General features: G+C 48.4%; 4 protein-coding genes across 23 annotated transcripts; 1 reads left to right on the top strand and 3 right to left on the bottom strand.

The window, feature by feature from the left end:
- Positions 1 to 10,311: 10,311 nt before the first annotated feature.
- On the bottom strand, positions 10,312 to 267,167 carry PKNOX2 (PBX/knotted 1 homeobox 2). 5 transcript variants are annotated; one of them, XM_033407436.2, is made up of 13 exons: positions 267,059 to 267,167; positions 194,381 to 194,450; positions 102,905 to 103,013; positions 85,335 to 85,443; positions 70,213 to 70,352; positions 52,359 to 52,530; positions 41,296 to 41,484; positions 29,347 to 29,476; positions 28,810 to 28,907; positions 27,876 to 27,995; positions 13,751 to 13,827; positions 12,641 to 12,819; positions 10,312 to 11,608 (listed from the first exon to the last, which is right to left on the bottom strand). In XM_033407436.2, the coding sequence occupies exons 4-13, from the start codon at positions 85,419 to 85,421 to the stop codon at positions 11,382 to 11,384; spliced, it is 1,419 nt and encodes a 472-aa protein (XP_033263327.1). In that variant the 5' UTR covers positions 85,422 to 85,443; positions 102,905 to 103,013; positions 194,381 to 194,450; positions 267,059 to 267,167; the 3' UTR covers positions 10,312 to 11,381. The 5 variants fall into 5 exon arrangements, with proteins under 5 accessions (XP_033263327.1, XP_049569182.1, XP_004280762.1 ...); XM_049713225.1 differs by lacking the exon at positions 85,335 to 85,443; XM_004280714.3 differs by lacking the exon at positions 102,905 to 103,013.
- Positions 267,168 to 314,914: 47,747 nt separating this feature from the next.
- On the top strand, positions 314,915 to 331,746 carry TMEM218 (transmembrane protein 218). 6 transcript variants are annotated; one of them, XM_033407433.2, is made up of 5 exons: positions 314,982 to 315,068; positions 322,886 to 322,956; positions 324,292 to 324,507; positions 325,355 to 325,457; positions 328,790 to 331,746. In XM_033407433.2, exons 3-5 carry the CDS (start codon positions 324,398 to 324,400, stop codon positions 328,922 to 328,924), a joined length of 348 nt encoding a protein of 115 aa, XP_033263324.1. In that variant the 5' UTR covers positions 314,982 to 315,068; positions 322,886 to 322,956; positions 324,292 to 324,397; the 3' UTR covers positions 328,925 to 331,746. The 6 variants fall into 6 exon arrangements, 5 of the variants coding, with proteins under 5 accessions (XP_033263325.1, XP_033263324.1, XP_049568781.1 ...); XM_033407434.2 differs by lacking the exon at positions 322,886 to 322,956 and having other exon boundaries at positions 314,915 to 315,068; XM_049712824.1 differs by lacking the exons at positions 314,982 to 315,068; positions 322,886 to 322,956 and adding an exon at positions 315,082 to 315,100.
- Positions 331,747 to 335,667: 3,921 nt separating this feature from the next.
- SLC37A2 (solute carrier family 37 member 2) lies at positions 335,668 to 360,936 on the bottom strand. Of its 7 annotated transcripts, none has more exons than XM_033407426.2 (19): positions 360,377 to 360,936; positions 347,693 to 347,774; positions 347,147 to 347,240; positions 346,932 to 347,010; positions 345,182 to 345,317; positions 344,713 to 344,789; positions 343,670 to 343,836; positions 343,116 to 343,153; positions 342,653 to 342,805; positions 342,231 to 342,321; positions 340,670 to 340,732; positions 340,314 to 340,399; positions 339,789 to 339,837; positions 339,543 to 339,616; positions 339,213 to 339,291; positions 338,996 to 339,093; positions 338,688 to 338,752; positions 338,417 to 338,473; positions 335,668 to 336,912 (listed from the first exon to the last, which is right to left on the bottom strand). In XM_033407426.2, exons 1-18 carry the CDS (start codon positions 360,433 to 360,435, stop codon positions 338,443 to 338,445), a joined length of 1,521 nt encoding a protein of 506 aa, XP_033263317.1. In that variant the 5' UTR covers positions 360,436 to 360,936; the 3' UTR covers positions 335,668 to 336,912; positions 338,417 to 338,442. The 7 variants fall into 7 exon arrangements, 6 of the variants coding, with proteins under 6 accessions (XP_033263317.1, XP_049568779.1, XP_033263313.1 ...); XM_049712822.1 differs by having other exon boundaries at positions 347,693 to 351,115; positions 360,377 to 360,532; XM_033407422.2 differs by lacking the exon at positions 360,377 to 360,936 and adding an exon at positions 355,226 to 356,134.
- A 19,368-nt stretch (positions 360,937 to 380,304) lies between these two features.
- Positions 380,305 to 441,915, bottom strand: CCDC15 (coiled-coil domain containing 15). 5 transcript variants are annotated; one of them, XM_049713922.1, is made up of 17 exons: positions 441,708 to 441,914; positions 441,161 to 441,349; positions 435,785 to 435,934; positions 435,052 to 435,243; positions 429,591 to 429,704; positions 424,980 to 425,102; positions 424,219 to 424,722; positions 423,516 to 423,638; positions 423,154 to 423,276; positions 421,217 to 421,291; positions 420,786 to 420,908; positions 420,180 to 420,302; positions 413,253 to 413,345; positions 411,588 to 411,691; positions 383,161 to 383,328; positions 382,691 to 382,839; positions 380,305 to 381,471 (listed from the first exon to the last, which is right to left on the bottom strand). In XM_049713922.1, the coding sequence occupies exons 2-17, from the start codon at positions 441,338 to 441,340 to the stop codon at positions 381,350 to 381,352; spliced, it is 2,466 nt and encodes an 821-aa protein (XP_049569879.1). In that variant the 5' UTR covers positions 441,341 to 441,349; positions 441,708 to 441,914; the 3' UTR covers positions 380,305 to 381,349. The 5 variants fall into 5 exon arrangements, with proteins under 5 accessions (XP_049569879.1, XP_049569880.1, XP_049569881.1 ...); XM_049713923.1 differs by lacking the exon at positions 413,253 to 413,345 and having other exon boundaries at positions 441,708 to 441,915; XM_049713924.1 differs by lacking the exon at positions 424,980 to 425,102.
- Positions 441,916 to 450,286: the final 8,371 nt, after the last annotated feature.

Raw genomic sequence — 450,286 nt, 5'->3', positions numbered from 1 at the left:
CCAATGCAAATCCTCAGGGGTCAGCATGTGGACCTAAGTACCAGAGCTTTGACAAAAAGGGGCACCTGCAGCTCTGCATTCTTTGGTGCCATGGCCAAGGGGCAAAGGGCCACTGGCAGGGTGAGGTCCTTAGCACGATTCACACTTTGCCAGCTATGGGGGGTGGGGGAGCAGTGAATTCCCAAGAGCCTTCCTTCCTGCCTTGGATTTGTCAGATCTGGGTCAGCCACTCCTTTCCCCCAATTTATCCTGCCAGCAGGTGTCTGAAGCAGCAGAGACAAGCTAATCAAAGCTGCTGGCAGTTAAAAATAAGCCTCAGGTGCCAAGGAGATGCTCCACCTCGGAGGAGGTGAGTCTAGCAGGACGGGGGTGGGGTGGGGGGTGGGAGTAGCGGCTGCCGTTTCCCTCCTGTTGTCCACATCGGGAGCCGAGGGGGATAGTAAATCAATGTCTCGAGGTTTTGCATCACCCTTTCCTCTGTCCTTGCTACTCAACATGAGGGGCCCAGACCAGCAGCAGTGACAACGCGTAGAAACTTGTTAGAAACGCAAAACTCAGGCCCAGCGCCCAGCAACCCCCCGCCCCCACCGTTGGAAGCTGCACTTTAACGAGATTTCCAGGTAATTGGTGTTTGTGTTACGTTTGGAGACGCTTTACTAAGCTTTCAGTAAAAAGCTGGAGCCCTGACTCTCGGAGACTGAACCCTCAGAAAGCAAGGATGGTGTGATTAACAGGTGACCTCACTGTCTCTCCCCCCGACTCTGGTCTTCATCCCTCAGGACTGTTGTGACGTCCAGGAAGAGTCCCAGGGTGGATGGATACTTCAAACTTCAGTCAGTCCCCACGGCAAAGCTCAAGTCGACCTAGGGACTTGAGCTAGGCACTCAGCCAGGGCCACCGGGGAGCCAGGGCCTGCAGGGCACCCTCCTGGGCAGGTAGGACTTAGTCCGGCCAGCAGGCTCCTTTACTGAGGTGCATCCGCATCAATTAAAGGCCTCCATGTGGGTTTGTGAAGCTTAATCTGATCCAGCCTTGGTGAGGAAATGCCACCGTAGGGCCTGATGCCAGCCTTTGGTTGTGTAGAATTGAAACAAACTATCCTATGTCCCCACATTCCCTTTCCTTGCATCTCTGCTTCAAGATGGGAGACAGATGTGGTATCTCAGAAAGAAAACCCAAAGGAAAATAAATAAATAAATTAATTAATTTTAAAAAAAAGGGACTTCCCTGGTGGCACAGTGGTTAAGAATCCGCCTGCCAACGCAAGGGACATGGGTTCAAGCCCTGGTCCAGGAAGATCCCACATGCCATGGAGCAGCTAAGCCCGTGTGCCACAACTACAGAGCCCACGAGCCACAACTACTGAAGCCTGTGTGCCTAGAGCCTGTGCTCCACAACAAAGTGTAGCCCCCGCTCTCCGCAACTAGGGAAAAGCCCGCGCGCTGCAACAAAGACCCAGTGCAGACAAAACTAAATAAATAAATAAACAAATTAAAAAAAAAAGAAAACCCAAAGGGAAGGATGTTGGGATACTAAGTTTTATGGGATGAGTTGGATTTTTAAAATGAAATAAACCTTTTGCATGCTCACTGGAATAATATCTGGAGTATAACTATCTTCAGCTAGAGGCCCGGGAAGAGACGGGGAAAATCATAAGGGGCAACCCAATGGGTGTTCTAGTATGAATGATGAACCAAGTCCTAACGGGCGTGATGAGTCCGTTCCAGGGGCTTTGAGCATCACTGTGTCCTAGGGACTCCCCCAGCGGCCCCGTCACAAAGAGCGCTTCCGGTCTCACCAAAGGCCAGGAGCAGGGGGCACCCCAGGGGCCCAGCCCTCCTTCAGCAGAAGCGTGAATCGGGAGGGAGCCAGGAGAGGTGACACCCGGGCCAGCGCCCACGGTTAGTATGCGTGGAGGGGAGAGTAATTAGATGCAGCTCTTGGAGAAGAGACACGTTCTTGATGGCGCAGGGAGGATGAGAGGAGACTCCTTAGGATTTCTGCCTGAGCCTGAGCTTTGCTCTCCTCCTCCCTTCATGAGAGAGGGGACGCAGAGGCCACTCTGCTTACCAGGAAGGTGCTTGGCTTCATATTACTGCCTTTCTTTTAAAAGAACAATGGGCCACCTTAGCCCACAGCCTCGCAGCTCCACCCTCCCTCCCACCCCCACCCCGGCCCAAGCCCTCATGCATATTCATCCTGCTTCAAAGAGCACAGCATGGAATATGCAAATTGGCCAGGCAGGAGCTGGTTGGCATTTTGATAATAGCTTTGTCTGACAAACCCCAGAGACACACGCACATCTAGTTCCTCTCTCTCTTTATCTCTCTCTCTCTCTCTTCCCCTCCCTCCCTCCCTCCCTCTCTCCCCTTCCTCTATCCTGTGTCCCCCTCTTCATTCTCTCTTCCACTCCCCATCTGTCAGAGAACAGGAAAATGAAGCGAGTTAATGAAAGGCCAGGTGTCTGCATTCCAGTCCAGTGTATTTCCACTTTCCTCTCCTCCTCCTTGAACAGAACCATTTTGTTTTTCCCATTAAAGTGTTCCTGATCCGACAACGCCTGGGGCCCCGGGCCTGCCCTCTGCTCTCAGTGGCCTCCCCACTTCGTCTGGGCCCCATTCTCTGCTCTCTCTCCCAGAGATGAGCTCCCTTCTCTTTGTCCTTCCATCTTTCAACCTGGTTTTACTGTCAACAGTCGAGCCTAAAAAACCCAAGAACCTGGCCTTGCCCTCTGAACAGGAGGGAAGGAATCACCTACACAGGCTGGACGTGAGGGAGGCTTGGATGTCTGTTGTCATCACTGACAGATTACTCGGACTCAGCAGTTCCTGACCTCTCGCATCCAGCTCTACGATACATCTGAGCAGCCATCAGCAACGGCGCAATGGACCTGCCTTTGCCCCGTTCTTGGTCCCCGTCTGTTGATAGTCAACAGCGGCCTCTCCCCCAACACTATCTCCCCAACCCCCTGCCGCAGCACCGCTCCTAGAAAAGTACGCAGAGCAATTTCTCAAGGACTTAGGTCCTACCCTTCCCCCCCCAATGTAAATGGTTGCTCCTAGAAAAGTCTGCAGAGCAATTTCTTAAGGACTTAGGTCCTGCCCCTCCCCCCAAAATGTAAATGGTTCCAGCTGGAGGTGGTGGGCTACCGGGTAGATGCTCTGCCTTGGGAGAAGCAGCTAAGGTTTGGATCCCACGTCTGTGAAGGCTGTTTCATCTGGGAAACTTACGGGAGGAAAGCAGAGGCAGGGGCAGGGATGCAGGCACCTCCGAGGATTTCAGGGAAGAGGGGAGTCTCTTCCATTGACCTTGAAGGCCAGCCCTGATCAAGCCAAAGCTCAGGAGGCAAATTACCTCATAGAAGGAGCATAGGTTTGAGGCTTGGGTTCAAATCCCAGCTCTACTACCTATTCGCAAAATAATTTTTGAGAAAATTATTTAATTTCTCTGTTTCCTTATTTTAGAAATGGGATATTAATAATAATGCCAGTAATTCTCCCAGGGTTTTTTTTGAATCATTTACAGTATCTAGCATATATGCTAAGTGCTCAATAAATTGTGACTTTTATTGTTGCCGGTAAACTTCCAGGAACATAGAGAAAGGACTGGGCCCTATGGCCTTGTAAGCCTCATCATTTTTTCAATCCAGAAGCAACCAGGAACACCTGAAAACAAAAACAAAACAAGATAGGGTGTGGCCTGTTCCCCTCAAATCGGCCTCACCACCCCCACCCCCTTTAGGCTCCCTAAATCCTGCTTAGTGGTGGCCCATCTGATTCTAGGACCAGTTGCCTCTGGGCTCTCCGGCACAAGGCGACAAAACCAAGAGGCAGAGCTGGGTCATATTCTGATTTCTCAGCAGGTTCATTCAAGGTGGGTGGTGGAGGAGGGACGGTGAAAAGTCACATTTATTTTTGCACTTAGAGAAAAGATTCTATTTTCACTGGCAAGGAGACAGGTAGAATGACAGAAGAGGAAGCACACAGGCCACCCCAGACGCAGTCAGAGAAGCCTCACGTGCTGTAGGATTACAACGTGATCCGATCAGGTGGGGTCATGAGGATAAATTCAAGAGGTTGGAGAAAGGCACTGCAGATATCCCGCGGAGGAAGTAAGCCTCGAAGACCACTGCTTCCTCCACCCGCCGCCAGAGGGCAGCTCTCAGCTCGAGGGGTGGAGGTTGGCGGGATCCGGTGAATCTATGCAACGCTGGAGGGCCCCGGGCTCCCGTAGCTGGACGTGGACGGCAAAGGTGGGTGACAATTTACAATGCGCTGTGGATGGGGTTCCCACAGGGAGTGGGCAAGTTGGGTTTACTGACCCTTGGTGCCCTTTCCAGGACTGAGAAACAGTGTTTTCACTCTAGCCTGGGATCCTTGTTGTGTGCAAAGACTCCTGGAGAGTTCGGTACGGAGGGCAACAAGGCCCTTTCGGCTCAGAGCGACTCACCGCGGAGCTTTTTCTGCAATCAGGCTTGGGTGAACCGGTGGTTCAGCATCTCCGGGGTGCTATTCAAAATGCACCGACCTCAGCCCACCCTTGGAGAGTCTGCTCTAGCAGACTGAGAATGGAATTTGGGCGCCTTCACCTCCAAAACCCTGCTCAGCAATTCTGAGGTGCCCCCTGCAGAGAACTCCTGAGGTGGGAATTGGGAGAGAGACGAGATGCCCCTGGGCATGGAGGTGCTGGGGGGACTTCGTCACAAGAGAGCTAGGTTATTTCATCTCCTTCCAAAATGTGACCCCACATGCATACACAGCGCCATGCAGGCAAAGGGGCAGCAGGAAAAGTGGAGTAGGCTAGCTGCTGGGGGCCTGGGCAGTGATGTGGTCTCAGCTTCCCCAGCAGGCTGGGGCCGTCCGCAGGGAGGAGAGGCATCCCCAGAAGTCCGCGGGACTGAGTTTCATAGAAGAGCCACCAAAGGGGAACTTAAAGACCCTCCCCTCTCACCCCCTCGCTGTGCAGGTGAGGAAGTGAATTTAGATGGTCCCTGTGTGAGAGGGGAAGTATTGGCAGAGTCTCAGTCAAACCCAGGGGAAGCCAGTGCTCTTTCTTTCCCTGCAAAGGAGTCACGGGTGGCCCGCAGGTGGGCAGAGCTGGCCTTGCATGAGTCTGATATCATAAAATGTTGCAGTACTGTGGGGGGAAGAACCACCCAGAAATTCACGAAAGAGCAGGTGGATGGGAGATCTGCACACGTGAAGTGAGTTCTCTGGATAATGCTTGGGTGTAATAAGATGAAAAAAATCTGAAAATGAAAAGGTATAATGAGATATACACAACTGAAGGGAATTGTCTTAAATGGCTGATTGTAATGAGATGCACATAAATTGTCAGGCTTGTAATGAAATGAAAAAAAATTCTTGCCTGGTAATACTGGGTGTAATGTCTACACCTGAAATAAGTCGTCTCAGTGCACTGAATGTAATGAGATGCACATAATTTTAAAGAGTGTAATGAGATGAAAAATAAATCAAACACTTGTCTTAAAATGAAAGAGGTACTAAGATGCATACACCTGAAGGGCATTGTCCTAAATGGTTTTGGTTTAATGAGATGCATTTAATTTGCAAAGGGGCTAAATGAGATTGGCCAAGAGAGAGACTGAGAAATATAAAAGTATAGGGTACACTTGAAAGTGGTATCATAAAATCTGCCTGGTGTGTGGGATGGAAATAAGATGCTACCTTAGAAATGTGTGGAGGACTTCCGTGGTGGCACAACGGTTAAGAATCCGCCTGCCAATGCAGGGACACGGGTTTGAGCCCTGGTCTGGGAAGATCCCACATGCTGCGGAGCAACTAAGCCCGTGAGCCACAACTACAACTGCTGAGCCTGCACTCTAGAGCCCGCAAGGCACAACTACTGAGCCCGAGTGCCACAACTACTGAAGCCCGCATGCCTAGAGCCCGTGCTCCACAAGAGAAGCCACCGCAATTAGAAGCCTGCCCACCACAATGAAGAGTAACCCCCGTTCACCACAACTAGAGAAAGCCCATACACAGCAACGAAGACCCAGCACAGCCAAAAAGAAAGAAAGGAAGGAAGAAAGAAGTGCGTGGAGTATGATGCTATTGGCATTCTTTCTACCAGTCCTCTGTGACCTTTGGCCTGGGCTGCTCTGCAAAGTTAAATTATCCTCTGTCCCCCATACGGTGCCAGGCACATAGTAGGCACCTGTGGATACTCACTGAATGATTAACTGGCTCAGGGAGTTGTAGTGTATTTAGCAGAAGGAAGTTAAGGGGAGCAGCTATAAAACAAGGAACTTCTAAAAGGCACCTGAAAACTATTTTCTGAGAGCGATGTTTCTCAAAGTCTTTAGCATCTTGATCAGACTCTGGGAAAAATCTAGTCGTGGGACCTAATCATATATAACAAGCAACCTGGTGGTTTTTATGCCTCAAGGCTCATGATCACCTCTGAGGGCCAGGTAGGCAGGCAACGTATGAGTGAAGGTATCTGGATGTCAGACACAGGTACCTTTGCAATTAAAGGTGCGAGATTCTTCACTTCCACAAATATATTCTCCCGAATTTTTTTCAAAGGCAGAGTAGCCCCCCCCCCTTTTTTTTCCTGCGGTACGCGGGCCTCTCACTGTTGTGGCCTCTCCCGTTGAGGAGCACAGGCTCCGGACGCGCAGGCTCAGCGGCCATGGCTCACGGGTCCAGCCGCTCCGTGGCATGTGGGATCTTCCCGGACCGGGGCACGAACCCGTGTCCCCTGCATCGGCAGGCGGACTCTCAACCACTGCGCCACCAGGGATGTGCAGAGCCCCCCCCCCACGTTTTTTTTTGAAGGAACCATTGTTTTATTTTTATAAATTTACTTTTATTTATTTATTTTTGGCTGCATTGGGTCTTCGTTGCTGCGTGCGGGCTTTCTCTAGCTGCGGTGAGCGGGGGCTACTCCTCGTTGCGGTACACGGGCTTCTCGTTGCGGTGGCTTCTCTTGCGGAGCATGGGCTCTAGGTGCACAGGCTCAGTAGTTGTGGCTTGCGGGCTCAGTAGTTGTGGCGCACGGGCCTAGCCACTCTGTGGCATGTGGGATCTTCCCGGACCAGGGCTCGAATCCGTGTCCCCTGCATCGGCAGGCGGATTCTCAACCACTGCGCCACCAGTGATGTGCCGCCTTCACTCTCGATAGAGCAATGGGTATAAAGCTATATTGTCCTTTTTAAAAAACCCACTCAAATATTGGAGGGAAAGGCAAAAAAGGAAAAGAATAAAAGGGAGGAGGAAGCTTAATTAGTCAATGAGCCATCCAAGGAGCGGCCGCCCAATAATAAATGACCCTCAGCCTTCCGGGTGGGGGATCACATGAGTTGCCATTGTCATGACGACCTGGAGGCCACATCATCAGGGGCGGCAGTGACTCAACTACATTCAGCTGTAGCCGGGTGGGAATATAAGTCCCGAGTTGCCTGATTGCCTGATTTTTGAAGAGAAACCAGGAATCTGAATTTTTATGTGCAACCTTCTAACTTAAATGTTGGCCCCCAAATTTTACAAAACAATATATGGTCCAGACAAAACATGACTGTGAGCTGAATTTGACCTGAGTGTCTCCTGTATACAGCTCTGAATGATCAAGTTTGAGGTCATTGTCCTAGGAAGTGATCATAACTCATCCATTATGGGATGTTAGGAGCTCACTTCAGTCTCAATCTTCCCCTAGAATGTGAATTCCCTGAAGGCAAGAACTATGTCTTTGTTGATCACAGTTATGTCCTCAGTATCTAGAACTGCCTGGGACAGAGTCAGCGCTCAATTAATACATGAATGAATGAGTTCGTGCCGGCTGCAGTGTGACAGTCACTGCCCTCATCTGGTCACATCCAAGGCAGCAGAGAGGTCCCATGGTCAAGGAAGTTGAGCTCTGGTCATGAACTTCCCTGAGCAGGAATCTCCAATCAGTTCATCCCTGATGGGCTCAGGGCTGGGGCTAAAAGTTAGTCTGAACATTTCCCAGGGCCCTGATACCACAGCTCCATTTTGGGGGTAAAGGAACCTCTCCCCCACCCCCACCCCCGCATTGTCCCATCTCTTACTTCTGCATGGATTGTGGCACGTCTTCTCCGTGGGTTGGATAGGATTGGGGTCATGCACAGACAGAGCTTGCTGCCTTCTCAAAACACAACCACCCACATCTCAAATGATTTAGGAAACCACTTTTTAGTTAGAAGCATTGTGTAAAAGATGGTGGAACTTGAGAGAAACACTTAGGAAGGGGTGGGAGAGGCTGGGGTAGGCCACTGTAATTTCTGAGAGTAGTGTTTCCTAAAATGTGTTTTGTGTGTAACTAGTATAATTGAATAGACATTACTTGAAAAAAAAAAAGATAAATACTTTTGGGGAACATGTTAAACAGAGACAGGTTTCTTTCCTGCAGGACTTCTCAGAGGCTTTAATGTACTAATGCACATTATGAAACTCCTCATCAAAATATAATATGCAGTTCATCCTAGACTAATTAGGCTGTGGAATTTTTTTTTTTTTTTTTTTGGATAGCATGTCTTTTAAGACTGTGTTCCTTGGCAATCACTGCTTTGAAAGCTGTCTTCCTGGCTCTGGAAGGTGAGGTTCTAAGTCTCACCGTCCTGTGGCTCTTGAGACTTTTTTCACTGCCCAGGGGTGGTGTCTCTGCTGTGTTTGCAGAATCTCCAGGTGTGACTGGGGGCTGGGCTCTGGGAGGGTGGTGACCCAGGGGACCGCTATCCACGCTGCGTGAAGATCCGTTTTGCCTGTGGAATCACTCCCTTTCCCATCTTCAGCCTGGCCAGAGGGTGTCCACGGGTAAGCGTGAACTCTGCAGCCTTTTTGAACGGGAACAAGGAACCCTCCCTCCTGCATCTAAACCGATACCCCAGTACAGGGCCCAGATAAGGAAACCTCTAGGTTGAAAGTAACATGAAAGACTGCCCCTCACTTAGTTGGGGAGATAGCTGCCTCTAACTTTCTTCCCGCCCTAGGGAATAGAGTGCTGAATTATGGGGTTCAAAGGGCAGGCTACGCTCTGGACACAGCTCCTGGATTCAATCCTTCCTGATTCCCGGGACCTTTCACCTGAGGGATAGGGCATGTGAGGGCTGGGGGAGGGGTGGTGGCCCCAGCTTGGATGGAGGTCGGAAAAGTAAGGGGCTTTGAGGGTAGAGTGTGGTGGAAGAGCTCCCCTGCTATGGGGGCAGCCTGCCAGGAGAGGGCAGTGCAGAGCCTCCTCCTGTCTTCCCTCCTTCATCTCTTTGTCTTGGAGCAGACACATCTGCACTGAGTGTACTGAACTTGGCCGTCGTCCTCCCCAGAGAGGTAAACTGAGGACACCCAGAAAGCCTTCTTCCTTGGTCCTTTCATGGGTATTCAGGTCAACAAGGAGTATGCGGAGGCCTCCAAATTTTCTCTGGTCCAGGGTCCCCCTAAACCCCTAATCACAGAAAAAGAGAATCGCGTGCCAGAATTGTGGTAGGTAATAAGGTTTACTGAAAACTCGGCCACATTCAGTACTGGTTTGGTGGATACATCAGAAGAGGTTGCATAACATTAATTAGGCAGGTGGAGGGGGCTGGGAGGAGGATGTGTGGGCACATGTGTGCAGGTGTGCCTGTGCTGGGGTGGGATGCCTGTCCAAAGTGATAAGTGGAAGGGTGTGCATGTGAACAAGAAAAATGAACCAGAACAGGAAGTGTATTTTATCCCACTTCACGTTGCAAAAGTCTCACGCCAAAAAAGCTAGACTTTCCTCTACCTATGGCATCAAAAGGGAGTAAAAAATGATTGGATCACCCAGATTATAAATAAGGTTATTTGTTTCTCAAAAATCCTTATTAAAACATTAAATATCAGCTCTTTTGGGGGAAGAAATACATTCATTTCAGGGAGACCTCAGGAAAGCCACCATCCTTTTGCTCCTCCTTAGGGGGCCCCGCGGGGGCCCTTGAGTTGAGCCAGGCAGCCACTCACATCCTGCCACTGATGGAGATGGCCAACGCACGACTGACAAATGAAGCTGCAAGTCCATTAAATTAACTTCAATGGAAAACACACGTGGGATCAGTCCCGTCATTCACAGCCATAGGGGTGGGAGGGAACGGGAGGATGGGGTGCCAACCCCGGGGGGCTGGATGTTGGGGTGGGAGGGTGTGTGTTGGGCAGACGGTGGGAAGACTCCTCCTCCTGGTGGAGCCCCAGTTCCTCCAGTGCTGTGTAAGTGATGGCGTGTAGAACAGTGAGGCGGGGGGTGGGGCACCTCCTCCACACTTTGGATATTGATGAGAAGAGGGACGTAGCACCTTCTCCAACCCCTGGCTTCCCACTGTTTCTTCTGCCTCCTCTGAAGGACAGAGTGAAGACGAGAGGATGAAGCCTGGTGGAGCCGGCCTGGGAGCAGGGGGACAGCAGTGAGGGACAGGAAGGGTGGACAGATTCCAAGCTAACCTGGCTGCACCCTCTCTGATGGCCCCTGGAGGGGGTGGAACGTCTGGGGAGCTCCATCTGAGGGCTGGAACATCTGGGATAAGACACCGCTGTCCTGCTGTTACAGGAGCTGAGTTCTGTGACCACTGGGGATCGCTGTGGTCCCCAAAGTCACCTTGATATGGCTCCTAGCCCCGGTTCTGCCATCTCCTTGGGTCCTGGAGCCAACCCAGGTGAAGGGACTCCGCTTTACCTCCTATAAATGAGCCCACCAGCTTACCACTGATTTCCAGGAGAGAGAGAAGGCAGCTCCGGTGGCTCCCATCCCTCTCTCCCAAGTCCACGGCTGCCTGTGCCCAGAGACAGGGCCTTGGAGGGCTGAGAGGAGCTCCAGGAGTCCAGGTCCCACCCTGGTCTGCCGGATGCGACGCCTCAGGCCGTTCCCCTCCTCCAGCCATGGATTATACGTTGAGGCTCCCTCCTGCCCTTGAATGTCACTCAGAGGAGCTAACAGCCCTCTGGAGGTGGAACGCAGACCCCCTTTGTCTCTCCCTTTCCTCCTAACTCTGTTCCCTGGCAAAGGCTCACTCTGAACAGCACTGATCCACCTCACGGCGCAGGGCTTGTACACAACTCAAGTCCTTCAGTGGCGGGGGTTTGGGGGCGTGGGTGCCATCTGTCCTCAGGGATTTGGTGAGTCCAGATCTCACTCCTGCCTTTCTGTCCAGGCTGCTCGACTGGCCCCGCCAAACGGAGTCCTCTGCAGCTCTAGGGAAGTGGGGCCAGGGTACTGGTGGAAGCTTGGTGGTTGGGAAGGAACAGGTGTTTCCTCTGCATTTCCTCCAGCTACTGATTTTGGGAAGCCAGGGTCCAACTTCCTCGGGGCTTCCTGCCCATGTCTCCTCCCCGCCCAGCCTGAAGCCCTCCTGACGACACTCCTGCTCGGTGATCAGTGCCACCTGGGCTGCCCGGCTACTCCAGGGAGTCACTGTGCTCCAAGCCCAGGTCGCTGACATTCGTTGTCTGCAGCTCGTCGGCCTCGTCCTCCAGCTCCTCTTCCTCTTCCTCTTCCATCTCATCCTCATCCTCTTCTTCTGTCCCATCCAGTGAGTCGTCGTGTGCGGCCATCATAGCCTGCTGCATGGCCATGGTGGCATTGTCTGAGGACAGGGACTGCAGGTTGTCCAGGTTGATGGAACCTATGTGGGAGAAGAAGGCAAGGGTCAGGCCCAGGAAAGCCAGTGGCTTCAGTGGTGAGCTCCTACACTGGACAGTCCCCTGGCGCGAAGTCTCCTGTCCGTTCCCCTGTCAGCTGCTCCCTGCCCCATCCCAAGCAGCAGCGCTCCTGGGTACCACTTCCTGAGCATCTTCTGTGTAAGTATGTCAAACACTGTTGCCTTTCGAAGAATTCTGTAAGTAGGTGTTATCACCCCCATCCTCAAGAGGAGGGAACAGTCTCAGACAGTCGAGTCATTAGCTCAGAATGACACAGTCAGGCATGATCTAGCTGGGATTCTCTCCCTGGTTGGTCAAGCTCAAAATCTGTTGATTTCTACTCTACCCCATAAGACTATTGCCCACCACACAGAACTGGTACCCACTCATATAAATGCATGTAGACATGAAGGTACGCCTGCACACGTGTACACCTCCACTCCACTTCCCACACAGAGCTAGCTTCACATGCTAAGCTATAAAACGTTGTCTGGCTCGTGGCTCATTGAATTATTCATTGTGCACCAGGCGACCGGCAATTAGAAACGTGTATACGAAGGGTGTGATGGAGAAGCTGGGAAAACAATGCTCTTCCTGGCCTCCGTTCGCAAGCCAGCTGCCTGCTTCGGTATTTATAGGTGGCCCTGGCTCTCGGGGAACTGTGCGGACACTGGTGCGGAGGAACTTCAGGTGGGTGTGGGCCTGAGGAGGGGGGACTCTGCTGAGCAGCCACTGACTCAGATGACCACCAGCTGACTCCCACTCGTCTCTGTGAGATTGCTTTTGGCTTGTTAAAGTATACGCAAAAAAGAAAAAATCCTCTTCTTTCAGGCTGACATACATCGTTTGATGGGGATCAGGTAGGGATGCCCATTGTGACAGAGCTGACACGGCCGCTCAAGTGTGTAGACTATCAGCCCCTGACTCTGTGCACAGCTGCGCCCATAGGAGCTCCAGGAGCCCCTCCCGACCAGCTCCCCGCCCCCATCTGCAGTACCCTCAGCCCCAGCTCTTACCATCGGGGTTTGTCCCCGGGGCACCACCCTGCTGCTGCAGCACCCCTGCAGCAATGGAGTTGGGCCAGAATCTTTGGGTGGGCCGGTGCTGCGACTTGATTTTCTTGGCTTTGGGGGCAGGGTCGGGGTTGCTGGCGTCAAGCATGGGCTGCAAGATGCGCCTCCGGGCGTTGATGAACCTGCCCAGGAGTAAGATGGAGACGGGTAAGGCACCACCAGGGGGCGGGAGCATGTGTGCGCAGGTACGTGTGTCTGTGTGTGGGTGTGTGCACGTGTGTATGCACACGTGTGCGTGTGTATGCACACGTGTGCATGTGTGTGCAGAGAGCGCTAAGCTGCTTCCAGACTCTGAGAAGCTGGTCCTTGTACGGAACAGACCCGGTCTGGTCTAGGTGTGGAAGCACAGCTGTGATGAGCCCTGGGCACCGAGGAGCTCGTGACGTCACCAGGGGGCTTGGGGACCACAAACCAGCGTGGGACGAATGCGTGAGAGGGGTCAGGAATCTCTGCTCCAGACCGGTCAGGACTGAACAGAGGAAGGAAGAGCCCCCCAGTCAAAGGCACTAACCCCTGACCTGACCTCTCTCCAGAGGGCCAAGGGTCTGCTCCCATCCAGCCAGAACTTGCCCTCTGAGGTTTCTATGACACCCCAGGCGGCCACAGAGGAGGGGGCACGGGAGCCCTGTGGGGTGAGGACTGCCAGCTCCTCCCTATTCTTCCTGCTCCCAGCCCTGCAGAGTGTTTCAGCCTGAGCTCTTTTTACATGGGTGGTCAGTAGACCAGATGACCATCGGTGGCCTCGGGTCGTGGGATGCAGGCACCCCTGTGTGTCCGTAGTGCAGGTGGGGCTGGGTTTTCTGCAAAAAGGCAAGAAGCTCCCAGTGATGTTCCTGACAGTTTCCCAGGAGAGGGCGCTGAGAAGCTGCAGATGAAGCTATAGGTGTTGATTCCGGATATCTGCTTCCAGCCCACATGCGATGGCTGGCATGGTCGCCAGGTTGAGACTGAGGCCAGGCTGGGCACTCTAGCCTCTTTCCCCTGCTATGCATTCCCCTGCCCATCAAGTGGCCCCTGGCTCTGAGAGCCTCTGGGCAGGCGATACTAACTCACCAGTTATTCACTTGCAGGAGGGTGAGGTTTGTCTGGGCTGCGATCTGCCTCTTCTCATCCTCCGTGGGGTAGGGGTGCTGAAATGAGAGGTGAAGGGCTAGTGAGGGGTGGGCACGTGGTGGCCTGGTACCCCTAGAGACCGTGCCCACAACACAGGCAGCATCGCGGGCCAGGTAGCCCCAGGGGTTTGGAAGCCCAAAAAGGGGAAAGTGTAATGTTCCCCAGAAAGAATGGCCAAGGGCTTGGAGGGAGGCTGCTCTGTGCCTGAGGAGGGCTACCTGCCCTGAGCCCAGCCCCCCATGGTGGAGGACCAAGTGGTTTCCCAAGGGTTGGTACAGTTCAATACTGATCGCTTCAAAGCAGTGTCGCATTCTCACTTGGTCCACCCCCAAACAGGCAGGTCAGGCATTATCAATATTAGGATTGACAATGGCCTCAAGAGCCCACAGGACTCTCAGAAGGTGGTAAACGGGTGAACGAATCCATTTAATTTAAACTAACTGACATTTACTGAATATCTACTACGTGTGCAGATTCATGCAGGCATCCTAGGAGACGGAAGATAAATATAATGATAACTACGACTTGTGTAATACTTTGTAGCCTATGAAATGCTTTCATGCACTTAATTTCACTTAATAAAGCATATCGGTAACACTTGGTAAGAGGCAGGTTAGGTGCAGAAACTGAAGGACTATCTCCACTGTCCCCTAGAACTCAGTTCAGAACTCCCTGTCAGAACTCAGTTCTGACGTTGGTCTGGGCTGCCCCCATCACTTCATGCTGCCACTTTGTGAGACGAAGTCAGTGTCTTTGTGGGGGTGAGTGAGGACGTGGGGCAGGGCCTTCAGTCCTGCACTGATTACACGTTTGTCTCTCTCTCGGATCATGTTTCATGAGGGCAGAGACCAGCTCTTATTAATGTATCCCCAGCACCCGCCACATGTACCTGAAGTACAAATGGCTGCTGAGCAAAAGAAACAAGGCGGTGGGTGCTGGGGTTTGGATAACAAGCACCGGAGAAGCTTAGGAGAAGTGGGTGTTGGCCAAAGCGCTGGGGAGACTGAATAGGTCACATTAAAGACTGGGAAAGTTTGGGGTGGCAGAGGGTTAGGGGACCTTCTGGATCCCACTGAGTGGTGAGCCCCATGATGTCTGGGTCTATGTGTCTGTGTGTCTTTCCCAGGCTTCTGCATAACACCTGGCACCCAGCAGGCTTGCAATATAGGTGTGATGAGCGTCTGAACGGGTCAGAGCCTTGCCCTGGCAGCTAGGGGAGGTTCGGGAGCTCTCAGGGTAGAGGGCCAAGCTGTCCTCAGGTCAGAATCATCCCCTTATTGAGATAGTTGTGCTTGGGCTTTCCAAAGTCCTGAAGACCGGGGCTCAGATTCTGGCTCTATCATGAAGAGCTGTGAGATCTCAGGCACATCACTTAACCCCACATGATAAAGTCATCTAATGATTAAAAGAAATTATACTTGTAAAGTGCTCAATAAGAGATCGCTCTTCATACTACTGTTGGACAATGTTGGCAAGGTGCTTAAAGCTCTCTAAGGGATGAGCTAGAGATCAACAACCTCCATAGAACTCTCATTATCAGTGACAAAGGAAAGGAACCTCTTCGGTGTCCTCAGTGTCCCTCGACTGAAGCCATCAGGGTCGTGTGTTGTTTTAATTCACACTTCTGACCCTGATCACACCACCAGGGCAGCCGGGACTCGCGATCCATATAATATTAAGATTCTAACAAGAAGGAAAGCACGTCGGTGTCATAGGAGCCAATTTCATCTAACTGGGAAGGAGCCCAGGGAGGTGGGGAGGAGACTGTAGCCTCCCAGGGGCTCCGTGCATCTGACACCCTCCGGGGAGGGGTGGTGGCCGAGCCCTCCTCCCCTGCCCCGTGGAGCTCCAAGCTCAGCGGCCCTGATGGGAGCCGAGTAGCCTCCCTGTCATCCATGGCAACCGGTCTGAGAACACAGCAAAAATATAGTAACCTTTCGGCCTTCCCGGGCCGCACTAGGCCCTTCATACCTCCATGCCTTTGCACATGCTGTTCCCTCTGCTGGAACGCTTTCTCCCACTTTTCCACGGCGTACGTTTCTGAGCTTCTGCAAAGACCTTTCACACGTCAAGTCCTCTGAGAGGACTTTCCCCCCAGCTCCCCGGGGCAAAGTTAGTCACTGCTGCACTTGAATAATTGCCTTTAGCCCGCTATATGGTGATAGATATCTCCCCCCTATCCTGGGAGTTGCTCTCAGGCAGGGACCCAGTCTTATTAGACATTGCATCTCCAGTGTCCAGACCAGTAACAGGCAGAGTGGATATTCAGTGTTCATGTATGAAACAGATGAGTGAACCAGCACAAGAAGGAGATGGCTGACTTGTTCCCTGAGCCTTGCCGACTGCGCCGGTTCATCAACCACAAATGCTGGGAAGCTGTTACCTCGGAGGTGGCCGCAAGTGAACGATACCCGGCCATAGAGCTCGCAGCTTAGAGGGCAAGGCTACAGGCAAAGGAAAAAGCCTCTATTAAAAGGTAGTGTGTCTTCAGCACTGCAGTCTGTAAACTGTTTTAGTAAAGAGCTCAGATTCTGGAGGCAAAAAAAAAAAAAAAAAAGAAAACGTAGTGTGTAAGTACCCGTCGGGTGGTAAGAGAAGTCAGGGGAGCCTTCCCTAGGGAGGAGGGGCTTCAACTGGATTTTGAAGAATGGCCAAGCCATCCCAGTAAAGGAGGACCTGGGCCTTCCAGACAGGGGCCTTGCACTGGGACTTAGAGTCAAGTCAGTCAGATGCAAATCTCGTCCATTATTAGAAACCTCCAGAGAAGGGAATGCTTCAGCGTCACCCAGATAATATTTGCTGCTGTCTCTAAGGAGGCTTCGCGTGCGGGCCGCCACTCTGAGTGGATGTCATCAATCCACAGATTAATGTGCTCCCAATTACTGGAGAGGGAGGAGAGGCAGGGTCCCTGAAACTGGCTGGTGGTTCTCTTATGGTAGGGATACAAAGCCCTTATCCTCCTGGGGGGCAAGTCCCACCACCCATCGCTCCTGGGACCAGTGTCCCGTGAGGCATGCGGTGGAGGCCATGGGGTGAGTGGCTGCATCGGGCACGGCCTTGGGGACAGGTGTGTCGCCAGAACGTTCCTGGCACCACGTCTGGGTGCTCATGGGAGCAGTCCAGCTCGTCTACGCCTCACACCAGATGATTCCTGAGGACAGAGTCAAAATAGTCCTGGCCCCTGGACAGCCCTCGATTTGGTCAGTGCTACTTTTAGCGCGATCGGAAGGGCTCGAGGCCAGGGACGGGGAGAGGAATCCAGCGAGACGGTGCTGAGCCATCAGGCTGCGGCAGCTGCTCTCTGATCACAGTTTGGAGGAGCTCCTCTGGAGTCGGGAGGGAAGGGCACAGACAGCAGCCCTCTAGGAGAGACAGAGAATGGACCAGAAAATTCCAGCTCCTTTGCAGGGCCAGCGGGGAGCCTCAGGAGGCTGGGCAGTGCTGCCTGGTGGTTAAGAGCATGGCCTTTGCAGAGGTCGCGTCCTGCACCCACCACTTAACCAGCCGTGTGACCCTCCTGGCGATTGTTTGACGTATGCCATCCTCAGTTTCCTGGGCTTAAGATAGAAATAAGAGGATGGTGGCTACTCCCTGGACTTCGGGGGTGATTGAATGAATGATGCAGGCAAAGCATGTGCGCTGCACTGACTCACTCTGCACCACATGGTGAAGCCTCCCAGACACGGTATCGTTGAATATTTAGTCTCTGGGGAAGGGAACTGCAGGATTTATACTGAGTAGGCGTTTCACGACACCACAGTTGGCATCGGGAAGCTCCTCTGACATCTGACCAAACTCTGTCCCTGACACCTCCCTTTTGGCCCTGGAACTCAAGTCTCTTCTGGGCTAAACTGGAGCTGAAGGCATCTCTCAGTCTGAACTATGGGTTCCCCCTAGGGTCCCGGGTCTGAAAGCAGCTCAGCCAGGCTGGCCCATGGGCCCCTGGCCACGTCTTTCACTCAAAGCCCACCCAAGATGGTGCACCCACCTCCTAGCCCAGGAAGACCCGCAGGAGGCCGGCCACGTCCCGAGGGACACAGCGCGTGGGAAGCAGCAGCCTGCAGGTGTGAGTCGGAGCTGCCGCTGGAGCAGGGGCCGCCTGGAGCTGGCTTTCCCACTTTCCTGCACTGGGGTCAACCACACCCTCCGTCCCTTCTCGCTCCTGACCAACCGTGGGCACGTGATCTGCTGCGGCCACAGCTTCACAGCGTGGCCGCTGCTCTAGAAGAGCCAGAGACCAGCCGGAGGGAGGCAGCCAGGATGGTGAGGGGCCCTGAAACAACATTTCATCACATCGAAGATGCGGGGCACACCCTGACTTCAGAGATGCTACAGCAGTTTGGGGTGGAGAGGGGCACACAAGTCACCCAAGGACCCTCCCTTTCCTGCTGTAGCTGCCCTTGCTTATATGTCCCACTCTTCCATTTCTCTCTCTTTTCAACTCCCCTCCCCACTTACAGTTGTGCACACACAGAAAAGCACTGAAAGAACTGAAATGCATAGCTTGGTGTAGTATCACAAACACCCATGTGACCACCCGCCAGCTCAAAAACTAGAATCCTACCAGCACCCCAGCAGCCCCTTTTCTGCCCCCTCCCAATCACATACCTCCAAAGATATCCTCCCCAAAGATAACCTGATGTTTATGGTAATTACTTTTTTTGCTTTTCCTTATAGTTTTACTATCTGTGTTACATCCCTAACCATTATGGTTTAGTTTTGCCTGGTCTGGGACTCTATATAAATGGAATCATATAGCATGTAGTATTTCACTCCACAGTATGGTGTGAGATCCACTTATGGCTGTTCTATGTAACAATCACATGCATGTTCATTGCCGTATAGTTTCTCATTGTAAAAATCTACTGCCTTCTCGTTCTTCACCCTCCTGCAATTACAAAACCACTCTCCCTCCCTCTGGCTTCTTCAATCCATCCTTCTCATGGCAGCAAGACTGGTCCTTCTTAACCTGTTCCCAACCCCTTAGGTCCCCCTCCATGAGCTCTGAGCCCTCACCCTACCCAGGATTCCACACACTACAAGGATGATCTGTTGTTTTTCACCCCAACCAGACAGGCTGCAATGTTTGAGAAAAGGGTCCACACCTGTCTTTTCATCCCCACCTCACTGGTGCCGAGGAAAACGCCTGGCCCATGCCGAGCGTTCAGTATGTCTTCGTTGAATGATCATAGGACCCTAGGGGGTAACTGGTACTTGTCACCATTCCCTTTGTGTGTGTTTGTGGGTGTGAAGATGGGTAGGAGAGGGTGGGGGAATTCTAGCTTGTATCAGGCTGCCTACGTATTAACGGTGCTATTCCCACAACTGATGGTTTCAAGCATATTTGTGGGGGAAGGGGGACGGGGAGGGGGTACCTTCTACACATGAGAAAACTGAGCCCAGAGGCATTAAACGCTGGCCCCAGGTTATATGGGGGGTACATGGCAGAGCTGGGACCCACACCCGCTGTGTCTTTAACCACATCCATTCCACCTCTGTCAGCTACTGCGCTTTTTAACGTATTGTTGATATTCACCATAGGTAGGTATTATTATCTCCATTTTATGACGAGGAAATTGACATCAGAGAAGTTAATTGACCCGCTCAAGGTCATATAGTCAGTAAGAAATGGAGCAGGGCTCAATCTCAGGTCTGTCTGCCTCCAAAGCCTTGTTCCTTCTACTGTACCAGGCTGCCCTAAAGGAACTAATCTTTTCTACAGACCAAACATCCCCAGCCTTTAACCACTCATTATGTGACATGTTTCCTGTCGGAATCATTTGAACAGACATTTCCCCATCCTAGCTGCCGTTCTCTGGACACAACTCGTCGAAGGACCTTTTGATATCTGATGCTCAGTCCTGGACACACTATGCTGGATGTGTCTGACCAGCAAGATGGGCAAGCCCCCCACCTCTATCGAGCCATCTCTTCCCCAGCCCCTTGCGTGTGTGTTTGTGTAACAGCACTGGATTACATCACGGGTTGACCGCTCGTAGTACGTGTATGATTTATTCCCCCGATTAATTGATCAGCCCTTTGAGTGCCGAAATCATGTCTCCTACCTGAAGCTTAGGTTTTAGGGGACAGTTTAGGTAAGGATCTGTGTTCTGGTGGAGAGAAGCCCCCCTGGATTCAGGAAGAACAAACAAGAGATCTTCCCCTACTTTCAGGGAACAGAACTAGACCTGGGTAAACGCTGAGACTGGAGAGCACAGACTTTGTCAGCCTCTCCCTTTTTGGTGCCTTGTTGACTCTTCCCAGCACCCCTCTCACAAATCCCCGGGTCTTCATGTTACCCTACAGTCAGCTTCCTGAACTGGAGGCCTCTGGCCTCTAGGGCTTCACGGTCAAATGCCCTGCAACTATGTTCATGATGATGGAGATAAAGCTTTCATCAGATTCTCAGAAGGGTCAAGGACCTAGAAGAGGTTGAAAACAATTGCTAGGAACCTTTCCTCTGGCACCCCAGTCTGGCTTACCTCCTCAGAATGCTGTGTTTAAAAATGTTCTAATCTCATCTTCTACCAATAATAGGCACTGGCACTCTTCCCATGAAAGTGATCTTAGCTGAGTGGGTGTAGAAAACCAAGCTTTTGGATGAATTCATACCTAAGCTGTGAAGGAGTGATGGCCTCAGGGCCTCGCTGTAGGTATTTTGACAAGGAGTGGATCATTTTAAGTGGGTCTCTGATGAGTGAGATTTCAGATAAGGTGATGAAGTTAAAGGAAAAAGTAGCAGACAAAATATTCTGGAACAAGAATGGTTCAGTCTCCCTAGGCCATTTTCTTGCTTTTCAATGTTTCCTACTTTCCTCCACAGATTCCCTAGAAGTGTCAAGGTTTCTCTCAGCATTTTCCAAGGCAGGGCAGATGGTGGGGATTCCTGGAGGGAGACGGGGGGTATTTGTAGCAGCAGCTGTGTCAGTATCAGGACAAAGTACCTTCACATCCATCATCTTATTCTAGCTGGGTATCGTGATTCCCATTTTACAGCAGAGGAAACTGAGGCTTCATGAGGTTAAGCAATTCACCGCAGGTCTGCTGGCTACGAAGAGGGGGCAGTGAGACTCAAATCTAGATCCTGCCTCCGAGTACCATGCCCTTTCCATAGACTGTCTCTGTTGTAAGAGCCACCACTGTTCTAAGTCAGCTGTCGATGAAGCCTGCACATGGGCCTCTGACAGGGATGGATGCATGCTTCCTTCAGAGCGTAATACAATGCTAGGCACAGGGAAGGGGGCAAGAATGTCTGCTGAGTGACTGAAAGCAACACCAAGGCGCAGAGGCAACCAACCGGATCTCACCTCCACAAGCCTTCCCCGGCTGGGAGCCCTTGTGCAGGGCACACTCTGTACCCGGGTGTGCAGCAACCCTGTTTCTCCCAGCAGGGATGAGCCCAGCATGTGAGGCTCTAGCCCTGTGGGTGAGGATAGCTGGCAATCTGACAAGGAATCTCACAGATAAGGACGGGCTCAGAATCGTGGGGTGTACATGCATGTGTGTAGCAGTATCACTCAAGGCCCAAAAGTTGAAACAACCCAAATGTCCATAAACTGATGAACGGATAAACAAAATGTGGTCTATCTACACAATGGGACACTGTTCAGTCATACACAGGAAGGAAGCACTGCTATAGGGTACAATACGGATGAACCCTGAACACATCACGCTAAATGGAAGAAGTCAGTCACAAAAGACTCCATATCGTACGATTTCCTTCACGTGAATTACCCAAAACAGGCAAACCCATCTAGACAGAAAGTAGATCGCTGGCTTCTAGAGGCAGGGGAGGGACGGCTAATGGGTACAGGGTTTCTTTCCAGGGTGATGAAATAGTCTGGAATGAGATAGTGGTAATGATCGCAGAGCTTTGTAAATATACTTGAAACCTCTGAATTGTACAGTTAAAAAGAGTGAATTTTATGGCATGTGAGTTATATTTCAATACCAAAAGAATCAAACAGAGAAGGCCCCTGGTGTTTTTGTGCACTCGGCTTTTGTGACTATAGCCGAGTTTATACGAGGGCCCTGGAGCAAGGTCCTCAGCTCTGTGGGGCAGGGGCGAGATGGCTGCAAGCAGAGTGCAACTGTGACCCTGGCTGGATGCGTGCCGGGCTTGTGGATGTGATGGATACGGAAGGAAGAGGAGGGATGAGATAGTAAGACAGCCTCACTGTATCTAAAACTAGGGCCCGGCTATCAAAATCCTGCAGCTGTCCCAGGATGGGGCTCTGGGCCTCCGCTGAGGGTCGGGGTCCCCCTTTGCTTTACCTAGACTTTGCATGGGAGCTGAGAGATGCTGTGGTTTCTTGCGTCAATGCAGAGGCAGTAACAGCCTAGTGGGTGAGACGTTAGAGGCTCAAGCCACACAGACCTGGGTTCAAATCCTGCGGGACCTTGGGGAATGCGTTACCTTCATGGAGCCTAGTTTTGTTATTGGTAAAATGAGGATCATTTCACCCACCGGCTGGGCGGGTGAAACGAGATGATGCAGGAAGATGCTTGGCCCGCACCCCGGCGCACAGAAGTAGCTAAGGGAGGAGGGGCTCCTTTGATGGTGGCAGGGCCGCTGGGGCTTGGTTTCTTCTCTAGGCTCCCCCCACCCTCAGAAAATACTCTGTAAACTTGCTCCTGTGCTTGGGTAACAGCAGCACAGAGAACAGGCACATTTTTGACGGAAATAGGCAGAATCACCCAGGCAGGACAGGGGGAGGCTGGGATCTGGACAAGAGGGGATGAGGGCAGAAGCGGGGGCTGAGCTGCGCCCCTCCCTCAGTCCTCCACGGAGAGGACCCTCTGCCAGGGTTTCTCACCCTATCTGGATTTGTAATGGAATGACTGCTTCCAGCAGGAGTTTAGCTGCTTTCAGCCAAAATGCAGTAGCAAGAAAATCTCACTGGATTCTTCAGGGACCCAGAAGCAAGGAACTGATGGATGAAACCATTCCAGTCTCACCGCAGCCTAACAGCAAAAAGGCTCCGGGGTTTAGCCTCCATCTCAGGAGCATGCTGTCATCTGAATACATTTCTATAGCTGCTAGTGCCCCAGAACAGTGGAAATGACAAGAAGCCTCGGACACAGGGCAAAAGGAATCAAAGAATACTAACTTCTGCCTGAGGGAAAGAAGAAAACAGGAAAACCAGCATCTACAATAGAAGTTCTAATAAGCGATCTCTATTAAACAAGTCTACAGATTATACCACGCTCTCCCTTTCTGCTGTCAACCATTAGAACTGCTGTCTACAGTATCCTGACGGCTTGAGATGAATAGATTACTCTGTAGAATGTTCATTAGCCAATTTATGTGCTTGTCAGAAAGTCAGCAGTGTTTGTGTTGACTAGTGTATGCCAGTTATACGTGTTACTGTAATTATGTAACTTTATTCTGTAAACCAATAAAATATGAATGCAAAAAGCAAGAGTTGTTGCTAAGAAAACTAAGCGGAGTGCTTTGGAAAGACTCCAGACCCAAATTTGCTTCAAAGTGAGACCAGGTGAGACAAGTATAAGAGACTGGGATACACAATAAAAATCTAGAAATATCCTGCAGACAGATTACTTCCCCAAAGCCAAAGTTCTTATTCCATTTTAAATAAAGATGAAATTTATAGATCTTATAGGAGAAGTTTGTGCAAGTAAAATGACAAACTTTAATCAGAAAATGACCTTGTCCTTATATCAAAACATTAGCAAACAAATATATTATGTATGTCTTTTAAATCAAAATAAAATGTATCTTACAGGTACCCCTATGTTCATAGCAGCACTATTCACAATAGCCAAGACACGGACACAACCTAAACGTCCATCAGCAGATAAATGGATAAAGAAGATGTGGTATACACACACACACACACACACACACACACACACACACACACACACACACACACACACACACTGGAATACCACTCCGCCATAAAAATGGCTGAAATAACGCCATCTGCAGCAACATGGACGGACTAGAAATTATCATACTAAGTGAAGTAAGTCAGAAAGAGAAAGACAAATACCATACGATATCACTTGTATGTGGAATCTCAAATATGACGCAAATGAATATATCTATGAAACAGAAACAGACTCACAGATGCAGAGAACAGACTTGTGGTTGCCAAGGGGGATGGGGGTGTGGGAGGGAAGGATTGGGAGTTTCGGGTTAGCAGATGTAAACTAGTATATATAGGATGGATAAACAACAAGGTCGTACTGTACAGCACAGGGACCTATATTCAATATCCTGTGATAAACCATAATGGAAAAGAATATGAAAAAGAATGTAAACATATATATATATATAACTGAGTCACTTTGCTGTACAGCAGAAGTTAACACAACATCGTAAATCAACTCTACTTCAATAAAATAAATTAAAAAAATAAAATGTATCTTTTTAATGGTTGTTTCTTTCTTCAATCAACTTTTCCAATTAAACAATCAACAAATTAGTTGTCTCCCCTGCACTGGATACGAGAACATCACTGATATTGAGATCTGCCCTTTTTCATACCTTTTCTAAGACTGAACAGCTACTATATGCCTAATACAATGTTGCCACAGAGTGGGGTTCTCCAAGAACTACAGTCTCAGACTTGTTCTCAGAGCAACAATGAAAACAAGAGTGACTCAGAGTGATCAAATATTTGGGAAAAGCTTCAAGCCATGCCCCCTCTTGCAAACTCACGATGCCCCCCTAGTATACTAAGGGTAAAGAAATAAGCTAAACTTCGTATAACCAGATTTTCCCAAATCTGTTTCATCAGGGTACCCTTTCTTGGGAGCAACACCTATTACATCCTGTAAAGGTACCCACTTTGGGAAGCAATGCTTTGGGGCCCAGAGAAGAGGTATCATGTATGATCTCTATTCTTAAACAATTTACAGCTGAGTCAGAGATATACAACATGTAGATTCGACACACACATATACACACAGAACAGGTAGGTAACAGTATTAGTCAATGTATTCTTAGGGTCAAATGATGGGAGAATCAGGAGGTATTACAGATCAGAACAACAGATCAGCCATCCACCTCTAAATAACTTTCACAGATGTTGGGCCTTGGCCTCAACAACTTGCTCTTGGTCTGCTGTTCTAGAAAGTTCACACTTCTTGAGTGTGATTGTGTATCAGGCATGGCTCTTTACATAAGTTAGCTCATTTAGTTTTCTGAACCATGGAAAATGGGTATTATCTCCTTTTTCAAAGAAATAAAGTGATTGCCCAGCTAGTGGAAGGGCCTCAATTCATACACCTGCCTGTCTGGCTTGAAAGCCTGTCTTCTTTCCACTGCGCCCTGTTACCAAGGCTTTTTCCTGAGCTGGGGTTTAGGGGAACTGTGTGCCCACTTGTATCTGGGGAGCCAGCCTTGGCCTGCAGGGGACAACTGCATCATGCTAAGTCCCTAGAGCCTAGACTTCTCCCCATCTTCTTCCTCCCCCTCTTCCAGAAGTTCTGAGTTCTGACTTTAAAGGCCCATGGGTCACTCTCTTGTCCTCTCTCCATGGCCTCTGTGGGGAAGGCATTAAGTGGGGGAGGACTTGCCAATGTCAAGTGCTTTATCGACGGTATCCACACTGAGTGCACTCTGCGCTGCAGAGGGCCTGGGGCGGGTGACGGGCTCACTCACACTGTTCAGCAAGTCCCCGCCATCGTTCCAGGTCCCTCCTACAGCTCTAACCTGGGTCCTTCTTTCCCCTCTGCTTTGTGCTCAGCTGCTACACCCTCTCTTCCCTGCCTCTACCTTCCTCTGCCTTCCCACGTCCGGGTGGAGGTGGTCGTAGAGTGGAAGGGAAAGACCCTGAGCCTTTGAGGGGGCTCAGCGGGGCGGGGGGGCGAAGGGCAGGGCGAGAGGCAGGACATGAACTGAGTCCAAGGTCAGAGGAGGGATGGATAGTGTGACCCTCTGTCTCAGGCTGAAGACTTAACTCAGGGGTGAGTTGCCATCGGGTACGGGAGGCACCGGAAGTGACAGGAGTCAGCGGGGGGCACTGGCCTGGACGTCAGGCTCCTCTCCCTCCTATACTTGCCTTTTCTCCCCTCAGAAGTAAGGCTGTAGGTGTGTTCACATCAGTCTTCAAACATGCACAGGATGGGGGTAAGGAAAGGAAGAGAAGCGAGGGAACGAACGTTTAATAAGACCCAGTGTGCTAGGGTCTTTGCACTCATTTCACTGCTCCGTCATGATCGCCACAAGAGGTGAGTGTGGCCAGATCACAGAGGAAGAGGGAAAGCCTAGATGTGAAGCTGGGTTTGGTTGCCTCAAAAGCCCATGAGCTTTCCACCAAACCCACAGCCCTACAGTTACACAGCAACACAACGTAACACATGGCCTCCTCTAGGTCCATGGCTGGGGCCGGGGAGGTAGCCTGGATGCCCCCAACTTGGGTGTTACAGCTCAGTGCACAGAGACAGAACCTCCCCTACAGAGGCCCTCTTCCCGGCGCTGGGGCTGGGAGCTTCGCACAGACACTGGGCTCTCAGGGCCACCGAGTCCATCTGAGCCCTCTGGCTCTCTAACAACATGGAAGAGAGAACAGGCAGGAGACCTGGGCATCCCCACCGCGAGCTCCAGATACTGAGTCAGAACAACAGGCCGAGGCTGCACCTGGCTCCATCACTAGGCTCCGGGAGTCTCTCCAACCTCCTTTCCTGGCTTTAACCCTCAGCCTTCCAGCACTTTCTCTCCAAATTTGATTATTGTTTGCTCCCAAGGTTGTGCCTTCAAGATGTGCTTCCTCAGCAAACGCTGGGGCGGCCCCGAGTCCTCATTCCCCAGCGCCGGCGGGGAGGGTGGGGGGCGCAGAGCTCAGGCCACATCCCGCACCTCAGAGCAGTTCTGGCCATCTGCTGGGGGGCAGGAGATCCTAAGATCCCCAGATCCTAGGACCACCTGGGCCTGGGCGCCCTGGCTCTTGGAGGTACTTCCATTTCAAATAAAGGGCTGACGACTGACTGATTAATTAGTTCCCACGATCCGCTGGCTTTGTCTCCTTGTCTCTGAAGAAAGAGTCCCCCTAACTCCTGATTCTTCCCCACACTTTTCCGACCAATATATCTACAGCCCCAAGCTTGGTATCTGTCTTCTGTCTGTGTGTCTAGTACTCATGCCAGGCCAAGAGCTTGCAGTCCACTGGGAGCCCGTCTGTGCTCGAAGAATCTACCTCCCCACCCCAGACACACACACACACACACACACACACACACACACACACACACACACACACACACTCAGCCCAGAGTCACTGGCTTTCTTTATTGCTCCAGTCCTTGAATGATACTAGGAGGTTGCTAGTGATAATAGTGTTAAAGTCACTTCTGATAGTCAAGGCCTGTCTGCTGCCACTTACACTGCACACAAACACAACTACCGTCATGGTAGGGGCACAGGGCAGGTGCTTTATAAACATTATACTTAAATCTGAGGCCGTGTCGTCATTTTACGAAAGAGGCTATGAAAGCAACTGCTCTGCGTTTCTGAGCTCGGCTGGTTACGTGAGGCCAGGATTTCTGCCTGGGCGGCTCCTCCGGGGGGTGGGCTCAGCCACGGCTCCCCAGTCTGTGCCTCCTCTGGCTGCCCTGATCAGAGGGAAATGGACGCACACCCTCTGCTTCCCTCCGTACTGAGGACTCGGGAAGCAGAAGAGTCCTGATGGAGAATCAGCATTTTCTTCCACGGGAGAGGTCAGGGGTGAGCATGGCTGACCGCGGGAGGAGGTTCTGAACCAGTAAGCACAGCCCCGGCTCCCACGGAATCTCACCCTGTCCCTGAAACCACCCTGTCCACTAGCCCAGTACTGCGTTCTCTCCAGAATGTGTCTGTCCCCATTCCCTCATCGATGTCACACTTTTTTGAGGCAGCAGCCGCAAGCACTGGAACTCCCAGCTGTAGGTCCCATTTAAGCCTCCCTCTGCCCTGGCCTCTGGAAGATGGTATCCCTATCAGAGGGCCTCTCTTTGAGGCCACACCCTCTGCAGATCTAGGGATGATGGTCTGGTGCCCCAGGGCTTATTCATACCCCACGCTGCAACTCCACACCCCAACACACACACACACACTCACCATGAGATGCTGGAAGAGCCAAGAACGCATTATATTGGTGGCATGCTTGGGCAAGACTCCTCGTTTGTTCTTGGACTTCTTATCCTCATTTTCCAGGAGGGAGGTGAGGTCAAGGTTAACCTTCAGGGCACGTGGAGAAAAAATCAGCATCAGCAGCCTGGCGGGCCAGCGGCTAGGGACCTGTTGCCATAGAGACAGCAGCCTCTCGCTGCCAGTCCCCTTTCCCAACTCATTCTGAGGGCCCGGGGGAGGTTACCTTTCCTGTCACCCAGCGCCAGCCTCTCAGAGGATGGGAGAAGGGAAGACGGCGAAGAGGGAGGAGAAGGGGATGAGAGAGGAGACAGAGGAAACAGGGTCATGCAAAGGGCACAGGAGAGAGAGATTGGCCGTAAACCATCCAATAGTTATTAGCATTCCTGGGGTACGTTAGAGTCTGCACAGCGCTTTCCTATCCATTACCATGGTCAGCCCTCACATCAGCTCTGTAGGCTGGTGGGTCTAGTGTGCAGCTGGTGTCAATCCCTCATCTATGGATAAAAACTCAGAGGCTCAGAGAGGTTAGGTGACTCATCCGAGATGGCAGAGTTAATGTCAGATCTCGGTCCTCTGACTTCAGATCTTCTCACTCCCACCCTGGCTCCCTTGTGTACGCTCTACCCCACTGAGCTACAGAGTGGCTCGCAGTGTAGACCAGGAATAGGAAGTGCAGGATCCCTCGATGTAACCCCGAGAGGCAGCAAAATCCCAGTTGATAAAACCGTTCCAACACCCACCTTCTTTTCTGTCAAGTGGGGGTAATGATACTCCTTAGAGGACTAATGAGGATGTAAGGAGTTACCGGTGTAAAGTGCCTAGCAGGCAGTAAAGCGTCACGGTTGCCCTCCCCCCAACCCATGCACATACGCACACACCTACACTGCACACACACACTCACCTGTGTGTTCTGGATCTGGATGGCTCCCTGGGGGATTGCTTGGGTGACCACCTGACCCTGGGAGGTTACCATGGTAACCGGCTGGTATAAGGCTCCACCTGAGGAGACAACCACTTTTGGAGTCCCCTGCCATAGGGGTGGGTAGGAGTGAGGGCAAGCAGGGTTCCCAATGCCCTTGGCACTCACGTGTAAACACCCTCTACTCTGGAGGCATTCAGCCCCTGTGGAGGAGGGGTGGGACGGGGATGGGGTCCAGAGAATAGAGTCTCTCTGTGTGTTTGCGGAAGGGTCTCTGACGGGCTTATGAGACTTTGACCCAAATTTGTTCCAAACCACCATCATTAGGTCTTGCTAACCATCTATAAGCTTACAGAACACTTTAGTCAAGAAACGCAGCTGGAAGCCCCTCCCTCGGCAGGGGGCACCTCTCCCATTTCCTAGGACGTTTTGTTCAGTGCCCTGCCCCCCAACCCTGGAATTCCCTCAGGGCCACCCGGCCTCCTCCCAGGGGTGTTCCCCACAATCCGCTGCACACACCTGACACCACTTGTGAGTTGACAGTTGTCATGGCGATGTTGCCCTGCTGGAGCGCTGAGGCTGGGACCACAATCCCCTGGGGGTTATTGGAGACTCCGGACATGGAACTGGGGGAATTCTGAAGGAGGTCCTGGCAGTAAGGGAGGCGTGGTTTGTGACAATGCCACTAAGAGCTTAGATGCCACAGCCCCAAATTTCTCCTCTCCCCCCCCCCTTCCTGCCTTGCCTCCTCCCTTTTCCTGCTCCTCTCAGACCCAAATCCAGAAAGCAATTCTCATGGCTCCCTAGAAAGTGTGAAGAAGGCTCAATCTGAAAAAAAACCAACCAACAATAGTCATGCATTTAGCCATTCCATTCCCCTGCAAACCTGAGACGTAAATTATCCCAGAAACCAGTGGTCCGCACCTTGGCTTCACTTTGCAAGTTCCGGTATCCGTACCTAGGTTCCATCCCCGGCGATTCTAATTTAATTGGTCAGGGGTGTGGCCAGGGCTTTCGGCGCGGGGGGGGGGGGGGGGGGGGGGAGGGGCGGTTGTTGAAAGCTCCCCAGGTGATTCCAACCCCAGGCCAGCGCTTCACCTGCACATCCTTCGCACTCAGTTGTCTCCAGATGCCCCACCCCCACCGCAGGGCCTCGCTTCCCCGTACCTGTATCGCAGCACTTATTACACCAAGATCCACACAAAGGGGCCTCCGACATGTTCTCTTTGTATCCTTAGCACGTAGTTTAGGGCCTGACACATCACGGCTACTAAAATATTTGCTAAATAATAATAAAATATAGCCGCCTGGCCCCTTCATAACCTGTCTTCCAGGAATCTCACGTGAGCCTCCCCTCTGCCAGCCTCGGGCACATTCCATGGGCTGCTTCCTCTCCCTCAGGCCCCCAACACAGAGCCCACCACGGAGGTCCCTTCCGCCCCACACTGTCACTGCCTGCCCGTTTCCCCCAGACAATGCAAAGCAGCTAAGAAAACCATTTTTCCCCCTGGTACCCTCATCATTGCCACGTAAGAGCTGGGCTAGGACCGCTTAGACTTGATGTAGAGGGACAGGAGGGAAGCTCGGCCGTGGGTCTCCAAGAAGGGCAGCAAGGCCTCCCTGCTTGGCGGCCGGGCGCTCTGCTCTTTTCGGGAGGGTTCGTGAGGAAGGAATTGGGTGTGAGAGGTCGGGGTCTCCAGGCTTCATCTGGAGACAGCAAGGCAGGCGCGAATGAGGTGTAGTGCCCGGAGCCCAAGGAGACCCACCAGGGTCGCTTAGCGCCTAGCCTCCGGTGCCCCCGACCACAGGCCCACGTGTAAAAACAGGGCTTGAACCGGGTAACCTGCCCAAAAGGCCAGCTGGAAGGAATTAGGCAGGAAAACGGCCAAGGAAATAGGGGGAAAAGGAGGCCCCTGGCTTCCTAGCTTTGGTTTTAGGACGAGAGGAGCTTGGGCCTTAGGCTGCAGGAAGGTCTAGAGTGTGGAGTGAAGAGAAACGTGTGCTTGGAGGAAACCTGGAGCCAGTGACGGCACACAGGGAGCGACAGACAAAGGAGAAGCATCAAAGGCCAGGGGGCAGCTAGGGCGCATCACCTCCCAGACCCTGGCACCCGGGAAGCTGGCCAAGCCTCTCACAGAAAGAGGCAGTCGGTCCTGACTTACACGTCTCATTCGATTCAGCTGCTTAACCCCCCTTGGCATCTCCTCCGAGCTGCCTTTCCTACCCTCCTGTAGTGTCCGGCTCAGGGCTATAAATACGCAACAGCGGGGCGGGAGCCTGGCTTCCCCTCCTCCGTGCTGGGGCCTCCCATCTGGCTCCTGGGAGGAGGCCTCGCTCCCATACTCGGCTCACCTCTGCAGCTGTGACCTTGGGGAAGGGAGGGAGCGGCTCCTGCCTCAACTTTTCCTTTCTGGGATCGGCGAGGGCCTCCCCACCAGCGAGGTTTATTCTTTGAGCAGAATTCTTGGCCTTCTCATTTGTACAGCTCCGGGGTAATGCTGAGTCTGACCTGCAGAAGCCTAGAGACTGGAAGGGCCCTTACAATCTGAGTATTTCAGCTCCCTGAGGTACAAATAAGGAACTGAGGCTTAGACATCCAAGCGACTTGCCCACGGTCCCCCAGCTGGGTAGCAGCAACAGGGCTAGAACACAGTCCTCCGTCCTCCACAAACACTGGACCCACACCCTGGGCCAAGAACTGGGCTGCAAGGTGCTCCTGGAATCACAGCGGTTCAATAGCTGTTGAAGGCAAGTGAGCAGATTAAAAACAGCCCAAACCTGGAAGTACGGAACAGCGTGGGCACCCAAGGAATGAAGGTGGATTGGGAATTAGCACCTCATGCCTCAGTCTCTGGCTCGTTGCTAACACCCAGGAATCCTCAAAGCCTGACTCTTCAGCTGTGAGTCTGCTCCAAGCTTGAGCTCCCCTCGTCCCAAACTCCCAGCCAACCATTCTCCCAGGGTGTAAAGCAATACTGAGATGACGTGAGGCTGAGACAAACGTGGAAGGTAAATTTAATGGGGGGCGGGGTATCCACTCCATGCCACTCACCCTAAAACTAATGGCAGTGACTTTTCAACAGTCTCTGGTTTGGAATCACCCATGCCACAGTGCTCGTCATCGAATAAGGATATTTGGGAATTTCAAACGTAAAAAGTTGTCCCAGACTTTCTCCTCCAACCCCACCCCCTGCCCCACGGAAAAAATATCCACCAAGGTTAGGAAAACACAGGCAAAGCCAGTAAAATAAATATAAGATGTATGCCTTGGGATTCAACCAACACATTTTTACTAGCAGAGGCAAAAGGGCGAGCTATCACCGGCGTATTCAAACTCTGGCTGGCTCTCAGACTTGTGGCTTGGCTAGCCTCCATGCCAGCTTCCCCAGTTTAGGTAACTAAAGGCAATTTACGCATTGGCTCAGACCCTTCTCTTTCCTACCCTCTCCTCCTACTCTGGGTCTTTGCTGGGAGGTGCTAAGAGGCCAAGTTACATTAGTAAAGGAATGGGACGGAGAACTTCATGGGTAGAGACCGTGGGCAGGGCCTGGGCTGGCCCCACCTTAGCTGGGACAAAGAGAGGAAGCGAAAACTTGGCATCCCTGAGGTCTGGGGAAATGATATTCATCTCTTACATTTGAAAATATGAGCTGTTTCACAAACCTGCCTGAGAACTGGGGTGTTTTTTTTGTTTTGTTTTTATTTATTATTGGCTACATCGGGTCTTAGTTGATGCATGCGGGATCTTTTGTTGCAGCGCGAGCTCTTCGCTGTGGTGGCTTCTCTCTAGTTGTGGAGCGTGGGCTCCAGGGCGTGTGGGCTCTGTAGTTTGTGGCACGTGGGCTCTCTAGGTGAGGCGCGCGAGCTCAATACTTATGGCGTATGGGCTTAGTTGCCCAGAGGCACGTGGGATCTTAGTTCCCTGCCCAGGGATCGAACCTGTGTCCCCTGCATTGTAAAGCAGATTCTTTACCACTGGACCACCAGGGAAGTCCCCACTGGGGTGTTTTTTTAAGACACAGATTCTTAGGACCATTGAATTAGACCATCAGCAATCTGTGTTTTTTAAAAACCTCCCTCACATGGTCCCAAAGATCAGATGGGTCTAAAAACTACCTATTTATCATACACACTGAATATCAGAGAGCATTCTTTCACTGTGCTATTTCATTTTAATCTCACCACTACCTATGGGGTCAGCAGAGGAGAGATTCTTCTATTTGCCTGAAGAGGAATTGAGGTCCAGAGAATGGAAGTGACCTTCTTGAGTCACATGGCTCTGCCTCGAACCCAGGTCTTCTGGCTCCAAGTGTAGCACCGATGCTCCCATGGAGAGATGAACTTTGGAGTGAGACAGCCAGGCTCCAAGGTAAGCACAGTGTCCGGCACATTTAGGCACCCAATAAATCATTTCCCACTTCCTTTGGCTAAAGTCGCGCCACTAGGGAATGACACAACCAGGGTTTAAAACCTGTCCTAGACACGTAGGGCCTCGTGGGTTCCTTACTTAGCAACAGCAGAGGTTCATCTGGGGCTGCACGCCTAGCAGTGGTGGTCACGCCTTGACACATGCCCCTTCGTTCCTGCCTCCCTGCCTTCGGTGTTCCTGGGCCAAGGCCAAGCCCCAGAAGTCAAAGCTGCGGTCTCTGTCCCAGACGAGCTCCGAGACTTGACTTCGCAACTATTTCTGGTCACGCCTTAGTTTCCAGCCCGCTAGAACCTTGTCTCTACAGAGACAATGGGGCTGCGTCTCTGGAGACCGTGCACTGGTCTTTTCTGAGGAAGGATCTACGACAGCGGCAGTGGGAGCCCCCTGGGGAGAAGATGTTGGCTAAGCACACAGTGTTATTATCTTCTCGACAGCTTCCTCCTGGGTCTCAACAGACTCCAAACCAGGTAGATGGTGCTCTGCCTAGACCCACACAGAGCTGTTTCCTGCCAGGCTCCTTGGCCTCATGAAGAGGCTAGAAGCACATCTGGTAGTTTCAGTGATATTTCAACATCCGGAGACTCACATCCCTGCTTGAGTTGTCCAGGAATTCTTTGCCGTGATCAGGAGCATGACAGTGGTGTCCGCAAGCCTCTGGAAGCTGCCGGAAGGCTGGGAATCATGGGCACTTTCCTGGCTCTTCTGGTGGAGCCGTTCCATCAGGCTGGGGAGCATCAGTCTCTTACTTTCTAGTAGGAAATGGGCCAAAAGGCTGAAAACTTAGAGTTCCCCAGCAATGACGTCTTTTAGGGCATGGACCAGGTGACCAAGAAGTCAGATGGAAGTCAACGAGCTGGCCTCCACAGACCTCATCCCACTGTTGCTCCTTGTGTGCTGTTTCCCAGAGACACAGAGAGGCCAAGAGCCTCTCGGGAGGGGCACAGCGAGGTAGGGGAGCAGCTTTAGGATGGCTGAGAGCTCGCACTCCTGGACGCCACCCGTGGGCCAGCTTCCAGGCCCTCGCGTCCTGGGGCCATCAGTCATTCTTTCTGAACCACAGTGGTCACTGGGTGAGTTTTACTCCACATTTCATTTTTGGAACAAAAAAAGATGACTTGTTCAAAAGGAAGCCATTACTAAGAAAAAGTGAAAGGCTCTGCAATTACTTTTGGAAGCGGAGGGTGGAGACGGCGGGGAACAAATGAACTGGCATTGACTGTGAACTCTGACACGATGGTCTGATGTCAGCCCAGGAGGAGCTGTGTCAGCCCCTCAAGCCATCTTTCTTCACTGTTAATAGCGAAAGGGCTTATGCTGCGTGGGAAGACTTAATTTCCACTCAAGGAAGAAACTCCTGGAAGAAACCACGATGGTAAGAAGAAATGAAGGAGTGAAGGAAAGGACTGATTAGAAAAGTTTTCCTTTAAGTTATTTTGAAATAGCTGTGATTTTTATTGTACTAGGATGCCTGTGAAACAGGGGAGTGAACTGGATGACCTTGCGAAGGCCCTTCCGGTTGGGGATTTTAGAAAAACCAACGCCATTCCCTGGGATGTATCGTGAGTGGGTGGAGGGAGTGGGGGGGCAGCGGGAGTGGGGGCCCCGGCTGTCTGCCATCCCCCCCCAGGCCACTAGGGGTCTCTGCTGATCCACCAGCCCAGACCATCCTCCCTAAAGCCTCCGGAGCCTCCCAGGAGGACGGGTTTGTTGCTAACTTGCCTAGACTGGGGGTGGGGAGCTGGTCTGCTGGAGAGCTTGTCTTGACCCACCCGGGCAAGCCCTCGGCCCATCCTCTTGACTCCCTTAATGCTCCCTGTCAGCCTGATATGCTGGGCAGGCAGCACAAGGGTTCTCTCTCATGCGCGTGTCACCTCCCCCTGCTTGGTTGCAGGGTTTTCAGGGAAAGAGGGGTCTTTCTTTGAATTCCCCCAAACTGCCTAGCACAGCGCTGGGTGCAGGATAGATGCTCAGTAGATGGGTGGCCTACGTGGGCTTCAGCCTGGAGCGGGGTGAGCGTGTGCCTGTGGGGGGCAGGGACATTGCCACTGTCCCCAGACACCGTGTTCTTGGCCGCGTCCCTCCAGTTCCGGCAGAGCCAGCGTGCTGTCTCAGGCTGGGAAAAGCTGGGTTCCCAAACCCGGGGAAGCCAATCACATGTACGCAAGCCACCTAATCCCATTCCTGTTCCACTCCAGTTGGGAGCTTTCGTCTCAAGGGAACAGCAGCTGCTGCTGCTCTTAAGGAACATTCTCTCAGAAAGAGGGAGCCACTCAGGTTTCTGAGCCTGGCAGGGCCGCCCCCTTGGGGTCCTGGCCCCTGAGCGGAGGCCGGGGGGGTGGCTAGGAACCCAGAAGGGACAGCCTTAACACCCATAAAGGAGAAAGGCAGTGGAACTCCCGGAACTCAGCTTCCTGTCACTTGGGTCTGGGGGTGTCCCCTTTTCATCTCAGCAGTGACCTTGCAGGGTGGGTCACCACCCCCAGCTCGGCCATGGGGCAGAACTTCCAGGGGCTGGGCTGAGGTGCTGGCTTCCCATGCCCTTGGCCTCCAGCTAATGTTGAAAATGCAAACTCTGTGGGTCAATAGGTAAGTTTCCCCTTCCCCAGGTGAGGATGTACTGATGAGTTCCCTTCCTATGTTTCTGGAGAGTAGCACAGCTGCAGAGTTACATCTGGTCGGCTGAGCCCGGAATCTCAGAACCATGCTTACTCTGTGGCCTCTCCCTTCCCTACTTTCAATCTATTAGCAAATCCAAATTCTTGCTTCCCAGTCATTGGTTTCTTACTCGCTGGTCTCTGAATCCCTGATCTACAGCTAGGTAGGGTCACGCCTCCCCACCCAGGGCCCAGGACGCTTGGTTCTCCTTCCTACGTGTCACAGAAGAAGTAAAAGGATCTAGTAAATGAAAATAGACTCATCCCTGACTCTGCTGCTTAGTAGGTGTGTGACCTTGAACCAGTGACTTAACTGCTCTGAGTTTCCCTTTCCTTGGGTGTACAATGGAGAAAATAATGTGCACCTTGCAGGCTGGTTGTGAGGCATAAGCAAGATAATCTATGTCAAGCACCTGGTACACAGAGTGCTTGGGACCAGGGAGCTCAATAAACGTGGACGTTCTCCCCTTTCTCTGCCAGTTCTTCCCTGAGCAGCTCAAAAGGTGGCCAGTCGGTTCATTTGTCTCCAACGCGTCTCCAATCCTTACCCCATTGCCTACATTCTCCACTGCCTTTCAAGTCTTTGGCAATTGGCTGTGGTGATCAGACTCAAAGCATAACATCCCACAAATTTGGCCGCAAGATACTCCATCATTACATTCGCAGTTAGAGATTGTGTCACAGTGGTTTTCATGCCCTTGGAACCCAGCAAGCTCATTGGTGCTTGAACAGATGCACATGGCATGAGTGAGTGATGTTTCCCCCATACCCCGGCCCCTTCTCTGCAGGGACTGTGAAAGGCTCTCTCTGTTCCTTACCTTCTCCAGACTTCTCTCTACCCTGGGAACATTCACACTGAGAGCTCCCAGGTAGTCTGCTAACTGCCCTCCACTCCCCCAAGCTTGCCTGAAATGCCCCCTCCTCTAGGAAGTCCTCCCAAGGCCAGTGAATCTACAGCTTCTCCAATCACAATAGGATTTGAAAGTCCTCCTGCTGGCCTGTTTGATCCTTACAGAGGTTTGCTCGTCCTGTCTCTGGGCAGGAACAGACAATGGCCATGAGGGCATGCAGGCTGGGGCCTGGGCTTTCCCCGGGGAGGAAGACGGATGCTGAGTGGTGACTGGGCAACCTCAGGCCATACACATGCTTTGCTCAATCCAGACCCCTTCCGGCGGCTGCCTTCCTGCCCTTCCTCAGGGTCCCCTTGCCCCTGAGCACTCTGTGCTCACATTTCATCTGGATCCTTGGGTGTGACTCAAGCTCCCTCCCACTGAGACTGGGCACTCATCATGGACAGTTCCCTGTGTTCTCCCAGGACCTAGCGGGGTGCATACAGTAAGCGTCCCCTAAATGCTCGGCAAGTGAATGAGAACTGTGGCTCTGCCCGATTTGCACTGGAACAGAGCTGAGGTTTAATCTCCACGGGGAAAGAGGGATGGATTTCAGGTCAAACTAATGCTTGAGGGGGGCGAGCATGAGGGTCTCTCCAGTGGAATGGTTTATTTGGGGCCATCGAGGAAGGGCTTCTTCACTGAGGATCTGCCCCCACAGGAAGCCTGGGTTCTGCCGAGTAAGAATCCTGGGTGTCATTAGGTGCAGGCAGGGCAGGGTGGCCTCCTCCAGAGGGGAAAGGACAGGCTGTGGCCCAAGTCCTTGGAAACCCCGGTTCAGCTTTCCTGCTTGCTGAAAGCAGTCTCCCCCGCTCCGAACCCCCTTCCACTCCCCCTTCCCCATAGAAACGGAAGGCCATGCGGAGAGTATGCCCCGACCTCACAGAGCTGGGTGGGGACACAGTATGGCATCTGAGAGAGGGGGACCAATTTGAATAAAAAAACATCTCCCACTCTGCAACACAAGGCTGAATGATTAGCACACAGGCAAAACCATGAGCCAGCAGTTTGCAACAAAGCTGGCAGGCGGCTGGAATGTTGATCCTGAAGATCGTGTTCCAGAGGGGAGACACCCCTCCCCAGGCCAGGCTGGCGCTCGGCGCGGCTATTTCAGGCTGGGGGGATTAAGGTCGCACCATGACGAATGTGTGCACAGACACACACACGCACACACACGCACACGCACACGCTCCTCCTCTCTCCTCTGCCGAGCTGGCTCCCACGGCCGGACCCCAGTCAGGCCTGCCTCCTGCACCGAGTCTCTTGGCCCCGAGGGTCTCTCCTTCCTGGGAAGGCCCAGGCCAGCCCGTGCCCACCTTGGCGAGGCAGAGATGGGAGCCTGACCTGGGGATGTGGACGGGGCAGCGCGGGGCACATCCTGCTCACCTTCTGCCGGACACACACCTGGGACGCTGCACTGACCCCACCCCCTCCCCCTCCCCCCACGACTGCCGCCATCTCTGTTTCCAACTCCTTTCTGCCTCTGCCTGTCTTCAGTCTCACTCTCCTCTTCCTCGGTCTGTGTCTCTTTGTCTTTGTTGTTCTTTTCCTCTAGTCCTTCAGCCTCTCCGTACCTCCCTCGCAAACGTGACCATTGATATTTGTCTTTCTTTCCCTTTGTCTTTCTCCCTACTTCTCCTTTCCTCCTTTGCCTTCCTGTTGCCTCCCTTGATTTCTCTCTATATTTCTCATCATATTACTTCTTTCAACAGATATTTACTGGCTGCCTATCATTCACCAGGAGAGGAAAACGTGAAGTCACATGGGATATTTACCATATAAATGGCCCACTGTGCCCAGGAGTTAGTTGAGAGGAAGAAAAGCCCATGCTTTGGGGTGGGGTGTCAGGGAGGCCTCCATGGAGACAGCAGCCTTATTATTGCCGTTGGGGAAGAGGCTGGGTTTGGTCCTGCAGAGATGTGCCGTCATCACCCAAACATATAGGCGTGGAAACATAGTGGCCTACGAGGGCATCAAATGTCAAGTGAAAGGATGTGAAAACTCTGGGGGGCAATTGGGCTTTTCAAGCAGGAGAATGGCTTGAATAGAGCTTCAGAAGATAAAGCAGCAGCAGAAGGCTGAGGTGTGCATATGTGAATGTGTGTGTGTGTGTGTGTGTGTGTATGCGTGTGTGTATGTATGTGTGTGTATGTGTGTGTATGCGTGTATGTGTGTCTGTATGCGTGTATGTGTGTGTGTGTGTGTGTATGCGTGTATGTGTGTGTGTGGGGGGAGGGCTTCGAGGTAGCCAGAGAAGACAGAAGAGCAGGTTAGGAAGCTATGACAGCAGCTCGTGTGTAATTACCTTATTTACCCACTGAAGCCTGAACAAGTAGGTGGGGCCAGCGAGAGGAAATGAAGGGACAAATCTGAGAAGCAGCAAATGGGACCACCTCGCTAAGTGTCTTCTCCTCTCTTTCTTGGTGTCTTTGTTTTTGTCTGATCGTCTGAGTTCCTCTTTCTAAGCGGATCAGAGGCCTTTCTGCAGTGGTCACCCCAGGGCCAGCTTCACTGTCAGGCACAGATGTGATGCTTACAGTGATAGGAATCAAAGTTCCTTCCTCTTTCCTCTAAGCTCAGAGGCACTGAATGCAGGGATTCCCCAGGAGGACTGATTTTTGCAGACAGCATCTCCGAGGCCTGGCTCACCCAGACCCCACGTTATCCTTCTCTGCTAACCCGCGTCTCCAGTGACCCTGCTTTCTGCACACAAAGTTGTCGGCCCGGGGACCCCAAGCCTGAGGGGCCCACTGTGGCTGCAAAGCCCTCTGGCCCTCCTTTCTTCTCCCACTGCCCTGGTTACACCCCCGATGCCAGAGCTCGAGCTGGGGTTGGAGGGCCCAGGAGGGAAAACCCAGGGCCTCTCCAAGGACCTGATTATTTCCAAAGACTTGTGCTAATTTTCTGATATGATCCTTACATCTCTGTGAGGCACTAAATCCTCATTACTTTTCCTGACCGATGCATTCTAATTAGATCAACACTTAAAACAAATTCACAATAGCCACAGGATGGCTTTCCATCTCATTAACTCCTCACTTATTATTTTCATGAAAATTACTGATAAAAATGTGCATCTCCATTTGGTGAGGCCTCACAGCCTCCTTGGCTCCTATCTTGCATCTCTCCCATCACCGGGGCTGCGCAGCATCGCCATGGTAACCCACAATAATAGAAACTAATAAATTACAAACGAGATGCTCGTTGAGCAATTATTGTCCTCTTTTATGCAAGTTTCTTGCTAATTTTGATCATAAGGGAAAGTACAATAAGACTCTGAAGGAATGAGTCTATTTCAAGAGAATATTAGCAAGCAGAAGCCTGGGCGGCTGAGTTTAGATCTGTAATAAAGTGATTTGGTGATTTCAAGCAATGGGAAGAGGAAATAAACTTCCGGCCTCGTGTCCCATACAGTACTCACTATCGAGTCCCACAGAGACCCCACTGGGGTGGGTTCGACGTGATTCCTGCTATCAAAATGTACAAGGCATGGCTGGCCTTCTAGGGGTCACCATGTCCTTTCCCCTGCCTCCACCAACCTAGAGAGAGAGATTATACGTCTCGATCCTTAAAACTTAAGGATAAAAATAGCGCCACCTTTCTTTGGCATTCTTTCCAGCACCTCTCACCAAGCATTCTTAGAAAGTTTAGCGGGATCCCCAAGCCTGATTGTCTCGTAGGCAGAGGCTAGTGCAAACCTCCTGGGGGACCCTCCATGTGTCTGTCCTGGACTCAAGAGCTCAGTGGGAGAAGAAGAAAGTGGTGAGTCTAGGGCTTAACATAGACACCAGTGAGTTGGGAAGGTATCACCAGGAAGCTTTCTTAGTTCATAGGTTTGGGGAAAATATTCTGTCCTGGAGAGAGAGCCCATTCTCTGCCATTTCCACAGTTCCCAGTTCCCAGGATGAAGGTGGCTGGTGAATCTTGTGAGGGGTGACTTTAGGTGACTTACACAGTGGCCCTGGACCACAGGGAGACAGATGTGCCAGGGCAGGGTGAGCAACTAGAGAATGATCGGGGAAAAGCTGTTGTCTCCTATTAGGTGGGCAGGATTCAGGGAAGGCCCACTTTCCCCACACTCTCCTTCCCAAAACACAGAGAGCTCATCGAGCTCCAGCTGCCTTGAGAAGCCTGCGAGGCTGGGATGTCTGGGTCCACTCCCAGCTCCGTCCCCGCCTCATCCTCCTGCAAAGCTCTCCATCTCCTTAACTCTCGTGCTCATTTTTTGGGATATCTTGGACCAGGAAGCCAGGAATCCCTTTGGACATTGTCCCTCTCAGATCTGGTCATCTTCTAGGGAATACTGATACCCTGGTATGCTGAGCTCTGGGTGAAAAAGGGACTGAGCTGCCTGAAAATAGCAGGAGGAGTGGATCAGAGGTGAAAGGATACAGTCAGTCTAAACCATTTTCCTAGGTCTCCATGGGACCTTCAGACATTCTGACACCTCGCTTAGGAGCCTGGCTAGGAGACAGGACCCAGCCCTGTGTGTTACCTGTGAGTGAAGGTTTATGGAGGGCTGGTTGGGGGAGTAGGGCCCCCCGAGGTCATTCCTGAGCAGGTTATCACTGTGCATCTTGGTTTTGAGGCAGGTGATGTAACGGTTACAAAAGTCCTTGCAGAGTTCATTGACTTTCTCCAGCTCCAGCAGGTGGATTCTCAGGACCTGGATTGCCTTCACCATCTGTGGAGGGGGAGGAGAGGTGAGCCCAGGTGTCTGGATCCCAGTCCCCTCACTGCCTTGCCCGCCCCCCACCCCCCGAACAAGTCCCAAGCCCACGGACAGAGAGGAGCCCATGCTCGCCCTAGGGATGTACGCTTTCCACCCGCAGGATTTAAATTCTCCTTGTGGGTAGCTGCCGATTGCTTCCTTGCTTTGAGTTCACTGTTATCACAGCTGTTCTTGAGGCAGGTGTGGTATTCTGAGAACAGCACTGTGCTTAGAGGTTAGAAGGCCAGGTCTCAAGCCCCCTGCCTGCCATTTACAGTCTGTGTGGCCTTGGCCAAGTGCTTAAGCTCTCTGCGCCTCATTGTCTGACAAATGGGGACCATTACGCGCTCCCTGACAACCTTACAGTTTTGTGGAGAGGAGCACCTGAGGGAAGGCATGAGCTGCAAAGTGTGAGGCCTTGAACAGGCACGAGGAAGACCGAGATCAGAGCTCCTTGCAAGAGCCCCAAGAGGTCAGGGACTGGCTACTCTTAAACACGTATTCTGAGTACCTCATGTGATGCCAGTCACCTAGCAGACACCCCATCAATGCATGTTGACCGACTGCATCGTCCAGCATGACTTAGCTGGGTGCTGGGACACCCAACTGTCTGCGGTGGCCTTTTGCGTACCCTTTGGTACGTGTGTTTGCCGCCTCTTCAAGTGGACGTTCCTAACCTTTTCAAGGCAAGAAGCTATTTCTCAATCGAGGCTTTTCCCTTTATCGTTGTTATTATTATAAAAAGAAGGTGCTATGGAAGGTATGGAAAACAGAGGATGAAAAAGACTGCCCTTGATCTAATCACCCTAAAAAGAATGACGATTTCTTTGTTCTTTTTCGCATGCGTGTATTTCAACACAGCTCCAATCACCTGGTATGTACAATTTTGCTTCCTGTTTTTCCCCTTAGTTTACCAAATGTATTTTTCTAAGTGGCAGGAATGTTTCCTCTATTCTCCCTTCTAGACTGCAAGCTTCTAGAAGAGAGGGGTGGTGGCTAACTTGCTCACCCCATTATCCTCGTTACTAACACAAGTGGATACTGAGTAAATATTTGTTGAATAGGTGAAAGTTATTGCGTAAATACATTTTAAATTGCTGCATATCATTCCATGTGTGTGCCACACTTAGCCAATTCCTTATGGTTGGGCATTCAGGTTAATTCCAATTTTTTAACTTTATTAAAAAACATGTTACAGTGACTTATCTTCCAAGCTTCTAGCTTATTCGTGTTTCTGCATTATTTCCTTAGGACAAGGTCCTGGAAGTGACAGAAAAAAAGCCATGGACATACCTTTGGCTCGTGATAAATATGGCCAAATTGCTTTTCAAAAAAGGTGTTGGAGCAATTGGATATCCACAAGCAAAACAGTGAACCTTGATTTAAATCTCATGCCTTATACAAAAATTAACTCAAATGGATCAAAGACTGAAATGTAAGACATACATATAAAATTTTTAGAAAAAAAAAACAACCCAGGAGAAAATCATCAGGACCTAGGGCTACGCAAAGAGGTCTTAGACTTAACACCAAAAACATGACCCAGAAAAGGAAAACTTGATGAATTGGACCTCATCAAAATGTAAAATGTTTGCTCTTCAAAAGACCCTGTGAAGAAGATGAAAAGATAAACTACAGACTGGGAGAAAATATCTGCAAACCACATATCTGACAAAGGACTTATGTCTAGAATATATAAAGAGCTCTCAAAACTAGCCAGTGAAATAACAAGCAATCCAATTAGAACTTGGGCAAAAGACAACATCAGACATTTCACTGAAGAGTATATATATATACATGGCAAATAAGCACATGAAAAGATGTTCAATGTCATTAGCCATCAGGGAAATGCAAATTAAAACCACAATGAGATATCACTATACACCTATCAGAATGGTTAACATTAAAAATAGAGGTAACACCAGATGCTGGCAAGGAATTAGAAACGGGACCACTCATATGTTGCTGGTGGGTATGAAACATGGTCTAGCCACTCTGAAAAACAGCAGAACAGTTTCTTATGAAACTGAATACACCACCCAGCTCAGCAACTCCAACTCTTGGGCATTTATCCCAGAAAAATAAAAACATCTGCTCCCCCAAAACCTGTATGTGAATATTCCAAACAACCTTATTCTAATAGCCCCAAACTGGAAACAACCAAAATACACGTCAACAGGTGAATGGATAAAGAAACTATGGTACATCCATATCACGAAATAGTACTAGGCAATAAAAAGGAACAAACTACTGATACACTCAACTACTTGGATGGATGTAAAGGGAATTATGCTGAGCAGAAAAGAAAAAGCCAGTCTCAGAAGGTTACATACTGTGTGATGCCATTTATATAACATTCTTGAAATGACTAAATTTTAGAGATGGAGAACAGATTAGTGTTTGCCAAGGGATGTGGTGGGGGAGAGAGGGAGGAACTGCCCTGTATCTTGACTACCATAGTGTTTCCATGAATCTACACATATGATAAAATGGCACAGAAGTACACACACACACACACACACACACACACACACGGCTGCATGTAAAACTGGTGAAATCTGAATAAGGTTGGTGGATCATACCACTGTCATTTCCTGGTTGTCAAACTGTATTCCAGTCATGCAAGAAGGGGATCAGGACTTCTCTGTATTAATTCTTACAACTGCATGTGAATCTATAGTTCTATCAAATCACAAAGTAAAAAAAAAAAGTGGGGCTCTCCTTGGAGACCATTTAGGTTGACATAAGCAATATATAAGCATCCCTCTTAGCTTTGGGCCGGCATTTTGATGCCCAGGAAAACAAGGATGGGCATCGCTCCCAGAGAATCCTATCAGGTGTGTCATGCTGCGTGGCTAGAAGCCAGGGCCACACCCACTCTGAGCTTCATCTGCATTTCAAGTGGAGAGCAAGTGAGGCGCCCCCAGGTTGGCATTTGGATTGTCTGATGGGTAGGGATTGTGCTTGACTAATTAAAGGCTCTGAGTACTGAATTAGACTAAGTGTCACTCAAAGACAGAAACCAACAATTGTGTGTTTTCAAGCAGGGCTCAGTCACAGGGTCTTGTCCTCACGGGATGCCCCCTCCGTGGGGCTGAGACTAAAGGAGACTGTGCCGTCCCAGGCAAAGAGGATAAGAGTGACTTTAGTCCAGATTATTTGGACCAAAAGATGGAGTCGGGCACTGAATAAATTATTTGCTCTTGCCTAAATTTTCTACTTGACAATATATGGTGTTTAATAAATACTCATTGACTGACTGATGGATAACAATACCCAAACATTTCTTATTCTTACTATGTCTCAGGGACTGTGTTAAACCCAGCACATGCCTGATTTATTGCACATAACCACCTCTGCAAGTGGGTACCATTATTGCCCATATTTTACAGTTGAAGGCAATGAAGGCCACAGGTAGAAGTTTACTTGCTTAATGTCACACAGTCGGTAAGTGACAGAGCTGGAGCGTGAAGCCATGTTGCCTGTGTTGCTTCACCGGCAACTAAGGGTCTCAGGATTTACATAGAGAAAATGTCAGTTGATAGGGTGCATGGTTTAGGGAGAAAGTGGCTTAGTGACAGGAAGTACGGGCATCCAGGAAACTCAAGTTTAGGATTTCCAGAACCCTCCCTGGCAATGTTCCCGCATTCGGCTGCTCTGGCCTGGCCCGCAGGAGCCAGAGTACCTCAGCGTGCTTCCTCATGCGTAAGAAGAGGGGGTTGGACTGTCAGATGCCTTCTGTTTTCTGATTCTCTGAACGTTACAGGGACTTCTGATGGTCCTGGAAGGGACCACGTGAGATGATCTAGGCCAGTCTCTAGGTGACCAGATGGTCCAAACCCTCCCGGACACATGGCTGCATCTCCTCTCCTGAGGCTCTCTTACCACCTCACGCCATCTCCATGTTCTCTCAATCTGCTGAGTTCTTCCAAACATGTACTGCAATCTCTGCTGCCTTAATATAAAGTGCTGACTCAGCCTTCTGTAGGCACCGAGAACATCCAGGGCTTCCATCAATACAAGCTCCCTTAATTTAATGTTATACATTCAACAAATATTGAGTCTCATTATATGCCAAACACTGGACAAGACCTCTGACTTAAATAAGTTGCCCAGTTAGCTTTGTCTTCCCCAGACAAAATAATCCTAATTCCTTAAACCTTTCTTCTTTCTCCCTCCCTTCCTTCCTTCCTTTCATTTCTTCTTTCTTCTTTCTCTGAGCTTTCCTTTACTGGACTATCCTTCATTTTCAATCAACATTTTATTTATTCATTTTAAAATCTTTGCGTGAATACACACATACACACCCATACACACAGAAAAGTGCACCTATCTATTTATAGCCAATAAATCCTCATTAGGTAAAAAGAATCAGAAAATACAATTAAGTAGAACAAAATAAAAAGTAAAATCTACCCAAAATAGCTTTGCTCAAATGAAATACGCATGCAATGTGTTTAAATAGATTTGGTGCATGGTGGCCAAAAGTGGACCTACATTTTGGTCTAATAAAGTACAGGTGAAGGATTACTTTTTTATGAGGTAATAGACTTGGTTTAAAGATTTAAGAACATAGAGTAAATCATAATGGTATTCCAAGGCAATGAATATGTAGGACCTATTCAGTATTAGAGGAAAAAACGGGCAATGCCATTAATGTGGGGCAGCTGCCTGGCCTGGCGCAAAGCCTGTGGGATTTACCATCAGACAGCTTGGATTTGAGTCCAGACCTACTATTTACAAACTGGGTGACATTGGGCTAATTCCACGACTTCCCTGAGCCTCAGTTTTCCTCATCCCTGTCTCACAAGATTTGATAACGGCTAAAAGAGATAATAATGTGAAAGTGCTTTATAAACCACAGGGAAGCAAATGCATATAAACTTTCGCAACCTCTTTTAATGATTTCTAATATCCTGTTGGCTTTTCTATTGCTGTTCTGTTGCTGTTCCAGTTTCAGATGGTGGAAGAATCATCATCCTCAGTTTTTTCTTCTATATTTATGTTTAGTAAATCATCCTCTATCTTATTTTTATGCAATTTTGGGTTTTTGCCTCTAAATCAGAATAAAACTCTGACATATTAAACTATTTTTCCTAAGTGATCAGGGTCATGTAAAAAGTTATTCCAAATCTTCTAGTGCAATAACAATTCCATTTAATTTAACATCGTCATCAAATGTGATGAGTGGATCCTTCATTCCTTTTCTCTCAGTTTTGCTTCATCTTTCAGCTTCTCTCCCTCCCTTCTCTTTCAAAATAAAAAACCAGCCCTCTTCTTCTGAGCAGAGGGCTTCACAAAAGCAAAACGAGATGCACCCTTGCATTTCAGTCTCATATCACAGCACACGAGCCCCACAAGTCTCAGGAAAGCCCGCAGGACCGGGGCCTCTAATTTTCTGGGAAGTCGCGTGGCATGATATCCTGAATCTACTATTTGCTGCCCGGGGTATTTTGGACAAGTCATTTAACTTCATCTATAAATGTAAGCTGATAGGTAATACTTACACTGTAGAGTTGTGGTGAACACTGAATAAGATCATGTACACGTATGTCCTGGGCACACAGGAGCTGTGTGCTATATGGGGATTCTTACGCCAACACGCCCCTCCCCCCCACCATCAAATACTTTTCCGAAAAGTGGCCTCTCTTGTAGGATTGCGGCCTCTTCATTTGATAGTACTGGCCTTGCCTTTCAAAACATTTATATACGTAGCACTTTACAATTTGCAAAACGCTTCTCTCTCCATTACCTCATTTGAGTCTCAGAAACATGGGGACACACAGGCACTGTTATCACTCTGCTAGAGATGAGGAGATCAAGGCTCAGAGATTAGGTAACCAGCAAGATTCCAGGCAGCAATCAGGGAGGGAGGTAGCTTTGCCCTGGAGGGCAGATTCTGTTTACCCTCTCCTCCTTCTGCAATTTGGGAAGCTGGAATGTTCTCCCTCATTTACGGATGAAGAAATTGGGAAACACACATTCCTTGAAGTGCTCTGACGCTTCCTGCATGTCACTAGGTCAGCCAAAGCTAAAATCTATTCAGGAATTTTTCCAGACCAGACCAGACCAGCCGGACCTGGCCTGAGCAGTTGGAAATGTGGGGTCACTGGAACAAGGCCTGGGACATGGAAGAAAGGTGAAGTCCAGAGCCTGTAGGCTGCTTAGGGAGGCCACCTCGCAGGACAAGTCAAATGCTTTCAAGTCGCAATGTGACACTTCCCTTCCCACGTCCCCAGAGTTTGGAGAAGCACTGTGGTTCAGGGGAAAGAGGTGGGCTTCAGGAGTTACACCCACCTGGCGCAAACCCCAGCTCTGTAACTCACTGACTATACGGCTCTCGGTCTTGGATTCCCCCTTCTGTAAAATGGGTATAATGATAACCCTCTCATAGGGCTATGGTGAGAATTCAATAGCAGAGCTGGGTGCTAGAGAACAGCGGGTTTTGGAGGCTAGGTCTGGGGTCCTCCTCTTACTGGGACGCTCTGGACAGTTCACGTGATCTCTGCACTTCGGTGTCCTCATCTGTAAAGTAGGATAGCGACAGCAACCCCCTCAGAGTCGTACTGAGGACAAAATGAGATCTGGCCAGAAAAGAACTAAAGACAAGTGCAGAGGAAGCACTAAGAAAAGACTGGCTCTAGGGCTGCGTCACTGCTGAGCGTGGGCCGGGCTCCACGCCTGTATTTGACCCACGTATGTGCTGTGTGGTCTTGAGCTGGTGATTTCACCTCGTGTCTCAATCTCCTCATCTTAAAACGGGGATAATAATAATCTGTGCCTTGTGGGTCTGAGAAGAGAATTAAATAAGATAATACAGGGGAAGTGTTCAGAACGGCACCTGGCACCCAGTAAGTGCACTATAAATGTTAATTATTACTGGCTTTGATTATTATTTCCTTTCCCTGTTCTGGTGTCTTGTGGGATTTTTCTGCTACCGTCAAGGCGAAGAGAGCGTGGGCGGGAGGCCGAAGGGAATGGCTCTCTGAAGGGGGCCGCCCGCGGTCTCGGTGGGCCCAGGGCTCTGCCTGGCCTCCTTATTCACAGCCTCTGGCCTCTGGCCCTGCCTCTTCAGAGTGGGCCCAGGGGCCTGGGGGGCCCCATTTTGGAGCTGGTTTTGCGGTCAGGCAGCTATAATCTTAAGCCACACCAGGGTCTCATTAAAACGTGCCCCGTAAGCGTTAAAAAAGTTACACATAAAAAAATTCCATGCATGAAACTGAAACCGTACGTTTTAGAGCTTCGGTTTGAAATCCTGCATAATATATAAAACCTCGGCCCTGCACTGGGGGCCCGTAAATCAGATTTCATAAAACAAAAAGCTTTCACCTTTCAAAGGGGTTTGGGGAACTTGCGAATTTTACAGACTGGACCAACTGCCAGTCAGAGGCTGCTGGGCCCAAGCAGGGGATCCGAGGGCCAGGTGCCAGAGGCCTGGTGAACGCTGGGTGGGTGTGGGAATTGGAGTGAGGGTATCCCCGGGGGAGCATTCCAGCTTAGCCACCATGGGGGTGGAAAGCCACCCGCATGGCACTGAAATGGGGAGGTGGAGAGGCTCAGAGAGCGTGGGCACCAGGGGGAGAGATGCTGGTGGTGCCCTGTATAAATGAGGCATCTGTTACCCCCCGGGAAGCAGAGAGGTGGGTGATGGCGTGCAAGGAGCCAGCAGACCTGGATGCTGACAAGTCACTGCCCTTCTCCAGACTCCAGTGTCCCCATCTATAAAATGGGCTGCTTTCCACACTCGTGGTTTCCCCACCAGCATTTTGGGATTCTAAGTTTCTTTTCGGGCAGCTGGCTAACCGGGAAGGGAGGTTCCCTCGGAAACCTATACTCTGGGAACTTCTCTGGTCTCTGAGCATCTCTGGCAGAGCTTAGTAAGCAGTGCCCATGGGAACTCGTCTGAGAGACCGTGGAGCGGGGCAGGTAGACACAGAGATTTGCGTGGACGAGAGGAGGGGACCAGCTGGAGGGGGAGGACCCGCGTGCCCGTGGTGGGCCTGGGGGAGCTGGGGAGGAGGCAGGACCCGAGCGCCCAGCGCGGGACAGAGTTCGGGGGATCCTAGTGTCCTCCTGACAATCCCATCTGTGAAAGTCAACATTCAAGGGCAAAGGAAAGCCGCCCTGACACACATATATATAAAAAATAAATCTCTCAATTATCTCAGCTCATTTGCTTGGGGTCTCATTTTATGTCCCTGCTCCGCTGCGCAGTATATCTGTCCGGATAAAGAGTTACAGTCCGTTGGGCTACGTGTGTGGGGTTGTAAAAAACACAGATGCCAAATTAACTGGCTGTGGCACTCAGCAGCTGATTGAGCTGATAATGACGCGATCTGACCTTTTTCTAATTTCTAATTATGTGCATCTCGGCTGTGCTGGCTGCATGATTCTTGTTCTAATGATGGCTCCTGTGATCGGCCTCTTCATCTCTCCCCTCCCGACACAGGACTACAAGTGGGGTGGCAAAGGGCACTGCCTGACACCCTCCCCCCACGCCCGGTAAAGTTTCAGGCTTCAGGCCACACAGTCTCTCTGATGGCCTGGAGGTGAGGTGAGGTGGCTGGAATGCCTGGCTTTAGCGATACTGCATTTGACCTTAACCTTCTGGGTGCCATGCACTTAGTTCCACAAGCCATCTCGTGAATATTTTATGACTGTCACAGGAGACAGGCGTATTGGCTCTATAGACGAGGAAACTGAGCTTCAAAGGAGCTGTCATCAAAGTCACCCAGAGGGTGAGCTGTGTAGCTGGGCTGAGGTCCTTGGCTCCTTCAATGGTCTCCATTTAAATAATCGACCCATCCATCAGTCACTGACTGCAGCTAACTCTGGGTAAATCAGGTCCACATGAGGAGGTGGGCTGTCCAAGGCCTGCTCCACCAGGGGACCACTCCCAGCCCAGTCCCCTGAGATAGAGGCCCAGGGAGCACCGGGGGTCTGGGGCCATTGGGGCAGCTCCTACAACATCCGCGTGCCTAGGTCAGGTGTGGCACGTAGCAGACACTAACTAAGTTTTGTTGGATTAATGAAGAAATCTGAGTCTTTTGAGTGAACAGAACTCTGAGAGACCCAGGTAGTGTGGGCCAGGGGAGAACACGGAGGCGGCCACACTTTTTGGTATTTTCCAGGCTGGGCTAGAATAAGAGGCTGTCCTCGGGGGGTCGTCTATAGCTCACCTGGCAGGTGATAGTGGGCAAGGTCTGTGAGGTTTGTTTCCCCAGGACTCCTACCTCTGAAGGTGTAAATTCTTTCATATTACTCAGCCTATTGTAGGTATTTCCTACCAATTTAGGCCTCAGTCTCTTTTGGGGTCAAGGGAGAGGAGTGCCCATTCCAGCTCCTGCAGAAACGGCTGCCTCACTTCCTGGTTCCGTGGCTGCTGCGGGTGTAGCTTCTAAGGACCTGATTCACAATTGCGGTTCTGAGATTCTGAGCAACCGAACAGCAGGGCAGGGCCAGGCCAGCCTGCACTTACTGCTGGACCAACGGGAGAACCTGCACGGGGACAGCTGTCCTAGGGGACCTGAGAGACAGTTGTCTGGGCTCCCAGGAAGGATGTCCGCTCAATCCCAGCCAGGGGAGAGGGAGGGCCAGGCACAAGCCGAGGTGGATTTGCGGCTCCCAGAAATCTGCACTAACGCTCCCGACCCCGGTCAGGTGCTTATCCTCTGTCCTCTAAACGCGTCATAATACTTCACAACTTTCCAGGCCAGGCTGGGGGGCTCTCCTGGTAGCTCTTCCGGCCTCCATAAAGGAGCATAATCAACTCTTGAGAGAAGCAGTGGGGTGGATAATTCCCAACACAGGATAATACCCACGTCATTTAAATCTGTTCTGCTGGTGCGCCGTGTGTGTGTGTTTTTCTTCCTTCCTTTTTGGAGTCACATTTGCTTTTCTAATTCTGTCTCTCTTTTGGGAGTAGGTACTAACTAAACTCTGACTGCAAGAGGTCAGTGCTCTAATCAATCAATTTGTGGAAGAAAGAGTTTTTCAGAGTTTCCAAATTCACCCTGCATCATCTCGGTAACCCACCCACAGGAAAATCAAGAACTTGGTTAATAATCCCAGGATGACCGCTGTCATGATGAACAAACAGAGCACCCTCTCTACAGCTCTCTTTCTCAACAGGATTCCCAGGGCTAGATGAGAATTTCAGGCATCATCTAATCTAGTGGTTACCAAGCCTTATGGAAGATTGCAGCTGTCTGGGAAACCTCTAAAAATGTATCTTCACAGGTCCCACCAAACTTACTGAATCACGCTTTCCAGGTGGTGGGCCCCAGGCCCGTGTGCTTTTCAAAGCTGTAGTGATGATGTGGATGACAAGCTAGGTTTGGGAGCCTGATCTACTGCGTCCCCCTAAATGGGCAGGACATCTGCTGATCTGCTCAGTGGGACTCTGTTTCCGGTCTTCCTATCCACCGATCCGCTTGACGGTGCCTGTCATCCCCACCCTCCACACTGTAGCACATGGCCATCAGCTCCTCTCTGGGCAGCCCAGGACAGATTTACCAGCGTGCCAGGGCTCTAGCTCTTGGAACAGCTACACCAGACATTCTGGGCGCCATGAGCCTCCTTTCCTCGCGTCTGCACTGCAAGGGGGTTGTAGGTGATGCTACTAGTGTTGCAGTGGCAGAGGAGGGGAGAGCTTTGGCAGCAACCCCTTTGCATGCAACTCTTGGTTTAAGGTTCTCAGATGCTGGAAGGGTACACCTAGTGCCTGCCCACAGGGGGCATGCAAATTTCTTTGTTGAATGCATGAATGAAAGGGTAGCTTCTAGGGCATCTGGAGGGCATCAGAAGGTAGGGAGAGCCTAGCCAGGGCGGGGTTGCAGGGTCTTTACCAGATTGTCCAGCTCTGGGTCGTCGCTGAAGAAGGGTTTGTGCTCTTGCTCTTGCTGGTGGACAAAGTTCTCGATGTCCACGTCAAAGCTGGCGGAGGTGATGCACTCCGAGCCCTGCGTGGCCTGTTCACATTTCTCAAACAGCAGCGTCAGGAGCGGGAAAAGAGGGTGCCTGCGGGGACATCAAGAGCTCACACATGCGCACTCAGAGACTTGCTGCCGTCGGGGCTCAGAAGCCACCAGGGTCCCTTCCCACATTGCCGTCACTTCTTCTCCCAGGGTCCCACTCCCTGAGAAAGGCCCCAGTCCCCATGGTCAGCCTAGACGGCAGCATTTCACGCCCTGGCACAGAGAATTCAGTCTCCTGATTCCTCAGAGGCTTCTGTCCCTCCCCACCAGGGGCCTAACTTTTCTCTTTGTCCGGAGAAACTGCACAGATATTTGATGAGGCATGCTGGGTATAACCCTTCCCAGAAGTAGGTGTCCATTTCTGGCTCAGTGTCAATCTGGGAAGGAAATATGGGAAATGTCCAGAAAAGTGCTGGATGTGAACATGCGTGGTTGGTCACACACCCTCCCGTGGCTGCGTGGAGCCAGCCGAGGGCAGCACCTGTGTGTTTGCAAGTGTACATGGCGGGGTGTGGACCTGAGTACTCGTCACACGTGGTGGGCAGAAGTCTCCACCTGTCCTGCATCTGTTGACCGACTCAGTTTAGGTCAGACACCCCAGTCACACGTGTAACACTTCCCTACACGTTTCTATCATCACACACCTAGCACAACTGTAATTAAATAATTCTTTGCATCATTATTTGTCCAGTGTTTTCCTCCAAGTCTGTCTCTGTCTCAATGATCACTGTATCCTTAAGACCTTGCCCTGGCGCTGATAGCAGGCACTTAATAAATATTCGGTGACTGACAATGAACCAGTGAATGATGAATACGTGAGTGTGAGTGTGCGCATGTGTGTGACGGTTCTGTGATGGATGGATGTAAGCTGAAGTGCTTACCTGGCGACTCTATGGGTCTTGGCTTCGACATCACCCACTCTGGGAAGGTTCCCTGACTGCCCCTCCCCTCAACCTGTGCCAAGGGCTCCCGGGGCTGTTTGCTTTACCACCTGTCTTCCGCACTAGACTCTCAGCCCACCTCATTCCTCACTGTCTGCCCAGAGTCTAGCAGCGGCATGTGGACACTAATAAATCTGTGTTGAATATATACATGTTAGGTGTGTGACCCCATTTGCATATACAAGTGCATCTCGTTCTCAGTTCTCTGCAGCATGAGTGAACAACTATGTCTTCACACCCGGCACGTGCACATGTGTTTACATGGGTATTGACACTGGACTCTGGAGCCCCATTCCCTCCCACCATGGTTCCCAAAAAGCAACGGCACATCCCTCTCTGGTTGCTCACCTCAGTGCCCTGGAACCACAACATCTAGCTCCCTTCTTTTTGAGTGAGCTCTGCGAGCTGGGAGAGGAGAAAGTATGTATGTTGGGTCTGGTCCCCAGGCTTCTGCCAACGGGGATGCTGTAGCCAGCACTGCCCAACAGAACTTCTTGAGGTGATGAAGACGTTCTACAATCTCTGCTGTCCAATACGGTAGCCACCAACTTCATGAGGCCAATGGACATTTAAAACATGGCTGTTTTTGAATTATGGTTTTCTCAGGGTATATGCTCAGTAGTGGGATTGCCGGGTCATATGGTAATTCTATTTTTAGTTTTTTAAGCAACGTCCATGGTGGATGGACCTAGAGTCTGTCATACAGAGGGAAGTAAGTCAGAAAGAGAAAAACAAATACCGTATGCTAACACAAACATATGGAATCTAAAAAAAAAATGGTACTGATGAACCTAGTGGCAGGGCAGGAATAAAGACGTAGACATAGAGAATGGACTTGAGGACACAGTGGGGGAAGAGGAAGCTGGGACAAAGTTAGACAGTAGCACTGACATATATACACTACCAAATATAAAATTAGATAGCTAGTGGGAAGCAGCTGCATAGCACAGGGAGATCAGCTCGGTGCTTTGTGACCACCTAGAAGGGTGGGATAGGGAGGGTGGGAGGGAGGCTCAAGAGGGAGGGGATATGGGGATATATGTATACATATAGCGATTCACTCTGTTGTACAACAGAAACCAACACACTATTGTGAAGCAATTACACTGCAATAAAGATCTATTAAAAATAAATAAAATATGGCTCTCATGTCTAGGACACTGAATTTTTTATTTTGTCTAATTTTAACTAATTTTAATTTAGATAGCAACATGTGGCTAGTGGCTACCATATTGGAAAGCACAGTAAGTCCTGAAAATGAAAACAGATCATGCTTCTTCCCTCCAGCACGCTATGATTAAACATGCCGAGAAGGACTGAACATTCAGCCTGCATAGTGTTTGTAGGCTGATGGGGGACCCCTGTGAGCCTGTCCCATCCTGGGATTCCAATAATTCTGGGCAGAAAGGCAGAAGGTGCTGAGACCCATCCACACTCAAACCTATACCTACTGGTCATTCTACTCAAGCTCGGGGGCAGCGGGGGCTGAGGGGAGATGAATTCCTGCCACAGATGAGCTGCGTGGCTTGGCAAAGCTGTCTCTAGACATTATCTCCCTGACCCTTGTTTGGGGAGCTGATGCGTAAATAGCTGGGCTCCAAGGCTGCAGGCTGGGTCACAGTCTGGAGGAAAAAAGGGTCAATATCTGAGGGTAGCGCATCTGCAGCCCCAAATTGCTAGAAGAGCTATTTGGCCCCCTCAGGAAGCTGGTGGGAAAACAATGGGTTCGCTCAGCCATCCGCTGAAGACAAAGAGAAAACCAGGTGAAGGGGTTAAACTCCAGTATAAGTCTTCATTTGCAGCCACTAATACCGCAGCATATTATAGTCTAATCTAACCTGATCCCAGTTTAATGCAAGATTCTCCCGGCCCTGAGTGGAATACCAAAGGAAGCCTTCATGGCTGTGATTTAAGCAGAGACCTGCAGTGGTTTAGCTGAGGGACATGAAAGGCAAATTCCAGACGGTGTTATGAATTATTGCGCCTTATGAACCTTCCTACTCTCAACAGATGCCTGCTGCCGTTTAAACAGCCACTAGATCAATTAGGAGTGAAAGGCACAAATCGACTCCGTACAAGGGCACTAAATTACCAGGAACTAATAATCCGCAGCATCGTGCCAGGTGGTGGGGGGCGCAGCCCCTGCCCCATCCCCACGGCGGCCGCAGTCACTGCACGTCCCTTCCTCACCGGCTGGAGGCAGGGTGGGCAGCTGCTGACGGTGTGTGGGTGTGCCAGTGCACGTGCGTGCGCCTGGGTTGAATGTAGGCTGTCAACGAGAACAAGTGTGAGCGTTGTGTAAGTGGGTTGCCCTAGGTGTTTTTATTGCGTGTGCACACACGGTGTTACGTCTCTGCTGTACTATGCGCACATGGGTTGTGTGTATGGAGCTGGGGTGTGGAGTTTGTGTGCTGTGAATACAGGGTGCCTATGCCCTCTATTGTATGCAGTGTGTGTGCAGGGCTACGTGTTATCTGTATGCAATGCGTGTGCGAGCATCATGTGTTTTGTGTACACAGCGTGCGTTGCATGTGGGGCGGGGAGGAGGGAGCTGCCCGTGACTGTGTCTCCCAGCTACCAGCTCTGGAGTTGGGCTGGGGGGAAAGGGTGAGCTCGTCTGCCACTGCCCTGGCCTCTGCAGGGAGGATAGTGATCAGGGAGGGCCTCTCTGAGGAGGTGACATTTGAGTTAAGCCTGGAAGGACAGAGGAGGCAGTCAGGCAAAGGTCAGAGGGAGGGGCATGCCAAGCAGGGGAAAACGCAAAGCACTTCAGAGAGAAATGAGCTTGGCATGTTTCTGGAACAAAATCCAGGTGCTTGTGGCTGGAGCAAGGTAGGCGAACGGAGGGAGATGACGTCGAAGAGATGAGCAGCAGTTAGATTCGAGGTCTCGCACAGAGCTGGGCTTTTGGGGACCGGGGTGGAGGCACTGTCCCCTCCACTGGGGGACAGCGTGCACCTTCCAGGCACAGCTCTAGCATTGGTCCATTTTATAAACCTCTCCCCTGCAGGTGTCAGATCTCCCGTGTGTGTGTGTGTGTGTGTGTGTGTGTGTGTGTGTGTGTGTGTGTGTGACGAGGGCATATCTGGGGGTGTTTTCTATGGCTTCTGCCATCTCTCAGTAGAAGAAAACGTGCTTTCCATCCTCTCCCCCAAGTTAGGCAAGGACCCGTGGAGCACAGAACAGGCCTCCTGGTTGCTGCCATGGCCCCTCTCCCCAGCCCCTCCCTGACTGAGCTGCACTATCAGTTCCCCAATCCTCCCTTCATACCTCACCCTCCCCAGCCTCCTGCCTCTGGTTCCACCCGCCCTGATCCCTGGATCCCTGGAGCCCAGGAGTTCGGATGACATCTGTGCTCACCCACAGCTTTTCATATGAACCATAGCCAGGGTTGGTAGGGCTGCCTGTGGCTCCCGTGCTCTATCCACCTGCATCTCTCGATCACCCTGACCGCTACCTGCTATCTCAAGTGTGGGGACTGCTGAGATGCTCTGTACCACCCCTGAGAAACAGGCTCAGTTTCCCAGTGACTCAGATGGGTTCTGTGGCTGCAGTGATGCTATGGCCTTCTTTAAGGCTGTTCCCGGCCCAGTTCCCAGCCCCTTCCCCAGTTGCCCATCCTACACCTGCCTAAGCGTTGACCTATATTTTAAGCTATCCTCCAACATCACCCCCATAAGACTGGGGAAGAGGCTGGAAGCCACCTTCAAGGAGTCCTTTCCAGCAGCCTCCACTGCGGGCCTGGGGTGGGGTGGGGAAACTAGGGCAGAGACCAGGAGGGCTGGGCACTTTACCCTCCCAGGACATGAATGCCCTTGTCTGAGCCAGGCAGGGGATCGGAAGGGGGATTTCCAGTCATGCGTGGGATACTGGTCCTGTCATTCTTGACCTTCCCTGAGCTTCAGTCTGTCCAACTAGAAAATGGGTTTTAAGGAGTTCCTCTTCCCGCTGTCCAGATCTCTCCCACCGTGGATCAGTACCCTTCAGAGGCTGGAAGCAGAAACGTGGAAACTCGGTCCCCAGTGTCTGGACGATGATGAACGAGATGTGAAAGATGGCCATTAGCCTTTATTTCCAGAGAGCCGAGGACGTCTGACTTCCAGAAGAGCTCGCCTTCTCCCTCCCCGACCTTTCTCCACACTTTTCCCTGTGTCGCCTCCCACCTGGCCGCCCCCTCCAGCCCAATCTCTCTCTTTTTTTTATTTTTATTTTTTTGAATTTTATTTATTTTTTTATACAGCAGGTTATTAGTTATCTATTTTATACATCTTAGGGTATATATGCCAATCCCAATCTCCCAGTTCATCCCACCACCGACCCCCCTGCCACCCCCCCCAATCTCTCTTAAGCCGTTCAAAATTTGGAGAAAATAAATCTCACTGCACTAATTCAGGGAGAGTTTGAGCCTCGTTGGTGCAGAACAAATAAAAGGAGTGAACTGGCATGACATTTTACTGCAGAAGAGAGGTCGTTTCCAGCCACTAATAGAAAGGATCTGACACAGACTAATAAAGAGAAATGAATTTCTCTAATGGCCTCATTTATCACATTCAGCACTGTGCCTCTGCCTGGGTGCCGGGAGGGCGGGCTGCCCCGAGTGCGGACAGTGCCAGGAGCGGGGGGCGAGAGAGGACCTCAAATAAGATTTTATTATATCTTGTTTTCTTTTCGGAGTCCCCACCCCCAGGCCCACCCTCATCACCTCTCCCCAGGAGCATCTGAACCAAAAGCAAACTCAAGATATACAGTTCTTATTAACGATCCAGAGAAATAAAGAACCCCTCTCCACAGAATTGCAGTCTTGTGCTAGCTTAAGAAGGTGATTAAACCGGATGTGTTGATTTCTACAGGGGTTTAAGCTATCGCTTGGTTTAATTACTTCTGACATTTCTGCCTTCGTTGTTTTCTGCATCACCCAAATTCGCGGGCCTAAAATGCCCAGTCTGGGGCCAGGGTGCATAGGGCTGCCTCTGGGAGCGCCCCAAAGGGCCTGGGCCTAAACAGGGCAGGATTTTGGCTGAAGCCCTGTGCAGAGTTGAATGTCACCCTCTCTCCAGCAGCAGCGAGGCTGAGACCCCTCGCTGAAGCCCCAGATTTTCTTGAGGGCAAAGCGATCCGGGCCCCCCTCATCCCCCCACCCACACACATATTTCCAGTGAGGTTTCTGAGAGCATCCTCAGGCAGGAGAGCTTCCGCGCCCTCCATTTTACTCCTCCCTCTTTCAAGACAGATGTTCTCACCGCAGATGGCCCAATAGGTTTCCCTAACATTTTCGAAGACCTCTTGGGATGGAGACCATAACTTCCTTGGTAATTTTTATACTCGTATCTAACTGCAAGTTCCCCTATAAGGCTGAAGCTCATTTCCTTTTGCTAAAAGGACTCAAAAGAAGACAAGTGGACTTTGTTCTGCTTCCCTTCGTTCCTCCTTGGACAACCTGGCTTAAGAAAAACGTTTTTTTTTAACATTTCTTTCTGCTCATAGGGCCATAAACAGAGAAGCAGAGATAGGAAAAAGAAAGGATGCCAAAATATAGAGCTTCAACAGATAACAAACAAGGACCTACAGTACAGCATGGGGAACTATACTCAATATTTGGTAATAACCTATAAGGAAAAGAATCTGAAAAAGAATATATAAACTTATATATATATATATATATATATATATATATATATATATAAAACTTAATCGCTTTGCTGTACACCTGAAACTAACACAACATTGTAAATCAACTATACTTCAATTAAAAAAAAATTTTTTTTTAAATAGTGCTTCAGAGAGGCTATAACGCGAAGAACACAAGAAACACGGAACAGATATGAAGAGGGAAACAGAGCCCCACAGACTGGGGTTGGGGGGTGGCGATGACAGTCACACACATGAGGGGACATCAGTGTTGAGCTCCCTTTCTGGGTGGTAAACCTTGTGATTCACAGTCATGCCACTCTGTCACCTCTGAGCCTCTCAGCCATCCCTCCCTTTGTGACCTTGGCCAGAACTGCAGACCTCAATTATGGGTCCAGCCAAGTGTGTGGCAGCCTGCCTGGCTGTCCACTGCCTCTCCCTGTGACTGGCCTTGGAGCCCCCAGGCCTGTCCCGTACCTCCCTTCACAGCCCAGTGTCAGCGCTCACCACCCCCTGAGGCTTGGCTGTTTCCTCCGATCGGGACGGGGTGGGATGTCAGAGCCTTTGACCCTTCCTAGCTGGGATGAGAGTGGACGGTCCAGAGGAGGGAAGGTATAGTAGGAAAGGAACATTTCTGGATGGAGGTTTTTGGTGATGAGGCAGTGGGACCAGAGCCTGGTCAGGGTCAGACCTGTGCAGAGGACATCAGCCACTGGCCAGTGAGGTGGGGGTAAAGGGGGGCAAGCAGCGACCCAACCTGGTCTCCACGGACACACACAGCGGAGGTCTCAAGTTGTCAAAGGCCCACCACCCTGGAAACCCTACCCGGGGACTGGCATTGTAACCCTTTATTTCTAGTGCCCCAGGTCAGGTCATTGAGATCACAGAATCAGAGACAATACCCTGGAGGCACCTTTCAGGACGACTCCTGCCCCTTTCCTGGGCATCTTTTCATGGCCAGAAGGCCCATTCCAAGTAGTCATTCTGAGAACTACAGTGCAATCTCTCCTTGATGCTGATAAAACAGAGTCAGCATCATCAGAGCACACCACGGTGCTTCACAGTATGGCCTCAGCTTTCTTGTCAGTGTTTCTCCTGCATAGACTCAGTGGAGAACATGGTAGTTGAACAGACAGCAGGTGGCCCCGGGCTCCTGGCACCTTCATCACCACCTCAAGGATAGACTTTGGAGACAGATAATTAATTGTGTGACTCTGCGGCAAGTTACTGAATTTCTCTGAGCCTCAGTTTCCTATTTTATAAAATAGGGATAACGCCACCTGCCACAGAGGTTATTGTTAAGAATTACATGAAGGAACAAGTAGAGTGTCTGGCACTCAGTAAGCTGTCAATTAACGCTTGTTCCATTTCCCTGGAATGGCACAGGGGCACCTTTTCTTATTCAGGTCAACATGGACGCTATCCACTCCAATAAATGTATAATCCCATCTCTACTGACTCATTTGGCAGGGAAACAAGCCCACATGCCAACTCAAATAGAGGCACAGAAAGAGGAGGAGGAGGGGCAAAGGACAACTTACTGGACCTCGGAACCCCATTTTTGAAACCAAAAAACACTGCCAGTAAGAATTTATTTTTATTTCCCACAGGACAATGATTAAATTCTATTGACTACAGTTGTCTGTGCACAGATCTGTCTTCCTCACTACATGGGGAGCTTCTCTGGTCCACGAACTCGTCTTACCTCTGAATTTCCAGCACAGTGCCTGGCACAGAGCAGAGGATCAATAAATATTCGGAGGATCAATGAATGGGGACAAATGAATGAACGAAGCGAGCACTGACAGCAAGCGGAGATTCTGAGACACAAGCCTAAAGTTCTTTCGGGCCCGGAATCCACTCCCCTGTGGTACCCAGGTCAGCTACAGCCATCTGGCAGCTTCAGCCACAGTTACTACAAAGGGCCCCAGTTCTCCTCTGGGCTCTGCTGGGTGTGTGGGGTGAGGGCTGGCAGGGTCTCAGGGGCAGACGAGTAAGTGTGAAGGAAGCGCTCGGCCAGCCCTCCTCTCCTCCCCTCAAAGGCACCAGATGGAGAGAGCAGAGTGGGGTGGGAGAGACCAAGCCAGCAGCTCCTGGTTGGATGTATTTTTACTTCAGGTGTGACGTTGAAACCATGCGGGTGTATTTTTAGTCCTGCCCAGTGGGCGGTATGTTCGCCTGGGTTGCCTTGGAGAGGACTTCTTCTTGTTGCTAAATTGGAATTGCATCTGCTGGGTTCCTGGGCTCCAACCAGCTCTCCTCCCCCAGGTGGGTGGACAGGTCCATCCCTGGTGAGTGTGGGGCTCAGGGGAGGCCACAGTCTGCTTTGTCTCCATCCCTTCACATACATACACACACACACACACACGCATGCACACTCACACCCTTCCCTCCTGGCACATTAAAAAAAAGTAATAAATGTGAAATCTCAACAAACTGGTTGTTAAGGCTGGTCTACAAGGGCGAGAATACAAAGAACCTAAAATTTGAGACCTGGTAGGATCTCATCTCCAGCCCCTTCGTTTTCTCCCCAGTTTTACTAAGAAATAATTGACATGCATCACTGTATAAGTTTAAGGCATGTAGTATCATATACTATGAAATGATTACCACGATAGGTTCAGCTAACATCCATCTTCTCAGATAAAAGAGAAAAAGGAAAAGAAAATTTTTCTCTTGTGATGAGCACTCTTAGTGTTTACTCTCTTAACTTACCTAGATATGATAGAGCAGTGCTAGCTATAGTCGTCATGTTGTACATTACATCCCTAGTACTTCCTTCTTTTATAACTGGAAGTTTGTACCTTTTGACCACCCTCCTCCGTTACCCCCTCCTTCTACCCTTCACCTCTGATAACCACAAATCCAATCTCTTTTGCTCTAAGTTTTTTTTTAGATCCCACATATAAGTGAGATCCTACAGAATTTGCCTTCCTCTATGATGTATTTTACTTAGCATAATGCTTTCAAGGTCCCTCCATGTGAATAATATCCCACTGTATATATAAGCCACAACTTCTTTATCCATTCATCCATCAGTGGACATTTAGGTGGTTTCTGTGCCTTGGCTATTATAAATAATTCTGCAATGAACACGGGGGTGCAGATGTCTTTTCGAGTTAGTGTTTTCATTTCCTTTGGATCCCCAAAGTGGGACTGCTGGATCATAGGATAGTTCTATGTTTAATTTTTTAAGGATCCTCCATACTGTATTCTAGAGTGGCTGCACCAATATACAATCCCAACAGCAGTGCACAAGAGTTCCCTCTTCTCCACATCTTTACTATCACTTATCTCCTGTCTTTTTCATGATCAGCCTCTTCATTTTAAGGGGAGGTAACTCAGGAAGAGAAAACAGAAGTATCTTTCCTGCAGTTAGGCAGCTCGTGAGAGGCAGTTTCTATCCAAGTCACCAGAGAGCCAGCCAGTCCCCAAAAGAAAGCACTGGGGGAAGGTCTGGTGTGGGAAGGGGAGCTCCATCCATTATGTCATGGCAAAATGACAGTGACACACATCTGGTGGCACTTCGTAACTTACATTTCATGTGCTTATTGCATTGAAACACCCAATATTTTTATTATTCCCATTTTACTGATGAGCAAACTGAGGGGCCATGTGGTTAAAGAATTACATCAGGCTAATAAGTGACTGAGTTGAGATTTCAATCTGGGTATCCAAACTCCAAATTTTGTGTTCTTCCCCCTTTCCCAGGTACTGTTTTTGAACCATTATTAGAATCACTTCATCCTCCTCTCCCTTTTTTTCTCTACTGGCCTTGAGTCCTATGCGTCCTGGGGTCACAGAACTGAGCTGCCACGTTTACCCTTTGAGCATCAGGACCCGTGCAGCACAAGACAGTCTCTACCTCACCAAACAGGTTTCCAAAAGAACTTTCTCTCATAATAATACTTCTGTGTGTTGGAGAAGGCTTTGACGTTTTTATAGATCTTTCATTTTCTCATCTTATGCCTACCTGTGGGAAAGTTTATCTAGAGAGGTTACATGAGTTGCTCAGTAGTAGAATCAGAGCTTAGGCTGAAGTCTTAGTCCTATGTTCTTTCCACTTGACCACAAAATGGCCCAGTGCTTGGGAAAATCAGAGAGTGGGGCTTAGAAGGGCTAGACTGGCTTAGTCCAGCCCTGGTGAGAAGCCATGGGCCATGTGAGCCCTCAAAGGCCAAGCTTGCTGGCTCCCCGCCCCTCCCACCTGATGCCCCCCCCCACCATTCGCACCAGCGGGAGGCCCAATGGCTGGTGTCTTCCCTCTAGTAAGGGGGACCGATCCAATCTAGTACTTGTCGCAGTAACTCCTCACAACTGCGGCCACCATTCACTGTAAGCCTTGTCTGTGCCAAGCACTGTCAGCTGTTAGCATTGGTTATCTCCTTTAATCCTAACACAACCTTGTGAGGATAAAAGTCATTGGGATTCCAGGCTCCTGGATCTCTTATCTGTGTGCCTTGTCTTGGCGGGGTACCTGGACTTCTCAGCTCTGCCTCGGCCAGGTGGTGAGCTGTGGAAGGATCAGGACCCGCTGCCTCTGAACACACCTGCTCTCTGAGCCAGGCAGCCGCAGCCTCTGGGCCTGCTAGCGGCATGTGCAGAGGCTGGGTCCGCGGTGAGGGCCTTCGAGATGCCGGCAGGAAGGGCAGGGAACAGGCTTAGCCTGGTGCCGGGGAAGAATTGAGCGCGGGTTGACTTTCAGATTACGGCTCCAGCAGGATCGCTCCCCTGACTGTAGTCAACAGCTACAGTTATGTTTGCTCAGATGTCAGTGAATCCAACTGCTTCCAAACGCAAGGAGTGTCTGCTGGAGCCCCAGCCCATAAAACCCAGCTCAGAATGCAGCCTGGAACATCTGCTCCCAGCACCTAGTCCAGAAGCATCTGGTCCTGACTCTTCTGCTTGGAATGGCTAAACTTCTCCCACACCCTTCTCAGGCCACCTCACCCAGCACGTCCCAGGAATGACCAAGCTCTATGCCAGGGAAGGCACAGGGTTAAGCCCCGGGGTCAGCTCCCTGGAGACAGAACACCCCTTGGTCACAAGGTGGAAGAGTTCCCTCAAAGACAATTCATTAGGAAGTACCAGTTCCCAGGGTCCTGGCCAGGCAGCTGCTAAAGAGGACAGTCACACAGCAGCCAGCCCCTCTGCCCAGCCCCAAGCCCAGGGGGCTCCCGCCTCCCCATTCACCAGCCCAGCCCCAGGAGAGGCCGCTTGGCTATCATTTCCCTTGGGCTTCACCTCCCTTGGGAAAAGCAGTGCTACTCTCCTACACTGCGCTGTGGGCCAGAGGCCTTGCAGTCAATTCCACATAGAGTTTTTTGAGCCCATTAGATGTGCCAATTTTATATTATAGCTACTTCCTATCCTATCTTCTTGCCACTCCCTGGACTGATTCTTTTCAATTCAGAACCCCTCTTGGAACTTGACACGATGCTTCCGCATAGCAGAGCTCAGTAAATGTTTAATTGAACCGCGGTGCAGGACCACTCAGCTGGGAGCCCTTTCCTGTCTTGCCTCTTGCTGGATCGCCCCTCAGCATTTACCTTCTAGCCCGACCAACCCCTGTTTCCATTCCCCCAAACATCTCATAGCAGCTAACGGCTGCAGAGTACTCTCCACGTGCCAGCTTCTTTATCCAGCACTTCATGGTATTATCTCATTTCATCCTCATGACCAACCTAATGAAGAGATGACACTATTTTCAGTCCTATTTTACAGATGAGGAAACAGAGGCCCAGAAAGGTTTACTGCCCAGTGGCGGAGCCAGAATGGAAACCCAGGCGATCGAGGTCCACAGGCCCTATTCTGCAGCCTGGATTTCACCTCCCTGAATGCCCAGATGCCTCACATGCTGAAAAGGCCACGGGGACCATGCTGGCCCCTTTGTTTAAAACACCCCCATCCCATCCCACCCCAGGCAGCAAACACTGATCTCTGTGTTAGACATTATCATATATCATCTCATTTTAGTCTAGCTATGACTATTTCCTTTTTTACAGTTGAGAAAACAGATTCAGAGGGACTAACTTTCCCAAGGCGACCAAGCTGGTTATCACCACATCTATTTTTAGACCTTGTCCCACAGCTCAGTACAGCTGCTCTATGGCCTTTGTCCCTCTAGCTATTGGACCATTAGGATCGAGCCTGAACTTCAGTGACCTTTGGAGAGATAGTCTCAAGGGAGCGATCTGAACATGGCCCACTGCCCCGTTCTGATCTTTCCCTAAACAAGTGTGGATTCTAGAGGGATCCGGTCTGAATGCAACAGGGGCAAATGTATTATAAACAAGGCCTTAGCAATGTGTACTGCTTTCGTTGAACTAGAAGTGGACTGCAGCTTGAACTGTCTAGGGCTGGGTGCCACATGGGCAGAAGCTCTGAGTGTGGTTTACAGAGAGATGAGACTGACAGGAAGAACTACAAACACTACACGGAAAGGCCGAGACTCTGACAGCTGAGAAACTAAAGACTGGTTTGATGTGGGGTTTCTGGAGCTGCTGGGAAGGAACTCATTAACGGATGAAACAGGAAAGCCTTGGAATCTACCTGGAGAACGTGGAGGCATCAGGGCTTTGCTCAAGCAGATGTTAAGAGTTGGACGGCACTGGGTGGAATCTAGGAAGGAGAAACTTCACTGCCTTGGGGTTCGGGTGAGAAACCACAATTGCAAACACTTACATAGCGCTTATTCTGGGCCAGCCTCTAAGCATTAATTTGTTACGTGGGAACATTTCAAATTTAGAACCGGGGAGTGGGCCAGACAGGTCAGTGAGGGCCAACGCGTGTAGGATCGTGGCTAATGCTATGAGTTAAAGCATTCCACAAAGTCGGCTGTAAAGGTGCTGGTCAAACTGGGCACCTGTAACTCGGCTACCTGCAGGCGTTTGTGCTTGAGGCTGGGGAGAGCCGACTGTGTGCATCTCTTCCCACCTCTGTTCAGCAGCGCACTGGTAGCTTGAAACGGGCCATGGTGGATGCAGTTACACCACGGAAATCGACAGGTGCTACCTGAGGGCTCTCCCCTCCCCGCTCCCCCCGGAGCCCGTTAGCCAGCACACCAGCCTGGAACCATGGACTATGGACGGGTCCTGCCTCGCCTACTTAAGGAATCCGCTCAACAGGCCCTGCTTTAGTACATGCTCGTCCAAGCTGCTGGGTCTAAGGTATTGTGTAAGGCGCTGGGGATCAATCAATGAAAACGCATAGACCCTGACTTCATGGAGGTAACGATCTAGTGGTGGAAACAGAACTAATATTAACACAATCGGTTCAATTGTGAGTTAACGCCACAAAGGAGAGACACAGGGTCCTGCAGTCACCTCACCCTCCGCACCTGATTCGCAGCTCAATTCTCTGGCATTTTTCCTGGAGAAGCAAAGCACAGCTGTCCCCACCCTTCTCTCGCTGTTCCTGCCTCCAGGCCAGCACGTCCTGTCACTAACAGGTAACTTCTGCAGTGCCCGGCGGGCCATTTCCTGGGTCCCCAGACAGTATTTCAGCCTCAGGGGCGGAACCCAGCATTCGCAGAGCCGTCTCAGCAGAGCCCCCTCCTCCCCCACTGCACCTGGCCAGGCCCAGCTCCTGCCACTGTTCTGCTCCCCAGGACATCACGGTTTCCATGGGAACCCACTCACTTCAAAGGGGAACTGCAAAGACTGGAGGGGAGGAGGGACAGTGAAAGCTGGATCAACCTCACCCTCTTGGCCCCGTCTCTGTGCTGCTGGCAACCTAACCTCCAAGCTCCCCGCCACCTAACACCGTCCAGCCCACAGCCCACCGGTGGAGAGGTGGGGAGGTGTGGTCCAAGCTAAATTTTAACTTCCTGGGGGGAAAACCCCAGGGGTGAGGTGCACCTGCGTTAGGAGAGATCTGAGCTGGGTCCAAGCCTGCGGTCCCCGCTCCATGGGGCCTCCCCTCGGCAGACCCCTCTCAGCATTGCTCCTGGGCCACAAACACAATTACCCGCGATGTGCATCCAATCATGGGGTCTGCTCGGATTAGACTGCAATCATTAATCTGAGCGGGAGCTCCCGGCTGCCTTGCTGATTAGCCCAGATGATGCTCTGGTATGATCCAATTAAAGACAGACTCTGCCTCCCTTCCCCCCTCCCCCCACCCCACACGCAGAGTTTCCACATCAGAAAGAACCAATACATTTCATCAACACATCCTCCTACACAAATAAAACCTCAGGGCACCAGGAGGCTCCCTCCCTCTTGTCGCACTGCCCGATGCCGCCCTGTGGGCCTGGCCAGGGAGGGGCCTCCCCCACCTTCGTTCTTCGAAGTAGTTCAGGGAGGGGCCTCGGCGGGGACACCCAAAAGTCAGCGCTGGCACTAATCTCCGTGGAGAGGGGATGCTTACATTTATGGACATGAAATGCCGACTCCCTGAGGTGCTTTGAGCAGCCAGGCCACCCCAGGTGGGCAGATCTAATTAGAATTACCCGACCCTATGGGAGGTGGAGTGTCTCCCCTCAGCCCGCAAGGGCGGTGGAGAGGGTGGCTGGCACTAATGGGAGAGGGGTGGTCATGGGAGACACCCTGGGGGCCCTGGGGCAAGCAGGGCTGCAGAAGAAAGAACTGGGCAAGGGTGCTGATGTCCCTCTGCTCCGTCGTCCTGAGATGCCGGGCAGCCTTGTTTGGCTGGACTGTTGGTGGTACCCAGCCTGGGGTTTCTTCTTCATGGTCAGACAGCTGCAGAGATAATTTGCTCAAATGCCATGGGCTGTGAGGTGACAGCCCCGTGGGAGAGGGTGAATCTCAGATGTGGAGGTGAGGCATGTTGGTTGAGGGAAGATCTGGGCCTTTGTACTTCAGGTGACGTCATGGTGGACAGCTCCCTTGGGGACGCGGCCCACCTCCTGGCTGGGCCTGGGTGGGGTCTGAGCCTGGGATCTTGGGAAGGGCTATGGAGCACATGGAGCCCATTGGCAGGAACAAGGGAACCGTCTGCTTTGTGCCAGACATGGAGTCAGGTGCTGACATGGGCTGTCTCGTCATTCTTGCCGAACCACTGATTAGGTTCTGTCCTGAAACCAACGCTCAGAGAGACGAGTACAAGGAGGAGGTAGGGCTCAAGCCTAGGTTTCCAGAAACTTTATGTTAGGCCACTAATTTGGGGTCTTTCTAGACTAAGATCTGTGCTCACTACAGGTCCCTGCCCCTGGGGGTCCGAGAAGGTGTCAGGGATCCGTCTCCAGTGCGAATATGAATCACCTGGGATCTTGTCAAAGTGCAGATCAGGAATCCTCAGGTCGAGTGGGGCCTGAGATTCTGCGTCTCCAGTGAGCTCCCAGGTGACGCGACGCTTCTGGCCCATGGACCGCACTTGGAGCAGCAGAGATTTAAAGGGGGTGTGATGACTGTACCCAAAGTCATCAGACCACGGGGCAGTTTTCAGAGGCCAGGCCACTCTCGCTCCCTGCTTCTGTTCCGGCACAAGGTGAGGCTACAGGCCCTGTGCAGCCTCATCTTCCCACGCCCAGCTGCTCTGGCCACTGGCCGTCCTGGGAACACACCAGGCTCTCCTCTGCCGAAAGTTCCTGACCCCCCATTTCTCCTCCTGCTGAGCTCTCTTACTCAGCCTTGAAGATCAGACTCTACTGCTTCCCCCGTGAAGCCTTCTCTGTCAAAGCTCTGACCACTCTATGTTGGTTTCTTGTTTGCATTATGTCTCCGTTCCTGGAGAGGCAGGGAACAGCCCATGCATAACCTTTACCTCTTTCCCCTGGAGCCCAGCACAACGCCTCCACGTGGTAATAGCAAGGGTTCAAGGCAAGTGTGAGGGGAGGACGGGAGCGTAGGTCCCATGCTGGGGGCAGGGGAGCTGGGGTCCTCCTCAGGGTCTCTGACAGGTCCTGTGACCAGATCCTGGCATTCTCTGGGGCCCAAGGCAGAGGTCTCTATCCACAGGAGCTGGGCCTGGCCTGTGCGCCGGGCAGGCTGGGGCCCGGGAGCTGTGTTATCCAGGCCTGGGAAGGACCTTGTGTCAGGACCTAGGGATCAGGGCCCACTGCTTTGGACTCCCAAGTGTTGGCATTAGAGGCATTCAGCTCATCTGAGTAACTAAAAATAATGCCAGTGATAATGATCATAACGGCAATAATTACCACCATTGCCATAAAGCCACTGTCATGGGCGGGGCTGGGCGGGCCAGTCCACGTGTGACTGGAGTTAGCGCCCGCTGCAGCGCACGCTCAGTCAGGGGTCGGCCCCACTGCTGATGCACGCGAATGTATGTGCTCACACGAGCGAATGTGAGCAAGGGTCCAGCCTCAACACTGAGTGCTGACTTGGGCATCTTTTCTTAGTGATGTGGGCTCCCCATGGACAAAGGATGACTGAAATCCCTGCTGGGACCTCACTCAGGTCTGCCCTCAGAGGACCGCATCTTCACCTCAACAACGTACACAGCACAGACCGGAATTTCCCTGAGCCCTTCCCACCCTCTGCTACATTCAGGGCCCAGCCCTGGGTACAAGGGGCTGAGGCAGAGTAAAACGAGGCAAGCCACCTGCTCTCAGCAAACCGCCCATCTCGGGGAGGGTGCCAGAGCCTACACAGTCGTGTACAACCTCTATTGCTAAACACCAAAGGCTACCATGAATCACAGTGTGGGCCAAGCCCCAGCCGCATTAGAGTCGCCTGGAATGCTTGTTAGACATTCACACCCTCCTCCTACATCTTGACCTACTGATTCAGCATTTCTGAGCACGGAGTCCAGATACATGTGTTCTGACGAGCGCTCCCGGCGGTTTCCAGGCGTACTAAAGCTTTGCTCACAACCGAGTCCTGGATGGCGAGTGCTGGAATGAAGGCGACGACGGGGCACGTGGGCCAGGACAGTCCTGAGGCAGCTGCCCGTTTACTGAGTGGAGGGCTCTGATGCTCGTCAGGGCTCATCTCCCCAGCTGGGCTGAGGAAGAGGCCCTCCTGGAAGACACAGCCCAGGCCTCATCTCCCTCCCTGGACAATTCCTGCATGGCCAGCTGAGGGCTCTCTGGAGTGACTTCAGAGAGAAGGGACCTGGCCCTGGCTACTGGCTTGCATAAGCCCACCTGCTGGCCTGCACTCACATCTCTCATGGCTGAGCTGGGCCTGAGGCCACTTGGGGGCTCCTGCGCATGGCCCGGCTGAAGTGTCTCCTACCTGTACACAGCTCGCTTGTCAGCCTCCAGCTGGGCCTGGGGGTCGATGGGGGCACTGGGCACAGGTGTGCTGGCAGCAGCCGAGGGTGCGGCGATGTGGACAGCCTGGGCCTTAGAGGGGGCCTGAGCGGTCGCCGTCATCTGCAGAGACAGAGAGGAGGCGTGGGTTAGTAGGGCCAGGACCACTGGTTCCCCGGCTGGAACTGTGAGGTCCACCTCGTCCTGTGGGGGGTGTGTGTGGATAAAAGAATGTGTACGAGAGAAATGTGAGGGTATAACGAGCGTCCATTTGTACATATGCTGCAGTGGGAAGAAAGCTGGTGTTTCCTCAAACGAGAAGATTCTGGGGAACGATTTAGGACCATCCAAAATCAGGTGGTGTGGAAGTGAGCTCACTTTAAAAGCGACGTAGAGGGGCTAGGGGCCTAGATGGGGAGGGTGGGAGGGAGGCTCAAGAGGGAGGGGATATGGGGGTATGTGTGTACATTCAGCTGGTTCACTTTGTTGTACAGCAGAAACTAACACAACATTGTAAAGCAATTATACTCCAATAAAGATGTAAAAAAATAAAATAAAAGTGATGGTTCTTAATGCAAATTAAGGTGGTGGCCTCTGGCCAGAAGCAGAAAAAGAATGATGAACCCTTTAAATCGTGCTTATGAGTCACTTGGGCTGTACTGGGCAGTGTTAGGTTTGATTTGATGACTTTGGAGAGCAGGAAAAAAATAGCTGAGTCAGTTCTCAACTGGGCAGAGGTTTATGCCATTTAACACAAGCCAGAGGTAACTTTTAATGGTTTTGACTGACAGCTGAGTGTTCTGCAAATTTGGTTTACCTGGGCACTTGAAGATAAGCAGGTTGTAGTGACGATGAACAGATTTCTGTTCTTAGCCATAACAAATATTTAGCGTAGTAGTTCTCCTCCTATGTTACATGTTTTTGAAGGTGCCCCTGGGTTCCCAAGTTTGTGCCGATCAGAGCACCTTTTAAAAATATATTCTATATTGGAGTTTCCGTATAAGATTTCATTTAAAGAAATGGTTAAATGGCTTTTAAATTTTGGGTAACCATCATAACAGAACTTAATGCTTTTATATTTTATTTTCCTTAAATGGATCCCTGAAATGTCACGTGTGGTGACATGCCTCAACTATTGCTTTCCTCCAACCGGCCCACAGAGCCTGACAGCTCTCACCCACTGTGTTCTTGGACTTGACGCCCTTGTCTGCCTCCCGAGCTAATACCTTGTTCACACCTTCATCCCCGGCACCCAACTGACACAGACTGGATGCTTAGTGTTTGCTCAGAAAATGAATGAGGGAATAAACAAGTGAACACACCTTGAAAGAATCGTATACTTCACAGCTGGAAAGTTTATCATATGATCTAGGTCCCTGCTTTCTGGAAGAAAGAGTACTGTACTTCCACGAATACAAGCACAAAACACTTGCTGTCTCATTTTCTTCATTAGATCTCTGTTCACGTGCCACATCTTCACAGTAAACTAGAGTCCCTCTGCCCCTGCTATCCCCTTACTCTGCCTTATTTCACAGCCCTTATTATGACTATATATTTCATAGCCCTTATCATGACCAGATACTATATATCTACTTGCTAAGTTGTTTTCTCTCCCACCTCCAACTCAAATGTAAGCTTAAAGAGGGCTGGTTAACAGTTGTGTTCCGAGGGTCTAGAATAGCCTGGCACTAGTCAATGCTCAACAAATATTTGTTAAGTGAATGAATTAATGAGTGATGGGTGGTAAATAAAATTGAGACTATAGAAGAAATATACTGTATCCCCATCATTTTTTGTTAGGAAGAAACATCCTTGTCACTGTTAGCTGAGCTGGGGGAACTTTCCCAAACTCAGTGCTAGACAGAGCATCATGGTACCTTGAGGCCAGCAGGGTACCATGCTTGACTCTTACTGTCTCCTGTTAATAGCTTTTTGACTTTGAGCAAATCCCTCAACTTTCCTAAGTTCCTCCTTTTCATCAGTAAGCAAACTGGTGTCCTTTTAGGATTCATGAGTATTAAAGAGGTGCTATAAGGAAGAAAGTAGAAACAAATGCTGTTCTAATTTTCAAAATACAGAAATAAGGTGGAATCAGACAAACTAAGTATACTTCTAATCTTCACATTGATCTGGGCTAGTTTCTTTCATTCACCAATGCAACTTTCTCAATACTTCTCAAGTCGCCACCATGTACTAGGCACTGGGGTGACTAGGATGAATGCCTGCTATAATGGAGCCCAGTTCTGGGTTTAACATGATCACTGAGCTGGCAGATCAGGAAAATGGTAGACACTCTCATTTACATGGTGTAAATGACCTCAGCAAGGTACCTCCCACGATATCCTCGTGGAAAACATGGAGCGACGTGGTCTGGTGGACAATTGTGTGGATTAGGAAGCTACACCCAAAGGATGACAATTAGAGGAGAGATGTCAGAGGGAGGAGGGCTTCTAGGAGATGCCACATGCTTTCTCCTCAACTCTCTCCTTCAATATTTTTATCAGTGATTTAGAGGATGTCTGAAGAAACGCTCAACAAACTTATGGGTGATGTGAAACCGGGATCCGAACGATCTTTACAGATTTTGGCAACGTGCTAAGTCTAATAAGATTAATTCTCGTCTAATAAGTTGGAATTTAACACTTCCAACACTTCGGCCAAAAAAAAAAAATCGATAATATAAGTGCAGAAGAGGAGAGACATCGTTTAGCAGCACCTTTCAGTTGATGGAAGGCTCTGTATGTCCACAGTGTACTGTGTCTGTCAAACAAACAAACAAAAACCCCAAACTGATGCTCTGTGAGGACCCATCAGCAGAGGCACAGCTCACACAAAGCTTCCAGCCCCACCTACTAAGCTGAGACAGGTGCAGGGAAGTACACTCAGAGGAGAGTGGACCAGGCTGCTCAAGGGATTCTGAGGAATATTTGCAGGGATCTGCAATGTTAAGGAAGATTTGGGGGATGGGAGGGAGAAGGAGGGACGTGAGAGCCCCCTTTGAATATCTGAATGAGGGATTAGATTGTGTCAGTTCTGTTCTGTATGCCCTAAAGCGTCAAACTACAACCGATGCATTACATCTGTAAAATGCAGAGACACATTTGGGCTCAACCCAAATAGTAAGTTTCCAAGCCTCTGAGCTCTCCAAGGCTGGGATGCGCTGCCTCCCGGAAGTGGTGAGTTTTCACTGGTGCAGGGGCCAAGCAGAGACTCCCGCGGAGGCAATGGACGCTCTCTAGCTGGGTGGGCTGGCGTAGGTGACATCTGAAGTCCCTTCTAACAGTGCCAGGCTCGGACGCCGTGAGGGTGCTTTCATGACCACTGCCCACCCCCAGGGTTGGCGTGGGGCTCAGATTAGATGACGTACGGTGTGTAAAAGTGCTTTGGAAACTCTATAAAGCTTTCCCCATGTGGAGGGGTGATTGTAGCTCTTCAACTCCAGCACGTGCATCTTTCATAAAGCAATGCACGGCTACGTGCACGGCTCGTTTAAGCATAAAATACAGGGTAGGCTGGTGTGCTCTGCTCTGCTCAGTCCACTAAGGGTGAATTTCCTCGTGTCCTTGAAGGAATCCACAAGAGATTTCTATGCAGATGAGCTTCTAGGAGTGGGAGGACTGAGGAGAGGGGCTCCTTTTCCTCTCACCTCCCCTTTCTAGACAGGACTCTGGGGGAAGGTGTGGCCAAAAGCCCAGCTGGGGCCCAGAGGAAAGTGTAAAGTCTGTCATACAGAGGGAAGTAAGTCAGAAAGAGAAAGACAAATACCGTATGCTAACACATATATATGGAATCTAAGAAAAAAAAAAAAAAAGGTCATGAGGAGCCTAGGGGTAAGATGGGAGTAAAGACACAGACCTACTAGAGAATGGACTTGAGGATATGGGGAGGTGGAAGGGTAAGCTGTGACAAAGTGAGAGAGTGGCATGGACATATATACACTACCAAATGTAAAATAGATAGCTAGTGGGAAGTAGCCGCATAGCACAGGGAGATCAGCTCGGTGCTTTGTGACTGCCTGGAGGGGTGGGATAGGGAGGGTGGGAGGGAGGGATATGCAAGAGGGAAGAGACATGGGAACATATGTATAGCTGATTCACTTTGTTATAAAGCAGAAACTAATACACCATTGTAAAGCAATTATACTCCAATAAAGATGTAAAAAAAAAAAAAAGCGGTCACTTGTCAGCATCCCAAGCACCGGCCCCAGCTGAGAGGCTGTTACTGGGGCCCAGAGAGCCAGGACGGGGGAGAAGAGAGCAGAGCTGGCCTGAGGAGGACGATGATTCAAATTTATTTAGCTCCTGGGGGCCAGTTCAGCAAACTCTGCATTTCCTCCAGGTTGGGTGAATGTTTATCTTCAAATAGATTTCTTCTTCTAGCCAGAGACACCCATTTCTCAAGAACTGGAGCTCAGAGGGAGAGGCCCGCAGCTGTCCCAGGGCCCGGGAGCAGGGGGATGAGGGTGTCGGGTGGTGAGGTTTTGGGGGAAGGTTCTAGGCCTAAAGAACAGAAGCTGGGGGAGAGGCTGGACAGATGGAGGGCGGAGATCCCTTGCTCTGGCCTATGAAAGCCAACTGGTAAATTGTCAGGAATTTTGCAAGCCGGTTGATATCATATCGGTAGCCTGAAGCTGACCATGGTGGGAGTAATTACACCACAGAAACTGGCAAAGGCTGCAAATCAATCCTCTTCCTAACCCCCAACCAGAGAGCTGGTTGTTAAACATTTATCAGCACACCACTAGTGTCAGAGTTTCTCTCCAAGTAACTTTCTCCTATTCTCCTCGATCTGGCATGTGAAGAAACTACACTCTATGAGGCCACTTGGTGGGCCCACAGCTGGTCTCAGACCCGGAGCCTTCCTCCAAGGACGGCACTGGACATCCTACCCAGGCAGGCTGTGAGGCTTGATTAAGAGAATAGGATAACGACTAGCGGGTGGGGAAGGATGGCAGCATTCCCCAGGAGGGCCTGCCCGCTGGGAGCTGCGGTACTGGGTCCAGAACCTACACAGGGTCCTTGCCGTCCTCCTGCCTCCCATAGATGCTCTAGCCACTGGACTCTTCTCTATCATCCAGCTGGAACCAGCCCTGCATTAAGCTGGGAGCAAAAGGGCCCTGTCCAGATTCTCAGTTTGTGACCCCTTGAGATGAAAGTTCCTGATGCCCTGCAGGGGCTGAGAGATCCAGCCTCTCCAACAGTCTAGTCTGGCCATGAAAATGAGCAGGGGATGCTGTGTGGTGTGGTTTACAAGGTGCTCACCTGCCTACCTAGTCGCCCTCACTGACACTGGAACACCCCACTGATACTTTCCTTCCTGCTAAGGCTCACCCTTTCCCAGTTGTAGGGGAGAGTGGCACGTTGTGTTCCAACAAGCTAATGAAGTCTCTCCCTGGGGGCTCACGTCCAACAGGGATCCCGTGCAATGGGTTGGTGGCACTCCCATTTTACATATGAGAAAACAGAAGCCACTGCAGCAGAGAAATTGCTGGAGACCACAGACAGTTTCTGCCGAGGCTGAGACAGGAACCAAGGGCTTTCTGACTAAATCACACTGCGGGAGTGATCGTATTTAATTACTTTTCTTTGAAGAGGAGAATAGGAAGACTTTTCCCCTGGGTGGAAAGGGGCTGAAGGGGAAGGGCACTAGCGTCAGATGGAGTGTCACTCCCCAGCATCAGGCTCTGGGTCTCCCTCCAGCCCACCCATCCTGTCGCCGGCCCCCATCTCTCCAGCCCCCAAAAGACCTCACAGATCAACTCCCCAAACACTGGTCGTGCCAGAAAGGGTGCTTCCGGTGGAACCCAAGTAGGAAGCGCAGGGTGGTTTGTTAATCGACGGTGGCTCAGTGCAACTGTGTTCGCCTCCCTGACCGCGCAGGGCTTCAAGCTTCAGGGCGCACAGACCTGCAGCGGCCGCCTTCCGCCAGCTGCCACGGAGAGCTCCTCCCTTCTGCTCCTGGGAGGTGGGAGCAGGTGGCTCAGATGGGGGATACTGCCAGGGTCTTTCTAGCACCCCAGGGAGGGAGTGTGCACGAGACATTGGCATCAGATAAAACGGATTCCCGCCTTTGCCACTCGCTTAGCCGACCTTGGACATGTACCCTTGCCTCTCTGGGTTTCAGTTTACTCATCTCTGAGATGGCACTGACGCTCCCGACCTCTCACCACTGTCGTGAGGTTGGCTGCCTCCCTCAGTGGATGTGGCTGAGCATCAGCTACGGGTCAGGGCCCTCTGCTCTGGGCTTCCAGGCCCCGAGGACACCGTTCAGCCACGTCTGCCCACTTGCCTCTCCCTCCACTAGATTGGGGCATCCTGGAGGGCAGGGACCACATCTGTTGTAGCCCCAGCTGCAGCCCCAGAGTCTGAGACAGAGTGTCCACAGCACCTACGGGATGCAGGGATGACTGGTGTGGAGTGGGTGGGCCTTCCCATCCATTGATACCTTTTCAGCTGCACATGGACCCTCTTGACCCCGAATGCCTCAGGCCACAACAGAGAAGTCACAGTCCCCGACCACATATTTATTGGGAGTGGTGGGCATCCAGCCCAGAGCTGGTCAATCTTTCTGATCCAGGGTCCTCATCTACACATTGGGAGTAGTCATAGCTAAGGTGCAGGGTAGTCAGCCTTAAATGAGATAATGTATGCAAAGCAGCGGGCCTTCATAGGTTCTCAGCGCACGGTGGTTACCGTTAACATAATCCCTGCAGCCAGCAGCCTGCGGCCCACACTCCAGTTGGCCACTTTTGCTTCCGCTACCTGTGCTGCCCTGGGAGTCCTGACCCTGCTGAAGGAACCCTCTCTCCCATAAGCACCCAGAGAAGTGGGCGAGGCATGGGCCCCGGCATAGGGAGAGGGGCCGTGGTATCGTGGAAGGAGACGTTACCCATCGCTAGTGATGTCACCTTGGACTAATGGCTCAGTTCCTCTGAGCCTCAGTTTCCCTCTCAGGTAAACATGGAGCTAACAATACCTCTCGCCAGGCCTACAGTGACCATATGTGAGGGTACATTATTGCGCACCCCGGAGGCTCAGTGAATCTCGGTTTCTAAGCATTTTTAATGCTTCTTTTTGCTAGCCTTGTCCTCTGAATCCAAACCCCACTGCCTGTCCACACCCGGCCCTAGACACCCTGGCACCTACACCTCCCATGTCCCCCTGCGTACACCTGTCCCCCTGCAGCAGCCCTGCTCTTTACGACGCGTACATCCATGTACCTCCCACAGGTCCTTTCTGCAAACCCTGGGCAACCTAGGTCTGCACCTTGCCGGCATGACTCAGCACAGACACCCCTCCTAAGGGGACACCCCTCTTCTGACCTGGCAGGGTGCGGGTTGCCCATCCCCAGAGCTGGCCCACCAGGCCAGGGAAGCCTTGTGTTCTGAGAACATGGGGGGCTGCACAGGCCCAGCCCACTAGGGGCCGCTGAGGCTCCAACAGGGCAGGGCTGGGCTGGGCTGAGCTGGGCTGGGCCTGCCAGGGGGGCTGACGCTCCCTGAAGGGCCAGGGCAAGCCAGTAGAGCCAGATCTGGTTTCCTCGCAACCAGGAGAGAGTCCAAGGACCTGGGATGAGGTCAGGGCTTGAAGCCATTTAGTAAATATCAGGTTTGGCCTGAACAGGTGGGGGGCACAACGGATGGTTTTTGGGGGAGGGCACAGCCCACAGGGCGCCCCAGGCCGGGACCTGCTAACGGACTCAGCCTTGTCTCCGGTACAGCACCCCACCCCTTGCCCGCACCCCAGCAGACCCTCCTGCGTGTGGGTGCTTGAACCCACCCGATGCTTTACATCTTTATGCCTTTGCATCTGGGGCTGCCTCAGCAGGACCTGTCCACGCCTCCCCACCCTGCCCCCCCCAACCCCCCATCACATGCAATCCTACCCCTCTTTCAAGACTCAGCTGGAGGCAGCATCAGCTCTCCCAGGAAGCCTTTCCCAGTCCTCCACACCTCCTGCCCAGGTAGCCTGGACCCCCGCCTTATCTGCCTGTGCGTCAAACCTTAAACCCCATAACACTTCGGGCCCCCATTTGTCTGTCTCCCTGAGCGGACTGGATTCCCAGCTCCCATCATCATGCCTGGCTCCCATGGGGTCCCAGCATGTTTGTTAAATGACTGAATGACCGACTGGTTGAGGAAATGAGAGAGTGATGTGTTAAAAGGCTCAGGGATGCAGAGGAGTCAACCATGGCTCCTCCAAATACCCCCCAACCCAGTCAGCCCAGGGACAGGAAGGGCCGGAGGCAGAGAAGGGCAGCCCGATTTCGCTGAAAGAGCCTCCTGGAACAGCAGGCCTGGGTCACCTACATTCTCATCCCAGGACCGACCAGATAGAACAAACCACAGGAAAGTTACTTCGTGGTGTAAAATGGGGGTCTTAAGCAATCAATTAACTTAAAAGGGTTTGTAGGCAGTGGTTTACAAAATGAGGCTTGAAAGTGTTTGCCGCCCTGCCTGCACTTCTGCGGGTTGCTGACCCGTGGCTAAAGGGACGAAGGCTGTGGACTTTCACCTCCCAGCTTCGTGCACTTTCCTGGGCGCGGTCTTTCCCATCCATCTCTGGAGGACCCCTCGCTTGTATAACAGTCCCACACCAGTGAGTTCCAGAATGTGTGTGTGTGTGTGTAAGGGAGTGTGTTTACAGCTAGAAACACATACTTGATGTGCCTATTGTGTTCCCCATACAAAGGAGAGTAATTAAAGTTCAATCCAATCTTGGCTACTGGAGCCGTACAGAAGATAGAGTGAAAAAATCAGTGTCAGGGTCATGGGTGGAAGAAAGCTGGAAAACACCACTGGGCTTTTCACACCCACACTCGCAGCAACCCGGTGAGGCAGGGAGGGCAGAAGTTATTCCCACTTTACCGATGCAGAATGGCCCCAAATAAGCTCCACTAGGGCGGGAACTATTAATTCTGTGTCCCCGGCACGTGGCACAGGGTCTGCAAGACCCACAGAAAGCACCTGATGTTTATGAAACGGCTGAGTGAGTGAAAGAAATAGTGCTGTAATTACTTGTCCACATTTGTATAATTCATCAGCAGTGCAGTGGGTTCCTGAATTCCTACCGCACTGAGTTGACTCAGCCCACGCTTCCTCCTCCAAACCACAGACTCCAAAGACAACACGCAACGAGGGCCGCGCTCACCCATCCCCCTCCCGCCGGGCTACGCAGGCACCGGAGCTCCTAGCAGATCAACCGGAAAGGGGGGCAAAGCAGGTTCCAGCTCCTCAGGCCCGCTGCTGATGGATCACCTGTTCCTGATTTATTTTAAGCTTTGTCTGCTCGGGCCATTAACTATTTTTGTAGTTGTTTAAAGCACTCATTCTGCTTGGAAGCAAGAGGATAGACAAAATGTCTGTGTTTTTTGGGTAAATATAAGAATTCAGGTAGGAAGTTCGTCAAATAAAAACCCTAAACAAGGCCATGAGAGAGAGTGTTTCTTCCAGCAAAGTCCTGTTCCTAGCCCACTGTCTCCTAAATGAGGCATAAGGCCCCACAGTCAGACCCAAAGGCTATTTTTGCCTTTGCCACGCTGAAGAATCCAGGTCTGGAGTGAGCTGGAGTTGAGGGACACGTCCAGTTTAAAGACATGGGTGGCCCAAGCAGGCCAGAGAGAGAGGTCACTGTGCACAGAGAGAAGAAAGGCCCAGCAGAAGATAAAAAAGAAAGAGAAGAGTCCGTTTTGATGAGTCAAAGTGAGGAAGCCAGGTCACCCATAGCGTCCCTGGGGTGTTGGCCCCAGGGGCAGAGGGAGCCGTCAATCACAGCCACAGAAAAGGCTTAGGGGGACTCTCAAAGCTGTGGAATTAACTCTATTGCTGCAGAGCCAATGTGTCTCACCAGCAGCTGAACAGGAGGCCCTTCGAGGCACGGGGCTCCAGCCCTTAAAGGGATGAGAGGAATGTAAAGTGTGAAAACATCTGAACCCGCTTCTGCCCGGCCCAGCTGCATGGCCTGGAAAGGGGGGCGGGATTCACAGCCAGGGGCCCCAGCCCCCTCCCTCCCCCTCCCCCTCCGGTTAATGAAACCAGCATGGGGATCCTAATAACTGATCAAAGCCCATCCAGCTTCCCCAGATGTCTGCTCCCCTGGCTCCGTGCAGAGGGGGAATGATGCCGGGACAGGGAGGGAAAGAAGGTACTCAGAGGGCAAGAGAGACGGGTCTGACCTCCCCCGACACGGCTGGCCCAGCCTTAGCCTTCCTGGTACAAGATGGGTATCTCCAAGCACAGCGTCCTGCGCTCCTGAACGCCGTTCTCCTGGCTCTGAGGGTTGCAGAAGGATGCAGGGGGACAGAGGGTCCCAAGCAAGTGCTTGACTTCCTTCTGAAATGAGCTTCCCATACTGGTCCTGGACTGAGAGTTTTGCCTTTCTTGCCTCCCTCTGGTCAATAACGAGGCTGCATCCTTGGTGAATTACCAGAACCCTTTTAATATCACCCATCGTGACGTCATGCTACATAAGCACCCAGCTACTTGCGTAGCAGTCGGTTCCTAATCCAAACTGTGAACTGAGTGCCCACATTCATACGGGGCTGTGCCTAGTGGCTCAGGCTGGATCCCACTAGGATTTCTGCTTTCTAGTCAAATGCTCACGCGGCCCACATGCTGGGGACACGCAGACAGAGGAGCACTGAATACATACACATATAGACCAGATAAAATGTTTGTCTTGCCTATAAGCCCAGGGCAAAGGTATTTGTGGAACAGCAGGTACGTGTCTGTGTTTGCGGAAGAGCGTGGGGACGTTGCTGATAGCAGGAGTTTGTGCGTGTTGTATGGACGGGGGTGTTTAAGGTGAGGGTAGGGAAGCTGCTGCCTCCTCCAGTAAACCTAACAGTTTCCTAAAACTGCTGGTGGAGCTACAGAGGGAGAACTCTGCTTGGTGGGTGGTGTTGCCCATGGAGTGTTACAGGAAATGGGAGAACCTGAATGACATTTCAGAGGTGGAGAGAGTGCATGGATGACGTGAGAGGGTGGTGGTGTTACCACGAAAATTCTGGGAGGGAGACTGGAGTGGTACTTGCCCGGGAGAGGGGGACAATAGCAGAGGATTCCATCAGGATCAGGGGAGGTGCTGGGGTGGTGAGAGGAGGGATTGGGAAAATCCAGGTGACAGCTGGCCAGGCTGAGGCAGAGATGCAAAGGAACGGAAGAGTGATGTAGGCACTGAACGGAGGGACCACATGCCTAGCTCATATCCAGGTCTCCCTGGAGACAATGTTTTCATTATACTATCAACGTAGAATTCCCACAGTCCCCATGACTTGCTCTACCTCTTGGGGCATAAAGTGAGGGTCTGGATCAAGGACTCAGGTGCATCATGCCGGAATTGAGGTACAGGAGGTGGACAGCAGAGGGCGCTGTGACTCTGACAGTATTTAACAGGGAGCCACCAGAAGGAGGAAGCAGGCCACAGGAAGGGTTCCAGTGGGTTGTTGCTTTTGTATTTTCTAAACTTACGATCTGCCTTTAGTGTACAATAAACACAGAGCGACATCCTTACAAGTAATCATGGAGTGTCCCCAAGACGGACTGGAACAGAACTGAGGGGCCAGAAGCTGCTTAGCTGTCATACCACTTGCCTTGTGCCCAAATAGCATGGGGCCATAACCATTAATGCTTCTGGACTAAAATGGGAAGAAGAAAAAGCCTCCCTCATTTTTAATAACTTTATTCCCCAAACTTCAAAAATGAAATTGCCAAGTTAAGAACTTGCCTTGAAAAAAAAATTCTAATTTATTATAAAGAAGGTCCGGGGCTTGGGAATTTTTTAATGCAGATTCCTAATTTTCCAAAGTGAGATTCTCCTGTGCATTTGAATAGATTATGCTCGGTATTGCTAGCCCTTAGCACAACGGGAACATTATTAAAACGACTGCACGGGTCTCAGAGGAAGGGCCCTGCTTCTCCCTTCCTTTTTCATTTTGGGGACTTTGTAGCAGAGACTGTCCATTTCTACCTGTGGCAGAAACTGGGTTTCTGAGGAGGTGATAAAGAGATGTGCTCAGGGGCTTCCCTGGTGGCGCAGTGGTTGGGAGTCCACCTGCTGATGCAGGGGACACGGGTTCATGCCCCGGCCCAGGAAGATCCCACATGCCGTGGAGCAGCTGGGCCCATGAGCCATGGCCGCTGAGCCTGCACGTCCGGAGCCTGTGCTCCACAACGGGAGAGGCCACAACAGTGAGAGGCCCGCTTATCGAAAAAAAAAAAAAAGAGATGTGCTCAGCAGTCCAGGCCTTGAGAAAGCAAGTCATACTGAGTCCAAAAGTAATGAGATTAGACCTGAAGGAATGAACAGGAAGTGGGGGATCCCCTCCAGAGAGCCCCGTTTAGGAAGTGATTCCCCTGTGTGCCTGGCCCACACTCCTACTGGGCCTGGCTTTCCTGAGAACACTGAGTGTCAAAAAGCGGCTGATTCGCCAGGGTGATGAGCTTCGCCTGAGAAGCGGGGCTCAGCCTCTGACAGCACAAAGGGAAGAAGGCAGGAGGAAGAACAAGTTCCCCAGCAGAAAATGCATGGAAGACATTCCCATGTGGCAGCCACTCCTAGAAGCCCCGAAGAGTGGAGAGAAGGGCGCCCCGAAAGCCAGCTGGCCTCCAAGTCTAGCACTCTGGAGAGAACAGCCCTTCCCCGTGAGTCAGAAGACTTTGTCCTGCAGACCTCACCCATGTCCTCCACCCCGCCCATTCCATCCATGCCCTAAGTTCTCCCCATGATCCCCCATCCTGGTCAGTTTCCTTGGGAACCAGTTTGGCTCAGGGAAGGCCCATGGGAATCTAGCCACAGCCTAGTGGCCTAGCCGAGGCCATAAAGACCCCAGGCCTTGGCCTGGTCACTTTCCCATGGACACTGAGACTTCATTCCTGGACCGCTGGGGTTACAGGGAGATGTGTGGCTTCCCCGGAACAAATTATTCCTTGGCCGTATATGTATTTTCGATGGTGAGGTTCTGGTGGCTCCTCAGAGAAGAGAGCCTTGGGACAGCCCCTGTGTTGGGCTTCTGCTCTGAGGCCTTGGATGGGGGACTGGAGCCTTCCTTCCTCCCCCAAAAGGCTAGAGCACCTCAGTGGTGGCTTCCGGGGGGCTGAGCGCCTTAGGGCTGCAATCTCACCTCCCCACCTCCCTCGGAAGCTGGGATGGATGAATCCTCAGCTGTATGCTGAGAGTTCAATTAGGTTTCTCTATTTCACTGCACCCGGGTCAGCACTTTTGGACAACACAGGCCCTCGCTGCAGCTCTCCTGCTAATGCCCACCAAACCCAAACTTCTCCCAGGAAGGCAAGACAGGGGGTGGGGCCGGAGGCAGAGAGGCAGCCGCCACCAGCTGTGCCAATCCAGTGCTCTCTGACCTCCTGGCCCTACCCTGGTCTGTCCCTGAGCCTTGGGGATGGGAGTGTGGGCCTCGGCACCTACCACCTGTTAAACACAGGCAGTGTCACGGTTGCCATACCCCAGTCCCACTGTGGAGCTCGGAGACCAGCATCCAGCTACAAAAGAACTGGAGCTGATGTTCCTGCCTCTTCATCAATACCCCAGGTTCCCCAGCACTGCCTAAGCAGACAGCAGATGGGTCTGGTCTACTGAGGAAGGATGGTGCTTGTTCCCCATTATGGCCCTTACGTTCCTAGGTCTCCACTGGTCCAGGCCGACTTGGTTCTGACCACAGAGGGAAAGGTCCTGACATAGCTGCACACCTGGAAGCTTTCGAACAGAGGAACTGTGCAAACGCCAAGTCCAACCCACAGTCATTTGTGGAGAGCTACTGACGTGAACAGAGGGTCTGCTGAAGCTGAGGTCAGGGTGGGGAGAGCCCAGGAAGGAGCACGGAGTTGACACCTGGAAGCGGGGTCGGGGGCGGGACAAAAGGACGTGCGCTCAAAGGTCAGTGCTTCTGCACTTATACAGGGGTAGGAGTCAGTGGGGGTCCGCGTGCTGGACACCCTGTAGAGCGGTCATTTCATGGGCGGATAACAGGACGGATAGGGCAGCACCGTATGCTCACACCAGGCTGCGGGTGTCGGGGCCACAGGACCTAAAGTGATGCACCCTGGGTCTGCGTCTTCGTGTCCCTTCCATATGGCACAGAGCTTCCCTGTGGTCAGGAGAAGGGCTATGTCTGAAAGCCTAATGAGTGATGGATAGCAGAGCTGGGCAAAGACCAGCGATGGAGAAAGAATGAGAATGATGGCCTGGTACACAGTAGGCGCTCACTGCACATTTGTGAAATGAATGAAGGAATACTCTAGCTGGGTGCCTTTCACATTAAACGTACTCAATTAATAATAGAGAAAACAGGGAAGTGCGGAGGTGGAGGCTTCTGTGAACACACAGCCTCATGATGAACTCTGAGTCTCAAAGAACCAAGCGTGGAGGGAAGGCGCACACGCGGAAGCAAAGTTCAGAAGTGACTGGTCTCAAGGACTTCCAGAGAGCAGCCCACAGAAGCTGGGCCAGGCTTCCAGAGGAGGAGAGGAGAGAACAGGAAGACAGGGTGGCCTGCAGGAGGTGCAGCCAGCCTGGGAGTCTCGGAAGAACCCGGGCGGGGTCTGCCGTGTCTGAGCTGAGGGATGGAAACTGGGAACCCGAGGAAAGGATGGGAGAGTGTAGAGAAACAGTCCTGGCCATTTTCTGGATAGAAGCTGACAGAGTCCTGAAGAGAAGGGAGATTCCTCCAACAGGCAGGCAGAGACCAGTGACTAGGGCGATCCGGCAGAGGAAACCTCTGCTCAAGAGTTTCCCCAAACACTCAGAGGCACACTTGATTTACCTGTACCTGGGTCTCCCCGAGTTCGGGGTTCAGTGTGTCTGTCTGACGTCTGCTCTGAGCAGTGAGCAGGGGTGGGAGTGTGTGGCACAGGACCATGACTAGGTGCAGCACCCTGGGGTGCCACGGTCCTCCATGCCGGTGACAGCTCCTCAGGTGGGATCTGAACCCAGGGCTTTGCCAAGGGCGTGACTCCCTTCAGGGGTCTGGCTTTGCCGGGCTCTCTCAGAGAGGCGCCCCAGGCCGGGCAGGGGAAGAGCTGAGGGAGGCCTGGCCCTGCCCTCCGCCCCCGGGAAGGCCACCACACCCCTCCCGGCGGTCAGTCACACTCACCTGTGGGCTGTCCTGGTAGGGAGGGGGAGGGACATTCTGCGTGGCCATCATCGTCAGAGCGGGGGCTGGGGAGGCATGTTGCATCATGGGATGGATTCACATGGAGGATCTGTGGCGGGAGAAACGGGGCCGCACCGTTAATAGCTGAGCGCAGGGAGCCCCAGGGACCAGCGGCTGGACATGCTCCCAGGCTGGGCCACCAGGATTGACTGGATACAGCAAGGGCTGTAAAACAACCTGTGCACCCGCAGCCCTGCTTTGTTCAGTACCAGCTCTGGCCTGGGCGGGGGGCGGGACTTGGCTGGTGGCAGCTCGGGGGGTTGGCGGCCATGAGGGCACCCCACGGTCAAGGGTGCTTTCCCTTCCCCAGGCCTCCCGGAGCTGCCACCTGCACCCTCGGGGCGGAAGCCTCAGCCCTCACGGTTCCAGATCCCCCCTCCCTGTCCCTAGGGTCTGCCAGCACCACACTAACCCCCCAGGTGTGCTCACGACGCCCCCTAGTGGTGGAGAGGGAGGTGGGGCGCTGGTTCCTCCTCAGACTGGAGGGTGGAGCAAGTACCCTAGGGCGACCACCGGGAGGTGTTGCCGGGAGGGAAGGAGGCCGGGAACAGGGGCCACGGCCACACAGACGTGCCTGCACATTCTCTTAGAAGACTTTCCTTGGCCTTGGTTCAACCCTGAGTTCAACCGCACGTGAGGCCAGAAGAGCCGCCCGAAGCAAATGGTCCTCTTACAGAGGCGGAGACAGAGGCCAAGAGGAGAGAAGTGTGTGTGTTTGAGGGGGAGGGGAGTGCCAGGGAAGCCGGGATGGACCCAAGCTCTCCAGACTCCCCGTTCCGTCGGCTCTACTGTACCAACGCCCACCCCACCCCATCACCCGTAAGCGAGCTGCCCCCATTGGCCTCAAGGTCTCTTCTTGAATCACAAAGTGGTGTGTAAGTGGAGACAGCCTAGCAGTACCACCCAAGGAAACAGAATGCTGAAAGAGCTGTTTAGCTGCAGGAGATGCCCTGAAATATTTAGAGCTGGAAACCACGGCTTATTGCCTGATACAGGAGGGTGCTGATGAGCGGGCAACCTTTGAGAGTATGACAGTCAGACCGTCCCTCTCCTTCCTTCCTCTCCCTGGGGACCTTGGGGCTCCGTCCTCTTCCCACCTGATGTCCTCCCACCACACCCTCCCCGGGGTCTTCCAAAATGTTCACATACCTGAATTCTGTGGGAGTTCGAGGGAGTCAAAGGGAGGGTCTCCAGGACCCTATGTGGAGTGTGTGTGTGTCTTGTTGTGTTGGTTCTTTTTCAGGAAGAGGTGGACAGATCAGCTCTGGCTGACCCGAGTCTCTGAAGTACCAGGTGTGCTTTGACCTGAAGTGCATATGTGAAAGCACTGGAAATCCAGACATTCATTCAACGAATGTTTATCAGGTGTCAACTACACGCAAAGAACTGTGCTGGGTGGGGAGACAGATGAGAGGAGGCAAGGCCTTCCCCCCAGGGAGGGAGGTGGTGGTCCAGCGGGAAAGAAGAAAGTGAACAGAGGTTCCCGTGGAGAAGGCACGGGGTGGGGGGGATGCCTTTTCCTGTGCTGAAACGTTCAGACTGCAGGTAATTCCTCTTTGCCTCACCGCTACCCCTACCTTGCCCACCCTGGCCTCACTTCAGAAGATCGGCTGCCAGGACGTCTTTGCAGCAGAAGCACCCAGGGTCACCCCGTCTTACACACACTAGGCACCGGGATCCAGGCTTTACTTCTGCAAAGAGGCTCGGAAGGGAGCCCTGGGGAAGCCAAACTCCACAGGCGGGGAACCATTGCCTATTTTCATGGCTGGGTCTTGTCTGGGAGGTGGAAAACACCCAAGGAAGGAAAGAGCGGAGTGAAGAGGGTTCGGGGGGGGGAGGGAAGAGGATATATTCCTCTTGAGACATCAGAAAGAACTTGAGAATGAAGACTTCTGAGATATTAAATTGGACGTGGAATCTCTCTCTTTTGGACCCGGAGGGAATAAAGGAAAAAGGGGGTATTTCAGGGGTGTGCTAGGCTCAGCCTTTCCTGTGACTCTGGCAGATGAGGTAACTTTGGATGAGGCCTACAGGTACTGAGGCAGGATCCCTTCCGGGGGAGCACTAATCTTAGATGCTCCTTGGCCGGGAAAAGCGAACTTCTGAGGGGCTGCAGTGCCAGCAGCCTCCAGAAGGGGGAGCCTGGGGGCAGAGTCTGGAGGCAGATTTTCTCCCGTTTTAGGGGCAACTGGTTCCCTTCCACCTTGAGTTTGGGTCTTTTGGTACCTCATTCCACGGATGAGAAAGTCATCACGAAGGCAAAGCACAGGAAGCTCAATGAGGAGGATCTGGGGTAAAAAGAGGACTCTTTAGTCTGCATTCTTTTGTTCACTGTCCAATCAATGGGAGGTAGGGTCGTTTTAGAATCTCTGTCCCTAGAAATACTTGGAACAGCGGGATAGCTGCCCTACCTGGGGGTAAAGAGAGATGGCTAAGAGTAGTCTGCACCCAGAAACAACCACCGTCCAGGCTGAGAAGAGATTTTTCTGTCTGCAGCCTGCTGGACTGTGGAGCAGGGGCTAGAGGCCACGGGAACAATTTTCTGAGGACCCAGATGGCCCTTGCCCCTCACCCTCCTCCCCTCTGGGGTCACCACAGGCCACTAGGCCACTGCCCCATTGCCCTCTGGGGGCTGCTCCTGCAAGAAAACAGGAGGCCTTTTCATCAGGGGCTTAAGTTTCCTTTCCTGCTCGCTCAGGCACAGAAGCGTCTGGTAACCCGATGCTGGGGGAGACGCAGTGCCCATCTCCGGAAGCTCGCCCTTTTCTTCACACGCCCCCTCACCCGCACATGCGCTCCTTCCTCCCTCCAGCTGGGCTTGGGGGGCTGAGGGTCCATGTGGGACCATCCTCGAGAGGAGTGTGGGAATCTGACTTCTCTGAGCTGAGGCTCCACAGCTGGGATGCTGGGAACTCCTTGAGCCATCGCTGGGCACCCGGGCCTCTGGGGAAACCTGCCGTTTTTGCACTTTCTTTGGGAGCGTGGAGGGCACAGCAGGCCTGTCCAGAGCCTCCGGCATTTGTCTGTGGCCGGAGGCTGCTCTGCCCTGTCCAGGGGCCCCAGCCCTCTGTCACCAGACACCAGGGCACTGGAGGGAACACAGCCAAGACGCAAATGGAGGACACACGAGGAATGATTTACCACCGAGAAATTGCCCACGTCAAAAGATTGTTTTTAACGTTGAAAACCTTTCTTATACGGCAGCTAGGAGGGAAAGAAAAAAACCAAAACCCTAATGCAACACTCAACCCCACAATGATATCCAAGAAAAACGAATTTGTCACTGACATTATCTTCAAAAGGAGCTAAAACTGCCATTTTCCAGAGCTCAGGAGCCGAGGATGGCAGTGTGCACGGGCTGGTGGTGGCTGAGGGGGCCGAAGGACACCCCTCAGGAAGAGGGGAGGGGCACCCCGGGAGCACCCACTCCGTTTCCTCAACTCCAGCTCCCCAGCCAGGTGAGGCCCTCCATCTGGAGCCCAAACTCCAGCGTGTTGACAAACAGGCTTAGGAAAAAGATCCAAGCTTGTTAGGAAGGAGCTCATTAGAACTTGTTGACATGAAACCCATTAGACCAATTAACATTCCATTAATGGCCTGGGGCACCCAGGGGTTAACGGTGCCCTGCAGTAATTGGGCTGGGGTGCCGGGTTGGGGGCTCAGGGCCTTAAGGATGAGAAACAAAGTCTAATTGGGAACTCTCGGACCAGCCAGCCCCACAGCATCTGTTCTTACTCCCTGACCCTGGCTGAACCTCCACTGTAGGGCCTGAGGTAGGAGAGGGGATGAAGGGACCAACTTCCCTGTGGCTCCGCACTGTCCCAGCCCATCACCTGCAGACTGGGCGGGTGGCTGGCACAGGATAGGGTGGGGGGACATTTCCACCCTCTTGCACTCTGATGGTCTTGTCTTCTTCATCCACCCCTCCCTTCCCCTCCCCCTCTCCACACCCCACTTCTGGTCCAGTTTCTCTCTTAGCCCCGGGAAGTAAGTCTCCTCTCCTCTCCTGGATAGGTTTTCAAAAATGTTTCCCACTCTTACAGAGCCTCTTTGGAGAAGCTAGAATCCTTGAGGGCCCAGGGCCTAATTCATCTGAAGAGCGCTGTAAGTCAGGGCAGAGGAGTCAGGGAGCGAGAGCTGGCCCTGCTCTCCTCCCTCCCCCCCCTCCCTCCCTCCCTCCCTTCCTTCCTTCCCTCCCTCCCTCCCTCCCTCCCTCCTTCCCTTCTTTCTTCCACACCAGGGCAGCTAAGAGGCAGCAGTGAGGCCCCCTAGGAGCCCTTCTGGACACACACTAACAGTATTTTATCATTTGCCTTCCCTTGCTGCAAGAAGAGGCTGTGGAAGTCTGGGCCTCAAGTTTCCTTCTCTGTAAAATCCCATGATCAGACAGAGCCTGTGCTTAGGGTCAAAAAAGTCTGGATTCCACAGGCAGCTCTGCCATTTCTCTGTGCGACTTGCACAAGTCACTTTCTCTCTAGGTCTGCAAAATGAGGGACTTCACCAGAATATTCTGAAAGTCTTTGCCCATGGTTAGCACTGAACACAAGCTCTGCTGAGTAGAATGGAAATATCTGAAGCTCCATTCCAAAGGCTCCCTCATTTGAGAGGGAGGGAAGGAGGCCCCTGAGGCCAAGAGAGCCGGGAGCCCTCCTCCGCGTACCCCCAGGCCAGGAGCCCCCAGGTGGCTACCACCCTCCCCCCACCCCCAGGTCAGCCCCTCTGAGCAGCTGCCCAGACCTGGGTTCTGACGTCTAGACAGATTGGCAGGAGGCTGAAATAACACCGTGAACTCAGCAGGAGGGACCAAAAGGCTGCATTAGTAACCTGGCTGGCTTCAGCTTCTCCCCCCGGAGCAGCCGCCTCAAGCCTGGCGCAATGCCGTTTATTTTCCTTCCGCGGAGAGCCTGGTCCAAAATGAGTCTCTGGCCCAGCTCCCTTCCCAGAAGCTGCCTGTAGGTGGCGCCGCGGAGCCCTGCTTTAATTGCATTATATAATATAACCTGTTTACTAAATCATGTAATCAGTCGCTTTAGGATTTACAGCTTCGGATGTGTACAGAGGATTGGACTTTGAGTCAAATTTAAAAACAAATAAGAACGAGAGGCAGCTGTTGCTGATAGTGTGATATTCATCTTTTGGAAACAAATTCACCCCACTGCTATAAATTATGCCTGGAAAAAAAAAAGTGTTGGTGGTGGGAAGGAGTTGGCTACGGCTCCTCTGCTGGCAACTCAGAGCGATGAATCTTGAAATAACGGTGTCAACCTGTCACTGATTTCATGTGACTCTGTGGATTTATCTAAAGAAACGCAGGCGTGTGCGTGCGTGAGCACGCGCGCACACACACACACACACACACACACACACCAGGTCTCTTCCCAAAACCCAGTAAGGGTTAGAAACCGCAGCTGAGAGCTGAGCGAGCGGCTAAAGGAACTCGATGGTCTCCGAGCCTTGGTGCGTGGAGTCAGTATAGCAGTGACAAGGGCGAGGCCAGTGTGGGGATGGAGGGGAGGATGGAGGTGAGAGAGAGGGTGCACCTGTGGGTGGGGAGCTTCAAAATGTGAGGAGGTCTGGTGGAAGCGTTTCAAAGTGAGGGAGAAGTGAAGGGTCCTGTGGAATGGGGAAGGGCCAGCCCCCCAGGAGCCACGCCCTTACAGCACAGCAAGCGCTGGACCTGGGCCTTTTCACCCCAAGCGTTCTGGGAGCTGGGTGGAAGCTCAGGGCCTGAGGTGACCGGAATGCCGTGGCCTAGCGGATGCTGCTACCCCACCCCATCTTTCTGACCTCGGGGTGTTGGGGGCAAAGAGAATCCTCTAGTCTGAAAAGACCAGGCTCACAGTAGGGGCGTGGGAGCCAGGAGGGTAACTGTGTCTACAGTGAAGGAAGGACGGCGGGGAAGAGCTGAGCAGGATTTGCACTCAGGATCAGATCCCCGGCTCACTCGCTGTGCTGCAGGCTGGCTGGCTAAGAGGTCACACCTCCCGCATTACCCGGGTTCCGGGGGCCACTGCACCAGGCACAGAGCCCAAGTCCTGGCAGAACGTCCCAGTCAGAAGGGCCACTTCCCTGGTGCCCCTCCGGTTCCTGCTTGGAACTCTCAGCGGGAAATAATTCTCTGCTGACTTGAGAAGCAGCAGAGATGACAACCAAGACAGTAGGCAGCTCAGGCCCCTTGGCCACCCACAGCCCTCTGCTCTGATTGTGCTTCACTACTTTTCTGGGAAGCCCACTTGGGAGGTGGTCCAGGTCACGCCCTCTCGTGATGGCACTGGTCTCTAGGAAACAGAGGAGCCAGCAGGGGCCAGCATGAGTTTGACCAGCTCTGCCGGCTTCCGCCTCCCTGCGAGATGGGAAATCGCCCTCTCTCCCCACCTCTCTCTCCTCCTTCAGCCCTGAGCCACCATGTGGTCTTTGGAAGGGGTAGGAGCCGGACTGTGAACAGTCCCAGCAGCGAGGCCCCCCCACCTCCCCTTCCCCATGCCCAAGGCCATTTTGCTCTTTGCTCTTTATCTGGAATAACAATATATCCCCCGTGGGGGCGGGTCAACGGGGTCATTTATGCACTCACGGACCTGGGAATGAGCTCACTGGGAGACTCAGTTCTGGGAGGAAGGGGATTATACTCCACCTTGGATCCCAGTGTGTCCACAGTGTAGTGGGGGGAGCTTCATGGTGACATTCCCTGCGTGGGCTGGAGCTGCTGGGAATCTCAGACCCATGTCAGTCACCCTCCACACCCCTGACTGGGTTTCCCAGGGAGGAGCCCCATCCTGGCCCACTGCCTCTGATTCATGGGGGCCCCCGCCACATCAGGGCCCAGAGTCAGGGCTGTAGCTTTCTCTCCTTTACTTCCTCAGTGCAGCTCGTTTTCATTTTGGCTTCAAAAAAATAATGGACCAGGGTCAGAGTTAGGAGAGCAGCCCTCGCTCTGGCCCTGGCATCTCTCCTGCCTGCTCTCGCTTCTCACACGAGGACCAGAAGGTGACAGAGTCCCCCGCTTTCCTCCCTGCCTTGGCTGTCACACCTCTTCTGGCTTCAAAAAGCCGCTGATATATTTTACAAACTGAAACAGCAATTTAATTCCCCCTGATAGCGGCAATTGTCCATTAGATCTTCCTACCGAGGAGCTTAACAATAATTCCTTTCATCTGACTGCTTGCTTCTTGATCTGAGAATCAATCCCATAAATAGTAGGCAGAGTGTTCACGTTACTCGCCCCCTCCAGCTTTTAGCATTCTGATGAAGATTCTCATCTCCTCTTCAAGCACTTTACAACTTGGCAATTTTTCCCCCTTTGGTTCCTTTAAACAAAATAAAACAAAAAAAAAGCAGAAAGGGAGGAAAAAAAAGCATGCTAGCTATAAGGGTAAGCACAGCCCTGCATTCTTCTCACAGAGAAGTGGTTTGCAGCCTCTCCTGCTGGCAGGCAGGGGGATGACAGCAATGACCTCTAATGGTCGCCTCCAATCTGCCTTAAGGCAGGTGCTGCTCTGCCCCAGAGGCACCATCAGTCTGGTCCTAAATTTCACACTCACCCACCGTTGGGTCCTCCCTTTGCAGGAGCCCCCTCCCCTGTCACTGCATCCCAAGAATGGGGGTCTCGAGGCCATCACTGGTTCCAGTCACTGAAGCCTCTCCCCACACCCATGACCAGCTTCCCGCCCATCCCTCAGGCAACTCTCGAACCTGGAGATAGGATTCTGCCCTCTCTTTTTCATCTCCAGACCCCTTCATCTCTATCCAAACAGCATGAGTGGGAGAGGTGGGGAGGAACAGAGAAAGGAGAGAGCTTGAGGCCTTTCATTCAAATATTTTTCTTCTCTTTCAAACATCCAGGCAGCCCTAGTGGTCCGGGGCAGAGGAGGGCCCTGCAGCTCTGCCGTGGGAGTGGTGCAGGTGGATTGCCGGGGCAGCTGGGAGTCCCGGGCTTCTCCCCTGGCTCCCCGTCACGTGCTCCTTGTCTACACACATGTGTAGAGAAACAAATCTAAAAATGAACCCAGGAACTGAAATCCCCCTCGACCAACCTGATGCCCAGGTTTATTATTATTTGTCGAGAGCTGATGGCAACCGAGCTGAGAAAACAACTTGGGCTGGGTCCCTGAGGCTCGCAATACAACAGAGACAGACAAACAGCTCAGACGCTGGGGACCCCAGTTGGAAGGAGAGCTTCTGCTTCTGCTGCCCCACCTGCCTGCTCCCTCCCATCAGTCTTTCTCTTCTCGAGGCAGTTGCCTTGGAGGCTGCCACTCCCTGGGCGCCAGGAAGAGGAAGGAGAGCAGGAGAAGTGAGGGACCAAGAAGGGGAGGGAGGGGTCTGGGTCGGGGGGAGTCCACAGAGGTAAGGCACCCTGGTGCCTATCGAGTGTGTCACCCGCAATGCTCTCAGATTCTCCTGGAAGCAGAGGATGCTAAAAGGGTCAGCCAGGCCCCTTTTCTCTCTGAGAAGGACTGCACCACGTCCTCTGGCTGGATGATATCTGGTTCCATTTTTTTAAATTGCCTCCAGAAAAAAAAAAAAAAAGTCAAGAATCAGGGCTGTGGAAGCAAGTGGCCCTTTGGGCTCAGTTTATCATTGAAAAGTCACTCATCCCTGATACTTCCTGACTCAGCCAACAGCTGTCCTCCCACTGGGCCCCTGTGGGGACCCAGGTGAGCTCATGAGAAAAAGGTGGGGGGGGGCTTCCCTGGTGGCGCAGTGGTTGAGAGTCCGCCTGCCGATGCAGGGGACGTGGGTTCGTGCCCCGGTCCGGGAAGATCCCACATGCCGTGGAGCGGCTGGGCCCGTGAGCCATGGCCGCTGAGCCTGCGCGTCCGGAGCCTGTGCTCCACAACGGGAGAGGCCACAACAGTGAGAGGCCCGTGTACCACAAAAAAAAAAAAAAAAAAAGGTAGGGGGACCAGGTAGAGTCCACAGTAATGAGGTCAACTTGTGGGACGAAAGGACACCAGCTGGGCTGCTTCAACCGTTGGTCGTCACTGCTGTTTGGAACGAGAGCAGGTACACTGGCTCCATGTTCCTGATCCCTTGGAAAGGCAGCCCCGGTGGGGAGGGGGAGAAGGGGAGGATGGAGGCTGCCACTGAGAGGTGGTGATGCAGGGCAGCGAGTCCGTTCCTGGGCTTCGCCACCCAAGCCCCAGCCGAGCAGGCAAGCCCCGTCTACCTCCTGAGAAACGTTTCCTCCACGCCTCTCACTGTGCTTCTCTGCTGGCAAGGCCCTGTATATTACACTACTGCACCCTGTCCTTCATCAAAACTTTGCTCAGAAGCCTACTCCACGAAGCCTTCTTTACTTTCCACTCCTGGACCGTGCTCTCACCGGGATCCCTGCCGCTGGGCAGAAGGAGGGCACGTAGCATGACTTAGCACGACGCGTGTTTCTACGTTATGGAAAAACTACTTCCCAGCCACGTCCCATCTTGCCCGTTGAACCCTCTGCTCCCCAGCAGACAAGATCATGGCTTTGCCTTGCATTTCATTCTGGGGGAAAAAAGTCTGTGCAATATGATTTCACAAGGTCTACCTCCTTACAGAGCCTGGATATATATACAATTACAATTAAATTTCTTTGGTTTACTGTTAAAATATCAAACAAACAAATCTGGGACGGATAAATCTTTAAGCCCCAGCAATCATTACACCTCAGTGAGAATGAGTTTGTCTCCCTGGAGCCAGTTTTGCTCAGGGCGAGATGATACCCAGAATTATTAACGACTGCCATTTACCATGCCCTCACCGTGCACCAGGCATTATCTAAGCTTCTTTCACAGACAACCATATGGTGTAGGTGTGATTGCTGTCTCCTTTCCAGGATGCGAACACTGAGGCTTGGAGAAACTGAGAGTTTCCAAATGTGACACACGGCCTCATTTCAGAGTCTAAACGGTTAACCTAGAGGTCTTGGGGCGGAGGTGGGGAACACCAGCGGAGTGGCAGAGCCCTGGACATGGAACAGGAGAAAGACAAGGCTGACTGTGGAAATACTACCATCTGCAGTCAGGACACCCAACGTGGGCTGCCCTTCACTTCTTTTTTTTTTTTAATATTTATTTATTTGGTTGCGCCGGGTCCCGGTTGTGCCTCGCTGGCCCCCCAGTTGCGGCCCGCGGGCTCCTCAGCTGTGGCATTCGAACTCCCAGTTGCAGCATGCATGTGGGATCCAGCCCTTCGACCAGGGATCGATCCCGGGCCCCCCTGCACTGGGAGCGTGGAGTCCCAAGCACTGCACCACCAGGGAAGTCCCTGCCCTTCACTTCTACCTGCCCCGAATTTCCAAGAGTCGCATTGTATTGACACACCTAACTGTCCCCCGTTTGCCAAATGTGGGCTTTTGTACCTCACTAACAAGCACGCACTTTGTGTCTGCAGATGGTGAGGCCTCCTAACAGCAACCGTTCATTTCCTTCAGCCCTGTCTTCTTTGGACAGCAGGGTGTGTGCAAATTTATTTAAATACTGTATTGCATTTGCTCTTATTATTGCATAAGAATGAGCGCAAGATGGAAAACAAAGTGCTGATAGCAGCGATAAGAAGTCAGGGCCTCATAAACTCGATGCAACCAAGACAGAGATGCTTCCATCGTCACTGAGAGAGGCAGCTCTGAGCTTCCATCGTGGACTCACTGGACTGTGGGTTCAATTATGAAGGGAAAGAACAAAATTCGAGAACGAACGTGAAATGATGGAACACATGGTTGAAGACTGCATGTAAAAGGCAGTGTGTAATGGGGAATTTGATCAAGTGTCTCAGCTGTGGGAGCACAACGCTGGAGCTGGAGCTGGGTGGAGGCGGGGCTGTCTGTGCCCTGACACCACACCCCGCAGGCAGCTCGGGGCCAGGGCTCTGACTCACACTGGCTGGGATTCAGGCAGTGTCTCCTTCCCGAGCTGCGGCCCAGGTGGGGCGGGGCGGGGCGGGGTGGAAGGGGGCATGCAGTCAGCCGGCTCCCTATGACTGTCTCTGCTTGGCCTTTTCTCCCCACCCCACCCATGGTTTTCCGGGGACCACCCACAGCTGAAAAGAAGTCCCTGTTCTGGAGAGAAATACGCCGTGACTCACAGGTTAAGGGGCACCTGGCTCTTTCTTTGGAAAGCCTGTCCAATTGGGCAGTACTGGCTTTTTTTCAGGTTGCGGGCACCCCATTCTCAGGGAACATCCAGCCCTTGTCATATCTACCTGGGTCCTGACTTTATCCCCCTGCAGAAGCCCTTTCCTGCAAAGCTTCTTTTCAGCGTCGCTTCCTTCCTCTCTCATTCCAGAGGTTCCAGGCAGCATTCTGAAAGGGCGACCAGTAAAGACATCTTCGCAGGCCAGCAGTGGGGTTTTTACCCACACCCTCTGAAGCAGGAAGCAATTAAACAGAAGTGCAGAGGACCAGAGCTGTGTTCTACCTCCCACTGGCTCCTGGCTGTCCCCTGCCAAGCTCTATCCCCTTCAACCTCCAGCCTTGGAAAAGGGTCTATAGTTCTCGGGTTTCTAACAGGGAAAACCTAGTCATATGCTGGCCCTTTCCACTGCACTGTTTCAGATTAGCAGCAGAATCTCTGAGTACTAGCAGCTTGTCTGAAAATTATAACGCGCATCAAACCTTAATTCTGCCCTTTGCAATGATAACCCATTCCCTATCATTGTGGTCTCAGTGGAAAGAAAGAGTCCTGCCTTCAGTACAGAATCTTTGTGGACTTGAAGTTCAAGATTGTGCCTCTACTTGTGCCAGTAAGACAGACCGACCCCAACTCTCACGGCAGGACAAGGACAGGAGGGGGGTGCAGTGGGGAGGAGACAATTTCACACAGTGGACTCTGGCCCTGGGGGACCAATGAGGGTGCTCTGACTTAGAACAGAGAATGACCTTCTGGGATCTGAGAACTTGTTGATCTGGGTCTTCCAGTATCTGGCCGGTTCAGGGAGAAGGAGTGCAGCATCTCAACTCCCAGATCTAGAGATTCTGTCCAGAGCAGATTGATCTGGGTAGGCAGGGGAGCTGCATATGAGGCATCTGCTCCCAGAGCCCATCTCTGGGGAGGGGAGGAAGAATAAATGGGAATTCTCGTCCAAGATGCCTCCCCAAGGGCACGGGTGGTCCCAGGCTGAGGCAGATCCCTGCTAACAGCAGGCCTCTCTGATCTCTTTTTTAGGGCCTGGCTGTCTCAGGTCACAGCATCTGCTCTGCTGCATTGGGAAGAGAAGTCTGCTGTCTCTTTGTGCTGGAATTCATAAAAGTGAGAAAAAGGATCTCACCTAATGAGGCCCTTGCCATGGCGAGGGATCATTTCATGGAACAGGAGCTGTGTGTGCAGGTGAGCTGAGACTGTGGAGAGTAGAGGAGATGGGCAGAGGGAGATGAAGAGGGAAGAAGGCCCATGTAAGAATGATCTGGAAGGTCAAGGAGAGAGGTCCCCAAGGGGGACATTCAGGGGATGCTGAAGAAATCTGAGGTTTCAGGGAACTCTCTTGGGAGGCTGGCCGCTACGGCTGCCCTACAGCTCGACCTCAGCTTTCCCCTCACTCCTCCTTCTTAGCTTCTTCCCCAAGCCCAGGAGCAGTGTTGGACCCAGGGCTCCAGAGCAGACTCTCCAGAGCAGATTGACGGAGGGCTGGCAGAGCAGTGACGGGTCTGACTGCTGCCCCGTACAGAGCAGAGATCCCATCCAAGTACACGCAGCAAGTTGAGCCGGCGTCCTAACCAGAACCCAATAGTCATTTACTGAGCACCTACTACGTGCCAGGCTCTGCGCTGGGCAGTGGACGTTCCAGAAGAAGAAAACAGAGACAACTGAGTGGAATAAATAAAGATACGAAATGAAGCAAGATAGGTGACTTCAGATTTAAAGGGATCCCAAGGGCTAAGGAAGAGAAATAAAAAAAGCATCAAACAGAATCTCAAGCCTCAGCACGTAGTGGTGAAATTTCAGAACTTTAAAAAGAAAAGAAAGCTAAAAGTAGATCCTCACTGCAAGACTGGAAATAAGAAGGTGGTGGAGCAGCGCCGTCAAGATCTATGAGAAAAAGGTGTTGAACTTGGGACCTGATCTGTGTTCTATCAGTCAAGCTCGAAGACAAGATAAAGTCCGTTTTGGACCCGTGAAGACTCAGAGTTTACTTCCCTCCCATCAATATAAAAATAACTAGAGGTGGTATTCCAGCAAAACAAAGAAGTCGGAGGAAGAAGACAACAGAAAACAAGATAGAGCAGCAGCCCAATGGGAGGGAATGAGGGGTGGCTGTCAATGTGGGGGCCCGGGAGATTCCAGGCAGCAGTCAAGTGGTGATGACAGGATTCCATTCCCTTTTCTGTGGTCAAATCATACGATCTGGTTCTGTGGCTGAATAACATTTCCACCTTATAATCAACCTAGAGTCAGAATGCGGAGGTAACCTCAGTTATTTAACAGAACATGAATCTTCTAAATCTTAACATAAAGGTAGCACACAGACGATTATACTAAATAGTATAACACTATGTACTATGTAATATATATGCATTGTATTATATATAATACTATAGACTAAAAATAAATAATATCAAACATAGTGTGATCGAACTAATACAAATTGGAAGGAGAAGAACGCGTGCTCATCTCCCCAGCTTCCACAGGGGGGAGTTCCTAAATAAATACATACATTAAGAAAGAGGGACTGAGGGACTTCCCTGGCGGTCCAGTGGTTAAGACTCTGTGCTTCCACTGCACAGGGCGAGGGTTCGATCCCTGGACGGGGAACTAAGATCCCATGTGCCGTGTAGAGCAGCCAAAAAAATTAATAAATAAAATAAAATATCTTAAAAAAAAGAAGGACTGACGCATATTATAGGACATAATAAGCGGCCACAAAATCAGCTAAAGCAGAAACTGCTCGTCAGGGGTTAACTTTGGATGGTGAACCTAGTGGGTAGAGGTGTGGGAAAGAAGGGGGGCTTTTAGAATACTATGCAGCCGTCAGAAATAACGGAGTAGATCTATTTACTTTGACCTGGAAAACTCTCCATTATATAGCCTAGGTTAACAAAGCAAGTTTTTAGAACAGTATTGAAAACATAATATCTAACTGTGTTCAACTAAACACCCAAACCAACAAGATGCAGTCCCTGTCCTCAAGGAACCCGTCTGCAGCCCCTCTCTGTGGCCTCTGCCCTACACCAAGCAGCCTGCTTCTGGATCGTCTCCCTCGCTCAGATTATTGCAAGATGCAGATCTCTTTCTGTCCTAGGGAAGAGCTGTTTTCTGTGTGTTTCAAGTCACGAATGCATGTTCTTGACTGCAAGTCATCAGTCCAAAGACTGGCCTGGATGAAGCTACCCAGGAGAGGAAAGCTTCACACACAAGTAACCGGTGGGGGGAAAGCCAAGTGGGGAAGGAAAATCTGAAAGTTACAGATGCCGAGGCTAAAAGGCACCTCACAGAGCTCTGGTCTACCTCCCTCACTCACAGATAAGCATACGTGGGGCCTGATGGAAGGTCGCTCCTTTGAATTAGCACCCAGAAGAGGGAGAGCTGGGCTTGCTACGAGCCAGAGGCAGGGAGGGAGGCTGTGAGATGCTGGAGTGGAGGCCTGATGCCAGGGCCCCGCAGAGAAGCCCACCGAGAGGTGGCAGGGGTGTGTAGGGCTGGGGTCCACTTCAGGAGCTGCTCAGGGAGCAGATGGCTTGGACTGGATCATCCTTCCTTAGTGTCCACGGAAGCTGGGAAGAAGCAGCTTCACTGTGGGCAGGAGGGAGCACACTGGGGAGGGGCTGGGAGCGGAGCTGAGGTTTTCTGAGCGTCCACCAGGTGCCAGACTCACGTGAGGTACCGTCCGGCAGTTACAGCCTTTCACCCTCACACAAGCCCTGTGAGGTAAACGTGATTATCCCAGTTACATCAAGACAGTGACAGTTAGAAAACTTAAGTCATGTCACTTGCCCCAAATCCCACAGCCAGCAAATGGCAGACCTAGAATCTGAGTCTGGGCTGGTCTGTTCCAAAGTCCCTGCTCAAGGAATCAGAGGGTGTCGATAAATATATGGTAACCAATCGATGAGAGAAGTGTCTTTCCCAAACCGGGATACAGCTAATCCTTTTTCCTTCCAGAATCCTGCGTATGGACTCAGCCCCTCGACCCAATCCAAGAATATCCAAGCACATCTGCTGGTTCTGGGGGACTAGGGTTTACTGGCCCAACAGGACCCTGAAAATGCCCACCTCGGAGGGGAACAGGATTGGGGCTCGACCTCTCCCAGCTCTGAGCCCTGACGTTGCCTCCGAGGACACGGAGCCTGCTGTGTCGGGCGTGGAGGGAGGTGGGCTGGGACGGACCACGAGCACAGTGGGGAGGAGAGAAGCCGGAAGCCTGGATCCTTGGTCTCTGGTGCTCAGCTCTGTCCCTGCTCTCCGCCAACCCCAAGGGCACCCTCATCGCTCTCGCCCCCCCTCAGATGCTGCCCCTACTCCCCCCACATCTCCCTAGGCACCTCCACCCCCATTGAGCATTGACTTCAGGGGGGAGGCAGGCAGGCCCAGGAGAGTATGTATGGCAGTTAGGGGTTGTCGTTGACACGTGGAGATCATTAACGAGGCTTATTTTTAAATTGTAATTGCAAAATGTAAATGCTCCCCAAACTGATGTGTAATTGCTACCCACTCCACCCCAGCCTTTCCCCTCTGGTGCCAGCTTTGCAAGGAGAGAATTAGAAAATAAAAAGGGGGTGGATTATGTAAGCAAAATGATTTTAAAAAAAGAGAGCGAGAGAGCTAAGAATTTAAGTGAGACAGCTGGCGGCTCCCTGATTGCCACACTTCCAGCTTAGCTGCAAAAATTGTGCTTGTCGATTGTACCCACCCAAGCAACAGTGTCAACTGTACTGAGTCCCCAGAACAGACCAGACTGGCACTCCCTTGGCAAGATGGCTCAGTGGTCTCTGTGTGTGTGTGTGTGTGTGTGTGTGTGTGTGTGTGTGTTGGGGAGTGGGGGGGAAGATCAGGGTGATGTTTGAGGTTGCCTCCATCTCATCCATAGAAGTCTTCCATTCTATGGAAAGACACAACCCACAGCAGGACTTAGCAGTCCGTCAACCCACGTCCATCCTTCCCCAGATTCTACGTATTCTCCTCCACGTAGGGAGGGCCGGCGGAACCTCCATTCTCCCAGGCATCTAGACTCCAGCATCCGCAGCATCAGCCTGGAGAGAAACAGGACTCTGCCTATTGAACTACCTCTGGAATAGGTACTTCGGCAGGAGGAAGCTCTTGCCAGGCCCAGAGAAATAACTGGACTTGGGCAACAACACCCATCCACGCTGGTTCACCAGGAATCTCTAACCCTTAACCTCCTTTTTCTCTTTTACCGTCCGCCCCATCTCCGCCAAGCCCTCACCACAGCCACTGTCTGCAGTGAATTCCTTTCCACGTCACTGTGTGCACAGGCTCTGAAGATTGTTGAAAAGACTGTCCCCCCAGTGGGCATCACTCAACCCACACACTTGGGGGGAAGCCCTGACCCCTGGGATATGCCCTCTTCTCTGGCTTTCACCTCTAGGAGCCCCAGCGTGTTCCCCACCCCGTAACACACCTAAAACAGAGCTCCCCAAACAGCCAGAGGGCACAGGAAGCAGATGGCCAGGTCTGGCCAGATCTGCCACTGTCAGACAGGTGGTCCTCTTCAATATCCCTGGCTTTTCTAACTACCTGCCTCTCTCCCTCTCCTTCTCTCGAGAGAAACCAGCTTTTGTGAGGAATTTGGCAATGCTTACTGTCCCCCCAAAACGAAGACCGGGGAGCTAGAAGGTCATGGTGGCCCTAAGACATCAGGGAAACTTACAAAATCCCAGGCAGGGTCCTTTGGAGCTGGGGCCCCATCTCACCATAACAGATCCAGCCCTTATCATGGTATACTGGAGAGAAAAAAGGCTTGTTTTTGGATAACTGGATTTCTAATCCCTGCCTATACTGATACTTAGGTCTGTGAGATCATGAAGTTACTTAAGGGGATTTAAAAAACCCTATCTGATAAGAGGATTAAGTGAGATTCTCTATTCAAAATGCTTTATACGCTCTAAGGAACTGTTTCTCATAGCTCATCACACACACTTGGGATACAGTTTCCTCCGTGTTCATGAAAAACACTTGGGGCACAGATTCTCGGTCTAAACCCGGACTCACAAATCAGGATCTCTGGTGTGAGGTCCAGGAACTGAGTTTTTCACAAACACCCCCGGTGATAACACTCGCTCCAGAGGGTTGTACAAGTGTTACCCTCGTCGTCGTACACGCAAGCAGCAGCCCGTCCATCTGTAGCAACAGCAGTTTATCGTTCATGGAATACGTAGAAGAAAAGAGAGGTATACAGGGACGAGGCATAGCCCTCACCCCATCCTCCAGGAGCCGAGCAGAAACAATACAGTGCTGTGGTTTCTGAGGTCGTGTGTGTGCTGTCAGCTAATGCTATGGGCTGGTTCTCGAGGTCTTCGGAAGAAAAGATCATCTGCCTGGAGGGTTTAACTTTGTATTAAAGGACGGAGAAACGTTTCTTACTGTTCGGGCGATCCCGGTGGCCTCTGGGAGGGCCCTCAGGAGACTCACTCCCCTCTTCTCACTTCCAGCTGGGCCAGCAATTCTTCCTTGTTGGCTGGAGCCAGTGCACCTGGGAGAAAGGGCAGAGCAGCGCTCAGGAGGGGAGGCTCGAGGCGCAGGGAGCGAGGGGACGCGCTCTGTGCCCCACTTCTCCCAGGCTGGCGGTAAAGGATACTCCTTGTGCTCTACAGGACTCCTACCACGCCCCTCTCCTCACTGGCTGCTCAGACCCACCGGAACTGTGTTAGAGCCCAACCCTTGTCTCGGCGGGAAGTGCCCTGTGGTCGCCGTCTGGTCTCCTGGCACCAGGCACACAGGCAGCTCCCTCTCCCGCAAGGGCGGGCAGGTGCCTGAGTGATCCTGGGTCCCGGGAAGCCACAGCTGGCTTCTTGCTTTAAAGTGCAGGGAACTCAGAGAAAGGGCAGCAGTTACCACCTGCTCAGGTGTGTGGATGAGTTTCAGATGCTTTCCCAGGGGTGGGGGAGGCTTCGGCTGGGAGTCCGGACACTGATGGGGTGCGGGGAGGGAGGAACAGTCAGGAGGGTGGTGGACCCAAAGCCGTGAAAAACAGCCTTGGCCTAAAGGGGGCTTCAGCTGCAGGACTTAACTATTTACTTTTAGATTAAAGGGGATTCATTTTGTTTCTCAATATTTGAAATGGACCAAGGTAACCAGAAGTGAGGTTGGTGGTCAGCGCCGGTATAAGGCCTGGCCTGACACTTCCCAAACATGTCAATTTCTCCTTCTGGATCGAGCTGCTAATTTGACTCCAATGAGGCTGTGCTTGGGGCCAGGATGATGGGGTCGTGGGATGGGGGTGGAGGGGGGCTGCTGATACCTGGGTTGCGTTTTCAGGGCTGCCTCAGGGAGCACCTCCAGCCCAGAGCCCCAGCCCTACAACCAGAGGTAAATGCATCTTCAACGTTCACAATTCCTTCCTAGTTAACACCATCTTAGTCTCCCTGTAAAAACAACTCGCACCTCAGTAAAGAATGTAATTAGTGGCACGGCAACAGGAGGAGCTAAACAGTGGCCAGGCTGGGAGCTGCAGTGGGAAATGGAAATTCAGACATTTGCTCGAACAAGACTTTCCCGCTTCCCAGGCGCACACACCTGCACTGCTAGGAGGCGAAGGTGGCAGAGACATAGCATCCAGGATCCTGAGGGGTGTACGAATTCCTGGCCACAGGGCAGAGGAAGTGGGGGAGCCCGGAGATGGGATGAGCTGAGAGGGGCTCCAAGAGCAGGCAGGGCAGTTCATGAATTTCCATGAACAAAATCTCTCTAGGTTGAAACAAAACCCCCTTTGCCACCCTGGGCCCAGGTTCCTCCCAAGAGGAGATGACGGATATGAGACACATTCAAAGCGGCAGGAGGCTCAGGCCCCCCTGGCCACTGCCCGGAGAGGATGCTGTGAGCACAAGGTACTCCTGCAACAGCCTGTTCCTTCTCCACTGGCCTTGCCTGTGACTTCCGTGAGTGCCTCCCAGTACTCTGCCCGCCCCAGGCAGCAAACCTGGGGGACGAGTCCGCATCCTCCCTCCCCGAGCCCACCTCACTCCCTCCCCCATCACTTCCCCACTTCCCACGCTTTCCAGTCCAGTCCAGACGGAAGGTGGTCTTCCGCCTTTCCGCTCCCTGGGACACACCTAGAGAGGGCCCTCATCCCTGGCGACGCCAGCCAAGCCACCCCAGCTTGTTAGCCGCCCCCGGACTGAGCTTCCCAGTCACCCGGCTTCACCCTGCATCCACCCAGGGCCTCCTGCGTGCCAGACAGTGCCTGGGATGGGTGCACGGCTGTGTCACCCCCTACTGCAGAATTTTCAGGGACTCCCTCCTTACAGACACCTACGGGTGTTCAGTCTGACCTGGCACCGCCCTAACTGCCTTCAGGGCACAGCTTCTACCCTTTACCCATAGGCTCTCTTCCCTCCATCCAGACGCAACCCCAGACCGGCCCCATAACCTCCCACTGCTCTCACTGCCACAATTCTACATTTCTACGAGGCAAGACCCTCACCATTCTTCAGGGTTCAACCTGAACATTCTGGCTTTTGCCTCTACAGCCAGATGTAATTTTACGTCCTCTGTGTTTCCAAGTAGCACGCTGTCTGTCATCCTGTGAAAGCTCTCGCCACATTCTGTCTCATGCTATGGTTATCTTACACGTCTCTCGTCTCTTTCCAAACTGGAGGGTCCTCTTGGGCAGAGTCCCTGTCTTCTATCTGCATCATTTTTTAGTTTACAAAGTACTTCCATACGTAATATCTTCTTTAACTCTTAAAACAATCTTTAGAGGGCGATGTTTCAATATAATAACTTAATTTTTATTACCTTTACAAAATAATATATGCTTATTGCACAAAATAAAGAAGAGGGAGAATTTTTTTTTTTTTTTGGGTCACGTGGTGTGGCTTGCTGGCTCTTAGTTCCCTGATGAGGGCTTGAACCCGGGCCCCGGCAGTGAAAGCGCAGAGTCCTAACCACTGGACCGCCAGGGAATTCCCAGAAATTTTCAAGTTAGTTGTGATCCTACCATACAAAGATAACCATAGATAATATGCAGAGTAAAACTCTTCTTTCTTCAAAACAGTATCTTTCTGTTTGCTCCGGAAGCAGCCTTTTTATATTTAGCAACATACCATAAATACCTTTGCATATAAGGGAAATATACACTATAATCTCAGTGACTATGTGGCATTCCATTTACGGACGTCCTACAGTTACAAATGTCTATTATTTGTTGTTTAGATGATTTCCAGTTTTTGCTGTTATAAACAAATAATGCCCATTCTTGTAGCTGAACTTTGCTCCAGACTTGATCATTGTTTTAGGATAAGTTTCTAGACGTGGCGTCGCCAAATCCAAAGGTCTATTCCTTTTAAAGAATTTTAGCCGAGTACTTGCAGAAGGTCACACCGTTTCACGTCGCATCTGCAGTTTATGAGAGATGGCTTTTTCCCTGCCAGGGAGTTGACCCCATTCTATCGAGGTTGATAACAAGGCTTAGGAAAGTCAAGCACCGGGCTTGCCTAAGAAAACAGCCAGCGAGCAGCACGTCTTCTGACTCCAGACATTTCGCTCTTCCAACCTCCCCACTTCCCCTTATACTTCTTACAATCCAAAGGGAGGGGCTGCAGTCTAAGTGCTAAGTAAATGCTGGGCTTCCCGAAGGATGAGGCAGAGGTGGTGTGCCCTCCGTTGTGGGGTGGGCCACTCCTGGGGCCTCTGCCAAGCCTCGTGTCCCGGGTGTCTGAGACTTATTTTGGCAGATGGCAGCTCTGTTCTTGGGTAGCTTTTTACTCTTCCTTCCTTTGGGCAGATGCAAATCGCTTCAATTTAGACTCCATGTATGAAGAACCTACCATGTGCTGGGGCCTGGGCATGCAAAGATGAAACACACACACACACACAAGCTCTCCCTGCCTTTGAGGTGCTCACGGTCTAATGATAGGGACATAACTGTACCCTGTCACGTGTGACAACGCTGCTTCAGCTGTTGGCCCTACCACCCCTCCTCTGCCAAAGCCCACGGTGCCAGGGGCGGGGGGCCTGCTGTGTCCTGCAGCCCCTCCTTCTACCTGTGTCCTTTCTCGAGCTAAGGGGGCCGGAGCTCCCTCCCCATGACCTGCTGCAGTGCCTGCTATTCTGTCTGTCTTTCTGCTCCAGCTGTGCCTCTGCCCCCTGCCCTCACCCTTAGACGGCACTGAGGAGTGCAGCCCCTAAGAGGGAAATCACACCCGTTTAGAGGAGAGAAGCCGACCCCCCCCCACACTCAGAGACCAATAAATACGCAGTTAAGAGAGGAAGGACGGGTCCCGGCAACGCCAGCGTGCCCTGCGCAGGGCACCGCTGCAGGACTGCAATCTGCATACATTTCCCCTTTCCCAGAACTGACAACTGCCTGGTTCCCACCAGCCTGGAGAAAGCTCCAAGGCAGAAATATAGCCTGTAATCTCTTTCTGTCAAGGCCAGCTATTCCTCTGAGCATAACGAAGGCAACTCACAGGACAGAAGGCCCTGGGGAGAATGAAAGACAGTCTGGGCTGGGGGACAAGGAGACTGCCCACGGTCACGGCCACCTTCCCCCACGCTCGCCCGCCTTGCCCTGAGGAGGGTCCTGAGTGCGCCTTTTTAGATCTTGCCAGAGAAAACCCAGCTCCCTCTGTTTTGTGGCCATACAGAGTCTGGCGCAGCCTGTGACACCGCTGCCCTAATCTTGAGGCGGGGCTGGGGCCCAATTAACAAGCAGCTGGACAGGCAGGGAGGTAGACAGAGCGACAGGGAGAGAGATGGATGGGAAGACATGGGCCCTGTGTGACCGATGGCCCAGATGCTTCAGGGACAAAGGAGGAAGCAGGACCTTCATCTTGAAGATAAAGTCCCTCTGTCCCCACAAGATCCCCAAGAAATGGAATGTTCTCACCTCTGCTCTTTAGCTCTGATCAGGCCCTTCCCTGCCTCCTCAAGGTCATTTTACTGGGGCACCCTCTGACCCCTGACGGGTGGGCAGGCTTCCCTAGAGAACACCTCTGCCTGTTTAGCCAACCTGACTTACACTTTGCAGATGAATAGGACAGCACTGAGGAATGAGCTTCTGGAATCTCTGGCCAGAGGCCCAAACCAAAGGCCTTCCCCCTGTCCACTTTGGGGGAGTCGCCCCACCCTGGTATCCATCCCAGGAGCAAAAAACACCAAAGTCTTTGTCCTCACTGGCCACAGAGCCTTGAAAGAGTTCATCCTCACTCTGGAGACCCTCCCAGGCCCTATTCTTGCATAAGTGCAGCCACGGATGTGTGGTTTGCCTCCCAGGACCCTCAGGCATTTCCCCAAGGATAGAGTCTCTTCCCACCTCCCTGCTGGGGTGGCTGGTTCCAGCTCTGCCACAGGTTTGCTCCGTGATGTTGCACAAAACCCTTCACCTCTGAATTCTGGTCCATTGCCATCATCATCAATCTTCGTCATTGCTGTCTGTAAAGCAAGAGGCCGGACCTGACAATGTGACCCTGTTCTCTGACTGTCCTTGATCAGCTAATTGAACTCAACTGTCCCAGCAAAAGCCTCAGATTTCACCAGAGCAATGAGACCCATCTCAAAGAGACCAGATTCCAATCCTCTAGGAAGAGAGGGCCTCCTTGGAGGCTAAAATAGTTTACAGGCTTGTTTATACTGTTTCTCCCCTGCTCAAAAGTCTGTAATGACTTGCCAAGGCCTACGGAGACAAAATCCAAATTTCTTAGCCTCCTTTTTTGTCCTTCGTAATCAGCTTCAACCTAACTCTCTTACTGAATCCCCTGGTCTTTCAAACCTGAGCCTTTTCTCCAGCCGCGCTAGGCTGCCCTGTCTCACAACGCAGCCCACGCCATATCTGGGTCCTCTGCCCCCCTTGCTCAGGCCATCATGCCCCCCTGGTGGGCCTTGTGCCCCCGCTTCCTCTCTGCTACCCAGGTCCTAGCCAACCCTCAAGTCCTACCTTTCTCTGAGCTTCTGCAGTGGAATGAAGTCAAACCCTTGCTCCCCCATCCTATGACTGGCCCTGAATCTTACTCAGTTCTGTGAACTTCTGCCTCCCATGTTAGTCTAAATCTCCTCAAGGGCATCATAAGTGTGTGAGGACAAGATGGGTGTCTTCAATTTCTCTTATGCCTCCATATACACCGAGGTTAGTAGTGTACCCATGGAGATCATCGACAGGATCAGTCTTGTCACATGAAGGGCAACCACTACTGGAAAATACTAAACCAGATCAGTGCTTGACCAGTTCAGCTAGACTTTGCCTATTTAGTCATTATTCCTCATTGGCAAAGGCATTACCATTCTCTATACTTCAGCGTGTCTCTGAATTGAAAGATTTGACCAAACCATGGGTTATTTCACATGCCTCTTACACTAATATTAATAAGTGAATGTGGAAGACATAGTACAGGGGGAAAAACTTTGAAGTCAGACAACCCTGGATTCAAATCTTAGATCCCCTCTTCCTAGCTGTGTGACCACCCAACTCACAGGGTGTTTATAGGGATTTAGTGGTATTACATGAGACATATGATGTGCTCGGGGGATAATAAAGGACTCAGCACTGACACAGACAAAGCCTGTAATAAATGGTGACTATCATTGTTAAGACAATGACAGTAAGAATAGTTTGTTTAGATCTTGTCTGGCAAAATCATACTCATCCTTCAAGATTCAGCTCTGTAAAGTTTTCTCTCAATACTGCCCTACCCCACACAAGGCAAGTCATTCCCTCCTTTCTGCTCCCCTGATACCTGGGAACGTATCTCTTATAATAGGGGTCCCCAACCCCCAGGGCCTCGGACCGATACCCGTCCGCAGCCTGTTAGGAACCAGGCCACACAGCAGGAGGTGATTGGCGGGCCAGCGAGCAAAGCTTCATCTGCCGCTGCCCATCACTCCCCATGGTTCCCCCTCACTCCCCGTCGCTCCCCATCGCTCCCCGTCGCTCCCCGTCGCTCCCCATGGCTCCCCGTCGCTCCCCTCTCTCCCCCTCGCTCCCCATCGCTCCCCACTGCTCCCATTACTGCCTGAACCATCCCCCCTGCACCCCAGTCCATGGAAAAATTGTCTTCCACGAAACCAGTCCCTGGTGACAAAAAGGTTGGGGACTGCTATCTTATAAAGTCCAAAGTTCTTAGCCATGAACTTCAGGCTGTATCTCACTAAACTATTATTATGTGTCCCTATGGGTGTCCCTCCCACTCAGCTCTGAGCTTCCCGAGCAAGGAGATCCTCACCTTTATGCTTCCAGCTCTGGCCGAGCATCAGGCTCCATGTGCATTTATTAAATGAGAGAAATGAACAGATGAGCAGGAAGGCCAGGAGCAGTCAGGAGACCCGGGCAGAATCTGACAGGACACACGTTAAAGCCTGGTCATAGGGAATCCACCATGGAAACGAAGTGCCCCTTGAAATTCAACCAAGACCAGCCCCCAACTTAAAGCTGCTTAACTTTTCCAGCTGGATTAGCTTCCTTGGGGAAGCCATCAGCCCCGTCAGAAGCCCTTTGAACATCTCTGCCAAGCCCTGCCTGTCCACCCCTCCTTCCCCTCAGCTGGGCTCAGTCCTTCTCCGGCTGCGCCCCGCCATTCCTCCCCCGGCGGTCAGACCCTCCAGCTTCGAAGCCCCTGCTCCCTCACCCGACCGGGCTGCTGCAAGACCCTGGGTTCTAGGACAGCCTTCCCAATCCAGAAGCAGGAGGTCAGTGCATCAAGATACAAGCTAATCATTCCTTTTTGCCCCCAGGCAGAGTGAGCTACATTTTCCTCCTTTCCGGCTCCTCTGCCATGCCTCAGCTCAGCAACGGCCTCCTAATCAGTCTCCCTGAGGCCCACCCCATCCTCCACTCGGCTGCCACGGGATGTTTCTAGCAGCTCAGAGCATCCTATGCACAATTCTCTTAGCACTCATCCTGCGAAACTGTGATTATCTCTTTGCCTTCCCCACTAGATCAGATCATCCAAAACTGACTGTGTTTAGAGCTTAATGTGCATTTTGTACATATTAGGTGTTCAATAAATATTGGTTGAAGAAAGGAGTAAATAAATGTATCCGTTCAGCAGAGGAGATGTGGAATGTATAGCACACAACATGCTAATGTCTCTTACAAAGAATTATATTGCCTGGTTTTTTATTTATCCTTGCCACAGCCTTATAAAGGAGGTGTTATTAGTCCTACTCCTTCTTCTTCTTCCTCTTTTTTTTTTTTTTTTTTTTTGAATACTTTTTGGCCACACCGTGCAGCATTCGGGATCTTAGTTCCCCGACCAGGGATTGAACCCAAGCCTGCTGCCGTGGAAGCGTGAAGTCCCAACCACTGGACCACCAGGGAAGTCCCTAGTCCTACTTTTAAAAGGGGGAACTGAGGTTAGAAAAGCGAGTTGCCCAAAGTCACAAAGCTGGTTAAGGCGTGAAGTAAAAGGGCATAGTTCAAGGGTGGCCTCCTCCGCTCCCCTGCCCACCTGCTTCCCAGCCAGGGAGGGGATACGAAGAGGCTGAGCTGCGTCTGCTCTGCCTCACTTGGGAAATAAACAAGAAGAATTCTTCTTCTCATCATTTGGTGAGTCGGTGACATTTCGTTTGACAAAGAATCTAGGAAAAGTCTCTCCTGGGACCAGTTTTGGGACTAGGCTGTGATAATATTGCTTTATTGAAAAAGGATGCTAGGAACTGAGCTCAGGATGGCCTTTTACATGGAGTAATTTATGCAGGAAATGAGAAACAATTTTTTTAAAGAAACATACGTTGATCTACACATGGTCACAAAGACAGAAGTGATGACAACACACACACACACACACACACACACACACACACACACACACACACAACCCCAGAGACACTGTTACAGACAAGCAAAGGCATAAATTCCAGGTCTCGGTCACGACCATGGCCACACACCTCAGAAAACACCAAAAGATTGCTAGTGTGGTCAGTTCAGAGCCCTGTGTACACGCCCACTTGCAAAACAGCCTGATGGCTGTGACTTCCCCTCATGTCTTCCAGGGAAATTGCGATGTTCCCCCACACATATAAATTTCAGTCATTAAGGAACGCACAGGAAGCATGACATTGAAGAGATTAATCTCTCCGTGCCTCCCTGCCCTTCTCAGGCCCTGTTCCCTCCCGCAGTGATCACACTGCGTCTGGAGAGGCTGCCAACCGGATGACCTGCACCCCAGGCACAAGTCCCCACTCCGGATTCACACCGCCTGCCTCACCGAGGTTTCAGTCATAACCAGCACCTGGAAGACGGCAAAGAGACCAGAACCAGGCCAGGAAATGAAACATCTGTAAAATTCTCATTCAGATGTCTCTCAGAAATGAATCTCAGATATGGCAAGGATGGGAAAGGGATTTTATTTAAAATATCTTCCTCGCTAGGCTGCCTGTGAAGGGCTGGGATTCAAAAGGATACCTGAAAGTCAGGAATTCCCCTCCAGCCATGGTGATTTTGACCCATGGCTGAGAGCTGAGAGCAACGCCCAGGATCCCTGTTCTTGTGGGATCAGCAACTGGGAAACTCAGAGAGGCCAGCAACCGCACTGGGAGCCAGGACACCTGGCTTCTGTCCATAACCCTCCTGTATGAGCTCAGGGTGTGACCCTGGGCACATCACCGCCTGGGCCTCAGTTCCTCTATCTGTAAAGTAAGAAGGTTAGGACTGGGTGGTCACTGCTGCTGTGGTCTCATTAGGAGACCCCTTGCTCGGCCTTGGCCAGGTGCTAATTAGACTTTGCACACCTATACGTACGCACAATGGTTATACATCCCAAAGCATGTCTGGCCACAGCGGTTAACACTTTGCTTGAGCTTGACAGTAACTTTGTAAAGTTGGTAGTACTGGAATCAACGTACACATTTTACAGATGGAATAATCAAAACTGAGACTTCAAGTGTCTTGGTCAAGGTCACAAAAAGAATCAGTTAGATTACATGAAATTCAAATCTTCCCTTGGACATTACTCCCTATTAAAAGGGGAAAAAATGTACAACATACCTTGGAAAGGCTAAGTTTGCTCTGGAAAATATTTGTTTCTATTCCCTAGTTTGGACTTGTTAAGTATAATAATAACTGTGATTTCAAAGCTTCTGCTGCCTTTTTGCATGGCTTAGGGTGGAGGCCAAGGGCAGATGTTCTTTCATTTAGGAAAAGGATTTAAGGTCTTCTGGCTATTAAAGAGGAGGCCAGGCCTACTCTGGGAGGGGAAAGATGAAAGAAAAGGGAACTCAGTTGTTATCCACTCATTCAACAAATGTTTATTGAGTGTCTGCTATGTGCCAGGAACTGTTCACAATTGTTAACAAAAAAGATAAAAATCTCAGCATTCAATGGGTTTACATTCTGGTCTGGGTGGAGATGGGAGCAGTGGACACACAATAACAAGATAGTAAGGAAAATATACAGGGTCAGATAATAAGGCCAAAGGAGAAAAGGTAAATGAAAGGAAGCAGAGTATGAGGACTTGAAAGTTCCCCCGCTAACTTCCTGGCGAATCTAGGCCAGAGTCTTACGAAGATGGAGGAGCATAAAACTCAGAGCAGAAGGGAGAAGAAAGAAGGTGTTGGTTGGGAGAACAGGTGAAATGGTGGCAGGCCAGTCTGTGTAGGAGAAAACAGACAGCGAGAAATTCCTTCTGCGGGGATAGGAGAGGGATTTGAAGACCTTACCTCGTTATCTCCTGTGTCAAGTGTAACGTGTTCTGCTCCCTGTCCTAGAGCCACACCCCCCTCTGGCATCTCCTGGGGCTGGGACCAGTGGCACTTGCCTTGGCCACAAAGTTTTAGGGGTCACCCCAAACATCAGTAATGGGGATGAAAACAGGACCTGTAACTGTGCCCAGACTAGACGGACCAGAATTCAATGAGAAAGGAAGAATCAGTAACACTGATCCTCCCACCGTTTAAAGTGTTGATGTTTTGTTTATCATGCATTTTTGTCATTAATTTTCATGTCTAAAAAATATTGCATTAAAATATTATTTCTCTTCATTGCCGAGTTTTGGGGCGCCCCCTTAAATATCACGCCTGGGGTGAGGGGGCCTGGCAGGCCTAGCCACCACAGTAGTAAAAATGTACCCACGCAGCAGCTTTGTTATGGGGAAGAAAGAGAAGGGGCCGCACCCACAGTGGGGAGAGCTGGGCAGGGAGGGCCAAGGAGGCCACACGCCCAGGATGGAGGGAGGAAGGGGGGCAGTTGCTCCCTGGCAAGACCCTGCAGAAGACAAGAGAAGGAGAACCGAAACAGCCTTCCTCTCCGGGACTCCTGGGAAGCTGGACCTTCTGCAACACGGGAGGAGATCTCCAGTTGTTCTTTAGGGATATTCACAGGAAGGGTGGGCTTGGGGGACACATGGATGGGGGCAGATGGCTAACTGCTCCCTCTTCCAGCTCTGCAGCCAGGGGTCCACCGTGATAATTAAACCGAGACGCCACCGGAGTCCATCCATCGGGAGTTCTGGGGGGCCCTGCCGGGATGAGACCCTGACCAGTAGCCCAGCGCAGTCGGAAGGGGAGGGGAGGGCGGTCTCTAATTGCCTTTGCTCCCTGGGAAAGGAGAGGGTAGCACCTTGTCACAGTGTCTGCCCAAGAGATTATGAGCCCCCTGAGGATGGGGTGGGGGCGCATGTCCAGAACAAAAGGGAAGGTTCTACAGGAGGCGGCCAGTGTCCGGGCACATCAGCATTCCAGCTCCACAGACCTGCCTCAAAGGGAGGCGCCGGGCCCCAGCCGGTCTGCTTTCTTCACTGCTCCCTGCTTCTCTCCAGTGCCCTCCAAGCCCTGGGACCTTAGATGACCATAAATAAGTCAGGGATTTGAGACCTCTCACGATATGGCCCCTACCGAACATTCCAGGCCTATGTCTCATAACTCTCCTTCACGACCTGTAGGTCAGGGGCTGGCAAATGATACCCAAGTCAAATCCCAAGGCTGCCTGTTTTTGTAAATAAAGTTTTATTGGCGCACGGCCCCACCCTTCCTTCACTATGGCCTATGTTGTGACTGCTTTCCACAACAGCGGCAGAGCTGAGTAGCTGCAACACAACACAAAACCTGAAATATGTACCGTCTAAAACATTCCATTGAAAGTTTGCTGAGCTGGTCTAGGTTGCAGGTAAGCTGTGTGCATTCTCTCCTGCACAGTCACTCCTCACTCCCTCCGCTAGGCCTGCCGCTGGTTCTGCTCTCCAGGACCGACATGCTCCATTTCCCTTCTCTAGTAGCTGAAATACGGCTCATCCTTCAAGGGCTCAGGTGAAACGTTATTCACCCCGGGATGTCTTCTGAATTCCTGCAAAGAATGGCGCACACTTCTGTACAGCCATGGCCCATTGTTAGGGTGACCACATAAGGTACCACCCAAACCCGAACAGTTTTGAGAGGGGAGGAGATTAATAATTACACAGACACTGCAGGCTTCAGCTGAGACCATCCCAGGCAAACCAGGCCATCCGCTGGCTCTACCCTTGGTGCTTAGTTCCTTCTGCCTCCCATGGGTATGTTCACGTACCCGGCTCCCACAATAGGCAGGATGCTCCAGGGCAAGGGCAGTGTGGGCTTTGACCCTCAGAGTATCCTTATGTATAGGCTAAGATCAATTAATGTTCATTGAAATAAAAGAAGGAAGGGCTCTGTCCTAAACAAAAGCAGTTTCTGTAGCAGCAGCAGCTGGAATAACCGAGACAGAGGAGCCATTAGCCAAGTGGGGAGGAGGTGCTTGCAGCTCCTGGAGGCTGCTTCCCCTCCTGACACCTCTCAGGGAGGCTTGCAATGGTCAGAGTGGTCACAGCTGCCTGAGTCTCTGCAAGTTAGGAAAGGAGAGGCCCCACTTCAAGGGTGATCATTTATTTTGGCAGGTTCTGAGCTGAGGCTGAATACTGGATGATCAGAAATTAGAGCTACATCTCCCTGCATAAAGCTCCAGCACATTCTACAGACTTCAGCTCACCAAAGTGGGAGACAGGAAACAAAGAGCAAGGGAATAAGAGGACCCATTTAACATATAGATGCTCGCCATCTGTTCTCCACTAAACAGCCGGGAGACCTCTTTGAAGTGAAATTTCCATTCTGCCCCCTCCCCCTCTTCTCCCTGGTTTCAAACAGTTGTTGGCTTCCCATTCCTCTTGAGATCAAGACCAAAATCATTACCTTGGCCTAGAAGGTCAGGGTGGTCTGGCCCTGCCCAGCTCTCCTGCTTCATCTAGTTGGCTCTTGGCCTTCCAGCCACCCAGGCACTGGTCCCTCGAAGAGGACATGCTTCTTCCCACCACAGGGCCGTTGCACAGCCATCCCATCCTCCTGGAAGATGCTCTTTCCTCATCCACCTTTGACTAGTAAGTCTGCTTCACTTTCACATGTCAGCCAGAGCCACTTCCTCAGGGGAGCTACACTGACCACTCAGACCAGGGAGGCCTCCTTTGTATATTGCATTTCAGGATTCAATTTGAGCACTTAACTTGGTTTATAATTATATATTCATTTGTGATGATTTGGGTAAGGCCTGTTTTCTCCACTAAGCTATAAGCTCCATGTGGGCAGGGACCCAGGTTTGCTCGGCTCACCTTGAATCCCTGGCACAGTAGCACTTGCAGGTATTGGTTGAATGATCGTCCTCACCGGCCTGAGTCAACCATCAGGAAGGTGACCTCTGGCCATCGCTCAATGTCGTAAATTAAAGTGGTTGGAAATAAGAGCTGGGGGTTAAATTCCTCTCTCTTCTCATTCTCCACTTTCAGCTCTTCCTCCTTTTCCTCACAAAGCTGTCTTTAGGGACCTATTATACAGAGGGCCACAAAATAGTTTACCCAGGGCTAGACACTGGCTGTGAGCTCATAGGTCAAGACGGGCAAGAGATGTGGACAGACCCTAACAGGGCAGATCGGCAGCCAGTAAGAGGGCTGAGCCAGTACCAAGCAGAAGGAGGGAATGAGGGTCTCCTAGCAGGTCTTATTTCCTCCAGAGCATCTTAGGCTCAGAGAACCCAGAGGAGTCTTTTCCACTGCTCAGGTCTCCTCCTTCCTCCCTCCCTCCCTTCACCAGGATCCTTTGTGTGTGTGTGTGGGCATGTCAATCTCCCTGAGGGTAGGGACTGTGCCTCGAATGGCTTTGGATCCCCCAGAGCTCCTGGTTCAAGGTCCAGCACATGACGCGTATTTGTGGGTGTCTGTTCTGATGTGGAGGGTGTGCAATGCGGGCTGCCTGCCTGGGTGGAGGGCCAGAGAACAGCTTTAAGGCCTGGTGTCGGGTAGTGCCAGGGAGGCCACGGGGCACTGTGGGTCCAGGTGTGCAGAAAGGGCCAGGAAAACGCTCAGGTCTTCGCAGCCCAGCCCACCGCTGGAATAAGAGGCTGCCGCTCGCTCCCTGGGCTGGCTCGTCTGAAGAGCAGAGCGGCTCACCGTGCCCTCTCAGGCCCGAGAAAGACGCGTCCACACCACCGTTCACTCACCCGCCCACCACAGCAGCCTTGCGGCAGCCTGGCAACTGCACCCTGGGGTGGGGTCCAGCCCCACCAAGGAGAAAACAAAGCAGCTGCCTCTGAGCTGGCACCGAGCCCGCTCCTGAGAAGAGAGGCATCTCTGCGCTGGGCCAATAAATAATAGAAAGTGCAAGTGGCCCAGGATAGCGACGGAGCCGCTGGGCCTCAGGCAGGCTGGGCGAGCGGCCCCCAGGTCAGGAGCACAGGGATTAAGAAGGCATCAATTTTAATGTAGGGAGAGGGGTTTTCTTTCTGCTTCACAAACAGCAAAGTGAATGTTTGAGCATCCTTGCAGGGGGTTAATGAGGACTCTGACTAGTTATTCGGATTTCTCCACACTGCCGCAATCCATCCTCCTAGGGAGGACGGGAGGGAGGCGGTGGGACGGGAGCGCTGCAGAGAGCCGCTCGATGAGAAGACAGAACCTCTGATCTCTGAGCAGGTTGCAGCCCAAGGAAAACTGCAGCCCACTCACACCCTCCCCCCTCCACCTCCACACACGGTGGTAGAACAGAGGGCTGGACGGGACTCTGAGATGACCCGTCCAGCCCCTTGGTCAGAGGGCCGACCAGAGGGGCGTGACTCTGGCCACACGGAGGATCTGTGAGAGCGCGCACCCAGGCCAGAGCCCCGCGGCCCGGGGCTTTCTCCCTGCACCAGAATCCCCTCCCCGCCTTCCCCTGCCCAGCCAAACTGAATATTTTGCTTTTCCCTCCAGGGAGGCTGCTCCTCAGGGATAAGCCACTGTCCATCCGTCCGTTCCATCCGAGGCCCTCAGCTGGGGCTGTCCGCTGGGCTGGGGGACCGAGGGGCAACCTCATCAGGAAACCTCTGCTTTCTGGTCCAGGCTGGTTCCCAGCGCAGGGATGGAAGGTGAGGCTTTCTGTGACGGAGCCTCTCCGCATCACTGACTCCTCTGTCCCAGCTGCCCGGCCTCCTGCAACAACCTGCCCCCTCTCCCTGCTGACTGCAGGTCACTAATGGACCTGGCCACTTGGCCCCAGACATGCAGGGCACAAAAGAGGGGCAAAGGCCTGCAGAGACGCAGCATGTGCTCAGGAAGAGACATCGCCGGGCCATCTGGACGCCAGCTCTGTGCCTTTCCCGCTATTACAACGCAGATGGACTTCTGAGCCAGGATCCCCACTCCCCTCCCACCCCCAGGTCCCAGCCCATCTGCTGCAGCCCAGGACCCAGAGCTAGACCCACCCCCAGATCCATAAGGAAGTGATGTCACAGTGGGCACCGCCCCTCTGTTTTCCCGAGATCATCCGAAGTCCTCCAAACCCCTGTCTCTGGAGGTTCCCGAGGAGCTGCCTCTCACATCAACCCCAAATTCTCAAAGTGTACGTTGAGGCCCTTCAGCTCTCCCCAACGCGACTGTTTATTCTCCCCAAGGACAGGGACTGTTGTCTTGGCCCCAGGCACCTGTGGCTGTGCGCCCTGGGCTCTGTCTCCCAGTTCATTATGAATACCAACAGCGGCATGCGGGATCTTAGTTCCCCAACAAGGGATCAAACCCGTGCCCGCTGCAATGGAAGCGCGGAGTCCTAACCACTGCACCGCCGATGTTTACTGAAGGTTCCGGTGCACCAGCCGTGGCGCCCAGCTTTACGCACGTGATCTAGTTGACCCCTGCCGACCACGTGAGGTGATGGCCCTGTGCACTGCGCAGCAGAACTCTCTGCAGTGAGGTGTCCTCTGTTTGCAGCATCCAGGGCTGTAGACACCACATGGCTAGTAAGCTCTTGGATTGTGGCTGGTGCGACTGAGTCACTGAATTTGTAATTTAATTTAATTTTAATTTTAATAGACACATGTGTCTGGTGGCTACCAAACAAGACAGCACAGACTCCAGGGTCAAGCAGCACACTCCGTACCACACGGCTGGTAGGGGCATGGCCAGGACTCAGCGGGTGTGTCTGCTTTTCCCGTGCTGCCTTTGAGGCGTTATCAAGTGCGTGAAGAAACTCAGGCAGAGAAGGTAAAGAAATGGTGTGTAACCGTGGACAGCTCGTGCTGCATCCCAGCACCAGGTACAAAGGTGAGTAAGACCCAGTCTCTGCCCTCAAGGGGCTATAGTGCAGATGAAAGACAAATACATTCTACTTGGGACAGCGGGACTGAGGTGCAAAACTGAAGGAGGTAGGATGTTGTCCAGATACCCCACGGCACCCCCTCCCCAAACTCGGCCACGCCCAACTATGAGCACCACTGTCTCCACTCTGCCCACTCTCCCCCCACGTTTGCTCCTCATTCTGGATGAATGGCATCATTGTCACTGCAGGCCCTCAAGAAGGAAACCTGGAGACGCCCTCAGCTTCTCTTTTTCCTTCCTCCCCTTTCTCTCACCTCCTTTCCATCACATGCTACTATTTCATCCTAAATGTACTTTAAATACCTTCCCCTTCCCAGCCCCACTGTCTAAGCTCCCCGCTGCCCTCACGCTGCTGCTTCTTCCCTCTCTCACATCACCCCGTGCTCCAGCCGCACGGCGTCAACAGGCATTTCCAGGAGCTCAAGACGCTTTCCCAGGCCCCAGTGCTCTTTTTTCTTTTTCAAATGTCCGTCAGCAAAGGAATGGATAAAGAAGATGCGGTACATATGTACAATGGAATATTACTCAGTCATAAAAAGGAACAAAATTGGGTCATTTGTAGAGATGTGGATGGACCGAGAGACTATCATACAGAGCGAAGTAAGTCAGAAAGAGAAAAACAAATATTGTATATTAACACATATATTTGGAATCTGAAAAAATTGGTATAGATGATCTTATTTACAAAGCAGAAATAGAGACAGATGTAGAGAACAGACGTATGGCCGCCCCTGTGCTTTTGCATCTGCTGTCCTCTTTTCCTGGGATGCCCTTGCCGGCCTCATCTGCTTGGACAGCTATGAGCCCAAAGAGCCTTCTCTGGGCTTTCTCCCGATGCAGGCTTTATCTGAGCATCATTCCTCTCTGGCGAATGGTGACTTCCACTTCTGTGCTCCTGTGACCCTGAGCTCTCCTCTTTTATGCCGCTTACCACCTTGGGTTACAAATACCGGCATTTCCCATGGCATTCTCTGAGATCGGAGACGGTGGCTTTGTCATCTCTGTGTTCAGAGGGCCTGCAGTGTGCAGCACGTGACAGGAGGTAGACAGGACGGGTGCGGGTGTGTCTACCCGAAGCACCTTCTGCCCCTGCCTTCCCCACCTCCCACGCTCCGCCTTTCTGCATTAGGAGTCTCGCAGGAAGGTGCCGAGAGGAACATTCCCGATTCACCTCACAGCCTGCTCTCCATAGGCACGGCAGGGTGACTCCCCGTGGAGCCTGGCACTCAGCATGAACTCCCACAGCTTTGAAGAATCTCAAATACAGCCCGCTTCAGCTCCAACCAAAACGGGCTTGCGTCTGCCACCTACAAACAGCCTTTCTCACATCTCTCCCTTTGCCTCCGGCCTCCCCACCCTGGCCGCCTCACCTTCCCAGTTCCCTCCACAAGGCGCTGCACTAACAGAAATATCAGGCACTGCGCACAGGAAACCTCAGTTTTATTCACGACAACTTACCGCCCTGTGCAGTGCACCCATCCAGGGACCAGCGTCATCAGAGTGACATCTTGCCTGTACAGAGCACGTCACCATTTACAAAGCAGTCCCTTCCACATCTTCTCACTTCATCCTCACAACTCTCCTGAGTGAGGAGGAAAGTTAGGCCCTGTTCTCCAATTTTACAGATGAAGAAATAGAAGCTCAGAGAAAGGACGAGCTGGATCCTAGATTCAAAGGCAGATCTTTTGATTCTAAGTTCAGTGTTCAGTTTACTGGGAGGATGGTGATGTCACCATCCTGATTACAGAGGAAGAATAGGTTTAGAGGAGGTGCTGGTGAGTTTATTTGAGGGTGTGTTGTGCTCAACGTTTTGACGGGACACCAGGGTAGACGAGAAAGCTTGGAACAAATGTCTGGGTCTGTAGTCTACTCCAGTCCACCATATGGTCTAGCCACAGAAAGCCATCTGCCGTTCTCCAGACACCATTTTGCTTCCTTACCTTTGTGTCTTCCTAAGGAATTTATGGCCTCTTCACCTCTGACTTCTGATACACTCCCCAGCCTGCCGTGACCACATCAATGCTACTTCCTGCAGGAAGCTTTCCTGGATCTTCTCAGACAGAAATCGTCCCTCTTCCCTTTGGGCTCTCACAACACTCTGTATAAACCAGCATCGTCATCTTCGTCTCATCCTGTCTAGGGCTATGGTAGTTTGTGTGTCTGCTTCCTCCATCATGTCTAAAGCAGGGACAATTCTTGTTCACCTCTGTACCTGGAACTATGCCTTGGGCATAAGAGGTGATCAGAAAATTTTGGTTGGGTTGAATTTCATTGCTAATTACGTTGGTTTTTTTGCGGTACGCGGGCCTCTCACTGTTGTGGCCTCTCCCGTCGTGGAGCACAGGCTCCAGACGCGCAGGCTCAGCGGCCATGGCTCACGGGCCCAGCCGCTCCGCGGCATGTGGGATCTTCCCGGACCGGGGCACGAACCCGCGTCCCCTGCATCGGCAGGTGGACTCTCAACCACTGCGCCACCAGGGAAGCCCAGCTAATTATGTTTTTAAGAGAGGAGGCTTTGACCTATGTCTTTCTAACGGTGAATGTGAAATGTAATGGACATCACATCTTTTGTCCGCATTTCCAAATCTGAGCTCCGTGATGACTTAAAAGCACATGTGCAGAATATGAAAGGAGGGGCTTATAAACAAGAAGCAATACACAAGAGTAGCCTGAACCCATCAGCAGTGGGCTGGGAAGGCCACAGACCAGAATGAAGTGGAGTCTGGAAACCTCCTCCCCCCACCTACCCACCCTGCCACATACTCTCCCTCTCCTCTCTCTTAAAAAGCAATACTTGAAGCAAAACAGAGACAGAAATAAGGGACGGAGGCAGCTACAGCCCGGGTCAGACGTAGGAGGTTACAGATGACAGAAGGAAACTAAAGGATTTAACTCCCACTTTGCTTTGTTTTCTTCAAGGACAGCAACCGTCAAACTAGAAAAATGATTTATAAAGGTTTCAAGTTTGCGATAGGTGAGGGGATGGTAAACGAGCCTCTTATAGCTTTAAATAAAATCAAGGCTGCGGACACCAGCAAATCACATCTCAGAGTACAGAAAGAACTTCAAGATAGGATTGGAGAACCACTGTTAGCTGTTTGTGAACTGATGAAAAGAAACAGTTTTCAGAGACGGAAACATGCAAAAGTTGTATTTTCGTAAAGTGGTAAACATCAGATTCTGGGAGCTACATGATAGTAGGTTTAATATTAATTGCTAACAAAAATTCTAAATTGGATTATTTATGAAAGAAAGAAGTGGTGACCAAAAACCAGAATAGCTTCACTGAAAAACAGTCATGTCAAACTAACTTTACTGCACTTAAAAACACATAGAATTCCTAGGTTGGTAGATAAAGAAAATTCTGAGAAGTATCTTGATTTCAGCAAGATATGCAACATCTTCCATGATATCCTTCAGCATATTGTCAACTATATTTCAGTTAAGGAGAGTAAGCTGGATGGGAAGAGTGGTAGGTGAGCTTTTAGCTGGATTGGGATTGTCCCCAATCAGTATTGACTAGCTGATTTCAGTGTGGAGGGAGGTCTTTCACACTGAAATAAATAGCTTGGGCTGTTGAGCATTGTTACCAACCATTTGCATAACATTATAGAAGGTGTGCTATCATTCCACTCACTGAAGGGATACTTACTGTGTTGAAAGACAGAATTAAGATTGAGAAAGGGCTCATGAGGCCAGAAACATAGGCTGAAAGCAAGGCGATGATGTCGACTAGAGAGAAGTGTAAATTTATACTGTTAGCGTGAAATGCAGATTGTATAAGTGAGAGAGATGGAGCTTAAAGGCATCACATATGAAAAAATAGGGACGTTTGACTGAAAATTCAATAGGTACCCGTGTTATGATGTGGCTGCCCCAAACAATAAAAAGGTAATTGCGGGCTTCCCTGGTGGCGCAGTGGTTAAGAATCCGCCTGCCAATGCAGGGGACACGGGTTCGAACTCTGGTCCGGGAAGATCCCACGTGCCGCGGAGCAGTTAAGCCCGTGCGCCACAACTACTGAGCCTGCGCTCTAGAGCCCGCGAGCCACAACTACTGAGCCCACGTGCCACAACTACTGAAGCCCGCACGTCTAGAGCCCGAGCTCCGCAACAAGAGAAGCCAAAGCAATGAGAAGCCCGTGCACCGCAACGAAGAGTAGCCCCCGCTCGCCAAAATTAGAGAAAGCCCACACAGCAACAAAGACCCAACACAGCCAAAAAAAATTTAAATAAATTAAAAAAAAAAAAAGGTAACTGCAACCTGAGGCTGCATTCCTACAAGTCCGGGTGAAGGAGGCAATGGCTCAGACTACTCTGGACGGTTGTGTTTGCTTCCGAAGGGGAGCACTGACCATCTGCAGCGCATCTGGGGAGGAAGGCTGGGATGCTGCGGAATGGTATATACCTGCAGAACAGAAGACAGGGACGGACGTGCGTATTGTCTTCCGTGTTTAAAGAGCTGCTCTGCAGAGGAGGCATTGGTCTTACACTGCATGCCTGGAGAGCAGAACTGGGACAGAAAGCTGGAAGGGATAGAGACAAATTCCCCTTCATGTGAGGGAGTTCTACCAGTGAGAGCTGCCCCAGCAGGAAGAGGTGCCCTCACCTGGACTTATTAGGAAGAGAACGAAAGTCTGCTACTGGAGATGCTTTCACAGCTCCGCAGGTTAAACCAGTCGGCCCCCGAGGCCCCTGCCAGCTCTAGGACATGATGAGACCCCTGAGTGAGGGAGATGCTTCTGACTGGGGCCAAGCCCCTCCAGGGTCCTTCGAATGCATTGCAGAGGTCCCCATTTCCTTCGCCGGTGTCATAAATCTGGTCCCGCATTCTGGGCAACGGCTCTTGGGAGAGATCATAGTGGTCATGACATGTGGCATTTGGAAAAGCGCCCACATGTTCCCTTGTGCTTCTCACAGAGATTCCCCCGTCCTAACACTTCTGGGAGGAAGGTGGCTCCTGATGTCTGGGTAGAGGTAGGAAAGAAGACCGGGATGTGGCTGCCATCCCTGGAGCTGGGAGGGCCAGTGGAGCTGGCAAGGCCCAGCCAGGCGCAAGCCAGAGAGTGGGCCACGCGGCCAAGAGTGTCACCACAAGCTGATAACTTGTCAGGAGGAGTAGCAGGGAACAGTAAAGGGGCACGGTCTAAGGAAGCTCAACCCAAGAGCCAGTGGTCTCCCGGGATCGTGCACTCAACACCCACTGATACAAATGAAGTATCTGTGAGGGATTCCTCTTTCCAGCCATCTCTGTGCCTTTGCCCACCCTGTTCCCTCTTCTCAAATGTTCTCCCTCCCCTCCCAGTTTGCCTTTTCTGGTTTTGTTCACCCTCCAAGGCCCACATCCTTTGTCGTGACTTTTAGTCTCCCAGTTGAAGACATTTCCCGCTGCAGCACTGCACACGAGTTGTGGTAAGTTGATTTTGTGCCTGACGTGTCCCCTCCACTAGGAAGCAACTCCTTGAGAGTAGAAAAAGGTTCTTTTGCATATTATTAGCCTGCATGTCAGCAGCAAGATGGTAGCTGGTAGAGCATTGAACTTGTATCCAGAGTTCTAGTCCTGGCCTGGACCCCAGCTCTCTAGGTATCATGTTCCCGAAGAGTAAAATGAGCACAGAGGCCGATCCCTAAGCTCCAGTCAAGCCCACACCCTCATGATTTTGTTCAATAAAGGTTGTTTTAGGTATTTCCCCCTTTATCCCTAATATCAAATCCTGTTCATCTTTTGGTCTGCTTTCATTTCTGGATCTTTTTCTGTTGCTGTCACTCATCCAACTACCCATCCACCCATCTATCCATCCACCCATCCATCCATCCATCCATCCACCCATCCATCCATCCATCCATCCATCCACCCATCCATCCATCCATGCATCCCCCCTTTCAACCAACACGTAATGAACATCTGCTTCGTGCTAGGTCACCAAAAAGACTAAGGTCTGTTTGCTGCTCAGACAGAGGGCACGGTTATAGCAGGGGACACAGCCATGTCAACAAATACAGTAAGTCCCCTACACACGAACGAGTTCCGTTCTGAGAGTGCATTCGTAAGTCCAATTTGTTCGTAAGTCCAACAAAGTTAGCCTAGGTACCCAACGAACACAATCGGCTATACAGTACTGTACTGGAATAGGTTTACAATACCTTTTGCACAAATAATACATAAAAAACAAACACAGAAAATAAACACTTTTAATCTTACAGTACAGTCCCTTGAAAAGTACAGTAGTACAGTACAACAGCTGGCATCCAGGGGCTGGCACTGAGTGAAGAGGCAAGAAGAGTTACTGACTGGAGGAGGGAGAGGAGGTGGGAGGCGGTAGAGCTGAAGGACTGTCAGCGATAGGAGATGGAAGGCAAGCTACAATGTCACTCACGCCTGATGACGATGGAACGCACGTTCGCATCTTTGAAAGTTTGCAACTTGAAGGTTCGTACGTAGGGGACTTACTGTAATGAAACTCCAAGGTGATAAGTGCTGTACCAGAGGTGAGGGTGAAGTGTGCTGGGACCATAGGGGGAGTGATGTGGAGGAGGATGCTGAGGGTCAAGGTACCAAAGCCACTCATCACCCTCTCAGCCCTGCCTGTGAGCCTGATGCCTTGAATCCTTTTTCTTGGCCAATTCTCCCAATATAGCACTGAGAAGAAAGACGGGATTTGTGTGAAACAGAGACAGAACGTAGAGGGCCTGGCCTCAGGGTCCACAGAGAGCCTGTGGTCAGACCTAGAATAAGCCCCAGCCCCCTCCACAGCCGTGCGGGGGTCTCTAAGATCCAGAGTCTGCGTTTTCCAGCCGCTCCCCTCTCCCCACCCCATTGCAGCAGCACACTCGGCAAGTCATTTATTCCTCCATAACATTTGCTCGAAGGAACGTTGCCGCTGAATTATGGCTGGGACCATTATCTCACAATAACTGTCTGGGAAATGTTAATGTTAATGCATGGATCATGCAGAATGCCACATTAGGGCTTTTATGGTGGACATAACATTTTTATGAACTTTTTTCTCTGGTAGCATCAGCCTTTGATGGAAAGAAAAGAAAAAAAGAGAGAAAAGAAAAGGAAAGGAAGGAAGGAAGGAAGGAAGGAAGGAAGGAAGGAAGGAAGGAAGGAAGGAAGGAAGAGTGGGAAGGAAGGAAGAAAGAGAGCCGGCACGGGGAGAAGAAATGCCATTTGAGAGCACCCCGGGCTGAGCTAGCGAGCGCCACGCACCCCGGGGCAGGCCTGCCCGGCAGTGTTCCAGCGGCCGAATATCTTCAGCATTAGGTATTTGTGAGTGGGGAGCAACCGGCCAAACTTGCAAATGGTGGGAGACAGGGTCTGCTGGGGCAGACCCACAAAACTTCTCAGCCTTTTCAGCCACCTGCTGCCAGGCGGGCACTGGGAGCCAGTGGGGGCCGAGGGAGGGCTGGGGAGGGGTGTGCAAGGCCTAGCGGGGCGGCCACCCTGCCCCCTGGGTGAGGGGAGGGGGTCCCTGGCAGAACCGCTTTGGGGGCTCACCTTGGGGACGGATGGCTAATGGCTTAAGGAGATTTTAACTTCTGCCATTAAAAGACAAAAAAAGGAAAAACACAACCTTGGGAATGGCAGTATTTTACACCTGGCTTTTAGAAAGGACTAATAAAGGCACTGTTTAGCATTTTATATCCTTACTCAAAAATAACGATCTTAGGTTCTCATCTCAGACATATTTTAAGTGAGCTTGTGTCTCCTACCTCCAGAATATTCTTTCAGGAGGCTGGATTTATAGCTCTGTTCTTTACCTGCCCTGGGCTCCAATTTAAGTCTCATAAACACCGTATTATGGTCAGTTTGCCTCTTCTCTCCCCTCCCTTTCACCTTCGCAGTTGCCCCCGATGCTGTTACTGCCATTTTTCTTCCAGACAGAGGGCTGTTTAGCTCCTGACCCAGCAAGACGCCTGTTTACAGCCGTTTCTTCAAGCACAGTGACACTCAGGCTGGGGGTGGCGTGGCCACGCTGCTCGGCGGCCCCCTCCCCGGTGGTGCCACATCCCGGCCCGAGTGAGGCTCCATGAGTCAGCCCCGCCCAGCCCGTGGGTCCCTCTGACCTGGGACAGGCGGGGCAGGTGGGCCTGGGGGACAGTGCACGGTCTCTGGAATCGCGGGAGGCTGGCTCTTGTTGAGAGCACAGCTGCGGGCTTGCTGCGAAGACCTGACAAGTTGGCATGGGTCCATAGAAAGAACCTCCAGGCTCCTGTTCTACGACAGTGTGACCGGATGTGACCTCAGGCAGGACACTCAATCTCCAGGAGCTACCCTTCCTCCGGGAAAGCCTGAGGGCCCGAGCCATTCGAACATCTCCCTGCGCACGAGTCGGTAATTCTGCGGCCTCGCAGACCATCTGGAGGTTGCCCGTATGGGCTGGGGCGTCTTGTCTGTCTCTGAGGCAAGGTGAGTGCCACAGGCATTGGGCCAGATGGGTTTAAATCCAGACCTCACCGCTTCCTAGCTCAGAGAACTTGAACAGGTTTTCACAGACTCTGAGTTTTCATTTCCTCGCATGTAAAAAGGCCGTCACGGGGCTGACCGTGCCAGTTGGGAGGAGGCTAACCTGCCTTCTAACCTGCTCAGCAGTTGACCGCTGTGCCGCGTCTGAGTGAAAACTCCACGAGGGCAGGGATCTTGGTCTGTCTTCTTCACAGTTGTCTCTCTAATGCCTAGGACAGTTCTTGGCACAGAGTAGGTCCCCGTCACTGCTTAGGGAACGAATGAACGTCAAAGGGCGTCTGGGTAAATACGAGCTCCTCAGGATTCCCACCCTCACCCCAGGACAGACCCTGGGCATCTGCCCTAAAGCTCCTCAGAGAAGGATGCTCCCCAGGCTTATGGGGCTTCTCAGGTCTCTTGACATAAAATGTCAGTTTAAGGGACATTGGATGCACTCACGACCTGGGATGCAGAAGGCGTCTGCACAAGCTCACGCTTCTGTTCCCTCCAACACTGAGAGCGGGTGTACCTGCTTGGAGCACCCCCTTTCCAACTCCCCCCGCCCCGCCCCTCCCCAGGCCGCTTCCCTCCTTCTCGGGCTGCCACACGCTCGCTCCTGGGGACCCCCTGCCATATGTTCCATTCCAGCTCTAAACTGTGTGCTAATTGTTCTGAATGAACAGCTCCAGCTGGAAAAGCAGGCAGGCCGTTTACAGACCTTAAGATAACACCCAGCTTCCTGTAATTGAGGGGGTTTCCAGGTAAGGGCAACAGAACGTCTTCCTTTCAGGGCCAGAGCTGGGCGAGACAGGTCCCTGGAGCTGGGGCTGGGACTGCCGTCCAGGGCATTATCAGCTCTTCTCGGTCTCTACCCAAGCAAACGGACTTCTGAGCAGCCGCACCTGAGTAGCCTTCCCTGTGGAGGCCCAGAACCATTTTCTGGATCCATCAGGCTGCCAAGCTCCCTATGTGTGTGGAGGGTCCCCTCCAGCCGTGCTCCTTGCCATGTCCAGGGCCTGGCAGCCTCCCTGCATTCTTCAAGAAGCCTATTGGGATTGGTCCGTACTAAGCTGCTAGTTCAGACAGGCAGCACATGTCTGTCTTGGGGCAGCAGGAAGGGAGTGGGGATGAAGGGCAGGTAGAGGGTTAGGCAGTGAACACGTTACCGTAAACACCCCTGTACTTGCTCTCTCCCACCAGCCTCCTTGTGCTCCAGTGGTAAGGGGCATAGATGGGGTCTTTTTCTGTGTCGTCTTCCTAGCGCCTGTCCCTACACGGACACTCAATTCCGCCCACGGTTCTGCGATGCTGATTCAGCTCTGTCCTCCATTTATGTCAACACTTCCCCAAAGCAGAAAGAGAAATGTTTAAGTGGCAGTTTTCTGATAAAACAGGAGCCCTGAGGATTCGAGGAATCTTAGAGGCCCTGATGCTGGACTTCTGACTCGGGGTGGGGGAGGCTGAGGCCAGGCGTGGGGTCGCACTGCCCACAGGTCCAGATCAGCGCTGGCTCTGGGCAGGGAAGGGCCCACCGCTGCACCTGCATCCTTCCCGGGCCTGGGGCCTGCCTGGGGATGTGGCGGGGTGGCCGAGCTGTGAACAGTGGCTTGGAGACGGCAGCCCAGTGCCAGCTCTCCACAAACGAGCTCTATGAGCTCAGGCGTGTCACTTGGTCTGGACCCCCGTTTGCTCATCTATAAAAGTGAGAGTAATGCAGTGCTTGCTCTGTTTACCCCTCAGGGTAGTTTGAGGGTCACAAGAGAAACAAGTGCAAGAAGAATATGAAAACTGAAAAGCAGAATTCAGAAGTACGGGATTGAGGTTATGCTTTTCTCCCGGGCTTGGGGTTTCTCTTACCTACTTGGGGGTTAAGGTTTTGGAAGAGGCGGAGACACAGCCATCTGTGTGAAAGGAATCTTCTGCCTGGTTCTTTGCACCCAGCATAGCAGCATCAACATGAGCTGCTGGGGAAACCAAGCAGAGGCTTGGGCCCACTCAGCCTGTGTCCCTTCTAGAGCCTGGAGCTGACAGAGGCCAGACCTCTGAGCAAGCGGCCTCTCACAGATCTCCTTGTTTAGGAGGAAGCCATGGGAGGAAGGCTTTAGGTTAACGAAAGGAAGAGCTGACCAGCTGTGAAAGGAGCATCTTGTGGGCTGGGAAGCCAGGGTTTGAGCTGGGGGTTCAGGTTGGAGCTGAACAACCACACTGCTCCAGAGGCTTCTGGGTCCCCAAGGTTTCTCACGACTCAGAAATCCCCTGATTTCTGTGACCTCCTGGGAAAAGAGCGGTGCGGAGGGCAGGGAGGAGGGGATCCTGAGCCTCCCGTTGAGGGGGTGTCCAGCCAGAAGAGGAAAGGCCGTGGAGGCTCCCGGCCTATCTGTCTGCCCTGCTTCCTCATCAGGCACCATTTGTACACGAGATTGAAGGCTCCTGGCGCTGGGAGCCTTGAAAGTCTTGACCCTGGAGGGCCTGACCCAATCCCCTTGGCCCTGTGGTACCCCCGGTACATGGGGTGGCCAATAGCTCCTCCACAGTCAGCCTCTCTCTCGCCTGAGGAGGGCAGCTAGGAGGTAAGCCAGGGGTCGGCTTCCTCCCCGGAGGGCCCCGAGCCCAGCGCCCAGCCCAGCCTGCTGAGGGCGGTGGGGTGGGGTGGTCAGTGGGAGCGTCACAAGTGGAGAATTACACCCATGTCAGCATCAGAGGAGAGTGAGAAAAGCAGATCTCGAATCAGACAAGGCCTCAATTACTCAGTGGGTTGCCAGGGGCTAGGCCAGCTCAGGGCCGCAGAGTTGCCTCGGGTACTCCCTGCCCTCAGGCCCAACTTCTAGATCTGATGGCTGAGTGCGGCCTTTCAGCTTGTGTCATCCTGCTTTCTCCTCTTTGCCAGCAATGCCTTTGCTCCCCTCCTGTGCGAGGAGAAAGCCCACTCATCCTTCAAGGTCCAGCTCGGATGTCACCTCCTCTGAGAAGCCTTCCTGGATCTCCTCCACGTGGCACAGCCAGCCCCTCTCTGGATTCTCCGGGCAGACAGCTAGCTGTGTCAGAGATGCCATGACCACATAGTGCACGGTCAGCACCAGGCCCTGAGCCCCTTGCAGCGATGAGCTTGACCCAGGGATCCCCAGCAGGACCGCACACAGAACCTTGCACACAGTAGGCACTTACACATTTACAAGCGAGCAAATGTGCCGTCACGTGCTTGCCCTGGCCTAAATACATCTGTGAAACTCACACCCAGAAAGGAAGAATTAGAAAGATGGCTGGGCCTCCTGAAGCTCGCCCCGGGGAAACATTTGTGTCTCTCTCTCCTACTTTCAGCCTCATGCCCAAGCCCACAGCCCACCAAACCCAAACCTTTTTTTTTTTTTTTTTGTTATCAACAATGAAACAATAGATGATCTTTTGACATTTCCAGGGCTGTTTGGAAGGAGGAAAGATAATATGTAATAAATTCATATACTTCTATGTTTTTCTTGGCTCCGACAGCTCTATTTCCATCTCTTTATGCAGAAGTCCTGGGGAGCTGAAATCCTTGATAATGCCAAACAATTCAACACTGTATTCTCTCTTTACTGTCTGCACCACAAAAAAATATCGACTTTATGCTGGCGGCTGTGGGAAGTGAAATCAGATGCCACATTCCTTCCTGCCTGCAGAAGTCAGTCCCGCTCTGGGGGCCCTGTCCTTTCCCAAGGGTCTTAGGCAGTGAGAGTTTAGGACCTTTTGTCTGATCGATCCAACGGGAAGGACGGCCTGGTGCCCCCTTCTCCCCAGGGGATATGGGCTGCAGACTCTTGCACCCCTGAGGTGTCGGGGATGAGCTGAGACATTTTCTCTCTGGCCTCTGTCCTCACTGCCCGCGGTCCTTTCCCAGTCCCTGCAGCGGATTGGCAGCATCTGATCTGACTCCAAACAAAAGCTTCCTGAGCCAGAGCCAGGCCAGGGCCCTGGAGGTGAGCAGAGCAAGCTGACGCCTTTGAGCTCAGATTCTCAACTTGTGCAGCGCGCTTCAGCCTGGGGCTGAAATAAGCATCTATTACCAGCACCTTCATTTCCCGGAGAAGGAGGCCCGGGGACTACACAGGGGATAAGACTTGCCCAGGGCCACACGCCACATCTGCTAGAACTTGAAATCTCATCTTCCGACCCCTAGGTCAGAAATTTATTTTTGGGGGTCCATCCATCCTTTGAGTCACCGAACAAATATTAAATGCTCGCCGTGCGCCAGGCATGTGTTCAGATCCCAGGAAGCTTTCCCTGAGTCTGGAGGCTTTGTTTGCAGGTTTCCCCACAGAGACGAAATGTGGGACTCTGCCTGTTTGGACCTGGGTATGTTCTGTCAGGACAAATAATACCTGACATCAGCAGGCACTACAACTCCCCTCCCCACTCCTGCACATACCTCTCTCTCTTTCAACCACATACACACATAGACACACACACACACACACACACTCACTCACCCGCACTCCAGCCACCTTCAAGCACACTGAGCTCCCAGAGGCAGCTCTGCTACATTATTGGACCATCCCCTCCTTTCCATGTAATTCTAAATGCCGGGGTTTGAATCTTGGTTCCGCTACTGCCAGCTGGGGGACGCTCTGTGCCTCGGTGACCGCATGTGTAAAATGGGGACGGTACTAATCATCCCCCAGATAGGACTGAACGGGACACACATGCAAAGTGTTCAGCACGGTGCCTAGCACCCGGTGTTCAAAAACCGCGTGCTGCTCCTATTATTTTATTATTATTATTATCAGTCTGATAGGGAGGGACCCAAAGGGCTAATGGGGCGTGAGAATAGAGAAATCTCCAGCCCTAGCCTTGGCCAGCTCTGTTCCAAAGACGTGATTCCAAAATCAGGGTGGGAGCCACTCCTTTCTGCCCACTTCTTATCCCCACTCGTCCCCAAGCCACAGGACAGCTTCAAAGCGCAGTTGAGGCTTCTTTCTCTCCCTCCCCTGGAGAGAGTTCAGGACAAAAAGCAGAGGACAGTGACCCTGGCCCTGGACAGTCAGCCCAGGGATGACTGAGCATCAGTCACTTACGGAGAAGGAGAGTCCTCCGTCTCCCAGGCAAGGCCCAGCTCTCTCAACCCCAGCACAGCCTTGAGGGGAAGGCGGGGGATGGAGTCTCAGAAACAAATGGAGACACAGGAAGAGACCAGGCTGCTTTGGGTCCCTCTGGGTTTGCTCTGCAGCTTCAAGGGAGCATCAGGGTCACTTCTGGCCCAGAGCCTGAGCTCAGGAAAGCCGGGAGGACAGCAGGCAGGAGGATGCGAGGGGACCAGCGCTGCCCCCCTCTCCGAGGCTCCTCACTCTTGCTCTCTGAGATTGGGGGATGGGGGGTGAGAAGGAGACCCTCAGGACAACAGCCTCAGACTTCTACCAGTGCTATTTCTGAAACACTTACATAGCCTTTCATTTCCCCAGAGATCCTTGGAAATAAATGTGGCAGATATAATTAACCCCATTTAACAGAGAAATATGTTGAGGCTCAGAGATGCTAAATAGCTTGCCCAAGGTCATGAGTAAGTGGTGCTGCCGGGATTCAAATCCACCAATGCTGACTCCTAGTCAAGCGCACTTGCCCTCCACCACCCTGCCCTGCCCCTGGGCCAAGCGGTCAGTTCTCTACTTCCCCAGGGAGGCAGCTGAGGGGCTCAGTAACTGATGCCCATCCCACACCCAGGGAGGGAGGTAAGCAACTTGACTTACCCACTCAGACTGTAGCTGGGATTAGAAACTGACCTGGGGAAACCTGACAGGTGTTTCTTGGACTTCCGACATGATAATCAGCGGTCAGGTAAGGACTGAGAAAGGGAAGAACAGGGCGACCCTGGGAATAAGTTGCAGGTCAGGAGCCCCAATATAAGCGCCAGGTTTGCCCACTTCTGACTTAGCCCTGCAGCTTAGCTTGCATTCATGCATTCATGCTTTTATTCATTCATTCATGCATTCATTCCTTTATTCATTCCAAGTGTTTACTCAGTACCTGATGCTACGCTAACAGCTGCCCTTTCAGGAACTCAGAACCGGGTGCTTGGGAGACCTTCATGCACACAGCCAAGGCTAAATGCCCCCAGAACTGTAGGAGCACAGGAGGGAGGCACTGATTCTGCTCTTATCCACCCCAGAGCCCCCCAGCTACTCCTTCTGTGCCTCATTCCAGTTTTAGAAAGATCCCGCCACTCAGGTGGCCAAGCTGAGGGGTCAGCAGCCCAGGTGTGCAGCGAGCAGGAAGTGATGTTCCCGCAGCCCTGTGACCATCCACTGGCTCCAAAGCACCCCACGTGGGTCTTCAGCCAGGACCCTCATGTGCACAGATGGCCCCCAAGGCTTATGTCTCTCAGCAGGCTTGGCTTTTCTTCACGGGCAGCTGGACGGGTGCCCTGGGCAGGGCCCTTTGCGCGCTCCATCCACACTCCACAGCCCAGGAGCTCCTGTTTCCCTGACGCCGCCTCCTGCGGGACCTGACCTCACTCTCTGCAGCTCATTCCACCAGGCCTGCTCAGCCACTGCTCCCCAGCTGCCCTCATTCACATGGGTCTTCCCAAGCCTCAAAAGCCCGCTTTTCCCTTCCAGCCCAGGCTCAGCTCAGTCCAAAAACCATCTGTTGAAGGAATTCCATGGCGGTTCAGTCGTTAGGACTCTGCACTCCCACTGCAGGGGGCACGGGTTCGATCCATGGTCAGGGAACTAAGATCCCCCAAGCCACACAGCTCGACCAAAAAAAAAATAATAATAATCATATGTTGAATGTCCACCCTGTGACAAGTCCCATAATGTCACACAGTAGCAAGAACAACGTGTTTAAGACTGTTTGTCCTCAGAGGGGTTCTGTTTCGGAAGGAGTCACACAAGTGTGACAATGAGCTAGTCTATCCGGAGAGTAATAAGGGGCTCAAAGAAGGGCACAGGTCCATCCTGTGGTGGTGCACCCCGGAGGTGACACTGAGGGGTGGGCAGGAGGGCGTTCCAGACAGAGGAAGTGGCATTTGCAAGTGTAGGAAATAGCATCGTGATGCAGGAACTAATAAGAACTCTGTGTAGGAGACGAGGCTGGTGAGGCGGGTGGAAGCGGGGCTATGCCCTCCCATGCCAGGTTCAAGAGCTTTGCCTGAATCCTTCCAGGAATAGCCAGTTTTCTTGAATGCATAGCACTCGTTCACAGAGATGCACCTCCAACGTCACCTTCTCCAGGGAGCCTTCTCTGACTTCTCCAGATGAACCATTTTCCTGCCCCTGCTTTCTGAATGATGAGTTTCTACCTCTCTTACAGCACTTACCACATTGCTCTAAGTTTTTGTTTAAACGGCTGTTTCCCCCGCCAGGCTGGACACTGAGAATAGTTTTCTATTCCATTTTAGATCCCCAGAAACTGGCAGAGGACCTGACATACTTAGGTGCTTCTTCAATATTTTATGGATGAATGAATGAGAGCAAATTGAAGTCAAATGATCTCCTCATTCCCTCTATCCTGCTCTCTGCCTCTATTCTGAATCTTCAGTTTAAATAATAAATGTTGATTTATATCTGTATTTATCTGTTTTCTCATCTATATAATGGGAATAATAGTACTCTATGGATTGCTGCAAGGAGTAAACGATATCAGTGAATGTGCTTTAAGACACAGCTCAGTACATGGTAAGCAGCCTGCAAATCTTAGTTTCCCTTCTCTTTCATGCAGCTTATATTTATTAATCACCTGCTATGTGCCAGGGGCTGTTCTATGCACTGGGTTCACAGCATTAAGGAAAACAAACTCCCTATCTTCACAGAATACACTTCTAATTGGGTGAGATAGATAATAAATAAACAAGCAAATGCATAGTATTCCAGACGGAGATAAGAGCCCCGGAGCAAAAGAAGGCAGAATAAAAAGGACGGGGTATCAGGAGTTGGGGAGGGGGTCGCTCTTTTCTATGAGGTGGTCAGGAAACCTCATTGGTTAGATGATAGCACAGCAGAGACTGGAAGCGGCCAAACAGTGTTCCAGGAGGGAGGGGGGATTGGAGGAAGAGCGAGGAGGCCAGCGTGGCTGGAGCAGAGCACGCCGGGAGATGTGGCACAGCTGGCAGGGACCTGGTCAGGTAGGGCTGGGCAAGACTAGAATTTTCATTCTGAACAGAACGGGAAGCCGTTGGAGGCCTCTGAGCAGCAGGGTGGTGGGATCTGCCTATCATTTTAGATGGAGCTCCTGGCTGAGGGGTTGACAACAGACTGAAAAGGAAAAGGGTGGAGAAGCAGGACAATGGGTTAGGAGGCTTTTGCTATAATCCAGGCAAGAGACAATGGAGTCACGGACCAGGGGGGGCACGGTGGTGACAAGGTTGGCCCGACAAGGTTTCTGAATTCGTGGATGTCGAGTGTGAGAGAAAGAGAGGGGCCAGGATGACCTCTAGGTATTTTTCCTGAGCACCTGGGAGCACGGATTCGTCCTGCACTGGGTGGAGAAGGTGCCTCCCACATGCTAGGTGTGCAGAGGTGGAGAGAGCACAAGCACGTTCTCAAAATGCTCGCGCACACATCGGGCAGGGCGAGAATTACACGTGGAACAGGACATAGCAATCTATGAAAGAATAAACCAAATGAAGCCAAATGCTAGCATGGCCCAGGCAAGAAAGGTTATGGCTGGCCAGGAAGGGGGGCAAGTGTGTTGGCTCAGGCTCTGAAACTGCGCTCTTTGAAAGCCACCTTCTCACGGAATCCGGTCACCTTGTCTTGACCTCATTTCCCTTTAACTCGGTGTCCCATCTGACCCTAGGATCCACCCTATTCAGTGCGGCCCCTCCCCCGCTGCTCCAGTTCACTGCGAACACCTTTGGTGTCCACCAAAGGCCACTCCGAACCTTCACGATACTCTCTGGCTCCGAGAGGGGCACACACATACTCGTGCACACACGAATGTTTGCACACGCACACATGCATGCATACACAACCACACGCACACGTGTGTGTGCACACCTGTGCATGACCCATGAGAGGGACCGACTCTCAGATCTACCTCTAGAGCTGACCACTCTCCCTAGGACTTTCCTCCCAGCTGGCTGTTTCCTTTGGACGTCCGGTTGTCACCCCATGCCAGGCTGTGCTCAGGACCCACCTCCCATCAGTTTTTCAGGCAGCCTTGCTCCTTTCTGCCGGTGGCATCGTGGTTGTCCCAACACTCTGGCTCCGAGGCCTAGATTCATCATTGTCTCGTTCCTCCACCCATCCTTTAATCCATTAAGCCCCACCCCTGTGTTCTCGGAGATGTTCCCTTCTATCCCATGACTGAATTCCTGCAAAATTGTGGCCCTGCTTCTAGCTTCCCTGCCTGTTCAGTCCTCCCAGAGGCCCCACCTGATGGCCCCAACTAAAGCATGACCCTTACTATCCCACTTCTCTGGGCTCTCATGCCTGGCAAGACAGAGCTCCAATTCCTCAGCCTGGTGTTCACTTCTCCCTGTAATCACAACTCCCTCCTAACTCTCACTGGGCCCCAGTACTCCACCTGCGGCAGGTGGTGGAGGAAGTTAGCGACTCCACTCACGTGCTCGTGGAATCTCATGACAGCCTTGCGTGACAGTCCCTCACCGTATTCACTTGCGGATGAAGAAATGGATTCTTAGTAAGAGAGACATCCTGGAAGCCACAGAGCTGGTGGGTAGCAGACGCAGGATGGACGCTTAGGCCTTTTTACTTTAGAGCCCACACCTTTTCCATCCTAACCACACTGTGTCCTAGACATGCACTAATCTTTCCATGAGGAGAGCTGGCTCTTGTTTCCCGGCTCACTCACAGGGCCTGGCCATGCCACCTCTCCACCCACCCTTTCCCCTCCCCTTTATCCTTCATCCTGGTGGCCCAGCTCCCAGGGCCACCCAAGGCTCTTTCTCCATCCAGTTCCACAGCTCCCAGCCTCCCTACTCGGCTCGGATTTCTCCTTTCTTTTCATGCCTACATTCGTTCTTTTCTGGACTTCTCCTCTGGCCACCCGGGTAGAGAATGTCTCCAAGGTGACAGTCAGCTCATAGGAGGGGGAGGGCGCTTATCTCAGACTTCTGAATATCCCACAGTTCTCTTTGGGCCCAAAGGAGATGGTCCATAAATATTTGTGGAAATGAAAATAATGAAAATACAATAAGAACTAGTTCCTTAACAGGGATATTCAAAACAACTTCAAGCAAGAATCATATGTATTTTGGTTTAACGTCTTAATTTCCTCCAATTAACATGGAAATTATTGTCTGAAATTACAAGTTAAGTGGGATAGTAATGTTAGGAAGCTTGGTTATTTAAGAAAAATATTATTACAACATTAATGGCAGTGAACTACAGAGTTCAGCTCAGGAGACAACTTCCTTCCTTAACAAACAGTTTCCACTGCTCAGAATATTCTGTAACATTCTGAGTTTTTCCCTCCCCCTATCAATGTCTGGGGAAATGAGATTAACAGTAATACCCTCAGCCATTTTGAAGACATTTCAGTAAGAAGGTTAGAGGGAGAAGGGAGATGTTGTATTTCCCCAGGAATAGTGTGTATGTGTGTGTGTATGCATGTGTATGTGTATGTGTGTATGTATGCATGTGTATGTGTGTATATGCGTGCATGTGTGTGCATGCGCACGTGCATGTGTGTGCGTATGTATGCGTACATGTGCATTGTGTGCGTGTGTACGCGTGTATGTGTGCATGGGTGTGCGTGCATGTGTGTATGTGCATGTGCATGCATGCGTGTGTGCTGTGCATGCGCATGTGTGTATTGTGTGCATGTGTGCAGTATGTGCGTGTATATGTACACATGTGCATGTGTGTGCATATTGTGTGCATGTGCATGTGTGTGTGTGTGTAGTACAACTACTCTGACAAAAACTAACTTCCACATGAGGCTGATCATTGGTAAGGCCTGATTCTTCCCAAAATTTAAAGAGAAAAGATTTGCAGAAGACAAAAGACCCCAGAGGGTGCGAGGCAGAGTCTTTCAGACACAAGGCCAGAGGGGTTTCTCCACGAGGCCGGACAAAGAGCAACGAAATGAACTTTTGAAAAAGGAATTTTTCTTCCCCAGAAAGCAGTTCAAGGAACACCTAACACCTGGGCGAGCTCCCCAGGGACAGACGGCCCCTCTCCACCCCCGTCTCCACCCTCCCTGGAATAGCGCTCACAACGAGGACACACAGGGAGGGCCAGCGACGTTTCCCTCACTTGCCCGACAGCCACCTGCCCACTTACAACACATGGCGCTGGCCTAAAAAAATATTAAAATTTGTTTCTGTAATTAGGCACTTAAAAGCATATGGCAAAGAAGGTAAAGAATTTAAGCAGCATAAAATGTTAAGTATGAAAAGCTAAGTAGTTCTCCTACTTCTGACCCTGGATCCCGGTTCTGCCACCCCACGGCCAGAGGAAATTACTGTCACAATTTTTATGCCTCCCTCCCAGGGATGTTCTGTGCACACGCAAACATGTATCTTTTTGACATATATAGCAGGGTGCTCTACACTGCTGCTCTGCACCTTGCTTGTTCCCTTCGGTGTTGGCCTGTAAACAGCTCAGGTGGTCCATGGTGACTGACGCCCCCTCCCCAAAGCAAGCCTGGTAACACCCTCAGTCTGCCCCGCTCTCTGGGTTCTGGTTCACCCTGGACCTCTTCCCTGCTTCCACAGTTCACACGCACATCAAGAGTTGATAACTGTCCCCAGTCTCGATCTGCTGTATTTCCTCTCTTTCAGGGCAAGCACTTCTTTGGTATCAAGTAGCCTTTACTTAGGTCTGAGAGAACCCCCTGCCTACCTTCTGGGACTGCAAAGTCACTGACAGATAGAAGGGAAGGAGGAAAGGAAGGGGTGACTGAAGCCAGCGTCAGGGATGGAAGCCACCTTCCCAGCACGACTAGATGCTCTAAGTCCCAACGGTCTTAAACTGAGGGCTACTAGGTGCCCAGCCTTGTAGTAGGATCTGGGGATTCGAAAATGAAGCCTGCCTTGGGAGGATACCGCGGCAGTGCCTGCAGGATCCAGAATGAACATTACTACCAGAAAGGGCTCCTTGAAACTGAACCGGCTGGGGTCAGCCTCTCACCCCCACCCATTCCTGAACACGCACCAAAGAGGACCTGGTGGGAGTTGGCACTCGCTCATCTCGTGCAATCGCCTCCACCGCCTCCACCAGAGAGGCTGTCATTAAAGCTTTGTCCCGGGCTCTCGGATTTACATGTACAAATAATCGCTGTCAGGGGCACGGAGCCCCGGAGAGCAATGATAGATTCTGGCGGTAGCAGATGCAGGAAATAAAAACAAAAATGAAACACACCAGCCTGGCAGAATGCGATGCTGAGAGAAATCCTAGGGGGGAGAAAAGCCTGCCGGGGAGGCGGGCTGGAGAGGGGCTAGCAGATCAAGTATCGATTGGCTAGCCTTCTGCAAAAGCCAGCTTAGGATTCTCTTTTAAAAATTGTGGTCACATACACAACATAAAATATGCCATGTTAGCCAGTTTTAGGTGTACAATTCAGTGACATTGATTATATTCACACTGTTGTGCAACCATCACCACTATCTGTTACCAATACTTTTCCATCAACCCAGACAGAAACTCTGTACTGTTTTTTAAGCAGTAACTCCCCAGCCTCGTGACCCCTCAGCCCCTGGTCACCTCTAATCTGCCTTCTGCCTTTGCAAACTCGCCTAGTCTAGATAATTCATAAAAGTGGATTCATTTAACGTCTGTCCTTTTGTGTCCGGCTTTTTTTACTTGGCATAATGATTTCAAGGTTCATCCATGTTGTAGCAGAATCAGAACTTCGTTTCCGTGGCTGAATACTAGTCCCCTGTACCCTCTATGTACATACTGCATCTCGTTTGTACCTTCATCTGTTGATGGCCACTGGGTTGCTTCCACCTTCTGGTCAATGTGAATAACGCTGCTGTGAATATGGGTCCACAAACTGTGTTAAGAGTCTCAGTGGTCAATTCTTTTGGGTGTATCCCTAGGCGTGGGATTGCTGGGACATGTAGCAACCCTACGTTGAGCTTTTGGAGGAGCTGCCATATTGTTTTCCACAGTGGCTAGCCTAAGACATGGGAGGATGGCTCGGGCCTGCTCTCGGAGGTGGCGTTCTGAGTACCTTGGTCCTAGGAGACCGCACAGTCCTCTCAGGCCTGGCCAGGGTGAGAAGAAGGAGGAGAGTCCAGAGCTGCGAGGCTTCAGAGCAGCACCTGGTCGGCCTGGCCCTCCAAGCCACTCCCCGGGTGCCCAGCCAGTTCCTAGGGGAGGGCCCACTGCAACCCCCCAGTGTGGAGGGCAGGGAATCTTAGGGTCCCACCTGCCTCCTGCTCGACGTTGAGAAAGTGAGGCCCAGAGAGATGCCAACATCTGACCTGAGTGCCCCTGACTCTTCCTGCTGTACCAGCTGCCAGCGCTGGGCCGGGTCTTGGGTCTTAGTTCTGGGTCCTGGGTCCAGCTCTGCTCCCTCTCAGAGACACCTTCTCCCAGCGGTGCTGCCTGGTTAACTCCTGTGTGCCCTTCTAGGCTCGGCTCAGGTGTTACCACCCCCAGTGAAGCCCCCATCTCCTCGGTGGAGCTGGGTACCCTCCACTGGGCTTCTCGGCACCTCAGAAATTCACTGTTAAGGCTGTCATCACACACTCACTGATGTCTCCAGCTTACGGATGTGTCCTCCATCGTCCTGTGAGCAACTTGGGGGCAGAGAAGGAGCATTTTATCTGTGCATCCCTAGGACAAACAAGGCCTGCTGCCTAGTGTTTGCTGAATGAATGAATGTAAATAAATGAAAGAACTGCATGCTCTTTGTAACCATACTGCCTGAGGAACGTTTACTGACTGACTCAATGAGTGAGCGGATGAACAAACGATATCCCCAGGACTGAGTGCGCCTGTGGAGCAGACTCTCGGCTCACAGTCAAGCCCTCACTCATGTATTCATTCATTTATTCCGATCACTGCTAAGTGACAGACTCCATCAGGTACTGGGGCTCAGACGCAAATAACGCTCAGCCTCGGTCAGCAGGAAGCCCACAGAGGAGTAGAAGGAGACCAAGGTAAAGAAGTAGTGGGTGTCAAGCGACTCCATGTCCCCCAGAGCACACAAGAACTTCCGTCATATCAGAAACCAGATCGGGGCCTTCTTGGCTCCACCACTTGCTGACACCGCTGCCTGCGGGGGGGCGATGAGCACGCTGCACACCTGTCCGCGCTGCTCTGGGGATGCAGGGGCCGGAGAAGTAACGACCAGGAGGATTTTTGGAGCTCCCAGAACCCAGCCCAGCACACATCAGAGACCTCATTCCCCTTTAGGGATTCACTCGCGCTGCACAGCTGGTTAATTTTTCATCAAGGGGTGGGGGAGAAACGCAACATCCTATCCATTTTATTTTATTTTATTTATTTATTTATAAAATAAATTCATTTTTATTTTTGGCTGCGTTGGGTCTTCGTTGCTGCGTGTGGGCCTTCCCTAGTTGAGGCGAGCGGGGGCTACTTTTCTTTGCGGTGCGCAGGCTTCTCATCGCGGTGGCTTCTCTTGTTGCGGAGCGCGGGCTCTAGGCACGCGGGCTTCAGTAGTTGTGGCTCGCGGGCTTTAGAGCGCTGGCTCAGTAGCTGTGGCGCATGGGCTTAGTTGCTCCGTGGCATGTGGGATCTTCCCGGACCAGGGCTCAAACCCGTGCCCCCTGCATTGGCAGGCAGATTTCTTAACCACTGCGCCACCAGGGAAGCCCCATTTTATTTTTTAGATGAAATAGGGACAGATTGTGGTTGCCAGGTAAGACCCAGCCCTCGCAGGGCTTGTACTGATGCTGTGGGCTGATTAATGTTTATTGGGCAAAGGAGGCACAGGCCTCCGGTGAAGGTGCTTACACATCTAATGAGCACCGCATGGCATGCTAGTGGTAAGCAGCAATTTTTTTAAGTGATTTAAGGTCCTAGTCTTCCATCCCACCTTCATCTCCTCTCCCATTAGGACCTGGTCAGGCGAACTCCGTGCTCTGGCTGGGGTGACCCTTGTTTTGTTTCTTTATGAGTACCCCCTTCTCCCACGGAGCCTCCGACTGCAGCACCAGGGGCAAAAGTTTCTGCTCAAATCTGACCCAGAACCCAAAGCTCGGAGCTGAGAATGGAGCCTCAGTTTGCTCATCCAGAAGATGGGAAAGGGAAGAATAAGAAAATGGCCTTATATGTAACTAAGATCGGAGGTAGCAAAGGGCTTTCATGCCCATTATCTCACTTAATTCTCATTCAAAGTATTTACTGGCTGCCTACCAGGTGCCCCAAATTCGAGGTGACCCCAGCAGGTCAGTGGGACAGATATTATCACCCCCACGTCAGAGAAAAGGAAACTGAAGGACCAAGTTGCGGTATCTGCCCAGATCACACGGTGGGCCAATGGCTGAGGTGGGCAGAAAGGTGGCGAAGAGGAGATGCTCTTTCCTTCCCTGCTTCCCTGGCGTGGGCTCGCTCCACTGCGGGAGCCTCCCAGCCGGCAGCTGTGATGACTTCCCTGGTCAACAGGGCCCCTGGTGGCTACGGACATGGCTTGAAGAGCTGAGCATTCCCGAATCCGTGTCCATTCTCCTGAGATGTTCACACCCTGGGCCACTGGGAGAGATTGTTTCAGGTCAGCAAAAAGGTAAAAAGCACCTGCTGTGTGCCTGGTACCGTGCTATGTGTTCCACGTTCTGTGTGAGACAATAGCCATGGTCCCCTTGCTCAAGAAGAAGGCAACTTTACTGTTGAGACAAAAATCTCAAATGACTGATAGAGGGTGCCTGTTAAAGAACAAACACCAGGGCTTCCCTGGTGGCGCAGTGGTTGAGCGTCCGCCTGCCGATGCAGGGGACACGGGTTCGTGCCCCGGTCCGGGAAGATCCCACATACCGCGGAGGGGCTGGGCCCGTGAGCCATGGCCGCTGAGCCTGCGCATCCGGAGCCTGTGCTCCGCAACGAGAGAGGCCACAACAGTGAGAGGCCCGCGTACCGCAAAAAAAAAAAAAAAAAAAAAAAAAAGAACAAACACCAGCGCTTCTCCACCTTTATGATTCTCATGAATCACCTGGGGATCTCCATGAAATGCAGATTCAGTGGGTCTGGGCTGGGAGCTGAGACTGGCGGAGACATTTCTAACAACCTCCCAGGTGACACTGGTGCTGCCGGCCCTCAGGCCACACTTTGAGTAGCAAGGCTTTGGATGGTCCGTATTCTGACAGGCCAGAGGAGCTCAGGGGGTCAGCTTCCTGGAGGAGATGCACTGATGCCCTGTTCCCAGGAGGGGAGGGACACAGGCAAGACGGAAGGAAAACGGCTACAGCCAACTTCAGTAGAGATTCTGGGGGCCGAGGGATTACGGGGACACAGAAGAGGGCTCCTCGTGGCCTGGTAGAACACACAAACCGGCTGGGTTTGGAGGCAGAGTAACCAGTCCCGACCGTGGGACCGTGGGCTGCTGGCTACCTCAATCTGGGCCTCATTTTCCTCTTCTACAAAGGGAAAGTTCATCAGTTCCCAACCTGGGCAGCACGTTAGAACATCTGGAGAGCTTTTAAAATAAAACAACACCTGGAATCCTTCCCTAGGGGTTTTTATATAGTGGTCTGGGGTAGGGCTCAGGCCCAGGTCATTTTAAAAAGCTCCCCGGGGGCTTCCCTGGTGGCGCAGTGGTTGGGAGTCCGCCTGCCGATGCAGGGGACGCGGGTTCGTGCCCCGGTCCGGGAGGATCCCACGTGCCGCGGAGCGGCTGGGCCCGTGAGCCATGGCAGCTGGGCCTGCGCGTCCGGAGCCTGTGCTCCGCAACGGGAGGGGCCACAGCAGTGAGAGGCCCGCGTACAGCAAAAAAAAAAAAAAAAAAAAGCTCCCCGGTGATTCTAAGGGGCAGCCTGGGTGGATACCATTGCACTGGGTGACCTCAAAGGTCCCTCCTAACCTCCTCATCTTTACATTTGGACAGAAAGCACCAGGACTCCCAACTTCTGTTCCTGGGCATGTGGCCTGGAGCAAAAAAAAAAAAAAAGGCAGTATTAGAGAAATCCTCAGAAAAGCTTCACCACGATGCCAGAAATCTGAGCATTCTCTGGTGGAGGCCAGGTGGAGGGGTTGTCCTGTCCATATGGTTCCCATTAATCCCAGGGCATGTTTCACATCCCTGGCAGGTACTTGGAGCTGGGAGCAGCCCCCTGGGTGGCCCTCGGCAGGGGCTTTTCAAGCCAAGCCCTGCTGACAGGCCACAGGGCTCTGTGGGGGCCCTCCTGGCTTCCAAGTCACTTGTCCCCTCTTGGGGGCAGAATCCCGGGCAAATTAGAAACTAAAGAAAGCAGATGCAGAAGCCCTGGCAGTCTGTCACAAAGCGTGAAGGCCTTCGGTAAATTCTGCAGCTCAGCAGCTGTCGCGAAGACCCAAGAGGAAGGAGATTTGTTTGTTCCCCAGAAGACTGAGTCTTCAGGAATTTCTAGCCCCTGTCCTTACCCCACCCACTTAGCTGGGAACTAGCCCAACGCCAGGTGTTGCTGTCTGCCTAAAGATTCCAAGGCTTTGGGAGGAGTGGCGAGGGAGTGACCACCCCATCTGGTGAGGCCCTGAGGACCCCTTCCTCCCTGCCAACACAGGTGGAGGAGTCGAACTCTGTTTCCAGAAGGACCCCAGAGTATTTGGCTGCTAACACATCCTCTCCCCAGGTTGCAGCCATGACAGCTCTGTGCGGGGGTCTGGTCTTTGCCAAGTCGCCCCACCAGGCCCAGAGACGCTAAGTCAGGTTGGTGGAGCTGGGAGTGGGTGAGCAGCCTGGATAGAGACTTTCTAGGCTGAGCCCAACCTGAATCCTCCCCAAAGGGATGCTGCTTCTCCTCTTCCCACCGACCACTCCCTAAATGGCACAGTGTGTGGTTTGGTCTGAACCCTGGGGACAGACAGCCCTGGAGCGGAGTCCCCATGCCACTGCGTACTAGCTACGTGACCTTGGGCAAGCTAACAAACCTCTTTGTGCCTCAGTTTTCTCATCTACAAAATGGGATAATAAAATGTGCACTTCAAAAGGTGATGGTGAGTATTAATGTGGTAAAATTGTTAATAGTGAGGGAGAGAAAGGCCCGAGTCAAAGAGGGTCTCCCTATCCCCAGGTGGCAAGCTTCCGGGCACCAGGGAACTCAGAAGGGCCTGCTCTTGTGAGCTGGAGGAGGGCGCCCACGTGCAGCATGTACTTTCCAGGATGAAAGCATCAGCGACACTGTCCCTCTCAGGAAGGGACAAGAAGAAGCTCCAGCCACACTCTGCCTGACACAACACTCGCTGTCCTTCTCTGCGCAGTCTGGCCAAATCACCCCTGGGAAACTCTGGCCAAACCGCACTGCCAGTCCCTGGAGCAGGAAAGGGCCAAGGGCCCCCTGCAGATGTCCCTCCCAGAGGGAACCTGAGGCCAGGTTCACAGGGAACTGCAGAGGAGAGAGGAAGGAAAGCCACACTGCAAAGCGCTGCCCAGGCCCTTATGCAGCTGGCCGGCCGGGTACCCAGCTGGGAGGCCCAGGAGGCTGACACCAGGGCGCCCCCAGCCCCAGGGGCCAGCAGCGGGCAGAGGGGAGAGCTGCTCCCAGAACCTCAGCGGGCAGCAAGAGGTGGCAGAGTCGGTCAGCACCCAGCAGTACCTGGGACACAATTCTTTATGAAGTCTGGTGAACTTTACTTTGAAGGAATTGAGTCCAAATCCATTTTTACACAAAATTTCAGTTTGGGGGGAGGAATTCCTATTTCAGAAGGACTCTTTTCTTTACAAAATTGTTTACCATGAGACTTTTCAATGACAGCTTCCTAATTCCTTTAGGATGTTACTTGATTTTTACAAAACCCAGCTGACGCACAAAGTTTTCAGGACTTCCAATTTGTGAAACACCGAAATTTCTTTCAGGCACCAACTCTGCATTTTTAACCTGCCTGTAAGCATCAGTGTCCTGCCCCAAGTTCTCCTCTTCACCCTTCCTCTATTCCTCCCATGTCTCCCCAGTTCCACCCATCATTAACTGAGTGTGTACTGTGTGCCCAGCACTGGGATGGAGGCTTGTCTAATGGTCCCTCATTAATCCTCATGACACGACCCTCACCACGCCCCATCCCTCATTCGTGGCACACCCAGGACCCATGGGATGCTGGTAAGTATTTAACAACCTGCTCTCTGGAATAATACTCCCACACGGCCAATGTCAACCTACCAATGAGGGCAGACAGGCAGAATAAGTAGCATGCCATCATATAGTATTTCCACCATTCAGACACAGCAGGCGTAAATAACTTCAAAGGCATAGATAACAGTAGAATGCTCAGGAACCCATGAGTTTTGAGTATTTATTACCTTTATGTTCAATATAATTTATTTAATTTAAGCCTACATAATTTAATTTTAATAATAGCTATGTTTAACCATTGGCTTGCAAAATTCCTGAAAATTTAACAATCAGCTCTTGCAAGCTGGTACGAGCCGGCCCCAGCGCACCACTGCCTAGGACCAAACTACTGCTAAGGTGGGGCTGCTACCTCTGCTGCTTCTGCTGCATTTACTCACAGGAATAATGATGAGGTCAAGCGCAGCATTGTAAATGCAGTCTTTCATGGGAGCCTCATGGCAAACCTATGGGCTAAGTCATTTATTATTCCCATTTTACAGATGAGGATCCAGGTGAGGCTATGCTGAAGCTTAAGAGAAGTTAAATGATGTATAGCCCAATATTAGATCAAATCTAAACTCCTCAGTCTAACTGTCAAGGCTATGAACCAGACAGCTGGGTCTTCTTCACTTCTTTAATTTCATTTCTCAACCCCATTCAAGGCCCTTATCCCCAGTGGGCATCGGGAGAGAACTGGGAATCTATGGTACGTTCTCTCTGTCTAGTGTGAGAGCCCTTTTCAAGGCAGAAGGGCTGTATAGGAGCACCAGCCTGGGTTCTAGCTTTGGCCCTGTCTCTGAGATACCAGTCACGCTCCCTAAGCCTTGGGGTCCGCAGCTGAAGAATGGGGGGAACAGCAGACTGCATGGTCTTGATCCCCCCAGACTTCAGGCTGCCATAGGACAGCGTGTCTGCCTAACAGCCCACTGAAAGCCCCAGGAGAAGCCTGGATTCCATTCTCTGCTCTGTGGCCGGCTCACTCCCAGAGGGGGCTTCTTCTACTGCTCTCAAACTACAGCAGATCCCCACACAGTCAGTTTCCAAGAAGAAGCGCACTGGGTACCTAAAAAGCTGGACCAATCCATGCCCTCACAGAAGCTGGGGGACCTCGTCTGTGAAACAGCCATAAATGAGGCGTGGTCTGGGCAGATCTGGGGGTGCAGGCGGGCAGAGGATCAGATGACCTCCAGAAGTCTCTGGTGTCCTCTCCCTGAGGAGGCTGGTCTTGTGGGTTTCCCGAACTAGATGGATTCCAGGCCTGGAATCCATCATTCCCTTCATAATACGAATAATCACCAAATGCGCTCAAGCACTCGGTAGCCTGGATATTCACTCTAGCAATTCTCTGTGTGGACGGTGATTAGACCATCATTATCTTAATGCTTCTTAATTTATCTTTCTGATTAGCAACTTACCATTTTATTTGCAAAAAATAGCCTTCTGCTGGGTGGAAGCCAGCCGAGCACAGCAGCTGTCATTTTCTCTGTACTAAATCAGGCCAGGCTTAAGTTGGTTCTCTGGTGATGCTATTTCTTGTGTCTTGGCGCTAACACGCACCACTATCCATCATGGTTGTCGTTGCAGAGTAGAGGCTCATTCCCGGCAGGGCTGCAGGCTGAGGGGTCACCTCTACCCAAGGAAGGGACCAGGATAAGACATCTTTCCCCTATGGACTCACCCAGGGAAGGGCTCCCAGAGCCGGACCCTCATACTGCCTTTAGGGGACAGCCCATGGGGCCACTCGCTGCTGAGTGACGTCAGTGGTGTGTGGAAAAAGATAACAGCTGCCATCTCAAACGCATATCATGTAAAGCACGTGAGACCCATGATGTCATTTCATTCTCAAAACAACCCCGTACTCGTGTACCATTATTATTTCCATTTACAGATGGACAGACTAAGGCGTAGAGAGGTTACATAATTTGCATAAGGCCCTGTGGCTCGGAAGTGGCAGAGCTGGGTTGTTTTTTTTTTAAATTAATTTATTTTATTTTTGGCTGCATTGGGTCTTCGTTGCTGCACGCGGGCTTTCTCTAGTTGTGGCGAGCAGGGGCTACTCTTCGTTGCGGTGCACGGGTTTCTCATTGCGGTGGCTTCTCTTGTTGTGGAGCACCGGCTCTAGGTGCACGGGCTTCAGTAGTTGTGGTTTGTGGGCTCAGTAGTTGTGGCTCGTGGGCTTCAGTAGTTGTAGCTCATGGGCTCAGTAGTTGTGACGCACGGGCTTAGTTGCTCCGTGGCATGTGGGATCTTCCCGGATCAGGGCTCAAACCCATGTGCCCTGCATTGGCAGGCATATTCTTAACCACTGTGCTGGTTTTGAACAAGATCCTTTTCCCTTTTCACTGGACCCTTCTGTTTTCCCATCTTAACCATGAACGAATCATACTGCCTTCTGATTGCTATTTCCTTCCAGAAAACGTCTTTATTGTTTTCTATCCCTGAAACACACAGGTCACGGCCCTGGTATATTGCTGATCTGACGTTGTCCCTAAGAGGTCCATCCATTTACTCTGCCTGGATGTTCAGATCCTACACTTCATATTTCAACTGTTCTTGCCTCCTCCAGAGAGCAGCATACCTAGATATTCACATATATGAGGGAAGGCGGAAGCTTCAGTACTCGACTCCTAAAGTCTCCAGAGAAGGTCCTTAGGTAGAGGGGACTCACTGAAGGAGGAGGTGGCTGTAATATTGTGTCATGGTTCTTGAGGTACCATCCGCTTATCCATGTATTTTCCTGGGTAATAGATATGCCCTCACTAAGCTCTACCTATGAGACTCTAGTCTGCCCAGTCCAATGCGGTGGTCATTTGCCACATGTGGTTATTGAAATGTAAATGTAAAATTCAGTTCCTCGGTTGTACCAGCCGCATTTCAAGTGTTCAATCACTACATGTGGCTGGTGGCTACCAAACTGGCCAGCACAGGTATAGAACATTTCCATCATTGCCGAAAGGTCTACTGGACAGCACTAGTCTAGATAATTCAGTCCTCTAAACCCACTTGGAAACCTTTGTAAACTAAGTTGGATACCTATAAGGTGCAAATTTAATGGATTATAGTTAACTATTTCCCTCACTTTGGATAGTATAGCCAGCGCTTTTCAAAGTGTGGTCCCAGCATCATCTGGGAACTGGTCAGAAATGGAAATCCTCAGGCCCTATCTCAGGCCTGAATCAGAGACTCTGCAGCTCGCGCAATCTGTGCTTTAACCCTCCAGGGGTTCTGATGCTCACCAAACACTGGTACAGCCGTCCCTCGGTATCCACTGGTGGTTGGATCCAGGACCCCCGCGGATACCGAAATCCATGCATGCTCAAGTCCTTTATATATCACAGCACAGTATTTGTATATTACTTATGCACATGTGCCCATAAACTTTACACCATCTCTAGAGTGCTTATGATATCTAATACAATGTAAATGCCATGCAAATAGCTACTGGAGTGCAGCAAATTTGAATTTGCTTTTTGGAAATTTCTGGATTTTGGGGGGAATGTATTTGATCAGAGGTTGGTCGAATCCATGGATGAGGAACCCGTGGATACCGAGGGCCGACTGTGTAGATAAATAATGATGCCACGTGTTCAGAGACTGCTGTGTGCCGGCCACGGCACCTACAAGTATTATCTCCCTTACCCCGGCAACGATGCTGTGAGATACACCTAAACCTCGTCGTCCCATTTCACAGATAAGGAACTGAGGCTCTGAATGGGAAGCACCTAGCCCAAGGTCACACAGCTTAAAAACTGGCAGAGGCAGTTTTCAAATCGCATTTGGTCTGACTCCAAAGCCCATGCGCTAACAGCCCCTCGTTTGGAGCTAGCAGAGAGCTCCTCCTGTCTCTGAAGGTAGTTGGAGATTCTCCTCATTTGACAGGCTGAACAGTGAGACCCAAGATGGGAAAAGGGATGAGGCCAAACTTCCCACGTAGCAGCCACGACAACAGCAGTATCCTGGCAACGACAGCTCCAAATGGGGAAGTGTCCCAAATGGGGAAATGAGTTGGATGAGGGCAACTCAGAGGCCAGAAACCTCCCCGCCCCCATTCAGCACAGTGGTCTTTTTCTGGATCTTTCTGGTTTGGGCAGGCCAAACTCAGGCATCTTGTTTTAAGGGTACATGTGAGTTCGGAGGGCTGAATTGCTCTAAAAATAAAATTCTTCCCTGGAAAACTGTAGATCTGCTTTTCTTAAGAGTTCAAGAAAACCTCCCGTGATTGTCGTAGGGGATTAGAGCTAGAAATCGCTGTTCTTCTTTAATCTCCGCAGTGGTCCCTAGGCTGGCGAGTTGGATTTCACGGCAAAGGAAACATGTGATTTGTTTTGTACAAAAGTCGTGTTCCCCAAACATTCAACAAACATCCATTGAGGACCTGCGTTATCCAGATACTTTCCCTCAGGCCATCTCATTTAATCTTGAGAGCAACCGTCTAAGGGCCTGTTATTTAAGGCAGTGGTTGTTATTACCCCCATTTAACAGATGAGGAAAGACAGCCATTCATCTGGGAAGTGGCCAGTCAGAATTCAAAGCCAGGTCTGCCCATTTTGCAAGTTCTCATTCTTTACGACATACACAAGCCGACTCTGTCTGGCGCTGGAGTAAATTAAAGAAGGGAGTGGACTCTGGGGATCTGGGGACAAATACAAGAAAATCTCAGGCACAGCAGCCTGATAAATATAGAAAGGGAAAGAAGTTCTATGTGACGGCAAGTCAGCCACTGGGAAGGCTTCGAAGGAATATTTCTAAAGGGATTTGTACAAATTGGGCCTGTTCTACACGTTCCTAGAATCACACTCGACCGAATCCCATGTATATATTCCAGGCTCTCAGTCCTTTTCCTCCTGAGGTAGTTCTGAGTTGATTCTGGCCATCAGCTCTTACAGCTCCAGAGGGGAGGCTTGGCCCCAGAAAGTGGCCTGAGCTCCAGAGGATACTGACCCCTGGGCGACTCTGATGTGACAGTTGCGCTTGTCAGCCCTGACCAGCAAGTTCTGAGCTACCTTTAAATTGTACGCAACCCCTGGTTCCAGAAAAGCTGTGTAGCCAGTGCTCAGGAAGCCAGTGCAGCCACTCAGATCCCCGGTTTCCTCCGGCTCCCTCTCTGTCTTAACCCTCTTGCTTGGAGACCCTCCGCCTCCTGGCCTAAGACAGAGGTCCCACCCTCTACCCTCCTGGAAAGCAAGCAGGTCTGGGGAGGGGGAGAGAAGGAGCCAAGCATAATCCTTGCACTACTCAGCCACAGGTGTCCAGTCGCCCTGGCACCAGGGACAGCCAGACCTTGCCATGCCTGTGCTGTCACCGGCTGGGCTGGGAGGGCCAAGGGGAGCCCAGGGAGATGTGTGGGGCATGTGAGCATGTGAAACTTGGAGACTCATCCTTGGGAGGACTGCAGCCAGGCCCTTTACTGGGAGCACTGAGTAGAAACACGTATCTCCCCCTCCTCCCCAATACTCCCTGTGACACTCACAAAGGAGTCTGCACCAGGGCAGCCCACTTGAACTCAAATCCAGTAAGGATTTCCTAGAGATAGTTCAGTTACTCTCTAAGTTATGGAAAAAAGCTAGAGAAGACCCATCCCCTTCCCTCCCTAACTTAGACTGGCTTGGGCTTGTCCTTCCCGAACATTTTTGATACTAAAGTCTGAAGGAGAACTCCCGAATACCAGAAAGGAACTTTTTTAGGGGAGACGTGGCCTCCCCTCGCTTCTGAGCAGATGGCCTGGTCCCCTCCTCCCCCAGTTCTAATTTCCCATTCAAGATCCCAAATGCCATTCCCCAGATGCCTGCAGGTTAAGAGGGGTGGTTATAAGCTGAGCTTCAAGCAGCCCCAGGAGTCTGGGTGCAGGTTCAGGCTGTCACGAGGTGCATATCAAAGCAGGAGTTTAAAAACTGTACTGGGAATAGTGCAATTATCTCGCTTCACCACATTTCTCAGCCTCGACTGAGGTTTAATTAAAGCCAAGTAAAAACAGAGTCGCCATTTCAGATATCACCCCCACTGCATGCTGGTTAAAAAAAAAAAAAAAAATCCTTTATCAGGGACTTAAATTTTTTTCTGTGGGTATCTTCCAGCTCAGTTGGATATTATTCCTTCATAACAGCCACTTTAAAGAAAAAAAAATATATTTAATATATATGTATAAGATGAGTTAATCCCCCATAATCTCCTTGAGTTGTACCTAAAACACAGTTTCTTGTAGGTGACCTTTTCGGAAGAGACTGTTCCTATGGCAACCCGCATTGTTTGATTCAGTCAAGAGAAAAATGGTGCATGGAAGTGTATTTAATTTTACTTAATTTGATGCTGTATTTAACACTTGCACAGGCTGAAAGGAGAGAGGGGCTGAAAGGCAGAGCCAGCTCATCGGGCCACGTTCACCAGCATCCTATCCTGAGGGCGCCCCAGGCACCATGATGCACTCAATACCTGCTCCTGGCTGAGGGCTGAGGGAGAAGGCTCTGAGGAGTTCTGCAGGAAAAAGGAGGGACAGGGCCCACCAGGCAGCCCCTCAGATGCTGGGCCACCCGGTAGCCATTGCAGGTTGAATAAAAATGTAGCACACGTGGGTGGCAAAGCTTCGGACCAAGAGTTAAGAGGCCTGGGTAGGGTCTTGGTTCTATCACTCCTGTGCACGTCCTCATCTGAGACATGAGGCAACCGAATCCAAAGAGCTCTCAGGTATCTTTTAGTGCTAAGCCTGAGTCCTGTGTGCAAGTCTATGCGCAACTCTATGGGCAAGTCCTGTGTGCAAGCAGACTCTGAACTTCACGGAAGGAGCGCTGGGCTCCGGGTAGACACGCAGTAAACGATTCATTCATGTAGTCAGACAGGAGCCCACTCCGGGGCGCACCACAGCCTGGTCCTGAGAGGTCTGGGTACAGCCTTGCCCACTGCAGGTCACAGACCCTGCACCTACTTCTTGCCACACAGGCGTGCCCACAATCACAGACGGGGGTCCTGAAGCAGGATAAGCAAGGGCACTTGACCAAGGTACCACCAAGGGTGACAGGGATGGAGGCCCTAGTCCAAGCTCTCCGTGGCCCCTCCAAGCCAGGGACGTGGCCCTGCTTGGAGCAAACGTGGTGGCCACGAGGCGAGAGAAGGCACAGCGAGACCAGGTGTCCTCCCGGCCGCAGCCGCTCTGCCCCTGCTCCTTCTGCCTCAGCTTAGACAAGCAGCGTCCACGAACTGTACACCTACCTCTGTTCTCAGTAAATTCCAACCCCACTTATTAGCTTGATGACCGCAGACCAATCGTTTAACCTTACAGGGCCCGAGTTTTCTCATCTGAAAGATAAAGGCATCGACTGGGGATATCTAAAATGACATTCTCTGTGATACAATTCTACTCTTCCATTCCCATATGCAAACAGCTAACACACGTCCAGGGGTGGACTGGGTTACCACCTAGATCTGCAGTCACCACACAGCGCTAACTGCAGCCAGTCAGCCCCTCTCCTCAGGTCTCCAGCTGAAGCCCCCACAGGCCCCTCAGGCCTCCATCACGAGCCGAGCCCCGCAGTGCCACTGCCCTCCACCGCACACTGCGATGACTTTGAGGACAAATCCCATCATGCCTCAGCTTCCCACCTACCTGAGTCGCCAGCAGGATCCTAAACCTCCCAGATCCGGCAGCGCTGTGTAGATACTCAACTCCATGCTGTGTATGTCCGCCCAACCTCCCCCTCGCTCTTCCCTCCCCACGTCCTCTCACTATGCCCTCTGGAAATGCAGGTCTGCTCTGACTATCTCCTTCACTTTCTTGCTGTAAGTGAATCCTGGCGTCCCACACCAGCCCTGCCCTGGCCCCAGGATGTGTTTTCTTGGAAGCCCTTCTTCTTGGTGGAAGAAGTTTTGTCTCCCACATCTGATGTACTTCGGAATGGAAAGGGGGATATGTATCTTCCTTGCTCCCCATCTGAGCTGTCTCTTTCTACTTTCAAAAACCCAAGCTCATTTGAAGAGCTCACCATCAGACCTCGTGACCCCCCCCTACATATATAACGTTATCATTTTACCAACGTCCTGGTCATTCCCCCTCATTCATGGACGACTTCAGCACCCAGATCGCTGAGGCCTTCTCCGCTACTGTTCCCGTCATCATTGTTGGAGACTCCAACATCCATGAAGACGATTCATTCCATACCCTGGCCTCTTAGTTCCTGGACCCTCCTGGCTCCAATGAGCTTTTGCTCTGCTCACACGGTCGTTCCCTAGACTTGGTCACACCAATTACTGAATCACCCACTAAATGTAGATTTTCAATGTCCCACTTTCTGACCACCTTCCTTAGTGCTAGCTTTCTCTGACGCTCCCACTCCAGCAATTCTCCAACCTTATCAAGACCTTTGTTTCATTAAAAAAAAAAAACCAACAACACTTTTTTATCATCCACTGCTACCACTCCCCGCCTGCGCCCACTTTCTTCCCTGCCCGGCTCTGATTCCACAATCCACACTCCAGCTACTCCCTTGGCCAACAGCCTGAACCTTCTAGCCGCCCTCCTTCCACCGTACTGGTCCAGCGGGACTCCAGCCTGGTGTCCTAGCCACTTATTCGGGGCCTGCATCAGGGCAGCTGAACATTGCTGGAGAAAAATGACACAGATTTACTGACTAGACTTGCTATAAACATGACCACAAATCTCTCTGAACACTGTCAGAAAAACCTACTACACTTCCCTAGAAAATTCAATTTCCCAGTCTCTGGGGAAACTCTCATACTTCCTTGTCTCCCCTCAAGTCTCCAACACTCCCTCCCCTGTCCCGTTCTCAGCTGATGACCTTGCTGTATATTTCATAGAGAAAATAGATTTCTGTAAGATGAGAACTACCTCATCCTCCCATCGACAAGTCCTGCGTTGTATCTGCATCAGAACCCACATACGCTGCCATCCCCTCCCCCCAAATCCAGTGGAAAAAGAATCCTGGCTCCTGTGCAAGGTCAGCACCTGCATTGGCCTCCAGTGCCGTTCCAAACTTTTTTGGTTCTTTGCAACTCCTCTATTTCTCCTTGCATTACCATTTCTCCCTCTTTCCTGGGTCATTTCCACAGGCATACAAACATACCTCCCTTAAATAAATACTCCCTTGAACTCACTCCTCCCTTGACCGCACTCCGTCCTCATTTTCTACTTCCTCTTGAGCTCCCTTCACAGCACATGTACTCAGAGGAGTTGTCTCTGCTCAGCATCTCCACTTTCTCACCTGTGGTTCTCTTCTCACTTAATAAAGCCCACTCCACTCACCGTTCCACTAATGACTAATTACCGAGATTACGAACGACTAGATCTTGCCGAAGGAAAGAGTCAGTTCTCTGTCCTCACATGGATCTCCCAGCAGCAGCTGGCACAGTTGCCCAACTGTTCCTTCTCAAAAAACTTTCTTCCCCAGGCTCTGTGACGCCTCCCTCGCGAGGTTTTTCTTATGCCTCACTGGCCCTCCTTCTCCGTCTCCTCTGCTGGCATGTCCTCAGCACTCTTCCTCCCTGCACCCTCTCTCCCTGCGTGATCTCACTGGAGCTCTCAAAACCTCTCGCACACACAGGGCTCTCAGAGCTACTTCTCCAGCTGTATCTTTCCCAGGTCTCCAGACAACTGTATTCAACCATCTACTCAACACCTCTGTCGAGGTGTTTAGAGGCATCCTAGACGTGGCACATTCAAACCAGATCTTTCAATTTCCCTCCTCAAATCCACACACTCCCCTCCTGCCAAGCCTTCCCCACAGAAAGTACCCTCTCCACCCACTTGCTAAATATCTACGTGCCAGGCTTGATTCCTCCGCTCCCCTCAACCGCATCCAATTAATCAGCAAGTCCCCTCGGCTCTCCTCCCAAAGTCAACGGGAGCAGAACCACACGAATCCAACCACTGTGCTCTTTACCCACTGCCATGGCTGAGACCACGTCAACAGAGGCTCCCGCCAGGTCTCCTTGACTCCCCCAGCAGCCACACTGGTCCTCTGCCCACAGTCAGCTCTCCCCTCCCTCCCACTCACAGCCTTCCAGTGGCTCCCACTGCATGTGCAGTCAGAGCCAGACGCCTGGGCGTGGCCTGCGGAGACCCTCTGCATGGCCCCGTCTGCCTCTCTGATCTCATTTCCCTTCATTCTCCCTCTCGTCTACTAATTCCCAGGTGTGCAGGTTCAGGCCCACCCTGGCTACTTTGTTCTTCCTTTTCCTTCTGCTGGAGGTGCTCTTCCCTCCTATCTATACATGGCTGCCACCTTCTCATCCACAAGGTTTCAATACCAATATCCCATCCTCAGAGAGCCTTCCCCAACCCCAGCCAAGGCGCTCTCTTCCTGGACCTATTTCATCTTCGTCACAGCATTTATCAGGACCTAACATTTTCTTATTTCCATGCTTGTCCCTTGTTTATTCCCTCTTTCCCTGCCCACTTAGAATAGAGAGTCCCTCAAGGCAAGGACTCTGTCTTGTTCAGCACTCCTCCCTGCACCTGCCGCAAGGCCTTGCACACAGGAGGAACTTAATATTTGTTGACTGCCTGCCTGAAGGAAGCAATTTGTGGCTAGATGTAAGGGCAGAGGAACTCTGAGACCCACCGCAGAGGTGGTGAGGGCAGGCCCTGCTGTCTCACTCACCTCTGTGCCAGGACCCGACCTGCACTGCGCCCGGCTCACAGCCAGTGCACGAGGAATATGTGGGATGCATAGCATCTTGGAGTTGGATGTTCTCCTAGCAGCCCTGATTAACCTTCCACCTAAAGCAGGATTTTCCATGTATTCTGACATCCCCATGATGTCAGGTGGTCATTGAACCTTCCAAGACCCTCGAATGTTCAGTGAGGAAGCCCAGCAACTGAGAGGGTAGCCGGGGCCACTGCCCATAGAGCCTGGCCTGTTCCCAGGCTCTATGGGAACAGCCCCAAGTCAGTCCTCCTCTCTGCAGACTGCACTTTGTGGGTGTCCCCCCCCACAACGCCCGTACTCCTGTTTGCACGTCCTTGCCTGTGTTCTTGGTGTCTACTTGGTTCTGTAGTTTATCAAAAAGTGAAAAAATAAAAATAAAACCCGGCCACGGTTTGGTGACGAGCTCTCCGCCGTGCACAAGCCCAGCACCACAGAGGTGATGGTGCCACTTGCAGCACGACCCCCTTCTGTGTCTCATGAGGGAACAGGACCCCCTCTGGGAGCTGGGATGTCTTGTCCACTACTGCTGAACATCCCTCACCTTTCTGGGGTCAAGCACTCCCTTCCCCAGGACCCTAAGGTCACGAAGGCCAGGTTGCGCAGTGGTTAGGGACGTGGGTCATTCAGACCTGGGTGAGACCCGGCTTACGTGACCATGGGCAAGTTACCTGATTCTCTGAGTCTCGGCCGTGAAACGGGGATAATGACAACACTTAGCTCAAAGGACTAGTAGAAAAGTAAATGAGGTCGTTAATGCAAGGCGCTTAGTACTGCTCTGGACACACAGGAAGCCCCCGATAAATGAGAGTCGCCAGAGGTATTAGGTCCTCCAGTTCCACCCTCTGGCCCCGGAGCCAGTGTAATGCCACCTTCACCAGTGTTGGGAGGAAGGGACTTCTCATTTGGCCTCACCCTGGTCTTACTTGGAGTGGAGAAGATTCTTATTCTGCTGGTTCTGCTCCTGGGACGTGACTGACCGTGTCACAGGTGTCTCCGAGGATAAGTTCCCAGAGGCAATGGGGTAGCCATGCCTACACCCTCTTGAATCTCACAGCTTAACAAGGAGTTAAGCCCTCACCCAAGTCTTTGTTGATTATGGGAAAAAAACCACCAAACTACGGTATGTTAGAGCTGAAAGGACCCTCCCTGTGCCCCCTGAAAGCATCTAGTCCCACCTTCTCATTTTGCTAATTAGGAAACTAGCCCACAGGAGCCTACAGGGTCCCACAGCGAGAGCTGGAGCCTCCTAACTCAGGATGGTACCCTCCCATCTATCCTCGCTCCCAAATTCCCTTCCGGTGTAGAGAATCATATGTAAGAGACCAGGCCACGAGGGACCTTACCCCTAAGTCTCTCCATCCAGGCCAAAGCCGAGAAACTTCTTCTTTGCACCGTTTTTCCTCAGCCCTTGAGGAAGAAAGTGGCCGAAGGGGAGTCTCCAGGACAGAGGGCAGCTCAGTGCCAAGAAGACTGGCAGCGGAGAACCTGGGCTGGCTTCCTGCTGCGTCCCCATCCCTGGTCTTTTATCCCACCCGCCCACCCCTCCTTTTGCATTCTCCTCTTTTCTCATTTCGCCTGGGCTGCCTGCCTTTTCGGCTGTTTGCTCAAAAGCTGGGCTCTGTTTGCTGAGCCGTTATTCATTTCCATATTACCTGGGATATTTTCAGCTGCTCCTCTGGGCTTTCAGGAGCATTTCAAGTGGTGAGAAGCAACGTGGGCTGCAAAGGCAAACACACAACCGTGACCTCTGAGCCTCGCCGGGGAGTTTGTTCATCTTATCAGTGCCTTCCTGACAAGCACAGCCACCGACTCCTGGCCCTACGCTCGGCCTCTCACCCCGTGCTTCTGGGGAGCAGGCCATGCTTTCAGAGAAACAGGCAGCTAGTTTTCTCAAATCCAAGACTGAGGCGGCGGGCTGGCTTGGGTCAATGACATGTAGGGCCTTTGGCCCTCCCTCCCCTTGCAGGATGGCCTCCCTGTGCTGTGGCCAGAACCAAGAGACAGCATCTCAGAGGCCCTTTCATCACCCCCAGAAACAAGGAGCAGTGAGGCAGCCGGAGGAGTCGATTCCCTCTCCTCCAGCAAACGGCCTCAGGAAGGTGCTGATTCACCGCTGCTCGCCTATACACAGCAGGCCCAGTGCTGGAGACACAGGGCATACGTGGGAACGACAAAGGAAGGGAAACGCCAGAAGGAAGAAGGCTGCTCCTCTTGGGGGGACACTGGAGCGTTGCCCCTGGCCCCTATTTACTTGACAAGCTCAAAGCCCAAGGAAGAACTCTTTAATCCTCCGCCTGGTCCAGGGTAGAACCGGGCCGGAATCCTCTACATTATGGGGGGAAGGGGAAAGACATGGGCAGTCAATTGACTGAGTCTTGGCTGGCCCATGTGTTCGTCCCATGACCTTAGCAAGTCAACTTTTCTGCGTCTCAGTCGTCTCAGTTATAAACCTGGGACGACGACAGGACCTATCTCACGGTTAATGGGAGCATCAGTAAGTGGTGAAGGGCTCTGTAAATGTTAGGTATTACTCATCCAGAGTCAGACATTCCATCAGCGGATCAATCACCCAAGGAGCCGGAATCAGCCACGTCGAGACAGACTCACGGAAAAACACCTGCCATGCTCTCTTCACACCCCCGCTCTCTGAGACCCAGAGGCACACGGCTGCCAGCTCTCACCCCCTGCCTCCAGGCTTCCATGCAATTTGTTCCACATGTTCCAGGAGACCAGGCAAGAGGCTTGGGTTACTGGGTGTTTGTCAGGATTAGTAAAAGGCCCTGAGTGGCTCTGGGCTTGTCACGCTCTCTGGGTTTGTCACGTAGCACTGGTGGCCCATGGCCCTGCCACTCCAGGCACTAGACATCAGAAAAGCAAGAGTATCAACAGGGCAGAGGGACCGGTGGTGGATCTGTCATGGGGGACGGGCAGCGGTGGCCTCCCCATCAGCATGCCGGGCCCCTCAGGGACTCCAACTTGAGTTACCTCACCTCGGGGCTCCATGGGCTGAGTGAGTGGAGCCAGGAACAGGCTCTGGCCTGTGAGCTGGAGCAGAGCCTGCAGAGGAGATGATTCTTTAAGGAACTGGTGGGGTTTTTTTTCTTGAAGAAGTCATCAAGTTACTGCTGTCTTTCGCCTAACTCTGCTAGTTTCATGATAGGACAGACACGGATGGACTAAGTAGAACTGAAACCAGAGCCTTGGGGTGCAGGGACCGAGTCTCCGCCAAAAACCAAGCACCCCGCAGAGTGTCTCAGGCACAGGGTCTGCATGGTGAGTACTGAGCGAATGAATGAATGAATGAATGAGACGGGGGGGGCGCTGAGAGCTGAGCCAGGCGTGCACTCCAGGTGCAAATGATGGGAGAAGGTCCACTCAGGAAAGGAGAACATGAAGCACATATCCAGGTAGTGTTCAGCATCAGAGAAGTCCAGAAAGAGAATATGAATCTCTTTACCCCTAGGACATAGTGGACAAATGGGAACGTGGTCTTAGGAGAAAGGAAGAAGCCCATTTTTCTAAAAGCAGGGCAAACGCCTGGCAGAGAATGTGAATATATAGCCTAGAGACCGGCTAGGGCACAGTCTGAGGGTACCAATCCTGTGGCCACTGCCATAGGGAGGACAGGGTGACAAGGCACAGAGCAGCAAAGTTATTCAAACCTCTTCCCCACCCCCAACCCCCCAGAAGTATCATCAGCTCCTTGTGAATGCCACGGAAATCAAGTCACTGGGGGTCACCCTGGAGAACCTTCTGTTTCATCCCCGAGGCAGCTGAGGCTCAGCCTCTTTGATCCCAGCCAAGCGGGAGCCCCTGACAGGCTTGGAAAACCCATCCCCCAGGGCCTCTCAAGTCAGACGTCAGCCTCCCCAAATAGCCCGCGCCTGCCACAGACCCAGAGCCGGGCGCCCAAGTGCGGGCAGGAGAGTGGGTGCCGGTTCTGATTTCCATGTTTCTTCCCACCATCCTATTTTGGGAGACGCGAAATGCAGATAACATCGGCAGAGCCGGTCTGGGAAGGTGGGCTGGGAGCTGGGCGCCACTTGTTCCAATTTTCTCCTCAATGGAACCCCAGGTTGACGAGGCCGCGTTGGCCTTCCAGACGAATAGCAAATGGCTAACTACAAAATAAAGATTCTTCCAAGACATTAGCTGTCCCCTCCTTATTCTCTACCCCACCAACCAATTAATGAGAGTCTGGGCCACAAGTGAATGAGCAATTTTTAGCTTGGGAACACACACTGAATGATGTGATGCCAAGCATGGGGACAATTAGAAAAGCTCTCCAACGGGGAGAGACTGATAAATGCCGCATCAAAACCAAACTTAAACCCCCCATGACTTCAGCCCAAAGCCTGGGCCTCTGAGATGACACATGGAGGGGCGTGTCACAGCAGGATTAGCAGACTCCGTCCAAATAGAGCCACTTACCGACTGCAGAGGGAGGACCACACCTGGGGTCTAGAAGCAGAGGATGCTGATGTCACTCACCTGGCTCTTGGGATCCCTCCCTGGAGAGTGGGGGGAGGGGTGGGCCGGTGCTAGTGCAGTCTTGTTTCCAAGGTTGTGCTAAATCCAGAGGAACTGATACATCCAGAAACACTGCGCTATTCAAATACTAGTGCTTAAGACCTGGGGGAGGAGCTGCTCTGGTAGACAGGTTCCTCAAGGGCCATAAAGATTGCTCACGGGGAGGGGGAATGAGCAGTGGCAATGGTGGAATATTCGGGAACAGGGGACGTTCTCATCTCTGTCGCCTGTCTCGTTTACTGGTGTGTCTCTAGTGCCAACAACAATGCCCAACGGATGAAGCACTCAGTAAATTAAAAAACAGAAGAATGCAAGCGTGAACCCTAATCTCTAGGAGACTGTTACTCTTCCCAAGCCAATCCTTTGTGGGAACTCACCAAAACAAAAACGCGAGGACCACCACCACAACTTGCCTCCACCCCCAAGGTGTAAGAGCGACTGCATCTAAATGTCCCGGCATCCTTCAGGACATGCAGGCTACCAAATGCACTTGAGGAGACCTAGACCACCCCCAACCCATTCTGCTGAAGAGAGAAGCGAGTTTCCCGTCTTATTCCCAGACTCACTCTCAGCCCCAGGCTGGGCAGTGGACACCATCTACTTCCATCAAGCAAACTCACACAAGTGACCAATGGCCAAGGGGCCAAGCAGGCTTTGCCTGGAAGACTTTGTTGCATCTCTGCAAATGCTAGCGGGCAGGTTGAATTCCCCAGCCCTGGCATTAATTGTAGCCCATGTGTTGTGATTACAAAGTGGAATTAAATGACATGCCAAATTAAAGAGTTATTTTTTCTAATAATATTTTGCATAGGATGTGTTTATAACAGCATTAATTATTTACGCTGCCATATAAAGAAAGCATAAATATAAAGAGAGAGATCAGACAGTTCCTGCAGGAGAAATAAAATGAAAATCTCCATCAGGATGATGAATACCTTCGGGGTTCTTTGGGGGAACTTCGGGCTGGTGCTGGGTGGAGGTGGAGAGAGAGGGACATCTCAAGAACAAATCTGACGAACGTTATCGAGGCTTTTGAGGGAGGAATACGTTAAAAATGAAAGTGAGTACAGAAAGTTTAAATATTTAATATCTGCATTAATTCCAATGCACACTTTATTTTTCCGATTAAAAATGTACAAGAATTCCCATCACTTTCATCCTCCTCCTGTGAGACACTTCGCAGTCACAGTTTCAGGGACCACCTTTAGCAGCACCCAGGTTAAAAAGGGCATGAGACGGTAGCACCGCCCCACAACCGCGTGGAGCCCTCCCCCGCCCCCAGGCAGCTACAGTTGTTGGCCTCGGGCGCCAGAATGACTGATGGGACCAAAGCCCCTTCCTGGTCTCCTCAGCCTGTCCCAGAGGGGACCACGGAATTCTCAGAGATGACGCAGCCCAGTTGTGGGTTTAAAGTGCTTGCCCGAGTGCAGACCGAGTGCAGACCTTGTGGGTAGAGGAGAAACACCACCACTGAACCGATTTCTCCTTGAAACAAGAGATTTCCGTCACAGAGAGCCCCCAACCCCCGTGCCCTCCAGGAGCTTTTATTCTAAGGCCTACCAAGCTTTCTATGCATTAAATGATGTTACCGTGAGCCAGAGTTAATTTGGATATGCAGGGGAGGAATAACTTCCTGAAGATCTAAAGGTCGCAGTTGAGAGTAATCTGCATCCGTGCAAGCTCCCAGCTTCGGCCCCGGCCTGCAGCCCAGCGTTAAGCTGGCGAGCAAACCCCGCTCATAATACTAACAAAACATACATCTGTGTGCCTTGAAAAGGCACTTTCCCACATCGCATCTGACCCCATGGTTCCATGAAGTTGTCAAGGGGCTGTTACAGGCCTTCATTGTACACGCAGGAAACCCACGTTCCAAAAGGCCATGTGATAGGTCCAAGGTTCCCTACTCCGAGTCAAAATTCTTCCCACTGTTATATCGATGCAGCTTCTCCAGCATATGGTTCCCAAGTACTCGATGCAGAGGGAAAAGGGAAACCTGGACTGAGAGATGCCTTTTGAGCCCACTCCCTGACTTCTGAGTGGCAGTCGGCCTGGTGACACCTTCAGAGATGGGGACAGTGTAGGGGGAGTGACTGCTCTCTGCTCACCTAGAGGGTCCGCTGGGTCCTGGCCACCGTGTTCCTCCTGAGACTCTCGTGACCCTCAGGCCAGAGACCCTCAGAGGAGAGCTGCTGACAAAAGCTGTCTCAACATCACAGATGTAGAGAACAAACATGGACATCAAGGCGGGAAAGCAGCGGAGTGGGTGGTGGTGGTGGGATGAATTGGGATTGACATGTATACGCTAATATGTATAAAACGGATAACTGATAAGAACCTGCTGTATAAAAAAATAAATAAAATTCTAAAATTAAAAAAAAAAAGTTGTCTCAACATCTCTCTGACCCTCTGGGCTTTAAGTTGTCAGACACTGATGTGGCGTTTTCTCCCTTCTCTCTCTCACAGCTCTCCGCCCCCTCCCATCACTTACCACAAACTCCTGTACAAAACACCTTCATAAATAGTGCTGATTTAGCTTCTTGTTCTAGTCAGGCCTCTGCTCAAAGACAATACCCTGCCCCCAGCCCCACTCCTCCTCTTGTGTCGACTGATCCACAAAGCGCCTATAAATCAACAGAGAACACGCGCACACGGCTCCCCCCTCCCTCCATCAGAAAGCTGAGCAGGAAATCACGCCTGTGGTGGGATCAGAGCTTATCGATCTGGTCCTTGAAGATGTTTGGGGTTGTTTGTTGTTTTTACTCCCAGATACCCGCTTGAACAGGCCCAGCCCTTTAAATGAGATGAGCAGAGCGAGAAATCATCCCAGCTGAACGTCTGGAGAGCAGACTTCCTCCCTCTTCCTCACTTTATTCAGAAAGCCTGCTTCTGAAAGGGCACGGGGAGGGAGGCCTCAGCAGGTAGAGGGCAGGACCGGGGGAGCTCAGAAAGACTGGCTTCCAGGATAGCCCCTCTCTGCTAACGCTCTGGGGCCAGCGCCTCCTCCCATTTGCTCCAGGGACAGGAGTGAGGTCTGCGCGGTCACAGGAGCGCGCCCGCGTGTATGCGGAGATATGTCTGGTAGACCAGCTGCTGGGGCTTCGCCAACAAGTCTACCCGCTCCTCCCAACTTCACTGGTTGTGAACTTTTCAGATGATGACGGGGGAATGGAGGTAGCAGAAAAGAAGGTAATTTAGACAAACGAATCTGCTGATCAGGGTCCATGCTGCGCAGGTGACAGTAACAGACACGGTGATAGCAATCACAGAGCTGACACCTTGCAGGGATAAAACCCCTTCCTCCTAAGGGCTCTAAACAGTCTCTCTCTCGCCCATAAAAAAATCAAAAGAGAGGTAGGATGTTTGCAGAAGGCGCACTCCTTAGATCCTAGCGCAGTGAGAAGCACCTTATAGGCATTCTTGTTTTTCCTCATTTCCCTCTGTTCTGTCCTCATTTCCGTGTGCTAACTAAAAGGATTTAAAGCCTGCGCCTAGAGCAGGAAGAAAGCACTGAGGCCTCTCTTGCCACCCAGCTCTTGTGTGTAGATTGGTTGTGCTGCTGTAAGGAAAGGGGCGGAAACCCGGTAAGAAATTCTGTGGCTGTGCACGTGAATGAGAGGGGCCTGCTGTATCAGGGTGTAGGATCTGGGCAGCCAGGAAAGAGGAAGGAAACAGGGGAGAGCTCTGGGCAAACTGAAGTGGGATCATCTTCGTTCATAAGCCTACTTTTATTTTTAAAAAGCTGTTTCCCGAAGAACTAACACCCCCTTTCCACCTCCAGACCCTCAACCAAACCCTCCAGAAAAGCAGGCCTGTCCTGCAGTCTCTCTCTTGCAAGCATTTTACTTGCTCAGGGAGAGTGAAAGCTTCAAAAGTAAAGGAGGGCTTCCCTGGTTGTGCAATGGTTAAGAATCCGCCTGCCAATGCAGGGGACATGGGTTCGAGCCCTGGTCCAGGAAGATCCCACATGCTGCGGAGCAACAAAGCCCCTGCGCCACAACTACTGAGCCTGCGCTCCAGAGCCCACGAGCCACAATTCCTGAAGCCCACGCGCCTAGAGCCCGTGCTCTGCAACAAGAGAAGCCAACGCAATGAGAGGCCCACACACCGCAACGAGGAGTAGCCTCCGCTCACCGCAGCTAGAGAAAGCCCGCGCGCAGCAACGAAGACCCAACACAGCCAAAAATAAGTAAATAAAATAAATAAATAATATATTTTAAAAAAGTAAAGGAGATCACAATTGCTAAATGCCCTCCACAAACAGTGAGACGTACCCATTCACAGGCATTTTCCTGGAAATGAGGTAAAGTGGGAAAGCAAAGGACTGGGGGTCAGGGGGCTGATCAACTGTGTGACCTTGGATAAGTCGCTTAACCTGTCTGAGCCTCAGTTTTCTTCCTGCTAAAGACAGAGAACTCTTACCTTATGGGGGTTTAAGTCTCCTAAGCTAATTCTTACTGAGTTCTTGCGCATTGGTCATTGTCACATTTACCATATCATTCAATTCTCTCAAGAACCCTGTGAGAAAGGAACTATTCCTCCCTTCTGAGAGACGGGACAACTGGGCAGAGGGCTGAAGTGACCAGCCTACAGGATGGAGCCCAGGTGTTCTTCTCCATGGCTTACGTGGTGTCCACTCCACCACAGCTGTCTCCTGACGGGCAGATGAGGTCACGTCCACGCAAGGCCTTTGGAAAGTGTAAAGGCTGGAGAAGGTGAGGTGTTGTTTCTGAGAGTTTGGGCAGTAAAGGGAGGAGAGGGGCACTTTTCCATTTTTAAGCTTCGCCATTCGGGGTCCTCTTTCTAGACACTTGGCAGCCAGAATGTTCTCCTCCCCTTGTTCTAGAAGCACTGCCTCACTTTTTAAAGCAGTAAACCCACAGATGACCCTGGAACCTTAGGGGGCAGTTGAGGGCAGAGGTGGACCTGTGAGGGCTTCCCTCCCTCCTGAAACCTGAGACAGCCCAGCGCTGCTTCTCCACCTCTGCTCCGGCCCTCTGAGGGTCCAGGGCAAGACCGTACCAGATGCCAGTCTCCATCTGGAATGAGATAATCTGAGCCACGCTGAGCAGCCAGCCAGGGGTGAGGTGGTGGGGGAGGACAGGAGGGCTGAGACCAGCCAGGGTTGGGGGTCTTGTCACAGGGCCATCTGTGGTGCTGGCAGCTGGGGGGAGCGTCTCCGATGTTGATGAGGGACTCCGACAGAGCAAGGCCTTGCAACTTCTTGTAGAGGCTGTTTGCCAGGTGGGTCTGTTCATAGGATTTGAAATAAGGGTACCATGGTCATACGTGTTCAGGAAGCCCTAGGTTAAACTGGGTTTTCCTGAATACTGGACTTGTTAAAATCTTTACAATTGCAACAAGCCCTGCAACCCTTCAAGAGGGGGTGTCCAGGCAGCGTCTCCCAAGTTGGTTAGCTTTGGCACGGAGCCCTCTGTGCTGCAGAGCCCACTTTGGGAAGTGCTAATCCAAGGCAACTCTCCCATTTCACAGATGGGGCCAGGGGAGGATGGGAACTGATGCAGCTTCTAAAACTGGCCGCCTCCCCGAATGCCCTGCATCCCCAGGGGGCTGAGAATCCCTCCACACCTTTTTCCGAGGATTAGGGAAATGTGTCTGGCTGCAGCTGTGGTGCATGGAAGAAAGGACATCTGTCCCCTCCATGGAAGGGGGTGGGGTAGTAAACGGGATGAAGGGAGGGGAAGGAAGAACGAGGCCCCTTGAAAGTGAGACGCCACTGAACACAATAGAGGAGCAAGACAGCTGGACACGTCACCCCAAGAACACTTTGTGTCTCTACAGATCTTAGCAGGGACCACCCCGGTCACTCGTCAGGATGCCAAGTCCCAACCCCAGGGCCCAACCCTGAAGTTATTAGGCTTACTCAGAGACACTACCCCTGATCCCAGTTCCCCCATTTGCTAGTGGCTCCTTTCTAGAAATAAACTTGTGTCCAGTGACAAAGTCCTCACAGCCCCCAAGGTCACAGTAGCCCCAGCTGTGCTCCAAGGGACCTGGGGAAGGAGCTCTGGTCTCCCTCACAGTTTCTGGAGCTGAACAGCAAGTTCAACCAGGGAGAGGATGGAGGCGGGGAAGTGATTCTCTCTGCCCAGGAATGGAGGCGTGATGCCCCCATGCCTCCCCACCCCCAGGCAGCCCATTTCTGGCCCCCAGCCTCAGTTCCTCACCCAGAAAATGGATCGCGGTCCCTGGTGGTTCCTAATCTGTCTGTTCTCTAATGAGTCTCCCTTTCTGAAAGTGTCAGGCATGGCCCCAACCTGCTCAGGTTAAGGGAGTTTATTGCTAAGGGGCTTGAGAAAGATGACCTTTCCCATCCTCTAAAAATGTGGAGAGGACTGACTATGACCCCGTCTTCCCCTGTGGTCTCTGAGGGTGGGGTGAATGGGATTCCCATGGTCCTGGAGGAGCTGGATGGAAGGGTGCAGAGATGGAGGCCAGTAAAAGCCCCCTCCCCCGCCCATTAGACACCATTCCGGGACTTTCTCCTCCCAGCTCTGAGCGCCGCCAAGGCAGCTGTTGTCCAGATCCAGACAAAGACCTGATACTTCTTCCAACCAGGCCGAGCCAGGCGGTCCGTGGATGAGTGGGGGGTGGGAGGGTGGCCAAGGGGCGGGGCGAGGGACAGCCAGGACCGGAAAAAAGTCTGCCTGTCTTGTCCTTTTGGTCCACACCCTTTGTGCTAAGACGAGACTGGAGATAGCCACTTTCTGTGAGGCCCAGCCTGGCCCTCGGGCAGCCTCTCCCCCTCCTGCTTTGCTCCTCAGCCACATGCCCTTGGGCTGAGCTAAGTCCAGAACCCGGCTGAGTAGGGGAATTGTTCTGAGAAAGTGGCCCGTTGGCTGGTTGCTATGGAAACCGACATACCACAGTGCTGACCCCGGAGAGGTTTAGCACACTCCCCCAGCAGGGATGCCAGCAGCTGGACTGCAGCTGTTACCTCGCAAGTGGGGGCTGGAGCCTCCGCCAGCAGTCCCTGCTGTTGGCCTGAACTAGTCCGGGCAGCAGATCCCCTGCATTTGCTCCTCCACCCCCAGTCCCCTCACAGCCTCCCCCTCCCCCTCCTACAGCCGGGAAGGGAGCGCTGAGTCTTCCCAGGCAGGAGGTGGTGTGGGAGGAGCAGAGCATGCACCAGGGAAGCGTGGTGCATCCTCGAAGTGTAGTACAACATCTGCCCATTGCATTGCTGGAGAAACTGAGGCCCACAGACAAGCAGGGGTTGGCACCCGGCCAGCATCACTCCCGGACACAAGCATGGGGACGAGGGGGCATCACTGACTGAACAAAAGGGGCACCAAACATTGACCACAGAGATAGAAAGCGGGACACACGAAGAAGAGGAGTGAGATGGGGAGCAGTGGGAGAGGAAGACAGAGCTCCAAGCAGCAGAGAGAGTCAGAGAAGGAGACAAGAGAAGGGTGAGGAGGGATGAGGCTAAATCCTGGCTAGTTCTGAGCCCCTCCCTCCCCTCCAGCACATGGCCTGGAGGAGGCGTCAGAGAGGATGGACGGGGAGGGCCAGCGGTGGAGGGGTATAAAAACTGGTTTCAGGGCAGCATCTCCAACCATCCCATAATGCCTCGAGCTCCCCAAGTGGCCCAAAGCAAACACGTCAACCTGCCTCCCCTCCGAGTGTGAAGCTTCAAGACTCAGGACGGATGCTAAACAAACACCCCCAGCCGGAGAGGTGAGATGGCTCTCCGTGGGCGCCCCATCAGCCAGCCATCCCTGTGTGGCGGGAACACAAGTTCCTTCCATTCCCCGAGTAGTCGAGTAGCCTGCCTCACACCCGGTTTGCTCTGACCCTCATCCCCAGCCTTGAAGGTCCCTTGGGCCCTGGGCCCACTCCCTCCCCCACTTCCCTTCCTCTAGAACTGGGTCGTGAGCAGGTGGCCCCCCTCCTCTCCTCCAGAACCCGTCTCACTGCTCCTGATGAATTTACACCCTTTTCAATACTCCTCCCCTCCAGCCACCCTAAAATCGTTGGTTGCAGGAGACTGGAGGGCGGCTCTGCCTCCTCTCATCCTTTTGAGATGCTGGGCAGTTGTTCTCCTTGTGAAGGCTTCGCTCCACAGACATGGGAACCCCTCAGGAATGTGCCACCAATGTAAACTCCCTCATTGAAGACCGTGCTCTGGGGCAGGCCAGCAGCTTGCTTTTGCATTGACCACCTTTTTAAGCAAAAATCTGGTTTCTCACGTGAGTGATTTCTATTGTGTTTGCTGCTCCGACAAGTACAGCGTCAGAGCTGGTGTCCTGCTCCTCTGGCCTTCTGAGCAAGACCAGCTGGGCAGTTATGGACACTTGGCCTTGACTTGGGGGTAAGAGACGCTGCCCTAGACGTGCCCGGAGCCCGCCCCGGGCCAGTGAGGTAATCAAAAGGCATTTATTGAACAATGACCCTGCACCTGGCACTGTGGGTGTGGTGGCCAAGGGGGCATGTGGAAGAAGTCTCGGGCAAGGACCCCTGTCCAGAAGAAGTTTGCAGTCTTAATGGAAAACAAGATGGACCCACCACACGAAGCAGACAAATCAGGAGTCAGCGGCGGAGCACCCTGCGTGCTGATGCCACAGGCGCTGAGGTACCGCTCTCCAAAGAGATGCCATGGGAGGGTTCCTGCCCACTGCCCAAGGCCAAGTGCAGACACTCTCTCGGCATCGACGGTTCTTTGCACAAACCGTGGTGGTGAGGGCAGAACCAGATCTACCAAACCCTCCCAGTGGTGCAACTCCAGCCAGAGCTGGACATAAGACACAGATACCCGAATCCAGGAAGCAGCAACATCCCATCCCGACAGCAGGCATCTCTTTACCCTCTCACCAGCCCTTCAAATGTGAGAGATGGGCCAGGACCCAGGACCCACGGTCTGAATCACTTTAGGACTTGTTCAAATTCTGCCTGAATAATGACCAGCATTTACAATTTCCACAACCACTGTCTCATTTAAAATCTTCTCCACCTCCTGTGATGTGGGTGGGATTATGATTCCCTCGTTACAGATGAGGGGAAAGAGGCCCAGGGAAGTGAAGGACTGAATGCAGCAAAGCCAGAATTCTACCCAGCCCTGCCGTGTGGGCCAGTCCCCTTCCCATGACCACAGGGCATCTCTGAGAGTCTTCTGTTTCTCACAGAATCTAGCACAGGGTAGCTGGTCAGTAAGCATCTCTTGCACAGCAGGAAAGCACAAGTCGCCCTGAAGGCCGCAACAAGGCGTGTTCAGCTGTGTTCCGTGCGTGTGGCAGGGGTGCCGGTAGAGGATGCAGCCCAGCCTGCAGGCACGGTCAGCCTCCAGGGAGGGTCACCCCAGCCGCTGAGCTGCCATCTTGAAGGGATGGTGGCAAAGGAAACTGAACTACAGTTTTAAGTCGAATTCACTTCTAAAGCATCTTCAAAACCCCCAACCCATGTGAGCAGCCAACATCTTTCTGATTAAAAAACCAAAAATTGGAGGGGAAGGGTAGGTGGGAGATGAGGATTGAGTTGGGACGGTCAGCAGAGAGCAGGGTGTGTGGCGAGGAGCAGAAGATCAGCAGGTAGACGACACAGGAGGCCAGGCAGGCCCCCAGCCAGGCTCCCCACGGCGGGGTCCACAGCCAAGCTTGAGTCAGTCCTCTGAAGCAAGGGAAGGCAGGTCCTCCCCAGGGTCCTAAGAGGAGGAGATGCCAAGGGTGCCCTTCAGCTGGAGCAAAGCATTGAGCAGGAGAATCCGAAGGGCCAGGCTTAGCGAGCGGGAGCCGGACCACAACGCCTTGTCTGTGCAGATGCCTGGGGAGCACCGACGCTCTGGGGCAGAACGGCCCGGGCACAGAGAGGCACTCAGGGTGCCCGACGGAAAGAGACCAAACCCCTGGTGCACATGGAGTGATCTAGAACCAGAGCCACAAGCTGGAACAAACAGGCCACTTTATTTATTTATACTTTATTGGTCGCTTATCACAGAATTTTTTAAAACGCTGGAGCTGGTGGAGATTTTAGGGACCACTTTGTATGTGCCCTGGCTCAGTGCCTAGAACAGAGTAGGTGCTCCCAAATGTTTGTTGGATGAATGAATGGAGAGAGAAGCAGAACTTGGAAGCCTGTAATTGATGCTCATAATGATGTGCTGAGATCCTAAGACATTGACGAACCTTCTGAGTCATCCAGGAGAAAATTGTGCTCTGTACGCTTGCTGTCTTTCAGGGTAGGGTTTGAAAACCAGTGCTCTGATTATAGTAACTCCTGGTGCATCAGAATTCAATCCAATTCCATTTGATCAGCCTGCATGGGGTTCCTAGCACGTGCCAGACCCTGAGCAGAAGTACCTCCCTGCCCCTTCGGCTCCAGACCGCTCTCACGGCTCCGCTGCTGCCGCAGCGGCTGAGGCTGCAGCAGGAGCTCCGCGGGCCCCAGGGTAAGAGGCATGTTCTGTGTAACCCCTCGGGTCCCGAGCAACTTCTGGTTTGGGTTAAAGGGAACCTAGCTGCCCCCCTCCTGCCCAGCCCTCCCACATCAGCGGAGTCCTCCCACCCGCCGGCAGCCTGGGGAGGCCAAGGGAGGGGTGGAAGGCTGCCACGGTGCCTCTCTCCCCTGCCATTTCCTCTGAGGCTCCTTCACTGGCCCTGTTTTTCAGACCTCTAGTAATAAAAACAAGCCAATAAAATGAACATGAAAATATATTCATTAGGATTTATAATGCTCATTAAAACTGCCTGTGTACGAAAGCATGACTTAGCTTCATGTAAGTGGGGAAAAAATGCAAATTATACTGCATGCAAAGAAGATATTTCCCTAATCGTCCAATCAAATGCCGGCCCAATTATCTGTGGCCAACCCAATGGGTTAAAATTATACTCTCTCTCCTTGGACACAGTGAGGCGCCTGAAAGTGTTTCATTTTAATAAAAATGAAATCTGGACCCTGCAGAAAACCAGCTTCACTAATGACGTGTTTACACAGAGAAAGACAATTTCTAGTTAATGGTGATTACTACCGAGAACAAATTAAACTTCCCAGAGTATACGGGTTAGAGATAATGGGAAAGGGGAAAAAGAGTTATGGTTTTAGTGTGTGTGACTGCATGGGGGACAGGGGGACAGGGAAGAAGGAAGCTGAGGGAACCTCAGGAGGAGGCTGAGACGGCAGGGACGCTGGGGCAGGTGCAGGGAGGAGAGCTCGGGACACCGGCTGCATTGCTTCCGCCAGGTCCAGCGACCCGGCTTGAGCAGTGGCCACTGGCAGCTGGCTCTGGGCTCTCAAAACCCCAGGGCGGGCCACCTTCAGCAAGAGCAGGGCCCCATTCTCTCCACAGGCTCAGACCCCCGGGAATCTGACCTGTTTCCTTCTTGAGAAGGCAGGTAACTGATTCCTACCAGTCCCCAGTCATTGGGAGCATATGGAAAGCACTTCCGATTCCACTCCACTGGCTTAGTGATGACAGAAAGCAGAGGCAGGCTTTTCCCAGGGAAAGTCAAGTGAGCAAACTTTTTCAATAGGCGATGGAGGAAGCAAAACAGACAGGAGGTAGAATGAGAGGATAACGATGACGAGGATAAACGAAGTCCTCCCCATCTGGCGGGCACCATTCTAAAACGTTATCCCTTTTCATCCTTACCCGTGGGGCAGCATTATTTTCCTTATTTTTTTTTAATTTAATTTATTTTTTATACACTAATAGATAACTAATAAGAACCTGCTGTATTTTCCTTATTTTTAAAGCAGAAACTGAGGCTGAGCAATGTTATCTAACAGTGCAATGTCACAGGCCTAAGTAAGTGAAGAAGTCAGTTCTCTAACCCAGATGTATCTGATTCCAATGCTCACACTCCTAACTATTAGGCTACACTGTCTGCTGGAATAAATACAGAGCCCTTACTACTGGTATCCTATAGGCTATAAAAACGAAGCCTCCAGCTCACTGGCCGGCCCCACCTGCACTCAACTTCCTATCCTCTCCTTTGGCCATTGGAGGCCATGAAGATGCTCTTTCAAACAGAAAAATCCTAAGAATTGCCAGACCCCTTCTGCTGTCTCGCCTCTCCCCCCACTTCCTACAGCCAGGTGAGCCGGGACAGGGAGAAGCGAAGGGAGCCAGGATTCCTCCAGCGCTGAGTTTTAATGTATGTTCTTTTGTAAACAAGAACAATGATTTGTGAACAGGCCCAGAGGCAGTCCCCAAATCAGGAATTCCAGCTCAGAGGCACAGAATAATACAGCTTTGGGGAAGATTTAATAATAGTAAAATTAAAATTGTAACTGAAGCATATGAAGAATGTGGTACACACAGGCACTGCAAAGAAAAAAAAAAAAAAAGCCCTGCGCAGATTAGCCCCTATGGAATAGTGATCGGTTGAGAGCAACAGTAAACAGTGCACAGAAATGCAACTTAATTATCTCGCAGTTCTTAACATTCTACCAAAGCCAGGCGGCAAGCTTTGATGTTGGAGGCAGCAGCAGCAGCTCCTCTGTCTCCACTGCTCCTGCTGGAAGATCATTACTAAGAAATCTGCATCCATTCCAGCAGCTGGGCTGGGGAAGAGCAGCGGGCTTTATCTGCTGAGAGCCCAGGAGTGGCCAACGACCTGGGAAGAAAGCATCTCTCCGGGGGCTATCAAGCCAGGGGACTGGTGGACAAAAAGTGAGCTCTAGAGATTGGGGCCAAAGGATCAGGACACCAGTAGGGGAGGCCCGGTTGAGCACCAATCCCCAGGGCTAAGTGGATAGGCGTCTTTGGGGAGCCTGGGGTCTGTCAGCCCAGGACTGGCTTAGCGAGCACCCGGGTACTTGTTGGATGAAATCTGGCCTGCCCCTATGCCCCCACCCCAAACACAGACAAAGTGAGTACTATCTGGTCAAAATGTCTCTGTTGTTCCTGGGTTTGCCCCTGAGATGCCCAGCCAGAGTGCGAGGCAATGGGGAAGAGACCCAGAGGAAGGAAGACACTTGATTCGGAGTCAAATGTCTCTTTTAAGGATGCTTCTGATGGATGTCTGAAGAGACAGATTCAGTGGGCTGATTCAGATCCATTTCCTTCCTTTCCAGAGCCCCTCTTTATTCTCTGTGAATGGATATTCTCAGGAATTAGGGAGATTTTCACCTGTTTGGTACATTGGTTAACTGCAGTCCTACCTGGAGACAGGAGGATGGGCAAGATGACCTTCTTTGGACTCAGGCACACACAAGGAATGTAAGAAACCAGGATTGTGGACCATGAAGTCTCCACATCCAGGTTTGCTCAGATCTCCGCCTGCTTCCCTATGCTTGTCAATTTCCTGGGAAGGCTCCTGACTTTGTTCAGTTGGGTCCTGAAGTGCTATCAAGACTGTGTCCAGTTGATCCCTAATCATGAGATGGCCTGTGGGATCCCAGCCCTTGGTGATGGGGTCCTAGGGTACCAGTCCTGGGGCCACCCACCCAAGGGCTCACCTGATGAATGAAAAGAGAGTCACACAAGTCCAAAGGAAGTCTTTGATTCCTGGACAAAATAACCGATACAAACAGATGCCCAGATTGCTGAGAGGGGCTGGGAGAAGGAAGAGATGGCTTTTCCCTGAACGTGGAATGGGGATGCTGTGATAGCTCCCCAGCAGTTGCCAGTGCCCTGGAATGAAATGTTCCCTGTGTTTCTTCAGGACTGGAGAGTGACACCTGGGAATCTGCTCTGGAGGTCATCTCCTTAATCTTCCTGGGCAGGTTAAATGTCCCCGTTTCAGATGATAAAACTTGGCCCAAGGAACATCAGAAAAATAGTGCTGTTCTTTCTGTATTTCTTTTACTCCTGATTCCGAATTATAATGGAGGGAGGTCACTGAGACCCACAAGGGGATAGTGGTGAAATCTGAGGGGGCTCATTCTGGATGCACTACTTCCTGGTGGGGGGCTGGGCAGGGTAGAGACAATCTCAGTATTTTTTTTTTAATTTTTTTCAAGCCAATCTGAGGATTATTTATTTATTTAATTATAATTTTTTTGGCTGTGCTGGGTCTTCGTTACTGCGTGCAGGCTTTCTCTAGTTGCGGCAAGCGGGGGCTACTCTTCGTTGTGGTGCGCGGGCTTCTCATTGCGGTGGCTTCTCTTGCTGCGGAGCATGGGCTCCAGGCATGCGGGCTTCAGTAGTTGTGGCACATGGGCTCAGTAGTTGTGGCTCGCGGGCTCTAGAGCGCAGGCTCAGTAGTTGTGGCGCACGGGCTTAGCTGCTCCACGGCATGTGGGATCCTCCCGGACCAGGGCTCAAACCTGTGTCCCCTGCATTGGCAGGTGGATTCTTAACCACTGCGCCACCAGGGAAGCCCCAATCTCAGTATTGATATGTTACCTGGGATGCTGAGCTTTAGAGACTGGTGTGTAGAGCTGAGCAGAAGCTCTCCAGAGTCCCCCCTCGTTTGGCAGGGCAATCTCCAGTAGCGAAGAAAATGCACCCCAATCCCCCTGCCCTACAGCCCCACCTTCACTGCCCCGTAACCCACCATCCGGGTTAAGCTCTACTAAATCACACTGTACTGGACTCTCATAACCTTTGTCTCATTAGGAAAACACCTGGCTCACTTATGGGGGTGTGCAGCCCCCTCCCCCACTGACATATAAATCCCTCGAGGGTAGGGGGCTTGCAGGGCTGTTCAGCCCCAGTGCCTGGCACAAGGCCAGCCCTCCAGAAGCCTTGGCCGAATGGAAGAGTACAATGCGGAGAGCCAAGAGCCTCGGGCCCACTGTCCTTCTCATCGTCCCTTTGTCAGCGTCACCCTGGGGGTGGCTCAGTCTCATCTCAAAACACCCGGACTCAAGACGAGTGAGGCTGGAGCTCAGGGCCAATGAGGGGCAAAGGCCCACGCTCCTAGAGCCTGGAGACCCCGCGGAAACACATACAGCGCATTCACCAGGCGGTGCCCAGAGTGGCTCTGAGCCCTCGGCAAGCATCAGTTCATTTCAACTTCACAAGGCGGGTTTTTGATCCTGCCAAGTCCACTAACTGGCTACGTGACCTTGTAATAGTCACTGCCTCTCCTGGGCCGTATTTCCTCTCTCGTCTATGAAATGGAGAGGATTGGGCACTAATCTGGAATACCTGCTAGACCGTGAGCTCTGAAAGGACAGGGGCTGCCACAGGAACTGTGTTGCCCATGCATTCTCAGTAAGTGACACAATGCTTGGCACGTGGTAGGTCCTCAATGAATATTTATTAAATGCACAGAGTGATGTTCTGTCTAGCTCCATTCTGGGATCTGAAGACTTCTTACCCTAAATTTCTCATTGTTCTGCAGCACAGAGTTCAGGTCCCCATTTCCCTTGGGCTCAGGAGGCCTGGCCTCTTGTTTCCAAGAGCCCCAGGGGGCTTCAGACTTAGAACTCACCTGGATCCTTGTCCCCAGTGTTATGGAAACTGAGGCGGGGAGGCCTGACTCAGCTCCAGAGCTAGAGGGAGAGAGCAGGCAGAGGGTTCTGCGCTACCCAACCTGAATGATAGGCAGGAAGTGGTCAGGACCGCCCCCCATGTGTTGCCACGGGGTACAGAGGCTCAAAACAGGCCTGTGAGTTAGGGCAAAGTTGATGGTTCTTTTCATCCACAGATGTAGAAACTGTGGCTCAGAAAGGGTAAGTCACTTGCCCCAAGTCACACAGCTATTTAGTGATCAGGACCCCTGGCTCTCAGAGCCAGTGCTTCCTTCCTCCTCCTTCTCCCCTCGCTGCCCACAAGCTGTGACCGGAGCCCTGACTCTGTAGGCTAAGGAGGGAGCTCCTGAAGAGGTGGCCTCCGCCTCTCCTGAGGGCAACATCTCCCGGAACCCCATCACAGCCTGGGAGGGGTGGCAATTGCAGCGAGATTTGAGGGGATGGAAAACTATTGGTGACTTTTGCACTTGAATATTTGGACACATTTCATTCTTTGTAAAAAAAAAAAAAAAAAAGGCTGCTTAGCAATTGCCCCGGCGCTAAATTTTTGCGGAAGACGTCAAATGCGCACACTGCTTCCCTTTGGTTGTCTAATAGTGCAAGTGGCTTGCCATCTCTGTTTGTTTGTTTCCTTGGTGTGCGCTCTCTTCAGCCCCTGGGAGCCCGAGGAAGCCTGGTGTTACATAAGCACCTCATCAGAGTAAACATCCAGCTCCACACTTCTTCCTTCAGTCCTTTCCCTGGAGGGGCACTTACCTCACCCCCGCGTTCTCCCAGAGCACAGAGAGAATTGTGTTCCTGACGCTGCCCCTTATTGCCAGCCAGTCGCCCCGGGGAGCTGAGCCCAGTCCGGAGCGTAGCTGAGCAGCATATCTGCTCCTCCTGCAATGGACAGGGCGCGGGGAGCTCCTGTAAGCTGACCTCCCGGGCCCCTCCGGAGCATCCTGTCTTCCCTAGTAGTATTTATTTATTCATAGGATAACTGTGCACCAGGCCCAGTGCTGGGTACCAAGGATATGAAGAGGAGTTAGCCAAGATCCCTTCCCAGGGAAAACCCAAAGTAGAGCTGAGGTGACAGACACTCAAAGAACTCACTACAAATCAGCAGCTATAACTGAGAAATGTATGTATTCTGGGAACCACGGAGTGGGCGAGTTCTGGCTCTGCTCGGGAGTCAGCGGCATTTGCACAGGGCCTTGAAGGATACACATGAATGAATGAATGAATGAATGGGTGAGTGAGTGAATGAGTGAGTCAAGATATATAAGCTGAAAAAAGTAATTCATAACAAGGGGCATGAAAAGCACGGGAAAACAGCAAGTGGAGGACGGAACAAGCCACTTCTCCTGGCCTGGTGTGGCCAACTGCCTCCTTCCTTGATTCTGAGAAGGAAACCGCAGGCTGGGCATCCTGGGCCTGCTTACTTAACCTCTCTGTGCCAATAATAATATCCACATGATAGGACTGTGGCAAGGACTAAATGAGATACTTCAGGCAATGATTAATAGAGTGTGTGGGACATAGCAGGCCTTGATAAATGGAGAAGTCATTATCATTACTTTTATCACTATCACCACCACCATTGCTCACAAGCTTACAGGGATCCTAAAAAAAAAAAAAAAAACGTGCCTCGGAGGCATAAAAACACTGCTGGGTGAACTTGATTCACCACCTGGTGTAAGCTTACATTCTTCACTTCCAACCCAAACATATCCTACTCCTTCTTGACTATGAAATAGAAAATGCTTTAGAAGAGACAGCCCTTTACCACGGGAGCTGCCTGGGCAACGCTCGGAGGCCTTGGTACAGGTTGTGTTGCCTGGGTCAGAAGTCAGAGCTAAGAGGTGACCTGCTCAGCTCAGAGCACAGGTGCTCAGCTCGGAGCTCGACGATGCAGCTACAGGTGGCCCTTTATTGGAGTGAGCAGACGCCCACATGCCACCTACGGGCCCTGCTGGCGAAGGCACTGGGACTCCGTAGCTGTCACTGGGGACAGGGACCCTGCATCTCCTGGGATTTGAGCCTGGTGGTCCCACATCCTGGGGGAGCTGCACAGACCTCCCACGGGCCTTGTCCTGGATATTGGGACCCCACCACACACATTCACCAGACTCCCCAAGCCAGAAAGCAGATCTCATCCTTAATGCCCCCTCACCGTCACCCCTACCCCCACCCCAAGCCTGTCATTTCTCCACCTGTAACACCTCACAAACGTACACAGCTTCTCATTCTCCTCTGCCACCTCCTCCAGGCAGGGCACCATCATCACTTGCGATAGTTTCCTAAAAGGTCTCCTTGCCTTTTTTAATTTTTTGCCTTCCTCCAATCGCCTCTCCACACTGAAGCAGGAGCAATCTTTCCAAGACAGATCTGGCCAAATCGATCCTCAGCTTAAAATTCTTCTACGTCCCCCAATCCTTCGGTAGCCGAGCCTTCAAGACCCTCCATGATCTCCAGCCCCTCCTCCCATCACAGCCCCTGTCCCACACGGGGCTCCTGTCAGATGGAAAAGCTTGCATTTCACTCACCCGCCAAGCCCCCTGTAGTACGGAAGTTCCCTCGGCCTCAGGTACTTCCAGCCACGCCCTTGTCACTTGGCTAACTCCTCATCCTCCGGTATCAACCCAGACCCCAGGCCCTGCCCTCTAGAAGCCATCCTCGACCCCACTAGATTTTACCTGGTGCCCTCCTAGGTGCTTTCAGGTGGTCCTCCCTTGCCTGATTACAGCATTTAACACAATGTACTAGAAGTGCCTGCTTACCTGTCATCCGCCTCTGTCCTCCCACTGATCTCTAAGCTCCCAAAGGGCATATCCCCATCCTGAATGATGCCTGAACATAGCAGGCAATAAACATTTGTTGAATGAATAACAAATGAACAAGTAAATGAGGAAGCAGCAAATGAATGAATGAATGAATGAGTTAGGATATATAAACTGAAAACAATAATACACAACAGGAGGTCATCACCCAGTGGAAGCTGACACAGGAGGGAGGCATGAAGAGGTCAGGAGCTAGCAGGAAGGGAGGGGACCTGGCAGAAAGGCAGGGAGGACATCAGAATAAAACGCCCCTGTCCATCCTGCTCCAGAGCCCTGGACCCCACCTGCGTAAATCTCAGCTACCCGGAGACAGAGAGTTTCATCAATAGGAAGACTTAGGCTATTTCATAAACTTTCTTTAAATTAAAATCAAGCAACGCACACACATACACATATACCCCACAGACATCTTCGTCGCTGAAAAGTTGCTCCCTATAAAATAAAAGAAGCTGTTTAAATGTCTTCCTTCCAAGCTAGCCCCACAGAGCTGGAGCTGAGAATACATTAGCCTTTAATGAAGTGAGACTCTCATCTTCCAGGAGACACCTCATTTAGCGCAATTGTTTCAGAGCCATTACAGAAAGACAATTACAAGGAAGCGGGGAGAGTAATTGGAAATGCTGGCAGGAGTTGGGCGAAATGATAATAAATAAAAATATTCAACCTAATAAGCTTCCAGGAGGGGGTGGGATGAAGAAAATCAACATAATTAGAACTGAACCTTAGCAAGGAAAAACAGACAGCAGGGTGGCAAGTGCTCAACTTGCACGGGAAGAAAGAAGTCACATGCAGCCCGTGATGGTTCCGGGGCTGCAGGCCTATGGACCCTCCGGAAGCTGCTGGAGGGAGAAGGGGGTGCCCAGAGCCCAGAGGCACTGGGAGCGCAGAGTGTGCTGTTCCCGGCCACAGCAGCCTGCGTGTGTGGGAGAGGCAGGCCCAGCCTGCGCCATGGGTCCTCCAAGTGTGGAGAGCAGGCGGAGGGAGGCCAGGGAGGAGCCGCCGAGCCCAGATTCTGCCGCTGACAATCTCTGGTTCTGCAACCCTGGGCAAGAGGACTCGGCTTCTGGTCTTAAGATGATGGAGGACAGCTGTTAGGATCTGTAAGTGTTCTGTCTTCTGTGCCCGCCATCTCCCTCTATTCAAACCCACCCCTTATCTGATAGGTCCCCTCTTGGCTTCTGAAATTTCAACATGGGAGCCTAGAAGTTAAGCTTAGAGACTCAGCCTAAGCATCATTTATACAAAAATCATTCCTGACCCCATTCTACCCGCCCACCCCACCCCTGCCGGGAGAACTACCACTACCGGCTTCCCCTGGGCCCTGGCCATGCCCAGCGGCTATAGCACAGTCCCTAGAACACAACTACATTGGTTGATGGGTTCTGTCCTCCCTAAATGACTGTCTAGAGCATTTGCAGAGGAAATGGTGTGAGGCCTGGCCGTTTGTTTCAAAATACTCGCAATGAAGAGGGGAGTGCTCATTTACGTTATGATTTCTTGTTTGGTTGTTTTTGAAAAAAGGGAATGTAAGTAACTTGAGGTCAGAGACCTCAAATTTGACACCCAGTACCTAACTCAGAACCTGGTACAAAGTAGGCATACACTTATTTTTTTGTTGCATAATGTGTCTCTAGTAAATATGTCCAGTGTACTATCTGGGAGTAGACAGCTGAGGATTAAATTGAAGTCAAATTTTTTAAAACTTTCAAAGATTCTCAGATAGTCTCAATTCAAATAAATATTATTCAAGCCCCATGTAATTTACTGAGTGCCTGTCATGTGCCAGGCCCTGGAGAGTCACAGGTGAAGGGGGTCCCCAAGTCACGGTCCCGAAGGAATTTGCCAGCCAGTGAGCTTCAGGCTGTATAGTTTTAGGCATGACATGAGGCCACGCTAGGGGATGGGACATTTGTCCGGAGACAGTAGCAAATAGGCACTGGACTCATCTCCTGGAGAGTGGGCCAGGGGCCCAAGTCCATGGTCCTCAACACTATCAGTAAAAAATGTGTAATACACGCTCAGTGCATGCATATATAAACATGCATGTGTGGGAGTGTATATAGTCACCCTACTGCTCTACCAATATATGAGATGTCTTAGGGAACATATTCAAAAATAGAAATCTAAATAGGATGAGATAAAAAAATACATACAAATAAAGTTGTAATATTTTCTTCTCTTATTCCAATGGCCCACCTTGCTCACTCTGTTTCGGAGACTCCATGTGTAGAGTATCAGTGTCTGGGACTTGACAGGCCTGCCATACAGAAGTAATGCCCGTCTGCTCAGCACACCAAACAGAATTTAACACCTGTTTTTCTTGTGCTGGCCCTAGCATCCAGTTTCCAGTAACTGGTGACAAATGTAATGAATGGTAATCCCATTCATTTGGCAAACACGTGTGATAAATTCAGAATGTGCCAGGCGCCATGCCAGGTGGAGTGAGGGCTATAGAAGCATCAGCCATGTGCCCTGTACTGACACATCTTCATGGAAGGGGACAGACAGATATACTCAGGATGCAGGTGGACCCTGGTCAGTGTCAGGAGACTCAGGCCAGGTGCTCTGGAAGGGAGAAAATGCTTGGTTTTCCCTGAGGGCTCTGAGGCTCGTAGAAGAGGTGGTGTGAGACTGGGGAGGAAGGGCAGGGTTTGGCCGTGCAGACAGAGAAGACTTTTCAGGAAAAGGAAATGCCGGGGGCAAAGACACAGGGGCAGTAAATCAAGGGGCGCATTCTTCTCTGCAGATCCTCAGCTCCATCTGGAGATCCCATATCCTGAGGCCGGGTGAAAGAGAGAGAATAATACTTACTAGAATTGCACATAAAAGGGACAGGGACGTGCTCTCAGGCCGAACACCCTGGAAACTAGAGAGCAAGGCATGCTGCCATGACAGCCTCCCTTCAAACATGCCAGTGGTTTGTCCCACAAAACAAGCATTTATTGAGCACCAAAGGCTAACAGGAGAGGAAAGCATTCTCCTCTGTCAGGGATGAACTGCGCATGACCTGGCCTGCAGGCGAGAACAGATGACCCCTAGGGCCATGCTAGTTCTAGGATGCTACACTTCGTACCCTTACCCTTGGAGAGCCAAGCATCTCCAATAAAGATATAATCGACATATGATGTGAATAATAGTCACAGAAAGACACCCAGTGTGCACCGGGAGCTCAAGGAAGATAAACCCTAGTTGAGATGTTGTTACACACATACTCATCACCAAGAAACTGAGTTCTAACCAAGTAAATGAGGGGTGATGGAGGGTACTCAAGGCAAAGAGGACCTCGTGTAGAAGCAGAGAGGCACAAAAGGGTACAGGAACCCCAAATCCTGCTGGTAACAGCAGATGGTCCTGGGATCCAGCAAAGCCAAGGAAAGCAGGAATCTTTGGGGTCCTGGGAGGAGACAAGAAGCCTGGGGATCGCTCTCAGGCTGACCCTGCTGAGCCTAGAGCTGGGTATCACACACAGTGGTGCTTAATAAATGTGTACTGATTGCAGACTGTCATTTCTAGGAAGGGCTGGGATAAGCGATTCATTCTTACAAAGCCCCAGGCAGGGCCACATGCTGAGATGCATTTATTAAAGTCTTCTCATGAGAGAGGGAGGGAGGGGAGAGAAGAGGGAAGGGGAGGAGCTGAGACAGGGGCTGCCCACCCTCGTCGACAGAGCCCCTCATCCCTCCATATCCCAGAGCAGGCACAGGGTCCAAAGGGGAGAGTAGACCCGGGCTATGGAGAAGAAAGGAAAACCAGCGACAATGCTCTCTGCATCCAGAAGCAGGGTCAAGCATTCCTACCATTTCCTTTAATTTTCCCGACGGTCCTGTAAGATGAGATTTTATCACTCTTTAACAGATGGGGAAACTAAGGCTAAGACCTGGTCCCGTCTCATCAAGGGAGGAAGTGGGAGAGGGGACTGAGGTTTGAATCCATTGCACCCTATTCCTCCAGATGCTGCCCAGACTGCAGGGCAGATGGGGAAGGTGAAGGCGAGCTGGACACCCCCAAGTGTGTGCTGCCCCAGGTCCCGGGTCCCCTCCAGCTTTCCCAGGTTCTGCCGCCCCCGACAACACTAGGTGAAATCCTAGGAGCTGGTGCGGACCTGCCCCAGAGCCCAGGCCAGAGATGGCCAGCAGCCCTCTAGGACCTGGAAGGTTCTTTGTTAAATGTGGTGCAGAAGCATCCTTAGCAGAGGAGCCTTTCATCCCCTTCTCATCCTGGTTGCTTGCTCCAGCCTCGATTTACACTTTGCATCTAGAATTCCAGCACACCCTACAGGACCCCTGGGACCTCCCCAGGCCCTGACATCACTCCCCTCCCAGGAGGTAGGAGCCCTGGGTTCCAGTCTAGCCTCTACCACCAAACCCTCGGTGGCCTTAGGCAAGGTGTTGCCTCCTTTGAGCCTCAGTTTCCCCGCTCAGTACCAAGGAATTCAGTGACCCCTAAGTCCTTGAGCATCCCATGAGCCTCTTCTTCACTCTCCAGGCTACTCCTTTTCCTCCCTGCCCCATCCCACAAAAGCCAGGAATTCCTTCCCTTGGGTGAGTCACCATCGCAGGCCCCTGGGAATCCCAGGTGATGCCATCCCAATGGGGGCAGGCAGGCTAGGACCAGGGCCTCCGCACAGCCCGGCCGGGGTGTGCTGGCCAGGAGACTTGGGGAGGGGGCAAGGTCCCCAACACAAAGCCAATCCCAACTGCTTCATTCACGAGAGATGTCCTAGTGCAGTGGGAAGTAGGCTTTGGGGTCGTGTGGACTTGAGTTCACATCCCATCTACTCCTCTTTCTCGTTGTGGAACAATGAGCGTGTTGCTTAACCTGTCTGATTAAGCCTGGCTCTCTGATCTGTTCTATTATTAGAGGACCTGCCTCACAGCGTTGGTGGGAGGGTTACAGCAGATAATGCACTGAACAGAAGCTATTCTTCTTCAGCCTCCTGGATAAGGATAATAGTAGGACTCCCGACGTACTCGACAGTACTGGAATCACATGGTACGGGGAACAGAGCTGCCACCCACGCTCAGCCAGCCACCCAGGCTGAGCAGTTTCATGATGAAAAAACCCACCTTGCAGCAGGAAAGACTCCCTCAGGAGAGACCCAGATGGGTCACTTGAATGTGATACACTTTCTTTTTTTTAAATTGGGTTTAAAGTTATAAAACAACAGCAGTGAACTCCTCCTGCGCCTGCAGGTACTTGGGCCCACGTGGGGACTGGGGGCATGAATTACACTCACCCAGCCTCCCCCATAAGGCCGGGCGGTCCCGAGCCCAGACACACCCGCCGTGTGGTCCCCTGCAGCAGAAAGCGGCTCCACACCGGTCCCAGGTCGGAGATGGGTCTGCCTCGTGGACTGACCTCACAGGCACCCTCGGACGCCCACCCCCAAAACCCACCCCAATTCAGTCCTAAGTATCCCTAAGGTGCCTTCCCATTTCCCGCTGTAATAAACGGCACAGAATGCAAATGGAGCTGGATGTGGGACCCAGATGTTTGCACTAATTTAATGGAGGGAACACCTTGGATTAAACACTTTGCAAAACACTCACAAATAGGTTCAGTGCATGAAAAGCCTCCCAAACCCCTGGCACCTGGCTGCGGCTGCCTGGGGCTCCAGGAGCGTTGCCCGGGGTGGGCGGGCATGGGGGAGAGACCAGAGCAGGGTGGAGACAGGATGCCTCCAAACACAGGGGGAAAGTGAGGGAGCCAGGCTCCCGGGAGGGCTTCCAGCAGATTCTCCACCGGCTGGGGCTGACTCCACCAAGAGGCAGGATCTGGGAGGGTTGGGGATGGTGGAAGGCAGCGCCTGCCTCCCCACGTGGGTGACGGCTCGCCTGTGAGGACCCACAACGGGCAGGTGCCTCCCTGTCCTTAGGACTCAGCTCCAACCTGGAGGCCTCACTGCCCACCTGGCTGACATCCAGTCACCCAGCTGCACGGAACTGGGGCCTCCAGGCCCAGAGACTCCAGGGAGGATCAGCCTACTTAACCTTTTGGACTTGAGAGTGGGTGGGAAACCTCTCTCAGAAATTTCGGGGTTATTTGCACAGCAGTGCTAATTTCTCTGAAGCTCCTTCTTCCTTGCCTGCCCCTACAGCTTAGGGTGCTTCAAAAGCTCAAATCCTGTGCACCTACCAAGCCCCAACCCTCCGCTTCACCTTTCACGCACCCATCCATCCATCCCCTCAGCTCTGGAGCTACGGAGATGAGTGACCGCCGGCACCTGCCCTGGTGTTCACGGTCCCAGATGCCATGTGATAAAGGCCCTCAGGGAGGCATACTGTGCAAGCAGGGAGCTCGGGACAGTGCAGCAACTAGGCACAAGAGGGTCAAAAGACCAGTGGAGAAAAGGGGAAAAGCTTACCTAGCAGAGGGAACAGCACATGCAAAGATAATGAGGCACAGAAGACGGGGCAACGGCTGAGACTCAAGAGAGACCATTTGTGTGGGTCCACTTGGGGGACAGGTGGCACAAATGAAGATGGGCCCTCTTCACCAGACCCCTCCTCCCACCCCGGCCCCTGGAAGTCCCCATAGTTGGGCCAATGGGGAATCAGTTCCCATAATAATTGCTCTGTAAGCCTCAGAGTTCCGACACGGCCTGGATGATTTTATATTCCTGAAAACAGAATCCCTAATTTTCAAACACAATGATCACTTCAAGTGTAATAACCATTATAATAATAACCCCTTACACTTGCTTTATAGTTTATAAAACACTTTCACATATCTCTTATAATCTTCCACCAACAACCCTTCAAGAAAGATAGAATAGGTAGTGTTAGAATTCCTGCTTTCTGAATGAGAAAATTAAATCCAAAGGTCCCAGCTACCTAAATAACAGGGCTCAAGCTCAAGCTCATTCACTCATTCAGTGCATCACAGAGTGTTTGTTGAGCACCTATTTATGTACCAAGAAACCCTTCAGACTCAGAGCATAGATAGCATGGTGGGGATGTTAAGATGGTTACAAGCCTCGGTGAAGAGACAGAACATGGGCACCAAGGGAAAAACTTCAGGGCAAAAAGCAAAGCACTGAAACTCAGGAACCAAGAAAAACATAAAGCACTGTCTTCAAACACTGCCTCACACAAACACACCCTGCGGCCTGCACAGACACAGGCAACAGGCTTATGCCCTTATCACGTAGGAGGATGCGAGCCGTTTCTCCTGGACTTCCCCCATGCTCTACAGCATGGAAGGCAGACTCCTTTATCCTCACATCCCCACCGCTAGCTGGGCAACAGACCAGAGCCAGCAGCCGGGAGCCATCTGTGGGGCCGGGGTTTCGCCCATCCCCCAGCACACACACAGACGCACAGGCCCTCCCAGTGCAGGAACCCAGGCATTCCAGCACGGGGACAGCCCAGGGTGCAACAGCTGAGGTTCTAGTCAGGATGGATGGATGGATGGATGGATGGATGGATGGATGGACGGATGGACGGATGGACGGACGGATGGATGGATGGATGGATGGATGGATGGATGGATGGATGGATGGGATAGATGGATAGTTGGATGGACGGATGGATGGATGGATGGTTGAATAGATGGATAGACGGGGAGGGAAGACTGGGAAGCATAAGAGCTTTCACCTACCTAGAGGTAGAGCCTGCTGGGTCCCCACCACTGGACCCAGTTACAAGTAAACACTGCCTTGCTCTCTGATGAGGATAGACTATCCTCAGTGCCCTCTGCAAAAACAATACCCACTTCACAGGATCCACGTGAGAATGCGCAACAGGAGATGCTGACACACCTAGTGCAGGGCCTGGCACACAGGGGGAATTAAGGCTTTCCCACCCAGGAAGTAAAGGTAATGGATGGGCAAGTAACTCTGCAGAGCCCCCACAGAAATCAGCCTCCTGCCCCGCCCCCATCGCCCTTCCTGGGGTTTGGAGGACTTACTAGAGAACACCTCTCCATCACTCCACCCCCTGCCCCTTGGTTCGTTCCTTCATTTTTTCATTCAACCAAACCAAACTTGCAGGGGGCCTCTTGTGGCCAGGGATGATTCTAGGTACTGGGATTAGGAGAAGAATAAGATTCAGTTCTTAACCTGGATAGATAGATACATATGTTTGAGGTGCTTTGACAACGCACAGGATGAGGGAGGACAGCAGTGTTTCAGGAAAGGCAGGAAGCGCCGTGAGCAGTAGTCAGAGAGGAGATATGTGAGCTGGGTATTGCAGGAGGCACAGGGGCTATTCAGGACGAGGAGATTCCAGGCAGAGGGAACAGCAAGTGCAAAGGCACTGAGGTGTGAAGTGATACAGAGTATTTGGGGGGAACTGAGCAACCTGGTATATTTGGGTACCAGGAATAGAAGTGTCTGTAAGTAACAGGGAGGAGGGAGCTATGAGGCGGGCAGGAGATGAAGCAGGAAAAGTAGACAGGGCTGAGCTGGGAGGCCCCTGGCCAGCCAGGCCAAGGAAGCCGCAGACAGTAAAGAACCCCTGGGGATGGAGGAGCACAGGCGTGACACGGGCACACGCTCACAAGAGCATTAATTAGGCTCCAGCTATTGCTGGCATGGCGCTAGGCTCCTCCACATACAGGAGGCTAGTCCTGGCTCAGTCTGATGATACATGAATTTGACAAGGTCTTCTCCTCTTTGATTCATGCAATTATCGCTGGAGAAATGGCCAATTTGGGAGCAATTTTTCTTCTCTGAAGAGCCAGGCTGGCTGGCTAACAGTGAAGGCCAGGGGAGCGTTCCTGCATCACCACTGCCACCACCCACAGCCAGAGCTGCTGGGAGCAGTGTCTGGAAATCCCGAAGAAGCTCTGGGGATCTGGGAAGGACTTGAGAAGGGTAATGGTGGAGGCCACAGGAGCCACAGAGGAAGCGTAAAGCGGGGGGAACCCCTCAGGCTGGATAAAGATTGATGTGTACCCGCATTTCCAGAGAACTGGAGAGAAAGGCCAGGTGGGTGGTGGCAGCCACCTTGTAGCTCCAAGCCCTGCTGGAAGCTTCCCGAGGCCTGCTTAGCAGGGAAGGTTCTCCCTCCCCTCCTTCATCTCCTCCCCTCCCTCCCCGCCCCCCTTCCCTGTTCCTCTCCAGAAAGGTTTATGGAGAAGACTCCAAATAGCCCCTCTCCTGCAGTCACGGTCACACCAACTGAAAGGAGATTTAATTAGCAAAATCTCGTTAGGCAAACGAAATTATCCGTAAGACAATAGTCCTCTGGACAGGGGGTATGATTAAACAAAGCCATTAATTGAGAGAGTCGCTTTGGCAGCCCCCGGAAGCACTCATCTCTGGGCCCCTCCGCCCGCCCCACCCCCTCCCCACGTCATCTCGGCTCTTCCAGGGCCCCTCCAGTTGGGGCTGCAGACCTCTCTCTCATCAGCGGCCTCTCTGCTGCCACATTCCTGCTAAAGTGCCTGATTGCATAATGTCTATTTGCATAATGTAAATTGCAATCTCCTAGCTCGGGAGGCAGGAATCACAGAACAGCCATTATTTTTTTACCACTCCACAAAAATTCTACATTTAGAAAGCAGATTTGCAGCTCAGAAAGCCGTATAAATCTGAATCTGCCACAAATGTCATTAAATCACACCCATTAAGCCGGACCAACGAAGAGCCCCTGTCACTGTTCTCTGCACACTCGAGGACTCCCAGGCCAGATGGAGGCCACGAAAAAATGGAGGCTGTGGCAGCGGGGCTGCAGCAGGAGCTGCAAAGGCAGGAAGTTCTGTCTCGTAAACCTTCACACACACACCCCACGCACAGGCCCCACCAAGACCTGGCGGGCGGAGGACGGAGAGGGGGCGGAAGTGGTTTGAGTTATTTCTAAGCTTGTTGCCTGATTTCTTGAGGGCACTCGGTCTGCAGACTTTTAATTTACGGAGCAGAAGAGAGTATGCGGGGAAGAAGCCTGCACCTTCCGCAAAGGGAAGGGGAGATGCCAGGTATTTCATGCGAGGGTGAAAAGTCCAGGCCTTCAGCAGCTCTTTAATGACCTTTTTCTGTCTTCTCCCAAGTCCCCTCCAGCCAAGTGAAGGAAAACCGGGGACAAATCCTGCCCTGACTGGGCTGGGCTGGACCGGATTCTGAGCTCCTTTTAAGAGCTGTTTCCTAGGGGCCACTGGAGAGAGAGGTGAGTCACAAGGTCCCTAGAAAGGGGCCTTCCCTCCGACAACCACTCATGATTCCAGTTTCCCCACAGCCATGTACCTGGTTACTTTTTTGCCTCTTTATTGCTCATTCAATATTCATCTGTCAAAGGGCAAGATGCTAATGTGTATTATTAAAATATCAATAGTTCATGAGTGAACTTTTATGGAGAGTACAGTTAAAGGAAAGATGCTAGACCATCTCTGTCAGCAGCAACGGAGAGGAACAGTCTTTCCATCTCTACTTTTTCCTAACGTACTGGGTGAGTGGATGGCTGAACCATTACTGTATACATACTGTGTGCCAGGAATGGCTCTACAGCTCACACGTGCTGGATTTCATTTAGTCCTCACAGCCGTCCTGGGAAGGGTGTACAATCCCATTTCCATTCTAGAGACCAGGAATCTGAAGACCAAAGAGATGTATGCAGAACCACAGAGGTTCTAAGTCATGGGGCTGAGACTCAAACCCCAGCTTTGGACTTCAAACCCAATGTTTTTCCCCCCAAGTTGAAGCCTTGAAAATACAAATGATCTTTTAGGTTTTTATCTGTTTCCTTCACCTGCCCAAATTAAACATTGGTTTCCTGACCTAAGTTTCACAAAAGGGGAAAGGAGAGAACAGGAAATCATTCCGTGCTTTCACACAGACCCATTTCCACAAAGCCGGCCTCCACTTTAGAGGTGTCTAAGTCAGTTCCCAGAATCTTTTCTGAACATTTAAAATCTTAGAACTGAGGGTAACATTGGAGGTGATGTCATCAGACATCCCCTGTTACAGGAGAGTAAACTTGAGATTCTTGGGGCCGCATAATGAAGTGATTAAGTCTCTAGGATAGAGTCATAAGTTTGATTTCAACTCTGTGACTAACTTACTGTGTCACTGACTATGGTACCTCTCTTGTCTCTGAGCCTCTGCTCCCTTTCTGTATGTAATACCAAGGTAGTAACAGTGTCTCATAAAACAGTTCGAGGGTTTCAATAAGAATATGCACATCACATGCTGAGCAGAGTGTCTAGCATGTAGTAAGTGCTCAACAAATGAGTTATTACTATTAATATTAAGTCGACTTGTGGGAGACTCCAAGACTCTCCCACCAAAACTTTTCATCAAAACCAAGCCCCTTTGCCCCTCTCTTCCCTGCCCCCTCCCTTTCACCATTAGCCATTCTCATATCTTGGCCCTTTGGAAAAACCAACTGGTTCTGCTCCCACCCTGTGGTTGCTTGAGTTTTGTTTCTATCCCCTTAAGTCACAACAAGGCATCCAGGGTACTCAGATTCTCTTCCAAAACTTAGCTGCATCCGGGTCAGGAAAACGGCAAAGGAACTGGAGCCTGGTCCTCAAAGGCCCCGCCTCCACAGGTTACAGTGTGTGTGGCAAAGAGGAAGCATGGAGAGGAAAGGACACGAGGATCACGGAGGAAGGGCTGCCCGCATAGCCCACGCCCCCTGCACACCCTGACAGACCCAACAGCCCCTTCGGTCTGATCTTTGGCTGAAGCCTCCCCCAGCCCGGAAGGCCAGGGAGTGGAGGGTGTGGGAGCTATGCCTGGGAATGAAGGGCTCAAGGCTTGTGGAGTCCTTGTCACAGGTCTAAGGCCCTCTCCAGACCTGGCACTTCAAGCTGTGGGTTGCAAACTGGACCCATTGTTGCAGAGAAGGACTATAACGTAGCGCAGGGGTCCGCAGCCTGTTAGGAACCGGGCTGCACAGCAGGAGGTGAGCGGCGAGCTAGCAAGCTTCATCTGCCGCTCAGCATGGCTCGCATTACTGCCTGAAGCATCCCTCCCCTCCCCCACCCCCACCCCCACCCTCCCGATCCGGGGAAACTGTCTTCCACGAAACCAGTCCCTGGTGCCAGAAAGGTTGGGGAGCGCTGTGGTACCAACTGCAGGGCCTCCTAACACCAGCGTGTCCTCGGGGAATGCCCCCCTGGGGGCGGAGCCTAGCCTGGCTGTGGGGGGCGGTGCCTTTAAAGCCAGACATTGGGTGGGTTTAGACAGTCTGGTTCTTGGAGGCAGGTTTCCTTAGCTGCCTCGGGCGTAGATGAGGCTGTGCTGGGCCAGGCCTGAGTAGTGCTCCCCAAAGACGGCTGCTACAACATAGTACCCCCCAAACACACTCTTCATCTGATGTGCTGTGGGTACTCCTGCTTTGAGACGTGGCTGCAGGGGCAGTGTCCATGTCCCCTTCTCTAAACTCAGGTGGGCCTTTGTGCCTGCCCCCAACCAGGGCAACGTGTGAACGTGATACTGCCGGGCTTGGGCAGTGCAGCCCCGTCGATCCACGTTATAAAGATGTCCAGGCCACGTGGAAAGGGCACGTGGACCTGGTGGACAGCCCCAGCTAGCGCCTCAGCCAACAGCTGGTATCCACCCCCAGAGGGATGAGCGAACGAGCCTCCAGATGATTCCAGCACCCAGCTTCTGCCCCAGCAGAGACCCCAGACCTGGGGCTCAGAGGCAGTCTCCCCACCGTGCCCTGTTTGAACTCCTGACTCACAGAATAAAGGAGCATAATGAACGGTGTTAAGTCACTATGTCTCGGGGTGGTTTGTTACACAGCCATAATAACTGGAACACCACTTGAATTAAATTAGAATGTTTGCTGTTTCCCTCTCAAATCCAGCCCTCACTTCAGACTCGCAGACTGTTCCCTCCTCCGCAGGTCCCGTCCCACCTTTTCTTCCTCCCCCTCCAAAAGGCAGGCTCCTCTTTAGCAAAAAACACTCCCAGGAAGATCCTTTGAATCTTCCCCTTTCAGAGTCCCAGGACCTGAAGATCCCCACTCTTCCCCGTTCCTCTGTGCGGGTCCCAGAGTGTCCCTACGAGGGAGGTCCCCCAGGTGTGGGTGGGCCCGGGCCAGGAGCCCGGCTGTTCTCGGGGACAGGGACGGAACGTGCAGACTTATTTCCCCTACACGTATCCCGGTCTCAGGAAGCTTCACGCTCGGCTTGCTCCTCTCATACTGACTTGACTGATGAGGTCCCTCTAACCTCTGGTGCGAGGAGACATCGATTCTCGCAAAGGTCATTATCTTCCTACTCTGGCTCCCCCCACCCCGGCCCCATCTCCTAGGTAGGCTTTCCTGGAACAGGATGGAGGGAGGCACCCTTCCCCAGCCCGGTGTCTGGGGATCGACCACTCCGAGCTGGGCGGAAAGGGGATGCCCTGGGAGCCGCGCCCTGTCAATCACAGAGGCACCAGCACTGCCGCGCAGGCCATTAGGCGGAGGGCCGGCGCCCTGCTCACTCACCGGGCAGCCATCGGCAGGATGTTAGACGATCGCAGGGCGGCCATTCTTATGATTTATTCAAATGCTCATTACAGTCAATCTATTTTTACACAGAGGTGAAGATATGCGCTGACAACGTTTAATCATTTAAAATTCCGTGGACTGGTTGGGAGCCAATGTACTATCAAAGTCGCAGCCGCTCAGCCCCCGGGAGCCCCCGAAGCAGGGTAGGGAAGCTGTGCAGCCCCAGGCCAGCCCTTCCAGCTGACATTGCCTGAGCGGCGCCTAGGTGGAGGGTGCAGAGGGGAAACAAGGAGCAGGGGATCCCAGCCTAGCCTCCAGGAGCTCACAGCCTCGCTGAGGGCACACAGCGAAGCGCGGGCAGAGGGATGCCCAGCAGAAGGATGAGGCGCAGCATCTCAGAAGAGGGAGAAATCACTTCTAGCTGGATCACCGAAGGAGGTCGCAACGAGCAGACTGGACTTAGGCCAGGGCCTACAGGTGGGAAGCCTTATGCCAAGTGGGAGAACCAATATGAGGAAATACACAGACGGATAAGGCGGGGAGCAGCTCCCGTGCTGATGGAAGGGAGGCGACCAGCAGTACCTCCTTTTTCCTCCCTCGTGTCTCTCCAGAAACAACCAGACATAAAAGCAAGCGCGAGCTATGAACTTGGCCCAGGTCCTCCTCTCCCGGCCTCCGAAGCTTAGCCTGCCCTTGCAACCTCCAGAGCTTCTCTCTCCAACACTCATGACACACATAACACATCATGTCCACCTTAACGCACAATCAATACAGTCTAATTAAATAGGATGTCATGTTACAGGGCCTCTTCGTCACATTCGGACCTCATCTAATTAGAGGTCCACTGTATTTCACATTCTGACCAGCTCATTGAGACAGAGCGCGTCTCTCACACAATGCATGGCTGTGAAAGATCGGGTTCAGGGCTGGTCTTTAACCCATAACCTTACTGAGTCAGCATGGAAAACGCCAATCAGAGTTACTCACAGTTCACAGTCCCTTTTCTGGTGAGCGGCATGGAGGACGGCAAGCCTCAGAGTCCTGCTCCAGAGTCAACCTGTCAGCGAAAGAAAACATCTTTATAGACTGTGTATGATTCTGCTGGGAGCGAGCGCCAAGATCGGATGGGGGTAAACTCAGAAGTGGGTCCTGCTCCGAAGCACAGCCAGGGCTGGCAGCCCTGTGTCCCCATTGCTGAGTGGGGGGAGTTTCCTGAGCAAGGAGCTCCTGGTGCAAAATGACGGTTGTTTAGAGGACTAACCAGGACAGAGAGACAGGATTTCTTGCGAGTTTCATCCCCTTCCCCAGAGAAAAAGAGGCTCATGGCTGTGGAGAGCACTGAGCTGACCAAGGCAATGATCCTTTACTGATGCCACCTGTCTGACGGAAGACCCCGTGCGGGGGGACGGAGCTGAGCAACCCTTGGGGAAGCTGGCAATCTGTATGGGGGAGCTGCCCAAACAAGCAAACGCCACCACCGATGCTGTGGTTTATGGCAGGATTATGGAAAGTCCAGTTGTAGGAGGGCACTTTCAAGTAAAAGTGAAGAGTCCCATTGGGTTAGAAGGGAGATATGCATGGAGAAAAATGATGGGGGCGTGACTGGAAAGATCAGAAAACATGACTGCTTTTAATTCTCTTCTTGGGATAAAGCAATAACAACAAGAAGAAGAAAAACCCAGCACACATTTATCAGGTGTCTGCTCCACGAGCTACACTCTCCAGGTGCAGCAGGAATGAAATCCACAGCTCCTGTAATAAAAGTGCCGCCACGTCAGTGGTGAAATAAGAATATCATATGAAACATCATCCAGTAAGACGAGAACATACATAAAGTAGTGCTGAACTATGTGGTAGAGACCATAACTCTCTCTCCACAGAGAAACGAAGTTGGTGACAGCTGGGGTCTTCAAGGAAGTTTTCAGGGGGAGGCAGACCTTGACCGGGGTCTTGGAGGACTGGTCAGGAAAGATTCGGCTGGTGGAAGAAGAGAGAGGGCATTCCAAGAAAGGGAGCACTCTGAGCAAGGGTGACAGGGGAAAGCATGGAGTGACCAGGGAGAAGGCTGGGCCGCCTGAGAGACTAGAGGAGGGAGTAACTCTGAGTAAGCAGGGAGGGGCCAGAGCATCTGGGCTCCGAGTGTCGGGCAGAGAGGCCAGGCTTGCGCTGTGAGCTCCTGGAGCCACTGAAGGTTTTCCAACAAAGGAAGGTCATGAAGAAGAGGACACTCCCCACCCCACCGCTCTTTAGTATTTTCCTTTTAATTAAGACAGAGAGGCTCCCTGGAAGAGGTAGAATTTCAGATAGAAGATTGAGGCATGGGGTGTAATACAACGCACTCATGGAAAGATGTCCCTCTTGTTCATGATGATGTCGCCCAGGAAGAGGCACTTCCTCTGGGGCTGTCTACTAATATCTCCAGGACCAAGACTGGTGACTCACGGAAGGACCTCAGAGATGAGACCAGACCACTGAAGGCAAGTGCGTGAGGATGACTGCACCTTACGCATCTTTACAGCCCAGCATGTGTCAGGTTCTCAGCAAGTGTCTGTTGAAAGGTTCAGTGATGGACTCTGTTCATTCTAATCAGTTTCCACAACCAGCCCCTGGCTGGCAATGGGCTCCAACTCGTAATCTTCTAAACCACTGACACATTGCTACTGAGCATACGTGAACTCAGTACAGGAAGTTTCTAGGCTGAATTGCATGGAGTGGGGATTTACCCCTGCCCTCTTGGGACTGTCGAGACACCAGCGACTTGGAAGAAGATACGGCAGACTTGCCATTTGCACGTGCCGCCAAGCTGTGAAGGACAGCCCCTCTGCCGGGGAGATGGATTCTGATGGGCAGTGTTATAAAACTTTGAACAAGCTAAAAGGATGGCCCCAAACTAAAAAGTTAATTTTTTCCTCTACCAGTTTTTAGTTCTTGCACAATAACATCATGACAACCATAAATTAAATAAATTTGAAAATTTTAAAAAATTTCCCACAATCCCATCACTCTAAACCATCATATTATTACAGTCTATGCCCACAAGCAAATCCAGTTTAATTTTTTACAGAGTTGTAGAAAAAGATTTGACACGAATAAATATACCAAACCCTACTCTTCCATTCAAAAATCAATTGCAAAAATCACAGATTGGAGTGACCTGTTTTTTTTTTAAAAAAAAGACAAGGGTTATTTGAGTTAAATGCAAGCAGAGGTAGAGCCCAGGGTATGGTGTTGCTGCCAAACCCATTACATTGATCCTAGTTGCCTAAATAGCTATACGGTGGCCAACCAAGGGGAGAATGGTCCCCTCACTTTAGACTTATCAATCCACATTACTTTTAGATGCAGCTGTGGCATCATGTTTTAATAAATTTGACAGTGACGAGTAGAAGAGAGAGGTGAGCAAAGACATCTAGCTCTTTTAACTAAAGTTAAAAGTTTAGTAGTTAAAAGCACAAGCTCTGTAAGCAGACTGTACAGGTGTCCATCCCAGTCCCACCACTTCCTGGCAGTGGGCCCACGGGCAAGTTACTTAACTTCCCTGCGCCTCGGTTTTTCATCTGTAAAATAGGGCTAATGAGGGTTCTGCCTCTGAGGTTGGCTGTGAGGGTTTAATGAGTTCATATACCGTAAAGCGCTTAGAACAGTACCTCACACAAAATAAGCACTCATTGCATTTTAGCTGTCATTGTTGTTATTTTCCTTATTAGGAGGCCGTGAGAGAGAAGATATGGGAGAAGAAACTAGAGATGGACCTTCATTTGTCCCTCTCTAATATGACCCATTGGTCCTATCTAATTCTATTGACTAAAGCAACAATCTCTCTCCCACAAGGTGGTCCTCCAAATATTTGAAGAAACTATGTGACAGAGAGCCTGCGTTGCTATACACGGTAGAATTAGGGCTAACTGATAGAAATCAGAGGAAGCCAATCCTCAGTTCAATACAGGAAAGACTTCTCTAGTCCTATGCACCATCCAGCAATGAGTTAGGCTTCCTTGGAAGGTAGTGAGCTCCCAACACGGCAAAGGGAATCCTGTATTGGGTGAGAAGATGCCCCAGAAAGCATGGTCTCCCAGACTTGGCTTCCCCCATCCATAAAATGTTAAAAAACATTGTGAGACTGGGAGGGTTGACAAACATGTATATTGATAAAACATTAATAGTGTCTTCTTTCACCACCGTTTCATAAAGTAATTCAACCCCCAAAAGTAAGGAGAGCAAAAAGGACCACCTTAAAAAAAAAAAAAAAAAAAAGACCACCTTAAAAAAAAAAAAGGACCACCTTTTGAACTCTTTGAAGTGAATGGAGCATCATGAAAAGCATCCCCCCCACCATCTCTGTCTCTTCTCTCTTTCTGTCTCTATCTCTCTCTGTCTCTAACTGTCCATCTCTCTCTCACACACACATATACACACATATGTGCACCTGCAACCTCTCCACATTGTCCTTGTTTTTCACTCCTCACCATGCACCAGCAGACACGTGCTGGGGAACCACGTGCGTGATATTTTGGGGCCTTCCAAAGCCAGCAGCCTATAGTCCTGGAAGGCAAGTGGTCATGTCAAAGGCCTTCAGACAGCGGCCCTGCAATAACGCAACCAGAATTGAAACTCAGGCCTACCTTACTCACCATGAAGATAAACTTGAATCATAAATGGAATTGAGCATTCACATTTATAAGTATGAGAACATTTATGAAAAGGTAAATGAGAGAGCTGATTGTTAAGAGCTGGGGAGAAGTATAGAAGAAAGCTTCCCACGGGAGGGAGCACACTAGAACTTGACCCTCCATGCCCAAGGACAGCTGAGCGAGCTCCCACGAAGCATCCTAGGTAAGTTGAAAGGATGAACAGAGATGAGCCTGGGGCTTAGCAAGGACCACAGAAGGCACTAGACCAAGGGCGTCATGGGTTCACACCCTGAGTCCATCGTTCACTTACCGTGTGATCTTGGACACGGAACTTTAACCACTCCCTGCCTCAGTTTCCTCATCTGCAAAATGATAGTGCTTGACTAGATGATCCTTAAACCAAAATACCATCTGACATCTATACATCTCTGAAGCTGCCCAGACTCACCCCCATATCACAGCTCAGTATATGGTTGTGGGTAAGAGTAAAGACACGGGAGTCAGACGGTTCTGAGTTTAAGCCTGGGTCCATCACCTTCCTAGCTTTAACCTCTACGAACCTCAAGGTTCGCACCTTTAGAAGGGGGATAAGGGTAGCGCCTTTAAGTGAGATGATGCGCCGAGGGCATTTTGTGCAATGCCTGGAACATATTCATAATGACGAATGAAGCTGCAGTTGCTGTCTTTCAGCGTCAGGAGGGCTAACAGCCCAGGAGGGCTAGCAGAGTCTGGATGGGAAAAGGGAGACAAATCAAGAAGCCTGAGGGCTTCTGCATTCATCCCACTGCCTGTGACAGGCTCCTCTGTTACTACCCCAGCCAGACCTTTAGGATGAGGACAGATCGTGACAACCTGTTCTCAGGCCCCGAGAGTCTCTCTGGATGGTCCCCATCTCTGAGAAGCCTCTGTAGGCACATGAGCAAAACTCCCCAAAGAGAAAGAAAACTTGAATAGACCCTCCCAGGAGGAAACGCCTGCAGGGCCACTCGTCCCCCCACGGTGTGTCCTGCGTCTCCCACCTCATCACCCGAGTCCCCTCTCTGCTCCACGTCTGCTCCCCTCGCCCCCTGACGACAGCTCGCCGTGGTTTACGTTAGTCCAGTGAGGCTGTCAGCGACAGCATCACAGACCCCGGCCACCAGGCTCTCAAAGACACAACAACTGGGCAACCGAATACTGAGAGGATCACCTGGCACTAAATGTGTGGCTCTGAGAAACGTACCCACCCAGCACTGAGGGTGCCGCGCAGGCTTCCTCAAAGCCTGGTAAGAACAAGGCTGATTCCCCACTGTCCTCAGCCCCCTGGGCTGCAGGCAGTGCTGGGCACCCAGCGGCAGAGGACCTGGAAATTGTCCCTCAGCCATGCTCCCCAGGCCCCGTCCAGGCCCGAGACTCTAAGCTGGACCCCGTTCCTGTAAGTGGGCACCCTTGGAGGTGAGAAAACACCAAGACCCGAGACGTGCTTATTCTCCATCGGGAGCACCCCTGCTCTTCTTCCTGGCCCATCGTCGCTGACCTGCCTCAGGCCTCCTTCTCTCTCCCCTGGGCCCCCAGTCGGTCTCCTGGCCTCCAGCCTGGCCCCGCTTTTGCCCACCCACTACCTCCCACGGCCTGGGATCTTCCTGAAACACAAATTGCGTCATGTTTGTTCCTCCTCAAAACCCTCCAAGGACACCTCAGTGCTGGCAGAGGTCACCCACTGGCAGCCCCTAGCTGGCCTCTTGCCCGTCTGATGTTTTTGTAAATTCTGCCAACATCTGAAAAGTGGGACATTTCACATTTGAAAATCCAGGCTCCTAAGTTTTCTCTAAAATTTGGATGGCCTAACAACGCTGATCTTGCATTTCCACGTGGCAATCACCAGATGACGCTGAGTGTCAGAGGCCCCCATTTTCATCAGGCATGGGTCCTCCTGTTTGCCCCCCAGAGAGAGGACAGATGCGCCTGGAAGCCGCTTCAGTCGCAGGGCGGGGCACCTGGAGGCTGACGCACGCCGCTTGCTGAGGGTTCAAGGTGACAGCACGGAGGTGGCGCATCACACTCTCAGCTGCGCTGTTCCCAGCCAGGCCCACCAAGGGTCCCTCCCTCTCTCACGCCCCTGGGCAGCTCCTCCATTCCAAGTCAGGAGACAGCCGGCAAAGGTCTTAGGGATTTTTCCAGGAATGCCAGTGACTACCAGGCAGGTGCTGAAGAGGCCCCACCCCAGGGTCCAGCCTCTCCTCACCCCCAACTCAGTGGAGGCTGCGTCCCCTCCCTTTATTTCCATCCAACTGTTCCCATCAAAGCCCTAACAGCACATATTTTGTTAATTGTACAAACCTAATGGGGGAATGCATTGGCAAAAAGGGTAATGGCCGTCAGACCAGCAATAAAACACAATTAATGGCCCATAGGAAGAAATCATGTCCACTTAATCCCGGCTCTGAAACTCTAATAGAATAATGGAATACCAGCAGAGGGGTTTCTCTCTCCATGCAGATTGCTTACACCATGTTAATCACTTGCAAAGCAGGCCACATACCACTCCGCTCACATGACCCTCCAGGGAAAGTAGCAGACCAGAAACATTTAGTGCCAGGCTCATTACTGACACGCATCGCCAGCGGCAACACCTTACCCCATCCCTGCCTCCCCAGGTGACTCCAGGACAGCCAGTGTGAGGTGTCATTGAGAGCCATCAGGTGTGGCAGGCCGGAAAGTGAGACACATGATACCTAATAATAGCAGACGTTTGTTGAGCGCTTACTATGTGCCGGACACTGGGCTGGCTGAGCACTTTCTAGTTACTGTATTATAACAGCTTCATCTTCTGGAGCTGCAGAGTCCATCAACATAGCCACTAGCCACATCTGGCTTTTTAAATACAAATTCTAATTAATGAAAGTTAAATAAAATCTAAAATCCAGCCTTCAGCCTCAGTGGCCGCGTTTCAGGTGCGCGACAGCCCGGTGTGGCTAGTGGCTGTTGTACTGGGAGCTCCAGCTAGACGGTCTTTCCGTTGGCACAGGCGGCTGTACTGGACAGCGCTGCTCCAGAACTTCGAGACCGTTTTAGCTCGCCCATTTAACAGATTCCGAAATCAAGGCACAGAGAGGTGAGGCAAGCTGCCCAAGGTCGTGGCTGATCTGGGTTCTAGCCCAGGTCTAAATCAGCCTGCCTCCGGAATCCCGACCCTTCACACTATTTCTTGATACAACCAGCAGTCCAGGCAGCTGGGAGGCCTTTGGAGGGAAGCGGGCTGTAGAAAGGCCCTTCTGTCCGCTGAAGGCCCCACGACCCCCAGAGAGCAGACAGACCCCAGTGCTCCACTGGGGTCTCCCCACAGTGAGACCACTATGGGGTCTCAAACCCGGGAAGGTCATCTGGAGAGGGAGGTCTTCATACATCACCCAGCCCAACCTCCTTCAATTTATGGGTGAAGAAACCAATGCACAGAAAATTAAGTGGCTTGTCCAAGGTCAAACAGCTGATTAGGAACAGAGTTAGGACTACAGTCCAGGTTTCCTGACGGCCGGTCCTCACTGGCCGAGGGAGAGGACAGAGCCATGCCCTGAGAGAAGGTGAGAGAAGGAGGCGGTGTCCCTCCAGCCTTCCTGGAGGGTCCTGGGCCAGGTCAGAAGAGGCTGAGATGCGCCTAGGGGTACTCGGCTCCGAGGAGAAGAGGCAAGGGAAGAACGAGGGGCAGGCGCCAGCCTAGAAACTGAAGCGGTTCAAAGCATGATACTGCATTGCTACTATCTTTGGGGAAAATAGTATAGCAGGATCTATCGCAATTAAAAATACACATACACTTTTCCTCAGCCGCCCTAGTTTGAGAATGTATCCTATAAAAAGAAAAGTACCCAGGCATGAGGATAATGCAGCAGCTTCGGCAGTGGGACAAAGTGAAAAACAAGCTAGATGTCCACCAGTAGGGGAAGGTTTGGGTAACCTGTGGTACAGCTATACTATCAATAAATGCAACTATTTCAAAGAACGAGTTAGAGCTACATCTTTTGCCGTGAGAGATGGCCGTAATGTTCCAAGTAAGAAAAGTAAGTAGCAGACTGATGTGTGCCGTGTGATTCCATTTTTGTAAAAGCGGACAAAACTCCAGATTGAGTGCATCCACGTGCATAAGTCTGTGAGCACAGAGGTGGTGTGGAAGGAACAGCCCGGATGTTCACGTGGGCGCGAAGGCCCACCGTTGTTAGCACATCTTTGCCTTGTTTCGGGTTGCAGAGAGCACTGCCCCTTCCGTAATTTTTGAAAAGAAACTCAATAAGGAAAAGAAAAATAATTGATATAAGAAAGAAAAAGAGGTTGGACTTCGGAGGCAGCCAGACCAGACTGCAAACCTGCTTACTTACTGGCTGCATTGCATCGGGCAATTTCCTTAACCTCTGTCCATCTTGGTTTCCTCACCTGGAAACTGATGATAATAATATCATAAAGGGAGGTTGAGGAGAGATGGATGAGAAAATGAATTTAAAGCTACTCAACAGCCTGGGCCTTTTTATCAATGTTGAGGGACTAGTCTGCCCAGTACACAGAGGTACTTTCTGGATCGACCCTGCTGGCCGCCGTCATAGGACTTAACCAGATGCTTCTCAAGGCCCCCATATTCTGCCTTATATTACAGTTCTATTATGTCTATCTCCCTCCCAGACCGTAAGTTCTTTGTGGGCAGGAAGAGTACCCTGCTTATTTATTCATTCATTCGATCATCCGTTTATTCCACTTATTATTAAGTTAATAATAACTGAATAATTATGTCTTAGGCATATGCACCAAGCACTGTGTCTGACATTAGAGATGTAACAGTGAACGAAACAGAAAAGTCCCTGCTTTCGTGGGGCTCGCATTCTAATGGGGGAAACAAACTATAAATACAATTATACAATGTCAAGAGATGATAAGAAAAAAATTCAACAGGCTTGGGAGCAGAAGTGACTGAGAAGGGAGGGGCATCTTAGAGAGAGGAGACAGGAAAGAGCCTCAAAGCTCACTGAGAAAGTACTCTTCGTGGCATATGCCGCAGACCCAGTGAGGTTAGTAGTTACGCAAACGATGTTAGTTTAAGAACAAAATAAAAATAGATTTGATGGAGAGCAGAGAATAATTAAGACACCTTAGAAAACGTCCCTTCACTTCTGGGTATACACCCCAAAGGATTGAAAGCAGGGACTCAAAAAGACAATTTGTACCCCATGTTCATAGCAGCATCATTCACAGGAGCTGAAAGGTGGAAGCAACCTAAGTGTCCGTGGACGGATGATGGATAAACAAAATGTGGCCTCTATGTAAAATGGGATATCGTTCAGCCTTAAAAGAGGAAGGAAATTCTGACACGTGCTGCAATGTGCTGGAGAACATTATGCTACGTGAAGTAATCCAGTCACAGAAGGACAGATACTGTATGAGTCCACTCACATGAAGTACCGAGAATAGTCAAATTTACAGAGGCAGAAAGGAGAATGGCGGTTGCCTGGGGTTGGGGGAGAAGAGATGGGGAGTTTTAGTGAATTGATACAGAATATCAGTTTTGCAAGATAAAAGGGTTTTGTAAATGGATGGCGGTGATGGTTTACAACAATATGAATGTGCTTAATGCCACTGAACTGTACATTTAAAAATGGTTAAGACGGTAAAGTTTGTTATGTGTATTTTACCACAATTTTGAAGAAGAGGATAAGGGAACCCAGGGCAGACAGAGAGAGCAGGGAACCCCAAGTCTCTGCAGCCACAGCGGGGGGAACACAAGAGACTGGGGCTCCCAGGCCAGTTGGCTAACAGGGGAGGCAACTTTCCTATGGAAACATCTGAGCCAAGGTGATTCCAGAGAGCTGAGGCTGGACAAATGAGACACGATTTAGGGTGAAAAAGAAAAGGAACTGGTGGGAGGTGGGCAGCGACGGAGAGCCCTGGGCCCCTTTCTAGTCTGAAACGAAAGACAGTCAAGGAATGTATCTACAGCAATAAAACGGTGAGCAGGAAATCTAAAAGGAGAAGGAATCAGAGGCCAAGAACAAGAGGGGAGGATCTGGTCTTCCAGTCTGATTCGGCAGTGAGCGGTATGGTGTGCTGGAAAGGGTTTTAGACAGAACCTAGGGGATGGTGCTGGTTTTCCCGTCCCTTTGACCTTCTGTGTGTCACCCTCACTCTCTGGGTCTCAACTTCTTTGTCTACTGAACCAAGTGGCTGGATCAGAGCAAAAGGAATCTTAAGGTTTTAGGGGTCCACAAACCCCTTGAGACTTTATCCAGAATGGTATTTGTGTGTACATTTTTCTTTAGAGAGATTTCCAAATTTTATGAAGCTTTTAAGGCTGTCCATGTCCCCAGAGAGATTAAGAATCACGGGAGGAGATATTCACTAGGCTCACATTCAACTAGAAATTTCTAAGATTCTGAGAAATCTTAAACTAAATACTAACAAATCTTTGGGCCTCAAAGAAATCAAGATGTTTATTCCTGCCTTGCCTGCAATAAGAGATATTATACAAACGAAGCAAAATAATGATATGTTTTGAAAAGTTAAAATTATTTCTCTCGTGCAAGTAAAGATGGTTATTTTTGTTGTTTCATGGAAAGCAGGAACATTTCTGCACCAGGCTTACAGGCAGAGGAGGGAGGCCAGCTTGTCCGGGTCCTGCATCCCGGACAAAGGCCGCACGGCAAAGGGATGAGATGTGCTACGTGTCAACTCTCCTTCGATGGAAAATGAGAAGGCCCTTGATTCCCCTTGTGGAGACGGGTCTAGGCCAGAAAGGAGAGTAAACACAGCCTCCCCAGGAGGTGCAGCCCAGGCAGAACAAATGCATCCTCTTGTGCCAACAAGTCGTCATCTGGCATAACTTGGGAGGAAACTGTCAACTGTGTGACTGGGAAAGTGGCAGGCTGAGGATGTGTCAGGGAGAAGAGCGCGGGCAGAGGACAGCATCTGCCACCAGAGAGCAAGGACTGAAAACCTGCGTCCTGACGAAGGCAGGGTCACCAGGGTGCAGGGGACCTCGGCACAATGGCAGCACCAGCCAGGAGGAGCAGCCCTGAGGCGGTGTCAGAACCACGCACTGTTGGACCTGGACGGGACTTCAGAGACCATCTATCCCTCCTCCTCTTTTCACATTTGCAGAAACGGATTAACAGAGGGATGGAGGCTTACCAGGGAAGTCCAGGATTGGCAGCCTGGCCAGTAGCTCCCTTCCTTCATGTATAAAATGTGTTTTGCACGCCAGATGCTTTACTAGCTCGGAGATCAATAATAAAGGACAAATCAGCTCCCTGCCCCCAAAGAGCCCCGTCGAAACGGGAGAGACAGATGCCAGCTGACTAAGGGGCGAAATGTCATCCAGCAGGTATGTAGCCACCACAGAGGAGGGCTCCCCGACTTCAGGCAGAGGGGGGTGAGATGGGGACCCAGCCGCTCCCTCTCAGACCAGGCAGCGCCGGAGGTAGTGGGAGCATTCCCTGGGCGGGCAAGCCAAGCCAACAGCCGCCAGCATCTGAGAGAAGGGTGCCCGGCACAGCAGCCCTGGAAAGGAGCCTGGAGGGTCCGGCCCCGCGGGGAGAGGCCCTGTGTGGCAGGCCAGGCCCCTCCAAACAGCGCTTCCCGCTCGCTCATTGCTTCCTAACTCGCCCCCGGGGCCTGGTCCTGAATATTGCTTCATAAATAACAGAAGAGGGCTCCAGCTTGCTTAGCTGGGGCGAGGCAGATGCGCACAGCACAGCTGATTACGAGGGAATTGGCTGAGCTGGGTGGTTCTGGAATGCTGATTCTCTGCAGAGGGGTGGTTCTGCGGAGCAGGCAACCACTCAGCTGGGTCCCCACCTGGATCCCCAGATCACAGCGGGATGCTGAAAGAGCATTTGTTTCCCATTGTTCTGAGCCACTAATTTGGCTCGGGGTAGGACACCAATCTGAGAACAAACGGAGTAGGAAAACTGTACCTTTCCTAAAGGAGACCCAATTTCACCATAAACAGGGGAGGAGCGGGCGGGGGCAGACTTTCTGAGTCCACCGCACGCGCCCTGGGCCTCCCTTGCAGGCGTCGCGCGGCTGCCCTGCCATCTGCCGAGCCTCACCTGCTCAGGGCTCCTCCGCGGTACCTCCAGCAGGGGACAGATGACTCTGATGGCAGGTAGGTAAAATGGGATCCCTTGCTAGCAGTAACTACCCAGAACAGTCTCCCTCCTGAGCTGCTGACAGTCTCCACCTGGCACCTGCCAGCCAAAGAACTGGCGGGCGTCATAGGCCGGCACAGGCCACCCTCCCCGTGCACAGGGGGGACCGCGGAGGCCCTCTTCGGGCGGGACTTGATCAGAGGGCCCTCTGTCGGGCTGCAGTAAGGCTGGCCTGGGACGCCCCTCTGGAATGACACAGAAGTCGCTCTGTTTCTGGCAGAGTGAAGAGCGAGCACCCTCCAGGGGCAAAGGAGAAGGAAGAGCTGGCGAGCAAGGCCCCTGCAGCAGATGCTTTCTCAAGACTGATGGATAAAAACTCCCGGAAACAAGAGGCCCTTCTCATAGTGAAACTGCCTTCTTGTGGCTTAAAATAACCGAATTGGAGAACCTTCCCGGTGACGGTCTTGAAAACAAACTATCAACCCTACCACTTTACTCTCAGCCTCCCAGCAGACAGGCCAGAGTTTCTATGACAAAGAAACCAGCATGTGATTTAGCTATTCAGTAACCTCATAAGTTCAACATATGGGTATATAGTACAGTAGGAAACACTGGAAAGTAAACAAATTTTTTAAAATCTCTGAGCAGTCAAAGTACATGTCACAAAATCTTTCCACTGAAGTTTGTGAACCTTACTCATAAGGACACTCCCTGGCTTTACTTAGAGCTTTTTACTGATTTTATGTGCATTTCTAACAGGCTCAGTTATCTGGTCCCTTGGGCCTCAGCTGATTCGAAGCAATAAAAGAGGAGGGGGCTTGGGCTTCGCCAGAAGACACGCTGAGGGGATGGAGGGTTGACCAAGGAGATAACGAAGGGAAACGTCGTGAATCGTCACATAAGTTTCAGTCACGGTCAGGAGGTTAGGGAGGAGGTCCACTGCTGATGTTTAAAACACCTTTGGAGGACTTTAAGAAGTAAACCTTCAGCTATCCAGAAAATCCCAAAGAAGTCTCCTTCTTGATGCCTCCAGGCTGCTGGTTTCTTCCTGTAGGTTGTCTTGATCTTGTTCAGAAGCTGCTTGCATTCGTTCCTGGTGGGCTCATTCGTTCACTCACAGGCATTGACTCTTTGGATGCTGGAGCAGCCCAACAATGTACAAAGCTAGATGAAGGCAGGGGTTGTTTTGATGCATCACACACACACACACACACACACACACACAAACACGCACGCACGCACGCACACACTCCAGGGGCACCTATTACACATTAGGTGCTCAACAGACACATGTCGTACAGATGTTAGAAAACACATCTGGAAATGGAGGGACAGGCCAGTCAGACTGTCTTTTTCAAAAAATATTTATTTACATTTTATTTGGCTGCGTCAGGTCTTAGCTGCAGCACGTGGGATCTTTGTTGCCGCGTGTGGGACTTTTAGTTGCGGCATGAGAACTCTTAGTTGCGGCATGTGGGATCTAGCTCCCTGACCAGGGATCGAACCTGGGCCCCCTGCACTGGGAGCACGGAGTCTTAGCCACTGGACCACCAGGCAAGTCCCCAGACTGTCTTTTTTCTTTTTTTTTTTTGGCTGCGTTGGGTCTTTGTTGCTGTGCACAGCCTTTCTCTAGTTGCGGTGTGCGGGGTCTCTTGTTGCAGAGCACTGGCTCTAGGCGTGTGGGCTTCAGAAGTTGTGGCACTCGGGCTCAGTAGTCATGGCGCACGGGCTTAGTTGCTCCACGGCATGTGGGATCTTCCCGGACCAGAGATCGAACCCGTGTCCCCTTCATTGGCAGGTGGGTTCTTAATCGTGCTCCATCAGGGAAGTCCTACCAGGCTGTCTTTTGACCCAGTCCCTAGCTAGTCACATGAGAATCTTTGTGGGGAGGGGCTATAAAATTTCAGTAGTCAACTAAAAATGTCATCTTATCAAAACTTTAAACTGCTCTACCAAGAAAAACAAAAAGACAACATGGCATCGGGCCTGAAAAAATGTGGAAAAGATTCTCCAGTTCATCTTAGAGAAACTTGTCACCCCTCTGTGAGTCTGGCTTCCCCATCAATAAAACAGTTTGGAGCCATCAGTGTCTGAAATGCTTCCAGCTCCCTAGTCAACAGGATCCTAGTTTTCTTTAAGGACTGACCCTCTCCACCCCCACCAGCTTGATTTCTTTTATTTTCACCAAAGCTTTGGAAGGAAGGATTTTGATCAACACTTCCGGCCTCCAGGCAATCATCCAAAAACATGTGTGTTTTCTTCAGACCCCCTGTAGATCTCTGCCCCAGGTGCCCGACCGGAGGAGAGAGCAAGCGACTCTTCATCCTCTCCCCAGCCCCTCAGATGGCACAAACGGCTCAGACGTGGGACATGGCACTATCATTGTTCTGGGGACAGGAAGTCTTTATGACACTCATAAGGGACGGTGGGCAAGGGGCTGGAATGCCAGCAATTTGTCCTGAAGAATTCAGCTTAATAATTTATAGAGGCATTCTCAGTAAATTTAAGAAAATTGAAATCATATCAAGTATCTTTTCTGACCACAATGCTATGAGATTAGAAATCAATTACAGGGAAAAAAACGTAAAAAACACAAATACATGGAGGCTAAACAATACGTTACTAAATTACCAAGAGATCACTGAAGAACTCAAAGAGGAAATCAAAAAATACCTAGAGACAAATGACAATGAAAACACGACGATCCAAAACCTATGGGATGCAGCAAAAGCAGTTCTAAGAGGGAAGTTTATAGCTATACAAGCCTACATCAAGAAACAAGAAAAATCTCCAATAAACAATCTAACCTTACACCTAAAGGAACTAGAGAAAGAAGAACAAACAAAACCCAAAGCTAGCAGAAGGAAAGAAATCATAAAGATCAGAGCAGAAATAAATGAAATAGAAACAAAAAAAAACAATAGCAAACACCAATAAAACTAAAAGCTGGTTCTTTGAGAAGATAAACAAAATTGATAAACCATTAGCCAGACTCATCAAGAAAAAGAGGGAGAGGACTCAATAAAATTAGAAATGAAAAAGGAGAAGTTACAACAGACACTGCAGAAATACAAAGCATCCTCAGAGACTACTATAAGCAACTCTATGCCAATAAAATGGACAACCTGGAAGAAATGGACAAATTCTCAGAAAGGTATAACTTTCCAAGACTGAACCAGGAAGAAATAGAAAATATGAACACACCCATCACAAGTAATGAAATGGAAACTGTAACTAAAAATCTTCCAACAAACAAAAGTCCAGGACCAGATGGCTTCACTGGTGAATTCTATCAAACATTTAGAGAAGAGCTAACATCCAACCTTCTCAAACTCTTCCAAAAAATTGCAGAGGAAGGAACACTCCCAAACTCATTCTATGAGGCCACCATCACCCTGATACCAAAACCAGACAAAAATACTACTAAAAAAGAAAATTACAGACCAATATCACTGATGAATATAGATGCAAAAATCCTCAACAAGGGCTTCCCTGGTGGTGCAGTGTTTGAGAGTCCGTCTGCCGATGCAGGGGACACGGGTTCATGCCCCAGTCTGGGAAGATCCCACATGCCGTGGGCCGGCTAGGCCTGTGAGCCATGACCGCTGAGCCTGTGCACACGGAGCCTGTGCTCCACAATGGGAGAGGCCACAACAGTGAGAGGCCCGTGTACCGCCAAAAAAAAAAAAAAAATCCTCAACAAAATACTAGCAAACAGAATCGAACAGCACATTAAAAGGATCATACACCATGATCAAGTGGGATTTATCTCAGAGATGCAAGGATTCTTCAATATATGCAAATCAATCAACGTGATACACCATATTAACAAATTGAAAAATAAAAACTGTATGATCATCTCAATAGTTGCAGGAAAAGCTTTTGACAAAATTCAACACCCATTTATGATAACAAACTCTCCAGAAAATGGGCATAGAGGGAACCTACCTCAACATAATAAAGGCCATATAGGACAAACCCACAGCAAACATCATTCTCAATGGTGAAAACCTGAAAGCATTTCCTCTAAGATCAGGAAAAAGACAAGGATGTCCACAATTGCCACTATTATTCAACATAGTTTTGGAAGTCTTAGCCACGGCAATCAGAGAAGAAAAAGAAATAAAAAGAATATAAATTGGAAAAGAAGAAGTAAAACTGTCACTGTTTGCAGATGACATGTCACTATACATAGAGAATCCTAAAGATGCCACCAGAAAACTACTACAGCTAATCAGTGAATTTGGTAAAGTTGCAGGATACAAAATTAATGCACAGAAATCTCTTGCATTCCTATACACTAATGATGAAAAATCTGAAAGAGAAATTAAGGAAACACTCTCATTTACCATTGCAACAAAAAGAATAAAATATCTAGGAATAAAACTACCTAGGGAGAAGAAAGACCTGTATGCAGAAAACTATAAGACATTGTTGAAAGAAATTAAAGATGATACCAACAGATGGAGAGATGTACCATGTTCTCAGATTGGAAGAATCAATATTGTGAAAATGACTATAGTACCCAAAGCAATCTACAGATTCAATGCAATCCCTATCAAATTACCAATGGTATTTTTTACAGAACTAGAACAAAAAATCTTAAAATTTGTATGGAGACACAAAAGACCCCGAATAGCCAAAGCGGTCTTGAGGGAAAAAAGCAGAGCTGGAGGAATCAGACTCCCTGACTTCAGACTATACTACAAAGCTACAGTAATCAAGACAATATGGTACTGGCACAAAAACAGAAATATAGATCAATGGAACAGGATAGAAAGCCCAGAGATAAACTCACGCACCTATGGTCAACTAATATATGACAAAGGAGGCAAGGATATACAATGGAGATAAGACAGTCTCTTCAATAAGTGGTGCTGGGAAAACTGGACAGCTACATGTAAAAGAATGAAATTAGAACACTCCCTAACACCATACACAAAAATAAACTCAAAATGGATTAGAGACCTAAATGTAACACCGGACACTATAAAACTCTTAGAGGAAAACCTAGGAAGAACACTCTTTGATATAAATCACAGCAAGACCTTTTTTGATCCACCTCCTAGAGTAATAGAGATAAAAACAAAAATAAACAAATGGGACCTAATGAAACTTCAAAGCTTTTGCAAAGCAAAGGAAACTACAAACAAGATGAAAAGACAACCCTCAGAATGGGAAAAACTATTTGCAAATGAATCAACGGACAAAGGATTAATCTCCAAAATATATAAACAGCTCATGCAGGTCAATATTAAAAAAAAAAAAAAACCCAATCCAAAAATGGGCAGAAGACCTAAACAGACATTTCTCCAAAGAAGACATACAGATGGCCAAGAAGCACATGAAAAGCTGCTCAACGTCACTATTTATTAGAGAAATGCAAATCAAAACTACTATGAGGTATCACCTCACACCAGCTAGAATGGCCATCATCAGAAAATCTACAAACAACAAATGCTGGAGAGGGTGTGGAGAAAAGGGAACCCTCTTGCACTGTTGGTGGGAATGTAAATTGATACAGCCACTATGGAGAACAGTATGAAGGTTCCTTAAAAAACTAAAAATAGAATTACCATATGACCCAGCAATCCCAGTACTGGGCAAATACCCAGAGAAAACCATAATTCAAAAAGACACATGCACCCCAATGTTCACTGCAGCACTATTTACAATTGCCAGGTCATGGAAGCAACCTAAATGCCCATCGACAGATGAGTGGATAAAGAAGATGTGGTACATATATACAATGGAATATTACTCAGCCATAAGAAGGAATGAAATTGGGTCATTTGTAGAGATGTGGATGAATCTAAAGACTGTCACACAGAGTGAAGTAAGTCAGAAAGAGAAAAACAAATATCGCATATTAACGCATATATGTGGAACCTAGAAAAATGGTCCAGATGAACCAGTCTGCAGAGCAGAAATTGAGACACAGATGTAGAGAACAAACATATGGACACCAAGGGGGGAAAGCGGCAGGGGGCGGGGTGATGGTGGTGTGATGAACTGGGAGATTGGGATTGACATGTATACCCTGATGTGTATAAAATGGATGACTAATAAGAACTTGCTGTATAAAAATAAAATAAAATAAAATTCAAAATAAATATAATTTATAGAGGCATTTCTTTAAAAAAAAATTTTTAACTTCTGAAACAAATGGCATACAAAATGTGTGACATTTGAAGGAAACTTTCCAGTGTTGCTCAGTGAAGCATAATAAATATATGCAGCCCATAATAATAAGTTACTTAAACTCAGAGCACTAAATCATTTATTAATTGTCTCCTAATCCTTTCCAGCTACGACAAAAACCAAGAGTGTGGCCATATTTCACATACCAGTTCATAATGCCTCCAGTGCCAAACAGCACGGCTGCCGCTAGCTATCGCGTCCATTTTTCATTCTGGTACCAGACTCTGCAGATGGGCCTGGAGCAGGGCCTGAAGCTGACGGGACTGCTGTTGTCAGCAAAGGGGTAGATGCACCCCAAACACATCCCAGCCCACTGACTTCTCCCATGGATGTTCATTTTGCCTCGAGTTCCCCTCCCCGGGGTCCCCTTCCTGTCCACCTCTCCCACGGCCGTCAGTACATGCTGCCCCTAGGTAGATATTAATCCTGGGAGACCACAGGCCATTGTCTCCTGGGATGCCCAGCGCCAGGCTCATAGCCCCAAGTCCTCTCCGGCAGCGGAGGGTGAGCCAAAGAGAATCAGAACAGAGATGGGAAATGGAACACCAAGACCTGCCCATTCTCGAGGACAGGCTGACCCAGTGGGGAATGTGGATTTCTGCTGTCATGTCCACTTATTAGGCCTCCTCCCCACCCCTAGTGCTCCAGACATTAGCCTCTGCTCCCTGGGAGACTCTGTATTCAGACCAATGCCCAGAGCCACCTGTAGTCCCAACCCTCTCTTGGGACTGTCATACCCACGCAGCTGCGCTGACCGTGTGTCTGGCAGGAGGGAACATCACCACCAAACTAGAAGTCTGTAGCCAGATATGCCGCCTGCGGGTGCATGGACAAGTAGGACAAGGTAGGGTCCCAGGAACTGAGTGACTGGAGAATTGCAGAGACTGAGTTCAAGGGGTGAAACGATTCCAGGCCCTCTTTGCTTCCCCCAACATGCTTCTCTCCTGTACAACCAACTCAGAATCATGCCATCTTCTACCAGGTACCTGAGTCTGGGAAGCATCTTTCATTCTGCCTCTGCCCTGCTTTTCACTCCCACATCCAATCTAGGGGGTTTCACTCCCAAAACACATTTTCAAATCTATCCCTTCCCATCTCTACTACCACTGCATAATTCAGAGCTCAGGGGTGAAAATCAGCAGCTCTTACCCAAGTTTTGTGGGATTTGCACAGAGTTCCTGGTTCTGTTCTATTTTTTTTAAAGGTAATATGTAATCTGGTTCAAAAATCAAAAAGTATATAAAAGTTTACACTGAAATGTCTCCCTCCCATCCCTGTCTCCCACTTGCTGAAGAAAACACAAATATAGATTCCTGTTTTCCCCTTTTATGCACACTTTTCTGCACCTTGGTGGACTTTTTTCTTTTTACACTTAATATATTTTTGGAGGTCTTTCCATATCAGTACAAAGAGAGCTTCCTCATTCCTCTTTTTTTGTTGTTGTTTTTGGTGGCCCGTACAGGGATCATTCCTCTCTTTTTTTTACAAAATTTTTTATTTATTTATTTATTTGTATGAGTTGGGTCTTCGTTGCTGCACACAGGCTTTCTCCATTCCTCTTTTTAAATGCACAGTATTCTGTTGTCAGGATAGTCCATAATTTAGCTAATTGGTCCCCAATTAATGGACATTTGGGTCCTGTCCAATCTTTTGCTATTACAAATAATGTTGCAAAGAATAAACTTATGGGGACTTCCCTGGTGGCGCAGCGGTTAAGAATCCACCTGCCAATGCAGGGGACACAGGTTCGAGCCCTGATCTGGGAAGATTCCACATGCCGTGGAGCAACTAAGCCCGTGCACCACAACTACTAAGCCTGAGCTCTAGAGCCCGCGAGCCACAACTACTGAGCCTGAGTGCCACAACTACTGAAGCCTGCGCGCCTAGAGCCCGTGCTCTGCAACAAGAGAAGCCCCCGCAATGAGAAGCCCATGCACCATGACGAGGAGTAGCCCCCTTCGCCGCAACTAGAGAAAATCTGCATGCAGCAGACCCAGTGCAGCCAAAAATAAATTAATTAATTAACTTTAAAAAAAAAGAATAAAGTTATGCACATGTCATTTCATATAAGTGCAAGTATACTTTTAGGATCAATTCCCCAATATGAAATTACTGGTCAACAGGCATAGGATTTATAATTCTGAGAGCTATTGCCAAATTGCCCTCCAAATGAGGTTGTACTGATTTATACTATAAGTCAGTCTGTTTCCCCAGAGCCTTGCCAACACAGCGTGATAACAAACTTTTGGGATTTTTGCCCATTTAAAAGATGAATGAATAATGCTAACTTGAGACAGTTTCAATTTGCATTTCTCTTATTATGTGTAAGATTGAACATCTTTTATATGCTACGAGCCATTTGTATTTTCTTTTCTGCGAACAGTCTGTCAGAATTATTTGCCCATTTTTTTCTATTGGGTTGTATTTTGTTGTTGATTTTTAGGAACTTTTTGTATGTGAGGGAAAACAGCCCTGTGATTTGAGTTGCAAAACTTTTTTCCCCAGTTTGCCATATGTCTTTGACTTTGCTTAAAATATTTTGCTGGTGCTTCCTAAAATTTTTAATTTCAATTCCAACAGGCCAGGAGCATTCACTCTCCCATCTGTCGCAGCCCCCTAACTCCCCAGTTTTACAGTTGACTTGCTTTACTGTTTTTAATTGTCAGCCAGGACTGCTGACTGTGTGATGCCTGGAACTGCTGCCACCGTTGTGTGACTCAGAGGAAAGCTGGTCTGAAAACAGCTGATATACAGAGGGTGACAGAGAAAGAACCTGGGGGCTTGCTGATGTCCTTGGGTCACTGAGTTTACCCAACCCTAGAGCAGTCCTGGCTCTGAACTTCATAATATGTAAGAAAATGAATCCCTTACTGTTTAAACCACTTTGGGTTGGATTTGCTGCTACTAGCAGCCAAAGGCATTCTAACCAATACACACCTTGAATGTTCTAGCAAAAGCCTGGTCCCTTCCAACCCATCCCCACGGCTACTGAGGCCTGTGTTCTAGAATATAAACCTCACAATGCCACTCCCCTATTTTAATACATTCCATAGCTCCCATCACCTGCAAGATACGATCCAATTGTCATAGCACTCAGTCCAACCCTGCCCCCTCCTCCCTTCCTGCTCCTGCTGTCTCACACCTCCCCGCTCCATAGAGGGGCCTTTCCCTCTTCCTCCTAATTCCCAGGACAGTCTGTTCCGTCATCACCTCCTCCAAGCAAATGGCAGACCAAGTCCCTGTTCCCCACCCCATCACCGCCATGAGCATCCAGTGCTTTCCCCTAGGGCTGCACCCACCTCGTTGTCTATACATCTTTTTACATGCCTGAGCCCCTACCCTGCTCATTCCCTGTGAGCTCCTTGAAAGTGGGGACAATATCGTGTTTACTCTGCATCTCTAGCTCGGGACCCAGCACGTGGCAGGCGTTCAGGTAGTGTCTGCAGACCTGAACGGAGCTCCCCAATCTCATCTCATGTGTTCCCCCAGATGCCCCCTCAGACCTCCTTCCTACCCAAGTCCACGTCACTCTATAGAGAAGCTAGAAGAAAGGTCCCATCGGAACAGGCCTGCTCTAGGGAGGGAAGCAGATGACCTATTAAATCACCGAATTAAGTCGCACTGGTGGCCGCAAGGCCTCAGCACATCACCTACTGCACCAGGAAGTCAGGGTGAAGAGCTGGGCTCCAGCCGCTTAACCAGCTGTGTGAGCACAGAGAAATTACCTAAGCCCTCTGTGCTTCAGCTTCCTTATTCGGGAAAGAGGGATGAGATGAAGATGTACTGAGTGCAATCAATTGTCTCACAGAAACTGGTAATAAGAGCCACGCCGCCCCCCGCTTAGAGTTGCAAGCAGCCCCTGGAGAATCAGGCAGACACAGACCCCTCACTACACAGGCCCTTTTCTAGTTCAAACACCAACGTGGGGACCACAGAGCAGAACTATATTTATGGGAACGATGGGGAGAGGAGAGCGCGGGCAGTCACTGGGCACTTCCGTGTGCAGCCCATGCCGCGTGGTGCCTACCTGTCCCCCCCGCGTGCATCACCGCCACACTGCGAGGCGCCGCTTTCCGTCCGATTTAGAGAGAAGCGAGGCTCACAGGAGCCCAGCTACTTGCCAGAGTGTCCCTGGCAGGAACCCCATGCAGCAGGGCTCGGGGTCTCAGCACAGCTCTTTACTGCCTTGTGCTGCCCCACGCCCCATGGAATGAGGCTGGCCTGACAGACCCAGGACGTGGAGGCGGAGACCGGGGAGGGGAGAGGAGACGGGGATCCAGGGGTGAGAGATGGGGAGATGGGAGAGTGAAGGAGAAGCTCTTAGAAAAGATTTCTCTCTTGTCACCAGTATGTCTGTGAGTGTGTGTGTGTGTAAGACCCTGTGTGTGACTGTGTGTGTGTGTGAGCCATGCGTATGATTCTGTGTGTACGCACATGTACGTGTGTGTGCGACTGTGTGTTACACGGGAGTGCGACTCTGCCTGGGTGTATGTGTTGAGGAGGGGAGAAGGGGAGCCCGCACGGACTGGCCTCCCTCCATGCTCACTCACAGGCAGGCCACATCGAGCCTAAACATGCCTCCCGTGAACTCTGCGTGGCGGCAGCAGTGGGAGACTTCACCTATTAACTCGCCTCTTAAAAATGCCCCGCTGTTGCAGGCAGTTGCAACTAGCTATGTGACATCAGCAGGCCCGGCTCTGTTATTAGCCCATGAGTGACCCTGCCAGGCTGCCGAAGGGACAGCAGAGGGAAGAGGGGAGGGAGGAGACGCCTTTCTGATTCAGCCAGGCTTCCCTGGACGGACCTCCCCGCACCCAGATGCATCATGGCTCCTCGGTCAGAGAGGACTCTGAAGAGGCCCTTCTGCCCACGTGTCTCTCAGTTTTCAAAGACGTTCAGAGCGCAGGGGGAGACACACACATCTTCCCAAGCCAGCAAACAGAAGCAGCAGCCCTGGCTTCCGGCTGGGAAACGAGTGGGAGGGGGCAGGGGCCACAGGAGAAGAGGCAGCCTTGGTTCCCAGCCAACTCTCTCAGGTCCCCTCGGCACCCACCAGGATTTGTCCCCCACCAGGACTGCCGCTGAGTTTCTCTCTCCTTCTGCCTCTCATTCCATCTGACGCTGTCCGTGGTGAGAGAAATGGGGCCCAAGGTCACACGGCCTGTCCAGAGCAGACAGATCTGGAAACACAGGTCTGCCCCATCGCTGCCTAATCCCCTGGCCACTGCTCCTCCAAAGTCCTCTGAGCTCTGCCTGCCAATAGTCACAATCAATGAGTTTCTCCCTGAGAAGAGCAAAAGAAGACAATCTTATGCGGCCTGGACCCTACACAAATTCTAACCCTTTCCCTGGACTCCAGGGAGAAACAAACGAACACACAACATCCCATCAGCTGGAGAGAACTCATCGTCTGCATTCTCCAAACCCTGGGAGGACCCAGTGTCCCCAAATCAATCTAGACAGGGGCCAACACAGTTGACAATTTCAGTGAAAAGGCCCTTCTTTAACCATTCCCCAGCTTCTTTGCAAAACAAGGTGCAGAAACCAAACAGCTGAGCACAGAGCGTGACCACTCAGGCCTGGGGAGAAAGGCTAACCGTCAGCCAACCTTCCTTGGCCTTGCCATGCCTTCCAGGATCCTCTCGCCTCCCCACTCTGGGCTTTGTGAATTACAGGGTAATGGACAATAGAAGCTTGCTTCCGGGCTCAGACCCCGCTTTTCTAGCTGAAAGCCCTCAGGGGAGTTCTATCCATTTTACAGGCAGGAAAAGTAAGGCCTGGAGGATGCAGGGTCGGCCCAAGCTGTGTCCGCCAAGATCCTAGCTCCCAGTCTAGAGCTCTTTGCACTGCCCCCTCCCCACCCCAGGCTGCTTCTCTTTCACTCATTGTAGCCTTGATCAGAAAACCAATTATCACCGCACTAACTCCCAAGGCCGGTCTTCCTGGAAGGAGGAAAATAGTACCCTAGTAGCAAGCTGATATTTGGAGGTTCTGAGATTCTCCCAACTGCTCCGGAAGACCCAGCCTTCCCCTTCTAGGACTTAGCATCGCTGCCAAAAGAAGGCAAGAAAGCTTCCAACAAAAGTTTGTTTTCACGGAGATTTTATTTCCTTCGCTGAGGCTCTCCGTCCACAGATTTCTCTTTGTTGGCGGTTGCATTCAGAAGTCACCAGATACACAGCCCCTGACCCTTCAAGCCCTCGGGGGATCTCACGCCTTTATCTCTCCTCCCAGGCACACAGGCTGCCTGCTCCCCACTCAAAAGGCCCTTTGAGCCACTCTGGAGAGAGAGGGGCTCTTCAAATGGACAGAGCTTCAGTGGGACTGAGCCCTCCACGTCAAGGTTGGGGGAGTGAGGATAGTAAGAGAGAGAGAGAGATGGAGGGGGGCGTGGGGAGAGAGGGAGAGGCAGAGAGAGAGCTGGAGAAAGTGAGGGGGGGCATAGATGGAGGCAGGGGCGCTGCGTGTCTCTGAGTGTCAGCAACTAACCGCATCCCCGTATCGGTCAGGTGGCAGCTGTGCTCCACGATGATGGGGCTCTAGCTAGGGACTCAGAAAGAAGGATGCCTGTCTCCCAGCCTGTCCACAGGCCTTGGCTCAACTTGCACCGAGGCAGGGACAGCCCCAGCAAAACTCGGAAGGGGATAACATTTGTCCTAGTTGGACAGACCTTTCCTTTCTGCCCTTTTTGGGAATCAGCTGCCCTCCCGGGTACACAGTTTAGAGCTTTTGCTCTGGCCGTCTCTCTGAGCCAGGGAAGAAAGGGGCTAACAGTATGAATGCAGGCTTCGCGAGCAACCCCTCCGGGTGTGTGCGTTAAAGAGAGAGGGAGAGAAGGGAGCGAGAGCGAAAGTAAGAGAATCAGGAGGATAAATGCTTAGCTCTGGGGAATAAATTGCTAAAGGTAGAATTACACGTTCAAGAGGTGGGTGGGATTTAGAGGCGGCAGTGAGCTGCGGCCACCTCCAGTGATGGAGGCCCAGCGGTCCTTAAGGGCGCCCTCCAGGAGGGGGGTCCTGACATGTGACGTCATGGGCACAGACCAGAGGGTCAGGCAGAGCTGAGTTTGATTCTCGGCCTACAACTTGCTCACTTTGTGATCGTGGACCATTTATTTAATCTCTTTGGGTCTCATCTCCATCATCTGCTCAACCGGGGATAATGGCATCTCAAGGGTGGTGTGAGGACAGACAACAGACCCCAAAAGCCAAGCAGGGACCCCGGCACACACACACCCCTCCTGCTGTGAGGACTGGGATCGAGTTGGACAATCCGTACTTCTCTTCAGGTTTCCACTGCTCACCATCTCACCCTTATATCCCAGATTGCATGTGGTCGGACAGCAGAATTTTAAATATTTACGTCTTTAAGTGTCTATTTTAACTTTTGTCATGAGGAGACAAAGAGAATTTCCAAAGCATTTTTCAAAACTAGTGTCTTATATGTTCTTCAAATGGTCTTATTCCCATTTAATAAATGAAGGAATCAAGAGTCAGAGATAGGAAGTGACTTTTCCAAAGCCATCCAGTAGGTGAGCAGCACAGGTAAGATGAGGCCAAGCCCAGTCAGTGTCTAATAACACAAACTCGACTAAGAAATGCCACCCTGCACAGGGCAGGGAGGGGGAACAGAGGGGAAGAGGTTTGGGGCTTCTGCACTAAGGGAAGCCACAAAGGATGACAATTTTATGAAGATGGGGGATTCTAAACAAACTTTTAAAGCCTGGATTTGAAAGACCAGAGTCTGCAGGCAACTCAGAGGGACATCTGTTGGACAAGGAGACAGAGAGGAGAAAACAGCTTCACATAATTTCTGTGGCCAGAGCAGGAGTCCAAGGAAAGCTGTCCACTACATCTTTGACATGAAGACCCAGGGGAGGGAGCCCTGGGCCAGACTGGGGTGCAGGAGACTGAATATGTAGTAGAATCGGAATCTATTAAAGTCTGTTTCTCAAGGCAAAGTGAGTTCTAAGGCTGGGCCCTTAATTACCCATCTGCTTACAGAACAGGTGTCCAAGATCTCCACTACACGGTGATAAGCATCGAGGGGGGAGGAACTAGAGTAGGCGGCCGGTCCTGGCCTAACTTTAGGACCCGCCAGGAGGACCTGCTGTCGGGTGGCGGGCTCCGTGGCTCGCGTTTCCTCTCCGCACGCATCTTCCGTTAGGCCAGGGATACAGAAAGATGGGCTGTGACGTTCCTTCTCTCTCCCCTCTCTTCCCATCCTGTTCAGTGGGTCCCCTGACAGCACTGAGCTCTGACCGGCCCTTTAAAAGCACTCTCCTAATCTTCTGACCAGTGTTGACCTGCCCCCAGGGCCAGGCCAGGTGGAGTCCCACTTGGACTAGAAGGATGATTCCTGGAGGACGGTCCATCCAGGGAGTCTGGAGTCTCAAATCCATAATTACCAGCTCCGGAAAGAGCACCATCCCTCTGCCGGCTCCGACACACACAAGACCGGCTGCATGCTTCTAGACTGATCTCCCTCTTAACCAGATGCAAAGGGACTCTTTCAAAGGGAAGATGAGGAATCCCTCCTGGGTCCAGGGAAGCCACCAGTCTGTATTGTGAAGCAATTTCAGACAGTTTCCTTTGGCTTTCAAATGTACTTAATCAACATGAAAAGGATTGTGAGGGCTGGAGCTCCTACAGGTAGAACTAACAGGAGAAGAATAATGTTCATAAATCATTTAGCAGGCACTCCAAACAGGGGTGTGTTTTTTTCTTAAAGGAAAAGGCAAGGCCAAAGAAATGGAGCCGTACAGGAAACCCAAGCCGCTGTAACTTCTCCCCAAATGCAGGCTGTCCCCAAGTGGAGTTTATATCATTTTCATCTGCGATCTGACCCTTGATACTGATTTTTCCAGCTTGGGTCCCTCCCCCATCCCGAAGGCTCAGACCAGCAAAGGGGTCAGCACCATGGAAAGACAGCTGATAAAACAGCTGCACCCCTACCTCCTCTGCAGCCCAAATCAGGGACTGACGGTCTCTCCTCAGCAGCTGACACCACCCTGGGGCAGCTGGGCCTGAGCTGGGAGCTCCAGGGGGAGGGGAGCCAGGCTCACGGGACCCAGGCAGCATTCTTCAGGCCTCAGCTCAAATGTCACCTCCTCAGAGGGGCCTTCCTTCCACCCCATGTGGAGCGACGCCTGTGGCCCAGCCACTCCACCATCTCAACCTGCCCTGTTTGCCCTGCTGAGCAATTATTACTTGCTTTACACTATATTAGATAGATGTTTATTGTGCCTCTCCCCCAGCAGGATGCGAGTTTCATGAAGGTAGAAAATGTGTGTTTTGTTGACAATTGAAACCCCAGCACCTAGAACAGTACCTGACATATAGTATAAGTATTCAATAAATATTTGTTGAATGGATAGATAGATAGATAGATTTTAAAAAATGGCTCCTTTCCCCTCATCCAGGGAACATTCCAGATAGAGAAACCCTTGTCTACTCCAAAGTAGGAAAATGGTAGTCAAAAGATAGAAGCTGTTGCTGATTTCTGATTCTGTCACTTTAACCCAGAATACACTATTCTCGCTCATCAGCCTCACCTTCTCCACCTGCAGAATGGGTATCACGCCGATGAGAGGAAGAAGAAGAGGGAGAAATCAGGGAGAACTAATGCTTATGGACCATCTCCTGCCAGTGCCCTGTGCTAGGTGCCTGACTGATAAACGCCACCCCGTTTAATCCTCACAGCCACCTTGAGATTGATATTATTATCACCTGGTCCCAGAGAAGGACCCTGACTGTCAGAAATATAAAGTAATTCACCCAGACTTGCACACCTAGGAAGTGACATTAAGGGGATTTCAACCCAGGCCTGCAGATCCCAAAGCCACTTCTACTGTACATCACACAGTGGCAACACATTGCAGAGTTTATCCTTTGACCCATGTGAAAGGTGCCACGTCCCAGAGGAAAATCCAGGCTGTGCCCACTAGAATTTGGAGATCCTTAACTTTGCCCTTTTCCAGAAGTTGACGTGGGACACTTAGGCAGCCAACTTGTCCCAATTTCCCTGAGACTTCCCAGGTTTCCTCATGAAGGTCCTGTGTCCCAGGAAAGCCCTCAGTCCCAGGCAAACGGGAACAGCTGGTCTCCCCCGGTGGGAGGCAAACACAGCTAGAGACCCTGAAAACTCTGAACTCAAGAGCTCGGGGCTTCCTGGGAAGGAGCACGGCCTCCACGTGCTTCCACAGCAGCGATGGGAGGGTCCAGCTGCGTCCGGTCCACCCGGCTGTGTGTCCTCCAACACCGCGCGCCTGGGACTGATTTGCAACACAGAGGTCTCAGCCCATGGTGGCACAGTGGAAGAACAGGAACCTGTATGGCGTCCTGGCCCCCGTTGCCCCGAATGCAGACTTTGGCCTCAGAACAAGAACAGTGTGGGCTCCTTCCCTAAAGCACTGCAACCTCCAGGACAAGATGACCTTCTGAAAGCAAGGAGGGCAGATTCCTGGAATTCCAGCCAAGGAGCTGAGTAAGAAGAGCAGAATTCAGGACGGCCAAGAAGTTACCAAGAAGCACCACAGGGCCCACGGGGTAGACTGTCCTGGATTCCCAGATCACAGGCACGAACTCGAGGGAAAGGTTACCTCCGTGGGGTTCTCTTTCTGTACAAGAAGCCGTCCCTCTATTCCCTGGCCAGGCTTTGGCAGAACCTTTACTGCATATTTTCCTTTTCTTTTTTTTTTTTATTGGAGTATAATTGCTTTACTATGGTGTGTTAGTTTCTGCTGTATAACAAAGTGAATCAGCTATACCTATACGTATATCCCCTGCCTCCTGAGCCTCCCAGCCCCATCCCATCCCACCCCTCTAGGTCATCACAGACCACCTAGCTGAGCTCCCCGTGCTATACCGCAGCTTCCTACTAGCTATCTGTTTTACACATGGTAGTGTATACACGTCAGTGCTACTCTCCTAGATCACAGGCACGAACTCGAGGGAAAGGTCACCTCCGTGGGGTTCTCTTTCTCTACAAGAAGCCATCCCTCTATTCCCTGGCCAGGCTTTGGCGGAACCTTTACTGCATACTTTCATTCTCCTGCATCCACAGGGTCCATCCCCCGGCACCCCTCCTCCACTGGCTTCACCTCCATCTGGACCACCTGACTCAGAGTAGGGGCGGGTCGCTTCTTCCCCTGGGGCCAGGACTACAGTAAGAGCCCAAGAGCCCAGAAGGTCAGCGGAGGCCAAGTGCAGGTGTGGGTGGGAGTGAAGAAAGACGCTAGGGCGGGAGCGGGGGTTGCATAGGACACGCTCCTTCCCACCTTCAAGACTTCTGTGTTCAGGACCGTGGGAGAGGGCCCCTTTGTTCATTTGTTCTTTCACAACAATGGTGGCTCTGACCTGCACCTTCTACCCCAGAGCTACGGGCCCGCAGCCCACTTACCCCCTCACCCACCCTCCAGCCAGCCCACTCAGCCCTGTGCTCCCAGGCACATTGCTTCACAAATGCCTTCAACTTTTTCACCTGGGCATTTTCAGTGTGCGCCTGCTCTGGGTCTTTGAGTTTGCCTCATGGCCTCCCTCTCTTCCTCAACATATATCTTTAACCTCCCTCTCCCTTCCTCTCCACTCAAAAACAAAGTCCTCTTCCTCCTTCCCAAGGCCAAGCCCACCTGGGCTCTGACCCTCCATCCCACAGCGCCCATCACCTGTGAGTGCACGTGTATTCATGTATCTGCAGTGTCTCCCTCTGCTCAGGCTACCCCCCTAGACCTACGAACATACAGTCTCCCAGGCCCAACTATCACTGTTCTAGGCATGACAGCACCGCCAGGCCCATCACCATCACAGGTGTGATAGTGCAGTGGGAAGAGCACTGGCCCAGAACCACCCAGGACACTTATTGGCCCCGTGTCCCAAGAAACTCAATTTCTTCATCTGTAACATGGGTACAATGGCCCCTGCCTGACTCCCTTAAATATTGTAAAGATCAGGTAAGATAATGGACTTGAAGTATTTTGTATATTGTAATTTGAATGTAAAGAATTATTTAATTTTGGGGATAAACAACAAGGACCTACCATAGAGCACAGGGAACTATACTCAATAATTTGTAATAACCTATAAGGGAAAAGAATCTGAAAAAGAATATATATATATATATATGTATATGTGTAACTGAATCATTTTGCTGTACACCTGAAACTAACACAACAGTGTAAATCAACTATACTTCAATAAAAAAATTTTTCAAAGAATTATTTAATTTGTAAATTATTTGCTTAACCCTCTGGAATGATATCCCTCCCAGCTCTCTCTTTCCTTTCACCACCAAACTTTTGAAAGAGCAACTGGTATTCACAACGGCCACTTCCTCACATCTATTCTCTCTCTTGATCCCCTGCACCCTGGCTGCTGACCCCACCACACTAGTGACACTGCCCTTGAGGTGGCCCAGTACTCCTGTTCACACGTGCAGGGGCCGTTTCTCAGTCACAGCCCCCCTTCAAGGCAACAAGTGCCACACTTGTTGCACTTGGCCCCTCTCCCTCCCTCAAACCTGCTCATCTCCTTATCTTTACCATTTCTCTTTCCGGTACCACTTCTATTCCTATCATACAAGCTGTAGAAATCATGCAACGCTTGTTGATTCCTCCCTCATGACCACCCATACTCTCCTCGAATTGTCACCTCACCCCCCAGATAACTCAGGCCCAACACACTCCCAGGGGGCACACGGTAGATCCTACTGGCCCAACTCCCACATACATCTCCATCTTCCTCCTTCCTTTTCCGTCATCAACATGCTTGTTAATTCCTTCAGTACTTTTCTTTCCCAGACAATTACAGTCATCTCCTAACTTACTCCTCTCTGCTCTGATCTGCCCTACATTAGTGTCAGCAAGACTTTTCTATAAGGTAAAATCTCTTGTGAAACCTCGTGGACTATAGAATAAAATGCAAATCCCTAAGCTTGGCATAGAAAGCCTTCACGACATGACTCCAACCTAGTGTCCCAGTCTTAACTTACAGTCTCCCTCGGTGCCAACCCTACACTCTAAATAAATTAGAATATTTCTTGTTCCTGGCCTATGTGCCATGCTTACCTGCCTCAGGGCCTTTGCACGTGTCCATCTGTCTGTTGGAATGCCTGTTTGCCACTATTGTCTGTTAGAACCCTACTCTTCCTTCAAGCCCAGCTCAAAGCCATCTTTTCCATGAGGTAGTCCCTAGCAACCCTGGGGAGAAGTAATGTTTCCTTATCCAACTCACAGTATGTCAACTATGATACTTATCATCTTTGTGTTATGGCTACTTAAATCCTTGTCCAGTCTCCTCCTTTAGACTCATTCATCACTGAATTACATTTAGCACACTCTTAAACCCACAGTAATTATGCAATAAATATTTGTGGAATAAAAAACTGAATGACACAATTAAGTCTCTCCAGCGGTTTCCAATCCAACTGCCGCATGAAAGATCTGCCTGCTGATTGTTGGCGACCGGCTTATCTCCTCCCCCATCCAAGGTCCTCTGGCAAAGCCAGGCTGACAGCCAGCCATGCCCCACACACACTGGCTTCCCCCACCTCCTCACTCCCATTCACTCCTCACTCCTTTCCAGTCTCTTCCACCCTGACCCGCCACTAAAACCACACTCCCCAGGATGCCAACGGCTTTCACACCAACGAAGTCCGTGAATGCTTTTTTTAGTCCTTCTCTACTTAGGTTTGCTGCTGCTGCTGCTGCATCTGACTCTATGGTCTCGTGCTCCACCACAAAGCTTTCGACTCCTTTGGTTCAATGATGCAACACTTCCATTACCCTGTCCAGATTCTTCTCCCAACTCTCTGTTACCCTCTGTGTCTTTCTCTATCACCTCTCTTCAATGTGTGTTCCTCTGTCTTTGCCCACTGCTCTCCTCCCTCTGCACCCTCTCCCTGGCGATCTCATTCCCGTTCATGGCTTTGACCACCATCCATGGCTAATGGCTCTCACACCTCTACCTCCAGTTCCATCCTCTAGCGTGTATTCAATTTCCTGACAGACAACATCTCCAAATAAGTGTCCCACAGATACTGGAACTCAATACACTTAAAAAAAAAAAAAGAAAGAAAAGAAAGAAAGGAGAGAAGAAGGAGGGAGGGAGGGAAGGAGAGAAGAGGGAGGGAGGGAAGGAGGGGGGAAGGGAGGAAGAAAGGCAGGAAGAGAGGGAGGACCCACAGCCCAAAGGCCCTTTGCTCCTCCTGAGTTTCTTGGCACAGTTGCTGGAACCACCACGCACCCAGTACATAAGATGAAAACTCAGAAGTCTCCTTGGAGTCCTTCCTTTCCCTTACCCTCTCAAAGCTCTGGGATCTGGCCCCGCCCCTCTAGCTACAGTGCCCCTGCCTCGGTCCAGCCCTCATCACTGCTTGCCTGGAGTACCGCACTAGGTTTCTAACTGACTTCCCTGCATCTGGCCTTGCCCACGCGGATCCAGCCTTCTCAGGACTGCCAACATGCTCTTTCTAAAACACAAGTCTGTCCAAGGCACTCGCCTGCCTAAAATCCCTCAATACTAACAATGGCTAAAATTTACTGAGCATTCTCTTTGCTCCAAGACGGCTCTCTTAGCACTCTGTGCTGATTGACTCAGTCTTCACAACAGGTCAATTCCAAGATAGCTCTCTTAGCACTCTGTGCTGATTGACTCAGTCTTCACAACAGGTCAATTCCAAGACAGCTCTCTTAGCACTCTGTGCTGATCGACTCAGTCTTCACAACAGGTCAATGAGGTAAGTACTATTTTTATACCCTTTTTACAGATTAGGAAATTGAGGCGCAGAGAGATGATCATTCGCCCAAGGTCACGCAGATAACAGGGAGAGCAGGCCTCTGGCTCCAAAGCCTGTTTCTCCAATGCTGTGTCACGCTGCTTCTTCAAGGGCTCCCCATGGGCTACATGAAACCAAGCTCCTTAGCTGGCATTCGAGGCTCTCCAGGACCCGGCCAGCCCTGCTTCTCCATTTGCCTCCTCTCCGGACCTGCCTCCTGCTCCAGAAACCCTGGGCTGCCCACTTTGCACATCCTCAACAGACTGGTTCGTGTATCCGCGCCCTCGTGCAGATGAGCTCTTTGCTTGACTCTCTCCTCCCCCATATTTGGCCACATTTGGATGACTTTCCACTCAGGTCAGTTTAGATGTCACAAGGGACAGATCCTCCCAGCCTCCCTGATGGCCATCGGCCTGAGCTGGCTGTCCTTCCATGATGCTCCACAGCCCCTCGCCCTTGAACTTTCCTCCACAGTTCTCCCCAGATTGTAGACTCCTCAAGGGTGAGGACACTATCTTATTCACCTCGTCTCTGCAGAGTACAGCACGGTGCCTAGAACGCAGTAGGTGCCCTGTAAGTATCTGCTGAGCTGAACTAAACTCTGCCTTCCTTGGCTTACCCCGTCCCACCCCAATCAAGGCCCAGGCCCTGGGATCATCTCAGATCACCCCGGCGCACAGCCATTTCCTTCTGCTCGGAATTCCCTCAGCACACAGAATCTGTGCCACTCATTTAGTAATTAATCAATCCTGCCCCATCTCGTGACACCTCCTGCATTGTAATCTTCATTATTATTTAACTCATATTGTTACTTTTCTTCTCATGAACCGCTTCCCCACTTAAAGGGTAAACTTGGAGATGGAAGTTAGGGGATGGGTATCACTTGCATTTTTATCTTCCTAAATGCCTTGTATACATTAACTGTCCAATAAATGCTTGGTGATCTAACTAAACGCAATCTGGGGAAGCCAAGGTTGGGCTGTAAGGCAATGAGAGAAGGGGGAAGAGACCCTGACTTTAAAGCAGGGGCTGCTCAGAGGGGCAAAATATTTGAGGCTCAAAGGGGCATAACCCAGTCTCTGCTCATTCTCCCCCCCAAGCAAAAGCCCCACCTGCTGGCTTTGACATAGACGTTTACTTGGATATAATAAACATTGACTTAAATTTCTGGATTTAGAATCAGGAGTCGTAACATATGCATAAGAGCCAAAAATATTAGTCTCTGCCCTCCGTCAAGAAGCTGCCAGCCTGGCCTGCTGGACACCAAAGCCCACGTTCCATCAATTCCCCCTCAGCTGATCTAAGGACCGTGGGGAGATCCTTCAGGCCAAGTGGTAGAGGAGAGAGCCCACCGAGAACCTGGGGCTCCGTTCAGCCTTTGACAAGGGCTCACTCACCCCTCCCCTTCCTCTCTGGAAGCAACTCCATGCCGAGAAACAGGCTTTCATTAAAAATAAAAATTATCTAGTCCACTACGTGCCAGGCAGAATGCATACAAAGATAAATGCCAAGAACCCAGGCCTCAAAAATCATCCATGATTAAAACATGTACTGAGCATCTTCTTCTAGGAGCAACACGTAATGAACATGTAATGAGCACGAACTCCGTGCCAGGCCCTGCAGCTGAGTCTTGGGAATAGAGGAGCATACAGGACAAGCCCCGACCTTCTAATAATAACCAACCGCTGTGCACAAGGCACCGCAAGGACACAAAGAAAGATCAGACACGGTCCCCATCCTCCAGGAGTGTGCAGTCCAGTTCTGGAGTTGGGTCCTTTGTGTACAGGTATGCAGTATCCTCACAGCTGCCATTAGTCTACACGACAGCCAGTCCCACCAGAGCGCCTGTGTGCCAAGCACAGTGGACCCCGGAGCTCAGAGCATGGGCGGATGGCCTGGAGAAGAGGCAGCCTCGGCCAGGCCTGGGGTGTCGGGGAGAGTGTCACAGCGGAGAAAAGGCGTTGGCAGAGCTGGGAGAAGGACGATGTGAAGCCGAGGCGCAAGGAGGTTTACTGGGAGGCAAACCTCTCAGGCATACAGAGTAAGGGGCCTGGACTGGGGCCAGTTCACATTCTAAATGGGGGCCATGTGACGGGGTGAGGCCCAGGGACAGCCAAGTGCCTTAAAGACACAGACACTTGGAGGGGCGGTTCGGAACTAGGTAGGGCGGTCACCCATCGAGGGAACTTTCACTTAGCAAACAAGCACAGCACAGTAAAGCCATCAGCCCCTCACTGTTCACGGCGTGGCCCACAGACCAGAGCAGCAGTGTCAGCTGGCAGCCTGTTCAAAACGCAGGCTCTCAGCCCCACCCAGACCTCCTGATTCAGAAGCTGCATTTTACCAAGGCGCCCAGGTGACTCATTTGTTCATTAACGCTTGAAAAATGTGGTTTTAGTGGCCCCTTCTCCCCTGGCCATCTAACTCCCAGGCACTTTGGCTGCATCTTGGGGACCAAACCAGGGCCCTGCCAACCCCCACCCCCACCCCCACCCCCACCCCACCATCCTGCCATGACCTACACCTCGTCTCCTCAGAAAGGAGGAGGCCTTTGCTTCTTCCCTGTGCAGCTCGTCACCGGGATCCTCTTCTGCTCCCAAGTCTCTATGATTCAAACAACTTTGAAAATGAGATTTACTCTCCAGGGTCTGACCTCTCTCCCTGCCAACCCCCAATTTATAGACCTCTGGTACGAAGCAGTTCCAGGTGCCCCAAGCAAAGGGCAGCACTGATTTTTTTTTCCCTGAACCTACGGCCCGCCCTCCAGACAGAGGATATGAGCCTGGCACTGATCTAAGTATTTTACCTGCTGCATCTCGAGACAATCTTTAATCCTCACAACGACCTGACGAGGTAGGTGTTACAAGTATCCTCACGGTACAAACAAGGAATCCAAAGCTCAGGGCCAGCCCACCCTCTGGCGTCCTGCTCCAGGACCGTCTGCTTTCTTCACTTCCGCTTAAAAGCCCTCCTTGGGTACAGGTGGAAGCAGCAAATGTGATAATGAGAGAACACGCCCTCTCTCCAGCTGGAGCCTTAATTCCGAGAAAGTAGGACCGTGTCTTAATCATCTCTGTAGGCCTCACAGTGTAACACGATAGCGTGCCTACGGTAGGAACTACATTGACGTTCGGTGTCTGTTAATGACACAGAAATTCTGGAGTCCTGAGTTTTAGTCCCTGCTTCAGGAGACAGGCGCGCGGGCACACACTCCAGCCAGCCACACAGCACGTTAAGTGGATCCGTTTGCTGACGGAAGTCACGCACGGGCTCCAGGCATCTTGCTGGCTCGCAAAGGAAAGACCACCCCACCTAGGGCTCGGGCTAGCCTGACTGTGCTCCCAGAAAGGCCTAGAGGGAGGGTATTTGGGTTTGCGGCTTGAAACTGTAGGCCTCACTGAGAGGTCGGGGGTGGGGGGTGGGGATGAATGCAGGGGGTTGTGGGAGAGAGAAAACCAAGGCCTTGTAGTCCTGTCTCCGCAAACATTTTACAAGCTCTTCCCTCCCAGCTTCTGCTGTCTCCTCATCTCTCTGAAGGGCCAAGGAAGTGGGGAGGCGTGGGGAGGGAGCAGGGGCCTGGCACCCCATGCAGTGGCAACACTCCGGCTGGGTATCACGCCAGATGATGAATACTAAGATAAATACTTAGAGGCCAGACGTGGGGTCCCCGCCGTGGACCCCTGTGTTGGAGATGTTGTGCACAGTGTGTCCACGAGGCCTAGAGTTACGGCTACCAGACACCAGAGCCTTTCAGCTAAGACTTGAGATGAAGAGCACAGAAGGGAAATTTTACCACAGTGAAAGTCCATCACGAGGGCCATATATTTAGAGACTGCAAATGTTTTACGTCATCAGGAAAGGGTTTTTTGGATGCTAAAAACACTTGGAAGCCGGGGGGGAGGCAGTGAGAGAACAGTGAGTGAATTTGCCCATCTCTGAAATGAAAAAGTAGTTTAAATAGTATCATCAAGGGAAGCTTTAAAAAAAACAACCCCTCTGGGGAGGTGGAAGTGGGTTGAGGGTATCTGACCAAGAGGACTCACACCCCCCAACCACAGCCCCTCACCAGAGCCCCAAGAGCCCTAACTGAAGGGTGGGGTGGAGGGCGCTGGATGGGGTTCGGGTCGCCCCTGGGATACCTTTGTCTGCCTGTCTGGGCAGTTTGTTGGGTACCAGCCCCAGCCCCTCCTGCTGAGTCGGGGATGCAGAGAAAAGCAGGGAACACAAAGATCACTCCGCTCCTAAGTGAGGATGTCTCCCCCGAGGTGCACCTGCCTCGTGCCCAGGCCTCTTGGGGGCAGACGCTTCTCCATGTGGCAGTGTGGGTACCGCCTCCATGGAGGCTGTAGGAGGATGCAGGGTTTGAGGGGGGAGGTGAGGAGGGGGGAAGTGGAGCCCAGAGCCTAGCGGGCACACCCCGCCCACTGTCCCCCAAACCCCACCCCTGTCAGCGTTTGACATTTCCCCAGGACCCAGAGAGATCAGGGCTAATGTTCCTGGGGGGACAGAGGTGGGGGGAGTCACAGCTGCAGCCTGGCAGGCCCCCGGCCCCCCGCACGTCTGGGGTGAGATGGGGGCTCTCTCGGGGATGCCATTCAAGCCCTGTCTTTTGGGGGAAAAAAGCCAAAGAAAAACATGTATTTATAACATGAACTTCCCTCCTCTCCTTCCCCTCAGCCAACTGATTAATTAAATGAATACAAAGGCCGTCTTGTTGGGAGCTCCAGCCGCACGGACCCTCTGTGTTTTCTTTAAGCCGGCCTAGCAAACAGGAAACAAAAGGCTTAATTCTGTCTGGTTTCATGAAGGGGGCTGTATGTCACAGTCAGAGGCTGGGGCTCGGCCAGACCCCGTGGAGCAGCCACAAGGCAGCTCGCGACCCCCAGCCCCCCAGCCGAGCCCACCGCCCCCCAATCACCACTCTTCCCCAAACCCGAGCTAATGCCAAGCTAGCCCGGCTCTTGGGGGAAATGTCTACACACGGGAGAGAAACTAAAAGGGAGCTGGGAGTGCCTAAGAGAAGGCTCTGGAAGAAAACCTTCAAGGGAGTGAAGTTGAGGAATTTGATCCACTGGGCTGTTAACAATGGGAGAGCTGGAAGGGGGCTGGGCTGGGGCTTTCCTGATGGGTGAGGTGAAAAACAAACATTTTCTAGCTGTCATACTTCCTATTCCAGAATCTCTCAAACAGTCTCCAGCTGGGCAGCACACAGTTGTCCCCATCTCCCTCCCACAGGTGGGAGCCACAGCTCAGAGAGGGACCAAAATGGGCAGTCGCAGCACCGCACGCCTTCTGAAGCCGCCCTGACCGTGCCCTGCACGGTCTCCTTCTCCCCAAGCCTTTGCCATCTCTCCTGTGGCCAGGCCTTGTGGACGTTTTCTGTATTTTCTGGGAATCACCAGAACTTTGAATGGGGAGGAGGGAGGCTGCTTTTTTTTCTGCAGAGGAAGAAAGCAATATGGGGGAAGGATTTAAGCTGCACTGCTGTCATTCCAAAGGGCTCCAGAGGTTTGTTCCCCAAAGTTCATGGGACCAAAGGACGTGCGTGGCCCCGGCACACCACCCTGTCTCTCGGATCTAACCTGGAAGTGACAAAGAAGACCCCACTTCCTCCTTGGGGGTAGCAGGACAGAATCAACAGCAATCTGGGTTCTGCCCCAACCTAGGCTCTCAGCTCAGAAAGCGTTCGTGGAACCAAGACCCTGGGACGCCAGGGAGAAGGGGAGAGAATGAGGGATGACGTCGCAGAGAAGGTGACCAGGCCAGATCTCGGCCGGTGGTCTGAGTGCATTTGCCCGGTCAAGCCCTCTACTTCAGAGCCTGTCAATTCACTCGACTCGACGACCTTTATTGAGTTCCTGGGTGTGCCAGTGTTCTAGGCTCTCGGGGGACGTCAGAGTGAACAAGAGACAGACCCCCGCCCACGTGGAGCGCACATCCCTTTGAAAGACAGCAAGAAAGCAAGCGCCCCGCCTGGCCCTCTATTCATCCATCTGCTCAACAGTTGCTTATTAAGGGCACTGAGACTGAGACGCAGTGATGATCACCCCAGACACGGTCCTTGACGTCCTGGAGCTTGTCTAATGGGCAAGTCAGATCCTAAACCTCAAACCACAGAAATAAGTATGCCACTGCAAACTGTGCTGGCCACGATGAAGAAGCTATGCGGGGTAGGAACAATGGCGCCGGCTTCCGTGTAGCAGAGAGATCAGGGCAGGGGCGTGAGGGAGAAGCCACCCGGAGGCATTGCATGAGGCCAGGCAAGAGACGGCAGAGGTCTGGGCCAAGCGCGTGGCGCGGAGAGCAGAGGGAAATGGTCAGGCCGAGACTCACCTTAGATACTAGGTGGAATGCGATTGGCTATGAGGAAATGGGGGAAAGGTCAAAGTCAAGGATGATCCCTGGTTTTCGGCTCAAGCAACCTGGTGAATCCTCCTGCTGTTCATTGGGGTGGGGCAGGTTGGGAAGGCACAGAACAGGTTGAAGGGGAGGAGATCAAGTTGGGGTGGCCCTTTCTGTTCCCCCCCACCCACCCCGCTTCCAGTCCCTGGAAAGAGAATCTCTGCTCATCCCTTTGCCTTATCTCCTCCTGAGACTAATGACTGTGACCTGGAGAACAAAATGCCTGGACAGTGGGACCCTCTGGCCCTATGTCAGTTACGTCAGGGAGACAGGGAGCCCGGCAGCCAGGACCTGGTGCCGCGCCTTGAATGCAACACCAGGTGCACTCCTCATGTACGGCCCTCAGAGGGCATTAGTGTCACTGCTGTGTAGACGGGAAGACTGAGCCACCTGCCATGGGTGCCGGGAGCCCAGGGTTCCCTCAGTGAGTGGGTGCTGCTTCTGTCTTAGCTGGTCCACAGAGCAGCAAGGAGAGACCCAGGAGCCCCAAATCACTTGATCTGGGACAGTGAAGTGTATCACATTGTTTTCTTTTGCACTAACTGAATTAACCTCCTGGTTTGGTTTTTCTCGGATAGATAATAAATTCAATTTGTACTGAATGAATGTGTGAGAGTGGCAGGGCTGCCTGGACCCGAGTGAAAGTCAGAACAAAAGAGTGTTTTGCAGTGAGGAGAGAGGGTACCCGGACGAAGGTGGTAGCAGCCTGCATTCCACCCCAGCGAAGCTCCTCGGCCGAGTGGACAGGAGCCTGGGCGGGTGGCCTGGGCCAGGGGAGCAGGCAGGTGCCACCTGGGGGTGGGCTGGGGACTTTGACAACCACCAGCGAGAAGGAAAAAGAGAGGAAAGAAGAGGGAAGAGAAGAAGGATGTGCAAGGAAGCAAAAAGGAGAGCAGAGAGGGGAGGGGAGGGTGGGTGGCATGGGGTGGGGGGAGCATCTGGGTCTGAAGAGCCCAGAGGTCAGATCTACAGGTTTAGGACGAAAGCCCGGCTGAGCAGGCTGTCACAGGTCAAAGGGACTCCAAGGAAGTGGAGATAGGAACAAACCTACACGGATGAATTTTCCCGAGTTCATCTGCGCTCCAGTAAAATTCACCTCGGCGCTCTTATCACCGGATGACAATGGACAGGAACGAGTGTACTGAAGGGGAACCCAAAAGCAGGTTTAGACCAGAGGAATGGCCCTTCCCCTGCTCCCCCCATCCTTCTTACCCCTCTGGTAAGGTGCCAAGGAGGGCACCAGAGGTTGAAAGGTTGGTCGACGGGGTGTGTTACCTGCTTCCCATCCCACCTTTGCCTTTCTGGCCTTTTCATCCAAAAAGCTGATGGGAGCAAGTAGGATTCCAGACACAGAATTCTTTATTCTCTTCCAAGAGAAGCCGGCTACAGAAACGATGGTGGAACATCTGACCTCCTCCGTATGAGGACTCCGCTCTGGCCCCTGACCCGACTCATCTCTCTTCTGGTAAGTAGACTTGAGAGCCCCCAGCAAGTCCCAGGAAGATGGCCATCTGGGCCTCAACCTGAGCATGGGCTGGCAGACACAGTCAGGGATACCCAATCCCTCCCAAGCTTCTCTCCACTACAAGGACCTGCCTTGAGGTCTAGATGGAAGAAACAGCTGCTTGCCGGAGGGCCCTCCACTGGCCTGAAAGGCCAAGATTATGCTGCTAACGTGCAATGTAGGGAGGTAACAGCCAGGTTTCCCAGGAGCCTCCAAGCTGCAGCCCACAGCTGTGGCGTGGCCCCCAGAGCCTGCTGCAGGGCAGGGTGAGCAGGAGTGGAGATGACCCAGCCTGAGGTCACTGTGATCCTTTTCCAGGAGCCCCACCAGCTCTGTGCACAGGCAGCTGCTGCCTGCACAGCCCCAATCCCCTACTGACCCCAACTTTACAGCAACCCGGGACCTCCGGGGATGTGCACGCTCCCCAGATGACTCTCAGCTCACCCTTGCTGCTGCCGCAGCGGAACCTCGGCCTGGGTCTCTTTCTTCCCTGCTGAGGGCGGGCAAGGGCTCTGAGGCAGAGTTATTTATCACTAACAAGTCCCCAGAACGAGAACCCTCCCAGCCTGAGGCCTCAGCGGAACCCTGAGGGAAGCCAGGACTCCCAGGCAAGGCGGGGGTAGGGCCTCTTTCTCAGGTAGGTGTGGAGCAGAAGAAGATGTTTCTCTGGGGCCTCAGTCAAATAGGGGTTCAGAAAGAGAGATCCCTACTCAGGGACCTGGTCCGGAGGCAGAGAGGATCCGTGTGGGGAGTCAGGGCACCGGGAGCAACCTCCGGCCTGTGCTCACTGCCCATCCTGGGCAGTAATTAAATGAGTCTGAAGGCCAGAGTGGCTGTAATTGAGAAATTTCATCTTCCTCCCATCTCAGACATAATGAATTACACAAGGACCAAGGTCTCCCCAAGTGTCATTAGTTAACTATTCTAAATACCCACCTTCTCCAACCAAGCAAGGCCTCTAACCCCTCAGAGAAACAGGGGCCTAGCTGGGGTTGGCTTCTACGATAGCTCTGCCCAGTAGAACTTCCTGCAGTGATGGATAGGAGGCTACTGACCTCTTGAGACGTGGCCAGTGAGAGTGAGGAACTGAGTTTTTAATGTGATCTCATTTTAATTAGTTTAAATTTAAATAGCCACATAGTGGCGGCTACCATATTCTTACCCAATAAGGTAAAAGCCTCAGGGAAGAACCTTCTCCATGCCTTCCCAGCACCGACACAAGGCCTCTTCTCTAAGTGATGCAGCACAGTGGCCCTGCCCGGGGGAGGGGGGCATGTTTTATCCTCAGAGTATCAGGGCTACTTCCTTCCGGGAGCCTTTACAGGCACGCGGCGGCTCTATACTTAGAATCATGGAAAATTAACTTGGATGGGACCTTGGACATGGTCAGATCCAAATCCTTTGCTCTACTGATGTGGGAATTCAGGCCCAGAGAGGTGAGGCAGCTCGCCAAGGTCACAGAGGAAACTGTAGCAGGGCCATCAGAAGCCAGGTTTGACGTCACTGCCCTACGACCTCCCTTCCTCCCTGGACTGCCTCTGAACACCAGTGTACTCTCCCTGACAGCCACACTCTGCCCTCATACAGACTGGAGCTTCTCAGTGAGGAAATACACAGCCCCCGATGAGGGTGCTGGGGAGACCCCACGGGTCTGGCGATGGGCACAGAAGGCGGGCTGGACAGATGAGTCTCCTGGACTCAGATCCTGCTTCAGGTCCTCTCCTGAGCCGCCATCCTCAGGGGATGCCTAGGCCAGCCCCTGAGGCACAGTCAGCACTCAGCAGAACGAGTGAATGAAAGGAAAAATGAACAAACTCAGGGCCAGGCTTGGGGCACACCCAGGGATGCACAAGCCCAGGGAAAATGACCTGCAACCCTGGCTCAGAGTCCTAGAGGAAATCCCGCCCACACTGTTTCCAGGTACAAGCTTTGAAATGGAAAAGTCTCCCCTTCGAGGAATTTTGGCACCATCTACACTCCCAATACTCAGAGATAGAGCCTCTCAGGATGCCGTCTCCAGCTTCCCAAGCAGACCTTGTGGTGGCAGAGCCTGGGTGCCCACGGCCGGGACAGAGGCCCTAAACCAGGTGTTGGTAACCTAGAGTCCCTGCATCCTACGGATCCCCGTCTGGGACACTGTTAACAAATTTTGCGTGTGCGTGTGTGTTTGTACCCTTTTCTTGGGAGAGAATCCACCTCATTCTATCATACTCTCAAAGAGGCCATGACACCCAAAATCAATTTTGGAGGTTGGAGAAATGATCAGCCATTGCTCACAGAACTCCTCCTCCACAGAACAGGATGTTCCATGGCATCTCAAAGTCAGCACTTGTAAGATGAGACCCTTGTCCCACAAGAACTTCGCTCTTTTCATGAATAGTATGTCAATCCACTGAGTCTTCAGGCTAGGGATTCCACCCTAAGGCGGACTCCCAATACCTGGTCAATCACCAGGTTCTATTGATTCTTCGGCACAGCTCTTAAGTCCATCCTCTTTTCCATTCCTCCCACCTTGACCTGAACCTCACGGCCCCCCGTCGCTGCCCGGCTGCTGCCAAGTCCTTCCCCTTGCTCCGGCCTCTCAGCTCCAAACCAGCCTTATCTTCTTACAAAACTTCAGTTTTATGTTATGACTCATCTGCTTACAATATCAAGAATTGAGGGTGGGAAAACCATGTGTCTTGAACCTGTGTCATAAGCCAGTAAGCAAGAGAATAGAAGGTAAAACAGAAAGACCACAAGCTTGGGAGCCAGATCAACCTGGGTTCAAATTCTGGCTCTGCCTCTTCCAAGTTATGTGTTACTGAGCAAGTTATTTGAACTCTCTGAATAGCAGTTTTTACACCTATAAAATGGAGGAATAATAAACACCTTCCTTAAAGAAGCACTGTTTCTTGTGTAGTGGTCAAGAGCTCTGCCTCAGAATTAGACTCCCTGGGTGCTAATCCCATCTTCCCAAATTACTAGCTGTGGGACCTTGGGCAAGTTCCTTAACCTCTCTGTGCCTCAGTTTATCTATAATATCAGAAGATAATAATAGTACCTACTTTGTAGAAGTGTTGTGAGGATTGAGTTAGCGTGAAGAGCTCAGAACAGTGCCTGGCACGTAATAAGTGCCAAATACATTTTCGTCATTATTATTATTTTTTTTTTTCTTTTTTTTGCGGTACGCGGGCCTCTCCCTGCTGTGGCCTCTCCCGTTGCGGAGCACAGGCTCCGGACGCGCAGGCTCAGTGGCCATGGCTCACGGGCCCAGCCGCTCCGCGGCATGTGGGATCTTCCCAGACCGGGGCATGAACCCGTGTCCCCTGCATCGGCAGGTGGACTCTCAACCACTGCGCCACCAGGGAAGCCCCATTTTCGTTATTATTACCGGTAGGATTTGTGGTGATACTTAAATTCTCTGGAGCATACAAAGCACCTTGCCCACTGCCTGCCAAATAGTCGATGCTCAATAGGTGACAGCATCTTTCCCTTCACTAAAAATGTGCTGAATTAGCCTGTTTTAAACTCGCGGAGTTCACATTAGTGACAACATATCCAAGTGGGAACATTCCAGCAGAAGCAGTTAGGAGGAGGAATGAGGCCTAGAGGGACATTGAAGGAAGAGGGGGATTTGGGGTCCTCTGATTCATGGACTCACCCAAACCCCAAGGAAGGGCTGAACGTCCCCCTCTGTCAGCCAGTGTAATAGTGTGATCCAAACTCAGGGTGGGAGGCAAGAGGGCCGAGCTCCCCTGCTGTGCAGTGAGGGCCCTCCTGTGGGGACACAGGGGGCTGGGGGTACAAACCTCCCTGCCTCTGGACCCCCAAGACCTACTGGACAGCAGCCTTCCCAGGAGACTGCTAGAAAAGCCGCCTGCGTCAGCAAAGACCAGGAGAGGATTACTGCTCCCAAGAAAGGTTAGGGGTGGGAGCTGGGCTGGAGGTGGGAAGGCGGTGCCGAGGAGCTCTTACCCAGGGATCAGAGGACGCTGGTGGGAAGGGAGGAGCTCAGTGCACGGAGCTCCCACGGCCTGCCCCACGAGGCACAGCGGAGCCTGGCGAGGCCCACCATTCGACTTCGGAAAACCCTGAGACATCACATTGCCTTTGGCTGTTCCCCCTCCTCCAGGGCCCTGCCAGCAGTTTCAGGCTTGGAACAGCTACCAACCAGCCCTGGGATATTGCCTTAGCTTGGGAAGGGCCCTCGCAGCCATCAGCATACTTGATACTCACAACGCTCCGGTGAGAAATCTATAATCCTACCCCCATCCTGCAAATGAGGAAACTGAGGCTTAGAAGGTTCCGTCTGGAACGTGCCTTGTTCCAGCCTGAAATCCTGGTCCCCAGCGGCTCTGAACTTCCGGCTCTCCGTACCCTCACAGAGCTGCCTCTCGCTAAACCTCTCTTCTCACCGGCAGGGACCCTGGACCAGGTTTGCACGGCGAACTCCTGCCATTTGCCGGCTCCTGTTCCCAGGCCAGTGTCCATCTCTGTCTCCATCGCAGGGCTTCCTCCCTGGGTTTGAGGAGGGGGTGGGAGGGGGTCCGGGTTAGCGCGGGCACAGGACAAAGCAGCCAAGCCCCTCATGATAAGGAAGAGCTGGCGGTACATTATGCACACATTTGTGAGTTCTGAGTATCACAGAGAGAGAAAGAGGCACATAAATTAAAGTGGCCAACTTGTATGCACACATGCACACTGGCACGGGCAGAAGGCTGGCTTTAAATGGTAAAAATTAGCAGCTTGAAACAGTAAAAAACCTCAACTTTGCCTCAGAAAGATGCAGGGCAACTTCACAGAGTTTTATGTGGCCCATAAATTAGAGCTGAGAAAGGGCCTCTGCAGCATTCCTCGGGACAGACGGGGCTTTCCGCCGTGCAGATACGCTGTGTGGCAGCATTACAAATGTCCCAAGCAGTTTATATACAACAGCACAGCGTGAGTTTGCTGGGGGAGATTGGAGCTGGTAATTGCTATTCTAAAACTGGCCTTGTAAGCTTGAAGAAATGTTTTGAGGGGGGAAAAGAGCCAATTTAAGAGCTTTATAAAGCCATAAATGCCTTCCGAGCAAACCAAATGTAATCTATCTAGGGAGACGGGTCACCCCTCAACCCCGATGGCAGACCCCGTGGTGCTGCTGTACGGCCCAGAGAAGTTACCCTGAAGGCCCCGCCACAGCAAGTGGGTCACCTGTATGCAGACAGGGGAGTGTCCCAGATGGCCCGGGTGCCTCGAAGTCACCTCCCCGGGCAGGGCTGCCATCAGGCTACCTGAGAACAGCCTTCCCATCCGAAACCACACTCAGCTACTTTCTCTGCCAGCCAGTGTTATTTCCTTTCCCCCCAACAAACAGGACCAGCTGGCCCTGGCTCCTACGTGCTGCCCAGGTGTCCTACCTCCTGTGGCCCCTCGGAAACAGGGAGGGGCTGGAGGGTCCAGAGACACGGCCTTGGTTCCACCCAGAGAGAGGGGCTTTGTGAGAATTAAGTTAGGAAATGTACGTAAAGCACCTGCCACACAGCACTCCGTAAAGAGTAGCTATTATTACTTTATGGTTGCTGTGACTTAGGGGAGGAGCAAGTGTGCCCTGAGCAGAGGTACCACCTTCTCCAGGCCCAGCTCCCCCAGGCTCCCGGCTCAAGTGGAAGGACATCACTGAAGAGCCCGGCCAGCAGCACACGGGCGTGGACGCCGCCCGGCTCCCCGGGGAAACCGTTCCAGCGCCTGTTTCCTGACTTAATTCGCCCTTATCTCCCCCAGATGCCTTCAGACACATTCTTTCTCCGCAGCCCCTGCCCTCACCTTGCACGTGATGCCAGGACCCCAGAGTCCTCTGCTAACCCTGATCATCAGCTCAGAGCCTCTTCACGCCCCGAGATGTACGAATGCCCGCAGGTTTAAGGCTAGAAAAGCCGAGACCTCCTGGAATAGAAGTGGCCAGATCTCCTGCTCCCCCGCCCTCTGTCCTCACCCGCCAGCCTCCATCTCACGGCTCTTCCACAGCGCCCTCCGCCATGATAATCCCACTCTCTTTTCGGGTGTGAATATTTCCTAATGGAAAACAAAAGCCATAGAGTGCACAACTACCCGCGTTCCATCGTGTTTTAACAGCTCTACTGACGGCACGAAGCACCACACAGGAGCCGTAGAAACGGATTCAAGATTAAGCTTCCAGTGAAATGTGTTTTTAGTTATATGTACGTTCATAGTTGTTGCGACACCTTATTAAAGGTGAAAAGTTGAAAGCTACGTGTAACGGCATTACCGGTGGCCCTTCTCAACACCGCTGAGGTCAGGTTTCCTTACGGCCCAAAGCAAATGTGACCCAGCCGCCTCCAAGCAGGCAGCTCCCGTGACCTCTCTTAGCCCTCCTGAGCTTCCCCCCACCCCCTACGCCCCGCACCACAACTTCTGAAAGGCGGGTCTTGGAGCTGAGACATTCCTCTAAGGCTCTGGCAGGTGGCTTTGCTGTGACAGACATCTCACAACCCCAAATCAGGAGACTGAAGGCCTTCCTTGACCCACCCCTCCCCCAAGACTCTTACCTAGGAACAATCTTGGCCTAATTGCTGTCCCCCAGATTATGCCAAGCAAGTCTCTGGGAATTTGCTAAGACCATGTCATCCTCCTGGTTTGCTCACCTTCTTCGCCTCTGCTTTCTAAAGGCCTACTCATCCTCGGAAAGGGTTGTAGTCCATTCACAAAATAAAATCAACACACAGGAGGTAGGCTGCTGCTGCGGACGGTACAGCCGTCCTTCAGGATCCACAGGGGATTGGGGCCAGGATCCCACAGATACCAAAACCCGTGGATACTCAAGTCCCTTAGGTAAAATGGTGTCGTATTTGCATATAACCTACGCACATCCTCCCGTACACTGTACTTTAAATCATCTCTAAATTACTTATAATACCTAATACAATGTAAATGCTATGTAAATAGTTGTAAATACCATGTAAATGCTATGTAAATAGTTGCTGGCATGTGACAAATTCAAGTTTGGCTTTTTGGAACTTTCTGGATTTTTTTAAAAATATTTTTTGATCCGCAGTTGGTTGAATCCACGGATGTGGAACCCACAGATACAGAGGGCCTGCATTTGAATCCTGTATGTGCCGTGTGCATAGCTGGGTCACCTTGAGCGAGTCTCTTGACTTCTCTTGTCTTCATTTTTCAGTTCATCTACAAAATAAGAGTCTGAACTACGTGATCATAAGGGTCCTTTCGGTCCCAGGATTCCTAAATGAATACCTGCTAAGGGTTTCTGGGAAGTATTTCTTTTCTACCTACCAGGCACTTGGTGCCAAAAGGAATAAAAACATGAATAAGACACGGCTCCTGTCCTCAAGGAACCTGCAATTTCATTGCGGAGAAAGGCCTGTGAGAACAAAAAGTGAAATTACAGCAAATACTTTAAGCCCCCGTGCAAGAGAGCAATATATGAAAAGTCATGAGGCAGTACATGATTAGACGCCAAATGAGTTGTGCAGCAATAATTGCTCTAGGCCAACGAGTTCAGAGGAGGAGAGAGCACCAAGGGACAGCTGGTCACAGAACATTGTACTGGCGAGGTGGGCAATGACACTGGGCCTGAAGGACACATGCACGGGGACGTGCATCTGTGGGAACGGCTGAGCTTGAGCCCTTCGTTAGCAACAGTGGTCTCTAAAGGGCAGGGTCAGGAGACAGCTCATCAACCAATGAGAGTGGAAATGAGATTTCATGCAGAGACACCGAAAGGGGAGCACTGTCGACAAAAGCAGAGGCTGGGCTGCAAAAGGTTTTAAGTGCCAGGCTCAGGGGCCTGAACTGTGTGCTATACCCAAGCAAGGGGCCAATGAAGTGAGCACGGAGCACGGCATTTTGGGGGGATGAATCAGGCAATGGTTTGCAGAGTGGACTGGAAGTGAGAGGAGTCCAGTAAGGAGAGCAGAGAGAAGGCAACTCTAGCAGTCCAGGCAGAAGTTGACAGTAGCTGAACCGGGGTGGTGGCAGCGAAGATGCAGTGACAAGCCAGGCATGGAGGAGGATGAGAGGACAGCCTTGGCCTCCGAAAGTTACAGACTGGCTGATCAGTTATTTATCACCCGAAATTGGACACTTTTGACGTGAAAGGGGAGCCATTACAGTTACACTGGGACAACAGACTTAAGCCAGGACTGTCCTGGGCAAACCAGAGAATGAAGGGGGGTGGTGGGGCTGTGGATGGACTCCAAGGTTTCAAGCCTACAGGACAGGAAAAGCTTGGGAGTTGACAGGGATAGGTGGGAGGATGGTGGCATAGAGCAACAGAGAAATGAGGGATGAGAGGAGCTTGTTGAAATTGAGCGGCCAAGCAGATTTTGAATCCTTTAAAGACAAGAACTGCATCTTATCTGAATGATCACACAGGTATTTTGCTAAATCGAATCGAGACAATAAAGACTTTTTGAATTTAATCTAAAGAGGACAGATTGTTGGAGGAATAGGAGGCAGGGCTACCCTTCTCCCCTTGGTTTTGTTTGTTGTTACGTATGTCTTTAGAATTTCAATAGATGTGCCTCTTGGTGGGTTTGTCCCCGTAGCCATCTGCAGTCCAGGGAAGTCTCATCATGAACTGATGATTCTAATGTGCTCTGAAAACATAAACGGGGCATCGAAATGGCCAGCAGTGGCAGGGGACTCTCAGCAAATCCTGCCCCAAGCAGGATAGAAGAAGCAGGGAAGTAAATTCACCATGTCCCTCTTCCCAACTAAAATGCAGAAAATGAGGCCAAAAAAGAGAAAAAGGAAATTCAACCTGAAAAACCAAAAGAGCAAATATGCAGCCTTCCCCTGCCCTTGGCTAATGTGGGCTTTTGGGTGAAGACTCAGAAAACCTAGGGCTTTTCTACAGGCTGTCGCACCGCCCCCCACACAGGGATTCTCTATTCCAGGATCATGGTCGCACTTCCTCCGTGGCAGACACACAAGTCCACCAGTTGGGTCTTACTACACTGTCCAGAAGAGGATCTTACAGACATCCAGTGACCCAGAAATCTGAGGCAGAAACATCAGCTATGAATTATCCAGGAACGGGCGGCTGCAGTTAGGTGATCAAGCTAATCTCCCTAAGAGTGTTGATTACGACTGAGTTAACAAAGCAGGGTTTGGGGTAGGACGAAGGTGCCTGACCCAGCACCTCTCCTCGAGCTACACGAACTTTGGTCCTAATCCTCAGAAGGGGTTCCCTCTTGGAATCTCCCGACGGAATCAATTCCACAAGTCTCTCTAGCTGATCTGGCAACACCTACATCATGACAGAAAGATGACGTTGTGGCTTGCAGTGGCCCTCAACTTTTTTCCGCTACACACCCCTGCAGTTGACAGCAAGCTCTGTAGTCATGGTGAATCGCTGCAGCAATGACTCCCTACTGGGAGCGGATGACCTCTGAATGAGTGATCAGTCAGAATGGGCTGAGGGGTGGCAGTGTCTTCGAGAAAGCCTTCCACCCCTCCACCCCCGGGGAGGCTCTGATACACCCACAAAGAAGAGCAGTCCTCACTCTCTTTCCTTGAGAATTACTGGACAGAAAACAAGTCAATTTACAAATCAAGAAAGTCACCATATATACCCAACTTCCTTTGAATACCTACCAGCTTGTATGAACGACCTCACTCCCTTAGCCTTCATTTCCTCACCTCTGAAATGGGAGAGGTAATAATAAAAAGCCTGTTTCCATGGGCTATAGTGGGATCAAATGACGTAATGAAAGTGCCTGCAACATTGTAGGAACTTAACAATTTGGGGGGGTTTAGTTCAACTGACATTTTAATAGTGTGATTAGTGTTGCCATGAAACTGATATTTTCTAATTATTGGGTATTTGCTCTGAACAAGACTCCAGCTATGATTCTCTGCTATACACTGAACGTTTGTGTGCTCCCAAAATTCATATGATGAAATTCCAATCCTTAATATGACGGTATTAGGAGGTGGGGCCTTTGGGAAGTGATTAGGTTATGAAGGTGAAGCCCTCATGAATGCAAACAGTGCCCTTATAAAAGACACCCCAGAGAGCTCTCTTGCCCCTTCTTCCATGTGAGGGTACAGCAAGAAGACAGGCGTCTATGAACCAGGAAGTGGGCCCTCCACAGACACCAAATCTGCAGTGCCTTGATCTTGGTTCTCCCAGCCTCCATAACTGTGAGAAATAAATTTATATTGTTTATAAGCTATCAAGTCTACAGTAATTTGTTATAGAAGCCCCAAAAGACTAACACATTCTCCTTCAGGAGAAATCCATTTATTCAGTAATAAAGCAGATAGTTTCCCCCATCCCCACCTGACCCAGGACCCTAGGAGAGGTCCATCAGCAAAAGGGCAGTGGACACCTAACATCATACTCAATGATGAAAGACTTTCCCCCTGAGATCAGGAATAAGACAAGATGCCCACTTTTACCACTGCTATTCAAAATTTATTAGAAGTTCTAGCCAGAGAAATTAGGTAAGAAAAAGAACTAAAAGGCATCCAAATTGGAAAGGAAGAAATAATCTATGTGTAGATGACATGACCCTATATATAGAAAATCACAAAGAATCCACAAGGAAGCTACTAGAACGAATAAATTCAGCAAAGTTGTGAGATACAAGATCACATGCAAAAAATCAGTTGTGTTTCTATACACCAGCAATGAACAATCTGAAAAGGAAATTAAGAAAGCAGTTCTATTTATAATAGCATCTAAAAGAATAAAATACCCAGGAACATATGTAACAAAGAAAGTGAAAGACTTTTACACTGAAACCTAAAAAACATTGCTGGAAGAAACTAAAGAAGACCTAAATAAATGGACAGACATTCCATGTTCACGGATAGGAAGACTTACAATTGCTGAGATGTCAATATCACTCAAAGCAATCTATAGATTCAACACAATCTCTTTCAGAGCTCCAACAGGCTTTTCTACGGAAAGAGAAATGCTGATTCTCAAATTTATACGGAATTGCAAGAAGCCCTGAATATCCAAACCAATCCTGAAAAAAAAAAAAGAACGAAGTTGGAAAGCTCACATTCCCAACTTCAAAATTTACCACAAAGCTACAGTAATCAAAACAGTATGCTACTGGGATAAGGATTAACATATAGACCAATGGAATCAAATCAAGAGTCCAGAAATAACCCTATACATCAATGATTAATTGATTCTGACTAGGGTGCCAAGTCCATTCAACTGGGGGAAAAAGAGTCTCTTCAACAAATGGTGCTGGGAACACTAGATTTCCACATGCAAAAGAATGAAGTTAGACCCCACCTCATACCATTAACTGGATGGATGAAAAATCTAAAGTTAGAGCTAAAACCATAAAACTCTTTTGAAAAAAACCATGGAGATAAGTCTACACGACCATAGATTTGGCAATGATTCTTAGATATGTCAACCAAAGTATAAGCAACAAAATAAAAGTATATAAATTGGACTTCATTAAAATAAAAACTTCAAGCCAGTATTTCCTCAGATGCCCCAATAAACCATTGCAAGGTAAAAACTAATAATAAAATAAAATAAAAACTTGTCCATCAAAGGACATTACCAAGAAAGTGAAAAGACAACCTACAGAATAATAGAAAATATTTGCAAATCATATATCTGGTAAGAGTTTGATATCCAGAACACATAAAGAACTCCTACAACTCAACAACAAAAGAACAACTCAGTTTTAAACTGAGCAAAGCACTTGAATAGAAATTTCTCCAAAGGAGATATATAAATGGCCAATAAGCACATGAAAAATGCCTCACCATTAGTCATTAGGGAAATGCAAATCAAAACCACAATGAGATACCACTTCATTCCTGATAGAATGACTGTAAATAACAAAAACAAAAAAACCACCAGAAAATAACAAGTGTTAGTGAAGATTTAAAGAAATTGGGACCTTTGAGTTTTGCTGGTGGGAACTTAAATGGTGCAGCCACTGTGGAAAATAGTTTGGTGTTTCCTCAAAAGGCTAAATGTAGAATTACTATATGGCCCAGAAATTCCACTCCTAGGTACATACCCCAAAGAACTGAAAATAGGGACTCAGATACTTGCAGTATTATTCACAATAGCCAAAAAGCAGAAACAACCCATGTCCCTCAACAGATGAATGGATAACAAAATATGGTACATACATACAGTGGAATATTATTCAGTCATGAAAAGGTATGAAATTCTTCTATATGCTATAACACAGATGAACATTGAAAGAGCCAGTCACAAGAGGACAAATATACTATAATCCACTTGTATAAAATATCTAGAATAGGTAAATTCATAGAGATAGAAAATAGATTAGCGTTTACCAAGGGCAGAATAGACAGCGGAATGGGGAGTTACTGCTTACTGCGCACAGAGTGTCTGTTTGGAGTGATGAAAAGTTTTGGAAATAGATATGGAGATGTTTGCATAACATTGTGAATGTAATTAATGTCACTGAATTATACACTTAAAATGGTTAAAATGGCAAATTTTATGTTATATAGATTTTACTCAAAAAAGGACAGTAGAGGGCTTCCCTGGTGGCGCAGTGGTTGAGAGTCCGCCTGCCGATGCAGGGGACACGGGTTCGTGCCCCGGTCCGGGAAGGTCCCACATGCTGCGGAGCGGCTGGGCCCGTGAGCCATGGCCACTGAGCCTGCGCGTCCGGAGCTTGCGCTCTGCAACGGGAGAGGCCACCACAGTGAGAGGCCCGTGTACCTCAAAAAAAAAAAAAAAAAAAGGACAGTAGAAAAGATAGGGTGTAATTATTTGATTTCTCATGTGAAACTAAATTGAACCCAGGGAACCTAAACAAAGAGAAAAACCCAGATTGCTTTCAACCTTGAACTCAATAGTTATAAATGCACACGGGCTTTGTAACAGCCTCTACTCGGGCTGAGACATGGGGCCACTGGGCACAGAGAACAGTGAACAAACTCCAGGAGAGAAGGACGAGGGGTACTGCTTGCTTTCTGCAGAGGTGCTGGAATCCAGTACCCACAAATGGAGTGAAACTTGACACATGTTTGTTGAGCACCCCTTATGTGCCAGGTGCTGCACACACAGTGGTAAACAGTGAGTAACCTGCTTGGAGCCCTGGCCTGTGCTCAGCCGCCAGGATGTCTTTCTTCATGGTTTGTTTCAGGTTTCAAATGAAAGGACTGTATGGATAGAAACGCATTATACGGGTGTGAGATGGTGTTATCATCACTGTTAGCACTAGGGATTTACTGGGTCTTCTTGGAGGATGCCGGCCTAGCCAGCCTCCGACTCAAGGCCAGGGAAAGCGATCGGATGCTCCTGAGTGTGGGGAGGAGAGGTTCCAAGGAGAGAGCAGGGAACAGCGGTCAGCATGTGCAAGTTCCGGAGGCTCAGGTCGCTACCCCACGAGGAGCCCAAACCACAGGCTCTACTCCCCTGGAGAAGGCTGGCTTTTCCCCCTCCAGGCTGGCCGGCTCAACGCCCTACCACGCAGTAGGGTCTTTCTTCGATCATTATATTCCTCCGCGCACACCCTTGTTTATGGCTCCCCATCCTCTGTCTATTCAATCCTCCCCAACCTGCAAGGCCTGGCTCGCCGGAGACAGGATTGCTAACGGAAAAAGTTTACATGCAGATGGGCCCGGGTTCTGATCCAAACTGATCAACTGGGGGGCGTGGCCTTTGCCATATGTAAAAATAGAGGCAGTCATACCCACATCCCAAGCCTGCTATAACGTAGTAAGTGTCAAGGGTTTAGTACTTCACCCACCTCCTCCATCAAGTCTCTCCCGACCCATCAGCCCTCTTATCTCTCCTTCCTCTGAGACACTCTTCCCTGTGTCTCTCATTTGGTAATGAATCCTCTCTGTCCTGGGACATCTCTTGTGATGATCCAATCTCAAGTATTGCTATGTAACTCCTCCAAAATTATTTAACTTTCCATGTTTTCATGTTTCTCTCTCCACTCAAACTGTAATCTCCTTCACGTAGAGGCCAAATCTTATCAGCTTTGTTTCCCTCCCTGGTGGCTGGCACACGGTGGGTGCTAAATAAATTGAAAATAGATCTGAGGCAAATGGAGGGGCCACAGGCAACAGAGGAAAACCTCACAGGAAATAGAGCATGTTCGGCTCAGAGTAATAGCCCATTGGCGTTCTCTGCTCTGCGTGAAACCGTCCCCTGCCCATACTGGCCCTTCAAGAACACTCCATTCCTCGAATGAGTAGAATGAGCCCGGGGCTCATCAAGGTCAATGCTAGAGTGGAAATCCAGGCAAGTAGTTGATCTGAAGAAAATCACCTCTTTTTGTGAATTTTAGAATGTCTTGTAAGTAGTGTTTATCTTCTTTGTTTCGTCTGACCATTAAAGAGTCAGTGTAAAAAACAATTCATTAAAAAAAAAAAAGAGGGCTTCCCTGGTGGCTCAGTGGTTGAGAGTCCGCCTGCCGATGCAGGGGATACGGGTTCGTGCCCCGGTCCGGGAAGATCCCACATGCCGCGGAGCGGCTGGGCCCGTGAGCCATGGCCGCTGAGCCTGTGCGTCCGGAGCCTGTGCTCCGCAACGGGAGAGGCCACAGCAGTGAGAGGCCCGCGTAACGCAAAAACAAAAACAAAACAAAAAAAAAAAAAAGAGAGAGAGTCCATGTCCCATGAGCATGGCTCGCCCTGCATTAGGGAGAGGTGGGCCAGGAGGAGACTGCAGTGGCCGGGGTTAGCTGGCCAGGAGTTTAAGATGTGTCTCCAGTGATCCACAAAGCAGAGGACTCACTCTCGGAAAACATACGTGTCACATGCTGCAGCCAGCAAGTACCACGTCCCTTGGAACTTAAGGGACTCCCAGCCCATGGGGCCAGGAAGCCCTCTGTGCACGGAGCTGGGAGTGTCTAGGCCACAGCCACTCTGAGAGAAAGGAAGTGGCTGCTTCTCCCCATCCCACAACCAACACTGGGAATAAAAGCAATGGCTCGGATGGCTTAGCCCATTATACGTAAACCTAGCAGGTGCCAGGAGTTCTACACACATTAGGCCATTGGAGTCCCAACACAACGCCATCATGGAATTACGATAGTCCCCAGTTTTACAAAAGAGCACACTGAGACTCAGGTTAAGATGCCTGGCCGAAGTCAGGCTGACAGTACGCAGCAGATATGGGATTTGAACTCTGGTCTGGCTGAAGCCAAAGGCTTTTGTCTTTCAACTAGGCCTTCCAGTGACTTCTGCTATTGCTGGAAGATTCAGAAGCCAGATGCAGGGAGCAAAGGGACAGCCTTTAGTGGGTGCATGAGGCCACGACATCCTCTCTGTCTTAACTGACTCTTAGGGTGAGAAGCTGCCCCAGAGCCTGGGACCGAGGGGTCCGCCTGGAATTGGGACTTTCAGCACTAAAGCCTAAACACAGTACAGCCCCGGCAAACCGAGATGCCTGGACCCCTATGACTGAGGCTTTCCTGTGCCCTATGGCTCCAAAAGAAAGCAAATGTCTTTTCCGAATGCAAACATAGCTTAAGGAAAATATTGATGGCTCCCACTCTGAGTAGGGGGATAGCTTTAGGCCTGCCCCCCAAGCACAGCCCCAAAGGGCCAGGTCACCAGGGCAAAGAAACCTGTCTGCGTCCCAGCTCCAGCCTAAGACCAAGAGTGGCCAGTCTGGGTGGAGCTGGGGCTTGAGGGGGGTGGACAGAAGAGCAGAGGTGCTCAGTACCTGAAGCCCTCTGGACCCGATTCTTTGGACACATCTCCCCCATCAAATGCTCACTACAACCCCACAGTTGGGGGATTTCTAGCCCATTTGACAGACAGAACAGCCACAATCTTATAGACCATTTAGAGGATCTTCTCAGAAGTTCGCCCAACATCTAAGAATCCTGAATCCTGAGCATCTTGCCCTCAGATCTGTCTAGATCTAAGAATCTGGGCAGAATCCTCAAGACACAAGCCCATGGGGAACTGTTTCTATGGGGAAGGAGGTCAGGTCACATCAGGCCCTCTTCCCAGCCCTCGCTGGGCAGCTGGTAAAGGAACTCACTCGTGTCTGCTGTCCCCAAGTATATGCATCAAGAGAGGAGGAGACCCATCCCCACCGCAGGGCCCTTACCAGGCCCTGCTAACCACTGTTCTCATCCATATGAGGACCGAAAACCAAGAGGGCAAAGCATCTCTCTGACTATCCACACACTCCTCTTCTGATTCAGGCAGCACCTCCTCCAGGAAGGCATCCCTGACTCCTGCAGCCACAGCGAGACCTCCTCCCTTGGCTTCATACAACCTCCTTGTGATGTGTCACACATTCCTGTCCTGTGCTATTATTTAACTTTATAAATAAAGAGGACGGACACTGGTGGGAGACTGCCTGGGTTCAAATCCTGGCTCTCCCACATACTAGCTGTGTGACTTTGAACAGGTGGCTTAACCTCTGTGTGCCTCAGGTCACCCAAAAATGAAGGCGGCAGGGCATCCACCTCAAAGAGCGGTTATGAGAAGTCAATCAACTATAAGGTGTAAAGTGTTTAGAAGAATGGTATGTAGCAAGCACTCAATGAATGTTTGCTATTATTATTCTTCAAATATTAATATCGATGCTACTAAAGTATTGTCTCCCTAGCTAGTTAGTAGTCTAGTCTAGTTAGCTAGACTGGAAGTCTCTGGAGTGCAGGGCCAGAAACATGCTTCTTGGCATTATTCCCCATGTTAGGCAGACTTGCACCAGGTAAGAGCTATATAACAATTTCCTGTGCACTGGCCTTTGCAGAAGACTGACAGCCCATTCATTTTACTTCCTAGTTCTAGGGAGAGAAGTATGTCTGCCTGTCAGTGGCCAATGGCCACCTTTACCAACACCCCCCAAGAACGACTCCAAAATGTCTCACAGCGAGATGAGCAAAAGCAACAGAGATTTCGGAATGAACTTATGGCCCCTGAGGCCATGTGACCCCAGTAGCAGAATTCATGGAAGTCAAGGCCCTCTGGCCATCCCCCACACACCCCCCCCAGAAGTGGAGGCCCACAGAGCAAACCTCTCATCCCCCAGGAGCTGTGTCATGCAGAAAAGCCAAAACTTTGTAGAAAGAGTCCTGGAGGGAATCCCAGAGGCCTCAGTTCTCATCCTGGCTCTGTTCTGTGTGATCTTTCACAAGCCCCTTAACCTCTCTGGGCCTCTGTCTGGTCAGCTGTTAAATCAGAGAGTTGTTCAGAGACTTAGCTCCTCCCAATCCCAACATTTCAGAGAAAGGAAAAAGCATCTTTTTTTTTTTTTTTTTTTTTTCCGGTACGCGGGCCTCTCACTGTTGTGGCCTCTCCCGTTGCGGAGCACAGGCTCCGGACGCGCAGGCTCGGCGGCCATGGCTCACGGGCCCAGCCGCTCCGCGGCACGTGGGATCTTCCCGGACCGGGGCACGAACCCGTGTCCCCTGCATCGGCAGGCGGACTCTCAACCACTGCGCCACCAGGGAAGCCCGGAAAAAGCATCTTTGAATGAACCTAACCTAACAAATCATTTCTCTGCAATCAGTTCCCCTCACTCACTCATTCATTCCACAAACACTGACTGGGCTTTTTTCACTATATGCAAAAGCACTATTCTGGATTACAGCTGTGAAAAAGAAGAGACAAAATCTGATAATTACAGGAGAAAAATAAAGGGGGTAGGGAGAGCCAGGGATGGGAGAAAAGGAACTTCATTTTAGATAGGACCTTCAGGGAAGGCCTCAGAGAGAGGATGACATCAGAGCAGGTACCTGGAAAAACCAAGGGAGTGAGTCAGGCAGACACCTGGGAAAGAGAGCTCCAGACAGAGGGAAGAGTCAGTGCAAAAGCCCTGAGGGAGGAGCATGCCTGACCCCTCCAGGTACCACAAGGGGGGGGGGGCGGGGTAAGGGCAGCTGGAGCAGCGAGGGAGGAAGACAGCGAGAGGAGCTGGACTGGGGAGGTGGGGATTCAGCCACAGTGAGGACTTTGGCTTTTATTCAATGATGCATCCATATCATTCAGGCTTTGACATAAATGAATTTGACACTGTCCAGTTATATGATGAATTTGTTCATTTTTCGCCTCTCCACCACGGACCTGCAATCTATTTATGATGTTTATTATTATTACTTTCGTTTCTGTTTCTCTTTCCAGGCCTATAACCAAGCTTTAGCCTGGTCTCCACATCAGAATTTCAGCCTGGGTCGTCCCACCTCTCCTGAAGGTGCTGCCTGGTCCAGATCAGGCTCCTGTGCTCTTTCCCAAGCTCTTCCAAGGTGTCCCTCCGACCTGTCAGTCTGCCCTGTCCTCCTTGCCATCCATCAACCCCTTCCTCTCTCCCCAGGGCCTTCACACCGACTGTCCCCCGCACACACACACACCCTGGAATACTCTTTGCTTCCTTCTTTATTCACTTATGTCCTCCTCTCCCTTCAGGTCTCAGCTCAAACTTCTCTTCCACAGAGACCCTTCCTTGCTCTCTCTAAATAAAATCTCCTATTTAAATGCTCTCATAGTTTCATGTTCTTCCCTTCAAAGCTCTTGTTACACGTGTTTTCTCAAATTTATTTGTATGACTTTTTTTTTTAATTAATGCCTCTCTTCTCCATCCCCCTGTAAACTCTTATCAGGATAGAGGCTATGACTGTTTTTGATCCTTTCTAGCCCAGGCACCAAGACAATGCCTGGCATACACTCAAGGTACCCAAAAAATACTGGAAGAATAACTGAATGAGAGAATAAATGAGTGCCCTAGGCCCCCGGGTTATTGGCCCCCTGGAGGCACAAGGCCAGACCAGCTCAGGCCTCTTTGGAGGCCCTGTGGGCGTGGTCAGAGCCCTGAACTCAGTGGGGAGGGGGCAGGCTGGGAGGGGAAAGGACCTGGGCCCACAGAGCCCCTGTGCCCACGCTGGGCACTTACCTGGGTTATCTCATTTCATTGTCATGGCCGCCACTTGAGTTGAGAATTACTATCCCATCTTACAGCTGAGACAACTGAGCTCAGGAAGTAAGTTTCTCTAGGTCATATTGTAAGCCTGTCTATAGTCAGACCTAGTCTTTCTAATTCCAAAGTCTATGCTCTTTCTGCTCTGCCCCAACGGCACTGGCCTGGGCAGTTTCTAACCCAGCTTTGCCACTGATTTCCTGTGTGACCTTAGGCAAGTTACTGCCCTCTCTGAGCCTCAATTTCTCCATATATAAAATACAGAGGTTGGAATAGATGTCTTATCCCCTTTCCAGTTCTGAGATTTCTGAGACGTTAAGATTCTATGCTTCTAAATTTATAAACTCACATAATGGGTGCTAAAGTACCTAGCTCAAGGTCAAGCACATAGCAGATACTTCATAAGTGTTCATTCCTCCCTCCCATCCTCTCAATTCCCTGTTTCAAAGAGTCCCTGCTTTGCAGCCCTCCCAAGGCCATCTATGCTGCCCTGGTTACCCCAGGAGCCCCAGAGCACTGCGCCTCCCCGCCACTCTCCTTGCCCCACCTTCAGGAAAGCCTCGCAAGCTCTGACATCCATGCCTCCAGCTGTGCTCCCCAGAGAGGCCACGCCTCCTTGCACCCACTCCCTCCTGCCTCCTGAAGGGGAACTCTGGTCTGCGTCCAGCACTGTAGAGAAGGAAATGGCGGGAAAGGAACCCACGCATCCTGAGCACCTAGTACCAGAGACTAGACCAGGCTCATGGAACGCCTGCAAAGAGCCTTTGTCCTCCCCATTTCACAAAAGGGAAGAAACTCAGGCTCAAGGAGGTTAGGAAATTGCCCAAGATCACACATCCAGCCTGTGGCAGAAGCAGGGCTTAACCCCTACCTGTCTAACCCCGAGGCAGATACACCTTGCCAGCCCAGGGGATGCCGAAGCCTCGGGGCAGAGGTCCATCCTGTACCACCAGCTATTCCCTTGCAAGCACCTTTTTGTTCACATCTGTGTAACTTTGAATTTACAGCCCTAGTGACTTAAGCCCATCAATCTCTGTCTAGCCGCCCCCTCCTGCCTCTCCTCATTATCCCCTCCAAAGTACCAGACTACAAAATATTCATAAATTGTCCCCAGTGTTTCCAAAAGGATGGCATGGCCTCAGCCACCGCATCAAGGAAATAAGTCACAAGGTTTACTCCATCCGCTCTAGCGGAAGAGGCCGGGTCTTCCAATAAACATAGTCCTCCCGACGGTACCAAGAAAGAAGGGTGAGCCTTCCCGCCGGCTCACAGCTGCTGCCCATGAGGGCTTTCCAGAAATCAGAGTCAGGTAAGACGTCTTGAACGTCAACATCACCGGGCACCCCCGGATACGATCAGGGCCCTAGCTTTGGAAGAATAGGCAAGGGATGCCTGCTGCATTTTCTAAAGGCTCCTCCTGAAAGCTTTGCCCTGGAGGAGTGCATGTGTACGCGTTGGGAGGATGGGGCTGTGTGGGAACAGCGTCAGCTGTGCTCTTTGAAGCAGCCTGGACGGGAAACTCAGGTGAGAGCAAAATCCCTGGCTGGCTGTTTCTGGTGCCCACTGTCTTTCTCTCGCCTTGTTCTGCCCTTGCCTGGGATGGAAAAGGAGCCCCTAGGGAAGGAGGGGTTGGCCAGCTCTCTCTCTGGGAAGGGTCTCCTCTGAGCATGAGGTCAGGTGAAGCCAGCCGATGGTGACTAGAATCCTCGCCAGCTCCCCGCGAACTTCAGCCTGAACCTCGTGTCCCCAGGATGCCCTCCAGAACCCCAGAGGATGTACACCCCCTGGCTATACTCTCGTGGCTTCCTGGACTTCTCCCCTTATCATGGTTTCACTAAGTACCCACAGAACTTGAATGCCCATCTCCCCCCAGCAGACTGTGAACTCTGCCAGCAGGGAGCCCGTCTGCCTAGTTCACGGTCGTATCCCCATCCCCAGCACCTCCGCCAGGTCTGACATGTACGCGGTGCTCAGTAAAAATCTATAGAATGAATGTTACCCACGGGGCGGAACCCATGGCCTGGTGCGGGCTGACGGGACCCGGCAGAGGCCAACCCCCAACACCAGGCCCCAGAAGGCCCCTGCACTGGACTAGACGGGACAGCCACTGGCACGTTGTAGGCACACAATTCAGGTCTGTCTCTATGCCAGAATCTGGAAAACCACCTGAGGGCGCCATTCGCACCCCAGCCGTGGGGCAGGCGTGACGGGCCATCCTGCCAGCTTTCAGTCACTTAAACAAGGTTGTCATCATGTGAGTGAGCACGAGAGGTGGTGTGTGTTTGTGTGTGTGCTCGACTCCAAACTAATAAGAAATAGAGTCTGCGCCAACCGATGTTCTCCCCAGCACGTTACACGCGAGGCACAGTGTAGGTGCTTTCATTTATGTTTATATAACGTGCGTAACACATCCTTGTCCACTAACTCACTTGGTCCACAGCCCTGGCAGTAGGCGCTGTCACCACCATTTACTGAGGAGGACAGTGGGGTCAGCGGTGAGCACACGGCTGGGTCACGGCTCAAACCCAAGGCTCTGGCTTGCTTGGCACCGGCCTGCCTCAGTCGTGCTCCTTGTCGCACCGCAATCTCATCACCCATGACCTGCCCAGGCCACAGCCCTGTGTCTTACACTGAGCTTGCTGTGACCTGCAGCAGGGGTGGGGTGGGAGGGAGATGGAGCAAGAAAGCAGCAAGCAAGCCTGCAACTTTCCCCCAAACACGCGTCTCCCTAGAGCAGGCAGCGAACTGGGCTGGAAAGACCACGGATCCAGGTGGACACCGACCCAGCTGTGCGACCTGGGTGAATTCTCTCACCCACTCTGAACCCCCCTTGCTTTCTCACATTCCGTGACCAGATAAAATAAAGAGTGAGAGCTGCCGGCACGCGGTGAAGGAGTGTCCATTCCTCTGTGGCCTTGGGCAGCTCCTCAGAAATCACAGGGCTCAAGAACAATCCTTTTCTTCCCTTGATCTGCGTGCCAGGTGGCAGCCCATCTCCTCCCTCCCCGGAAGGGTCCAGGCCCACTGTGGTCAGGCAGCACCGCCAGCACCAGGACTCTGCAGAAAGAAAGCCCTGCCGGCAGCTAATGGCACTGCCCAGAGTCCAGCCTGCGAATGCAGTTCTCTCTCCATCTCTCCCTCCCAAAGCCAATGGAGATGACTTGGAAAAGTATTCCAGGAGACCAGATGTCCAGCTTGGAAAGGGGTTTTCCCAGCAATCTGGGAGTCAGCAGGAGGTAGCACCCCGCCCCCATCTTGTTGCCACTAAGAGGCTCTCATGAACGGGATGCCTTCCCAAGGAGAGCTGTGTCAGTGCAAGGAACAGTCACTTTCCCCGGGAATGGCCGCCAGAGAAGGCTGCGGAATCCTGTCGAGCTCTTTGGCTCTCCTCCAGACCATATTCACACATGAGGGTCCCCAGGGGTCTGCCGCCCCACTGTGTGTCTAGCTCTCTCCTCCCAGAGCTGGCAGAGGCCTAGGAGGAGAGGGGCCACGAGACGAGCTCCCATCGTGGCAGCAGAACAAGACCACCACTTCTACGGGGGCCACGGGAGAGCAGCAGACTTGAGCTCCCAAACCACTGGGCTCTCCTGCTTGACTTCTGTCTGCCTGGTCCTCCTGGAGACTGCAGGACTCAGAAAGGCCCCCCCTCAGCAGGCGCTCCCCCAGCCCCTGCACCCAAACAAGGGACGCCCAGCTGCCATTAAATCTACTCTCCCCACCCCCTCGCTCACTCAGAGTGAGGCAGGTCCTACCACTATGGGCCAGACGTCCCCTGGAGCCTCACCACCTTTTCCTGATCCAGGTGCCTGGTGGTCTGCAGCACACACCTTAGCACGTAGAGCCCATAGTCACAGAATAGTAGATCCGGAAGGGGCCTTGAAGATAATCTCATCTAACCTCTTCCTTGTATAAAATGAGGATGCTAAGATTAAGAGAAGTTAAGAGATGTGTCAGAGGTCACATGGGAGAGGCCCCGAGCCCCATACAGCACACAGCTGGGCATTCACTGCATAGTGGGCTCAGGCCCCGCTCGTTGATGGATGGAAGGACCGCCAGGGAGGGCTCGGGAGTGAGAACAAGCACCTGTCACCACGAGGCCCTGGGAGCACAGCCGAAGTCTCTCTGGGCTGCTTCTCTCTGCCTCTGACCTGGAATTGAACTCACAACCCACACAGAGCAGGGCCTCACCTGAGAAAGGGCAGGGACAGCCCTGGACTCCCGGCTTAGCACAGGCCTGAGAATAGAGCAGTGCTCAGTGACAAGGGACCACGGAGTGAGGGCTGTGACAGGGACCTCTGGGGTGGGGCTCGCTCCCTCTGCTCCGTCACGGACCCCCTGCGCCACCCTGGACTCGGCCTACCCGGAGTCCGCAGGCCCGGCCAAAAATGGGCTCAGTGTTCCCTGGTGTCCGTCACGATGGAGAGCCGGAGGACCACGGGTATAGCCCCAGGACGCTCTCTGCACCCCGGCTGTGGGCCGGCTTCCAGCCTGGGTAGCAGACGGAGGCAGGGAGTTGGCCCTGCAGCTCTGCCACTGCCCCACCGCCACTACCCCACCTCCCTGCCCAAAATCCACCTCCTCCTCTCTGTGCTGACCAGCCCAGCCCTCCCGTAACCAAAAGCTCTGTGGAAGTGAAAAAAAATAGATCTTCTAGGTTTGGGTTTCCGTAACAGCCCGTAGGTCTCTGCAGAGTTTGCCAACCTGGACCTGCCACTTCAGCCACTCTCTGAGCCCAGGTTCCTCCCACTCGTAAAGTGATACAACAACTGCTTCACACTTCACCTACTTCACAAAGTTGAGAGGCTCAAAAGGGAGAGCGCATGAGAATGTTCTTTATTAGGAAAGAAAACTAATATTCACCATGAGCACTTACAGATACTTTCTTCTAGAGTGTTCACAGCGGTCCTGCGTGCTCCATATTATTACTATCCTAACTAGGTAAGACAATTGAGGCTCAGAGAGGTTCAGCGATGTGCCCAAGGACACACAGCTTAGTCATAGTAGAACCAGGCTCAGAACCCAGAATGTGACTCCAAGGCCAGTGTTCCTTCTTCCAACACCACACCGTCTCAACAAAAGAAGCAAACAGTGCTTTTTATGAAAAAGCCACTGAGTCTTCAGACAAAATGCTGCCCTCGTGGAGCCGCCCCTACTGCTAGACTTGCCCATTTGCCCTGGGAAGGCCATCGGTCAAGTCAAGACCAACTCCCCACTGTCTTGAGAGACCCTACAACACAAGGGCACCCGAGGGCCGAGCCCTCACAGCCCCTGCCTTGGCGGCCGAATGCCATCATGATACTTGTTGGTTTTGTGGTCGGATGGTGGTTCCAACGACTGTCTGTTCGTGAACCAATCCGATTTGAGGAAACACAAAATCACGGAACTTTGGGCTGAAGGGGGCCTCTGAGAGCAAGTCCCAGCTCCTCCTTGGACGGCTGAAGAAACTGACCTCCACAGGTCAGTCACGTGTTGTAGGTCACACAGCAAGTCAATGGCCAAGTCCGGAGCGGAATCCACTGTCCTTGATTCCCAGTCGGAATCCCTGTTCTCCACATCCCAACCGCTCTGACGTCGGTCAGCTTCGCAGCCCCCGAGAGGGCCGGGTGTGGGGCCTACAGTCTCTGCTCTCTCGGGTTAGGAAGAGCAGGGATAGCAGGTGAGAGGGGAGTATCACAGTCAGCGATGAAATGAGTTGGTCGGCCTCCTGCACTAAATCATAAGCCTAAGCTCTACGCATTGAAAGGTCACCGTGTGAAAGCAGCGCGCCTCCAACAGGGAGGCCTGGGAGGTTCTCCTGAGGCAGTGGTGGCCCCTTCTGGCCCCCTGGCCGTGGTCAGAGGAGGCTGAACTCTTCACGCTGCCCCCCAGCCATATCGCCATGACAGCACCAGAGCACCTTGACCTGGACAGTCTCATGTTCGCCCCTCCCCCTCCAGCCCCGCTGAGAGCTCCCCTCCGCTCTGTCCCCATCACTCGGCAGCCTCCCATCCCACTTTTGCCTCCTTTGGTTAACGATTGATTTCTGCCTTCTTTGCTTTTCACCTCAGTGCATGTGCACAGCATCTCTCATGCATTTGTGTGTAAGTCTGTCCTCGCCCAAATTGCACAGTCCCTGAGGACAGGGTCTGTGTCCCTGTCCGAAGTCTGTGTGCAGCGCACAGCACACGGTTGTTTGTTCAACACTTGCTGACGTGCCAGTAACCTGTGGAAGGCCTGGGCCATGTCCTGGGGGAGGAGAAAGCCAGGGGAAGGGAGGCTGGATGAGGTACCAACTGGAGAGGAAACCCACTGAGCCTGCCCTGGGTGCCAGACGCTGTGCTCGCACTTTCCAGACACTCTCTCCACAATCCTATGAGCTACGTGCTTTTATTTCCCACTTTACAGTTGGGGAAACTGGATCAAAGATGTTAAGCAACTTGTCTAAATCCACACGATTAGGTAACTAGTAGAAGGAGACTTTCAGTGCAGGTTTTATCTGATGCTAAGCCCACACTCTGCACTTGTCTTAGCGCGCAGGCTCCTTGAGGACAGGGACTTGGTGGTTACACGTGTTTGTTCCGTTTGCTTTTGCTGCTGTATCCTCAACGCCTAGGACTGTGCCAGGCACAGAGGAGACACTCTCTACATAGTTGCTGAACGAAGGAACAAAGGAATGGATGGATACCATGCTGCATCTCCCTAGCAGGACAGAGCAAGGGATTCTGATGCCAGGTTACTGGTTCCTCTATTTCCAGGAATCTTGGACAACTGTGTTCCTCTCTCCACCCAGAAAAATAATCCAATAAACTAAGGATCCTCCAAAGGCCACGTGGCGGATGGCTGGGTTAACTAGGCATGGGATGGGGCTGGCAGGGGATTGGGGGGGAGGTAGAAGCATAAGCTGAACACAAAAGGCTGGACAATGTGAGGGATTTAAAAGGTTCTCAGTGCCCTGTGACCTGCTGATTCGGGGCCACTCTCCGGCCCCTTTGGGCCTGACCCTCCTCCCCCACCAGGCACCCCACTGCCTTGACTGAGCTGTACTGAAATTGGCCACATTCCTATTGAGCAAAGAAACTAACAGTTACACCACCCACTCCGGCCCCATCTGAACCCTCCAGAGTCTGCTCTGGGCCCTAGGGCTAGCCGCTTTTCTCCACATTCCAGCCAAAAATAATAGAAGAACGAAGCTGTTTGGCGGAGACTTAATCTAATCTTCATTGCTTCAGTTTTAAAATATCCTGCCTGGTTTAGGGTTTCTTATTACACACAGGGATGTGTTTTTAGTGAGATAGGTCTTAGCAGAACCGTCCTTCTTGTAATTAGAAACCCAGGCAGGCAGGGCCTGCAGCGAGCCATCCAAGCCAAACAGCAGACCCCCCTCAAGACAACACGTTGGCAGCAAGCTCTTCCCGAGCTGCCCGAGGGCTTGGTTCTTCCTCACTCCTGGGGGATCAGTACCGAGGAAAAGCCGAGCTCTAGCTGAAGGGCTGTGCCTTCCAACTCCCTCCACCCCCATCCTGTGTGTCCCAGCTCTCACCCCTGATCAGACTGGAAATTAAGATGCTGCCCAAGACTGCTGGAGAAGTATATGCGGAGGAAAAAATTACCCCAAGAAGTCCCCCTCAACGATGAGGGAGAACTAAAGGCAAGCATTCCACTGGAGCCTGTCTCCAGTATCAGGGATAGCTTTAAAAACTCAGGCGCCGGAACGGAAGGAGGCTCCAAGTGCGTATACACTTTTGTATAACTGCCGGGTGTAACTTCTCGGGCTTTCTGGCCCAGAATCTGCTTTGATCTGCCAGCATGGAGACTGCTAAGTGAGGTTCAAGCGGCGGCTAGCTCCAGACCAACGCCCATCCCCCCCCAGCCCTAGCCCGACCAGATGTCACACACCAGTCCGGGCTGTGGCCTCTTCTTCCCCATGACATAAAGAGAAGAGGCCGCATTTCTGACCAGTCAGATTCTGTGTTCATCTGATGCATGAGAGCTAGTCCAGGTAGCACGGCTGGGAATCAGCATGCTGGTTCCCCCAGCTCCAGCTTAACTGCCTCTCCTGGAAAAGTGCAGGTGCATTTTGGAATCACAGCAGGGACTTCAAATTCTAGGATATAAGAAAGGCAGGAGTTTCGCCCCTTCACCCAAGTCTAAGGACTCCTGAGAGTTGTGGGGAAAGGCTCTGGGGCCAGGCAGGGCAAGAAAACACAGTGAAGAAAATGACTTTGCTGCTCAGAAGCCTCCTCTCTCCCATTTCCTTTATTATTCAGAGTGCAGGATTCAGGCGGCAGTCACTCCTCAGAGCCTAATGAGGAATTCATGTGATACATTCCACTTGACAGATGAAGAAACCAAGATCAGGAAGCTAACTGACCCACTGTAGTCATGAAGCCAGAGAGTCACAGGGTATAAAACTGCCAGGTCCCCAAACTCCAGCCTAAACGCTACTCAGCATGCTGACCTGCCCGCCTTGATTATCTCCTTCCTCCCTTTCCCACCAGGTACTAGATTTAATTAAATTAGCAGATCCCCATTACAACAAGCCTGGCCACGCAGCCTGGATGGAACCCAGCCAGTGCAGCTCCTCCTTCTAAATCCTGCTTCTCAACATAATTCAATCTTCAATAAGTCAGGGATCTCATGTGAAGTGTTTTATACAAAGCGTGTTGTGTTGGCTAGAATCAAGGCTGATGGTGGCTCACGATGATTTCACTTCCCATGGAACTTCCTCTGTGGCATCATTTTCACCCTCTCCATACTCTGATCTGCATTTTGTTTGATCCAGACACTTTGCTTCACATGCCAGCACCTCAGGCAATTGCATCACACATTTATATATATCTTACAGCATCGCTGTCCTGGTGCCACAGGAAAAAGGAAAACTTATAACAGCATTTCTCACCTTCCGCGAGCTAATTTAGAAAGTGTGCTCCAAATTAAATAAATCGGGAACAAAAGTTTGAAATTGGAGATAGAATTTCGGGGGTGGGGGGCGCTAAATAAATAGCAAGGAAATCTTGCAACATGTTGGAGGCCTATACATTTTATAGGTTGTTTCTTTAATAAAAACAAATTCAGTTGCTAATAACACAGTATTATGAAGCCGCTAACATTTAAAAATCTAATTTGGCCTGCTCTGCTGCTGTTTCTGTTGCACATTGCATTCACCCAGGGTAAGGAAGGCAGGTTGAGGGGTTTCGTTTGGTTTCTAAACCAGGCTAATAGAGAGCCCTTTAAAACCCAGCCTTTTTTGCTTTCTAGGCAAGCCTTGGTCCCTAATGAGTTACAGCCCCAGGTTGGAGATGGACATAGCAGAAAGAAATTTAACACACACCCTGGTGCACCCATAAAACTCAAGGCCAAGGGAGAGGAGGTATGTTTCCAGTTAGGCTAGAACTCCGTGAATTCAGGATTCTCCACTCACAAGACAGTAATTCTCCTTATTTCATCACTAACTTACTTCAAATGTGTTTATACAATTTATTGCTACTGAACTTCCAGGCAACTGGTGTAGAGTTAATGAAACCCAGCTTGGAGAAGCTTTGAGCTTTGAACAACTAACCACAGTTTAAATGGTTATGACATGCGGTCAAAGCCACAGCCCAGCCCCACTGCAGTTTCTGTGTTAGGACCTAGTTAAAAACCTTGTCATCTCACCTTTGGTGCCAAATCAATTGAAAGAAGGAAAAAGCCTTCCATGTTTCTTCTCAAGGTTCCCAGCCTTTCTCCCTGACATTTTAACACATCTATCTCACTGAAGGCAAGGCAAAGCCCCTCCCCCAGTCCTGAGTAAATATTTTAGTTGCAGTTTGAATGGGCAGCCAGTTGAAAGCCTAAAATCCAGTTTGAGTTTAATTGAACAGGGTCAGGCCTACATAAAGCAATGTGGAGAGGGGGTGTCAGGGGTAGGCACCAAGCAACCTTTAAAATCAGGCTCAGTGAAAGTCCAAAAGGCAATACAGGAAGGTACAGATGGTACTGGACTGGAAAAGAAGTGAACTCGTCTTTTCGAATGACTTGGACATTGATTTTTATTAATCCTCGTTGTCATACAGCCTCCTCCCCCAAGCTCTGTCCATGTGGGAACTCCAGGACGCTCCCTCTTTTTAAACAGGCCCATTTTGGAAGAGTAAAGGGGAGGTACTGGATTGCCAGTGCTGCACAATAAAAGCCCTTTTTGAAAGCAGCACTTTCATTAACTTAAAGCAATCTATAGACTTAAAAGCAGAGAGCAGTAAACTCCCAGAAAGGCTCATAAAACAGCCAGTCTCAAGTTGGGTACACTTCAGTGCAATTTGCACAAGGCATTTTACTGTGTGCGGTGGCCGGGCCCATCTCCCTCCGGTAACCCCCTGCCCCTTATTCCGAGCAGCTTCTATTTCTCTGGGCTTGCATGCCTTTAGCGCTCACAAAGGGGAAGCGGTGACCGCGGAGTCTCCGTGGGGTCACGGCTCGCTCCCGCCCTCAGGCTCTCGGCGGGAGAGGGAGAGCACAAATTCCAAGCCTGCAAAACAACAGCCTCGGAGCTCCGCCGCTGGGCGGTCGCCGCGCCCCGGGCCGCCGCGGCCACTCATGGGTCGAGAGCCTTCTGCGTCCCGGAAGCGCCGTCTGGCTGCCCCAGAGAAGGGTGCGAGGGCTGCGGAGGGCTGGGAGGGTGGGTTCGCGACTGCAAAGGAGAAATTGCAGATCTTCCTCCCGTTCACCCACCCTCCCCGGCCAACACGCTCTGCTTCCCTAGCGGCCCGAGGGATAACCTCCCTGCCGAGTAGGGACTTCTCTCCCACCGCCGAGCTAGGCCGGAGCCAAGCGGGGTGCAGCTCGAGTGGAAGATCACGAGCCCAAAGACTGGAGACCCTCCCTACCTTCCCCGCAAGTTCCTGAAGCCTTGGGAAGGCCAGAATGGCAGGGCAGGCAGGAGGGCTAGGGACTAAGGCTTTGCGCAATATAGCTTGTGTTTGGACACCATCATTTTCTCAGATTTGGGGAGGAGGAGATAGTCTAAATTTGCCTAAAATGCTAAGCTTTAGGTTTCCACTAATTGGAAAATATTTCAACACGCTGGAGGAGTCCCGGGACAAGTGTGGTAAAGGCAAGGGACCCCGAGTTCGCCCCTTTCCCAGGCGGAACGTCGCACCGGCGGCCCGGCTTGTGGGCTTCCGGGCCGGGCCTGGGAGAAGTGCAGACAGCGCCTGCGGGTCAACAGCTGGCGGCTCCGGTCAGGGCTCCAGAGCCCGCCCTGCCCTCTGCCGCAGCCCGGACTCCCAGGGCTCGGCCTGACGCCTTCGCTGCTAGCGCCCCCCGCGCAGGCCGCGGCCCCTGCGGGCCACCGCACCCGCCCGGCCGCGCTGCGCCCGCAGACCCGAAGTGGCTTCCGGAGCCCGCCGAGCCGCCAGGGTCGGGTCCTCGGATCCACCCCGAGCCCTGCGAGGCTGCCCCGTCGCTTCGCCCAGAACATCCCTTCGATTTGTCCGCTTCCCGGAATCCTCCTAGGGCCGGGTCCAGCGGGCCTTAAGTCCTTTCCTCCAGATCCGCTTTTGGGGAGAAGCAGCAGGAATTCGGGACTCGCCTGCCATGGCTCCTATCAACTACTTTCATCGCCTACCTAAACGCTTTTCAACCCACTTAGCGTGGGGAGTCGCGCGCGCGACCCTCCCCAAATTCCAATTGCTTCAACCACCCCCACCCCCACCAAAGCCGTGAACCCCTGGCTAAATCCTAAAAACGCCACCAGTTCCTCCGATTCCAGCCTCAGATGTAACCCCGGGCCCCTAACTCCAGACGCCCCCCCCCACCCCGCTCTGGCCGGGGTATAGATTCGATCCCTAAGCTATTGAGCGGCCCTTCGATCCCGCTTCTGAAAACAGCTCGGTTCCTAAAATCCCAAACTCTAGCCTGGCCCTGAAGTCCAGCCCTAATGCACAACCACCTCCCACCCCCCGCCCCACTCCCAGTCCTAGCCCGGCTCTCCCCACCGCGCCGGAACCTCGGGCTCTCCCGCTGAGAGCCCCCGGAAAAGGCGGCACGCTTTGCTCGTTTCTTCCTCAGGATCTGGAGTCGGGAGAGCCCCGCACGCCTAACCCGAAAGAAACGCAAACTTTGCGCGGCAGACTCGGGACCCTGCCCCATCCCCCTCGGCTCTCTGCTTTGGGGCGCTTTCCTTCCCCCCCTCTTACGAACTCATGCCCCCGTTCTACAGCCAGGAGGGCTCCCTATTCCCGAACCTCGCCGAGGGCCCCTGCGCCTCCCCACACCTCGCCAAAGACTCCCAACAATCCGCGGAAAGCCAGTAACCCTACAAATTATGGCTCCTGCCGCGGGTAGGGTCCCTGAGCCCGGCCCCTGCGATCCCACCTTGCCTGGCCCACAGCTTGTGCTCCGCTCTCCCCACGGATCCGCCTGCGAACCCCCACCCTGGCTCCCCAGGCCTGGCGGGACGCGGCCGCGGCTCCCGGACTCCAGGCACCCGGCCCGAGTCTGGGGCTGCTCCTGCTTCCCGCCGCTCGAAGGCAGCCCCAAGCTGCTGGCGCAGAGTAAGCGCCGGCCCAAAGGGCGCCCGAAGCCGGGAGAAAGAAAGCGAACCTGGAGCCGGCCCGCCGCTCCCAGCCTCGCCCGCGGAGCGCCCAGCCCCGAGCTGCCCGCACCGGGGCTCCGGCCCGCGCGCATGTCCCTACTCGGGTCCCCGGCGCTCCCAGCTCGCAGCTCCCCGCCCGCCCGCTACGGTGTCTTGGGCCCGCGGCGGTCCGAGTCGGCAGCCCCGCTCCTCGCACCCGCGGACAATGCGCGCCCGGCCACCGGCCCGAGCGGGTAGAGGCGGCGGCGGCGGGGCTGCGCGCTGGCCGGGCCCGGGCGCGGGCGGGCCGCGCGGCTCCGGCCGCCTCAGTCCCCGGCCTCGCCGCCACTCGCGCTGCTTCGCTCCGCGCTCTCCCGGCGCTTCCCCAGCTTCTCTGCACGCTCCCGCCGTCCCTCGCTGCTCTCTGCCTCCCTCCTCCCTGCTGCCTCCCTCTCTCTCCTCCCTGCTGCCTCCCTCTCTCCCTCTCTCCTCCTTGCCCTGTCGCAATGAATAATACTCTGGCTTGGGGACTGGAATAAAACACACGCGCTCTGAGGCAGCCGCCCGCAGCAGCAGCAGCCGCCGCCGCCGCCGCCGCCGCCGCCGCCGCCGCGCCGCCGCCGCCTGCAAAAGCGTCTCTGACATGGAAATGAATGACAGCTTACCTGATGCCAATCTTCATCAGACTGACACCGGCGTGACAACACAGCCTATACTTCCCAGCACTGCTCGGGACGTCAGCGGCACAGGGACCCGCCCCCCGGAGCCCCCCCCTTCACACACCTCCCCTCTCCTCACTCCCCCTTTCTCCCCCCCCCACCCCCCACCCCCACCCCCACTCCCGGCCCCGGCCGCTTCCAAGTCGGAGCAGCCGCTGGAGTGTCTCCCTCTGCTGGAGGCTTTTCTAAGACGCCGGGCGCGGGCCTGCTCCAGCGGCCTGGGAGGCAGCAGAGCGCTGGAGAGACAGACTGCGAGGGGGCCTCGGACACAGGAACGCGGCGGACCCCCAAGGAGCTCGGGAACTCTGCCCTCGCCCCCCAGGCCAAGTCCTCCTCGGCAAACACCCGAGGCCGAGTTTCAAGACATCCTGGGCTCAGGGGCTGGAGATGAGGTGAAATTTTCTGTGGACCCCAAGAGAACTCCCCAGAAATTATGAAACTTAAAACTGGCAAGAAATCCTTCTCTCCACCACCACTCCTCCCCCACCCCTACCCCATTCCTGCCTGGCTGGCCTCATTTTTATGATTGCATTTGAATAATTCTCATTACCCTGGCCCCAGAAAAGTTGCTCAGGTGACACTCTGGTTAGTTATTCCTAGTCTCAAGGGCTTTCTGCTCTGGGCTTCCTGGGGCGTTTGGTTCACCGAGGGGTGACTGCAACGGTGGGGCAGAGGGACAGATAAAAAGGTGCAGAGGCTTTGTCAGTAAATCACCTCTTTGCAAATGCCAGGCAGGCCTGTTTTAAGCCACTGCTATTTTTATTCTAAAAAGTCGCAGAGGTCTGGGGGTCGGGTGGTGTAATATAAAGAGGGAGGCCGGCTGGGCGGTTTCAGCCTGGCCCTGCCAGGGTGATTTCCGGGGGGGGGGGGGGAGGAATTCACCTAAGTGCCTTCTAGGAGGAAGACCAACGCAAGCATGTGTGGTCAGACATGTGCCTTCTTTCATTCCACAAAGATTACGGTCCTACTAAGTGAGTGCCAGGTGGAGACACCCAGCCACCTACAGATGCAGGCTTGCTTGCTTCCAGAACTTAGCACATGGCCCTCTGCGTAAATGGACAAGAGAACCCCTTCTTCCCCCATGAAATTTGCTTCTTGCTCCCTGTAGGGGAGCCATTTCAGCCACAGTCAGCAGCGATTGATCCGATGACCCCAGACCAGGCAGGGGGCCTAGACAAAGACACTGATGTAAGCAAGGAAAGCAGAAAGTGAAATCCAACCAGGCCAGGTTTTGGGTAAAGAATCTGACCCAAGAAGTTGAAGGCTGCCCCTTTGCTCTTTCCAGTCCTCTGGGTCATTCCTCGTCTGCCTTCCTACGGGCACGGATGAGAACCATTAGCTGTGGCTCAGAGGAGACAGTTGAGACCTTTTTTGAATCACATCCCAGATACAGCAAATACTGTTTTTCCAGATCCTCCCAGTCCCCCCCAGATTCAACTTCCAAAGTTGCCTGTGGAAGAAACTTCACTGGAGCCCCCATCGTAAACGGAGTTCAATGCTCTCACCTTCACACAGAACCTCCGAAGACTTCACTATGTGTATTCATGTCACCCCAGCCTCTGATCTGTGGTCAGAAACTCTGGCTGCTGACAGCATAATCGCTATTATATATTATACATTGTATAATAATATAATAATAATGAATGCACTTGCCCTTTTTATGTAGTACAGAAGCAGCCAGATTCTCCAACCCAGAGGCTGGAGGTCAGGCTGCCATAAACTCTCAGAGGGAAGCCCTCTTCAGATACAGGAGGGGGAGGGGAGATCCAGTTGCCCTGGCCCAGGACACCTGGAGAGAGGGTTTTCTCTCTTTCCCAGGACTCCTAGTGAGTTGCTGTAGCTTGCAGAGTCAGAGGGGAGAATCAGGCTGAATGTAAATACTTAACCCCATCAGAGAGGTGTCAGTGAGCCGTAAATAGTACTGCAGGCAACAGCCGTGCATCACTGATTCACACTTGTCACACCCCTCATTTTCTGAAATCTAGTTCGGTGCCCATCTCTTTCTTGGTACAGGAGATCCATTGCCATGAGCTATTCATTTTTAGCGTGTTCTTATATACTGTGATTTCTACTAATACCCTATTGAGGCTTAAAATTCACATTGTAATTTTAAATAAATATATCTTGCTTTGACTATCTTTGTAATTTGCAAAAGCTTAAAAAAATGATTACCTCAGGCTTCCCTGGTGGCACAGTGGTTAAGCATCCGCCTGCCAGTGCAGGGGACACGAGTTCGAGCCCTGGTCAGGGAAGATCTCACATGCCGCGGAGCAACTAAGCCCATGCGCCGTAACAACTGAGCCTGCGCTCTAGATCCCACAAGCCACAAGTACTGAGCCCGTGTGCCACAACTACTGAATCCCATGCCTAGAGCCCGTGCTCCGCAACAAGAGAAGCCACCACAATGAGAAGCCCGTGCACTGCAATGCAGACCCAATGCAGCCAAAAATAAATAAATAAAATAAATAAATTTTTTAAAAAAATGATTATCTAAATGTAACCGTTCTTCTTATAATCATTCAAAGCAAATATTTCTCCTGCACCCCCTGGAAGCTCAGCTGTGTGCTAGAGCTAAGGATAAAGGGCAGAAGCAAAGAAGTTCAAGTACCAGCTCCTGTCCTCTAGGAGCTTCCATTCTTGTTGAAGAAGGCAAAGCACCAATACATAAAACATTAAATAATAATAATACAAGAATCCGGGCTTCCCTGGTGGCGCAGTGGTTGAGAATCTGCCTGCCAATGCAGGGGACACGGGTTCGAGCCCTGGTCTGGGAAGATCCCGCATGCCGCGGAGCGACTAGGCCCGTGAGCCACAACTACTGAGCCTGCGCGTCTGGAGCCTGTGCTCCGCAACAAGAGAGGCCGCGATAGTGAGAGGCCCGCGCACCGCGATGAAGAGTGGCCCCCACTCGCTGCAACTAGAGAAAGCCCTCGCACAGAAACGAAGACCCAACACAGCCAAAAATAAAAATAAATAAAATTTAAAAAAAATAATAATAATACAAGAATCCAACAGAAGACATGGCTAGTAAATAATTAACGAAAAAGTGAATCGACAATACGTCAAATTCCATGAGTTCCATATCTAAATGTTGGCTTTGTCGGTGAGTAGAGAAGGGATAGAGTGGAAATTAAGTCTATAGAATTCACATCAGATATTCTCCCATCTCTCCCCCATCATCCTTCTGAGAATGAAGAAGAGGATGGAGAGGGGCACACATGTCATGTAAGTCACCAACCCGTCAACATTAGAACCAAACAGGAGTTCCTACCGATCCTAGCCATCCTCTTATATGTTGGCGTTCTTAAGGCGTGGTTCTGGGCCATGTTCTCACGGTATCTGCACTTGATTTGTCTTTAGTGTAAGCAGTTAACTGCAGCCCAGGTTGTCCCCTCTGAGCCCTAGACATATATAATCAATGGCCTAGCTGAATCCTGTCTGTATCACCCTATGAATACAAATTTAAGACTTGTCTGTATTAGTCTGCTTGGCCTGCCATAACAAAATACCACAAACTAGGTGGCCTAAACAACAGACATTTATTTTCTCACAGTTCTGGAGGCTGGAAGTCCAAGATCAAGGTGCCAAGTGGGATCAGTTCCTGGTGAGGCCTCTCTTCCTGGCGTGCAGATGGCACCTTCTTGCTGTGTCCTTACATGGCCTTTTCCTTTCTGTGCACCAGAGAGAGACAATGATCTCTGGTGTCTCTTCCTCTTCATATAAGGGCACCAATCCTATTGGATTAGGGGTCCACGCTTATGACCTCATTTAACTTTAATTACCTTAAAGCTTATCTTCAAATCTGGTCACAGTGCAACTTCAACACGTGGGTCTAGGAGAGACACAATTCAGTCCATAACACTGTCCACATGCTTGTTTCCTTTATTCTCAACTTAATTATTTTTGATGAATCTTGATAGATTGTGCATTCTTTGAGGATGGGGACAGTATCTTTTTTTTTTTTTTTTTTTTGCGGTACGCGGGCCTCTCACTGTTGTGGCCTCTCCCGTTGCGGAGCACAGGCTCCGGAGGCGCAGGCCCAGCGACCATGGCTCATGGGCCTAGCCGCTCCGCGGCATGTGGGATCTTCCCAGACCGGGGCACGAACCTGTGTCCCCTGCATCAGCAGGTGGACTCTCAACCACTGCGCCACCAGGGAAGCCCTGGGGACAGTATCTTATTTCATCTTAAAATCCTTAGAACCTGGTACAGTGCTCAGTCCAGAAAACATATTAAAGAAATACTTGTTGAATTGAATGGAATGGAGTTTCTCTCTCTATCATTGCCCCAGTCCAGTTGAGGGACTTATCACCCATCACCTGGAGTATTTTGATGATTTTCTAACTGGTCTAATGCCTCCAATATGCCCAGTACTTCCCATACACTATCACCAGAATGTTCTTCCTAAATCAAAGATTGTCTCACACCTTGGCTTCCCCTCAAAATCCTTAGTCACTTTCCATTGCTTATAAGATTCAGACTAAAATGCTTAGTGGGCCTTATAATAAAAAGGATGGCCTTCAGTGCCGTGTTCCTCAGCATGGCATTCACACTCCTCTCCTCCTCGTCTGGCCCTGTCCACCTTCCAGGCTCATCTCCTGTATTCCTACCTACACCTCACAACTCCACCTTCAGTGGTTCCAAGCGCTGCCCATGGACTTCCTGCATGACAATCCCCTGGGGAACCTCTCTATAGTTCAGGGTTCCTGGTTCCATCCTCGGAGAAAACTGGTCTAGAGAAGGGCCTGGGAATCTGTATTGTTAAAACTGCTGCATGAAGAGAATGAGAAGACAAGCCACAGACAGAGAGAAAATATTTGCAAAGACATCGGGTAAAGGACTGTTATCCAAAATGCATTTAAAAACTCTTAAAATTCAACATTAAGAAAATAAACAACCTGATTAGAAAATGACAAAAGATATGAACAGACACCTCACTAAAGAAGATATACAGGGGACTTCCCTGGTGGTGCAGTGGTTAAGAATCCTCCTGCCAATTCAGGGGACATGGGTTCGAGCCCTGGTCCGGGAAGATCCCACATGCCGCGGAGCAACTAAGCCCGTGCGCCACAACTACTGAGCCTGCGCTCTACAGCCCATGAGCCACAGCTACTGAAGCCTGCGCGCCTAGAGCCCATGCTCCCCAACAAGAGAAGCCACCGCGATGAGAAGCCCATGCACCGCAACGAAGAGTAGCCCCCACTCACCGCAACTAGAGAAAGCCAGTGCGCAGGAACGAAGATCCAACACAGCCAAAAATAAATAAATTTATAAAAAAAAAAAAAAAAGAAGATATACAGATAGCAAGTTAGCATATGAAAAGGTGTTCAACATCATATGTCATCAGGGAAATGCAAATTAAAGCAAGATACCACTGAATACTTACTAGAATGGCCAAAATCTGGAACACTGAAAACAGCAAATGGGAACGAGGCTGTGCAGCAACAGGAACTCTCACTCATTGCTGGTGGGAACGCAAAATGGTGCAGCAACTTTGGAAGACAGTTTGATGGTTTCTACAAAAGTACACATACTCCTACTATATGATCCGGCAATTACACTCCTTGGTGTTTACCCAAATTAACTGAAAACTTCTGTCCACACAAAAACCTGCACACAGATGTTTACAGCAGCTTCACTCATAGTTACCAAGTCTTGGAGGCAACCAAGATGTCCTTCAGTAGGTGAACAGATAAACTGTGGTACATCCAGACAGTGCAATATTATTCAGCACTAAAAAGAAATAAGCAATCAGGCCATGAGAAGACACGGAGGAACCTTAAATGCATATTACTAAATGAAAGAAGCCAACCTGAAAAGGCTACATACTGACTGGTTCCAACTATATGACTTTCTGGAAAAGCAAAACTGTGGAGACAGTAAAAGGATGAATGGTTGCTAGGGCTTAGAGGGTGGGGAGGGATATGAACAGGTAGAGCACAGAGGATTTGTAAAGCAGTGAAATACTTTGTATGATACTCTAATGATGAATACATGCTCATTATACATTTATCCAAACCCACAGAATGTACAACGCCAAGAGTGAGCACTATTGCCAACTGCGGACTCTGGATGATGACGTGGCAGTGGAGGTTCCTCAGTTACAGCAAATGTTCCACTCTGATGGGAGATGTTGATAATGCGGGCGGCTGTTCGTGGGGTGGGGAGCAGGGAGTATAGGGGAAATCTCCGTACTTTCTGTTCAATTTTGCTGTGAACCCAAAACTGCTCTGAAAAATAAAGTTTATTAATTTTTTAAAAAAGCCACTGTGACGGAGAGGCTTGGACACTTGCATCCTAGCCACCCCTGGCGCTCGTGGATAACAGAACACACCACACGCTCCCAACCCTTCCCGCACTTGCTCGTGCTGTGTCTTCAGCCTTGACTTTTCCTTCCCTCTTCCCCTACCTTCCAAAGTTCTATCTGCTGTTAAGACTTAACTGAAATATCACCTCTTTTCAAAACTTCCTTGGATTCCCCGGCAGAAAGCACTAGCTTTGGAATCGCAGGGACCTGGCTCAAATCTCCACCCTGTCACTAAGTAGCCCAGTGTCTGGGAAGTTCCTGACGCTCTCCAAGTCTCTGTTTCTGCTCTCGTGAAATGAGGATGATAATAGTATCCAATTGTTGAGCCCATGGGGATTAGGTGAAATCATGAAGGCAAAGCACTCAGCACAGTCCCTGGCACATGGGAGGCTCTTTAATAAACAGAGCCGTTCGATTTAATGGCCCTTTCCCAGGGTTTCCACAGCACCTGCCTGCGCCTTTATTATAAAGCTTATTTATTTGGCCTGAGGATGGGAGATAGCGTTTACTGAGAATGCTGTGACAGGCTCTGAGGCTATAAACACAGATAATGGGAACAAGGAAAGGAGGAAGGGGGTGCTTACTCTTTACCTAAGGCCCCGTCTTGAACCTGGAACCAGGGGGGACTGCGGTGCTCTGGACAGCCAGAGCCAAGTGAGGAAGATCCCATTCCTGATTAAATGCATGAAGCAATGTCCCTCGGAGACTGGGTTTGGGGACCAGAGCAGCGAAAATTCAGATGCTATAAATCCTCTGAAACGTAGGGCTCCAGGATTGAGCTCCGAGTTGGAAGTGGGGATGTCGAGGCCCCTTGTACGTCTCTGATTCATTTTTTTTTACCCTGTGAAAGCCTCTCTGGGTATTCCATTCCATTCAACTCCCACCCTCTGAAGCATGGGGGCTGCAACCTGTCCTCTGGGCACAGATAGGCAGCTAATTGGGTCATGTCTCTAACCAGCTTCTCTAATATAGGAGCAATATAGTCCCCAAAGCCTTGCAAAAAAAAAACCCATCTTTCTTATGGTGCCGATGTACATTTGGAAAGATTCTTCAAGCACTGTCTCCCGCCCTTGCCTTATTCTGCCAATCCCTGCCCCTAACACACACACACACACACACACACACACACACACACACACACACACACGAATATAGAATATATACTCTCTCAAGGGAGCTGCGGCCTTAACTCCAGATGAGAGAGTCTGTGGGAAGCAGGAAAGGAAAGAGAACAGTTCGGAGTAATTCTTCATTTCTTTCCAGGTTCCAGCAAGGAGTGGGCAGTATCACGGCCAGTCTGAAAGAACTGAGCAAGAGGACTGTTGAGAGAGAGGATATCTGGACTGTAAAATGCTATGATGATTTCCAAAAACGGCATCCCAAGAATTTGGTCTCAAAAAGTTGAGAAAGGAAGATACAAAGCCGTGCTGTCTCACATGGCAGCCACTAGCCACCAGAAGCTACTGAGCACTTGAAATGCAACTGTGCAATTAAGATGTGCTGTAAGTGTAACACCCATAATGGATTCAGAAGACAGTATACAAAAGGGTGTAAAATATTTATTGATAATTATTTTATACGTATGAGATATTGCAATGGTAGTATTCTGGATACACTAAATTAAACAAAATAGGTTATTAAAATATTTCACCTGTTTCTTTTACCTTTTTAATGTGGCTATTAGAAAATTTTAAATTATTATGTGACTTGCATTCAATTTTTATTAAAGCCTTTTTTCTGGGCTTTGGTTTTGCCCTGGTATAAACTGTGTCTAGATGCTGAAACCTTTATCATTGATCATGTATCACTCAGGCTCACCAACTCTTCAATCTACTCTGCTTCCTGCCAACACCACCCAGGACCAGCCGAAGGGTGATGGGGTGGGCGGAGGCCAGCAGGACATTCAATGCCTCCTCCCTCAGGCTGCAGAAGTTGCTAAGATCTCCCCTCCTCTGCCCCCAGGGTTACATGGAGTTTTGAAACATCTACTCTCTCCAAAACAAAGATCTCTTCTCCTACCTGTACTGGAGGACCCAGCCCTGAACCTCTCATCCCCCATATCCTTTTCAACCACCTCATCACCATCACAACTGTCACCTCTGCTTTCACCGTCCTCTCCCTTGACTCCATCCACACCCTCACCACCCTCATCATCACCACCTCTCACAGATCTGTCCTGCATTCTTCCACCCATCCAATGGACCATCCCTACCCTGTCTCCAGGGATGACCCTATCCGTATTTGTTGCCTTTAATGCTGCAGCCAATCTCTAAGCCCTCCTGAGCTGAGGATTCTGCATGGTTGGACACCCATCTTCATTCTGGTGACTGGGACCTACAGCAGCCTGACTGCAGGGCTCAGAGAACCAAGCAACAGCTCTGGGAAAGGGGGAAGGCCACAGCCCCGGCAGAAGCTGGTCATGTCACATCACGTTGGAGGGGGAGGGTGAAGAAGAGTGGTCTAGTGAGAGAGCAAGATACCCAGCAAGGGGAGCATGGTTTGCTCAGCAGAGAAGAACAAAAGCAGGCGACGCCAATAATAATAATAGCCAATATGTATTGATTATTTGCTCAGTGCCAGACTCCATGCAAAGTGCTCAACATGCAATGTCTCATGAGATCCCCACAGCACTCCCGTGAAGCTTAGGTAAGGAGAGTAACTTGTCACCAGGGGTGGACTCAGGCGGGCTGCCTCTGGAACCCACACTCCAAACCATGGTCCTGCATTGCTTCTTCAGAAGCATACGTGTTCACTCCCTCATTCACTCACTCATTCATTCTTCTTCAGCATGTGTGTACTGAGAGCCACTAAGAAACGTGGCAGCTCATTGGTTCCCATTCAGCATCCAGGCTGGCCAGGCACATCCTAAGCCCTTGGACTATAAAGATGAACGAATCACCCTCCCTGAATGCACAGCGATCTCGTTCGGGGGCCAAGAGAGAGGTGGAAAGCTTAACTCTGTCTTCAGATCCCTCTCCCATTCTGCAGGCAGACAAAGTGAGGCCGGGTAGGAGGGGCAAGGAAGGGGTGAGCTTCAAATCTCTCCTCCTGACGAAATGGGGCCAGCATGAGTCAGCTTGGATTCTCCAACCAAACCAGTTTGTCATCCAGCCCCAGCCTTCCCTGGAGATTCTGCAGACATACTGTGTCACTGCAGGTCCTCTAGACAGACTCAGCTTGGCTTCTTCTGCTTTACACCCCACTGGCAGCTGTCACAACGTGCAGTGGGAAAGGCCACACTCAAGTCAAAGCTCATCCTCTCCAGGAACTCTACGTAATTCGGACACCCATGTCCTGGAACCTTCTGAATTCGTATGCACATTTCCACTATAGTAGTATGCAATGGAATGCCACTTTGTACGTGTTCTTAAATTTCAAATATGTATGCATTAGCTCCCCAAGCAGATTTCGAACTTTTTAGAAGCAAGGAGTGTTTCTTTTATATTGTATCTTGTTCTTCCCAATCTCGCAGCATTTGGTAGCAACCTCAGCCTATTTGAATGGCCTATTAAATGCTGATGGTTTGATGTACTGTGTGCAGACATAACTGTGTGTGTGTGTTTGTCTGTCTGTCTGGGTAGGATCCTGAATCCATATGCATAGCAGGGGTGTTTGTGCATCCGAGGATTAGTGTGAGCATATGCACACGTGTGTGTATGAATCCTCCAGCTATTACAGTTATGGAAGCTTAGAAACAAAATCCATCAATTTCCAGACATTATCTCTCATGACAATTCCCCGCCAAATCTTTGAGCTGCAATTAAGAAAGTAGATAATTTGAAACATTTTCCCCTGCATGTTGAGATGGATTATAATCCTGATTTGATAAAGACTCTTAATGACTCATTAGCCACCCTTGGCTTCTCCTAAGGTCAGCCAACTTCCCAGGCACGGGGAGGCAGCGGCCCTCAGGCCATTACATGTTATTGCTTCAGCAGCACTAAAACAAAAAGACATGACAAAGGGCCTTCCCTGGTGGCGCAGTGGTTAGGAATCCACCTGCCAATGCAGGAGACACGGGCTCCATCCCTGGTCTGGGAAGATCCCACATGCTGCGGAGCAACTAAGCCCGTGCGCCACAACTACTGAGCCCGCGTGCCACAACTACTGAAGCCTGTGCGCCTAGAGCCTGTGCTCCGCAACAAGAGAAGCCACCGCAATGAGAAGCCCGCGCAGCACAACGAAGAGTAGCCCCCGCTCGCGGCAACTAGAGAAAGCCCGCACGCAGCAACGAAGACCCAACGCAGCCAAAAATAAACTAAAAAAAAAAAGAAAGACACAACAAAGCCACAACCACCCCGCAGCTCTTGAATTCTCTTTTCTTCAGCTCCTAAATTTGGGCGTCGATTTTCTTTTCCTGGCATTGAACAAAGCCTCTAATTTCCTGACAAACAAATGCTCTCCCCAGAGTCTGCCTGCGGCCAGAAGTGGCACACACGGTGCGCTGCAGCCTTCCCTCTGCTTGGGTAGTGGTAGAGGCGGTCACTTCTCCAATCACGATGTTTCCTAGGAAGTGATCCCCAAGACCAGAGGGTGGGGATCTTGGGAGCAATGAAGATTTCAAGTTGTTTACAGGTGATAACCACATAGCAGCCCCCTCCTGCCTTGGCTGACCAGGGGTCAGAAAGTAGAGAAGGCCATGAGAGGGTACCCCACCCACTCCCTTCCCTCCTGGCAGAGAGGCACTCCTTCCAGCCCCGGGCTTAGATAATTAAATTCCTCATAGAAGCCGAAGCCATGGTTTCCCTTGGGTCATCCACTCTAGAATTTAAGAATCTTGACTCTCAGAAAGTTCTTACTCATGTGTGGGCCTGTGTGGACATGTGTGCAGCACACACACACATACTCATCACAGCTGAACGTGTAGGACACACATCCACGCATCCACAGAAGCACAGAGGCAGCACACACACATGTGCGAGGACTTCTGAGAATGGTCCCTGACCCTGAGATCAGGTAAGGGAGTAAGGAGGAAAGGGAGGCTTAGTCAGTCAGCAAATATGTATCTTTGCTACATGACTACCATGCGGCAGGCACCGTGCTATAGGATGGTACAAATAGTATGGATAAGCTGGTGGTGGTCCAGCATAGCTGGACCAGGGGCTGCCGCATTCTGAGTTGGAGCAGGTGGGAGTAGCACACTGGTGGTCACTGGCAGCCTTCTGAGCTCTAATTCCCTTCCCGTCCCTCCCCCATGTGTGTTCTCACCCCTCTCCCGCTCTACTCTATCCCTGCTGTCACAGGGTAGGCTTGGGGTGAGATAAAAAGCCTCCACTCCCCCCGCCCCACTCTCGCCCTGCGCCTTCGATCAATGTGACAAATGCTCTCTGGGCAGAACCCCTGCGGCTGTCTTCTCTGCCACCCACCCCTCTTTCCTTCCCAATGAGTCCAGGGAGATCTGAGCAGAGGGGTGATGGATAGCCCTGTCTTACTGTTCCAGACTCCGAATCCACCAGGGCCTGGGAGAGCTGTATAAATCAGAGCCTGGGTTGGGCTCTCACCAGTGCAATGACTCGACAAGAGGAATGGAAGGCGCGGGACCGTAAAACTGTCTACGGGCTAAGTCGTTTCATTTCAAGTCAGGGCCAGAGAGAGAAAATGTTTGGTTCTTGGGAGACAGACTCATTTGGAGAGGATGGATAAGCTGGTGGAGGGAGGTCTGTGTGTCTGGATGCCCAGAGAGAGGGAGGCCGAGAGAGGTGGGTCCCACAGGAAGACCCAGGATGGGTCATCCCTCATCTCTGTGTCCACTCATTCTCACCATCCAAGAGGAGTGGCGGATACTCATGTCCCAAACGTTGATAATGTTTGGAAAACTTAGCCGCTAGTGAGGATGGAAGGTTCTCACCCAGATGGCTGGCAAACCATAACTGTCCTTCCTCTGAGGTAGGAACAGGTCTTGGGGGCATGGGGCGGAAAGCACCACTGGGCATGGCTCTAACCAACACTGTGATCAGGAGTCATTCCGAGTTCGTTCACTCAAATGTTTACTGAGCAACCCTGAGTGCCAGGCACTGTGCTCCAGGCTGGGGCAAAGCCTGCTCTCAGGGAGCTCGCAGTCGAGTGGAGGGACAGGGAGGGACTCATAAATGAATGGCACGCACATCATTATCCTTTATAACAGCACCTGTGACAAATCGCATTTATCCATTTGCTTGCTGTTCTCCCCTCATTAGACTGGAAGCTCCTTAAAAGGAGAAAGGAGGGGGAACCAATATCTGAGGGCCAATTATATCTCCTGTTATGCACTGTAGTCACTTCATCTCCACCATCAGGCTTCATGGTGGATTTTATTATCCTCATTTTACAGATGAGAAGATTGAGGCTCAGGGAGGTGAATTCACTTGCCCGAAGCCAAAGCAGTGTGTGGGAGAGCTGGGACTCCACCCAAGCTGGCATGTCCCCACACCCTGCTCAGGGTCTCCCCGTACTGTGCCCTCAGCCCCTGAAGCAGCGCTTAACCCAGGATGCCATTGACTATACCAAGGAGGGAGGCGTTAGGAGGAGTGTGTTAATGCTGGGGGGGTGGGGGTGGGGGGAAGGGTCGGGGAGAACTTTGCAGAGGAAGAGCTTCCTGAACAGTTTTAAAGAACAAATGGAATTAGCCAAAATGACAAGGGAAGAAAAGCCAACACACAAATGACACGGAGACATGAAACAGTGTTGTGTGGAATGGCCACCTACTCAAAAACCCCCGGCTTCCCATGAGCTCCCCTCGCCCTCCCGTTCCAGGCCTGAGAAACGGGAGCTCAGCAGTGACACACGGGGCTTCTGTACTACGGAGTGGAGGGTTTTTGTTTTGTTGTTATTATTGGTATATTTCCTGCCACCAGATGATAAGATCCAGGTAGGATCCAGTCTGCTTTGCTCACAAGTATAATTCTAACCCCAGCGTGGCGCCTGGCTCATTTTGGAACGAGGGACAGAGCTGGACCAGGAAAAAGGGGGGTGTTCCCTACATCCCTGCCCTCCCTGGAGGCTGGTATAACTGGGCGAGTCTGGGAGCCCCCTCCTGTTTGGGGTCACGAAAAAACATTTTAAGACCAGACAAGCACCAAGGTAGGACCAAAGGAGGTGAGGCCCAGGGGCCTCGAGCGGCTGACAAAGGCCAGCCCTGGCTCCTCTCCATCTTCTCTGCTTCCTTCTCCAATTCAGGAGCCAAAACCAGGCTGTGAGCTGAGAGGAAGGGGCTGCAGAGCAGACCGTGAACCTGCCCCTAGTCTTTGGCTTATGCTACAGGGACAGCAAGAGTCCTTGCGAGACAGAAGCCTGAGGAACACCAACATTCAAGGGACAGCACAAAGAAGAGGAGCCAACAAGGGGAACTGAGGAGCTGTGAGACCCAGACAGACAGCCGGCCACCCACCACCTTCTTCGCCATTGTAGAGGCATCACCCCAGGGAAGCCTAACCAGCCGACCCTCTAGAAACTACAAAGGTTCTAACCAAGCACAAGAATGCGAGAAAGAAAACTAGAGGATTTTCCTAGAAGGAGGATTAGAGAGTTTCACAACTATTTTTTTAAGAGAATGAAGAGGGAAGAGTGGTAACTGGCTCAACAGAGAGAGGAATCACAAGCCAAGGGTGTGTGGGGAGGGCGGATCCACCCTGCAGAGCCCTGAAAGGTTCAGCCCTTGGAGGCATCAAGCCCCTCAGGGCCGGGGTCGAATGCCTGGCTGGACAGAAGGCATCGGTGGAAAGTCTGTCTATACAAGGGGTCCTCACTCTCCCCACCCGGCCGGTCAGCCATGCCCTTTATCCTCCAGGAAATAAGAGGTTTTTCCCTTTGGAGAAACTAAATAAGAACAATATTGGACTTGGGAACACCAAGTATGGTGGAAGGTGAAGAGGATTAAGGAGAGGTGACCTTTAGTCCTTTCCCTGGCCTTGCTCGCAACTCTCCCATACCACCAACCAGTAGATTAGAAGATTCTACTTTGAAGAACTGAACAGCCCCAGAGAGAACTCCAGTTAGTGATATCCCAAGCTCCCTCAATAAAAAGATTCATTTTCCACCCCTTCACCCTGCTTGAAGCCCATCAGTCAACAAACTCTGGCACTTACAAAACAATCTTCCAAAATCAACTTTTAGTGCCTCTTTCTTAAATATGAATCAACAGTTGAGATTCATCAGTTATTTAAAGAAAGCCTCAAATGTTAAAAAAGAAGCAAGCAAACGGGAAGAAAAGGAGATCTAAGTTGATAGTTTGCAAGGAACAAAAGAAAAGTTCAAAAGGAGCAATAACACCAATGCTGAAAGATAAAGGGAAAGGCTGTATTCCTAAAACAAGAAGAGATTACAATGAAAACGGAAAAAAAATTAAAAAGCCTCTTTTAAATTAAAAATATAATTAAATATTTGTCAAAAACTCATAGGTTTAGAAGACAAATCTGAAGAAATCTTGCAAAGAGGGAGGAAGCAAAAGGAAAAAGAGATGACTAGGAGAAAAACAAAGGATCAGTCTCCTGATTAGCCCTGCACAAAAAAATGAGAAAAAGATATATACCAATCAATGCCTGCCACCATCATCATTATGACATTTTAAATCATGAGGAATAAATAAAAGTTTCTAAAAAGAAAAAAAAAACAGGTAAAAGAAACATGAATAAGAAAACATCAACCTTCTTCAAAAACAACATCAGATTTTTAAAATACCTTCTAAAATCTGAAAGAAATTTTTTTTTTTTTTTTTTTTTTTTTGCGGTACATGGGCCTCTCAATGCTGTGGCCTCTCCCGTTGCGGAGCACAGGCTCCGGACGCGCAGGCTTAGTGGCCGTGGCTCACGGGCCCAGCCGCTCCGCAGCATGTGGGATCTTCCCGGACCGGGGCACAAACCCGTGTTCCCTGCATCGGCAGGTGGACTCCCAACCACTGCGCCACCAGGGGAGCCCAGAAAATATTTTTTAAGCCAGAATTCTATGTTCAAATAAATTATCAGTCACATACCAGAGTAGTATAGAGATATTTTCAGATAGCCAATGACTCAAGACAATTACCTCCCAAGCACTCATTCTTAAGAAGTTATTGGAAGATGGGACTTAGTAAAGTTAGATGATGAAAAGATGGAGGATTCAGTAAATAGGGAATCTAACATGAGAAGGCAGAAAAGAAAATATTCAAAAAGATGATAAAGGGAAATCTCAAGATGACAGCTATCCACTATTTCAATTCCAAGAGCAGCCAATCCAGATTGGAGCAGAAAAACAGAAAGTTCTTAGAGGGATAACTATAGGGAAAAAAATGGAACAGATGGGTTTGAACGTATGGAGCATAGTGTTGACAGGTATGTAGCAGAATTGTTAAACCATTTGAAAGAAATTAATTATAAGTACATTTGAACATCACGTCAATAAAAAAGGAGGCAATTATTAACTACAGGAAAAAAAACCAAAGAGCTCTACAAAAGAGGACACATGATCACAGTACACTACTTGACTCAGGAATAAATATTATTTGCATAGTCATTAGTATATAAACAGAAATATCAATTTAACAAAAAAGAAAATTTATGTTGGAGAGATAGAAGGAGGGGAAGTGTAGGGATGAAATTGGGGGAGAATGGTGTGGGAGAGCTAAGTTCTCATCTACCATGGTAGAAAGTCAATATACAATTTCTAAAATTAGTAAATCAAGAAATAGCAATACAGGATATTACCATGTCTTCTCTCCAGGTGGGACCCAGCTAGAGGTGCACCCCTATTCTGGACATGCCACTCTTCTGGCAGATAGGAAAGAGAAAATGTGTGTGGGACCATAAAATGTCCCCAAAAGCCTCTGCTCAGAAGTGACTTATATTACTTCTGCTGAAATTTCATTGGCCAAAGCAAGTCACATGACTACGTCTGATGTCAATGGCACAGACAAGTATAATCCTCGCACAGGGAGAGGCAGCAAATTGGGTACGATAATACCATCTACTATGGTCTCCTTGGTGGGGTCCACATCTTATTTTTGTATCCTGGACCTAACACTATGCTTGGCACCAAGTAGATATTCAGTGCATTTTCATTGACTTGAGCGGAATTATCAAATATACAAACCTGAGAATAGAAGGAAATTTGGAAAAGGGAAAGGGCTGACGTACAAGCTCATGGTATGCAGAATAGCACTGGACTTGGAATGAAAAGACCAGGTTCCAAAAGCCGTGACATCTTTCTGGGCTCATCTTTAAAATGAAGGAGATGACCTAGAGGATCTCTAGGGTCCCTTCCAGTTCTAAACTTTTAGGAGTTTGTAGTGGGTTCCTTAGTACCTGCTTGCCAATGTGCCAACTTCTATTAGTCGTGGTGTCAAGGCCTACAATTGGAAAAATAATAGGCCCCCAGATCACTTCATGTGTCAAAACTGAAAATTCACCCATGTCTGTGAAAGAAAATAAAGCTATACTTCAAAAATGAATATGTTTTCAACAAAAATATCATGGCAAATGTGTTGGGGTTTTTTTTTGCGGTACGCGGGCCTCTCACTGTTGTGGCCTCTCCCGTTGCGGAACGCAGGCTCTGGACGCGCAGGCTCAGCAGCCATGGCTCACGGGCCCAGCCGCTCCATGGCATGGGGGATCTTCCCGGACCGGGGCACGAACCCATGTCCCCTGCATCGGCAGGCGGACTCTCAACCACTGCGCCACCAGGGAAGCCCAAATGTGTTTTTTTAATAAACTATTTTCTGTTTTGAGCACATTGTTCTAGGCAGCAGGATCTCCAGTTATGGGAAAACTATCAAGGCACTGCAGAGGGGGGATTACACATCTCAATGCATCAACATTGAGTTCAGGTTCACACATGGAAATTGTCACATCAGTTGAAACTATCTCACACATAATAGGAATTCCATGTTTGTTGAACAAATACATACCTGTCTTGTTTGGACTTTTTGGGCTCTGAAGCCAGTCTAATTTATCTTTATTTCTGTATGTTTGCACTTGGTCTTTTTTTTTTTTTAAGCTTTTAGAAAAAAATTAATCTAGAAAGTGTTGAGAAATCCCGTAGCTGATGGCTGATGTACTAAGAATTATTTAACAGGCTGTCCCGAGCCCTGTGTTCTCATCAGCAGAAGGCGAATGCTGTGATGACCCTGTTTGATTAGAGAAATGTATACCCTTAAGTTTCCACCCATAAATCATGGATGCCAGCACAGGTATCCACCACCATCAGATAATAATATCAACATGTACATAGCATTTACTATATTCCAGGACCGTTCCAAGTTCTTTACATATATCAACTCGCATAACTACCAGAGCAACCCCAGGAAATAGGTACTGTTATCTCCATGTTACTGATGGGGGAATCAAGGTACGGAAAGGTTAATTAACTCATCTAAGGTCATGCATTAAGAAGCAGGGCTGGGTTTTGAACCTAAGCAATCAGGCTCCAGAGTCTGGGCTAAAGTCGCTTCTACTTTATTCTGTCTGAGGGTGCAGCATGCCGCCAAGTACGTTGGATCCATTCCTGGATACAGGTGTTGCCTGAGACCATCAGCATGCCATCACCCTCTCCCTCTTAAAGACCCTCCCCATCCTACTCCTGTACCAGCCAGGGAGACTGTGGTTTCCACCCTCAAATTGTGGGTGCTGTGAGGAAATTCAGTGTGAGTGGCTCCCTCAAATGCCAGAAAGAGTCCTTTTTTAGGTGGATGCTTATCTATCCTCATCCATCTCCAAGTTCCTGGACTCCATGCCCCTTGCCTGGATGAATAGAAGGAAAGGCAGCCTCTCCCTGGGACAGCTAGGTCTCATTTCTGGTGGCCACAGCACTGCAGTCATCAGGCAAGGCTCTTTCCTGTAAAGACCAATCAATACTGCTCCATCCCACATCCCCACCATTTCCTGCTCCTCGGTCTATAACTGCTATTGATTACAGCAGAGCTGGGAAGCAAATGCCAAAATATATCAATCACCAAGATGGAAAAGAGGCTTTATTAAAACCATTACACCTTCTTCTACCGTCCTGCCCACCGCAGCTTCCTTTAGCCCAGTGGCCATTTCTTTTGGAAGGTTTCCAAGAACTTTGCAGACATGATCTGATGGCTGGTGGAATTTCCTCTATTTGGGGAAAATTTAGACCCAGGGAAGGAGCAAGAACAAGTCCCCTGGTGAGAAGATGGAAACCAGGTGTGTGAAAATATGTGCATGTGTCTGTGCAGTACGTATATGAAAATGTGCACGTATGCATGTTTGTTTAAAGAAAAACCTAGAACTTAGTCACATTTCAGAAACACTTTGTAATTATCGCTGAAATTTTTACCAGATTCCTTCTGGTCGCTTAATGTCCTTCACTAAGTGGTTTAATTGTGAAACTTCACTTTATAATTGGCTTCATTTTAATGCAGAAAGAGGTAGATTTGCATAAGCAAATGACAAAGAGTTAACAAAATCCATTAGCAGAGAAGGAGGCTGTCAAAGAGCCACGTACCTGGGCTTGGAATCAAACCTGTGGAGAGGAAGTCCCTGCCCCAACCCAGACCAGTTCTGCTGCCCCTAAGCAGACAGAAGGGAAGCAGAAAAAGCATTTCAAGTGCTTTACTGATTATCAGCACGAGAGGAAACCAGCCCATGTGCAGGAGACACAAAATGAGGAAGAATTTTTGCTTGTCCGAAGACCTTTTCTTTGCAAGGAAACTCAGGCAAAGATTTTTAAAGAATCTCCAACTTTACACAGATCTTTTTTTTAAAAAAAGATTTATTTATTATTTATTTTATTTATTTATTTATTTGGCTGCATCAGGTCTTATTTGCGGCTTGCGGGCTTCTCTCTAGCTGTGGGCGTGCAGGTTTTCTCTCTAGTTGTGGGTGTGCAGGTTTTCTCTCTAGTTGTGGGTGTGTGGGTTTTCTCTCTAGTTGTGGCGTGCAGACTCCAGAGCAAGTGGGCTGTGTAGTTTGCAGCACACAGGCTCTCTAGTTTAGGTGCACGAGCTCAGTAGTTGTGGTGCGCGGGCTTAGCTGCCCAGTGGCATGTGGGATCTTAGTTCCCTGACCAGGGATCGAAAGTGCGTCCCCCGCATTGGAAGGTGGATTCTTTACCACTGGACCACCAGGGAAGTCCCTATACAGATCTTTGACAACTCTTTTTCCGGGTTTCTGAAAAAAGCACTGGACTTAGAGTAGAAGGGAGTATGAAGACCTGACTTCCAGTCCTCATCTGTCACGAGCTAGCAAGGAGCCTCCCATCGGGAACCTCAACTAGATCATACCTGAATGTTTATGCGTCTCAAACTCCTACTATCATCACAGGTAACTGACAAATTTATTCATTTATTCAAAAAATACTTATTGAACCCTTGCTATGAGCAGGTACTATAGAAATTACAGAGACTCACAAGGAGGTGGGGTGAGGACCAAGCTGAGGGACATGCGGATAAGCAATAGACAAGGCCCTGCTGTCATGGAACTTATGGTCTGATGGAGCGTTATGAACTGAACTGTGTCCCTCCCTAAATTCACATGTTGAAGCCCTAACCCCCAGTGTTACTGTACTTGGAGACAGAGCCTTTAGGGAAGTAATTAAGGTTAAATGAAGTCATGAGAGTGGGGCCCTCATCCAATAGGACTGGTGTCCTTATAAAAAGAGTAAGAGATATCAGAGTTTTCTCTCTCTCCATGCACACACAGAGAAGCGGTCACGTGAGAACACTGGGAGAAAGGGCCATCTGCCAGCCAGAAAGGGAATCCTCACCAGAAACCAACCCTGCTGCCACATTGTCTGGGACTTGCAGCCTCTAGACCTGTGACAAAAGAAAGCTCTGTGGTTTAGGTCACCTACTCTGTGGCGTTTTGTTATAGCAGCCCAAGCAGACTAGCACATACTGGGGGCCGGGGTTGGGGGCAGAGGGACCTCACCCAATTCTAGAGATGAGGGAAGCTTCCCAGAAGGACTGGCAAGGGAAGAGCTCTCTGGGTGGAACAGCTGCGTGGATGGAGCCTGTCGTGTCAGAGAAGGAGTAGCAAGAACAAGGCTGAGGAGGTGAGGGGAGCCAGCTGGGGGAGGTTTCATGAGCAAACGTGCCCCTGAAGATCTGGAAGGCCGAGAAGCTGCTCTACGTTTGGAAACTTAGGATCCACGTCATTGATGCTTCTGATTCTGCTGGGAAAAAAAAAAAAAAAAGACAGCTTGTGTTCTACAGGCACGAAGAAGTAGTTGGCTTTTCTTGCCACCCTAGCCAGTGAACTCTCTTCGGCATGTCTGTATATGTTCCTCATGGAAATACTTCACTGTTTTGTCCATAAGCTTCCTCCAACTTTTCAGAGCATTTGCTGGGACAGTTCCCTCTTCAGGTGCTTGCCTTCAATTCTGCAAAATTCCTTTGCTTTTTGTTAATAATTGCTAGTACTTGTTGAGTTAGCTAAGGCTAACTGTGTACCAGGCACTGTTTTAAGGGCTTTATGTGTATTAGCTCTTAATCCTCAAAACCACCATATACAATAGATTCTATTAACTCTAGTTTATGGGTGAGAAAGCTGAGCACAGAGAGATTAAGACACTTGCCCTGGGCCACTCAGCTAAATGGAGAGGTCAGGATTAAAACCAGGGTAGTCTAGCTTGGGTGTCCATACTCCTAACCACAAAGCTATACTGTCTTTGGCGGTGGGGGAAGGACAGAAAAACCAGGACTCAGGTAGTTTCTCATGGCTAGTTTAAGTGCCAGAGGTCCTCTGACTCCAGACGTTATGCTCTTAACCTCTTGAGGGAATGGAGAAGATGTAGAAAGATTTGAGAGTTACTCCAGAAGGAAACTAGGTAGACTACCACGGAAGAGTTGAAGAATAAGGGAGAGGGAGACGGAGAGAAATAGGAGGTTGGGGTGACACCCAGGTCTCTGGTAAATCACACAACCAAACCTTCATCATCTTGTGCCACCTTCTGCATTTATTCATTCATTCTTTCATTCATTTAACAAATACTTAGCCAGAACCTACTATGATTCAGGCACTGGGCTGGGAAAAGAGGAGCAGGTAAATACTGAGAATGACCATGACACTCACCTGCCCCTTCCCATTGCCCTCATCCAAGGAACTCAAGGGCTTTACAGTCTGGGGGAGGGAGCTGATATATGAATAAATACAACAAATTATCACGGTGTGATTATATATGTCCGTGAGTATATGTCTTTCTATCCATAGAGCATTAAAAGGAGGATAGCCCGTCTCTGCCTAAACGTGTCAGGGGAGGCATCACTTTGAGGAAGGTGCCATTTGAGCCTGCTGTGAAGGGTGATGGGATAACCCTAGGAGGGTAGATGGGCTCCTCGGAGGGTCCCTGGAGAGCATGTCATAGATCTCTGAATCCTTGGACACGGAGGCAAAGAATTGAGAATGTGAGCCGTGAGGGGAGCCCTAGAGGGCATCTCATTTCAGCCCTGTGTCCACAAATGAGCAAACTGAGCAGGGCCAGCCCTGCAGGCACAGCCCCACGAGTGTGGCCCAGCCCTAGTCCCAGCCCCCCAGGGTCCACGCAACCGATCTGTAGCCGTCAACAGCCAACAAGACAGCGCCAGTGTTCTGGGTTTTGTGACCCAGGGGTGTGGAGAGCAAGGGAGAGGGAAAGGGAGAGGGAGAGGGGTCAGGAAAGTCTCCGCATCCCTGGTCTGTACAACTGGAGACAGCTCTAAACCCCCACCTCCGCCTCCCCCAAGGCCCCCCAGCCCTGGCTTTCGAAGTTAGGCTCTCTTCCTCAGTTCTGCCTCTCTCTGCTACCTGCTCTTCCATTTCCACACCTTCCCAACACGTATTTCAGCTGCAGATTCTCATTCAGCTGCCCGCAGCGAGCCCGGTTCCCACTGTTCACCCCCAGCCTCGCAGGCTTCCACGAAGGTCAAAGGGTTGCCGTTCAGCAATCAGCCAGCAGGGGGCAGTCCTGCAGCGAGTCTCCATCCTGCCCCGAGCCTCCCAGCCCCCAGCCCGCCCAGTCACAACTCCTTAGAGATGCAAATTGAGAGGCAGCCTTCCTAACCCGAGAGGGCTGCTAATTCTCTGACGAGTATGCAGATTTCCATCCTGCCTTTGCCTGGGTTTATTTGTTTTACTTCGCAATAGATTTAATACAGATTCCCCGAAGCAGAGAGGCAGAAGGACTATAAACTCTGCATTTTGAGCAGCCTCAGTTACTAGGCTCGTGCGGGTTTTGATCCCTGTTTGAATTATATTTATGAAATTTGACATGGATTTGGGTCTGGGGTGTGCTGGCTCCTTGGTGCTCTGGAGCTGCTTCTAGGGAATTTACAAGGGTTGATTTGATTATGGGGACTTTAATTTCTCACAGAGGCTAATTTCAAGGAGGCTGAGAGCCTGGCTGCTGTGTAACAGGAAGAAGGGAAAACAAGACAGTAAGTTGGGTTGCCCCACTATAGACAGTGTCAGTGCTGTTTTCTCATGCCCCTTGCAGGGCCTTAAGTCAGACACCCCAGGGACCATGTGCTGGGAGGAGGAGGGGTCGTGCTGTGGAAAGTGCCCACAAGAAGCTCAGAGTCCAGGAAAGAATCAGACGTACATATGGGGCAGACAGAACTAAAACATCTATGAAGAGATATTAACAAGAATGGAACACGTTAGCATTGTATAACAATGTAAACTGGGCATGAGAGGATCTGGCAGAAGGGGGGAAATTGCAGCTCATCCCTCTTACTGGCACCTGGGCCCAATATGGCAAAAGGCAGCCCCTCCCTGCTCCCTCTCAGACCACTAAAAGAAAGAAGGCACAAAAAAAAAAAAAAAAGAAGGCACAATGAAGAGGAGTGCAAGCCGGATTCTTGCCCCAGCTTCTGCGGCTACTTCTTTGTTCAAATATTGGGTAATACGTTTCATTTCACCACGCCTCAGTTTCTCTATCTGCAAAATCAGAATCACATGATTGTCACAAGGACCAAGGAAGATAACTTGGGTAAGAATGTATGTATGCTGTGTTGGGTCTTCGTTGCTGTGCACGGGCTTTCTCTAGTTGCGGCGAGCAGGGGCTACTCTTCGTTGTGGTGCGCGGGCTTCTCATTGCGGTGGTTTCTCTTGCTGCGGAGCACGAGCTCTAGGCACACGGTCTCCAGTAGTTGCAGCGCACGGACTCAGTAGTTGTGGCTTGCAGGCTCCAGAGTGCAGGCTCAGTAGTTGCGGCACACGGGCTTAGCTGAAACGCAGCCTAAATAAATAAATTAAAAGAATAAATGCTAGCCTCCTTAGCCATGCATTCAAGGCTGCACTCTCTTAAAAAAAAAAAAAAAGAATGTGTGTATGCTGGAAAGGACTGGAACATAAACAGTCGGTTAGAGACCGGGCCATTTTCTCCATTAGGAAAGGATCACTGATTAGAATGGGAAGGCCTGGGGCAGAGGGGAGGTATGAAGGGAATTCTGCAAACTTGTCTCGAGACCTGGAGTTGGGCGCCACAGCCCAGACAGGTACAGAGGCCAGCTCTCCGACCTGGTCCTTCCATTCACCTGCACGCGAAGCCTGCCCATGAGCAGAGGCCTGGCTGGGCCACCTGAGGCTGTGCCAGCAGCAGGAGACTCCAGGCATTGCTCCGGGGAACTCTGAGGGCCTGGACCACCGGCCGGAGCTGGGCAGGGAGGTTGGGCCACAGACTCATCTTCCCCGGGAAACCCCAGGGTCCCAGCAGAGCCAGCCACAGGGGAGAAGGAAGCGCCCTTGCTCTGCCTCCCTTCTCTGCATCCTTTATCCAGAGGCTGGGGCTGGGAAGGGAGCCCGAGGGGCCTGAAAGGAAGCTATGAGAGTCACTGAAGCAAAGGGACAAAGAGAAAGAAGACGGCAGATAAAGGAGGAAGGATGGAGCCCAGGACGTGTGGACATGTGCTCCTCACCCGTTGGGAGAATCTCCAGAAGACGGGCAAAGTGAGAGGCACGCAAAGGGGACAAGAGAAGAAAATGGCCAGGCTTTGCCAGGGGGAGGGCAGCTACCGGGAGGTGGAGGCTGAGATTAAATGGAAATGAGGGGCTTGGTCACCATGGGGAAAGAAGCTGGACGCTTTGGCAGCAGTAAGTCTATTAGGAGGAAAGCGTGGGAGGATCAAAGCCGCTGTGGGTGTGTCTATACACACAGCGGGGTTGGAAAATAACCAGCTAATTCAGTCCCAAGCAGGGGGTGAAGACCACCGGTTGAATGGTTGAATTCTCTCCAAAACAACAATCCTCCCCCACTGTCACTTCGCCATCCTAACTGTTCCTCTGGCCTCAAGAACACACTAAATCAAAACTGTTAGTTGTCAAGATTTTGTTAAACTTGCTGACCCTCCACACACACACACACACACACACACACACACACACACACACCAGTGATGTGTATGGCAAGGAAAGGAAGCCCTAAGTCCTGCGGCAGCGATAGAGGAAGGGAGAAAAGGCTGAGGCCAGGAAGGGGCGGGTGTGGATGACGGACACAGAAACTAGGATAACCAGATACCTCGATCTTCATAGAACCTCCTGAGGGAGGATGATGTCCAGCAACTACAGACCACAAGGCCCAGGGGCTGGCTACACTCCTCTCCAGATTGTGGTGGGGCAGTACCACCCTTAGACCCCCCACCCCATCTCTGCCTGACCCTGCTCTTTAGAAGAGCCCGTGCTGCCTCTCCTCCAGGGCACCCCTCCCCAGGGACAGGAGGCAGGAGCCTTGCTCCCCCTTCTAGGTCATATTCCAGGTACCCAGGCCAACCAAGGGGTGAGCGTTGGAGGGGGAGTGGGGGGTTACGATGAAGACACACCTTGGGACGGGCGCCAAGTGGCACGAGGCTCCTGGAAGAGCAGCGCGATGCTGGTGATGGGAACAGGGAGGCGTGCTCGGGCCGGGCATCCCCGTGCACTCTTGCCTTGGCCCTCGAATGTCAGCGGCTGCCCTGAGCAGCGGGGAGCCTGGCTTCAGAGCTGGAGGTGAGGAGACTGAAAAAAGTAAGGAATCCAAGATTGCTGAAGGTTCGAAGCTTCAAGAGAAAAGGGAGCCAGAGGAGGAGCAATCAAATTCTGGGCATGTGTGGTAGAGGACAGTGGAGGAAAAGAGAGCCGTAAGGACATCTCCTGTAAGATTCGGTACGTGCTCAGACCAAAAATCATTCATTGTTTATCTGCTATTCAGATTTGATAGCTTGTCCTATATTTTATCTGGCACCCTCTCCTTGAGGCCGGAGGGGCTGGAGTGGTGGCCAGGAGGCTATGTCACGAGTTGGATGAGTACAAGGGGATCTTCCTAGATCTAAGAGGTCAAAATCTTCCTAAAGCTAAAACATGCCAGAGAGCCTTAACCGTACAGGGTCAGATTCTTCCAGCTATGATGGGTTGTGAAAGACCCAGTCATTTTCGAAGGCCCCTCACTATGTAGAGAGTATGGCCAGATCCTCTTATCTCTGTCAGTGACTTTGAGATGGAACCAAAATCCAAGTAGTAGACAACTGAGTCCCCCAAGGAAAAAAAAATCTTCTTCTGCACCTACTGGAATCCCAGAGGCTAACTAGATCCAAACTGATAAGAAAGAATTTCCCCAACTGAGAGCATGTTGCCTCAGTGCTTCACGTTGAAAAGGGGGACTCTGTCAGCAAAAGAGGAGTGTCATTACCTTCTTGCAAAAGTTTACACAATTCTACACTATTTTTACCCTAAAACTCTCCTGCTACAACTGATGCTCTTTAAAGTTCTTTTCTGAATTTAACCTCTCTGATGCTACATTTCAGGAAGAAAGTAAATAAAGAAATACATAAATTAATAATAATCCTATATTTATTTTGAACTCAGTTATGAAAACAGAAGCAAAAGAAATCAATGGTTACCAAATGAAAAAGGATGGACTCAAAGAAAACAAATTTTTTTAATTCCAAAAAGTTTTACAACGGTATGACAAACAATAGAGACTATAATACAATTAAAACAACAATAATAAAGAAACACAACAGCAGTGTCCTGTTAAGTAATTGGATGGGATTCATCAGGGCAGCAACTGGTGCTGAGCGTTTTTTAATTTTCTACCTGCTGGAGGTTCGCCTCTCCCAGTCTCAACAAAGAGATAAACTACTTGTCAGAGACGAGGCCGTCACAGAGCAAAACTGAATTCTTCAGTATTTGTTTTCCTCTTCGTACCTCCTCCCCAAAGAGGAAAATCTGATCTTTTTTTTTGATCATCTTTTAAAAGGACCCGAACTCTAGAAATGATTCCCTCTGTCCCGGAGGATTACTTGATTGCTACATGCAAAGAGTTAATTGCACCATGGTTCATGCCGGGAAGCTGGTTTAATAAGAATTACTAATTGCCTCTCCTTATGAAGGAATCAACTTTGAAAAGGCAAAAGACAGAGGCAGACCCAGGACCTAAACAATGCATCTGCGGCCAGGAAAAGCCAAATGGTACCATGGTGCTTTCAACAAATGAAAGTCTCAGAAATTCGAGTCCAGAAGAACAGGGGGGCCCAAGCACTAGGAGAACTATATAAAAAAGAACCTGCAACTGAGCAATCAGGGCTACAGGCTCCTCCACAGCAGTGATTTAGCTTTAGGAAAACCACAGGATGGTTCAAACTGAACTAATGTTGTTAACTTAAACTTTTTTTAATTTTAGGATTTTGTTAGCATTTAATCAATTCTTAGTTGTGAAAAGCTACAAACAGCGGGAAGTCATACCTACTTTTTTGTTTGTATCTTTTAGGCTACATTATGATACAAAAAATTTAGGTCCATATTAGATGTCTGAGAGAACATTTTTCCTCTTTGAGAAATGGCCTGAACGTTAATCAGATATGAGTAACAGTGGTAGAGTGGAAAGACTTTGGCCTGGAAAGTCAGAACACTCTGGGGCCTGATTCTAACATAATTCACTGGGCATCTGGGGCAAGTCTGTGCCTTTTCACTTTCTCAGGGTTGTTATGAGGATCAAATGAGATGATGGATGTGTAGTAACCATTTAAAAAAGTGTTGCTCAAAGCATGTGAAAAGCATTTTCCATAGCATCATAATAAAATCTAATTTGAGATGGATAGTCCTTGGATTTGCCTACTTGAACTCAGTGAGATTAATAAGAGTGTTGCTTCCAGAGACTTCCCTGGCAGTCCAGTGGTTTAGAATCTGCGCTTCCACTGCAGAGGGTGCGGGTTCAGTCCCTGGTTGGGGAACTAAGATCCCACATGCCACATGCGGCAAAAGAAAAAAAAAAAAAAGTGTTGCTTCCATTGTGATTAACCTGAAGACTGCATGGAAGAGAAGGAAGGAGACACAAGACGAGCATGCACTGAGCCTGCTGGTACCTTGCGTAGCTCAGAGACACAGCAGGGCTGCCCCTCCAGCCTTGTTCCCTGATGGTGTTGGTGGGCCCTGCTGCCCTATTGATGCCCAGCTCTGCTTTCTTTGTCTTCTTGCCTTCCAGAACCCCCTTCTGAGTCAGTCTGGGAAATGAGACAGAAAAGGTATTACTTAATGGTGTCTGGGAAGAGTTGTCAATATTTCCTGCTCTGGCCCTTGACCAACTTTCCAGTCAGCAGTACTTGAGGTTGGACCCACCTAAGTGAAGCCCAGGCAGGTCAGTTCAGTCGGAAATTCCAGGCATTGAGTTCTCTGAAGGAGAGGAAGCAGAAGTAGAGAGGAATGGGGGGCATGTTGGCGCCAACTAAATGTTTACATTTTTTGGAAAATGGACGCAAATAAAAATTAGTGGCATCTTAGTAGAGAATCTAGTAGTTCCCAGACTACAGCAGCATTTTTGGTCAGTATTTGACACCAAAAGGTAAGAGGCTGCTCAAATATTGCTTTTTCTTTCTTTCTTTCTTTTTTTTTTTTTTTTTTGGTATTTTACCCCCTAGAGCGTGAATTATCCATTGTCTTAACAACAGAGAATAAAACACAATTCCTTTTTATAAGTAAAAGTAAATTCAATATACAATAAAATACCATTTACAATAGCAACAAAAATTATTTTTAAATAGTCTAAAAAATAATATATAAGACTTGGAGAATATTTTTAAACGCTATTCTTTTTTTTAAATTTTGTTTTTGGCTGCGTTGGGTCTTTGTTGCCGTGCACAGGCTTCCTCTAGTTGCGGCGAGCGGGGTCTACTCTTCATTGTGGTACGTGGGCTTCTCATTGCGGTGGCTTCTCTCGTTGCAGAGCACAGGCTCTAGGCGCGCGGGCTTCAGTAGTTGTGGCACGTGGGCTCAGTAGTTGTGGCACACGGGCTTAGTTGCTCTGCGGCATGTGGGATCTTCCCGGACCAGGGCTCGAAGCCGTGTCCCCTGCATTGGCAGGCAGATTCTTAACCACTGTGCCACCAGGGAAGTCCCTTAAACTCTATTAAAGAATGTAAAAGAAGACCTGAATGAATGGAGGAGTCTATCATACACATGGGAGGGATTACTTAACTCCGCACAATGTCAATTCTCCCCAAATTAACCTGTAAATTTAATTCATTCCCATCAAAATCCCAGTAGATTTATCTGAGAGTCAGGGCAAAAGAACACCTGACAAACATTCTAAACCTGTGAAGAAGAATAAAGGTCTGCTAATGCTGGTTTAAAAAAAAAAAAAAGAGAGCAGGAAGAAGGAACATACCATTCCAGACATTGAGAAATATGACAAAGCCAGAGTTATTAAAACAGTGAGGTACCTCAACAGAAGAGAGAAATGGGCCAGTGGGATGGAAGAGCGAGTCCAGAAGCAGGCTTATATGTGCATGAAAACTTGGCGTGTGATAAATCTGGCATCATAAATCTCAGTAAAAAGATGAGTTACTTCGTACGTGGCAAAATAAATTTGAATTTATTTCATTACTGAATGAGAAAATAAACTCTCTACAGAGTCAATACTTCAGTGTCAAAGGTAAAATCATAAACTAATAGCAGAAAATATATGTTAATATATTGTGACCTTGAGGTGGGAAAAGAAACCATGAGGAGAAAAATGGGTGGATTTTACATCACAATTAAAGGCTGTCATTCAGTGAAGTACACCATCGATAGAGTTAGCAGATGAGTACTGCCTGGAAGAAGACATGTGCACTAATAAATGTTCAGGGAATCCCAACAAATTAGTAAGAAAAAAAGAGGAGATAATAGAAAAATGAGCAAAGTATAGGTCTACAAATAGGTAGTTCATAGAAAGGGAAATCTAAATGGCTTGCACAGCCCAAGATTCAACAGAGATAAAAGTTCTATTTTTTCCATTCACTCCAACACCAGATGGAGCAAGAGATCCTTAAAGGGGGCTCTTACATCTGGGGGAGCAGCTCTGTCTGCCTCTGCGCCACATGCCACACTGACTTGGGCTCCTGCTCTGCCTTCTATCTCCCATCCTGCCAGCCTCTCCCCTCCTCTGACTCTCCCGCTTCATATTTTGCTGTGCCAGAAACTTGTTCCCTTCCTTGGGCCCTGACCCAGCCCATCTCCTCTCTACCCATCACCCCACCCCACATCTCCAGAGTCCTTTGCCCTCCTCAGGGTCTACATGGGTCTCCGGGTAAACTTCACATGCCCAGACACGGAAGGAAAGAGAAAAACTCCTGCCACAGCACTCGTCAGCGCCCTGGGAAGAGGCTGTGTGGTATTCAGGAAGGCCACTCAGTGGCTGACCAGAGGCTGACGTACCCAGAGTTCTCTGTCTCCTCGTTAAAACAAACAAACAAAAACCAGAGGACTATATTAGAAGGAGTATAAGTAAATTATAATGTGAACTCACCAACCCACCCTTTTAGTAAAATGTATTGCACTCCTGCTATGTAGCATCTAAGTATGTTTGGAAGGCAGGGGCTTCCAAAATGAGTAAGACACAATCCTTGGTGTCCAGGAGTTTACAGTCTGGTAAAAAGGTAAGGCTCACACACAAATATCTATGATGTAAAGTGCAACATGGTAAGGTCACTGAGAAAGTTACCCCCCAATGCTCCGGGTGTTCAGAGTGGGAATGCTCACATTAGAAGGAAGAATCAAAGGTTTCCTGGGTCATATAACTTTTGAGACAGGGGACTTCTCTGGTGGCGCAGTGGTTAAGAATCTGCCTGCCAGTGCAAGGGACAAGGGTTCGGTCCCTGGTCCGGGAAGATCCCACATGCTGTAGAGCAACTAAGCCCATGCGCCACAACTATTGAGCCCACACGCCGCAACTACTGAAGACTGCATGCTGCAACTACTGAAGCCCGTGGGCCTAGAGCCCATGCTCTGCAACAAGAGAAGCCACCATAATGAGAAGCACGTGCACCGCAACGAAGAGTGACCCCAACTCGCTGCAACTAGAGAAAGCCCACGTGCGCACAGCAACGAAAACCCAGCACAGCCAAAAATAAATAAATAAAAGTTTAAAAAAAAATAACTCTTGAGATGGATTGCAATTGATGGAAAGAATTTGTTATTAACATAATTTTCAAATTAATTTTAATGCATTTGAAAAATACATTGAACATTTTAAAAAGATGATCAACAATCTTACTTCTTTTTTTAAAATTTATCAGCCGTAATCCTTAGATTTTCACAGAAAGAGAAGAAGAACAGTATCACAGGTAAAGAACAGGAGTCAGAAGAGAAAAGGCAAGTCATGTGCCTGGAGTGTACGGCACAAGAAGAAGATGAGAGAGGACGGGGTAAGAGGAGTTGGAGTCTTGCTGCAGAGGGTCCTAAACACAAGAGTTTGGAATTTTGGACATTATTCAATAGGCAACCTCAGATAAGAAATGGTAAAAGGAATTAGGGATTTTTAGCTAGAAGAACAGAAGATCTAGGAGGCTCATGGTAGCAATAATTCAATTATATAAAGTGCTATCATGTGGAAGAGAGATTAGGCTTTTAATGTGAGGATCCATAGGTCAGAATTTGGGTCAAAAACTGGAAGTTTCAAGAGCAAGGTTTCAGTTCTATGTAGGAAAGGACTTTCTAACAAACAGACCTGTGCGGTAAGGGAATGGACGGCCAGTGAGAATTCTGCCCTCTCCATGGAGACGCTCACTCAGGCAGAGGCCCGGTGAGCCGTCACTGCGGACAGAGGACTCATGCATCACGCAGAGAGCCGGTCTGAAAAAGCTGTAAAGTCTTGTCTAGTGTTAAGATTCTACGGTAAAATGGGCAAGCAGTGACGGATGTTTAAGTGAGGGCTTAAATAATTAGAGCTGTGCCTTAGAAAAACTCATCTGGCAGAAATGTATAGATTGGGTCAAAGTAGAAACAACCTTAAAACGGATGAGCATGAGGCCGATGGGACAGCTCAATAAAAAGCAAGCAGGACTCTGGTTAAACATGGTGAATTAGACATCCTTGTTTATCTATTCTCCCTCGTAAAATCCAACTAAAATGACAGTGAATAAAAAGGACACGAACCCACAAAGACAAAGACTATGGAATAGGAGGCAACAGCAGATGAGAGAGGTCAACAAAATCGGACTTGGAGTGGGAAGCGCTGGGAACCTCTGAGGGCCACAGACCTGGGTGAGGCTGGAAGTGGGCAGCCAAGTAACTGCCCAACATCCCAACCCCACCCCGATCCTCAGCAGATGAGAGGACCTCCCTGGAGAGACTGAACTGGAAGAGGTCCACATGCAGGGACAGTAGTCACAGCTAAAGGTCAGGTGACGGGCCATTCTGAAATGGGGGTCGGGGGGTGGGAGGGGAAGGGAAAGATTGCATACTGAGAGGTGAGATCCCATGGTCCCCTTCCCTGGCTAGGCTCCCAAAATGTCAGCAGCCAGGCTTATACTCACCTCCTCCTTGGGCAGAAGACTAGAGAATTCCTTTCTTGGGAAACTTACCAGCTCAAGAGAAAAGACTAACCAACACTGCTATTTGAGAGCCCCCAATTAAATGGCCAGACCCCTGCCCAATCACTCTGCCACAAGGTCCACTAGTCACAAGACCACCCCTCCGCCCCCCCCCCCCACAGAAGCTCTATCTGATCTTTAGGGCATCATTTTAAAATACTAATTCCAGGCAATGAGTACTGAACATTTGAGAGAAATCTCTACCATGAAAGACCTAATGATCAAAATACAGGAACTTTGAGGAAATAGACAATGCAGAAAGAAGAGGAAACTTCAAAAATAGAATAATTAAAACTTACGAGAATCAAGAGATGACATTGTATTCATAAAGAAAGAATATAATGCTATGAAAAAGAAGAGAAAATAAGAGCCTTTTAATATTAGAATAAAATATCTAAAATAAAATATTAAATAGAAAAACTGGAAAAAAGTTGAGAAGTGCTCATAGAAAATAGAGCAAAATAGAAGAAAAGGGATAAGTACATTTGAGACTCAATTTAGAAGGCCTCAAATCCAGCTAATAGGAATTCCAGAAAGAGAGAAGAGAGAACTGATAGGATGAAATTATCAACGAAATATCACAAGAACATTTCCCAGAACTAGAGGCCACAGTTCCCTAGACTGAAAGGATCTCTTGGGCACCCAGGACAATGAATGAAAAAGTGACACCAAGGAATGTCACCGTGAAACTTCAGAAGGTCAGGGATAAAAAGGAAATCCTATTTGTGGAAGCATTATTCATAATAGCCAAAAAAGTGTAAGCAACCCAAATGTCCATCACTTTATTAATGGATAAACAAAATGTGGTATATCCATACAATGGAATGTTATTTGGCAATGAGAAGAGATGAAACACTGAGTCATGCTGCCGCATGGAGGAACCTTGAAAACATTTTGCTAAGTAAAAGAAGCCAGTCACAAAAGACCACATATTGTATGATTCCATCTATATGAAATGTTCCAAATAGGCAAACCTATAGATCAGGTTGGCAGTGCCGAGGGCTGAGGAGCAGGGGCTGGCAGTGGGGAATTGGAGACTGACTGCTAACAGGTACAAGACTGGTATTTTATGGAGGTGATCAAATGTTCTAAAATTGATTGCTGAGATGGCTGCCCATCCCTGTGAATATACTAAAAGCCACTGAGTTGTACATTTTAAACGAGTGAATTGTATGATATATGAATTATATCTCAATAAGGCTGATATATTAAAGAGAGAGAGGATGGAAGAGAGAAAGAAAGAAGAGAGAAAAAAGATTGCATGAAAAGGAATTGAAATCAGAATAGCATTGGACTTTCTAAAAACAGGCTAAGACACACACACAAAAAAACTGGTGAAATAAGATCTTCAACATTTTGAGGGAAGATGTATATATATTTTTGAAGCATATATTATATACATTCTTTTCCAGATTATTTCAGAACATATATATTCTTTTTCAGATTCTTTTCCATTATAGGTTATTGTAAGATATTTAACATAGTTCCCTGTGCTATACAGTAGGTCCTTGTTGATTATCTATTTTATATATAGTAGTGTGTGTATGTTAATCCTGAGGGAAAATGACTTTTAACTAATATTTCTACACCTTGACAAATTAGGAATCAACTATAAAGTTAAACAAAGACATTGCCAAAAATGCAAATACAAAGAAATATTTATTTCCTTAAATCCTTTCTATGAAGGTTTACAGAAGATTTGAATTTCTTCAAAATAGGCAGTAAACTCAGAAAGAGAAAGACCCTGGATCCAGGAAATAAGGGGCTCAAGCAGGAGCGGAATGAAAGGAATTCCCGAAATGTTGACACAAAGACGTGCCACAGGCCTAAAGCTCAACCCGTCTGGACTGGAGCAGGAAAAAGATGCTGTAGCTGGCATCTGCGCAGGAAAAATAAAACGAAACTGAACTGACAGGGAGCTGATGAATTATCTGACACCCATGGCCAAACTGGAGGAAATTTATAGTTCTCCTAGAATGTTTGGGGCAGAGCTGTCGGTGAGTACACATAAAACTAAGCAAATTTTTAAAATACCAATATTAACTTTAAAAATAAAACGTACAAGAAAAGAAGTGCAATCATAGTACATGACATGGCTTAGCTACAAACAACATTTCCATAGTTAAAATACTATAAATTCTGAACATCAATTTAACCAAAAATTATATCATAACTAAATTAGGAGGCTTGAGGGAGGAGAAGTATGTATTTATGTGTGTGGAAAGTGTTAAAGGGTTAAATGGTCATCTTCCAGACGAGGAAGGCAACGATGACGGCAAAGCTGGGGAGGTGGAAGGCAGCATTAGAAGTTTAATGTTTTTTAGAAAATACGGACTCAATACTGTAAGGGAAATTTAATTTTAAAAAGGTAATGAAGTCCTGAGTAGTGGTTGGTGGGCATGAATAAGGAGATGGATTAGAGAGATGTGGAAGCTGGATCTGTGGGCTGATTAAATGGAGAGCAAAGGAGAGGGAAGCATAAAACTAAGAAAAAACAAACAAAATCACTCTGGTTTTAAGGCTGGTTAGGGTAATGGTGGTGCTGGGGAGCAAAGCAAAGCTTGAGAAAGTTAGCTGCTTGTAAGGAAGGTAGAAGTGGCCTCAGCGGGGTTCTGTGAGGTGGGGTCCCTTTGTCTGCACCCTCTGGTGCACCCCTGTGGCTTCTAAAGGTACAGTATTCTGATTGCAGTCGTCTGGCAAACAGAAGCTGAGAGGATCTTAAATGTGTAAGATTCTGGCACCAAAGGGGGTCTTAAGAAGTCCCTGAAATGAATTCCTTTGACTTTTAGCTAATCAAATCAAAGCCCAGAGAAATTAAAATCCAAGGGAAATTGAAATCGAGTTTCAACCAAGCAGCAGTCAGCCATGGTAAGAACTCTAGAGAACGTAAGGAATTGAAGACCAAGAGAAGGCCGTTACATTTGGCAATTATGTGATCACTGAGGAAATAAGCACCCTGGGGCAGAGTGGGAACGGTCAGAATTGCAGGGGGTTAAAAATTATGTGGGAGCTGAGGCAGTGGAACCTACCTGCGTGCCTAGCACACACTCAGTGCTCCCCAGATATTAGTTTTTGTCTCTTTTTCAGAAAAACATGATTAAAAAAAAAAAAGCTAGTAGCTGAGGGAGGTATCAATACTTAAAGGTGTTTGGAAAAAAAAAAAAAAAATGTGCATCTAGACTGAAGTGAAAGCCCAGCAAAGACAAGTGACTAAAGGAACAGAGAAAAGCAATGACTGCGGAAGTGAGGGCCAGAGAACATGGATGGACATTAATGAAAGACCTAAGTGCAACAATTAGTTTTGAAAAAGAGGGCAACACCAGACTAAAGGGGAAGAGAAAATGATGGGGAATATCCAGGTGAATTTCGAGTGGGAAGAAAGGGATATTCAAAACCTAGATCAGATGATCTCTTTCTCAGGAAAACAGGAGGCGTTAATTATCAACTGAAAGTGGGTGTTTGAAGGTATGAGCTTGAGGAAGACGGAAAAGCTTTGGCACGGTGGTTCTCCACCGGGGGGGATTTTGCCCCCCACCCCAGAGGCCCTTTGGGTTAGCAAAGTCTGGAGACATCATCTGTTGTCACCATGGGGAGAAGGGGCTACAGGCATCTAGCGGCATCTTGTGGAGGCCAGGGCTGCTGTTAAACATCCTGCAATACACAGGACAGTTCCCCACAGTAAAGAATTATGCTGCCCCAAATGTTACTCGTGTCAAGGTTGAAAAACCATGCTTTAGAACAACTATTGAGGGAATTGCACTAAGAAGTCAACAAGAAATGGGGAGGAAGATTGCTCAGCAGCTGCACGGGCCAACCCAGCTTCAACAGCATAAATTTATGGTGAATCCAATTGGTTGGGGTTTTCTTTGCTTTCTAGTTACATTAAGCAGAGAGAGCTCATATAAAAAGAATGTCTCATCGTGAAGGGCTTTACAAACGTGTCATAAATCAATTACTAATGGTATAAATATCTAATATATATTACCTTAAACAAATCTTTGAGGTAGGCAACTTTTTTCTGGTTTCCAGATGAAGAAACAAAAACACAGGGAGGTTAAGTAACTTGCCCAGAGTCACACAGCCAGTGCAGGGTAGGGAAAGGATTTAGACCCAAGTAGTTTGACATGAGTGCTGGTATTCTTCTCAGGATGCCATGTTGCCTCTAGGTGACCTCTAACATTGCTTCCACTTCTCATTTTGACACTCTTCGAATGACCTCCCAATTCTGGAATGTGGGTGTCCTAGCAAGGCATCTCTTTTGACAGCTCTGCACCACACATATCTCCTTTCCTTATTACACAGGATCCAGTTATTTCAACGATCCAAATCCTTGATGCTAAGGGCTAGGAAGGTGGTTAAGTTTTCCTAAGAGAGAAATCAAATATTTTATACATGACCTCCGAGAATAAACTACTTGAAATAAGGTCAGAACCTAACCCCTTAGAAATTCTGCAGAAGGCCAGTCTGTTTTATAAACCGATGTGTTAGCCATGCTCCTCTTTCTGAGATTACAGAGTGATTTACTGCCTCTGAGCATTATTCATTCTACCTGTAAAGCCCTTTTTGACTATTGGTCCTTGATCATATGCTCTGCCCAGCCTACGTTTGGAATTATTAACCTCCTAGGGCTGTGTTTATGAGGACCTTGCGGAAGCACTGCTAAGGTTCTACCTTATATGTGCATTAACTCAAGGAGAACTCAGGGAAACCTAAAGACAGGCTTATGATGAATGTTGTCATGAGAAATGCCCAAGAAACATATGGGCATTTGAAGAGATTAGACACTTTAAAGCATCATTAATCCATCCTCAACCTGTTTGACTTTTGACCCAGCTCTGGCACCTGACTGCAAGAGGGCTGTAGGCAAGAGACCCCCTGCCTGGGTGGTAGCTGGCAGAGGCAAGGTGGCTGCCATGGGAAATGGAGAAGCAAACAGCTTCCCTAAAGGACACTGAGATGAGAAGCAACTAGAAGGGGGCCAAGGGACCAGGATACCTGGCAGAGAAAAACAGCCTCCTTGCTCCAACCCCATCATTCCTCTCCCCAGCCTCTGCCAGCTCTGCCTCGAGGGTCAAGGGGCTCACGGGAGACTTCAGGGCTCCCGTTGTCCAGCTCCCTTCTTTCTCTCCAATTCTCCTCCCGGCTTCTTTCTCTGATTCCTTATGTTCCCTGCTCTCCTAGTGGCCTTATGCTGCACTACATACCAGCTGTCCTCAACAACATTCAATCTGCAACCTCCAAGTTACACATTTTCCTTGTACACTCGTTCCCAGAAAGTCTTTCTTGATTACATACTGACATAGAAGAAAGACAGGACCAGGAAGATTGGAGAATGTCTTTATTTCTATTTAATTACTAAATTATTTAGGTTTTTATTTTCCTGATCCTGATTCTGGCTCTTGCTTAACTACTAACTGATAGCACTTGTTCTTCAAATCACTTTTTATACTTTCCCAACAATTCACACCTGATGATTCCCATCACTCTAGAGCTAGGATACAATCATCAAGGTTTTAAACATGAGGAACTTCTGAGTAGCAGATATTTGGGATTTGGAGATTAGAGCGTGAAGCGAGGGTGGGTTGCATATTTCATTCAGTGAAGGTTGTTGCACTTAATCTGGTCTTACGTCCCTTACGATTAGAACAGCCTTGCTTTGTCAACCTTAAATGTATCATGATGTCGTGCTCTCCATCCCAGGAGAAATGCAGACTTTCATCGCAGTACCTACTCCTCTGGGGAATCTCTCACAGCCCTTCAAAACGGTCACCCTCCGATCCTCTCATGCTATAGTAGGACGATCTGGGAGGGTGGGTAAAATCCATCTGTTCTGACAGACAAGGAAACTGATGTCAAGGGGGAGATGGGGCTTCGTCAGAGTCGTGTACCTGAGGGAAAGGACCAAGCACAGAACCTAGAACCCTAATCTCCAGTCCTCTGTACCTCCTGCTGCTATGCACAGAGGGGTTCTCCCCTTCCTGAGCCTCCATGCTGACCTCCAGGCCGCTGCCAAGTGTCGTTCCCCGATGGCGTGTTCTTAATCTACCCCCTCCAGTATCTCCAGCAGTGAGGTTAGTGTTAGCTGGCCATTCCGTTTGTCTTTTTTTTTTTTTTTTTTTTTGGCAGTACGCGGGCCTCTCACTGCCATGGCGTCTCCCGTTGCGGAGCACAGGCTCTGGACGCACAGGCTCAGCGGCCATGGCTCACGGGCCCAGCCGCTCCGCGGCATGTGGGATCCTCCCGGACCGGGGCACGAACCCGTGTCACCTGCATCGGCAGGCGGACCCTCAACCACTGCGCCACCAGGGAAGCCCCATTCCGTTTGTCTTTGGTTCTAATTATCAGCACTGCCAGGGTCCCTCTCTTAAGCAAGAGGCCTGTTTTCATCAGCATCTCAAGTTGGCTGATTTCTGAGAAGGATACAGTGGTATGTGTCAGAAGCAGCTTACCTCTTGATTTCCTGTCGGGATGATCAAAACTGATTTCTACCAGGAGCCTAAGAAAGATGATCCAGCCATCTTCTACCCCAGATGCTCCTCTGGGGTAGAAGACAAAGCCCCCGGGGTGCCACTACACTCTTTCTTTCAATTATATGGACTTTGAAACAAGTGATCTGTTTAGACCCTTGGACCAATTAAGGGATAAGAGAGAGAATGTTTGCTGTTCTTTGTTTCTTTGATGAACTCCATAAGGAAAAGAAAAAGAAGTAGGCGTCTATGTGACCCACTATTCCAGTGACCTGGAGAAGAGGTGTCATCTGTCAGGTCAGCCTCTCACCCAACTATCATGCTAGCCTTCTTGGAACACACTGATCCAAAGAAGGACCTAAAACAAAGAACGCATATGGGAGGTGCCCAATAAATGTTTGTTGAATGAATGAAAAAGAAGTTTGAACGTCCTACAGTATCTCTTCAGCTTTTAGATCACCCTCACTCTGGACCAGAGGCTAAAAGAAACAGAAAAGAAAGTAAAATGAGTTTGGCACCGAGACAGGGTAAAGTTGTGTCTAAACATGAGATGGAAATCGTGTTCGTTCTTAGTGTCCCAGATTCTCCACGTGCAATGACTCAGGAGATAGTATTGGCAGGCAGAAGAGAATGAAAACTCATTTCCAAGACCCCCAAACCAGTGAAAGTGTTCCACCTCCATGATCCAAACATCTAGGCCTATTCTTGACCAAAGGAAAGAGAGAAAAAATTCCCTCTCAGGAAACCCAAATTTTTGCAGAGCTGAAGAATTGTTTCACAGCTTTAGCTAAACAACGCCAGCTTGATTATCAAATATTAGAATTGGGAGAAACAAGCACTGATGCAAGTAGAAGAATATTCTGCTGCTGATTTAAAGACAAGTGAATCACTAAGTATTTTTATTAGCAGCAAATTTGCTGCTTGCTGGAACTAATTTCACGCCCTGTAGATATGGTGCTTAAGTTGGAAATGGCGTTAAATTGCTCTCTCCTTGAGGCGGGTAAGGCTTCTGGTGGCAACCACCGCTAAATGGCACAGACCAGGCCGCTCCTCTAAGACAGGCAGCTTTGGAGCCAATCGCAGGGAAGTCCGCAAGGAGTTCTTCCTTCTTCCCAAGAAATGTTTGTGTCTCAAATATCCAAAGCTTTCTACAAGGGAGTTGACTAGAAAGGACCATTCCTCTAATGGATTGGTCCAATGGACCGTTCCTTCTTGAATTTCCACCTCAATCTTTTCTCTAAACTCACAGAACGCTTTTAGTTAGTACATCCAACTGTCACTCAGTTGTAACTTAGAGGGTTTCTTGTGTGTTAGTCCTATTGCTTCAACTGTACCGTACAGCTCCTAAAAAGGAAAGATCACATTCTCCAGCCAGAATTGGAACCAAAGTGAGCAAATGGGCCCAACTTGCAGGTCAGGGAGGTGGAAAAGAGAACTGATGCAAAGACGGTAGCGCAAAGGGTGAGACCAGGTGAGACCAAGGAGGAACAGAAAATGCAGAGGTCGCAGCTGCCCCGGGGAAGTGAAAGTACATGAGCAACTGCAGTGGAGGCAAGGCCAGCTCTGAGGGTCAGGGAATTGCTGTGGCTCAGAGGTCAGAGCCAGAGGACACATTAAATAGTGAAGGTCAGAGCAAGCTGTGAGTGAACAAATAAAGCAACAGAATACAGAACACAAATACCTAAGGGGAAAAAAAGGGCAAGAGGCCCAAAGGTCAAAGCAACAGTCAAAAATGAGGAGAAGCTGAAGAAGTAGGAGCAAAACACACACAGAAAGGGGGGAAGGGAGAGGGGTGGACTGGGAGTTTGGGGTTGGCAGATGCAGACTCTTACATTTAGAATACGTAAACAACAAGGTCCTACTGTATAGCACAGGGAACTATACTCGATATCCTGTGATAAACCATAATGGAAAAGAATATTAACAAAGAATGTCTATATGTGGATAACCGAGTCACTTTGCTGTACAGCAGAGATAGTCACAACATTGTAAATCAACTATACTTCAATTAAAAAAAATACACACACACACACAAAGGTTGAGGTGCTCATTAAACAGATGCTTAATAATTGGTTAATACTAGAGTCAACATGGGTTCACTAAGGATAAGTTTGCCAAACTGAACTCATTTCCTGTACAGTAGAGTTATGACCTTGATACATCGGATCACGTTGCTCAAAGACTTCTGATTGAGCTAAACTCTTCACCTACAGGCTAAAGCCTGAATTCCTTAACATGGCATTCATAACCCTTCGCACGCTGTCTCATTTTCTGCCGCTCATTTCCCTGACACTGGCACTCCATCTACATTAGAATATTTGCTGTTCCTGAACCAAAGACATTCACTCTTCCATGGTTGGCTTATTCTGTTTCTTCAGTGTGGAATATCTTTCCATATCCATTCTCCACTTATCTCACAAAAATCCTACATATCTTTCAAGGCTCTGCTAAAATGTCACCTCTTTTTTTTAAAACTTTATTTATTTATTTACTTCTGGCTGTGTTGGGTCTTTGTTGCTGCACGCGGGCTTTCTCTCTAGTTGCGGCGAGCGGGGGCTACTCTTCATTGCAGTGCGTGGGTTTCTCATTGCGGTGGCTTCTTGTTGCGGAGCACGGGCTCTAGGTGCGTGGGCTTCAGTAGGTGTGGCACACAGGCTCAGTAGTTGTGGCTCGTGGGCTCTAGAGTGTGGCCTCAGTAGTTGTGGCACACGGACTTAGTTGCTCTGCAGCATGTGGGATCTTCCTGGACCAGGGCTCGAAGCCATGTCCCCTGCATTGGCAGGCGGATTCTTAACCACTGCGCCACAAGGGAAGTCTAAAATGTCACCTCTTGTATGAAGTCCTTCTTTCTCCTCTTCCCCCTATGATGAAGTAACCTCCCCTTTCTCTGGGTTCTCTATATACTTTATTTATACTGCTAATATTAATATGAAGTTATATACATGGCATATTATCTATTATATTTTATATTGAAAAAATATATATACCTCTACTACAAATTTGAGGTAATGCGTATTTAATCATACACATCTTCATTTGGAGTTGGTGTATATATGAATGCCACCTCTATGAGTTCTTTAAGAATGATATCTTGATCATTTTTTGAGTCCTAAGCACCTAACACAGAACCTAGATGGGAGATCAGCAATAAACATTTACTGATTTGAATGGGAGAAAATGCCAAATACAATGTATCTTTAAAGTAATCACATGAATAATGTTGTAAAATGGGTCATTAGGCAAAACTGAAGCTGTCTGAACACATATTCAGACTGGAAGGAGGTCTCCACTGATACCAAGGTCTATCCTAGACAATATTTTTATTAATGACCTGGATTAAAACATACAAAAAATGTTTATCAAATGTGCAGGGAGGCCGACTAATATCATAAGAAAGAGAATCAAGACTTGAAAAATGAATCTAATAGGCTGGAATCTAGTGGTCTAGAAAACTAAAAAGTAACATTTAAATAAATGTAAAGTCCTGTATTTAGATTTCAGAAATAAATTGCACATACTGAGTACAGTGGAGAATTTACTTGGCAGTAATTAGTGTGCAGAAGAATTAGAAGCTTCAGTTAATCAAAAGCTTTAAAAGCAAACAGTGAGATGTGACCAGTAACAAACTAAGGTCTTCAGAGTCCCTGATGGTCACAGTGTGTCCAGCTCAAAAGAAGTTATCGCATCGCTATACTCCATACTTTTAGAGCTTATGTGAAGTATTATGAGCAATTCTAGTGCCAGATTCTAAAAGATGCTTTAATAAACCACAGTTCATCCAGATAGCTGTGACGGGGATGGTAAAGGAGTCTAGAATCGATGAAATACACAAAGAATGAGGGAACTCTGTGTGTGCTTAACTTGGAAAACTGAAAACCAAGGGAAGGTTTCACTGTATCCTCAAATATTTTTCAAGTGGCCTTTCATGTGTTGCTACAAATGGCAAAGCTTAGATAGAATGAGCAGGAATTATGAGGATGCAGAGTTTGGCTCAATGTAAGACCTTTCTCAGGTTTATAGCTATCCAACAATGAAGTGGGCAGCTTTGGGAGGTTGAGAGCTCCCCAACCCTGAATATATTCAAGCAGAGGCCAGAGAAGCAGATAAATATCTATAAGAGATTTATGGAAGAGCTGTCTCTGTGTATGTGTGTGTACTTTATACAAAAAGTATAAAGACCTTCTCTTGTTATATCTTTCAGTGGCTCATCAGAATCGGCAGGTCAATGCTTAGATTCCTTATCAGGCCACGCAAGCCCTTCATGACACAGGCCCCCATGACCCCTCACTTCATCTTCTACCCTTTCCTGCCTTCCACACTGCCTACCACAGACACTGAACTCCTGTCCCCGCACCTGTTCTGCTAGTCTCTCTTATACTGCTAGATATTTGCATATGCTGTTCCTTGTGCCTGGAACCTCTTCTCTCTTATCCCTGTGACTAATTTCCAGTCATCCATAAAGGCCCAATTCAGCATCACCTTGGAAACTTTCCTTGGCCCCTCTAATTCCTCCCCTGTAGGTAGGAAGTACCTCAGATTTGCCTGTGATGTAGCCTTTATCACACAGGGTGTTTTCTTGTTTGTCTTGAAAGTAGAATGTGAACAAGCTGAAGAAAGGCACTGTATCTATCTCCACACCCCCATTTCTAGAACACCACCTGATGGATGGGGGATGCTCAGTTCTTAAAGTGAATAGTATCAGGCCCTTATTCCTTAGGTCAAAACACAACCAAGGTGCCAGGCAGAATCTGGAGTTTAATAAGTGGGCAATCAGCTCAGCTCCGGAAACAGAAGGTTTGGGGAAACGACCATTCAGGAATGGCCATCCTTCTCACCGCAGATGAGATCACACACTGTGCTTTCTTTTTCTTTAAGGAATCTGGCTTCACTCTCTTCATTCCTCAAGCTTCCTGCTCTTTGTCACTCCCCTCCTTCCTTCTCTCCTTGTCCCCTGCTCATGTCCTGACTCCCCTGTCTCAACCTGAAGAATATGTTGGCAAAGCAATCAAAGAAGCAATTCTGTTTATAATCATGTATTTATTAGATAAACTTAAGTCACATCTACTGCCCTCAGGGCCTCTGAGTTTGTGCATCAAACTCCTATGTTAATATTTTCTATTGGGGATAGCTTGGTATGGTACCCAAAGGTTAGCAAAACAATGTTCTGGGGCAGAAAATTCCAGAAATGAAATGTTCAAGGTTTGTTTCCTTCTTATGGACAGAGACCTTCACCAATTAAAAAACATGGGATATTTGTGAGCCTGCACTGTCATGCTGGGCCACACCTAGGTACTTGTGTGCCTCTGAGAGAATTAGATCCCTAATCCTGATTTAGCTCTTAGAGCTTCTTCCTAAGTATCTGGCCTTTCAATCCCAGAACACAGCACCGATCTATAAAAAGCCCTTTCAATTTGAACAGCTGAGAACTCAAATAAGATTTGTACCCATATTTAAAAATCCCTCAATTCGGGGTCTGACCATCTCCTTTTGCTCAGAGCTCAAGAACCATGGCCACACTGCCCGCAGCCTCAGCTTGACCCTGTTCTAAAATACCCCGAAAGAAGGGATGAGAACACTCATTGGTGTGACCCCGCTGAACAGCAGCACTTTTCAGTTGCTCCTCGGGCACAGTGAACTCTCCATCCGGTAAGGCAGCGTGGGGCTCAGGCCTGCCATGGGCTGTAAAAATGCCTCAAGACTTCTGCTAGTCCAGAAACCCCACGGTTCTCCTAAGACTCTCGTGCTTTCCCACAAAGCCTCATGTGTTTCCTTCTCCCACCCACCACAGGTCCCGTATGGGCAGCAGCTGCGTGTTGCCACAGCCAGCCTCCAAGCAGCTGCCTGGTGTCCTGCCTCTGGGGCTGCAGTCCTCTCCTCCTTCCCCAGAGTGGAGGAAACAGAACTCACGGAATCCTTCTCCTGCCAGCCGGCTGTCTATCAGCTCCCCGGACAGGATTACTGGATCACAAACCCAGCCCAGGGCGGGGCCCGTGGTAGCAGATTCTCTTGCTGTTTGATCCTTTGTATCCCCCTCTGCGTCTGTAGGAGGACAGAGGGACCTGAAACTCCACCTTATCACCAGCCTTGGCACTCTCCAGGAGAGGACTTCACAAAGAACAGAGAAATCCCACCCATCCTACAGGTGAGGAGAAATAAAATGAGCCCTTTCACTCGACATCCTGGGGAGGAATCACCCAAAACTGGTGAGTGGCTTAGTGTTATGGGAATCAGGCCCCGTTCTGACCACAGACTACACTAACTGGCACCCAGTCAGTATTTTTGACAAGTCAGATCACGTCACTCCTCTCTGCAAAGATCCTCCAATGCTTCCCATGTCACCCAGGAGGAAACTCAAGCCCTACAAGGCCTGGGCAGGAAATGAAGCCTCCTGCCCTCTATTACACTCTTTAGAAAACAGAGGTCTAAAAGTGAAGCCTGAGATTCACATAAATCAGCCACTCCCCATTTACCAGAACTCCAGCTTCTCACTCGATGATGAGCATAATCAAAGTTCCACTCCCTCTCTGTTCACCAGCCTTTTCCTCTTTTTCAGTTTAAGAATTAGACCCTAGAACGCCTCGTCGGCAGGAAAGGCCTTTCCAGCTATCAAATAAGCCAAATGAACCCAGTCTTCTCACGGCTGAGGACCCTAAAACATTTCATTTGATACGTCTGAATGGTAAAGCCGACCAAGTTCTTCCTTATTTGGGCAAAACAGCCCTTGCAGAGAACAGACAAAATGCCTGGCTCCCAGCTGTTGAGCCAACAGGTTGAATTTTCTCTGAAGAACATTCTGATGTGTAAGAACTGGCAAAGAAAAATCAGAAATCAAAAGCATGTTACTTGTCTCGTCCATTTCTGAGTCCCGCCAAAGAGGGACTCTCCCCCTTCTCCAAACCCCGGATGGCAGGGGTTTTCACAAGACACAGTAATTCTGAAGGAAGCTGTCCAGGTTTGCTTTCCGTTCTATTGTCTTATCCTGTCAGCTCCCTCATCTCCCAGAATCCAGGCTTAATAATTTACAGCGGAAAGACATTTAATAAATAAACGGCCAGATTGGAGCTGTCAGCTCTGCACAACATGGCTGCTTGCATCTTCCGCTGGGCATCAGCGCTCACTCTCCCGGCTTGCTTCAGCTAAAACAATCCCATTTGCTATTTTCATAAAATTAGTTCCTCTGCAGTTTCTATTAATCAGAACGTTCTTTGGAGAGAATTATACTGGGATTTCATCACCCTCTGAGTTCAACGGTTATGTGAATCTGATGAATTTTTATCACCTCTATGAGTGGCAGAAGAGGTAAAACATACACACACACACACACACACACACACACACACACACACACACACACACACACACACAACTTGGGTGGGCCGATGTAAGCGAGCAAAGAGCTCTTCTCTTTATCTGCTGAAGTCTTACAGACCTGAGAACCTAGACCAGTCTCCCCACACACATCTGAGCAGCTTTCTCCCCAGAACACATCTTGGGGTTATGGACTCAAAATCTTATGAAAACCATGGATACCAGCGATCCCCCCAGAAAAGCCCACATATGCACATATACAATAAACCTTACCTTTTGGTGGGTTTGTGGACACCCACCTCCCCTCTCCACACGTATGGCCCATCCATGGGCTCCAGAGTAAAAACTGTGTCTTATGCTTTCCTAATTGTCTTCACCTCCCTTAAGAACCTTAGACTGGAATAGAAAGTCAGCCGCCTCTGCATTCCTTTGTTGGAAGAGAAAGATTATTTTTAAAGAAAGAGCATAAAAGTGAGAAAGTTTTTCAGGATGGCCATACTCCTTTTGAGAAATGAGAAAAGTGGAAGACAGAAGACAACTTATATTGGCTGAAATAATGAAAGTCCAAGTATCCATAAATTGATTATGGTGCAGTATATTTGGATGAGACATGAGATCAAAATCAGGAAAGTTTTTGATTAACTCTCCTTGCCTCCAGATTATATAACATCGTTCCCATCATAAGTAAGATAAGCTCCATGTGAGAAAAGACATTTCAATGGAAAAAAAACTTAGACCAATGGAACCACGGTTCTAGTACCAGTTTTGTCCACTGACTAAGTGATTTTTTTAAAAAATAAATTATTTATTTATTTTTGGCTGTGTTGGGACTTCGTTGCTGTGCGGGGCGTTCTCTAGTCGCGGCGAGCGGGGGCTACTCTTCATTGCAGTGTGAGGGCTTCTCATTATGGTGGCTTCTCTTGCTGCAGAGCATGGGCTCTAGGCACATGGACTTCAGTAGTTGTGGCACGTGGGCTCAGTAGTTGTGGCTTGTGGGCTCTAGAGCGCAGGCTCAGTAGCTGTGGCGCACGGGCTTAGTTGCTCCGTGGCATGTGGGCTCTTCCTGGACCAGGGCTCGAACCCGTGACTCCTGCATTGGCAGGCGGATTCTTAACCACTGCGCCACCAGGGAAGCCCCTGACTATGTGATTTTTAAGAAGAAGCAACTTATCTCTTTCAAGGTAAGTTTTTTTTTTTTTAATTAACACTACATTATTTCAAAAGTCTATGTCAGTTCCAACATTCCATGAAAACTGATTCATTAGGTACCTCTAAGATGGTAAGGAACAAAATCATGGCAAGTTTTAGTTTGCAGTTAGGCAAGAGCAGTTTGCTAAAAGCATGGACCATTTCCAGATGCCTGGAGGCGTAGCTACAGAAGATTTACTTGATTTGACCCTGGCTCCTCTTCCCCAGTCTGTCCCGTGAGTACAATGATCCTTGCTGCAGTGTACGTCGTAAGGCTAACGGAAGAATAATGGCAAATACAAAAAAGCGAGGTAAGGACGAATGAAAACGTGATGTTATTACAAGGTGGTTCGGACTCGGTTCTCTTCAGGAGGCTTGTTAGGGACCCTTGATGACTGGGCCTGACCCCCTCTCTGAGGCCTAATTTTACTTGCCCCCAAATCCCGCGGTCCGCCGGAGCCAGTAGGTCGGGAACTGTGAAGACCATTATACTCCGGAACAGGCACTAAGGTCTAGAAAGGAGGAAAGGGGTGGCCGGGACTCTCCGCCTCAGAGCGCTGCTGTCCTGCCTCCATGGTAACAGCGAGGCAAGCCGGGAAAGCAACTCTTCCGCCCAACAACCCGCCCTCAGGCTAGACTGACCAATGGTCCCGTGGGTTACCTAAGGGACGGTGTGATTGACAACGGGGTGGGGCGAGTGTGGGGAGCCAGGACTGTCTCTATCCAATAGAACATGAGGCCGGTTCCAGGACCAACAGGCACCGACCAATCGGAGTGCGTAACGGAGGGCGACGTGCCCACCCACCACGCTCCGCGTTGCCTGGAGCCGCGGCGGTTGTAAGCAAATGAGGGGGAATTTGGGAGTTGAAAGAGCGGCGCTGATTAGCCAATCCGGAATTGCCTGGATGAAAGCCCACTTGTGATTCGCCCTGAGTAGACCAAATCCCCTGTGGGCTGAAACAGGCCGGACTGAGAGGTGTGAGTAGGGGACCCGGGAAATGGGGAGCCAGGTGAGGGGGTGGGGGTGGAAGTGAGATGAGTGGAGGTGGCCGCGGAAAGGAGAGAATGGCAGGGGATGGGGCTGAGACGGCTAGAGGAAGGCGTGGGCGGATGGCGGTGCAGGGACCTCTCAGGCTACCCTCACCGCCGATCTGGACCCAAGGCCTGGCGGCCAATAATTGCTGAATTGGGGGTGGAAAAGGCAGGAATGCTTTATTTCTCATGCTCTTAAGAAAGTGAAATGTCAGTGCCCGATTCGAAATACCTTGTGACCGAAACCTTAATCTCTCTCCCAACTACTGGTAGATAGCGGGCGAAAATTCTGAAGACGAGATCTGTGGGCACTGTTTTCCTGTCGCCAGTTTGAATCTGCGACAGGGCGGGGGAAATTAGACTAATACCTTCTCCCAGTTAAGGGAGGACAGAGTTGGGTTTTGGGGGAGGGCTCCTTCTTATGAGAGAGAAAACCTAAAACGTTATCTCCATTCAGGAAGATGTAAGAAGTTTGCCGTGCTTCCTCAGTCATGCCCTATTCTTAGTTTATAATTTAACTCAAGTCAGCGTGATCACTAGGAGTATAAGAAGGTTAACTCCAAATCTCAAGCTTTTAAACACTTTCCCCCCAAATATTAAAGGCCCAGAACTGGTCCTGAACAGTTGGTCTACACAGTGTTATTGTCCATTATTTGCCTCTGTTCTGGCTGAGGCCAGTCTCCACATTATTCCCCAGATACTCAGTGGCCAATCTTGTCTCACCCTCTTTGTTCAAACTATTTTCTCTCCGTGGATCCCCTTCCATTTCTGATTCACCTTTCCCATTCCTACCCATGTGCCAGGGCCCAGCATTAGTTCTAGCTGTACCATGAAGACCCACAGTAACTCCAGCCAAAGCAATATTTCCCCCAAATAATACAAGTGAAGAAGTGCTCTGAAGACGACAGTGCTCCTGCAGATATGTAGTAGTAGTAGTATTTTTTTGGGAAATTAACGATAAATTAAGTTTGGCACATTGTCATATCTTTCTTTAGTGTTTCCTAATTGTTTCATGTGCTGTTGATGTTAAGAAACCACAGGCTAGTAAGGCAAGAGTGACATCACATTTCTTTTGTGTCCTCAAAGTCCCTACCAGTGCTTAAATCAGACGGAGAAAGACAAATATCGTATGATTTCACTCATTCGTGGAATAAACAAACAAAAATGAACAAACCAAACCAAACAAGAAGAAGACATAGATCCAGAGAACAGAGTAGTGATTATCAGAGGGGGAGGTGGGGAGGGTGCAAAATGGGTAAAGGGGATCAAATGTAGGGTGACAGATGCAAACTAAATTTTTGATGGTGAGCACACAGTAGGGCATATAGAAGTGGAAATATAATGTTGTACACATGAAACATATAATGTTATAAACCAGTGTTACCTCAATAAAAAATAAATCTTTAAGAAAGAAAAAAGGAAACAGTGGGTTACAGGAGTGAACTGCCCTTCTGGAAGATTCTTCATCATTTTCCTTTATAGCTGTTCCAAACCTTCAAAGATAATTGGGCGGGGGGTAACTTGCACACTTTTTTTCTACTTTAAACACTTCAATAAGGTTTGAATTTTAAAATATTAGGATAATGCCTCTACCTTTATAATGAAATAAAATGCAAGTCTGGGGAAAATCAATTGTCACGCTACCAAAATGCCATCGATGTGTCATCATCTGTTAACGCGTTGACAGAAAATGGGGAGCAGTGTATCCGGATTACACCCTTCCACCCTTTTTCCTGCGTGCTTCTGTGATTTGAAAGCGCATAGCGACTGTTGTCCTTTAAACACACCACTCGGGCCCCCAGCAGGCAGCCCTCCAGTGCCAGCTTCTGCACTGGGGTCAGTACCTCCTAATTCCTGCAGATTCTAAGCAGGGCTCATTCTCTTTCCTTCCTCCCTCCCCAGAGACAAACGCTCTTCTGAAATTGCTTTCCATCATTTATGCCCATGTTTATGTTTACTGTATATGTGTAGCTCATAAACTATATGTATATTGCTATTTAGGTATTTTTAAAATTTTAAAGATACAAGTAGCATAGTACTGTGGGCTTCATTTTGCAACTTGCTTTTAGACTCAATATTGTTCTGAGATACATTCATTTCAATAAGGCTAGCTCAAGTTCATTCATTTTAAGTGTTCATTCTGAGTATATAATACCCATTCCCTTACTGATGGACATTTAGATTTTTTCAGATGTTTTGCTATTATGAACACCCTTCTACATGTCTCTTTATGCCAGAGTTTATCTAGGACCGTGGTTCTTTAAGGGGATGGTAGTGCCCCTTTGGTCATTTTGGAATTCGTGAGGGCACCTCTGGTTATTATTGTGATTTGGGGGACACTACCAGGGTTTACAAAGAAGGTCTGGGGATGTTAGAAGTCCTGCAGTACACTGGACAGCCCCTCATAGTAAAGAATTGTCCTTCCTCCTGCACAACTTTTGAGGGTCTCACAGGATACTCATTTATAATGTGAGCCTAGAACCTAACTCCATTTTTTGTATAAACATAATGTATTTTTTGGCACAGTTTAATATAGTAAAATTTCCAGGAATGCACTCTAATGTAAATCAAGGGGAAAGTATGCTTATTTGTGGTTTGGAACTTTTTAACAAGAGTTGTTCATCACTCTAGAAAACCCCGTACCTGAAGGCAGCCCAGCTCGTGGTATTTGAGTTGCCGTATAACACACCTACATCAGCCAGCATTTGTAGCTTTTGCGTTCATGGTGATTCTAAGTTTAGGTGCGAGCATCTGAGTGCGTTACTTCCTTATGTATTCTAGTGTAGTCAGCCTGAACATTTGTATATTTAAACATATGCTGTTTTATTATGAATCACTTTCCATTTAAAATTGGCTTCTGCGTATGATATAAAGTAGAGATCTGGTTTTATTCTTTTCTGATTGGATAATCACTTGTCCCAACACTATCTATGAAATCCTCTACCCACTGAGTATAAAGCCAACTCTGTCTTGTGCAAAGTTCTCATAAATGCATGGATCTGCTTCTGGGTTCTCCGTTTTATTCCACTGGCTCACGTGTCTTTATGCCACTATCACACTGTTTTAATTACCTTGGTTTTATAATGTGTCTTGCGGCAGTTGGTAAGACGAAAGGCAAGTTTCCATCCTGTTCTCAAAATTGTTTTCGCTATTCTTGGGCTTTTGCTTTTCCATATGAATTTAGGATCAGTTTTCAAGTTCCACAAAAAATTACTTTGAGATTTTGGTTAGAATTGCATTGAACTGATAGATTAAGGAAAATTGAGATATTTCAATATTAAACCATCCCATCCATTCAGGAACATGGGTTATTTCTCTATTCAGGCCTTTTAAAAATATGTATCTTCAAATAAAGTTTTATAATTTTTGCTATAAAAATCTTCATGGGCTTCCCTGGTGGCACAGTGGTTGAGAGTCCGCCTGCCGATGCACGGGACACGGGTTTGTGCCCCGGTCTGGGAAGATCCCACATGCTGCGGAGCGGCTAGGCCCGTGAGCCACGGCCGCTGAGCCTGCGCGTCCGGAGCCTGTGCTCCGCAACGGGAGAGGCCACAACAGTGAGAGGCCCACGTACCGCAAAAAAAAAAAAAAAAAAAACTTCACATCTTTTGTTGGATTTATTCCTAATTATACATGTATACTTATTCATACACACATCTTTTTATTGCAAAAGTTTCAAATATATTCAGAAGTACAGAAAATAGTATAGCAAACATTCATGTATTCGCCACCCAGCTTCAACAGTTAACTCATGACCAGCCTTGTTTCATATTAGCCCCCGTCTTCTCCTCTCCCCTGAATAATTATAAAGTTCCCAGACATCGATTTCTCTTATCTCTGGTGTGCGTGTGTGTGTGTACCTGTATATCAGAAATAATCTTTTAGCAATATAACCACAACACCATCGCATTTTTTAATTAATTATTTATTAATTTTTGGCTGCACTGGGTCTTCGTTGCTGCACGTGGGCTTTCTCCAGTTGCAGCGAGCGGAGGCTACTCTTCGTTGCGGTGCATGGACTTCTCATTGCAGTGGCCTCTCTTGTTGCGGAGCACGAGCTCTAGGCGAACTGGCTTCAGTTGTTGCAGCAGGCGGGCCTCAGCAGTCGCAGTACGCGGGCTCAGTAGTTGTGGCTCACAGGCTCTAGAGCGCAAGCTCAGTAGTTATAGTGCATGGGCTTAGTTGCTCCATGGCACGTGAGATTTTCCCGGACCAGGGCTCGAACCCGTGTCCCCTGCATTGGCAGGCGGATTCCCAACCACTGCGCCACCAGGGAAGTCCCCACATTTTTAAAAAACAATATTTTTCATTTAAAAACTAAACAGCAATTCCTTAATATCATCAAGTATCCAGATACTGTTCAGATTTCCCCAGTCATCTCATAAACGTTTTTGTATAGTTGGTTTGTTTGAATCAGGACCCAAACAAAGCCCATATATTGCATTTGTCTGGTATATCTCTTCAGACTTTCTTTGAAGAAAACTTTTTTGGAAAAAAAAAAAAGGTATAACGCACATACCGAAAAATATGCAAATCAGAAGTGTACAGCTAGATACAATTTAACAGAATTAACAAAGCCATGTAACCAACACCCAGATGAAGAAACAAAATTTCATAAGCACCCCAGAACCCCCTTCAGACCCCCTCCAGTCACTACTTTCTACAAGGGAACCACACTCCTGACTTCTAACCCCAAAATTAGTTTGACCTGTTTTTAAACATTATATATGTGGAATTATACGGTATGAACTCTTTGGCCTTTAGCTTTTTACACTCAATATTTGCGTAACACCCACATTGCTGGGTATAGTTGTAGTTTGTTCATTTTTGCTGCTTTCTACTATTCCATTGTATGAATGAAGAGATTGTATGTATAATACCACACTTTATCTATTCAACTGATGGATATTTAGGTTGTTTCAGTTTTTAACTATTTCAAATAGGGCTGCGTTGAACTTTTGTACATGTCTTTTAGTGAACTTATGTGTATATGTCTGTTGGGGACACACCCAGGAAGAGAAGAGCTGGGTCTAGGGTTCATGGACATTCAGCTTTATTAGATATTACCAAGGAGTCTCCAAAGCGGTAGTAACAACTACTGGTAGTCTACTGGTAGACACTCACCAGCAGGGTATGAGCATTCCAGTTACTCCACATCTTTGTCAACACTTGGTGTTATCTGTCATTTTCATTTTAGCCATTCTGGTAGGTGTCTAGAGGTACTGCATTTTGGTTTTCATTTGCAATTTCCTGATGACTAATGAAGTTGGGCACCTTTTCACGTATTTGTTGGCCATTTGTATATCCTCCTTCTCAAGTGTTTATTCTTAGCTGCTTGATCTATCAGTTTCTGAGAGAGGTATATTAAAATCTTGCACGAAATTTGTGGGCTTTTCCATTTATTGCGGTGATTCAGTTTTGGCTTTATATGTTTTGGGGCTTTGTTTTAGGTTCATGTGTTTTGAGTTGTATTTTTTTGTTAAATTATTCCTTTTGTGACTGTGTCGTTATTAATAATTTTCAAAGCTTTACATTCCGTTTTTCTTGATACTGATATTGCTTTACCAGACTGTATTTTGTTTTGTTTTGTTTTTTTCTTTTTTTTGGTAATTGTGGTAAAAAACACATATATAAAATTTACTACCTTAACCATTTTTGAGTGTTCAGCAGTGTTAAGTATATTCACATCGTTGTGTAACAGATCTCTAGAACTTTTTCATCTTGCACAACTGAAACTCTGTATCCATTGAACAATTCCCCTTTTCCCCTCTTTTTGTTTTGGTAGTATTTGCTTTGTATGTCTTTTTCACTCTCTTTATTTTCAGCCTCTCTCTCATTATGCTTTCTGCACAGCTTTTATAAAGAGCTGTTCAAAAAAAAATCTAATATAAGAATCTCTTTTAATAGTCAAGTGTAATCTGCTTACATTTACTATGATTACTGTTATATTTGGGCTTATTTTTACAGTCTTATTCTGTATTTTCCTTTGTTTCTTTCCACTCCTGCCTTCTGCTTTCTTCCTTTATTTTTCTCACTCTACTAGTATGGAAGTTATTCATCCTATTTATGTTATCTGGTGTTTAACATGCATATTTAGCTTAACAAAGCCTATAGGTAAAATCATTAACTCTCACCTCCTCAGAGCAAAATAATAACTATGGAATGATTTAACTTTGAGCTGTCCTTTCTCACCTTTCACTTGTCGACAAATATTTTAATTCTTCCTTGTTTTTAACTCATCAAGAAATTAGGCCTTATCATTAAAGAAGTCTTTACTGTCAGTATTTACTAATATTTTTCTCACCTTTCCTCCTTACATCTCACACCTTCTTTCTCAGTTCATTTTCCTTCTTGGTGAAGTATATCTATGGGAGGTGAACTCCATTCCAGTCTTTGTACGTCTGAAAACCTCTATTTTACACTCACTCCAGTGGGAACCTTGCATGCTGACCTCCCTCCAGAGAGGTTTCCATCTGTCTATGCTGGGATCCTATGGGCTTCTCACTGTTCGTGTAGTTTTCATGTTACTCTTACTACTTGGGATTCCCACACCTCCGTGCTAGTGTGATCCGAACCCCTCTCCCGCATGTGATGAAGGATGGGGATGCAGATTTCTCTTGGGTTGTTCTTTTTTCATCCATAGGCTCAGGTACTTGGCCCGCTTTCTTCCAGCCACATCAGCATCAAATTTTTTAGTCCCTGTTTCAAAGACAGCTGAGCCCTTACAGAGCCCATTTTTATACCTTGTTCTCAGTTCTAGTTCTCTGTATCATGGGTCTGAGGCCTCACCTGTCGAGGAAAGGACCACTCCTAAGGTTTGCACCTGGTTCCAGGACCCCTGCAGGTCTTTGGGCTCAGCTCCTGCGTACTATCCAGGCTTTGAGTTACATTTTTGTTTATAGTACTTAAGGATTTCCCTTTATTGCTTTCAAGCTGCACTGTGTATTAAATTCTTTTCATCTATTTTATTAAGCCTTTCTATGTGTTTGCTGTTGTGTGGGGTAATTCCCGTGTCAGCTCTGTCCAGCATATTGACCAGAAGCCACAGTCATCTTTCTCTAAAGTTAGATACGATCCCGTCACTCCTTCATTGGACTTTTGTGGGCTTGTTAGCACTGCTTCATGTATTCATCCAACAAATATCTATTACTTACAACCTCTGTAGAAAAGAACCGGCGAGACTGTAGTGAGCAAGATACAAAGTCTCTGCCCTCCTGGAGTTTACTATTCCAGCTGGAGAGACAGAAAGTAAACCTGTGAACAATAAATCAGAATGTGAACTACAGTTTGCGAAGTGCCCTCTGAAGGGACTAGGGTGAAGGTGGGTTTCTTTAGCTATAGGATGGTCAGGGAAGACCGCTCTGAGGACGCTGTGTTTAAAGCTGGGTCAGAAGCATGAGGAGAAGCCAGCCCTGCAAATGGTAGACGGCTTCTTTGCGGTCAGGGCTTCATTCCAGGCAGTGGAAACAGCAGGCACAAGGACCCAGAGATGGGAAAACCCTTGGCATATGGAGTTACTGAGGACACCCGACACCCCTGTGTCTAATGAGGGGAGAATGGGCAAGGGGGCCACACCCATCTGCTGCCAGGCCTCTCTGCCCACCTCTCCCTTACTCTGTCCTCTGGCCATGGTTCTCTCCCAAATGGGCCCATGCAGAGTCACCTCCTTTGTAAAGCCCTTCTCACATCTCAATTCCCATTGCACTTTGTTTTTCCTACTGATCAGAATGGAAAGTTGTCTGCATAACAGTGTTCTCCAATAGGTCTTAAGCTCCTGTCAGAAGAAATGTCTTGTTTACCTTGTGATCCCCAGCTTGTAGCAATGCTCTACAAGGTAGGTGCAAAATAAATGTTGACTGGGACTTCCCTGGCAGTCCAATGGTTAACACCCCACGCTTCCAATGCAGGGGGCGCGGGTTCGATCCCTGGTTGGGGAACTAAGATCCCACATGCCTCTCCGTGTGGCCAAAAAAATAAATAAAATAAATAAATAAATAAATGTTGAGTGAATATATGTGGGGTTTTGTTGGTTAGCAGTTCATGCTTAGGACTTACTTTCCAATATCTTTATAACAGAAATTCTCATAGGTAATCATTTTTGTGGTATTTAAGCCATTAGGGTAAAGAAAACCATCAGCCTGAGGAGGAAATTGTTCGCTTAAGGCTTGCCTCTGATACTGAAAGGGGAAATCAGGGGAGGTACTATATGGTGTTACCCTGGAGTGGGTTGAATGGTGGCCCCAAGAAAGATATGTCCACATCTTAACCCCTGGAACCTGTGAATGGGACAGGTTTATTTGCAGATGCAATTAAGTTAAGGATCTTGAGATGAGATCATGATGGATCATTTGGGTGGAACTAAATCCAATGACAAGTGTCCCCATAAGAGATGGGACAGGAAGAAGACAGAGACACAGGGGAGGCCACGTGAAGACAGAGGCAGAGATTGCAGTGATGCAGCCACAAGCCAGGGAACACCTGGGGCCGCCAGGAGCTGGAAGAGGCAGGAAGAGTTCTATCTTAGAGCCTTTGGAAAAAAGTGTGACCTGGCTGACACATTAATTTCAGAATTCTGGCCTCCAGAACTGTGAGAGTATAACTGTCTGTTGTAAGCCACCGGGTTTGTTAATACTATCCCATCGCATTATACCTCAGTTACGTCTTCTGTAACGTGGATTAGTACCTACCTCAGAAGCTTATTGCCATGATTGAATGAGCTATATTTGTAAGGTACTTAGCACAAGTGAATGTTCAGGAACAGTGATGGCTCTTCTTCTTCTCCAAGGATTAGGAGTTCTGTCTTGTGATTGCCTGCTGAGTCACAGCTCGCACCACAGACTTAACCCGAGAGCTACGACTTCTCGTGGGCCCTGGAGCCCTCAGGTCCTGGTACCTTTTACAGCCCTCGGTTAGGGTTTTGTATCAAGGGAGAATCCAGCTTGTGGGTTGTGGGAAGACAAACTCAGATTCCGAATTTGAAATGACCCACATGGAGCAGAAAGCAGCTTCTCAGTCCTCAGCAAAAAGAAAGGTTTGGGTTCTAAATTTGTAATTCCTATTAAGGGACTCGACATTCCCAAAGACCTGTATTGACGAATCCTCCTACCACAGCAATCATCAAAAATTCCCCAGAATGAATTGGGACTTTCTGTGTTTGACCGCCCACCAGGAAACCCAGGAGCACACGGAAGCCTGGCGGTACCCACAGCACCAGGGACAGACAGCTCATCGGGCCGGGGGGTCCAGGCCTGCAGCTCTCAGCTGCCCCCCACTGCATGGCTGGCACCGTGCTGGGCGTGGGGGCTGGCGTGTTCATCCTCGCCCTGATCTGGGTATCAGTGCTGCTGCTGTGTCTGCTGCTATCCAGAGCATCAGGTATAGCTAGGTAAGGCCTTCTCTCCAGCCAGGAGTCCCAGGTAAAAGCAATTAGAAGTGCAATCGCTGATGCTCATGAAACGTTTAGAATTAGAAGCTCATTGTTGTAATTACTGGCAGTTTGAATGAGTTGCATTTTCACGTCATCATAAGGACTAACTGCGTTATTTATGCTCGGAAGCAGAGGTGGGAGGAGAAGGGGAGTGGTATCTGTCAGCTCTCAGTGTTGAGGAGATGGGGACACAGGGGATGGAAAGAGAATCCACTTTCGGTGCCTGTTGAGTTTCTTGGGGTTGTATGTGTCCGTGTTTCTTAATTGTTGAGATTTACAGCAGGCACTGGGTCCAGCCCCTAAGGCTCCAGACCTGGGCCCTGGGACGCTGAAGAGTCGTAGGTGACTTGGGCTGACATTGACTTAAGAAAGAATCAGGCCATAAACTGACTCTAAGGTCACCATGGAGTCACACTCCCTGGCCAGACAGTGTAGGTACAAATCAGCAAGTTACATCATTTACTAAAGTTTTCTGGTTTAAAACACAGCACTTGGGGGATGAGCTGCTTCGCTTTTTCCTGATCATGACTGCACAGAGGCAAAGATGAAAACTACCAATTCCCATTCTTAGGAATTTGGAGTTCCCAGGAATAAACAGGAACGCATCCCGCTGGTACCTGTCTGGGAAGAAGGGTTTGGGGATGAAGGGGAAAACATTTCTAAATTCCCTGGGCGGTGTGGGCAGCACACTGGGCCCTGTTAATGGACTGAAACAGGATATCCGCCCAGGGAAGAGCCAGTCCCGGCCTAGCTGAATAGAGAGGAGATTGAACAGTGCTTTTAACCCTCTGTCTTTCACTCCCAGGTTCTCCGTCATTTTCGTGTTCCTCGGTGCTCTGATTATCACGGCGGTTCTGTTGCTCTTCCCCCGAGCCAGTGAATTCCCAGCCCCTGAGGCTGAGATGAAGGTAAAACCATGGGTTTTGTTTTGCATCCTGAGTTGTGTCTCTTCTTTCTCTTGCTCTGGACCTCCATCCTGCCCCACATGGTCCCTGATGCCAGGAGGGCCGAAATGTGTTAGAAAAATTGTAAAGTTGAAACCAGGATCGGGGGAGCTCAGAGGGAGTTTTAACCCCCTCCCCCCTCCCCCAGGAAGAGACAGTTCTTCCAATGCCCCCTTGCGACACCCCCAGGCAGCTATTTGCCTAATCTGTTCTCGTCTCCAGTTTGCATCAAGTGGAAAGAGCCGTAAGCCCAGAAGCCACATCGTGGTGTGAGGGCCGGAGCCGAGCAGACAGGCGGGAAGAGCCTGTCCTGAGTAAGAGGCTCCCACTCCTGCTAGCCTTGGCTCAGAAACTCGCATCCCGGGCAGCACGTAGGCAGTGCTCTCCGGTGCTGAACGACATGCTCTTTCACCTCCGTGTGTTTGCGTTTTTCCTGTGGCATGGAGCGAGCACTGTCCATAGAGAAGAGCAGTGAGGAAGGAGGGGCGCTTCTCTGGAAAGCGGAAGTTGTAGAGGTTGGTGCGTTTAATACTAACAGCCTTTGGCGAGGCCCCTTTGGTCCTCGTTTCTAGAACCACATCTCCCAGCACCTACCTGTCTACGTGGATTTTTACCATCTCTCCTAGACCCCACCCATTCTGGTTCATTCCTGACTGGGGCTCTGGCTTTGCCATACAGAGCTGGTCTCAGGTCCCCACGATCTTGATCACAGTATTGACTTCCTGTGTCCCATTACTTTTTCGAGCAGCTTCTTTCCTCTGTTTTAATTTTTAAGCTGTCACGGTGATAACAGCTAACGTTTTTTAAGGCATCACTGTGTGCCAGGTCCTGTGCTAAGCCTGTCGTTTACAAGCTCTCATTTAAACCTCAGGACAACCCTAAGTGGTATGACACAGGTGCTGTTAGTGTCCCCAGTTCATAGGTAAGGATGCCGAGGCTGGAAGGGATTAGGGTAACTTGCCCAAGATCATACATGTATAGGAAGAGGCAGAGCAAGGATTCAAGCTGAGGTCTGTCTTCAGAACCTTCATTGTTGGGGACTCCACAGAATGTTAGGGGCCTTCACAAGTGCAGAGGCGACCATTTTGACACTAGACACTAGACTACACAAAATGATATAACTCCTGAACTAGAATCGGCACACATTTCCAGTTCTATCTAGGACTGACCGTGGCAAAAGGGAGGAAATTCATTCTGAAAATTCCAAGGGAAATAATACTTACCACACAAAACTGAGGAATTATTTTCATACATGCCAGGTTTTTTTTGGTCACCATTTGGAAACCACTCTGACTGTGTCAGGACTGTGTGTGTGAGCTGGGGCGCAGACTCCCACCCTGGTTTTCCTGTCTAAAGTGGGGAGAGCGGTGAAGGCTGCGTATTTCTGGATTGCTGTGGATGTGAACATTGGAAGAAGGGCACAGAAGAAGGATTTTGATTGTTTCGAAATCAGTCCCTCTTTCCTCTGTCATATGAGTTTCAGACCCAGGAGAGCAGAATGGGCTTTGAGCAAAATATGTTCGTCAGCATGGCCAGCAGGATCTCATTTTCAGGTTTTGAGCACCAGCTCCTTCAGCAGCTTGGCTCAATACTGTATCAATAATACATGGCCTGGGCCTTGCTCACCCAGGCCTGCTAATTGGCTAATTAAAAAGGGAACCCTGTCGAACCAGCAAACATGCAGCTCGCGAGAGACCTGTTCAGTCCTGGAGCCAAGGTCAAGGTTATGTTAAAGCTATCTCATCAAGCTGACCTTTGTTGTAAGTCGGCTGTCAGGGTAATCTCTGGAGCAGCCCTTTCCTTCTTGGTGTCTTTGGAACTCAGGGATCACAGCAGAGCTCGGACTTGACAGGTGCTTTGTGTATCACCAGTGTATTAGTTACCTACTGCTGCTGTAACAAATGACCACGAAATTAGTGGCTTACAACACAAATTTACTATCTTATATAGTTCCGTAGATTAGAAGCCCCAAATCAGCCTCACTGGGCTAAAATCAGGGGGTTAGCAGGGCTGTCTTCCTTCTGGAGGTTCCGCGGAAGAATGCTTCCTTGCCCTTTCCTGCTTCCGGAGGCCACCCTCGGCTTGCAGTCCCCTTGCTCCATCTTCAGAGCCAGCAAAGTAACGTCTCTCTGACTCTGCCTCCGTCCTCACATCCTTCTCTCTGACCCTCTCTCCTGCATCCGTCTACCACTTCTAAGGACCCTTGTGATTACACTGGGCCACTGTACTGGACAGTTCAGGCCAATCTCCCTATTTTAAGGTCAGCTGATTGGCAACCTCAATTCCATCTACAACCTTAATGCTCCTTTGTCATGTAATTTAACATATTCGGACTTTCTGGAGATGAGGATGTGGACATTTTAGGGCCATTGTTCTGTCAACCACAGTCACCCTTCAGGTATTTTGGGTTCTCTTCAGGTACTGGGTTCTGGAATCTTCCGGAAGCTGTGAAGTCCCCAGTCACTTGGTTTGTGCTGCTTCTCCCTTAAGTCTGTAGATTAAACTGCTTTTTCCTGCCCGGACTTAAGCAGCACCATTTGGATCTGCGGAAAACAGAGCTCTGGCTGTGAACAGTAGACAAGCAGGGAGGGCCAATACCAATCATAGGTTTATGTCAGCAAAGACCAACAGTTTCGGGGCCTCAAGTACAACTGATTGCCAAGCAGCCAACTGTACGAATTGGGGCAAGTTATCTCTCCTCTTCGTGTTTCAGTATCTCAGGAAAATGACTGTTTCCCCCAACCCTTGGAATGCTGGGTTACGAATTTTAGGGTTCAGAACTCTTCTGATGAAAGTTTTAGAGTCACCTTTTCATTTTGAAAATGACATCTCCTGAGTTGGCAATGGGTTGATGATGTGAGGGCTTGGGTCCTGGGTGTGTGGGGTTTATTATACTATCGTATCTTTATGTATGTTTAAAATTCTCCATGATGAAAAGTTGACAGCCACTTAATGAGCCTTTCAGAGACCAAGCAAGCAAACTTGTCATTAACTCTTTCCGAGAACTGATTTCAGAACAGAAAAGGACTCGTCCAGGGTCTTCAGAGTGTTTGTGAACCTCCTACTGGAGCCATTTGTTCCCTGGACTTCATTAAGCCTCTCTTTATCTTGTATTTCTGGCTCAGCACGTTGAAAAAAGTTTCTTTCTTATCCATTTGCAGGGTAGACTCAGGGCAGGATGTTACTGTAAGTTACAAATATGGACAGACTCTGGGCCCATTCATCAGAGATTACAGATGAGCACAGCCGGGGTGCGGAAGTGACGGTAATTTCGTTTTTGATGTTTCTTTCTCCAGATTGTAGATGCCTTTTTCATTGGCCGCTATGTCCTGCTGGCTTTCATCACTCTTGTCTTCCTTGGGAGCCTTTTCTTGGTTCTAATCCATCACATCGTGGAGCCAATCTATGCCAAACCACTGCGGTCCCACTGAGCCATCTTCAGGAAAACCAAGACCCTGTTCTTTCCCTTGCTTTGATGTCATTGATGAGCAGAAAGGTATTGTTTGGAGTCTTGTTTTGACAGCCTTCCTGCCTAAAGATCGGAGGATCATCTCTTCATCACTAAGACAAATCCCTTGAGTCCTGGCTTCCAGAAACAGGGTTGCAAAATTGCCCCTGGGGAGAGATTCTCACCAGCTTAAGAGGGATATTGCCATCTTCTTAGCACCTGTACCTCAGATTTTCCATCTCTTTAGAAAAGGAAATAGCAACAGGGATCTGCGTAGAGTAGGTTTTCAATGAAGACTTCAGTAAATGAATTTTGGGAAAAGGGGCACTTTGGCTTCTGCTGTCAAATCGACGGAAGAACTTGGTCCTTTTTGATACTATGAGAAATTGTTAGTTACGAGGTCAAGATCATTTGGGAAAGAAAGACAATCAAAGTTCAAAAGGTTATTTCAGTGTAATGACCTGGAGACGTATCCAGGCCCCGGTTATGGAGCACTCCGCATATCACGACACCGGGCTCCACGGAGGCCACAGTGTCACTTCCTGCTGCTCCAAGAAAGCAAGCAACAGCAGCTGAAGGACTGGCTTTCACCTCGAACTCCTGGCCACAGCCTTCTAAACCTCGCATTGCTATATTTCAGGTTTATTCGGGGATTAGAGGCGGGGTATGGAAATGCCAGTTGTGTGTCCTGCTGCTCTGTCTCTCTGGATTCTTTTGCTTCCAGGATTTGGCGGCCTTTGTTGCCTTATTTGGTTACCATAAGAGTCCTTTTGGGGTTACTGTCATCTCTTTCATCTTCGTAGCTCTTTCTCCAAAGCTGATGAGGAATGTATATGCCCAGGCTTAGGTATAACTTTATACCTAAGCCCCCAGACCAAGTGAAATTTGTTAGTAACTAGAGGGGCTCTAGGCTGGTTCCATTTTGGAAGTCTCATCCTGGCTCCCTAGAGCTATTTGAAGAAGGCATTTCTGGCTTAAAATTAAGAACCAGAAAACAAGTTGGAAAAAGAACTTTGATTGAGTGCATGCTATAATGCCAGTAGTACACTAATCTTTTTTTTTTTTTTTAACACAGATGTAAATGACAGGCTTGTGTGTTAAGGGCAAAACTATGCTTCGTACAAAGCGTATTTTAGCTCAGCCTGGCTTCTGCAGGTCCTGTAACTCCCAGCAGTGGTGACACGAATGATGGGTCACCTTCTACCTTCATACGCCACGAAGTCATGTCCAGCCCTGAAAACGACCCTCACAGGGTTGGGATCAGAAGTAGAAGTCTGGGAGGGCACAACATGAATTTCACTGAGTTCTACATGGGGGACCCCGACAATCAGTGGCTAATACGGCAGGCCTTGTGCTCACGGCCTTCCTGGGGACAGGGCTTAGAGGGCATCCCTTAAATACGAACAAATCATCTCAGGGTCCCATTCATCCTTCTTTGATCAATAGCCTTAGCGCAGGTGGTGCCACCCAGAGGGGATCCCGCGGCAACGAGACTGTGGTGATCCCACTGTCTGGAGGCGGGGGAGGGAGAGTTCAGGGCTTCTATATAAGAAGACAGGTTATTTCACAGCCTCTTAAAATTGCATCCTGACGAAAACCACATGAGCAGGACGCCACAACGTTCACAGCGGAGACGTTTCTCTGATCCACTAGGTGGCGCTGTCGCGAGCCGGCAGAACACACTTGGTAATTTTTTTGACAAGTTCCTTTTATTTCTCACTGGTAAAACAGAAGTAAAGCTAATATTCTTTCCTGATGCATGGTATCGGATATTTAATCTAAGAATTCATCAGAGTTATTGTACGCTGTTCAGTTGCTAGGGAGTGCACTGCCATTCATGCCTGCTGCACACAGCAGGTGTCGGCACGCACTCAGCGTTGACTGTGCTCCCACTGGGTGTGAAGCACGGTCCTGGTGGAGTAAATCCACCCCAGAATGAGGCTCTGAGGCATCCAGGCTGTCTTCCTCACTCCATCCTGGGATGAAGGGATCCAAATCATTTTTAAATGTTTTTATTCTAACATAAAGTAATCCATTTCTTGATCTGTTCTCTAAGACATCAACTTTTCTGTCAGCTCTATCCTGTTGCTGCTGCACTTGAAGAGTTTTGTTTTGCTTTGATTTTTATTCATGTGTAAAGAAACCTGCTGCAATTATTTCACAGATGAGAGACAGGCAGAGAGATACAGGGGTTTAAAAAGTTGCCCAGGGGCTTCCCTGGTGGCGCAGTGGTTAAGAAGAATCCGCCTGCCAATTCAGGGGACACGGCTTCGAGCCCTGGTCCGGGAAGATCCCACGTGCCGCGGAGCAACTAAGCCCGTGCGCCACAACTACTGAGCCTGCACTCTAGAGCCCGTGAGCCACAACTGCTGAGCCCACGTGCCACAATTACTGAAGCCTGCATGCCTAGAGCCCATGCTCCGCAACAAGAGAAGCCACTGCAATGAGAAGCCCGCACACCACAACCAAGAGTAGCCCCCGCTCGCCGCAACTAGAGAAAGCCCGCGCGCAGCAACAAAGACCCAACGCAGCCAAAAATAAATAAATAAATAAAAATTTAAAAGTTGCCCAGCTTGTTAGTACTGAGGTTCACACTTTGCATCGGGATCCTGACATTTCATTTCTCCGATGGTTTTAAGGATCCGTTTTGGCTTTCGAACAACTTCTTATTTTTACATTGGCTAACACTATTTCTTAGCTATGTGTACCCACCATTCCCCTGAACCGTATCCAAAAAATGTAAACGTTTCATTAAAGAATTCCTAATTAACATTTATGGTACAAATAAAAAGCATTTTATCATGACTTCTTGGCATAAAGCTTCAAGTATTTGGCTCTTATTACATAGGAGCAAGTTTCCAGACACGGGAATGGGAACCGCACGGAAATGAGTCTGGAGAGGCGCTGATTATCCTCGCGGGAGCATAAAAGCTCAGGATTGGAAGGGATGCTGTAGTCCATGGAGTTCAACCTTTCATCTCTATTTCCAACGCAATACTTCGGAATATTCTATTCTTCACTTGCTGAAATCACAATTTTTATTGTATTGAGCAAACACGTATGAGGCACTTTTCTAAGTGCCTTCTTAAGTATTAACTTATGTAATCCTTATAGCAACGCTGTGAAACAAGTGCTCTTAATACCCCCATTTCACAGATGGGGAACAGGCACAGAGGGGTGAAGGGGTTTGCTTGAGGTCACTCAGCTAGGGGTTAAACAGGACTCAGGACCCTAACTCAGGCAGCCTCAGTTCTTCACTTCCTTACATCACGTTGCTCCATAAGATGAAAACAAAGGAAAAGGAGGGACCAAGGAATACCAAGGAGAAGCAGTTGAATCTAGAGGAAAATCCAGAATCTTAGGAATTGGCCAGGAATCCAGGGCAACACAGTTAGAAGCCACGTGGACCTCAGGGACAGCCTCACTGATCACGTCTGGTTTCGGGGTGGGGGGTGGTTTCTGTGCTGTGAGACTTTGCTTAGAGATACCGGGGGAGCGGCTTGTGGACTGAGTATCAAGGATATACGCGGCAAGCTCTCTCTTCAGCTCTGTCTGCCCAGAAAGTTTGATACTTGGATTGGTTTTCAGAGGTGCCAGTGGAAGAATCAGAGCCACAAGCCAAGAATGTGTGTTTGTTTCTCGATCTCTGTCTCTAGCAGACCACATTGGTTGCTGTTTACTCAAGGAAAAAAAAAAATTTCCCAGTCCCCCCACTCCCAGCCTGCTCAACACACACCCTCCTGCCTCAGTTTCCTGGGATCTAAGAAATGACAGCAAGGATCAAAGCTGGGGCCCGGCACCACAGACGGAATGAGAAAGTTCATTTTTCTGGTTTTCCTCACACACGTTGGATATTGTAAAGGGTGTACATTTAGCCCAGGTCCTGCCTTCAGGGAACTTGGGGTAGTTACACATGTGGCATCTACATGGTATCCAAATTCTCCATGGCCATCCTCTCCACTTTTTTTTTTTTTAAATCTTTGCAGATTTCTTTGCTCTTGCTGTCTTCATATTGATGTTGGCCCCATTTTACACTGGGAACATGTAATAGTTTCCTATTGCTGCTATAACAAATTACCACAAACTTAGCAGTTTAGAAGAATACCAATGTATTATAGTTCTGGAGGCCAGAAATCTAAAATGGGTTTCACGAGGTTAAAATCAGGGTTTGGGAGGCTCTAGGGGAGAATCCTGTTTCCTTGTCTTTTCCAGCCTCTGGAGGCTGCCCGTATTCCTTGGCCCTGCATCCATCTTCAAAGCCAGCAACTTCCGACAGTCCAGTGGTTAGGACTCGCCGCTTTCACTGAACCTGAGGACACAGGTTCAGTCTCTGGTCAGGGAACTAAGATCCCGGCACGTCACTCCGTGGCAGCCCAAAATTTTAAATTTAAAAATTAAAAAAAAAAATTTCTAAGCCAGCATCTTCTAATCTGATACCTGACACTCTTGCCTCCCCCTCTGATTTGTAAGGAGAGGTCCTTAACCACATCTGCCAGGTCTCATTTGCCATGTAAGATAGCATTCACCGGTCCTGGCAGCTAGGCTGTGGACCCCTCTGGACGAGGGGCATTATTCTGCCTACCCCAGCATATCCGGCCCCTCTTCCGCCTCTAAGGACTGCCTCCTTCTACCTTCCCTCTTCCATCCTCTCCGTACCCCACGCCTTCATGCAGGAGACCTGCCCCATTAGCTCCAGTGCCACTATCCAGTTCTCAGGGTGCCCACCCGACACCCATGATGTGTTGATAACTTCCCCCGACTTCACTCATAGTGGCCGCCTCCCAGTGCTGAGATCCGCCAGGAGCCGCTTTCCTCTTCTTGGCTTCTCCCCACCTCCTCACTAGCCCAGCCTCCCAATGGATCTCTAAAGGAGACATGCAAAGAGATACTGCTTTTTAATTACAAGTGCTATTGTAACATCTATAAGGAAGCACACTTTAAGCTTAATTGAGACCAAATGTGAAGTTAAATTAAATGAATAACTAATTAACGTAATGCTCATGCATTAGCCCCGAGTGAGTGCCGAGGCCCAGAGAGGGGGCAGGTCCTGGGCCTCCAGGGACCGTCAGTGCCCAGAGCTGCAGAGAGGGGTTGCGGGGCAGGGATCCTGGGCCTGGGACCCAGGTGTGCAAGGACCGATGTCAGGGCCCGGGGCCCCGGACTCCTACCTACACCCAGCTTTCATTTCTGAGGCCGGCCCCGAGCTCCCACACCCCCTGTGCATCTCCCTAGCGCCACACTGAGCCGCCGGCACCAGAGAATGTCTGTTCATTTTCCAGTCCCTGGGCCTAACACATTTAGGGGCTTGGTACGCGTCCGTTTTCACTTCCTTCCTGTTCATTCTTCTTTCTGGATGGTCACATTTGTTCCTCCATTGCCACTAGGATTGCCCTCCTGCCAGCCCTGGCCCTTCAAGGCTGGACGAGTGGACGGTGAAGTCTCTTAACTTGAGTCACCCACCCTGGTGTTTTTTCTCGCATCGTTTAAACGTTTCCCTGTTCCTGTCTTATCCCCTAACTAACCCCTTAGGGCAGGGCGTGCATTGACACTGACTTGTCTCCCTGATTCATAGAGATCCTCTGAGGGAGGTAATGTCATTACTGTTTTCTAATGAGGAAAAGGCTCGAAGCCATCAGTGGTGAGGCTGAGAAGGAGACCTCCAGAGTGAGCGCCCAGGGAGGGACCCTGCCAACACTGCCCCAGAAGCGGTGGGCGAGGGAGCCTGTCTCCCTGCAGGAAGCAGAAGGGGAGCCCAGGCACGGGCTCTACCGTGGGATGATGACGCCATCTAGTGGCTTCCCTGAAGTGCTGCTGGCAGGTAAACCTGATCTTTTTGTTTTGTTTTGTTTATTTATTTTTGGCTGCGTTGGGTCTTTGTTGCTGCGCGCAGGCTTTCTCTAGTTGCGGTGAGCGCGGGGGCTACTCTTCATTGCAGTGCGTGAGCTCTCTTGTTGTGGAGCACGGGCTCTAGGCACGCGGGCTCAGTCGTGGCGCACAGGCTTAGTTGCTCCGTGGCATGTGGGATCTTCCCAGACCAGGGCTCGAACCCACACCCACTGCAATGGCAGTCGGATTCTCAAGCACTGCGCCACCAGGGAAGCCCCAGGTAAACCTGATCTTGAGAGACGCATTCTTGAACCTGAGCTGCAGCTCTGCCCTGGGGGCCTGAGGACTTAGACATCCCAACTGACTCCTGCTTTTAAAGCCAGAGTGGGTCTCGGGCACTTTGAGACTTGCTATTTGTCACCATTGGCGTGTGTATAACCTGTCTCAGAGTGGAGGGATTTGTATCCTGCCCATGAACTACCCACAGGCTCGCCCGCGGGTCCCAGTGTCCTCACGACTGCGTCCTCTGGGCACGCCAGTTGTCAGCTCCCCAGCACACCACCCTGTGGCCCTGGGACGCTGCCCCAGCGGCCCACATGAGCCCTGACAGGACGAGCACAGGTACAGCTGGCGACATCTATATCGGGGCTTAACGGGCAGCTTCAGAAGGCAGACAGAAATGCCAAGCGCTGGCAGACCCAAGGGTTTGGGGCCAGCTGCAGGGGGCTGCGAGCTGCACACGTAACAGCTGCCTGAACGAAGCCAGCAGCACCCTCCCACCTTGCTAGTCACGTCACCCCCGTGCCTGTGCTTAGGGTGTCAGTCCTTTTTCTGTGTCCACTACCTACTCCATTCCTAGAGCACAGCTGGCAAACAGTGAGCACTCGGTAACCACTGGCATTTCATTATCAAAATATTTAATAACATGACTGGTACTTTGGTCATGCCCTCCGCCCCACCCTTCCCCCTACAGCAGCACTGCCCTGACAAGCCATCTTCCCTGGGGACACAGAGGGCTGGGATGAGAGCAGGCAAGGGGCCCTCACAGTCGGGAGTGACACCTCCCCTCTCTCCCTAGTCCTGCCCTGGAGGATACAGCAATAATGCTTTAATCAAAATGGGTCAGGAGTTAGAACCAGGATCCAATGGAGGGTAGATGGAGGAGTGCCAACGTGGGGAAACACACAGAGAAAACTGGCTTGTGGACAAAGGGACAGAGAGGCCGGGTGGCTCTGAAATAGCCACTTCTAGGTACAGGCTGATGACAGAGGTTCACGTTTAGCGTGAGAAGGAGAGACACGCTTTTTCCAGGCCTCGGCCCTGCTGAACCTCTGCCTTCTGACTTGGAATCTGAACAAGCAGGAGTCTGAGCATATCCCTTCTTGTACCAAAACGCAGACACCGCTTAGCCCTGATCCCTTCCACTGGCGGCCTCCAGAGCTCAGGCCTTTATCGCTGTCAGCGCAACTGATGCCTTCAGGGCCTTTACAGTTCCTCCTCTCCTTCCGCCCCCCTAGCCAGGACCGTATACTGTGTGGTAAATCACTTCTCTGTCATCAAGGGCTTTGTAGTTAATAGATATTGTTTAATAATCTTTAGGACCAGGCAGCCTCTATGCTCTGTTAGTCCCCAAACAATGATGAAAACCTCCCCTGACGTATTCCCGGCAGCCACGAGACTAGTTACCCATTCATAAATCTTAAGAATGCATGTCCTGTTTCCCAGTACCCGCCCCCCTGCCCCAGGTTAACTATAAAACTGTCCTGGGCCCCCAGGTGGCGTGGAGCGCTCCCAGACCGCCGTCCACCTGAGCCCGAGCCCCAACCCACCCCGTAAGTGACCCTATACTAAACTGGTCTTGATCGCATGGAGCTGCCCCCTCATTTCTTGGTCTCAAGGTGCCTTAGTTCAGTGGGCACTTTGCGTCCCCTCCGTCCTCCAACAAGGCCCTTGGGTCTTCCGTGGCCTCAAGCTTGGTGGTCCCCTTCCGGTGGAGAGTCTCCTAGCCCGTGGAAGCCTCGTGGGCTGCGCTGGCTGGTGCTGGGCCCGGAGGCTTTGCCTCGGCCTCCTGGGGGGGTGCACTGTGGGACCCGGCGAGGGCCCTCCGAGTTTCTGCTGCGATCGGGTCCTCACATTTCTCTATACCTGCGTGAGGAGCAGAGAGGCAATGGGAGAGAAAGTGAGGACGTCCCCAACGGTGGGGACGGGGAAGGCAGGTCCCGAGGGTCCCTTAATAATTGCCTTTCATCCCATTCGCTATCATTAGGGCTCCCTGTCACCTCTTCAGCAAGCAGGGAACGCCAAGCCAGAATAAGGTGAAAAGCCTTACAATGCCTGTACCGCGTCTGAGCACTCTGCAAAGCAGTACCGCATACCCAGCTTGTCGCAGCCTGAGATCAGCCCTACCAGGTAGTTAGAAACGAGCATCCCCATTTGACACACAAGGACGCGGACATTCAGAGAAGGTGCCCGAGGCTCTACAGAAGCAGGTGAGCAGAGAAGTCAGGATGGTCCAGCATTTCTGGTTTCAAGCCCCAGGCTCCCTCTGCCCAAGCAGGTGACTCTGCTTCTCCCACACAGGCCTTCCTCAGAGAAGGACCCGCTGAGGATGCAGAGAGAAGCCAAGCCCGCACACCTGGGGTCAAACTCAGGCTCTGCTGGGACTAGCTAAAGGCCTGAGGTATGTTCCATGAGCTCCGAGCGTCTGTTCTCTCACCTCTAAGTGAGAACATCTACCTCTCAAGGCTGCCGAAAGGGAAGCCAGTACAGCTCACGCCCAGAGCAGACGCTTACTGCGCACCCATTCTTTTCCCTTTCTGCATCACTTCCTCTCCTCCCCACGTCCCCCCAGGCCTGGCTGGGGGACAGCAGGTGGAGGGGGCACTGGTCACGTGAGGTACCATCCACTGCTCCCCCTCCAGGGCAGGGCAGGGCACAGACTCTGTTAATGCCTCCTGCCCTGCATTCTTCTCCCCCTGAACCCGGACGATGCCTTCCTCAAAGGGAAGCTCTTCCCCAGATACAGTGCTGGTTACCATGACCCCCGTGGGCTCTTCCTCACATTTACCATCCAGACCAGGTCCATCGCTCCGGCAGCTTCTCATTAGCAAGAGCTTCCTACGGAGAGCCAGAAAGGCCACGAGAGAACATTGCCATCCCAGCACCAGCCGCGCAGCCCAGCCTCTAGCGCCCTGCCTCAGCTGCGGGCCTATCTGCGCGGCCTCCACGCCCGCCACCGCTGGGCGACAGGCAGAGAGCACAGCAGGCCGGCTTTGGGTTTTGCTCCAGAGGCTTTGCTTGGTAGCTGCCTTTGTCCGCACACCCCAGGCAGAGGGGCCAGATGCCCTTGGTTTCTGAACTTCAGAGTCCAAGTTCAGAGGGAAGACGATTTCCCTGGATGCTGCCCCCTCTGTCCTGGGGTCTACGTCCAAAGCCCTATCGCTCTCCCTGAGGAGGAGAGGTTGCCAACCTTCACAGCAGCTCCGGCCCCTTAGGAAACACTTCCCAAGCACCACACTCCGTCCAGACTCAGAGTCTTTGGAACTGGCCCCCAAGGAAAAAGCGAAAGTCAGAAAAATCGCACTGGAGGAGAGAGGCTTTGCATGCACTCTGAGGGCACAGGAGTTACAGACTTGAAGAAAATACTCACAAAAGTCACAGGACTTGAGGAAAATACTACCGCGCGTGGGTTAGGGCCACACTAGAGCTATGGAGACACATGGGGATAACAGAGGACAGGTTAGTGGGGCTGCGGGCCAGGCAGGGGTTCCCGGAGCACGTTCAGCTCCCGGCTCCGAGTTCCTGAGGTCTGGGCTGGAGCGAGGCTCAGACTGGTGCAGAGCAGCTGAGCGCCGGATTTGACTCCCGCGAGAAGTGAGGCCGGGCAGGCGGGGCTCCGGCCCTCCCTCCGCAGGACTTACCCTCTGTCTCTACTCAGGGATGACCTCCAGCCCAGGATCTCTTTGTACACCAACCGGCAGAGGAGCTGAGGGGAGGGAGGGCGACCTCAGCGTGCAGCACGTGGCTGGTCCCCAGCGCTAGGTGACCGCTCGGCTGGCTCACAGCATCACTCCGCAGGGGTTCACCCACGGGACGCAGAGTGGTTCCGAGCAAAGCCCTGGATGGCCGACACTTTGGACCACTTTGGACACTTCGGAACTTTCCAGGGTCCCAGCCCCGCAGGACAGGGCCCCTCCCCATACCCATCTGTGCACCCCAAAGCTCTTACCAAGCAAGCCAGGATGTCGGCAGTGATGAGCATGTAGAAGACGTTGTTCCAGCCTGTGGGGGAAATGAGCCCGGCCAGCAGAGGCCCCAGAGCCGCACCTGTGCGGAGCACAGCATGAGAGAAGGGCCCTGCACCAGGGACCCTGGCCTCCCTGCCCGCAAGAGGGCAGCATCCCAAGAGTGCGCCTGAGACCAGGCTTGGGGCGAGAGTCACAGACCTATGGATCCAGTGCCGTCGATGATGGCCGTGACGGTGGAGAGCGCCTTTGCGTTGCCCTTCAGGCTCTTGTGAGTCCCCTGGGGAGAGAGCAGAGTGGGGAGGCCTGAACCAAGAGGCGGCGCCGAGCAGGACCGGGACCGGGACCAGGAGAGGCACTGGCTCAGGGAAAGGCAGCGAGGGGGGCTTGGAGCTGGGAAGAAAGGGGGGCCGATGGCGGATTCTGAAGGACTTTGAGGATCTCGTCTCTGCGGGCGGGGGGAGGGGGAGAGACGTGAAGATGGGCCTGGAGACAGAGGCCCTGACCAATCCCCGAGGTGGCTCCGCTTACCAGGTCAGCCGAGACGGCAGTGGTGATGAGGGCATAAGGGCCGTTGACCAGGGCTCCACAGGTGAGCAGCATTACTGACGTGGTGATGGAGACGGCCCAGTTAGAGAGGAGAGGCCACCGCCACCCCCAGCCCCAAAGCGGGTGAGTCCCCCAGGCGTCAGGCTGAGAACCTCCACTTCCCCGAGCCTCCCACCCATGTCCCCAAGCCAGCCTCGCGGTGTCCCCACGGCAGCGCCAGCTCCTCACCTATGGAGATGCTGATCCCACTCTGGCCAACGTAGTTGTACAGGAACATCTGAGAGAGGAGAAGGGGGAAGACAGGATCACAGCCTGGCTTCCCCACGGGCTGCCTCTGTTAGACTGGAGCCCGGAAGTCTGGGAACCCCAGGGGTCCCCTTTCTCCTTTGCCTTCTCATACCCAGGCCTCTCGGTCTTCGTGTCCCAGGGATGCAGGGTCTAATACGTGGTAATCTATCATTTCCCTTTGCCCCCAAAGTCTCCTCTCATATCGAACCTCAATCACTTATTCTTTCCTTGGTCAAGAAGCTCAGCAGCTGGCCTCCCCCTTCTCACCAAGGCCACATAACCACGAATCCCTTTCCAAAATCCTCAGTCTGGATCTCTTTCCTGTGCTGACCCTGGCTTCTCCTCCCCTGGCCGCGCACAGGGATGTACACACGCGAAGAGACGGGCGTGTGCGTGATGCCCAGGCGTGCACAGGGTTCAGCGGCCCACGACACACACGCACTTTGCCCTTGAGGTTCTACGCACCGTGGGGGCAGCCAAGATCAGCATGACGCAACAGGTGGTGGCCCTGCCGTTGGTGTAGTCAGAGATGAGCCCCGCCAGGATGCCGCCTGGAACACAACGTGCACACTGCCGCCCCAGGCATGTGGGACCCCGAGCACTGCCCCATCGCTCAGCCCAGCACGAACCGGGGCCGGGCACCCAGAGCCAGCTGAGTGTCTCCCTCCGCAGCCTTCCCCGCACCCACTGCTCACGGGAAGACCACCTGGGCAGGATGCCACCTGCCTAGGTCACATCCCACTGGACCCGTCCCATTTTTCTGCACCCTGACAAGAGAAGAGGGGGATGCAGCCTAGAGGCAGAGCAGGGCATGGCCTCACCTGCGATGCCACCAACATCGAAGAGCGTGGACAGGTCCCCAGACTCCTTGGCAGTAAAGTGAACTGTGGAAACAAAAGCATGTGTTCAGACCCGGGGGCTCCGGGCAGACATCCTGGAGGGCCACCGCTGTGAGCATCCCTCCAGACTGGACCAGACACCTGGTCCAGTATCACCTTCAGAGGAAGGAGTGGAGCCCATGGAGAAGTGACTGGCCAAGGTCACAAGCGAGTCTGCAGCAGTTTGGGACCAGATGCCCTTTCCGGCCCCCAGTCCTGTCGGATGGCCTTGACCTGCCGGAAAAGCCCTTCTATGAAAGCACTGGGATCTGGCCCCTGAGGACCCTGTCCCACTGGGGGTACAACTGCTCTCACTGAGCCTCAGCCTGTCCAGCCCCATTCCTGCCCTCCCCCTGACCGAGCGGCTGGTCCCCATAGAAGCTTGTCACCTCCATTTGAGGTCCCTGCTTATAAACAGAGCCAGGAAGGAGGCTTGCGGGAAAATGGGGACCTCAGGTCCCAGACCTCGCCCTAGAATTAGAAAAAGGGACGCCCAGAAGCTTGACTCGTAGCCCAGCCCTCAAGGTTGACTCACACTCTGTAGTCAGCATCAAGGCCACAGAACAGAGTCAGTGACTGCAGGGTTGCCCCGGTGCTCTACCCCCGTCGTCGAGAGAGGCCCCTCAGATGGAGCCGGGGGGGGGGGCTGGGGGGTTGAGTTACAGCTTGAGACCTGGCCCTGACTCCTCCCCACCGCATCCTGTTCGGTGCGAGGATGCTGTGTGGAGAGCAGCCTCGTCCCTCCCACGGGGCCTGGAGGGAGCCCGGCAGCCCTGGCTGAGTGGTCCTTGGCCCTGGTGGGGCTCTGAGGCTCTGAGGCTCTGGGGGCAGAACTGCTCCCTGACAGAGTAGCTCCACGTGTGGAAAACCAGAGATCCAGGACAGGGGAACATAAACATCCTTTTCAACCGCAAGAGTGACCTCTCCTCATCTGTCCATCCTCGGGCAGGGGCAGAGGCAGGGGAGAGGAGGGCCACAAGGTGGGCAGCCCAGCAGACCCACGCACAGGGCATCAATCCCCCGAGGCTCCCGGCAGCCCTCCTTGGAAGAGAACAGCATTTACTGCCAGGCTACAGGCAGTGGGGGTAGCTCCTCAGGCCCTCTTCCTTGGGCTGGGGGAGGCTTAAGGGGCTCCTGGAGGCGCTCAAAAGGCAGACCGTTTCCAGCACCCTCCAGTCCCGCCCACCTATGAGCCAAGCAGCCTGGAGGGGGGCTTCTCCTATGCCTGAGGCTGGAGCAGTTAGGGAGGATTGCAGAACAGAGCTCTGAGTTCCTAACCCCGACTCAGCGCCAAGGGAGGAAGAGTGGCTGGAATCAGGGACTGGGTGGGGGGCGGGGGTGCATCTGCAAGGTTTAGCTCCCCATTAAAGAAAAAAACTTTCCCTCCTGCCCTAGGAGAGGTTCAGCAGAAATCCTGCCTATTCCTGGAGTCGTACGCGTCACGTGACAGGTTTCCTCCTCAGAGACCCCTCCGTTCCTCACCTCTTCTTCCCCAGGTACTCACCCACATTGAAGATGTAGAGGGGCAGCCAGTAGAGGAAGGTGTAACTGACCAGCTTGGCAAACAGCAGACACAAGGAGAACTCGACCACACCCTGGGGAGCGTAACAGAGGGCGCGATGGAAACAGGGGCAAGACGCCCTTGGTCCGTCAGCGGAGCCCCAACCCAGCACTTTCCACCGCCCACTGCACAAAGCAGCCTCGAGGACCTCTCCAGCCTCAGTAACAGCAGTGTACCTGTGGCCTGGATATGCTGTGTCAGGACGAGTCTCCCGTGTTCCCCTCCCCAAGTGGGCCGCCCTCCCTAGGCACTGCATGTAAAGAAATTCTGGAAACCACAGGTCACCCTGAGCATCCCCATCTCCTGAGACCCAGCAAAAAAATCTAGAGAGCCTCTCTCCTCCTTCCAGTCCACAAAAGACTCACCGGGATCCAGAGCGCCCCAAAAAAGCTGATGGCAGCGGGCTGAGCACTTGGCTCCTTGGACAAGGTGACAGCAGACTCCCGGCCGTTCCCTCTGTTAGAGTGGGGTCCATTGCCAGGGTCCTCAGCGTTGTCCCCGTTCTCTTCCAGCTCACCCTGAGCAGAGAAGAGCCCTTGCTGTGGGCGCGTCCACGTACCACCTCCCACCAGCTGGAGGGACAGCCCATGTGAGAGGTAGGGGCTCCCACGCTGGAAGAGGTATGTGTCCCCTTCCTGGACTGGACTAACATCCTGCCAGGCCCGTCAGGCTGTCGGGGAGCCCCCCGAGGGCGTGACTTTGGCCCTCACCCAAGGGCCTGTGAAGTAACTGTGGGCACACGGGCCCCTCCTCCAACTCCCCAGGCCTCCCTGGGACCAGCCCCCGGGTGGAGTGGAGGGCAGGGATAGGACTGGGGGCCACACTCACATGGTGCTGAGGGGGTGAGCAGTCCACGTCCTCTGGGTCTGAAAGAAAAATCTTCTAAGAAGCTTCCCAGCAGGCCAGGCCCTCACCTTGCATGGCGTGTGGTCCCCACCCCTCCTCAAAGGGGGTGAGTTGACTTTCCAGCACAAGGGAGCATGGAACCGGGGCTCCAGAGACCACCTTCGAGGTCTGGGTCTCCTAACAATAAGTTGTGTCACTACTGCCTCGTGGACTTTCGTTCTCTTGCTACAAGTGACCATGGCCCTGACTCCCTGGCCCGTCTGTCAGGGAGCTGGGAAGAGGCAGCAAAGGTGGAGAGGTCCCCCCAACCTTTCCCTCCTCAGTCTCACGTCTCACGGAAACGCTCAACAGCCCAGGGAAGCAGGCGTTGTTATACTTCTGTCACACATGAGAAAACTGAGGCTCAGAGAGGTTGTCTGTCCCAAGTCACACATCTGTGGCTCTGACCCCATGATCCCACGCTACCCACTGCCTTCTCCCAGGGCCTGACCAGGAGGCTCGGCTCCGGCCCTGTGAGGAGGGAGGGCTCCACTCACATTCAATTAAGAAGAAGAAGGTGACGAGGCCCATGACGGCGGTGATGATGCCGGGCACCACAAAGGACAGGCCCCACTGCTCATCCACCCAGACGCCGGCGATCAGGGAGCCCAGGATGTTGCCCACGGATGTGTGGGAATTCCAGATGCCCATGATGAGCCCCCGCCTGGAGGGGAGGGAGGGAGGGAGGGAGAGAAGAACGGGAAACGTGAGAGGAGAAGCACAGGGCTCCTGGCGACCGCCGACCAAAAAAAAAAAAAAGCTGGCTGCCTGCAGCCTCTGAGCTGAAGACCCCCTCAGGGAGGAGCGGGAGGGTTTGCTGGTGTCAAGGGAGCGGCAGCAAGGCCGGGGGTCCCGCTCCCCAGCCGCTCCCTGAGCAAGCGCTCTCTGGCTCCTTGCTGCCCCAGGGCCCAGAGCCCCAGCCCTTTCTTCTCTTGCCCTAAGGCCGTGACTCTGAAGTCCTCAACCAGGGGTGACTCTGCCCCCAGGGGACACGGCACCGTCTGGAGAGCTGCCACGTCCCAGCTGTGGGTGCGCTAGTGGCATCTAGGGGTAGAGGCTGCTGAACACCCTACACTGTGTACGACGGTCCCACAACAAAGAATTATCCAGCCCCATATGTCAATAGTGCCAGGGTTGAGAAACCCTGCCCTAAAGAAACTTTTGCACAAAAGCCAGTTCAAGGAAAAAGAAAAAAAAAAAATATATATATATATAAAAATATATACAAACACATATATATGTGTGTGTGTGTATACAAACAGTTTTATAGGCTTCATTTTTGTCTTCACACAAAATGGAAATTCATCTATTAAGAGGAAAAAAGCATAACTGAGGTTGCAGGTTTTAAGGATCAAAACCTTAGCAATGAGAAAATCAGTACTGCTTTTAGTCACTAAAACATGTGTATCTCGGCCTGTGAAAGTCAGCAAGATGGAGGCAAGTTTCTAATCTTTGACCCTGAAATCACATCAGGGGCCACGAGGGACCCACCAGCCCGGCCCCCCAGGCACCGCCCACCCTCCTGTCCCATCACACTCACTTCCCCTTCCCAAACCAGTTGCCCACACAGGTCACCACGGAGGGCCAGCCCGTGGTCTGGACGAGTCCGTTGCAGATCTGCAGGGAGGGAGGAGAGAGGCGGGACAGGCCTGGGCTGAGCGGTGCAGCCTCTGGGACGGGGGCCCCTCCGCAGCGCACACTATACACCCCCTTCCTTCACCTGCGTGCACGCACCCCGTAACCCACCAGCTGATTTCTCCTGTGGCCCCAGATCCCCACGGCAGAGACCAGGCCTCGCAGGCACCTCCACGGACCTCAGGGTAACGCTCAGCGCAAACTCACTGAGCCCACGAGGGTGACCACAGGCAATGGGCAATGGGACCCCGCATCGTGATAAAGGAGCACAGGGCTGGATGCGCCGGGACCTGGGGTGGCTGGGAAGGACCTGCAGCCTCTACTATCTTTCTGTGCCGGGAACAGAGGCCTGAGTGCAAGGCCAAGGCTCGTACCTGGATAAGAACAAAGTACCAGAGCGCGTGGATGTTCCAGAAATACCCCAGGCCAAAGAGCGAGGTGAAAAGGCCGCTGAGCAGCATTCCGGCTGTAAGGTAGTAACGGAGGGGGAGCCGCTCCCCAAAGATGCCACTGCAGAAGAGAGGGTTGGATCCATGGTAATCTCTGCTACCTGCGCCCTTCGGCTCTCTACCTCCTATCTCTCCGCCCCCCCACCCCAAAGCCACTGAAACGACTCTGCTAAGGTGATCACCAGTGACCTCTGTGTTGCCACACGCCAGGGACACCCTCGGTCCTCCACTCGCTGGGCTCCTCCGCTTTATTTGACGCTGCTGACCAAGCGCCTTGAAGTGCGCTCTCCGTGGCCTCTGTGAGGTCACCGTGGCCCACCTGCCTCCCCCCTTGGCTGACCAGCGCTTCTCATGCATTTTCTCTTGCATCACGTTTATGGATTTAACTACCAGCTACATATACATTACACAGCCCAGCTGCATATCTACAGCCCTGAACTCTCCCCCAGAGCGTCACGATCATATCCAGATGCCTTCCAGACATCTTGACTGGGATGCTCCAACATCAGAACCCCTCTGCCTCTGCCCCCCACCCTGCCCCGTGTCCTGTGCCCCTCATCTGAGTGGATGTCGCCACCACGTTTGGCCACTCAAGCCAGAAACCACGGGGCTACCTCAGTTTCCTGCCTCTCCGCCCCACCCTGCACAAGCAACCTCCAAGACCTGTACCTTTTACTTACATCTCTCCAGTGCGGCGTTACTCTTTCATCTCTATTACTATTGTTCTCAGGCGTTGCTCAATGCTCAGCTGAGCTATTATCAGATCTGTTCCTTAGTGTGACGTGGTACTCAGTCCTACACTCCCTCAAATCTACCTTCCGTCACCCTCACAGCGATCTGTCTGATGTGTTAATCTGAACATGCCACCCTTCAGAGGTTCTCCTGTGCCCATGGCCTGGTACACAATGACCTCATTCTTCAGCCCCATCTCCTGCATTTTACACTCTGGTAAACCTGTTACTTGTCCCCCCAGATCGTGCTGTTTCACACTCGCCTTACTCTGCCCATGCCATTCCCTCCACCTAGCCATTTCTGCATTGCCAAGCCCAATTCTTCTTCATTAGTTCAAGTGTCATCTCCTCCAAGAAGCCTTCCCCAACCCCTCTTCTCTAATCCCAGCTCACATTAAGTGACCCCTCGGAGCCCCCAGGGCGCCCCGTGTGAAGCACCTGTCTGGGAGCCACCACTCCCACCACTGCTCTATAACTAGCTGCTGTTATCGGTCACTCCACTAGACCGTGAGCTCTCTGGAGGTGGTACCCTGCCTCAGTCATCTTTGATTCCTGGGAACAAACATCATGCTTGCTACATAAAAGCCGTGCTGGGGTCTTCCTAGCATCCAGGGCTATCCTTGAAGGACAAACCATTTTCCAGCCACACCACTGACACTGCCATCTGAGTGAATAAACTCAAAAGGACATCCAGGAAAGCCTTTCCAGGGAAAAGAGCTACTAAAAGTGGGAGCTGGCCAGGTGAAGGAGCAGGCTCGGTAACCGTGGGAGCATGCTGGCTACGGGCTGACAGGACGTGTGCAAGTCTTGTCGTCTCATTTCCACCTGGGGGGGGTGGTCCCCAGCTTTTTCCCTTTGACCCTGCTGCCCCCAGGTCGGCCAAGGGGAGAGGCAGCTCTGAACGGTTCTGCTGCGGGCAGTCACAGGCTCCGCCTCTCTCTTACCTGATAAACATGCCGATGGCATAGGCCACGAGGAAGGCGTTGTCCACTGCCCCCAGGAGTTCCTTGTAGTTGCTCTGGTCTGAAAGCCGATGGGAGAGGCAGAATGCTGGCTGGCTGCTTGGACACCCCTGCAGGAAGCCCTTTCTGGCCCCGGCTGACCCTCTCCTGGGTAGGGGGAGTGGGCTGTGGGGAAGAACAGCTTGCCCCGCTCTTACCAAACGGGGCCCAGTTGCACCACGTGGTGTCGTTGAGCCTGTGGGTGTCGCCGATGGGCTGGATCATCTCTGAGCAGTTGTGGTGCAGACGGCTCTGGAGGAGTCACGGGTGCACGGGTCAGGGGCATCCTGTGGCCCCGAAAGGAGCAAGCAGCCTCCAACACACCAGCCCCGCTGCCCCCTCGACCGGACCCCACGCTCCCTCCTCCGGCAAAAACTGGCTCCAGGGGCAAGTGGCCACAGCAGAGCCTCGGTGAAGGGCAACGGGGGTCGACGCGCAGGGTAGACACGGGGCCCAGGGTGTCTGCTCTCTGGCTCCACCCGCAGCCCCCGACACCACCGTCTTGGTGAATAAACCCAGGAAACTCTCCTGGGAAAAGAGAACTGCTGAAAGTGGGACTCTGCCAGGGGGAAGGAGCGGGCTCAGTGACCAAGGTAAGGGAACAAGGATGGTTATACGCCAAGTTCCAGACCATTCTACGGAAGTGTACTTCCGCTGGGGCCCAGCATCTCCTGCTTTCTTCCTTACGCCCAGGCCAGCCTCACCTTGACGACACTGATGGGCTTCCTGGACATGTGATAACAGGTGTAGATGAGGAAAGTGATCAGCAGGATGAAGCCTCGGTACCTGCAGGGAGAGGCGGGCAGCTGGGCTGGCAGGGCGCTCGGACCTCCGCCTCTACTGTGTCCAGGAAACATGCACCTGTGCCCATTCTAGCAGCCTCAGCGCCCCAGCACCACCAACTCTTCTACATCAGGCTCCCCTCCAGACACAAGTTCCTCGGGGCAGAGGCCAAGGGGAGGATAGGAACATACGCCAGAGGCCAGAGTGCTCGGGGGGCCCCATGTCCCTGCTCCTGCTACCGAGGCCTCCTGACAGAGCTAGCCCAGCATCAGCGCCCTAGACGACACCAAAGTACCCCCTCCTGCTCTTACCACTGCCCATCACCTCTGCTTCTCTCTGGTCTCACTAAGATCGGGGTGCCTCTGTGTGTGTGAGAGATGGGGGCAGGGAGATAGAACTGTATTTAAAATACTGGACATGCTGGAAGCCGGCAGGAGGCTGATGTGGGAGAAGGGTCTGTCTTTAAAGTGAGGTCGGGACTTTCCTGGTGGCGCAGTGGTTAAGAATCCGCCTGCCAACGCAGGGGACACGGGTTCGAGCCCTGGTCCGGGAAGATCTCCCATGCCGCAGAGCAACTAAGCCCGTGCGCCACAACTACTGAGCCTGCGCTCTAGAGCCCGTGAGCCACAACTACTGAAGCCTGCGTGCCTAGAGCCCGTGCTCCGCAACAAGAGAAGCCACCGCAATGAGAAGCTCGCACGCTACAACAAAGAGCAGCCCCTGCTCGCCGCAACTAGAGAAAGCCCGCGCGCAGCAAAGAAGACCCAATGCAGCCAAAAATAAATTAATTAATTTTAAAAATAAATAAATGAAATAAGGTGAAGTCGATGCTGCTCTCAAGCCTAGAACACGGCAGAAACAGCACCTGCTGCAGCCCAGGAGGGGCGGAGCCCAAAACCTAGCTGGAAATGTGGCAACAGAGGGAAAGCTGGTGACAGAACCCAGGTCCTCTGCCCTAGTCCGTTCCACTGGACAGAGGGGTCATCCTTTCCATCTGCGGCTCACACATCACATGGGCCCTCTCACACAGTGCTTCTCATCCCATGCGCTGGTCTGGGGCGGAAAGAACAGTTCAGCCAGGCACCACCGAAGTTTCCGCTGCGTGCTCTCCCTTCCCCTTCTGCCGAGGCTCTGAGGAAGGGCTTCCAGGTCCTCCTGAGTCACAGCATCAGCTGAGACGAGTCAGCAGCCGGGAGCCAGGAAGTACATGGAAAATAGACCTCAGCACGGACTCCAGCCCAGGAAAAAGACCAGAGCCTTGGTTTCTTAAAGAGCCCATGGAGAAGGTGGGGAAGAAGGGGAAGGGGGCCTGAAACCCTTTCTATCCCTGGGATCCACGCACCAAAGGACCAGGACGCTGGAGGCTCAGTCTGCCCTCTCCAGGGATCTGCCTCCAAACCCCAATCCCTTCCTCCCAAGCATGTCGTGAAGGCTCCTCCTTGTGAGATGAAGGGGTGTTTCAGCAGAGGCTGCATTCAGGCCCTTCACCCCTGGACTCGTTCTCTGTCTCATTCCCTCCACTGCCTCACAGTTTATCTTCTGAAGAGACTGAAGGTACACGTGCCCCCGCCGTCACCTGGCTTAACGTTTCTCCGTGGCTCTCCGTTCCACTAAGAACGAAGCTCTCTCTAGCTTGAATCTTATGCTCTCTCTACCGCCCAGCCTCTCTGGCTCCCCATTGCCGAGGGTGCATGGCTGCGGGGGAGTCACCAGGGGTTCTCCAGGGAATCTGGGGTTACTCCAAGGGACTGTCACAGTGACCCTGTGACATACACAAGCTTGGTGGCAGCAATGTTTTCCACTTGGCAAATGGCTCATGTGACTCCTACCTCAGGAACTTCCAGAATCTGGTGGCAGGGTTGGGGGTGTCTCTGAGAGAACTCGAGAGGCTGCCCAGTGAGGCTTCTTCAAAGTGCACAAGATGGAAGAAAATCACAGCCCTACAGATAACACTCACCAGTGTCCTGCCCGGGGAGCTGCTGAGTCCGGAAAAAAGCTGAAAGCTTTGAGGGATGACTCTAATTTACTGTGTAACCAAATGAAAGTTCCTAAGCCTTTTTTGCCTCCGGTTTCCTCATCAGATGCCCACGGAGGACAGTGCCAACCACATCCAGCTCAAAGACCAGGGAACACAATGTAACTCTCACCCTAGTCCCTACGTGTCTGTTGGGCCACCTTTACGACCCCCCGGGATCAGCTGAGTCTATCTCGGCTGCCACCTGGATACAGCCATTGACCCTGGTGACAGATGAGATCTCCCCTGGGCCTGAAGGATCCCCAGGCCCCACTGAGCGCCCCCAGCACTGACCGTCCTTCCTTGACAGGCCAGGCAGGGAGGCCCAGGCTGCAACTCAGCCATGCCGAGCCCACGCAGGAGATGCTCAGACACAACGAGGGGTCGAAAGGCACAGCCCCGCTGGCAGCCACCTCGCTCCTCCCTCGCTCCTCCCACCATGACACTGCTTCAGCCCCAAGTGCCAACACCTGCCCACCTCAGGTCACCTGCCCTGGCTTTCTCCAGCCTGTGGTCCCCGGTGTGCTTCCTTATCTGCCTTCTGGAGTCCTGTCCCTCCCAACCTTGCGTGGCAGATGCTAAGACAGGACAGCAGGCACACCCAGGCCCATTTCTGACATCTCGATTCTCTCTGGCAGAAACAGGACTGCCTTCCCATCCACATCCTGCCATGTGCCAGGCACTGTGCTAGGGACCCAGAGAAGCTGTAAGAGAGACCTCTGCCCTCCAGGGGCTCGCAGGTCAGCAGGGAGACAAACAGAATTGGTGCGACAGTGCCATAAAAGAGGGCAGCCCTGCATGACACGGGAGCAGGGACACCGAGACCAGCTGGGATGGGAGCAGTGTCAGGAAAGGATTCAGGAGGTGAGGCTTCAGCTGAATCTTCACAAACAAGCAGGAGGTGGCCAGGTCCACCAGGGCTGGGGCGGGAAGCGGCGCTAGGGAGAGGGAAGTACGTGTACAAAAGTGCGGAGGCGTGAACAGCAATAATACCTGTCTGGGGAACTCTATGTAGCCAGAGGTCTGGAAGGTGGGACTGGGCCAAGCATGGAAGGTGAAGGAGTGGGGAAGGAGGGAGCGGACAGGTCATGGAGGGCCTAGGGTGAGTTTCGACTGTCCTTGGGGTGATGGGGAGTCACTGAAGAGGGGTGGGATTTTCTAGGTCGGAGGGTTCCGGACACCTCCCAGGCTAAGCTCTGCCCTGCTGATTAGTTTGGGAAGCTCCAGACAAGCTTCCTCGCAGAAGGTAGGGCTGGTTCCCTCTGCCTCATCCACACTGCCAGCCACCCTCTAGGGAGACCCTCGGTGGTGCATCTCAGGGAGCTGGTGTCTGTAAGAGAAAAGAGCAAGGACTTAGGAATCAGGCGAAACCTGATTTCATTCCTTACACCTGTTAGTGGTCTGCAAAGTAGTGTTTATCACCTTTCTCATAGGGCTATTGACAGGTTGATGAGACGATGCACAGGACAGCTCTTACATGTTCCTCACACCCAGTGGACACTTAAAAATGACAGCCACTACGATTTCAGATTTTGAGGAAGGAAAGCTGGAGGGGGCGGAGGCAGCCCGTGCTGCTCTGTTACGGGAGGTGAGCAGGGTGTGGGTTAGCACCAAACTCCTCTGAGCGGTGGTGGTTCCAGGCCCTGGATTTGCCTGTAAGGTAGGGAGTTGGAGGCCAGCATGGCCACGCCTCCCACATGCCTAGTACACAGAGGTGGGCTAGAGGAACACGAAGATGCCCCGAAGCTACCAGTGCGCATGCGGGAGTCTGCCACGGGGAGAGAGCAGAGGCTGGTCCACTGGGCCCACCCATGTTCTCCCTTGGGAGTAGACAGGGAGACTTAGCAGAGATCCACAGTCATGCAGATCTGCCAGGTTCCAGCCCTGTCCAGAAGCTCGGCCTGACCTTTCTCTCAGCTCTGACCCCATCCCTCAGTAGAAAACCTGACACCCAAGATAGCAGGAGAGTCACAGGGAGGGAGGCGGTGGGGCAGAAGGACCTCAACCTGCTGTGCGATGCTAGGATGGGCACTGGCCTCCTCTGGGACTCCCTGCCTGGACCGCAGCACCATGGCGGCATGAGCCCAGAGGGGCACAGCTAGCTGGGCAGAGCATACCCGGGGCCTCCCCTTAGTCAAGTCCTCTTTCCTTTCCACTCTGGCAGCTCTTCTGAGAAAAAGGCCAAGGTGCCATAGTTCAAAGGGGACTGGGGACATGGGTCCGGTGAAGGGCTGGGCTGACACAAAGGCTGTCAAACTCACAGTAGCTCACAGGGAAGATAGCTGATGTGCTCCTGCTGCCTGTAGAACCCGCAAGTTTCACTTCTGCTTTCACAAGCCCTTCTTGCAGAAACAAGAGGCCCCAGAAAGGGAGCAGGGGGGAAAATACACAGTCGGGCTTCACCTGGCTTGCCCCAGAGGGGGAGGGATGGCAGCCCAGGTGTTGGCCAGGCTGGGCAAGCAGGCCAGAGACCCAGGAACGTGCGTGGCGAGGCCCACAGACTGTTCCGGGCAGGGTGCCCACCCCATGACCCTCTAAGTCTGTGTTAGCGAGAGATGGCACTTTGAGAGTCTCACCTCCCCCTGCACGGCACTGGTTACTGAGTAACCAAGTCAGATAGAGAGGTGGACTAGCTATCTCTTAACTATTAGCTGACAGTCCAACTTATTCTTCCAAATGAGCACGCTAATAGCTTTATGGACCTCATTAAGACTCTGCACTAGAAACGCTTCTCAGGTTAGGGGCAAAGAACAACGACTGCCAAAGCAGCAACAGATGACAAACAGAACCCCCAAAGGACCTACTACCACCACCATCACAACAACAGAAAACAAGAAGTAGCCCAGCAGAAGAATGCTGACCTCAGGAGACAGTGGGAAGAGGTGCCTTCTCTCCAGTGTCTGCCCAGTCAGCCCCCGGTCCCTGCACCCCGCTCCCTGCTTTGCAACCACATTGCTGACGGTGCTGATGGCTCCTATCCCCATGGCAGGCCGACAGGGAATTAAACTCCCTCACTGACCAATCCCTACCACTTCCTGCCTCAGCCCAGTCCTTAAGCCAAGTCTGGGGCAGCTGGTAGATGTCTGGGGCTACTCAGGTGGGGGCAGACTGGACTGGCTGTAGCTGCAGGTGACCTTGACACTTGCCCGGAGGAAAGTACCACTTGGTGGCCTGTCCTTGGACGTGCCTGTCCTGGGACTCAGCAGATCTGAAAAGGAGAGAGGGCTGGGGACAGTAAGAACCAGGCTGCTGGTGACAGTGCCATCACCCCGCCCCCTGCCAAGCCCTCCGCTGCCCCTGGGACACCCTGGTAGGGAAAGGTCAGCCTGGAACAGACAGCACAGGGCAGAGCCCTGAGCCAGGCCTTCCACTGACAAGATGGGACGGGGACAGGCCAGGTCTGGGAGGGCCTCTGAGAACAGAGGAACAGAGCCCTCTCGGGGCTGAGACCCAGCCCAAGGACTCCTCCACCTGATGCCCCTCCTCCAGATGGAACCTGGGCATTTGCTCAGAGACATCAGGTTGACACAGGGCTCGGTCCCAAGATCCTTCCCAGAGAAGGGGAGCCATTGGCCAGTAGCACAAGGAGCCCGGGACTTTCTAGAAGGAATTAGTAGATAAGATAATGGTCTTTTTTAGGAGAGAGGAAAATATAGGCTAGATTGCTTTGCCTTGAGAAGGAATCTCGGCAGGGGAAGCCTGGGTGCTCAGACAGAATGAAAAGACGTGGCTTTTAGCTACAGCATGTGGTTTCGTTTAGGTACCTGGAAAAACTCTGGAGGAGTGTGAGAGCTGGTAGGGTTTGGAAGAAGTGGTCAGCGGGTAGTTGGTGGTCTCTCTTCTGAAGAGCGGCTACACAAAGAGCACAGGCGGGAATGCGTTGGTGGTGGCGGGGCCCTCCTCCCCAGGGAGCTAAGATGAGGACTCTCCTCTCGGGATTCCCTGGAGGCTTAGCCTGTGGCCCACCCTCACCTACTCCTTCTCCCCAGCATGAAGGACCCAGGGGAGGAGGCACGAGCCAGACGGCAAAATGAGAGCAGTGATGCCGTCCACCCCGCGCCCACCCCGCACACCAGTTTGGGGGCAATCAGATGGGGGCGTTGTGGGCTGCAGGGATTCCGACCCTGGTGTCTGCCCCCAGTTCTGGCGTTGCTTCGGGACCGCTCAGCTCTGACCTCAGCACTCAGGTGGCACAGCTTGATGGGAAGAAGTAAGGTCTTGGCCATCCATACAGACCACCCCCAAAGCCTGGCTGCCTTCTAGACCAGTGCGTGGCCCCTGAGGCCGACCGCCCCACCCAAAGCCAGGGAGGTGCGCATCAGTCTGCTGTGTAAGGAGGGAAAGAGGAAACAGCGGAGAGGAAGAGGAAGCAGAAGGTGGCTGGGGGAGAAGACAGCAGTCATGTGCGGGTGGGGGAGGGAGCCACGCAGGTTCACATGCTCTTTGGGGGTCAGCCTGAAGAGCCCGAGGAAGGGAAGGGGGTGGGGACAGGGACGGTGGGCTCAGCCCTCCAGATCCTCCACCAGGCTCTCTCCTTCCTTCTCGGAGCTGCCTCTCGCCATCACCACTCTTTTTTTTTTTTTTTTTTTTTTTTGCGGTACGTGGGCATCTCACTGTTGTGGCCACTCCGCACACGCAGGCTCAGCGGCCATGGCTCACGGGCCCAGCCGCTCCGCGGCATGTGGGATCTTCCCGGACCGGGGCACGAACCCATGTCCCCCGCATCGGCAGGCGGGCCCTCAACCACTGCACCACCAGGGAAGCCCACACACCACTCTTTTTAAGGAGCCCTTTCTGATGCTCTTACCGGGCATCTCTGGGCAGTTACCAGGAAGAGAAGGAAGACAAGAGAAAGCTACTTTGCAGCATCTGGGTCCCTGGTCTGAGGCCATGGCAGAATTGGGAAAAGGACGTTAAACCAAAAGACGCTGCGTCTTAACTTCTGGGTCTGTTACTGTGACCTTGGGCGAGCTGTCTCACCTCTCAGCCTCAGCTTGAGCTTCTTGTAAATGGGATAGTAAACTCCTGTCACATGAGGGTGCCCTAAAGACTAACTGAGATAACATTTCGCCTCTCAGCCTCACTTTGATCTTCCTTTGACTAAGGTAGTGAAGTCCTGTCATATGAGATGTCCATAAGGGTTGATGAAATGAGATGCGATGCATCCGGCAGCAGGACCTCAGCAAACTCCGGCGGGCAGAGCCACTGGTCCCCGCTGCAGCCTCCAGCCCACCTCGGCCCTGGTGGGCTTGGGGGAGGGCAGCGAGCTGGGAGCTCACGGCCCCTGCTTTCCTGCCTGCCCAGTGCCCCACCCATTCCTGCTCATCCAGCAGGAATGCCACCTGGCCCTCCTCCCACAGGCTCCTCTCGTCGAGCCCTGAACTGCTCCCTCCCCACAGGCCCCAGGAAGCGGGCCCAGCCCCAGAATCAGCAGCCATACTCATCTCTCTGGCAAGATGCCCACGTTGCCATCTGTCCCCAGACGTGCCCACGCGGGCGCTGGCACAGAAGGCGGGGCACCGGCCAGGCCCAGGGCTGGGGAGGACTCAGAGGGGCTGTGGCTCCTGCGAGGACACTGCCTGACCCCGGGGGCTCTGACGGGAGAAGGAGGGGCAGTGCCATCCTCCTGGGCAGAAACTCCTCAGTCTCTGCCTTCTGCTTGCACACCTCGTGCCGCCTGCCTCTCAGCCTCCTGTCCGGGGACCGCGCCTTCAAGCCCCAGGCTCCCACCAGCTGCGGCTGCACGTGACCAGTGCTGACAACACAGGCTACGTCCTCACTGCCGTGCCTTCGCCAGCTCCACGGCTCCACTCAGAATACCTCCAGGTCCACCAAGGCAAATGCTACCTGTTCCTCCTAATGAAGATGAAACCCTCCCGCCACAGAAACTCACAAGCACCGTGCAATTACCAAGTACTAACTGCACACCAGGCACTGGGCTAAGTGCTTTAAATATCTTCTCACTTAATTTCACTAAAACCCTGGGATAGAGGTATATTGCTATTTCCATTTGAAGACAAGGACCTGGAGCCTTAGAGATTTAGTGATTTGTCTCAAGTCCAAAGGCTATGTTTTCTTTTCCCCTCCCACACTCTAATCGGGAGGAAAGACCGTGGGCTTGGGAGTCTAACTAACCTGGATTCAAGTTCACCTCAGTTACTTACTAGCTATGCGGCGCTTGACCAGGTACATAACTGCTCTGTGCCCCATTATACCCATATAATGGGGAATTAGGTGGGGAAACAAATAAAGGCCTTGCAGTGAACCACAAACACAATGCCTGGCACAGAGCAGTAGGAAATGCGAGTAGAAAAATAGTCAGTAATTAATGTTTAGTCAGTGCTTAATATGAGCCTGGCACTGATCTAAGTATTTTACCTGCTGCATCTCGAGACAATCTTTAATCCTCACAACGACCTGACGAGGTAGGTGTTACAAGTATCCTCACGGTACAAACAAGGAATCCAAAGCTCAGGGCCAGCCCACCCTCTGGTGTCCTGCTCCAGGACCGTCTGCTTTCTTCACTTCTGCTTAAAAGCCCTCCTTGGGTACAGGTGGAAGCAGCAAATGTGATAATGAGAGAACACGCCCTCTCTCCAGCTGGAGCCTTAATTCCGAGAAAGTAGGACCGTGTCTTAATCATCTTCGTAGGCCTCACAGTGTAACACGATAGCGTGCCTACGGTAGGAACTACACTGACGTTCGGTGTCTGTTAGGAGTCCAAACCTCCATGCATCAGGAAGGAAGTAAAGGAACACTTATCGTGCGCCCTCCATCAGCCACGGGAGGTCAAGGATGTTCACGGATCACTTTTGCCTTCAAGAACCCACCTGACTTTCACCCACGAGGGAACTGAGTCCCAGAGAAGTTAACTACACAAGGCACACAGTGGTGAGAGGATTTCAATCCGGATCTGTCTTAAACCTGGGAGATGTGGGAGAACACAGTGGTTGGAGTCACACTTTAACAAGTGTGTAAGTGACGTGTGTGCCTGTGGAGAGTTGTGCCTTCCTGAGCTCTTCTAAAATGCTGGAGTGGGACAGGCTGTTTACAGTGATCCACTCTCCCTGCCCCTCATTTTCTCTGAAATATAAGTTACTTTGGTTAAAGGGTATAATTAATGTATACGAATAAGACTCTACCAGGAACAATAGTGGCAGAGAGATACAACTTTGAACATATATGGTAATGAGATCTATTTTTGTTTATTATGGGAAAAAAAGAGTAGTAGAATATTTCACTTACATAAGTGTCTCAGAAGTTGTTTGCTGTGTGAGAAAGTTCTAAAGGTTTCTCAATGCCCTCTTGGTCTATGATCTGTTTCTATGCATCAGCACCCTGGTGGTGCTTTGCCTGGTGATAACAGTAGAATGTTACCAGTCATGATTTCAGCTATGATTTTAAATGTTACCTGGCTGCAACCTTACTTCTTTAATTTGAATCTAGCATCTTCTAGGTCAGTGGTTTTCAACTGGGGATGTACATCAGACTTTCCTATGGAGTTTTATTAAAACATAGATGTTTAGGACTTACTCCAGACTTACTAAATCTCTTCAGTCAACATTCTTGGTATCTCCTTGTATATTATGTAAATTATGTATTGGGGTTTTTATATATCTCAAGATTTTTTCCTCTATAAAAATTATGCTCATCATTTTTATGAATCAGATATAATGTTCTCTGTCTTCTTTGAAATTAGCCTTAGTGTGTTTTTAGACATTGTCTAATTTTTTTTTTTTTGGATTGGCTTTATTTTGTTTTACATACCTCAGGAATAATCAGACTTCCTTGTTAGCTGCATTTTTCTTGTCATGAATTCTCATCATATCATTCACTTTTGAAAATTATCATTAATAAGTTAATCCATACCTCTTTAGGTCTCTGTCCCTTACAGATAGTTTTTGTTCTACTCTGATGCTCCCTAAAGGCTGTGCAGTCAGCTATAGGCCAAAGGTTTTACCTTCAGCAAACAAGAACTGTCTCAGAAAAGCACAGGACCAGGTACATACTCGTGGGTACGGACTCCTGATGACATCACTCAGATATCTTTAAGAACATACCAGTGGACTGAGTCAGGATTTCCAAAACTCTTCAGCAAAGAAGCTGACCAGATTATGTGGTTGTGAACCCAAGATTCAGCAGAACAAGAATTAATCACTTAGGACTGAAAGAACTGATAAGGAATGACTGTCACGTTTGGAATATTACTGATGTTGTTATAGTGTTCAATCTTCTGAATATATAAGAAAGCCCTTTCTCTTTCTTCTTAAGTTGTCTGTAACCCATAACAATTTAGGAGACCCTGTTTTTGTAAACTGAAACATTTGTAAATACCTTATTCTCCCTGCCTGACTCCTCGGAATTCAGAAACTGTTTTTGAGTCTTCTTGCTTTTTATAAAATATGGTTATTTGCAAAAGTTCAATAGGAATTTTTTTCTTTTTTTTTAACCAGAACATATTAGAAAACTTGGTTTTACAACCAAGGCCTTGCCTGGAATGTCGTACTTGACAATGATGCTCATTTAATCAGCTATTGCTGCCACTTTTAAGGAATTAAGGTTGACAGCCAATACAAAACCCGCCTAATAAAACCGGCTTACTGTGTTCCCTTACACACAAATCAGGAAGGTCACTCCCTGGCAGGTCCAGGAAACTTAGGATATTTGGGGACCTCAAGAAGAGAGGAGTTTGCCTAAATTTATAGGCACAGCAGGTAAAGCCTAGTGGAGACAGCTTCTTGGCTCGGCTTCCTAATCTCAGAACAGTAAATAATAGAAGGATTTTAAAAGTCCAATCCAAGATCCCTTATGAAAACTTGCAGCAAAGTGAACGTAACAAGGCCTATACAGTAAATTATGTATATAGATTATCAGATCAAATCTAAGGAGACCAACCCTATTTCGTGATCAAGAATAATCTTTCTTTGAGACTATTTTTGATCCCAGCAGGGCAGACTGTAGGGGAAAAAATGTGTTTCTCTGGAGAACTGTGCATTGCCCAGAGGACACCCCTCCAAGTTATCTGATTCTTGTCTTTCACTGAGCTTGAATTCCATGAAGTGGTAAGTAACTGGTAAGTCATATAAAATATGTCCATGAACTTACAGAGTTTCAATAGTCTTCCCTCCCAATCAGTTTTGCCTCAATATGCCTAACTTACAAATGGGGACGTTCTTTGTATTCTCTCTTTTCAAAACTGTGGTAAAATATATGTAACATAAAATTTAACGTTTAACCATTTTAAAGTACGCAGTTCAGTGGCATCAAGTACCTTCGTATTGGTGTGCCGCCATCATTACCATCCACCTCCAGAACCTTTTCATCTTCTCAAGCTGCACCTCTGTACCCATTAAACAATAACCCCCCATTCTCCCCTCCCTGGGTTTTTCTTTTGTGCCAATTATAACATCTTCTGGCACCCTCATTATGAGTGAAATAAAATCTTTTAACACATGTTCATTTTTATATCCTTACGAGAGTCATGATCTTATCTTTTTTTCTGAAAAATATCTTTTAAGCGTCCTAAACTCAAAAAGGACCAAATAAATAATCTAATGAGTGGGGAAGGTTGGGAGTGTGAGAACTGTCCCCAGTGAGGGCTGTCACCAACTGACCATCCTGATTTGCCCGGGACTGAGGGGGCTGGGGATGCAGGATTTTCTGTTTTAAAACGGGAACAAGCTGGTCATATTAAGAGCTTGCACCCCATCTAAAAGGGGCTCCTACCCCTAATGATATAATTGGGGAATTTAGGCCTGAGACTGTTACATGAGAGAAGCGAGGAATCTGGCTATCTACGTTGTTTTATAATTTGTAAACGATGGCAACTAACACAATATTAAACAAAACAAAAACACTGTGCAGACCAAGCAAACTGCTCCAGTGTGGCCTCTGATGAAGAATGGGCTGAAAGCCCTCCACCCCACCACACCCCCCCTGATCCGCGGCCTCCTCAGGACTCCTTGGTCGGGAGGAAAACTCCTGTGGAAGCCGCCGGCCCGCCGCTGGGGTGACTACCCTGCTGCGGCGCAGCTGCTGCTCTGATCTGAGACGCATGCCCTCCCGGGAGCGTGTCTCTCAGGGCCCAGAACCCCTCAAGGCAAGTCCCAGGACCACTGGGTTCTGGCCTTCGTGTTATCCAAGGGCCAAAAGAGACCAAAAGGACCACTCGACAACTCCAATGGCCACTTTTTCAGCAACTCCGCCACGCCCTGACCTCGGTTCCCTAGCCTGCAAGCCCGGCTCCCCCGGGTGCTCAGCGATAAAGGAGGCGCTCTGAAGGTCTCCCCGGGGTCGGGTGGGGGTGTGTGCGTGTCTGGAAGTGCGGATGCAAACGGGCATCGGTGGAAACTCTCCTGGGCAGCCTCCCAGGGAGGGGTCCTGCGGAGGCGGAGCGAGCTAGGGAGTGCGTGCCACCCACCTCCCCGCCGACCGGCCAGATCCTGTCAGAACCCGCCGCCGCGCCGCCCCCCGCCCCCCCCACCCCCCACCAGCACGTTGGGACTCCCGGCCGCCCGAGTTGGATCCGCCAAACCCGAGGGAGAGGGAGGCCGTCCTGGCCCGGCGCCCCCCACCCCGCAGGCCCTCTCACCAGCTGTCCCTGGAGAAGGCGCGGAGGAACCAGACGCCCGGCGCCAAGGAAGACCGCATCTTGCCCGGCGATACCCGAAGCGAATCCGAAGCAGAGGAGGATGCAGAGCTGGGCACGCGCCCCGAGCTGGCAGTCCCCAGAGTTTAAATGCCCCGCCGGCCGGCCCGCCCCGACGCCGCAAACCGTGGCCTTCAGCCCCCGCCCCCTTGCGCCTGACCGCCCTCGGGCCCGGCCAAGCGCAAAGCGCACGCCCACTGCCCATCCTCCGGCCGGCCTCGGGCACGGACTTTTCTCGTGCTCTGCCTCCGGGCTAGGGACCCGCGGCCCTCCGAGCCTCTGGGGCCTCTCCTTCGGCCTGCGCTTGTCGGCTCACTTCCCTCCGGGGAACTGAAAGCTGCGATCCCAGATTCAGTCAGCTCTGCGTGACCTCCCGTCTACCCTCAGCTGCTCCTGCAGTGCCTTCCTATCCTGATTAGCTGTGGCGCAGACACAGATCGGGAAACTGAGGCAGGCTGGAGGGCCAGCGTCCCAGAGGACGCTGATTTGAGTGTCAGCGCCCCCTGGGAGCGTAGGTGTCCCAACAGGGACTTTCTGTCCCACTCAAGATTCCAGATTACGCAGTGAGCCAGACAAGACCCTACCGCACCTCGTCCACGGATAGACTGATACCCCCCGCCCCGCCTCTACTCCCCACGGTGACTGTGCAGCGGCCACTCCTGCTCTCCCTTCTGAAGGCCCGCAGCCATGCAACAGTGAAGGGCCCCTCTGAGGCAGAGTTCCGTGCTCTTAAAAGTGCTCTGCAGACCTCTGGCCTGAAGATTTCCAGGGTACGTTTCCACCTATAAAAAGCAGTGATTGTGAGATCTTTGTCTATGAACCCAAGGGTGAACTAACTATAGAGGGAAGCATTGGCCTGGAGAATAAAATGGTTAATAGAACATAAACTAGGAACTTGTCTGGGCAAATAGATTTCAGCCCTAAGCCCACCCTGCCCCTCACTCCTAGGAGTGCCCAGACCCAAAGTGCAAGGTCAGAGAAGGGCAGTAACGGCTACACCAAACAGGTTCAGACCCAGGAGAGTGCGCTTGGCCGCTACCAGCCCCGGAATCAGGCAAAAAGAGGTAAACAGAGTTGTAAAACCCTCCGGTAACGCCAGGCAGTCAGGGGCAGGGGTCTCGTGGCAGAAATGAAGACAGCAACAAACAGAAGAGGGCAGGAGGTAGACGACTACAAAGGAAAGGGGACAGGGGATAGAAGGAAGAAGCTGTGCTGGGTTATGGAGCTGAAACACTGAGGAAGAGCACAGCTACCAGCAGCTAACTCAGCCCTTAATTATACCACACAGGGTGCCCAGACGTACATTCATTTCGTTCTTACAGGTCAGGGAGGTGGGCATTATCCATCTGAGAAGACTGACTACCCATGTTGGTTGGCCTGGGACAATCCCAGCAGACACCCGCAGTCCCAGAACGTATGATGGACAGCTCTGGGGTCAGTAACACCCAAAAGACATTAGGCCTGAAAGAAGGCAGATTAAAGGTGGAAAATAAAATGGGATAATGAGCTGATATCACCAGGAAGAGAGCTGCCTGTGTCCAAAGGACTAGAGGGAAGGAGAAAGTTGAATACAGAGGAGCCAGGGAAGCAGCTGAGGTCACTTGAAGCTACACGGGAGGAGTACGTGGATATCAGCAAGGGCTCCAGGGGTGCTATCCAGACTTCAGCAGTGGGGAATGTCTATCTTTCCATTCCAGACAGAGAGAAGCCAACGCATAAGACGCATTAGCGCTCATTTTACATGCCCCTCTGGAGAAGGTGTGTTTGTGCCCCTCAGGGGACCATGCTTGTCTGTGGCTGGAACCCTCAGAGAGGCATAAAGAATACGCCCTCGTGGTGGTATGGCTCTTACTCATGCTGTGCCAGTGAGTGGCCAGTCCTGAGACAGTCTTTGCCTTGTCCTAGTGGCTTCCTGTGAATTCAGGGGCCAGGATGGCAGCAGGGACAGTCCTACCAATGTTCCTCACTTGCTCCTGTGTGTGACCTGACAGTATCCTCGCTTCCTGCTGCTTGGGGGAGTGACAAAGAAGGATACTTCTTTCACTCAGCTACACAAGCTCTCTGCCCTCGACTCACCTTCCTGTTATCTGGCCCCCTTCACATGCTACCTCCTCATACCTGGCAGGGTGTGGACAGTAGTATCTGAAGGCAATAAGGAGGGAAGGGATGAGCGACTGAATCACACACTAAAGAAAGAGAGCCTTAGTTCTTATTGTGGGTAGCCCTATAATTGGTCAAAAATGCTTACTATGCCTTAGTATCAGACACCTGAAAACAGGAGCCGGCAGATAATGACCTTTTTGCCCATCAAATACCAGTTCCTATTGCTAGCAGGTTTCATTGACCATCCATGGGACTTTTTTCGGTAGTTAGTTATCCGTTTAGGTCCTTCTAGATATAGCAACGAGTGTCCTCCCTGGTTTTTTCAAAGGGACCCAGGGACCTGAATTCTTGAGTAAGTCTGTGAGAACAAGCGCCACGAGGACAAGCCATTAGGCAGCAGAACCCTCGCGTTTCCCTGCACACACACGATCATCATTCTTTGAACACATCTCCGTTCTCCCACTTCTGTCTCACTGAACAGAGAATAGCACGATTTTTTCTGTGATAGAGTCAAAACCCAGACCCTTGATTAGTGGGGTAGGAGTTGAGATATTAGGAGAAATTGGGATTACTCAACCTTTTAAAGGTTCAATTTCATATTAGGCCTGTTGATTGAGACGCCAAGTGTAGTGAAAAGAACATGGGTTTCGAGGCAGAGCCAGCTCTGGCTCTCCTACTTCTCCAAACCTCAGTTCTCTCATCTGTAAAATGTGGATAATAACATTTATCTTGCAAGGTGGCTGTAAGAATTTAAAATTATGCATATAAAAAGTGTCTGGCCATATGCATATAAAAAGTGTCTGGCCTGCAAAGTCTTTAATATCCTGTGTGTGTGTGTGTGTGTGTGTGTGTGTATGTGTGTGAATGTATATGTATGTGGGTGTCTGTGTGTGTGTATATAACTTCACTCACTGAGTTATTGTAAACATTATGATAATACATGTGGAATAATTTGGGCTTGACAAGGATGGATGTATGGGTTAAGTAAAGTGTCATAAAAATGAAGGAAGCTATTATTATCTCAAATATATCAGATGCTGAACTCTTTCTAAGAAGAATTGCTTTTAAACTTCTTCCAGCCAACACAATCAAAAGATAAATAAACAAGGTGCCCATGTATCCAAAAAGATTTTGTTTCTCAATAAAAGACAATTTTTCGGAAGGGCTTGGCAAAGAAAGCCCCAGCATTGATACGACTGGTCAAAAGGAGGGGCTTCAGTCTATGCAAGACTGGACTGATGGCTCATAATGGCCTGAAGAATGGGCTTTGGGGACCACTATCCGCCAAACAAGGGGACAGTCCTGCTCTCAAACAGTCAACCGGGGTGGCAGCAGGTATATATACGGACAACCTGAAAGGAGGCAGTCCTTGGGAAGGGAGGAGCAGATTGGGCAAGTGGTTAAACTATTATGGTCTCCCAAAGTTGCTTTGTTCAGGGGGAGAAATAAAAAGGAATATAAGGTAACGATAAAAGGCAGACTCAGGTAGTCTGTTCACACAAGCTGAGGACAAGTTTTGGTTGCTCTAGTATCTGAAAGTAACAATTCATTAATATATTCATTTAATCAACACTGTTGGAGTGCCAACTATGTGCCAGGCAGGATGAGACAGGCACAGCCCCTAATCTCAAAGGAGTCACAGTTGAATGGGACAGACATGTATAGGGATGTAATTCCACCTCAAAGAGCCCTAGAGGAACAGGTTGACTCAAACAAGAAGCAGGTTAAAGAGGTATGTTCATCCTCCTAAGGAGGCCCTGAGAAAGGATCAGATGACCCTGGAAGAGGCTTGAGATGCTCCACAGTAGGTAATATGAGAAGCAGATGTGAAGCACAGCTGGGCGCGTGCCAAGTAGAGAAGAAGAGAAAGGTAGGACCAACAGAGCGCATGGACACAGGCATGTGCAAAACAGCAGAGCATGAAAAAGCGTGGTATATTTAAGAGATGGTGCATAAAAAATTCTGTGTAGCTGGAGAGCACACATGCGCAGTGAGGAGTTGCTGAAGATATGACCGTTTTTACTTGTGGTGAAATAGCAAACAGCCTTCAAAGCCAATGTTAAGGGGTTGGGATTTTGTCCTTCGGACAGTTGGGAGTTATGAAAAGGAGGTTTTCAAGAAGGGTTGAGACACAATCAGATTTATGTTCTTAGAGGAAAAATGGCCATTTAAAAGCCCTTGCCGACCTCTGATTCTGGATCAAGATGGAATAGACTCACTTCTCCCTATTCTTCTTGCTAAGTGCTAAAACCCTGGGCATTGTATGTACAGCAACATAAGAAAATTCTGAGAAAGTGGAGAGAAGAAGGAAGATTAGCTAGGAAACTCGAGATCTGAGGAAAGACACAGTAGTGGTTTGTCTGGGTTGCTTTTTATTTCATTTATCCTGGGCTGGGCTCTGGAGAAGCCAGCACCCAGTCCAGAAACATCAACAGCACAGACAAAAAAGGAAAGGAAAAAACACCAAGAAAAGCTAGCCAGCTAAGTAAAGGATCAAGAAAGGGGCAGCCCCTCCGCCCAAACACTACAGAGAGCACAGCAGCCCGCCCCACTTCTATCAGCAGAGGCAAAGTGGAGGCCTCAACTTCCATTTGCACCTGGCTGGAATGAGGCGTCCTCCCAGCCCCGCCATCAGGACATCAGGGTGGTGTCATGGAACTCCGAGTTCTGGGAAGCCAGGACTTTCGCCACCTTCCAGTGGTGATGAGCACGCCCCCACCCCACCCCCATGATGTCAGCAGAGATCATATGGGGAGCAGTAAGGAGGGCCCCTCCCCCTCTCACGCAGGGTGGTGTCAGTGGAGGCACAGTAGGGACCCTGATCTCCCACTCTCCAAGCTGTAGCGAGATGCCCTTCTCCACCACCCCACGGGTATCAACTGAGGCCAAGTAGGAAACCTGAATTTCTACCACCCACCTGGAAGAGAGGATTAAAAACATGATCCAACATGCTGTCACTTTCTTAAAAAACTAAACATACATTCACCATACAGCCCACTAGTTGCCTTCCATAAATGAAAATTTCTGTCCATACAAACCTGTATACAAATGTCTGTAGTGGCCTCATCTATAATAGCAAAAACCTAGAAACAACGAAAATGTCCCTCAACAGGTGAATAGTTATGGTACACCCAATACTACTCAGCAAATAAAAGAATTATTACTACACACAATTTGGATGGATCTCAATGGCATTGTGCTGAGTGAAAAAAAAATCTGTCTCAAAAGGCCACGTACTGTATGATTCCATTTCCTTGAAATGACAAAATTATAGAGATGGCAAGGAGCTTAATGGTGGCCAGGGGTTAGGGATGTGGGGACAGGGAGGGGTGCGAGTGTCACTTTCGAGGAGTAACATGAGGGAGGTCTTTGCGGTGATGGAATAGTTTTGTATCTTGATCATGGTGGTGTTTATATGAGTCAACACATGTGGAAATGGCACACATAGAGCCATACATACATTCTGTACCAATGCCAACTTTCTGCTTTTGATATTGTGCTATAGCTATAGGAGAAACTGGGTAAAGTTTCCTCCCTGAATTATTTTTGCAACTTCCTGTATATATATCATTGTTTTTAAAAAAGTTTTTTAAAAAGTGGAAAAAAAAAAAGGAGCTCTTTGTCAACTTTTTAGTTCTTCCTAGTAGTTCTCAGTTTGCTAATTCTAGAAACAGGGGATGGTACAAATTTACCTTTTAATATAAATCTTTTCTTTTCGGAATATGCTGTGGAGTGGCAAGGTCAGCTGTCCATGCTAATTCAAGTTAACATCTAACTTGCCTTCATGAGTACAGGTTTCAGCATTATTCCCTTGATTCCAAGTTATTCCACCTCTGCTTTTATCTAACACCTTCTTCTGTACCACTTTATGGCTAGGAGATAATACTCCTCCCCATTCCAAAGACAAGAAAATTTAAGCTTATAGAAGAAAACAGGCATGTTCTGAATCACATAATGGTGGCGGCGGAAAGATAAGATACCAGCTCTCCCCAGGGCCACTCCATAAGATCAGATTCCTTCTCAGCCCCTGGGGTGACTGTGGACATGCCTCCCTGCCTTTCACTGCTGCTCTCTTGTATCTACAGTTGGGAGCACAGTTTTACTGCACCATTGTAAAGCAAGAGGAATGAAACAGGGAGAACAGGTTGGACAAAGGAAAATTGGAAAGTGGATTTAGAAATGAGAAGCATGTGACTTCAAAGAACTGTGATGCTTTTCACAGACAAGAATGGGAAGGTCTTTTATAGGGAGAAGTTTACTAGTCAGATTAAAGAAGTTCTGGATAAACAAACTAGTGCCGCACTATATAAACTGGAGATGTTCTTGCTACCCTTCGGTGTCCATGGCAGCAAAGGCAGGCCCCAGATCTGGAAAAACTCTCTTATATCTCCTTTGGCCCAACAATACCTTCACCCTATAATTTCTCCACAAAACTCTTTTGCGCTGGTCTCAGATCCCTGGCTTAGTGTGCTGTTGGCATTCCTTGTAAAATATGTGAAGGACAGGCAGGCTGCAAGATACAGGAACTGAGCTCGAGACTGAAATTCCTGGGAGAGAGACCTAAACCTAGTCCTAACCCTAACTTAGATCCAAGTCTTCCCTTCTTCTGAATTCAAGATCATCTAAATGCTCACCGTATGCTTCTAGTAATTTCTATTGACTGAGCCCTATTTCTAAACCTTTCCCCCCCACCCCTACTCATGAATTTGTACAGGTTCTTTCCAGTTTATAATGACAGAGTTTCAGCCAGAGAGAGGGGCATATGCCCAGGCATCTCTAGGGGAAAAAAAAGCAAAACAGAAAATTCATCAGTTTCTTTCAAACTCCTTGTGTGACTTTGTCAAGTCCTTCAAGTCTTATAAAGTCCTCGTCTATTTATTGCACGGTAGCAGGTTTAAGACATACACACACAAGCCTCAAAATTAACAAATACAATCAGGTTGAAAACAGATGAACTATGAATAAACATTCGGTCTGGTTAATTAACAAATATTTAAAAAATCAAATCTGAAATTCCTTATAAAAGCTTCCAGTAAAGCAAACTTAAGAAGACCTGGATCCTAAATTAACACTCTTGCTGCACCTATATGAATAATTAGACCCAATCTAATGAGACCAGCCTTAGGTTGTGATCAAGAATAGCCTTTCTTGGAGACTATTTTGGATCAAAACAAAGGAAGCTGTAGAAAACATTTTATGCTTCGGTGGAAAATTACACATTGGCTAGAGGACTCCCCTCCGGGTTATCTGATTTTAGCCGATAGTTGATCTAATTTACAATTCTGCAAATTTTAAATAACTATAGAAGAAAATCAGTTTTGTCTCCATTTGAACTTTCACAACGTTCCTTTATTCATATAAATATGAGTATTTTTTTTTCTTTTGCCTTTTCTTGGAACCAGTTATAACAGCTGCTTATTTTCCTTAGGGGTTTAAGTCTAACACATGCTCACTTTAATATCAACATGTTCATTTTAATATCTGTATGAAAGTCATGAGTTTACTTTTTTCTGAAAACTGTCTTTTAATGTATATAAACAATTATCATGTAAGGCAGAAAAAATATGTACTGCATACAAGTAGGATACTATGGCTGGGCAGGAGGAAGAATTCCTTCTGATTGAGAGAAATCAGATAGCTTTTCATAGAGCGGGTGGCAGTAATCCTTTGCCTTAAGGGTGAGTAAAATTTTAAGACTGAGAACTGGAAGGACAATTTCAGGCAAACAAAAGGCCTATTAATCCTAAGGGGCTCTCCTGACCCAAATGTTATTAGCCTGCACCCAGCACCCTACAGTCCCAAGAAGAGGCCAGACTCAGTCCTGTGATATTCACACAGGAGCAATACCCAGTTTGGAACCAGTCCCAGGGAATCTCCCTGTATATCTGACCTGGCAAGGCTTACAGTCCCAACGCTAGCTGATGAAGGACTCCTGGCAAGCACAGAAGCACGAGGTATGATGAAACTGGGATAACTGGCTCATCAATTCAAAGCAGGGTGTCTTGAAATGAGCATCACAGCCTATTTCCTCTATGTCAGATAGAACTATACCACAGCCTAGACGAATTCCCTACCCTGTGCCGCCTGGCAGGCCAGGTGTAGGGTTGTATGGATCTAATTGCATCTTACTCCTGGAGTCAAATTAAGTTTCATTAATGGCTATTAATCCAAACATTTCCATTTTGCCAGTGGTGAAGAGGAAGAGGTAGGTATGGAGTTCAGAAAATGTAATACAAAGAAAACACATATTTAGTAGAGCATTAACTAAGTCTCCAGCTATCACTGTTTATCTGTGCCTGATGACATTCCTTCATGAATGGATTTTCCAGCGTAAGCCACTGTGTGTAAGTCTATACCTACTGTAGACTGACTTACTACAGACACTACAGTATAAGCCACTTACACTATATTAGTCTCCTAGACTAATAACAAACACCTCCACAGTTTTCAGAAACCCATGCCTAGCCAAACTTCCGATTGTGTTGGCTCAAGCTCCAATCCCGTTCTACTTCAAACTCTCTTTTCCCTTGATCCTCCATTGTTAATTTCAGTCTCAGCCTGTTTTTTTTTTTTTTTTTTCGGTTCGTGGGCTTCTCACTGTTGTGGCCTCTCCCATTGCGCAGCACAGGCTCCAGACGCACAGGCTCAGGGGCCATGGCTCACGGGCCCAGCCGCTCCGCGGCACGTGGGATTCTCCCGGACCGGGGCGCGAACCTGTGTGCCCTGCATCGGCAGGCGGACTCTCAACCACTGCGCCACCAAGGAAGCCCCCAGCCTGTTTCTTGCCTTATGTCTATGTGGTTCCCCCTCCCACTCCCAGCTCTGTTTCCGGGTTTTTGGTTTTTGTTGTTGTTTGTTTTTGTTGTTTGTTTTTTACAGAGCAGGGGTCACAGGGAGAAAGGCCCTCATCTACCATCCCTGAGCCAAGTCACTTGTAAGGGAAGAACAAGGAGTTACCTTATGTGGAAAAAGGCTCCTGAGGCTGAACCCTAAAAGACCGAGCTGTATGACAGTCAGTCAGGTTTCATGCGTAGGATATAATGTCCCAATAGTGACAGGAAAAGATGTATTGCTCAGCTCTGTAGCAATTGCTTTGAACTCCTTAGAGAAAACACAGAGTCCCCCTGGGAAAACAGGGTAAGACATGTTCCTCCTGTAGCTGAACCTGTCAGGTGAGGGTACCTACAGTTTTAAGCCAGGAAGGACTTGAAGATAGGCATCATTTCACCCTCTGGATGAGCAATAAAGGAGACGTGCTAATCTACAATTTAAACAACACACCCATCCATTTGGCAACTAGGCAAAGTCTCTTTCCTTGATTCTCCACCTTAAAAAAAAAAAAATCTGGCTTTAGGGGTAAGAAGGCTCAGAGTAGGATGGAACAATGAACAAAATCAAATACCCAAATGCAAATCAAATGTAAATGTCATCATGACCTAGGGACTTAGAAAACCTTTTCTCTTAGGCATTAATACGAAAGGGCAAATGAAATGTTTGAACTATCTCATCCAATTCTCACAACAACTCTATGAAGTAGGTACTATTATTATTCCCATTTTGCAGATGATGAAACTGAGGCACAAACTAACACAGCATTGTAAAGCAATTATACTCCAGTAAAGATGTTAAAAAAAAAAGAAAAAGAAAAAGAAACTGAGACACAGAGAATTCAAGTAACTTGCTTAAGCTCACACAGCTGATATGTGGTACAATCAGAATTTAACCTGTGACTGTGACCTTAACCACTGCACAAACTATCCCACAGCAGTAGGGCCTTTGAAGACAGAGCAAGAAAGAGCTTTGACAGCAAAAAAGAATGTTTCAATCTCTAGAAGATTCTATTCAGAGGGAAGATAGAAATCTAAATGACTTTTCCCATCCCTAACTTAAACCACATAAATATTCACCCCAAGATTTCAAAGCTTCTTTTACTAAATTACCATTTTGGTTTTTTGTAATTTCTACCCTGTTTTCCATGGTCTTTCATCCCTGAACTTCTCAAATTTTATATGCCTGGTATTCACCAGATAATAAAACCAGGAGACTAGGTGCCCAGTCTTTCTTATAGAAAGACCACAGAATGCTGCAGCCTCTAGGTTCTAATCACCACCTGATAATAACTATCATGTCAGAAGTCCCACAGCTAAGGGATATTACTTTCCTACCTAAACCTCCTATTATTGGGAGAGGGGGAAGGGAAGGAGAAAGGAAGGGAAGGACATTCATAATGCTAACAAGTTTATTTCAGGCCCAAGGTGTTTTTTTTTTAAGTAAATTGCTTAAAAAAAAAATTCAAACATACACAAAAGCAGAGTGAATAGCATAATGAAACCCCAATATACCTGTCACTGAGATTCACTATTATTAAACTTTCGCTACACTTACTTCATCTACCTCTCTTGTCTCATTTTGTTGAATTATTTTAAAGTAAATCTCAAACATAATTTTATTTCATCCCTGTGTACTTCAGTATCCATCCCTGTATAGATATTTTCTTATATAACTATAATGCCATTGTTATACCTAACACAATGAACAGCTCAGACTCTGTTCAAAATTGCTTCAAACACACATTTTTCGGACTGTTTTTTTAATTTTTCATATCAGGATCCAAACAAGGTCCATACATTATATTTGAGGTTTGTAATCTCTTTAAATCTGTCTAAATCTAGAGCCACCTCCCCATTTTTAAAATTCAAGCCATTAACTTGTTGAAGGAAGTTTTGTTTTCCTGCAGAATGACCTATCCTCTGGATTTCTGCTTTCTCATGGTATAATTTGTTTCCCTCTCTCTCCTTCCTATAAATGGAATCCTCATGGCTTTTCTCTTTACGTATTGTTTTCATCTAAACTAGAAAACACAGAAAATGATTTGAGAGGCTATTTTCTCAATTCTCCCAAGGATGGTACACAGCTAGTGCCGTTCTAAGTGTGTAACTGAATTGAACTTGGGTCTTACTTGCCCGCCGTGCAGCAGAGCCAACTTACTAACACTGCGTTGTGATGAAGGAAATTCCAGCGTTTATTTGTAGGGTGCAAAGCAAGGAGTATGGCGTGGCTCGTGCTCAAAAGACCTGAATTCCCTGATGGCTTTCAGGGAAGGGTTTTCAAGGCAACATCAGGGGTGGAGGTTGCAGGGTGTGTGATCAGCTCATGGGCTTTCTTCTGATTGGTGTGTAAGGTAAAAGGGTGATGTTTCAGGAATCTTTATCATCAACCTTCTGGTTCCAACCAGTCTGGGGTCTACGTGCTCGTGTTCAGCATTTAGTCCCCATGGGTGGGAGGGCAGTCTTAGCTCCTGCAGAACAACTCAAAAACATGTGTCAGGTTGTAACGTGTATCCACAAGGAGGAACTCGGACTCCGTTTTGTTGCTGAACTATTGTTTCTTGACTGCTTTTCCTTTGTTCCTGCCTTCCCTCACTTCCCTAATTAGCAACTTCTTGAGTCTGCTCATTGGAACTCAGGGAAGCCTTAGGAGACTAAAGCCTTTTTCCGCAAACGAGAAATGGGGGACACAGAGGGACTTTTGTACCTGGCAGGACCCCACAGGGTGCTGCTTACTTTCAATCCCCTCTTTTCTTTGATACTCCTCAAGTGTGAGGGGACCAGGGGCAGGACCAGAAAGGAAATCAAGTTTTAGGTAAAGAGGTTAATCACAAACTCAGCAGGGGAACTCGGTTTTAGGGGCACTTGGTTTCAAGTGAACCGGAGAGAAGTTAATTTATTATACACAGTGGATTCCGTATAATGATTTCCGTAGATGTTTTGAGGCAGGGGGAGGAACCTAAGACAAGAATTGAGTAAAACGTTTACCAAGGGTGATCTCATCTTGGGGCCTGGAAGGGATGATGACTCGTGCAGTAAGTACAACACCAAACTGTCTTAATCGAAAGGAATTGACTTGACTTCTCTTTGGCACACCCCTCTAATAGTGGTCAGTAATACTGGGAGCAAGACCAGACATGGACCATTCATTTCTACCTTAAGAGACCTTTAAAAACCAAAGTCAGCATATTCAAAGTCTTTTGCTCAGTGGAAGGGGCCTAGCATGCCAGGAGAACATCTGCTTTTATCTCTCTCTATAATATATCCAATCTGCCAAGTCTTCTTTTCGGAGAAGCATGGGAAAATGCCCAAGATGGGACACAAAAGCAAACTATGCTCACTACACTTAAAGTGAAACTAAAGGAATAGTTTGCTTCCAAAACCAGCATCTAAGGAAGCAAACAGAAGAGTAATACCTGCTACCTATCAGATCTTAAATTGTTGGAAGATGTGAAAGCAGCAGTTTCTAGCCTCTGCACCCAGTGGGTAGTCAATAAAGTTACTGATAATCTCATTCCTGCCCATCATAAAAGGGCTAAAAGATAAGGGTAAGTAATATTGGACAGTTACCAGTAATACACTGGAACAATGCCAGGGAGAAGCCACAGAGTTCATTAGAGCAAGCCGTTTTAGGTAGAACTGCCTAGGAAAATACATCACGTGCCAGCTTTGTGATTGTTACTGCACAAAAACTAGTACATGAATATTCTCCGCCACTACCGTAATCCTGGAATTGCCTCTATCACATGTATATTCCGTCTTTCGGCATGAATTCTGTAAGTTGATAAAGTTGCCTCTGGGGAATAGAACAGCTGAGCTCTTCTGGGATCGTGGCCCTCTTGCTGGACACATGCCCATACCTTCCTATATCCTCCTGCCCTGCTCTCCTATTCCATTGTGACCTACTGAACTCGCATCTACTCTGACAAGATCAGGGTTGGAATCAGAGTTGAAGAGGATGAACGGGTCTGACACTACCGCAACATCTACAAGTAAAATGTACCACGAGTCCACAACTCAGCATGAAGAGCGAATGAAATGGAAAACTGGTGAGGTCAAAGGTGTAAAACATAATTAATACATTCATAGAACATTAGAGCCACAGGGGAGATTGAAGGTCCCTTAGTATAACTCTCTTTACAGAAAGAGAAAACTGTAGCCCAGAGAAATTGTCTCAAATCACAGTCACAGTTAAAGAATGAAAAACAAAGTAAGGTGATGTCTAAGGACCTTTAAAGATAGAAAACATTAGGTAAAACTACTAATCATGTAGAAGCATTTGGAATTTTAAAAATTCAAATCTGCATATCTATTTAACAAGTATTTTCTGAGAGCTTGTTACATGTCAGATAGAGCACTGAACAAAAACAGACAAAAATGCCTGTGCTCATGGAGTATACAATCTAGTGGGGAAAGAAAATAAAACATTAAGTAAAATATATAGTATGCCATACAGCTGTAAGTATCATGAAGAAAAATAATGCAGGGAAAGGGGAGACAGAGCACCTAAGCATGGGGCTGGGTAGGAGGGTCATATTTTAAAACAGCGTGGTCAGGGAAGGTCCTCTTAATTCTGATACACTTGAATGAAGGCTTGACGGAGGTAATAAAGTGAGCCAAACATTATCTGAGGGACAAGTGTCTCCAGGCAGAGAGCTAATGAAAAAGAAGAGTCCCTGGAACATCCATCGAAATACAAGGTCAACGAGGTCCAGCAGAACAAGCAAGGAGGAAAGTAGTGGGAGATAAAGTCTCAGAAGTAACTGGGACCAGATTTTACAGGGCCTTGTATGACACTGTAAGGACTCCGGCTTTTTCTGAATGAAATGAATAGCCAAAGGAGACTTTGAGCAGAGGAGTGACATGATCTCACTTTTTTGAAAGGACTGCTAAGTGGTCCTAAGTGCTAAGAACTTAGGTGGTGCTAAGAACAGTCTATAGTGGGCAAATAGAGAAACAGAACCAACCAGGAGGCTACTGCAATAACTCGGGTGAGACATGATGGTGACTTAGAACAGGGTTGTAGTAGGGCAGACATGGAAAAAAGGTAGAGCCAACAAGGATTGGTAGAGCCAACAAGGATTCAAGGTAGAGCCAACAAGGATTGGATGTGGGCTGTATAAGAAAGACAAGAGTGAAGGTTGCCTCCATGCTTTTTTGGCCAGAACAACTAGAAGGATGGTGTTGTCATTTGCTGAGAATGGAGAAGACTGCAGGAAGAAACAGATGTTTTTATAGTTTGGGATGTGTGTATGTGTGTGTGAGAGAGAGAGTGTGTGTGTGTGCAGAGGGTGGAAATCAGAAGGTTTGGTTTTAGATGTGTTAAATTTGGCTGCTGTATTGAGAAAGTACACAGGTGCAAGAAGAGATTACTTAGGAACTCTTAAAATAATCTATGAGAGAGATGATGGTGGTTTGGACCAGGCACCTTGCAGTAGAAGTAATGTGAACTGGAAATATATTTTGCAGGTAGAGTTGCCATGATTTGCTGATGAAGTGATGAAAGATGAAAGAGAGAGAAACAGGAAAGTCAATGATTTCTTCAAGGTTCTTGGCCTCAGTAACTAGACAAATGGAATTACTATTAACTGATATGGGGGAGACTATAGGAAGAGCAAATTGAGGGAAACCAATGATGTGGAAATGTCAAGTAGGCAGTTAGGGTTAAAAGTTTGCATTTTCAGGGAGAGGTCTGCACCAGATATATAAATGTGGGAGTTATCAGTATATAGGTAGTATTTCGAGCCACAAGACTAAAACAGATCACCAAAAGAGCAAGTGTAGATACAAAAGAAGTCCAGGGACTGAGCCCTGGGACACTCTCAAAAGCTTTGGGGTTGTGGGAGCCATGTGTAAGGTACCTCAAAAAAACAGAGTGATCAATTGTGTTTAATTCTGATGACAGGTCCAGATAAAGTCTGAGAATGACCATTGGATTTAGCAATGTGGATGACATTGATGGCTTTGAAAAGAGCACTTTCATTGGAGAGGTAAAGGCAAATAGTCTTACTAGAATGTATTCGAGAGTGAACGTGATAAGAACAGGAACAGGAAGTATAGACACGCAAGGAGTTTTATAAAGAGAAGCAGAGAAGGTTGGTGGTACATGAAGGAGAATGTGGGGTAAAGAAAGGCAGCAGGTGGCTTTCTTTTTCTTTCTCTCTCTCTCTCCTTTCTTTTTTTCTTGGTTAGTTTTCAAGATGGGAGAAATTACAGCAAGTTTATATACAGATAGGAACACTCTAGTAGTCAAGGAAAAATTATGATGCAGAAGAGAAGGGGAAGAAATGCAGAGGCAATGTCCTTTAGTAGGTAGAAGGGAACAGGATCCAGCCAGTAGTCAGAGTAGGCCTAAGACAGGAGAGCAAACAGCTCATCCATATTAACAGGAATCAACACACACAGGTAGGTAGGTAGATATGACGGTGGGAGCTCAGGGAAGTTCCCTTTGACTGCTTGTTTTTTCAGTGATACAGAAAGCATCGTCACCAACTGAGAGTAAGTGTGAGGGAAAACCTACAGGAACTTTGAAGAGAGTAAAAAAAAGAAACGGTTATCTAGGAAAGTGTTCATTCTTAATCAATTGTTTTTCACTTGAAATGTCTGTCACCTACGTTATTTGAAATAGTGGGCCCAATTTTAATCCTGTCCCTCACCGCCTTGCCCTGAAATCAAAATCTATCTCATTTAGCCTCAATCTTATCTTCAGGCCTCTTCTTCCTTATTAGTCCCTGCTAATTTAGAAAACTTGTAGAATTTGTCCTCCCAACCATGACTTCAGAAACGTGTAAATTCAGGTAAAGTCTTAGAGTCCAGGCTCCTTTCCAAAGCACATTCATCCAATTCAAACAGGATTCATTGCCCTATCATCACTAAGGGTCATGAGACCCAGGCTTCCTCCTTGGTAGCTGCTAGTTATCCCAGTATTCTCTAACCCCACAAAAATAAACCTTTAGATACTGTCTACACATAACCAAACTACAATACAAAAGCATACTCATTCTCAGGTGAGATTTATATTCATAGACTTAACCTAGAGGAAGAAGACTTGAAATTTCCCTGGTCCTGTGTAAGACCTAATCCCATCACCATTCTACCATTAACTTGATGTCAGACAAGTCGATTCACCTATATCAGATAACCAAACTAAAAAAGTAGAACAAAACCAGCAGAAAAAACAAAAAAACAATCAAAACACGTTAGACGAGACCAAAGAAACAAATAAAAACCAATACAACTTATCCTAGGAGTGAAAAACTTTAACATCTGAAAATCAATTAATATAATACATCTTATTAATAGAAAAAATGACAAAAATACATGATAATCTGAATAGATGCAAAAAAAGCATTTGACAAAACCCAACAACTTTTCATGATAAAAACACTCAACAAACTAGTAATAGAAGGGAACGTCCTTAAACTAATAAAGCCTATCCAAGAAAAATGCACAGCTAACATCCCACATAATAGTGAAAGACTAAATGCTTTCCCCCTAAGATTAGGAACAGGACACAAATGTCATCATTCCTATTCAACATTGTACTGGATGTTCTATCCAGGGCAATTAGGCAAGAAAAAGAAATCAAAGGCATCTAGATTGGAAAAGAAGTAAAACTGTCTCTATTTCCAAATGAGAAAATCTTATAGATGAAAAATCCTAAGGAATGCCCTAAAAAACTATTAGGTATAAAAAATTAATTCAGGAAGGTTACAAGATACAAGATTGATATACAAAAATCAATTGTATTTCTATACACTTGTGATGAACAATCTGAAAATAAAATTAAGGAGATAATCCATTTAAAATAGCATCAAAAAGAATAAAATACTTTGGAATAAATTTAACAAAAAAGTACACATTTTATGCTCTGAAAATTACAAAACATTGTTGAAAGAAATTAAAGACTTAAATGAGTGGAAAGACATCCCATGTTCATGGATCAGATGGCAATAGCTCCCAAATTGACCTATAGATTCAACACAATCCTTATCAAAATCTCAGCTAGCTTTTTTGCAGGAAGGTGATCTTAAAATTTGTACAAAAAATGCAAGGGACTCAGTATAGCAAAACAATCTTGAAAAAGAAGAACAAAGTTGGAGAACTCATGCCTCTCAATTTCATAACTTACTACAAAACCACAATAATCAAGACAGAATGTACTGGTTTAAGGATAAACATATAGATTAATAGAATAGAACTGAGAGTTCAGAAATAAACCCTAACATTAATGGTCCAACGATTTTTTTTTTTTTTTTTTTTTGGCTGCATCGGGTCTTAGTTGCGGCACACAGGATCTTTGTTGTGGCATGTGGGATCTTTTGTTGCGGCGTGAGGGCTTCTCTCTAGTTGTGGCGTGTGGTTTTTCTCTCTCTAGTTGTGGTATGCGGGCTCCAGAGCAAGTGGGCTCTGTAGTTTGTGGCACGCGGGCTCTCTAGTTGAAGGGTGTGAGCTCAGTAGTTGCGGTTTGCAGGCTTAGCTGTCCTGAGGCATGTGGGATCTTAGTTCCCCGACAAGGGATCAAACCTGTGTCCCCTGCATTGGAAGCCGGATTCTTTACCACTGGACCACCAGGGAAGTCCCAATGGTCCATTGATTTGTAACAACAGTGTCACATCAATTCAGTGGGGCAAATAATAGTTTTTAGAACAAATGACGCTGGGACAACTAGATATCCTCATGCAAAAGAATGAGGTTAGACCCCTATCTAACACTATATACAAATATGAACTCAAAATAGATCATAGACCTTGGTGTAAGAGCTAAAACTATAAAACTCTTAGAACAACACACAGGAGTAAATCTTTATGACCTTGGATTAAGTAATGGCTAAAGCAACAAAAGAAAAAGTAGATGAATTGGACTTCCTCAAAATTAAAAACTTTTGTCCTGCAAAGTAAACCATCAAGAAAGTGAAAAGACAATCTCCAGAACAACAGGAAATATTTGCAAATCATAAGTCTAATAATGGACCTTATGGAGAATATATTAACAACTCTCATAACTCAATAATCAAAAGATAAATAACACAATTACAAAATGGCAAAGGATCTTAAAAGACAGCTCTCCAAATAGGATATACCAGGGGCTAATAAGCACATGAAAAGATGCTCAACATCATTAGCCATCAGGAAAATGCAAATCAAATCCACAAGATACCACTTCATACCCAGTAGGATGACCATAATTAAAGAGACAGATAAGGACAAGGGATGGAGGTTGTGAAGACATCTGAACCCTTATACACAGCTGGTGGGAATGTAAAATGGTGCAGCCACTCTGTAAAACAGTTTTCAGTTCCTCAAAATGTTCAACGTACAGCTACCATATGACCCAGCAAATCCCCTCCTAGGTATATACCCAAGAGAAATGAAAACGTCTGTCCACAGAAAAACTTGTAAACAAATGTTCATAGCAGCCTTATTCATAATAGCTAATTAGTAGAAACAGCCCAAATGTTCATCAATTGATAAATGGGTAAATAAAATGCAGTACATCCACAGAGTAGAATATTATTCAGCAATAAAAGCAATGAAGTACTGATACACACTACAACATGCACAAATCTGAAAAACATTATACTAAATTAAAGACTCCAGTCACAAAAGACTATATATTATATGATTCCATTCATATGAAAAGTCCAAAATAGACAAATCTGTAGAGATAGAAAGGGGGCTGGTGATTGCCAGGGGAGTGGGAAACAACTGCTAATGGGTATGGGATTTTTCTTTTCTATATTTAAAAAAAAGTTTAGGACTTCCCTGGTGGTGCAGTGGTTGAGAGTCCGCCTGCCGATGCAGGGCACACGGGTTCGTGCCCCGGTCCGGGAGGATCCCACATGCCGTGGAGCGGCTGGGCCCGTGAGCCATGGCTGCTGAGCCTGTGCGTCCGGAGCCTGTGCTCTGCAACGGGAGAGACCACAACAGTGAGAGGCCCGCGTACAGCAAAAAAAAAAAAAAAGTTTAATTGTGGTAAAAAAAAAAAACCCACACATAATCTAAAATTTACCATTGTAACCATTTTTAAGTATACTGTTTAGTAGTGTTAAGTATATGCACATTGTTGTGAAACAGACCTCTAGAACTTTTTCATCTTGCAAAACTGAAACTCTACTCATTAATCAACTTCCCATTTCCCCCTCCTCCCAGACCCTGGTAACCATCACTCCACTTTGTCTCCATGAATTTGACTACTCCAGGTTCCTCATATGAGTGGAATCACACAGTATTTGTCTTTTTGTTTCTGGCTTACTTCACTTACCATCATGTCCTTAAGGCTAATCCATGCTATAGTACGTGACAGGATTTCTTACCTTTTTAGGGCTGCATAGTATTCCACTGTACGTATATACCACATTTTGGTTATTCATTCATCTGCTGTTGGAAACTCAGGTTGCTTCCACCTCTTGGCTATTGTGAATAATGCCATTATGAACATGGGTGTGCAGATATCTGTTGAAGGTCCTGCTTTCAATTATTTTGGTTTGCTGGATCACAGGGGCATCTCTTTAGAGTGACAAAAGTGTTCTAAAATTTGTTAGTGGTGACGGTTGTACAACCCTAGAATATACTAAAAACCACTGAATTGTACATTTCAAGTGGGTGAAACAAATGGTCTATGAATTATATCTCAATGAAGCTGTTAAAAAATACAACTCAGAAAGGCTAAATCAAGGATATAGTTACATAAGGATTTTGACTGAACTGAATAATTAATCTGGTTAAATAACCAGTCAATCTTGTCACATGGGTAATTCTGACTCTTATTTGCAATGACCTGGCTAGATATTTAGGTGTTTTTTGAGACATAACCTAAGTGCTTTTTTAACACTGACCATTAGAAGACATAGGAAAAAGAAAATGTCAGTACCTATCTTTAATTCACAATATTAAACCTTTTCATATTTTGTGTCAAGAAACACTGTGAAGAAATAACAAATTCATACTAACTATAGCAATTTTTATTTCATCTGCTCTGTAGGTATGGCATTCACCAGATTTTTTTAAAGATAGGGAAATAAGGTAGAACTTTATTCACTTTGACTTCAGATTCACTTGTTGAAATGTCACTCACAATTATTTCACATAAAAGATGCCCAAAAGACAGAGTTTATTTGCCTTTCTCTTTTTTGCAATAAAAATTATAAAATTAAGAAGTCCTGGGCTTCCCTGGTGGCGCAGTGGTTGAGAGTCCGCCTGCCGACGCAGGGGACGCGGGTTCGTGCCCCGGTCCGGGAAGATCCCACATGCCACGGAGCGGCTGGGCCCGTGAGCCGTGGCCGCTGAGCCTGCGCGTCCGGAGCCTGTGCTCCGCATGGGGAGAGGCCACAACAGTGAGAGGCCCGCGTACCGCAAAAAAAAATAAATAAATAAAATAAAATAAAATAAAAATTAAGAAGTCCTATGTCCATTGTCACCAAATGGGGAAAGAGGGAACAAATTAAAAAACAGGAGAGAAAAATTTTTGAGAAAAGAAAACATACATCAAATTCAGATTGTTCTCATCTCTAATTGTTATATACAACTAGAAAAGTTAACAGCAAAACAGATGGCCACTGAGGCTCAGAAACTCATTTCATCATCTTCTCTTTTGCTTCATCCAGACATTTTCAATTTTGTCAAGACTCAAAGTACAGATATAGAAAGACAATAAATGAGATAATCTTAAAGATTTCTAATAATCTCTTCTGATCAGAGCGGAGCAAAGTGAGAGAAACCTTACCAGTCTGACTGATCATTTTTAAAGCAACGTGGTCCATGTGGTTTACAGCAAAGAGACAAGTTTGGAAGCCAACTTTCAACCTTGGTGCCAAGCACAGAGTGAAACAATGGTCATGATCTAATTATAGTGATAGCTGTTATTATGTGGAACAGTCTTTCTTTTCAGATTACACATCTTATAAACTTTAACAGCTTTTTGTAAATAATCTCTCAGGGTTGACTTTAAGTGAAGGTTGAAATACTAAGTTGATTTCAGATTCTTATTACAGATTTTTCAAAGTCCGTCTGTGTGCAGAAGCAAAATTATGAATGGCGACTCGAAGAGTTGAGTTCTCTTCAGGGATATCACAGGAATTGATGACTGAATATAGTGCCCGGGTATATGCTGCAAATAAAGATTTGAACAGTGGTGAATGAAGTCAGATTCTAAACAATTCTCCCAACCTTTTTCTATTAGTACTGTTTCTCTGCCCAGTCTCATAGGAATTAACTTTAACCCATTCACTGAATAAATATTTATTGAGTACTTACCACATGCCAAGTACTCTGTGATTACAGAAAAGATAAGGGAGAGGATGGACACAAAAATTAAATTGCAGTGTAATATTTCCAGACCAGAGGCATATACAAAATGTCATCACAGAATGAAGTTTGGAATGAAAGAAAAACTAGGAGAGGATGGAAAAGATTTCCAGAAGTGGTAACATTTAAGATGGTCTTGAAAGATTAATAAAAATAAAGGAAAGAAGGCATTCTAGGCAAAGAAATGAGTGTGTGGGGTGCAAAGGTATAAAAAAATGTGGCATGTCCTGGCAGTAGCAAGTTCGATAAGGCTGGAGTGTTGCCTGGAGCCAGAGAGAAAATATGCCAAATATGACATGTATTTTGTACTGTAATGGTAAGTCCTACGGGTTTGATGATAGGGGAATGGCATGATCAGATTTGTGTTTTTAAAATATAACTCACAGGACTGATAAGGAACTCTTATCACAGGGCAACAGGAATACAAATACTTGCAGTACTTTCAGTGTGTGTATGAAGCCTATATAATCTCTACAGTATGTAAATCAATATATTTAAGAATGGACAGGAAACAGAAATACTAGTCACAGCAGGAATGACTCATCTTCTCTAGCTGGGATCCCTGATAAAGGTAGAGTTTATATTGGTCCTCATTTCCCTCAGTGATCCTTAGCAGAACTGAAAGTCTAATGTGGATATCTACACATTATAAAAAATATATATATATGTGAAGATAAATAATAAGTCTATGTTAGATAAGGCCTAACTTAGATGGCCGTAAGAGGCAAGCTCTAATATTCTTCATTTACAGGAGGACCTGAAACCCTAGTCTCACTACTGTGGAGTGAGCTAGAAATATTTCCCCAGCATAAATGGAGACAAGAAGATAACAGATCTCAAAGAGAAATATAACTCACTATAATTATTTTTATTGCCTCAGAGTTGTTTTGCAAAGGGGGTAGAATAGTCTGATATATAGTAAGCCCTTAGTCAATAAATGCTAAATTACTACAATCACTACTTTTACTGTTGTTGTTTTCTTAACTGCCACCAGGCCCCAACCATTCCTTTAAGAGACTTACCTTTGTGGTTTTTATAGAAAATACAATTGTTGGCACAGGTATCAGGATGAGCATCCCAAAAATCAGGACCACAGCAGCATAGTGCAGGTAAAGTAATATTATACAGCTGCATTTTCTCCTGGATCTGGGCTCTTAAAGCTTCTACATATCTATAAAAATACAGTATGACCAGGCAAAGTGAACCACTAGGAAGAGAATGAGTATAAGTCCTTATTTTACTACCAGCTTTAACTGTTAAACTATTTCATATCTCTGTGCCTCAACTCTTCCTCTTGGTCCTGGGAAGCAGCACTAGGAAAGACGTAGTGCGATTCCAGAGAGGTATTAGGCAATCAAGAAATGTGATGAAGTTCTGTACTCCCCAAAGTATGAGAAGACACAGTCAACTCTTCTGTAAGGAAAATGAGAACACTGACTTCCTAACAAGTTTCCTCTAGAGCCAAAATTTCACACAGAACTTTTCAAAGTACCTTTGGTGTTCCTTTTCTTTCTGTTGTTTTTCTCTGGCTCCTTCTTCAAGTTGTAGCTGGGCTAGTATCTCACTCATCTTCTCCCCTGAATATGGCTCTTCATGAAAGTTCATTCTTAATATCCTCTGCTCTTCAGCATAACGTTGCTGCTCTTTCTTTTTCTTAATTCTGAGGATAAAATCATAACGTGGTTAGGAATTTCATAAAATCATTATTTAGAATTAGCTTCTAGATCCAAATAACTCAAGAAATTCCCAGAAACAGGGGAGTCAGGAAAGCAGTTTAACACCCCTAGAAAAGCCTCAAAAACTCCTGCTGGTTGATTTGAGTTTATCCCGTAGTTCATGTATACACATAGCCTCCTGGATGGAAATGACCAATGGTTACTAGTAAAAGAGTTTTCCTTTAAGAATTCTAATACAAGAACTTTCTCAGGTTAAAACTACAAGTAGACAGGACTTCTGCTTTTGGCTAAAATAGAGTAATAGGGACTGGGCTTGCCCTCCCACCTTAAACAACCAAATAGATAAATAAACAAATCAACCCAGAAATCAACCAGACCAAATACAAAAAAACAATGGTTTTTAAGACACTAGATATTAGACAACAAAAGACAGTGATCCTTGACAGATGGAAAACAAATGAAGTGAGCCCTGCAGGTGCCCAAGCTTACTGCCTTGAAAGTTTCGAGGCAGCAGCACAGGGAGTTGAGGTGGAGCCTGGTAGATTCCCTGAGTCCAGGGACACAAAAGCAACTAGAGTTCCTAAGACAGAAAACCAGGGAGAGAGAGCTGCTCAGAGAGAGAACCCTAGAGATCTGCAGAGGGTCTCCTTCTAATACACAGCAGAGCACTGTGCATGTATGCGAGGAAATGATTTGGGGCCAGGGTCAGGACCATCTGAAAGAATAACAGGGAACAGTGTCCTGTGCTCACACAGAGCACAGAATAGAGAGCCTGTTCCCACCAGTCAAGACTTGAAAAGCTCATAATGCACAGGACATTGGGTAAAGTTCTCAGAAAGATTTTACCTCAGTAGTGGGAAATAATGATTAGTCCTAGACTGAGCACTGCTCCAGACACACCCAACATTGTAAAAGCAAAGCCCCAAAGTAACTTAACTGCATCCCAAAACAAAGCTCAGGAAAATTTATGAGAATACAAAGATATCCAGTAACCAACAAGGTAAATTCACAATGTTGGACATCTAATCAAAGAAAAGATGCAGGGCTTCCCTGGTGGCGCAGTGGTTGAGAGTTCGCCTGCCAATGCAGGGGACACGGGTTCGTGCCCCGGTCCGGGAAGATCCCACATGCCGCGGAGCGGCTGGGCCCATGAGCCATGGCTGCTGAGCCTGCGCGTCCGGAGCCTGGGCTCCGCAATGGGAGAGACCACAACAGTGAGAGGCCCGCGTATCGCAAAAAAAAAAAAAGATAAGATGCAAAGAGGCAGGAAAATACAACTCATAATGAAGAGAATAATCAATGAATCAAAATCAACCTAGAAGGGACAGTTATTAGAATTAGCACAGAAGGACATTAAAACAGATAGTACAACTATATCCTATATGTTCAAAAAGTTTAGACTAAAAAAGGCTGAAATCAACTTCTTGAGATGAAAACTACAATTTCTGAGATGAAAAATACATTGGAGAATAAGGTTATATATTAAAGAAATGGAATTAATAATAGGTAACCTTCCAAAACAGAAAGCACCAGGCCCAGATGGGTTCACCAAACAATTAAGGAAGAAATTATACCAAATCTCTTCAATCTCTTTCAGTGGGCAGAAACTGAAAGAATATTTCTTAACTCATTCTATGAGGTCAGCATTACTCTAATACCAAAACCTGACAAAGATATTACAAGAAAACTACAACAAATATCTCTCATGAACAAGAGGCAGAAATCCTCAAAAATAGTAGCAAGTCAAATCCAATGATGTACATATATTACATTCCACAGCCAAGTGGAATTTATGCCAAGAAAGCAAGCCTGGTTCAACATGAAAAAGATCAATTAATGTAATAGATCACGTCAATAAGCTAAATAAGAAAAATCACAAGATGCTATAAATAGATACAGAAAAAGCATTTGACAAAATCCAATACCATATAATCCAGCAATCATACTCCTTGGTATTTACTCAAAGGAGTTGAAAACTTACACCCACACAAAACCTGCACGTGGTTATTTATTTATTTATGGCTGTGTTGGGTCTTTTTTTTTTTTGCTGTACACGGGCCTCGCACTGTTGTGGCCTCTCCCATTGCGGAGCACAGGCTCTGGACGCGCAGGCTCAGCGGCCATGGCTCACGGGCCCAGCCACTCCGCGGCATGTGGGATCTTCCCGGACCGGGGCACGAACCCGTATCCCCTGCATCGGCAGGCGGACTCTCAACCACTGCGCCACCAGGGAAGCCCTGTGTTGGGTCTTTGTTGCTGTGTGCAGGCTGTCTCTACTTGCAGTGAGCAGGGGCTACTCTTCGTTGGCGGTGTGCGGGCTTCTCACTGCCGTGGCTTCTCCTGTTGCAGAGCACGGGCTCTAGGTGCGCAGGCTTCAGTAGTTGTGGCACATGGGCTGAGTAGTTGTGGCTTGAGGGCTCTAGAGCTCAGGCTCAGTAGTTGTGGCGCACAGGCTTAGTGGCTCCGCGGCATGTGGGATATTCCCTGGCCAGGGCTCGAACCTGTGTCCCTTGCATTGGCAGGAAGATTCTTAACCACTGCGCCACCAGGGAAGCCCTAAAGTAGCTTTACTTATAATTGCCAAATCTTGGAAGAAACCAAGATGTCCTTCAGTAAGTGAATGGATATATAAACTGTTGTACATCCAGACAATGAAATATTATTCAGTACTGAAAAGAAATGAGCTATCAAGCCATGAAGAGACATTGCACATAAATGCATATTACTAAGTGAAAGAAGCCAATCTCAAAAAGCTACATACTGTATGATTCCAACCATATGACATTCTGGAAATAGTAAAACAGTGGAGAAAGTGAAAGATCAGTGGTTGCCAGAAGCTGGGGTTGGAGGGAGGGAAGGAAAGAAGGGTGAAAAGGCAGAGCATAAAGGACTTTTAGAGTAGTAAAACTATTCTGTGTGATACTATAATGATGGATACATGTCATTACACATTTGCCCAAACCCATAAATGTACAACACCAAGAGTGATCCCTAATGTAAACTATAAACTTTGGGCGATAATGATGTGTCAGTGTAGGCTTATCACTTGTTAACAAATGTACCACACCGGTGGGGCGGGGGCGGAGGGAGGATGTTGATAATGGGGGAGGCTCTGAATGTCAGGGGACAGGGAGTACATATGGGAAATTGCTCTACCTTCCTCTCAAATTTGCTGTGAATCTAAACTGCTCTACAAAAATAAATTATTTATTAAAAATACACTGGATGGGATTACCAGGAGATTAAATGCTGCAGAACAAAATCTGAAAGCATAATGATATAAATTATCCAAAATAAACCACAGGGGAAAAATCCAAAAAATTAAGAGGAACACAAAAAAGCAGTTAATCCAATTAAAAATGGGTAAAGGACTTGAATAGACATTTCTCCAAAGATGATCTATAAATGACCAACAAACATGAAAAGATGCTCAATATCACTAATCTTTAGGAAAATGCAAACCAAAATCTCAATGAGGTATCACCTCATACCACATTCACAGCAATGTGAATATGTTTATTTATTAACACTACTGAACTGTACACTTGAAAATGGTTACAATGGTAAATTTTACATTATGTGTTTTATACCACCAAAAAAAAAAGGCATGTCACATAAATATATAAATGAACAAATGGAGGGGGAAAAAATGAAACAAAGTTGTTTTTAGACATACAAAAACTGAAAGAATTCATCCCTAGTACAGGCATAACCCAGAGATACTGCAGGTTTGGTTCCAGACCACTGTAGTAAAGGGAATATTGCAATAAAGCAAGTCACATGAATTTTTTGGTTTCCCAGTGCATATAAAAGTTCTGTTTACACTACACTGTAGTCTTTTAAGTGTGCAATAACACAATGTACATGCCTTAATTAAAAACTAATGCTATTGGAAAAATGGCACCAGTAGACCTGCTCAACACAGGGTTGCCACATACCTTCAATTTGTAAAAAATGTAATATCTGCAATGTGTAATAAAACATAGTGCAATAAAATGAGATATGCCTGTGTATCCACAACTAAAAGAAATGTTAAAGGTTGTCTTTCAGACCTGAGCAAAGTGATACTTTAGGTAATATATATAAGATTTTTCTTATTAGTTAAATCTCTTTAAATAATAATAGACTGCTTTAACAAAAATAACAATGTATTTTATATATAAAAGTAAGATGGGGCTTCCCTGGTAGCGCAGTGGTTGAGAGTCCGCCTGCCAATGCAGGTGACACGGGTTCGTGCCCCGGTTCGGGAAGATCCCACATGCCGCGGAGCGGCTAGGTCCATGAGCCATGGCCGCTGGGCCTGCGCGTCTGGAGCCTGTGCTCCACAACAGGAGAGGCCACAACAGTGAGAGGCCCGCATACCACAAAAAAAAAAAAAAAGTAAGATGTATGACAATAGCATAAAGGTTGGGATGAGAGAAATGGAAGAATATTACTTTAAGATTCTTATATTAAGATTTTTATACTATATGTGAAGTAGTATAATATCATTTGAAGGTAGACTGTGAAAAGTTAGAGATGTATGATATAAATCCTAGAACAACCAATAAAATAACAAAAATGTCATAGCTAACATGCCATCAAAGGAGATGTAATAGATATAAAAATATAAAAGTAATTCAAAAGAAGGTATAAAAAGAGAAAAAGAGGACAAAGAACAGATGGGGCAAACAGCAAGATAATATACTTATATCGAACCCTACCAAAAATCACATTAAAAGTAAATGATCTAAACACCCCAATTAAAAGGAAGAGATTGTCAGATTTGACAAAAAGTCACAACCCAACTACATGCTGCTGACAAGAAACACACTTTAAATACAAAGAAACAAATAGATTAAAAATACAAGAAATACAAAAGATATGCTAGCACTAGTTAAAAGAAGGTTGGAGTAGGTACATTAGTATCAGACAATGTAGATTTCAGAGCAAACAAAATATCAAAGATAAAGATCACTTCATAATTATGGAGTCAATTAATTGAGAAGACATAACAATCCCAAACAGTTATGTATCTAATAAAAGAACTTCAAAATACGTGAAACAAAGACTGATGGAACTTCAAGGAGATACAATAAATCCATAGTTACAGGCAGAGATTTTTAATACCCTCTCTCAATTATTGATAGAATAACTAGGCATAAAAATGGGAAAGATATGGACTTGATCAACATCATCAACCAACTTGACCTAATGGACATTTATAGAACACTCCACAACATTTATAGAATAGCAGAATACACATTTATAGAACAAGAGAATACACATTCTTCTATTATAAGCTTATTGAACTTAGAACATTTACAAAGATAAATCATATTCTGGGCCATAAAACAAGTGTCAGTAAATTCAAAAGATTTCAAGACATACATAGTACAATAGAATTAAATTAGAAATCAATAACAGAAAGATCCTTGAAAGATCTCCAAATACTTGGAAATTAAATAACACACTGCTAAATAACCTACAACCAAAGAAGAAAAAAGGGGAAATTAGAAGGTATTTTGAACCAAATGAAAATGAATGTATTGAATGTGGCTAAAGCGTATTTAGTATGATATTTATAGCACTAAATGCCTATATGAGAAAAGAAGGAAGGTATCAAGTAAATGTCCTAATCTTCTACCTTAAGAAACTTAAAAGAGGAGGAAATTAAACCTAAAGTAAGCAGAAGAAAAGAAATAATAAAGATTGAAGCAGAAATCAATGGATTAGAAAACAGAATAAAAAAATTAATGAAACCAAACACTAGGACTTTGAGAAGATCAATAAAACTGATAATCTTGAGCTTATCTAATCATGAAAAAAAAGAGAGAGAGAGAAGATACAATTTTTAAGAGAAAAAATAAGAGAAATGAAACTACTACAGATTCTACAGATATTAAAAGGATAATAGGAGAATACTAAGAATAATTTTATGCCAATAAATTAGACAACCTAGATGAAATGACAAATTTGTTGAAACACACAAACTACTAAAGCCTCATCAAGAAAAAAATAAATAACCTGAATAGCCCTATTTCTATCATCAATGTTGAAACTGTTGTTAAGAACATTTCCACAGTGAAAAGTCCAGAAACAGGGAGAGTCACTGGCAAATTCTACCAAACAGTTAGGGAAGAAATAATGCCAATTCTACATAAACTTTTCCTCCCAAATACTTCCCAGCTCATTCTACGAGGCTAGCATTTCTCTGAAAACAAAACCTGTCAAAGATATTACAAGAAAAGTAAAAGCCAATATCTCCTAGAATATATATGTAAATTCTAAACAAAATTTTTAGCAAATCTTACTAAACAATACATTATAATTTTATTTATTTTTGGCTGCATTGGGTCTTTGTTGCTGCGCACGGGCTTTCTCTAGTCGCCACAAGCGGAGGCTACTCTTCGTTGCAGTGCTCGGGCTTCTCATTGTGGTGGCTTCTCTTGTTGCGGAGCACGGGATCTAGGAGCACGGGCTCTAGGCGGGCTTCAGTAGTTGTGGTGCGTGGGCTCAGTAGTTGTGGTTCGCGGGTTCTAGAGCACAGGCTCAGTAGTTGTGCCGCACGGGCTTAGTTGTTCCGTGGCATGTGGGATCTTCCCAGACCAGGGATGGAACCCATGTCCCCTGCCTTGGCAGGCGGATTCTTAACCACTGCACCATGAGGGAAGTCCCTCAAACAATACATTAAAAGGATAATACATTATTACCAAGTGGGGTGTAACCCCAGGAATGCAGGACTGATTTAACATTCGAAAATCAAACAATGTTATTCACCATATTAGCAAACTAGAAAAGAAAACCTATGATCATCTCGCTAGAGAGGAAAAAAAAGTTGACAAAATCCAACGTCCATTCCAGATAAAGATTCTCAACCAACTAGGAAGAGAAGGGAACCTAAGAAAAAACTATAGCTAACATCATACTTGATGGTGAAAGACTAAATGCTTTCTTTCTAAAATCAGGATTGTCCACTCTCATCACTTCTATTCAACATTCTGGAGGTTCTAGCCAGTGAAATCAGGCAAGACAGAGAAATAAAAGACATCCAGATTTAAAGGAAGAAGCAAAACCGTTTTTGTTTAAAGATGACATGATTACCATGTAAAAACATCCAATGAATTAATAAGTGAGTACAAAGATCCATATCCAAAAACCAACTGTATATTTCCATATACTAGCAATGACAACAACAGAATCAGCAATTGACAATTTTTTAAAATACCATTTACAGGGCTTCCCTGGTGGCGCAGTGGTTGCGAGTCAGCCTGCCAATGCAGGGGACACGGGTTCGTGCCCCGGTCCGGGACGATCCCACATGCCGCGGAGCGGCTGGGCCCGTGAGCCATGGCTGCTGAGCCTGCGCGTCCGGAGCCTGTGCTCCGCAACGGGAGAGGCCACAACAGTGCGAGGCCCGCGTACCACAAAAATTAAAAATAAATAAATAAATAAAATACCATTTACAATAGCTTCAAAAATATGAAATACTTCAGGATAGACCTGACAAAAAATGTGAAAGACCTATACACTGAAAACTATAACTGAGAAAAATTAAAGGAGAGCTAAATAAATGTTCCTGGGTTGGAAGACTCAATATCATTAACATGTCAATTCTCCCCAAATTATCTATAGATTCAACACAATCCCACTCAAAATCCAGGAATGTTCTTTGGTAGAAATTAACACACATTTTAAAATTCATATGGAAATGCAAATGGCCTAAAATAGCCATGGTGACTCTGGGGAAAAATAAACTGGAGGGCTAACACTACCTGATTTCAAGCATTATTATAAAACTATACCAATTAGAACAGCATGGTATTAGCATAAAGATAGACAAATAGATCAGTAAAACAGAAGAGAAAGTCCAGAAATAAACCCACACATATAAGAACAGCTCATTTTTTTTAACATCTTTACTGAGATATTATTTGCATACCATAAAGTTCACATGACCATAATGTAATTTGAGAACATTTTCATCATCCCCAAAAGAAACCTTGTACACTTTAACAGTCACCTTCCACCCACTCCCACCTAGCCCTAGGCAAATACTAATTTTCTGTCTCTATAGATTTGCCTGTTCTTGATTTCATGTAAATGGGATCATACAATATGCAGCCTGCATGCCTGGCTTCTTTCACTTGGCATAAGTCCATGTTGTAGCATGTACTGGAACTTCATTCCTTTTGGTTGCTGATATTCTACTGTGTAAATATTATCTATATCTATATATTTTATTTATCTATTCATCAGTTTATGGACATTTGGGATGCTTCCACTTCCTGGCTATTTTGAATAATGCTGCTATGAACATTTGTGTAAGTTTGTGTGTGGACGTACATTTTTAGTTCTCTTGGGTATACACCCAAGAATGGAATTTCTGAGTCATATGGTAACTCTATGTTTAACCTTTTGAGAAATTGCTAAACTGTTTTCCAAAGTGATTGTACCATTTTACATTCCCCACCAACAGTGTATGGGACTTCTAATTTTTAGACATCCTCATCAGCACTTGTTATAATTTGTCTTTTTTATTAGAGCAATTCTTATGTGTGCGAAGTGGTATCTCATTGTGGTTTTGATTTGCACTTCCCAATAACTAATGATGTTGCATATCTTTTCAAATGCTTATTAGCCATTTATATATTTTCCTAAAATGTCTAGTTAAATCTTTTGTCTACCTTTTAATTGGGTTATCTTTTTATTATTGAGTTGTAAGAGTTCTTTTCTATATTCTGACTACAAGTCTCTCATCAGATATATAATTTGCAAATAATTTCTCCCATTCTGAGGTTGTTTTTTCACTTTCTTGATGGTTTTCAATTTTGATGAAGTCCAACATCAATCTTCTCTTTTATTGTTTGCTGGACAACTGACTTTTAACAAATGCACAAAAGCAATGCAATGGAGAAAGAATAACTTTTCAGCAAATGGATATCCACATACAAAAAAATAAACTTCAAACTATATGTGAAAATTAACTCAAACTGGATTGCAGACCTAAATGTAAAACCTACAATGATAATCTTTCTAGAAGAAAACGAAAATTTTTGTGACCTTGGGTTAGGCAATGATATCTTAAATATGATGCCAAAAGTACAATATATTTAGTCATTCAAGGAATGTAAACTAAAACCACAATGAGATGCCACTACATACCTATTCAAATGGCTAAAATGAAAAAGACTGACCATACCAAGTGTTGGTGATGATGTAAGGGAACTTGAACTCTTACAAGTTATATTACTCTTCCTGGTAGTAATATAAAGTGGTACAACTACTTTGGAAAGGCTTTTGACAGTTTCTTTAAAAAATGAAAATATATACCTACCATGATGATCCAGTCCACTCTCAGGTATTCACCCAAGAGAAAAGGTAACATTTTCCAAAGACTTGCACACGAATGTTCACTGCAGCTTTATTTGTAATAGCCAAAAACTGGAAACAACTCAAATGTCCATCAAACTATGAATGGATAAACAAATTGCGGTATATCCATACAATGGAATACTATCCAGTAACAAAAAGGAATAAACTCTTGGTATCATAACAACAAGGACAAAATAATTACTCTGAATAAAAGGAGCTGGGCCCAAGAGTACATGTTGTATAACTCCAGAAAATGCAAACTAATCTATAGTGACATAAAGCAAACCAGTGGTTGCCTGGGGAAAAAGAGGCGGGGAGGGCAGGAAAGAGGTGCTACCTAGGGCATGAGGAAACTTTTGAGGATGATATATATGTTCACTATCTTGACTATGATGGTCGTTGTGTGTGTGTGTGAGAGAGAAAACATCAAAGTTTACACTTTTATATGTGTAGTTTATTGAATATCAATTATGTTTATTTAAAAAAAACACCTACTTGCAGAGAGGAAATGAGTTGCTCAGTGAGAAAATTGTCAGAAAACCTAATTTAAGAGCTTTTGTTAAGAAATATAATTAATTCAAGACTAGAACTTTGAAACAAATGAGCTATTGTTTTCTGAACAGTAGTGTGAGGTCAATTCATACTCACACCTCTTCAATAAAGCATGAACTGCTGAAAATTCTGGGCTTCTATCCATTTGTAGCAGGCTATTTGCTCCAGGGGAATTATGGGCTTCCTTTTACTTAGATTAACACAGGTATATACTAAAACCCAGGAAGCTGTCCTATAAAGGCTGAAAGATCAGGCACTGGAAAAGCACAAGAAACTTGTATGTGCAACTAAGTCCATCCAGATTATTACAGCTAATCTCTGGCCACCTCTAGCAGAGTGACAAGGCCACTTTGAACAAGGATTTTCTTATAACTGTTCTGCCACACTTGCTATTCTTTCTTGAGCTACAACTGTTAAGTCTAAGTTGAGTATTCCTCAAAGAGTATAGAACATAAATATAGCTTTTATGGTATGATTCAAACTCAAATGCAATATAAAGTTGTAATAGGGTAGAGGTAAGAAATCTCACTATTGCCACTTGGGCAGAGAGAGAATGTTTTTATAACTAGCAAGGATCAAGATTTAAAGGCATATAAGGTTGTGTACAATTGACTTTTTTTTTGTCTGAGCCGCAAAGTATGAGAGATCTTAGTTTCCCCAACAGGGATCGAACCCATGCCCCCTGCAGTGGAAGCTTGGAGTCCTAACCACTGGACCACCAGGGAATTCCCCAAAATTGACTTTAAAATACACATTGCTGTGCTCTCTTAAAATATAATGCATGAAATAAGAGAATAAAAGGAAGAGATTAAAAGAGTACAAAAGTTTAAAGATAAGCCTAAGATCATAGGTGCCCTTGGCTAAAGATCTTCTTATATAAAGATCTTATTCCAAAGAGATCCAGTAAAAAAAGTAAATGTTTTTAGGACATTCATATTTGATTAGTTCAATAACTCCTTAGCCTGTGAAAAAGGCGAATGTGAAAAGATTTTTCCGTAGGTAAGAAATTAAAGTGAGGTTTTCAATAGTGAAACAAATGGAGCCAAGTGAATGACACCAGAACAGCTTAGTTACTGGTATAATTCTCTATACCATTTATTGTCCATACCAGTAAACTGAGAGCTAAGGAAACACACCAGCATTGTTTCTCAAATGTTGGTAACAGGACAATTACTAGAAATGATGGAATCAGCCCTTTCCCCCTTCTCCCCCCATAGCTACTCCTCTCCTCACAGTCAAACATCTTAAGAGTTGTCTAGCTTTCTCTATTTCCTGATCTCCTCTCCCACTCCATTATGGCTTATTAAGACCCATCAATCACTCCACCAAAACAAGTCTCTCTAAGGTCAGTGGTGGCCTACAGGTTAATCCATCTAGCATTTACGTTCTCAACAGGGGCAACATTGTACCCAAGGCAGCAAAAATTGATTCAAGGGAGCAAAATATCTTAGATATTAAAACAGTTTGGGGCTCTCCAAAAAGTCATAGTACATAAGCAGAAATACACTACATCTAGGCATTCTCCATATCTTACACTATGCCTTCTTCCCAGGTGACTTTACGCATACCATATGCTTCAGTTACCACCCACTACCACCTGTAACTCATTAAGCTACAGTTCCAGCATAGACCATTCCTCTGAGATTCAAACCTACTTAACTACCTGCCAGTTTGACATTCCACTTGAGTGTCTCAAAGGTATTTATCTGGGAAAAGAATCCGCAGCTTTGGTCAGATTCTCAGGTTAAGAACTACTGCCATACAGTAGTTTCAGAAAGGATCATAAAAATAAAAAATGGCAAAAACCAACTAAAAAAGTTGATATAAACAATTATTCTATAAACAAGTTTATTCTTCTCGGATGTCTTTAAAGCTTCTTGCATAAATATACCTTTTAGCTGACACACAATAGAAACTAAACTAGGTTGGAAATCAACATGTCAACATATCGGTTTTTCCCAGGGCACTGACGTGAATACAATTATACTGGTTCTCTGGTTATGCTAAAAGGTATTCTAAAACCAGTGTCAGACTTTCAGTAAAAGAGAGTAAGAATACAAAACACTGCAAATTGATTTGTAAACTTGCTACACTGGGTGTTTGCAGAACTAAGCAACAAGTAGATGTCAATATTTACATTTTGAAGAGAATCCTGAAAAGAAAGTGATTATCACAGGCAAACTGCATTAAAAATATATTCTTTTTTTTTTTTTTTTTTTTTTTTGTACGCGGGCCTCTCACTGCCGCGGCCTCTCCCATCGTGGAGCACAAGCTCGGGACGCGCAGGCCCAGCGGCCACGGCTCACGGGCCCAGCCGCTCCGTGGCACGCGGGATCCTCCCGGACCGGGGCACAAACCCGCGCCTCTTACCTCGGCAGGCGGACTCTCAACCACTGCGCCACCAGGGAAGCCCTAAAAATATATTCTTATAATTACAACAACAACTCAAAAACTCTTGTTAGCTATGTTCCATATAAAGCCACACCACTAATCCTTTACAAAGTTAAAACAAGATAGAGACCTAGAACTAAAATCGAGGGCTATCTTTTTGGCTCTATGGATTCATACTTCTTGAGCAATCACAGAAATTTGCCAACACTAACACTATCAAATAAAAGGAATTCCGCATACAAGAACAAGAAATAGATTTATTTCAGGAGTTAAAAGAGGTGCTCTGTTAGGTGGTGGTGATGGGATGAATTGGGAGATTGGGATTGACATATATACACTAATAAGTATAAAATAGATAACTAATAAGAACCTGCTGTATAAAAAAATACAATAAAATAATATTCAAAAAAAAGAGGTGCTCTGTTAGAAAAATAACTTCTCAAGGAGATGAAAGAAATCTTCCTCTTTGGTACAACATGATTAAGGTCTAACCTAGCACAGTCTAAATCTTTGCCTGCTGATCATGTTTTTCTGTTCAACTTTTTTTCTCTGTCTCTCTGTTTCTTGATTCTGATAGTATTCTTCCTTAGTGATTTCTGAAATCATTACTAAAAATAATATTTCCTACTGGACACTCTACTTGGATCTCCTTTAAGAACTTCAAATCCAATATGCCCCAAACTAAACTTATCCTCTCCACCTCCACCTCCTTCCTGGAAAATGTTTCATAGTACCCCATTTACCTGGTGGCCTAAGCCATAAACCTGGGACTTATCCTTGAATTCTCCTCTGACAATATTTTATTAATTCTCTCTCTTTCGCTCTTAAAACTGCCTCCTCCTCGCTGCCTTCCTGGCCTTGGCTTATAACTTACTGAAGTTACAGCCTTCAAAGTGCTTAGGTGGGGCTTCCCTGGTGGCGCAGTGGTTGAGAGTCCGCCTGCTGATGCAGGGGACACGGGTTCGTGCCCCGGTCCGAGAAGATCCCACATGCCACGGAGCGGCTGGGCCCATGAGCCATGGCCGCTGAGCCTGCGCGTCCGGAGCCTGTGCTCCGCAGCAGGAGAGGCCACAACAGTGAGAGGCCCACGTACAGCAAAAAAAAAAAAAAAAAAAAAAAAAAAAGTGCTTAGGTGATGGAGTCAAATAAATCTGGGATTGAATCCCAGTTCTGCCATTGCTAAGTGTGATCTTAATCTTAGGCAAATTACTTAACCTCTCTGGGGCTCATTTTCTCATCTGTAAAATAAAAAGAATAATAAAATTTACCTCATACAGTTATTGAAGTAGGCAAATGAGCTAATGCCTCTAAAACACCCAACAGTATGTCTGGCGTATTATAAACACTCAATGAATGGTGGCCACCACTACCCTGCAGGACTGTATATCAATTAAATGATACAATAATCTATGTAAAGCATTTAACATGCAGTAAGGGCTTAATATTTAATAACCTTTAAAAAATTAATTTCACTTCTCATCTTCTCTATAAGTATATTACTTCAATAATACCCTAACATCTAGTCTTAGCCATTTTATCTATTCCTCACAATGCCTCTAAACGGCTCCTGTTTTCAGGATAAAATCCAAATTCCTTCTCATGACGTACAAAGTTCTTTATGATCTTTCCTCATTTTGAAGGTTTACTTCTTGCCATTCCTTTAGCTCCAATCACATCCAACTCAGAAGTGTCCTATTCTTTCAGGAGTTACTGCTTTTACAATGCTATTCTTTTTGCCTAGAATCCCCATCTACTCTTTTCCCCAGTCCAATTCCAATTTTGTCTCATACTACTTCTTCTAACCCTTCACAACTCAGCCCAGGAAGCCTTCCCTGTCCTGGAGAAAATGGACCGAGGAGCAGCAGCAGCAGCAGCCCTGGCGCATGCCCTGGCCCTGGGCAATTTATATCCCAGCCAGGCTTCCTGCCGGACTGACTTCTCTCTTTTTTGTGTGATTGAACAGCTCTGCCCCACGGGGGGCCTTTTTCACACTTGATTTCGAAACACAGTCTCCGTTCTCTCAGACATTCTTGAAATTTTTTCCTTCTAATGACATAAGAAGAAAGACTTTATTTTACCGATATTTTACTTGATTTTTTACATTTATGTTGATGAAAGAAATTAGTCTGTAACATTGCTTTCTTGTAATACCCATGACAGGTTGGTATTAAGGTTATACTGTCTTCTATAATTATCTGGGAAGTATTCCCTGTTTTCCATTCTCTGGAATATTTTATATAAAACTTGGTATTATTTTTTCCCTTAAATATTTGGCAACTAACATTTATTTAGCATATACTACATGCCAGATTCTATACTAAGCTCATTTACTATGTTACCTCATTTAATCCTCACAGCAACTTTCTAAGGTATATATCATTATTATCCCTGTTTTATAGAGAAGAAACTGGGGCTTATAGAAGGTAACTTGCCCAAAGTCACAGAGCTGGTAGGCAGCAGAACTGGGACTTCAACACATGTATCCCCATGTTCTTAATCACTTGCTATACTGTCTTGTAATACTTAATATATGGTATTATGATTACCTATTCATTTATCTGTCTCCCCATTAGTCAGTGAAATCTATCTAGTAAGATCCTTGAAGGGTGGGATCATGTTTCCATTTTTTGCAACTCTTAAATCTAGCATCATGTCTACCAATTAATAGATGCTCAATAAGTAGCTGCTAAGTGAATGAATGAAAACATATCATTTGATTCTTATAACAACTGGGTGAGGTAAAGTGGTTATTAACAATCCTGGTTCAGAAAGCAGGTATATGTTTACTTTAGAATGTTGCTAAAATGGCTTTTGTCTTTAAGTTAAAACATATAACCCCCATGCAAAGAAGGCATACATGATTTAGTTTCTTCAACAAGGAAAAAGCAAAAAATAAATTTTAATTACTTGCAAACTGTCAATGACAACAGATTTAATGTTCTGATACCATCTGTAAGACAGAGACCTTCATATTTTTTCTGGGGTCAAGGGTATAAATACAACAAGAAAAAGATTATCTGGTGAGAAAATGGCAATAAAACAAAAGCCTTAAATAGAAAAGCTTTCATAGAAGGTCAGCAGTGTAGCTAAAGAAGAATTCCCCACCGACTATGCCATGTGGTAGGGATGTCATAAGACGATTTAAGGTAGACATAAAATACCCACAGCAGGGATGTCTTGGCTTCAGTTAAATGAACTGAAATTTCCATTCTGTCTTTTGCCTGATGAGTCTGTAAAAACGCTTATATATGGGCACCACAGAAAAGAGATTTTTTTTGATGTAGATCAGATCATAATTATGGCAAAATAACTAGGTTATAGTAAGACAAATCTGGCCTAGATATAGGAACAAACGTCCGAGAGCCAATGTCCTTATATTCTGAAATTGTTATTTGGGAGATTATATCAATATAACTACAATCCTAAAGGATATTAAGAATAGAAAAGATCCTTGAAATATTTAAATAGAATTCTGCCTAAAGGATACCCTAGACAACCTCATGAGGATTCTTCCAAGCCTCTCTCTTCTAACCCCAATCCAAAATACACACACACACACACACACACTTTTTTACTGCAGCAGTTTTTGTCAAGTTGCTTTTAGGACAAGAGTATTATAACATATCTCAAAGGGGAAAAAAATGTGAGAATAAAAACATACCAAAGGAACTATTAAACACCTCACAGGAAAACTATTCTCACCAGTGGACTGCCACATAAAAATTTCAGAAGTCTTTGAACTCTCTATAGCAAAATAAACAAGATATTCATCAAGGGGTCTCTTACAATATAGATATTGCTTAGGCTCCCAAAATCAAATATGCTAATGATAAAAAATTGAAAATCAGAAAGAATAGAAAAAATGATTTACTTCCATCAGTGAAAGATAATTCTTTTTTTTTTTAATTTATGTATTTATTTATCTTTGGGTGCGTTGGGTCTTCATTGCTGCGTGCAGGCTTCTCTCTAGTTGTGGCGAGCGGGGGCTACTCTTTGTTGTGGTGCACGGGCTTCTCATTGCGGTGGCTTCTCTTGTTGCAGCGCTCAGGCTCTAGGCGCATGGGCTTCAGTAGTCGTGGGGTGGGACACGGGCTCAGTAGTTGTGGCTTGCGGGCTCTAGAGCACAGGCTTAGTAGTTGTGGTGCACGGGCTTAGTTGCTCCGTGGCATGTGGGATCTTCCTGAACCAGGGCTTGGACCCATGTCCCCTGCATTGGCAGGTGGATTCTCAACCACTGTGCCACCAGGGAAGCCCTGGAGTGCATATTTTAAGATCATATTTTTTCAATTTAAGACTTTCTATTTTAAAGATTTCAGTTCTCTGGTGAAATTCTCCATATTTTCATCTATTTTCTCCATCTTTTCCTCCATTTACTTAAAGATATTAATCAAGTGTTTTAAAGTCCTTGTATGATAACACCAGTATCTGTGGCTTCTGTAAGCCTGCTTCTGCTAGTTTTTGGTTATCTGGTCCTATCTCTTGACATGCCTAGAAAATTTTGACTGAATAATATTGTTTTAAAATTTTTTACAGGCTGCAAATTATGTTATCTATGACCAGAAAGAGTTTACCCTTTTCTCTGCTAGGCAGAGAGTGCAGCATTCATCACTTTTATCCAATCAAAACACTTGAGCAGAAGCAAGAACTACAATCCTGCAGCCTGTGGAACAAAAACCACATTCACAGAAAGACAAAATGAAAAGGCAGAGGGCTATGTAATAGATGAAGGAAGAAGATAAAACCCCAGAAAAACAATTAAATGAAGTGGAGATAGGCAACCTTCCAGAAAAAGAACTCAGAATAATGATAGTGAAGATGATCCAAGACCTCGGAAAAAGAACGGAGGCAAACAAAGATCGAGAAGATGCAAGAAATGTTTAACAAAGACCTAGAAAAATTAAAGAACAAATACCTAGAAGAATTAAAGTGCACACAGAACATTCTCCAGGATAGACCACATCTTGGGTCATGAATCAAGCCTCAGTAAATTTAAGAAAATTGAAATTATATCAAGCATCTTTTCTGAACCATGAAGCTATGAGATTATAAATCAATTACAGGGGAAAAAAACTTAAAAAACACAAACACATGGAGAATAAACAACACATTACTAAATAACCAAGAGATCACTGAAGAAATCAAAGAGGAAATCAAAAAAAACCTAGAGACAAATGACAGTGAAAACATGACGATCCAAAACCTATGGGATGCAGCAAAAGCAGTTCTAAGAGGGAAGTTTATAGCAATTCAAGCCTACCTCAAGAAACAAGAAAAGTCTCAAATAAACAATCTAACCTTACACCTAAAGGAACTAGAGAAAGAAGAACAAACAAAACCCAAAGTTAGTAGAAGGAAAGAACATCAAGATCAGAGCAGAAATAAATGAAATAGAAACAAAGAAATCAATAGCAAAGATCAATAAAACTAAAAGCTGGTTCTTTGAGAAGATAAACAAAATAGATAAACCTTTAGCCAGACTCCTCAAGAAAAACAGGGAAAGGACTCAAATCAATAAAATTAGACATGAAAAAGGAGAAGTTACAATGGACACTGCAGAAATACAGAGCATCACAAGAGACTACTACAAGCAACTCTATGTCAATAAAATGGACAACCTGGAAGAAATGGACAAATTCTTAGAAAGGTATAAATTTCCAAGACTGAACCAGGAAGAAATAGAAAATATGAACAGACCAATCACAAGTAATGAAATGGAAACTGTGATTAAAAATCTTCCAACAGACAGAAGTCCAGGACCAGATGGCTTCACAGGTGAATTCTATCAAACATTTAGAGAGAGCTAACACCCACCCTTCTCAAACTCTTCCAAAAAATTGCAGAGGAAGGAACACTCCCAAACTCATTCTACAAGGCCACCATCACCCTGATACCAAAACCAGACAAAGATACTACTAAAACAAAATTACAGACCAATATCACTGATGAATATAGATGCAAAAGTCCTCAACAAAATACTAGCAAACAGAATCCAACAACACATTCAAAGGATCATACACCATGATCAAGTGGGATTTATCCCAGGGATGCAAGGATTCTTCAATATATGCAAATCAATCAATGTGATACACCATATTAACAAATTGAATAATAAAAACCATATGATCATCTCAATAGATGCAGAAAAAGCTCTTGACAAAATTCAACACCGATTTATGATAAAAACTCTCCAGAAAGTGGGCATAGAGGGAACCTACCTCAACATAATAAAGGCCATATATGACAAACCCACAGCAAACATCATTCTCAATGGTGAAAAACTGAAAGCATTTTCTCTAAGATCAGGAAAAAGACAAGTATGACCTCTCTCGCCACTCTTATTCAACATAGTTTTAGAAATACTAACCACTGCAATCAGACAAGAAAAAGAAATAAAAGGAATACAAATTGGAAAAGAAGAAGTAAAACTGTCATTGTTTGCAGATGACATGACAATATACATAGATAATCCTAAAAATGCCACCAGAAAACTACCAGGGCTAATCAATGAATTTGGTAAGGTTGCATGATACAAAATTAATGCACAGAAATCTCATGCATTCCTATACACTAACAATGAAAGATCAGAAAGAGAAATTAAGGAAACAATCCCATTCACCATTGCAAAAAAAGAATAAAATACCTTGGAATAAACCTACCTAAGGAGGTAAAAGACCTGTACTCAGAAAACTATAAGACACTGATGACAGAAATCAAAGATGACACAGATGGAGAGATATACCATGGTCTTGGATTGGAAGAATCAACATTGTGAAAATGACCATAGTACCCAAAGCAATCTACAGATTCTATGCAAGCCCTATCAAATTACCAATGGCAGTTTTTACAGAACTAGAACAAAAAAATCTGAAAATTTGTATGGAGACACAAAAGATGCCAAATAGCCAAAGCAATCTTGAGGGGAAAAAATGGAGCTGGAGGAATCAGACTCCCTGACTTCAGACTATATTACAAAGCTACAGTAATCAAGACAATATGGTACTGGCACAAAAACAGAAATAGAGATCAATGGAACAGGATAGAATGCCCAGAGGTAAACCCACACACCTATGGTCAACTAATCTATGACAAAGGAGGCAAGGATACACAATGGAGAAAAGACAGTCTCTTCAATAAGTGGTGCTGGGAAAACTGGACAGCTACATGTAAAAGAATGAAATTAGAACACTCCCTAACACCATACACAAAAATAAACTCAAAATGGATTAAAGACCTAAATATAAGACCGGACACTATAAAACTCTTAGAGGAAAACATAGGAAGATCACTCTCTGACATAAATCACAGCAAGATCTTTTTTAACCCACCTCCTAGAGTAATGGAAATAAAAACAAAAATAAGCAAATGGGACCTAATGAAACTTCAAAGCTTCTGCACAGCAAAGGAAACCATAAACAAGACAAAAAGACAACCCACAGAATGGGAGAAAATATTTACAACTGAATCAACAGACAAAGGATTAATCTCCAAAATATATAAACAGCTCATGCAGCTCAATATTAAAAAAACAAACAATGCAATCCAAAAATGGGCAGAAGACTTAAATAGACATTTCTCCAAAGAAGACATACAGATGGCCAACAGGCTCAAGAAAAGCTGCTCAACATCACTAATTATCAGAGAAATGCAAATCAAAACTACAGTGAGGTATCACCTCACACCAGTCAGAATGGGCATCATCAGAAAATCTACAAATGACAAATGCTGGAGAGGGTGTGGAGAAAAGGGAACCCTCCAGCACTGTTGGTGGGAATGTAAATTGATACAGCCACTATGGAGAACAGTATGGAGGTTCCTTAAATAACTAAAAATAGAATTACCATATGACCCAGGAATCCCACTACTGGGCTTATACCCAGAGAAAACCATAATTCAAAGAGACACATGCACCCCAGTGTTCACTGCAGCGCTATTTACAATTGCCAGGTCATGGAAGCAACCTAAATGCCCATCAACAGATGAATGGATAAAGAAGATGTGGTACATATATACAATGGAATATTACTCAGCCATAAAAAGGAGCAAAATTGGGTTATTTGTAGAGACGTGGATGGACCTAGAGACTGTCATACAGAGTGAAGTAAGTCAGAAAGAGAAAAACAAATATCGTATATTAACGCATATATGTGGAATCTAGAAAAATGGTACAGATGAACCAGTTTGCAAAGCAGAAACAGAGACACAGATATAGAGAACAAACGTATGGACACCAGGGGGGGACAGTGAGGAGTGGGGGGATGAACTGGGAGATTGGGATTGACATGTATACACTGATTGTGTATAAAATAGATAACTAATAATAACCTGCTGTATAAAAAAATAAATTAAATTTAAAAATTCCAAAAAATTTAAAAAAAAAAAAAGTTGTTCATCCACATGAAGAAGTTCATCCACATGAAGAACTGTGCTCAAGGTTACATAGCCAATAGGTAGAAAATTCAAACCTAAGACTATTTGATTCTTAATTTGTGCTATGAACCACTATCCTGCCACATATGCAAATTGCATATCCTCAGCATTCAGTACAGTGCCTGCCACGTGGTAGGCTTTAACATTCAACAAACATTTGTTTTATTGTTGAAACAATAAAACAAGATAATATATGAACAAGATAATATATGAAAGCCCTTGTAAATTATAAAACTCTGCATGAATACTATTATTTCCTTCCACCCTGACTCAGTTTTTGTTGATTTTTCTACCTCACCATCCTTATGCACTTCCCCAGTAAACACACATTTATCTATCTAGGTCCAAGTGAAATGTAATAATTTCTTTAACACTCCATATGAAATCAGTAATCCCTCTTCTGTGCTCTCAGGGACTCTGTACTTACTTCTATTATAATAATTATATAACCCATTTGCATACAATTCTTCCCCCATCCACCCTAGATTATGAATTCTTCAAGAAAAGAAACCACATTTTATTTATCTTTGTATTGCTTGTGCCTAGGACAGTGTCAGGATATGAAAGATGCCAATTCATATCTGCTGAATAAATGCAGAATCACTCTCAGACCCAGATAAGACGGTAGGTCCTTGCCTTGGAACTCATATTTTTTTCCCAGCTTTATTGAGATATAATTGACAAAAAACACTGTGTAACTTTAAGGTATACAATGTATACCAATAATTTTAGATAGCTAGATAGACAGACAGAAAGACAGATGAGAACATACAAGATCTAGTCTCTTAGCAAATGTCAAGTATATAATACAGTATTGTTAACTATAGTTACCATGCTGTAAATTATTAGATCCCAGAACTTATTAATCTTATAACTAAAAGTTTGTACCTTTTGACCAACATCTCTTTCCCCCACCCACCAAGTCCTGGCAACCACCAATCTATTCTCTGTTTCTATAAGTTCAACTTTTTAAGATTTAACATGTGAGGTCATGAAGTAGTTGTCTTTCTTTATCTGACTTATTTCACTTAGTATAATGCCCTCAAGTTTCATTCATGCTGTCACAAATGTCAGGATTTCCTTCTTTTTCATGGCCGAATAATATTCTGTTATATTTGCACCACATTATTTTTATCCATTCACTTGTTAATGGACACTTAGGCAGCTTCCATGTCTTGGCTATTGCGAATAATACTGCAATGAACATAGGAGTGCACATATTTCTTTGAAATAGTGATTGAATTTCCTTCGGATATATATCCAAAAGTAGAATTGCTGGATTATATGGTAGTTCTACTTTTAATTTTTTGAGGAACCTCTATACTGTTTTCCATAATGTCTATACCAATTTATATTCCTACCAAGAATGCACAAGTGTTCCCTTTTCTCCACATCCTTGCCAGCCCTTATGTCTTGTCTTTTTGATAACAGCCATTCAAATAGGTGTGGTATCTCATTATGGCTTTGATTTGCATTTCCATGATGATTAGTAATGTTGAGCACTTTTTCACGTACCTGTTGGCCATTTTTATGTTTTCTTGGAAAAAATGTCTATTCAGGTCCTTTGTGCATTTTTTAATTTTTTTTTTCTATTGGGTTGAGTGAGTTCATGATATATTTTGGATATGAACACTTATCGGTTACACGGTTTGCAAATATTTTCTCTCATTTCATACAATTCCCTTTCACTTTTTTGTGCAGAAGCTTTTTAGTCTGATCTAGTCTCACTAGATTTTTTTTGCTTTTCTTGCTTGTGCTTATGGTATCATATTCAAAAAATCATTATTAAGACTAATGTCAAGGAGGTTACCTCTGTGCTTTCTTCTAGGAGTTTTACAGTTTCAGCTCTTAAGTTCAAGTTTTTAATCCATTTTGAGTTGATTTTTGATAGTGTAAGATAGGGGTCCAATTTAATTCTTTTGCATGCTGCTGTCCAGTTTTCCCAACACCATTTATTGACAAGACCATCCTTTCTCCATTGCATATTCTTGGCTCTCTCATCACAAATTAATTGATTTATTTCTGAACTCTTTATTCTGTCCCATCATATATGTATCTGTTTTTATGTCAATACCACACTGTTTTGATTACTATAGCTTTTTAATATAGTCTGAAATCAGGACGTGTGATGTCTCCAGCTTTGTGCTCCTTTCTCAACATTGTTTTGGCTATTCAGGGTCTTTTGTGGTTCTATATGGATTTTAGGATTGTCTATTTCTGCCATTGGAATTTTGATAGGGACTGCATCTGTGGACTGCTTTGGGTAGTATGGATATTTTTAACAATACTAACTCTTCCAACCCATGGGCATGAAATATCTTTCCATTTAATTGTGTCTTCTTCAATTTCTTTCAACAATGTCTTATAGTTTTCAGTGTAAAGATCTTTCACCTCCTTGGTTAAATTTACTCCTAAGTATTTTATTCTTTTTGATGTTATGGTAAATAGGATTGTTTTCTCAATTTCTGTTTTCAATAGTTCATTGTTAATATATGGAAATACAACTGATTTTTGTAAATTGATTTTGTATCCTGCAACTTTACTGAATTCATTTAGTTCTAACAAATTTTTGGTGGAGTCTAAGGGTTTTCTGTATATAATATCATGTCATTTGTAAATAGTCACACTTTTAATTCTTCCTTTCCAATTTAATGTTTTTATTTATTTTTCTTGACTAACTGCTCAGGCTAGGACTTCCTGTACTATGTTGAATAAAAGTGGCAAGAATAGGCATTTTTGTCTTGTTCCTGATCCTAAAAGGAAAAGCTTTCAGCTTTTCACCATGGAGTATGATGTTAGCTATGGACTTGTCATATATGGTCTTTATTATGTCAAGGTATGTTCCCTCTATATCCACTTTGTTGAGAGTTTTTATCATGAATGGATGTTGAATTTTGTCAAGTGCTTTTTCTGCATCTACTGAGACAATCACATGATTTTTATCTTTCATTATGTTAATATGGTGTATCACACTGATTGATTTGTGGATTTGAACCATCCTTGCATCCCTAGAATAAATTCCACTTGATCCTGGAGTGTGGTCCTTTTAATGTATTGTTGGATTCAATTTGCTAATACTTTGTTGAAACTTTCTGCATCTACATTCATCAAGGATAGTAGCCTGTAATTTTCTTTTCTTGTAGTGTCCTTGTCTGGTTTTGATATCAGGATAATGCTGGCCTCGTAATAAGTTTGGAAGTGTTCCCTCCTCTTCTATATTTTTGGAAGTTTGAGAAGGATCAGTGTTAATTCCTCTTTAAACGTTTGGTAGAATTCCCAGTGAAGCTGTCTGCTCCTCAACTGTTGTTGGGAGGTTTTTGATTACTAATTCAATCTCCCTACTTGCAATTGGTCTGTTCAGATTTTTTATTTCTTCATAATCCAGTCTTGATAGGTTGTATGTTTCTAGAAATTTATCCATTTTTCTTAGGTTGTCCAATTCGTTGGCATATAATTGTAAATGGTAGTCTCTTATAAACCTTTGTGTTTCTGTGGTGTCAGTTGTAATGAGTCCTCTTTCACTTATAATATTATTTATTTGAGTTTTTTTCTTGGTTAATCTAGCGAAGGATTTTCAATTTTGTTTTATCTTTTCAAAAACCAGTTCTTAGTTTTGCTGATCATTTCTATTCTTTCCCTATTCTTTATTTCTGCTCTAATCGTTATTTCCTTCCTTCTATTAATTTTGAGCTTAGTTTACTCTTCTTTTTCCAGTTCCTTCAGGTGGAAGGTTCGGTTGTTTATTTGAGATCTTTTCTCTTTATAGCTATAAACTTTCCTCTTAGAAATGCTTTTGCCATATCCCATAATATCACAAGATTTTTTTAAATTTCCCTTTTGATTTCTTCTTTGGTCCACTGGTTGTTCAGGAGTGTGTTGTTTAAATTCCATGTATTTGTGAATTTTCCAATTTTCTTCCTGTTATTGATTTCTAGTTTCACACTATTGTGTTTGGAAAAGATGCTTGATATAATTTCAATCTTCTTGATTTGTTAAGATTTGTTTTGTGGCCTAACATATGATCTATCCTGGAGAATGTTCTGTTTGTTCTTGAAGAGAATGTGTTTTCTGCTGCTGTTGGATAAAATGTTCTGTATATGTGTGTATAGATCCATTTGGTCTATAGTACTACTCAAAAGTGCTGTTTCCTTATTGATTTTCTTTCTGTATGATCTATCCATTGTTGAGACGGGGGTATTAAAGTCGCCTACTTTTACTGTATTGTTTATTTCTCCCTTCAGTTCTATTAATATCTGCTTTATATTTAGATGTTCCGATGTTGGATATTTACAATCGTTATGTCATCTTCATGAATTGATCCTTTTATCATATATAGTGACTTCTTTGTCTATTGTGACCCTTCTTTTTTAACTTAGTTTATTTTTTCTGATACAAGGATAGGTATCCCTGCTCTCTTTTTGTGAGCATTTGCATGGAATATCTTTTTCCATCCCTCCACTTCCAGCCTATGTGTGTCCTTAAAGTTAAAGTGAGTCTCTTACAGGCATCATTTCCCTTTTAAGACAGTGTGGTATTGGCAAAAGAATAGACAAATAGGTCAATGGCACAGAACAGAGAGCCCAGAAATAGACCCTCACAAATACACTTAACTGATCTTTGACAAAGGAGCAAAGGCAATATAATGAGGCAAAGATAGTCTTTTCAACAAATGGTATAGGAACAACCGAATATCTGTGTGAAAAAAAAGGAATACGGACACAGACCTTATACCCCTTACAAAAGTTAACTCAAAATGTATCATAAAGCTAAATGTAAAACACAAAACTACAAAATTCCTAGAAGATAACACAAAAGAAAATATAGGTGACTTTGGGTACAGCAATGACTTTTTAGATATAATATCAAAGGTATGATCTATGAAAAAAATAATTATAAGCTGAATTTCATTAAAATTAAAAACATCTCCTCTCCAAAAGACAATGTCATGAGAATGAGAATTCAAGCCACAGACTAGGAGGAATTATTTGCAAAAGACACATCTGATAAAGTACTATTATCCAAAATATACAAAGAACCCGTAAAACTCAAGAATAAGAAAACAAATAGCCCAATTAAAAAATGGGCCCAAGACCTGAACAGACACTTCACCAAAGATGATATACAGATGGCTAGTAAGCATATGAAAAGATGCTCCTCATCATGTTATCAGGGAAATGCAATTTAAAATAACGAGATAACACACACTCCTATTACAATGGCCAAAATTCAAAATGCCGACAGCATCAAATGCTGACAAGGATGTGGAGCAACAGGAACTCTCATTCATTGCTGATGGATTGCAAAGTGGTACATTTTGGAGGAAGGTTTGATAGTTTCTTAGAAAAGTGAACATCCTCTTACCATACAATCCAGCAAAGGTACTCCTCAATATTTACCCAAAGGAGTTGAAAATTTATGCCCACACAAAACCTGCACATGGATGCTTATAGTAGCTTTATTTGTAACTGCCAAATCTTGGAAGAAACCAAGATATCCTTCAGTAGGTGCATGGATAAATAAACTGTAGTACATCCAGATTTTAGAATATTATTCAGCACTAAAAAGAAATGAATTATTAAGCCATGAAAAGGAATTTGAGCAATCTTAAATGCATACTACTAAGGGGAAAAAGTCAGTCTGAACAGGCTACATACCGTATGATTCCAGCTATACGATATTCTGAAAATACTGGGTTGGCCAAAAAGTGCCTTTGGTTTTTAAGTAAAAATAAAAGATACATTTTTTCATTTTCACCAAGAAGTTTATTGAACAATGTATTCACCCTTTTGTTCCACTACCTTCTGCCATTTTTCAGGCAACTTCATAATTCCATCTTCCCAAAACTTTTTACCTTTTTGAGCAAAGAACTCTTCCAGGTGCCTTTTACAGTTTCCAGGGAATTGAAATTTTTTCCATTAAGAGAATTTTATAAAGACCAAAATAAATGGAAATCCGAAGGTGCAGTGTCTGGTGAATGTGGCGGGTGAATCAGAAGTTCCCAGCCAAGCTGTAACAGTTTTTGCCTGGTCATCAAAGAAACCTGAGGTCTTGTGTTATCCTGATGGAAGATTATGCGTTTTCTGTTGACTAATTCTGGATGCTTTTCATCGAGTGCTGCTTTCAGTTGGTCTAACTGGGAGCAGTACTTGTTGGAATTAATCGTTTGGTTTTCCAGAAGGAGCTCATAATAGAGGACTCCTTTCCAATCCCACCACATATACAACATCACCTTCTTTGGATGAAGACTGGCCTTTGGTGTGGTTGGTGGTGGTTCATTTCGTTTGCCCCACAATCTCTTCCATTCCACATTAGTGTACAGTATCCACTTTTCATCACCCCTCACAGTTTGTTTTCAAAATGGAACGTTTTCATTACGTTTAAGTAGAGAATCGCATGCGGAAATACGGTCAAGAAGATTTTCTTCGCTTAACTTATGTGGAACCCAAACATCAAAGCGATTCACATAACCAAGCTGGTGCAAATGATTTTCAGCGCTTGATTTGGATATTTTGAGTATGTCGGCTATCTCCCGTGTGGTATAATGTTGATTGTTCTCAATTAATGTTTCGATTTGATTGCTATCAACTTCAACTGGTCTACCTGACCGTGGAGCATCATCCAGCAAGAAGTCTCCAGCACAAATCTTTGCAGACCACTTTTGACATGTTCGATCAGTCACAGCACCTTCTCTATATACTGCACAAATTTATTTTTTGCATTTCGGTTGTATATTTAACCTTTCTTGAAATAATAAAGCATAAGATGCCAAAAATGTTGGTTTTTTCCTTCCATCTTCAATATTAAAATGGCTACACAAAAATTCACCAATTTTGATAAGTCTTTTTTTAAATGCACGCTGATATGACAGCTGTCACATACAATCTAACAAACTTATTTTGAATGAAGTTAAAGACAACTAAGTGCTACTAGAGCCATCTTACACAAAAACCAAACGAACCTTTTGGCCAACCCAATAGCAAAACAATGGAGCCAGTAACAAGATCAGTGGTTGCCACAGGCTGGGGGAAGGGAGAGATGAATACACAGAGCACAGAACATTTTTAGGGCAATAAAACTATTCTGTATGATACTACGTTTGTAGATACATGTCATTATACATTTTTCAAAACCTATAATAATGTACAACACTGAGACTGAAGCCTAATGTAAAATATAGATTATGATATGTCAATGTAGGTTTATGAGTTGTAACAAATGTATCACTGTGGTACAGGATATTGACAGTGGAGGAAGCAGTCCATGTGTAGGGGCAGGGAGTAAATGGGAACTTTCTGTACTTTCTGCTTAATTTTGCTATGAACCTAAAACTACTCCCCAAAAAAGTCTATTAAAAAAACATAGCTCTTAACCATCTTTTAATACTACGACCCAGATCAAAAACAGTTGTTTCCACTTTGGATAAGAAGGTAAAACCACTGCTTGATTATTTCTAAAACCTAGCTTCCAAAATCATCTTAACTGGTAATTTAAGGCTCACAATGAGGATCAAAGAACTTACTTTTCAATTTTCTTCCTTTGTTCTTTTTGCCTCTGTTGTTCTTTCACTTGTTCTCTTTCAATATCCATGAAAAGTCGTCTATATCTCAGGTACTGCTTTTGACGCTAAAGAAAAGAAGTTAAAATTGTTAAGATTCCGCTCTCAGAGGACTTTCCAAGAAAGGAAAATCCTTGTGCCATAGACAAGAAAACTATATGACACAAAAGTCACAGGGAATTAAGTCCTTAATTTCCTTCTATTTATGGTGACTCAGGATAATATCACATATAGCAAGAGATTTATATTTTCAAACACATAGCTATTAGATGTAACAGACAAATCAGAGAAAGAAGTACTAATTTAGTTTGCACTTAGCATGGTCAGTTGTCAATAGCCCTTGTGGAAATGATTATATTTAATATGATAAGATACATACTATATTTACTCTGTGTTCCCAAGTAGTATGTACCACAGAAGCAGAACCAAAGAAAGAATGTAAGAGGTATTTTATAACAGAACATCACTTTAACTTTCCAAAATTAAAACCACACTACAAAAGCACACTCTAAGCCTAGCCTAATATGGTGGGGAGGAGGGAGGGAAGACTGAGGAATATCAGAGCATCATACTTTTAAAGGGAACAAGTATAATAAAAGCAAATGCTGGGGCTTCCCTGGTGGCACAGTGGTTAAGAATCTGCCTGCCAATGCAGGGTACATGGGTTCGAGCCTTGGTCCGGGAAGATCCCACATGCCGCGGAGCAATGAAGCCTGTGCGCCACAACTACTGAGCCTGCGCTCTAGAGCCCGTGAGCCACAACTACTGAGCCCACATGCCACAACTACTGAAGCCCACGTGCCTAGAGCCTGTGCTCCGCAACAAGAGAAGCCACCACAATGAGAAACACGCACACCACAAGGAAGAGTAGCCCCTGCTCGCTACAGCTAGAGGAAGCCCGCGTGCAGCAACAAAAACCCAACGAAGCCAAAAATAAATAAATAAATAATTAAAAAAAAAAAAAAAAAAGCAAATGCTACTACCCTGTCCGTGATCTGTTCATACTTCCAAATTTATATATTCTCTTTTTAAGGGCACAAGCTACTCAAAGATCACTAGTATACACACAGACATGTTTTTGTCCTTAGAGTAGCTTGTGTCTTTTTGGTAAAAATTATTAAAACTATAGTAACAGTTCTCAATATTGAAGATACATCACAATCATCTGTGGTGTTTTTTTAAAACACAGATGCCCCAAACCTACCTAAGATACTGATTCAGTATACCTGCTTTGGGTCCAGGCATTTGTATTTGGAAAAAGCTCCATGTCTGATTCTGGTGCATGGCCAGTGTTAAAAACTGTTCATTTAAACTAACTTTAGATTGAAAAGGAAAAAAAGGAAGTCACAAATTAAAACTCTTCCTTAAATTAGCTATTATGGCAAATATACACTAACTGAAGAAACTCACTGGGATCACCTCTCTGATTTCACATCAAGGTACCCTAAATCCTAGAAGCTTAGAAGAGAAGTTCAACATATTAAAATGAGTCAAGCAACTTTTGTGCCTTTATCTACGGAATTTGTAGTACTAGCTCTTAATGTGTTAGGACACAACAAATTGTTTCCAATCTCACATATACTATTATAGTAGAAACACTGATGTCCAAAAGCCATTACCACTACATACCTCTTTCTTGTCTTCCTCTTGACTTACTCCTGACTGAAGTGCCAGTGGAGTCTGGAATTCAGTGTTCAATCCTGATTGATATTCACCACCAACCTGTTAGAAAGTCCAGTCACACAAAGAGACAAAATTGCCAAAAGTTAGCCCTACGTATGTTTTTGATAATTTCATCTATTGATTCCTTTCTCCTGCAATCTTGAGCTCAACTGGATAAAAACAATTTTTAAAACAAATATAAAAGAACAAAGCTTTAAGAAAGAATAAAAGAAAGAAATTAATCAAACAAAAACAATAAAGAAAAGAAAATATCCAGGTCAAAAACATGGATGGGGACCTCCCTGGTGGTGCAGCGGTTAAGAATCCGCCTGCCAATGCAGGGGACATACATGGGTTCGAGACCTGGTCCGGGAAGATCCCACATGCCATGGAGCAACTAAGCCCACGTGCCACAACTACTGAGCCTGTGCTCTAGAGCCCGCAAGCCACAACTACTGAGCCCACACACCACAACTACTGAAGCCTGCGCCTACAGCCCATGCTCTGCAATAAGAGAAGCTTCCTCAATGAGAAGCCTGCACACTGCAATGAAGAGTAGCTCCCGCTCGCCGCAACTAGTGAAAGCCAGCACACAGCAACAAAGACCCAACACAGCCAAAAAAAAAAAGAGAATGAACTAATGACAGATCAAAATGTTCAGAATGAAAGTCCTTCTAAACTGATCACTTGAAATCACTCTATCATGAGTGTGTGCTTGGGACTGAATCCAGGATATAAAACTAGATCCCTTAACATCTCAAATCTGTAATCATTTTCAATTTATACATATTCTTGAAAGGTGTGAGTTTAGAGAATAAAAGCTTGAAAATACTATAGCCATCAACTGACATGGCAGGGAAGAAACTGGGGCTTATTTCCCCCCTAATTATTAGAAAAGCCTGTTGACATAACTTAGTACACTTACTTGGACATTATATGGCTCAAATTATGATCTCTAACTTTTAGAAATAAAAGTTTAAAATTACTTTTATCTTTTTAGCTTAAAAGTTATTTATCTTTCAGCAAAGTTGCAAGATATAAGATCAGTATGCAAAACTCTATTGTATTTTTAGGTACTTGCAATGAACAATCTGAAAATGAAATTAAGGGGAAAATCCATATAAAATATCATCAAAAAATTCTTAGGAATAAATTTAATAAAGGAAGTGTAAATTGTATACACTGAAATATACAAAACATTGTTGAAAGAAATAGAAGATCTAAATGAATCAGAAGACTTAATATTGTTAAGATGGCAAATTGATCAACAGATTTAATGCAATCTACATCAAAATTTCAGCTGACTTCTTTGTAGAAGTTGACAAGGTTATCCTTAAATTCATACGAAAATGCAAGGGACCTGGAATAGCTGAGATGACCTTGAAACAGAAGAACCAAGTTGGAGAACTCACTCTCCCCAATTTCAAAACTTACTGTGAAGCTACACTGATCAACACAGTGTGGTACTAACATAAGGATAGACTTATAGATCAATGGAATAGAACTGATAGTTCAGAAATAAACTCTTAAATTTACAATCAACTTTTTTTTTTTTTTTTTGCGGTACGCGGGCCTCTCACTGTTGTGGCCTCTCCCGTTGCAGAGCACAGGCTCCGGAGGCGCAGGCTCAGCGGCCATGGCTCATGGGCCCAGCCGCTCCGCGGCATGTGGGATCTTCCCGGACCGGGGCACGAACCCACGTCCCCTGCATCTGCAGGCAGACTCTCAACCACTGTGCCACCAGGGAAGCCCGTAATCAACTAATTTTTGACAAGAGTGACGAGCGAATTCAACGGGTAAAAAGAGTCTTTTCAACAAATGATGTTGGGTCAACTGGATATCCAAGTGCAAAAAAGAATGAAGTTGGACCTCTACTGAACACCATATAAGAAAATTAATGCAAAGTGGATTGAAGACCTTGCAGAATGCAAGAGATATAAAATTCTTAGAGGAACACACAGCAGTAAATCTTCATGACCTTGGATCAGGCAATGGTTTCTTAGATATGACACCAAAAGCACAAGCCATGAAAAAATAAGTAACCTGGACTTCAAAATTAAAAATTTCTGTGCTGCAAAGGAAAGGAAACCACCAAGAAAGTGAAAAGACAACCCACAGGATAGGAGAAAACATCTGCAAATCACAAAACAGATTTGAATATATTAAGAATCCAGTAGAATATATTAAGAACTCATATAACTCAATACTTAGAAGATAAATAATCCAATTACAAGTTGCACAGAGGATTTAATAATTTTCCAAAGAAGATATACATATGGCCAATAAGCATGTGAAGACATGCTCATCATTAATCATCAAGTAAATGTAAACCAAAACCACAGTGAGATACGACTTCACACCCGTTAAGAGAACTATAATTAAAAAGGCAGACAATGACAAGTGTTGGTGAGGATGCGGAGAAATTGGAACCCTCATAATACTGCCAATGAGAATGAAAAATAGCGCAGCCACTTTGGAAACCAGTTTGGCAGTTCCTCAAAGGTTAAGCATATGATTACCATAAGTCTCAGCAATTCCCCTCCTAGGTATATACCCAAGGGAAATGGAAACACATATCACAGAAAAACTTATAAACAAATGTTCATAGCAGCATTATTCATGACAGTCAAGAAGTGGAAACAATCCAAATGTCCATCAGCTGATGAATGGATAAATAAAACGTGCTATATGAATATAATGGAATATTATCCAATGAATAGGAATGAAGTACTACTACATGCTACAAGGTCAATGAACTTTGAAAACATTACGCTAAGTGAAAGAAGTCAGTGACAAAAGGCCATTCCACGATCCCATTTATATAAAATTTATATTAAAAAAGGCAACTCTATAGAGACAGAAAGTAGATTAGTGGTTGCCTAGGGCTGGGGATGGGGGTGAGGGGAAAAAGGGAGCGAGTGGCTGCTAATGGGTGTATGTATGACTTTTGGGGAGTGATGAAAATATTCTAAAACCGATTGTGGCAAAGTCTGCACAACCCTTTGAATATAGTAAAAACACTGAATTGTACACTTTAAATGGGTTACTTGTATGGTATATAAAGTAGTCAATCCTCATTATTTGAATACTCCTGTATTATTTGTGAATTTGCCTATTCGTTAAAATGTATTTGTTATCACAAAATGAATACTCGCAGTGCTTTTGTGGTCACTTGCAGACAGGCACAGAGCTGTGAAAAATCTGAATCGTCAGTTTTACACATTGCAAGCTGAGGTCGAACACGGTGATGCTCTGCCTTTGGGCCTTCATACTGTAAACAAGTATCCTTTTCAAGGTACATTTGGTGCAAAGGTTTTTGCATTTTTGTGCTTTTTTTGTTGATTTTGCTGTTTAAAACATCCCTCAAGCACAGTGCTGAAGCACTACCTAGTGTTCTTAAGCATAAGAAGGCTGTGATGTGCCTTATGGAGAAAATATTTACATATATTAGATAAGCTTCGTTCAGGCACAAGCTGTAGTGACACTGGCCCTGACTACAATGTTAATGAATCAACAACACACATTAAATAAGGTGTCTTCAAACAGAAATTCACACAAAACAGTTGAGCAATGAATGGTTCAGTAGTCACTAAAATTCAGTGTTTACGGCAACTTTATAGAACATAACTACTATGAATAAAGAGAATTGATTGTATATTTCAATAAGGCTGTTATTTTTAAAGTTATTTGTTATAGAGAAAATCTGAAAACAATACATAGCAATAGGCTAATGGTGGTTATCTCTGGAATTTGGGGTTTTTTTTCTTTTTGTTTATTTGTATTTACTTTTGCTATAATAAAAATGAAATTTTCTGCTTTCAAAAAAGTAAGAAAAACTGGACTTCCAGCACTGGCCAAGGAGTAAGCCCACTCTGAGCCTCTCTCTCTCACTGATTGTAACTAAAAATTCCAGGAAATGTGGCCCCTGGTATCTGGAGAGTATATGGGGTGGGTATCCTCAAGAGGAGTGAGTTCAGAACTCTACTTAATACTCTGTAATGACCTGTATGGGAACAGAATCTAAAAAAAGAGTAGATATGTGTATATGTATAACTGATTCACTTTGCTGTATAGCAGAAACTAATACATTATAAAATACATTATAAATCAACTATACTCCAATAAAAATTAATTTTAAAAAAATGCATGAGGGCTTCCTTGGTGGTGCAGTGGTTGGGAGTCCGCCTGCCGATGCGGGAGACAAGGGTTCGTGCCCCGGTCCAGGAAGATCCCACATGCCGCGGAGCGGCTGGGCCCGTGAGACATGGCCGATAAGCCTGCGTGTCCGGAGCCTGTGCTCCGCAACGGGAGAGGCCACAACAGTGAGAAGCCCGCATACCGCAAAAAAAAAAAAGATGCATGAGTTAGAAAAGTGGATTCCTTAATTCTGTGTATGAACTGGCACACATCCCAGAATTACCCCTGAGCTGTGCATGCATGGGATGGACTTAAAGAAGTATAATGAAGGCTTTGAGACCTGAACTAACATTGGAGCCACTGTTCACAGAAGATGAGAAAGAACGTATAATCTGAATTTAACCAGGTTGACTGCTTGCCAAAACAAACAAAAATATGCAACATTATTCAGAGGATTTTAATAGAAACCTGTCTCACAATATAATATTCAAAATTGGACCCAGAAGAAAAGATGGCAAGAGAATCCAGAATATGGATCCAAAGAAAGACATCTCTTCCTCTGAGATTAGTAGGAACAGGTAAGAATGGCAAAAAAGTAAATGGTCAAGGGAGTTATTGCATGATGGCTTCTACTTTTTCTTTTATCGAAAGTCTGAGAGTATGGGGGGGTGCAGCAGGAACTTTAAGGAGTATTTAAGGGTTAGAATGATCAGTGTGGGCCATAGGTGAGGGAGCGGACAAGTGGCAAGTAAGGAAAAAGCTAGGCAGCACTGGGGACCCAGCTGTGACTATAAACCGTAAGGATGAATGTGTATAAACCTACACCATTAAAGAGCTTTTTTCCAATAAGGCTGGATTATTTGGGAGCCTAAAAGGTGAAAGGACTGATCCAGGGTTGAGGATTTTCAGGGCTGGTATGGCAGAAGGACAAGAAGAAGAGGTTCTGACTACCAAAGCTGCACCCTCAATTAAACAGTCAGGATTAGGTACCCCTCTTCTGTGCTCAGCTAATGCCCTATGCATCCTGTACCACTAATTATGTTGCTTCAGAATTATCGCTTATTTGTCAGTCTCTCTTCTTTAGACTGTCTGTAATTTGAGTGCTCTGTCTTGTTCATAGTTACATCTTTGATATTTAGAACCTAAACAATGGCTAACATCAAACAGGTGCTCAATAAGTGTTTGATTGACTAATTCTTTCTAAACAAATTTAGCAAGAAACCAGCAGGTACCAGGCACCATGTTAAATGCTGTCCACACTCCAGTAAACAAAACAAGTGTGGTGCCTCTCCTCATAAAGCTTATAGACTAGTGGAAGTCATGTAAATAAGTAAATAATTACAAACTGTCTTGTTTATGGAGAAGGAAACAAACAGAATGCAGGGACAGAGGAAAAACAGAAGAGGGTTGCCGTATGGAGCATAAGCTCTAAAAGATACAAATGCATTCACCAAATGGCGTGAGCAGTGACGTAATGGTAGTAAAAATATTTTAGGCTGCAGCGATACCCCTGATGTAATCTAAATAGGTCAGAATAGTCTAATATATTACGGCATAAAAGTAGACATTACACTTCTTGCCACTACTATGGATCTTAACTGTATCTGCGAAGCAATCCTAAGTTTCTCTATCCATAAAACAAGGATAATAATAGTATCCATCTCCCAGGGTAATTGTGAGAGTTAAATGAGACAATGGATACAAAGTTTTAGAACCATTTTGGCTATGGTAAATGCTTAATGAATTTAAGCTGTTAGTCTTAATAATATTAATAACGTTAATCTTGATAAGGTGGTCAGAGCAGTCTTTTCTAAAAAGGTGACATTTAAGCTGAAACGTGAAGGATGAGAAGGGACCAGCTTTGTGAAGAAAAAAGAGAAGACTATCCAAGCAGAGGGGTAAAAAAAGCAAAAGAGCTGAAGTAGAAAAGGGCCTGGCATAGTTCAGGATATGTAAACGGCGATGCAGAAGAAAACATGACAGCCTTCCCTTAGACCAATCTTAAGAGACCCAAACCAAAAATAACAAAGGACCTGCAGTTTAGTCCTAAAAACCTCAGCCCAAATCCATAATTCTGCCTTTATGCCTCCTTTTCTTTCTGCTCACTTAAAAGAGCCAAGAGGAAATTTCTCTTTATCTCTTTCATATATTCTAACAACACTGGTTGCCTGAAGGCTCTGTCTTTAAAATAACATGAAACCACAAGTCAGAAATTATCCAGACAATGGTAAAATTCTAGTGGGAATAAACTAGACTTCAGTTAAGTCATAGAAAAATCTTAGTAGGCCAGTGTACTGTGACATTTTCTTGAAAAACTATAGATCTTAAATCAATACACCAAAACTTAGGCAATATAACCCTAACAAGCTCCAGCCCAAATTCTGGATAGTTTCTTTCTTGGTGATCCTACCTTATGCTCTACCAGGTTACTGATGGAGATCTAGTCCTGGCTGTTGGTGAAAGATCCTCCCTCCCCCTCCCCCCAGAAACCACTTATTTCTTTCCCTCTCACACCATAGAAGACTAGGGCCACCAGAAATACACCTTTAATAAAAGAACATACATGTAAAAAATACAATTTTTCCAATAGGCAACAAGCGCTCCTGACAATACCCTAGGCTTCGGTGAGTAATCTTAGGTTTTACACACTATGAAATAAACCCAGAATCGGCGTTTTGCTCAGCCTTACTGCTCCCAGCTCAGTAGGACCCACACCCTATCTAAACTCCAGGGTTCATACTCTACAGTTTGGTTTACCTGTCTGCTGCTGGGAGCCTCTCTCTGGTGCTTGGGTGGAAGATGCTGACGGCCAGCCGGAAGTAAACCTGCTTGCCATCTTTCAGCTGTTCCAGCAGATGGTTGCCGTATGGAGCGTAAGCTCTAAAAGATACAAATGCATTCCCCAAATGGCGTGAGCAGTGACGTAATGGTAGTAAAAATACTTTAGGCTGCAGCGATACCCCTGATGTAATCTAAATAGGTCAGAATAGTCTAATATATTACGGCATAAAAGTAGACATTACACTTCTTGCCACTACTACTGGATCTTAACTGTATCTGCGAAGCAATCCTAAGTTTCTCCATCCATAAAACAAGGATAATAATAGTATCCATCTCCCAGGGTAATTGTGAGAGTTAAATGAGACAATGGATACAAAGTTTTAGAACCATTTTGGCTATGGTAAATGCTTAATGAATTTAAGCTGTTAGTCTTAATAATATTAATAACATTATTGATAATATTAATAAGAGATAACACTATCAACATCATCGTTGTTGTTGGTAGCATAGCTCTGGCAAGTCTATATCAAACTCTAACTAACTGACTTTCTGCTGCTTACACTTTACTATACTCTGCTCTACCTGCTCTCTGGTGGAGCCTGGATCCTGGATTTCATGTAAAACATATTCATGGTGCTCCAGAAATAACTCCTTTCTCCATCTCTCATCTGTCATATTATGTGAGGCCTGCCCACAGTTCCTGTGCTAAAAGAAAACAAACACTGAACATCAATTGTCCAAGCGGTAGCGTCATGCCAGGGCAATAGTAAAAGCTTTAGTGAAGAGGCCAGAAGTAGTTTTAACAGGGCAGAATGGTCACAGAACAGGAGGACATTATATCTTTGCCCATTGTTATTGACCTTAACACTAAACCCCTGAAACAGTTACTACTTTGCCCTGTCAATCTTGAACCAAAACCTAAGGAATTTACTCTCTGTTACTTACTTCTCCCTATATTCTGCTTTACTTATTCTCTGGGAGAGGCTAGGTCTTGAATACCAGGTGAAACATACCGATGGCACTTCAGAAGCAACTCGTCTTTCAACCTCCCATTTCTCAAAAGATGAGGGCTGCTTGATACACTTGTTCTAAAGGAATAACAAAACACAAAACTAATTGTCTAAGCAAAAATTATAGGTTAGTGACAATACTGTACACTTCAGTGACAACTCTGAAATAATGATACCAGGGGAGGGTAATATAACAATTAGAGGTGTGCATGTGTGTGTTTAATATAAAATATCCAAACATACATAAAAGTGGGGAAAAAATTAGTAAAATAAGTCCCAAGATACCTATCACCCAGCACCGACAATTAGCAACATCATGTTTTTTGTTTTTGTTTTTTCTCTTAATTTTTATTGGAGTATGGTTGATTTTACAAGGTTGTATTAGTTTCAGGTGTACAGCAAAGTGAGTCAGTTATACATACATCCACTCTTGTTTAGATTCTTTTCCCATATAGGCCATTACAGAATATTGAGTAGAGTTCCCTGTGCTATACAGTAGGTCCTTATTAGTTATCTATTTTATATATAGTAGTGTGATATGTCAATCCCAATTTCCCAATTTGTCCCTCCCAGCAACATCATGTTTTTTCATCCATCTCTTCTCCCACTTTCTTTCCTGGAGTATTTTGAAGCAAATCCCAGATTATTCTGGCACTTTTTTTCTTTTGCATTTTTTGCATGGGGCAACTCTTTATTCAACAACACATTTGGAAGAAGATAAGGCAACAAGGCAATATTTTTATAATGTTGCTAGCATTTTCTCAGGTAAAGCCAGGAAAAAAGCTGTGTCATTTCCCAAAGTACTCCTACTCGATGTCCCCAATAACTCCATGCATAAATACTAGAAGTGGTGAAGTCTAGGATGTTTTGAGTGGCAAACAGCTTGTTTTTTCCTTCATCATAACTGGTTTGCAAATTTGATGTCTGGCTTTGGTGTACTGCCTCAGATGGCCAAGAGTAGAATTCCTTCAGTATGTATAAGACTAAATGTCAAAAGGCAAATTTGCTGAAGGACTTGAGTTTAAGAAGAACAATTTACGGATAACCAATAAACTTTATATAAAACCTATCTCTTATTTAACCCAAATGACAGAGGTATGCTTCCTCACCTGGTCTCTTTAGATCTGGCACATTCTGAAATAAATGAAGACATCATACTCTTAGCCTAACTCTAGAAGCTTTAATTCTATGTAGTCTACATACTAGCTAGCTTGGCAAGCTCCAGCCCAAATCTTAAGAAATTTCATCTGTTACTCTTTTAGAAAGTAGACAGCGCTCTCACTGTATTCTGCTCTACCTGTTCTCTAGGGGAGTCTTGGTCTTGCATTTTAGGTTTAACATTCTGATGACACCCCAGAGTCAATTCATCTCTCTCTCTCTCTTCTCTCATAAAAGATGACAGTTGCTTCAGAAACATGTTCGAAAGAAACAACAAAAACAGAAAACAAGTCGTCTAACCAGGGCAACATGCTAACCTTAATACTCTAGGCTTCAGTGAGAACTCCAGGGAAATGGCACCAGATGAGGCTATTCTGATACATTTTGGTTTGAACGAGGATGTTATACTTTTACCCCAACTCTAGAGATCTTAATTTTTAATCCCCAAACATGTACAGAATAGTCTGACAACCCCCCCCCCAAATTTTAAGTAATTTAGGATCTGCTAATTCTTCCTATAATATTCACGTAAGGGCAGTATGCTTGTGGTAATAATGTGGGCTTCAGCAAAAGTTATAGCATAATCTTAGTAAATTAGAATAGTCTGATTCCACAATAAGAATATGAATGTGATTTATCATCCTTCTGAATGACAGAACTGATCTGACTGATACAGTTCACTGAACAAGGATCTGATTCTATATTTCACATTACCAGTTGTTGAAAATGTATGAAATCCAGCTACTTTATTTCCTCTCTATCTCTTTCTGATTGTGCTCTACCTGATCTCTGATGAAGGCCTGGTCCTGAAGTTTAGGAGGCAGATACTGATAACCTGCCAGAGAAAAGTCTTCTCTCCCTTTCTCATTTGTCATATCACAATATGACTCCTTGAAGCGTACCTTCTAAGAGAGAAGAAAACATAAAGTGTAAATTGTTCAGTGGGAGTAACATGATAGCAATAATATTCTAGGCTCTATTGGGAGCCTTACAGTAATTTTTTCAACTCCAGATAATGTGAAACATTATGGAATAAAACAGAAAACCATACTTTTTGAAATCTAGCTAAGAACAATCTTGGAAAGTTCCAAACTAAACCCAAACAATGCAGTTCCTGATGGTCCCTCTCCTTTTTCTGCTCTACCTTGCCGTTGATGAAGGCCTGATCTTGATGCCTGTGTAGAAGATCTTGATGGACATCCAGAGGAAGCACCTCTTCCCGACTCCTACCTATCAAAACTGATGCTGGCGGCTTCAAATTTGCTTTCTAAAAAAGAACAAATATAAAATAGCAATTGTTCAGTTAAGAAAGACAGGTTAATCAATAATACTTTAGGTTGCACTGAGAATTCAGGAGTTAACTGAGGTCAGAGTTTAATTGAACATCTTATAGAATGAATTAACACACTATACTCTATTCTCCATAAACCCAGCCACAACCCTAAGTAATTTACTTCCTGTAGATCCCTTTCTTCTTCCTCTTGGTCTACCTGATCTCTGGTGGAGGGCTGACCTTGGAACCTGGGTAAAAAATACTGTTGGACACTTGTGGGCCACTCTTTTTTCCCATCTTTCAGCTCTCAAAACAGATGACGGCTGCAAGAAATACTTTCCCTAATGAAGAAAATTGTTTAAAAAGCAAATTGTCCAGACAGGGGTAATATGCTGCTGACAATATTTTAACACTTAATAAGAACCCTGGACATTTATTTGATAAATCAATCAGTGAACTATTTTGTTCCAACTATGGCTCTCCAAATCAGCTGCAATATAGTCCTTGCAAATCCCACTACAAGCCTTAAAGAGCTTATTTCTTTTTGTTATATCTCCTTTCCACTCTATTTCACCTGATCTCTGGGTAGAAAATCCTGGTCCTGGCATTTGGGTTGAACATTCTGGTCTTTGAGAAGAACATGCTGGTCTGTGGGTAGAAAATCCTGGTCCTGGCATTTGGGTAGAACATTCTGGTCTTTGGGAAGAATATGCTGGTCTGTGGGTAGAAAAGCCTGGTTTTGGAGTAGAAAATCTTGGACTTCCAAAACAATATTCCCATCTTCTAGTTCAACACTCTGATCTTTCAGCATAACACTCTGAGTTTTGGTCTTAACAGCCTGGGCTTTGGGCTCAACAGCTTGGCCTTCCAGCTTGATATCCTGGGTACCGAGCCTCAGCTCAACACTCTGGGCTTCCAGCTCAACACTGCAGACGCCTGTCAAATCACCCTGGGTTTGCAGCAGGTCACCTGGGGCTTCTGGAAGATAATCCTGGGCTTCTGGCAGAACATCCTGATGTAACTGCTTTACCTCTTCCTCTTCCATCACAGCAAATAATGGATTTTTGAATCGTACTTTCTAAAAGTGAACATAAACATCAAATATAGAATGCCAAGCAGCAGCAACACTGGGTTTTCTGCGAGATTCCTAAAATAATCTTAAAAGGATACGGTAGTCAAACAAATTACTAAAATAAAATGCAAAATTACAGTCTTTGCTCAACTCAATAGAACCTAAATCTACAGTCTCAAACCAGTACAAGAATACTGGCATCTCTAGTCCAAATCATAATTACTTTAATTTCTATTATACTATCTCCTTTCACTCTGCTTTACCTGAACTGTGCTGAAAGGTATATCCTTGTCTTCAAAAAGGAGATCCTGCTGGTCCCCCCAAGACAAATTCTTTTTCCCTTTCTTATCTATCATAATAGATGAAGATTCCTCAGTGTCAGGTTCCTAAAGAACAAACAAACAAAAATGGAAAAGAAAAAAAAAAAACCAACCAAATGTATCTGTTACAGGTAGAAACAAGAATGCATGCAAAAGCATTAAGTTAGAACTCTTCCTCACACCATATATAAAAATTAACTCAAAATGGATTAAAGACCTAAATATGAGAGATAAAATTATAAATTCTTAGAAGACATAGGATTAAGCAATGGCTTAATAGATACTGCACCAAAAGCACAGCAGCAAAAGAAAAACAGATAAATTAGACTATACCAAAACTAAAAATTTTGTGCTGCAAATGATAGCATTAAGAAAGTTAAATGACAACCCAGAGAATGGGAGAAAATACTTGCAATCAAGTATCTGATAAGAGACTTGCATTCATATAAAGAATTCTTATAACTTGATAATAAAAAGACAACTCAATTTAAAAACGGCACTACATTTGAATACAGATTTTCTCCACGAGAGATATATAAGTGGGCAATAAGCACATGAAAAGATATTCAAGATGATTAGTCACTGGGAAAATACAAATCAAAAGTATGGAGAGATCCCACTTCACACCCACTAAGGTGGCTATAAAAAAGATGGGCAATAACAAGTTTTGAAGACGATGTGGAGAAAATGGAACCCTCATACATTGTTGATGGAAAACACCTTGGCAGGGGCTTCCCTGGTGGCACAGTGGATAAGAATCTGCCTGCCAATGCAGGAGACAGAGGTTCGATCCCTGATCTGGGAAGATCCCACATGCCGTGGAGCAACTAAGCCTGTGCACCACAACTATTGAGCCTGTGCTCTAGAGCCCGCGAGCCACAGCTACTGAAGCCCGCGTGCCTAGAGCCTGTGCTCCGCAACAAGAGAAACCACCTCAATGAGAAGCCTGCGCACCACAACAAAGAGTAGCCCCCGCTCACCGCAACTAGAGAAAAGCCCAAGTACGGTGATGACGATCCAACACAGCCAAAATTAATTTTAACATTAATTAATTTTTTAAAATTAAAAAAAAAACCACCTTGGCAGTTCCTCAAAATATTAAACATAGAGTTAACATGACCCAGAAATTCCACAACCAGAGAAATGAATGTCCATACAAAAACATGTAAAAACTGCTTATAGCACAATTATTCATAAAAGCTAAGAAATGGAAACACAAATGTCTATCAACTGATGAACAGATATACTAAGTGTGACATACTGATGTACTGATACATGCTACAATGTGGACGAACTTTGAATACATTATGCAAAGTGAAAGAAGCCAGTCACAAAAGACGCCATATTATATTATCCCATTTATATGAAATGCCCAGAATAAGCAAATCTACAGAGACAGAAAGTAGTTTAGTGGTTGCTTAGTACTGGGGGTAGGGACAGGGAGGGACTGGGGAGTGACAGTTAACAGGTACGGGGTTTCTTTCAGGGGTGAAGAAAATCTTCTAAATTAGATTGTGGTGACAGTTGCACAACCCTGTGAATATACCAAAAACCTCTGAACTGTACACTTTAAGTGGGTGAATTGTGTGGTATGTGAATTATAGCTTAATAGAACTGTTAGGAAAAAAAAACTATTGGGCATTATAATCTTAATACTTAAACCCATCCTTAATTAGCTGTGGATAGTTCTAACAAGGCATCTTTTTTCCTCTACTCTTTACATTTCCCTACCTGATCTTCCATAAATTTCTGGTAATCTACAAGAGTTAAAAGACCTTGATGGGGCTTCCCTGGTGGCGCAGTGGTTGAGAGTCCGCCTGCCAATGCAGGGGACACGGGTTTGTGCCCCGGTCCGGGAGGATCCCACATACTGCGGAGCGGCTGGGCCCGTGAGCCGTGGCCGCTGAGCCTGCACGTCCGGAGTCTGCGCGTCTGGAGCCTGTGCTTCACAACGGGAGAGGCCACAGCAGTGAGAGGCCCGCGTACCACAAAAAAAAAAAAAAAAAAAAAAAAAAAAAGACCTTGATGGACCTCAAAGAGCATTTCTCCTCTTATCCCTATATTTATCCTGGTGAATGATGGTTTCCTACAAAGTGCTTTCTGAAAAAAAAGAAAAATTAATACAAATATAAATGGTCTAGAGAAAGCAATATGCTCATGACACTAAGCTGAGTTTTTGTGAAAGATCTGGAGCAATCCTAGCAGGTTATGGTAGTCTAATACAGAATATTGAGTTCTATTTCAAGTATACAAACAAGTCACTTACATATCAAACACATGGAAGTGAAATTCCTGGTAGGAGAATTTTTTTTTTAACATCTTTATTGGAGTATAATTGCTTTACATTGTTGTGTTAGTTTCTGCTGTATAACAAAGTGAATCAGCTATACATATACATATATCCCCGTATCCACTCCCTCTTGCGTCTCCCTCCCACCCTCCCTATCCCACCCCTCTAGGTGGTCACAAAGCACGGAGCTGATCCTGGTAGGAGAATATTTTAACTTTATAAATGATAATTTGCCCCTATCCTAGCCAGTAACAATTTCAGAAGGCTTACAATTTTGTCTTGGTGATCTAACAGTGGGCAAGGCAAATATATCTCTTCTACGTTTATCTCTAAATCTGGAACAACCAGATGTCAGTCAAAATAAGTCTAACAAGAATACGAAACCAGAGTTCAACTGGGTTATAGACTGTTCTCCTTTCTGACTGGCAGCTTCCTCCTTCACACAACTGAATGGATAGAAAACTGTTCAGATTTGAGGGAAAGACTACGTACTTGATAAGAAAAGTTTCACTAATTTCTTAGATCATTCTCAATTATATGGAGTAGATTTGTTTGTGATGTTTTACCTGAAAAACACACATGCATTCTTTGGAAGCAAGCAGCTAGCCTGAATTCACCATCAACATCATAATGAATTACACTTAAATGGCACCTTTGACGTATCAAACTGGTTTACACAAGGATGTCATCTCAGACTTAATCCTCCTCCCTTCTACTGGAGAATTATTTCAGTCAGGCCTAGGAACAGTACTCTTTCTGGGAAAAACATCAGTTGAAAGATTTGAACATGCTCCACACAATGTGAAATATCAGTCTCTAGGTTCTGATAACCCTTTTTTTTTCTGGTTTAAATAAAATGTGTCCAATCATCTCCTTTGAGCAGTACCGGGAAGTCAGTCTTATGGACCAAACTATAGTACTGCCAAATCCGTGGTAGAGGTATGAAAATTGTCAAGAAACTAAGTCAAGAATTTAGTTTCAAAAGAGTCTTAAGTCACAACAAGGCAATCCTAGAAAAAGGTAACCATACTTAATGCATCTAAGATGGAATGCCATATGTAGGCACACCCATGCCCACTTGTTTTTTATATTTAACTATAAATTTCTTAATTATTGCTGAAGAGGAAGGTATTATAGCTTAGTATTCTACCAACTGCAAACATATAAGAGACAAATGTCTTTGATGGTTGTACAGAGATACTTAAGGAAAAAATACAAAAATAAAATATAAACATATATGTAATCTAGGAAAATGTAAAAAAATACCAATTAGGAAGCAAAACTGAGAAAGAACTAAGCAAGAGACAGAGTTCTTAATGGTACCAAAAAAAAAGAGTAAAAAAAGACTAATTAATGAGCCATTTTACTGATGCTGCCTATCAAAACTTGAAATTAATGCTAAAATTAAGTAAACACAGGAAAATACATGGGTTTAACATCCAAATTTGTGAACATGGAAATAAGGAGGCACCAAAACAATGCAATTTTACAAGCATAGCTTTAAATATTCTTTTAAGTCTAACTCCATATTTAGGTTCCAATTATTCACGCTAAACTTATTCTATATTTTGAATCAAAAGAATTTCTTTCTTTTTGAAAAATAATGGTATTGACTTCTTCCTGATTAAAAAATAAAATATATACATTATGGAAAATTTCTACAGTAAAGAAAACCAAGAGAAAAAAATAAAAATCACCTGTAATAACACTATCCAGAAATAATCAGTATTAACCTCTTGGTCCATTTCTTTCCAGGCCTTTCTCTGTGCTCATAGCATTCTCTCCCCATCTCGATATTTTGCTTTATTTTTTTCATAGCATTTATCATTTGAAATTATATTTTGTATTTATTTGCTTATTTATTATATGCTTCCCTACTAACACAGGACCTCCTTGTCTACCTTTTCACCACTGTTAAGTCCTGCTTCTAGAACAATGCCTGGCAATTGTAGACATCCCATAAATATTTATGGAATGAATTTTTTTAATTGAGCTTACATTGTATCTAATTTTATATCCTATTTTTTCCACTTAACTTTATATCACAGACACTTTCCCTAGTCTTCAGATACCCTTTGAAAGCATGATATTTTTGATAATAGCTATAAACGAATATATCATAACTTTTAAACCGCTCCCTACTTTTGGATAATTAAGGTTATTTCCAATTATTTTTCAGGTCTAAATAATGTAGAGATGTAAATTAATCTTTATCCTATTTTTTATCTGTATTTTTAGAAACAGCTCATTAGAATTTAATTTACCTCTTGGGTGGGAAAGTTTTTCTTTCCATCATCTGGAAACACCGATGCATTTTTTTTATTCACAGTTTTAAATGATGCCAGCCGTTGACGTGCTTCTTTCATGGTTTGACTAAGCTGCCAAAGAAAGGGGAAAAAAAGAAAAGAAAAACAGGCTAAAGTCTTAATACCAAATTCACTAAGTGTTCCAACAGGAAAACAGGCCCCTATTATTAAAAATTGCCAGACCTAAGACAAGAGGATTACTTGGAAAGGAGATTTTCTGATCTGCTGATAAGTGTATTTACAACATTATTTTCATTATCTTAAGAGGCTGTATTTCATAACTTGATTTAAGTGCTGTTACTCAAATCGTTTTTTAATAATGTAGGCTTTATATTAAGTACGTACACAAAAATATTAGAACCTATAAGTCTGAATTTGGAAATTACTGAGCAGACACATTCCTTACCTTCTATTCATCTTCTTAATAAAGAGTTATTTCTTCAACTGGTCCTTGCATGCCTGATCACTTTTATCACTCCTTGTAAGAAGACTCTCTATTCCTAGTCCCCCTAAAATCCTTTTTTCCTATTTACATGAGTCTCTTCTTCACCCATAACATTTGAAAACTATAGTTATTTAGTCTTTTCTCAAATGTCTCTTCTTCCAGGAAGCCTTCCTAAGTTAATTTAGAGTACAAATTCAAACCTGTCAACAGACCAATTTGTTTCAGGTACTCTAGGTAACAATTGATAATAAATATTAATATTAAATATGTTAATTTTGTGTTCATGCCTTATCTCTACCTAGCAATTTCAGTAAGTATCTATTTTGACTTCTTTTTCAGAGAAGCACACAGCCTATTTTACATTTCACATATCTGCATAGAATGTTCCTTTAAGGAAAATACAGAAAAGCACATCCCTATACTACTCAGTGAAATTATGGCAAAGCCAGGACCAGTTCTAACCCATCCAATGAAAGTTTAATGACATCATTTCTCCCTTAAAGGGAAATAATGACTGTGATTTAAAGATATAAATTACAAATACTTTATGATATTTACTAATAGTGACCTAGAGATAAAAACACTCTCTTGCTAACAGCCCGGTTTCCTTACAGCATTATCACCTCTGTTTTGTCCTTGTTTCTAGAAGGTCTATACCTCTAGCCAGAGAAATCAGCTTGAAACATTACTCTTTATTCTACTAAGAGGAGGACTTCTAAATTTGGTTAGTGCAGAGTGGCTAAAGGGGTCGAGATAGAGTTAATCACAATGCAAAAACAGATAATATATCTGCAGTTGAAGTTATGAAAAAATACAAAGCCAGGAACATGCTTATTTTTACTCCTTGCCAAGTGTGGTAGACATTACTGCCCTGCATAAAGTGACCAAGGATGCAAAATACTTGCTGTAACAGATTTAAAATAAGAGTACATAATCTTCATTTTCCATCAAGTCCAAACCCCTATTAGTCGTAGATTGATTTTAGTCCCTTAAGTAGGATATTTCAACTGCTCCAGCAGTTGGACTAAACATTACGTTCAGTTTTTCTGTCTTTATCAAAACCCTTCATCAAATCAACCCAAAGATCCTTTCAATGACCTGCTATGAGGACTGTAGTAGGCTGAATAATGGCCACCCAAAGATATCAGGTCTTAATCCCTGAAATGTTACTTTATAAGGAGAAAGGGCCTTTGCACGTGTGATTAAGTTGAGGATCTTGAGATGAGGAGATAATCCTGGATTATCCAGACGGGCACTAAATGCCATCACAAGTGTTTTTATAAGAGAGGTAGAGGAAGATCAGACATATGGAAGAAGTGATGTGAAGATGGAGGCAGAGATGGGTCTGATGTGGTCACAAGCAAAGGAATGCCAGCAGACACCAAAAGCTTCAAGAGTCAAGGAACAAATTCTCCCTAGAATCTGCGGACACCTGGATTTTGACTCAGTGAAACTGATTTTGGACTTCTGGCCTCCACAACTGTAAGAGAATAAGTTTCTGTCATTTTAAGCCACTAAGTTTGGGGTAATTCATTACCCCAAACAACAGGAAACTAATACAAAGACCAAAGTTAATGTTAATAAGCACTAAACAAAACACAGAAGACAGGAGGATGGTAAAAATCAAATTATGTAAAATGAACAGGCAGAGAAGTACGTTCCTCTTATTGTAAGATAATGGTGATCACTACATATATTGGTGACTGTGTGTGTGTATATATATGCATTTGTATGTGTATATATATACATATACATTTACATATGTAAGTTTAAACACATATACATGTTGTGTTTGTAACTACTCAAAACATAAAATTTGACCAAAAGTCTTGTCTTTTCTTTTTCTTTTTGGGGGGCCGTGCCATGCAGCTTGCGTGATAGTCCCCCAACCAGGGATTGAACCCAGGGCCACGGTACCGAGTCCTAACCACTGGACTGCCAGGGAACTCCCCCAAAAGTCTTTTCTGTACTAGAAGCTTAGACACAATTTTCATTCCTTTGTAGCTGTTGTTATCAACAAAGACTGGCACTGAATCGCTAACCAAGACTTAAAACTTCCCTGATGGAAATAAATTATTATATAATTACATAGAAAACCCAGCTATCAATAAGCAAAGGTAGTTCTGACCAATAAAATTAAAATGTACTATATAAACAAATTTTGAGATTTAAATAAACAAATTTTGAGACTTAAATCTTAAAATCTAATGCAAACACTGATCATACATTAAAATGTAAAACTTCAAACAAATATGTAGGATGAAATTTGACAAATATAGATATCTACTGTGATACTGTTCCCCACTCATTGTTCATATTTTCTTCAGTTCTTTTTAATTTATTCAGACAATTAGGAATTTATATGGAACTATATAAATGAAACAATGTGGTAATAACATGTAGGTCATGGGAAAAGACTATAGATGAGATCTAACATTTATAGAATTTCACCTCTTGTACTGCCATGGAGGCCTAATACCTATGTATTTAAATGTATGTTAATGCCATAAAAATCTACCCAAAGTTGAATTCTATCCAAGTACAATATAGTTTATTTGCAAAAGATAACATATTGATTTTTCAGTGTGTTAGACTTTTCTACAGCCACAAAAATACCATACACATAAAAACTCACATGAGGCCCTTAGCATAGCCTATGAACCCCAATGTAGTACATCAATATACCTTTAAGTAGGCGTACCAAGCTAGAGGCTGGCCAGTAACCTAGACCTAATGCAAAAAGGCAGGATGGGCCAATAAAGATTCCTTACCTTACATAATGAACAAGGAAGTGTTCAGAGAAAAAGTCAGAGACAGGAGCTGGACCTAAAAGATCCTAAGCTGGAGAAAAGAGGCTAAAGGAGCCTCAGGTATGCCAAAGTTTTGGAGCTGTGATGATGAAAATACCAGTTAATAGTAGAAAAATAAGTAAAGAAGAGAGAACACATGTAGAGACAGGATGACCAACTCTCAGTTTGCCTGAAACTGTCCCAAAGGAGTTAGTGCTTGAACTCTGCCTCATTGTCTAGTTCTTGGCGACATCTAGTGGATAGAAACTGCAACAAAAACAGTAAGATTAAAAAAATTTGAGCATCTATTGTCATGGTGTTGAATGGGCAAAAGTTTACAGGCTTAAAGTAGTTTAAGTCACTGAACGTTCCTCAGTAGTGCATCTTCTTTTAAGAAAAAAACAGGGTTGGGAATTCCCTGGCTGTCCAGTGGTTAGGACTCCGCGCTTGTACGGCTGGGGGCACGGGTTCAATCCCTGGTTGGGGAACTAAGATCCCACATGCCACAAGGCACAGCCAAAAAAAAAAAAGAAAAGAAAAAAACAGTATAAAAACTTTTTAGATTTGGGGAACATTTAAGGCTTTTCATAACATGATTTTTTCCTACCCGTCTAACCTCATTTTCTGTTGCTTTACCCTGTACACTATCAATTAGAAAGGTTCCATCACTTATTAGCAAATATATTGGGTTGGCCAGAAAGTTTGTTTGGGTTTTTGTAAGCTGTTACAGAAAAACCTGAACGAACTTTCTGGCCAACCCAATACTAAGCTCATTACATATTCTAGACTTTTTACTATTCCTCCTATCTCAAAGTTCTTTTGAATTTACCAATTAAATTCAGCTTACCAATTCAAAATACACAGCTCAATTCCACCTCTTCCAGGAATTCTTCCCAAACTATTTCCTTGGAATTAAAAAAATTTTGAATTTCCACTGCACAAATTTATCAACAATGCAGCAAATATCTCCATATTATTATCTAATAGATTGGGGGTCTACCAACTTTGTTTCTCTACTTGGAAATATAAACCCATGAAAGGTCCTATTTCACACATTTAGTATCCCTACAATGGTTAACAAACACAGTATATTCAAATATCTGTGGACTGATGTGTCCTATTCATGTATCATACAAATGAAGTAAAGTCCTCACTACAATGGAATTTATAGCTACCAGTAGCATGAAAGCAAGGACTGTTATTCTGTCTCAGTCAATGTTCTATCCTTTGCAATTTCTGCGGTGCCTGGCTCAATAAATATTTGCTCAGTAAACTGTTCATAATCTTAAAAACGAAAATGATTATAAAAATGATCACTACAAACCAAATAATGACAAGAAAAAGTCATAGTTTGGGCAGAGAGAAAAATCTTTTTAATAAGTATTTCAACATAACACGTGATTATAAAGCTTTCCCTATTTATACTAACAGCATAATCAGATTTGCTTCATACTTATGACGAAGTATGTCAGCAATCACACAACTTTTATTTTCACATAATCATAATTTTCCACATTTTTGTTCTCCTCTCACTAACCCTAGGATTACATTTTAAAATGATAAATGAAGGATTATTCCCACAGAAGAGTTGAAGAATATGATCAACTGGACAAAAGCCTGGGTACATTATGCAGGGTGGAGGGGGGTACTGATTAGATGGCATCAAGTGATTTGAGTGGATAAATCTACTCATGGTGGTTAATTTTTAAATATTCGTTATATAAAGTGAGTCACTAAAAAGTTACATTAAAAAATTCTGAATATGTTAGAGTTTACTATATTATTACTTGACTTATAGATCAATTTATGGTGATAATCAGATTGAGGGACAGAAAAAAGAAACAAAAATAATCTTTTGTCCATATGCCACAAACTGAGAGTAACTTACCCATAACACAATTTCAGTATAATTGAAAAATCTACATTCTTTGACCTAAAGCTCTTTCTAATAAGTTTTGAACTCTAACACTTTGGCACCTTTCTTTAAATGATTCTTAAGTGTCTGACCAATAAATATAAATATAAAATATATATAAAAATAAACATCATCCCACTATTCCCCACTTTACAAAGGTAAAAAAAAGAGGAGGTGGCAAAAAGCAAAGTTGAATGTGACACTTCCTAATCTCTACATCATAGCCTAAAAAAAAACCAGAGACATAAAATAAAATGAATATATACTTACAGCCTGGGCTTGTTGTTGGAATAGTTCATTCTGATTCTCTCTATCTTCTATTCCATCCTCAAGCTTCCGGGAAGGAGGTAACCTAGCACTTCCAATAGCAGCATTCAAATGGTTTGGAAAAACACTCGTTCTTTTAAGAGTTAAGTTTGCTGGATCTGAAGAGTACATGGCTATAGAGCCTTCTTTTTCTGCCTACACAAAGGAAGAAAGAGTGAGCTTCCCCCAGTCAAGTGCAATCAAATAATGTCTACCAGCAGCCCAAAAGCTTTAAAACCGGGGTTGGGGGGAAGGAAGGGAAAACTTTAGCTGGCAAAGAAACTAACATTTACCAGGCACCTACTACGTGCTAATATTTTACATTATCTAATTCTCAAAACAACACTGGGAAACAAGTATCATATCCCCATTTCACACACAAAGAAACTATAGTCGAGAGAATTTAAGTAATTAGCCCAAGGTCACAAAGCTAGTAGGCAGCAAAGCCAGAATTCAAACCCCAACCCCAAACTCTGACATTGTTTATAACTATTTGGTGAAAGCAAAAGAGGGAATCAGAACAACACAGGAAACAGAAACAACAGTTTCTCTATATACAATCTACTGCCCTCACTAGTAAATCAGATTATGCGAAGCCTGGAATCAAAAGAAAGTGATTCTGTCATTGCCTAATAGCATTTCTCATTACAAGCACACTTCCCATTCAGTCTTTACTCAGGCTCACTTTTGAACTTACGGCTTCATAAGACCTCTGAAGTTGTTGCTTTTTTCTCAGCCTAATTTGCTGATTTACTCGGCGTTTGACTTGTCTCTGAAAATGCTTCAGAGCTTCTTGTTTCTTTCTTAGCTGTTCCCTTAGCTCTTCTTCAATCATATATGCTGAAGTCTTTAAAGATGAAAGACAGAAAATAAACTTACATGTCCCATTCGTTCTGCCCATTAGGACTCTGTTGTAAACACAAAGCAGTCAGAATACAGCCCTGAAAAAATAATTCAGTTCTACAACCCAAAATTCCCCGTACAGTAAAGAAATCACAGGAGTTCAGAGCTGATAATCTAGACGTAGCTAGTGAGTACCAAGAACTTAAACCAAATCACAAACTAAAAAGTGGAATCTGTGAGCACTCAAATCAAATCTTAATTTTTCATTGTACTGAGAACTAAAAGTATCTTCATTAATTCTTAATGAACCAATTCAAACCTACATTATGTTACATTTTCTAAAATGAGTAAAATAGTCCAGATACACCAGATTGCTCGCCACTCACCCACTATGTCTTATTATAAAATGAGAATTAGGCTTCATTTTTAACCTAGCATGCCCTTCTTGCCACCTCCGTCTAGAAAAGGCCTACTCAGTCAAGACCATCCAATACCCATCTAGTACCTCTCACTCTTATTAACGTTGAGTACAATACTTCTTAACTCCCCCATTAGATTACGAATTCTTTGAGGGCAGGAAATGTATTTAATTCTCCTTTGTTTCCCCTATGGTATACAACACAGAGCCTTGAATACAAAGGTACTCAATATTTATATAATTGATTAATTCCAAAACATTCTAAACAATCTGGAACATTTTATCACATTTGAGTCCTTGATCATTGTTTGCCTCCTCTAAGTGCTTTGAATAACAAACTGATTATAATAACAGCAGTTACCATTATTAAAGATCTATTATGAGATAAACACTTTAACTACCTTGTATCAATGAATCCTCAAAACTACCTCCAATACTAGGTATTCTTACCTCTTACGTTAAAAATGAGGAAATGGGGCTCAGAAGGATTAATCTGTAGTAGTAGCCCAAGATCCTATAGCTGGCAAGTAGCAGAGCTAGAAGTTTCTCTGACTCCAACACTTATGCCCTGTACTGTACTGCTTTTCTCTTGACTATGTCTCTCTTCCATAAGGAATCTTCATATTAAATAAAATCATCATACCTCCTATCTATCCCTTCTCCTAATGCAGTGATTCCAAATTCTAATTCTGAGGGGTGCCCCAAATTATTTCACAGTCATTAAATTCTCAAAATCAAATGAATTGAAGTTCCAATTAAAATTAAAATTCCCAAGAAATCTATCCCATAAACTATTCTACAAGAGTATGTACCATAGGAGTAGAGTGTACAAGACAGATATCAATGAATAATTAAGTAAAAGAGTTCCAAAATAGATATATATGTAGTAAAGCCTGAACAAGTGACTCAAGTTAAGTCAAGACCCAGAGAAATTTAAGCCATTCTGCCTTTCTTTTACTCCCATTGTCTCTGTCTGCCCTCTTTTACTCGCACCTTGAGATTATCAAACGTCTTATTGAAGTGCATGACTGGTTCCAAATTGTGGATCTCAAGAGTAAACCAAAGATAAGATTGTACCATAGAAACATATTTTAGAAACATATTTTTCTTAGCAACACTATTGTGTAAGACAACCAGAACCTGAAAACACTTGTTCCATGGGACGTTAAGAGGTTCCCAGAATCATATAAACTTGAGAAATACTGGGTTAACAAAAATAAATAGTCGGCCCTCTGTATCCACAGGTTCCTCATCCTCAGATTCAACCAACCATGGATGAAAAGAAAATTTTCCAGAAAGTTCCAAAAAAGCAAAACTTAAATATGCCAAGCACAGGCAACTATTTACATAGCATCCACATTGTATTAGGTATTGTAAGTAATCTAGAGGTGATTTAAAATATACAGGAGGATGTACACAGGTTATATGCAAATACTATGCTATTTTATACAACTGCTTGAGCATCTGTGAATTTTGGTGTCTGCAGGTGGGGGAAGTGGGGGAAGAGGGGGGTCCTGGAACCAATCCCCTCTAGATACTGAGGGACAACTGTACTGTTTCAATTGTACAACCAATTCTTCATAGCCTTTTTGCACCCTATAGACTATCCAAGGGGCAATATAGAATGAAGTTGTTTCTCAGGACAGTCAAAGAATACATTCGGATAATTTATATATGGTGGAACTAATAGTTAGATTACATAGTCCTTAGTCTCCAAATATGATCTCCCCTTCTGCCCCCAATTAATCAAGCCTCCCAGTATATATGCTCTTGTGTAGTCATCTCCCATACTGAATGTAGTCTGACTGTATACTCAATAGACTGAGGCACAAGTGTTGGCTCCATGACTTCCCAGGCAAGGTCATAAAGCAACCTCCACCTAGGGAAGCCCATACTAGCCAAGCAGAGAGACCATGTGGAAAGAGGAAGATATCCAGCCAGCCCTCAGCCATTCTACTCAGCCTAGCCCAAGTGCCAGATATATAAGTAAGAAAGCCATGTAGGATATTACAGCCCAGCAGATGCCAGATAAAGAAGAACCAAGAAATCCAGCCACCAGCCAGAATCCAGTCAAGTTGTCCCAGACATCATCAGCTACTGGGGTCACCCCAACTGAGGGCTCAGACACTGTGGAGCAGACAAGCCATCCCCACTGTGTCCTGCGCAAATTCCTGACACACAATATTGTTTGCTTTATGCCATTAAGTTTTAGAGTGGTTTCTTACGCAACAGTAGATAATCAGATAAATTATAAAACAATGCAATAGCTATATATGCTGATAGGAAAGCAGTACCCTTGGATGATAATTTAATTAAGGGGCAGTCTCAAACTATGGCGTTTATAGGAATTCTGATGGCTCCTTGAAACTTAAGGACAAAAATGATTAGGCATTTCCCTTTAGCACAGACATGAACTTAGGGTAACCAAGGTTTAGAAGTTCTGAGCTGACAAGACCTACGTCTGTTAATAAGAGTGAATTCCCCAGGCTGTATATGCTAAAGTGATAAAGAGTTCTATTAGATGCTTGATCAAATTGCCTTTGACTGGTAATGATCAGAATTTTTTAAATGAAGGAAAGGAGACATGTTTACACATGCTCCAAGACTTTAATATTTTGAGTTGATATATGGGAATATGTGATGATTCTTTTTAACACAGAAAATCTTGGTCATTTTTAGATATTTTTATGCTATTGATATTATAAAGATATCATAATATGGGCAATTAAAAACAGGTGTCAATAATTTAAATACCAAAATACCTTTGTACCAAATCTTACTGATTCTTCTGGGATGTTTCTTACATTTATCCCTTTTCATTTCCATTTCAATCCCCTTTTCAAGGCTTTCCCTCTACATTACTTACCACTAAAATCTTGGTGCTATACTTCATGCCTAAATTGTTACCATTACAACCCAATTTGTCCCTCAGGAGCCAATCGCTCCTTCACCTTTAAAAATGTTAAAGCAGGACTTCCCTGGTTGCTCAGTGCTTAAGAACCCGCCTACAAAAGCAGGGGACACGGGATCGAGCCCTGGTCGGGGAAGATCCCACATGCCACGGGGCAATTAAGCCCGTGCGCTACAACTACTGAGCCTGCACTCTAGAGCCCGCAAGCCACAACTACTGAGCCCGCGTGCCACAACTACTGAAGCCCGTGTGCCTAGAGCCTGTGCTCCACAACAAGAAAAGCCACCGCAATGAGAAGCCTGCTCGCCACAACTAGAGAAAGCCACACGCGGCAACGAAGACCCAATGCAGCCAAAAATAATAAGTAAAATAAATAAATAAATAGTTTTAAAAAATAGAACTTAAAAAAATGTTAAAGCAATTAATCTAATCAAAACACTATTTGATCATGAAATTAATCTGTAAATATTAAACAATGAATGAAGTCAATCCCGTCTCCAAAATTTCCTGTGGTTCCCTACCACTCCTATTTTCCACAATCCTATCAACCACCATGCCCCTACTAGGCCTTCCACTGCAATCAATCTAACCTACCCTTAAATCCTAAATATATCTTGCTTACTTCCTACTCTCTCCATTCTCCTTAATTGGAGAATCATCCTCTTTCTTTCTGATTATCCAAATTCTTCATTAAACTTTCCTGGGTCACATCAATTCAAAACCATATCTTTCTTCGTTAAGTGCTATAATAGTCTTAGCACTTAATCATATACTACTCAGACTCAAAATCCTTTCTGGAAATAGCATAGTAATAAATGAATGCTTATGTATATACATCCTTACAGACATAAATAAAATGAATGAATACATGCCATTGCACTGCTATTTAACATTTACTTGAAACATGTCTTATTTCTTCTCTGAGATGAAGGACCACTAAGAGAACCTACCTCATACTTTTCAACTCATGTTCAGCACCTTGTCTATACATTCTGAAGATCTTCAAACATTCTGTGCATTCCATAAATATCTACATGCTCCATCAGGAAAAGTAGATATGTAAACAACTTACTATAAATATAATGTGGTATTTATAATAATAAATGAACCTCAATAATATATGAACAAATAGCTAAGGAGCACAGTTTGGTGAAAGACAATCAAAAATCTTCTTACCAAAAAGGAAAAAAAAAATCTTACAAAATTGTCCTCCTGTGTTAATAGCTACGTAAGAGAGTTGTCTGACAGGCACGTATGTCAATTTGCAAAAGTTTCCCTTCATCTGAAATGCTCTTCCCTTTTACCTGTACTTACAGCACTTCCATTCTTTAAGGATTAACACAAACTATATTACCTCATTTACTCATTCAACAACTATATCCTGAAGACTTGCCATATGCCAGTACAGGAATGAACAAAAATCAAGATCCCTGTCCTCATGGAATTTACAGTTAAACTTTCTCGGAATCCCAATCAGAATTAATCTCTTTCTCCTTTATTCTCCCACTGCATCTGAACCTTACTGAATCTCCATTACAAAATTTACCATAAACTTTAAGCAATCAATGTTACATTAACTGTGGTCGTCATCCCTACTACATTGTAGAGTGTTTGGAAGACAGTGCCTATGTCTTGTGCATAGAAAGCAATCAAGGGTTTGCAAAACAAACTGAAATATATATAGGTAATAAATATTTGATTATGCCGACTAAAGCTGCAGCAAGTTTCGGCAGATACATATTTGTTCTATAATCCTAATGCAAGAACATATCTATTTATGACAGAATAGAAACGGCATCCCCAGACTGTTCATCTTATCTGAGCACCAGGGATTTGAGAAGGCTAATAAAAAGAAAGATGGAGGAAGAACCCCACCATACTTGCATCAAACTGACACTCACAGATGCCGGGACTGCTGAACTATCTGGCGGGGCAGGCTCCACCCATGCCCCAACGGGTACTATAGCCTGGTTCCTCTCAGCCAGCACTGCCAACACGTCCTTGCTCTTCAGGGGGTTTAAAGCCAGGGGCAACTTTGTGGTATTTCGAAGCTTCTTGATGGGGGCCATACTTCCTGGCATCTATGACTCCTGGTTAGGAGAGAGGAAAAGCTTAAAATCTTCAAACGACCGCCTTAAAAGCTCAACCCCCTAACACACGTATGCCACAGGCTTCTGAAAAGGAGAGAAGCCTTGGAGGAGGCAGTAGCCTGACAAGGATACTGGAGAAGGAAGGAAAAAGGAAAAAAGGGAAAAGAAGGGGTAAGAAATAAAGGAAGGAAATGTTTAAAGATCGCTCTCGGAAAGGAACAGGGACAAGAAGGGGGAGAAACAAGAATCTGAATGAGAGAACGAAGATTGTGCCAGTGGCGGCAAAGCGATGCAGGAAAGGGAGGAAAGAGCGTAGCAGCCGGAGGGCAAGGGGGCTGGGAGGGTGCGGGGTGGGAACCTGGGTCTGAGGCAAAGAGTCCGAATAATCGGTGTCCGGTTATGGGGGGAAGCGCTGAACGCCGGGGAGTTCCGGACCAAAGAAAAGCCTGTTTCTCAAGCCTCAGGGTCCCACTCCTGCTGAGACTGCACCGGCCTAGTATCGATCGCGGTTCGCCACGGATTCAAGCTACCACTGACACCAAAGGAACCGCCTTCGGTAAACCGCCGCTTTGGAGGAGGCTGCCCCGCCCCGCCCCGCCCCGCCCCTCGGCGGCCTTGTATCTGCCTCTTCCGGGCTTGTGTCACCTCCCGGAGACGGGAAAGGCGTGAGGGGCGGGGTTTCGCGCTCCAGAGGTTCGTCACTTCCGCTTTGTCTCGCTGTGTGGGCGGGACCTATAAACGCGCGTGGAACTGGTGGGGCACGGGTGAGTCCGCGTGGGCGCTGGGTAACAGGCGGGCGGAAGTGTCGCACACTGGCCGTGCCTCGAGTGTCCCGGCGCTGGGACCATCCCACATCCTTCAGGAAAAGAAGTATGTTGGGCCGAAGAGCTGATTGGGCAGGGCAGGGGACCAATTGAGGGAAGCACGGGAAAAGGATGGGAGAAGGCGGGCCTGGCAGGGCTTTCTTGAGGAACGAACTAAGCCAACAGTAAATCATACTGATGTTTGTACACCTCGCTACGTTAACGGAGCTCTTTCATACCTGTTCTTATATATAAACATCGCAGCCTCGTGAGTGGTCTCCCTGTCTGCTTCCAAGCTTTGCTATAATTCTCGGACACTTCGCTGTTATCCATGTGGAATACCCATTCGTTCGTGTAATATATAATTGAGAGATTTTTATATACCACCACTGTTGTAGGCACTGGAAATATATAGCAGTGAACAAAATAGACATATATCCCTTGTTCATGGAATTGACAATGAGAAGGAACCAAATAGACTAATGAATAAGTAAACAAATGTGTCTGGTGCTGATAAGCATTGTAGAGGAAAAGCTGAGGAAGAGGATTAAAAGTGTGTTGGGGGCTTCCCTGGTGGCGCAGTGGTTGGGGGTCCGCCTGCCGATGCGGGGGACACGGGTTCGTGCCCTGGTCCGGGAGGATCCCACGTGCCTCGGAGCGGCCGGGTCCGTGGGCCGTGGCCGCTGAGCCTGCGTGTCGGGAGTCTGTGCGCCGCAACGGGAGGGGCCGCGGTGGTGAGAGGCCCGCGTACCAAAAAAAAAAAAAAAAGTCTGTTGGGGGGTAGGGGAGATGCAATTTTAGATAGGATGACCAGAGAACACTTCACTGAGGTACTTTTGAGCAAAGACTCCAATGCAAAATTCCATGAGGTAATGGAACAAGCTACTTTAATTTTCACCGGAGAGTTTTCCAAAGGAGTGTTTCAGGCAAAAGGAACAGCAAGTACAATCACTCCAGGGTGGGTGCCTGCCTGGCTGAGAAACTGACCCTGGGGTTTTCCAACATTAAAGAGGCTGGAAAGAAAAGGGAAATGCAAAGAGATTGGGAAGGATCAGCCAGTAGGCTAAGGAAGAAAACCAGGAGGGTGTGATACCTTGAAAGCCAAGTGAAGAATGTGTTTTGTTTAAGAGAACCAACCGCCTATGTTAAACTCTGCTGTTAGGTCAAATAGGATGAGGACTGAGAATTTACCATTGGATCTAACAATATGGAGGTCATAGACGACTTTTATAAGAGCGGTATTTTTAGAGTAGTTTGAGAGCAAAAGCCTGATGGGGTAGACTTAAAAGAGAGGGTGAGGAAGAACTGGAGACAGTCATTTTAGACAATTCTTTCAATGAGTTTTATTGTAAAGGGACACAGAGAAATGTGTAGCTGAAAGGAGAGATAGGATCATAGGAGGATTCTTTAATATTGCAGCACATATGTTTTGTTGATGGGAATTGTCCAGTAAACAAAAGAAAACTGACAACGCAGGAGAGAGAGAGGAGAATTTTTGTATCTATGTCCTTAAGTGGGCAAGAGGGAACAGGATCTAGTGAACAATTGGAAGGATTGGCCTTAGATAGCAGGAGAGAGAGAGTTCATTATAACACTAGCAGTGAAAATAGAATATATACTGGTAATTGGGTAATATGGCAGTGGGAAGTTCTTTTCTGATTCCTCTGTTTTCTCTGTAAAACAGAATTGTCGCCAGCCTACAAGATGGCCTCTGATGATCCCCACCTCCTGGTATTCACACCCTGTGTAGTCCCCTTTCACACTGTACCAGAGTTGGTCTGTGTGACAGATAGAATATGGCAGAAGGGGTGGTATGTCACTTCAGAGATGAGGTTATAGAAGACACTGTGTCCTCTCTCTCTCTCTATCGTGTGCTCGCTCTCTCTCTCTCTCCAGCGTGCACTCTCATTCTTTCCATCTCCTACTCTTGCTCTCACTCTCATTCTCACTCAGATCACTTCCTCTGGGGGAAGCCATTTATGTCATGGGAAGTCACGTGAAAAGGCCCACATGGCAAAGAACTCAAGGCTCCTGCTAACAGCCAGGTGAATGATCTTGGAAGTGGATCCTCCAGCCCCAGTCAGGTCTTCAGAGACTATATAGCCTTGGCCAACAACTTGACTGCAATCTCATAAGAGACCCTGAGACAGACGACCCAGCCAGAAACTGTATGAGTTAATATTTGTTGTTTTCAGATGCTAGATTCTGAGGTAATTTGTTACACAGAGAGAGATAACTAATACAAATAGAAAGCAAGTTCATCAATTAATAAAATAGAGGAAGGGACGTTGGAGGTTTGAAGAAGGTATAAAATAGTCGTCCAGGAGAGTAGAAGTATGAACTAGAAACATGTACAATTGCCAGACAGCCTTAAGGACCCATGTGAGGTTCATGATTATGAATTTAAAGTGAGACTAGTCAGCATGGTTGAGTGTTTTCCTTCAGTTTCATGGTTACAGGCATAGCCATAGGTAGAAATTTTACTTTTAACCAGGGTTGAGGTTTTACCAAACTATTACTCTCAGACAAGAAAGGGGCAAGAGAGTTAATGTTGAGCGCAAGGGAGTGATTAAATGACTGACCATGGAATTTAAGATAGGTAATTTGGGAAAGGATAACAAGTGGGTAAGGGACCTTGTAAAGGTTGTAGGATCAAGAGATTGTAGGCTCCAGTGGGGGTGTAAGGTTTGTTAGAGCAGGATACTAGAAGGAATGCACTGAAAAAATAAGAGGTGGTGATCCAAGAGTGGGATGCTTGAAACTGCACATATTGGTACTGTCAAAGTTTATGGTATGACCAAGGGAGGGAGTAGAAGAACAAGATTACTGGAGAAGAGGTCATAGAAATGAGGGCAAGAGCACTGGATGGATTATTCCTGAGGTTGTTGAAATCACCAAGATACGTGACCAGAAGAGTGTTGGCGAGAGCCAGGAGCAACAATCTTCAAGGAATTTCAGGAAAAGACCTGGAGGCTGGTAGATGAGTGTAGCCTGGAAAGTAGCAAGTGACGTAGTCTAACATCAGATTCAAAGCAAAAGGTGAAGCTGAGAAAAAAAGGAGCTCCCTTTTTATAAATAATAAAATAAAAAATAAATGGTTTGTAAGTAGCACTGAGTAATCAAGTAACAAGAAGGAAACCCATCCCACATCCACCCAGAAGGGTGAGGAGAAGAACATACCACTGGAGAGGGCCAGAGAGAGATTGATTTGTACACCTCCATACATACACACACACACACACACACACACACACACACACACACACACACACTCAGAAGAAGTGTTATTAGGTAGCTCCTTGCTGTCTCTAACCCTCTACCTCAGGTCTGTGCCTCCCACTAGCTGCTGTGCCAGTGGCTTCATGTGAATATATACTCTCGTATGTCTAGAGAGATCACATCTTGGGCCCTGCACCCATTTTCTGACGTTTTCTCAAGGCTTATCTTCTGTATGGCCAGAGTTTGTTTCTCAGCAAGGGAACTGTTTGCTTAGAACTGTCTATCTTCTTCAGAAACTCGAATGGGTATTGCTGGCAGCAGTCTTGCGGCCCTACTCCAGAGCACTCTTCATCGGGCTAATAATCTCTGATGTGTGTGGCTGGGGGATCCCTGGCCATCTCTGCACAAAGCCCTGAGTCACTGGGTCTCTGGCAGTGGTCCACCCCACACAGAACTCAGAAATGTGCTGCTTGGTCGTCACTGTCCTATTTGTGGCTGACTGATACCCCCCACCTGTAACAAATTAGTAAACTTGGTAACCTGTTCGTCCTAAGGGCCCATCCTAAGGAGAACCTCTCTGGAAGTGGGAAAGCTGCCTGTTCCCACTCTCATGGGATCTGGATATCGGGATCCTCAGGCAGCTGAGTCGTACCCTCTTCCACTCTCTTTCCCAAATGTAAGCAGGATTCCCCAGGGCTAACAGCCAATGTTCTGGGATATTTCCTGAAAGTTCTCTTTGTTCCTCCTCCTCCTTACCCACCTCACAGAATAACCCTTCTAACTGGAATAATTGATGAGGGTTCTTCTGCTTGCCTGTGCACGATAAGTTTCTGCAGCAGCATTTCATTGTATGTGGCACTAATAGCAGATTGTTCCGGTTGTCTCAGTAGCACCTGCTGTACTGATCTTTGCAAAAAATTCTCTATAATTTGTCATGGATGCAGAAGTCTTTCCCCTTTCTGTTGGTGGGTGATAAAAAAAAATTAACAAGAATTTCATTGTCCTCCTCATTACCAAATACTCATCTTGGATGGACACAGAGATGCGCTTCCCAGATCCCCCTTCAAGGAAGGACTTGTTGGCCCAGCTTCTGAGAATGTTGTAGTCCCTTGAGCTGTCGACTCCTTCAGGGACAGCCTCAGCTTCAGAGAGCAGCCTCACCCTCTGAGGAGCAGCCGCATCCTGAGACCGGTGGGTCTGGGGATGTAAAGGCCTGGCGGTTTCTGCCTAACTTGGAACAACGCCAATGAGCCATCATTTCAGCTTCAGAGCTCTGGGTGGGCTTGGCTGAGGTGGTCCAACCTACATCACAGCTCAACCTCTTCCTGTGCCTCTTCCTGCTTCCTCCTCCTCCCTTCCACAGGTGCCAATCTCCAGCGCACTCCCTGATAAACATCCTGAACTTGAGTCTTAGAGTCTGCTTCCTGGAGAACCCACCTACAACCCCCCTCTGACTGTTGTTAGGCCTCAGGGACCAAGGCACTAACAGCTCTGAGGCCACGTACTTCCCAGTGTAAAAATACATAGACAATCCTTATCATTATTCTTTTTCCATCAAACCACAGTTTAAAGTCCTTCCTATTCCCTGTTGACACTTTTGAGCCTCTGGATTAAGCTAAGTCTCAAGGTTACCCCACCTCTAGACTTTCAAAATATGTGAGCCAAGAAAGTTGTTTATCGTGAATGCCAATTTGCATTAGGTTTTACATTGTTTGTAACAGAGAGAGCCCTGAGATGAGCAAAGTAGAGGGAGGCAATTGGTAAATGTAGGAGGATGAAGCAGAAAAGCAGAAGATTCTGAGCTACCCACAAAAACTGGTTCCAGGAGCTGCTTCAGCGTTTGAGCTCTCCAATTCGAGATCCTTGTGATGTGCCTCTCCTCTGGTGGTACCTTCCCTGGGGTATCTGTTCTTTGAAGCCAAAGAAGCTTCGCGAAGATAAGAGACTTTGCCTTAACACAAGTTAGTTAGGACCAAAATGATTTTATCTATTAATAAATTGTTACCAATATTATTCACCATATTTTTACTGTTTTAGAAAATGTACTTCTAAAATATAAAAATTGCAGTCACTAAAGATACTTTAAAAAATATGTTGTAGGATCTAAAAGCAATTTCAAAAGAGGAATTTCAAAAATGTTTTATAGAACAAGTAGCAGGCACTCAAGATAACTATTTGGACAAAACCAAGTCATTCATTTTGTGTGTTCTTCTATGATTGTTATAATTATCCACTATTAATAGTCTCATTTTCTATATCCCAAATCTCTAGAGACTGCATATTATAGTGCAGAGAACAGAGACTTTGGAAACAAACCTGGATTTATATTCTGACTCTGCAATTTACTGTTTATGGTCAAGTCACATAATCTGCATCTTTGTTTCTTCATCTACAGTATGGGTGCAACAATTGACCTTTCAGGACTTTTTTTGTGAAAATGAAGGTAATATATGTGAAATGTGTAATATAGAACAGGTTTTCAATAAATGCTTGCTAATTTTTTTTTTTTAAGAAGCAACACAGAAGTCATCTCTTCCGCCCCTAGCAGACTGATTTGTCTGCACGTGGTTGGGCACATGGCCCAGCCTGGGATAGTATTCTATCCTCCTGGCTATTGTGACTGATACAGAGCTGTGTCTGTGACCTATTCCGCACCAGCCACAGTCCTCCACCAAGTTTTTTTTAACTAGCTTCGTCAAAATTCTCCTCCTCCCTGGATAACAAGCCGCACAGTCCAATGTGTTAACCGCTAGCTACATGAAGCTGTTTAATTTCAAATTGATTAAAATTAGATAAACTTTATAATTCAGTTCCTCAGTCCTACTAGCCACATTTGGAGTTCTCAATAGCCACGTGTGGCTAACAGCTACTGTGCTTACCAGCACAGATGCAGAAGTTATATTGGGCAGCACTGATACCTTAGACTGACTGGCAACGACGGCCCCCCTCAAAAAGCGTAAGAAGGTTTATGAGAATGAAGCTGACACCAAGACATAAGCAAGAGAAATGAGAGATAAACTGCCATGGCTTTTAAGTATCTCATTCCCAATTATTCTGGTTCCCTCCGAAATTTGTTACATGGTGCAAGAAATTCCTCCTTTTGGGCTTCAAACAGTTGAAGTTGAACTTCTGTCACTTACAACCAAAAAATCTTGATGAATCACATTCTTTAGCTTGACGGGCAGCAAACCAGATGCAGAATCCTGGAGGGCTAACTCTGGTAAGGATCTGTAAACGAGACAGACCTGGACCCTAAAAGTACTACAACAAGGGGTGAACATTTTGGTCTGTCTTCAAGGCCACCTTCCTACTAACTTAGTTGGGGCCTTCTTTTAAGAAACCTTGTCTCAGGACTTCCCTGGTGGTGCAGTGGTTAAGAATCTGCCTGCCAATGCAGGGGACACGGATTTGATCCCTGGTCCAGGAAGATCCCACATGCTGGAGCAGCTAAACCCGTGCGCCACAACTACTGAGCCCATGTGCCGCAACTACTGAAGCCTGCGCAACTAGACCCCGTGCTCCGCAGCAAGAGAAGCCACTGCAATGAGAAGTCCCTGCACCAGAATGAAGAGTAGCCCCCGCTCACCACAACTAGAGAAAGCCCAAGTGCAACAACAAAGACCCAACGCAGCCCAAAAATACATAAAATTTAAAAAAAAAAAAAACCTTGTCTCTCCCTATGTTGAATCCCATGTATCATAAATTCATCTTCTTAGCGTCCCCAGACTCACCACTGGGGACCCAATCATTCTCTCGTTGACTAAGTTTTTAGTTTGTTTTTTTTTAAGTCCCTGTTGCTCGCCTCTATCCTTCCTCGTCTCATATCTTGTCTCAGAGCCTTGCTTTTTTTCCACCCACTTTTTACTTCTGGGCCTGAGTGGAGGCAACCTCTTTCAGGAGTGTAGTATGTGAACACTAGTCCAAGAAGCACAAGCTGAATCTGCACTATGCTGACATATAAACTGTGTGACTTTGAGCAGGTTACTTAACCTCTCTGAGCTTCATGTCCCTCGGGAAAAAATTCTTACCACATAAAGTTGTTAGAAGATTAAATAAGACCATATTCTAAAAGACAATTTGTTGATGGCAGGGAGCCCCGTGGAGAACCCCAGAAATGAAGGGTTTAAACGAGAAAGGAGAATTTATTAAAAGGATACAGGAATGTCTCCAGGATACAGCTGAGCCTGAGGAATGAACTAGAACTAGGGTAGGTGTTTCAAACATTTTACATATTTATTTATTTTTAGAAGGCCCTGCTAAGCCTATAGGTTTTTTTTTATTTTTATTTATTTGATTTTTTATACAGCAGGTTCTTGTTACTTGTCTATTTTATGCATATTGGTGTGTATGTGTTGGTCCCAATCTCCCAATTCAACGCCCCTCCCCGCCGCTTTCCCCCCTTGGCGTCCATGCGTTTGTTCTCTACGTCTGTGTCTCTACTTCTGCCTTGCAAGCCTTGCATCTGTGTCTCTATTTCTGCCTTGCAAGCCTCTATTTCATCTGTGCCATTTTTCTAGATTCCACATATATGCATTGACATACAATGTTTGTTTTTCTGACTTGCTTCACTCTATGGCAGTCTCTGGGTCCATCCGGGTCTCTACAGGTGGCCCAATTTTGTTCCTTTTTGTGGCTGAGTAGTGTTCCATTGTATGGTGTGCCACACCTTCTTTATCCACTCGTCTGTCGATGGGCATCTAGGTTGCTTAAGCATTTTACATTTTTAATCCTCACAGCAACTCATTATTCAATCCTCAAGTCAACCCTCTGAGGTAGGTAATACTATAATAATCATCCCCATTTTACAGATACGGAAACTGAGAGATTGAGTAGTTTTAACTCAACACCTAGTAACGTGGTAGCCAGATTTCAAATTCAGGGAGTTTGGTTTCATAGTCTGTGTGAACCCCTATGT

Source organism: Orcinus orca, chromosome 8 (assembly GCF_937001465.1).
Source record: "Orcinus orca chromosome 8, mOrcOrc1.1, whole genome shotgun sequence".
NCBI classification, from domain to species: domain Eukaryota; kingdom Metazoa; phylum Chordata; class Mammalia; order Artiodactyla; family Delphinidae; genus Orcinus; species Orcinus orca.
Note: the sequence above shows the minus strand (reverse complement) of the source record. Positions and strands in the feature narration are given on the sequence as shown.

What these genes read in the sequence shown, in the direction of transcription:
- PKNOX2 (XM_033407436.2), bottom strand. Translation starts at nt 85,421, where the DNA reads ATGATGCAACATGCCTCCCCAGCCCCCGCTCTGACGATGATGGCCACG. An exon ending in CCTACCAGGACAGCCCACAG is followed by an intron (nt 70,353 to 85,334) that starts GTGAGTGTGACT and finishes CTGTCTCTGCAG; the next exon opens with ATGACGGCGACCGCTCAGGC. An exon ending in TCCAGATCCAGAACACACAG is followed by an intron (nt 27,996 to 28,809) that starts GTGAGTGTGTGT and finishes CGTGCCCTGAAG; the next exon opens with GTTAACCTTGACCTCACCTC.
- TMEM218 (XM_033407434.2), top strand. Translation starts at nt 324,398, where the DNA reads ATGGCTGGCACCGTGCTGGGCGTGGGGGCTGGCGTGTTCATCCTCGCC. An exon ending in AGAGCATCAGGTATAGCTAG is followed by an intron (nt 324,508 to 325,354) that starts GTAAGGCCTTCT and finishes TTTCACTCCCAG; the next exon opens with GTTCTCCGTCATTTTCGTGT. An exon ending in CCCCTGAGGCTGAGATGAAG is followed by an intron (nt 325,458 to 328,789) that starts GTAAAACCATGG and finishes TTCTTTCTCCAG; the next exon opens with ATTGTAGATGCCTTTTTCAT.
- SLC37A2 (XM_033407422.2), bottom strand. Translation starts at nt 355,407, where the DNA reads ATGGCACTGCCCCTCCTTCTCCCGTCAGAGCCCCCGGGGTCAGGCAGT. An exon ending in AGCCCATCAGTGTCGTCAAG is followed by an intron (nt 347,241 to 347,692) that starts GTGAGGCTGGCC and finishes TGACTCCTCCAG; the next exon opens with AGCCGTCTGCACCACAACTG. An exon ending in CCTCTACATCTTCAATGTGG is followed by an intron (nt 340,733 to 342,230) that starts GTGAGTACCTGG and finishes TTGTTTCCACAG; the next exon opens with TTCACTTTACTGCCAAGGAG.
- CCDC15 (XM_049713922.1), bottom strand. Translation starts at nt 441,340, where the DNA reads ATGCCAGGAAGTATGGCCCCCATCAAGAAGCTTCGAAATACCACAAAG. An exon ending in TCCAACAACAAGCCCAGGCT is followed by an intron (nt 429,705 to 435,051) that starts GTAAGTATATAT and finishes TTTCTTTGGCAG; the next exon opens with CTTAGTCAAACCATGAAAGA. An exon ending in AAAGAAAAGGAACACCAAAG is followed by an intron (nt 382,840 to 383,160) that starts GTACTTTGAAAA and finishes GTATTTTTATAG; the next exon opens with ATATGTAGAAGCTTTAAGAG.